At 38.6% G+C, this 576,716-nt stretch overlaps 5 protein-coding genes and 1 long non-coding RNA gene across 20 annotated transcripts; 3 read left to right on the top strand and 3 right to left on the bottom strand.

Annotated features, from left to right (window-relative positions):
* Positions 1-16,020: 16,020 nt before the first annotated feature.
* DUSP29 (dual specificity phosphatase 29) lies at positions 16,021-40,716 on the top strand. 2 transcript variants are annotated; one of them, XM_057416371.1, is made up of 5 exons: positions 16,048-16,176; positions 17,446-17,542; positions 24,868-25,080; positions 34,936-35,156; positions 40,270-40,716. In XM_057416371.1, the coding sequence occupies exons 3-5, from the start codon at positions 24,896-24,898 to the stop codon at positions 40,515-40,517; spliced, it is 654 nt and encodes a 217-aa protein (XP_057272354.1). In that variant the 5' UTR covers positions 16,048-16,176; positions 17,446-17,542; positions 24,868-24,895; the 3' UTR covers positions 40,518-40,716. The 2 variants fall into 2 exon arrangements, with proteins under 2 accessions (XP_057272353.1, XP_057272354.1); XM_057416370.1 differs by lacking the exon at positions 17,446-17,542 and having other exon boundaries at positions 16,021-16,176.
* A 5,673-nt stretch (positions 40,717-46,389) lies between these two features.
* On the bottom strand, positions 46,390-159,746 carry KAT6B (lysine acetyltransferase 6B). Of its 6 annotated transcripts, none has more exons than XM_057416401.1 (17): positions 159,011-159,746; positions 150,876-151,770; positions 100,305-100,413; positions 94,228-94,343; positions 93,981-94,062; positions 92,847-92,979; positions 88,219-89,150; positions 87,181-87,302; positions 85,559-85,674; positions 83,337-83,478; positions 80,113-80,274; positions 77,649-77,742; positions 56,659-56,890; positions 54,396-54,555; positions 53,509-53,775; positions 51,974-52,280; positions 46,390-50,255 (listed from the first exon to the last, which is right to left on the bottom strand). In XM_057416401.1, exons 2-17 carry the CDS (start codon positions 151,494-151,496, stop codon positions 47,773-47,775), a joined length of 6,078 nt encoding a protein of 2,025 aa, XP_057272384.1. In that variant the 5' UTR covers positions 151,497-151,770; positions 159,011-159,746; the 3' UTR covers positions 46,390-47,772. The 6 variants fall into 6 exon arrangements, with proteins under 6 accessions (XP_057272384.1, XP_057272386.1, XP_057272387.1 ...); XM_057416403.1 differs by having other exon boundaries at positions 159,561-159,746; XM_057416404.1 differs by having other exon boundaries at positions 88,768-89,150; positions 159,011-159,744.
* Positions 159,747-186,043: 26,297 nt separating this feature from the next.
* ADK (adenosine kinase) lies at positions 186,044-490,829 on the bottom strand. Of its 7 annotated transcripts, none has more exons than XM_057416407.1 (12): positions 490,701-490,828; positions 476,475-476,549; positions 453,431-453,484; positions 402,294-402,372; positions 343,085-343,257; positions 342,780-342,833; positions 337,873-337,981; positions 268,988-269,158; positions 234,076-234,111; positions 228,369-228,483; positions 205,661-205,747; positions 186,044-187,213 (listed from the first exon to the last, which is right to left on the bottom strand). In XM_057416407.1, exons 1-12 carry the CDS (start codon positions 490,754-490,756, stop codon positions 187,089-187,091), a joined length of 1,134 nt encoding a protein of 377 aa, XP_057272390.1. In that variant the 5' UTR covers positions 490,757-490,828; the 3' UTR covers positions 186,044-187,088. The 7 variants fall into 7 exon arrangements, with proteins under 7 accessions (XP_057272390.1, XP_057272392.1, XP_057272393.1 ...); XM_057416409.1 differs by lacking the exon at positions 490,701-490,828 and adding an exon at positions 488,709-488,749; XM_057416410.1 differs by lacking the exon at positions 490,701-490,828 and adding an exon at positions 483,080-483,197.
* Positions 483,209-484,000, top strand: LOC130603009 (uncharacterized). Its single transcript, XR_008973038.1, has 2 exons — positions 483,209-483,378; positions 483,537-484,000. It is a non-coding gene; the product is annotated as an uncharacterized LOC130603009 (long non-coding RNA).
* A 203-nt stretch (positions 490,830-491,032) lies between the features above and the next one.
* AP3M1 (adaptor related protein complex 3 subunit mu 1) lies at positions 491,033-508,969 on the top strand. Of its 2 annotated transcripts, XR_008973028.1 has the most exons (10): positions 491,033-491,189; positions 499,585-499,860; positions 500,598-500,769; positions 502,834-502,971; positions 503,679-503,764; positions 504,131-504,264; positions 504,933-505,140; positions 506,520-506,664; positions 507,419-507,506; positions 507,916-508,969. XR_008973028.1 is itself a non-coding variant. In XM_057416349.1 (9 exons), the coding sequence occupies exons 2-9, from the start codon at positions 499,588-499,590 to the stop codon at positions 508,014-508,016; spliced, it is 1,257 nt and encodes a 418-aa protein (XP_057272332.1). In that variant the 5' UTR covers positions 491,034-491,189; positions 499,585-499,587; the 3' UTR covers positions 508,017-508,969. The 2 variants fall into 2 exon arrangements, 1 of the variants encoding a protein (XP_057272332.1); XM_057416349.1 differs by lacking the exon at positions 507,419-507,506 and having other exon boundaries at positions 491,034-491,189.
* A 2,071-nt stretch (positions 508,970-511,040) lies between these two features.
* On the bottom strand, positions 511,041-576,557 carry VCL (vinculin). 2 transcript variants are annotated; one of them, XM_057416424.1, is made up of 22 exons: positions 576,271-576,557; positions 550,112-550,182; positions 544,241-544,391; positions 542,201-542,309; positions 540,672-540,794; positions 540,239-540,399; positions 534,335-534,425; positions 532,940-533,087; positions 530,580-530,733; positions 529,458-529,633; positions 528,083-528,273; positions 524,784-524,983; positions 524,526-524,654; positions 523,319-523,468; positions 522,598-522,706; positions 521,270-521,572; positions 520,509-520,633; positions 520,006-520,191; positions 517,465-517,671; positions 515,030-515,233; positions 514,301-514,405; positions 511,041-513,620 (listed from the first exon to the last, which is right to left on the bottom strand). In XM_057416424.1, the coding sequence occupies exons 1-22, from the start codon at positions 576,436-576,438 to the stop codon at positions 513,474-513,476; spliced, it is 3,408 nt and encodes a 1,135-aa protein (XP_057272407.1). In that variant the 5' UTR covers positions 576,439-576,557; the 3' UTR covers positions 511,041-513,473. The 2 variants fall into 2 exon arrangements, with proteins under 2 accessions (XP_057272407.1, XP_057272408.1); XM_057416425.1 differs by lacking the exon at positions 517,465-517,671 and having other exon boundaries at positions 576,271-576,556.
* Positions 576,558-576,716: the final 159 nt, after the last annotated feature.

Raw genomic sequence — 576,716 nt, 5'->3', positions numbered from 1 at the left:
CCATCACCTTCCCTCGATGCAAGCGCTGCAGCATCATGGAGGTGGCCTGGCAGGGACACAGGAGCAGGCTCTGTAGCTTATGACAATTAAGCAGTCCTAATTTCCAACCCACACGTATTGCACACTCAAATGGCTTATTGCCCTTGGGCTTAGTTAAGCAAAAGTGTCTTAGAATTACAGCTGGAGTCAACACAAAGAGATTGAAAACAATATTGGGGGTAGTTCCAGGTACACCTTGTGCTGCAATTTCAAGATCCAGAGTTGCTGACTTCTTGCAAGCCACCAGCATGGCCCAAGAAACAAGGAATAGCTTTTTTCCACCACAGCCATCCCTGCTAACAACACAGCATTTGGCCCTGGCATATAGCTGTCAATTTGCTGCTGCAGTCAGGCAGAAGAAGCCCCACTCAGTCCCCTGCAGGTGTAGGGCCTCTGCTGTAATCACACTTGCCCAGTGCCATAGCTAAATATTACCTGCCAAAAGCAATGTCAGTTGAGATTGCAGGCAGGGTGGAAGTGATCAGAACAGCAGATTCCGATGCATTAATGGACAGAGCAGCATTGATGTTGCATACTTCTTACCCAGCACAGAGCAAACACTGAGGTTTGTTTACACTTACCCACTGTATGTGCTTATGAAGGAGCAACCTCCTGCACCATGGTGGAGCTGGTGTACTTCCCACACAGTAAGCCTGTGAGGGAGGATGGATGTCTTAGACAAGGCACCTGGAGTTTCCTGAGCTGCAGCAGGATGTTTGGGGAAAAGCACAACAGGAGTGCTCTCCAGCCTCCAGAATTGGCATGAGAGCATGAGAGCAGTTTTCTCACATAAGATATCTTGCCTTCACCAGCTTTTCCTCCCAGACTCTCAGCAATGATAAATATAGAGGATATTGCTGCAGGCACGTCTGCACTGCGTTATTTATCCTTTGGATTTGCACTTAGGGTTTTATTTGTAAAAGGAAAGTGGGACCATAAATCTGCTCTGCAAGGAGCCAAGGGAAGAGAGGACAGAAATTTTCAACAAGTCGCATGGAAAAAGATGATGCCAACGATAGGTTTCCCATGAAAGAAATGTCAGCCAAGATACCCCCCAGGTACCCATGATGTGTAGTGGCAACAGCTAAGAGTGTCAGCCTATTTCTTGCAGGTGCATTAATTCATTCCTCCTTGCCAAGGTAGCTTTGGAGTTGCTGTAGCAAGGATGGCCCTCCTCTGGGACCTTCCTAATTCACAACTTTAGCCCTTTTTGTCTTGCCAAAAAGAGAAAGAGAGGAAGAGAGAGAGAGAGAGAGAAAATCTGAACTGGGACCAGAATAGACTTACAAAGCTGAAAAACTAAGTGTGGCAAAGACTGACTTGTCATGGTTGGGTACCAAGCCTAAGCTGACCACATGACAGAGTAACCATTTTGTTCATGACCTTCAGCATACACATGACCACTCTTTGAGTACAGTACCCTAAGTAACACACAGCCCTTGTAGGTGAGGATGGAGGCAAGCAGGCTCACAGGCAGATCCCCTGGTCCTGGTGTTACATTGGCCTGGTTCCACTTGAGGCAGTGGCTCACACTTTTGCTTCAACTTCAGCACTGCTGCCCACGAAGAGCAGGTGACTTTCTTCTGCATAACCCTGATGTCTTGATCAGATCTGCCCTGCTACTGACAGCCCCTCCAGAATTACAAAGCACTGTCAAGTCCACCTGCCACACATAATCCTCCTGTTTTTTCTTGTGTTTTCCCAATAACAAGGCTGATCTACACGTTACTGTGAAGAAAGGCTTATAGCTTGTTGTTTTGCAAATGTACTTGATAGTCTAAGGTTTTAAGAGTATATGGAGCTCCTGAAGCCAAGTCAAACAGTAATCTAGGGCCTGTGAGGCTTTTAACAGTTAAGTTTTCTTTAGGCTACAATTACTTTGCTTAGAAACCAGACCCTTTGATCTGTTGCAGGAGGCTGCAGTTTAATAAAGTCACATAATTTGCTCTTTGCAATGTACTATTTGCAGTACAAGTATCATTGAGTTACACCACTCCCCCTCACTGCTGCCTCCTGGAACCTTGTCTGTTTATATACAAAAAGCACTCTCAGGAAGCAGTCCTAAAAATACCCAGCAATGTTAGCTGAGGACCTGGCTCTGCCTCTCCTCCTCCTGCTTGTGCCTCCATAACATCCTTCCATCATTTTCATGCTCAACAACCCCAGCTGTTCAAGCAACCTTATTCCTGTCTCACCCACTAGAAAAATCATCCTTTTCCTTCCTCCTCTGCCAATAGCCATTCTCCACCCTGCCACAGAACAACTTCCATGATGTTGCCATGCTATGTCCCATCCAGTGCTTCTCACTTGATCAATAAATCCTAGTGGCTTTATCAAATCCGTGATCACACCTATATGGCTCTGCCCACTTTTCAGGCAATGGGATGGTGCCATGTCAGGGCAAAAATAGGACCAGAAAAAGAATAACATCTTTTACTTTACTTTATACTGAAGACTGCAAAGCAAGATGCAGTACACTCCACAGATGAACTTCTGACACCACCCTCACGGAGGTTACAATGGAGACAAGGATTCTCCCCGTGGAAACACCATTGTGAAGAAAAATATTTTCATAGTAGTACAAATAGAAAATCCACAGGCAAAAATCCAGCCAGGTGACAAAGACACCAGTTATTGAACTTCAGGTGAAATTCAAAAGCAGGTCTGGGATTCAGCTCCCATTTCCCACCTGTCTGTGGCCCAAGGTGTGGGCAGAGCCTCCACTCACACAAGATGCCACCTGCCAAGGGATAGGGTCTTCCAGTTGCTGAGTCTGATCCTGCTTGTTGCCAGTCATCTTCATGATCACAAAGATCTTCTAGTGCACTCTGCAGGCACCGAGCACACACCGAGATACAGCAGCACAAAGGATCCTTGATCCTTCAGTTTGCCCATACATCACCAACTGATTGGAATGTTTCTCTTCTGTAGGTGTTGGGCAGGCACACCCTGAAAATGAAAGCTCGACAAGTCTGCTGCTGTAGTAGACAAAGATGGTTATTCCCAATGTAAACTCTTCTGAAAGGCAGTTGCTGCTCTACAAGCCCTTTTCTGTAAAAGCAAAGCATCTAATTAATCTAATCCCTCCTAATTCAATGATAAATATAATTCATTAATTCATCTGATTATTTAATACCAACAATGAAATAATCACAAAAATTATTTGCCAAAGCCCTGAAGATTTCTTTTGGAGGACCAACAGCTCTTTGACAAAAATTCCCCAAACCTGGAAAGCACAGAACTGTAAGCAGTGAGACACTGGTAATTTTTGCACCAAAAACATTTATGTTACTAACAATCAATCGATCAATCAAGAGATCAGTTCTTAACAAAAAACCCACCAGTCCTTGGAAAACCATCAGCCAGCAAAGAGTGAGCAAGGAATTATTTGCTCAGCTCTGGTGACAATTGGCTGTTACTAGAGTTATTCTGACACATTGTTTTGGAGAACATCTGGTTCCACTCTGACTACTTTAACTTTCAGATGTGAAAAACAAAAGCTCATTTTCATGCCACGTCTCCCATCTTCAGTTGGCAACTGTTGTGTGATTATGAAATTATTGGTATGTTGGATGATCTGTCTGTCAGTTTATATTTTCCTATCATATCTATTTTTAGCTGCTCATTAGTATTACTTGGAGACTCTCCTATAAATCTTAAACATTTATAGCACATCTCGACAATTCATCAAATGGAGCCAACCTCCAAGGAAAGGAAACCCAAACCACTTCCCCCTGCTCAGCTGAATGAGATTCAGATCCTTGTCTTTTAAACTTCAAACTCAACATTTTCCCATCTGCTCTTTATACACAACAGCCCTTTTGCTCTGCACCAATATTTTATTCTCCATTCATAAGTTTTTACTTCCCTTCAGAGGTTTCCTGATGCTTTTAGCCTGTTGGACTCATAGAAGACTTGGATTTTGGAGGGTTCCCTCCCCCTCCCCCCCCCCCCCCCCACTCCATTGAAGGGGAAAAATAATCATTCAGCAATGAATGGCCACTTTTCATTACTCATTCACAAGAGACACACAGCAGGATCCCAGGGCTGGACTCAAAGACACTTTTCTTTGCCATTCTCACAAGAGCATTTTATCAGAGACTATTCAAACTACGGATATTTGGAAAATTAAATTTACTCTTTGCTCTCTGTTCTATTCATTGACTTGCATTTCTAATCCTCTGTGCATGGATAACTATCAATCAGCCGCACAGTTTCTGTAGCTATGACCATGCCTGGGGGTACGTGTGATTTGGCCAGGTCACCCACGAAGGGAATGTTTCTAAAGGGTTGGTCTATAACAGCCAATGACAAGATGATTTCAAGAAACAGCAGCCAGAAGATGCTGCCTGGCCAAGAGTTCTGTTCTTCAGCTGAATAATCTCCACTTGTGAAGAAACACCACCCCCTGCCAGGCAGCCAGCAGGGGCTGTGCGGACCAGGCACCGCACAGCCCAGGGGACAATGCCCTCCTCCTCCTCGGCTGTCCTGGGGAAATCACTGCCTGCCATGCTCTGCACACTGGAAGGCTAAGCTGCACGCTGCTCAGGTGCAACTGTTAATTGTCTGTATATAATTAGCTGATACATGACCTGAAAACACATGACTGATTAGAAATCAGACTGACCATCTTTTTAATTTCCTACATATCTGAATTAATCAAAGGAGACATCGCTTAACAAGAAATGAAAACTGTACCAAGGAAAACAGCCCTTGCATGCATGTTGGTCTTACAGAGTGGCTTTAATTTAAACAGCTCATCTGATGAGGGAGAATAGCTGTAGATTGTTTTTTAGGGAGGTAGTGAGTGCTTGGGAGAAGGCAGTGACAGAAAGGAATATTTAGATTTTACAATCAAAGCTGCTTTCCATCAATTCACCTGATGTCTTTTCCTACTGTCAACATCCATGAAAGAAAAAAAAAAAAACCAACAGCCCAAAACATCAGCTTAGTTATGCCTCCACGTGGCTACACCTTGATTTTACAACCACTATAACCTCCAGCAAGTCCTCCAGTTTCTAACCCATCCTGCTTTGCACCAGACATACAACAACTTACCTGCATCTTCGCTATTCCAGATCCTTTTGGTCAGATGTCAATCAGTGTATCAGCGCTATAGGGGTCTGTCTGGTCAGTCATCCAAAAGCACATCAACAGATGAATACTAATACACCTTTTTCAGGCTAGCCATGTTGATGACAGTCATTCCAATGCTCAGAAACGCCTGTCTGCCAATAAAAGTCCTGACTTGTTAAAAAAGAAAGAAGTTAGTTTTGGGCTACTTGGAAAAAAATCCTGGGAGGCTAAAAATTCTGTATTCTAGTAGTTATCCTGTGTTAAGTACAGCAAGAGGGCTTCTGGAGGGGTGTGACTGGACTGGCAGAATACTGCACTGTGGAATATCAGTTCACAATGTAGCACAGACATTTTTTTGGGTGGGTGAAGCAAACTGTGCAGGCACAATGACTCAGAGATGAGAGATTACAGCAGCAAACCCAAGCAAGTCAAACAAAGCACCACCATATCAGGATCCTCTCCCCACCCCAACCACTTTTCCCATGAAAAGAAGTATACCAAATCCCTTACAATTCATTGAAATTAAAACACAAGATTAAACTAAAGATTGACACAAACTACAAGGTTCAAATCTCATCCAGATTTTCTTTAGCACTAGAACTTACAGATATGGGATCTTAAGGTTTGCTATGGTAATAACAACCTTGGACCCAGAATCACAGCTATGCTCAGACATGCATACAAATGACCCTCACATCTACCTAAGCAAGAACTGAATTTCTGCCAGCCCCAGATGTTCAGAACTCGTGTATCAAGTCTTCTACTTTCCCACTGTGAGAATGTCTTTATAAAGCATGGGATTTTATTATTATTATTTGTCTTAAGGTTCATTGTTTTCATGATTTTCTTGACAAGGGCAATAAACTTATATTTCTTCTCCTCTGTGCCAAGGAAAGCTGAGATTCTCTGGTAGATTTGGGAGTGCGTACCAAGTTATGAGATACGGAAATAAAGCTATGAGAGCTGGAGTACTGCCACCTGGTACACCATAGCCATGTCCTAGGGCTAAAGCAGCTGGGAGCACATGCTCTTTCATTTACTTGGCCATGCCTTAAAGAGAGCAGTGCCAGGGAAGGATGTATACATACATATATATTACAGCACCATCAACATCTGTGACATTGGGACATTTAACAAATCCCTTCACTTACCAGCGGCCCCAAGCCCTGCTCTGTCAGCTTTGGGAAGGAACAGCCCTTTGCAAGCCATCAGTGACACTAAGATCCCTACTCAAACCGAGATGATTCCCACCAGAAAGTGGAAATTTGAGCAGGGCCAGTGTTATCACATACAAACTGATGGAACAAATCTGTGTCTCAGCTCGAAAGGGATTGTTTCCTAACAGAGCCATAACCAATCAATTTTTTTAAAAACATCTGGAAAGACCATATAATAATACAACTTATTCCTTTAGTCTTTTGAAGGAAGATTTAGCTACATTAGCCCGTAAGATGCATGAATTGCCCAGTTTTGAAGCTATCCTTTTAGCAGTGTTGTATACACATACTGATGAGTTCAGCCGCAAAAGTAAGCAGAGAGTTGCATGTCACTAAAAAGTAAAGGTTGTAAGATGAACTACAGCACAGCCTAAAGGAACCTGTAACAATGACAACATCTGTATTATTTGGTTTAGTAATTAATGGTATGAATATTCCATAGCATCAAGAAACATAACTCTGAAACATAAAACACCCGCCATCAGCACTTAACACTAGCAGGATGCAGCTGACAACCCCCCAACACAGCTGGGCCCACGAGCTTGCAGCTGGCTAGAGGGGCAGTAGCCTTGTGTGGGCCAAGCCACTGTCCCTCTGTGCTTGCCTTTAGACCTTCCTCAGCTGCCGTTGCTCACCCTCAGAGGGACAGAGGCAGCCCCAGGCACAACAGTTGCATGACTGGGAGGTGGCTAAAGAGAGAGGAAAAGGGGCAGGATGTATCTGGGACCATGGGAGGACAGGCTTCTGTGAGCTGCATCTGATCTTCTCCAAAGGCCTGAACTCCCTCCAGAGTGTGGTGCTGCTTTGCCCAGGTTGTTTCCCACAAACATTAATGTGGGCTTGAGGTTTTCATTGTCCTGTCATGGCTGCCTGAAGGATTTAGAGTTCAGACTGAAGACTTCCAGTAATTTCTGCCACAGCAGCATAGCAGGGCTCTGGAGACACTGATGGTATTTATAGCAGCCTGAAAATTGTACCTCTTCTCACCAACTGAACCAGTTCCCTGAGCTGAATGCTACAGCTAATTGAGAGAAGACTGTCATATACCATCAACTAAATTTACTGCTAGTCCTCAAGATCAGGTTGTGCTGACTGCATTGTGACAGCAGTGTCTAAAGGGAGGTCATCCTCATTTCTAAATTTTCCCTCTAGGAACAAGAGTTTCTTCTGCGGCATCTGCACTGCTAGGTGGCTATTTATAGGCTTAAAGCCCTGTGATGTAATCTTCCTTTTTGTTTCCAAGGAAACAATATTTGATGTATTCTACTTTCAAGTTTTTCTTCCTTTAGGCTCTCCCCCCACCTTTTTAAAGATAAGTCAATAGGTAAAATCTGTACCTGCTTATCTCTGGCATGCAGCACCATTCTCTCTAAAACCAGGCTTATTCATATGACTAAAAAATCCGAGACATTTCAAAACCATGCTTAGCAGTAAATTTATGCATTGTTTATATATATATTACTTTTCCACTAGTAAATGAGCTATAACTGCAACGCCTGCTGATAGCTCAATTTTCTCTAAAACTTCAGTTCTGCATCTCAGACCCAAGTCCTTTTTTCCTGGAAAAAAGAGACCACTGACCACCCAGCCAGCTTCCCCATGGTTTTACACCTCAAGCTGGGGCTCCTGACAGCCAGTCCTGTCTCCTGGCACTCCCTTTCTGATGGTAGGGCATCTCCCAGCACCTCTCTGCTTCCTCCTCTCTGGCACAGGGTGGTATTCTCAGGTCTGTTGTTGACACAGAGTTCATTTCCATTCACATGAAAATCCTCTATGGTCTATAGCTCTATGCTATAATCTTTTAAAACAACTGGCTGTTATTTCAAGTGTAAGTTAGGAAAATGCAGGGGACTGATCCAACATTTATACCGAAATCAGCACCTGTAACAGCTGGAATAAAGTGTGTTGAATGGATTCTTGGAGAAACGGGGGTGCATTGTAATCTTAATGGAAAAGCAATGGGTCAAGCTAAAAGCTTTCCTTGAAATTCTCAGTGCAAGTGTGTTTGTGTGGATGAGTTTAATGGTGTGGGAGAGACTGGCTGGTTTCACAAAGACTATTTTAACTTTTATCTCAATAAAGAGTGGCAATGCTTACAGATGTAGTTGATTAATTCTGACTGGGAAACATGCACTCATTTTTATTACGCCTGTCTTGTGCCTCCATTATATAAAAAAACAAATGAGCTGGACTGATGAGATGTTCTGTTCTAGGTACAATAAAGTTACAGCCAGAATGTTTATAAGACTACCCAATATCTGAATGGGGTCTACAAGGATGCCAGAGAGGGACTCCTCATCAAGGACTGTAGTGATAGGACAAGGGGTAATGGGTTTAAACTTAAACAGGGGAAGTTGAGGTTAGATATAAGGAAGAAGTTCTTTACTGTGAGGGTGGTGAGGCACTGTAATGGGTTACACAAAGAAGTTGTGAATGCTCCATCCCTGGCAGTGTTCAAGGCCAGGCTGAACGAAGCCTTGGGTGACATGGTTTAGTGTGAGGTGTCTCTGCCCATGGCAGGGGAGTTGGAACTAGATGATCTTAAGGTCCTTTCCTGCCCTAACTATTCTATGATCTACTGGAATATAAAAGGAATGGTAAAATCCCAGTCTAAATAAGATGATATGGATCAAGAACATTCAATAAGAGTTTGTGTGGTGAAGGGGAAAAAAGTTGTTAAAGCACATGCTAGATAGAAAATCAGCAAAGAATACAAATTTTACGCTACCAAAGAAAGCCTAAAATGAACATGGAAATTGGCTGTAGTCAGCATCTTCCATATTGGGTCATACTGGCTGTAGACTAACACCCATCAATTCCTGTATTACCTCCAAAAAATGCCAGCCTCTTTTTTAAGGTGTCTGATCTTGATTCAAAGACTCCAAGATCTCTGAAGAGAGATCTTTGTTAAGAGATCCACAAGATCTCTGACTTGGCAACAGCAAAGGACATGGGATGGGAAGACTTAAACGATCTAGACCTCTGCCAGCATCTCTGTACCTTTATCAAAAATTCATCACAGTTTTTCTTCTGCCCCCTAAAATAACAGTTTCCCACACTCTGCATTCCTCCTGGAAGCTTCTCAAGAAAGCCACCTCTCTCCTCCTTCCACCTCAAAAGCATTCATAGTCAGTCTTGTCCCAGACAATCACAGTTGTTATCAAGCCTTTCTATCTTCAAGTCCAACCACAGCTTAATAACTTGACAACCCTGTCTACTTTCCAGTGGTTACTCAGTCTCTTGGAGAACCTCAATAAAACCCACAGAGAACAGTAGCAAGCTTTAAGTGTTTGCCCCTAGGTTTTTGTTATTTTATTTCTCAAAGCAAAACATTTCTGGTAGCTAAAATGCAGAGCACATTCCATGGTCTGGCAATACATTGCTTTAGAGACTGTGATTCTGTAAAAAAAGACTTTATCAAGTTTGTTTGCTTCTCAAAGACACTCCTTGGCACCGGACAGGTCCAATTTGGTCTCAGTAAATCAAATGCTTATTTGATGTCAGTGAAACTGGGATGCAACTGCTTTTTTGCTCAAGGTTGTCAGAAAGCTTTTCAGTAATCACTTTCAGTCAGAAGAGATGCTCAATTGTTCTTTTCCTGCTGCAAGGGGGAAAAAAACAGCAGCTAGCTCTTCCTCAATAATTCCCTCATATTTCATTTTTAATCTCTTAAGCAAATTACAAGTGAAGACCTTTGATGTATGTGCCAGCCAAACTCATTCATTTCTCAGTACTTACTGGACTAGAGAGAATCTCCTGTTCTTATGCATGTGGATGATAATAACAACTTCAAAGCCCCCAGGCATGTGTTAGCTTTCCCTGATTTCCTTTCTAAGTATGCATTTCATGGGCCAACACCAGTTAAGACCCATAAACAGCTGCACTTGAATGCCATCTATTAAGGCAGTCTTGCTATCTCTCATAGTGTAACAACTCTATTTCTAGTTCACATAACTACTAGGTCTGGCTTTTGTATTTTTCCTGAAATGGAGTACCTAATTTCCAACTTTTATGGTGTTCTCAGCTTAAAAGAGTCTGGAACCTGATCAAACTCAGAAAAAAAAAAACATTAAAAGGCACTTGCCCTGAGGTGGTGTGGAGCGTTCCTGGTGGATTATGAGGCATTGTTTTGCTGTTGTGGGTTTTTATGACATGAAGTGTACTTGATTACTTCTAGGGGTATGGTTGGTCATGGCCATATGGTACCACAGGACCAGATGTTCTGAATACAGCAGAACAGCTGCACCTGAGGAGTGGTCCGGCAAACTTCCCCCAAGCTTGCTTAGTTAAAAATGAAAAGGGGACATATTTTAAACCAGTTAATGTTATAAGTTACAGTTACCATCATCATTTAGTCTGTTGAACTCATTATCAGAACACTTGGAGGCAAAGAGCATAGAAATGTTAAAGAGAATATCAGTCCCATAAATAAGAAAAACTGCCACCAGAGACAATTTACATTGGAAGAAAAGAAATGGTTTTGGAAAAGCTGTAAAACTTCAGGCTTCAGGCTTCCAGCCAAGCTTTATCTAAGGAGGTGGAGTGGAGAGATTAAACAGATTTTCTGTGGGGCAGAAAATTTATCCCATAAGTGGGGAGCACAGATTTCACGTACTTTGAAGCATTTGTTGTTGACCGCGGTCAGCAGTACAGACACCGGGCTAATGGCACCAGCACAGCAGCTCTTGTGTTTCCACATCTGCACTGCCAATGAGTCAGAAGCCTGTATCAAGAGGACAGTAAACATCAATCCAATTTCTGGCTCTGAGCTCTATTCAAGTCTGAATTTGGCACTCTGTATACCACGAGACTATGCTGACCCAAAACCTGCTCTCAGCATGTCTGGACAAAACTTTCTGATGAGAGTGACATACCAAGTACCTATTATTTTTGTTTATTTTTTAAAACATGCTATGCTTAGGGAATGGGTTAGACCACACGGTTCTGGAATCCGCAGCAATGTTATTAAGGAAATAGAGAAGAAGAAAAACCTTTCTTACCCCAATGAACAACAAGAGTAGAAACAGACTGTGACAGTTTCCCAACATGTTGTCAAGAGAATTTAAGTGCAATCCTGTGTGTGTGATACTATGGGATATTAGGGACAAAACCACCTTGAATTTTGGGAATGCCATTTTCTTTGTAGAGCAGTTTACATGTTATGACCAATTGGAAGTGTCCCATTTTTGGACCTCAGAAGCACATGAGGGTGCCCTGCACAGAAGTATATACTCAATGGTTAATACTTTCTCTGCGTAGGATTTCCATGGTAGGTGCTCTTCTCGAAGGACTATCTCTTAATACTGACTGGGAAACAGGGGTAAGCAGTTTGGGGCCCCATGCTCTTCCTGTTCCCAGCGTTCTTTGGTAAGGGGAGGTTACACAACAAAGCCCTCATCCCTTATTTTCCACATTCTTGTGCCTTGGGATCTATACTCCATTTCAACACAAATCTCCCAGAACATTTTTTTCTGCTGACAGAGAAAAAGCAGAACAGTGAACAAAATGCCTTTCAGAGTCATGGCCTCAGCCTCCCCCCACAAGCCCAGGGAAGGCCAGGGAACCTTGTTCAGGACTGAGGTCCTTCCTTCCTAGTCCCCAGGGAGGCTTGTTTCATCTCTAGCCTCAAATACTGTCCTACAAACACAGCCACTACTGCTGGGCTATTAGCCCTGTCAGAGATTTAGCAGGAGACTCATCAGCCATTAAATCTGACTCCTACCAGGTCAAATCCAACTTGCCCTTCTGACAATACTGCTTAAGCAGCTCATAAAACAGTATTCCTACTTGTTATACTACTTGGACAAACAACATCAACTGTTATCTACAAGAACACTTGCTTATTGACTTAAAAAACACCCAACAAACAAACATAAAAAGTAACATACCATGAATCTATACATTCTGATGAGCCTTTCAGTTCCCCTTTTTTTCAGAACTTTAGAAGTGCTCCTAATGTGTTGACTTAAAACATTCAGACACCTAAATCTTTGCCCTGTGAAGCAAAGCTGCTGGTTTGATTTGATTTGCAGAATAGTCTCTCAAGGCAACATAATTCTGATTCCCCTGCTGATAGAAGCCAGCACAACTGACGTCTAGATGAAATGGGAGTAATGAACATAACAGACAATACTTATTAAAGAATCAAATAAAAATCTGAATACATCAATCAAAAATAAGAACACGACCAATATTTTCCAGCAATCCTTAACTAGGCAATGAAGAGACAAGAGCAGGCTCAAGCGGGAGGTTGCATAGGGCAGCAACTGTCCTTTGTGTTTTATGAGTCTGCAATGCCTGCCTCAGCAGAGCCCAAAACCCTGATGGGGGCCATTAAGCAATACTTCAGTAGAAAGAGAAATTAAACAAGTAATACCCAACTACATACTCATGCACACAAGGTATTGTCAAACAAGTTTTATGTAGTGCTGCAAAAATGCGAGTTGACTTCAGCAAGAATCAAGGGCACACAGCATTTTGTGAAGAGGGTGCACAGTCATTTAAAATATTTTATCTGCAGTAATCAAAACAAGTTATAGCCAGGCTACAGCTATATGTCTAGTCTGAAGACTGCTTGTCTGTGCAAGAGAGAACCATCTGGATTTACTTTATGGTTAACTTTAATATATATATAAATATATATATATATATATAAGGTTTCTTAACTTTTGCCAAACAACTGGAAACATAATGGTTTCTGCATGCTGTTAGCATCTCAGTACAGCTGCAAATGTCCATTAGGCCAATCTTATATAATTATATACTTATTCTTCCCATGCAATTGTTAAAACCCCAGCTTTTCCAAATAATAGCATATTTTGTAGCGAAGAGGAAATCTTCCAGTCCACCAGGTTGGGATGGGGGAGGGAAGTCTGCTAAAGCAGAGCTTTACTCAAAGCTTTTACTTTAAAGTAACATAAAAATTTCAAGCCTTAGAAAATAAGAGTGTCAGATTTTTCCAACTGTACCTCTAGTGTGGTCTGGACAGAAATCTGTCATTCCTCTCTCTTCTCCTTTTCTTTACTCAGTGCTTGTTGAAGAAATTCAGTCCTCCTAAGGTTTTTTTTGCCCTCCCCCATTTTTAAACTTCTGTTCTCCCCACTTCCCACTTCTTCCCTCCCTGAATGGGCCTTTAGCTCTCAATAGCTTCCACACTCTGTACACCACAGAAACTGCCACTGAGGGAGCTGGTCAGTGACATTTTGGCCAGACTTTCTCACTCTGTTTAGGTGTCATCTAAGCCTTTCTATCTAGAACATCATCTCTGAATTGGAGGAATTGTCTTTTATCATGCATCTGGATAGTGCCTGGCCTATTCTTGGTTGGCTCTTAGACACTTTCAGAATACACATGAAAAATAGAGGGATAATGAATTTTTACCCAGGGTCATGTTCTGGGCTTGGTGCAGTTGCTTTGGTTAGACAGGCACACAGGGCCAGTGGGTGACCACAGGCAGGAGCAGGGACCTGCACACTGAGCAAGAGCAAGATGAATGCATGCAAGGCTGCTGGAAGGGGGAGTGAACTGCATGTTCAAAGCACCATCATCAGCTTAGCCAAGGTTTTCAGAAGTGTCCAATAACATGGCAAACATCTGCTTTTAGGAGCCCAAGGCAACTATTCAACTTTCCAGAGGGTAGGTGCTTACCTCCTCCAAAATAAGAGCCTTCCTGGGGTGTTTTCCGTGTGTCCAGGCTCCACAGCACTGTAAGTCACTGGACCCTCACAGAACATCTCATCAGCTAGCATGTTTTATTTAACAAGAGCAAAACTAATGGAAACACACACACTAATGGAAACTGGTGCCAAAAATAGAACATTATTCCAGGACTAGAATGATCCCTCCCTATGCATTCTTGGGACCCTACAGAGAGGGGGGCACAAGGGCTCATATTGTTTTGACAGCCAGGCAGACAAACAAATACTTCTGTTTCAACTTAATATTCTTGGAATTCAACATGCCAGCCTGAAAAAATAATACCACAAAACACTGTCATACCATCGATCTGACATCAGAAAGACAACCTTGGGGAGTGACAGCCCAACAGAAGCTACAGACCACTGCGTATCCCCATGCTGCACCACCCGCAGCACACAGACCTTCCATTGCACACCTCACAGAGCAGCCTCCCACACCAGCACTGCTGGTCTGCTGTATCATCTTACCCATATTCACCCATACTGGGTTGCCTGCAAGGATAAAAATAAACCAATCCCTGCTAGGTTCTGTTATATGGGGCCTGTATCTCTTTCTCCACAAAGTTTCTCTGTTACCAGTATAGAATTAATTTGCACAACAACCTTCCAAGGTAACTTAGAAGACACAGCAGGTTTCTAATATCTAAGCTCTTTCTCATTTTAAGAGCAACTATCTGAATAATTGGCAGGGAGGAGCCTGGCTGCTCTGTAATACAGAGACTTGGCTAGAGTGATGCTGTTAGCATGAAACAGCAGCAGATCCAATGGCCAGAACTTGAACTGAAACTGTTTGTTATTACTTCACATCTGTATTGCAGTATTAGACACAGGCCATGACCAAGTCTGGTCCTGGTCCTTCTGGGATGAACTTTTATCTGTTATACAGGCAGGAGATGATGAAGGTAGTTGGAAGGATTTGAAGTAACATTAAAAATAACTGACAGAGGAACTTGTGTCCCACTGAAAATTAATGGCACCTACCATGGGACTTGCATACTTCAGGAAAAAATGACTGGCCAACCTGAAACGTTGGTCAAGTACAGGCACTTGCATTCACTGAGGATTGCTCCTGTTTTTGCAAGAGATGAGAAAAGGTCCACAGTGGGTATTCATCAATAACTGGCTGCTTTCTATATGTTTTTAAGGGGGGTGAAAGTAGGGAGCGCTGTGAGTCCGAAAGACAGGCAAGCAGCACACGCAGGTCTGCTCAGAGGGACCATTCTCAACAGAAGGGGCCAGGAGGCTCCAGAAAGCAGGTGCAGAGACCAATGGGCTACTTCCCGGTGTCATGCCCTCATGCAGACTGACCCCTTTGCCTCCTTCCCCAGCTCCCTGGCAGAAGGCGATGGATCTGAAGAATTTGCCCTGAGAAATATGGATACTCAAGTGACAGTTGGAGCTTCATACGTCATTGGAAGCCTGGCTCTAGCAACACCAAATTCACATTAATCTCAATGATGTTGTCCAAGTTGGCAACACTGAGGCTTGGTTTGCTGCAGAACAAATGCTTGGAGAGAGAGGATATTGTGCACCAGCTTCTCTCATGAACATTGATCCCTCTAGCAAACAGCCCTGTGGGCTAATAAGGTCACCACACTCACAGTGGACAAACAGCTGGAGCTGAAGAAGTGTGGCTCTGACACTGGGGAAACCAGATTTGACCTTTGATCAACCTAAGTAGGGGAAGATGTCTTAATGGTAGTGAACATACAAGAGATGAGGGTCTTGTCAGGCTCATTCCCACTGCCCTTTGCTGTGCCAGTGCCAAATCACTTGTGCACAGCATGACAGAAAACAGCACTGCAATGCTCCTAACCCACATGCAGTAGTAAACATAGCATGAGGCTTGACAAAGGACAAGAAGATAAAAGATGAGTTTTATTACAGTCAACACACAGGATCACATTATCTTAGTCATACCAAGGCTGGGTAACTAAATCACCAGGTTTAATGTTTCGGGTCACATCAGGGAATAGTTTTACCAGCAGATGTAAAGATCGCCCTTTGGAGTGGGTAGTACTCAAGGTCAGAGGCAGCAAATCCTCCTCTAAAAATAGACTCCAGTGGCAAAGTTGGTAAGATTTCTTTTGTCGTTCTGCCACACTTAACGGGACCCAGCTACCCAGAGCACCCACCTAAGGTTACAGGTAAGGCTAAGCAATATACCTTTTCTGCTGTACTTCTTGTGCTCCTTTTCCTCCTTTTATTACCTAGTTTACTAAACTAGGGAGAGGACCAAGAGCTGGCAAACTTTCTAAGGTAACTTATAACTTCACAAGCTTGTTGCAGAGATAAAAAAGGTTTAAAACTACTGGAGAGTCAAAACAGCTGTTAAAGTATAATTTTTAGGTTTTTAGTAAACCAATCGGTCATGTTACAGAAATGACTTTATAGACAAGGAAATGAGGTGCCAGAAGGGTATTTATCTTAAAGATAATTTCAATTTAAAAGTTAGGAATAAAAGTGCAGTTTTTCAAGCTTTTGTAACATCTGTCCCAGAACATTTTGCTTATTTTTTGCTAATTACTCCACCCTCCAGTCAAATCTAACTTTTCCAACTGAATTACAATTCTCTCAGATGATGCTGTGTTTTAAGTTTCTTTGGGCACTCTCATAATATTTAATGAAATCTCAGCATAATCTGTTTTACATTAACCAGTTCAGTCAACAATAAAGAATGAGGGCAAAAAATAAGTTTTTAAAGAGTCATCAGTGGCTTAGAAATTCATTGAAATAGCTGGTTAGTTTTGAATATTCACAGCAGGAGGGGCTGGGAAATAATTTCACAGAGGCTATGATTTCTCTAGTTTCACTGTTTAAAGACAAATGCATTGGATGAAACATTTTACAGTCCCTGAACACTTCCAGCATAAGAATGCAGGGTAAAATAAAAGAGCTGAAGTAAATGACAGTTTTTGCTGAAGCCTAGGACAGTAAGAAGGAACAGAGGATTGTGTTATTCTTAAGTATACTTGCAGGTACCCCAGGGATTTCCAGTTCTGGATGTTCAACACTTTGCTTAATTGTTTCTGGGCTCTTTTAGAGAAAGATTTATTTTAAAAGGACTTACTCCTCCTCCCCCCCAAGACGTATTTGTACAAAATTAAGTTTTTTGGTCTAGTGTTAGGAGGGAAAAGCCACCTAAGGAACCTTTGCAGTGCCGCACTTCATTGCGGTTCCCTGGGGTGCAGCAGTGCCAAGTTACACAGGAAGCACACAGCTTTTGCCAGCTTTTTTGGGTCTGAGTAAAATGTCATGAGGGTGGCATATCAGTGAGCACCGTTTTAAATTCATTTAGTTAAACCATCTGACAAAGCAAGCTTTTGTTACTGCAGCTAACCAACTCTAAACTCAACCGATGTACTTTGAGTCATGAAAAGCTTAGAAACCAAAGCACTGTTTACCCTCCTCCCAAGTGCAAACACTGCTCTCCAGAGAGCATGTGCATTGGCTTCTGCAAGGAGAACTTTCCAGTTTATAAACCAGACCTCTGCTTAGTCATACTCAAAAAGAGTAAGTACTTTTTCACCCTGCAGGGAGGTATGTACCTGGCATGCTGGCTGGAAATGGAAAAACAGAACATATCTTAAGTATTCAAGAACTTGCTCAAGAAACAGATCCTCCCTCATATTTCAGAAGACCCTCAGCCATTAGGTCTGATTTTTGTCCGCCTTCAGCACTGAGAGGGCTTACCTGGAGTCAGGTTACCAAACTAGATTCAAGCCTTTTACACATGTTCTCGAAAGTGTAGGAGAACTGGTATTCTCCATGCTTACCTTCTCTTAGATACTTCCCTCTCTTGTACATAATACTTGTTACAGACACTGTTCCTCCATGAAGGCAGTTATAAAGCTAAAATGTAAATAAAAATGAAAGCATTTTTGAAGTTGCCTGGAAGCCAAGAAGGTCTCAGGTTTGGACCTTCTGTAAGATAGACATCCTCAGATTTCAGTGGTGTTGAATCCTACCTGATAAATAAAAACATAAGTCATCTCTCCGTACATCAGAAAAGAAAATGGGAGTAATTTCTCAGTAACAAGTACTTCACACAAATATATAATTTCTTAATCATAATTCCAGGGCCTTTTTTTCCAGTAGATAAATTCAGTCCCCAGACTTGAGGGTCAAACCACTGGCTAATTTCAGGGGTACCCTGTTTATCTCCTCCTGCTGTGGGCATAAGGTCTACTGGAACTGTCATTACAGTCATTTTAGCAGCCTTCCAGTATTTTAGCAGCCTTCCAGTATCTGAAGGGGGCCTACAAGGATGCTGGAGAGGGACTCTTCACTAGGGACTGTAGTGATGGGACAAGCGGTAATGGGTTAAAACTTAAACAGGGTAGGTTTAGATTGGATATAAGGAAGAAGTTCTTTACTGTAAGGGTGGTGAGGCACTGGAATGGGTTGCCCAAGGAAATTGTGAATGCTCCGTCCCTGGCAGTGTTCAAGTCCAGGTTGGACAGAGCTTTGGGTGACATGGTTTAGTGTGAGGTGTCCCTGCTCATGGCAGGGGGGTTGGAACGAGATGATCTTAAGGTCCTTTCTAACCCTAACTATTCTATGATTCTACTTCTGTAGACTTCCCATGAAAGGCCCAGAGCTGACAGACAGTCAGAAGAATTTGTGATTGTTTGGTATTTTCAGAAGCAGCACCTTTCAGACAAGTAAAAAACCACGGCTGGTACACTTGTGCACACCAAATTGAATTTAATAAAGCCAGGATCAAAAGCCCCACTAGCACAGGTGATTGATGTTATATGGTCTGGGAGAACTCCCAAGATCAGTAAATATGGGTGGTAAAGAATTTAAACTATTCTGCTATATAAATACGGGCTGAAGCTGGCATTAAGGCAATGAAGCCCTGTGCCCTATGACAGGCAAGACAGAAGAGCTAACAGGATTGCAGTTGTTCCTTCTGAAGGAAAGAGCAAGGAAAATTGTCTATTTCCATTTTTCTTCTCACCTTTTATTTCTTTAGCCTCGCTCAGTTGTATGTTTGTAGCAACACCATTGGGCTCTGACCTTATCAGAGACCTGTAGCTTCAGGCACACAAACACAGCTACAAATTGGCAGAGTACATATATCTGGGACAACAGCAGTGATGGAGGAACCCCCATGGGTCAGGGAGGGGTGCAGAAAAGAAGGGGAGAGGTTACATGGGTCCTTGCAAAGGACGATCCTTTTCTGTGCGTGTCTGGTTCTTTGCTTTGCTTTCCTTTTTTTTTTTAAATCTCTACAGCTGACTTGAATCTTCCCTCCCAGGCATAAATCTTGCCAAATTGTTTGGCATCTTTATACACAGCACTGAGGCTTGCATAGCATGTTGAGCCAAAAATATTAAGAAACATAGTATTTTGTTATGTAGATAATGACTTATAGCTTTTGGTCTCAAAGTACTCAGAAACTTCCACTACATCTGGAAACCAGCATTAGAAATGTACGCACTACCACCAAAGCTCTGACCTTCACCTCTAGATGTGAACCCTAGAACCCTAGTCCTCACTCCCCCCAAAACTGTGGGATTACCAAACTGCAGAGCCCATGTATGGTGTTTCCAAAAGCATTAACTAACCCCCTAGAAATTCTAGGATGTAGGAGGAACATCCTCCCCCGTTGAACCAAGTTGAAAATGGACCACTATGTTCTGTGACTTTCTAGGGCTTTCCTGGAAATTCTGGGTTAATTTGAGTAGTTCAAGGGACTCAGAACAAGGTGCAGAAAGGAAATCTTTCACTGCCATATCACTGCTCCAGCCACTAGACTGTGTTCAGTCTTTGAATTATACAGCAGATAGACTGTATAATAAGGGGAGGATTTTTCCTTTTTCTTTTTACCCTTTGCACTTTATTTTCTCTCTCCCTGTTCTCTTAAATATAAAAAAGCTAGAGAGCTCTATATGAAATTCCATTTGGCAGCCGTAGAGTGGATAGTGAACATAAAGAAGAGATTCCTTTGCTGTGCCTAATGCATGCTGCTTATCCAAATTAGCCACACAATTACTTCTATCAATGCAAAAACAGTTTAATGTTTTTTTTTTTTTCTAGTGCACAGCGCTTGAGAACAACTTAAAATGCAGTGTAATTTGCCACAGTGTATGTCCTGAAGTGGCTCACTAATGAAAAGAGGATTAACTCTCCATTATTCTGAATTACCATTTTGTGAAATCACTAACAATATTTTCATTTATATACATATAACCCAAGGGGGAGAAATATTCCAGCCATCTAAGTGATTAACAAATAAAATTCATTAGATAACATGCACTTTGGTCTTATTTATGAAGAGAAAGATTAGGGTATAAAAATGCAGATGACTGAATTTTTATCATCCTTGTTCTGATAATACACTTAAGCCCATGACAGCATAATTGGTGAGCACCAGCAGTTCCATTTTATATCCACACACTGGATTGAGAAGCAGAACCTGCAGGACATCAGGCTTGGCAGTCAAAACCTCACAGGCTTGAGCATCGGAACCTCGTCCCACTGAGGTGGACCCAGCCACTGCAGCGTGGGCAGAAAGGGAACAGGAAGGTCTCAGCAGCTCACACAGGCTGGCTGCTGCACAGCACAGCAAGAGAGTAGCTGTGGCCTGGGCACAAGGGAAGAGTGGGCTGCGCTGCAGATTGCCCTCACTGGAAGGTAATTCCTGGGCCCAGATGCAGGGCTCTGTTCCTCACTATACTCCTAAGTTGGGCTCAAACCTTTCAGCCAAGGAGAACCTCTCTGGAACAATGGCAGTTCCTGCTAGCTGACTGTCCTCTTCATCCCTCCCCATGAAGTAAGACAGGCTGTCCTGTGCTGGAGCAGCACTTCCAGGGGCAAGTGGGATGTGAAGTGCCTCATGCAAAGGGCAGGAGGACTGTACCTACTGCAGAGAGCTTTTGTATCACAGGTTGTGTGCTCCCGGCACAGTGTGGTGCCATGAAGTGACTGCTGAACTGGTATGGGACAGCTGCACTGCTACACCACTCAGTCTACACTAACTAGTCTGTAAAGCAAAGCATTTTAGCCCTAACGAAGCACAGCAAGGGATTTGAAACTGCTCCAATGAGCCTGTGCAGGGCTAACCCTGCAATCTGCCATCTGACTGTAGCGGGTGAACACCCTGCAAGGAATGGTTTCCTCTCCCCAGAGGTCTGTGAAAGAAATCTGAGCTTTTCCTGCCTGGGTTTGTGCTAGACAGTCATCTTTACACAGACAGTCATCCTTATATCCACAACAGCATTTAAGAACCACCATGGAAAAAAAATCCAATCTACTTTTCACTTTTTAATCTAAGAGGGCAGGCCTGGGGAATGGTGTTCCCTCAGCTCCCTTTGGTGTACACAGAAAAGTCAGTAACAGATGAGGTTACACATCTTTGGTTCCTGGAAAGACACAAGCTTTTCCATCCCTCTACCCCCAACCAAATGCTTCACGGCAATTAATTCCAGAGCTCAAGTAGCAAACCAGCCTCCTTTCTCCCCCTTCCAGTTAAACTCTGTTATTTCTTACTTAGTCTAGAGTCAAATCTGAAATATATATTTTACTAGAAGAATTTCAACTGATGCTTTCCTGTGCTCTAATTCAATTTAAAAATCCCTGCAGCAGATAATATTGGCAAGGCATAAAAGAACATAGCTTATTTGAAAGTTCAGGGAGCATATGGCTTCCCAGGACAGAAACGAGTATTTCTCAGCAGCGGTCTAACTTTCAGAGTGCTAACAAAGCTTCAAAGCGAGACGGTGTCACACTACCACAAACGATCATTTGCACATGTAATTGCCCTGTTTTGAGGTCTGCAGTCTACGAGGAGGGACTATTGGTGTAACAAATCAATGCATTGTGGCCACCGAGCACGATTACCAATTACATTGCTTTCTCTTCTTCCCTTCCTTTCCTCCCCTCCCATTTGATGCAGCTGTGAATAAAACCATAGTCAGTCCTTCAGCATGAGGGCAGCAGGCTCTCAGCTAAGATAATTCCTTACTAGACAAATAATTCCTTACTAGACAGATAGCAGTTCTTATCAAGTTCTAGATAACAGCCTATTCACTCTGAAGTCAGACTGTATTAGATTTGTATCTCTGACTATCTAACATTACCTATACTGTGGAATCTGCACGTAGAATTTGCATAATTCTGGCATCGAAAGGTAAAATTCTCTCCTGGGGAATGTCTACTGGGGGCACAGAGATGGGACTTGGTGCTACTCAGAGGCAGGCAAGCCCAAGCCCAAGGTAAATCTGCTAAAAGCTAGACTTCTCAGAGCCCTCTACAAATCTCTGCAGAGGACCACTTAGCTAAACATCATCATCATGTTTTAGGAAGCTTGGCTGAAAGACAGATCCCCTTGCCAGTGAAAGCAAGCCAATTTTTGAACAAAGGTGTACACATGCCAAACAAAAACTGGCTCCACAATCTTGCCTAGCTTTGGAGTAGGAAAACAGGAATCATTTGGCTTTTTCAAGTTTTGTGGAGAAACAGAACATGACATGCACAAAAGAGCCCAAACTGAGGAAACAAACCCCATGGGTACATGGGATGTCAGTGAAAAATGGTCATCCTGCTTTCAGGAGAGCTCTACAACAGCTGCATGAAGGCATTAGCCAGATTTTTGTAATTAAAGGACACAAACATCACTAGTGGCCAACCCAAAAAAAATTGTGGGAGCCACTACAGGATTTGTTCGCTGCAAGAAAGGTGGATTTTTGGCAGGCTGTACTTGCATACTTCATAGGGTCAAGCCCAACTCCACCTCTTCTTGTTACACGTTTCCTATGGAACTGCAAAGTTCAACTTCTCCCTTCAAGGGGATGAGAGACAGGAGCAATTGCTGCCTTGAGACATCAGGGAGTCCAGCGGAAGACAAGACAGACCCAACACGGAGATGGAGCAGTGTCCTGGGTTCAGCTGAACCCTGGACAAGCAGGCAAGAGTCTGCAGCAGAAGGCTGGCAACAAGGGGAAAAAAAGCACTTTTTTCAGAGGACAAGATAGGTAAGTGACAACTGGCAACAGGGTAAATAGGAGGCCAGACATGCGGACAGCCCCAGATTCCAGTTCCTAGAGGTTTGCTGTAAAGACCAGCTGCATGAGTGATTTAACTTCCTGCTGACAACATGCAGAACAAAAGGTGATTTGCCTTCAGCCACAGAAGAAAACAAAGGAGACATTAATTGCAACACCCATGTCCCTCACAATAATTCTTCTCTGACATAGTGCCTAGACATGAGTATTTGTCTGGTCGTGTGCAGATTGCTGCTAATTTGGACTGAAAAGCTCTCCTATACACCTTTATCACTTGTCAATCACTGCTTTGCTTCTTCTTTACTAAGAATACGTGGATGTACTGTACCTTAGCGCTCCCCATGCAAAACTGTCTTTAAGTCATCAAAAAATGAAAATAAAACATAATCTGAAAAATCCTTCATCTAAACACACCAACACTGTATGCATGTGGATACCAGCTGGCTTCTCTGGGAGGACAGTGCAGTGCCACACCTGAGCTAAGGAGCATAGCATTGCACTCTTGCAGCTGCACTACACCCACAGTGGCTGGTATGGTTGCTGCTGGTGCAAGGGTTTCTGTATCACATGTATTTCATGGGCTTTTACCTGGGATACTTCAGCTGCAGGAGATTAAGAAAATTAAATGAAGATGTAAAGGACCCGTGGACGCAAAGAACTTACCTGTCCAAAAACAAACCTACAGTTACCTGCCACGTCCTAAGGCAGTGTCTTCATAAAGACGTGGATGGGGAATGCATTGAGACTCACGTTAGTCCTTGGCCTCTAACTTTGCTCACCAGCTTTTTGAAAACTCCAAGCTGCTCCTGGGGCCAGTGCCCAGTTCCTAAGCAAGGCAAAGCTTCAGGAAGTGGGGGAGAAGGGACATCACCTAACTGGGCTTTAACTACTGACTCCACAGCTGAGGGGGAAAAATTTCCCAGGGAAAAGCCCTGATCAGGACAGCAGCTGAGAAAATTACAGCAACCAGGAAAGAATCTTGACCTTCAAGAGATGTGTAAAGCTGACACCAAAGGATTCAACACTAGCAGACAGCTCAGACACACAGGACATCAGGGTTGTCAGTTTTGAGCAACTCAGCTTTGACAGCATGGACAGGCAAAGGGTGCTGTTTTTAGCATCATTAATGATACTCTGGTTTTACCTACAGGATAATAGTACTCCATTGCTCTCCTCTGTATGTTCATCGCTGCTTCTTCCTACCCACTTGGCAGGTACGCATCAAGGTTAAAAAAAAATAAAAACCCAAACACCCCCCCCCCCCAACTGCCAAATTTGAACCCCAAAAGAAGGAAGTCCTTGAGCCCAACCTGGCTAGAAAATACTTTGTCAATCAGTCAGTGGTGCTGCCAAAAGGCAAACTCTCCTTCCTGCAAAAAGCCTACAAGGTTCAGTGTGCAGGGCTGCATTAAGATCTTTAAAGACCAGAACTGGTACACCCAACATTTACCTGAATCTACACATTTTACCTCCCTGCATTGCTGAAAACCACTCAGAGAAGCCTTTACGAAATTCACAGTTAACGATAATGAAACATACTTACCCTACTCAGTTCTCCAAGCTGCTCTAGATCCCTTGGATCAGGCTCTTGGACCTAACAAATTTGTGCCAGTAGACTTTCCAGGAAACAAATTCCCAGTGGAGACCGATCTTCAGTGATCACACACTTTTGCCTTTTGCTCCCATTGCTGGTGAGCTTGTCCAAAAGCATTCCTTGCCCGGCCCAAACACACCTGGCCAGTGCTGCTCCCAGCATCACACAATTGGAGCAGAAGTTGCCTGCTTTGTGATTCCTCACCTTAACATTCTGTTTTGGTTACATTCCAGTTTCTTGCACGACCGAAAGCACTACTCCATGGACAAGATGTCATCAGAAGGTTTGAATGCTGGGAAGAAAAACGCATACAAAGCAATGAAAGTAGAGCCTGATGAGGATTACTCCACCCCAGGTGCATTTGAATTGGAGCGACTCTTCTGGAAAGGATGCCCACAGTACACTCATGTCAATGAAGTCTGGCCCAATCTCTACATAGGAGATGAGTAAGTATACATAGTACTGCTCTACACAGTGGACGAGTAAGTGTACATAGCACATCTCTTTTACATAGGAGATGACTAAGCTGCACTAAGTACAGCTCACCAACAGAGCACGGTGTTTCTTTCCTCCTCCTACTCATTCGTTAGTTTTAGCAGTGATGATGTGGTTTGACAAGGTACTGACAGATGCCAGAATCCAACAGAGCGACCAGAGCCTGGGAAGGCCCCCAGATATGGGCACACCATGTTGGTTGCTGCTGGTTCAGGAAAGCACTGAATAAGCGTGGCAGGGTCTACTGCTCAAGTCTCAGTAACAGGAGCACTTGTGGCACTAGTGTAGGCTGCTGCGGTTGAAGGCAGTCATGATCTACTTTTAAATGGCTCATTGCAAGGAGTAATTTGTGAAATTCCAGAGTTACACTGACAGAAGAGCATGACCTAGATGCGTTGACCACAGCTTAGGTTGGTTTAAACCTAAAACGTAATTCTTGAAAAGTGATTAAAGGGACAGCTCAACTCACAGTGGTATTTCTGCATTTCCAAGCTTGTGCTTCTATACATGGAATACTCTGTACTTCCAAATTGCTCAAGAGATTAAAACAAACAGAACCTTGCGGAAGGCAAAGCTGCAGATCAGACCAAGTGTGATTTGGAAAAAAAACAAACCCACAAAACAGGCTTAGCTCTGCTGAGCACAGGACTAAACTAGAAACAGCCTGTTCCAACAAGCAGAGATGGCTGCTGCAACCCAGAGACATGCCATCAGAAAATCCCCCAACCCAAACTCCTGAGCAGAGCAAGAGTGCTTTTCTTACCCCTTAGGCATTACTGGTCTACTTCCCATTTTCCTCTACACCCTGTGCTAACATGACGTTTATTTTACATCATTATCAAAAGGCACAAGCAGGAGGCCCACTGGCCACAAAGTTCTCAATAATTTTTTAAAAGGTCCTAAAATTCATCTGTTGCCAGCTTATAAAAGAGGAAAGATATACAGCCTTGAAAGTTACAAGACTCCTAATATCATAGACCAATTACTTCTGTGGCGCCAGAGGGAACAGAAAGACACATAATTTCTGGGCTCCCACTTTCAGAGACTTTTAGAGATTAAGCCATGAGAAGAGCCTGGCCAAATGACTCAGGAACAAAGAAAAGGGGGTAGAGTTGTCCTCTCTCCACCCTATCCTATCTGTTTTGCTACATATTTCTAACTCAAGATTCAGTGTAAAAATGAGCACTTATTTCCTACTTCCTTGTTCAGAATCACCAGCAGAATTTTCTGAATTAAGCTGTTGGCAGAATTTCCTTATCTCTGTGATGAAGCTACAGCTCTGCCCTCTAGCAAAGGAATCTAATGAGACAACAGGTATTTGGACAGTAGTTTCTGCGCCCAGGACAGCAGCCACTGACTGTTTCCTGTAATTGTTCCTGCAGCAGTGGTTTGTTAATTTAATAAATGTTGGAAGGTGTGACTCTGAATACAGTACACCTGCACTTAGTACAAACTAACCAGAGGAACAGCAAAACCAAACTTCTTGAAAGGTACTTTTAGCTATGGCCACTTAAACCAGGGAGTATATTTCTGCAGCAGACCAGTCTTAAGTCAGGAGGAAAAGCAATGGTGCTTCAAGAGGAAACAAGCTCCTCAAGTTGACTGGGACAAAAGCATGAGAAAGCTAATGGAGAAGAAAAAAGATCTGAGGAGCATATGGGGAGTTAGCAGAAGTAAAAGTTCACCAGAAAATGGGACTCCCTGAAAAAGACCAATTAGTCAGCCAGACAGGGGCAAACTTGACATTCAGTAGCAGAAAACCCAAGACGATGACTGGTCTGCAGGCAAGATGCAGCTTTCATTACTGGAACTAAAATTTCATTTGAAGCAGGCAAAGTCCAGACCTCTGTATCTGCCCTCAGCCAGCTCCACACCTTACTTCCAACCAACAGCTTTCTCCTTCAGTGTGGCAGGGGGGTTTATATTATTTTATTTTAAGATCATGCTGTAGCATTGGTTGCTGAAGAGCTGCCATGGAGACATGAACAGATGTTGGTTGCATTTGCATCCTTAGCCATGCTAAATTAAAGTTGATCTTGAAAGAATTTAGTGGAGCTCATCAACAAAATCAAGTGAACACACACATGCAGGGTTTATCTTCAGAGCCTTCACATCTGTGCTTCATTCCTGCCTCCTGCATTTACAAGGTTAACAGGACTTGTGACTGCTTATGGAAATGCTAATTAATTAACCTGACTACATAACCACATCTTCTTTCTAATGCAATACAGGCTACCAAGGAGCCCTGTGAGGCCACTCAATCCTTTTGTTACAAGGCTTCACTGCAGATGTTGCCCAGAGGCAATGAAATCTCCATGAGCCTGTCAGACCCAGAATAATCAAAGCCTCAAAATATAACATGCTGTGTTCAGCTCCAATTGAAATTTTCCTCCAGCAAGTTCCAAGGACTTTTAAAGACCAGACACTGGAACTTGCAGGAGACAGCCCAGTGATAGGAATAAAACAAGCTTTGCCAAGATCTTGATTCATCTGCTACGAGGATTAGTGCTTGCATATATCCTCCTCACACCTAAAGGCTGCCTAAAGGGATAGAAAGCAGCTTTGTCTTGCTCCTTTCTTTCACTGGTCACTGGGTTACTTGCATGGGCAGTTTGATTGGCTAATCCCAAGTCTGCTTGGTTCACTGCAATCACATGGAAAATACCTCTGCTAGCTATGTAGCTTATAGTTTCTTCTTGCAACAGTTATCGCCTTGTTACCCCAGATGATGATCATGGTTCCACTTTTCTGAATTTCAAAGAATATTTTAGCTGAAGACAAAGGCTTCCCCGGATTTTATTTTCCTTTTAACCACCCTCTAGCTCTCATTAGGATGTAAGCCCTGATCACAGTTTCAGGTCTTTCTGTGTTCTCAAACTACTCCAGAGGAAAAGAAGTCTTCTGGAATCTACTTCCTTACAGGTTAAATATGAAAAATAATTTTCTGGATATGCAGCTGAGCCGAGCTTGTACTTCAAGAAAGCTATTGTCTGTGCTTGTCCCACTAGAGCCTCAGCGCTTAGGGTTTTGAGAACTAGCACAGGTAAGATTCAACAAGATACATGAGTAACTCAGACTTACAGGTTGAACTGTAGGATAATGAACATCTATAAGTAAGCTTTAAATATAGGTAAATACAAGTAAAAGTCTTTCTCTCCTCTACCCTTTCTCCAGAAAAAGGATACAGTATGGCTTTTTCCAAGAGATTAAGTATAAAGACAATTTATACTAATGTAGAAGAAAACAGATGGGTAGAAAATAGTTGCCACCCACTGTTTTACCATTATGAACTCTTAGGATCTACAGCAGTATTAATCATAAAAAAAAATAGAAGTGCATGCAAATTTAGATTATAAGAACTCTCTTGAGGACATAGTTTCAACCTTGTTAGTATGAAGATCTGCCAATTGCAACAGCAGTTTAACAATTCAGAAAATCAAATCTGTAACACCAGACTGTAAACCTCTTAAAACAGCAATGAATTCCAAGACAAGTAAAAATTCCCCAGATACCAACATCTCGCTCCACAGGCGATTCCTAACACTTGGCAAATGACTGAAGTCAAGACCAGGATCTGACTGACTACTTCACTTGATGTAGTCAGTCAGGCTTGATGCCTCCCTGCTGCATATGAAGCAGAGAGGTATTCCCTGTACCTAGGTTGCATCATTTACAAAAACAAACCCCACCATTTTGGACCAGAAGAAAATGGACTACTAAATCTTTTTGTACCACGTATTACAAAGATCCTCTTCAGCATTTTCAGCAGTACCTAAAAATTCTTCTAATTCACACTCAACAGGAGGTATCCACAGAAACGGAGCAACACCTCAGAAGGAAAAGGGGATACAGTGCTTCACTATCTCTAGACTCCCTCAGTGCTGGAGTTACCAAAGGAAATTGGGTCAGTATTATTGGAAATTCTCAACATCTCTCCTCAGGAAGGAGAACTGCCAGATTTTCTTAAGCAAGTGTCAGTATTGCCTATATTCAGGAAGCTTCTTTCTGACACTGACCATCTGGTAAATTATCATCCTGCATCAAGCCTTCCTTCAGCACTAAAGAAAATGGGAAAGTTTGAGAGATGAATCCTCTTCTAGTAACAGGTTGCCTCATATTTCCTTGTGTTTTGTCAATTGGGGTCACATCAATCTGTGGTTTTAACAGTCTATACTGAAATATGTTTGCATTGCTCAAGCTTAAGATACTTTACTGTACTTAAGAGTTTACTAGCATACCAGTCGTCTGGTTGACCAGTACCCGCTATAAGGTGCTGACTTACCTGTCAAGGAAGCTGCTCTGCCCACATCCTCATGAGGCATTTTGGAGGATTACTTCCCTTCCTTTAGATGTACTTGGGTTTTCATCATCAGCTGGCTTCTCTTCTCTTCATTAGCTGCTTTTAATATACTTAACATTTGATGTGGAGGTGCAGGCTGCAGTGCCTACAAGTTATTTTTCCCTCTTTTCCAACTCCATTGGTTTGGGCAACTTCCTGATGAAAGCAGCTGGGACTAAAGCTTGTTATGACAGTATTTTTGAAAAGAAGAGAAGGAATTTGGTACACTGGAGATGGCAACTTGAAAGGAAGGCTTTTCCTTCTCATTACAACTACTTACACTGTTGCTTCCAGTTGCTTCCAGAAGAAGGGAGAGTTTTCTGCAGCGCTTGCTTTTAATCCTGTGAATCTAAAGCTTTAAAACTGACAGCATGCACAGTTAGTTTTGGACAAGCCCTTAACTTGCCCTTGCACAACATGAAAGATGCTCTTCTAGGAACCATTTGAAAACGGATGACATTTTTGTTTGGGACAGTCCCCTCTCTTAGTGAGGGTCTGTTATTATCAATATGTCCCTACATGAAAGTGATTTTATCTCAAGTTTTCGCCCTTTAGGTGGCATTCCCATATCAAAGTACTCCCCCTTGCCTCAGAACTTTAAAAACATGTTTATGAGTCCATCTGTCCTACAGTAAATGCAGGGTCTGATTCAGCAAAGCACTGAGTTTTTACTTAACATGCTTTCCTATAGAGGGAAGGACTTCTGGGTATGCTTAACTATCAGCATATGTTTATGTGCTCTGAACCGAAGAACTGTTGAGTTTTTACACAGGACCAATCTGTCCAGTTCGTCTCTTACTAAAGTGAATTTCACTGAAAATTTCACTGTTATCTCCCAGTGCCACACTTCACCTTCTCTGCATAGGAACATGTTCGAGGCAGACACTGGAGACCCCAGTTGCACCATGTGAAAAGAAATCAAGTGCTAAGAGCACAGATGGTGGAGACATACAAAATGAAAACAATCACAAGAATAGTCAAATGTTTAAGGCTTCACCTACACTGGCATTTGTAGCAAACTCTTCTTTACAATGGCTACTTAAAACTCAACCATAATCACAAAAATGTGACTATTAATTGCAATTTAGGAAACAGTAATACCCGAAGAGGGAAAAGAGGAATATTGTTAGCTTGACTATGAAACTCTTCTAGTGAGCCAATTGCAAGGGAGAAAAATCTGTGCCATTTCTAGCTGAAAGTGAATTAGTAGTAAGAGTTATGAATTCTCCAGTAAGGTTTATGATTCATATATCCCTGAATGATCCTATGCTATTAGTCACCTAAACCAGTTGGATATTAGAAGAAATTTATGCTTGATTTACTCCTTCCTTTCATCTAAAATACCAGTACCTCAGGCATAGTAAAAACATCAAGGAAGACCAAAAGCATTCCCCCTTCCCTGGGACATAACCAGGAGCATGATGCATGGTGAAACACAAAAAATCTAGGCTCTAGTAAAGGTAAACAGGTAACGAGGGATGCTTCCACAACACTAGATTCAGCTGAGGCTGGAAAGAAAGCCAGTCCTTTGCACAGACCTGGAGTTCACTGATGGCTAAAGCCATTCCAAGCAAACACATCAAGGGGCACAGTAACATTTCCATTTACAAGCATATGGGTCCCTCTATATGAAGGCTTAACAGCCTGCTCCTTGCTCTCTGTTAACTGGCAATCAACATACTGCAGACCCTGCATGACCTCAAGTTTAACTGCCTATGTTATGGCAGTGTCAGGGTCTCGGCACAGTCTCTTCCCAGTAATATTTATGATCAAAGAACAAGGTAAAAAGACAGCTGATGGGAGTGAAAAAGCAGACAAACCTGGGCCCATATGACAAGTGGTGGTCTAGCTGGGCTGTTTGTCTAGCTTTTGGGTAAAGATTTTATCAGGAAAAAAATGAAAAAAATTTTTGAAAGGACAGTAGAGGTATCTTTTATGAAAACATAATTATCAAGTGCAAGACTGGGGTGATAGAGAGAAAGGAGAAAGAACATAACTGCCTTCTAATCTGCGTATCAAGTTTGAAACTAAGCATTCCTGGCTCTTGAAAAAGAGTAAGCATCACTTCAGATTTCTTCACAAGATGCAGATCCTAAAGCCCAAGGCAGTCACCTCTTGCAGTCCAGTGAACCCTATTTTGTATCCCACAGTAACTGTTTCATCAGATCTCTACACAATCTCATGTATTAGAAACCTTAGGAAAAGCTTTCCAGAGATCACATTGTCCAGAGTATCTAATGGAAAAAAGGTACCAACATCCACTTTACAGATTACATGCAAGTGCTCAGCCTGCAGATGCACAAGCCACATATCTACCCACAGGGCGTACATTGACCCTGCTCCACTTGGCCAGGGCAAGCATTTTGGGTCTCTGTTCAATTGACAAGTTCTACAACACCTACACACCGCACTGAGTACCCATTCCAGTGGAAGTGTGGAGATCTTAACAGATTGGAGTGCTCAACACTGAGCACTCATTTTCTGGAAGTTTTCTAAATTAGCAACATCTGTAGAAAGAAGAAAATGTGCATCCATATTGCAAAGATAAGAATTATACTGGGCAAAGCAACATTCAGTCCAGAAGGGTACTGCTGAACCTGTTTACATATCAAGTGCAATTAAAAACCAGATGTTTTAAAATCAGCCTATCCCAAACACTGAGGAAAAGAGTAAATGTTCTTGGCTGCCAGAAACAGTGGACAGCTTAAGTATTTCCTTGATACACCTATAATTTACTTAAAAAAGAAAAATCAGATATTTCACAGAAGATTTTGTTACACTTGAGTATCTACAATGGGCTTTTTGCAACAGCATTCAAGGTTGATCCACTGCTGATTCCATTTTTAGCCCAAACCGTGGAAAACAGAGGGAACTAGAAGAGTAACAATATGCATATTCCCTAACTTAACTCCAGCAGGACACGGGCAAAACAATGGCTAATGCAAATTGTGATGCAAAATAAACACCCAACTGCCCTGCCTTTAATTGGTTAAATAAAAAGGAGGAGGATTAATTCCATCCCAGCCCCAAAATGCACAGTATGCAGATACAGGCAAGACTGGGAGGTGGAGGGGGAAGTTCCCAGGTAGTTAGCCAGACTGACCTGATTGCTCAGTTAATGAAAAGATGGTATCCCTTCTTTCTGAATACATATTGAAACACTGGTGCCTCTGAACACTTGAAAATGAGATCCCTCCACAAAGAACAAGACTGTAAGTGCAACCATCAGAAACAAATGCATTAGTTTCACCCACTGTGTCAAAAGGCAATCCCCTGAGAACCTAATCAAGGAAATGGAAAACTGTGTTTCAGATGAATGTAAGCGTCAAATGTTAATGACTGTCATGCAACCTATTGTTTGACATTGTCCTTGCTGATTTGAATCATTACATAATTCAAATGCTGTTTATTAGCCTGAGCAGCACTTGCAGAAGCTAATGTCTGGTAGCATCCACAGTCCATCAGAAACTTTGTTTTTGCACTGATCCCTAACTACACTGCAGTCCTACTTGCTATTCAGGATGTAGGTCTCCAACTGCAGGGGTTCTAGTTGAGCACAGATCTCTGACCTGAAACCATCAGTCTTTCATGATTTGTTGGATACATGCTTTGGCCCAACCCAGTGAATGGAAAACATATTTGCTCTATCCCAGCATCAGGGACAATTGTCAAATAAGACAATTTGAAAGCACAACCTGTAGTTCACCTCAAGCACATCAAAACCAAGAGAAGTGGTTCATGCACCTTTACTCTTTTTTTTTTTACTGGCCATCCATACAGTACAGAACTGAAGTGCCTTTGCTGGCGAAGTGTACAGAGGATGTACACTTTAAGAGAATCCAAAGGCACAAATCTCCTAAAAGAAGGAAGAAAAAAGTTTTCTAGGTCAACCACTGCAACATGAAGGGAAGGACTGTGCATTAATTAACCTGAGGTGAAGGTGACAAGTCACAGCACTAGCAGCAAGGTGCTGCTTCTTCTCTGTCCTCCAGAGTTGACTGATCTTAAGCAGGTATCACCATGCTATCTGGAGTTTTTATCTACTTTTAAAAATCACAGCATAGTGGACATTACTTCATGACAACAATGCTAGTAGGGCCAAGACATTATCATTCCTGTCCACAAAGTAATTTCTGCAGGGAGGAGTATTTACTCAGAACAGCCAGTTACCATGAGCTTTAATTAGGTAAGAGTGAGCATAGGTAAGACATTCAGTATTTATATCCCAGTTAAATGCCCTAATCACTGTTCATAGGGGGGTTTTAACTCTGACAGAGGCCGGGAAGGCAGAGTCAGCATCAAGCTGTTCTGAGCTGTCACCACTAGAATTATGAAGCACAACAGGTAGCCCACCACAATGTCCTGTGTGGCAGTAGCTGCATTTACACATTGAAATGTTCAGGAAACATTATGGAGAGAGGTACTCCTGGTTGGAAAAAGCTGTTTCACATCATGCACTAATTCATTTATGGCAGCAGTAGTTATGTGAAAACATTAAGAGAATAAAGCCTATGCAATTTTTTTTGGGGAAAAAAATCTCAGTAGTCCTCCTAGGTACTAATGATACTTGACAGCTTTTCCTGAACAAAACTTACCAAAACTAAAAGCTTTCTGTAATGGAACAAAAAGATTTTTACACGCCTAGCTACAAACTGCACTTTTTGAATAATTCCAGACTGCTGGCAAGCACTTAGAGTGGGTTTAGGCACACAAAAATCTAGGATTTCCTTACCTATCTGACTCCTCTTATCTAAGGGAAGAGAGGACAATAATAAATTAGAATATTATGATAAATGCAAGAATTTCAGCTTTCACTGAAGGCTAATATGCAGTTTCTGTATCTAGTTCTTTTTGCTTTAGACCTCTGGTTTAACCAAACACTACAGTAAAAGGAAACCTGGAAGGGAGCTGTGACCACAAAAGGGTGATATTTAGAACTATTTTTATTTTTTAAAACAGAATTGGAGAAAAAAACTCAGTAACTTCTTTTAGGGACAAAGAGCTTCTTTTTGAATCCTAAGTATCTTACTACTCACATATCACTCACTCTAATTAGTTCTGCAATATCTATTGATGGGACAGGAGGGGAAAGCAGAATTCCTGGGTCCTATTTCATGTTCTGCCACTGATTTATGACTTTAAATAATTCATTCTATTACTTTCTGTATCTCAAGTTTCTTCTTGTATAAGATGGATAGAAGCCAGTATTTCCTACATTACGAAGGCATCAGGAAAATAAATTCATTTTTAAGGTGCTCTAAGGACCTGGGAGAGATAGTTATGAACTCCAGAAGTATCATTCACTCTAAATGACAGTATCTGAAGATCTTTACAAGGGTAAATGATGCATTTTCGAAGCATTATCAGTTCCATTAACATTTAGAACGTACCAAATCAGATTTTTTTTTTTTCCTGGCTTGCTGGGTAAGAAGGTTCTTCACTTACATGATAGCTCTTGTTTTAACAGGAAAACTGCACTAGATCGCTACAGCCTTCAGAAGGCAGGCTTCACCCATATCCTCAATGCGGCCCATGGTCAGCGAAACGTGGACACAGGACCAGAATATTATCATGACATGGCTGTGGAGTACCATGGAGTGGAAGCAGATGATCTCCCCACTTTCAAGCTCAGCCAGTTCTTTTATTCAGCTTCTAAATTCATTGATAATGCGCTTCAGGATGAAAGAAGTAAGGATGATGCTGAATATGGTTAAAAACTGTAGTATTTACTCCATCTGATTATAAGCATAGTTCCATTGGATTTAACCTTGTGGGAAGGAAACAAGTTTAACACAGAATATAAAACTAGTAGCAGAAAACTAGATTAAGAGAAGGTAGTGATGTAAACAAGGACCTTTCTCACTGCAGAACTAGTACCAGCACCAGAGCCTCTTACCAAGCACTTTGATAAAGCCCACACAGAATCAGAATCATAGAATAGTTAGGGTTGGAAAGGACCTTAAGATCATCTAGTTCCAACCCCCACTGCCACAGGCAGGGACACCTGGCACTAAACCACATCACAGCTTGCATTATCTTCTGACAAGTTTTTTGTCTTGACTTTTTCATAAAACTCATCAGAAACAACTGGACATCCCATAGGTTCCATGAATTAGCTGTCTCTTCCTCAAATTAGTCCCTATTGGGAAAGGTTTAATGAATATTAGTTGCATAGCAGTGGGAATGGAACACAAGTGCTCTGCAGAGACTCCACAGCTTCATGCTCTGCAGCATTAGATTTGTTCTACGAATACAAAACCTACCTTCTTACCTAGTCATCAAATCTACCACAAGCTACAGCAGATTTACCTCTCCGCCATTTTCTAAGCAGCAGGTGACCAAAACATCTCTGACACCAGAGATCTAGAAACATTTCATTAAAGCCTTCGTAATTTCTCAGCTTGATTATCACAATTCATTATTTGCTGACCTCCAACAGTGTTCTATCAGAAAGCTGTACACCGATGTGAAGTGCTAAAGCCTAGGCCTCACACCGGCTTTCAAGATTACTCCTACTCCTTTTCCCCCTCCACGCTTTGGTTTGGGTGTTTTTTTCTTTTTCTTTTTCAAATCTCTACAGGGTATTTTACCAGAAACCAGCTGAGAAACTTAAGACTTTCCTGCTGACCTACAAATACCTTAATATCTAGCTATCAAGTTTCTAGCTTTCTGTCAGCTTCTGTTCTTGGCTGTTTAGCTCAGCCGTAGTCAGCTATTACGTGGCTTGCCCCCAATAGCTACACAGGTCTTAACAATTTTACCCTTTCAACAGCAAGAGTCCCCTTCCTTGCTCAGGATAAAGTCTTAAAGCAGTTCAGTTTTAAAAATCAAAGTACTAACAGCAGAAGAAACTGCTTCAGGAACTTTCTTGCTTGTGAAGAAAGGTACTTGGCATTTCAAAAAATTATGTCTGAAGCACTGCCCTTGGAAAGGAGTGGACAACTAATATGCATCTGGGGTCTAGTGACCTCCATGGCTGGAAGCCAGAGGTCAGTATCAGACTGGAGTAGCTGAAATAAGAAATGCAGACTTCCTCACTCCCACCACCCTCCTGTTCCTACAGGAGTTTTCTCTACTGCACTGGGGTAAAGAAATAAGCACAAAGGAAGCAGCAAAGGCTAGAACCCACCCCCACTCCCACCCCCCCCCCCCCCTTGCATCCCAATAAACACTGGGGCAGGGAAGGGTAGGATGGGGAGGAGGGGGAAGTATTAATGTTTTTGTTTCAAAACCATATCAAAGTCCAGCAGGTTCCAAGACAGTTATCAAGCACCAGTCCAGCACTGAAACATAAAGCCAAATCAAAGAGTGACTGGATGAACTTCCTCAAAACAAAAAATCTTCAGTCAAGTAGATACTACAAACTGCAGCAGTTTCTGCATCTGTGTGCTGCTTGCCATATTCATATGTTTTTGTTTTTCAAACAAGACAGGATCTTTCCTGATAGAGATCAATAAAATAAGGAATTACTGTAATACTTATGAAGAAAAAGAGCAAGCTCTTAACTTTCTTATGAGGGAAAAGTACACAACATGTACATCTACAATTCCGGCCAAAGATATGCACCTATGCGTGGCCCACAATTACAGCAGCTTCCCACTACACATTTACAGAACAGAATGACTCCAGAAGCTAAATTGAAGAGTAGACTGATGTCTCCCACACTTAACAGGAGAAAAGCCTAGAGGCAAGTAACTGGTGCTCTCCTCCAAGAACTACATGCATTATTTTTGAATGCACATCGAGTATAGAAAGGTGCTCTGTATTTCAAGGGTCTAATGGAAAGGGCTATTTGTGTGTATCTTCCTGACAAATAGCACCCATATTCCTTAATAGGATTTCATGCTAAGTAACCAAGTAACTATCCCCCAATATGGGATTTCAGTATAAGGCCCTAAATAGTTCTGATCAGTAACACAATTACAGTCCTTTGCTACTTTGCATCAGAACTGAGCAAATACTGAGAGAGGGAAAAGGGCAACAACGACAGTTTACACATTTGTGACCAGAATGCATGTCCTAATCAGTCTACTTTGACTGTAACACATTGCTTGGGGAGCAACCTTCAGCCAGCCAAATGGCTGAACTCATTGAATAGATGTCATCATACAATAATTTGCTGGGAAGAAACTCAACAGTCAGTGTTGTTGGAACAACTTTCCCTGCAGATGAAGAAGCCTCTATCTTTCTGCAACAGGCCAGAAAGCTTAGCAATTCAGATGCTGTCAAAACATAGTGCTAACACATTAATTCTGACCTAACCTTCAAAATTTTTGTGACGATGAAGAAACTCCCTGATCAGACCAGCATCCGCAGAGTTTAAACACAGGCAGATGGACTTGTATCTGAGCCGCTTTCAATGTTCTTAAGAGTAGTTTTAGAGGCAAACTCAAAACTGTCCACAATTACGCATGCTACCGTTCAGCTGTGCATAAAGATTTCCAAACCCATGCAATTCAGACCATAGGACAGCTGAAAATTTGTGTCAGCAAGGCCTGATTAACCCAAACAGAAGACGTTATTTTAAGAAGTTTTTAAGTTCCCTACTATGCTACAGATACAGTGCTCATTCCCTTGGCGCCTTAATTCCTCAGAAAGTGAACTAGAGGGGAATAGCATTTTCTTTGCATGTGAAAATGTCATGGGAGAACATAAAGATAGATGTAAAAAAAGCAACATGAGAAGAAACATGAGAGACAGGCACAAAGACCCAAGGCATTTGACCAAACACCTCAGCAGTCATCACTCCATCTGACTCTGGAAAGAGAGTGCTGCATCTAGACAGATTTTCAAGAAACACAAGCCCCAGTCAAGTGACCAAAATAGTCCAGGGACCTGTCACCACTCAGTAGACCTCTGGTTCTGTGCACTGGTATTCTATATTCAGCCATACCTTGAAGGATCAAGTGTGAGAATCAAAGAGAGCAAGAGTGCATTCCATCTTGGAAAAGGAAGATTCAGACTGGTTCTTACATCAGAACTGATAGGTACAAAAGGGATAGAAGGGATGCAGCTCTGCAGGTCAGTATCAGTGTTTTGCTGTAATAGTCAGATCTTAAATATTTTCACACAGAAAAAAGGACAGACTTCATTTTCCTACAAGCAGGGGGCATTTCAGCATTGTACAGCCATTTTTTACCTTTGTTAACAATGTAAAACTGTACATTTTCTCCTACATCCCCTGCATTTGCCACCCACACAAAGGAAAGCCTTCCTTGTCCTATCATGCATTTATCACCTCAACAGCAACCCATTTACAAGGTGGGAAGCTCTAAAGAGAAGCATGAAGGGCTGAACAAATGAGAGTTTTTATCCGTTTCAAATATTTGCAAGTAATAATAGAAGGGATTATCATTTTCCAGGAGAGGAAGAGGCACTTTTAGTTATCAGAGAGACTGGAATTTTGCCAAGATGCCTCTAAGACTATCTGCTGGGATTAGGATGCAGACTGTAACCATTTATCCTCTCATGTTGGCAGTTCTTGATGAATCCATTGCACACCAATGCTGCTTGTGCCAAGACTTCCTTTTGTGCCTGGAAGCAAAGGAGTTAATCAGCAGGAGTCAATCAGCAGGAGTCATGGCTTTGCACCCAACACTTCTCACTAGGCATAGCTGACAGAGATAAACTATTATTGGCCCTGTGAGAAGGTATTTTTTTCCTGTGGCAATTCAGCTTAGGAGGGTGTTAGAGAGAGTGCTCCAAATCCACTTCCTTCAGCAGTTCAACCCTTTGTGAGACCCCCTCAAGGGATTCAAGTAAATTTTGGAAATCTTTTGAAGTCTTTCAAAACCTGTTAATCAAACGTGAAAACACATGAAACCTCCACCTCCCCCAGACGAAGTAAATTGGGAAGGTCTCACTTGGGCTTACATCCTTGCTAGTACCTGAAACCATAGACTTTCTGCCTCTGTAAGTCCAAAGTTAAACCAAACAATGTCACAAAGCTAAATCTTGAGGCACATCTATTCAGACATCAAAACTACTAGCAGAGATTCTGTGTTCACAGCATTACACAAGACAAGCTACTACTGCCAGGAGATGACCATATTAAAGACTCAGAGGGGTGATGGTGAAATGCTACTTTCACTCAGTGTAACAGGGTGACTAGCCAGACTTTTAAAGAAGCTTGACTAAGGCTTAAGAAGTGGTTTCTTTGTATCCCCCTTGTTACATGCCTAGTAAATTCCATGGCCCTTCTTATCCTCTGCCCTCAAAAACATTACTGAGCTTTAAGAAAGCCTTGTTAGCTGTATTTTACAAATGAAGTATTTGGGCATTAAATGATGTAATTTAGATCCTGAAGGATATTACTGTCAAAACCACAAAATATAATCAGCTTCGGTTAGCTTCTGTGTCTAGCTTGTAGAACTGAGAAAGGCACCTTCGTGCACCCCGTTTATCCTCATGGAGAGACTGTCTGATAGCACACTGAACCCTCTCACGCTCCTGTGCTTTGGTCATTATGTCCAAACACAGATTTACATAACATGTCACTTGTGAGGCATATAAAGTTAGGGTGCAGTGGGGCTTGCAAATGTTACTTAACACAAGGCTGCAGTCCCAGGGGCTTCTCTGCAACCTGGTATAGGATGAAATGGGTAATCTCCAATGTAGATGGTGTTCAGTTACTACAGTAAGATTTACAGCCTCAGTTTCCCCACCTGTAAAAACATGGGTCTTACAAAAACGCTGGTAAGTATAGTCAGGCCACCAAAGAGAGCAGGGGCACCACAGAAACCTTCACTGTAAAAAAAGGGAATTAGTCAGTGTCATCTCTGCATCATTTCTGTTTCCGCAGACAAGGTTCTGGTCCACTGCGCTATGGGTCGCAGCCGGTCAGCTACACTGGTATTGGCTTACCTGATGATTTACAAGAACATGACAGTAGTGGATGCCATTGAGCAAGTGTCAAGACACCGATGCATTCTGCCAAACCGGGGTTTCTTGAAGCAGCTGAGAGAACTGGACATAGCGTTGACACTGCAGAGGAGGAACACCAAAAACAGCCTACCATCTGATGATGATGAGAACAGCACCACAACCTAGTATTGCTGCTGGCAGGGTTGTGCTGGAAAAGAAACTCCATAAAAATTAACTGTAGTTAATTACAGTCACAAGAACCATTTGCTATTTGGAAGGAAAACCAAAGTAATTTCAAATACTGTCAGGATAAGAAAGAGAAGCCAAATTTTAAACCTATTTTTTTAGAAAGTTTACGCCTTAGAAGAATTCTTTTGTTACATCAACAAATTTTACCCTCGGTAAAAAAGTTTTCGCAGCACAAAAGCAGCACAACTTCAAAAAGACTCTCTTCTAGCTGAGTACTCCCCAAATCCTAGTCCTAACTTAAGCACATGGTCTTTAAAAGCATGGAGCAAGTCACGTCTGAAGAAATTTTGCAGGAAATACACCAACATGGTAGCACCAAAAATGAATTCTTTAGTCCCAAAGTCCTGTGAAGTATTTCACACGAGTCTGCCTTTTTGTGCTGTTTCCTGGCATCTCCATTTCTTTTTTCACAGTAATAATCTCGGGCAGCACAGCATTTAAAAGAGCCTCCAGATGAGGATCAACTACTTGGACTTCACAACAGACTTTGCAGCAGACCATGCAAACCAGAAGCAAAGCAAGACCCTTTAAAAGGTCAGATGCATAAGCAGCTACAACAGACAATTCAAGGAGATATGTACATGACATTTCAGCAGTTTCAGTTTTAACTTGGTTCTCCTAAATGCTTGAACTGCCTGAATTTTAAAGGTCCTACGCATACAGTATCCAACCGAACTTACAAGACCACCAAAAAAAAAAAAAAAAAAAGACTGAGCAAATTATGTGTTGTGACTTGTTTTCCTACACTTGGAAAAAGCTAACAGAGCAATAAGCAAGAAAAATAGGATGGCCTTTACATTACAAAGAGAAAGCTCAACACTGAAAACGTGCAGCCCTAACATCCTGGTTTGGCCAAGACCTATCCATCCCTGAAGAATCATGGATTATAACCAGTTCCAAAAAAATTTTAGTTTTGATTAAAAACAGACACAGGTAAGGCCTGTGTCTATTTTTAGAAAAATATTTTTTTTTCTTAAAAAAAAAAAATCTCAGTGCCCTGACTAACCAGGAGAAAGCTGCTGCTGCGCTTACAGACACCACGGTTTGTATTTACCACTACTGATAATGTTTCCTCCTATCTCAACTTCAGTAACCTTAATACATTGTTGTGCTCCAATACAGTTGCTAATAATTGTATTTGTTGACAGAAGCAGTCCAGATACACAAATAGGGACACTTGACTTAATTTTCTGCCTAAATTTATTCAAGTTATTCTATTTAAAACAAATTATCAATAACTGTGTTTTTATCAGTAATTGTGTTTTGACACACAGAGTTTTGCTACTTCAGCAACATCTGATATTCTTAAAATATACTGTAGAGGAGGATCACAATTGAGCCACATTTACCTTTTCTGCATCTGCAAAAAAAGGTAAGTCGTCACCCTTCCTACTGGAATTTTTCCTAATTACATGTATCAGGCAAGAGCCACATACGGCCTCAGCGCCTCAGATGAAGGATCAAGCCATCAAGAGCACTGGAGAGTTCTCTTTGCAAGCTGACAAAGACTTTGTGACTTCACTGCAGTATGGACTGCTTAAGTCCTGGATGCTTCAGTGGCACTGTGTTAAGTGAACATAATTTTAAACCGTTTTTTGTAGATGTTAATAGCTCTTTACAGGCTTAGCCTCTCTAGTGTGAAGGCTTTCCTATCCCTTCACTTCCTGTTGCGGCCCCAAACCCAGTGAAATGCTTTTGATTTATCATTTGAATTTATGTGTATAGTAATCACTTTATCTTCAAATTGTTAGACACAGCAGAACACATTAAATGCAACCAGCCTCTTAAAAAACAAATTAGACATCACAATGTGAACAGTATTCTTGAGAAAGATACACAAATTCTGAGACTTACAATAAATTAAGTATCACTACTCCTGGATTATGAAAAAACAAACAAACAAAAAAAAACAACACCAAAACCAAACACCCCCACACCCCCCCCCAAAAAAAAACACCAAAAAAAATCCCCCAACAACAATCCCTGTCATGTTCCCTCCCCCCCCACCCAAACAAACAAAAAAAAATCACAATGAAAAAAACAACCAGAAATAAAAGGAAACTCAAAGAAGGTCAATTTGACACTTCAATTATAAATGAGCAGTCACAAAAAATGTTGTAAAGAGGCAAAAAAGATGGGATTCCTCAACTTTCCATCTACATCCACAGACCTTCAAACACACCTCTCCCACAGCACCTTACTGCCTGCTGCAATACAGTTCACAACCCAGACATGCAACAGTTCTCTCAGCTCTGTGTCTGATAAACCTGCCTTTCAGGCACATGGTCCCGCTCTTTCATTTACCCTGATGGAAAAAGCTGAACTTTTTCGCCTCGGCAGCAGTAGTGTATTTCTCAGCATTAGCCTCACAGACAGGAATTCTGTACCAAATAATACACAACAAGTATCTACCAGGATCTCCCTCAGTCAAGTTAAAGGTTATTTTCTTTCCTGTATCCTGCATGAGAGCTTGAAGACTGCTGTAACTGGAAGAGGGATTTTAGCCAATTTACATGCAGAACTGTATTCGAACAAGGTTTTCAGAGGCTTAGAGACGAGCGTTTCTTTTGCAACCACACTTTTGCAAATACACAGGAAAAATTTTAATTTCTGGGGTCCAGCTGCTTTTCGTAGAGACTGACAAGAGCTTTCACACAACAGCCTCCCAACTACTGATAGAAAGCAAAATGCTAGAACTCTTAAGTAGTTCCCACTCATTCTGTCCTGCATAGGAGATTAGGAAATCAGCACATGGCAACACTGACATAACGACAGAGGAATGCATCAACAATTTCCAAAGGACAGGACTGCAAGGAACTCAAACTAGGAGCTCCCTTTCTTGCACGGAGATCTAAAATAGGACAAAACTGGTTTCTTAATAAGTAAACTGATAAAAACCTGTATTCCCTTATTTCTGCACATACTACTTGAAGACCTTAAACATGGCTTAATTAAGCTTATTCTTATTTAGCAGATGGGGAGAAGCTAACAAGAATTTAAATTACTCAACTAAAATAAAGTCCAAACTGTAATCCTACTTTCTATCTTGTTATGAACTTCCTCCCTACGCCACAAGACTCAAAACAACAACTTTTGATCAATGCATAACCCATAGCTTCACTAGGGAAGAGCTGACCTATATGACTATATAGTTCATTAAAAAATGCTGGAAATACATAGTTTTAATACAAAGAAGTATTAAAGGTAAAGGGAAGAGAAGGAAAAAAAAAAAAAAGGAAGAAAAACAGAGTCGTAAGTCTTTACTACATTGGTCAGCTTGCAGTCTCTAGAGAACAGGCTGTACTAGCATCACCCTTACCACTACAGGCAATTGCCAGGGCCGTTTCATTTACCAAACTAAGTAAATGGAGCTTGTTTCCATCAACTAACCTGATAAACTAAAACAGCTTAGAAAACTAAAACATAGACAACGATCTAAGGGAGAAGTCTTGTATCTTTAGAAGTCCTGCTTCTGCTTATATCACATGGCTTCTTATGAAGTTAGTAAAAACAACAACAACAACAAAAAAAAGAAAAAAATCAATCACTGCTAGATCAGGTAGTCAGAGTGCACTAACACTTAACATTCCTGTCTTTGCAAAAGGGCTAAAGGGCAGCTTTCAGGAGTACTGCCATCCTGCAACTTCCAGATGAAGAAGGCTCATCTCCAAATGCAAGTACCTTCCCTGGCATCAGGTCTTGCCTGAATCACTCTGCTGGTACGGCTATGCTAACTGAGCAGTTCTGAAGTAAACATACTTCTTGTTGACTTCTCAGCTTTTCCCCCTACCATCCTTCCAGAACCAATTAGACTGAATCAGAAAAAGCAAAAGGCCTAGAACATGTAGCTTCCACAAAGGAGGCAACTCTTGCAGGTAGCTAACTACCTAACAAGTGTTGGCAGCGTTGCCTTCACCTACAAGCCAGGTCTGCAAGCAATGTTAGATGCAGAATGAGAGTTTATTTCATTCTTGCATGAAGTATTCTCTGCCAAACCAAAGAATAAGATTACATGGGCAGGGAAACCTTCTGCATTTCACAAGAATCATCTGTTGCTATGCTGTGAAGCATTCTTTTAAGACAATAAAGGAAAGAGTTAATTCTCAGCTGGAACGGTGCTAGAACACACAATCAAAACTGACACTGGGCACACAATAGGTAGAACAGGTACATCTGTCAAGGAAGAGACAGCTTCTTGTAAAATAGCCTTCTTATAAAAGTAATGCAATTCACAGCTAAATAGTCGCTACGGGAACAGCTGAAGTGAGAAGATATATCCTCTTGAAAGGAATTCAGTTCTGAAACAAAGAAGCCTTAGGAACTTGCCTGCTGTGCATGCAGACCAAGTACGTCATTGTCCACCCACCCTCTAATCCATATATTGCAAATACAAAATTTTAGCAATATGCTGGAGTCAGGATGCACTGTTTCAGGTCAGCACATACTGAAATGGTAAAAAGGTCTAACCTGCCTGTATGTGGCAGGCTTGGAAACCTGAAACTAACCAGGAGTGAGTAAAGATCCAGGTGTCTTTTTCACTCACTGTAAAAACCATACAAATGAAAAAAAAAAAATCACAAAATGCAGTGCTACTCTGAGACACAATCACTGACGAAGGGTACAAAGTCCTAGTTATACACACTTGAAGGCTGCACCTTAACTGTGGAGTTTAACTTACCTTTTCCTAAGCATAAAAAAAGGTGACAGTAGCTTTGTGAAGATGAACGCATATATAGTTTAAGTACTATGAATACTTTCTGCCTTCAAAAAGCAAATTTGACAGTGTAAGTGCATGAACAACATGTTTGTTGTACCGTGCTCTCCTTATCAACCATTCTCAACTCCTAAATCACAAGTTACTCCAAATTACCATTTGACCCACAATGGTAGGTCCCATTCAGATACACTACTTCAGACTGCTACCTCATCGTGCTAGAAATGAACAGGTTATTTGCATGAATCTGAAATGTCAATTTTTTGATTTGGCAACACCACATACTTCAAGGGTTTTATTTAAATACACATTTCTCTCACTTTCGAGCATATAAAGTATCACCTATAAAGCTGCTTTATGTACTGGAATGGGGACACGAGTTTTCAGCCGAGACAGCCAATCCTTTCCCCTTAGTTAGTAACCTTCCTGCAGTGGGCTAGAAGGGGGATTCAGTAGGAATGTTCACATGAGAAGCATTTTGAAAGTTTCTCACAGGGACTTTTTCCGGTGCAGGTTCACACACCCAATTTAACCTTGGTCCACTCATGAGCTCCACATACAGGCAACCTTATGATTTTTACAGACCTTCTATTGCTAGGTGAGCTAGAAGTGTTCATGTATGTGCTTGTGTGTGCACATGTACATGCATATATACAGAACTCAAACGTTCAACACAAGATCTGCATCATCTTGTACTCAGCAACAATGACAAAGGAAGAAATTACAATTCTGTTGTTAAGATACAGCTCAAACACCATGTGTGTTGCTATCATATACCCTTTTACAAATATATAAACACTTTCTATAGGAAAAGATGTTTCATACATTAAATATTGACAACCTTGTAATGTATTAAATACATATTTATTCAAGATTTTATTAAGATTATTAAAAAAAATAATCTTAGATACTCTTTATTTTCACAAGGTGTATGCAATTATGATGAGTAACCACCTACACTTACGCTCTAACAGCCTAATCTACACCCCATCAACTTTAATGGGCTTTAGATCAAGCGTGTGAGAGCGCTATAACAAACACTGTTTCAGGAGGTAATTCCCATGCAACATCAAACTATGACAAGACACAAGAGGCTAAAAATGGCTCATCATAATTTATTTTATGTTAAAATGTACAGCTTGGGGGGGGGTGTTGCTTTTTGCAGATTTTATTTTTGTTGCTTGGGTGTTTTTTTGTGTTGATTTACTTTTAAGTGACTGACTAAAAAGATAACAGATAAATACAAGAGTGTCACTGGGTCCTATTTTTACAAGCCTCTTCTGTTCGGCCCTTACAGTCACTCTGTACAGGTACAAAGGCTACAAAAAAGGAAGCAATATAAACAGACACAAATAACTTTTGCCTTTTTACATGCGATCTGTAAGCTTAGTTTGAGCTATTCACACGCTACTGCTCTATTTTTTCCCTTAAAAAATAACTCCAATATTTTATAAAGATAGAAAAATCTACAGATGGAATGAAAATGTAAAGTTAGAGGCATTTCCATAAAATAGCAACTTTACACCAAATTCACTACTTTTTTTTTAAATCCTGCCAAGTATCTGGACATATATGAAAATGTTTCAAAACTTGACAAATAAACACTGAGATGTTTCAACCAACAAAAAAACGTAACAGTATTTATAAAACAGAAAGCTGCCTTTTTTACTACCCCAGCCCCAAAGAAACTGGTCACAAAAATGGAAAAGAATCTCAACTTTACACTAAACATACAGCAATAAAACCCTTTGAACTAACCAAAATGTGAATAGCTTTTGCAGCTTTTTTTATTAATTTTTACAAGTTTTATAATTAACAAAAATATAGTTCTGTTTTTTTTACCCTTCAAACTAGGGTAACCTAATCAAGGCAAAAAAATTAAGAAATGGCTTACTGTTAAGCACAACACTTGTACAGTACTACAAAATGCACTGTCACTAACAAAGACATTAGCGGCATGCAGAAGTGTCACCTTCAGAAACAAAATAATACAATAAAATAACTGCTAAAAGGCATTTACATGTGGGGAAAGGAGAGAGAAAAAGCTCACGATCCAGTACTGTCTGATAGTTTTGGAGTCTATTTATCCACATTTTTAATGGGAGCAGGCACATAAAATGGCTCTGAACCATCAGCTGCTGTGTTAATTGCAGTTCATAGAAAGAGTTCTTCCTTTCCAGAGAACTTCAAGCTCAATGAAATAAAAAATGGAAAACCACTTAATTCCCCCCAAAGAAAAAGTTTAATCCCACAAAGTTAAAAAGAAAAAGAGAAGAAAAAAATAAACAAAACAACAGAACAAAAAATAAAAAAAAATAAAAACTTGTATAAGGCTTTCTGCTGCATACAGCTTTTAAATGGTGCCAACAAATGTTTTTGCATTCACACCAATTGCTGGTTTTGAAATCGTACTCTCCGAAAGATACTTGTGCAGATCAATACAATATGCCAGTTTGGTAGTCTGTCTTTCCAAAGGGCCTACCTTCTCATATAGGATCCATTAAGAGACTGTTTAGACATGCCTGTATTCATGTAGCCATGATGCCCTGGAGGAGTGTACATCATGTTACTGTGGGGTGCTGTCTGCATTGGTTGCTGTGCATATGGCTGGGTTCCCATCATCCCCATCTGCATCTGCATAGGGTACTGGGGTGTCTGATTCATATACCCATGATTACTGTGATATCCACTATTCATCATTGGCTGGGACATACTATAACCATTCATAGCATTAAGGGTATTCATATTCATGTTCACTGAATTAACATTATAAGCTGGGGCTGGCATCAAATTTACACTCATGTTCATACCACGCTGCATCGTTAAGGTCCGCGTGGGCCCTTGCATGGCCACAGTCTGTGAAGCACGCCCATAGATTTGTGGCTGATGGGCTGCAGCAGCAGGTGGCAGTGGCGTGGATTTGGTTCTCACAGAAACGTGACCTTTGCTGGCCATCTGAGTCTGCAGTCTTTGGGTGTGGGAGATTCCAATGTTCGATGAAGCCATATTACGCTGCAAAAGGGGAGGTGGTAAATTCATGGGAGGAGGAGTAAGGTTGGGGGGAGGGGTCATTGTAGCCTGTGCTTGGGGTCCTCCAGGAACAGCATGTGGAGACTGAGAAAGCTGAACAAGCCCTGTATTACTTAAGGGGGTTGACAAAGAGGCACTGTTTGCATAGGAAGTTACAGCAGCTGAATGGCTGTAAGGCAAAGAATGATCCATAAGCGTGTTAGTTAACTGTTGCAGTTTGGCAAGGCTGAAGGTGGCAGATGGCTGTGAGTAATGCCCTGCTCCAAATTCACTCTGCCCCATTCTTTCATATAATCCAATGTTGGCATTGCCAGTCTCGGGGATTTCGGTTAACTGCATAGGTGGTGTAAAATTAGCAGCCATGCTGCACTGGGACAACTGCTGGTTGCTGCTTGGAGGCCTTTCAACAACACAACCTTGGGGAGATTTTACATTACAAGTGGGAGGAGAATTGATGTTTGTTTGCATCATACTGCAGCTTCCATTAATGCTAGACATCTGCTGTGTCACTGCACAGCTACTCTGTGTTAGGTTACTAGATGTCAGGCTACTGTATGAGCAACTGTTTTGAGAAGAGTTGTTTCCACAGATACTACTACCCATTGTAGAATCATAACTGCTTGGGTTTTCATAGTTTTCTGTTGTGCTCTCAATGCTCCCTAAGTCACTAAATCCACTATCCACAACTTGTTGCGAATGATCAGAAACTGAGGGAACATCCATCATTGGGCTGGTCTCCATGTTCTGTAGAGATGGCACAGAAATGGCATTTTGATCTGGGCTGATCTGAGCATAGCTGTTCTCTAAAGGAGCAACGTTTGGACTATTAACAGAACGAACTGACTGGCTGGGATGAGAGTGCACAGATGAAACTGGGCTACTGTGGTCAGACTGCTGACAATCATCTAGTGTGGTCATTTGGGGACTTTGGTCATTATGGGTATAGTTTTGCAAACTTCTACAGGCCTCTTGAGTCTCTGCACAGTCCTGAAATGTATCTTCATTTTCACTTGATTCTTGGGTTAGAGACTGTACTGCTTGAACTGTCTCTGAATCAATCTCCATAGTCTCAGTATTCTCTCCCTTGAAACTGGAATGTAATTCTTCACCAGCTTTTTGGTCCTGGTTGTTATCTGTATGATCATCATCAGATTCAGGCACTGGGTCTGAATCTGTACAAAGTTCTTTCTGGTCACTTTCACACTCATCAGCTGCAAGGTCAACACCACAATCCATTAAATCCTCCTGATTTGAATTACCAGTTTGAACATTTACGTCTAAAAAAGATTGCTGTGTTTCCAGCATTTCTTTGAAGGCTTCACCAGGCAATTCCTCTTTCTCCACTTCTGATGAACCCATGTGGCTATCATCTTCATCATCTGCATCATGATCCTCATTGTGAGATGGTTCTTCATCCTCTTCCTCCTCCTCCTCTTCCTGATCATCCAAATGCACAGACTCCTCTTTTTGCAGAAACACCTCTTCCGCTTTCTCTTTTTCATCCTTTGAATCGATTCCATCTTCTTCTATATTGCTTTCTTCTTCCCCAGATTTCATTGTGTCATCTTCTTGTTTTTCAAAGGGTTCACTGGGTGGATGCAGAGGTTCAGGTTCTGCCTCTTTCACCTCATCATCTGGTGGCGGTAATACTTCAACAGGCTCTTTAATCACTTCCTCCGTAACAGCAGTAACTGAGCAGGGCTTATCTTCAGCTACTTCTTTTTGTTCCTCCACCAACACCTGATAGTCAGGCTCCATAGGAGTCTCAGGGGGAGTGTATAAGTTAAGCTTAAAGCCAGGTTTTCTTTCTTTGCTTTGCCTCCATTTAGATGGACCACGCTTAACTCCTTTGGGCCAACCCTGCTTACTCTTTAAAGGTTCAAGATTGTCTTTAGTGCTTTCTTCCAACACAGCTACATCTTCTGTATTATCTTTGGGAGGCAATAAACAGAGACAGAAGGAAAGTCTTAGCTTGCACAAACTAAACAATATTTCAAACATAAACCCAAAAATAATTATAAACTCAAAACATTAAGAAACTCTGGAACAAGAGGCATAAATGGATCTCAAAGCACAACAGAATGATATAATATCTACAGCTCAAACACACACAAGTCTGTAAAGTGTTCTTGTTCAGTGGCCTTTTTATAGTGACTATCAGAACCACCATTTGTACACTAGAAGACTCCCAGAGCTTTAAGTCACATGCGAACTAAATCCCAGGATCTTCTCATGGGCAGCATATCATGACAAAGCTCAAAGTACATGACAAATGCAACAGATAGTTGAAATTAATCACAGAATGCATCTGAATACTAAATGAATCCTTTGATTATTAAAAAAACACCCTTCCCAAACACACGAACACATTCCTTCCTCTTCTCTCTTCCCAGATACCACTTATACACCACAAAAACCTAGAATTCTCAGGATATAATATGCTGTGTAATGGCTTCAGTGACATTCCTTTGCCAACTTCTGCCACTCACTGTAGTGTTAGAACACTCCTACAATCAATTAATATGATGACATGGTTCATGGACAGACACACAGTATCAATGTAGTTAAAGAAGTGCAAACCTGACCACTGGGACACAGCTGGAACACTCTGAATTTGTTACTATTAGTTTAATTCATTTCCATTGAGAAGCAGGAAAAAGTGCTAATATTCTAATGTACCTGTGAACTGGTTTGGAACAGCACCAACATTTGTAAGCATGGTTGCTCTAGTCACACAAAAGCTGTTTAAAATAGAAATCAGTGCCTGATCCCTCCACTGAGGATTACAAAGATTAACTTCCCATGCAATTATGAAAACACTAAAATAGTACCCATTGGCTTCTTCTAGAAATTACACAGTTCTGAGATTCCAGCCATTCATTCTGGAATTAAAACTTATACACATGACTTGAGAACCAGGAGGCCAAGGGATGAGTGTATGTTCGGAACAGCTCATTAGTAGTTCCACTCTCCATCCATTACCTTTTCTGCCAGGAAATATCCCTGAAATCAAACTAGATAAGCAGCTTTGAAAGGACATATTTTTAACTACCTCTTCCCTTTGTGGGTAAAAAAACCACAGGGACCCTAATGCTGAGATCCTAGTATGCCTAGTGTAGCAAACATTCAATTACCAACAATACTGGATGGAAAGATATTTGTGTAAATCAAATCTTACTCTTGCTTGTATCCTTTACTAAGGATACAAAAGCATCACTAGACAAGATTCCAGTGATACCCCTGCTCAATTGTGCATTAAACACCATGCTGTAGGGACATAAAAGTTGCTTCTGGCAACATGACAAGGACTGCAGTGCTCCAGACTAAAAAAATATTTGTTTTCTGAACACAAAAACTAGAATATTAATGGGTTATGAAAAACAGAAGTAGTAAACACAATCAAAACATGAAAAATCTGAAGCCTCCACTGAATTTTAATGAACTAAATGAGATTAATGGCTCCTGTAGCACCTCTAAGCAGGAAGTATTAAGATTGTAAGATTTTAAGACCAAAATGGCTAAATAAAAAATAGCTAAATAGATCTCATTAAAAGATTTCCAGATTTCCCGGATTTATGACAAAAATAAACACTTCCTTTGAAGGTCACCAATACAATTTTGTGAAGATAAAAGAAAACTTTCAGCTTACTTGTACAATTGTCATCACTCCTGTAACAAGTATCTTTCTCCTCCTTGCTCTGCTCTTCTTCCTCCTCCTTCTCTTCTTTTTGCTGCCCAGGTTGATACTCGAAAGCTTTTCTAATTACAGGCTTCAAGTCATCATCTTCCCCATCCATCTCACAGGTAGGTTCCAGCTGTGGCATGGGACATTCTTCATCTGAGTTATCAAATGGCTCATTCAACACCTCTGTTGTTTCAGAAATTGTCTCTGTTGTAACACTGCTATTAATCCTTCTGCGTTTACGCCCCCTTTTCTTTTTCAGTATGAAAGGTCTCTGAAAAATAATTCCACAAATATAAGTCTTCCTACATACCTGTTTGTTAACTGAATCTGGGCATAAATAAATCCATTTTTGTAAACAGAGTTTATAATAATCTATTTAATGATTGAGAAAAAAACCCAAAATTTATGTAGACAGATTCTAAAAGTGAAATGTAAAATAGGCATGCATGTATACATGCATGCAACCTTTCTGTACGCAAAAATTAAGACTAGAATTTTCTTCATGTTGTAGTGACTTTTACCTTCTGTCAAATAATATTCATACCAATACTACATAAATTGTAACTTCCCAATAACCTTCACAAGTATCAAAGTCTATACTTCTGCATTTCTGGTTTCTGCTATTTTAGAAGTATGTATATAGAAAAACAGGTAACAGCAAAGAATGTGACCCTCAAGCTTCACACTGGTCTCAAGAATACACTAAAAGAATCCTACACTTGGCTGCTATAAAGGAAAAACCTGTTCAACAGTTTATATTTCTATTATTATGCATTCTCAGGGATTTACAGTAACTTTTAAGTTTGCTCATCTAAAGTATAAACAAAAGGACACTCCAGTTCCCTAATTCTAACCAGACATGTAAATACATATACTAATACATATACTTAGGCCACTGCTTTAAAATTTTTGGATGCTTAGCTTAGTAATTTAAACCATTCAAACAGCTGATTTTTTCAATGAAATTAAGTGTTAATAAGCACTGCTGTAACCAGAATTTAACATTTAAAGCCCTTGGAATTTAGGAGAATATGGGTAAAAAAAAAAACCAAAAACCCAAAAAAACCCCTTTTAACAGCATCTGCTTTAAAAAAAAAACAACAGTATTTCCCTTTTAAGGAGTTTCTGTATTACAGACAAGAAGATAACAAACACCACAAGCTGGACTCCATCTTACAATGAATAAAGGAAAAAACATCGAACTAATACCAGTGTCAAACAGCAGAGGGCAACCACTATTTTAAAAATTAACAGAAAATTTTGATTATTTTTTTTTTGTGTGTCACTAGCATTTTAGAGTTCTGTCAAAACTGAAAAGATGAAAGAATGGACTGAGAGGAAGAAGCAGAAGACAGGAGTTGTTCGGTGTCCAAACAATACAGAACAGATTACAGCAGTTTAATAAATGTTCATAAAAGACCAGATTGTTATTTCAGCAATAACTATTTGATTGAAATCAGAGATAAATGACTTGAAACCAAACCACTGAAGTAACACACCTTTCTTTTTATGGCCAGGGACTGTGGCTTTGTCAGCCGGGGAGGTGAATTCTGCTGACTCTCATCCCCGCCATCCTCCTCACTGCTTTCCTTCGATTGCTCTGTGGATTGCCCTCGCTCCCCCACCACTGCCACACTTTCCGGAGATCGCAAATATTTATTTTTAGATTGTACTTTTGCAGGTGATTGCCTACTATTAGTTCTTGTGGAGAATATTTCTTGCTCTTCCTTTTCCCAGCAGCTAGCTTGTTCCATCAGACGCTCAGCCTGAAGGGTTGAGGTTAAAATAACAGGTCACTGAAACAGCATTTACTTAACCATATCCGTTACGTTCAGCTAAAGAGTTACAATAAGTCAACCCTGATTAGCACTGCTGGCTAACTTAGCAACAACATTTCAGCTGAATCATCTAGTAGCTCCTTTACAACCGTTAGGATAACAAACCAAAGAAGATTGCATTTCATGGGATATTTAGCACTATTAATGATGCAGCGAATTGATTTAAGTCCTTTAGCAGTACATTACATGCCCACTGACTGGATCACTTTGAGCAAGTTCATAACACAAAGAATCGATTGACACTGCAGCCCCTGAGCTCTGCACCAAATTTGATCTGATTACATGCTCTTCGACTACTTCACGAGTGATAAATACAGCTCCATGACAAGTGAGTCAATGTTTTAAGTTATCATATTAATTCCCAAAAAGTTACCATGTCTTGCTGCACAGCCTCCAAAAACTGAGCATTACAGTAATATCAGTATCCTCTACCATTAAGCAGTGACCAAAGTTAAAACTGCTCTAATTTAAGACAGCCTAATGTTGAATATTCAGAGTAATGAAATCCAAAGGAAGGGAAATTCAGCATAAGAAGTTGCTGCTATTACCTCCTTTTCTGCTTCTCTCTCTTCTTCAGAAACTGCAGCATTGGAAACTAACAAAGGAGTCCATCTCAAGCTTTCAGGATCTACTTCATTGATACGTGGATTCGCTTTCAGTTTCTCCATATGACTTGAAATCAGCTTTTCCCTTCTAATAATTACAAATCTACAATCCAATAAACAGGAACTTATTTTAGAAAGTAATCTCCCAAATCAACCTTCCTACAGTTTAAATCCTTATGCACAATAAAAAATAGATGGGTAACTAAATGGATACATCAAACTACAAATATCAGCTGACACACATAGATAACATGCTTACACTACTGTCTGTTTACTAGGAGGAAGTGCAGAAACAGAAGTATATGAAGTGAAAGCACAATGCTAAACATCACCAGGGCAACAGAGAGGGACATAAAGGTTTTATAATTGACTACTCTAAATGCATGCAGGAGGCTTAGTGTTGGCACTTCAGTAACTGGCAGAACAATTTCCGATTTTAATATGACACATAAGCATAAATAGAAAACACTGTGGATCATCAAGTAAAGAGTGAGAAAACCATTAATATCACAACTGAGGATGGCAGCTAACTGGACAAGAAAGCAAGTTAGAAACACAGGTTTTCTAACAAAGAATAAACATGTAATTTATCCCTATGTTGATGCAGTAGAAAACAATTTTCTTATTACTATGAAATGAAGTAGATGAAGACTAACATAAAGCACACTATGCTAATATACCAGCATGTATCTTGCCAGAGTCCCCTGTTACGAAGAACTATACAATTCTAAACAACGAAAAAATTCAGTGTTTTTTAGCAAGGCTTTCAAATGCTGTAAAAATCCGGCAAGTTAAATGACAACATTGCTTTCCACTGAGAGAATGCTTTAAAAAAAAAAAACTAAAAAATTCAAAACCAGGTGAACCCTTTTCACAGAATTGTGACAAGTTTTTACTTCACTACATGTGAGAAAAATTAACGAAGTGTAGCAAATCATAAAAAGCCATACCAAATTCCCAAGCTTGGTCTCTAGCAGGAATTTCAAAGATGTGATTTCTTTCCCTGGCTCAGCCACTGACCTTCTGGATACCTTGAGCCAAGTTAGTTCACCTGCCTGTCTAAGCTTTACTACCTGTGAAAAAAGACTAGCTAACCTTGTTTATATTCTGATTTTTATAGATGAAAAAACACAGTATTTTCCAATAGGGTGTCAGAGTTCAGGGTCTGTAATAATTTGTGCCAGGGTAGAAGCTGCACATAAGTAATACTGGATTCTACCTTAAAATGCATTCATCCCATCGGATTGTTCATAAATAAACATCCCAGAAAGTTAATGTTTCAATGCAGTGACAGCCCTCCTCTTAATACTCTCATAACACCACCCTGTAAGCCAATCTCCTTTCTGAATACTTGCATTTTTTTAGTTCAAAACTTCCCAGCTTTGAATACTAACGCTGGTGCAAGTGAAAAATCACTGAAGCTGAGCTATTCCTGATACTCATTTTTTCTGGCAACCATCTGTAAGGCAGTTTTGCTTATTATAAAGTTTCTTACTGGATATTCCAATCATAGAATTACTAAGCTCTTCAGAAACACAAATACCATTGAAAGTCATTTAAGGCATTTTACAAAAAAGAGCCCAAACAACAAAACCACCACACTTAAAATATGTAATATCAATCAAGATCATTAAGAGTTAAGATATTTACAAAACAGGCCATCAGCTTCCCAGTGCTTCCCAAACGTTCAAGATTGATCATAGCATTAAACAGAAACTACCATTCCCAGTACTTTGGGCAGGAGGATTTCATGTAGAGCTGATCAGATCCAATAGCTTGTGTGAATTCAGTCATGACTGAAAAAGGGGATATGTAGAGAGAGATTGCCACCCACAAACCCAGATTTTTCCCTCACTGGTATTCAAAGTAAGATATTTGCAAACAAGAGCTGGGAATTGTACTTACGGAAGATGATACTGAATGAAACAAAATTCTTCTCTGAAAATACTTCAAGCTGGCTGCACCCTTCTAAATAACCATTAACATGAAAAGAGGATCCAAAAAAACCCCACCATCCGTATAGGGAGAAAACTCTTTACCCCATCAGCAAGACCTGGCTGTACTCACTTCTTCAGTAAGATGTTTATCATTTACACTGAAATTTACACAGACATTTTTCACATCAACCATTTTCCAAGTAGAGAATGTGAATATCTGGTCTCAGTATTTTTAATATTTTTTTTTTCTTTAAACAAGATTCACTGACCTATCTTGTCTTTTATCTATCATGCTATGTTGTTGCAGTGTTGTGGCAATATCATGTGGGCACATTCCAGTAGCTCGACTCATTCCTTTGATGCTGATTTGTTTTTCATGGTGGCAGTTAAGGTATTCTAATATAACACTTTTCCAGTAAGCCAAGTATGAGAGACGACCCAGATCAGACAATGGCTTTTCAGGAGATCCTGCTTGACCCTCTCTTCTAGAAAGTAAATAGCCTATAAGGAAAAGAACCAGAAAACCTTATTGAGATAACAAAACCAAGGAATTTTATCTACCCCTTAAGAAAGGTGGTATTAATACAAAGATCATCATGACCGATTAATTATTGGCAACTCTTGCAATTTAAGAAAGTCTGTCCATGAAAGAGACTGGTTTTCATCATTATAGCATTACAGGAAAAGATTAAATCCTTCTAGGAGACTCAGATCTTATGAGAATCAAACATTAACCACACCCCCAACCAAACACACACACCCCCTCCTTAATCATAAAGAGAAAAGAAAAAGCCAACGTGTTTCAGAACCAGTCTCATCCTACACAATCTCGTTTAGAACTACAACTTCCTGGCCTTCTGAGAAACTTTTACACCTGAGCTACATCACTGAAGCCACAGAATTTTCAGAAGAATCTCAAGAGGAAGTGTAATGGGTAATACCATTTAAGTCTTTTTTCTTCAAGAAGCCCCAGCTGACCTAAGTTTTTGATTAAACAGTAAATTGCATTTCAGAGGTAACATGTAATTCACAAGTTGAATTACCAGAAGAGTTACTTAGAAGAAATAATAATAATCTCCCTTAATGTTTAAGAAGAGTCACATAACTCCAATTCACAGTCTTCAAAACCAATTTCCAATCAGCTATTATAAAACACAATACCTTCATTTTATAGTCGATATTTGTAATAAGTCCTTTTTAACTCTTTTCAGTTTTAAGAAACTTCTACCATTTAAAGAACACACCTGCCTGGTAGTAACTTAAGTCTCGTATTTGCCACCATTAAAACTAATTCAGGAATAAACCCCCACAATTATTAAAATATATCCTTTCACAGTAGTTCATCCCTCCGTGATACATATTCTACACTTTACAAACACTACCAAAACATGGACCTTGAATACCAGGCTTATAAAACGCTTATTCCAACAAAAGCACGGACATCATGCTTATGGAATTACTTTACTCAATGTCATTTGGTATCCACCAACATGTACAGTTCTTTTGCCTTCCAACATTTTCAAATACTTTTTTTTTTCAAATTGGAATCCCTCCTTTTAGTCTTCAAAGATCACTTTAACAACTACCTAGTGCAACCACAGCCCATTTGCTAAATAAACTCTCCTGACTTCTTCACAAAGTTTCCTCCAATCAGGTTAATTGTAAATTAAAATCATAGGATTAACATTCAGCTTTGAGTGAAGCAGTGGCTGTTTCCCTATTTTGCTGTATGCTGTACCATATGCAAACTGTGCATGTTCATACATCTATTTTCTCAAATATGTAAAAATATGAAATGCACATACACATACATGTATATTTACTCAGCTTCAAACAATGGTCTTCCCATTTTCTAGGGCAATGGAAAAGGTCCACAACAGAATTTGGAAAGAGTTCGGATGGTCATCATATGCAAACACCCAGTTTGCATAAAGATGCTTACACAGAAAAGCAGACATCCTACTACATTTCAGGTGGTCAGTAACAACACAGATACTGAAATAAGTACTGTTCCCTACCTATTAGAATGATTTATGAAAAAACCTGTCAGAGCTTCAGGAAGAATACCATCCCACATCTGCCTACTTCTACACAGCACATACATGCTTATGTAAAACCTGTCTTCATCTGCATGGTACCACTGGAAACTCAGCAAGTAAACTTATTCTGTTTTACAGAACAAACACTACTTTAAAACTGAAGAAAGGTGGTTTACCATGTGAAGTTGCAGCATATTAAGTTTTTTTAGAACTAGATGATACATCTTTGTACTATATGTAACTGTTCTCAACAGGATAAACACAAAAGGATAAGCACAAAATAAGACCTGTAACACCTAGTCTATTCTGCATGATTTTAGGCAAAACTTCACCTGTACCTAGAAAGAATTTTGAAATAGCTTGTTCACAACACATAGCAGTAAGTTTTAGACTAAGACTCTGTTGCAAAACTGCAGCGGTACAGGTAGTGAAAGAAGTCTCAACGCAGAAAAACAGAAGGAGAATAACCCGCATTTTTAAAATAAATTCAAGAGAACTTACAGCTGCTTTGAGTAACTTTACAGTTTAACCTTCCAGCTTCACACTGAAGAAAACCCATACACAAATACAGTGTTTGTAAGCTGTCTGCAAAACCTGCATTTCATTCTTGTATTTCATTACAGCTGAAAATTACTTTGACAAGAACTTTCTTCCTCTGCTTCCATTTTCCTTATGCGTAACAGGGCTGTAACTATACTTTCTTTGCAAGTATCATACAAGGCTTAGTAAGAAACCAGTACCAGAGTTTGAATCATTAGTTAAGCAACCACAAGTAGCTTTACAGTTCTACTAGTATATCCCTGCTCAATGGATCTTACCAATCACTGGGAACTTTGAGACTAGTTTCTTAGTAGAAATTTTCTCATACTTTCACCCTGCATTAAAGGAGTGACACAACCTGCATGGCAGTAACATTTGTCTGTATTCTTCAACTGTTCTACAATGTACCTATGCTTATCCAAGATACATTCTATAGGATCAAAAATATAAAGTTGAAGTTAACAGTCTCAGTTACATGCAGCCAGCACTGAATGGAAAGTTTCTCTTAAAAGAGATTCTGTGATTTGAATGACATCCATTAAATTAAGCTTACCAAAGAGATGCCAAATAAAATTGATCTAAGTTAGAATCATAGAATAGTTAGGGTTGGAAAGGACCTTAAGATCATCTAGTTCCAACCTCCCTGCCATGGGCAGGGACACATCACACTAAACATGTCACCTAAGGCTCTGTCTGACCTGGCCTTGAACACTGCCAGGGATGGAGCATTCACAAATTCCCTGGGCAACCCATTCCAGTGACTCAACACCCTCACAGCAAAGAATGTGAAACTTCCTAAACTTCCCCTGTTTAAGTTTTAACCTGTTACCCCATGTCCTACCACTACAGTCCCTAATGAACAGTCCATCCCCAGCACCTCTATAGCCCCCGCTTCAGATACTGGAAGGCTGCTATGAGGTCTCCACGCAGCCTTCTCTTCTCCAGGCTGAACAGCCCCAACTTTCTCAGCCTATCTTAAAACAGGAGGTGCTCCAGTCCCCTGATCATCCTTGTGGCCCTTCTCTGGACTTGCTCCAAGTTGCAGGTAAATAAAAAACACTAATCTTGGTTTCTTGCGTATCTATTTCTGAAGCATCCGAAATGAGTACAATATACCCCTGTTAAACACATACCCCCAGTGTCATTGTGTCGACCTAAGTAATGGATAGCCATAAGGTAGAAACTTGGAAGAACCTTCTTAAACTATAACCCCTGATATCAGACCATGAACAACAGCAACATAGAGAGGATAAAATAGCTCCTCCCCACACAGCCCCCAAGAGTAAACAAGTCAGAATATAAGTTAGACACACACACACACTAAATTAAAAACAGAACAAAAAGAGAAAAAAAAAAAAACACCTCAAAACAAAAAACCCCAAAACCCCAACAACAAAAAGCCCCTCAACGAACCCCTCAACAAAGTATAAAACCTGATCTAGAAGAACAATGACCGTCTATCTTATTTTCTGGGAATGTAGTGATACTATCTCAAAATTAAATAGCCAAAATACTATGAATGATTTTTATTTCTTGCATTATCTTCAGACTTCATAGTGAAGCAACATGCCACATGCAGTTTACAGCCTTTTAGTTTTGTCATGCAAACCTCCCTAGAACCACCAAGGTTTTATCATATTCAAGATTTTATCATATTCAAGATTTAAAACAATTAGAAGAAATTCAATCCGAGAACGGTGTATGATGCATATATTTCATGCCTCTAATAAAAATTCAGGAGATAATCAGACCCTAAAACATAAAGATATTAACTTGAGCAGTATCTTGCAATTTCAATCTACATCATCCCTAGTATGTAACTTTCCTGAAATAGCTGCAGCATGCTCCACAATGCTGTAGCTCACACGAACAGCTACATGAAAACAAAGCACTTAAATAAAAATGAAAACTTGAATACATCTGTGTCAGTCTCCAGAAACTTTGTTAACTACTGATATTTTTATGTTTCATTCTGCCTCTTAAATCAAACAGCACGAGATCAGAGGTCTGTCTTGATAGTACCCTGTTCTGTCAGTGGCAAACAGAAAAAATATCCACAGGATAGACTAGAACAGCCAACCATCTTGTGACACTCACATGTCAACAGAATTAGTCTGGCTCTGGCCAAATTAACCCACGAGATGTGTATCATCCTCACACCATTTGGAATTTTATAAGAAGCTTGTATGACTTGGTAAGTATCACTGTCTTCTACAAGCAACACAGAGTTTATCTTCCTCCTCCATTCACTGCATTTACCTATGTGCTCGCTAGTACGGGCCTTTATTGTCATGTCCACTAATACGCCTGGTACTGATGTGAGATGAACTTTTATCTCCCTAGCTCTCTCCTGAAAATCTAAAAATCAGCATCATACCAGCCCCTTTTCAGTTCTGTGGCATGAAAGCAGTTTTATGCATACAAGTTATAAACTGCCATAAGCAGCTATTCTTTCAAGTCTCCAAATCCCGAAGACACATCCTTCTTTCCTTGCCATACATATTTCTAAATTTCAATACCTTGGCTTTCTAATATTAAGCATAAATCATACCAGTTTTAAATATGGCAGATATATTTTAGTTTAAGGCAGCTGAACTGAATTCTATTATCTACTGAAGAAATAAAAACATGTCCCTTTGCTTTGAACTTTGTAGCAAAGGCAGCCAAAGCTGCAAGATGTCAGAGACAAAGATTACACAGAGACCACTGGCACAGGAAGAAGGAGCCAAAGACACTAAATAATTGAATTGGTACACTGAGAAAAATCAAGTGAACCAACTAAAATTGACAGAAAGAAGTCAAATGAAGTCTGAAGACATTCTTTAAGGACTCACCTGCAATCTGTGCGCTCTCTCTACAAGCTTTGTATTTTATAGCAATGAACACATCATTTTATAACTTCATTTCTGATGAATGGTCAAAGAAAAGAGTTCTAGCTAAAAACAAGTTCCGTTTCTTTGAGTATATTTCAGACTGACTACAATCATTATAAAGCCATCAAGCTTTCAAGTCAGTCAAGTAACTTAGCCTGATTCAAGTAAACCACAAAATCAAAACTCCCACTCTTGTCCTCCCTTCCCTCCAGCCCATTTGTGAACTGGATGTAGGTGGCTGAATTACACTTGACTGTGTGCAATGCAAGAGAGTATGGCTGCACTGGGGCGCAGTTACACTATGGCATATATACTGCTCAGGATTAAATAAACACTTCCATTAGTGGTTTCCTATTTACCTGAGAAACAGGAGAACTTAGCCAATATGAAGGTTTTAAACAAGTGTTTTTGATGTAATTACATTTGCTATTCCTATAAAAAAAACCCTCTTGAATAATCCTAGAAATGCTGTATTTTGTATTAAATGCAAAGATTACTTTCTTCAGCTTGAATAATCAATAGGTTGGCATCCACACTTTTAAGTGTGGCAGATTAGATTCTAAGAAGGTTAAAATGAGGGCTATATTTGGCTTGTTAAATTAAGTGTATTTGCTCTTTTTTCTGAGATTATCACTACATCTCTTGCAATCTCCACTGGCCGATATAATTACACATTTTACTGAAAATTCAACACAGCCAGAATACAATCCACCCAGAGTCTCCTGAAGCAGTTTCTAACCAATCTACTCTAAAAGATGCCAGCAGCTGAACCTAGTATTATCTATGTTCTACTATCTGCATCTGACACATCAACCTCACCACACTCTGCCACAAGCAACAGACACTGTGCTGACCTAACTCAACTCCTCCACTCCCTGAACCTCACTGCTTATGGGTAGGCAGGTTCTTTGAGAAAAGTGCCACAAAGGCACTTCATTCTTGTGAGGCCATCAGGTGTGATGTTTAACTATTGTTCTGAAAATTAGCTGCATTTTCTTCAACAGAAACAGACAGAATCAGCAAAAATGTGCCTGAATGGCAAATGAGAGTACTGAATCTCACTCTGCACTTGGACAAGTACTTCCAGATTTTCCAGTTTGTTTCTCCCATGCCACTAGCAAGAAATCCATGTATTTTTCACTGATGCACATTAAAAATTAAAACAGTCTTCAGAGTGGACCCTGAGTGTAGGGATTCACGAGTTCTTTATTTCAGCTAGGATACTTTTTGTTAGCTACAAAAAACTGGAAATAAGTTTACACTGAAAAGTTTAAAAGGAATTTATCAAAGAGTCTGTGATCTAAGAAACAGTTTTATGTATTACTCACAAAGCACTGGAGACAAAACACAGTTCTGATCCTATTTAAGAAGTCTTGTTCAATATCACTTTCTAGAAAATCAGTAATATCTCTCTGAATAAGTTACAAATACCATTGAAGAATGTCTGTTATGTTCCTGTAACAGACACAGAACTCAAAAAACCCAAACCCCGAACATCTTAAAATTAGGGTGTGTCCTACAAGAGCATTCTAGAGTTCTCAACTTAGATCACCCTAGCTGCTCCACAGAAGACAGCTCAATTCTGCAATTCAAGCTTTGATCTTCACTTTTTGTTTTTAATCATCTACAGATAAGATTGGATTTTACCTTCAAGAAAAGCTGCAGACAAATGCAGGTTTTTGTTTGTTTTTTTTTTTTTCCCCAAAACCAGAACCACACTGGTGATAGTTTCATGCAAGAAAAGAAGTAAAGCTTTACTTCATACCAAATACTCATTATAGAAAAATGTTTATGTTGTTTCAATCCTATCAATTCACAGAATTATTAATAAGCAGAACACACAAAGCTCTCATGGGAGCAACTCTTACAGAGCAAAGAAACTGTACAGAAAACGCAATGTGGCAGAGGTCGCTCGATGAGAAAAACACAGAAATCTTTCAGCAGTAACCCTGCCGTTATAACCTACTGGACTCTGAAGAAAGAGTGGACTTGGCAAGTAAGAAATCCTTTTCTATTCAGCAGGGTTTCATCAAGACCGTTTCCCCTTGTGCTTTTTAGGCTACCACTTTCCATGCTTCCTAGTACAACTGCTTGATCGTCATAATGGTGTCTTGCTTCAAGGAGGAAAATCTCTATTGTGAATCTTTATTTATATGTAAGAAAAAGACTCTCCACCTTTGTATAATAGAAAGGATCAAAATTTAAGTATCATTGCAATAGCATTAATTTATTGCTTATGCATTAAAATACCCAAGAAACAGACAACACTTGTTATCGCATCTGAATTATCTTCCAATAAATTTTAAGCCCAAAATGTTAAGAGAGTATGCTTGTATTAGGTAATGACTGAGAATCATGAAGGATCAGTTTCAAATTTATTAAATTTGGCTTCCAAAATTAAGTTTCTTTTGCCACTGTTATTCTCCTCACAGCAAAGGCAAACAAAGTTTCCAAACTTGCTCAAGCCTTGCCTGCATAGAAAGCCCATTTTAAAAACAGGTTTCAACTGACAAGAAAGAACATATAGCTTAGAGTAACTGTGATGTTGTTATTTCTCAGAGTCCCAAAACAGCTACTGAGCTGCTACAACATAGAGCATGTCATAGTAAGGTAAACTATCACCAATTTCCATTTGCCTACGAGACGTACCATCTGTATTTACTGGTATTCAGCATCTGTATAGTAAATGGCCTCACCGTCTGTGAACCAAGGACAAGACAGACACCAAAGACAGAGGCAATGCTGCCATTCCAAGGAACATGCTTGCTCTCCAGCCATGCACAAAGCCACTGCAATCAATTTAATCTGAACAGCTATACAGAATTGCTGTCAATGCACAACTGACTTGATTTTATCTTTCTGGACCTGTTTACTTTACTGGACCTGTTAGTTTTACCAACAAGTAAAACAGTACAACATCACTGATTATATATATATATAAGCTTGAAGAAAACTGCCAGTGTTGAGTACAACATCACCAAGTTCCAGTTCAAAATGTGCCTGTGCAATACAGCACTTAAATAACAGGTTGCTGACAGCGTTTTATCTGAAAACTTCAAGCTTACTTCCAAAGTAAATTCTCCTACCATGAAGTAGTCTAATGCTGACAGCAAAAGTTTCAGGCTTTCTATTGTTATTAAAAAGTGAAAAAAATAGTTTAAACAAGTATGTGACTCCATTAATTGGTAAGACAGACAATTATAAAGAACTTCAAGAAGCAAATATGTCTCCTATTTTTTAGGTTTCATCTTGGAAAGCACTTCTATGATCTTGTAACCAGACAAAGGTTGGGGAAAGTTCAACACTTGGTTGGTTTTTGTTTTGTTTTGTTTTTTTTTTTGTAGTAAAATTGTTGTTGCATTTTTGTCAATTTTACACACTATTTTCCTATCAGGAAGTACTGCACCTAGCATGAATATGCCTTCTAAGCTGTATATGCCTACAGCTGTTTAAATAACAGATGACAAACTCAAAAGTTATTTCAATTAATCACCTGATCCACAGTAATTGCAAGATAAATAGGAACATTTGGACCTCACATGCATGGTGCACTTCTGCACCAGCTATACGGGCTAACTGCACTGCAGTAATACATGCAATTAAGCATTTGGATCATATTGGTTATTCACCTCACCATGTTATGCATTTCAGCAGTCTGCAAGGAAGTCCACTGATCTAGCCTACCTGACAGTAAAGGCAGATCAAAAATTAACCAGAACTGCTGGAGGGCAGCAAAAGGATCACAACAGTGTATTGATGTCTCATAAACAGGAGTCAAGCAGGAGCAGGTTTTAGTCTACTGGTCTTTCCCAAATTCCAGACTGAATGTAGCCTTCACAGCAGAATTCTGTTCAGAAACACACACCTTACATCAGAAAAATGAGAAGATAACACCATGCTAGCATTCTGGCCTTCAGTCTTGTTCATAAGAATAATAACTTTTCCTCACATATTTTGTAATTTAAACCTGTCAATCTCAGGTTCAGTTATCAGTTATCCATGCACATCACAACCACACATATAAATGTTTACATACGCTTCTACACATAGCAACAGTATCCCAACACCACTGAAGTAACTCTCATACAGAAGACAGAATAAAGTTACTTATGAAAGCTTTCCAGATAAACACTTGTAAGATGCCAATGCACTGCTGAAACCCTGAACAAACAGGAGAGCTGCAATAAAAAAAGAAATCACACTACTGCCCTAAGTTGGAAACAGCTTAAGATCTACTTCTCAGAGGCTCCCAGTCATAAAATGGAGCCTTTCTGAAAGTCATACGCAATAGATTGTGCTCAGAAGATTGCTCTTATGTAATCAGCACTGTTTAACTCAGATTTCTATTTTGTTAATATTTATGTCATAATAAAAACATATTAGTGAGAATCTAGCCAGAACAAAAGAAGCAATCAGTAAACTACTTCCCTATGAGAAGTTCCGAGTTCTTCTTGGTCTCTTTAAGGGCCCGTTCCCACAAATTAACTGCCAGAGTTGGACAGACAGAATCAAGCACTTTTGCATTAAATTTTGTTTCACCAGAAGCATTATAAACTAAACTAAGTCCCTTAATATGGAAAGGAAGAACTTGTTAAGTTTTCATGCAATTCTCTGTATCAAACCAGAGATCTGAAGTAACAGCAAGTGCCAGTAACTTTTTATAATACACCAGTATCTAAAGTGAAGATTTTTCCTCAAACCAGCAGGTCAAGTTATCCTAAGAGACTTCCTTTCGTCTTACAAAACACCAAACACTTTGTTATGAAACGATATGAACAAGTTGTGAAGACACAGGTTCAAAAGGGTAGTCAAAAATCAAAACAGCTGAGTGTTCTGACAGGACAGCTCAATGCAGTTGAGTCAACTCAGCATTCCAAGTTCAAAGGTATGACCATGAGTGGAAGGCAGAAACAGTTAAGGTTAAAATGTGAACTTATTAAGATTCCTAAAACGGTAATTCACGTTACCATTTTTTCCGTGACTATTCTGTGCGCCTCTGAACTGTTCTTAGCTATGTCAATGGGAAGAAGGTCAAAGATAGAGGACCTGAAATAGGTGTTAGTACCCTTTTTGAAAGCACTTTTGAGGCAACTTCAAAAGGACCCCAATGCCAAGATCCACACAAACACTATTAAAAAAAAAAAAAAAAGAAAGACTAGCTGTAACTTGAGATGCTTAGATCAGTGAACAACCCGCTACATTCTCTTTTCTTCTTTGTCTGGTTAAAGAAAAGCTTTCTTTGTGACGAACAGAGTAAGCCAAAGATTCTCTCATTATTGTTACAAGAAATAATGCCAGCTCTCATTCCTCTCCACATCCTCAAGTAAACTCAACACAGGGGGCCCAAAACCTTTAGTTCCTTTATAGAAAGCTTCACAGAAGAGGTTAGGGCTAAACAAATGCCCTTCATGAAGGAAAGGAAAGGTAAAGATGACTGCATTACAGTCAGACCAACAAAAGGCACCCTTTGAGTCAATTAATTGGCTAACGCTTATTTTACCTGTGCCAGTTGCCAGTAAACCCCCTTGAGGGGAGGTTCTGTGTACGAAGTGGACTACTTATGAGCTGAGTGAAAGCATAAGCAAGAGGAAAGGACTTCAAGTACCCTTGCATGCACAGAGGGCATGAGGTCTGACTACCAGTTCAATGAATACATTTGTCAGTAGGTTAAGTAGCTTAGAAAAATCATTTACAAGGCTCAATTGTTCTTGATTTTATAAGCAATATTTGAAGTTATTACCTAAAATTACATTTTTTAGTTATTAAATGACACTAAACGGTAAATTGTTTATACAACTGTAGCTGTTGAATGAATGAATTTAAGAACTTCCGTTACCTTCCTGTGTTTAGTGTTGACAGCACATGAATACTGCTGTTAAAAATGTACCAAATGTGCTCATTAGAAAGCACTACCTGTTTTCCTTCTTACCAGCTTTATGTACTCCTACAAGACTCAACTGACAAGACAGGAAAATGGATGGAGCAGGCTATGCCTAATATAAAGAATAAATTGAATATGCCCAGAACCTTTAAATGGCACTGAGGCCAACCAGCACAGACAAATGGCACCTATATCTTTAAGCTCCAACTCTCAGCTAGAGTGTTAACCTGGTTGTTAATGTAGTTCTCCCAGACTCACAGCTCAGGAAAATTGTTACCACACTTGGAAAGTGACAGATGCCCTGGATCAAAACTGCATCAAGGATGGATGTGACAGTTTTAGAGTAGATAACCAAGTTCCAGAACCCAAGAGCTTTTTCTATCATTGTTTTATTCACACCTACAAAAGACAGTGTAGTAGTATGAAAGAAGGCAAACAAAAGCAAAATGGGAAGTCACTATTGGGAAGTCAAAAGGCACATCTAGAAAAACCTCTGCAAATACTTTATTTGCTCAGCTAAATGGTCAGGACATACAGATGCTCTAAGACAGTAGGAGATGTGAATTGCATTTGTCTTATGTGAGCAGCAAAATATCCCTGCTGCTCATCTGCTGTACTACAGCATGCTGTAGAACAGGGAATTAACCAAGATTTAGAAGAAGGAACCAACACATGAAGGCAGTTATTACAGACACTTACAGTGATACCTGGCTAGCAAGCAGATACAGAAACTGCATGGCAAAGAAAGTGCACATTACCTACCAAGCACCAAACACAAAAATCCATTTACCACACACTTTACAAAAAGCTAAGCCAAGACGCAGTAACCTGCTAAATATCTAGTGTTAAACAAAACAGCAGTAAACAAGCAAAAAACGATAGATTTTATTTATTTTTTTTTTACAAGAAGGTGCTTGACTGAAGTGATGGCACTAGAAAAAACAGACATCAGTTAAGAAACCCACAAGGTTATCTAATTGAGGTGGTACGTCTCAGTGTGCCTCAACAGGGCAACAGGCTACAAAATACCCACTCTGCCCACTGACTTGATGCAACAGAACTACACTCTGCAGTCAAAAGCAGCAATTTCTGATCATTAAATATGCACTACTTAATTAAAATCTGTTTTCAGCCATCAGTTCTCAGCAGATGGCTTTCTCCTGTTCGCTAATGCCCTATTAAAGACAGCTTTGTCCAACAAACATTTGCTTTCATTATTACCATGTTTGGCCTTGCCTTTTAGCTGTTTTCAACACTATCTGAAATTAAGATGCTCTTCAGTTAAAAACCTTAGCTTCTGTATCTGAAGTGACATGCTCACTTTTTTTGCAGTTCTGATAAATACACAGTGTCTTCAAGCTATATAAAAGCGAAGCCAAGAAATCCCAAGAGGCTGATTTTCTTGGAATAATCTTAAATCAACAAAGCTTGATTCAAAATCCATCTTTATTCTCCCCTCATCTAAATCTCAGCTTGACAGAATGCTCCTTATTAGTTATTTAGGGAAGACCAAACTCATGCCTTCAGGTCAGCAACATAATCAATCACCAAGAACAGAAGGTAAAATAAGCAGCAGCATTCAGGCTCCCTCACAAATCCACTGCTCTCTCAGACACTTTCAACTCCCTCAAAGAAAAAAGAAAAGAAAGAAGGCAGGTAATTCAGCCTTTCATTGGGACACAATACATCTGTAAACACACCAACAAAAAAGACTAGAAGATCGACCTAGTCAGTAAAAAAAACAACCAAAGTCAACCAACACACAATGATTCAAACAGGGGCCACCAGAGGCAATAAATGACATAAACCTCTTTTATACTGATCCTTAAATTCATGGCGTTGACTCCGGAAGTGTAGTTTGAGAATACATTTTTCCCAATATATCCTATTTAAAAATATGCTGTTTCTCTCCAACCTCAGACTCTTATTCTTACTCTCTGTTGTTTGGCACACCCTCAGCAATAACAAAATGGTTCTTTCAGGTTTGTAATGTGAGAAAGGGAATGCTAAAATGCTCTTGGCTAAAATAAATCTTATCTTTATAAGAATAAATTAAAAAAAATAGTGTCCCACTTCATCCCCATCTCAACCCTGTTTACAGACCATAGCAAAGTATAACTGTAAACAACTTTTTTTGGAAGTGTGTTTATTCGTAGATTGTATTTCTACTGTATTTCAGTATTTGCCTCAGCAAACTGTAAAACATCATAACATCACAATTTGGAAAAGACCAGTCCAGGGTAAGGACTATTTACGAAAGAGTTCATTATTCCACAAACACCAGAGTTTTTCAAATATTATTTCTACTTCTTACCCATATTTGATTACTTACCCACTGAAAGAAAATCCTTCTGATGCTCTTATTTTCACACACCCCTTCTCCCCCCCCCACCCCCCAAATATTACTTTCTGGCAAATTCATTATTTTTCGTGACCAGATTAAGGTATTTTAGACTATCAATTCTACATAAACACATACCAAAAATGTAGATCCAAACACCTGCAGCTCAATGCAGCTTGGGTCCAGCTTTAAACAGCACGCAGGTCAGAAGTGCTTCCCAGCAGTTCCATTAGCATACCAAAACTTACATGCCATACATGTAAAATAAACACCTCTGATCTCTCTTAACACATTTCCTCCATCGTTACAGCATCCACCTCCCCAGTCACGAGTCTACTTTCATTTTTCCAGGAGCTGATTTATGAATTAGCATAAAGACCACAAGTTCTTTTCAGGTCAAGGTCTGTGCCTTGCCTCCAGCTGAATAAAATTTTAAACCAGTTACCCTCCTTCCCCTCCACCTTTTACTACAAGGTAAGTCTACACAGGTACTTAACACAAGCCAAGGCTACATAGCAAAAAAAACTGTGTGAATTCATTACAACAGAGAACTATGTCTTTTCATCAACTTCTGTCCTCTTTTGCCCTTTTAGCATTTCTGCTAAATAGTCCATCATTGCTTCTATGTTCAAGTATACTTTAAAGAAGAAGGAATACCATTTCTGTACTGTAATGCTTTGCTCATTTGCCTCATTCCAGGTTCCTATCGAAAATGAAAGCCTTTCAGGAAAGAAAATGAGTCACCTTTTCCAGGGCTCTGCCTTCCCTAATACTTTTTCAGAGCCACTGTAAAAACCTCAGGCAGCATTTTTAGTCTATTCCATCACTTAATTTCAACATGTTTATTGCATTTAAAAGAAGTTACTCATCTTCAAAACAGGGATGACATTTTCTCAAATGCTAGTATCATCTATCAACCATATGTTGCCCTAAATGACAGCCCACATGTGAGTCCGTTACCGATGTTTTGTTCAACTTGATTTTTTTGGATGACTGCACAAACATAGTGCTTGACAAAAAGTCATTGTTTTCAGGTTTTCAGAGAGGAGTAACCTATTTGCTGTTAAAGCAGAAAGCCTAGAAACACCATTGCAGGAACCAGACGTAAGAGTTACGGAATCAACCTTATAAGCACAGCAACATTTCTGCATCTTCTTAATATACCAAAGCAGCACAAAGCCAGCATTGAAGATGGAACTAGAACAGCAGCTCACTGTCCAAGGTGCAACTAGCTATGGAAAGCTCAACCCTGACTACTTCTGAAAACACTACAAAAACCCAAGACACAATCAATTAGGTTGTAACAGACCTTTAAGATCATCAAATCTAACCATTACCCCAGGACTGCCAAGTCCACCACTAAACCATGTCACTAAGGGCCTCATCTACACCATTTGTGAACACTTCCAGGGTCAGTGATTCCACCACTGCCCTGCGCAGCCTGGTCCAATGCCTGACCACCCTTTTGATGAAGAAATTTTTCCTAATGTCCAGTCTAAACATGCCCTGGTGTAGCTTGAGGCTGTCTCCTCTTGTCCTATAATCTGCAGTAATGGACACAAGTGAGAAAACTAGGCCCAAAATTGTCTAAAAGAAATTCTTATTTTCAATCAAAAATACTCTTCTGTCTGTATCAGAGGACAGAGCTTTTAAAGTACTGGAACCATTAGGAAGTTTGAAATCCTTAATAGAGCCTATAAGGGAAAATGCTGTTTGAATAAAGCATATACAGAAATAAGCAGTTTTATTTTTGAACAATATTCAGGTCTTTTGTTCAAGCTTAGCGGAAACCAAACCTCTTCCCTTTCACAGCAAATCTGATTTTACAGGCTACACCAGCGCTTTACCAAACTTGTAGTGAGAACAAAACTGCACTACAGACCAGGAGAAAATCTTATACTTTTCGCAGTCTCCTTACACTGTGTTTGAATACTATCCTATGTCTTCATACAATGCTTTTTTTTTTTTTTCCCCAGCTTGTTTCAAAACTGTCTCAAAACTGCTGGCAATAAGAAAAAAAAACAACCCACTGTCCCCATAAATACAGGTTTATGTTACACATGTCTGTGGGCCAGGTTTCATGCCTGAAGTAACTCTCTGGACTCAATCCAATATGCTTACCACTTCTGCATAACTGAGCCCTAAGCAATTGAGATCTTCCATGTTTCCAGAGATGCAGATGTTCTGAAACAAGTGCAAACTGGAAAGAATTCAAGAATGCACTTTATAAAGGTATCCATACTTGGTTTGCCTATTCACTGCCCCATCACTGTCCCTTACTTCTCAATGAAAGTGTGTACAGGATTACATCTGTCCTTACTTCCCACCCATTTTTAGAACAGAATATTTCACCAGTTCAGCTTTTGCACACAGGCCTTTGCTGAGAAATTTTCTATTGAGCAGCCATGTAGGCTAATTAATGTTGCCATGAACCTAACTGAGCAAGACAGTGTATCTCTCTCTCGGTTACCAAGCTCTAAATATTGGTAATGATACTGCCCCCTTTATCAATTGCTCTGGTGCTTACTCATAAAAAGCATTTAGGAGGAAAGTTTTCATTAACAGTTCACTGGCAGAGACAATTTTTGTTCCTCCCATCCTGTGGAAACTTGCCTTTCCTGGTGTTATACATTAGCTGTTGCGCAAGTGCTGCTACTACTGGTACTCTACTGTTTCTGCAAATCAGAAATTGGCAGACTTACCTGTTTGAATGGAAAAAATACTTGACCAAGAAATAGACATTGGATGTGGGGAAAGGAGCAAGTAAGTTCATTTATCAGAGCCCCTTTTCCTACACCAGAATACAACTTTGATTCTTCCACTGCCAGTCTTCAATTTCCTTTCCCTATCATGGTCTCCTCATAAAAGAGCCATTAAAAGTTGCACACGTTAATGACACAAAAGGTCAAAAAGTCAGCACCCACTTTACCAAACATACAGACAAGTGAAATGAAAGAACCCCACACACCCAAACCAAAGAGCATGTTTAGCCTAAACAGAATCCTAGCATCCTTATAAGCAGGTTTCCTCTCTAGAGCAAGAATAAGTATTTCACAATGAACAGATAAACCAAATTAAAAAAAGGTATTCTGAAGGGCAGGAAGAAACTGCTACAATCAATTGGACCAGAAACACCCTCAAAGTACATAACAAAAAGCTATCAAGAACTTTGCTCCTCAGGATTAAACTCAGTTGTCAGTGTGACACAAATAAACTATCAACCAACATATGAGCCAGCACAGTTAGAAAGGTTTATCCTAATACTGCCACATGCATTTTTTTTCTGCCAACTGCTGCTAGGTCTCCAGCATAGAATTTACAATCCAGTAAGCAGGAATATGGGACCATGATGAGGTTAAGTTTTGTGAGCAAGTGTGAATCAAAAAATTACTTTAAACTTACAGGAAATTAAGAAGTACATGGTATTCCATTTTAGTAATACTGAACTCTATTAAATATGCTAAATAAATAAATACTAATTTTTTGGCATTGCAGCCTAATTAATAGAAACAGAAAGGGTATGAAGATTCTAGGCTGTGCAGGAGCTCAAATCATGAAAGTCAAGAGAAACTTCTTGTATAGAGAAGCTGCTAAAGCTTATAGAAGAAGTGGGATTGCACAGAGTGAAGCAGTTACTACACTTAAGTGTTTGCACTGTTAAAACCACAATAGCAACGCAAGCTGCACTGACAGAGGACATACAAAGACTCACCCAAATGCAAGTACATATAATCCCCATGACAGGAATGACAGCTGCATATCACCACAAATGGACATGAGTGAAACAAACCCAGAATGGGATCTTATACAACAAGAGCCTCCTCTCTGGTTTATTTCTGGATCAACTTAAACTGGAGTTTACTTTAATTTACAACAAATACAGAAGATTAATGCAGAAGTCAATTATTCTCTCTTAGGTACAACCCTGCAATCACAATCCAGTCAATCTCACAGAATACGAGAAGAACAAGGAAATGAAAAGAAACCAAAGAGCTCAAACCTAAGTTTGGCAAGAATTATCAGTCCTGTAAAAAGCAGAAAGGTATAAATATAAAAAGAAAATTAAGACCCTTATTCCTTTTCAGGAAATGCTTTTGTACGTATGTAAATATTCAGAAGGAAATTTTTCTCCATTTTTAACAGCCTGGCATTTTTCTATCACAGTCAAAACCTGTGACTTACCTACCAAAAAACCAAAACCAACACCCAACCCAAACCCAAAGAAACAAATAAACAAAAAAAACCCCAAACCAAACAAAACCCCAAATGAACAAACCATCAAAACCCCTCCACAATCTTACCAGACTTTAAAAAGCAGAACAGATACAGGCACATATACTGCATTTTTAAAAACATTTCTGTTTAAATGACTAATGACATACAGAAAACTGCACAGGCAATTTTTTTCTGAAGATTATCAGAGAACTCCAGCATTTTACAGCTTGCTTTCTTCTCACAAAAGTTAAAGTACCCTTCCTAAAAATCACTTTTCCACATGAGATTATAGATTCCTGAAGAGATGGACAGCCAGAATTTACACAAAGCTTTATGCTGGCGTCTACAGAGTAAGATATAGTACTGGTATAATTTTTTATTTGAGATAAAGATAAATTTAAATGTGAGTAAAGAGTAAAAAATAAAAAAAAATAAAAATCAATGGTCAGAGAACAAATAGCTGTTTTTCTTTTAGCAAAACAATGTATTTTCCCTTGCAAGTTATGACCACACAGACTCATCTGTAAAGCTAAATTAGTTCAAGACAAAATAATGCATCACAATCTGAGCAAACAAATATATTTCACTTACCAAAAAAGCAGCGAATTCTGTACCACAAACTACATTCTCACCAGACTGCTGACAAAGCAGAAGCTGTGTAGTGGCTTAAGGCTGCATTCTCTCCAGCCTGTCAAGTGTCTAGATACATTCAAAGTAATGTGAGCAGTCAACTGCTTGCAGTTCTTGAGACCTTCCCTTTTGTGGTTTGTAACTATAATTTTTGGAAAATTACGTGCTCAGTTACATTTTTATTATTTTAGTCTAAAAACTGTTCTGCGTACTGCTATAAACCAGACAAGTGTCAGTGACTGCTTCACGGAATTCAAAACAGAGAACTTCAGATGCACTACTCACATACCAAATGAAGCCTTAACATTCAGAGCATAAAATTTATCTTCTAATAACTTTATGAGAACATGGCAATCTAGATAATGTTACTGGCAAAAAAAAATTTTAAGCTATGATAAACTTGTTCTGGTTAAGTTTAGAATAGTAACAGGGGTTTTGTTATAGCCCATCTCAGGCCTGTTAGAGCACCTTATTCTCAGGAGACCACAACTGAACAGACAGGGTGAAGTGCAAGGATGATAGTCAGTTACAATACAGGAATTAGAAACACACATCAAATTCCAACAAAACAGTAAATAATTAATTTTGAAGGTTTTTTTTTTGTGTGAAGACACGATTTTGGGCTCACTAATCCAGATGAAGCTATGGCTACCCCGTTTCGTGGCATTCAGCTTCCTTCCTGCAAAAGGATATAAATACAATCCAGGAAAAAAAGCCTTGAAGTTTCACCTCACTTTCTACACCTAGGGAAAAACAGCCACACAGTTCTCTTACTACCCTTTATTTAGTTTGCACTTCCCTCTCACCACAAAGCTAGACTACCCTTCTATTAGTTTGCACCTCCCTCTCACTACAAAGCTAGACTTTCTCAGTCACCTTTTGGTTCTTCATTCTGTTGGAAACTGAAATAGCCTGACTCCCAGTTAGTTAAGGGAACATCTGTCCAGAAAACAAAGGGAAAATATTGTAGAAAGAAGCTGAACGACTGACTGTGTGCTCACAAAGTGGGCAGTCTGTTAGCTAAAGCAGAAGCTAAAGCTGGTCTCTGGACTATGCCCTGCATGTACACAGCTGCAGCCTGTACCTGTGATACAAACACATCTGCAAAGAGAAAAGGAGTACAAGTAGCACCAAATAAGCTTCAAGCTAAGGATACTACAAGGTCATGCTGCAAGTTATCACAGAAATCCTAACGATTCAAGCAATTTGATGTGCTTCCAGATTTTTCAAGAAGGATAAGAGGGACAGAACATCCTACTGAGTTTTCCAACTTAAGTATCATGGCACAGCAACAGAGCACAGATCCAGAGAAACACGGCATACCCATTTCCAGACCTCCTGTGGAATCCACAGGTGTCACAGCTGTGCTATCAGCTTTGCAGAAGCAGACATAACTACCACAAACTCAACCAGAATATCATTTGTTGAGCATGCTTTTTTTGAAAGACACCACAGAGTAACAATGAAAAAGCCTAGAAGTACTTACCAGTTGTGCCCAGTAAATTGCCCATTTCCTTTTGCAAAAAGAGATGCTAATTTTGAAATGGCCAATTTCTTACTAAGTAAGCTTTAAGTTCACTTTACAGTTCCAGAAATACGCAGTGGTACTTACTGCCTTTCCTAAAAAGCTGCAGAAGGCACACAGTGGAACAGCTGCTGTGTTCTGCTCCAGTGATGGCTATATTTCAATGGTGGGTTTTCAGTGGCATCCTTACCTAACTCATATGGGTATAGTGAAGACTGTTTAAGAAGCCATACAATGCTGAGACATCATAAGTCTTGTACAAACTCTACTGCAGTCATGTTGGGTAGAATACTACAAGACACAGAACTCTTAAAACGCTACAGTTACAAACTGTCTTTGTCCTGCTGTTATACAACAAGGTATTATTATTTGCATTTGAACTTTCCTGCATATACTTCAGGGCAGGAATCCTAGTATCATAACTATTTCTATAGTCATGTAATTCTACAGTGCTTTAAAAAAAACTCAAAAGTAATAGTGAAAAGTGACCACATACAATATACACTCATTCCTTATCATTCTCCCTCTAAATTACAGTAGAAAGTTGGATTTAGCAGTATTGCAAAGTTCCTTCAGACAGTTTGTTTGAAGCTTCATTGCAGCTTAAAGATTTAGGGAATAACAAATCTATATTTAAACAAGTGTGCCTGAAGCCTTCTAAGGGTCAGACAACTCAGCAAAATAAAGCAGCAAGTACATACACAGCTATGAGCACTTCCATTTTTTTTTTGGTAACAACTTCCACTAAGAAAGTGATGAATTTCGAGACAAAAAACAAAACATATTCCTTCTATGTAGCAATTTTTCAGTTAAAACAGATTTTTCTAGCTAAAAAAAATATTAGTTAGCAATACTAGGGTGTAGAGAATGCCTTGGATTAACACCTTCTTAGCTATAATCACAAATAATTGACACCTCTTATACTAATGAACAAGGCAAAATGGAAAGTAATTTAGATAATTCATTCAGGGTAATAGCTTTGTGAGGTAGTATTACTGCCACGAGATCCATTCTCAATTTCCTTGAGTACAATAACAGAGCAGCAGCAAGTTTTTTCACTTCAGGGAGCTTTTCTACCCTATGTAAGTATAAACACAGAAATCCATTATCTATTGATAAAAACAAAGCAAGTTAAATAAAGTTTCATATGTTTCAATTTCTCATAACAGCCATCAGCTCCTTGTATCACAAGTGTAAATAAAACACTTCACTTACTGAAATCAATGAGAAACCTTCCAAATCCTTGCCTTTGGTACTGGGGCATGATCATTATGCAGGAGACATTGTACTTCTGCTGGCAAAGCTTTTCCTGGGGGAAGGAGAAACAGATCAAGTATGTCAAAGCACTGCTGAAGTGGGCAATTGCCTGCACCTGCCGCTGTCCTTGTAAAATATCCAATACGGTGAACAGATGCAGGGGGTCAGTACCAAAGTCAAATAATGCCATGTTAATGTTTAATTATAAGAAGGAAGGATCAAACATACCCTTCAGAATATTTTTAATTAGTTAACTACTCAGCATCTTAAAAATTAAATATATTGTCTAAATAGCATAATGAAGTTTATGTGTTGTAAAGGAGGAGGAAGGGAAGAAAAGTGAACTATTTTTATGTTTCACTGATGATCCTGTCAAGGATATAGAAGTGGAAAATAGTATCCATACACATGGTGAAGTTGTATTTTCACAGCAACTGCTACAGTGCCTACTGGTTTCCATCTTTATTTTGTCTCTCTGAATTAACATGGGGACAGGGTGAAGGGGAAAAACCCTATGCTTGTAAAACTAACACCTGAAGCATACTGACTTTCAGAGCTGAAGGCTTCTCTCATGGATCCAAATCAATGAAGAATGATGAGAAGCCAGAGCTCCTTCAGACAGAATGAAGTCATGTAACATACAGGCAATAGAGGCAAATACTACACTCACTGTTTAAGACAACAGAAGGAAGAATCTAAACTAGGAAGCTGTTCTAACAACAGTAAGGTTAGAGATCTTTCAGATTTGCTGATGAAAAGGAAGAGCCTCAAAGTCTTGTTACCTTTGAAATATTACACACACACCCCAGAAAAAGTCAGCTCCCTTAAAACTAGGGAGTTTAGGGAGCAATAGGTGGTGTCTAGGGAGTTTTAAGGGAGACCAAATCGATCAAAAAACAAAGACAGCGTAACTCATAACTAGCAGGAAGTTGTGGCAAGCACATATACAGTTTAAGACACCACCTATCACTTCAGCCTCCACATGTGATGACACCAGACCAGGGATGGCACTGACAGGATCAAATGCCACTATGTTCATTTCCAAATATTTCTCCAGCTGCGAAAGCAGATATCTAAGCTGTTTTCACAAGGTTTCTTAGTTTCTACAGTATGGTGAGTTATTTTTTTCTGTAGGGGCTTTCTTTAAGACTGCTACTAGCACAAAGTCTACAAATACACTACCAGGATGCAATAATGGAAGAAAAGCCAGAGCATTCAGTGCATAATTTGAGATGAGGCGAGTTTGGGTTTCTCCCCCACCCCTTAAGTTTTGGTAGCTAAAACATTCATGATCATCAAATGTGACAGACTAGTCAGAAGCAACAGGGGTGAAGTGGACGAACAAAATGCATCCTTGCTGAAAGAGCGATTCACATTAACACCTGCAGTATCTTAAATAAATCTAGAAAATACTTGCCTATATCAGAGTTGACATGTTTGTATTCCACAAGAACTTCTGACTGACATAAAAGACAATGCAAATTGTGCCTAAGCATCTCAGTTACTTTAATTCCAGCAAGGTCTGTATCTCAGAATGAACTGGTCAGACCCCCAAGAAATCACCGTATAATAATCAGGTACTCTGATAAGATTTTTTAAATTCTTCAAAATAGTATCTTCATACAAACCACTTCTTTAAGAAAGAAAATTAGAGCTGCTAGAAGCTGGTGATACTACGGGTAAGAAGTACTGAACTCCTAAGTAACTGTATCAATTCAACACGTTTCTTATGAACAAATTATGGGTAGTAACTGAAGCTTTTCCTGTTGCAGGTATAACTACTTATACTTTAACATTATTTTTGATCATCTGTCAAGACAGTCCACATAAACATTGGTTTTGTCCATAACAGCTACCTACTGCTTTAAAATTCAACCAGAACCAATAGACACATCAACTCTAAAGACATCCAACATAAAGTTAGGCAACACATTCTTAACGCTCAGCGCAGTGACTAACTACATTAGACCAGACTGTACTTGATACGAACATAGCTGGCCATTTACGTCTAAGTAGGCAGCTAGAACTGCTAGCAGTAAAACCATGACAACACATCAATGTTTCAAATACCTAGTCCTTTTAAATTTTAGACTTGTAATAGTATTGCAAAAATGGTAGAGGGAGGAAAAAGACAGCATTTTAAACAAACAAAACATTCTGAGAACAAACAAAACCAAACAAAAAAAGCCCAAACCACAAACCTCCCCCAGTGCATGTGGCTGACTGCACATAAAATTTCTCAATTTGCATCAGTCTTTGACAGAGAAAAGTATGAGTGTAGTTGAGACAATGCACATTATCTTTGAGATTTATAGAGGTATCAGGCTTCTGAGTATTTTTTTCTTTGCTATTGGCACAAGTATTTAGCCGACTGGAAATGACAAATGTTTAAAACAACCGTATTTTTTTTTTTTTTTTTTACCTTGGAGAAATATCCAACTAAATGGCAGCCTTTCTCGTCATTTTTTGTAAGGACATAGAAGAGGAATGGCTCAACATCATAATACAAGGTTTTATGGTCCAGAAAGAGCTTAGCTAACAAACAAAGATTCTGACAATAAATTTTGCTCACATTTCCATCAACCTGGAAAGCAAGATAGATGAAGTTATTTCCAGTGTCACCAACATATTAGGACAAAACAACCTATTAGTCAATCATAACATGAAAGGAAATGTAAACACTATGGTCTTACAGAAACAAACAAAAAAAAAAACCCACACAAAAAACCACATTAAGGTTCAGAAAAGCCCCAGCTTCTTGTTAAATAAAATTCTCAAATTAGTACTAATTATTTTGCACTTGTAAATAACCTCTGAGCAGCCATATTTATTAAGCAAAATAACATCACCTTTTTAATCGTTCAAGTTAGACTTACTTCTTTCACTTTATTCCTGGAATGAAAATGAATATGACTGGCAGACAACAAAAAAGTACTACTTCAAACTACATTAAACTGCAGTTTGCGAGAAGGCAGTGGCAGACAACAACTAAAAAAACCTACAAAACAATGAAGCATTGAATTCCTAAAGCATAAGGCCAATAAATGAGTCGCCAATTACGTATTAATCACAGCAACATTTTAGATAAATTAGGACAAAATTTCTATGCCAGACTAAAACGCTATTGAGAGAAGTAAGTTTTCAGGCCAAGTACTACAATTAGCCTAGGTATGCTACAAGTATAAAGAGTCAAAAGCTGTGACTCAGATACAGAAAACCCAGACACAGATGCAGATTTCCTAGATCAGTTAGTTACCCCCTGAAAGGGAAGGCTGAGTCAAAGGCAAAAGCATTTTTGAAATAATCTTCCTAATGGAAAGGTTTGCTTGCACTGAACTTCTTCGATAAAGTCACTAACTGTATTTCATTCACAGAGACAGGCAATTTGCATGCTGAAAAAGAAGCTATATTCTGTTCTAATTTGGTTTTAATAAGAATCCTAGAGTTACAAATCTGAGTAAACCCCAATCTTCTGGGTATATTTAGGGATTTCGAGGTGACTTCAACAGTTGTATTATCTGGATTAAAGAAAAAAAGATGTAATGGACAGCTGCTACTCCTAAAGACATCAGAATAAACACTTGCATACAGGACTCAAGAACCTATCAAATATGTTAAGCTCTCATACAACTCACTCCATTGTCAAGATGCTTTTTATTCCTTTTCACAATTACTAGCAAATTAAATGCAAACATGAAGCACATAGAAATCATCACTGAGTAAGCCACAAGCCTGAAAACCCAAATTTAGTAAGCTCTCTTTTTTAGTAATAGCATTTTACAGAAATATTAAAAAAAATAAAAACTAAAAAAACAAAACAACTTAAATTCCACACAAACACAGCTTGCTCATCAGTTTTAAATGAAAGAGAAAAAAAACAAAAACCAAAACCATACACAAAACAAAAAGGGACTGCAATTTCAAATGCAAACTTCTGTCACAAGTTTCTTGGCTACAGCATAGCAGTAAACTATGTCAGTCTTCCCTCAAATATATCAGTCATGGACTGAGCAGAGGTACATGTCCTAAATGCCAAACTCATTTCTACTTCTCTCAAAAACAAGTATGAAGGAAACCACAAAGCCTTCATTCTGCCTAACACAAAATGGGACACAGAATTCCTGAAAATATCAGTGAGGAAGAGTATCAACTGATGAATAAGTTTCTACAGTTACCAGAGTAACAACTGATAGTAACTTCCAAAATAAAAAAAGGCCTCACTTCATTTCAGAAGTCTTAACATACAGGCTTACTGAAGCATGGGAAATAAAGGAATAAAAGCAGTGGAGAAAGAACTGAGACACCACTTTCACATGCACCTTGTTTTCCATGTGCTTTTTGTGTCAATTCCCCACCTCCCCACCCGCTTTCTCAGAGCTGTATTTTATTTTTTAGGAAGTTTTTATTTACATCTTAGCAGTAACTAATGAAAATAAACTGGAAAGCAGGACTTGCCTATTGTATGCTGCACAGTTCTGAACACCTAATAGAGAAAATGCAAGTTACTTTTGGATTGACTAAGGCAATTTTGTTTCTTGACAGGAAAAGAGTTAAGGCTGTTTACAGTTTCAGTCTTTCACTGGCAGATCTATAATCTTTATGAAAACTGCCAAAGTCAGGAAGGAAGCAATCCTGATGCAGACAGCTATTTTGCTAATAGCACAAAAACAAACAACTGAATAGTATATTAAGATCTTGTTCTAAGTTAAGTAAACTTCAGGACTGCATCTACCACTGTTTGAATGGGCAATGACCAAGCACAACAGACATATACACAGTAAGAAAACGCAAGTTTCAAGTAAATCTATGATACCTGCAATTACAAAGCTGTTATCAGTACACGCATCTGCATACTGCTGCTTGAAAACCAGCCTCAAAAGAAATCCTACTAATCCCAGCAGTCTTTTCTGCTTATACACAAAAGTAACAACTCTTGATAAACAGTAACATGGAGGTTGATGCATAGCTTTAATAACTGCAGGTATGCAACTTCAAAGAGAATTCTGTTGTGCGTGAATCCATAAAAACTTAAGAGAAGTCATGTCCCAAGAGAATAATTTAGATTATAAAAGAACACATTCACAGGCTCAACAATGGACTTCTAAAACTAAAGGCAATGTGTTCTGACCAAAGTCAGACTGAATCTCTGTCACCCAACCAGGATGTTTCTGGGCAAGCTTCTCAAGCATCCGAAAGGAATGCAGATGCAGTAGCCACATTTGTCTTTTTAGAACAATACACAGAAAACTACTTTGCTTGCCTTTATACATGGGAAGCAAGATTAATTTCTCTCTATACCCAAGACACTCAAACAGCCAGAAATCAATGGGTGCCAAGAGGTACTTCTACTGAGAAGGGAAAGGCAATTGAGTCAAAGGACTTCCACTGCAGTCCCCATCTAAGATGCATGCTATACAAATATCCTCAGAGACTGGCTAATGCATGAAATACTAGTAAAGAAATTAAGAATAGTGTACAAACATGGCAGGGAGGAACAGGGAAGACGGACTTATTTTTGAGGTGTAAATTGAATCTTCCAAGGAGTATTTCAGTATGTTACAGGTTTTACTAGTTCACTAGTTCTACTGATCTGTAATGTCTTTAAGCTACAAACCTTCAGAAATGTGGGATTTGTGACATACCTACCTCAAATACTGAAAGGTCATTTCTTCTGTAGATTTCATTGGCTGGTGGATGGAACCAGCCACATTTCTCTGAGTGCCTCAGCAAAATGTTTTTACTTTTCATGTATTTAAGACAGAATTCACACAGGTAAAGCTTTGGTAATCTGTACAAAAATTAGAAAGATATTTTATATAAAAAAATCATTAAATTCTGTAAATAAAAAGGCTACCACAAAGTTAAGAGTCCCTCTCCTGTTTAAATACAAGGTACCATGAGCAAATACGGCTTCCATTTAAATAAATATCACAGTAAGGTGAATGACTGAACATAGAATACATCAGCCATAAGAAAAGGAAGACAAGATTCAATCACAGTGAACTTAGTACTATAGAGTTGGACTGCAATCAGCTGTTTTGTGGTCCACCTCTGGTAGATCCCAGGTACTTTCCCCTTTCCACATTCCAACTAAGCTTTTGCTGTGGTTTCCATCAAAGCAGGCACACTGGAATCATACCTTGAATTTCACCCTCCTTCCAGTGAAGACAAAAGAGGCACACAGCAGAATACAGGCAATCTCCTTCCCTTTAATTTTCCTTATTTTATATGTGGGAAAGGCTAGGAGATGATTTTTCTTTCCACCGTCTTCCAAACACTTGGGTAGGATAGCAAGCTGTACTAGGACTGTAACCACCTCACCCCCACTTAAACTATCACTTCACTTGAACACAGAAGCCCATCCAAAAAGCTGGGGAGCATTTTGCTTGTATCCAACGTATCTGGACAACACAGGCAACATAGATGATTGTAATCCTCCAGGAAGGATTTAGTTCAGACTACTCAGAATGTAGTACCTTGTGGAAGACAATGCTGACACGTGTTCTACATATCAGAAATTGCTCCTTTCAGTGAATTTTATGGCTTTTTACCTTCGTTTTTAAATTACTGAAGCAGTGGAAGACTGATACAAAATTAATTAGCCTACAAAGTTTTAGAGCAGAGGACAATCTTCATCTGCTCTGAACCTACTGGCACATCCTGGGATCATGGTGGGATCACAGTCATTGTTACACTCCTCCCATATTCTAAGAAAGTTTATCAGCAACATAAAAAGCAGTTTGAACTGTTTGTTCAATGATGTAATCCACTGAAAAGAACCACAGTACCTCCACCACTGCCCCTTACTAATAATAACTATCCTTATGCTTCTCTCAGATTAATTTACTTGATGGAGCAGGTAACTTTATTTTTCATAATATGTTATAAAGTGAATGAGAGAAAACATCAACACTATAAAAGCAGTCGTAATAAAAGGAAATAGAAATGATCTATACACTTTTTTCTGGCCCTTGATTTTTATTATTACCACTTCATAAAGTGCCTCTGATTCCCACCACACAAAGACGGCAATATCTAGAAATGAGGGGGTGAAGAGAAAAGGCAGTTTACAGTAATAATATGCAAACGCATTTTGGAACAGACCACATAGCTTGGTTGCTTGCTAGTAGTAAAGCTTGATAATCATACAGTTCTGAAAATCTCCCATGTGTGCCACAGATCCAATGGATTCATAGAACGTATGTTTTTAGCACACGCAAAAAAAAAAAAAAAATCAGCAAAAAATCTGCTGAGCACGCACACCAGTCCATGCTCTCTGCCTGACTCCAAGGTGCTCCCTGGCAAAGAAGGCTAGAAACAAGATGCTCTTGCCACAACTTGCTCACTTTAGCTTTATTTATCTTACATGTTCACATTTCTCCCTAATCCCTAGAAAAAAAAAGGTTAACGAATTCTGGATGACAAACAATTAATATCTCTAAATGGCCAGAAATCAGACATGTTTGGTTGCAATGGTTTAAAAACACCAAACATGCAAAAAAAAAAACAAAAAAACACAACCCCAAAACCCAACCAAAAAAAGAAACCCCCAAAATAACCATCTCCTCACAAAACAAAACAACAGAACACCTCAAGCAGAACGAACAAATAAATCCTCCCCAAAAACCCAAACACATATGCCAATACACACTGCAAGACTGTACTGATGCAGGACTAGGAAAACCAGTCTTCTAATGCATCTTAAGAACTAGTTATAAAAGACAAATCCTTGCTCTCACAATTAGGAGAGCGTATTTACTTTTCATAGTTGCACACTATAAACAGTTACAAAAGAGTAAGAAAATAAATTGCAACTATCACATTATTAAAAGCTCCAACAACGTATGGCAATCTTGACAACTTGGTACCTTGCATATTCCTGTGGGTAAGGTGAAGAGTACCAGGTCTGGATCTCATATTTTCCGAACTCAATCACTGAAGGGTATCGCCCACCTGTTTCACCAGTGTTTTTACACCCAATTTTCTGTCAGGTGTAATACAAGAAAAACATTAGTCGTAGAAGAAGTAAAAGGAACGTTAGCTTTATATCAATTTCACCCAGTGAAGGTGTGAGAAACCTGAAGCATCCAAATCAGTTGCTTAAGCTCTTCCACCCTGGACAGAGGACAGAGTTCGCAAACAGCCAAATATAAACAGTCAAAATGTCTTTCAAGGTGCAATAAAACTAAACATGAAGTTAACAGAGCAGTGCTTACAAGTGCATACAAATAGATGGTGCATGACCTAGCCACAAAAGAGGCACAACTGCTTCGGTTTTTCTCTCCTGCACCATCTAGTGTAGTGCTAGGACTTCTCTACAGTTCTGGTTCAAATTCAAAGCTGTCCTTTTGTCCAAACAATGAATCGTGGAAACCACGAGGTTGGAAAAGACCTTTAAGGTCATGAAGTCCAACCTTTACCCCAGGACTGCGAAGTGAGGTAGAAGGCATCAGCAGAACCTTTCTAGAGTCCTTGGAATTTACCTCTAACAGCAGTATATTAACGCACGCTAATCTCAGCTATCACACTGAAGTTGAGCTGATAAGAAAACAACTACTAGACTCTAAAGGACTGGAGAAATAAAAAAAAGGAAGAAGGTGGGAGGGAAAAGCAATTTCACCATTAATTCTACAAGTCTTACCACTTAACATTTTGGTCTGAGTTTTCTGGTTAAAACACTTTGAATTAAGACTATAGAAAGGTCACTTCCTTGACCTATAGCAGATAACGTCAGTTCTTGTACACTAAACCTGAAAAAACACTGACTTCCATTACTGAAAACAGTGAAAGACATACTCATTTATGACGCAATTTTAAAAAAAGCAGCCATTGAAATATTACATGCACCTCCTCTCTAACCTAGGTTCTCAAACACACTGCTCATAGACAGAGAACAACCAAAACAAACAAAAAACCTCCAAACCAAAACTCAGTCTCCACCAGCTGGTATGAACAGTTTCAATCAGATTCAGTTCAAATATTTGCATGGAAAAAAAGTCTATCTTATTTAAATTCAAAGAGCATTAAATCATTTGGTAAAATGAACTTATGAACTCACTAAACCCAGTTTCCTACCGAACAGTATTTGCTGGGACAGACGTAGCTTCTCATAGCAGCTGCTTTATCCGCAGAGGAAAATCAGCAGGAACACTCTTACCGACCAACATCCTCTCAGGGCTGACCAGGATGTCAGCTACGCTTAATCTCCATGCTTAATCAGTGGTAGCCCTGTGTCCAAAATGCTCAAGTTTATCTTTTGAAATCTATCCTAAGTGTCACTTATCATCTGACCCATTCCAGTGTGATGTTTTGTCTCCTATCCAAGAGGATGTAACCGTATATACAGTGCCTCCCAAATTAAATTCACAGCAAGCATGACATATTAATTCGGAAGGAATATATTAAAAAAATCAAGATAAATAAGACGTATGAAGGTGAACTAAATTTTTAGTTGCAGAAATAAATGTGTTTTATACTACATGATTCTTACCTCCAGGGACAGTTCTCGAGCCTGCTTAAATACTTCCAAATCCTCCTGTGTAACAGTGTCCTTGCTTCCCACCAGAAACACATCCGTATTTTCTTGTTTGATGCTTAGTTTGATTTCAGTATCTGTTATTTAAAACCAGCAAAAAGTTTATTCACAGACATGAAGGTTACACATGCCTTATCAAAGCGATACTCCTAAAAAGAATTGTAGCAACTACGGCTGTTATGACTCCCCACTTAAAACTAAATTTGGGATTACTAAGTAACAGAAATGAAACCGTCCCCCCTTCTTGTTTTGTAGTTTGCTGTTGCCTGAGCTATTTTTGGTAGTTGATTGTCTGTCTGTATAAGCCTTTACAGTCCAGTTCTACTAAATTAGTTTTGAACCTCATAAAATGGAGCACATTCTATCACTAGAACTATGCCACCTAATAGACTCCAGTATACTCTACCAGGTAAAAATAAGAGAAAAAAGGTTGTCCTTTAAATTTGGAAACCAATGCTATGCTAAGTCTGCATTAAAATATCTTTTTTCTTAAATAAAAGTAATTAAAAAAAAAAAGGTAGTTCACAGCATTATAGATCAAGTGTTGTGGAGACTGTAGTAGGATGGAATTGTTCATGAAAAAGCAATGGAGCAGAGGGAAATGAATTGAAATGCCCACCATTATAAGCACTGACAACACAGAATCATGATGACAGCACTACTGCCAAAGAAAAGGCGGGGAAGAACACGTAAGTAGCATGAAAAGTGGCCACTCATGCGGTACTACACAGCCATAAGCAACATTATGAAGGCACTTGGGGCTCCTAGTGTCACTACAGATGCAAAAAATAATAAGAAGGTGGTGTGGTATTAGTCAGAGAAAAAAAAAAACGTTCTGGAGATTTAGTCAGCATTAGATAAAGGTCAAAGTTTTGTTGCTTTTGTATGAAAGTGAAATAAGAACAAGAGAAATAGCTAAGACCTATGTGACAATATAAGATTTTTGGTTTTGGACGGGACGCAGGTTTGGTTGGCGCTTTGACCTTTGCTTACCATCATCCTGATCAGGTTTAATCCTTCCGTCTGCCAAGCTCCCCTTCCCTGGTGAGGGGGTCCCCATCTGAGGGGTCACTTTATACTTTAATCTGCCTAGAATCCTGTGTTTTTTAAGGAAAGTTGTTGTCTTGAGGTGAGCAATTGCTTTAAAAGCGTGCCCTCTAGACACAGCCCATCTAGAGGTACAGGCACGAGAAACAAACCTACTCCTAACCTCTTTCTTTCCATAGAAACAGCTATTAGATTTTGGTGTGGAAGACAACTCTGGTTTATGACGCAAATGCTTGGGTGGTGCATAGCTTGGGTGTCCCTTCTTTCGAGACTGTGCCTGAGTGGCATAGATATGAGAGAGTCCATCAAAGAGTCCCTTTAGCTGACTGTTACTAGGAAGGCTACTAAAGGAAGGTATGCTCGACGGACTGGAAGAACTTTGGGGAGAGTTAGAAGAAGTGGAAGTGCTGGATTTTTGCAAATTGGGGCTCTGACCAGAGATGGGGGTTGGGGGTAAAAGTGAAGAAGGTGGAGGTTTTAGCTTTTGTGTGGTACCTGTCGCCAACACAAGAGAAGTGCATGACTGTTTCTGAGAGACCTTTTTCCTTGGACGATAGTGCTTTGAAAAGTCTATTATTTCACCTCGTGATCTGCGACCATCAGGTGATGGTGTAAAGAACTTAGTAAGGCCATCAATGAGCCCTTTGGTTTTCTTGTTAACTTTAAGTGTAGAGGCAGATATGTAGGTGGAGGTGGTGGTGATTTTGGTGGTGGCACCAGGCCGAGTGGGGTCTGTAACAGGCAATCTGCTGCTTGAATCCTTCACAGATGCAGCATGACCAGATGAAGGTGTGGTACAGACTTTAGTCTTTTGACCCCTACCAGGTGACCCCCTTCCTGTGAATGCATTCACGGATCCTTCATCACTGGTTACAGACCTATGCAAAAAAATTTGGAAAATAAAAATCAGCATTAACTACTGCCGAATAGTACTACAGTTTACTCAAGTTATTTATGCCACCGTACTTAAACTACAAAGAAATTTAAAGACATACTCACTTTCGAAATACATTTCACACTGTGACATAACATCCAACTGTTTTTTTCCCTTTTTTTTTCTCATTGCCCCTCCCCCTTTTATTTTAAAAGGTAGTTCCTAGTACATTTAAGTAGAAGCAGCTGGGATAGCAGGATCTCCCAAGCAGGCAGCCTTCCCACCTGACAACAGCAAAAGACATGGCAAAAGTGTGCTTATTGGGAGAAAAACTTCAATGCATTGTGTCTGAGCACAAGAACTGTTCTATCACTGTAGAATTTATTGTACACACAGAGGAAATGCACATGTTCAGTGCTAATAAATTACTGATGTCAAAACACTTCAGACTGTATTTGCTTAAACTGTAGGGAAAGTCTATTAATCCTATAAAGCAATACAGTCATTTTTCAAGAAACTTAATTTTTTTTCCCCACACTCTCGTTGGATTACATATATCAAAACTAGTAGTCAAAATTATCACCAAAGACCTAAAAGCAAAATGAGGTTATTTATGAAAAGCATTACAACAAAACCAAAGAAATAAACTCTGTTTTCTTTAGAAATTGTAACAATAGCAAAAACAAAAATAGCAAAGGAAAGGAAAGAGCAGAACTGTAAGACCACATGGTATTTGCAGAAAAGTCGTAAACCAATCGGGCCTAACATGGGAAGGAACAGCAATTAATGTTATTTAAATGCTAGGAAGAAAAAGGGCATGCTGAAAACCAACATTTCTGACAGATGTAGTACAGGTTTAGCTGTTGCTAATGACTGAAGAGAGGAACAACACTGAAGAATACACTGAAGAGTAGTATATTGTAAGTATATAGAAAAGGAACATTTAAAAATGTTTGCAAGTAAAAGAAATAGCTATCAGGAGGCAGGATCAAATTGCAAATCCAAACAAAGCTATATAGTTGCATCAAATGCTTCCACTCTCTTTTCCATCCTGCTCTTTGAAGTTAGCTTATTTACTTTGCAGCAGAAAGTTTTCTTCCAGAGATTTTGCCTTCTTAATTGAGATGCTGAAGTAATTAATTCCAACAGGTTAGTTCTAATTAGAGACCGAACAGCCTGGGGCTACCATCTGGTTTACCAAACTCCAAGGGCCCACCAGTTTAAGAACTAGCCCCTTTTCCACTCACACATCCTTAAATTTGGTTAGCTTCTAAGAGGCAACAAAACCAGAAACTAAGACAAAAGTTTTTCAAATCCTTTGGTGCCGTAAACTTATGTCCACCACAAGACCTACTCTCACTACTACATGTGGTAATCACCATCACTGCCAGAGGCCAACATGCACCTGGTTTTAGTTAAACCTACACAGTAATTTGCCTGTGAAAGGCTTTCTACAGATGGTCAACAGGCAAAAAAACTATTCCAGTACTACTGGACAGATTTTCTTTGTACTACGCAAAAAGAATTAAGTAGCGTTAGCTAACCTTCCGGTATTTCATGTGACCACATACTTCCATTTATGACATTATCATCTTCTGAATCACACCATCTCTTTCAAACAGGATTCAATGAGGAAGAGCCTCTTCTCTTATTCAATCTCCTAATCACTATTTTTCCAAAACAAGATTACTTGTTACATATATTAGATGCTGAAGTAATAGAAACTTGCCCTCAGTATTGCAAGTATTTATGCTATGAAGAACTCCCCAAGTACTACTCTAATATGCTCATGTGGTTCATGTGCTACAAAGAAAATAAAACCTCTCTAAAGATATTCATAAACATTATCCAATGCTAAGAGAACTTTTGCACCCTTTAGCATATTTATTTAAAACGCTGTAGCACAGAATCCCATTAGCAAAATGTAACAGTAAAACCTTCACAATCTTTCCAACCTTTCTTTTACACGTATGAGGCCAGAAGAGAAGCAGAATTACTGTGTCAGAGAAGATATTCCTGCTAACTCCACCGTAGGAACCCAAATCAGGGACATATTTTTAGAGAAGATGGCAGTACTGTATTATTGCCACTAAGATGTCCAACTACAGTGCTCCCTGGAAAGACAGATGCCAGCTGAAAGCTTAGGAACTTTCAAAGGGGTAAAGCAAACCAGAGGGGTAGCTAGAGATATGTGAAATGTTTTAATTACACACACACAATGATATACAGGAATTTCAGTTAAAACACTAGCAGTTGTATAGGTATTTCAATGACCTTCAGATTCTTAAGTTGTTTAGTCAGGAAGCGAATGGAGAAGTGAAAGAATGTTTCACCCACTCTTCCTTTAACAGCATGCCCTCATAAGCCACTACAACTACATCTTTTACTTTCACGTAGTGCCACTCTTCATCCTTGTCCTGTACTACTTTCCTAGAGCAACATACACTGAATTTTAGGAAAAGGACCAAATAGGCAAGACAAGAAAACCTGGTTGAGAGAGAGGGAAAGAGAATATAGAAAGCTGCACAGCACCACATACATCAACTTAACTAGTGTGCTGTATTTGCAGTACTGCAAGTATTTATTCCCCCCCCCCCCCCCTTCTATTTTTACATGGTGGCTCCACTGGCTCCAAAATCTTTATTCTCAAAAATGCAAAGTTTTACAGCAGCCACCATACAGCTCTGAAGAATACCAGGCAGGTATTTAGACTACAGAGAAAAAAGGCTGGGTAACAGCCACATGACAAAACGAGTAGCAGATAAAGCCAGAAAGCTTTTCAGCTGCTAAGCTGGTATGGCCAAAAAAGGTAGCTAAACAGGAGAAGAAAGGTGTATGTGCCTAGGAACATGTGATAGAGGGCAACATGCTACTGGAGTCCACACAGAATCGGTTCCTGTTTAACACTCAGTGTAATGTCAACTCAGCACTTGAATGTTACTTAAACAATTGTCCAACCAAGCCTTAAGATGTCCAACTACAGTGTTCCCTGGAAAGACAGATGCCAAAAGAATTACAGCACTCTCATCTTAGATAAACACATTCCTAAGAAGCAAGAGGAACTGCAACCTCCTTCCCTGTAACCACTGACAGCACAACAGCAGAATTAAAGTAATTTTCTCCCAGAGTACCACTGAAATCAGAACTTCCATAGTACTTGCACAGTTTACTTTGTGAAATGAGTTTTGGAGCCAATATTAATTAATAAAGCCAATTGTATATAACTTTTGAACAGGTCTTTGAGCAGAACAGTCTCCTGAAGTTGGATATAAGTAACTCACTATTACATACATAATCTGTATTATGTAGGTATTTCAATTATTTGAAGTTACAGTTACAAGATAGCTTTGGCATATGTTATCATTCAGAATTTTATTTGCATCTGCTATGAGTTTTGTTAATAAATTTTTAGGAAAGCAAGTTACAGAGGTTTATTCTCCTCCTTCCAACATGACACAAAAAGCACCCACTATAATTAAGAAGTTATGGGCCACTGGGCTGAAAGGCATATACTAGAATACTTGTCACCTGCTTTCCCCAACTTGAAATACAGTAAAAAACTGTAGCTGAATTAGTGTCAACCGTCTCCTCTTACCTGACTACATTCTTAGAAATATAAGGGGGGGAAAAACTAAATTAAACAAAAAACAAACAAACAAACAAAAAAACATCACAAAACAAAAAACGAAGAGAAACCTACAACATTCGTTGCTTTAGTTTATTTTTTGGTCGTCCAATAGGTTTTGCATATCGTCGCCTTATTTGGGCAGCCTTCTCATGAAGTAGCTTTCTCCCTTTCTTCTTTGGTCTACAGACCTGGCAAATCCACATCCCTACATAAAGGAAAAAAAAGTTTAATAGTACACAGTTTATTTAATCTGTTCTGCAGGTGCATATCAAGATACATGCCCAGTATACAAGGTCAAGAAATTATCTTATGAACAGGACATAGGGAAGAGGAAGCGAACATAGAAAAGTGATCCACTTCTACCTGTATTTTGAAGTGTTTTGAAAGCAAAGTGCTCATGGGAAGAGGAAAAGAGGTGGCAACAAGGATCACAGAAAATACTGTGAACAAATGGGTTCTCAGAATAATTTATGTTCTGGCTTGTCCCTCTTTATACTACCTAGAGCTTTCTTCAGACACAATTAACACAGGGTAAAAATGAGTGTTACAAAGCAATCTAGACTAAAGTGTGCTAAAGAAAAGACAAGATGACAACTAGGTACGTTTGTTTTAAAATACAACTTCAATTTGGCATCCTTTTTATATTAGATGATCGTGTCTGAAGACTTAAGGCTGGGGACTTGGAGGGAGGGGAAGAGAAACTGGACAAAGTCTTAAGCGTAAATTTAAATATGGAAAGCCATAAAGATATGAGAGCAGAAGTGAGGTGCTATATATCAGAAAACTAGAGATTAGAGAACCTGAAGACACAAGTGTTTTGTTTGGCTTTAAAAGTTATTCTTACAAAAAGCATGAAGAAGCAGGCCCTTTCACCTGCTCTAAGGATTTCTTTGTCAGTGTATATACTTCAAACACTTTAACTCTGTAAAACTCCACCTTTAATAGATTGGCAAATAACTCAATATAGAGCAAATTCACCTGGTCAATGACCACAGACCTTTATTATTTTCCTAAGGAGAAAAAAAAAAAAAAAAAAAAAAAAAAAAAAAAAAATCGAGAAAAATAAAATTGGTTTTGACATGATTGAAATCGTACTCTTTATCAATGTGAAAAAAAAAAAGCAGCACTGTAAAGAGCTTTTGGTCACTTAATATGAGAAAAGACTGTGAATGAAAGTATTTTCATTGAAAGGATTATTATTATCACCTTTTGGCATTCGGGAAAGTGGTGGGTCACAGCACTCCATGTGGAACCCTCTATCACAGGAGTCGCAAAAAAGCATGTTATCCTGAAGGGAGATGGGGGGAGGGAGGGGAAGGAAGAGGAAGAGGAAAACAAGACTTAATACAGCATTGCTTGAAGTTGTACATCAGTGAATTGTATTTGCACATGCTAAGTACAGAGTTATGGTAAACAAAGGAAAGCCAAACAACAGACCAACAGTCTAACTTACTGCATTTTTGCCTTGGATCCTACATGCACTGCATGTTTTGCATTCAATACACTGCCATCTTAAGGCCTTCACATTTGATGTTAACTCAGGACAGAATTTCAAACATGATGGATGCCCTAAAGAAATGAAAATATTTAAAGCTTGAGATTTCAGATTGGGAAGACAAGTTTTTAAGTTCAACAGAATGTAGCAAACACCACCAGCACCAGCTGTTTTCAGAACTTTGCAACACATTATTTAACTCATCTGCTTCATACAGAGATGCAGCCTAACTGCCACAAAACTCATTTATGAAGAGAAGTAGGAAGTTTATTCCTGCTGTAACTGACACCAGTGAATGGTCTACACAAGCACCTGGAATTGAATTTTTATTTTCACTAGGTTATTTCCATAGCATATTAAATTACCATTGGTTCTGAAAAAGTATTTTTACTAACCTGACTCCACTCCCTCCTCACAGCAGTGCAACATAAACAGAGAAAATCTTAAGATAAAACCATATTATTTATCTAAATATACTGTGTATCTACCACAGAAACGTAACAGTCTGTATTTTTCATTCCAACTTATTACTTAATTATTTACAAAATAATTTCAGAGCAGTAGGAAAAAAAAAATGAAGTAGGCAATTGGCACAAAGCTGACTGAAAGGAAGACTGTAAACGGGGCAGGGCTGGGGAAATGAGGAAAGCTGAACTGCCACCTCCCACGAAACTACTATTCCCTGGTGTGACCATCCTCTTTTTGTGGTAGGCTAGAAGGCCTATGTGGCTTTTCCAATTCATACAAGACATGAGAAAAATGAACACATACAGTACTTTAGGCAATACCGGCAGTGATATGCTAACTTCAGAGTATGCCCTTAATCCAGAAAATGTAAAAGCACTGCTAAATATGAAGCGACAATCCTTCCCAGCACTTTTTGCTGGTATTATATTCAAGAACAGCAACCCACAAGTTGTGAGACAGAAGAATATGTGATGCCAATCTGCACTTAGATGGTTGCAGTGATGTGACTTGCATTGCTTACTTCTCACTGTCGGAGTCAAAATACGTGCTTTCTTCCAGATAACGGTCTAGTCACAGTCATTCAGGCTTTCTCCGCCTGCTGTTTCTCAGTCCAAGACTGAGCTAAATCACCACAACAAGAATGCAAGTTAATCCGTGAGCATTTGCTATTTTTGTCTTCTAACAGCCTGAGTCATGAATTGCAAACATGACTGATGGAATGCAAAAGCCACTTCAGAAAAAGCAAATTTCAAATTTTATTTCCTTTACCTTAGGTAGCCAAGGCTTAATCCCCTTTATGTTAAACTTTAAAAAAAAAAGGCAATTGTTTAAATATAGCATATTCTCAAAATAAAAATGCAGGAATATAGCCTGTTCATAAAGAATAATCAATAATAAAGTCAAAGAGTAGCTTTGAAACCAACTACATTAAAAAAGCATTGCCATTTGATTCTTTGCATAGAGTTTTAGATTACTGAATTTCTGTGGTTAAACTTGAGTATACACTTAAAGCAATTTCTTGAAACTGCACAGCTGAGTTCAATGCTACACAGTCCCCTTCAATAAAGCTTAAGAAGTACTTAATTTAAAAAAATCTGCTAAGAAATAAGAAAAAAGTCCCAGAACAGCTGATATTAACAATCAATATCAGAGGAAGACTTATTTCATCAACCATGACTTAACAACTGTATTAACACATTAAAATGTAATCATAAACCAATTACCTCCATATAAGTACATTTAATTCCAGTCATCTACCCTGCAAAAGTGATTTACTTCAAGGAGCAATTAAATTCTGGTTTAAATTGTTGCTTTTACCTTTGCCTTAAGTAAATAACTTGAGAAGTATAAACATAAGAAACATCCATTCTCACAGCCTGGTAACTATGCACAGATTAGGTTTAACAGGGTTACTTCGTTTCTCTGCTATCTACCAATGTAACATTTCTCGTTCAAGCAGTTCCACAGCTTTATGTATTTGTTAATATCCTTAAGTGTCAGATTTTACTATTGGACAAAAATTCAAGGAAAAATACCCCAAAGCAATAAAAAAAAAAAAAAAAAAAAAACACACCACAACCCCAAAACCACACCGGCATTAAATATGAAGATTATGCCTGCAATTGCAAGTCCTTGAACAACAAATAACCAGAGGCTGGAAGAATGCAAATGGGAATCATCACTATGCATATACCACGTTCTTTTACCGTCTTTCCTACGTATGCACTAGCAGAGACAGCACAGAAATTTTCAGAGTTCAAAATATCCTGTAACAGCTGACAGTAGTCACAGTCTTGAAGACAAACTGACATAGTGCAAACACAACAATAACAGGTAGACGTAACCAACCCAAGCCATGAAGTCGTAATCAACACAGGTTTCACATTTAAAAGGGCCCCTTTTTAATTAATTTTGTAGTTTAACAGATTTCTATTAAAACTGACAGTTGCCTTTCAGTCAAATGAAGTCAGTGTGACTTTCAGTGATTTTACAGCTAGTTTCTTTAAATTCGAGAGTTGAAGAGGCAAAGCATGCTTCTGGCTTCAAAATTCACAGTATTTCAGCTCTAACTGAAATCTAAACTGAAAATCAAGATCATACCATCTTCTCCATATCCAGAAGCTGATACATCTGTCCAGGGGTTTTCAACACTTGATCAATCTCTAGTTTGAAGTGTTTCAAATGGTAATTTCTCCTGGTTCAATCATTTGACTTTCCTTTAAACCTCAGAAGCATCAATATTTTAATGTAGGACACATGTTTAACAAATTACTGGACATTAAGACCTTTGAAAGCTGGCAATTTCCACTAGGAATACATATAGGCTTACTCTAAGATAAAGCTATTAAAATTTAAACACTTCAAAATTAGTTATTAACCATCCCAGTTAGAAAAGGTTAACATAGGTAATACGTTGATGTGGCAGAAATAGTTGCGATCAAGAAATTAAGACAGAATATCTCACTCCTTGAGACTTCAAGACAACTCCTTCAACCCGCTTCCTTTTGTTTCCTCATAGCAAATTTGGTCCTTGTTTATTCCTCAAAGGACTTTACAACAAAACTAGTCTTTTACAAGAATAAGCACTGTATCAGTGGCAACAGTTATATCAATGCTAAATTAGATATACTAGTATCTCCAGTCATTTTTAACTTTGATACACATGTTGGGAACTAATGTACAAGATAATTCGCTAAAAAACACTTTGTGTTTGATAACATTTTTGTTACAAAGAATTATTACTTAGGCTGACTTTACCTATAAGAAGAGAGAATCAACACACCTATCTCACGCATATAGCAAATTTTTCCATCTGAAGGTTTCTTTGCAGTTCATTCTTATCCAACTAACCAACCTCCTCCCACAGACAACAGTAATTAAGACTGTTTCCATACCCCTTATTCCTAAAGAATATCCTTTGCAAAGCAATCTCTGCAGAACTGTCGAGATATTTTCTGTCCCTGTTTCTCTTGATGTGAATCTGATGCTTATGTGTTCTGCTCCCCAATTTCGCCTACCCATCTTTGACTGGTAACCCTCTTGCCTTCTCAGGCTAACATACAACTTGAGGACAGTACCCACAGGTACAGGTACTTTCAGCCATTTCTCTCCCCCCCCTTTAAAAAATATTTATTATAGTTCCCCAATAACTCCTCTTTCTAAAATTTCAACTTGTTACTCCTTTAGAAAACACCCTGTGCTAAGTGACAGAGGAATGCATCTCATTTCCACTGCCCAAATACATTATCCTTCCAAACATCATAAAATAAGACTAGTAGCAATGCAATGTGAAGATAACTAGATACTCTCTGCTTTCAGAATGCAGAAACATTACCTGAAAATACATGAGCAGCTGACACAGAAACATAAACGAAAGCAGATATGCCAGTAGTGGGCACTGAAATTTACTCTCTGATCAGCTGTACAATCTGCTTGCTGTGCACAACATGTAATTTTCTTTATGTTTGTTAGACAGCAAGACCAGCTTTGACATACACTACAATGTGCAAAATTACAAATGCAATTACAATAAACCTCCACTTGAGTGAAGTTTTGGTATTTACATATTGCACTGAAATTGTTTTTTATTTTAGTTAGGCATCAGTAGCTAAAGTTTAACCATCCAGCTACCTGACTGGCAATCTCAACGTTTCATTCTTTGTATGTAATACATCTGAGGAACTAATTAAAGATAATTTAGTCTTAATGAATCAGAGAGAATGTATCAGTGTTAATTCAAATGGAAGCTGATCCATGAAAGTCCAGACTTCCAGTTCTAAAGCATCTTAGACCTACTGGGGGATTATTACACAACAGAATAGTAGCTGGTATTGAAGCTCACCTGATGAATGTAAACTGCACAGCAGAGTCTAAGCAAGCTCAAATTCTATTAAATTTCCAAATATTAACATGCAGATTTGAAAATACAGGAAACCTGCAAACCATTAAAGACAGTTTAAAATCTGTGGGGCTTGGTTTTGTGTACTGGGGTGAAAAAGCCACTTCCATACTTCACTGTTTAATAATTTGCTCAAATGTACTAAAAAGAAATACACTGGCTAAAATACAAAGGATTTATCTGGGGTGACTGATTCAGAAGCACATAAACAAAAGCATATGCTGATTAACTGAAAACACATTTTTGATCAACATTGTTTTGTTTTCATTCAAGCACTTACGTAGCTATCACAGTACCCAAGAGAGGCTATCTTCAACTACAGGGAAAGACACTGAAACAACACTTTCACTTCCAGCTTTCTCAAAAGCAGTGCTGGCTTATGCAGACCCTACTGCCTCTCTACTCATTTCCCTCCTAAGCACTTTCCTCTTTCTGGTATAGAAGTTGGCATGACTCCATCATGAACTGCACTGGGGGACCTGATCAAACTTCTTGTCTTTCAACTACTTTTCTTTCTCAGTCCAGTTTATACGCTACCAGGTACCAACACAAAGGGGTAGCACCGAACAGCTGGATGGTGCAGCCTGTGACTTTAAACAGCACTGCTATTTTGTCTTTAAGCTAAGATGGACTACACTGCAAAGCTTCAGCAAAAGTACTTTCCCAATGCAGCTGTAAGCTTATGGGAGCAAAAGGTTTTTTACTGGCACAGCTAAACAAAAGCAGTCCACTCAACTAACTGTTCTGGCCAAGTAACTCTTCTTCCAGCATAAAGCTATTTTCCACAGGGGATTTTTTTAGAATAGTTAAACTGATCAGAGGATTTTCACATCCAGAACTCTACAGTTGCGCCAGGAAAAGCTTTATGGCATAGAGCTACTGAAGAGATTTGCCTAAGTTGCTTAGCCAAATCCCTCTGTGAATCAGGAATAACTTCAGCCAAGAATGTATTTGGTATCATCCAAGTGCAAGCACTGCACAAAGTAACAGTGTGCTACAGCATTTGATTTTCAATATTAACCTAATTGATCATTTTGTTATGAATGAAGGTGCTTCCCTTAGTCACCCAGAGTCTGCAAAAGCTGCTGCAACACACAAGAGAGAGGTACACAGGACCAGTAAAGACTCTACATTGTGCCTGACAAGTAACAGGTGCCTAAGAGCTTCATTATGCTACCTGAAATATTATTCAAATTCCCATTTGAGTAATAGATGAACTTTATATAAAAAAAAACAACCAAAAACCAAACAAAAACAAAACAGAAAAAAGAACAAACACCAACCAAAAAGAACTGGATACACAAGATACAGAACAGCAAAGACGGCTACATATGTCTTTATTATCAGGACTGTTCCTCAGCTTCCAAAATGCTGCAAATCTGTGCAAGCCAAATTCTTGATAGTCTTTTGATGTCACAATGCAAAACTCAGTTTTCAGACAAACACAGATCCCAAATAATAACAGAATCCCTGAATTTTACAACTGTGGTTCCCTTATTGATTTACTCAGGTCTATACTTTCGGCCTAAAGATGAATTCACACCTCTCACTTGTAGTTTTCCAGCTATATCCAAAGAAAGGATGACATTCAGAAGTTCAAAATATTTTTATACCTGAAAAACAGACTTTAATATAAACATTTATAGTATTTTAAGTTCAGCCAACTTACCACTGCTGCCACAGTCTGCACAAGACAACAGCTCCTCTGGTTTTTTTTCACGATTTGATTCTTTCGTTCCCAAACAAAAGCTACATATGGGGATGGGATCAGCTCGTGGCTAGATTTAAAAATAAGACAAAGTTAGCCAGCAAATAAACAAACAAAAAAAAAACACAACCTAAAACAAACAAACAAAAAAAAAACAGAAAAAAACCCACCCCAAAACAACACCACCCCTCAAAAATTCCCAAACACCACACATCTCCCACCTCCCTAAAAAAAATTCTCAGATGTAAGACTTGATACTTTTCCATCCAATACAACTCACACCTCCCATCGAAACTACCATTTTAGGGTAAAAGCAGTGGATTCAACATTTACCCATTCCAGACTGATGAGTGCCATCAGCTATGATATACAACTGGAATAAAAGAACCCCATACAAATCTTTCAGTGTTTGTCAGCAATACACAGAACTCAGAGAAAGACAAGAATTAATACATATTTACTTCCTTATCTTCCTAATCTGCTATGTGACAAACTATCAGAGATTAAATAACCCACTAATTTTTTAACTGCACTAATTTTAGAGTTTTAATGAAACTGCTTACCTGCATCATCCCAAATATTCACATACTAATGACTACATAGAAGTATTTGTAAGCAGATCTGTAACAAATAAAGCTATATGCAACTATTTCAAGTGGGATATTGAAATAATAGAGTATGTTCACAGACTGACTTCTACCAGCTAGCATCACAATTCAAAAGTTAAGACAGTTTCTTTTGCAAATTCATAGTTTCCAGATTTAGCTAAAAAATGCTATTAGCTCTATGTATCAAAGTAACTGTTGTTTTCACCTTGTTTACATTTCCACTCTGTCACAATACTTTGAAAGTTAACAATCTTCACTTGACCTACAAATCTGTATTCCATTACAGTTCTGAGAAGTGGAGAATGTTTGTTTTTAAGGGTATTCTTGAGAAGGTATCAGCTCCATGTAGATATGCTCTTATACTTCAACACAACATAATACAGAAATACTGAAATTAGGTTTATGTTCTTGAGCTTTAGGATTATGTTAAATCAAGCAATAGATCCCCCAAAATACTGACACAAGCAAGGTAAACCTAACCCTCCCATCAAGGAGGTGCACAGACAGCATCACTGAATCCAATCAGGTTGGGAAAAACCTTTAATATCATCAAGCCAAATCATCATCCCAGGACTGTCAAATGCACCACTAAACGATGTCACTAAAGGCCTTGTTTACACAGTTTGTGAACACTTCCAGGGACAGCGATTCCACCACTTCCCTGCAAAGGTCCTTTCCCACTGAGAAGCTTTTCAGTCAATCTTCTGCAAGCCTGGAGTGTTGCATGCGGTGGTTGCAGCCCAAATTCACTTTGCCTTGTTGAACCTCATACAGTTGCCTGCAGCCCATCTCTCCAGCTTGTCTAGATCCCTCTGCAGAGCCTTCCTACCCTCCAGCAGATCAACACTCCAACTTGGTGTCATTTGCAAGTTTACTGAGGGTGCACTCGATATACAACATATCCTTACCCTAGCCTACAACCAGTTCCATACAAACATACTCAGACACAGTGCTTTTTCTGAAAGCTTAGTCCTCAGAAAGTCTGTTCATTGCTCATCCCTTAGCAATCCAGTTATCGGGATATTGACATACCCCAAAGAATATACATAAAAGATGTCCAGGGCCAAAGACTTTTCACAAGTACGGAGATGTCTGGTCTCTTCCATAAACTACAAAAGGGAACTGCAATATTACCTTCTTATATCTAACAGGAGCAAACAACATCTGCAGTCCTTAGTCTTACAAAGACCTCCATTATGGATTATATAGACATCTGAAATATTGGATAACAATATTGCCTGGATAAAAATAACTGAAGTTCCAAAACTGGCAGACTTCCAATTTAGTCATGATTTTTAAAAAAATAAAATAATAATTTATATTCTTTGTCAGTTTTGGCAGGACAGCATTAAATGAGATCAGTAATTCTACAGGTGGAAATGATATACCAATTACCTGCAGATTTTTGACTTGCAAGTTAAAAACAACATAGACAATAAAATTAGTTAGCTACTATTCTTGCCAGTAAGATATAATTCAACAGATATGTTGCATCACTATAAACAGACCTGTATTTGGAACAAAATAGTATTAACAAAAAAACTGACTACACCAATAATCATCAGCAGAAAAATGGTCCAAACACAACTGTTCACTTGCAGGATCTTGTGGACATTTCTAAACTGCTACTTAAAGTTTAATATAGACAATCTTAAAAGAAAGATTATTCTTTTAGTGGAACGCAGTAAAAACCTCCTCTGGGCAACTATGCTATTCTCCTTCCCTTTGATATAACAGTGTGTTAGGCACTTCAGAAAGGCTTGCTCTGATAAATAATTTAAAAGACACCACGTATCATTCAAATCCAGGTCCACAATCTCTTTTATCTGTGTTTTTTTTCCTTGCTCTAGAAAAAGACACAACCATTAGCCAACATTCATTTACTTTCCCATCTCACATTCCCCTTTTGGGTTTTTTTTTGGATTTTTTTTTTTTTTTTGTTTGTTTGTTTGTTTTTTTTTAACTGAAGGTAAAATAAAGGACAAAGGTTGCTTGGGGTTCAGGGCTACAGAGACTGATGTTCCCAAACCAAATCTAATACTAGAGAGCTTGCAAATCCTATCACTTCACACATGAGTTTTCCAGAAACTTACTGGCTCCAGTATTTTGAAGCCATTTATATTAATAACTGTATTACCGGGCCTGATCCCTGAGCTACTGAAAGGTAAAAAACCACACATTCTTGTCAGCACAGTAAACAAAACTGTTTTTTTTTCATATTGCTTTAGCTTGCAGTCAAAGCAAAACTATATTCATATACTGTGCAGAGCCTTGGGCAACATGGTCTAGTGTGAGGCACCCTTGCCCATGGCAGGGGGTTTGGAACTAGATGATCTTAAAGTCCTTTCCAACCTTTCTATGATTCTATGATGCTGTTAGCATTGTTTCTGGCTCACAACTGTCTCAATTAATATAAACTATGTGGGCTTTTGGTCGGGGTTTTTGGGTTGGTTTAGTTTTTTGACTCTGTCAGAATATAAATCAAACAGAATTGCATCTCCTACCTTTACCTCTTTTCATAATCACTAGTCTCTCTTCTAAAAATATAGCAACTGACTATCATTATCTTCTGAAAAACAATGATTAGCCAACAGGAAGGTTAATTCTATTTCATCTCTTACAGGAACTAGTATGGCCAGTTATTCTACACTGCAGTATTTTATACCAGATGAGCCAGTAGTATTTGTCTTGTCATTCAACCTCAGTTTAAAAGGAACTTTTATCTAATATTTAAGAACCACATTAAGAATTGTGTTACAAAAACTTTATGGAGTCTGGTCTGCCACTGAAGATAAGTCTAAATAACCCTTATCCAGCAACATACTATTATTTCTTCAACAGAGCCAATAAGCCAAGAAGAATTTTTCATTCCTTTAATTCCAGGAATAAGGTAAATTACAACTTTGCTAAGTGTTCAGTTTTGTAGGTCACTAGAAATTGTACATCCAAATATAATAGGCTGCCTTGTTCAAATAACTTTATTTCCAACTGCACTAAGAGCAAATTTGCGAGAATTTTTTCAGAAAGTGTTCAGAAACTGAAGCCTCACTAAAATGCAGTCAGGCAATAGGACTTTTTTTAGCTTTTAATTTTAAAACCCATATATACTACAGAGCAACCATCAACTCAGCACCTGTAAACAGGTTATTTTACTCTTCTATTAGAAATTGAACAATACTTATTTAAGCATCAGATATCCAACTGTCATAGTCAATTCTTTAAAGCATCATACGTTCAACCACTGCAGTCCATCTGTCCTCTGAATACACTAAAAACAAGTATCAAATCCTGATATTTTACTGTCAAAAGTAATTTTGGCTCAGAAACCCCTGTGATGCACACACCGTGATCACCTGTTAAAATTTACATTAGTAGTTTCCTACAATAAGTAGGAAAGAAGGGATTATATTGCAAAATACAGTATATAAGTTTCTCAAGTATATACAAGTTTTAAACAGATTGTATAACTTTACGCTGACAAATCTATTAGTAGACTTTGGTAGGAGATACCTATTTAATCCTGCTATTTGTATAGTACTAACTGTCCTGGGTTTCGCAGTAGCAGTCATTTTTTCTCCTTCTTAGTAGCTGGTGCCGCGCTGTGTTTTGACTTTCGGCCTGGGAACAGAGCTGATAACACTGATGTTTAGTCTGACCAAGGACTTTCTGAGCCTCATGCTCTGCCAGGGAGGAGGGGAAGCTGTGAGGAAGCAGAGACAGGACACCTGACCCAAACTGACCAAAGAGGTATTCCATACCACAGCACGTCATGCCCAGGGATGTAACTGGGAGTTACCCGGAAGGGCACTCACTACTTGGGTTGGGCTCGTTCTGGCACGTGGTATCGTATTCTCTTCCCTTGTTGTTTCTCTTATCATTATTATCATTGGTGGTAGCAGTAGTGATTTGTGTTATACTTTAGTTAGTGGACCGGGGGGGGGAGAAGGGAAGAAAGATGGCGGGGGGGGTAGAAACTGTGTGGCTGACTTGCCGACAGGGCTTAAACCACAACACTAACATTAAACCAGGCTTTCTTTTTTTTAGCATTCATAATAGGAATGTCTCAAATTCATCCCCCTCTCCCTTTGCAGAGACAAATTATTCCTATATACAACCACTGACTGAGGCTAATCAGAATTCTATCATAAAAACTGTGTGAACCAGAAAAGCTATGCAGGTACATTTTCAAGAGACTGGCTTACTAAAAAAGAGAGTATCACAGTCTATTTAGCAGGCTGCAGTCAGTGTCTCTGCTTTAGACATTATACAAACTGTTGCTCTGAACTCGTAAATGTACCACCTTCCTATAAAGGGCATTAAAACGATGAAGTAAGTAGTAAGATCTGCAGTTCAGTTACAGTCAACAAAAAAGTCTGGTCCACCATATACACTGTGCTGGTTTTTTGTGCTGCATAAATACTTCACAGACAAACAAAACTATCAGTAGAAGTATCATATTCAAGTACCAGCCATGAAGTATCTAGAGAGAAAGAATGAAGACCATCAGATTCGTCATTTCAAAGCAACTGCCTTTCATCATGAGGGCAATACAAACCCATTAACAATTTCATCTCCGTATGCCCAAATATCCTCAACCTGAGTGACAGAAGAATGAAGATTTCAGAACTCTTACTTCACCATGCAAAACAGGAATGCATTAACAGCAGCAGGTGAAGTGGAGAAGGACAGCATCACAAATCATCCTCCTGCACGCATCTGATAAAGGGTAGAAAAAAGAGCAACTACCCACATAACGAAGAAAATCTATGAGCGACATCATTCACCATAAAGAACCTTAAATATCATCTAACTTTCACATCTGGCAGAGCAGAAAGATGAGGGAACTGAACAGCAGAGATTAGTGTTTCCAGATTTGGATTACTGCAGTAATTAGAAAAAAGCCATGGGCTACCCAAGGAATACTGTGAGGCTTTCAGGCCTAAGAAGGATGCTACCCCCATATCCACAGACCAGAAAGGACTCAGTTATGCACTGAAGATGTCACTGGAGCACTGGATGGTCCAATAATACTCCCTGAAAAAGTCTGGGCTCCTCTCCCACCCCCCAGTCTTTATTTTAGAATAAGCACACCCTCAAAATGATTTCAAAGCATTTACAATTTTATACAATAATTGTTTGTAATTGTCCTAACACTTCAGAGAGTTTTCAGTAAAAATTATATGATGCATGTACACTAGATTTTGATTATAGTTTAATCATTTCAGTCACTTCAGAAAATAAGAAAAAACATGCTTTGTAAATTTGGGCTACAGATACAGAATAAAGAAAAATACTGGTTTCGGTACTTTCAGAAAGCATTTTGTAATGGCTTAAAAAAAAAATTAAAAAAAAAACCCCACAACACAACAAAAAACCAAACACAAAAAGTAACCATAAAAAAAAAAACCAAAACAAACAAACAAAAACCCCCAAAACAAACCACCCCAAAAGACATCATTTTCAACTATTTATCATAGTTTACAAGTTCTGACACATGAAGGACTCACTATTCTTACTGCTTTCTCACAGTCTTCACGTATACTGGCAAGCCCTGAGATTGGTCCACACAAAATCACACTGAGTTAGAAGTAACACCACAGTATTAGCATTTAAACTAGTGCAGTTTCCATATTTCAGCAAAGACTTAAGTAATTTACACAGCCAACAAATACTTTTTTTTTTTTATTTTTTAATGAATCACAGTTACCTATTCTGAGAAACCAACAGGCTTTGCCACTGCATAGAACACATCCTTGGCAGAAATCATCCTGGACTTCTGTTGCTTTACTTCTCTCAAAACTCTGGCCCAAAATAACCTCTCCTTCCTCCCCCGTAGTTTCTGTGCTTGTGGAATTTCTATGCTCATCTGACTGCATTTATAAATTCCCCTGAAATTGCTAAAGCATTTAGCATGTTCTAACATCCCACCCTCAAAAACGTCATACTGTTAAGTCCTGAAAAGTCTTAATTTGGAATATGCAAAGTTACCCATAACTATAAATCCCAACTGAAAGCAAGGTTACTACTTGCATTGCTATAGCACTCTGAGGCTTTAAACAGGTCATCTGAAAATGGTTAGGCATTAGCTGTGTACACACAATTACAGTTTAAAGTGCTAGTGTCATTAAATGTTACACACATATTAAAAGACATAAAAGTTTCACTCACATTCTCAAGAAATTTAAGTTTGAGCAGTAAACCCCAAACCTCAACTGTTCACACTGGCAACTACATCTCAGTGCCTTTTCAGAAACACCTCAACATTATCTGACAACCTGCTGGAAGACACATCTTTATATATGATATACAAATACTAGATCTCTATTACCCTAGAATAGAAACAGCATACAATTAATTTCAGGGTTAACAGGATAGAGGGGCAAATTTTACTGAAAATGGAAACTGCCATGACCTTTACTACAAATCTGTGGTTCTGGTCCCAGTCTCTACCCTCCCTCAATCACTTAAGCATTTACAGGCTTAGAAGGACGTAAGCAGAAAGCTTGCTTTCTCAGAATCCCTACATTTTCACAAAGCACCTTGAGGTGCTTACAAGGACTTTCACCTGCAACCCCCTTACTGCATCCATTCTGCAAGTAAAGAAGTCCTGGTTCAGGTGAACTAATTATTATAAGGTAAGCTGAACTTTGATTTTTTTTTTTAAAAACAACTTCCTAATGGCAACTGCACAGTAGACCCCATGTTACCTTTACAGCACCACACAGGTATCACATGGTAGAAAGTACACCAACACCAGTGATGGCAAACACCTGCTGATGGGCTATGACCACAGAAGTGTAAAAACAAACCTTAAGGTAGCACCTATACTTTCAGCGAGCACAAAGCAGAAGACAGCACTAGGGCAGTTGCAAGAAAGGAGGGCAGTTTCCTAAAAACAGTTTCTAATTTTTAGTTACTGAAAGGAACATTCCTGCTCCTTCCTCCAAACTGGGAAACACTACAACCTAGAACAGGGGAGACAGCAACAACTTCTGCTTAGAGAACAGAATGCACCTTTAGGCTTCAAAAGTCTCCTTTTCTTTCAATTTTCAAAAGACAATAAAAGTCAAATTCTGTTTCAAATTAGACTTCTGTTGTTTCATATAATAGTACAAAATATTAAACAAAATCAAAACTGATTTACTGAAGTTACTTCAACTGTATTCTAGAAACCAATTAGGACTAGTGCTCTGAAAAGTGAATACTGCTTAATATGCAGTGAAGAAGCCCTGACCAAAAAGGCCACAAAACCCCCACAGAAATGCACACGTGTCTTTCTACAGTTTTCTTTGCTTGCCCCAGTCCTCTTAATTAGCTTCACATAAGCCAACTTTGTCTGATGTTATATCCACTGAAAATTGTGAAAAACCATCACCCAGAGCACAAGATACATCTTCTGGAGATGGAGAAATGTCCTGGTCCTCTGGAGGCTCAGCTTTCATTTTTAACAGAATCAATCTAAAAAGCCTCTACGCTTACAGAGAGGAAGCTTTCAAACCATAATCCAAGTTTAATAGACACTCAAGATTATTGTAGACAGCCTAAAGCCAACACTTCAGATAGATGTAGGCCCTGCTACCATTTCAGAAGTTACTAAACTCAGATATCTTTCTGTGATCTTTTGTCAATTCCTATGGCAGCACTACAGGAGAAAGAAGGCTCTTCTCTCCTGAACATGAGAGACTTTTTTTATTTCATGTGTAGGCTCCCCACTTTGGTTCTGCACCTGGGACTAAACAATTAAAAAAATGTATTCACCTTTCCACTGTAGTAGTAAAAGTGTTTTTAAAACAATTAAAAAAGTCCTGTAACCAAGACTATCAATATAACTAGGCTATGAAGAAGGCTATCTACAGTTCCTTCTTCTGCATTCTCTACTGTGAGATTAGATCCCAACTACAGCTCCTGCCACTAAGGGATACTTATGCTTACTTGCTAGGCTATAAATAGCTCAAGCTGTAAATACATCCTATATACACTACCATTTTTCAGTTGCATCTTCCTGCAATTCTGATGTCCATGACCTACACTCTGCTACTCTAACCCTGGGCCAAGCAGTCTTCAGACTTCTCAAAATAGTCTCTTCAGTGGTTTGAAGTGCAAAGACCAAGAGGAGTAAATGAAGTTCAGTTTAGTACTTTTTAGCTATGTTACTGATACCTATAGCAGTATATTCTCTTCAGGAACACATATTTGTAAGTTGTCTCTATCAAACAGATGAGACTAAAAGGACCATGCACCATCAGCATTGCATGTAGAAAACGCTCCCCAATTCCACATTCAGCTACTACTGGGTTTGTTCCCTTCTTTCACCTTCTGCAATGTACCTGTGTATTTTTAATTTAGACTTTATATAAAGATAAGATCCATTTTCTTCACACACAAGACACAAAAAAAACCTGATGTCTTCAAACTTCTTTTTTTTTGGCAATTAAACTCTTCAATCCGGCACACAGAACCACCTCAAGTGTACCAGCAACAGGCTTGCTTCTCTCTCTTCAAAGTAGTCCACTGACTCCCACAGACCAAAGTGAAATCAGTACTGCAGATCCAACCAAGCAGATTATATCTCCCTACACAGCAATCATTAGTCAAAGTATGAGGTCATCTACCAAATGATACCTTTGCTTTTTATGTAGCTCAAATTCTTTTTTCAAAGTAACAAGTTTTCACTCTTCACACCTCCCTTAAAACTCAACCCTTTAGATCCATCTAGACATCCTAACGTCATCATACATTTCTGTTACTTGCCCTGCACTCTATCTTGTCACAAAAGCAATGCACTGACACCTTAAAACAATTGCCTATCATCATTCTCATCATGACCTCATCTTCTATCCTATCAACCACAATGCCATCTGTTGTGTTTGACAACATGCAAATAAAAACCACACACGATCCACACCACTACTATGTAACCCTTTCAAGAAACTCACTTTTAAGTACCCTTCTAGGTATTCATTCAGACATAAGCTCAATTACATATCTTGCTTTCTATAATCCTGCTCATCACTTGCTTCTACTTTCACATTTTCTTCATAGATCTCTATTTCTTCATATGCCTAGGACATTTCCAAACTTTCTGGCACAGAATCCACTGGTTCTTGTTGCACGTACAGTTGTTTGAATGCAACTGCATTTCCTAACTCCACATTCTACCTGTTACTGAAATGCAACTAGGATGAAGCAGGTGACACATGTAGTGACAAGCAGGTAAGCAGATGTGCAATCCACAGACCATGATCCCACAGGCATGTCAACTGCTACATTCTTTGGGGAAAAGTATTGATTTTAAGCAGATTAAATAAATTCCAGTATGGAAAAGCACACACTTCACTGCCATAATATTATGTTTGCTTAAATGTTTGTATATATGCATATTTTTGTTCATAACTTGTTACCAAAGTCATCCTACACAAATGTGTGTAATAAGTTTGCTGTGTGTCACAGGATAATTATTAGTTGTCTCAATGCTAATTGCTCAGGGAAAATGTTTAATTGCGTATTAAATTGGTCATATGCATATTTTAGTTTACTCGCTGGGACAAGTTTGCTGTCAGCACTCTCTAGATCTGAGTAGTGCTATACCAAATACAGAAGTAGGGCTTCATGAGACTGGGCTAGTCTTTGAAATGCAATTTTAAATATAACAAGCAGAGCCCTGTTCTACTTCAACATGAAGCAGCTGTATTTCCACACACACACACACACACACACACAAAAAAAAAAAAAAAAAAAAAAAATCAAGAAATATGCTCCCTAGTTACCTCACATACCTGAAGGGAAAAATATTAGAACCACAGCAAAATGATTAAGGCTGCAAATTCCACAATCCAATGTGGGATTAAACAGAACTGTTTCTTTAGATTTCTTCCACTGATTATGAAGTGGACACTTTAAATAATACTATACTGGGAGGGGGGGGGTGTGATTAAGGATTTAGTTTTAATGGATTCATATAACTTCACACCTTTTCTGCTTGAACAATTATTATAAGAATAGATGTACTATAGATGATGTCATTGTCAATAACACAGCCACTTCTACTGAGGCCCAAGTAGTAGAGAACTAACATAGCTAAACACCTTTATTCCAACAGGCAACAAGTGACTGCAGTTAGACCACTGGCCTTGCTGTTGCCGAGTCACTGGTTTTGATTTGGCAAACACAAAAAAAAACCAAACAGCACTGGCACTAAGACACTACCGAACAAGGTGAGCTCCAAAGGAATACCAGAGCATTAAAAATAAAAAAAATATTTTAAAATAAATAAATAGATTTATTAAAGTCGTTCCTAGTCTCCTTTCTGAAGAGGAAGAAAGCTGAAAAAATGGTTGATTTAAATTCTAGCAGCTTAATTTTTTTTGTTCCCCAAACAAGACCTGAACTTTATTCTCCAGAGAAGAAAAGCAATTTATTCAGCACCCAAGACACTGAAGTCACTTGAAGGCATTTACCTTTACAAGCCATCACCTAAGACATGATGCGATTGAAAATCTGCAGATCTGCAAAGTATATGCAGCGTATTTTCTACAAGACCTAAGAGAATAGCAGTTTTTCTACTTGATCAAGTGCTGAAATCCATGACAGAATAATAATAAAGGTGAAGAGGCAAAGTAGCCCCATATCCCAAGCAGCTACCCAAGAGGCTGGCATTTCAAACAAAATGAAACAGATTCCTCCATTAGTCTTTGCTCCTTTATATGTATAGGTAACGTTCAATATTGACATACATGAAGAAATCACACACCACACCCCCCCCATCAAAATGTAATTTAATTAAAACCCCAGATCATTGTAGTTCATATGACAAATATAGTAAAATTATCTCCATTAGAATATAATAGAGCACTGTTAACTAACCATGCTATATAAGCCAGAGCTCAAACAGTTCAGAACCAAACCAGTAAATATTTCACAGAGGATGAGCTTTTCTTACAGAGGCTTCCAAGCAGGCCTATTAAATAAAGTTAAATGAAAGTCTCTTGAAGGAAACAGGACTGAGATTTGCCTTCAGCTATTACAGCTGGAGGGGGGGAATTTGTATTGCATGGGTTCTGGAACCAAGTCTGGTCAGGCTCCCAGACCCCAGGTTTAATGTATGTTCTAACATTATTTCAAAGTCTGCAGTATCAAGCTAAATGCATGAAGTCCAAGAGGCCATTCTCTGTTCTACCAATAATATTGAACTGCATAACTACTCAGGTAAAGTACACAAGTCCTAGCATCACAACTCACACAATAAAAAATGGGTAAGGGTCATAGCAAAGTTCACCAGCCAGCAGCTTGCTTACTCTAATTTTGTGAGGGATTTTTAAACAGTGCTTTAAGGTAGTTATGCTCTGATCAAGAAAGGCAACTGTATTGCTAATAGCCTACAGAAGGTGCCAAGAAACTTCCACTCTGACAAAAAGGCATAACCAAAGGAAAAAATGTATTAAAAATCGTCACTTAAATCCATCTAACAATGCTACTAGACCATACTCACATTTGAAACTTCTATACTCAAGTTCTAGCATGAGCCTCCCTCCAACACCGACAGGACTATTTAATGTAACAGGAAGCTATTCCTATCCACTTCCATTCAGTAACAGAACTAAGCAATGAAATAACTGTGAATGACGATGTAGGTACAGGTTAAGGGCCACTGTCCATTAAAACACAAGTGTTATCTGCGATAAACTACTTCCACTGAAAATTTTCTTATGTAGTGCAACCACAAAAACACTTCCTTTGATCCAATTCCAAATGAATGCAGTACATGTCTGGGACGAAACACTGATAAACTCAGGTTAAGATGTACTGCAGGAATCTACTTGAGAATATTTTCTGTGAAGAAATTTTTCCCTTGCCTCTTCCTTTACATACAGGAGAAAATGTGAAATCCCAATGAAAACAGAGACGCAGCATGGCAAGAGCTATAACTCACTAAACAGTCTTTAGGACTGGATTAACCTGTAAGGCCAAGGAACAAGTAGTTCAATTTTTCACTTCATGTACTGACTGTTCAGCTGTTTTAGCACTAGCAGATGAACACAGCAAAATTCTGACCTTGATCTCTTGAAAGAAGCCTGCAATTCTGATCCCTACAGACTCTAGATATTTTAGGCTTCCTTGTAGGCTAGTGTGAGAAAAGTAGCTCCCTTAACCAATGAGAAGTAGGAAGTAGACGGCAGATTTAGAGGCAGTAACAAAAAGACTGGTTACATTGCTATTTCTTAACAGTCTAAATCCAAGTACTATTTACACTTCTTGTTACTGATGGCTTAACTCTCCAGTATTTATTTAAAACTCTTACAACTAAGCATCTATGCTTAGAGCATAAGAAAGAATGCCGTCAATTCAGTAAAAACAAAGAAAATACACTCCATGTTTAACTGCAAAGCTAGCTGAAATCAGTAATTACACTTAGGATGAGCACAGTACCTCCCCTCAGTCTTGGAAAAAGCAAGCATTTGTGAAGTACCAATGAAGTGATACAAATCAGCATTTTTAAAGGGTAGAGAAGGTTTTGAAAAGTAACTCAACACACAGAAGGAATAACCTAAAAGCCTTCATTACTGACAAGAAGTCTTGGTAACCAAGTCAAGATCTGAAAGAGTCAACATCTACACCTTGGAATTTTGGAACATAATTTAACTGTACTGGACAGACTTCTTCAAAACAAAACAAAACAAAAAGCAACAACAAAAAACCCCAAACACACACAAAACCAAACAACAACAACAGAAAGACAGATGGAAGTCAGTCCTCTTCACACTTAAAATTCTGGATGAGATCCTGACTCCACCGCCGCCAAAGAGCTGTGCCACTGACATCAATGCAGTTCAGATATAATGTATCATTCCCCCATTTTTTAACTTCTGACAAAATTTTGTTTGAATATGCCATTTAAAGGGGGCTCAGCTTGAAGCAAACACCTATAAATTTTACTGTTCAGGAAATAAGGCATACTTGCAGCCCAAGTTAGTTTCCTTTATTTGAACCCAAAATGCAGGGTTCACATTGACTGACCAATAAAAAAGACATATATTTCATTTTCCAAATGAAATCAAGTAATGTGTATAATAGTTAATACAAAACACCCTGAAGTTACTTGATCTGACCACAGTGCCTTCTACCATAGCCAAATAAACAAAATGTATGATCTAGATATTCCACACACACCAAAATCATTTCAGGAGAGGCTAATTAATCACGAACGTAACTTTTCAGACATTACATAATTTCATACAGACTTGCTTATAGCTCCTGCCAAAGAAAACAACAATTTGTACGAGAAATAAATCTACACTTGAAGAGAGATGACAGTGACAAAACATGGGGGGAAAGGAAGGGGAAAGTATTAATATAGCACAAACCCCCTTTATAATTTTATTACTCAAAACACAGCAAAGCTTAAAAACCAAAGTACATGAATTAAGTGAACCCACCAACCAAAATGCCTTTTCACTTTTATTTTTTTAAATGACAGGCTAGTTCTTGAAATGTTGCTTGACAGAACTTCAGAAACACAAACCTAAATCATCCCAGTTATTCTGGCACTCATTAGGAGGAGATTCCTGATCTCAAATAACAGTGTGTTTATTTCTCATGTGGAGTAAACCTAGTAGTACTCAGATTAAGCATAGATCGCTTCTGTATTTCAGCAAAAGAATCTCAGATTCCAACCTGCCAATAAATTAGTGTGATTAAGGCAGATTATATGTTAAAAACATATACAAAGAAGCCAGGTATAAAGAAATCAATTTTTCCTGGCAACATTTTAATCCCCCTTCTAGGCCCTTCTGATAACGCATTCAAACCCCAAATGGCCAAAACTCTTAACTGGTATGACCACAAAGGCAGACAGGAGAGTTGATCTGGGGAGTAAAGAAATAAAAAAAAAAAAAAAAGGGGGGAGGTAGGAACAGGGTGTCAAACTGATATCTAGAAGCATCAATTTCAACTCCTCTAAGGGTTTACAGCAGCTACCTAACTGCATCTGTCACAACACATAGACAGGCAAATGTGGGACTTTATGTCTCACAAAAAATCCACAATGTACAAATCTATCCAACAGCTAAATGTATTAATACATAAATTTATGTATTAATATGTACTAATATGTATTACAGTTAGCTTTTTTCCATTAGAAAGGGGAGAAAGGATAGATGGAAGAGGGCACTTTTACAGTTATTTATGACATCTGTAAAGGCGTTACATTTCATATTCGCTATTTTTGATTACACAAAGAGAACAGCACCATTCCTTGGTGCTGGCTGGAAGGCTTCAAGGCTGCACGCAACTGCCAAGTTCCAATGCACTGTAGCAGTAATCCCACAGTTCACCTAAAGGAGTTGAGAGCAGGCAGAAAGGACAAGTACTTCTGCATCACAACAAATACTATTTTCTTTACAGACAGAATACTTAAAACATTACTGGCCACTCAGTACAGATTTCAGTTAAGACTGTGTTTAGCAAGAGCACAAAGTGCATAATAACAAAATAATGTATAGTGAGGAGCATTTTTCTCAAAAGACAAGTCATGAGCACTTTATGACCTTGGCTTACACAGTCTATTCCTCTTAAATGCTTTTTAAGTTTCAATATACCTGAGAAAACAACTTTGCACTTGTAAGATATCTGTAAGATAATAGTTATCACTCCTGCTGTCTGGCAAAGGTAATGAGGTTGTGGTAACAGAAGTTTCTTAGCGGTATCTCTGCTACACACTAAATTCTTAGGGACAGCAGCTCCTTTCCTTCTGCTGGGAAATAATGGATTATAGTTCTGCTGTTACTGACTACCAAACACAACTCCCCTCTTCTCCCTTCCCTCCTCCACCTGTCCCTCAATGAATTGACACAAATACAGTTAAAATGCACTCAAGTAACAACACCACTACTGCAGTGTCTCTAGCTCCCGCTTTTGCAGTGGGGCAACAGTCCCACCTCTCCTGGTGAGAACAAAGTAAGAAAACTTATATCCCATATACACCAAACTCACCTCGAAAAAGTCAGGAATTTCTACTGTTAGAAAAAAGGCTCTCAAAAGGTCTTTCTTCAAATCCTCTACCAGCAACAACCCACACAACCTGCAGATTTACATACCTTTTAATTATATCATTGCAAGTTAGTGATACTATATTCGTATAAGCACAATTACAAGTTTGACAATTATTCACTGAAGTAAAGTTTATTCTTCAAAGTGTGCGGGACATGAACTAATAATTTTGTTACATATTATATGCCACACCCCTTGCCACAACAAAAATAAGACAACATATCAGAAGCTGCCAGCACAGACAACAGCAGCTAGAAGCCAAATGTGCTGTTAATACTGCGATGCTGTGTTTCCTAACATCTCCGTCCCAGAAGCTCAGGGGAAAGAAGCTGCACTGCAACATCCCCCAAAATCAACACTGATTATGAGATCTTTCATGCATTCATACTATCTAATGTTGTCTTATGGATAACAGGCAAAAGGCAAAACAGAATCATAGAATCATAGAATAGTTAGGGTTGGAAAAGACCTTAAGATCATCTAGTCCCAACCCCCCTGCCATGGGCAGGGACACCTCACACTAAACCGTATCACCCAAGGCCTCGTCCAACCTGGTCTTGAACACTGCCAGGGATGGAGCATTCACAGCTTCCCTGGGTAACCTATTCCAGTGCCTCACCACCCTAACAGGAAAGAATTTTCTCCTTAAATCCAATCTAAACTTCCCCTGTTTAAGTTTTAACCCGTTACCGTTGTCCTGTCACTACAGTCTCTAATGAAGAGTCCCTCCCCAGCATCCCTATAGGTCCCCTTCAGATACTGGAAGGTTGCTATGAGGTCTCCACGCAGCCTTCTCTTCTCCAGGCTGAACAGCCCCAACCTTCTCAGCCTGTCTTCATACGGGAGGTGCTCCAGTCCCCTGATCATCCTCGTGGCCCTTCTCTGGACTTGTTCCAACAGTTCCATGTCCTTTTTATGTTGAGGACACCAGAACTGTACAAAATACTCCAGGTGAGGTCTCACAAGAGCAGAGTAGAAAGGCAGGATCACCTCCTTCAACCTGCTGGTCACGCTCCTTTTGATGCGGCCCAGGATACAGTTGGCTTTCTGGGCTGCAAGCGCACACTGAAGCCAGCTCATGTTCATTTTCTCATCAACCAACACCCCCAGGTCCTTCTCCTCAGGGCTGCTCTGAATCTCTTCTTTGCCCAACCTGTAGCTGTGCCTGGGATTGCTCCAACCCAGGTGTAGGACCTTGCACTTGTTATGGTTAAACTTCACAGGATTACAATATGGATACAACTATGTATGTTTTCATAAATACTTCATTTTAAACACAAACATTTTAGGTCTGGAAAATTTAAATTTAAACTAAAAGTGCACAGATTTCTGCTTTAAGATCTGCACCTCTTCAAAATTAAAAAAAACCCAAAACACACGCCCCACATAAAAAACAAAACAAATCACCATCTACTTCTTCACAAGTACAGATAATACCCACAGGACAGAAGTGAGTAAAAATGTTAGGACATCAGGCAAATTTGTATTTATTACTTCTTTTGCATTTTGTCATTTTCCCCATTACAACAGCAGGAGAAAAGATACTGCAAGAGTCATCTTCTACATTCTGAGACTTCTGTTTCCTTGGAGAAAACACTTTTTTCCTGCCCATAGTCATAGCTAATCATGCAGTATTACACCCGCACTGCTTTCTAGGAAGAAAATCAAGACCTTAAAATGTCTGCCCTCCTCATCAGAATTTGCAGAGCATTTGCACTGCTTAGAGGGGAAAGGTGGAGTGGAAGCTGAATGGAATACTGAAGCCACCAGCTTAGGCAAAAGGTATTCCCCACACAAATCTTTAGAGGCTCCTGAAACCATTATCTACTACATTCACTGTCTTTTCCCCAGAACACCTCTGTTGAACCATCTCTGTAAGGAAGTACAAAGAACTTCTGTGGTGTATCCAGAGGAGACAAAATTACACTAAAAAAAATAAACTGATTGCAAGTCAAACAACAGGGAAACACAGCAATGGATATCACAGTCCCATTTATATTAAAGCATCTTAATTAAGGTAGAAACAGCTGCTAGAATACTAACTCAACTGAAAGATTCAGCTTCTGGTTTGGACCTATGATTTGACTCCCTCTACACTGTCTTTGGATAGCTAATTATAGTATCATTGCTTAATTAAGAATAAAGACTAGAAAAGAGTGCTGCTTATAGAACTTACAGAGTGTTCTTTCCCCTTCCAGCAATACAGAAATACTGTCAGAAAATTAAGCTAAGAGCTCTACCCTCACCCCTTGAACTGGGGCTTAATATGCATCTGGACTGTAGCTCTGCACACAGTGTCAATGTGTCATGGTCAGCAGAGACGGGTATCTCCTAAAAGAGGGTGGGGGAGAAGAGAAACAGGCCTACAGCACAATTCCAATCAAGAGGTGTCGGCTCTGAGAAAGTAGCATAATAAATTAATACTAACTTGTTCTCAGAAGAGAACAAACTACCAAGAACTTCTCAGCTTCAAGATTACAAGTTTACAGAGACAGAGGGAACATCCCCAACCCAAACCCCTGAGTACATAGGAGACAGAACTGAAGAGACTATGCAGTAACTGTCGGAGTGAAGAGCTTCTGAGACACCTACAGTATAAAGCAGATTAGAAGTGATTGTTAAGTTTTCATTCCATGCTATAATTTAGCAGTTAGAGAACACGCATTCATCCATACTCGATCTACTCAAAGCTCAAGGCAAACATAACTTCTCTGAAGAAACTTCACTATTTGCCCTAGTTTAGTATTTTATTAAAGCAATTCTGTTCTTAAGACAACATAACCACAAAGTAATATGCTATTCATAGTTTTAGATTATCCCACCCCTGCTTTACTGCAAATCATAACACCTTTCTTCAACTGACCCTTCTATGCATTCGGATGTATCAGGAAGAATTAAGGGAAATGCCTTATTTTAGTTTGAAAATTGATCACTAACAACCAAATCTTTCCACTTATTTGTAAGAACAGCTGCCTATTAGGTAAGCATAAAAACCGTATGGGCTGCGCAGTCCATAACGAAAAATATGTTAAAATATTCAATCATGGGTTTTTTGGGGGGGTGAGGGGGAGAAAAGGGAGGAAGGGACAACAGAAATCCCAAGTTTCAGTTTTGAACATGTCAGGGGGAAAGGGAATTTCCCGATGTTCCCAAAAGAGGTTCCTGGCCTCAAATTTCAACTCTTCCAAGGGTTTTTGTCGCTGTTACCTACAAGCAACACATCATTTCAGCATAAATCGTTTATGTGGACAGAAGTACTCAAGTGTGGCTTATGCTACTTCAGCAAGTGAAATAATTAAAGCTAGGAAGAGCATTTCTGTGTAGCAACAAACATGTACAGTAGTCTTCAGTCCATCAGACACGTTTTTGAAAAATACACTTGCCAATGAAACAGTTTAAAAACAGCATGCAGCTCTAACACATAACTCCCCATTCTGTAAAAGGATTTTCTCCGAAACTCAGATTATAAAAGGTTTTTTCTATACGTTTACATGACGAAGTATGCCAACTAAACATTGAGTTTAAGTGCACCAGTATTTCCTTCTTAATATTCTACCCAACTCCTCTCTTAAGAAGGAAAACCATAAAAAGGAGTTCAAAGAAAGTCTTGTATGTATTGTTTTGCCTCCATCCTTCCCAACAGTTCCTCATTTGTAGCTCTGCAGAAGGAACAGTGTGCTGAAACTGCAAACTCTTACCACTACAATCTAATCCCAAGTAACAATACTTAACAATCCTAGAAATAAATCAGATGAACAAATTCTATGAATGTGCAGTCTTAACTCAATCCAAATTGATCTAATGTAACATTACTCTAAATTCCACAAAAATATGTAACAAATTGTCTTGGAATAAGAAAATACACGTACTACAGAAGTCATCTGCTTTCCAAATATACCACTGAAATAAAATGTAGACCAGAATCAAACTACTTTTAACTGCTCAGATCAAAACTTCTTCACCAGCTTTTAGCTTGAGCATTGTGACAGCTTCTCTCAGTTGTACTGCAATACCTACCAGATCTCCTGCATTAAGAACCACTTGAATTTTTGAAGAAAGCAAATACAAGTTGGGACAAAGGATTCTTCACCAATTGTGTAAATTTATCTCTAGCTAACATAACCTGCCCAAATTAAGTTACAATGCTGAAAAATCCAAGATTGCAACGTTCTTGTAGGACAGAGTTTGGACTTGTTATGTCTTGAAGCAATCCCTACCCCCAAATGAACAACAAAAAATACCCCACCACTAGCTGACTATTTTGTTTGAGGAATATATTGTGTGAGGTGGGTTTGTTTGATTTGTGTTTTTTTTTAAAAACACATTATAACTCAGTTTTCTTCAAAATTATTTCACTATCTCCAAAGCTTACACACAAAGACAGTTTAAGCACTTCAGAGACTATAATCTTTTAGTGGGATGGGAAAGGCAAAATTAGACAGGCAAGAAGGATGGATTTCAGCATTTCTGAAAGTCTGACCTGCAGTCTGTTCAATACAACTTTTTAGTGTAAATGGCAGTTGACACACTTACTTGGAGAAGGCTCTGTGGACCGCACTGATCAAAGAAATTAAAATCTCCACACAGGATCTTTCTGTGCTGTCTTCATAGAAGTGGGTGCACAACTGAAACTTTACAGAGATAGAAAGACCCAAAATCCTACCCCTTAGTACCACAAACTTAGAAATTCGTGAGCTGAAGTGGTAACCAGGTATCAAAAGCACAGTGTTGCAAGGACACTATTTTGAGATGCTGTAACCCCTCATAAACCTAAATTATGTTAGATCCTAGGTTGAACAAGCACCAGAAACACTCTAGTAGCCAGGAACAGAGGTGCATCCATTCACAACTACTGCAGCAGAACACAGACTAAGCAATAAAACAGTGGCATTCAGTCCTCCCCTTAACTGACATTTACCATATACTGACTGGGGAAGAGAAGAAGGTGAGAGAGCAGAAGTCCAAACAGATTTAAAACCCAGAAAACATTAACACCAGCAATGCCATCTTATTCATCCATTTTAGCCTAATACCTGAGAATCAGGAGATCAAGTGTAGGAAGAGTCAACTGATAGTTAATGCTCCAGTCCCCGAGATTCTTAACATCAGGAAAAGGAAATGAAGAACGTCCTTGGAAACAGGGAGATGTGACTTAATACGAATTAACTTGCAGTGGCTGCAAAATATATATATGATATTTCAGAGCAGCATGGAACATAACCGCCAATCATACATGAAAATACTGGAAGAGTAGTCCCCCCACTCTCCAGAACCAGTCAAGATACCAGCATTATTTACAGTGCCCCAGACTAGAGACAGACACACAGAACAACTATTTGGGAAATTAAGAGAGACAAGACATACGTCCTTTTACCACTATTTACATCTGCTATACAGAAAGATCTGTTTCATATTTATTAGTTGCATTTAATTTAGTGCAGATCTATATAATAAGCCCTTTATTTTTAAAGTATCATTAGCCTATTATTACCTACACAAAAAAACAGCACTGGATTCCTCCCATGCCACCTCCCCCCAGCAATACTTCACTTGATACTCATTCATCTCCAGGATTATCATATAACTACCAGTGTAAAGCTGGATCAATGTTTTTTCACTTCACTGAACAACCCAATCAATAGCAACAAGGACATTCTGCTGTCAAAAGCAAACTGCTGCTCATGCTGCTAGCCCCCCCTGGGCTTGGTGTTACAGAACTGTGTTAGAGAGATCCTGCCATGCAGCACTCAACGTGACACTGATCACTCTGTAAGGACAGTGCAGGGTATTGATATTAAGTATACAGCTAAATCAACACAGCTAATTGCTTGCATCTTCTGAAAATAAAGCTGTAGTCAGGACAAACAAGTTGTAAAATTACCTGCACCTCCTACTGAGTAAACTCACCTACTCCAATTCCTGGTTTATTTACATATGCATGTATTTATTTTCTGTGGAAGGAAAAGCAAGTGGAGAAGCTTAAAAGAAAATAACGCAAGGGCGTTTCTCTGATCAGAACTATGTAAGTTTTCACATATTACATCCCAACCACTGGAAATCATACTGCTCTCTTCATAATTCTCAAACTTCTGAAGAGCTCTGCAAATCTGATGTATCACTGGATACTTTTTCAGACAAGAATCATGTTCTGTACTTGTATTACACAAGTTCTAAGAGGATGGAGGAGTTGTATATACACGAGATTCCAGAGATAATCTCTTATGAACACATGCCAAACAGTCTAACCAAAGCAAAATCCACTCACTGGGCTGTCGTCAATTTGTAGGGGGAGAAAAGAAAAAAACCTCTCCACACACACACATAGCAACACGCCCCCCCGAAAACAACAACAAAAAAAAACATGCCAAGAGTTTACATTTGACTCCTAGTTCATCTTATTAAATAAAATTTGGCAATTCCCAGCTTTGTTGCATCTTCCATTAAGGTATGCAAATGGGAAAGCGTGTTTCTTGAAACCATTTTGTGTAATGGAAACAGGAGGTGAGAGACAATGACATAAAGGCCAGAGATATCACACCAAAGAAACCCAAGTATTTTTCCTTACTATGCCTATCACAGCAGGCTAATTAATTTCACAGCCTATACTAAGGGACTGAATATACATATCCTTTATTTAAAAAGGATGATGAAATCTGCATCTGCTGCTATGAAAGAAAAAAGAAACCAACACTCACAGATTTTTCCTATTTCATTTTAGGCTACGAAATATCCTTTAAACCCTTGAGATTTGAAAGTATAGTTTCATAACAGAGTTAGCTTAACCTAGAGTCTTGGACCTATATGAACAGTCAATTTTCCAGAACAACACATCTGGCGAAATCTGGCTTCTGACTAGATTAGATATCTTGTATTTTCTTCACTACCCCCCTCATCTCCATATTCTTCAACAATATCCCTCATGCTCACACTCACATCAACAATATTCCTCTTTGTCCTCTCCATATACTCCAAGTCTCCATCTTACCAAGAAATATATGCCACATCTAATCCAGTATCACAGATGATTTGTTTAGCTGATTACCACCTCTACCATTATCTGAAATACCATCAACAAAGTTTAGACAGAGCTATCCACCTTTTTTCTTCAGTAACAATGCTTCCAAGGGAGTTAACTGTTTGTTTGGCCATTAAGTTACTTAGGGAAGAGAGGCAAAGTACATCTGACTGACAATAACTGCAGTTGCAATGTAACTGCCACAGGGTTAGGGTTGGGGTTGGGAAGGGAGAGAAGAGCTTGAGATGTGTGGTTTTTGTTTGGGGGTTTTCTGTTTGGCTGGTTTGGCGGGTTTTGTGTAGGTTGGTTGTTTTTTTTTTTTGTTTGTTTGTTTTTTTGTCAGGGAGTTTTAATGTAGGAAAGCAGAAAGCAAACTAGCAAGAAGACAACCTTGCCAAAAGTAACATTTTTCCCCTCACAGAAGTTTTAGCTCTAATACTTTTTCTTCTGAATATTGGGCCAGTCTCACCTTAAGCATGTCTACTAATTCCAGCATTGTACATTCAAGACCATATATTTCAGAAGAAACTAGCACTGTTTAAAAACACATTAAAAACTAGAGACTTCCCATCCAAACAAAACCTGTTTATCTGCTAAAACACTGGAATGGAGTTGTTTTTTTTCCCCCTGCGTAATTTTACTGGGCTGCACTGTAAAACAACCTTACACAAGTCAAAACTTGGACACCTTTTCCTCAGGCCCAGCTACACCCAGAATTAGCAAACTTACAATTTTTAAATGTAGCTAATAAAGCTCTTAATAACAACAGGATAAAAGGAAGTACATAATGAACATTCTTGCTAATGGCAGCATTCATATACTACTAAGGCATGTAAAGATGTGACCTGGAAGGTTCCTGGAGTGTCACAGGAACACAGTTAACTTCCAAGGAAACATTTAATACCTTAAACAGTGTCTCATCTTCCTGAACTATAAGTCTGGCTTGAGAAAAGGAAGCCTGTGATCCCCCTTCTGTTGTATTAAAAAAAATTACTAGTAACAACTTGTCATAGGACATTAGTTTTAAAAAAACATTAATTAGATTTTAAGACTAACCTGTTCTGTTGGTTTGGGATTGGGCAAAGTGTGGTGGTGGTTCAAACCAAGTAAGCCTAATTTCAAGCCTCTGTCCTTCCATTAGCAAAATGAACTGCTACAGAATACATCTACCAAAAGCACATCCTACCTCTACATGTTTGGTCTAAGAAGCAGCCATACCTGTCCCCATGAGTCAAGCAGCAAGGCCCCAGGTCCTACCAAGAAAACAAGACAACAGCAGAAACCTGACAGCATGCTACGGTACCACACTGGAACAGCCCTGGGAAAAGGACTATACATTTTTAGCAGGTTAAACAAGTACAGCACATGAAGTTTCCTCAAATATGTTTATCAGCTGGTTTCAGACACATTCTAAGGAAACAAAACAGTGACGACTGTGTTAAAGGGCAATACCTTCACCTATTTCCAAAGCTACAGGAAATCAATAGTCCAGACACTGGTGAAACTTGGAAGACTGTGAAATTACTCTAATTAAGTCTAAAATGAGCATCTGTTCATGGAGAACTGGACTGAGACTCCCTGTCATTTACATACACCTGCAAGCAGCCAAAATAACTTCCCATAGTAAAGAGCCTGAACCGTATTTCAAATGGTCAACTGGAAGTGAAAAGAATCAAGTCACCAGCCCTGACAATCAAGTGCCAAAATGCTGTCAACTATCATTTCAACAGCCAAAGCAGAATCTGAAGAACCTCCACAAAAACAAAGACTCAAACTGAAGCTGAAGTCTTGCCAAAGATTCCCAATACTAACGCAAAGTTGGCAGCCACTTCCTATGGCTGGTATACTTATCCTTAGGTCATACTAGGGATTTAATAGAAACTCAAGCTTCAGTAGCAGCAAGCTACTGCACAAAACGATGACAGATCAGAGAAACAAATTCAAGATTGACAAAGTATCATCAAGCTCTCAAACCACAGCAGAGTTCAAATATCCCTGAACACAAGGTGTCAATAAAGAAAGTAACTATTAGATGAAAAAACACTCATTTTAGATTTTGTTTTCCTTTCTTCACCCACATAAGTCAAAGACCACAACTAGCTATGCTTCAGTGAGCTGTAGCAGAACTCTGAACAGTTACTTCCTTTTAATGCCTTTGAAAAAATGATAATTGAAGAAATCACAGTGCACTGGATCCATTCTGGGGCATCAGTCAGTATTAGCGTAATTCTTTATAATTGACAGTCAAGCTTATCCTGAGTCACTGATTGACTTTAGAACAGAAATGCTTAATGCATTCATCCATAGATACCATGTTTATCAACGGCATCCTAGGTTACAAAGAAAGCTGTAATGTTCTACATCAATATAAATTCTGTTACATTGAAACTGGAATTATCTCAATGAACTTAAGAACAAAAGTCATGTTTTGCTATAAAAAGTGTTTTTAATGAATGATTATTTTGTTTGGCATTGTGAGGCATATTCATTACAACCTGTGGTAGCCTTCTGCAAGTATATACAGTCCTTGCCAGTATGTACTTTTGAAATATATTAATACTCTCTAGCAACAACCATATGATGGCTTATAACAACAATGTAGCATAACTAAGTGCTGCTGCATTTCAGAATAAAAATGAGTACAAATTAATTCTGATTTTACTATTGCTAAACTACATAGCCTCTGGAATTACTAAAACAAATGCTTAATCTTGGGATGTAAGACAATCAAACTGTCAAATAGCTGATCTGATGGCAAATTTTAACAGCAGCACAGTTCTATCCAGCTAGTCTTTAAGAAGTCAGATGATTTTATTAAACTTTTGAATATACACACAGAATTAGAGAGACAGGGATCCTGCTGATGTAACCATCTACATTTCTGTACTTCAGCTTCATCCATTTTTCTGGTTAACTAGCATTTCCTTGTCATTTGTCTCCTTTCTTTTCTATCCAAACCTTAAGTCTTCCCTACATAATGCTCAACGTATACCTATAATCTACCTCCAGTTCTACTCAGACTGTCTATAGACAGATTTAAGTTATTTACAAATGTTGTTACGTATACCTTAAAAAAGCAAAACTGTGGAAAAGTGGAAGCAAAACAGAAAATATGGATAGAGAAAAAACAGTGTACATGCACGCTACAGAGCGGTTCTCCATGTTTGACTTAAGTGCTGCTGTAGAATTTGTGCTGACACATAGGTCCAATTTCTTTGGAAAATTAGATAAGACCAAGTTTTCAAGTACATGCAAATCATATTCATATGGACAAGTTTATATCTCTCATTTCACTCCTGGCTTGGTGATAAAATTTAATGAGCAAGAACAAGTACTTTGTCTCAGGACCTCTCTCACACTATTACATAGCCTGCTTCACTTAGACCCCAGATACCATGCTGAAACCTACTTAAATTCTCCCTGGTTAGCTGTCTTGCATTCCGTTACCACCTCTTTTCACAAAAGCTTAACTAATACAGTGACACTTGCTCACACACATTCATGCACTTGTTTCCTGGGACCCACTGTTTCAAAAAACCTGCCAAAGTTTAGACACATTTTTCCAGGCACAAGCAGAAAAACAATAAAGCATTCCATTTGCCTTCAACTGATGCAAGCTCTACTGACTTTACTGAGCCCAAAAATATACAACTTGAGAAATAGCTTCCTAACCCTAAGAAAAGTTCTGGCAAGAGATGAGCTACAGTATAGTGATTGCCAGGGACCCGTCATTATAGAATGCTGGAAGGCGATTGAAGAAAGTATGTTCTGGAATCCCTTCTTTAACTATAAGCTAGAACTAGCAACTCTCATACAAAACTTTTTGCTATTTATTTCATTTTTATTACTTCATCTGATTAAAATCTTTTTTAAGAGCAGATAGGAAGTTTTTCCACTGCAATAAAAAGTAATCCTGCCAAGAAAGGATTTGCCCATTAGCTGCACTATCTCCATAAAGACAGCAGCCTTATTAAATTACAACTGTTTGAACAAGGTCAAGCACTCAGGGTTTAATTCAAAGTGTTTCCAGGTATAATGCTGTCAGGTCAACTTAAACAAGCCAACAGAGGCTTTGAGCTTGATTAAATATTAAAATGGAATCTTTCACATCTGTTTTTACCCAAGGATGAAATTACTGTACATCACTTCAACCAGCTCATTAATACACTAAACACATATCTTGCCTCAAAAGGTTACAGGAATATCAATGCTTTCAGAGCGCCTGCAGTGAAACCTAGACAACTCAGCTAGAAGTGAGGTCACTGCATACTTTAGCAGGATGTCAATATTTCTTTATAAATGTGAGAGGTAATCAGTTAGACATAGATACATTTTAAATTAAAAGATGGGAGCCTCCAGTGAAGCTAAATCAGTTGCCTTTGATCTGAACCTTTTAATCACTCATCTCATTTTCTTTGATAGATAACTTGATAACAGACATGCAGCAGAAAGTTTGATCCAACCATAATTATTTTTTCAAACTGGAGAGCTGTCATGCCCAACTAGAAATCTGCTTTTAAAAAAAAAAATAAAAAAATTAAATTTGCACAGCACAATTTTTAATTGAAACACAAAAAGGCCTATCAGGATCATCTATTTCAACACCTATAATTTCTAATGGTACTTTGATGCCATGTTAAGGTACAGGAGAAGAGAATGTATTTGAGGATACAACTTCTATGACAATGATAAATACACTGTATTAACTACTCCACATGGTACCTGCTGCCCTTTAAAACACAACCAAAAAAAATAGATACTCCTCTAGCATTATCTTTGCACGAGACAGGAGACATTATTCAAATCATGTTTCCTGACTGCAGCCCATAAAACATAAACAGACAAATGAAAGTTATCTACTTAGAGCAACAGATGTACAAAATGGAACTTGGAAGAGAAGCAATGGAACATGTTTTGTGCCTAAACTATGCTTATCCCACATGAGAAAATAGCCTGTAAACTTGTATACTCTGAAATTGAATCTAGGAATCTTATTATTTGTAAACTAAAGTAAATTAAAAAAAAAAAATCAACTAGTGAATTTGCCACAGAACATTCAAATTTACTATGCAGCCTTAACAGCACTCTCTCAGGGCAGGGTAGGGGAAAACACTGCTTGAATACAGATGTTTCTACATAATGAGTAGAAGAAAACCACTAAAACACTTCTGAATGCCCTAGCATCTATTTCAAGAGTCAGAACTATACATTTTAAGCACTAGTAGTTAATAAGGATTCAGACAATTTGCTTAAGACAAAATAAAATTCCAATACAACACAGTATTCTACCACCCACTAATTTACACTTGAACAATATAATCAACTAGATCAAACTATACGTACTGTAAAGTCAATAAATTCCTTTTTGGCTGTTGACACAAAAACCTACTGGGAATCAAACACTTGAGGAAATGAATCATTATAACACTCTGACTCAATGCACATCTATATTGAAATAATTAGGTCTTTAATTCACTCTATTTGTAGTTGGGTTTAAAGCAGTAAATTTGATAGAAGTAGGCCTCATTAAATGAAACCACTCTGAACTGCCTTTTATTAAGCTTGGTGTATTTGAACAAAGTAAAAAAGATTCATCTCCTTTAAAACAATTCTACATTATAAAGTAACCAAAACAAACTATTTAATACATAATACAATAAAGGCATTTACATTTGATCTGAGCAAAAACCAACATTAATACCTATCTGCTTTCAGTGTATTTTCTTGAGGCACAGAGATACTCTTACTGACCACAGAAACTCAGTGACAAATAACAGGAAGACCACCAAAATAAAGTGCTAAGAAGCCCAGGCTATTACAACAACCTCCCAGCTTCCTGTTTTAAGAGTTGCATTTAATTCTTCTAATACAGATGTGGTTGAGCTTTCTGGCTCCCAGACTTAGTTGCCTTGGTAATCAACAGCAGCAACAGGTGGCTTGTGTAAAGCCAGTTTGGGCGACATCACATCCAGGGGCTGGGGAAACTTGTGCAGTCACTTGACTGCACTGTGACAGATCTAGCTACGAAGACTATACCAACGCTCCTCCCTACTTGAATTCAAAGTCAGAAGCAACTCTGCAAAAGGTGTCAGCAATCACAGCTCTGTCTATAGCTGCCAGGACACACTAAACAGTTCAGCAGCCTGGGCATGCCTCCAGCTTGAAGTCTTTACCCCAGTTTCTTCCAGGACAGGGCACAACGGTCAATGAACAATGCAGTATGAATTCACCTCTGGCAATAGAGACAGTTATACTAAAAACGTGCTTAATAGGTGTGCAGTAAATCAAATGCATGCTGTTAATCACAGTGACACACATTTAGCTTTCTACTCTGTTCTAGTTTAAGGGACAAAACAGGCAGTACATTTTATGCAAAGGGACTGCTTGCTCTCAGGTAGGCACTCAAGCAAAATCTGAGATGATATGAGTAAACTGATGTGTCTGCTGAAAATTTGTGTTTTCTTAAAGTGCACACACATCAAGAGGTGAAGAATTAAGTTTTAATCTTTCCAAGATAATGCTGTGTCCCATCCCACCCACCCTGCTTTCACTACTGTCCTGGGTTCGGCAGTAGCAGTCATTTTTCTCAGCAGCTGGTGCAGTGCTGAGTTTTTGACTTTCGGCCTCGGAACAACGCTGATAACACCGATGATTTTTAGTTGACGCTCAGTAATGTTTACTCTGACCAAGGACCTTCTCAGCCTCATGCTCTGCCATGGGGGAGGGGAAGCCGGGAGGAAGCAGAGACAGGACACCTGACCCAAACTAACCGAAGTGGTATTCCATACCACAGCACGTCATGCCCAGTATATAAACTGGGGACAGTTACCCAGAAGGGTGAGATCACTGCTCGGGTCGGGCTGGGTATCGGTCGCAGGTGGTGAGCGGTTGTATTCTCTTCCCTTGTTATTTCCCTTATCATTATTATTATTGGTGGTGGCAGCAGTGATTTGTGTTATACCTTAGTTACTGGACTGTTCTTATCTCAACCCGGAGGAGTTACATTCTTTCAATTCTAGTCCCCATCCCTCTGGGAGCAGGGGGAGGAAGGGGGAGTGAGCAAGTGGCTACGTGGTTCTGAGTTACTGGCTGGGCTTAAACTATGGGTAGTTGTAAGGGTTTATGCCTTCACATCCTCTCTTTTGTTAAGAGACACATGTACTCACCTTACTATGAGATACAGTATAATACCTGCCACAACTGAGTTAACAGCAGTCACATGTTAGACTGGGGTGGGAAGGGAGGGATAACCTCGCATGAAATACAATAGTATTCTTAGCAATTAAAAAAAGTAAAAATTCCCACTCATCCTTATGAGCTCTTATGAAAAGGTTTTCCCATTCTTCAAAACAAACAGCTGCTACCACCAAAAACTATGGAGGTTGCACTACTTTCAAACCACTCCTGGTTACTCCTACATGCAGCAATGAAATTACTCTGCATGAGAAAATAACGTGACAAGACATAAGATACCACAAGTAACAGAGGTGCTAGAAAAAATGCCAGTGAGCAGAACACCCCCCAAAAGTACATGCTGATCCTTGCAACTTTATAGCGAGGTTTTCACCAGTAAGAGTCTCAAAAGCAGTCTCTGCAACAGCAAACTGTTGCTTTACAGCCTGAAGGCAGAAAACACCACCTTCCAGCCTCATTCCCCTCCTCTTGCAGTAGTAAGAGAATGGCACTGGCTCCTCCATGACATCTGCACGTCAGCAGCAACAGCGCTACCTATGGGGAATGTAGAGCTCCAATTGCTATGAACTTGGTACACAGACAACAGGTGATGAAGACTGGCTGCCAACAAGCCAGTCTTCTGGCAGCAGATTAAGTTTGTAATTTCAGGTCCATAAGACAGACCTGAAAACCAAGGACCAGCTAGGCAAGGAACATAAAAATCTCTCAAGGCTTAGTTTTTCAACAGGGATAATTTAGTAAATACAAAGCTTTATTGCAAAAACTAAATCTGAAAATGGCGTGAAAAAAAAAAAGATGGTAACTTACAATCTTTACATGTTATCTCAAGATTTCAGTGAAGCATCACAGGTATGCACCTAGACAATGGCAACTCTGAAAGTTCTCAGAGAACGTGCACAGCTCTTCAACTAATTCTCTATCACTTTAATCAGCAGAATACTTAAGGTGTTCCAGGTAAAGATTAAGCTCACAAATTGTAACAGCAGAGCAAAAGAAAGAGGGAAGGACATACTTAGTTTGTCTTCCTCACAACCTTTTAACTCTCCATAAGGCTTATTCTGGTTTACTTTTGTGGCACCAATTTGCGAACTGGGATTTGAGTACCTAGAAATCCTTGCCCAACTCTGAAAACTAGTATGATAACAAGGTTAAGTGATGTTCAGGTGACTACCACTTATTCCATAAACAAGCACTAAGGTAGTGTGATAGTGCAAAGACCATTCCTTAAGTTCTTACGAGAGTATGAATAATCCATACTCACCAGAATAGCTGTTCTACTGAATTTCTACTCCTCCTGACGACCTTTCTCACAAACTTATCCCACCAGTGAGGAACACACTGACACCACAGGTTTCAGGACAATTTTGCTAGGGATTTCAGAAGGCCAACAACATGTCAGTAATAAAAGCCTAGTTTATTACAGTGGGACATGATGCCCTGCCATTTTTTACAGCAACCAGACATCTTTTGGCCCAAGCATTTGCAGCTGACCTCTGCTATCACCAAGTTACTCAACTAACTTGAAAAGACAAGTGACAAAGTTGAAAACAGCAGAATGGCTGCCAGTACCTGCAGAAAGGAAGGTGCTCTCAACCATAAGTAACACCACTACAAAGTTAACAGTACACAGAGTATTATTTTCTTTCACCTATCATTCCCTGTAGTTTTCAGTTTTTCTCTTCCATCCCCACTGAATCTTGCACTCTATTTTTAGATTTAGAATCTGTCAGTCTTCACAAGACAAGGTTGGTAACTCAATGTATAAATGAGGGTTATGCAAATAAACCATTTATACACACACACACAGATATTCATTCACATACAAGTGTATGTAAGTTATGTATTAAAAAAAAGAGTACCCCGAGGCACAAGAAATCACTCTCAGAAGAAAATTCTCTTCCCTGGAAGCTGTTTAGAACAGTTATTCGCATCAATTCCTGAATCTCTACTGCTAAGTAGCATTACAATATAAAAATCACATTCCTACAGTTCTCTCCTCTTGAGATTTACAGTTAAATTGTAAGAAAAATATTTCCTGGTTAAATTGGACAGATAATGCAATACAGCTTTTATCAAAACAATAAATACGTTATAATACACACCCTCTGGCCCTAAGGGACTTCCTTCTTCAGGTGCTGGCAGTTTATAAATTAGCTCATTTGCAGCATAGAAAAAGCTTCATAATTAGTACCTAGTTTATCATTAAAACCTTGCATTCACTGTATGATGTCACAGACTAATGAGTCTGGCTCTCATTTACACACTCAATTATTTTCTGGCATCTCAGTATAGTCAATCCCATTATTTCCTATATAACTGACCAACTTCAACAGCTGCAATTCTTCTTGTGTAAATACAAAACATATTGCACAAGACAGGATCATAGTTACCACTCTTAAAATAATTCCCCATAGTGTACAATTTAAGCTGGGCAAGGCTTAAGATGCTTTGCCCTGCAGCCGGCAGAAGGTTGATTTAAAAAGCACTGTACAGTAATTAGATTTAAACCACAGAATTACTTAAAGTACCACACTCATTGACTGGTAGAGCTTTTACTGCAATAGATTAGACTCATTACTTAGAAACTGAAAAGCAGCTCAAGATTCATTTACCTCTGGTACTAGAAATTAATACATCTACTTCTGATTACAGCAGTGAATGAGACATGCAGATAGAAGTTCTGCAGGTCCAATCACATCAGATATCCTCCTGTACTAACAAGGGGCAGGAAGTGTCCTAGCTGACAGAAATCTCAATTAGCAACCAACATGCTAAATTCTACCATAAATCCTTACGGAAAAACCTGCAATGCATGTTCTTATGTCTTCTACCCAAGCAACTTGAAATCACAACTCCCCATAGCACAGACATGGAAGACAACGGACAATTCACTAAGTATTTAATTTCAAATAGCCATCTTAAACCCGAAGATGTTTTCATCTACTGCTGCAAATCCTTATATCCAAGGAGATCTGAGAGAATACCTGCACCTTGATCAGCACAGAAGGTCTGAAAGTCTGAAAGCCAAGAAACCCTTTTTTATTAGCCTGGTCTTCAATGAATCAAAAGAGAAAGCAGCAGGAAAGAAAGACAGGATTCAACAGCCTGCAACTGTACTGTACGCAGCATCCTTTATCCCTACAATGCAAAAAGCAATGAGGAAAACTTACTTTTTGAAATCTAAAAGTTTGTATACTGCCATGCATACACAAAGAAGAATACACAGGAAGGAAGTATTTTTCTTCCCCCCTCACTTCTACTTTTTACTTTATAGCATCAAAGTAAATAACATTCCTTTAAATGTTTCTTTGCATCTTGCTTGGAATTTAAAGGACAATACCTGTTAGCTGCATAATACAGCTTTTTGTTACGGACTTTAAGGGGTTTGTTCATAGTGTTTTCACATCAGGTATATCCATGATGGCTTGGAATGTCAGACAATTTAAAGTATTTTATTTTGTATTATCAGGAACAAGAACCACAAAAAAACAAACCCCAAAAAAACACCGCACAAAAAATCCCCCAACACTGAAAAACACAACAAAGAGCAACAAAGCTGCTTCCTGTCATGAGGCAAAAAACTCTGCCTTTTAGCTGCTGCACTTTAAATATGTGTTACTTGTCAACCCTCACAACCAGGACAGAAAAACCTGCTAGCACACAAGTCATTTTCCTCCAGAGAGAGCCTATTTTATCAAGGATAACACACAAGCCAAATGTCTCCGGAAGTTTTCACAGGTAGGTGCCCGTCAGTACTGATGACAGCTGAAAAGGTGTCTCGAGCATCTGCTGGTGTGGTTATGTTGTCTGAAGCATCATTCAAATAAAGCTGTATAATCCACCGGGAAAGGGAAGAGACAGAAGAAGGCAAAATTCCACCTCAGAACCTGTACACTGCACTTAAGCTTTGATCTGGCATTCTTGTTTTACAAAATTAAAGATACTCCAGGTTTTCACCCCATAAAAGAACAACAACACTTAAGATCACTAAGGATCTTGCACATAAAAATCTGTACTGACCAAATTCAGGAAGTCTTCAAAAACCAAGGCAAAACACCTCACCCAGTCCTACAGGATCGCCACACGATATAACAGCACAGCAGCATAACTAAGATTCTGTAGCACAGTATCGTTTTCTTACAGCCCAATGTTTTCTTGTTTAACATAAAAGACTATCATTCATTAATGTATCAACTGTGACACATTTATGTTAATCTACTATGAATACAAAAACAAACCCACAGCAAAGTTATACAGCAGGAAAATAGTATTTTACTTATATGACATCACAATTTCAGTATGCTCTAACTTTTGAGGAAGAAAGGGACCTTTTTGGTAGAATGTTAGGCACAAACCAGGAAGTTTTTAGTACTCCATTAGAAAGATTTGAATATTTGTGTTCAAGACACAAATTCAAACAAGACATCCTTTAAGAGAAATGTATTATTTAGACATGGAAAAGGTGGCTAGTGAGGCTAGTCTTCAGGTTCCCGTAATCAGTGACCAAAAAATAAATCCCATGTTGGCTGCCAGGATAAATTAGTTAACTTGTTATATGCTGGAGAAGAATTAGGATTGTCTTAAATCAGATGAATTATTTCAGCTGTTAAACAGAAAAAAGTACTGTACTACAGAACTGCTTCTGCAGAATACAGCAGGCTACTCAATTCTGAGTAATGTTCAAATAACAGAATTCCATCTTTTTTTGTTTGCAGAACAGCTCTCTCCTATAACCTATGTAAAAGCCTTTGTATCCTCAAATAAAACATCTGCATGACACCTCTCGGGACAGATTCTTCTCCTGAGTCAGAGTAATTAAGCATTAGGCTCTAAAAAAACTATTTTCACTGCATTCATTTGGTCTTTTGATTCTACTCTAATGGACTGTCTATTTAACTTAGTCACAACTTAATCCACTGTTATAACTCATGAGCAGAGAAATGTTACTTTAATTCAGCTATAAAAGCTTGAGCTAAGACTTAAGCTTCACCTGTGCTACTACCATATACCATAATACAACATACCATATCTGGGACTAGTCAGTCCCTCCCAAGGTTTTAGAAATTTAAGCACTGCCTTAAGCCTGCAGTCAGTTCTACTAGAGAAAATACATACATTGTAGTCAGGGCCTCAACCCAGACAATTTTTTATTTTTTTAAGCTATGTTAACTGATGACGGAAGGCAGACAGGTGCATGGGAGAAGATAGTGCTTGTGAGAAAGAATTTTTTCCTCCTTCACCAGATGAACAGCACAACACTTCAGCATGTATGTTCTCCATTTCCCCGAATTATTTTAAGCTAAATATTAAAATATGTAACTCTGCAAGGGAACCCAATAAAGATTATGACATGACAGGAAACAGCGTGAGCTATGCTGTGTCCTATACCACAATGGTAAACTCAACACCATAGTTGGCTTTTTCCTTCCCCTAATTATGAGCAGTGAAACCACAAAACCCATGTTAAGATCTTATCAGTTAAGGTCCCCACACAGGAAAAGTTCAGGAACAGCTGTACAAAGAAACAAGCACTTCTGAGCTTGAAGTTTCTGAAGTAGCCACAAATTTAGAAGAACGAAATCTGTCCATCTTGGTGCAATAGGGGGGCCTCATCTATCACTTGTGGTACTTGTGATTTCCTAATTAGCATTCTGGAGAAGCATTTGAAATTACTACAAAAGTAACAAAAAACCCTACATGATACTGTTTTCACTGATGCTCATAGCACCTCAGAAGTAGAGTCTGAATATAAACCAGTAATTTGGACAAAACTACCCTGAGAATTTAGCTACGTAGAGTATGTAGAGTGAATGGGTTTTATATGGGTTATACATTACTGTCTCCCACTTTCATACCAGGTCATTTCTTAGTACCTCCATGAAAGCTTTTAATCAAGTACTTAATAAAGCTTTTCCCTCAAGCTTTAAGCTGAGGTTAAACAACAAACACCAATCTCAAAAAATGTTTTTGATGCACTGTCTGCATAAAAAGCATTTTTCAGAAACAAACAAACAAAAAAGCCAGATATGCTTTGCTATTATTTTCACTACGTGGGTTGTCCGTTCTAGATCATGTTGCTCTTGGCTGAAAATCACTTGGAGCCCCACACCTAGGAAACAAAGCCAGGCATAAATACCAAAGCTGTCTTCTGTGGTAATAACCGTGGAGGGAATAGGTGCTGACAGCAAGTATAAGCTGCATCAGACAGACCTGTAACAGAATTTACCAGAGGTACTGTTACCAAATATTTTCACTAAATATTTACTGGTTTGTGCACACAAATGAGTTAAAACTCAAAATATATACATTGCTTTCTTGTACTACTACTTAAAAAACTTAGCAAAACTGGTGGTTTTACTTCTATGTAAGTCAGTATATTAACAGACTACAGGAAGCTCTTTACAAGCAATAACTGTTGTCTTAGTTTGAAATTCAGCTCTATGTAATGCTTCCCTGTTGCTATTTTGCTTGTATCAAAACATGTCGTTGTACCTCTGCTAATATCAGCCCCAATTGAGAATTTAATTACCCTCTCTTACTGGCTTTATAGTCTAACAGCCTGTTTTCAATAAAGAGTAATATAATAAGGTAATGTACAGTATTCCCTGTAGTACCTCCTCCTGGTGAAACTTGTAGTATTATTAAGCCTACTCAGTTGGGTTTTCTCCAACTGTAGCGTTTTGCAAAATTTTGTTAAAAAGCTAACCAAAAGCAAGCACGCTTTACTAGACAACTTAAACAGACCTGAGGTGAATGGACTGCTAGATTACAAAACCAAGTAAAACCTCCTGTTGTAGTATGTACACACGATGCTTATCAATACTATTTTTGGCCACGTAACACCACCAAGAAACAGCAGTGCCGTAACCAAGGCTATGCCATTAACTGTCATTTTGAGCTCTGATACTAGAAGTTGGTTGCTCTAAAGCTACCACACAGCCTCATGATAACTCGTCTCCAATGCGATCACAATCCCTAACACCTGAAAGGTACCATTACATGAGCTGTTATATTTTGGTGTGGCTTGCCTGAGGCAAGCATTAATGGTTAGCTTACCTTAATCACCTAATATATTCTAGGAAAGGCTGCTCAGAAATTAAAGACTTAACTCTTAACTTTATGAACATGACTGACTTGCAAAGATGAATCAAGTCACAAAAGAAACCTGCTAGATACTTAACAAAAGTGGAGAAGAATTCTTGGAAATGTAATGGAGTTACATGTCAGTGTTTCAGTGAACTAGAAGGGGAGGGTGGAAAATGTATTAAAAAAATAAATCCTCTAGGTACAGAGAAATTTCTTCAGTCCAAGATGGAATGTATTCCACCTAAGCATTAACACGGTATTCAAAAATGAAGCAAATTTGATTACTAGGGCAAAAATGTACTGGGGGTAATGAAACAAATACATGCTGCTTCTTTTTTTCCATAATTTCAAAAGATGTATTATTTTACTGTGGTGTTTTTACAGCAGGGAAAATATTTCAGCTCCCAGACTTCCTGCAAAGATTTCTTCAGAATATCATATTCCCATCTTACTGTAGTTTTATGTAACAAAACTAATCAATCTTAAAAAGGGATTATTTTCTAAACTATATTCTTCAAATACTAATTTTAATCAGCTTTTTCATTATAATCCTGACATCAAAATAGACTAGTTTTTGAATGACGTAGTTTCAAATGAAACAGCTCAACAATACTCCTTGAAACTGCACAGAAGATGGGCATCTACTGGCAGAAATCTAACCAGTACATATGATTTGGTTTAGGGATCGGACCAAAAAGCCACCATGAAAACATTAGATACTTGATTTAAACAAACAAACAAAAAACCAAAACAAAACAAAACAAAAAAAAAACAACAACAACCACCCTACAAACGAACAACCACCAAAAAAAAACCACCACAAACCCCCACACTTTTATGAATAAAGTCACTCTTAAGCAGGGCTGGAAAGATGAACTTAAATGAGATCTCAGAAACATCTTCTCCTATAAGGTACCTTAGACAGTGACCCTTAAAGACCCTTAAAACTCTTAGACCCCTTTTCTTTACTTTTTACCCTAAAAAAAATAGGTACTGTAATACCAAACAGAGTTACTTCTAATCTATTCCTGAATCTCTCAGAGAAGACCCTAATAGCTTGAGAAAGCAGCTCTCTAGGAGATCCCTTAAGCCTTCAATACTCTACTATGTTACAAATGACAGCATATTACCCCTCCTATACAGCACAATATACAAGTATAACCCTTTATATACAGTTGCTATGATACCTTATCCTAATTTTATCTGTTGTATTTCCAAAGCAATAAATTATTCTCAACCCAACTTTCCAGATCTTTGCAAAATAGAATTTTCTCAGACAAACCCATACTGAGCTGAAGACCTTAACTGTTTTTTGAAAGTCTGTGAACACTAGCAATCCAGAAGCGTTTTCACTTTCTGCAGTCCAAATAGTTTGAGCTTTACCTGTGGGATGTTTCGATTCCTTCCCCAGTCCCATTCCAAAATCATTCCAGAAACTAATTTTTTATTTAAATCTTGAAAACACTCTTTAATAAAAAAACAACCAAATCAAAAACCTAATTCTGCCTACTAATTTATTTTCAAAAGGGCAGGGTTTTACAAGCAAGTTGTAATGTGACGGTGAGCTATGACCTTTATATACACTCCAGTAGATGAGACGCACACTTAGAAGTATAATCCAAAATAATCAGATTTATGAACTGTGTAATAATCAGACTGCTTACTCTGTTTTTTAAGGCAAGTATCATCACTAAACAAACACCACACCAGAACACAACCCAACCTCAAACTAGTAACGCTAAAAGCGGGTAAGAACAAGAGTTACTTTCTTTGCAACACTTTAAGAAAGAGGAAAAGAAGCAGGAGGTAGGGGAAAGCAAAGGCTCTTTGCAAACTCTCTGTCTCTGACCTACTTCCAAACTTTTAATGAGCGTAAGGTGGCAACAAAGTTGGAAAATACAGCTGAGAGAAAATGAAGATACCATCTTACTGGATTGCCCGGACTACAAACACACTGAAGGTAGCGTTAAATAAAAAAAAAATTAAAATAATCTTACAGTGGTCCAGTGCTCAGTACCTGGAACAGGACTAAATACCCTTTAGCATAATCTTTATGTTGACTAAATCCAGAATTCAACAGCAGAGCAGCTGTTCAGTGCGTGGTCTGCAGAATTCAATGGATAACAAAAGGTTACCTTAATTCAATGAGATAATCAGCACACATTTTACGCACTACCAAGAGTTTTCCAACCATCTGCAAGGCGGCAGAGCTAACTGCCTATAAAACAACTGGTAGCATGCTGACATGTCCTCACATCCCTCATGTCAATGAAAATTTATCTCTTAGCAACAGCTAAAAAGAAGCTGTACTTCCAGAAATATTTTAAATGCATCATGAGCCAACAATTTCTTCCTAAGTGATTTTGATTGCTACTGATCTCCAAACAGATGCCTACTCTAATTGGCAAAATCTATTAAATACATACTTAAAAAAAAAAAGTCAAGTTGTCCCGGCTTAAGAAAGCACTAACAATGAGAGTCGTTATAGCTGTGCACATAAAACACAAAAGTTAACCTTATTTAAAGCTGCTGTCCTTGCAATGATATCAGTAACAATGAAATAACATGTTGTGGGGAGATGAAAAAAATTATTCTTAGGGCTGTTGCCAGAAATGGACGGGTAAGACACAAGTCTGCTAAAAAATAAAGACAAATATGCTCGAGACAAAAAGAAAAACAAGATTCAAGGTCAAAGCCTCTTTGGTTACATGGGGGGAGAAAGTTACTTTTGTTCTCTTTTCCAATTAAGAAGACTACAGTATTTATATCTTAACTAACTCTAAGTTAAAATGCAAAATTCTAAGTCATCAAGCTTTACAATTTAATCCCATATAAAACTTCCAAGACAGATAGAAATTAACTTGTTTTCACAAAATGGCAAGCAAATTAGAATTTTACCACCAGACAGAGATCAGGAAAGGAAAAAAGCTTGCCCTCAGCTGTATCAGGAGCTCTTCTCTAGAAATCAAATCTTTCAGAAGTCTCTTCAAAATACACCCAAACAGTATGGAGAAAGAAACAATATAAATCATTAAGATTCATTTTTATGTTAGCAAATTATGAGCAATTCTGTTTAGAACTACATACAGAAAATTAAACATGGCATGTTCACACAATGAAGCCCGAACATCCAGCTTTTCTTTTTTTTTTTCTCAGGCAGAATAGAGCTGCCAGCTGTCAAAGTCATTTTATCAAATAAAGTCAACTCCAGCAGGTTTATTAACATAAAAACAGATAAATCAGTTTTATTTCTAGTCTAACTCTGAAAATTATCAATACAAGCTGAAGGTGCTTAATAAATATGTTGAAAATGTCACTTAAGGCAGAGATATTGATATTGAAGAGAGGTACCAAACAAAATTCCAGCACATCCCTCTCCCACCACTAGCATTTTCTGGGAGACATAGAACAAAATCTGCCTATCCAGGGCTGAATAGCAGCTACAATTATTTGCTTATTTCCTTAAATTCACAAGCAGAATTGAGGCACCATCTTGAATTCAGAGCGATTCAGGAAGTTGGAAACACAGGAAGATTTCTCTAGTGGTTTAATATTCCCAATAAAAGATCCCTACCATCAATTTCATTTTCAGATATGAAATTCTCTACTGGAAAATCTAAAAATATGCCTGCAAGATGACAAGCTACTTGTTCTTTTTTAAACACGGTTCACAAATGCATAAAGCAAAAACAACTGCCCATCGCCACATAAATTCCAATGGCAAAGCCCAGAAGCAAACTCGTGTTTTCACGTTCCTAATTTTTAAATATTTGTCAATTAAATGTAAAGCAGAAGGACTAGCTAATGCCAGGTACTTTAAACCACTACTGCATTCCGTGTTTTGTTCAGGGTAAAACACTTCTGGCTTTTAATCATGAATGAATAAAGTTAAATCCATAGCTATAAAGACTACAATGGAAGCTGTCACTGGTAAAAATGCAGTAATTTAAAATTTGCTTTAAGAACAGTTATAATCATTAAATGACCTAAGTAACAATCATTTCCTTCTTCAAGATTATGGCAAACAAGCAAGTCAATTGACCCAACAAGTGGAATTCTTTAAAATGGCCACAGCAGAGCAAGTCACTGGTTTCTAAGACATCGTGAGCTCCAATACTTTTCCATGTAGTTTTCATATGCATCTACAAGCACACTAAAGGATCATTCTGTATGCACATAGCACATGCTGCTATCTAACTTGAGAATCTACCCTGTGACTGGTTTTCTCTAGTCATTTCTTGACTGATTATAACTTTTAGACTTTCAGAAAATCTGTAACATCTGAAGCACCTGAATGAAAGTTCACTTTGCTGAATCGTCAGAATGTGTGCCAAACATCTAAATAAAGAGAAAAGGGGTTTACTATACAGTTTTCTGATATTAAAGGAGAATAATATTTGTAATAACACCATTCACAAGTTTTCAGTGACTTTCAGTTTTCACAATTGGGTAAAAAGGGAAGAGAGCTGGACAGTTCATGGCAGAACAAGAATATTCAGATCAGAAAATACCTTGTTCATAAGTAACCTCATTCTTTATTACATAAACCTCCATGTGCATATTTATAAACTGACTGAGGAGCAAAACATTACTTGCAGGAGTCAATACACCATTCTCTTCCTCCACCACTAATATACCCTTGTTAACCTGACACCTACAGCAAGTACACTTAGTGTTGAGAGGACAAAATAAAAAAAAAAAAAATTAAGAAAAAAAAAGGAAATGAAAGCCACCAATCTTAAGTTCTCAGAACAGAAATGAGTGATACAGTAGCCTGTAGAATCATAGAACTTAACTAACTACCATTAAGTTCAGTGTTTATAATGGAGGTTACTTAGGTCTTTAGAATTCTTTTAGGCTCAAACACTGCTTTTTTCATCACTCTTTAACTGTATTTTTGCATAACCCCTTTGCTAATTACTGCTCATTATCCACTAATTCTAAACACTTCAGAGACTTCCACAGCACTGCAAGCAAGGTGTCACTCACGTTTTTACAGGTCAATATAAAGGACAACAGCACCAGAGAAGTTACGCACACAACATAATAGTGAAACTTAAATGAAACCTAGCAGGCTTCAGACCCAGCCTTCTGGGTCTGATACATAAAGCTAAAAGTTCAGTGACTTTTTTCTAGATTTCAGAGAGTCCCAAGAAAACAGAAATCAGAGTGCTCACTATTCTTAAAGCAACACACACAAAATGCACTTACAAAAGAAACTGTAACAAATACACTGAATCCTCCAGCAAGGGTTTTCCCAGGTGAAGCTTCCATCCCTCTTCAGTTTCTTTAGCTTACACTTGGGCTATTTGATGCAGCTGTCTGCAAATCGTCATCATCTTAGTCTTTCATAAACTATGGTTTTTGTTTTATTAGCCAACAGTTAGAAGCAGCAAACAAACTTCCAATTCAGGTTGAAATAGAATAATCTAGGCTAGGGCAGACCATAGAGCATGCAACCCACAGGAAACAAAACCAGACTCAAATGATCCCTCAGGCTGCTCAAGACCATATCACATCAAGCTCTGACCAACTCCAAGGACAGATGTCCCACTATCCCACAGCCACTCCAAACCCCTATTCCATGTTTCTCCACCCTCACTACAAAGAATTTTCTCCTTCATCTGTCTTGACTTCCTGCATCTATCTGCAACTTGTGTCAGTTACCTCTCATCCTTTTGCCATATGAAAAATACCAGTTTTCATCTTCACTATAATCACCCAATAGATGGTGCTGAAAAAGATGCCTTAACACAACAGTGCCACACAGGACAAAAAAAAAATTCTACACAGCTATGATAAAATTATCTTTACTTTCTTGACTATACTCCTTTCAACTGTTACTTGTAATTACTTAGTTGCTAGTTAATAACTGTATGTACTCAATGTCTGAAACAAGGGTGCCACTAACATTTGTCTCTTATTGAGCCAAAAGCAAACACTGCTAGTTAATGTTGCCACGGATACATGGACACTACATAAAAACTAGAACAAGTCAGTTGTGTTCACCATTTTGGAAAAAACAAGAGCTGTGAAATTGAAGCCAACTTCAAAACACCACTAGTGATGAAATTAAATGCTGGAGAGCATGTGGAAACTGTATGTCGAACTTATCACAGCTTATGCTAGCCCCCACTTCTATTAAGGATTCTTCCTAGATGAGGAAACATCAGACATGCCTCCCAGACAATTTTGCTGAGATCATACACAGCTTTTCTCGTGTGCCAGAATCCAGCTTGCAATTAAAACCAGAAGTCTCAAGCCTACTCCACCTAGTACTGCATTACTAGTACCATTACACTGGTAAATGACAGGCTGTACCACCACAAGGGCAGATAAATGGGACTCTGTGCCCCTGCAAAGCCAAAAAACTTGAGAAAAAGCAGGAATTCCTGCGTGTCTATTATTGATGCCAACACACAAGAGCTGACTATTTACAAGTCTCTAATTTTCCCTCATCCCTCACCCCCACCCCCCCCCCACGACTTTTTCCTTTTATAACATTTTACATACAGCACAACCTGAAGTCACAACAATCTGCACAAACCTAGGACTAAATGCAGCAGTCCTGGAATTGCCTACACAAGTAACCCTTTAACAGTTTTACACAATTCATACTGTAAGAATAGTGCCTGTGCCTGCAAATTCAAAGCTTCAGGCACCTTCTTCAAGAACCTAGAGAAAGAAGAGGGGAGAGAGGGGAAAAAAAAATATAAATATATATATAAATTAAACCAGTTATAATTGCCCTCAATGAGGAGGGATATAAGCAGACAGGGAAGAACAACAAACACAAGTGATTTTGCAACCAAAGGCAATCATACTAGATTAAAAGTTGGCTTGCCTCTTATCACTCTCATCACCTAAGTGGTACCCGATTTGATGGGCATCACCACTCAGATTTCTACACCCACAACCTGAGCCCTAACAATGTCATTCCGGTACACAACAGCAATTCCCTCTTGTTTGGTTCTATAAAGTCCTCATGTCCTAACTTGAAACAAGCCCTCACAATCACAGGAACTATGGGTCTGTCCTCACACCCAGGCAAACAAGTCCTGAATACAGAGAAAAGTTACCCTTTGAAAGAAGGTAATCATAGGAACGTGAATGGATTCAAAGTTGTAAAGACTTTGACAGTAACTAATTTTTTTCTCAATACTAGCTGGAAATTTTAACAAAACACAGTCTTTCGCCATTTCCAACAACCAAAATGGAAAACTATGGTTGATGAACAGCTGATCTACACCTGAAGATCTTTCTTGAGAAAAAAAAATAAATTAAGCTGTCAAAAAAATAGCAGATAACCTCAACTGCATGTTACCAAGGTTTTTCATCACCTGTTTTATAATGAAGTCCCTGTAACAATAAGAAATATCATGGAATTGTTACCACATTTCAATTGCCACAGAAAACACACCCAAAGAGTCGAGACTATCCCTGCTATTCAACATAGGAGAGGACAGACACTTAAGACACTTAAGGATACAGCACAGAGAAAATATGCAAGGCAGTTCTCCTTATATTTAAGGCAGGCTTCTGGTATTTCCATATTCTAGAAGGAATCTTCACAAAATAGATGTCCATGTAGTGAGTAGTTAAAAATAAAATCTTGGAGTAAAAGTCCAAAGAGTAAAACTTCTAACTGTAGTTTTGGAATCAACTGTTACTCCCAGTTAAGACAGAAAAGTTCACAGAAAACAGCATAGATGAACACACAGAGAACTGCTGGAACTACACAGAATTTCTTTTGCTGTCAGTTTCAATACAGGACTCACTGCAGTACATCACACCAATTAATTCTGAAGAGAAACTGCCAGGAGAATTAAATTTTACCAAGTCTTAGGATTAAGCAGCTTGCAATATAAGGCTTGGAACCACTTCTTGCAGCAAACAAGAATTGTGAGTGCACCATGCAGAACTATGCTCTAAAATACCCAGCCTGGGAAAAAAGTTTGAGGAGGGTTTTCCTTAATGGTTCTAGAGGAAACTGCAAATGACCTCCTTGCAGAAAATAAATCACTGACACCACTAACTGGAACCCAACCTACCCCTCTGCCTGGCCTTAGGAAGGAGCAGGCCAATCTACTTTAGGAAATGGTAGTTTTAAATTTCACTCCCACCATACAATTCCGAGACTTTTACAAGCTTGCTTCATGGTTTGATCCAAATGTGCTGAATTGTAAAAACACAGAAAAAAAACCAAAGCCTGATATACCTATCTACAATGGTATAAGCCACTTATCCATGATATGAGATGACAAGACTTTTCCACTTTAGTTTTAAATTCTCAAAAGATGGGGTAAGTAATTCTTCAATTTCTAGTAAGCTCCAGTATCTCAAGTGTGAACAGGCTCCACTTTTAAGTGTTCACTTGGCTTATGTATGGAGGAGTTGATACTTCTTGCATTTCAGAAGCTACACGGACAGTAGAGAAATGGGAGAAAGCAGCAGCACCTAGTAATCACCCCAAAAGTCCAAGGACAAAAGCTACATGCATTGAGGTGAAGGCCATCCTTTCAAGAAATAAAGCCATCTTGTGAATTGTGATAATGAGAAGCACAAACATGAATGTTACTGTTTGTCAAGTAACACTAACACTCCACAGTCTTTTATGACCATGAAGAGTTACAAGGAGAGAAACACAGGCTGTCTTTAAAGCATTTTATGGATTGGCAAATTTCAAGCCTAGATTTCATTTTTCTTCTTTGTCTTCCTACCAGTCTACAGTCTTTTCAACTGTAGCACTGCAGACACTCTCTTCCAGACACTTACTTATCACTGCCTTTTGGTGCTCAAACCCACCTGCGGGAGCACAGATTTCACGAAGAGCCAGCTCCAAAGCAAGGCAATTATGAATATCCTCCTATGTGTAAATTGGTAAGATAAATTATGTAGCATGTGCTTTCTGCCTAACTTCTCTGTTTCCACTCAGTGGAAAGGCTAGAGGCCAGAGGAAACAAGACGGAGCAAGCAAAGAAATCTCAGCCAACAGTCTCTTGTTGCCTACCCACAGGAAGGCACGAAGCTGAAAAACTCAACAGGGAGGAGCCTGGATGCCAAAAAATCAATTCTCTGTAGATTGGCTCTTTGCCTGAAAGACAGAAGGAGGAACACCCAATGTCTGCACTGGCACAAGCTACATACCAGAAAACTGAAATTCAACCCATGCCAAGTTACACTTTGAAAAGCTAAATGTACGTAGGCCAGTGAAAACAAAATTAGATAGGAGTTCAGAGTATGGAAAATTAATAAAACAAGTTTGATTTTGCATGAAAGTCAGCTTAGAAAGACAAACTGAAAGTGAATGGGGTATTCTCATGCCAAGGAAAGAGATAGAAACAACTATCAATACAGTTGCTGATCTGTTCAAGACAGTGCTCAGGAGAACCAAGAAAATGCTGTATGGATCAAGTTATCTCCATTTGCACTGCAACTTTCAAAGAATACTTTAGGCAGTAATTATTCTGAGATGTACTACACACTCCCATAGTCCTCTTGGAAAGTTATGATGGCCACTGCTTCATCTTTTGAAGCTGGATTTATCATCTTAAATGATGCTGAAAAATAAGTAAAGAGTTGCCTACAGCCTACAAAGACCTGTTTATTTTTGTTTACAGTCACACATTTGTGCTTAAGATACCACTAACTCGTAAAACCTAGGTAGGTTTCATGCCGTTCCCAAACTGCAGAAGGTTCCTAATGCTTGTCCAAGTGACCACAGAAACAAGAAAAAACACAGGGCATGCATGCACACAGAAAACACCACCAATATTGCCACTGTACAATTGACACCATTAAAAGAAAAATTAAACATCCATTTAAAGATGTTAACCATATCTTTTAAATACCACTTTACTGCTGTATTTCTGGAAGTGTATTTTAATGCATCAAAGGCTTATCGAAAAGCTAAGTATCACTCAGTATGTTCAGGTTGATTTTCCTCTCTGTTCACACCCTTTCCTACTATGTTATCAGTTTTTACACTGCATTTTCTGATTAACATACTCATACAGCCCTTTTCAGAGGGTGCTTCAGGAGAGAAGGTGTGAAGCACAAGAGAGAAGATAGCTCTCCGAGATACTCTGAACATAAGGAAGAACACATAAGAGCAGTTAAATTGTTAAAACTATGTACTGCAATATAGTGAAGTGCACAAGATCAAACTACTGAGCAACAAATTTCCTTCTTATCTGCTTCTTGTGTATGTGGTTTTGCTTTTTTATTTTCAGGAAAGAAAAAGCACCTTACAAATCTACATCCTAAAGGACACCGCTGGATTCAGTTTCCCTTCACCATAAGGGCAGCTCCATCTCCAGCTGAAGGCTGGTCCTTGTAACGCATCAATTTAACACTTGTTCTGAAGCACTCTGATTCAAGGTACCTGTCCACATCAAGTAAGCATCTACCATGATGTAACCACCAGAATATTTAGGATAACCAGGATGTCCTTTTGAAACGTAATTCTTATTACTCATTACATGTTGAAGGATGTACAGTCTAGACACCATATAGCTGATGACAGCTATTGACCTTTCATCTGTCTTTCCTATGAGCCTTATGCTTATATCTCTTCTGCACAGAAGTGAAAAAACAACCCTCCACACACACTAGGGAATGGAAAGCGGTGGAGGAAGAGAAGATTTAAACAGCTGCACTGCATATTTCCTCTTCCTGTAACTCTGGAGCTGACACACCTTTGCCCAAATCCAGACAAGTCAGATTAACACTTCAAGGAAACATACCTTTTTGGTTTGTTTTTTTTTTTTTGTGGGGGTTGTTTTGGGGTTAAGGGGGGAAGGGGGAGCAGGGATTTTTTTTGTTTGCTTGGGGTTTTTTGTTTCCAGTATTTGTTCTGGTTTTCTTGTGGTTTGGGGGTTTTGTTTGTTTGTTGTGGGGTTTTTTTGGTTGTTGTTTTGGTTGGTTTTTAATTTTCTGGGGTTTTTTTGGATTTTTTGTAAAAATGCTTCCTTCCAGGCCTATGGATAACAGGAAGGAATACAGCAATATAAGCTATGCTGTTGTAACTAACTGCATCTATTTCTACATCTAATGAAACAAGGGGATCACTGGATCACCCAGTTAATACTAAGACAAGAAAAGCACCTCCGTACCACCACCACCACAACGAAGAAAATTTAGCACTTCCAGTTCCATGTAAGTATTTCCCAAATGCAAAACACTCAACACCCCCTTATAACAGAGTCAAGGCTCTAGGTCTGCAAAGCTAACTTTTGTAAACTGTCTCATCCTGATGATATGTTAATCATGCATTAAAAAGGTCAAAATTACTAAAATTTTTGCAGTCATCTAAACAGATTTCTGTATATCCTTCTGTTCTTTCTTCTCCCCAAGGACAGTCAACAGAAAATAATACTTGAACTTCAACTGTAGTATTTAAAAATAAGCAAACATACAACCAAACAGAAGACCAGCTTTACTTGTGCTAGCTACATGAACAGTCAAATTTTCAAATACACCAACTTCTTCAAAGACTAGCCATTCCTGAGAGATGTCAGTTGGCTACATTTTACTGTATAAAATTCAATATACAATCTTTTCATGTCCCACGTTACCACTTAAGTATCTCCCAATAAAAATAGCCAATAAGTTTGCCTTGCAGTATTACTCTGCTTATTCATGAATTCCCAATTTCAAATGAACATGCAGTCACATCCCAGTAAAACACACTTACCTATAGTTACTTTCAGAACTGTCCTGTATGTGTATTTAAAGCCATACAGTCTGAAGACCAGCAAAAAGCCTGTACTTAAAACAAGTCTATACGTATTTGCCCAGTAACCTGTACCACAATTAGTACAACTAAGCAGTGCACTACTCTGATCTGCAACTACTAATTTACCAACCTCACACCAAAACTATTTTTGTCAGGAAAACTGCATACCAAACAGTTTTTAAACACACAAGTCACACTCCTAATTCTGAGGCACCCAAATGAAAGCTTATTTCTTGCCAAAGCACTTGCTACAGAACAGATTTGTTTGGCTAACTTATAAAGACAGATTTATCCTTATACCAGTATTTTAGTATAGAAGTAATGACTTTTTCAGCAGCATGACCCAACTAACATGTCTTGCAATGGATGCCAGTCCCAGTACATAGCCTAAAAAGGGAGGTTTTTGCTTCAACAGAAATCACATGAAGCATCATAGCATTTTGGTTACTCAGTACTCCAGCCTTCCAATTTTTTATGTCAGTAGAGTATCAGAATTACAGAATAATCTCCGAAAGTACTTAAGAAAGACAGCTTTATCACTACAAGTAATTAAATCTTTATAGTGTATGGCTACACCAGTAATCACATAGTAAGCAACACTTCTGATCTTCCTGATTATTGTGAAGCACAATGCATCCTTCAAATACCCAAGAAGTCCAATTTGAAACAAACAGCTACGTATCCATGCATAGAAGCAATCAGCATATACAGAAGCTCACAAAAATCAACCTTAAATTACCAACATTCATAGAGTCATCTCTGACAGTTCCACAAGCAACCATTCTTGCAGACTTGACTAAATATTTCTAGCATAAGCACTTTCTACTCTGCATTCTCCAGAGCCTCACAACTGGCTAAAGAGAGAACTACAATGCAGTTTCTAGGAGAAGACACTAATTGTACCTCTACAATGGCAAAATTATTCCAAGCCAAGAAGAATTGCCTCGAAACTTTACCACTAAGAAGGGCAAAACAAACACCAACTTACAGATATTCTAAGTAATCCAATTCAAGTAGAACGGGCAGCTTCCCCCCCACCCCCCCCCCCCAAGTACACTGAAAACTCAAAACACACTTCACCACACTAAATGCAGAATGATCAAAGAATGCCTACAGACCTGTCTTTGACACTATCCTCTCATAAACAAAACACTAATTGACACATGCTTCACCCTCAAGGCTTAAACCCTGTGAATAATTAACCTGAAAACATGGCCCAAGTAATAGCAAAAATAAACCCATGCAGGAACAAAATAGAAATAGAAAGATTCTGCAGTTTAGCTCTATTTGTTACTTTGACACCTTCACTGACATTCCTGGAATATTTACATTAACTCCAGTTCCTATCAACTGTATACTGAACACTAAATATCTGCATACAAATATCTTTCAAAATAATAATTCTAACAGGGTTAACTATCAAGAGTTCTAGTGGTATTTTAGATGATGTTCAAATTACAAGAAAATCAGTACGTCCAGGCATAAAATTAAAGGCCACAATCAAATCACATTGCAGATTTCAGCAATGCCAGTCTGCCACACAAGACAGAAGAATCTCACACCTAGAAAACAGCATGCAGCTGTACTCTTCCCTGCTCCTCTGTTTATCTGCCAAAAATCCAGAGAGCAAACTATCCAACACAGAATGACAAGATACAGGGAGCTAAGTAAATTTCCTTTATCGGAACCAATTCTGCACAGATCTTTGATATATGTCCTTCTTATACATTTAAACAGGTAAGCAAAGAACACAAAAAAAAAAAAACCCAGTATTTTTGCTTTAGGTAAATAAAGAATAGTAGAATAATTTCTGCATTACTAAATTTACTCTCATTTTTCAGACTTACCTGGTCTTTCTCATGGGGTAGAAGGCTGACAGGTGGAAGTGAAGCTGGGAGAGTGCTGGAGTATTTTGGAGCTCCTTTGCTTTCCAAATTGCCATAATTCACTCTATACTGAGGTCCATCCTTCAGTAATCTCCCATTGTTCACAGCACGTTTGGCCCCTAGACGCAACCTCTGCTGAAAGGCAGGATTGTTGAAAATATTTGCTAGGTCATTTTGACTTCTCAAATACTTCTCTATGTTTTTCAGTGAGGAACCGCTTGGTTCTTGAAGCCCTTCAATTGCTCTTCTCAAGAGTTTATTCCAATCCACATTACGAAGCTCATTACAAGCTCCTCTAGATCCCTTAACAGATTTAGGAATAGTGCCAGGCTTAACAGCTGAAAACCGTCCAGGGTTATCTGGGTCCTTGTATGATGCAAGGCCTTTGTTGGTAACTTTAAGAATAGAACCATCTTGAACACTAAGTTCCAACTGTTCTGAAACAGTCTTCTTATCTAATCCATGGGAAGCACAAACAGCATGACATATTCTCTCTTCAGAAGGCCTTTGCTTTTGCTTTTTAACTTTTTGTATAGCTTCAAGAATCCACTCCGTATAAAGAGGGTTGGCAAGTTTTACCATGGTTGACCAGTAATTGCTTCCAGCCAAGGGTTACCCATAGAGGTTCCTCCTTATCCTTTTGGCAGATCTGTCAGCGGCTGTTCACACTTCAAGCACAAACCAAAGGATACCACACACTGCTTGGATGCATCTCAAAAATATCCATCCTGAGGAGTGTAAAAGGCAGGGAAATACCTCTTGACTGAAACTTCCAATTACTTTACCGTTATGGAAAGGTAGATGGGATTCATTCGTAATGATACTAGTACATCCTTACAAGAAGGTTTGTTGTAACCTTTAAAAAGAAAAAAGAAGAGGCAGGGAGAGAATAGTTAATGCTTAAGTAGACACTTATTTACACTGTAGATGCTACAGTATGCAAAAATCTTTGTGTGATTATATAAAACGTGCGTCAATTCCCACACCACATCAATGAAGTCATCATTAAATCCTTCCACTTCTGGTAACATTCAGTGGATTTAGTTTTCCTAAATTCCATCACCCCAACACTTAACCTCCTACTGACTTGGACCATTTCCATCCACCCAGATACCTGAAAATATTCTCTACCTGAAAATATTCTCTACACCAAACTGCCTACCACCCATTTCTACACCCACTGGTATAAGAAAACAACCAAGAAAAACCATCAAAAACCACACAGCCATAACCAAAAAAAACCAAAGCAATGCCCAATCAATGAAAGTCAAATTATTAACCACTACTATTTCTTAGAGTAGATTGCCCATGTCATGCCATATGTTGATTATACAACTCAAAAAAATTAAAAACAAAATATCAGAACTGAGTTACTAGTTACATCCTTATTAATACCCCAGTATATTACAATACAGAAATGAATCAGAAGGCACTTCTCAATCTAAGGTGTGGAGAGGCACGCATTTTTGATACAAACTCTTAGGAACAGAAATGAAGTAACAGCAGGCATTTTCCCACAAACACCTTGTCAGCATGAAGACATTTAAACACATATAAAGAGGTCACTTTGACAAGGATCACTCTAATAGAAAATTCAGTGCCTGCAAAAACTTGAAAGAATATCTTGATCAAGACTTCATCCACTCAGCAGGACAATATGTGAAAAAAAATAAAAAATAAAAAGCCACACAAACAAAACTAAGGCAGTAGTCATCTAGCTAAGGAATAAAATACATTTAAGGTATTAAGTTTTTCCGCCACAAAATGTGGAGAACTTTTGAAGACTAACAAAATCATTTAATTACTTCAAATCAAAGCAAAAAATATAAATGGAAGAGAAAAACCTTCATTCTCAATAAACGGCTGGTCTTATAAAGTAGAAGATTCATCAGTTTCCCAGCAAATTCTAAAACTACGGCAAGCAGCCTATAACTAGCAGTAATATTTATGATTACACGAGTCTTGGACCTCATTTTTATTCATTTATTTAAGTCATCTTGGACTTCAGTCATGTTTAAAACTTGAGTAAATTATGAATAAAAAAAATTAAGGCATAATCTAAATTATTTTCAACTTGTTAAAAAGATTCTCCTGCAACTGTGAAGAGAATGTGTGTAAAGCCCAATTCTGGTCCCACACCTTCTCCTCCCTGTACTCTCCTCAAAAAAATTTCTTAAATATAAGCTCCAGATCACACATTTGTATACCTACATTACTAACAAAAGAACAACTGGCTATTGGTGAACATAAAATTCCTCTATACTCAAAATAGGAGAAATTCTAATAAATTTCTTTTATGAATTTGTCCCTCCTTAAGTTTAAGCTTAAGCATTTTTTGGTTTATAAATATGAAAGTTTAACTGACTAACAGAACGAAAAGACACATTCCCGATACAAATACAGTGCCTCAGTGTTTAACTGGCTGTCATACTGAACCCTACTGATCTACAGAGACTGGATCCTATTTCTTGCTTCCTGACTGCACTCATACAAGTTACATTTGATAACAGTTCTGTGTACTTCAAATATTTGTAATACAACAACTTGTTGTGTAAACAGACAATTTAATCCAGCTAGCAAAAGCTATTCTTCCCCTAACAGCATTGTTTATATTCACTGTTTTCATATAATTCCAAAATAACACTGTAGCTGCAAAACACAGACAGATATAAAGAAGAAAAAAGTTTCCATGGTATTATGAATCCTACAAATCCTCTTGTATAATTGTATTTTCAGTATCACAGTCACATCAAAGCAGAACTCTTTACATAGTGGAGGCTCCATCACGCCAAGACTATTTTATACATTCTGCCTATAGACTTGGAAGTTCTCTATAGCTACGTATAAAGCCCCAGATTCCTAGAAAGCTACTTTTAAGCTTGAGTATTATTTAGTTAGGATGCTCTGCTCTAAGCCTTTGTGAAGATAGTCAGTACTTAATTAAGTGCTGAACACTGCATTTGCTGACTCAGACATACTTGCCTCATTTTTAAACTTACTGCGGTAATGTTGTATTAAATTTCATACAAGTAACCACATCACTTCCATTAAATTCCAGAACACAGTGAAGGGTTTGTTCCAAGCACCTGGACACCAATGAACATTTCAGCATAAATGCTGTAACTTGGGGGTTGTAGGAATTTTCATTGGCCAGTGACTGTGGCAAAAGGTGACCCATATCTTCGTGTAAAGTCTGCTGCTTGGTACTGGAATTTCACAGCAATATACATTCAGAACCACATTTTTATATATTCTCTTAAAACTCCCTATGTGTAATATAACCTCCTGCATACTAGCACCTTCTAAAAACAACACTAGTTGAGTTTATCAGCAAGAGCAGTTTCCTACACACAGGACAGGGTATTTCAAGAGGAAAATCAATACATCTTAAATCCACACCTTCCAACACAATCTGGCTTCATCCTGCTTTGGGAAACCATGAAAAGCTCATTCAATCAAATTTTGAAATCGTTCTGCTACAACCTAGAGCCTCTGTTATTCTGCCACTTTGATTCCAATATGTACTTGCAGTATAGCACCCTGAACTGAGTTTCTGACATGACAAGGTCTATCACACGTAAGATTCAGAATAACCTCTAAATAACAAACATCTTTGCCAGCAATATAATTCAGCTCCGTGATCCTGCAGCAGTAAGTTAAACAGGCCTTTCATAAATCAAGACAGATTGATCCAAGATTGGCAATTCAGAGAGATATACATACTGAGTGACTGGATAAAGACAAAACAAACTGCTCCAGAAACAAACCTTCCAGATTAAACATAAGAGGATGTACAGAAGTTCAAAATGACATTCAGGTTTCTAAGTTTAAAACTTAATTTCACCAAAACCACAAAAGGGTGGCCATACATCATTTAATACAAAAAGTGTGATGTTTACCCTGATTTTGAGGACATTTTTAAAGGTTATTAATTAGTAGCAGGCAATCATGTCTACATATTAATTTTCCTCACATTATAATCAAATACCTTTTAATCAAACCCCCAACAGTACCCTTCCAATCACAGATTAGATTTTGCAGACTGTTAAGCATGCAGGACCACTTCCAAAGTTTTATGGCAACAGTCCTCAAACTCCTCCTATGTCATATTTCAGTTTCTGCACTCTATGGTACCTTATCTTGAGAATAAGAACTTTTGAGAAAATTTGATTACCCTATTATTACTGACCACATCTATTAACAAGTCTGCCACTGAAGAGCTGCAGAACATAAGCATTAGGTAGGTTAATAAGTACAATACATTACCTTTAAAACATGAAAAGCCATCTCTAGTCAAGGCTTGTCCTTAAATCATAAATTACCAGATAAATACAAAGAAGTTGCAAAATTGCAGCTTGGGATTGAGAATGAATGCAAGACTGCCCTTTATACAGCACACACCTATTGTACAGCTGATTCTAATTAAAGAATGCACTGACTGAACATGTCAATCTTAGGTATCATCAGTAATCCTATAATCCTGTAATGAGGTCTTTTTTAGACTGAAGTAGTACCTGGAACTATTTCCAAGCGAACCAGATTGTGAAAACAAGCTGTGCAGTCAGAAAGAAGAAGAAAAAGAAAGAGAAAAAGAGGGGGGAAAAAAAAGAGAAAAAGAGGGAAAAAAAAAGAGAAAAAGAGGGAAAAAAAAAAAAGAGAAAAAGAGGGGAAAAAAAAAAGAGAAAAAAAAAAGGGGAAAAAAAAAGAAAAAGAGAAAAAGAGAAAAAAAGAGAAAAAGAGGAAAAAAGAGAAAAAGAGGAAAAAAGAGAAAAAGAGGAAAAAAGAGAAAAAGAGGAAAAAAGAGAAAAAGAGGAAAAAAGAGAAAAAGAGGAAAAAAGAGAAAAAGAGGAAAAAAGAGAAAAAGAGGAAAAAAAGAGAAAAAGAGGAAAAAAGAGAGAAAAAGAGGAAAAAAAAAGAGAAAAAGAGGAAAAAAAGAGAAAAAAAAAGAGGAAAAAAAGAGAAAAAGAGAAAAAGCTATGCTTTCCCCCACCACAAAGAAATAAAACTAAAAGTTACTGCACAAGAATCAAGAAGCATTTCACTGCAACCTAAGTTCTTAAAGAAGCAGATGAAAAATGCACTTTGTCTGTCTTAACTGTAAATGTAGTTAAACTTTTAAAAACTGAGGTTAACACTACCAAAAAAAAAATAAAATAACGGGGGGGGAAGGACGTGGAGAGACATGAGCTCGGGGAAGAGATGACAGCAACTTGTGCAACCTCCCGGTGACCTGCGAAGCATAATTTCATTCTGCTCCCTCCTACCTGCTCTGCACACAAACAGTAGAAGCAGCAGCAGGCCAGCTCTCTGCTGCAGCATCAGGGTCAGGTAAGGATTGCAGCAAAGGGGAAGGAAGAAGACTGCCATTGCATTCAGTAAGCCTGACTGCCATTGCATTCGGTAAGCTTTTTGCCATTTTTCTTTCCTCCAATCCATTACTTAGAATTCTGCAGCTAATCAACTCTGCATTCCACCCCCATCTGAATTAATGGTGCAAAAAGAGGCAAGCTTCTTGCTTCCCCATTGCAAAAATACATGCACCTACAAAGAAACAGAGAAAAAGCAGATCCCGGCAAGGACTCTCAGCATACATGACACCCTTAGAATTACTCAGATCATAAAGCCAGCTATTGCATTATTTTTTAAATAACATCCAGTTTTCCATTTTAACAAGGAAGGGCAATGACGCTTGCACATGGTTTAAAAAGACAGAAGGGTAGACATCATAGTAATTTCAAAACTACACCAAAAGACTTGGTGGTGTGGGAAGTAGTATATGTGAATCAAACTGATGAAGTGCTCACACTCTGCAATACCCCATAAGCTAGTTTAAGATCATATGCCAAAAAAGCAGCTCACAACATGACAGCAGCAAGCACCACCAGAGCAAACAGCATTAACACAACACGACACCAGCAAAATCACCAAAATTCACCCTCCCCATCCTCTTCCATGGAAGTTCTGAGCACTTGAAAATATGGTACTAGAAAATACCAGGGCGTATGGGGAAGGTAATATTCACTGTCAGCAGCTAACCTGGGAAGAGGGCTTCACTAAAGACATTTCTTGATGCGATAGTGATTTTCAACAGAATGGGTACCCGTCTGCTTTTTGCAGAGATGGTTATTTTCAGTGCCCAGTGACAGAATGCTGAAGAAGAGATCTGACCGAAGAAAACACGGCGTGAACATCACTTCCTAAACGTGGCTTTAGAGGCTTGAACACTCCCCTCCCCAACTTGCCTAACATTTTTGCAGTATATCCAAACCACGGAGATTTGCAACACTTCATGCCTCGCGCCAAGGCATTGTTGTGTTTGACAGGGGCCGAGCCGGGGCTGGCTTTTGAACCCTCCGAGCCTCACTCCGGGATTTCCCCATTTCAAAGGCACAACCCCAAGCCCGCAGGCTCTGCTCCCCGGGGCACGGCGACCCCGCAGGACAGGGCAGCCGGGAGAGGACGGCGACGGCGTGCACCTGCACCCACCCCATGCGGGCGGTGCCGAGGGCAGTGGCCGCGCCGCCTCCCCCTCCCCGCCGAGCCGGCGGGAGGCAGGCCGAGAGGAAGCCCCCCTCCGCGGTACCACTCACCTCCGCGGGACCGGGGCCGCGGGGGGAGGAGCCTCCTCCAGGCGTCGCAGCGGCTCCCCCTGCTGCCGGCTCTTCCCCTGCTCCCGCTGCCAGGCTGCGCCGAGGCGGCTGGCCCCGCTGCTGGGCTGCCTCCCTGCCGGCGGCAGCCGCGACTCCCCCTACCGCCGTGCCTCTCCTCGGCTCGGCTCGGCTCGCCTCACCTACGCCGCCATTTTGTTTCGCCCTGTTGTACTTAACGTGAATCCGACATGACACTGATTACAGCCCAATGGAGTCTCATTAAAACCTTACCTACCCTCGCGCCCCGCCCACCGGCGCCCGCCATTGGGCCGTCCTGCGCACGCCGCTCCACGATTACAGGCCACGGGCCCGCGTCCATCAACCGCCCACACCGGCCCGTTCCGCCCAGCAACCAGCCTGCCTCTCCCACTGGAAGATAGAAGGTGCCCATCACGAGGCACGCCCCTTCCCTCCACGTTCAGCTCCGCCTACCCGGCAGAAAGGGCGGGGCTGGAGGCTGCCGTTGGCTGCTACCGCCGCCACACACCCGCATGGCCCGCCCGCCTGCCTCATTGCTGGGCCTCGACCGCTAGCAATTGGTACCTTACCGCAAGCGGAGGCGCGGGCTCTCGCAAGCCCGCCCTGCCGTTGGCTACCGCTGCCGTCCGTCTGCTTACCGACCTCCCCCCCGGCCTCACCACCCTCCCCCACTCACCCGCTCGCCACCGCCCCACCCGCTCCTGAAGTTTGTTCGAGGGTGATCTCTAGCAAGAGACACCGGCGGCTGCTGCCAGAACCGGCCCGGCAGGGCGGGCGGGCGCGCCACACACGCTAATAACCAGCCTTAAATACTGAGCGTCACGCGCGTGCCTCCGATCCTGCCACTGGCCCGGGCGGGCGAGATAGAACAGCGTGCTCCCAGCACAACCCTCCCGAGGTGCCCGGCACCGGCAGGCGCTGATCGCGCACACGCACGCCCCGCACCGCGGAGGGGAGGGGAGGAAAGGAGGGGATGGGCGCGGGGACGGCGACAATGACTCTCAGCTCTACAGCCACATGCAGGTCCCTGCAAGTTTCGCCATACGAAGCGCAGGGGACTTCCCTGTCACCCCCGTCTGCGAAGGAACAATTGCCGCCTCAGAAAGACAGGGTGGGAGCATGCAACACAAAACCCTCAGCCATCCCCTGCCTCCCTCCCTCCGCCGCTCCATTCCCCCCTTCCCCACCCCGTCCAACCCAGCCATCACCTCCTGCTGCTGCTCCCCCTCCCCTGCAAAACGCAGAGCATTGCAATGCATTTACCAAGCACAAGTGTCTGCAAACACGTGCATCAGCCTCCAATGCAAAAGGGAAAAAAAAAGTACCCAGCCTAGTGACAAGCCTCCTGCACTGAGCGAGGGGAGGGAAAGGGGGTTATTATGGCAAATTGCAGCCTGTCACCCAGCACAAAACAAAACCCATCGCATGCTCCCTGCTACCCCCCACATAAACTCCTGGGAATCTAACCTCCGATGCAGGTTTCCCCCCTCTGCTTGCAATGACCTCCTTTCTCTGCCTGTGTGTGTTTCTGCAGCAGCGGTTCCTGCGGAATGTGCTGCCCCTGAAACGCGATCGCGGCTCCTCTCTCTCTCTCGCTCGCTCGCTCTCCCCTTCTCTGTCTCTCGCTCGCTCGCTCTCTCTCCTGGCTGCAACCAGAGCCAGGAACACAACAACAACACAGCCTCCCCCCACCCCCTTCCCCAAACACATACACACTGGAGAGACCCAGCCAGGAGAGCCAGACGAGCCGGGGAGGGGGTGGAGGGAATCCCCAGCCAGCGGATTGATTGCACCAGTTACCTTCCCTAAGCCCCTTCGCAAGAGGGGAGAAAAAAAGAAGATGAATACAGAGAGAATACCTTGTCTCCCCTCCTCCTCCTCCGCGGGGCTCCTCTTCTCACTCCAAAATACTAGAAAAGGTGGACGGGCAGATCAGACACAAGCGTTCAGCTCGCGGCGGGGGAGGGGAGCCACACGAACAATTATCACTGATACAGAAATTAAAACAGAAACCCACCCCAGACCTCCAGCCTTCCCGATGCCGAGCGGACGCAGATTGCGAGGACTGGTGCTAAAACACAGGACCTGATAACAGCTAATTGAAAGGTTAATCTACATAGGCTGTGACAGAAGAGGTCCCTCCCCACTTTTTTATCTGCTGTTGGCAAGTGGGAAATTGAGCTCCCCCCACCTTTTCTCCCTAAAAAAAAAAAAAAAAGAAAAAAAGGGGGGGGGGGGAGAGAAAGGGGGGAAAAGGCAATAAAGTTTGGGGGGAGGCGCGTCCCCGCCGGCACTGTGGGGCTGAGGGACGGGGCGTGCGGGTGGCCGTGGTTGGGCGCGTTGGGCGGGAAGGCGGCCTGAGGGGAAGTGGTCACCGCCGCCTCCCTAGAGGCCCTCATACGCTGCCCTCGGGGCTTTGGTCTGGGCTTCTCGGGCAGCGTGGGGCGATTTAACGTGTCTCGGTGGGAGCACTGTCACAGGCAGGCTCTGGTGAATCCTTCCCTAAGGGCTTGAACAGTTCCTCGGCCCGGAGGGAGAGGGCTGTGTTTGAGGCAACCATAATTAGTCTGAGGGATGAAAGGAGAGTGAACAAATTACAGATGTTGTCTGCTCATTGAGTTTGTTGTAAATGTAACAAGATGTTGTGAGGAATATATTTTAAAGGGCAAGGTGATAACACATACGGACTTAAAACTCATTTAAAGGTTTTCCCCATGCTGTCTTGAATCGTGCTGCCAAAGGCCACTTAGCATGTCATAGTTTTAATACTACTCATGATAGTTTCCTCAGCTATGGCTAGCAAACACCACTTTTCACCGAAGTATACCATGACAAAACACCATAGGGTATATATACCACAGGGTACCATGCAAGGGAAGAAAAGGTAATCTAACCGCCTCTACTCAAGCAAACACCAATTAGACACCCAATTAGCTTCCCAAACTTACAGTGGCCCATCTCGGAGATCTCCCAGGCATCCTCTTTCCCATGTCTTGTGGGTGACATGTTGTGTTTGGTGCCCGTCTGCAAAGTTTTCTAAAAATAACTAGTCCCAAAGAAGAAAAGATAAAGATGAAAGAAAAAAACAATAATCTCATTTTAGAGTGGGTGGAAAATTACGAGGGTCTTTTCTAGGTCATGTACTGCATGTAGACCAGCAAGCAAACAAGGTTTCTGTAATACTAAGCATTAAGGCTTACTGCAACTTTTTCAGAGGCAATTGTTGGAGTTGCTGTATAAGGAAGCTTTTTGGCGATGTTTTAGAGCACTGTAAAACTGAATGACCTACTTACAGAAAGCTACTGGGTGAAAATAATATTCCAGTATGTATATATCATACCATACCTGTTGACTGAGGTTTTAGTCTTTTAACTGCCAGATAGAGCCTTTTAAGCACAGAATGGGAACTTGAAATGTCTAGTGACCTAATATTTATTGGAGAATCCTTCATGGTTCATGTATTATGCAGGACTTGGCTGGGATTGAAAATAGTTTTTAGATTATTGGAAACAATATAAATCATTACAGCACAATTTGTAGCAGAGCGTCACATTAGCAACACTATTCCGAATGTTGTGTCAACATTTCCATTATAAACTTTTTTTTTTTCCTGGGAAATTTACAACTTGGTTAGTGGTAAAACAGAAAACTAACGTCTTGAAACTGAAACTTGGCATGGCCACGTCCCACTTCAGGAAAAAAAACACTGGAGAAAACTCAACAATCTCTTTGGCGATTTTGAAATCATGAGTGTGCTGAAGGCATAAGTAACAGCACAGAGAAAAATCACAAAAGTTTCTGGTTTAAATAATTCTTATTTTAATTCTTTTCCTAAAAAATAGGCTATATACAACGTAATATGTCATTGGGTGTTGTGTTCCAGTTTTTAACATACTCATGAACCTTTTGTTTGAAGAGAGATTCCTATGGATCTTGACATTTACAGGTGTACCTTACACTATGTAAATTGTGAAGTCAAGCACACAAACCTCTTTATACATGAGTCATCCTCCAGTGAACTTAGATCCACTACCACTGTCAATTATACTATTTCCTAAAATAATGACTCAAATGAATTGCATCATGTGAATTTAGGACAGCTCAGTTTGGAGACAGTGCATGTTACACAGACAAGCCTTAAGTACTGGAAACACTTTGGATCTACTCAAGAATGTCTAATACATTGTGTGTGTTTTGGTTTGTGATCTAGATAAGAAATGCTTTCGGTTTTTTAATTGTATGGAAAAAACCCCAACACCTACATTAAAAATAGCCCTGGAAAAGTTATAAGCCCATCAAGGAATTTAATGTAAGCAATAAAATTCACACTTTAGCATGTCTTCTACTGCCAGACTTTAGTGGATTTATTCTCCCATAACCACTGTGAAACTCTTGAGGTACCGCAGTTAATGCCCCTGAGCAGTAACAGGTGCCTAGACACCTACACATTGGATACACCCATTCCATCTGCTAAAAAGATGTCCCTAATATTAAATAAAAAGTATCTAAATCAAAACCACTCTCTCTTTCATCTGCTTTTAGAAAGAAGTGCTGTGGCCTGGATCACTCTGTTCCATTGGTTTCCTTGCTTTAATGTTGGATACCCTTATTTAGAGGACACCCCCTCACCACCTGAAAAATATATTTGATTGCACATCTATATTGTAGTGTACATAGTAAGCATATCCTTCTCTCTAACAGTCCTTAGGATTATTCTAAAAAGCATGTACAGTTGCTATTTTTAGATCACAAGTGAGAGAAAGCAAAAAGTTAAGCACTGAGCATGGTCTGTGTTAAATTCAGTTCTCAAGAATCAAAATCTTAAAACTGCTGTGTGTGTAGCAGTGGTGTAAGACAAGCTGGAGACTACTGCTTAGATGAAGCCCAGCCGTGTGCAGTCCCAATTCATCAGTATACAAAAAAGAACAGTAAATTAGAGTTTGAACACATATTTTAAAACAGTGAGAAAATTCTTGTGCATGAAATTACTGCCACATATAAGAATAAGGATTTCCCAGTGAGGGTTTTAATCGCTGGTGCAGTTTCATTAGAAATGGTGGGGCTGTTACATATTTAGAAACAATTATATAGTTATCCATGTTGGTATGGTGACAAATCCCCATTTATCTTTGGAGCTGCTAGGGGGTGAAGTCTTGACCCCTATCAAAGTCTGGCAAAACTTCCTATGACTTCAACAAAGCCAGGATGTTCCTTTGATTATTACCACACATAACCACATAAAGTACTACAGTCACCTCAAAACTGTCTTCCCTGGCATACGCTGTTGGAAGAAATTGGCTTGGAGATAAAAGTCATCCTAAGAGTGCAGCGAGTTTCTTCCCGGCCTCTACAGTCACTCTGAGCATATATCTGCTGATGAGCTGAACACATAGATTCTTTACCTACACCACCTCCTCTGCTTAGCTCCCCTGCCATGGGTTCAGCAGCTTCCCTGAAACACTAACTTTCAATCTCATATCCCTTCTGGATTAAAACAGCCTTTTCTTTTTTCACTTACGAGTTTTGGATTTGAGTTTTTGTTGTTTTTTTTTTTACAGCCTTTTATATTGCAATTTAACCTGAAAGATTAATCCATGTAACTAACTCTGAATACAAACAGGAAGTTTCTTGGTTTATGTATGAGGCTATGCATTGCTGAATGTAACAACGAATTACTGCCCAATTTCAGCACTATTAGTAAATACTAATGTAGATTATATTAATATATACATGCATATATTTATACACACCACAGACACCGAAAAGTGGGCATGTTTTCTGATAATTTTCTGTCTCATCTATTGCATTTAATGAAACTGAATAATAGAATAAAATAGTCTCATGCCACCATCTTATTGATTTGGGCACTTTATAATTCCTGAAACTAACAGATTATAAAGTAAATGCTGTAACAGTCTCAACTTGGGAGTTGTAATTGGCATAACACTGTAATTTGGAAAGAAGTGTTTCACTGAATCATAGAATGGTTAGGGTTGGAAAGGACCTTAAAGATCATCTAGTTCCAACCCCCTTGTCATGGTCAGGGACACTTTCCACTAGACCAGGTTGCTCAAAGCCGTGTACAACCTGGCCTTGAACACTGCCAGGGATGGGGCAGCCACAGCTTCTCCGGGCAACTTGTTCCAGTGTCTCACCGCCTTCAAAGGGAAGAATTTCTTCCTTATTATATCTAATCTAAATCTACCCTCTTTCAGTTTAAAGCCATTCCCCCTTGTCCAATCCCTTACATGGTGATAGGTAGATTAGCTGTCGTCTCACAGGAATGGAGACAATGATTTTTTCATAAGAAGTCGCATACACTCCATTCTACTCTGGCAAATATACTACACTACTTTGTCAAAGTACTTTACAATCCTTAATTAATTAGTTCCTATAAGAGCTTTTTTAGGTGAACATGTATAATTTTCCCTGATCTTCAACCAGGGTTACAAAGGATAGAGCAAAGTGGTAGAAAAGGATGCCAGCTCAAGGAAAAATCTGTCCACCTGAGTTCCAAGGTCCTTGCTCTAGCCACAAGAGATCCAGTTAAAGAGCAGCTGTCCTAGTCATGGAGAATAAACTAGCAGCCTCTTAATGTGCATTTAAACCTTAGCAGGGGCATGTCTTTTTGCTGCATTAACTATTACACATGTTAAAGAAGCAACAGGATGGATAGAATTTAGGAGTGCAGAGGAAAATGCTAAAAACAAAGCAGAAAAAAACAGGTACCTCTTATACATGATAGCGTCTGATAAGATGGTGTCTTTCATATACATGTTATCTCATGGTACTGCATATGGAGATTCTATTTATACACACATGCTAAAGGATTAGTGATTAATAGATGTTTCAGTAAATGGTAATCAATTGTTATGAGTCCAGTGGGTCAATAGGTTTTTTTTAACAATAGCTCATCATCGTCTGAAACATCCTACTGATGTATTTAAACTCTATACGCTTTACATAGAAACACCTGCTAACCTTGTGTTAAACCTCATAAATGGGATCTTAATATAAAGTGTGACTCCAAACAAATTTGCTGGAGGAAAAAGGATTAGCACCTGTGCTCTGCAGTAAATTGTCAGTTATAGCTATACTGGATTTAAGTTTCTCCTTTTGCCATGTAAAATGCACTGATATGACAGGAAGCATTTTGCTTGCTGTCTGCAAGAGTAGCGTTTTCTAGGCTAATCCCAAGAGGAAGGCCTGGGATATTGCAGGTCTCTATATCAGCCAGCATCAATGAACTTGATGCAGCTTTGTGTTTTTATACGCATTTACAGCAATACTTTGTGAGGGCAGCTGATGAGATAAAGGATGGGATTAAAAATGAATAAAGATCAGTTTGCTCAGAGGTAGTGAAAGCTGCCATAATCGGTAGATGCTCAGGTCCTTCTTGCTACCATCCTGCTGTGATTAGTCTAGGTGAAAGCGGAGGACGCTGGTGTTTGCCGGAGCCATTTTAACACCTCAGCTTGTCTTTGCGAGCTTTAAAGTAATTAACTCTCCAATCATTATCGGTTGACTTTGTCGACAGGTTTAGGTTTCCCTCCTGCTGTTCCCTTTGGGGATATTGGGTTGTCACTTTGGGGAGGGGGTTATGATTCTTTTTAGAGTTCACACAAAATCCCTTTCACAGCTTCCCAACAGCTTTTTGTGCTCTCCAAACTGCTGGAATACATTCTTACTCTCTGTTTTAATTCATATTACTTTTATAACTTTCTTCAGATCCAACTGGACAAGAAGAGAGAGAATAAAAAGAAAAAGTCTCTCCAAAATGCCTCAGACTTGCAGATCCCTTCAGATGAAAAGGCCATCCTCAGTACTTAGAAGCCAATAAAAGAGGCTGCAAAGGCAGTTTTGCTAAATAAGGTTACTTTGAGCCTCTAAAGGATCCTGACAGCCCTTAATGTAACTGAATGAATCCTCAGAATTTCCAGCCGTGATGTGGGTGTACTACATTCTAGTTCAGTTTCAGCCAGGGGATAATTTCCAGACTTGAAGTTGTTCGCAGTCTTTTATTGGTCAAACATTGCCAAGAAACATGGAGAAAAAGGGGTAAGGAGAGAGTTTGACCATATTTTTGTTAATCCCATTCTCATACAGTTTCCCTTATATATATATTTCTATTATCCTATTAATAAGCTAAGAAATTGGAATGACAAGAGGGGCTGTTACCAGCCACATAATTTGGAGACCATTCTGATGCTGCCCAGCCCTTAGTGTACAACAGCACTAGACAAGAAGGCAGAGCTATAAGAAATATGACTGAAAGGCACACCCACCACTTTTCAGACTCAATGGACAGTGAAAACCCTTGCCTATTGCAGAGCTGGTTGAAACACTTCCCCTTTCAGCTTCTGCTCACCATCTCCTGGCACACCCACCTTCTCATAAAAGAATGGGAGTTTGGGAAATAACCCATGTGACAAACCAGCTCTGAATTTGCTGAGCCCAGGCTTAGAAGAACTTTAGGTCTGCTCTGTGTTGTTTGAAAATTGAGCAACCTCCACTCTAGTATTTTCCTTTTGCAGCTTGAATCAAGTGGAGATTGGCTGATCTCAAGGACCTAACTGCTCTCTCCAGGTGGAGTTCTAGCTGTGTCTGTATGATGTTTTCTCTACTTTCTTTGTTGGCAGCACTGGTTGTGAGGGTCCCTTGCTAAATAAAGCTCTGACTGCACAAACAATTTATTTCAGTCACTTCCCATAGTTGCCCATACTCGAGCAACTCCACCTCTGTTAGCTAGACTAGGAGGCCTGTCAGAGTCAGGTAGCAATATGCCACATCATTTCAAATACGCTTTCAGAAACCTTTAGATTTGCTCAATGCTGCTTTAAAAATAGCCAGTGGCTAGCTTGTATTAGGGTTCCCAACCTGACTAACTCTGGTTGTTGAATTATTGTCACGCACAGTAGGATTTTGTATTAAATATCCTTTGGGAATGAAAATCTGAGTGAAAAGGGATTTGGGGGGGCAGGAGAGACTTGTTTTTCTGTGCCAGGCAATATAAGAATGTGAAGTAGAAGCTAGAAAGAGCTATGGTAATAATTTATCAGTGCTGGCAACATGAAGTATCTTCTTCATACACACTGAACTACACAAACTGTCTCCTCAGTGGTACATAGGATAGGTAGCTGGTGATTTATCAAGATGCCAGGGAAGGAGTTGCATTATCCAGCATAATGAAGCCCTTTGTTTATTTCATTAAAATAAAAAAAATAAAGAGGGAAGTTCTGCCTCTCTGCTGATGGCCGGACCCGGGCAAGCAGTGAGATTGTCAGAATTGTTTCGTTAGCACTGGCCAGAACCCCCGTGTTATCCTGATATTATTCTCCTTTGTTATTCGATATCCCACAGTGCCAGCTAAGTCCGGAGTTGTCACACTCCTCACTGGTGCAGCAGGATACAAAATAGCTGGGGGTGGGGAGGAACGCTGGAATGGTTAGGAGGTGGAAGGGAAAAGGCCTTTTTTTGTGTGAAAACAGTAGCACCAGCTGCATCCTGCAAGTCGCTAAATTAGTCAGTCAGTTGTTTTTCTTTTAATTTTTGTGTGAATTCAAGAATAGGTTGTGGATGTCTTGGCAACTCATGAATGAGGCTCTTCATGAAAGAATTCACCTTGCAGAGGGGCTGCTGTCAGATGCACAAGCCTCTTTCCATTAATTAAGCTGCAGAACATCCCCTCTTTTCCCCCCCTCCCATCCCTCTCAACGCCTGGAAAATCAGACCCTGTGTCTTTCCATAACATCCACTGCTGTCTCTCTTGCTCTTGACAGTATTTCACCCACTCTGTTAATTCTGGGCTGCCAAATTCTATGGCTTTTTTTTTTTTTTTTTTAAACTCCCAACACAGCGTATTGCTGCTAAGTGAGATATCATGCTGCCTGAGCTAAGAACTAAGATGAATATTCTGCTCCACTGCAACCAGCAGCATTCTCTGTGCATTATTTTCAGCTGAAAGGTGGCCGAAGAACAAAGTTGGGTATTTTCAAAAGCTCAGCTGGGAGTTAATCAACTTACCATCTTTCAACAAGAGTTGGCTTCTTAACTTGCATCCAGTGTGTCATCCCCTGAATTGTCACCTGCTTACATGCAAGCAGCCCCACAGAAGGTGCAGAGGACTTTCAGACATCCTAGAAATGACCTTTCATTAAAAGTGTATAAATTGTGTCGGGGTCGGGTGAGGGACTGATTATAGATGTAATTATGCCTGAACAGACAGTCTGGGGAGTGAAGGTGGGTAGTACCAAGAACCTCTATCAGTCCTCACTCAGCTTTGCTGGGGCCTGAACAAGATCTGTCATTGCAACTGAATAGTCTTGAAGTTTTTAGTGGGGATACTCATGTGTGTATTTATGAAGTTATACACCTGCTTCAGGGAATAATCCCAAATCTTTTAAAACCAGTGAAAGGTTTCCACTGATTGATGAGCTCACCATCATACCTTAAGTGTTTGCATGTTTGGGTTTAAGTTTGCATGGCTGATTTAAAATCATAGTCATTAAGAATAGAAAAATATGTATATGGTATTAATGACAGACTTTTAAAAATGATCTGTTCATTTTCCTTCACTTCCAAGTAATGTGAAGAGAATTAAGCAATCTGAAGTACAGTGCACAAAATAATTAATCTTTGGAAACTCTGGACTGAATTACAATAATTTAAAGTTAAATAAAAAGCTCATCTGTGGCCTCAGTGCTCTTTCTGGGAAGCAAGGGATACATAAAAGAATCAAAAAGAAAGCAAATATCAAATTATCTAACAGGAAAGGAATCTCCAAATACATGTAATAAATTCCCACATTACATCATAAAAATAACTTTGTCCCAAATGCTGTCATTGCAGATGCCAAGACTATTAGGAGGCCATTCAATTAGTAGTAAAACTGAATAAACAAATAAATTATTTACATTGGAAATATGCATTTTCTAATTCGTCATCTTGCTGGCATATTTTTATAGATACCACCAACTTATCTATTACCCTACAAGTTTTCCTTATACTAAGAATTGGATGTGGTAGGATTTGAAATACCATTTAAATTTTAAACCTGTTGAGGTAGAAATTCTCTTTATGAATGCAGGCAGCATCTCAAAGAGTAAGCATTCACAATAAGCTCAATGTTTTTATTAGCAAGTGTTGGCTGTTAAGCCACCACCATAATTTGGTTAAAATTTAAACATAAACATAGTTGAATAGTTATCTGTAAATGGAGAACATTCAGGAATACAAGAAAAATAATTCCATCTTCATTAGATGCAGGAAAAGTAAATGCCTGACCCTTTTTTTTCTGCTTTTCATCTCCTCTGCAAACCAGGCCCTGAATTTCCGGGCCTACATGTAGCTGTTTCAGGAAAGACTAAATAAGCTATTTCTGTTTATCTTCTGGAGAGGAAAACTGTAAAAATAAATCAACAATACTTGTAAAATAGTAGTGATATTCTCACAGAGAAATTATATACATTAACAACATACTCCTAAACCCCAGAAACTCCTGGTAGGGCATTCTTGTTCACATCCTTTTGCCCACTCAGCCTGTATGTCCTTTGTTTCTTTCAGGGTTTCACTTTCCCCCCTTTTTTTCTTTTTAATCTTTCCTTAGCTCCAAATCCACAGCTATCCAGAACTATCAGAGGCAAATAATCTAATGGAAAATAATATGGCTGAAGAGATTAAATACAACAGTGGGCAGCAGGATCTTTTGAGTTTTAAACACATGGTACTGTCTCTAGTCTTGCTGAAAGCTCCTTGCTACAGTTTTCTTGTTTGTTAAATTGGAAAAATATTAACATCTGTCTTGGTGAAGCAGACTTGGAGCTTAGAAATGCTCCTGTCTGTATAGATGCTGGGGGTTATTTGAGAGAATATGTTCAGCTTGGGAGGGGGGTTCTGAATATGGTGATGAACCCACTCAATTTCAATTGCTGCATATGAGATCTTTTCCTATTACAACAATTAACCTCTTACAAAAGAATTAGCACTGAGTTTATATGTTGACTCTATAGACACTGGATAATTGCTTTTAAAAAAATCATCTGTAGTCCAGGAAATTACATTTCTCCTTTTGCTTCTAAAATTACAAACTTCTGACTTCCCAGCTGGTAAAGCAAGCAATCAAAATCAGGTCTCTTGAGTGCAGTTGTATGACACACATGAACAACAATCTCATTTCATAAAGAATTAACCCGCAGCCAGCCACGTTAACTGGCTCCAATTCTTGCCACAAAGCCCATCTGATCCAAGCAATGTAGCTCCCATTTTGCATAGGTAGTAATGTACTAGTCAAAAAACAGCAAACCCTGTTAGAGCCCTACCCTAACAAAGCTTCCTGACAGGGGGAAAGAGTCTGGAATAAAGCATTGAACTGAAACTCAGAAGCTCTGGCTTCATTTTCCATCTTTGTTACACACTTCCTATCAGTAAGTCACTTAGCCTCCCAGAGTTTCATCTTCTGTCATATAGAAACAGTAATACCTCCTTTGACTGCCTTTTTATTCTAAAGAAAATGACATTACACACCCCTGCCCCCCCCCCCCCCCCCCCCCGCTAAGAAATCTAGGCACTACTGTGATTCTAACTAGTAACAGAATTAACCACTTTTTAAACAGAAGGGCCTACTTCCATTTGAAATTTCCTTGACTTATCTAGTCAAAATTATCTTTGTTATTTCTCTTATTTATTTTTTTTTCTTTTGTGGAGAAGGTAGGAAGAAAGAACTTACTTGTGTGGGTTGATGATTTAGTTCTTTAAATGCTCCAAATATAGGGTGATGGAAAGGAAGCAGATAACATACATCCAAAGGAGGAAATACTGACAAATTTACTTTTTTTCCAGTAAGATTGCTCCCTAAAGTGTGTTCTTCAGAGTTTAGGTTTAAAGATGACCTGCAAAAGGAAGTCCAGAATAAATGCATAACTCAGTTTTGCACTTTTTTCAGTGAACTACTTTAAAGTGACCTGTGTGGAGGTTCCCTCAATATCTTCTTATTTCATAGAACAAACACATTGCTGCTTCCAGGTGTTCTTTCTTGATGCTCTAAATCTTTCTCTACTAGGTTTTAAGCCATTGCAACCCTAATTATAATCCTAACTCAGTTCGTCTCTCTTATTAGTGTTTACTGTAAATGATTATCTTGGGTAAGCAATTGCCATCTTCCTCACCAGTAACCAATTAATCAACCTGTAGCCACTTACCTTTCTGTTTTGAAATACTTTTCAGCTGAAAGATTAAGAAAACCCACCACATACATTGTGCTATTTAGAGGGCTTTGTGCTATACTCTCCAGTCTAGAGAAAGTTTATTCACAAGACTGACTTTTTTGGCACATGTACATGTTTGTGTTAGAAATTTCTAGATTGACAACCCTTCACAACCAATTGCCTTCTCTTGGGACAGGAACATGAACATTTTCTCTGATTTGAGAACTGACACCACTGTGATCTCCATCATGAGTCTAGCAATATTAAGTGTGTTGTTCTTTACAAGCAGGACTGACTACTTGAGTTGAATGACTACATGTTAACCTTGAGAAAGCTGTGGGGGTGCATGTGTTTGTTTTTTAAATTAATCTCCTCCATGTTGTGGAGAAAGAAGATTTTAGATATTACATGATCTGTGGATTTAAACAATGGTAATTTCAGCAGCGTCTTACATTTTTCAACACAGCTTTACAAACTGTTGAGGATTATTTTTTTTAAGTCAAAAGCTGTGACAGGCCACAAAATATGCAGTGAAGAAATAAAGCTATCCCCCATACATCAAGAAACACCACTATGTACAGATTCCCTTGACAATGGTGTCATTAGCATGAATCTAGAAAACTGACCCTGTAAACTGTGCATATACTTCAAGACATACAGGCTTCTGTCAGGGACAAAAGTCTTCTTTCATGATGAATTACAATGGAGAACAGCAGTCGTTACAAGTTCAATGAAAAGGGAGGCTTCGTGTGATGTGCTGCTGAGCTGAGGGACATCAGAAGAACTGAAAAAGAGCTGGAGCTGCCAGGTTCTTCAGAGCTTGTGCTTCTGGCCTGTGGCTCTGTTTCTGCTCTACTTAGTCCCCTCTTGCAATGCTGGGCAGCAATAGCATGTCAGCTCTTCTAGGTACAAGTCTTCTCTGGTACATGGGAAGCCTAATGGCTGTGTTTAAGGCAGGATTATTATATCCTATTACTAGACAGATTTAAACCCCCCAAAAGACTGATGTTCTCAGGACCACATGTATAATTTTAAAAACCCTAATGAGAGAGAATCTGAAACAGGAGGCTCCAAATCCAATTAAGAGACAAATTTGAACACTTGTGATGGAGACAGATGAGTTACATCCATTCACAGAAAGAAAAACAATTTTATGATCATGCAACTGAATTGTTTCTAATTAATTCATGATCTGTATTTTATACTGCTGGAACAGGGTCTGAGATATGCTAGAAAAAATCCTTCACGTGGCACATCCTACTGGTGGCAAGGGTGCTGAGTCACTGATTCTGTTATGAATGAGTTTTCTTGAGCTAGTAACTCATCTCCTGATTTTACTTGTTTGTTCCTGGACACACATAATGATTTGTTAGGGAGGACCAAGGATCAGTTGCCCCCTGCCTAGGAGCTGAGGGGTATCCTAGGGATATCCAGAGCGGGAACAGGGTAGGGCAGACCCTGAGATCATGGCCAGGTTTAACCAAAAGTCAAGCTCACCACACAAGTTTGTGGTGATGAGGCAGGTCCAAGGTCAAGCTGGGCAGTCGATCCACAAGTCAGAATCTATACTGGGTACACTGATGAGCGAGTAGATTCATGGTGATGAGGCAGGGCCAAAGTCAAGCTGGAAAGTTAGCTTGTGGGCTGCAGTATGGATGAACAGGGCCCATGGCCAGACATGAGTATAGCTGCAGCTGAGGTAGAAACCATCACACCTTCTGCATAGCCTAGGGTTAGCTGAAATGGGGCTCCTGGGCATGGGTGGGGTGGCAGGAAGGCCCAGGTGAAGCTGGTCAGGGCCATTAATACTTATATGTCCTGATGTATAAATGCACTATATACCAGATGTTTTAAAGTTTTCTTTATAAATGAACACCATGAAAAGTACCATATGTTTGCCTGACACAGAGAGCAGGACTTTGATGTTACACAAATAATAACCTGATCCTACAAACTCTTGTATATGTCACTGAGATCTTATTACAGCCTGGGTAAGAGGATGCTGGGTGTTTGCACTGATGAAGCTATTTCAGTATGATAAGCTGCACTAAGTGGGCTCAGTTTTGCATCAGTGGAGTGTATTTGCATATTGCATTGCCAGGGAAAAGAAAATCTTCCATACTGCAAGTATGCCATGCATAAAAATGCCACTGCAAACATCTGAGTATGTGAGCAGTTCCAAAGAGTCACTACTCAGTGAAAATGCTGTGTTGGTGCTAGCAAGGCTAAATTAAAGGGTCTGTGACATTTCCAGTTTCTTGAATGCTCACTGGAAAACTCATCCATATACTTTCAGAACTTTTTGCAATATCCATTTACTTCCAATATATAAAATTGCACATGGAAAAAGAGTGGCAAATATTTTTGGCTATGAGAATTAAAATAGTCCTTTGGAAGAATCATTATTTAGAACCAACCTTAAGTCCAGACAAATATTCCCATTCTTTTTCACTTCAATCCTTGATATATGCTTTCCTGTTGAAAGGCAGCCAGGAAGAATTGTCCATATTTCCATTCTATACAACATATACAACAACACTTTTTTCTATCAGATGCTGATTTATGATTTTCTTTTTAATTTCAGATTTTTCCCATTTCATATGTTTTTTAAAACAGACAGAAGCAAAAATGTGTCTTATATTTTCCATTCTATGTTGCATTTTGCAGTTGTGTCTTAAAATTCTTCTGGAAGTTCAACACAATCTTATTCCTAAATTAATACAATTATTTTAAGCTAGGACTTTGAAAAGCTGGCACCACATTTAAAAATCTAGTAAGACAACTTTTATATTAAAAAACAAAATAGTTCATATCTATATAAAACTGTAGATGCATAATCATACACAGTGCATATACACACACACTTTTAGTTAGTGATATATTATAATGGGTTTATATATAGGCTGTTAAAATAACATAAATTAAGGAAACAAAGCAGATTACCAGCAAAAAGTGCAGTAACAAGACCAAAATTATAATCTTGAGAAGAGAGCCATAAGATGAACAATTTAATTCTGTTCCTACAACATTTGTATTCACTTATTTAGCTATAAAAGGGATTTTGGGGGAGGGGGAAGAAATCCTAAGGCTCCAAGATTGTTTTTCCAAACAGATTCAGGCTGGGTCTTGTTTGATTGAAGTGGAAATACGCCTTTTGCAACAAGTGCTGAGTCTGAACAAGAGACTCACCCCATCAGTTTAACTGCAGGTCTGACAAGAGATACCAATGTGGGAAACTCCTTTAGGCATACGTCATGCCTTGGAATTTAAGCAGAACCTCCAATAGAAACTGTTAGCCCAGTACAACTGCTCATCCCTCCCTAGGCCATCCTGCAAATGGAGCTAACAGTGTGGACTTTCTTCAGAGAAGCACAGCGCATTTTAGCAGGGCAGTGCTGATGCAGAACAAAGCATTACCTTCAGGCAAGTCAGTGGGAAGGAATTAATAAACAAAGTTACCCATAAAGTGAGAATGCAACAGTAACAAAAATGAAGGTGGTTGTAAACTGTGTTAATGCACGGATAATTCATGTAGTAAACAGAAGAGAAGGCACACAAAACTTTGCTTTCATGAATGGTGTAGAAAAACCTGTCAGCAATAGATGTCAAATATACCCTTTATAGCTTCACTGAGGTATTTTGCAGTGAAACAATCAAAACAAATATGCAGATCCTAATTATAGGACAAGAATCTTCTTGTAGTTTCATGCTAGGAGTTCCTGGGAATTTGCTTTGCAATACTCAGTTTCTGTGCTGTGCTATGCCTGGCTGAAAGCTCAGATCCCGAATAAGACCCCAGTCCAGCAGCTAGGTGAGTTTATGTGGCTTGGAGCGCATACAGGAGCGGCTCTGTACCCCTGCTACATGGATGCAGCAAAATCACTTTCCTGCTCAAACTGTGTACATACAGAAAGAGTTTAGTGTTTTCTTGGTTTGGTGTTTATTTTATTTTACTTTATTTTAATTATAGTTCAGCAGTAACAATGTGCTTCATTTCTGGCTGTTCAGCTTCCGTGGTTTAATATGACTCCACACCTTGGACTTTGCAGATGGTCATCTGTCTCACATTGTGCTTAGGGCCAGGGTCCTTTCCATCCCGTGTCCATCAGAATGTTCACCAGCAGGTGCTGAGTAGCCTCATGATTTCTTCAGACTTTATAGGGCTGGAAAAATCATTTACTGGACCACCAAGCAACAAGCAGCAGTTATATCTGGCAAGCCCAAATCCAAAAGGGAAGATTATGGGTTTTCAAGCCATCAGGGACCATTCCACATCACATAGCAACTTTCTGACTTATTCCTGCATGCTTCAGCAAGAGCAAACACAGAGAGATGAGGACTGTCTAAGGGTCCTGAAAGCATCCCACTTCCTGGCTGTTTGACTGCCTGGGCTCAGGGCCAACTTGGAGCTCCTAGGGCTGAGAGCTGCCCCACCTTCTTTACTGACCTTGGACACAGTGTTGCAGAGAGGCCTCAGCCAGGGCTGATACCACTTCCTGCAGGACCTGCTTTTAGGCTAAGCCCCTTCCATTTGGCCCCTGCCTGAGCTAAAGCTCCTGCTGTGTTGCAGTCATGCCTGTCCCTGGCTTTGAGCCCATTGCTCTGGACCTAGACCTGGACCTGCAGCTGACTTCCAGCCTGATACCAGCTCTTGCTGCTCCCTGACAGGCTGTTCCTCTCAAAATCACGACAGCTTTTAAAAACTGATGATTTCAGCAAAAATGTCAACCCATTTTGCTTTACAGAACAGAAACGGTGGATTCAGCCAGGAATCAAACCTACCACTTATACTATTGAACCATGGAAGGAGCAAAATTAATAGTCTGATATTGTTTTCCTCTCCCAGCAATAAGAAGACAGGGATAGAAATGTTGGGAACTCTTTTTCTTAGTCCTCTGGCTTTACGATACCCAAAGTACAGAGATGTCCTGGAAATAAATGCCATTAATTATAAAGCAGAAGAAAACTCATGTGAGCAGTGGCACTTACAGCTCTTGGAGTCCGGTGGATCTTTCAGTTACCTGCCCTTCCAACTTCAGCTGCAGTGTGTATCACACACCACAAAGAGTATCACAGTACTGTCACAAGACTAATATTAAAAATTCCTCTCTGAACAGTAAGTGAGGGAGTCCAGGAACACTGTGGTCAACATATCAGGATGCTCTTTTCTTCTGCACCTGCTTTCCTTTCATGCCTTTCTCCCCTCACCCCAGCTGATTTTGCTAGAGGCTTGGGCTGTGCTCCTGGAAGTCTCTTTCTATGTCTATTGCTAAACTCCTGCTGCAGCTGCTCAGACCTTTTCCTACACTGTTGTGAAAAGTCATGATTTTACCACAAAAGTGGTGTTCTCCTGCCATGAACCCCAAAGAGTTTGGTACTCATTAGGAAAGAAGACTGGCTGTTTGGCAGGCAGGCAGCATGACTGAGTAAGCCTTGTTTCCTTAGGAACCCATCCTAAAAGAGCAAGAAAGTAAGAGTGTGTTCTGGTAGGCAGTGAATAATCCATTAAAACTCTTAATTAAAAATTTAAACATGTGTCTGCTAATTACATCACCCTTCTCCTGCCCTCAAAAAGCAACAAATGAGCATGGTTGCACACCTGCCTGTGTGTTTATTTCCTTAGGATGCTGCTCACTTACTCAGCAACCCAAATACCAGCTCAGGTAGCAGCTGCTATTGTAAAAACAGTCTGAGGAAGAGCAATGACAAATATTTTCCTTTTGATAATGAATAGCAAAACTGTTCACAGAATTCCTGCTCACTGTTGCTGCATGTGCTGAGTTTGTTGACATTCTTCATATATCAATCCTGATATTAATAGTTCTCATCTCTCATACAGGGCTATTCAATGACAGTAGTACACACTCTGCTGACCAGCTGCCTGAAGACCTGTGAAGAAAGAAAGAGACAGGGTAAATGGTTTAAAAGTAGGCTGTAAGGATATGAAAATGAATACAGACATTGTAAACTGAAGAATGGCAGAGAAGGATCTGCCAATGCTGTAGACCCTCTGGAAATTCTCAATCTTGCAGGGATTGTGTGGTGCTCCACCTTTCAAGCACACATGGAGTGAGGAGCCTCAGCTTGGTAAAGGACTGGCTCAAATTAACTGATGCCCTTGTAAATGAGTGCTCAGCAAATGAAACTTTCTTCTCCTTCTGTAAGTTACTCTGCAGTGAATCTCCTCCAGTAATGTGTAGTCTCCTCAGCTGCTTTGAGTTGGCTGGGTTGCAGCCACTTGACATCAGGCCACAACCTCTGAGTTGGGAAGGCTGTTTTCATTCACTGCCTAGAGGGGTAGGATCATGTTCAACATTGCTGTTGTTACTTATTACAGTAATGGATTTGGCAGGAATTAACCAAATTCTGGCAGGTAGCGTATGTCTCTGTACATTAGCATGACTACGCTGAGCTATAGTGGGTAGACTAAGTGAAAAAGCAATTCCCTGACTTTTGGCTCCTGTCAAAACAGGCAGAGGCCAGAGCAGCAGGGCATGTGTGTGTCCACTGGCACATATATGGTCACTCTCACCAGATGTTCATCCAAAATGCTCTCTTTGAGACCTGCCTTTACACTGCAGTCCTACCACAACCAGCTGAACCTCTTGGGAAAGGGTCCAGCTGGATGCAGATTTGTTTCTTTGGGGGCCACACTGAGCTCAAGGCCTCCTTCAACTTGACCAAGAAAAGACTCAACAGACAGCAAGAAACTCAGAACCCCTGAACCCTGACACTGTGTATCATTAAGGAAGTACTGCCTCAAGACTGTGAACGATCCTATCATTTATCTGTAAAGTGGTATTTTAATGCATTCACTGACTGTGTTAAAGCTTTACAGGTGATATCTTGAGATGACATACTGGAGAAGGCTTCATTATCCTCAGGAGTACAGACAAGAGGACAGCTGTGCTACTACTCAGTTTCCCCATGTTGAGGTCACATCCATCTTCAGATGGCTGGAGTTGGGCGACTCAGTGCAGGGGCTGCCAGAGTCACTGAAAAATTTTTCATGTGAGGTGAAGCATCTGCTATTACAGGGTAAAGAAACTAATTGGTCCTTCCTTTAAAAAAATTGGTTATTTGTAAAAACCTGAGGTATATATAGAGTTTAGGATGCCATATGGCAAATCTAGGGTCATATGAAATCCCAGGCAAGGCTATGAGGTTAATTGGCTCTCGTCAAAGTATTGTGCCTGGCAGGCTTGGGCTTTCATCATGGAGGAGGGAGCTCATATTTGCAATTCAAAAATTGTCTTGTTTTCATAGGGTGTCAGCTCCCAGTCCCAAGGCTTGGTCACTCCATGAAATCCTGAGTTTATCTCTGCTCTTTCTGCTTTTTCCTGAGTTGCTAGGAAGCTGACAAAATCATCTGTGTGTTGTTTTGGCAGGACCTTGCTGTATGATGCTACCCTGCTACATGGGGGTTGTGGTAGGAGTGCTGGAAGAAAAGAATTGGTTCAGGCTGAGGCTGCTGTTTGATGTGGACTAATCTGCTCCAGTAAATGACTGCTGGTCACTCTCATGGGTAATGTTCACTCTGATGACTAAGTGCCCTGCTTAGCTTTCTGTATCGTTTTTGCCCACCAGGAAAACTGTAGTGTCAGAGCTGTTGAGGACAGGCCAATGCACTTCCCTTTTATGTATTCTCCAGCCCAGACTGGATGGCAGAAACAATGTGGTGGAGTGAGCCAGGGCACACATTCAACAGGGTCTGGGTTTCTGTGGGTAAGTGTCACTACCCTTTGTGCTCCAGTGGTGGAGGAGAAACACCCAAGGCTTGCACGAAAACCTGTTCAAGCTGGGAGTGAGAGGATGTGTCCACAGCTGGGCTCCCCAGACAAAGTTCAATTACTTTCCATTTGTGTAAAGAATGGGTGTATTTAATCCAGAAACAGTAGCAACCAAAAAGTCATTTCACTAAGTAGCAAGATCATCCACCACTTAGGAGTAGCTAGAACTATTTACAAAATCTTTTCATACTTTAATAAGGAAGAGAGTGCATATTTCTGACTGTGGAGCAGAAGGCAAACCTATAATAATGCCTCATCTTTACCAATCATTCCAAATTATTCACATGAAGGATCCTGCTTTCTCTCTTGGACTTTAATGAAGCTCCTGTTGAACCAATTATTCACTAGCTATTCATGTATTGTCAGAGAGAAAGTCACAGAAGCTTTGTCATTAGGAATAATATTTGATTGGCAAGGCACATGGCTTTGGGATGGGTTTTCTTCTTCCCTTTTTTGCTCTAAAGCCATAGCTTTTAGCTGGCAATTTCCACTGCTATAATCTGATGGGAAGTGATAAAACGCATCAGACTGCAGTACTCAAATGAGAAAACACTCCAGATTAGTAGGAATATAATTATGTTTTTCATGACATTGATTTTTTATTTTCTAACTGATAAAAGTAAACAACTGTGGGGGGGGGGGGGAAGGACGAGTGCCGAAAAAACAACATTTAGACTTCAGTGAGATAATTAACTCAGCAATTAAACATATTTTGTATTCAGCATTTGTCCTCCATAGCACACAGTATATGTGACGTTTGTCCTTTATTCAAATTCTTGCTTCTTGCAGTCTTTCTATTCAGCAGGAGTGGCAGCCAGTGAGAGTGCTGTGTGAAGGCCCACTTTTGTGGTGCTTTATTTTTAAAGATGAATATTCACAGCTATGGTTTGGAAAAGAAGAGGCAGCCAAAAAGAATCACTAAGTGTGCTAAATGAGCAGAATTGAGAGGCAAGAGACCTTTGCAACAGGCATTTGGGTCTGTTTTATTTTTGCCAGTAGTGTTTTGGAGCAGAAGTAAGCCCCTTGTGATCCTTGATACTCTCTACTATGCAGCTTTACCCAGCTGCAATATGGGGCTGCCATGTTCTCTGATCCCATTTGATATCACATCATCAGGATGGGCCAGTACATGGGCAGGATATATCCAAGAAAAATTAAAGAACAAGACTTAAAGACAGGTAAAGAAAAGAGGCTAGTCCTTTGGTAGAGCTGTCTGCTGGTTCAACAGAGAAGAGGCATAAGCAACAATGGACTGTTTGAAATCTCACTGGCCTTTTTAGCACAGAGTAGCTCTTCCATCATCAGTTCAGCAAAGAATGAGTGAGTTTTCAGGGAAGCTGGCTGTCTCAGAAGATATGAACTATGATACAGGGGAGATATCCTCCACATCACTCCCCCATCTTCATCACTTTTAGAAAAATGAGGTCATTAGGGAAAAGTTAAAGTCTAGGATAAATAAAATGTCCTACCTGTGACTTTATAGGCAGGGTACAGAGGGACAAGCAAACACTGCATCAGGCAGAGGTGTGCAGGTATGTCAAGCAAAGGATGATGCAGTACTTCTGCATGTCAATCCAAACTGCAAAGCTGTAGCTGATACTATGCAAGTTAATACCCAGGCACACTACAATGTATCATTTTCCTTTGAGACAACAATATGTGAGGCTTCTTTTAAGGGCAGAATTCTGAGCCTCAGGGAAACTCAAATATCTTCTTACTCTGAGAGACTCCCATGGCCCAATTTAAGCTGCTGCTGCTGGAGGATAGAAGGGCTAACTTCTGAGCTGGCATAAATTTCTATAGTAAACATACTATGACAAATCATTCCAAATTAATTTCTTCCTTTCCCAAGCTGAATTTGCCAGGTTATGTACTAAAATCTTCCTTCTTGCTTTGTTTTGAAACACTGTGGTGCATTATAAACATCAAGCCTCAAGAGGCTGTTTTACTGCTAATTTTAGGCAATGAAATGTATCATGTATGTATTCATGACACATACAAATCACCATGCATCTGGAGCACAACCTTTCCTAAATCCAGGGTGTTCATCTTGTGAAATCTGTGGCTGTTTACGGAATGCAAAAGTTGCACTGATAAATGCTTTTCACTAGCAGACATAAAATGTGTTTGTTATTGTACTGACCTTGGGAGATGAATAGGAAAGCACTTTGTCCTTACCCAGCAAGACAGCCTCAGCAGCTGGCTATGCTTTAGGACAGGCCAGACTAAAATAGGTCTGTCCATGTGATAGGTTGATAGAAGAACCCTGGAAATTCTGCAAGTTATTTGAGTGCCTTTAATAGTCCCACTAATAGGTGATATCCTTGAAAGTGAATACCAAAGTTGCGTCAATGATTGAATTTATAAATCACTGATCCACAGATATGACAACAATCTAATTTCTGGCAAAACCTATTGTGATTGGTAACTGTCTCACCCTTTGAAAAAAAAACCAAACCCACTCTTTTTATGAAGCTAACTGGGATAGGAGATGTGTTTGTGGGGAGGAAGATTAAATCTATGGAAACAAAAGGTTGTATAGGAAGTGCTGCTCAAACAGCAGATGAGCAATGGGGTTTTATGCAATATCACCACAATATTAATATGAAAAGGAGAGATTAAAAGAATCATCATTAATTTATAATCCAAATAATTTTAAGAAACTGAGATCAGGGTAATTTAAATGTGAGTAATTTCACTAATGGTCATGGATTTTGCTGCTTTATTTTCCTGTTTGTTATTTATTTTCCCTCCTCTTGCCTCTCTGTGAAAAGCACAATACCAAAAAAGGGAAAAGGCCAAGGAAGAGCAGTTTCCATCTCTGCTCCTGCTTTAGATGGCTAACGGCCTCAGAGTAGTTAGGTCCCATCCTACCTTCTCTAGAGCCAGCAAAAATGCCTGCAGAGCATTTTGCGAGTTGTTGCTCAGCTCCCTGCTCTAACTTGTCCTCTGGAGGCACACTCTCCAGTGGCTACACAGGGAGTCTGGAGAGCATGGACTTCTAATCACTTATGTTTGGTACTTAACATCAAATAAGAACAACCAGCAAATATATAGGGGAAGAGGGAATGTAACTATTCCCAAGGACCCAAAAAGCAGGCACGTACAAAGCAGAGCAATTTTAAAGTACAGTGAAGTGTTACATCTAGCATGAGTAAGAAAAATAATATGTTGGATGAGAAGTGATTTTCAAGCTGAATCTATTTCTTGAAATATTCTCTCATATGCTGCTCTTATTCCACAGTAATGCTTCTTTTAGGGCAGTATTTTACACCAATGTTAACATCTCCATGTTAACAGGGAGGCCTTCCAAGCACATAATTTCTCTTATACTCAAGTTTAAGAGCTCTTCCATTTTTCTATGCATTTATGCTGCACCACTGAGTTGAGATACTTGATCCAGGATAATGATAATGCTTTGCTTTTCTTCATTCCAGCCTTTACTCAATCTCCTTTATAAACATCGCTAGGGAGTAGCAGGGCCTTGGGAGGCAGAAAGCCCAGCCAAAGCCTGCCACCGAGTACCTGTCAAAGGTAGAACTAGAAGACAGACGTACTCGATCGTCTCATTTGAGAAGCAGCTCATGTCGACATGGCTCTAACTTTGGAGATGATCTGCCTGCTAAGCTAAAGCACATTTATGATTTGTGGGTTTCTAGTCTGACTTGGCTTCATTTTTTAACTTTTCATTTTCTTTTTAGGGAACCAAATTGTTCACTGGGTTTGGCAGCTGATGGCTATTAACTGTCACACTCCAATAACCAAGGGATAGTTAGAATAGCATTAAATATTTGCACTGTGCAGCAAGGCTATACTTCATTTCAGTACACATGAATCCCATGCTCTTTTCACACTGGAAGAAAAACTACCTTATTGCTATTCAAATCTGTCTGTCTCTTTTCCCATACTGTCATTACGCATGCAAGGCCTGTCAGTGCCAGTGACATGAAAACCCCTCTCGCTTTATGCCAACACCAGTGACACCTGAAAAAACCCCTCAAGACACAAAAGAATTACTGCTTTTAAAATTTTGTTTATGGGGCTTTCATTTTCTAATAAGGTTGCTTGTTCCTTGTCTTTATGAAAGTGTTTCTTCTGCCCTCCAAGGGTACATGTTTTCTCTCACAAGAACAGTTTATGGGTAATACTACACAAAAAGTGGGTTTTGGTAACTGAGGTTTGTCCATTTTGTATGTCCCTGGTTAAATTGTGAAGCTTTGTTTTGAGCAGTTTTTCTCCTCATCATCTTAACTACCATTTTGAGTCTAATCTTTTAGGAAATATTCTACATAGGCACTCCTTGTGGTCTGTTTTTAAAAAGCAAAATTTATTTTGGCCTCTGCAGGAAGCATTTAAAGCACATAATGAATAATGTTTGACACAGGAGTCAGTTAGCAGTCATTTTAGATTAATAACACTGCTCAGAAAAAAACCTTCCAGGGGATTAGACTAAGGGAAAAGATGCTTAGGCAATAACCTCTGAGCCAGTTGGTTGCTGAACTATTCACAATAGACGTAACTATCTCTGAAGGTCTTAAGTGTGAGAATTATCTCTGGGAAGAGAACAATGAGTTAGCGAGATATAAAACAATAGGCTCATGCTCTAATACGAGCAGTTAGCACTGCACATGTTCTCTTCTCATTTAATCTTCAAGACTTTCAGACATTAGCAGTTGGTGCCCAAATTAAGACTTCCTCTCTCCCTTTGATCTTATGTAAAAACTAATGAATTGTATAATCTCCAACACCTCTGAAATCCCACTGGTTAAAGGGAAACTATCCCTACCTTTCCCATGCCTGTCTCAATTCACTAAATGGGAGCTATATTTAACAGCAGGCCAATCACATGATCGCTGAAAAGGAACAGCACAAGGATCTGTAATCCTAATGCTCTGGAGCTGCGATTGCTATAAATCCTTCGCAGAATGATTTCCTTTAAATCCCAAACATGTCATCACACTTTTAATTAACATTTCTTTATGAAAACTGTGGATAAGACCCTTTAAATTAAAGATTGTTCCTAGACTTGTCATCTTTAAATAGTGTGCATTTCTATTGTCGTTTTCATGTCGCATATTTTACTTTGCTTTATAAGTAAAGCTTTCTTTCCTTTCTTATCCTTTTGCCTTCCCTGCTTTAACCCTCAAACAAGTGGTAAAAGCTTGCATTATTTTTAAAGGGTAAACATATTGCTTTAAATTAGTTTACGTACAAAAGGTAAAATTAATGAAAAGACCAGCAGTGAGTACAGGCAAACATGAGATGTGGCTGATGCTGCCCTACTGCAGTTCTTACCACCTTCATCTCTTGAGTTTATCATCTAATTGAGCTTACCATCTTTAGAGAGAAAGAAATTGCAAGAGGAAAGCGATGTGCCCAAAGGAGCAAAGTGGATCACCTGCAGAAACAGAAACACAACCTTTGTTTCCTGATTCCCAGCTCTTGATTCTTCTCAGTTATTTAGCATGTGGCTCTCTGAATACCAGGCTTATTTCCTTGCCTGTTGGTCTCAGCAGCATTGCTACCCACTTATATGGTACTAAAACAATTCTAAAATGCATGATGCTGGGCACAGGAGGTGCAGTCTTCTGTCCAGAAAAAGGGAAGAGTTTTATAAGAGTGAGGGTGATGTGCTTTGGCTGGCGACTAGTGAGAAGTGGATTTACAGTATTTGTTTTCCTCAAAGTAACCCAGGTAAGAACTCTGGGTTTGAATGATGGCTCAAGCTCAGTGACAGACTCACTTCAGTTATCCCATCTGGGATTTGAGACAGTGGCACATGTCACTGGCAGACAACTCTTTCAGTGACGTTTTTCAGGAAGCCCGGTTTTCTAACATGCCTCTGTGTGGAATAAGCTGGTAGAGGACCAAAGAGAGAGGAAGAATATTTGTGAGAGAGGATATAAAGGATGGCACCATTATACATTATACAGATTAAAAACCCCCTTCATCAGTGAGAAACAGGGAAGAAATACAGATCCTGAAAAGAATCCAGAATGAAATCATCAGGCAGTTTGACAGCACAAATTGAAATTATTTAGCATGATTTGGCAATACATTTCTAGCTATCTATGTATCATCCAGGAATAATCATTGACAGATATTGGAGGAATAATGAATGGCTAAATAGAACAAGTCAGGCTCCAGTGCCCTTCCATGAATTGGGTAGTAGTTTATTCCTCAGCTGCTCCCACTGGCTTAAAATTATGCTTTGTAGCTGACACTCAGAGCCAAATGTCAAGAGCCGAAGCTCACCAAGCTCAGAACAGAACCCCTGCCTTGACTCTCTTGCATCCTGAATTGAAAACAAGGAGTAGCCTACAGAAAGGAAGGATGAAAGATCTCCCTGCTATAGCACCCTTCCGTTACATATCCTCCCTTCTTTACACTAGTCATGCTGACTTGTATTTTGATTGGTATAATGTTTATATATTTATATTCTGTTTTAAATGGGCCTTAATTATCTGGCCAGGGCATTGATAAAGTTTTTTTTCAAAAGGAATGGAAAGCATCAAGGATGCAGAGCAAAGGGAACAGCAAATTCAACCACTTACAGCCAAATTCGTGCAATAAGCAGAGTGTGGCATATGTGAGCATATATAAAAGCAGAGACTGCAACACATCCTTCCTCAGCCCATCATCTTTTCTTGATTAAAACGTATCACATAGATGCATCAAATTAAAGAACTAAAAATTAACCACCTGATGTAAAAATTAACATTCTTCTGATCAACACATAAAGCCTGAAGACCATGCACACTGCAGCCTCTTTCAGTTCATTTTCACTCCGACATACTCATTCCTCTTCCTCTCTCCTATGATAGAGAATGAGATGCAAGTCCAAAGTTCTTTCGAGTAGCACTATGAAGAAACCAGACAAGTCTTACTTGCACAAAGCTGTTCATAAGTAGGTCCATAGATACACAAGGCCTGTACATGCAACCTGTTTCAGGTAGGAACTGTGAGCTTGAGTCCTTGAAGAACAGACTGCACGTACAATGCACTTGCAGCAATGGAGTTCCATGGCCCCATGAGGATTTTCAGAAACAGCTGAAGCTCCTTGACGTACTTGCAGGGATCCCACCTTGTGATCTCTAAAATGAAAGAGCCTGGTGTCCAATGTATCAGACCGGATACTGGACCAAACAAGGGAATCAGGATCATAGCCTTGATTTCTCCCCACGCTCACTGCAATACACAAACTGTAATAACAACATCCAATCTCTGTGCATCCCTTTTTCCATGCTAGGCAATAAATTGCAAAGCTTGCACTGAGTTAATGTTCTTTGATGAATCCTACCCATTAATTTTTCATCTCTCCTGTGGTACAAACACCAAACTGCTATTCCTTCCCTTTCTTACCGCTGAGATAACCCCTGAACACCCACCTGGACAGAGAAAGTCCTGTATGAAATGTTGAGATCTAGCATGTAGATTAAGCACCCATTTCTTGTTCCCATTTCAGTAGGTGGAGGAAAACCAGACACATACCAATACAAAACCAGGAGTTACTGTATGACAATTTTTTATTTATCAGTATCAAATTACATAGCAAAGTAATGAATGCAGTGTCAGATCATCTCTTTGAATACTGTAAATACAAACAAAATCCACCATATTGCTTAATTATCCAAAGTAAATTAAAAGTTTAAAAATGTGCGTTTCAGAGATTCCATTTGGCATATCCTGTCAATATATCCTGCATAAATATTTCTGTACCTCATTTTCACTATGTGTACCTTAATACAGCCTCTAGAAAGCTCACATGGAGGAGATAGGATCTATCTGTATGTTTATGTTCATCACCAACTTCTATATCTGACCTGAAATCACTGAAAGTACCTATCTGCTAGCTCACCTGACAGATGAATGTGACTGTACCTGGAGTGGCCAGACCCTGCTCTCACATGCCAGACCCAAAGGTACTAGCAGCAGCGCAAGACAAATGAATGACATCAGCTCTGGATCAGGTCCTTAAATTACTGACACAATTACTACTCACTTTCATGGTTGCTGGGCTGGATCTGATGGCCAGATCATGTACACTTGAATATGTAGGGAAGTTCTTGAGACATTTACACTGCTCTTTACACTAGTATGACTCCACTATATAGAAATAACGATTCTTTGTTTATAACGTTAAGTAACAAATAAAGTCAGGTCTGTCAATTTCATGTAAGCTGAGCAGGATTTGGCCACAGCTGGATACAAACTAGGTAATTCAACCAAAGTATTTTAATGGTGTTAATCAGCAGTGTCATTTACAAGAAGGGACTTCCTTGTAAACTGTGTAAATAGGACAATTTTTCCTGACGGATGAGAGAATAAGCTTCACTTAGCACTGTTTCCAAAAGTTAAGACTACTGAGACATTGTAGTGGTATGAAAGGGAAAACACTGTAGAAATACATATTTTGGTTAGAATACAACGAAGAGAAGTACAGAAGCGTTGATGCAGGTAATTGGAAAGGTGAGGAAAGGGAAGGAGGAAAAATTTAGGCAGCAATCCCATGGAAACGTGGGAGTTACTCTTGATCCCTCCAATTCACCAGTATCAGTGGAAGTCAGGCTTCTCTGGGAAGGTGCAACCTGAACGCTTGATAATTACGCTGGCTGCATAATGTCCAGCCCGGATGCACTCGGTCACTGGCCGGTCATAGACGAGCTGCGAGAGAAAGCCTATGGAACAAAATAAGAGAGGAAGAGAAGAAAGAAGATGGTCAGATTAGGGTTTTTTTGAGTGTATCAGTTTGTCACAGGGCAAAGCACTGCAATACTGGTGTAACTGTATGTACATAGTCTAGTTTAAGTGTGTGCCTGCTTGAGTGGCCTGCTGCTGCTGTTACTTCTATGTATTTGGTAGCTTCAAGTAAATTAAAGATCATCAAGACTGATCTTTATTATTGCCCCCAAAATGATTTTAGCAGAGTGCTTGCTCTCTTCTCCAGAGAAAACTCTTGATTCCTCAAATATCATTTTAAAAACAAGCAGTTTTTCCTGCTAAAGAGAACTCACTCTGTTCATCCTGGCTACAGCTACAGCCCCACACAAGTGTCACTCTGCAAGGTTTTCTCAGAAAAAGGCACATAACAAATAAACATCACCCAATTCACATTACAGGTGTTCGTAATGATAAAAAGGTGAGAAATTTTTACCTGAGGAGGAAAGCGAGATTACATCTGCTGCCCTTGATTATGGGAAAGTTAACCTAAGACTTCAGAAACAGTGGGTCAGATAGCTATGTAAACAGAAACCATAGGGAGAACCAAGCACCACTCAGATCGGGGCACTTGGTTACCTGCTTGAGCCAACAAAGCCCTAGAATGCATAGCTTAGAAAACCAAAAATCCCTGGAAGCTGAGTATTCTGAAAACCAGAGCACCTCTTTAAAGGAATATATGCAGAGTCCTAAAAAGGTCCATGGAAAAGTTAAGTACAAGTGTGACCAGGGATTTTGTGGACTGAGTCCCTCATTTCTGAAACATTTTGTCTTGGATGAAACTATTGAGACTGAAAGCACAACAGAACTTATGGAAGAGGTGAAATACATATTTTAAATTTCGAAGAGGTTTTCAAGATGTGACGAGTAAACTTAATCTCTTATAATTTAAAGCTCCACTCTACTCTGTCATTCTAGAAGTAATATTTTATTCACTTTTATCCCACTTTTAACATCTTTCAGATGTATCTCTCTTCCTCATCCAATCACAGAAGGAAAGTGAGACTTGCCCAGGAAATTCAGAATTCTAGCAAGCTGGAACATGTTCTTTTTAAAGCTTTCATCCACCATTTCAAGTTCCTGTGTCATGGTCTGACAGGCCTTGGGCCTTGACAGTACAAACCTAATATTGAAACCATGTCTCTCATAAGTAATATGTATGTAGCTCATAGGTACCGATTTCTGACATATTATAAATTTTGATTCAAAGATGAAATGTTTTGCTAGCTTGCTTTCAAATGCACTTTCTCTGTTCAGCTTGGTTACTACTAGAGCAAAGACTACATTATACTGTGATGTTCCCATTTAACCTGTGCTCCTTTTCTAAATATTTCCTTTTGTGACACATTAGAGCATATTTTCAGGAGATGATAAAAATATTTTATCCTATGCAATAATGTCTGTTCCTTGAAGATTCAAAATCATGTCAAACATGAAAAATAAGGTTAGATTAAAAAAGGATAATGCTGGTGAGAAAAGACCCCATTTTCATGAATTGCCAAGATCTATCTTGGCTTCTCGGTCATGACCGATAGCGAAAAGAAGCTTAGTTGACGTATAGTTTTCTCTAAACTGAGCTGAATAGGAGAAGAGTTTGAAACTACTAAATCTATAAATCAAATACTTTTCATTGGAATAGAGAGGCCATAGAAAGCAGGCGTTTTAGATGACAAGTTGGAGAAAACTCGTATGTTTCTGACATCAATACTTTTCTAGAGAACTACATATTAGCTGAAATTTCACAGATATTGACTGACAGGAGCTGGGAAAAAATGACTGCTTCACCACCAAAAGTTAAGTCCGTAAGCACAAGTGAAGAAGGCAGGAGTTTTCAGTATACAAAGATGAGAATCTGAAACAGGAAGAAATTGTGCTGTGAGTGCTATCACTGATGGCAGTCAGGGATGACAGACAACACAACTGTGTCAGGATGGTCCAGCTGTAATAGTTGGGTAACAGTTGAGAAATCCAAACAGCATGCCTGGCAGAAATCAGACCGTTTCTGAATAACAAGATGAAAATGGTCTGCTCTCCATTTAATTAACATGCATTCTTTGGAGAAACTTTCTTGGATATGTGGAGAATGTCAATCATCAAATTTAAACTGCCTGGGAGGCAGGAGCTTGCCAGTGTGCTTCTGGGTGGTTAAAACTTGAGAGCAAGTTGTAACCGTATGTAAAATGAGGCTGTTAAGACAGTCCATTTCTAACTCAGTAAGTATCAAAGATGCACTGGGCAGGCCTCCAAAGGCAAACACGAGGCTAGGTTTTGTGCAGAGCATGAATTCAGAGAGGGGTTTATACAAGAAAGAACAACTGTCCTCTGTTTATGATCAGGCATCAAACATCTATGAAGATGAGAAAATCAAAGAGCAAAAAACCGTAAGACATGAATTATTTTTCAATACCAACTAGACTGAGACTGTCATCACTTCCCAGGCTCACTGAGGTTTCAAGCTAGTATGCATCTTTTGTCTTCAGTGAAGCTATTTTTTATTTATTCTGATCTAAGTGAAAGCAGAATCAGGTGAAAAAACACCCTGTTCTAATTGGGGATAGAAATAAGAGATGTCTGTAATTTCAGAGTGGTGGAGAAATGACATTAAGTACAGCTGTCATATATGAGATATGTAGAAACTGCAGTGGGGAGTTTGCCCTCAAACCATTCTTGTCTGCAGAGTTTCTCTTAAAAGGCATGTGTTTCATAGATGAAATAGAAATAGCAGTATCTGACACAATATCGCACTGAATGACAATACAAACACATATCACAAACACAGAACTACGTTACATACTAAGACTAGGCAGCTGGCAAAGCAGACCCCCGAGGGAACACCAGAAAGCACTGTTGTTTGAGCAGGGAAGCAAAAAGCTCTATCAGGTTGGCTGCCTTAGCTGCAGAATGTTCTTTTTAGTTAATGCTGTAAAAAGCAACATGGTCAGAATATAATTCAGAGTTTGCCTCCTCCAGAGTATAAGGTACTGTGATGCAAACCCCATGAGTCATACTCTCAAGGCATGGATTCAGATCTTTGAGTTCCAGATGAAGAAGTTAGTGTCCCATCTGTTTTTCACCATCCTTCTTTGCTGCTTGTATAACCTGATACTCTGTCAAAATGAGCCATATTAGTTTAAACAGTAAGCTGTTGAATAGTAGATCTTTCCTAACCCAGCTGATTTAAACTGAAGTGGGTTAGTGAGTACTCAAACAGCTCTACCAGTGAGCAGAGTGGTGGAGGGAAGATGACAAGCATGTGAAGGCTGCAATCTCTTTAAGGTGCCATGACTGGAAATGCTGTAAGATAAGTGAACATGGCTTCAGACTTCCTACAGTTTCACAGACAGAAAGGACAGGATTGAACTCTGATCCTGTATCAAGGGCCTGGAATCAGAGAACTAGATCATCCCAGCACATGCTTAAGTAGCTCAGCAACTATTTTAACTTCTGCCATGGCCTGAACTAGTTCCTGGCTATCACTGGAATGCAGTGCAGAAAGGAGTAGTATATTTTGGCTACACAAGACAATCTCGCTTCGATTATCTTACCAAAACAACTTCAGGCGATACTGTCTACCATCCTCTAATTGCAGCTATTCTGCACTTAGTGTATTTCTACACTGCTGAAGCTGTGAACAGTGTTACATTCACTGTGTACTGTTTGTTCTCTTCACACTAGAACACAAAGACAAGAACCAAACTCAAAGCTTTCCCACTTGTCTGCCTCCTACCCTGACATCCAAAGTGATTATGGAGTAAGAGAAACAGCAGTTGCAGGATTGTCTAGCATCCTGTAATGGTAGATGACTGTAATTAGCCATCTCAGTAAGCTTTCAGAGTAGGCTGAGATGCCTTTTGTGCCCCTCAGGCATGGACAGCCAAGTAACCCCCTTGTACCTAGTCACGATAAGAACTTATTTGGAACTGTGTCCCATTCATCCCACTTGTCTTCCTAGAAAGCAAAGACAGCTTTGCTTCAAAAGCTGCTTTAAACCTTAGAGTGGTACAAAATGTATTTGCATTCACAGATGACAGAAGTGATTATAACACACCAATAGCTATTTTTGGCCCATAATTATTTCTTTTCTGCTCAGTAGAAAAAAAGCATCTCTGAAACCACTTTGCTCTGAGAAGTGTGCCTGAAATAATTGAGAGTTAATCTTTATTATCTCCAGCTTCCTTACTACATGTGCGCAACAACATCTATAATTGTTAGGTCTGCAAACAGAATGAGGGACTGGAAAGTCAAGTTACTTTCTTCTTTCTGTGCCCATACCCAAATGAAAAGTTCTGTGAGCCAAGTGCCAGAAGTGGTGCTTGAGCCTTGAAATAGAGACCCAAACCAAGGCCCTCACTGAAACCAGGACAAATCTCTTTGGGGTATCAATGTAAATCTGAAAAGACACAGCAAGTCAGTCCACTGACTGACACAAAAGGTGTTGTCGTTACTTTGTTACTTCAAAGAGCTCAGTAGCACTTAAGAATCATTAAAGGAGAAACAAGTTCATTTTCTTGCACCTGCAAAAGAGACATTTCAGAGGAAATTCCACAGAAATCAGTGATTTCTTTGAAAGTTTTGTTTTCCAAACATCAGTGGTAATCCTGAATGATCGCCTAGTGCTAGTGCAGCTAGGGTAGGAATGTGGGAGTCCAAGAGTGGAGATTTTAAAACAGTTCTGGTTTGCTTCAGTAATGATTTAACAACACTTAAAAACAGCTCATATTGAAGCCAAATGTTTCATTTCAAATTGTACACTTGACAATTAATTTTAATGACTGTTAATTACTAATGCTGGCTGGAAATCCATTTATAGCCTCCGACACCCAGCGCCCCCACTACTCGTCTTTCTGCAGTTTCTCTCACACTTCCAACCTTTCATAAAGTGCCCACAGCAAAATGAATGTATTTTTTTTTGAAACGCAAGAGAGAAAAGCAGGAAAAAGCAATTATCAAATGCATGAATTATAAACAATTACAAGCTGACCCTGACTCAGAGCCCCTCAAAACCATTTTTGCTATGTGATGTTCCCAGACAATCCTCCTCTTCCAGCTGGACCCTGAAGCACCTAATATAATCCATACTAGCCAGGCCACTCACCAGCAAAATGGTCCCAGCCACAGAAAGGATCATGAACAGCTGAGCTGTCTCCTCTTTTTCTTTTTTGTATTTAAAGTTTCTACAGCCTAATTTGTGAACTGCCTTTTATAAGATGGTGTTATTCCACCATGGGGGACAGTTGCAAGCACCTTTTCACACTCTTGTTCGTATGCAGCATTTATCACAGTTGCTCAAATGCTCATCTATTTTTATGTGATCCCACCAGCTTTCCAGGCCAGCAGTGTGGGAAGATGCAGTTTTCAAGAAACATTACACCCTAGCAATTTAAAGCCTTGTAGCTGATATGACTGAAGCTTTTTTGAATGTCTTTTAGCACTGTTGGAGTGGGTTAATGTGGTAGCACGAGTCTGGTCAGTCGTAATCAGGTGGTTAGCAACGCTGATGCCAAGAGCCAACCAGACAGAATAGACTTTGTAAAAGATGCTGGCATCGGATGATTCTGCAATATAGTCACTGAACGGCCGTACGTCAACATACTGAAGTTTCTCCTTTTTTAATTTTGTGGCAGATGGTGGATATTACAGCCAAGAACTGTGGTAAGCCAGAGGCCCTGCCCATTGCTATCAAACCGAATGTTGGCTATTCTAAATGGAAACGTTTTTGATGAAGGGTGGGATTTGGCTCCTGTTTTCATGTATTTTGGCACTGTGGTATGACACATTAGGCTTACAGAATATAAGACAAATTAAATGTAAGCATCTTCAAGTGCAACTTACTTCTTTCAACCTTCACACACCTTACCACTTCCTCTCTCAAAATTTAGTGTAAGAATTATTCCATGCATGTACTCAGATGTTATTAACTACAAATGTATGTGTGTACAAACAAGTGTCTTTCGCCCTCTTTTAAAATGAAATGGCTCTGTGCTTCTACAGAACCCTAGCACCAGGCTAATTACAAGTGAGCGAAAAAGGTTACCAACCCTTTCAGAAAAACAGTCATTTAAGATGTATATCTAACAAGTGGCAACCTTGAAATCTCACTCTCACTGAAAAGAGCATTAGAAAACCCTTCCTGACTATACCACTGGAGGAAAGTTTTAATAAAAACTAATTAAACTACAAAAATCTCAAGTGGTTAACTGATTTTAGGGGCTAAATTTCTGGCAATTCTAATTATCCTCTTGTGGCTTCACTTAGTGTTTCACAACCATGACAGATGACAATGAAAAACTGCAGTTAAATTCATCCTCCCTGACACCATGCTAAGCACTAGCTTCTCCCTCTCCAAGTAAAATCAATACCATGTTTGAGTAAACACGTTTACAGCTTTATTAGGATGTCTCGCTTGTTCTGTAACAGCTACTTGAAGCTGTGGTAACAAATCGACTCAACTCAGTTAAACCTAGAGAGCTGAGTAAGAGGCTCATCGATAAGGTTGTTATAAAAATAAACTGCAGGAGATCAGAAAGCTGGAACAAACAGCCTGGTAAATGTCAATATTTTTACTTCCAAAGAATGACAAAACCATGAGATCACGAATAAAATGTTTCGTAAGTCTATATTTATTTATAAAATGGTCACATGCTAAAGGCATTTCACTGTCTTTCACATGTTAAACCCTCTTACACAAGCTTCTTATTTTCTAATCACCTGCATGAATACTAACCCAAGCATGTTTTCAAGAAAAGCAGTTAGCAATGGTACTGCTGTCCCTATTCCTCTTGACTTTCTGTATTTAACGACACATTTTGAACACATTGAATTTTTGTAAGGATCGCTCAGATGGGTGTATGTCTTCTTCAGTCTGAGGTTATACAGTCATTTATGGACACAGGCAAATAATACAGTGTTGCACTTACTAGAGAACTGTGATTAAGTGAAAGGAATGTTTTCAGTTTAGCAGCCTTTTCCTGGAATGGAGAGGAGGTGTTGAATACACAAAGCAAGCAAGAGTTGAGACTCTAATGCTTTAAGTGATTACATATGGAAAATGTTAATGAAAGATTCTTGCAAAAGTGTGACAATAAAAAAATAAAAAAAACTCCACTACATCCCTTTTATTCCATTAGGAATCAGTTACTCAAGTCTGAATAATTCTATTACATTGCATATATGTTTCCCACTGTTTGGACCTATTGGGCCAGCTCACTGGAACTCATAGAATAAGGTGTTATCATACTCCCCAGGACTTGTATAGATGCTTGGGCCCATCAGAGACTCTTTCTAAGGAAAATTAGCAGTCTTGTTTCTTTGGTGTCACTGTGCATTGTAGGAATGTGGTTGTAACTCTACAGCGGTTTGGTCCTGAAGGCAGTGCAATGGATGGAGAAAACTTAGATCCCAATTTGAAGCCTACTGTGACTGATGGGATCTTTCCTATCCCTGGCCTACGCCTTGACTAAGTACTGTCCACCATGAGGGCAAACAGCTTAAGGATAGGCTTAAGTGTTTTCTACTGTGACACTCTCCACATTAATCATCCTCTATTTATAACCTGATGCATATCACCACTGTGAAAACTCCCCAATGCTTCTGATTGTCCAAGAAAAGAATAATTTCAGTCTACAAATGTACTCCAAGAAAGAAGTATGGAAAAAGCTGATAATGAAGTTATAACTTCAGATGGTTTGCTCCTATTTTTCATTTTTAAGTCCACATGATGACCTTTGGGAAATTACCTTTTGGATCAGAATCTTGGGGATTTGGGCTTGTCTCCAACAGCCAGGATCAGGGAAAAACATTTGATTAAGAAAAAAATCCCCGCCCTCCAAGCTTACAAGGAGTATTGAAGGCACTGTATATGCCAAACCAAATACAGATATTTTCATTGGAAGCATCTTCTCCAGCTATCTGAGAAACTGCTTTCCAGGCTGGTATTTCTCTTTGTTTTTCCTAAAAACATTTCCTAGAAGTGTTCTTCAAAAGAGTGAATTCTACTTAGCCATTTTGAGGCAGCAGAATGACATTAGCTTTCTTTTATTAGTACTCGAGAAAGCCTTTTGAGCCTCAAACCAGATCTGTTTTATTGACAGTAAATGGTGCAGATTTCCTAGTGCTTGGAATAAGAGGAAGAGAGTTTCACTAATTTAATGTAGAAATAACAAAGTTCTAAGCTTAACAAAATGGAATATGTACTATCCTCTATTCAGTTCTTAACATAGATTTAAGTACAAAAAGGCAACATTTTCTGAATGTAACTTCACAGTTGAGATTCACATACACAAAAGCTAGTGAATTTGAAGTTGTGTTTGCAGAATGACCATCTTGCAGTAAGGGTTTATTTGCAGGTATACTTCCACAGTCAAACCAGCAGTATGCAGAGAATCAAAAAGAACACCCAGTGCAGTGGGAATACAGTAGCTACACAGCCTATACATTTATTGACTTCTGTGGGCTGAAACAGCCTACCCTGCCATTATATACATAATGCTCCTATTTTAATAGTGTGCCATTTAATTCCCTCTGCTTTTTTAAATATCTGTTACTATCTTCAACTGATACTAATCACTGATCACCAATAACAGTAATGTCCCTTTAAGAAGAGTCAGAGATGAGTGCTCAACCTACAAGCACTGCTACTACCACTGCTTTCAACTGGGACCATGTTTTTAATTCTATTTTTTTCTTATCGCAACCTTGCCATCTTCCCACTTCAAGTATGAGCCCATTTCCATGTGTGTGGGATGTTACCACTCTATTATACAACAGAGGCAGCTACAGGTGAATGAGGAGCCTGTTAGCTAACACCACAGTGTAAGAAGTACCTTTATGGTCACTGTGTCAATCTCCATAGCTTCACACCAAGTCATATTAGATGTAAAATAGATAACGTATTTCAGTGTATTTTCATACTTCAAACAACTTCACTGTGTGTTGTTTTTATCTCTTGCTAATACAGCATCAGCTTAATCTGACACATCGTTTCTTAGGGGACTGTATCCTGCCCTGATTCCCAGGGGAATGTTCTTGATGATCCAATCTGACTAGTGCCTCTGTTTCTACTCAGAATACATTAAAATAACACAAAAATATTACCAACAATCTGCAAGCAAGGTAATAATAACTCATTAAAGTAATTTCAAACCTTCCACATGAACATTTTCTTTATCATTACATGATTTTCTAACACATGACACATTAATATAAAATGAAATGTTATGAGGATAGGGATAGTACGCATGACAAAGTATTTTAAATGGTGATGATTTGCTTTGAGGCATTAAGTCAATTTGTAATTGTCCCATAGCTATTACAGCAAAAACTGGAACTTCATAATTGGTTTTGAAAATCTATTTTTAACACAGAAGGTTTGTTTTTCAAAATGTACGCAACCCATTTGATGTTCATTTCTCATAAAGCCTGTCCAGAATGTCACTGGATTTATGGTGAGGTAAATTAGGCCTTTCAAAACTCAATTTTGCAACATATTAATCCTCTTGCTGTGTACTAGGGCTCCCGTATCACTGATGGTGTCACTGCCAGGAAAAGAGACACATCGGCTAGAAGGAGCCAGCCCTGCCTCAGTCTACTTGGAAACTTCTGAGGGTTTTTAATTCCAGGTACTGATCCTTCTATGATCTTACTTCTACATGCTATTTGAAAAATGACAGTAAGTATACTAATGTTTTGCCTTACAATAATTCTACTATGTGTTTTTCTGGGCTGCCTTTAACCTGTATAGGTGAAAATGTGAATCACCATATGTAAGTTACTGCATTTGGATAAAAAATAAGAAAATTCACATGAACAATTAGAAACCAAGAGAAAAGCAGCAATCAAAACTAGACAATTAAACCAGATGGAATCACAATTAAATTATACTGGACAACGCCTGTGATCAGTTTTAAGTATAATGCCAGCAAAAAAGAATGTATTTTTTCCTAAGAAATAATTTTGAATGGAAACTGTCAAAAAGTGAAGTAGGGAATTAAAAATAAAACAGGAATAGTCCATGTTTTTCCCGAGTAGTATCTATTTTTATGGTTTTGTTTAAGTAGCTGCAACTCAAACTGTGGCAATAATCTAAATTGTGCCAGTACTAATGTTGAAATTACTAGTGACTGGCTACACTATTGATCAGGATAATGGTGTGCCTGTAGCTGAGACTGAGAAAAATCAACTAGGAACATATAATCTGTTAATTTTCCAGTTTGTAGAAGGTCAGTTACAGAGATAACGTGGCCACCTAATAGCCTAGGTTTAGATGTGATATTTATCTGAGAGAGTTACGAATGCCATCAGAACACACAGACGGTAAGTCATGAACATGTTGACAAGTTATCCCCTAGCAAGCAAAGATTGATGCCCTGTCTGCAGCTCAGCTATTATACTCATGTAAGCTGTTTATAAAACAGGAGTATTAAAGATGGGCAAAAAGGGCTGTCAGTCAAACGCTGATGACATTAACAAGGTATTTTTATTTCAAAGCTTCGTATCTCATCAGCCATGATCTCAGTAACAACAGGATTGCTCAGAGGCAATTAGCCACCCATGTTGTATAAATGAAGACTGAGAGAGTGCTGATTTCTGTTATAACATTTATCTTTAAAGAAAAGACGAACAATTCAAAGTAGTATCCTCTCGTCTCTTTTTTAACAAAATGTCGTGGTTTAAATCAGCCACAAAAAGTCACATGGACATAAATATTTAATTGATGTCACCAAACAAACACCCCTCACTCCCAACTGGCAAAAAAATAGCATCTCAGAGCCCTGGTGTTACCAGAAGGCAGCATTTCACAGCAGTGATATCTTATCCACTGCATTTCTCTCTACCAAATGTGATTAAACAATGATGACAACTTCCTAAGGTATATCAAACAAGTATAAAAACCTTATACAAATTAAAGACCACTGTAAGTGAATTAAGTAGCTTCTGATATCATAGTCCTGCTGTTCAGTAAAGAACTGTTCCTAGCTCCTTGAACTCCTGTTTCAACAAAACTAAAATGTTTTAGGGTGGAGAGTACAAGAGGAAGGGCAGCTTTTATAACAGAGATTCATACGGAGATGAAAATAAAATAAGGGGAATATTTCATTTCTCTGCAATGTTTTTAGTGAAAACAGATTCTTCTTTGGGCTACAGAACTGATGGATGGGGCAAAGCAGTTGACGTCATCTACCTGGACTTGTGCAAAGTGTTTAACACTGTCCCACACGACATCCTTGTCTCTAAATTGGAGAGACATCAATTTGATGGATGGACCACTCGGTGGATAAGGAATTGGCTGGATGGCCGCACGCAGAGAGTACTGATCAATGGCTCAATGTCTGGCTGGAGACCAGTAACGAGTGGTGTCCCTCAGGGATCAGTGTTGGGACCGGTCTTGTTCAACATCTTCATCACTGACATGGACAGTGGGATTGAGTGCACCCTCAGCAAGTTTGCCGATGACACCAAGCTGTGTGGTTCGGTTGATACGCTGGAGGGAGGGAATGCCATCCAAAAGGATCTTGACACGCTTGTGAGGTGGGCTGATGCCAACCTCATGAGGTTTAACCATGCCAAGTGCAAGGTCCTACACCTGGGTCGGAGCAATCCCAGGCACAGCTACAGGTTGGGCAGAGAAGAGATTCAGAGCAGCCCTGAGGAGAAGGACTTGGGGATGTTGGTTGATGAGAAAATGAACATGAGCCGGCTTCAGTGTGTGCTCACAGCCCAGAAAGCCAACCGTATCCTGGGCTGCATCAAAAGCAGCGTGACCAGCAGGTCAAAGGAGGTCATCCTGCCCCTCTGCTCTGCTCTCATGAGACCTCACCTGGAGTATTGTGTGCAGTTCTGGTGTCCTCAACATAAAAAGGACATGGAACTGTTGGAACAAGTCCAGAGGAGGGCCACGAGGATGATCAGGGGACTGGAGCACCCCCCATATGAAGACAGGCTGAGAAAGTTGGGGCTGTTCAGGCTGGAGAAGAGAAGGCTGCGTGGAGACCTCATAGCAGCCTTCCAGTGTCTGAAGGGGGCCTACAAGGATGCGGGAGAGGGACTCTTCATTAGAGACTGCAGTGGCAGGACAAGGGGTAATGGATTTAAATTTAAACAGTCGAATTTCAGGCCAGATATAAGGAAGAAGCTCTTCACTATAAGGGTGCTGAGACACTGGAACAGGTTACCCAAAGAAGTGGTGAATGCTCCCATCCCTGGCAGTGTTCAAGGCCAGGTTGGACAGAGCCTTGGTGACATGGTTTAGTGTGATTCGTCCCTGCCCATGGCAGGGGGGTTGGAAGTAGAAGATCTTACGTTTTTTTTCCAACCCTAAGCATTCTATGATTTTATGACTCCACAATCTTGAAGAGTCCTATAAATGCATTAAGGAATTTTCTCCTTAATATAGGCACAATCTTACTCATAATTTAGTAATCTGACAAACTGTTCAAACCACCTGTCTCTGCTGAAGGCATTATCAGATCTTTTTGACATGTTTAGCAGTCCTGCTATAGCCACTATATAGCAACTATTCATGCAACAAACCTACACAATTCCTAAATATGAAATACATAAGGGACTTAATAGACAAAGTCACGAATACAGTTCATCTTGCCCTTATCAGATTTATTCTGAGAAGATGGAATTCCCATTGTATAAGCTTCATTTTTTAATTTGTTAGCTTATATTCTTTATCCAGCAACACTGTCCTCTGAAGAGGCTGGATTTTCAGAGGAGTGGGAAATGGCAACTGGGAACCTAATTCCTATAGGAATATAACTCATTGCACCCTAGTACAACTTAGGTTGGAAGGGACCTCTGGATGTCACTTGCTCCAGCCCCTGGCTTAAAACAGGGCCATCTCATATCATGTTAAATCCCACCTAAGCTTTTTTTTTATTTTAAAGACTCTAGGATTCCTATATAAATGCTGAATTTAAGCAGACAACAACATAAGAATTATTATACTGGATTCTATTCTGTTTCAGTTTTTATCAATAGTATGTTTGTTTAAATCTACTGGCTTCAGTCAAGGTATTCCAAAGTTATACTCATGTATTTGGAAAACAGAACCAGACCTATTAAAAGGCCAAAAGATTACTGAATCATATTTTTCATAGTAGAGGAGTAAGGATAAGCAATTATTCTATGGACTCTGGGTTCTTTGCAAACCTATATTTGCATTTCTTGCGCTGTGTTTTTATAAACATACATGTATGTATATGTATAATATATGCAAAAAACATTGCACTTTAAGGGTAATATTTTAACAGTTCAATAATGTAGAAATATACCAAATATTACTTAGCTCTGAAACCAAAGCTGGATGTTGTTCTCTGGAAAATAATTCATATTTACCTCATGAAAACAGGCTATAATTCAAACAATGTAATAACCTTTGGGCAAACTCTTTGGAGTCCAAGGTCTTTATCTGATTTGTAGAGGCATTTAGATTAAGATGGAAAAATAATGTTTAGAACTAACCTCTACACCAAAGATGACGGAATGGCTTTATTGAGCCAGTTTGGCAACAGAAACAAAAGGAGGAAAGTATCTCCACTAAGCCCTGTGGTCTCTAAAGAAAAGATAGGGATGCCGTGAGGCACACTCACACAAGCACACATACAAAAGAGGACAATTCATCTTTTGTTGCTGTCCCTGAATTCTATCGGAGTAGTTCTGTGATAGCTGAGACAGTAGTTGGCCATCTTATAAGATTCACGCTGGGTTTCACAAGAAATACAGAGAGAACTGCTTATTCTGTAAGTATGTGCACCAAACAGTTCTGAGTGTAGCTCTCAAACTGCAACTAGCAGCTTCATGAGACTCCTTGGTACATGAAAGCTACAATGCGATTTTTAAATTGACAGGTTGTTTGAGCCACTGACCTCAGCTTTGATTGATATCAAAGAGGCAAACTGCTATCAGCTCACATTTGGCACCGTACAATGCTTAATGAAGAGCTCCTTCAATCTCGGGATTTCTTTTCCTTAAGAATGGTATAATGTCTTTACAGCATGGTATTAAGTAATACACACTTGCTGTGATCATTCTGTCACTGCTTAATCAGCCTGCTTTAAAATGATTTGTGGTTTCATTTCATACTCTAGTACTTTTCACGCAGTATATGACTAAATCACAGTAGACTACTAAGTCAATGTATTTATATTGGCAGAACCTGAAGAAACATTGATTTTACACTTTCTTCTATTCATTTATTTATTATGGAAACTCTACCCAGTTCCACTGAGTAGGCAGATTTTAGGGGAGAGATTTTGCAGGGAGCAATGGCAGTAGCTATCAGAAAAGATGCTAATTGTTTTCATTAGTTACGCTGGCAAGGACAAAGGGGAGCCCAAACTGAAGGCAGACCTACTCTGCTAAATAGAGCAGGATGACGTAAAGGAAAGCGTAAGATGGTAGAACTGTCCATATTTCAATCTGCTTATTGCCATTAAACATGCTTTCATTATCACTATTGCAAAGGTTCCAAATGAGGCTAACTAGAAATAAATAAATGTTAATTTAACGAGTTAACAGAATGTTTCCCAAACTCTACAAACAAAGGCTGTAATTCCATTTAGATGACTCTTGTGACATAAGCCATGTCAGCAAAGCTCAAGTGATTTGTCAATGTCATCAGAACCCAGAGGTGGAAACTTTGTATTTATGGGTATTTCAGGGATTTATAACCAAAACTCTGCGGTACCCCTGAAATTCACGAGAGGTGCTGAGACGCTACAAAGTAAACGATTATTGCTTAAAGTTCTAAAAGGTAGCAGTTTGTTGCTGGAAAGCAATGAAGGTCAAACTCTGTAAGTGTTGTTTAGAGAAATCTTTTTTAGCATAAAGATACCAGACCCAAGAAAACGAGTCAAAACACAGAAAAAACAAAGGGTCAAAACATCACTGCAGGAATGTTAAAACCCAGTTTCTCATTCATGCTGGTTGCACCAGCCTGAGTGGCAGATGACTTGATGCCTGCAGTAAAAGGCAAGAAATTCAGAGATACTCCTGGTGGCAACTTAATAAAAACATATTTCAACTGAAGAATGCAGTTATTTCTTGTTGCTAGCTGTTGGAGTGAGGTAGTTCTCCTTGGAGGCCAGTGGCTTCATATTCAGAAATACTGAACTCGTGAATCAACTCAAAGAGTTACAGGTGCCCAGAAATTTTATCTTGAAACCTTAAAGTCATGGAAAAGTTTAAAGACCTTCAGTAGTTAGATAGGTTCTAGAAAAAAACCCCAAACAAACAACAAACCAGACTTCTTATTTTCCACTTTCGCATGGAGAAACATGAGGAGGGATTTGCCATGTTGGTGTAATTACTGAGAAGGCATTTCCTTACAATCTGTGAGTTATACCTCTGGAAGAGAGTTCCTCCATTAAAGACCTTTCAAAATATGATAGAATCTAACAAACCTGACCTCCTAATGTAAAATAAATCCTGCTTGATGGGGTTAGTCCTCATTATATCCCGCAGTCCCCTCTCAGCCAAGCCATTTGCTCCAGCAAAACCACTGTTCAGTCATGTTAATACACCATTCCCAGGGAAGTATGGAAAGCTTTGCCATGGGAGTCTTGTTCTCTGCTGTTTGAATAAAGGAACTACGTTTCCAGGAGACTATATTATAACACTGAGTGCATTTTTTAGTTAAGGGATGAATTTTGAAACATTTTACTACACGGACACTAAAATCAAAACATTACATGTACTGTTGCCTAGGTAGTAACAACTTGATAAAAACCTCAATTGAAGAAAGAAGCTACAAAAACACTGAAGAGAATATAAAAATTCCCATTATAAAAATTCTGTCAGGACAATAACACTACATCTGGCTCCATGCTAGAATCAACAGAAGATACATATGTTGAGTAGTATTACCAACATTACTGCATAGGGCTTTCTGGCAAGGAGACAATAAAGAACTTTTCCTGTGGCAAATGTGTACTTTGAAAACACATGAAAAGTGTGATATAGATAGAATACAGACATTTCCCTCAAATGAAACACAGACCAAATCAAAGCCTCTGCAGTCCAGTATCCTATTTCCTATATAGGGGAAGGAAAATGAAATGACTCCATGAAGAAAGAGACAACAGTATCAGCTGTGTATCTAGACTGTTATGACTCCCAAATCTCCCATCTCTACACTCAGGAAAATCTGTTCTCTGAGGAGAATAAATGACCAATTTATTATTTATGGGGTGACAGAGCAAAACTAAGATAACTCAGAAGCTAACAGAAGAACTATGGATATTCTGAGGTTCATGTTGCTTTGAGTCACAGCAGAAAGAAATAGCATGCAACAAGAACCTAAGCTCACATACCGATTCTCAGGTTGAGTGCCTAACCGCAATGAGATTTCAACTGTAGAGCCAACTTCCACTACAGAGGGAAAAACAGCTGTGGTCTTTTCTTTCCCTGGTATCAGGGGAGAACTGTACAATGCCATGCTATCACTGGACTGCACTTGAGCGCTATACCAAAAGCATCTGATGCCTCGGTGGAACTGAGGAAAATAATACATCTTTATAAACAGCAGTACAGGAGCTTTATTAAGATTACCCCAAACACACTGAAGCTTGCTGTATCCAGACACATCATCTCAACAGACTTAGAATGACAAAGGAGAGTTGACCTTCTAGAGACCTTTTTACTTTCCTTCTTTATTTTCTTCCCAATAGGACTTAGCATTTTCCACATAATTTTTCTCCCTGGAGTAAGGAATCTCACATCTGATCCAAGACCAGCCTGACAGGATGTTCCTGAACTCCTTACACTGCTGGTAGACAGTAGCAGTTTGGAATAGAGTCTGATGTGGCTTATAGCAGGCTTACCATTCAGAATGTTCTGTGTAAGTACTAAAGTCAACCTTTTAGCCCTTCTACAGAAAAACAGCAACTATGACTGTACCAGGGAAAAGGATATAATTTAAAGAGGAAAGGTTAGGAAAGAGCAGGCAGTGCTTAAAGTCCCATTATTTAATTGCAATAGTCTTCCTTCAGCTGTACTAGGAAAGAACAAAAGTAGGATTATTAAAAAAATAAAGAAAGCCCTTATTTCAAAATGCCTAAAATCTGAAGAACTGAGAATAAATACAGCCTGAGACAAACATAACAGACACATGAAAAACTGCTTCCTGCTAAGGCAAAGCTTGGTTGGTGTCTACGACATATCCCACCTGTGCCCTTCCCACTATTACTTTATCTTTAGGATCTGAAAACAAAGTAGGCAGGAACAGAAGCCTAGTGGCACAGCTGATACACAGAGCACAGGTATACAAGGACAAGCACTTGAACATTACAGTCGCCATTACTGGCTCAAATTTAGTCTTGTTTGTCATTTATGAACAACAAAGTGACAAGCGTGCACTAAAAGCTGTATGAATAATATGACCTAACGTGTTTCCCTCTAGGTCTGCTCTTTTTGATTCACAAAGCACCAAAGCAACGAGTAATAACATTCCTATTTTCAGCCATATTTAAGGATACACTGAAAACTTAGTGGCTTAAGTGGTATATTAAGGATGGAAGACTAAGCTTATGTTGACTATTTTCTTGAAGCGGGACACAATTCTGAAGCTTGAATTTGGTAACACTCTGCTTGTTATCCCCTTCACAGCTACAAGACTGAGCACTGCAATTCTATTTATAAAGTCTCTTTGGTAATGTTTCCAGTAAATTAGTGACTAATGGAACTCCTTAGAGCTACAAGGTACTGGATATTAGAGCCTTCAGGACGCAATAGTGCATCACAGAGCTACATGTATAAAGGTTACAATGACTGACAGAACTTTTGGATTAGACTGGTTTTGGCTTATATTGAATAATTTTTTAAAACAGGCATAGACATAACATCCCCTTTTTTTCCTCAGAGCTTGTGCCAAAAAAAATAGTAAGTTTGCAAATGGATATTAAGCAATGCCAGATATTTTCTGGGTTTGTTTTAACAAATTAACCCTTTGCGTTCTTTACTGATGTCCAAATAATTGTATTGGAAGCAGATGTTCTACCAGGATTGACATGATCAAAAGACATTATGCTCACTTATTAACATACTGTTTAATATTCACTACAACCTGTTTTAAAGAACAACAATGTGTTAACATTTAAGCCAGGAGGGATTTCTGTACACTATATAGTACTTGATGCAGCTTGTTTATGCAACAGTCTGACAGATACAATTAATCTCATGAAAACTACCAGAGTACAGCATAATGGCATATTATTACTGAGGTAATAGAACACACTTTCCCTTTGAAAATCAGAACTTAATGAAATGATATAACTTCCGGATGCAGCAAAAAGCTCTAAAAGACTGATGCTCATTCTGAAGGACAGTTAAATGAAAAAATGGTAGATTTTATACAGAGACAAAAATATGATAATCTCCAAACAAGAGAAAGAAGCAAGAAATACCTCCAACAAATGCATCTCCAGCTCCATTGGTATCCACAATTTCACTCTGATCGCTCACCAACACAGGGAAAGTAGTCACTTCATTTTCTGCCGTGGAAGAGGAGAATAAAACATAAGTTACTTGGAAATATGACTTTGAAAAGGAAAACAAACAGCAAAAATCAAAGCAATGCAAAACTGGAGCTCTGACCTTTAACATGACAATTTGGATAAAAATAGATTTGGTTTATAATTCTGTCTCTATTTACTGTATAGGGATACCGGAACATACTTGATCAAGCTATTTGTTGGGACATTTTCATTAATTGCTTCCAGCCTCATTTCTTTTATCTCCTATTATTAAGGGCAAGAGGAAAAAAATTAGAAGGAAAACCATAAAACATATGGACGAGACTAAGAAAATCCCATCCTGCTGAAAAAGCTTCTTATTAGTTGCAGAGAGGTGATGTAGTCTCCAGAATGGCCAGTCCAAGCCTCCAAAAGTTCAACAGAAATTGCTGCACTGTAAAAACCAAAATGCACATGAACTAACTTAAATAAAGCTGTGAATTAAAAAGCAGAAACTAGTGTAAATCAAAGTGCTCTCAAATGACATCTTTTAAAAAACCCCACATATGTAAGAAGCTTTGCAGCTTGCCATCTGACTAGATTTGGTTTCAAGATTTCAATGACTTCATCCGCTTCCTTAGCATTGCTTTTTAAATATTTCCTTCTCTGCAGCTCCCTGCCCTCTACTGGCACTCGTTAAGCCTATTGCAATAGGTAGATACTCGGCATCTTCACCTCCAGTTCACTGCCACACCACAGTTCAACATAATTACACCACTTAGGTATGATAACTTTAGAGTTCTAGGGTTATAAATTTAATATATGCCACTAATTAATCAGCTATGGCTTTCCAGGTGGTAATGTCATAATGACGTGATAAAAATATAATTACCACCTTGTCACAATACCTTGTTAAAGTGTAAATTACCCCTGTAACAGAGCCAATGGAAGTTCTGCCTCTGGTAGTCAGTATGCATTAAACTGTCTCAGAGCAAACAGATTGTCCTTTGGCAGACAGCAGGAATTAAAAAAAGGGGAGGGGGAAGAAAAGCCTGTCAACCAGTGAAAATGAAAACCATCAGAGCTGTTTTCTTTTAATTTTTGGAAAAAATAGAAATAAAATGGGAAATAGATTCTCCAGTAGCTGAAAGCTGGAGACGAGCAGCTTCTTCACTGTCCAGCAACAGAGCAGATCATAAAAATCACTCTTACACCGACATACACAGTAGCAAACAAGGAAACCTAGTTTGGGAGGCATATAAAGAATTCACAGTCTCAAATCAGGCAAGTCTGTGTATGCTGCAGTGGTACCAGAAGGATCCTGGTTTCTGTGAAATGCAGTGTATCAGCTCTACTGCTCTTCACCATCTGCTACTAAGTGAACCAGGCAGATATAATGATGCTGCCTCCAGAGGGAACTGTTGGCTGGCCCACCAGGAGGGGAGGGGAGCATTAGCAACAACCATCCATGAGAGGCAAAGGAAAAAGCGTAATGAAAAACATAAGATGAATATTCCAATTAAAGAAAAGGCTTCAGTCAGTTCTCAGTGCATCCTATTCTCTATCCTGTTAAGAAAGCTATTTAGAAATGTGCTTCAATGCTGTGTTGTGCTCTTAAGAGCAATGTTTTTTAGTAATTTTAACAGGATTAATTTGAATTGGAAATCAAGAAAGAGAGGTCTTACTTTAAACTCTGCCAGATGAGCAGAGTGTATTCATCCATTTCATAAGAAGGTATATATGATTTGTTCTAGATAATACTAAAACAATGAACAAAACAATAACACTGTTGAAGACACATTGTAATAAACTAACCTCTTCCTTCCCAAGTGTCCATGGGCACACACAGATGTTCTACGTTAAATACACAGCAGACACTAGCATATGCACAGAAATGCGTGTGTTTGGGCACAGAGAGTGAATAATACACAGACCTTATATTTCGAATGCTGCAAATGGGGATTGGCATCAAGTGAGATTCAAGCAGACTAACGAAATGAGTTCTCACCATCATCTTTCTCCCTTCTTTTCTTCCTGTCTTGATTCCTTCCCTCAGCTCCCTCTAGTACTTGCAGGTAAGTACTGCACTATGAGCTCTTATTCTATTGTTTCTGCAGTAGATGTAATAAGTCTTAAGACCCCAGATACATCAAGGAATTCAGCTGGTATGAGAACATTTTCCCCTCCCCCCAGTCACAGTTTTGCATCTCTACGTGGGTCATATATTCTGCCTCTGTAACTTTAGGTATTTTTCAAGAGGAGCAATAATCTCATATTTTGAATTACTGAAGTTTCAGAAGAAGCCAGCATGGCTTTGGAACACATACTGCATTATAAAGATATTACCATCTGCACACATCCAACAGGCAAAAGATCTTTCTATAACCTTAAGAGAACTTCTACTAGCACAGTAGAGTCTACTAAACTACTGCTAATAATAACACATATTGAAAGATACAACAAAATAATAGAGGTGGTAGTTTTCTTCTTTCCTTCACAATAAATGAAGTCAGAATTAAAGCTGCCATTAAATTACCTTATGTCTGTGTCATAGCATAAAAATAGTTAGCATACCTTACCAATCTGTGTTCTGTAACAACTAGGCATAGCAGGGTGAATTAAAATGAAGCAGAAGTCTCCATTCTGAATAGCCTTGCTTTTGTGACTTTAATGTTGCTTTAACTTCATTTTTGTGTGTGATCTATTATATTATAAAACTCCCGAATCCATCACAGTGAATACAGAGACACCTTGGCTAAGTGCACTGGTCATCAGTGGCCTTGCTTTTCAAAGTCAGTTCTGATTTCATTTATCATTCTGAGAGCTTATGAAATGAAGAATAATTACGTAAGTGTTTTGAAGTCCAAGTGCTGCTCCTCTGGGCATAAAATCCAGTGTTCTATTTTTAAGCAACAAATATCTTCTGTGATACACACTCTGGGATACAACACATTCCACTTGGATATCATTCCCTGGAAGCCCAGAATTGCAACAAGGTGTCTATAATTAGGGGAGTTTTACTAACAAGCAGTAATGAAACCTAAAATTTTAGAATCTCTGATTCAACTCTCAATGATTTTACATTAGAAAGGAACTCAATTCTTTTAGAATTACATAGAAATAATCAAAAACAAACATTAATGGGGTAATGTCACAGGCTGAAGACAATAGCCACAAATAAATCAGAAGGAATCAGCTTACTGGTGAATTTAATCACTGCTAACCTGTTTCATTATGTGCATAGAAATGTGAAATCTATCTTTATTTTCCTCAAATGAAGATACGCACTAGCATATCAAGCTTAAGATATTTTTGTGGGTAAAACAGTCTGGAGAGATAACTGGAGAGCAATATTAACTGAGAAAACAGTGTTTTTTCCATTCTAATATATTTTAGCTCCTAAATGAACACATGCCTATTTCATTATGTTAATTGAAACAACCAAACTCTGATGATAGCTGCATATACTACAGGTCTGTCTTTAAACCAAACTAGAGCCACAGACTACAAGTCTACTCTTAGTACAGTAATAAACACCAGCAAACAATCATTACATCCAATTAGGCAGAGTACTTTCCTTAACTGGGTCATTTACCAGTCTCTCTTGCTCTTGAAAGCAGATTAAATGTGTAAACTTACATTTAATTACCTGTAAGAGAACTCTTATGGGCAAAATGTTGGAGTGTCCTTAATTTTGTATTAAAACAAAATAAAAGGAAGAAGGGAGCCCTAAAATACATACAAAAATGTGTAGCTATTTCCTCAGCTAATCTTTTGATCCATGGGCTGGTAGTGATAGGACAGATGCTTAAAAGATGGAGACACATTCATGTTTCTTTTGTGAGCTTTAACTTGTAAAAGAAAGGAACAACTGTGAAACAGTTCTGTCCCATCTCCTCCCCACCTCCGTCCTCTCTAATTTTCTTTAGATCAAGGGCCAAAAGCAGATAAAAAGAAAGGAGGGGAGAGGTGGGGGGAAGACAGGAAGAACTTAACAGAACACAGAAACCTGAACTCAAAACCTATAAATGTCTCTGGGCAGCTATAAGGTACGAAGTAATGAGAAAAGTATTTGAAAGAAGCTCATGTAAGTCAGGATGATTCTGAGCTTTTACTTCTCTCCAGAAAGTAGAACCCAGAAGCCTATTGGCTCCAGGTCTCTGTACCTCTTCTGCACATTGGATCATCTCTAAAAATCGTTGGAATATCACCACTTTTCCTGTTTCTTTGTGTGTTGTTTTTTTTTTTTTTTCCTCTTTTCTAGGTAAAAAATGCCATTTTGCTGTACTTCACACAGATACCACACTCGGTAATGTATATCAAATACATACTGCAACTCTCCCACCATATCAGCACAGCATTGTCTAAAGTTACAAGGCAATGTGGAGCAGGGCAGTGCATGCTGAACCCCTGGAAAGAAATCCTTAAGACTTCCAGTGATGATATATTTCAAATCTGGCAGTGCTGATTCAACCCATCATTTCTAAGCAAACAGAATGAGATTCTGCATTTTCAGGCTGAGACTCTCAGATAGCTGTACTGGATGAACACTCCGGCCCCCCTGGCACTTTCTGTGTGCATGTTAAGTTTCCCTTGTTTTGCATAGCAAACATCTTCTCTCTCCTCCATCTAGTTCTGTGCATTTCTTGGCCTGGTGCTGTAGCTATGTATGGCTTGTCAGAAAAATAAGGAACTTAGTTGTGGAAGTCAATGGAGCTAAACAGCATAACAAGTGAGATGCAAGTCAGCCACATGCTTCGGGATCTTTCTAACCAAATATTTTAATAATACACAACAAATGATGCAGTATACTAATGAATTCAACATGCAGCCAAGAAAATCTCGTAACTAGCAATATAGAAGTTAAGCCCTTATTGCTACAACAAACAATGCTACCCTAAACAAGTTATAGAGTAGCTGTTGTTTAGAAGACATTTATATATCTATGGTATGATAGAATTAATACAAATATTAATTTATTTCCATAATAAAAGACCCAAGTAGTGTAATCAGGCTAAAATTCTCTTTGCAGCTCACTAAGCAAAAGTAAGTCCATATAGCTGTGTTGGTCAGGATGCTAAGTACTGTCCCTCAGAGTCAGCTGGTTCAGTTTACGTAGAAACTGAGCAGGAATATGATACCAAGGACTTTGAATCTTCTGTGGCCCTACTCATGGTCCTATAGATATCTGTATGGGAAATAACAGTGTGCAGACCCTGTTTTCCCTCTCTCCTAGGAGGTAAAGTTAATCCAAAGATGTTCAGTGAGACTTGTCTTCCCTCTTTATAGCTCTCTTCAGACATACACATTGTCCCATTATCTAGTCAAGAGTATTTTTATTCAGAAGTCGCATTCATAGCATCTCACTAAAGTATGATTCATGGGATTAGAGTTAATAGGGGAAAAAAGGCTCCTCCAAAGGAACTCATATACTCATACACATCAGCTATTAGCAATGATGTAAAATCAAACCCTATTTTTGCACCCAGCGTATATTCTCTGAACCTATGTGTGATTCTCTCTGCATGGCTGTTAATTCAACACAACTCCTTTGAAATAACTCTTGATCTGTACCAGTACGAGATTAGACTCAGAGCTCTGTATCTAGTTACAAGTGTAAAAAATCTAACAGCATCAACTCACGAATAGCTTCTACAGGCCCAAATATGTTTTTGTTTACTTTATAAAAGGTGTGGGGACCACTTAAACATCAGCATTTTGTATATCATTACTGCCAGTTCCATGAGTTGAAGCTCTACTTTATTTCTCATATTAAATAATTCTTTCTTTGTGCAAGTAAACAAACAACTACGACCATGTGTGATCAACAGAAAATACTAGTTTTGTTTCAGTTTGCTGCTAATACATTAAAAAAATACATACATATATATATATGCATACATATATAATAAAACTGCCCTAAAGAACAAGCTGCTGAATTTTTCTGGCATGTGTCACAACGTTTAAGGCTTAGAATGGCAATGAACTCTGTTGAAAAAGCCTTTCTGAGCACACATGAGTATTGCCATTTGCCCGCTGGGCACAGTTTTCAGAGGGAGCTGAAACTGCGCCCACTGAACTGCCAGAAAATGCACTCCTCTAGCTCGGCATGGCTGCTGGAGACATAAGGTAGTGTTCAGAGCTAAATCCTTTTCCTGTGATCACTGTCCAGACCAGGAAAGAGGTTGAAGACTTGGAAAAGGTGAAGGGTGTGAAGACACAGGCACCAAAACTAAGAAAAGCTTCTGCAGATGTTTCACTGATAGAACACAATGACGGTCTTGGAATATCTATGAAGAGCTCAGATCAAAATCAGTCCTGAAGACAGAAGAGATGGGGAGATGGGTTACAGTAAATAAACCCCATGAACTGTAGGATCCTAGTCTCTATCGAGAGCATGCTCTACTGCAGTGAGCCTAGCCACACCAGGGAAAGTACAGGGTGACAGAAAACCAGATCTGGACTTGGATATTAATAAATATCATCATTTCTTCCTGCACTGTGAATCCTACGTGTCTTGGTTTGGCCACTGTGTCTTATTTGATCCTTCTGTATAATCCCCCTCAACCCCCCAGAAAACCTATTATTTTTTGAGCTGCATATGGGAATAGGAAATACAAACACATCAGTTTCAGTCCATAAATAGGTAGCTCAAGAATGGAAAACACACAAATGATGACAGAATGTCAGCATCTAATGTAAAGAATATATCACGTATGAATGTTCAAGATACACAGACACGTATGTTCGAGCTCATGCATGCTCTTCAACCTTCTGAATGTGGGTGTGGGTATGGGTACTGTGCAAAAACGAAGCATCTTTCAGCTCAGAAAGCAAACCCTGCCCACTAGTAGGAATGCACGTATGTTTGTACTTCATCTCATGGAATTCTACAGATACGTTTTAAACCACTGCATAGCCGGACCATCAAAACACTGTCCTGTGGGAGAATTTTCTGACAAATATCAACATATAATTAGGTCAAAGCAATCCCTATCCAAAAGCTTGAAAACATTGGCTAAAAAAAAAAAGGAGAAAAACACATTATAATTTGGTTTTAGCAGGACAAAAACCTGTATTATGCCTCAGATTTTTTATACATTAAGCATATTGCCCTAGTGGGGCAAAGAAACCTGTCAAAACTTGCCAGCTTTCTTAGCTATACCTCAGTTTCAGAGTGGTGAACACAGAAATCACATCATTTAAATAAATGCCATGTTACATGACAGCTTTTTTTATGCTACATGATAATCTGAGAAGCATGGGTTGTCAGTGGAGGCAGAAATGGGCCCAAGGCACTTCTATTTTACTTGAGCATCAGTAAGACTGAAAAGAGAAGGAGTGAGCATTAGGTCACTACAGAGCAGCTCTGAAGGAGCTTTTTCTTCTGGGAGAATTTATATTTAGTTTCACAAATAAAATCAGTCCATTGGAATGAAAGAGACAGCCTTCCCCAGAAACATTACTAAAAATAAGTTAATGTATACATATATTTCTCCTTAAAAAGAAAAAATTGCAGTTAATTGGATAGTAGCTGGCCATTGCTGAGGCAGTCACACCACAGACGTTCTACAGCATTGCCTTTAAAGATCCAAATCACACATAGAAATTTTAATTCTTCATCCTTTTAACTCTGAACTCCGCTGCAGAACTTTTACAATTACCTTTTTCTTCTCATGCTGTATTTGTGAATTCTGTGTTACCTTTAATTAAGCTCTCCCCAGACTGCTTATTTATTTTTGAAGAATGAAACATGCTCGCTAAATGAATTTTCTCAGGGTTTTGCAGGTTTTAAATCTATTAGAAGATGTCACTGCAGTGGAGGCTGAAATTTGTTCTAGTCTCAATGGGAAAATATTCTGCTCTTAAAATGTTAGTTAAAACCAGAGCAACTCCACTGTTTTTACTGGAATTCTTTAAACGTTATGCCAATCTAGAAGGAGAATTTGGCCCAAATTGAAGTAGTTAAGTCTTCCCCTGCCTCAGTTGCAAGTAATTTCATAGATAACTAGATACCCCGAACTATGATCTCTGTAGCATCACTTGATCAGTTTAAAAGTATTACCTAAACATTGCTGTAAGCAGGATGGCCAGTCTATCACCTTTCAAAATAATATCACATACGTTTTAATGTAAATTATGCAAGCCCTGAATTTATACAATTATTGCCTACATAATGAATTAATTTGGCATTCGGATACAGTTATTATAACAGCAGTTTTGACAGTTTCCAGCAAGAGCTCTTGAATAGTATGCTTGTGTAACAAGCACTTTGAAGTATGGTAGTAGCATATAGGCACTCATAAGGGTAACATAACAGGCTTTACAGTGCATACACTGTCATTTAAAGTGAACCCCAATGCTACAAAACCAGGCTGCTTGACAAACCCAAAATAACTAACCTAGCAGACAAATTAAAAACCTCCAGCCTCTATCTCTGCAGAACCACGTCAAACTCCTACCATCTCCTGTCACTCTCAGTTACTTTGCTTCAAAGTTTTATTTCTGTAGCATTAAATTGCTGAATCATTCAGTTTTCAGCTATCTTGACCTGAGAACCAAACACATTGATCTTCTTTACAGAAGCAGTAAAACATTCTAAAATTAATTAAACTTTAGTTGGCACGCATAGCCAAGTATAACTTGTGATCTTTTAAACCTCATCTGTATTCTCATATTGTCAAGACAATCAGCACAATATGTGTTAGAAGAAAAATGTAAAAAAAGCTTTCCTGCTCTGAAGAGTTTCCAATCTGGAAAGCGAGGCTGGTAAGCAAGCAAACAGATACGTGTAAATAAAATGTGACCAGTCTGCTGATATAATGAAGTTATGAAAAGTTACAAAGAAAGGCAACAAGCAGGGGGTGCTTTAAAAACCAGACAGATATGCAGGCAAAACCACTGGATAGCCTACAGAGAACTGTAACTTAAAAATGTGGAAAAAATTGGAAAATGCTTGTTACTTGTTCCTTTTAGAAGCATTTTAGTGTAAAATGCATACTTAATGGTTATTCAGACATAGTGCCTACTTTTTTGCCCTCTTTTCCTTGAGGAACTTCCCCTTTTTTAATGGAAACAAAATTAACTTCTGTAACTCTCATTTTGCCAAATTCATATTTGTACCAATCTTTGCTGCTTACTGTCTTTCCCCCCAGCCTTCCTGTTTGCCCGTTGTTTCCTACGGAGTAGAGAAATGACTGAGGTGTCTACTGGAGACCCTGAGGCTTATTGTAGCCAACAATCCCAGTGCAGTTTGGATTTTTATGCCAACAAAAATGTAGAAGGCTTCATTCTTTTTCCATATCAATACAAATCTGATCTGATAGCTGCTACTCGGTGGCAGCAGAGGTAAGAGCAGAGGGTGCCAGGACGGAGCAAAGTTGCTTGGGAGCAGACTAACATTTGGAGCAGGTTTTTCAGCTGAATGCACTTGTCAAATTTGACCTTTGAGCCTGTACTGTTCTACTCATCTAGTCTCTTACTGCCTTTTTCTGATTTTATTCTTAAATACCCGTGCCTTTTGCACATTCAGGCTGAAATCAGAAGAGTGGTGCTCTCCTCCTGCAGGTCTAACCTTTCATGAGTAGGCCTCCAGTTCCCTGTTAACCAAATGCAGTGAATCCACCAGTGCCCCAGTCTCCAAGGAAAGGAGGGCTGACACTCCCCACCAGTTCATCTGGTTCCAGCAAAGGGTGTGCTCCAACCCTAGCCTATCCCTAGCAGTTTGGTTTGGTCTTGAAGAACCAAAACTTGTTTCTCTTCATCATCAGTTTCTAACATATTTTGATTTCTGTATTCATTTCCCTAAGCCGTTTGAGATCGCAGCTTCACATGCTCTCATCTTCTAGAGCAGCGCAGAGATTACTCCAGAAACCAACACGATACATAGCCAGTACAAACATCTAATACACTTTGTTTTGTTTCCCCAAATGTGTTTTGGTTGCGTACACAAAGACCACTTTTGGGTTTTGTATTCTACTTTTCACAACAAAACACCTGTGCCTTGATTTTGGAAACGTTTAAGCTGTCTAGTTAGGCAAGAAATCCCAAAACAATCTTTATTTTTTTAATATTTGATTTTAGCCAGATATAAAAAATGCAGCACAAAAAGCAGATATTTACATTCCACGATGAACCAAAGATTAAAAGAGAATTGCAAGTTTAGCACTCTATAGTGTTTAACTGCTCACAAACGGATTTTCATATTTTTGTGGCGATTTACAATGTGAAATAGGTATTATAATCTAACCCACCACAACTGCATGTTTTTTGACCAACTTGCTGTTGATAAATAATTCAAGTATTAGGTTATTAAATTTTTTACAATTAAGTGACTGAGAAAGCTGTTTATTGCCTTCCGTTATACCCTCTGTTAATAAGATCGTTGCTGCAGATGTTCATGTATGCTGCATTGATGTTTAATGGTGCATGATGCTCTAGGTGGTTCCCATAACCTTGCTTTGTCTACTATGAGCTGACTCAATTGATATGATAATAGAGAAAAGAGGTCTGAAACAAGCTGGGCTGTACTGGCACGATTTGCATAACCTTTAAATTTGCCATTATTTGATAGCCAACTGCTCCTACAAATTCTTATTCAGTTGTCATCAACAACAATATACTGTACAAACAGCATTCCGCAATTGGGGCAGGTGGGGTGGAAAGAGAGGGCATGCATAGTTTATTGCACAGGAAATGTACTTATTATCAAATTTATAAAGCCAACAATTTGGAAAAGAGTTCTGCAGTTTCATTTGTGATCAATTGCTGTTAGCCACAATGCACGGCCCGGCATCTTTTCAGGTTCACGGTACAATATCACAGTGTCGGATTACAAGGGGCATAAATATTTGGTTCCATAGACTCCTCTCTGATTTAGTTTTGACTGCTAATCACTGGGGCAGGCAGAGGAATTGGAACGGATTAGGAGGGCGGTGGGGGGCACAGGGTAGCAGACTACAGAAAATAAAATCAATATAAGCAGCCTCCCAAACTTTAAATCTGGTTTCAGATGACACTCCTCAGTATTCTTTTTAAAGAAACATTAGTATTACATAATTCAGTAGGTATAGCCAAAACATAGCAATATAAAAGCAGTTCATGTTTACTGTATTCATTAAATCTGCTGCCTGTATATACTCTAAGTCAGGTCTGCTTACTTTACTGACTTTGTTATTCATAACAAAGCAAACAGCTATGGTCAAAGTAAGCTGGAGCCTACTTTCATTCAAATGGGATCAACTACATAAACATTATTTTTGTGGTATCCAGAGGTTTATATTAAACTCCCACTTCATATTCCATATTACGTGCAGGTGTGTCAAGGTCACTGGTACACAAGTAATGTGCGTAGCCTACTTTTCATATATGGCGTTTAAATAATTTGCACTTTGCTTTATCTGTGAAATTTACTGTGGAAATCACTGAGCCAAACTCATATATTTCATAATTCCTACTTTTAAACAATTAACCATTTTTGAGAACTCCGATTACCAACCCCACCCCCAGGGTTAACTGAAGATTTTTTGTCATCTTACACAAATTGAATCCTAAATCCCCAAAGTCAGGTGAAGCAGGACCCATTCAAACTTTCCCTTTGCCCACTTTTTCCACTAGCCAGGATCCGCCCTAGCCTTTATCCCTCCTAGAGCTAAGGATTTGGTTTCCATTCAGCCACCTACTTCGTACAACTTCTATTGCCTGCAACTGGATGCTGCAGCAGAGAAACTTTTAATCAAAGGGCCAGTTCCTGCAGTTAATTTTCATCCGAGGTCACCACACATACCCACATTTTACTCTCCTGCCATTCTGTGCAATTATTTTACAGTGACTATTTGAGCAGGTGAGATTAGAGGCTTGAAAACGTTAAGTTCCATCATTTACGGCAAAGCATGACATGGATAGCTACGATTTAAACTTTTCTACAATGTTCATTCAACTGTAATCACAAGATGGGAAATAAAATCTCTAAATTAAAGATGATAGGCTACCAGAGTCTGTAGGGCACCTTCTGAGTAGGGATTCTGCTGTTCAAACTCCTCTGTGATGATTTGTTATGAAGTGAACTGCTGCCTAATAAAAAAAGGCTAACACTGCCAAACTAATGGAAAAAAAGATCTTCTACAGGAGGTATTCTGCCGAGGTGCCAGTGGTCAAAGGGTGCAGTTCTTTAATGCACCTCATTTGTAACAGACAACAAAGAAGACACCTTAGGGTAAAACGTGTTATCAAATCTTTCAGCATATCTAAAGTTCACTTTTTGAATAACCTCTAGGTAGGCTACAAAAATTGAATCGGAGATTGCAGACAAGGTACAACACACAAAAAGACACATGGATCAGTATAAACCATTAATATTCATGAATGTTCTAAGTTCTCTATGGCCATAATCGATAGTCAATGAAGTTAATGAGATCTTTCCATTGATTTCAAAAGACGCTGGGTTGAGCCTCAGAGACAATAATATCACATTCTCTGCAAGCACTCCAGATGGTAACACACACTTTGATAAGTTGCTACTTATCCAGAATTTCAGCAGTGAACAAAAGATGTGTTACCTTATTTCAAACTGGTCGTGCAAAATGAGCAACATACCATTAAAAATCTTAATGTGGAGCATTTAATATCTTTAATTGAAGAGCAGTCAAGGCCATAGTAGGTACTTGTGATGTTAACGCCAATACGAGATCCATAAATAGGAACAATCCTTACTTACTTAATAAGGAAATGAGAAAAAAAAGAAGAAAAAAAGAGAAGCCTTAATGTGTCATCCTCCCAGAAGGTTAAGATTTTGTTTTGTTTCAACTCTGAGCCTCTAGAAAGCAGTGCCTCAAATTCTTATGTCTTCTAACACATCTATGCCCATCCAATAGATTTAATCACTGATAAGTAGAGCTTTAAGTTCAAACTGGCCTTGACCTTGGGCAGTATGACATTATCTGAAAACCATTAATGGTCTGAAACTAAAGGAAAAGCTCATTAATAAAAGCAAAACCGTACAAAGGTACAAAGGCAAAAAAAAAAAAAAAGGAAAAGAAAAAAAAGGAAGTTTTATTAAAAGTATTGATCATGACCTAGGGCAATACAGACATTGATCTTCCCACATCTCCACAGGAAAAAAAAAAGTTAAGCCAACAAATTATTGATCTATTATGGAACCTGCTGAACAAGCCATATATTTAATTTCTTACAATGGAAAAAAATAATCATACCAAATCAGTGTAAAGAGAAAATACATTTCCTAAAAGATTACTGGTAAAAAAATTACTATTTGAATAATTTCATGAAATAGCCACCCTCTTAGTATGATTCAAACCTAAGCGTCAGGAGGTCAGAAGCTTATGCACTGTAAACCTTGAAACATGGGTTTCAGATTTCAACTCATTAAGCACACGCTTTAAGGGGAAATGGGTAGCGTCCACTACCGAATACTGCAGCAACACAGAATGCAAGTATAGAAAAGGACAATGCTGATCTTTAAGCACAAATTTAATCAAAAGTTTACAGGATAATTATTTCATATGAAACAGAATGCTGGAGTTTGGGATTTTCTTCAGTTTGTTCAAAAAGTCAGAAAGACATATTTCAACTGACATAACATTGTATCTGCAAAAACAGTTGCTGAAACGATAGAAGTCACCAGAATTTCATGTTTGGTTTGCATGGGGAGGGTAGGTATCATTTTAATAATCTTGACAAAGTTGCATCGATTACATGCACATGTGAAAAGCACAAATTAAATCTGGGTGCTGTCATTAGTTCCAGTGCTTCCCAATTTCTGAATGACTGGTTCTTTTTAATAGAATCCTATGATAGAATTGGTAGTTTTCAGCACATGAGATGTCAGAGATCAGTTCCTTTGTGATAGTGTACTCATGGCTCTGAGCCCTTTTTCTTTGCTCCTTGCTTTGAGGACGTAATTCAACAGTGCTGCCAGCTGATCCTGGAGCAACTTTCACTCCAACTTTGGAACTATAGTGTTTGTTGCTAGATGGATCTTGTTTTACGTCTCAGAGTAAGGCTCCAGAACAACTTCAGCTGCCATAGTTTGCAGATACTATAAGCTCATCCTTGTCTCCTACTGCAAATGCTGCACTCTGTCCTCCCATGCCGGCACTAGTACTCATCTTAACCCTGTAACAAGCTGGTCCCGAGAGCTCAGTACCATACCAGGATGGGTAGATTTCTGCCAGTCTGTGCAGACTGCTGAGCTGGCTCCCCATGCGGATGCAGTATGCTGTCAGTGTGGGGGAAATGTGTGTCCTAGAGGAGCAGTGATTTCTGACTTTTCTATCAGTTTAGAACTGCTAGGGACCCAACTCTCCCTTTCACACGCTCTGAGGACTAGGTAGCCATAGGACAAATAAGGTGAATCCTCGTTCCTTCTATGACTGCCAAGAACAGTAGGGGCCTGCATTGGTAACCAGGAGGCTTAATTACCACAGTCTTGTCTTCTCAGGATTTCTGGTAGGGAGTTCTGTTGCTTCAGGGTTTGAGAAAAGAGAATTACAGTGTGTCAATGTAATTTTTTCTGTATGAACCACCTCACAACTTGCTCAGTTCACCAGTAAAATGGTGCCAGTTTTAAAGTAATACAGACATGTATATAGGTGGCAACAGAAATTAATGATAACGTAATTCTATGTGGATGCTCTAATTGAGGAATAATATCAAAATTATATTTCTCAAAAACCCAAAACAAACAAAAAACTTCAGCTGCAGTGTACTAAGGTACTTTATTTCCTGAACAAGTGTCCGTTTTGGGTTTAATGGCACCTGAATCAGTATCTTACTATAAATTCATTCAGCCTTGCTCTTCAGAGTCAGACAAGAAAGACTTTAAGCCATTTAGGAGGTGGCCTTACTGAAATCCCCATGCCCACATCCATTCTTGATGTTAACTGTGCATACCTGTTACGGGTAGCACCTCCAGGTTATGCATACCCTTTCCGAGGGGAGCTATTTAGTACAGCATGTGCCATCTTCTAGTGATACATTTAGATTCATTTGGGATAGTAAAAACGAAAGCTGAGTGTAAAAGATTGCAAAAGTGCTCACACTTTGGGCTATAAAATTGCCTGTCAATAAATGTAAAAAAGGTGCACGTACAAAAACAAAAAAAAGAAATCAATTCTAGCTTTAAATACACACTGATGGGCTCTAAACCACACATTACCACACCATAAAGAACATTTGAAGCTTCAACAGATAATTCCATGAAAATGTCAGATCAATCATCAGTGGCAGCCAGAAAAACAAATACAATGTTAGCAATTATTAAAAGAGGAATACAGAACAAAGAAAACAACAAAATTAAACCACTTTGTAAACTTCTCAGGCACTAAGAGTATAGCGGAACTGAAGAAGGTGCAGTGAAGGGTGGTCCAGGGTGTCAGAATTATGGATCAAAGAGCAAGTATCCGAATAGTAAGAGAGTCTGGAGAAAACACTAGTGAAGGGAAGGTAAGCAAGAGTTCTGCAAAATCAAAAGGAACGAGATATTGCATATGGAATGATGACGGACTGGCTGTGCAATACAAGCAGCTGGAGATAGCCAGTAACATTCTTGAGTGGCTGAATCCAAACAAATAAGGGGAGGGTATTTACTTTCTTTACATAACACAGAGTCTGTGATGATTATTATCACAAGACATTATGTATGGTAAACTCCTATTTTGGAGTATTAAGTACAAAGACAACTTCTCTAGTTCAGAAATTGCCAAACTCCAGGTTGCTGGAAGCTAGGAGAGAGTAACATGGAAATATCAGTATAGATTTGTTCTGGCTTTATCCTCTTTTACAAGCACCCACTACTGTTGCAGATACCAGTTTAGACAGACCTTTGGTCTGCCTCCATCCTGTTCCCATGCTCCAACCCTGTATTGCCTCTCCAACAGCATGTAATTTCAATGACCTAAGCAGTGCACTTGTATATTAACAGCTATGCCTCCAAGAATCTTTTTAAGAATTATGGTACAGCTTCCTAAATCTACATACTTGTATCTGAGAAACAAGTAGAGGAAATACTTCCTAGTATTTCTAGTGATTATACATGAAAAGGGCATTTTCCAGTTTCACTCTCAATTCCTGGGCTAAACATTAACACATTAGACTAGAAAAGACGTATTTTTCTTAAATCAAGATAAATCACTGAAACACACACACATTACATATATACGTATAGCTATTTACATATATGTATATGCATTCTTTGAGATGCAACAGTTGATACACTTTTAAGCCCAGTCAAGATACCAGTATCCAGGAATGTAGGTTTTATTAATGTGTTTCAGCTGCCTAATAAAATGCTCAGACCTCCTCTCCCACACAGCATGAGAGGTCTCAGTTACAAAAAGGTATTACCAGCTTTGCTATTCATTAATCCCTATCAACAAATGTTCATTATTAATTTAGGTTTTGTGGTTTCCTAAGTCACAACTAAACTAAAAAGAATTCTGTTGGGCTTTCTGGCTCATTTGTTATGCCATGAGCAGACTAAAACTTCCTTTTCCTAAATCCATTTTTGTTTTTTAAACTTTTCTGTCTATTTGTGACTATAAATGGATAGGGAAGAGTGAAAGTGTGTAAACTTGTGAAAAACAGAGCACACTAATATAACCCAACCACTGTTTCTCCAGATCCAAGAAGGATCAGGAAGGCTGCTGGATAAAAAGAGTGAGTCAAGGTTTTCCTGTCTAGAAAGCTAAGCATGCAAGCTGTAAGAAAAAAATAATGCTTTTTCTTGCTTCTTAGAGGATAACACACAGAAGCTTGCAGAAAGTGGAGCTGCAAACAGGCCCACCATAAAATGTCAGCAGTGTCAATAGTAATAAATACTTCTATGTTTTATAGATAGGCTTACAAGGTATCATGGTCTATGACTGCAGCACAGGCTGACCTCTGTTTAGAGTAACTTGTATGCTTGAACATCAGTCCTTTTTATTCCCCCCAAAAAGCATACAGCATCATGCCATTATGATTTAAGACTGACTCTTAAAAATCTCTCTAGTTTCCACAGTTTTGACAACGTTTCTAAAACAAACGGTTTATAAACTCTCCTAAAATATTTAAGATCTTACATATCCTTACACAGTAAAAGAAGCTTCATCATTCATAAAAGAATGTACTACCATTTGCTGCTTTTTTCATCTAGATGAGGTTTTGGTTTTATCCAAACTTGTAAACTTCGAATTTATGAACATAACTGCAGATATTAGCTTAAGACTGGTTGTACTGGGTGACACCAACATCCATTTAGCTCACTATCCTGTTTCAGATAACAGAGACAACTGCCTAGTATTAGTCCAACATCAAAAGCTTAGTAGGCAGCCTCTAAAATTTGGTAATGTTGCAAGTTTTATTTTGACGTATTTATTAAGCTACACTGCACATGCCATTTAATTTATGGAACAGATTCAATAACAGTAATAACAAGCAGAAATTCACAAATAGTATTTCAGTGGTACTATGTGGTAGGTGCACTAACAAATTTTTAAGATGGACCTTTCTCGTTTTACCACATTTACCAGTACTGCTAATGCATTTCCTGAAATACATCGAGTAATGTGTCTCAAACCTGAAGAAGATGTAAGTGCTTAGTAAGCCCTAACTGAGGTAGCTTTAATGCTTGAATCCTTAAAGAATCTGTTTTTACTGCCATATTCTAACAAATGAGGTTATTACAAATGTGCCCTTAACAGAGGTGGTCTTGCAAACACTGGGGGGAAAAAGAATGGAAAATTCCATGTTCATGTCTGAACATGCCAGATTTCATCATTCATAACTTGAAAAATGCTGAAGTGATTTTCTTTAAATTTGGATTGTTTTTCTTTCCTCTATTAGAGCCATAAAGCAAGCCAAGTTTAAAGTTTGTAGCTTCAGCTGTTTTTTAATTATGCAAATATTTCAATATAAAAGTATGTTTTTCCATTGCTGAACTGATTTTGCTCAGACTTTCCAAAGATTTCCCTTTGGGCCAAGACCAGTCATAAAACGTATCTGACTAAAAGTAATTTGTTTAAAAATGTTATGAACAATTCTGTAAAAGGGATAGCTTTCACAGCATTTGATTTTGACAAATGTTATAGCACACATACAGATATGACATATATGTTCTTGCCAGAGCTTGTGATTTTTGGTGAGTTTCTTAAAAGCTCCAACTGCTGAAATCAGGAGACTGAATGTATTCATTAACTCCCCCTGCTTTCCCCACATACGTATTTTTGTGGTCACAGAAAGAAGTACTGAAAGGTGAAATGAATGTATCCCAGAAACTCAGGAACCCTCAGTCAGATCTGGAATCTCAGGCCTGGGAAGAAAGATATAATGGAATACGGCTGTGGTAGTGAGACCAGAGTCTCGATAGCCAAGTAATTCCCAGTATGTATGAGGAGCATCGGCAAAAATAATTAACCCAACAGTGTTCCTCAAATAAACTTTTCTGATAAGGAAGCCCACAGATCCTATCTTCAGTTACCAGTACCTTTCCCAAAGCCCACTTCTCTCTCTGAACTAAGAGGTTTCATCACAGGTGTCTCTTACAGGCTACTTTTGTTCAAGAGAGTTTTATCAAAATTCAGCCACGTTGAGGACCAATGCTAGAGAAAACGACAACTTTTTCGTCAATGTTAATCCTCAGGGTCACTGAGAAGGCCCAATGTCTTCAAGCTTTTCAGTTAAAATGTATCATTTGACATCATCAAAAAATGCACCTCAGGTTGCCCAGAGAGGTGACAGATGTCCCATCCCTGGAAACATTCAAGGTCAGGCTGGACAAAGCTTTGAGCAACCTGGTCTAGTGGAAGGTGTCCCTACTTGCTGCAGGAGGGTTGGACTAGATGGCCTTTAAAGGTCCTTTCTGACCCAAACCATTCTATGATTCAGACCACGATCATTTGCACATGCTCTGTGGAGTCTTAGAAGCTGACAATTTAGTTAGCGTTTCATCACACAGCTCCTGTGTGCCAATACTAAACACTTCTCTCCTCCCCTATAAAACACACTGATCACACTCAGCTTGAATTTGAGCTTGCCTCTTCCTTGTAATTATTCCTACTGACAGAGAACAGAAAGGAAGGGGAGAGAAAAGGGGCCTTGGGGCTGGAGTATTGTGACGGAAGAGATATGAACAGACAGTAGAAAGACCCAATGCATTCCATTATAAAGAGATACAAATTTTTCCTCTGAAAATAGAAATAATTCAGACAGCCAAAGAATGTGGATTGAGAGATGGGAATGGCTTAGATTGGGATTGCTGACGCAGTTATTGCTTCTCTCCATTTTCATGATCTGCTCCACTTGCATGGACATCTAATTTCCTTGTTAGTCCATGCCTGAATGCCTACAGCTAGTAGTCTGTTCGAGGTGAGCCAGCAGTGGTTTTGGTGGGCATTAAAACAACACTGTGTAAACTGCAGCAACTCATAGGATGACTAAACATCTTTGCAGTATGGCTGAACCATATATTTGAGGAATTAGATGCTTTAGTGCCTCAGTCTAAGCTCTTTTCCTCATCTGAAAGAGCTGCATTCTCAAAACTTTCTGGTCAATCTTTCTTTTTGGTAACAAACTGCAGCTTTCTGGCCTATGCTCTACTCTGCAAATACCCACTGATATTTCCACTCTCTGGAATGTCTAGGAAGCAACAACTGTTGCCATAGTATTCTCTGCATGTAATGATCAGCTGTATCTGGCCTTTACTGCACTAAAAAATCCCCCAAAATCCACACCTAATTTCCAGGATGTATAATTAATACTGTGTCCTTTCAAAAATGAGCTGGCAACCTGCAACAACCCCTTTTATCCATCTTATTTCCTCTCATTCCAGCCAGAGCTGGATCAAAGTGTATCCCTTCACTATTTCCATTACCTGATCCCCTATCCAATCTACACATAACTCATTCAAAGGGTGCACAGCTCCTCTCGTTACCCAGCCCTTCACTCCCTAGTCCTACTGCTGCCTGGTCCTGGACACTATGCAGAGGATTTGACAGAGGAAACAGAGCTCTGTTAAGGATGCTCTTACAACCTCAGTATTGCCTATCTCATCTTGCTGTGTGTGGGCACTGGAAAGGGAAAGGAAAAGTGGGTGGGCCATTTGCCTGTGTCTCTTCACAGAATGTAGCCTGATCAAAGCAATTCACTTCTACTCCCATGGCTCACAGTAATGCTGCCCCGTGCTGCTGCCAGAAAGCAAAGACCTTCCCATGAGGAAAATGGGAAGGGAAGGAAAAAACCCACAAAGGCCAAATGTACCTTGGTCTTTTACTCTCACACCTGTAAACTCCAGCCCCATCCTGTGCTCTTTCAGACATAGACTAAGACCACTGGAATAAGTGACCTGCCCAACAGCTGGGGAAGGATGGTTAAAAGCAGTAGTAGGCTGGAAGGAAGAGTAGAGTCCTTTGCCTGGATACTGATCCCCTCTGTCTGCGTTACTACTGACAGAAATGCCTTCCAGCTAACAAACACGTTGTTTTTACTATTATTAACCTGGATAAAATATAAAGCAGAAAGTACCAACAAGCATATCCAAGTCCAAAGCTGACATTGCAAATGCTATTTTAATCCAGGTACAAACTCTTTGAGACTATATTGTTTCCTCAGAAAGGCAGGATAAATAACTACACACAGCTTGCTTCTTTAAAAAATGTACTCCTGTGCATTAGAAAAAGGAAATGTATTTTATACTGTAACTATTCCTAAATGCAGTAATTCTGCCAAAGATCACTTAGCATTTAGAAACTTTTTACACTTTCCACTGCAGGTTTCAAAGCAGAACTAGACCTAATTAGTGTTGAAGTAAGTGTGTTAGCAGTACTCTATGCCGTTCTGCTGTATCATCATACGCTAAATTAAGGGACACGTTTTCCTTCTTTCACTATTATTTTAATGTGAGGAGGTGGGAAAAAGATGATCCACACCAAAGGAAGTAAAAAGGGGGAAAACAATAACAAATTGGTATCTCTTTCAAGAACTGCCCCACAGGCCAAACATTTTTATGTTCTTAATCATTATTAAATGACTTAACATGACACACAGAGCCTGGCGAATGATTGCATCCTGACATGAGAACGAATTACAAATGAAATGAAAGATCAAGCTGTATTAGAGGACTGCCTCTGGGAAATGAAAATCTTTAATTCTCCTTTATTATTGACATTTATTTGGCTGCCATGAATAACAACGTAGCAAAGAGATTCAGCTATGCTTGTGCACTGAATAGCTTATCCCACGGCTCAAAACTGCCTTAACATTTATCATGTTTGCTTTTGTAGCTGACACCATTGCATACACTCTCTATCCATCTTGCATTTATCATGCATATAAAATGTATTCTCTAATTTAAGTTCATTTCATAGTGAACAAACAGCTAAGATTAGCAAGTGCCAGTCCTCAAATAAGCTCCCAGTTGTAAAAATATCAAAGAAGGGATTAATGGATTTGTTAACAACTCCAGTTAGAAGAATAAAATAAGTACACAGTGAAAATTAAATAAGAGCACAGGACAGTTACATATAAGATTTAGGTTTACTACTGCTATTACTAGCTCATGTGTAAAAACATTTTTATACTGCTGTTTTTCAGCCAACTGTAAAATACTCCAGTGGAGGGCCTCCATATGGGCCATTCACGTAAAGCAACGCTTCCATCATTATTCAGTGAGATACACATACCCAGCCCTCAATGACTGTTTTCTATTTCCTTCAAACCGGTTTGTAGCTAAGAAGATAGGGGAAACAGCAAACTGTTGCAGAAATCATTCAAACTGCTGCTAAGAATGATCTATATAGCAGTGACATACATACTTAGTGCCTAGCCCTGCAGCCACAGTCTGAAGCCAGTTCTGATTTGGAGGCAAATATCACATGAGTAAGCACCAGTCCCTCAGGTGCAAAGCTTCCTCAACTTCACTTGATTTCCAAAGCCACAATTCAGCCCTGACTAATAACTTACCTTGTGAAGGAAGGAACGACAAAAATGGCTTGCCACAGCACATGTTTTGAATAGCTTATTTAGTCTAGAAGCATAGGTGGACAGAATTAAAGAGACTGTCAAAAGGTAGGCAGTCGTGTTTATAATGCTTAAATCTGTGCGTCGTACATCATCAATTTAGACAGCACGAACTACTCGTATCCCTGCTAGAACACCTTTTTCCCACGTACTCCTTTGAGAATAGAAGAGCAGACGGCTGAGAAAAGCTGAAGTGAGACTTTCTGCTCAAAGCAAAAATGCCTGGAAATTCACTTAGTACCGGATTTCACTTCCTCCTCTTCACAAATGTTTAAATATACTATACTGTTGCACAGCTGTTCTCAGCAGGCATAGTGTGTTCTTGTTTGCAGCAAAGACGGCTACACAGATAAAATCTCAAGTCATAAAAATCTGAGTAAAACCAACTGGATCAATATTTTAGATATACGTTATAAAAAAAGAACTTAAGATGTTCAGAACTAAATTCCCAGGCATTCCTGTGAAATATTAACTTCTTAAATTCAGAATCTTAAAACAATTATAAGTGTAACAGATGAGGATCAGGGGCTAACATCAAAAGGCAAATGCTTCAACGACCATTTAACATCTAAAATTTGTAAAGCCACAATTTGCAATTGTTTAACTAGAATATTTACTGTGAGCAACAAGGGAGATTTGAAAAATATACCTGTAGCCATTACAGTGTCATCTTTCCCCTGGGTAAAGACTACGATTCGTTGCCTTTTAGTGTTCACCTTTGGCAGGGCTTGTGTCTTGCGGGCTATCTCTTTAATATCTTCAGTCTATTAATAGGAGAGAAAGAAAATTCTTGTTACCAGCACACTAGAGCGGTGGGAGATTAGAACTTTATTAGCAGATCAAAGATTTTTTTTTTCTTATGGCTAGGTATAAAATAGACTTTATTGTCAGTAGAGGAAGATTTTTAAAAGGAAGACTATTTCATTCTCCTAAGGGTTTATGTAGTACTGTGAGACCATTGTTTTTAATCTTGATAATGATAGTTCAGCTATTCCAATTGCTGCAAAACTGCAAAGCTAACAAAGGAATTACAGAGCATTTCCTAATGAGCAATTAGTGGGTTTCTTTGCTGCTGACTGGATTCTAACCTTACCTATCATAAAATTAAAAGTAAAATTGGAAAGAGAATACTTTGGATCAACTCTGAGCCTGATTTTCATCCAATTTAGCCAGGTTTTATAGTACTATAATCCCTCTGATTTCAGCAGGATTACAAATACTGTTTCCCATACTTCCCTACAGCAACTGATCTCAGCAAGTAAACTGACTGTACACTGCAGTGCCTTAGAAGGTGTGGAGCTCAGGTGAATATGCTCTGTGCTCACTAGCTGCTTGCATAATTGAGATGCAGGGAAGCAAAGGGTGAAAGGTATATTCAGTGAGGCGCAGAACATCCTCGATTTTCTGAAGTAAGACTAAGCTGCAAAATTTCAGGAATCTGCTTTAAAGGGACTTCGTACACCAGAGTGCATGTAGTTAGGAACAGAGACACTGGCCAAAACCCAAACCTTTCATTCATCCAATGTCTTCAACAGCCACAAGTTTCAAATGCTTAATTTGATTCAAGAAACTCTAAGAACACAAGTTGTCACTAGAATATTATCCTTCCTATTCTCATAGTTGCTCTATGATCTGAAACACAAGGATTTCAATTTCTGATTTACTTAATTTTCAATCTTGTCTAAATACAGGTATTCCTGTTGTTTGTGTAAGCATAAAATCCCATTATAATGTTGTGTTGGATGCTTTTGCTCTCAGATTTATCTCAAGCCAGTAATTTCTCCAAATTAACTTTGGTATATGTAACCCTATTTCTTGCCATAGTTTTTTAAATATATTTTATTTTATATTTTTTATCATTAGGAAACAAAAGAATACAATTATTCTCTGTGCTACTTACTATATCCCATTCTATTTATATCTGTGTTAAGTAACACCATACCTTTTTTCCCCAGTCTGCTCATGCATACAAGCAACTGTAGTGAAAACCAGTTGATTTGGTGAGGGCCTAGCACTGAATGTATGAAAACATAACAACACTTTCTGCACTGTTTTGTGTCTCGTTATGAATCTCAAGTAATTTTTTAACACATTATATTATATAATTATATAATGAATAGAGTTGATTTATAAAGATGTCCAGACTGGTTTCTGGTCATTTACCAGAGTTGTTACAATTAATATATATTATTAATAAATTTTTATGTTCCAAAATCAATATATAGTGTTATTCTGAAACCCAGGTACAATATGTGCTATTTTGACTACAGCTGCTGATTTTAACAAGAGATAATTATTTATTACCAGCAGGTCAGTTAAACACTTCAAGAACTATAATCTGCATACCATGCAGTCCTGGTTACTTGCTGATTTTTGATAATCTGGTCGATCTTCAAGCACTTCACCTTTCTTATGGACAAAGAATATGCCTGGGCTATACATTTACCAGGATCTATTGATGTGAAATTATCTAGCTCCTTTGCAATACCCTTAGACTCCCTTTAATTTCTTCCTCAACTGCCAGTGATTGATTTATACACATTTGCTAAGCATGAAAATAAATTTTCCTTATTTATTGGTCTCTTCACCTCTTTTTAAAAGTCTTGATGACTTTTCATTTCCATATACTACACTCTCATTTGTGTTATTTCTTCCTTCTTTCTGCTTAGAATGTTAATATAGCTTTCAGAAGGCAACATCTTCCACCAGAGAGGAAAGAGAAGAACCCTGGACCCTTCTGCATGGACTGAAGACAGTGAACAGGGCCATCTTACCCCTAATTCTCAAAAGGTGAAGATGATACCAGAGAAAAAAATTGCCACTCTTCTGTTCTGAAATGTCTTTTTAAGAGATTTGTGAATAGCAGATATCAGCTGGTGGCACAAGTTGTTGAATAGGAGATGGATGGAGAATTACAGCCCTCCAGCTTGGCAATATGCAGGCTTCTGAAGGTTAACCTAAATTCTGAACTATTTCAGGCCTTGGTAATTAAGAGATCCATGAACTAGAAAATGCAATAAAGCATGATGGAGATCAAAGGAAACAGAAGAGAGGTATTTAGTGTTTGCTAACTAGGAAGTGGCTACTAGTGACTTTATTAAGCGCATTTACAGAGGAGCAAAGCAGGCAAAGAAATCAAAGGGCTTTAAGATATTTGTGCAATGTATTTACATACACTTTGAATTTTAAAAGGAAAAGTAGGAAGTTATAATAGCAGAAAATGGCATGATCAAGAGATGATTTCTTCAGTTTATAAAAGAATAAAGATGAACTTATATCAGGGAAAGAGGACCCTGAGGAAAAGGTTACTGAAGAAATATGGTAAAGGATGAAATACAGTAGACAGTGAAAGAAAGTAAAAAGCACACATATTTTCAGCAAGAATTAAATATACAGTAAGCATGTAATAGTAGAGGGATGGTACTAACCCCTTAGATACCTACAGTTTCATTCACATCATTTTACTTCTTGGGTTGACAACCAGAATTGAACCCTAAATTTTATGTTAAAGTAGGATTTTGTTTTCCTAATTCCTACATAGAATAAACAGCAAGTTACCAGTTCGTAAAAACAAAACCTCATAAACTTTTGTCTTGGGAATTTTGTTATTTGAAACATATTACAAACATCCAACCAAAATACACTGATAACCATTCTTCCACTTCAAGGGGGACCGCATCCAAGGGTTCTCTAGGATAAAAACTGTGACTATTATAATGAATTACTGAGATGACTGCAACATACAATTAGGACGAAACACTGTCTTCAAACAGTGAATTTACTATTTATTTAAAAGTTTTAAAATGTCATAGAACACAAAATTCAGAAAAAAAAGGAAACAGCAAAAGTAATGTTCTACTTTTGATATTACAGATAAGTGTTGGTCCAGGAGATAAAATGAAGGAAATAATGGTCTTCAAATATCATGATTAATTTTACAAAAATACCCTGTATTTCAGCAAAGTGCAATGGAAAACTAACTCTTGGTGAGGTGAAGCATAAAAATTCCTTTGAATGTGGTTTCCCTTACAAACAAAAACCCCAGATTTGCGTCAAGGAAGTTTTCTCCTGCCTATGACAAGATTCTATTTCTTCTGAAAAGGTGTATTTTTAGCTGAAGAGCTGCAGTTGACTTGATTGTACTTTTTTTTTTCTTGAAAATTGTTTCAGATATACTTACCTCAATCCATGTTGAAAAGATGCATTTAGTCTACAGAAAGTGTTGAAATTACTCAGAGGTAGAAAAGGAGATGATTAAAAAAAAAAAAAAAGTAGCCAGTCACAACTGATTTTCTGTGCTAAAAGACTTCTGATTATTTTTGTTAAAAACCAAAATTCTTTCCAGGCTGCAACTCAAATTCAGCTACCAGCACCTTTTCATCACTTCTATGATAAATTTGCTCTTGATTTTTGCCCTGGTCACTTGAGTTCTTTCTTTCACTTTTCCATGTTTTGCCAGCTTTCTAATCTCAATATAAATCACAGAATCAATTTTAGAAGCTTTTGAGAGTTCCTGGAAATGTTTCTTATTTTTAATGAAAGGCTGATTTGAAGCTCTGTGAGGTTTTTTGTAAGGTACTTTATTAGTAGTGTGATTCGTTTGTTTTTTTTTCTTCCACAGCACAATGGGAAAACAAGATTGTGGACACTTACCAAGTTTTACACATCTCTGCCAGTAAACCTGACATGTGAGCTGTTGCCAAGCAAAGGGGTAATAAGAGATAAGATCATAATCATTGTGCACTTTACTGATACGCTGTAATCAAATGTGGCAGATTTAGGATGTTCAGAAGGAACTGTGCTAAAATCTCTAAGCAAGCACTAATGGAAAGGTTAATATGATGGTAGTTAGCAGACACCAGCAAAAGCAGTTTGTCACTAGAACTGAATTTAAACCAGGCACATTTAAAGACTTTAGCTCAAGGGGGCAATAAAAATATAGAATGGGTAGACTTAATACACTACTTCCTTTCTTTTTTATTGTCTAGCTACCAGAGGGTACCAATAATTTGTTATGCTTCATATTATATTTGGAGGCATCTGTGAAATTCATTCATTTGATAGAATAAACTCAAAGTGCATTTTTATGCTAACACTAAGGATTATACAAATGAACATTGACAGTGATAAAAAGTCTTGATTTCTACAAAGCAGCCACATGAATTTGGGAAACATAAAATGAAATGGGACAGCCCACAGTTTTAATATCTAAAACACCGATGGCATTGATGTACCTGCTGGTGTACGGTTTTAAAGAAATCTAAATTGTAGAACAAAAGCTGTCAGTCTTTCCCTCTTTTTTTATACGCATCCATCCACACACAAAAGTGGCATGTTCTTAAAGCGATGCGGTTTGAATTGCGCGGCTTCTATTATTTATGCAAAATGGGTGTTGAGCAGTCAAACTCCTATCTATTCTTTTACACTGCAAACAAATCAATTAAGGTGGATCTTATTTCACTGAAAAAACATGTAAAAGGATTTATGTGTGCTCAATTCTGCAACATAGATTTCAGTAAGATCGCTTACTATCTGCAAAATTAGCACAATCGTTGTCACATAAATTATAGTATTTAAAACCTGCCTATTTGAATTTAGCATTAGAGACCAACAGATGATAGCTCTCCAGATTAAGTTATGTGAATTTAGCCAATGGGAGATAATATTCAAATAAATACCTCAAGAAGATGAAATCAAAAGCTCTGAAAATCACTGTAAAATCATCAGTGTTTACTTCAAGACAGTAGAGGAGCATACATTTTTAGAGCACAGATGGAAAACACCAACTCGAATATGTTTTGAAACACAAATTCCACACTACCCCTTCTAAAAGAAGCTGTTTGTAGAAGCACGGTTTACATTAATCAGTACCTAACAATTTTATATACCACCTTTCTAAAATTCATTTGCATAATGATAATCTGCATATGGCAGGGTTTAAGTTATTTAAGCAGTGTTATATTTCACTATTTAGTCTTGCTTCACCACTGCTTTAGCAGTGAATCCTTATGGAGTGTAATGCAGCTAATGAGGTAGCTTTTTAACTGAACAAACTGACAGGTCCCATATCTGCAGAGGCAGCTTGAAACCGTGCCCAACCTCTCGGCTTCCCAAGAGGCTTTTCAAAATTCAATAAATAACATCTGTAGGCGATGTTGGGTGCAGACCTAGCAGAGTGCGTCATAACACTGAGCTGGCAGAACAAAGAAACCATGACGACTGCCAAGTTTCCATGGCAACCGCTGCGAGGCTTGGAGAGTATAATAGCACATCAATCATTGTCCAAAAGAACTTCATTATCAGCAAGAAAAAAACCCGTTAGGATCTGTTTAGTGTGCAATTGTGGGTTAACTCACCTCAAAGCCTTGCTCTCTAGCAAAAGTGGCAGCTTCCTGAAATAATAAAAAAAGAACAGTTAATTATAAAGTGCTAGATAATGAAGAAATAACACATTCTGAAACTCATTCAGCCGGTTCTCCTTTTAGGCGATTATCTCAATATACCCATATACAGTTGTTCAATTCTGATAGCTGCACCAAAAGCTTCCCCCTCCTTCTCTCAAGCCCAACAACAGTACAATGTCAACACATTTCACAAGTTCAAATAAAGAAGGTACAGTATGCTTTTTCCAGGCAAGCCTGGAAAGTTACTTCTGGAGATAGGAGTTGGACTAGGAAACCACTACTTCAAACCCAAACAAACATCCTTCAGACATATTTTTAATTGAAATTGCATTATATCTTCACTTACGTACAGCACTTCATGGGATACAGGTTATCAAGTCATTTGAAAAAAATCACTTGTCATCTACAATGCGTTAAAAAAAGGATCACAAAATGTGATCAAGCCCTTGTGGTGGAATCAGATGAGCATTTTAAAATACTCTGATGTCTTAATCACTGCTTTAGGCAATTTAACTATGTTCTTTTCCTGAAAGAACAGAAGAAACATCAGGGTATCAGAATGTCCTCATCTCTTATTTATATTAATTGGAGCAATTATAATCTGTTTTGAAATAAAAGCAAGGAGACAGAAGACAATAGCAATGTTTTCCTCTCACTCACTTTCCACATTAACATCGCAAGCATTTAAGAAAACCCTCAAAGTCTTTATATTTCAACTTGCATTCTTCCAGATTATCTTTGCCAAGTGTTATTAATAGAGGGATAAGTCTTGAGCCAAAATGGTGAGCTGATCCAACAAAACCGAAATAACTACCGCACCAAACCATTTAAGTCCAGTGCCCCTATGACAGTTTTTAGTCTTAGCAGAAAATACATACTTGCATACCTATATGATCTGCCAATTTGGAGAAAGCACAAGAATTCGAAGTGGGTACAATTGATTATAACAACAGTTAAGTTGAGGTTAATAAAATGTGATAAGCTGAAAAGCACAACTCCTCAGGCTGCTTCACTGCAAAAACATAAGGCTGACCGGGTTAGCCTTAGCTGATGTTGACAGAAAAACTGAATCATGGTCCTGACAATTGGGTGCGGGCAAGGTTAGCCACTTTGACAATTTACTTACAATTGAATTCCTTCTTGTACATCACACAGGCAATGACATTTGCTAGCCTGGCTGTCGAGAAGGAGTACAGGGTTCAAAGATATCATGCAGTGTTTTCCTAAACCAGCATGTGATTAACAAAGCCTATGCTCGTATGAAAAAAAGGAGTCTGCATGCTGCCACTCTAAAGTGATGCGCTTACAATGAACTGCAACACAATCAAGAAAGCCTCAAATGGGACTGTGACACAGAAAAAAAAACAAAATAAGTGAAAGAAGGGAGTGATAAGGGAGCAGAGAATAAGTAAATAGGCTAAAAATTATGTACTGTAGCCAAATTACTTCTTTAACCTCAGGTTTTTGGTCATGCAATTGAAATCGGAAGTTACACTGATCTGTCCTAAGGGGATTTCTTTAATGTCCCAGTGCAGCAGGACATTAACATCTGTGTTAAACTATTGTTCAGCCAGGAAACTGGACACCAGTACATGAAATAAAAACTATTCCAGTTAAGTAGTGTTTCCTTATGTGGGAGATTTTGAGAGAATTCATCTTAATTTTCTGTGCTGGAGCAGCCATGCATAGCACATGTGGTTTGAAAGACCTGGCCCTTCTACAAGAAAGGATAAATGATTGCACATTTGTTAAAAAGTATCTCATCTTCGGATTTTCCTGTTAGAGTGTCATCTTTTAGTCTGGTCTGCTGCCCGGCTGCATGAATAATGGTAGCTAGCATACAATCATAGATTTTCCTGCAGTTGACCTCTAATCTAAGGGTGCCTGAAAGCGCCAAAGAATACCAGCAATCTTAATTTTCTTCTCCTATCAACCAGACCTCAGAAAAACTCCTGAACAGATTCCTTCAGCAAGGACTGTGCCTACAGCCCCCTAAGAATCAGCCTCTCTCACAATTACATCCGTTTAAGAATTAAGGCCCTTCGAGTGAAAAAGATAATAAACCTCAAAACACGCGTTTGGAGACTACAGTTTGGTGTTTGCAAAATGGTGAGAAACGTGAGGCAGGCCCTGAATGCCAGGGACAGTTCAAAGTAAATTAACCAGATAAAAGCGATGAGAACCTTTTAGTATCTATTCACAATAACAGTGAGAACAGGAAACAAGCAGAACCCATCTGTGCAGCCCTAGGGCACCTCATACTGAGCTTCACATCTCTAATAAAGTAGTCAGGTTAAAATCTAAGTGGCTGTAACATGTGGAGACTGGTTACAACGGCCAGCCGGGGCGTTCCCTGATGCAGGTGATAATCAGTATGATAATCACTATATTTACAGGCTTTCCATTTTATATCTGACATTGGAAATCATGAAGAAGGAGGGATTAAGGAAATAAACAACCTACACAGAAGCTTTACTGCTCCCAAGAGAATGCAGCATTTTCATTCATGCGTGACATGCGACAACAGCAAGGCAAAACAGCGACAGAACAGAATTTTCTTAGGAGGCTTCATTTCACATGAGGAGTTCTTTCAGTTTTGATAAACTTTAGACGTTATTCAGTCATTACTCCAACTCAGCATTTTCAGAGCTATTTTCCATTATTGCCTACAACAGAACATCTCATTTCATAAAACCCACTCCCCCCACCTTTTTGCTCTTTTTGCCCAAGAGTACTAAACATTATTTCATACTAAACACTATTTCATACTAAATATATTAAAAACTCTCGCTCCTTTTCCTACTTTTTCTATATAATCTTTTTACTGACCACGACAGGGAATTTATTGCCGTACCACCTAAGGCAGAAATGGGATTTGTTATTAGTTATGAAACATTATTTGGCTCATGCAGAAAAAACAATAAAAATCCTAAGTACAGTCACGCTGAAAAAACCCTGTGTACAGCGTTACTTACTGGGAGTAACACAATGTCACCAAAGTTAACACACACCCTCTCTTTGTACAATAGTAAGCAGTTTACACAGGAAAGCGAGATACATTAAAGAGATAACAATAAAAAAGACAACTTCCGTTAGTACTGGCCTTGCTGTTATGTTAGAACTCACTTGCTGAAAACTATTTCCATTTTTGCATGTATTTTATTGCTGTTGGAGTCCCTGCATTTAGTAAATGGAGCTATAATCTACACTGGGGCTGATTTTAACAGGACTTGTTAAAATTCTGAGCCCTTTTATCACCAGCAATACAAAGTATTTGTTCACAAGTAAACAGAAGCATACCCTCCAAACACAGAATCTATTAGCATCTGCATTCCTAGGAGTATTCGCTAGCCCCCTGTGTTGTAAGAATTTTACAATTATGGAGTTAAGATGCAATAACTGCACATTCAGTTTGCCATAACACACATAAGGCATACTATATATTTGTTTTTGTTGGTACCAGGATTCTACGATGACTTGACCGAATTATAGCCAAAATGGTACCAACATGCATATTGGGTTAAAATTAATTCATGTAGGCCAACATAAACCTCACGCAGTTGCACTGAACAGCATTTAAAACCCTGTATTGCCAGAATTAGCTGACAAAGACTGTTTCAAAAGCCTCAACAACAGTATATCTACAATATGCATTTTAACCTTTATATGGAGAAAAGGAGCACTGTAAACTAAATTTGCATTTCATTGCTGAAATCAACATTATCTCATAAAGAAATGATAAAACAGCAGGACAGCAATGATACCCTTGCACACTGAATGCATTTCCCGTAATTACACAACAAAGCAAATGCAGGGGACACTGAAGCTAATCCCTCCCCTGCCATCCTTCTTGATAGAGGAAACATCTCACAGAATAACCTAATCTCACATATTACAGTAGTACCCTGTGCAATTCTCCAATTCTCTACTTTTCTTTGGGGAGTGGGAAACAGAAGAAAAAAACCCCAACAAAACAACGCCTGGATTTGATTCACTTTTTTAAATTGGGAGATTAGTGCCAGGTTTTGAGGGAGTTCTTACTGCAATAACTGCAAACTTCCTGATTTACCCAAAATAATCCCCAAGCAAGTCCTATTCACAATTTCAGGAATATCATCCTCTTCCTCTGTGACCCAGTGGGTACAGCCTGACCCATGAATCAGTGTTATCTTAAACCAGCACAAGTAAGTACGGCATGTATAACTGCAGAGAAAGATCCTTACGGTACAGTGCAGTGCACAGTGCGCAACGAAAAGAAAGGAATAAAAAAGCAAATTTGAGTGGACTTACTCACTGAGAAACTGTAAATGACTATAAGGACCATCCGCTTAGTGTCTGTATTTGATGGATGTCCTGCTGGTACCAACCATGTTTGATTATAACTTGAATAGTACTTCCACCACTATGCCTTGCAAGATACTTTAAACTGCTGAATCTAACTGCGAAATCTTCTAAAAATCGATCTTAAACATTTCCTTCCTTGCACACAGCTCAGAAGGATGAATTGTTAGTTTTCAACTTATATTGTTTCATTGAACAACATTAAAGGCTACGATTATCTCGCTCAGATAATTCCCTTTTTCTTCAGTATTATTATTTAGTACTATCCATCCCACTCATGAGTTCATCCCCAATCCTGGTATAACTTTGTGTTTTTTATATCCTCTCTTGATTTTCTACAGATTGTCTTGTTTGCAGCAACAAAGCTAGTTTCACAGATCTCCTCTAACATTAAAAACCTGTTATCTAAATAAAATGGGTGGCAACAAAGTAAATGAGCAAATGGGGATACAGGGAAGACTTTCATGCTAGTGATGCACACTGGCACCTACACCTTTGTTCTACAAAAAACTGACTCAAATAATCAAAGTTGTTTTATATTGACAATTCTTTCTTAAGAGACAGGTGCTGAAGATTTGTATTTGTGAAATAAGACATTTCTATTCATGGTTTCCTAAAGGACAGTTTACTTGTAAATATTTCTAAACCCAACAACCAACCAACCAACCATTTATGTATTATCGGTTTCACTGCACTACAGAAACATGAAATTCTTCTGCATTATTATAATTATGAACACTCGCAGTTCATCTTTCCTTAGGTAGGCGTATTTGTCCTTCCTATCTACCTGTACTTTCTGTCATCTTTCCATGTTCCTAACAAAGGGTTTTCTTACAAAATTCTGTGCTTTCAGAGCTATATCCTTAGTTTTATATTCTCTGTAGGTACTGAGAACCTTTGATTGCAGCAGTATCTGTTGCACCCAGTAATTCTGAATACAGGCCAATAAAAGACATCTTCTTCAGTTAAAACCTCCTTTTTTTGGTCAGGAGATAAGTCATGAAGAATAATTTATCAAGATCACCATGTGCCCTCTTTTGGTATTTCCTTTATAAACCACTCATCATAGCAGAGGAGCTAAGCTTGTTTTTAAGGAGGGGGGGGTTAAGCTGTGCTGTTTCCCACTCTTCCAGCTCCAGCCCAGTTTACACTAAACATGATGCTGACAATGTGGCTTAAGGCACAGACAGGATAATAGATTTTCAATTGCTGCCTTTGAATTATAACAAATATGTCATACATACATCTACTAACTTACACATTTATTGGGATGTTGTATCAAATCCAGGAATTCAATGCATCCCACAAACGTGCAGTAATACAACCTGTCTTTATACTCCTCTTTCCTGTGAATGCTACACAGGCAAGCTAAGTTATACCTGATTTTATTGCCTGTGCCAATTTTAATTGAGAAAACAGATGCATATATACACATACACATATGTGTAATAGCAGATCCACGTTCTTAAAATGATGAATTAACAGCATGCAAGAACTATGATTACTTTCATGTTATGTAAATAGTGGTGGTGTCAAAGCTGTGGTAATGATAATCATGACCTACCTAAGGAATCAGAGGTCGAAACCGCTGAAGACTATCTGATGATCAGTTGAAAATATGATTTCAACAAATGGCCGCTATTATTCTGTTATTTGAAATGAATGGAGGGAAAGTCTACAGGACATAGTTCCAGCTGGATCACTAACCTTTAATGCCAACAGTACATTTATTATGGTTAGTGGTAAGATACATATGTTCTTCTTCAATTCAGCTTAAATAGTTATCAGCAGTTACTCAAAACACTGTAGATTGCCTATCCAGCCTTTAATGTCATGGTAGTCTGATTTAGACAGGCATTACTTTAAGGTCAACTATTACCACATTTCCTTGTGTAAAAGCAATACAAGCTTATATAACTGTATTAAAAAATGGCCATTTATAAAGTAATTCAGGGCTCAGGAGGCAAATGTGATTTTATCCTTTTTCCTTTTCTTCCCTGCAAAGTCAGTTGCTTTAATGTGGGTCATATGACAGTTTGAAAAACATAAGTCAAACGAACCACCAGCATATTTACTGAAAGAAATGTCTATCTGGTGAACTTCTGCTACAGCTGATAAAATCTGAGCTAAACTTGGGGATGTAAAGCTTCAGTATTACTTTCGTTTATGCATACATGGATGTAATGCTTCAGTATTATTTTCGTATGACAGGCACAGAAGACTAATCCTTGATTTGGTCAGTAGTCTACATCTTCACGTTTCAGAGAAGATCAGTAAAAGTGGTCACAGAATGGACAGCCCCTGCACACAGCTTGAGAATCAACACTGAGAATCAGCAGTATCTGAGCAAGTACCTACCTCTTGCTGGCTGTAACTGAAGAATGCACAGCTGGCATCAACTGGATGGGCATAAAGGAACCATGAAGTGTTTTTTTTCCTCTTTACTTTTCCCATGAGCTGTGCCAGACCCCCAAACTGCTTTTTTTTTTTCATAAAGGATAGCAAGAGTTCATATCATACCCTAAAACACTATTCCAGCTTGCTCTGGTAGTACTAAAGATATTGGTAAATATATCTACACTGCCTTGATCTAGTAGGTGAAACTATAAAATAATAATAGTCAGTTCAAGTGAATAATCAGAACAAGTACAAATGCCATATAGGGTTAAAGTTGTAATGTTCAGAGGGGGTTCTGGCAGAGTACCGGAGGGTTTTGTCTGAAAAAGCCTAGTGTGAAAAGAATTGAGAAAGAAACATATTTCCTGTCCTGCTTGGGTTCACCCTGAGGTGTCTGTATCATGTACAATTCATTAATATTCAAGTTATTTATTCTCCTATTCAGGTTATTACCAGAACTATAGCTCCTGCTAGAATCTTCCATGGAAAAAATCACCCTGAGTCACAGCTTAATGCCATAATAGGGTCTGCAACAGCTGCAGCAGTGAAATGCCTCTGAGCCATTTTGAAATTTTATGATGGATAAAGCGCTATTACTTATCTCTCTACCTTACATTCCTACCTAAAGGACTGAACTACCTATGACTCTGTATGTGTGTCTCCTCATACATTATAAGCTTCAAATTAGTGAATGATACTCTCTTACACAGCCTCTCTATCCAAAGGCATCTCTATTTTAAAAATGGATGCATAATGATCAAAAGAGAGAGAGAAATAAAAAGAGACCCCTTACTTAATAATCACCAAATCAGGAGAACATAAGAAAAATAAAAACAAATATCTTAAAATTAATTTAACAGCTATTAAGACTTTTTATACACATACAGAAAGTAAAAGATGTGTGGGGTCTTTTGAAGTCTTTAATATTGCTCATTGGATGCTCTTAGTGCTAACTTTCTGCCTGAAGGATGACAAACAGAAATAAAAGATTACCTCATTTTCAACAAGGACTTCTATGATTGCAACCACTCAAACCAGCCTGAAATCACTGACAAGATATTCTCATCTAGCAATTTCAGATGAAAAGAATAATCAGATACTGCACTAAAAGTGCTGAGATCCAGCAAAACTTGTTTCTAGTCCAGCTGAAAGGTTAACACATTTTTAGCACTGAAATTGAGTTGGTTTATATACTTTATTTGGTATGATGTCATGCACAGCCATTTAGAATTATAACTAAGGCTATAGTATTGGGAACCCCATAAAGAGCAATCATTGCATAACACACTTCATGTGCTAGGCTTGCACTGCTTGTTAACTCCAGCAAGAAAATAAAATTGCTCACTGCAACCTCCAGTAATAACACTAACTTTTTAACTGATCTTAATATTACACATTTTACCCTTTCAATGACGTTTTAACCCAGTTGACTTAAAGATTCTTATTTGAGTTTGTTGTGCTATTAAATACTAATTTGAGGAAGCATTTATCTGTGCTCAAAATATGAATATTCAAGATACAATTTTTTTCTGGTATTTTCAGTTTTAGCTACTGCAGCTACTCTGTGGAAGGAAAAACGTAGTTCTCAGTCTGTATTTGTGACTCTCACAATATGTCATTGCATGGAAAACAAAATTTCTATCTGACCACAGTTAGGTCACTGTGGTCCTGACTGAAGAACATGAGTTTATCTAATTCCAGATGTGACTAAGGCACTATTCTTCGTCTTGGAGAAGTTGTTAATTTCTTGCACAATTTCTTTTAAAAAAAACTGTAAAAGTTAGAATTTACCTGCTTCTAACCATTGAGTGTTTGAGGATGAGTGTTTTTTTGTTTCTTTTTCAACATCTTTGTCGGTGACATGGACAGTGGGATTGAGTGCACCCTCAGCAAGTTTGCCGATGACACCAAGCTGTGTGGTTCGGTTGATACGCTGGAGGGAAGGAATGCCATCCAGAGGGACCTCGACACGCTTGTGAGGTGGGCTGATGCCAACCTCATGAAGTTTAACCATGCCAAGTGCAAGGTCCTACAGCTGGGTCAGAGAAATCCCAGGCACAGCTACAGGTTGGGCAGAGAAGAGATTCAGAGTAGCCCTGTGGAGAAGGACCTGGGGGTGTTGCTCGATGAGAAACTGAACATGAGCCGGCTTCAGTGTGTGCTTGCAGCCGAGATCAGGGGACTGGAGCACCTCCTGTATGAAGACAGGCTGAGAAAGTTGGGGCTGTTCAGCCTGGAGAAGAGAAGGCTGCGTGGAGACCTCATAGCAGCCTTCCGGTATCTGAAGGGGGCCTATAGGGATGCTGGGGAGGGACTCTTCCTTAGGGACTGTAGTGGCAGGACAAGGGGTAATAGGTTTAGATTTAAACAGGGGAATTTCAGGCCAGATATAAGGAAGAAGTTTTTTACTGTAAGGGTGGTGAGGCACTGGAATGGCTGCCCAAGGAAGTTGTGAATGCTCCATCCCTGGCAGTGTTCAAGGCTGGGTTGGACAGAGCCGTGGGTGACATGGTTTAGTGTGAGGTGTCCCTCCTCATGGCAGGGGGGTTGGAACTCAATGATCTTAAGGTCCCTTCCAACCCAAACCATTCTACAATTCTATGATTCCCATCAATAGACACTACTGTGAAGAGCCTGGCTCCATCTTATTTACTCCCTCCCATTAGGTATTTATATGCCTTGATAAGATCTCCCTGAGTCACCTCTTCTTAAGGCTCTCAATCTCCTCATGACAGATGCTCCAAACTCTCAGTCATCTTTACGGGCCTTCACTGGTATCACTTCAGCAAGTCTATGTCTTTCTCATGCTGGGAAGCCCAGAACTGGATCCAGAACTTCAGATGTGTCTCAATGATTCTGAGGGGAAGGATCATCATCATCATTCACTGGCTGGCAATGTCCTTCCTAAGGCAGCCAAGGATGCTGTTGGCCACATTTCCTGTGGCCATAATGCTGAGGCATAATTCCGGCTCAAACCCATATTTGTTTTTTTTTCAACTGGAATCCTGAGGTCCTTTTTTGCAGAGCTGCTGTCCACTTGGTTGTTTCCCAGCCTGTCCTGGGATCAGCATTCCTCCCCAGGTAAAAGAACCTTCCATTTTCATTTGTTGAACTTAATGAGATTCCCATCCACCCACTTCTCCACTCTGTCAAGGCCTTTGAAATTTGGTATTATGATTTGCTTTAATATAGTAGCTACTGACTGCAAGCATGGGATAAAATCCACACCGGGCCTAGGCAGACAGGGGAAGACTTTTTCAAAGACTTACTGATATGTGCAGAAGTGTCAGATGACTATTAGGATGGAAAAGAAACAGCTAAAGAAACCAAACAAATAAGTACAGCCACACAGCAGGTGAGGATTGTCACGAACTACAAATGAATCAGAACAAGCTGCTCTGGCAAATAAGCAGTATCTCTCAGACTTGGAAAAACCCTTCATCCAGCTGGCCAAAGGACTGCTAGTATCTGTACAGCACACCAAAGACGAAGAAAAACATGGAAGTCCATTAACATTTTGACCACTGAACTTCATGTTGGTTATAATATACTTGGCAGAAGATATTCAAATTATCTATAACCAATTGCTTCATGCATTCAAATCACTCTCATTTCATTATAATTGCTTTTTCCTTTCAAAGTTGGCTTAGGTAAAAAGATCATAACTATGCTATCTGTTGGTTTTGTTCCTATGATTTCAGAGATGAAAGTGATTTTTTTTTCAAGAAGTGGGGTTCAGAATTCCTAGGACAGAAGGCAAACTACAAGCTTTCTCAGCATCCTTTCTACTTTCAAGACACCATGTTCATAAAAAAAAATAATAAATAAAACGATAGAGTAAGATGCAAAAAAGAATATAAAATGATGTATGAATATGCATGAATTCCTACGGAAAAAAATATCAAAATTAAATGATATAATTATGGCAAATTACATTCCTGCATCAAAGATCAGTAATCTTTTACCTAATACATAACAGCATAATTATGACAACAACTTATTTGTTGAAAGAGCATAGTTTAGCAATGCACTATTACATGGATAAATGTATGCAAACCCCCTCCTTTCGCTGTGATCGTTTGCTCTAAGATCATAGAATCATAGAATAGTTAGGGTTGGAAAGGACCTTAAGATCATCAAGTTCCAACCCCCCTGCCGTGGGCAGGGACACCTCACACTAAACCATATCACCCAAGGCCTTTGTCCAACCTGGACTTGGAACACCGCCAGGGATGGAGCATTCACAACTTCCCTGGGCAACCCATTCCAGTGCCTCACCACCCTCATAATAAAGAACTTCTTCCTTATATCCAATCTAAACTTCCCCTGTTTAAGTTTTAACCCGTTACCCCTTGTCCTGTCACTACAGTCCCTAATGAAGAGTCCCTCCCCAGCATCCCTATAGCCCCCCCCCCTTCAGATACTGGAAGGCTGCTATGAGGTCTCCACGCAGCCTTCTCTTCTCCAGGCTGAACAGTCCCAACTTTGTCAACCTGTCTTCATACCGGAGGTGCTCCAGTCCCCTGATCATCCTCGTGGCCCTCCTCTGGACTTGCTCCAACAGTTCCATGTCCTTTTTATGTTGAGGACACCGGAACTGCACACAATACTCCAAGTGAGGTCTCAGATGCACTGGATATGCAGCAGTAATACTGATAAGAAGCTGAATCCATACTGGTTTTGTCTGTCAGGCATTTGCCTTCCCTGTTACATCAACTTTATGTTCATATTCACACAAACACACAAGACTTTCCCAAATGCATATGCGACTTGACAAACCAAAGGCGATCTCCCTTTCTGAAACCTGTATTTCAGTCTTCTACGTGCACCCAATCCTCCTAACCATTCCTGGTTAAATCAGTGGTTTTCACAAGTATTTTTATTCACTGTACCTCTAACTAGGGAAAATAACAACCCATGCCTGCAACAGAATCACAGCCACTGAAGTACCACAACTTATCGTCACTTTCAAGTTTTGTGAGCACTTGAAGGTTATGAAGACATACAGCTATTGTTTGAGACATACTGGTAAAATCACCATTCATGTTAAATAGCATTGAGGTATCTTCTTGTTACTGTGAAGTAATTTTACCTTGTTAATATAGTAACTATCAACAGAGCAATGAATGATTATCTATTCTCTCTTAAAAATATCATTTGATATGTTCACTAGTTATGAAATTTTAAAGTTCAAATACATTTTTCTTACAGTGTTATGACTGAGGTGGCTGTTCTATTTGCTACGTGCTATTGTTCTTCAGTTTGTAAATTCACACAGACAACTTTTAAAGCCAAGCAGAAAAATAAAATCTGGACTCAGTCCAGACAGAAGAGAAATGAAAGACTTGGTCTACATTTGAATAAAAAAAAAAACCCTTCGACTTTCAACTGTGCTCTTTTTACAAAAGCAGTTCTCTAAATCTCTGCTAAAGCAAGGACACTGTCCTAGTGTCACCAGTCTCCAGTCGTATATTCTAAAGGATCATAAAAATGTATAATAGTTTTCAAGCAATAACATTTTGCACATAGGCAAATAAAAAACTTACCATCTCTGACTCTACCATATGCACATTCTCCACATACTCCTAGACTGAAAGAACATTTTTTAAGCCTCAGCTATAGCTCTGAGCAGTTACCATTTAACCTCTACTTCTGTTTCTTTAAAGTGCTACATTTATTTTAGGACTTGTCTCACAACTAATTTTTAATTACTGGGATAACAGATTGACATTATATTTTAATATACATTTATATACATGTTAACCATCACTATTTCTTAGTATATGTTAGCAAATTGCAAATGAACCTGAAATTGCACCTGATACATTTCTTATTTTATTACACGACAAATGGAAGACTGCAAATTATTCTGAAGCTGAAATTAGTAGTCACAGTAATAGTAGTAGTAATTCAGTTTTGGACAAGTTATTTTTAGCTAAGTACTTGCTCAAGCCCTTCACTACAGATTTCTCACACCTCCTGAGTGCTTAGAAGTGTAAATAATCTTTTTTTTTCCCTCTGCCTGTGGCATTATATTTGTGTTTAAATATAACAGAAGTTATTTTAATCTATTTAGTTTGCCTCACACTTTCCAACACAAAGAATTCCTGCGATTTCTTCCAAGACGCCGTGTCTCTTCATTTTATGCAAAATTTGAAAAGAGCTGTAGGGTCAAAGCAGCGCTGTTCTTTTGTTCAGATTGCATTCCGATTTGGGCTCTTGAAAATTCGCTTCTTTCTCTTATATTAGTAATAAACTTTTTGGCCAAATACCAGAGAACAAATGAATGGGAACATTCTACACCAGTAGTGCTACGCTTTCAGAGCAAAAGTAGTGGCAATAACAGCACACCAGATGCTGCATTGGAAGTTTTTAAAAAAGATGGCTATTTAGGGATTTAGGGAAATGAAGAAAAAAAATAGACCAGGGCCTCTAAAAAGTGGCACAAATTTGTAGAATCTCCTTGGTCTGAGTTGGTTTTTTTTTCCCCCTAAAAGATCTAGGAGGAATGTAGTGCTCATACAACATAGTAAAATCTGATTATGTTATAAACAACAAGCCAGAACTGATATTCAGCGCTAGCAGACACTTATGCATCTTCCTAACTCCTTGTCTCTTGCCCTGTTTTTATATCATACACTCACCTCTTTCAGTGAAGTTAATCAACTCTTCTGAGTTATGTCACCTATGACATCTACCATGACATGTTTTGAAAATCACCATACTCTAAAAGGCATTTTGATTTTAGGCTTATACCATGAAAACAAACAGTTTATGTGGAGCCTGGCGTGCTTACATGGCGAGCAGTGAACAGTTTGCAGAGGATACTGTGCTAAAAGTGCCACTTTCAAAAAATTATATTGAAGCAGTTCTTTACAAACATGGCTCTTGTCCAAAGCACATATGGAACATTAAATATAACCATAAAACTTTATGCACCAGATTTGACCAAGGTCTTGAGCTCTAATTTATATTTTCTCCATTTTGCTGGAAGACTAGCTGCATTTGATAAAACTACTTCATAAGGACTCTGTTCTCCTAACATTTACACATCACACATCTGGACTTGGAAAAGGATTCTGAGTAACAGAGCCAACTAATGCAGATCTTGTTTACATTATATGCAATTACTCTTGTGTCATGAATCTCCCCAGGATATCAGAATGTGCTGAAGACACCCAAAGAATATGTACTTCAAATAAAAGTGCAAAAGCCTGGGTGCTTCTGTCCCTATCAATGAGCTCAGTACACATGATCATGTAAGAAAATGAATGGTATTTGTATTTTCTAATAATACTGCATTTCATTTTTATTAATTATTTGTATGTAATTAGAGCTGCCCTCAGTGTCTGAAGATCTCTGTTTGGATTGTTTTTCTCTCCCAACTTGCTCACTGCAGCCAAGGGAACTAACTGATGGCAGTTGCAACACTCAATTCAGTTACATAAACACATCTTCCTTGCCAGATTCCCCTGCGGTGTTCCCATTTCATGAAATAAGTCTCTAGCATTTAGTAATGTACTGTACCAGCAAGCTTCTTTTCATGACACAAAAAATTAGGTCCTCTGCTCCTGGCAGCAGAGCAGCTTCACACACATGGAAACCACTCCAGACCGGGTGGCTGTACCCGCAAGAGGACAGAAAAGAAATACAATACCGAAGTAGCTACAGAACAAGAATTGGATGTCAGATTTCAGTAGCAGAAATACAGCCTTCATCCAGAAATTGAGGCAGATTTATTCCTAAGTTTGTTGCAGTGCCAACAAATGTTGAGCGTACGTTATACCTTCAAACATACACAAGATCCATGTGCTTCTGTATTGAGTGTATTTGCCAGTAATGATAAAAAAACACTCCAGCCAGACTATTCCTGTAGGTGTAAATGGAGTTGCAGTTTTTAACATCACAGCTGGAACAAACACACTCTTGACTATGAAAGCAGTATGCGGTAAAAGTGGAGAGACATAGAGTGACCTAATCTATCACACAGCAAACCAGCTGTAGAAAGGGTTGGCTCTCTGGACAAAATTTCCCACCATATTTGCCCATCAGTGTGAAGCTGGGTGGTCATACTCCATTGACTTGCTGGAGCTTACACTTACCATGGTTAGGTCACTGCTGAAGGCTACCTGGTAAATTATACAGGGACTAGTACCTGTACGTCTGTGCAAAGTTCAGAGACTATAATATAGGTCTTTGGGCATGTCTATATCAGGCAGTGGAGCATCAACAGAGATCTCAGAACTACCTGAGCTACTGGCCTGAGCTGGTAATTCACGTAAAGCCACACAGCTTAAGGTACTCTTGAAGTCCAGAGCTCGCACCTTCAAATGAATCGCCTAATTTTGCAGGTTTCCTGCCCCGAGTCATGTGTACCAGATGTCATTGGTTGAATGGTACACCTATATTCTCAAACAATTATTAGCAAATTCTACTTGCTGCCTGGACAAACATAAAAATACTGAGGGTTTGTTTGTTTGTTCTTCCTCTGAGAAAGCAATACAGGAGAACAGGGAGAAACCAAATAAAACCTAAAATAGTTAGAACTACTTCTTAATGAAAGAGTTCATTACTTACACAATGAAAGAGACTTTTTGTTTTTCTATCTTTTTACACAATTTGGAGTCAACATGGAAGCAGTGGGAAAAAAAAAAGTCTCTTTCTTTCTAATTTAAGACTTCATTTTCCTCTTGGACCTCTGATCATATCTAGCGTCTAAATGGTGGCACTGCTACCTAAAGCTGGAATCTGAACCACCAAAGTCTCCACCTCCATCCAGTTCAAGGACTTAGGGAGGCTGAATCAAACTTCCCAGCTAAAGTAATTTTTTAACTCCTACAACTCATACAGATAAACTTAACACCTAACAGCACCATGTCTACTTCCTGCCCAGCAAAGTGAGATTCCTTCTTTGTGAGAAGAATTCTGGCACTGCACAATGTGAGAAAGAGAAGATTAACCATTACATAGATGTGGATCAGTTTTACTTTTGCATCTTCCCATGGAATTTCTAGTGGCTGGCTCCATGTGTTGACATGTTTGTCCAGTAATTCATGTGCCCTGCTCCTCTTCAGTTAAACACATTTTCAAAGTAAGTTAAACAGGAACAAACCATTCTTGCTCCAGCATAAGACTGTCCACAAATGGACACAATACAAATCTGAGTTAAAGATGCTGTGCTCAAAATAATGTGCTATTTCAGTTCAGATTAATTTTGCTGTGAACACAAATCTTTCTTGAAGAAGAATGACTGAAATGGTGGATTAAGTCTGCAGTCCTGCAAACTGCTTTTCTTCAAATACCTGTATTCACAATTGTTATACATTTTCAGGTTATCTCTCACTATGTACATGTGAGAAAACATAACTTAGCTACAAGAAGAAGTCCAGATCTGCGGTAAAAAAGTTTTCACCTTTTACTTGCTCACTGCCATAAGTCACATTGGGGTAGCCTGCCACTGCCCCAGGGGTAAATGCTGATTTGAGAAATCTGCTACTTGGCTTCTCAATTTTATTGGTGTTAGTGAGCTGCATCTCAAGGTACAGAAGGTCACTACCTAAATTCTTCATAAATTTGCCATTTCTAAAGTAGAAGCAGCAGCAGGGGAAAAATGCACCACTTTTTGTAATGCTATTTTATATAACATTAACAAGATGTAAATAGCCAAAAAGATGGCTTTGTGCACAAGTTCAGACTTAAAATCAGAGAAAATGCCTTTCTGAATACCACATGCTGTTTTCCTGGAACATTGCATGGGAGTACCAATATTCCACAGAATAGTAAAGGTTAAGTATATACTAGTGAAGTCCCCATGGATAGGAAGCAGTGAAGCTTTTCCTTCAGCTTAGTGACGATTTACACCACCATGGATGCTAGTGACCTGAGATCCACTTGCACCAACTGCTTTTCACCATAAAATGTTCTGTAAATCAATGTGTTACTGTCTGTTTAGAGAAGTGTGTGACACACTCAACTTCTACCTTCAGTACTTGTGCAGAAAATAATCACAGATCAGGTGGCATATGGGTATTTTGTATTTCAGAACTAGCAAAGAAATCTGGTGACATGGTCATTGCTATGGTAACTATACCTTTGTAGTGAACAATGAAGTAAATAGGTAAATAAAACATGCATAAGTTGTCACTATGTAAGCTGCTGCTGCCCTGGAGCTGCAGTAATTTGCTTCCTTTAAAATCATTAAATCTAGCCATAAATGCTTGGTATCTCGCAATGTCCTATTATTTCAATAAGATGACAAGGCTCCTCTTACATGATATAGTGCAAACACATGAGTAGACTGATTCATCAAGAAAGGAACCTTTTGAAGAAGTAATTTATTGGCCTGTAAGTAGCAAACTATGAACAGGCTTCTTCTGGCATGCATGAAGAAAACCACTCCCCCATGCCCCAATGCACTGAGGCAAGATTGAGCCACTGTTTAAAGTTTGAAAAGCTGAGTAAATTTCTCCATCTCTGGGAAACACAGAGTCATTTGCAGGTAGAAAGCTCCATCCGATCTCTCTTCCCTTATTCCTTGTTTCCTCCTCCCCTCAAATAATCCACCAATGGCTGAGATGTGGAGTTAGAAAAGAACAGGCTGAACCCTGCCTCCTTTAGCAAACAGCAGTAATGTGCAGGAAGAGGTTTTGGTCTCCTTTCATGCTCTGCTCTTCATCATAAAGAACATTTGGCTTAAAGAGGTCCTCCTTTCGTCCCAGATGAGTAATATAACACAATTATAGGTCTTTCATACACAAACTTGGTTTGGAACACTTAAGTGCAAGCTTAACATGCAGCTTAACATAAGCTTTCACACATAGCGATGATGAACTGATATACAGAGAAGGAAAGCACAGTTGTCTTCCAGTTTAGACAGGGACTGTAATCCTGCTGAGCAGATAACTTGAAGGGCCCGGTCTACCCATGGCACAAAATGAAGGGAGGCACTGATAGGTCAAGTGGATCCCTTAGGATTGTCTCCTTGGCTTAGATTACATGTATGGCTTGGAAGTCTTACATTTCTGAAAGAAAGGGGATAGTGTTTGGTGACAGCTGCATTAGATCATCATATCAAATGGATTGGATTAGGACAGTGTTGAGATTGGAAGGCCTACAGAGTTATCACTGATGAGGGAGGTATAGATGAATAAGTCTTTCATAGAACATACACTAATGTACATCCAGTGACTGGATGAATTTCAACAGATAACTTTTTAAACTAGAGAACCCAGCTGATGCAAGAAAAAAAAAACAGTAATTATATTTTATATGTGAGGAGAAAGCATCTACCTCTTTGTATCACTGATGTTCTGGTCATGTCTCTAACGCCAATATTAAGTTCTGTTTTTTTACTTAAAGCAGAGATTTGACCTCTGTTTATTGTGAGAAATACTGTATAAAGACCTTGCATGTTCTGAATGCACTTTCTGAGAGTACAGGAGCTTTATTAATGACCCCATGGGCATCTAGGTCCTCTACCAGACATACCGACACTGGCTGTATCCCAACAGATTTAACAAATATGTCATAAGTAATCTTTATTTGAACTTTGATATTCAAGCTATATTTAAAGATGGAAATTTAAACAACCTATTGATGATTGTTTATCTAATTATATCTAGAGGGAGTACAGCAGTGTAGGTAGCTCTAATATGGGATTACTAAAATGCTGGTTATCTGTCAGTCCTTGTCTAATGATTTTATAGACTGTAACAATTCATCAATGGAAAAGAAGCTCAAGGACCGCCTTCTGGTTTCTCACTTTTAGACTGACTGCCTCAAATTACGTCCCTGCTTAAAAATCATGTGGCCACACCTCATTGGGCCTTTTATTTAAAATATCCCCCTTATCTCTGATGCTTTAGCTCCACTGCACAGAGAGAACACGAGACAGACGCTACATGTCTGAAAAGGGGGAGAACAGGGAGCAAGATCTCCATCTCCTGCTGGCATTAAATTTCTAGATCAGCTCAGGCTGTAATGTGCAATTTCACATTAATATAACTCTGCAAATCACAACCTTAAGGGTCTGATTCATTAGTAATGCTCTCATTTCATTATGCTGCTCTGCTGACAGAAAAGGCACACATGTATGGGTTGGTGTACTGTGGCTGTTTTTCTTATGTTCTATTTGTTTCCTAAAAGTCAGAATCAATACAAAATGATTTAAGGTTGATAGTACTTGAAAGAGACAGAATTTTAGCATGGTTGTATAAATCGGCTTTCTTGTTTGGACTCCATGTATGATGCTTTTAAAAAGCCATAATCATCATCATCCAGCGCTAAAATTTACATCAGGTCAATACAGAGTTAAAATCTGGGTATGAACCAATAACTTCATTATTAAGAACTGTAAGTATTCTGAAACCCATAAGCATAAACGTAAACTCAGGAAACTCAGAAGTAAGCTTATACTGAAAAAATCCAATCACGTTAAGATAAAAGACAGACAAGCAAGTTACTCATACATTAACTCCTACATGTCATGATACTATGAAAAGAAACATACATGAAAAAAGCCCAACATCCTGAAAACATAATTCCCGGCTAGTCCAGTACCACAAACACGAAAATATTTAAGTCATAACCATGATTATTACATAGTTTTACTACAGGGTACCCTATCATTACTATTTTCAACACTAGGGCTGAGAAGACACCTCCCTGCGAAATAGCTCTTTCATGGCTCTTTTGTGCCGACAGAGAACCAAGTTAGGAAAAAGCAACCCACTTCTCACAAATCGTGTAATACACAATCCCTGTTAGAGACTAACGTGACAACATAGGAAAGCCTGATCTCCTTTCCCTTTGCTCTCCTGCATGAGTCTTAGGCTTAATACAGTTAATAATGAGTATGCATTCTTAGCCCACAATCTTTCACTCTGTTCGGGCTAGAATTCAACAGTTGTCTTAAAACATGGGGACTACTATTAAAAGTTGCTGGAAGTATTCATGCAGAAAACTGAAAAGATTGACAGTGATTTTTTTTTTACTTATATAGCAAAGACTAATTTGTATTTTACGCTGTTTCAGCAGTCTTTGACTGTTTTCTTCAAAATCACTGGCTCGGTGGCACCATATGGAGCATGTTGAACTTAAGATACCAAGAATGTGTCCAAGATATATCTCACTCCAGTGTGTTAAAACATTCCACCCTGCAGCTGTCATTATAGGAATATAATTCATACCCTAAAGTTTAAAGAAAAACAGTGTAGCTTACTATGCTTACAAAAATACAAGATTTCTCTGGTTCCAAGTAACACGCAGTAAATGGAGAACAGTTAATCTTAAATACTGCTTTCTTAAATATTTAAAATTTTAACTGATCATGAACTGCTTTAATTCTGCATGATATTTAAAACTGAAAACAAAACCAAATGGAAACATGCACAAGAATTAAAAAAGATTTATAGAGAAGGACTTGTATCTAGACTTAGCATACCTCATCATTACTTTTTTCTTTTCCATGGATTGTATTTCTTTTAAAAATTGATACATGAGATACATTTTTTTGGTACTGGCGCTGAGCAAGTGTATGATTATTATTATGACATTTTACCTCTCTCTGGTCATTACTTCTCCAGTCTTTTGTTTGTTATCTGTGTTTAAAAATTTAAGTTTCTCAGGATAGGACATGCCTCTTACTCTCTTTTGTACAGTGTAAAGTACTCCAAACACCTTCTATAAAGTTAACTGCTGTAATAAAAAGGGTAGGAGACAGGCAAGAAAAAAGAACTCGAGGGTTTCTTAGAAAAGCTGTCTTGGGATGGCCACGTTTCTCAAATGGTCAATTAGCAAGCTAGTAATGCAAGTTCCTGTAGGAAAGGATAGGATGCACAATATCATTGTAACATGCGACCAACCATATATTCTGTATATGACATGTTTCAGAGGAAAACTATTTAGATAACTTAAAAATTGTATTGATACAACTTTTAATATTCCTTTGTCTGTAAAGTCAGGAAGTTGTATGAGACGCAGGGGAAAATGTTTTAGAAGCCTTCCAAGTTTATCCCATAACAGCTTATTGATAGATGGTAAACTTGTATGTAAGGCTTAATATCTTGGAGGCCTTTGAGGGTAGACAGTGTCATACTGGCAAGCTGAGTATCTCCCTTCTCCAATATTGTCAGTATTCCATTTACAGCCATCCATGGACCAAAGATATTGATGCAGGCCTGAACACAGCATGCCTTATGGCTCTAGACAGTACAATATTAGGGAGGCATTTCATATTTGCAGTGATATTACTGAATGCAGGAACATGGAAAGGGTTTCCAAGGGATGGCTTATTACAGAAAGATGGCTAGTTGGGGTACTTCAGAGCACAGAAGCTGGCTCTTTCAAGAGAAAACAGTAACTACTCTCAGCAGTAAGTACAACTGAAGACCTTGTTATACTTTCCACATAGCTGAGACAGGCAACACAAGATCCATAGAAGTGTTTGTAATATGTGGAATTAAAATAGGAAACCATCGCACAGTTATATCAAATTTGCACCCCAGGCTGTTGCTGGGTATGATGTGTTTGTATCCAGAAAAATGGAATTAAAGAAATACACAAGAAAAAAAAAGTAGTTAAGGAAATGTTATGAAAAGGTAAACATCTAACTTGTTATGATCTTGATTTAAATTAGTAAGTAACATGATTTGGAGTGATCAATATAGACAAAATCAGTTATATTTCAAACAGTTTTCAGGTTGAGTTGGATATATTTCAAATATACTTTGGGGAATTTTATCTACATGAAGTATGATTTTTCTTACCCATTATGCTCAACAAAGATTTATTGCAAGAGATTGTACAACAGATGAACAAAACAGTAGCACTGAAAACAGTTGTTCAATTTAATTAAAAAATTTCATTGAAAACTTTCCACATGTTGCATATACTGTAAAACAAGAGTTCTGGTTATCTGGCTTATCTGTTCTTGAAAGAAATACCTTTGTTCAAGAACCACAAGATTGACCATAATGGAACAGATCAGCAATCTATCTAGTCCTGAAACCTGTCTTTAGAAAACCATTGCAAAAGAAACTGAAAGAAACCAAAAGTTTATGGAACACTTCAGTTTCCTTTAAACTCCCATTAAACAGTTGGGTTTTACCCTAGAGAATGAGCATTAAAGGATATTAACTGTGGGTAGTCACATTGTCTAATTACCCAACTCTTCCCATTCACCTAGTACTCAAAATCATTACTGCATCATGGAATGCATAGAATTTGAAACAGAATAATTAAGGGGTTTGCTTTGTGTTTTTGCTACATGAAATACTCTAGAACTTGTTATCTTAAACAACAGCCACAAAAATGAACATCTGCATAATTTACTCCTGAATTAGGCATCTTCCTGGTGTGATAACATTCCTTGTTAACCTATTACATATTCTCATCTCACTCTAGATCTATCCAAATGCCCTCCAAAGTAACCAAATTCTGTTAATTTATGTTGCAGTATTCTATACAGTGCACTTTTAAGTTCAAAATAACAAGAAAGAGAAACTTTTATTTAAGAATAGTAGAGACTGGGGATGGCTAGAAAGAAATAAATGACATACAACTTCCTAAAATAACCCCAAACCTCCAGTGGAAGAGGTGCAAAATGAATAGGTTTGCTTTGAATAAAATCTGTTACAAAGAAAAGACTTTATTCCCTCACCATCCCCAAATATTTAATATCTGTGTCTTAAATGAAAGATAACTTTGGGATGACTTGTGTTGTCACTTCCATGCCAGCTTAAAAATTATCCCAAAAGCACAGCTGAAGATTATGGTAACACACAAAACACTTTGATCTCTATTTTAGCTTGCTCTATCTGAAATATATACATGCACCACCCACCCTCGGACACAAATTCTTGTTTGAAATATGAAAGAAACTCATCTGCGAGTAGAGTTAATATGGACTTCCGAAACTCATGGTTTCCATTGTATAATCTAAATAATGGGCTCACCTCCTACCACTGCTACCCTTTAGAATACTCATAAGTGTGTCCATCCACCTCTCAGATAATGCATGTTCAGAGGTGGGCTACAATTGACATAAGGCTATGTACTACTTCAGTTCTTTCCACCAGTTTAGACTCTAGAAGAAATGAATTTGGTTCCAGATGATGTGTTCTTTTTTTGAGCAGTTAGATTTAGTAGTTTGACTCATTATCGTAATTCACATACACCAGGATGCAGCTCCATCCAAATCTGGCATTTACTTTGATGTTCAAATCAAATGCATAGTGTTTGGCAACTATATGTGCAGAATTTAAATTGATGGATCCATTTATCTGAAACTGGTATGTATCACGATCACTCACAGATGTATCTACTGGTCTAGTAGAAATTTCAACAGGAAGAAAAAGACGTTAATCATAGCTGCTCCAAAATGACACATACATTAAATATTGTGTGTGTTAACTGCTACCCACATTTCAAAAGGAGTTAAGAAAAAACTTCAGGTGAATTGATGGTGCAAGATACCTGCAATTCCATGGAATTTCAGGTATTTTTCAGTTGCAGGAAGGCCCTCCTTTCAGATCAATCAGAACTGACCAAACAACACACTTTATTTTTTTTTAATTTCTCATGAAATTTCCAGCTCTTTTAAAAAAGAAAGAATGCTGCACAACCTGGAGAGGTCAACAGTCTGACTAGAGAAAAGTGCCCTGGTGTTTCAGGGGAATTCCAGAGCAGAAACACACGTTTTTAAAAGAGATCCTGCAGAGGACCTAATTCTATGAGGTCTCTTACCTGCCAGGAACCAAAGATACTGCTAATAGCTTAGCTTCTCAGAATTACAAAAATTATATCCTTCAGAAGGACAGCCACAAAGAATGAGAAATAAGCCTGCTCTTGACTGGCACCTGCTGACTGGCTTAGACTCAAAGGACAATATCAAGATGAAGAAGCAGAATTTCTCAACGAAATCAGTGAGTTTCTCCTGAATCAGGATCCAGCCTTCAGCATCAGAAAGTTTAAAAATAAACCTCTTAACTCCAAAAATATTTGGGACATCCTCAAACAGCATATTCAACTAGCAGGACTGTACCTTGGTATCAGCAGGACAGCCTGAAAAGTTAAGAACAGACTAGTTGGGGATCCTAAGGGTCTTCCATTGAAATGTGTATCAATTTCCCATTCCTTTCAAGTGATCATCTTAAATGCTAAAGGTTTTTGTTTACTGACAAGGACAGCCTGTGGCCTTACAGAGCAGGGAGAATAAGCTGGCTCTGAGCCCTAGGATTCATGCCACAAGCAGACACTGATTGTCACTTCCTTTGTAAGGGTGGTGAGGAAGTACTTCTTAACTGTGGCTGGGAAGAATAAACTTTCTGCTTGTGAAACTGCCGCAGTCGAATGAAATAAGTTGAGAATGAAGAATACAATTGTCCGTGAATTTCAACTTCATAGTAGGGGGTCCCCCTCTACACAGCTAGAAACATAACCATGAACCATACAGATTTTTATGTTTCACAGTATTTACCATCCCAGCCATTAGAGTGTTGCAATTCTTTCCTTTAGAGGAAAGCTCCTTCACCTGGCAACTACTTTAGCGTGGAAAGCAAACTGACTCATATATGCAAGTTTCCCTAATGTGACTGCATATGTTACTGGTTTTGACATGGAATATGAGGTGTCAAATAGGGTCTGAGGACTCAATGAGCAACATTTTGACATTGTTACTTATCGTAGAATCATAGAATTATCACGTGTGTGTTATAGGTTGCTTCCCTGGGAGGTCAATATTTAAACAAATGGCATTGTAAGTAAGATTACGACCACTAAACCTCAAAATATAGCCTAAGGAGACACTTTCATGTGGCTGCAAAATTATTTCACGTGGCTGTTGTAAACTGGGTGGGTTACATTTATAAACAAGGCAAAGTTTTAGAGATCAATTAAGACCTCTGGGAAAACCATGGATGCTTTCATGTATATTTCAGGTATTTTAGGTACGCTGCAACAGTGTCCTTTTCAACCCCTTTTCCAAAATCCTTTCCTACCTTTTGACAACTCTTTGAAAAATTATTTAGAAATTAATAAAATATTTTGGTAACCCTGACATATATATATGACCTGCTGCATATGCTTCATAATATAATGCACATTTAGCTTTCCTTTTAATGCCACTTAATTATGTTTTATTTGTATAATTAGTAAATTTAATCAATGAAAATGTCCAATATTATCAATTTTAATATCTTAACTCTAAAATCTAATTGAAAATTAAACTGTAGATTTTAATCACTAGGTTTAGGAGAGATCAGCTCTAAAAACTTTCAACATATATCTCAATGAAGAAAAAATCTTGTTGCGTTGTTTACTTATACATAGCACTTTTCAGTACTCTTAGGGAAACATCAGTGGGTTACACCAATTGTATATAAATTGTATATATTGTATACACCAATTGTATATATTGTATAAAATCTACAGAGTGTAGAAAACCTAGTGACAGCAGATTGTAGAACTAGTTGGAAAGAAGAGAGCTCAAATGCCTAGTTTTGCTGCTCTTTGTTGAAGGAAATCTGAAAAATTAAACTACTTAGTAGATTTGTAATCAGACACGAAACTCTTGATGGAATAAAAATATGATTTGAGCTATGTAAGTAGGGTGAAACAAGGTGTTGATAGAGAAAGATAACACGAGAAAAGAAACAAGATTGAAACTATAGTTTTGTAAATAATAGTGCTATTCTGTGCTATAGCACAGAAAAAAATGTTAACATAATAAAGATAATGCTAATTCTATTCCAACCTATTCTAATTCTATTTTCAAGATTCTCCTTATAAAAGTTTTAAAAATAAAACCCAAAAGCTATTCCAATGCAATTCCAACTTACTTTTGTACAACTACAAGTTTGCAATTTGTACATATTTTTCCTAAGCTGCTTCAGTATTAAAATAATTACTAAAACATTTGCACTCAAAGACTGAAACCCAAACACCTCCACTTTCAGTCTCTGCATTTACTATGTTATATTGCATATTTTCTTGAAAAAAATTAGAGCAGTTTAATTTAGAGCAGCCTCCAGACCTCTCTACAATAGATGATCACAGTGTTTTGAACATCATCAAGGACTTACTACTGGCTCCTTCGCTATCCTTTCCTTTCCTTCTCTTTCAGGTACCCTGTGTTCAGACTCAAATTTACAAACACAGGAAGCATCAATACATACTCCTTAGGCAAAGACAAGCTCTTTTATAGAAAAACCTTTGTCCAAGAACTTTACAGCTAATACCTGAACGTTTCCATGCATAATATTCAACTAAATGCCTACAGATAAAACTATATTGAGTGGCTGTGTATATAACATAAGTTAGGATTAAAAAGGATATTGCTGTAAATACAACTCAACAGAAATTAAAGTCAGACAATGTCTCCAACTGTTTTTTATCTTCTCTGTTGCTTGGGAGACTCTAGCAATACAGACTGGTTAGATCAGATGAAACAGAGAGGTTATCAGGCCTTCTCTTTCATAGTCCTCTGTACCAACAAGTATTACCCTCTCATCTAGTCAGATGAAGTGATTGTGTTTGCCTGGGAAAGCTGGACCAGCCCAATGATTCAACAGTAACCCAGCACGCAGAACTCACTCTTGCTATGGACGTAAAATTGCTAAATCTGACTAAAGAGGGGGAGATGAGACTATGTGATAAGGGCAGGTGAGAGAGGTCTGCATTAGCTCACATTTAGATATTATCCATAAGGATTAATGTGGCACTGTAGCCTTACAATTCAGTGTAAAGACTGTAACTGGGAGAGTATCCCCAGTATATGTTTGCATAAAAGGCTTTAGCATGATTGAACAATGCTCTAAATCAGAAGCTGGCTACATCTGGCCCAAATAGGGCTTGAAATGTGTAGTCGCTGAATAGACCTTAGCTGGACTGGAAAAAAACCCCACCCCTTTATTGAAACCCATGTATTCTACCTGCATTATTACTGCAAATATCTCTGAAATTGAATTGTTCTGGATTTACGCTGATGTAAAGAAGTTTTCTGTGAACATTTCTGCCTTCATTCTTCTAGTTCTTATCAACTGTACAGCTAAACTTTATTCATAATCTTATTATCACAGCTCTTGCATTATTTGTACTATATGTTACATGCTTTTGCCCTAATACTCTGATTATTGAAAATGCACCTACAGTTCATCTTTAAAAGGCTTTCAGAGACATACATTAATATTACCCATAAAACCAAACGCTAAATTCTGCAGGCCTTTTCCTCCAGACAGGTGATCTTTGTCCTAAACATATCCAGCAGCTGACAACATTTCAGCACACTAACTGAAGAAGAAAGGTAGAACTTTATTTCGCTTGTTTCTGGCTCTGCTCTTGGTGTATGACCTTGGGCAAATAACCTCTCAATTGTCTACCTGTAAAACAGAGACAAGACTACACACCCACCGTATTGGTTTATTCTGAGCTTTAATGTTTATGAAGTGTTATGAGACACTCTGGGAAGTGCTACAAAGTGAAAAGGGTTATCAATCATCATCAGTAAAACACAAGCTGCTGAAATGCAGAGAAATCTGCCCTCCCTTCTCACAGGACATGTTCTGTCTTGTGCTGAGCTCGCTCCAGTATTCGCAATCGTAAAAGTATCTCAACACTGCATAGCATAAGGAAAGATAAATACCCCTAAGCATTCTGAGAAACTACCAGAAAATATTTTTATTTTTAAGAAGTGAAGCCTGTCGGAAAGTATACGCTTCTCTTCTAAATACCTGCTTGCTTTCCCTAACAGGAGAAAAGTAAGCCATTTTTGAGATAGGACTCCTAAATTGCTTAAATACCTAGACATTAGCTGAAAGAAGCACTAAATATAAATTTAAATACTTGGTTCTCAATTTTCCTTTAATTCATAATGTACTAGGTAAAATATACTAAAATAATTACTTGCTTATTACTCATGAATTTCAGTGCAGCAGCTGAGACAATGTAGATAAATAAGATGATTAATTGAGACAGAATGAATCACAACAAAATATGTTGTTGTGTAAGGTATGATTAACTCCACAGTGATTCGTATCATTTCAGATAACAGGGCTTTTATCAAAGACGGCTGCAAGGTTGGGAAATGATTTAAAAGCATTTTATCTTAGAGAGCCACTGCAGTTCACAAGGGAGGGCAAATAAAATACAGGAGAAGAGAGAGGAAGCAGCAGATTCGGTGTCTGCAGCTGAAATAGCCTTGGGTTGTTTCAGCATCCTTCCCACAGCACATCTTTACAACATGCCACTGACATTATCAACCTCCCTTGTGCAAGACACCCTCTCATTTTTCAGTTGGACATAATTTGTTAGATAGTCCGATACTGAGAAAGTTAATTCTGTGAATTAAGCAGCAATATTACAATGCCATAGCTTTCCTATAACTGAAAACACAACACTTGCACCAAGTCTACAAAGACATCAAAGAAAAATACTATTTATTTTTCTTCCATTCAGAATTACAGTTTTTAATTCCCAGGCTCCCTCTAAAGACTTTTGCAGAAATCTTAACTGTAGGGTTTATAAAAAGAAATTGCTATCTGTTTACTGCAGTTTAAAAAAGCAAACAGCAGCAGCAGCTGACCTTAAAAGCCTCTACCTGATAAAAAGAAGAGAAGATGAGATGTCTCACAAAATTTTTCCCATGTGTATTTAATAAACTGGGTCAGAATACCTGACTATGATTTTTAACTTCACCGCAGACTCCCTGTAGGGGACTGATGCAAACCTCAGTCTCTCCCTCAGCCTACCAAATGAAGATAATTACCCTCACCTGTGGGGCAAGTTCCTGAGAACCTCTGAAAGCATGACAAAAAGGAAAATCCTGGCATATGAATTGTAATGCAAAACACTGACACCCAGTTTAATTTCATTTAGGATGATTAATGTTCCTGAAAACTTAATTCAACATGAATAAAGATGTAGAAGACAAAGGTAAAGGTTGAACTCAAAAGGAAGACAGCTAGCAAACAACCACTGACTGAAAATAACCCCTCAATATGGACCAGCTCTGGTAAGCTAAAAAAAGAGGAATCAAGGTCTTTTAAGGGCTCTTTACATAACATACATGCAAGTTAGCTCTACAGTAACATAAGCCTCTTCAAGATACTCAGTTTCAAATGCAATTTAGCATTTGCCTTCTACTAATCATTACAAACATTCAGAAATAATTTTAAATGCTTACTTGAAAATACTTCAAACAGAAACATCAATTTAGTGACATTTATGGCATGACCAGCCATACTTTGCTATGTTCTTTACTTCCTGGCCCCATCTGATACAAAAGAACAGATTGAAATGTTTGTCTCCCTTTCATTATTTACTGAAAGTCAAACTGTACTTCTCTTCCTCCACACACACCAAATTACATCTGCCACCTGTCTTTTACCTCCTAATCGTTTCCTCAGAATCAGACAATTCACCAGTGTGAAATGATATTCAAGTAGTGTGGAAAACTATCTGCTAGGTCTATAAAGTAGCAACATTAGCAACTACGCTCATGTAAATTCAGATCAATTCAGTTATGCCATTACAAATGCACACTAGTTTAAAATGAATCACCATGAGAGGTTTATTTATCTTACAAAAGTGATTATGTCCCATTCAAGATTCTTGTGAGCTGTGGGCAGATTCCTAATCCTGCAGGTTATCAGTCTGGTCCCAGGTAATAAACCAGCAGAGGAAATTTGCAGGTGGGACTGAAGGTTGTACAGAATGTTGTATCTTAATGTAATATATCAAAGTATGTGAAGTGAAAGTTGTTTACAAACATGCTTTATAGGTTACAGAGAGGGAATAGCCCAATTTGTTTGGATGGTGTAAATCTTAGTGTGCTGAACACAGTTTTATGCCTGAAAACTTAGGAGTGCATCCATTCACTCCGCTGGTTAAAATAAGCACAAATCTACAGACTGTGCTGTGTACAGTTTTGAACTGCAAGTTCAAAACCAGGAGCATGTTAGCCACTGTTACCAGTTTTAGATTTACCAGTTTTCCTTGCCATTAAAGAGAATTTTCCATGTCATGAAAGAACCTTGGCTTTATGAAGGCTAATAAAATCTCTTAAAGGCTGTGTCAAAACCACATATATTTTGTAGGGATATTTATGTGAGTATTTCAAACCTCACTTGAAAATATTTTAAATTAAAGCTGCACAATGTACCATTTCAGCATAATTGTATGATGAAATGATTACAAGACCTGTTTGGTATCTTACTGCATACAAAGGCACCCCTCCTTTTAAAGCTCAGGATTCCTAACTCCAGAGCCACCACTAAAGCTTTTGCTATTGCTTTTTAAAACACAGAAGTGTTGCACACAACCTTCTTTCTTTTCAGCACATTTGCTGTCACACCAGCATCAATTTCCCAGTGAGTCTGCAGAAGCATCTGTCTTTGCAGAACTTGAGCTTACAATCCTGTAATTAACTTGTTCAGAGACTGCGTGTTTAAAACTAACAGCTCTTTACACTGGAGAGGAAGATCTAATTTCTAAGAATAATTGTTATCTTCGTTTTCTTTATTATATTTTTACTTTTGAAAAATCCATGATTTCTCGTCTACATGACCTCCTCAGCTTTTACTGATTGCTTACACTGCATACTGCAAGTTACATTGCTTGGTTATAGATTTTGTTGTAAAGCTCAGCATATCTGTAACTCTAAGGTTTCTAAATTCTAAGATTTCTCGGCAATGTCCTGCCTGCACATAGGAAGAGAACCCAGAAGATCTTTACCACATCAATGTCATAATAAATATTCTCCTGAGTCATGAATGACTGCCATATGCAGGGATGAATCATGTAAGAGCTTTGTAGTGTCCCTTGAATTCTGAAGACCTCTCCCAGAAAAGAAACTGTTCCTACCCTGAGGAGATGCCATTGTAACTTAAATCTTTTGGGAAGACTGGGAATTGAGTTCAGATTGCTATGCCCATTATTGACTTTGACAGATCAAGCATACCAGAGACACCGAGCTTTAGCCCTAACTGGATAAGCGCAAAGAGGTCTGGGAAAGAAAGACGTGCAAATTTAGGCTCCTGTAGTTGCCTTGTAAAACTGCCGTCTAGGAAATATTACATAACTCTTTATAGACATTATTTTCAAAGCTTTCACTCTTTTGACCATTCTGTTATTGAAAGTTACTTTGAGTTGTAAAATACGTATTCTAAGGTGATCTTTTACAGAGGAATTAAGCAGCAACTTGTGACAAAGCAGTTATCATCAGGAGATAATTGACCTTATTTGAGAGTTAAGCATCCTGAGGCAAAGTAGAGTGTGCTTAATCCTGGCAGGTTAATTATCCAGTGATTATGGTAGCTTGGAAGGTATTACTGCTAAGAACCATTTGCAAAATGACACTATTAAGAAAAAACTTAATTTAATAAAAATTAAAAGCAATGACAATAATCAAGTTCTCCAGTCATGTATTGCTAGCTAATGACTGTAGAATGGCCCTAACTGGTTAGCAGCAATGAACACACAATTATTCCTATTCTGAATGTTCTGTACTAAATTTATTATTCAAATTACAGTTAATAAGTATCAAAAATACGAGAGAAGATGTTTGACTAGTTATAAAAGGGATTTAAACAAATGATCAAAACACCAGTGGTCACTAAGCTAATGCCGAAACTCGTACATGTACTGAGTTGTTATCACAGAGATCAGTGTCTCCACTGCAGCTAAGGGGATGCTGGCATTTACATTCTAAACTAGAACATTTATTCTGAGAGGTTTATAACTTGCCCATTTTAATTACCATCTGGCTGAAACTTGAAATAACCAATCTTCATTCAGATGTAAATTTTTAAGTAGAAGATGTAATTTAAAATCACTTTGCCAATTGTTTTTAGTTTAGGAATGGCTGCAATTTGGAATTTTGCTGCTCTTGGATGTTTTTTGTATTACTCAAAAAAAATAAACAGCTCAGTGCTTAACAATAAAATTGTATTGGTCTATAATGTGAAGATAAATGGAGGGAAGAATACAGATTGTGTCTAAGAGTATTGTTCGTACTAATAAAGTAACAACCACACCCCTTGCTTATATGTTAGCTTATGCACATTCAGTATTTAACTAAACTAGCAAAACTGATGGAAAATGTAGCAAAAGGTAAAAGGCAATCACAGCAAATGGGCAGAATTTTGGTGTTGGCTAGCTGTTGGTTCATTGTCCATCAAAGCATACACACACAAAAAAAATTCCATAACGTACTTGTAGATTAAATGAATATAGGAGGAAAATAAAAACCACAAACCACCCCCCCAAAAAAAACCAAACCAAAGGAAGAAGCTACTAGAAGGTAGAACATGCCAGAATAAGCTTCTCTTGAGTTTTGCAACTACTCTTTATCACAAACCACATGTAGAGAGCAGAAATACTAACAATCACAAGGTACAGCAGCTACTAAAACCAAGAACTACACCTTGGCAAGGCTGGAGTTTCAAGGCACACAGAAAGACAAAAGAATAAATCACTGCAAATAAACCACTGCAAACAGCATTTCAATAACTCGAAAGCAGCAATGGCCATCTTATCCAGCAGAAAGCAGAGACTAAAAAATGACCAGGGTTTTAACTGATTAGCAGAAGTAACAAAGCATAAGAGGCTGGTATTCTGAAGTACATATATGAAACTGCCAAATTTCAGGATGATCACTTCAGTTTAAATAGTAACTTTTTCTCAGAAAGACACCAAATGGCTTCAGAAACTGTACACAGAAAATGCAGGGAGTCTTTGAACTTTAATACATACAGTAGTCCTATACAATATTTCATGTCAGCAGGTGAATAATATCACAGCAAACTGAAATGACAGGGGAAGTTAAGGTAGTCTTCATATAATTTCTAAAATTGGAACATCATCAGTATAGCAGACTATTGCTCATAAAGCGTGCAAATACACAAAAATAACCACCTCTGTTTTATCTTCTGAAAAACAGTACTTAATGAACCACTGTAATCCAAATTTAATCCAAATATAATCCAAAAAGGTCAGGGAAGAAATATTAATATAAAAGAACAGGAAGGTCTAATAGCAGGAGTTTCTGTGAAGCCCTTGCACCTAAACAGTGACTAGACTTGGTATTACTTTAATCTGTGAAACCTGACAAGGCCAGGTTGGACAGGGCTTTGAGCAACCTGGCCTAGTGGGAGGTGTCCCTGCCCACAGTAGGGGGGTTGGAATTGGATGACCCTTACGGTCCCTTCCAACACAAATCATTCTAAGATGATATTTTTATTGAGATTATACTGCTATTAAATCAAAATATGCAGGAGCATCTTTGTGAGGATGGACTGTGAAAGAGAATAAAGGTAACCATGCCAAGTGCAAGGTCCTACAGCCGGGTCGGAGCAATCCCAGGCACAGCTACAGGCTGGGCAGAGAAGAGATTCAGAGCAGCCCTGAGGAGAAGGACTTAGAGGTGCTGGTTGATGAGAAACTTAACAAGAGCCAGCTTCAGTGTGCGCTCGCAGCCCAGAAAGCCAACCATATTTTGGGCTGCATTAAGAGGAGAAGGACCAGCAGGTCAAAGGAGGTGATCCTGCCCCTCTGCTCTGCTCTCGTGAGACCTCACCTGGAGTATTGTGTGCAGTTCTGGTGTCAACATAAAAAGGACATGGAACTGTTGGAACAAGTCCAGAAGAGGGCCACGAGGATGATCAGGGGACTGGAGCACCTCCTGTATGAAGACAGGCTGAGGAAGTTGGGGCTGTTCAGCCTGGAGAAGAGAAGGCTGCGTGGAGACCTCATAGCAGCCTTCCAGTATCTGAAGGGGACCCATAGGGATGCCGGGGACGGACTCTTCATTAGGGACTGCAGTGATAGGAGAAGGGGCAACAGGGTAAAACTTAAACAGGGAAAGTTTAGATTGGATATAACGAAGAAGTTCTTTATTATGAGGGTGGTGAGGCATTGGAATGGGTTGCCCAGGGAAGTTCTGAATGCTCCATCCCTGGCAGTGCTCAAGGCCAGGTTGGACAGAGCCTTGGGTGACATGGTTTAGTGTGGCGTGTCCCTGCCCATGGCAAGGGGCTGGAACTTTATGATCTTAAGGTCCTTTCCAACTCAAACCATTCTGTGATTCTATGATTCTAACAGTTGGCAACAAAATGTCTGAAAAAATACTTCTTCTGTATCATTAACTATAGTTATAAAGGTTTTCCTTACCCTACTGCATCTAAAAAGTTGCAATTTTCTTCATTTTAAAAAGTCCTAGATCTGTGACAATGTTAGCCCTTACTGTGGATAATAGTGTAAAAACTGACTTGTGTTGGTGCAACTTCCTGTGTGACCATCAGGAATAACCACTGGCAGGAATACCTGTTTTCCATAATTTTCCTGTACTACTGTAGTTACCTTGAGAGACAAGCCCACACTTCATTTAGATATGTCATACTTTCCAAGGCTTTTTTTTTAACCTTTTTCTGCTAAGCACACAAATAAATATTTAATAGCACTTTCTGAAATGGAAAAAAAAATAAATCAAAAAGTAATAACACGACAGTGAGTGAAATCTGAATTCATTTGGTCTATTACCATAGACTTACAGGCAGAATTTTAGATAATGTTTGCCACCTGTTGCATAGCAAAGATGAGCCTTCCTTAGATGGACTGCCAGTACATCTACCATAAAATCAATGAGAACCTTCTAAAATAATCAACCATTTTCTAGTTTTCTCCTCCCACTTCTCCCCAAAGTGTCTTCTTCCTCACAGAAAATGCTATTAAATGCATAGTATAGGTATGGAAACAAGTTACCGAGCCTCAGCAGCTCTGCAGTAGCCCTTCACATGTTTTCTTCCAGTAGATTTAACTTCTGGGTGACTACATCATGCACATGGACAGTTATTACAAAGCAGCCAATGTGTTGGATATTTCCTCTTCTAACCTACAGTAACTTGTTCATGTGTCTCATGAATGAGCAAGTTGCAACCCCCTAACAGATCAAGTGACATCTTTGGCTTCTACTGAAATATCACAGTCCTATGACCATGGATTTAATTTTCTAGTGACAACTTGACATGGTCAGTGTCTTTCTCTCTAAAGAAGAGAGAACCACGAAGCAGGCTCCTAGACACAAACAGCTAGATACAAGGGATAGAAATGCGTCAATTACTTTTGTAAGACTCACCGTCTCATTTCCAAAAAGGACATCAACATAAGGCATGACTTTCATCATAGGCTCCTTGTAGAACTGGCTAATAAATGGTGCTGAAAGATTCAAGCTGAAGATCTTGTTGTTTGCAGAAGCCTGAGCAGCCACTTTTAATACTGCCTCTGGTGACACCGTCAGGAAGAATCCCTGCAAGCATCCAAACAAATCAATTTATGTTACTAATTTCATATTAAGAACCATATGGAGTATGCTGATTCTAGAAGATCTCCCCTGAGCCACCTATGTCACACCCACATCCCAGTAAAAAAATCTGGAAATACTGCCTTTCCATTAAGGTATTATGGAGGCAACAAAGAAGCTGCATAGAATCAGAGCCCTCCAAAATTAAACATTACTCCCTACCTCTGCATTCCATGTAGTACACTTTCCCTTGGCAGCTAAGACTGATGCTTGTATTTTAAAAAGTGATGTATTATAATGCTAAATACTCCCTTTAGTAATAGAGTCAATCAGACTGTGGTGTTTAATTCTGAAGTCCAGTATGATGGCTCTATACACAGCTAGGAGATTAATAAAATCCCTTGCCTGAAAAATTATTACCTTGTTTATAATAAATATGTTGAATACGCTGTCATTGTTTTGTAGGAAAAACCTAGGGTTTCCAAGTTTCCGCACGTTTATTTTAGCATCTACCTCCCTCCCCCAAAGTACTCTTCTTTATTCTGAATGTGAACATTCAAGTATCAATTGTGAAACAAAATAAACAGAACTTAACCAGAGATTATTATTTGTCTACTAAATTGTGAATGCCAATTTCAGCTCTGTATAAAGAACACTTTAGGGCTGCCATTTTGAATTTAGCATTGCAGATGGTTACTTCAACCGCACATGTTCCAGGAGTAATGTAAAGATCCCCTACAGTTTCATTAATCCACTAATTACAGAAGTGCTTAGTCTTTACCCTAAACAAATTTTGTAGGTTTTATTTTTATAATCCCCAAAGCAATTATACTAACTGTTCTCACAACTCAGTGAATAATTGTAATTTTCAAGCAAGAGCAGCAAGTGTTAAATTTAAGGGCAGAGATAATGTCTAAGTCACAGTAACAAACAACTTGGAGGGGAGTCTGATAGACAAAACATCCTCTGAGTTCTATATGCAGCATCACCACCATGACACTCTAAACAGGCAGCTTCCATTTTTTATCCATATTATTATGTCTTTGGATCACAGAATAGCTGTATCTTTACCCTGCATACTTCAGCTAACAGACCATCTTAGCAGTCTACTCACCAGAAAAAAATAATATAGAGTCTGCAGGTTAGAGACTACTTAGAAAATACTTTATTTATCTTTGCTTACTTCATGCTCTTCAGTCTAACAAACACATGATTGATTCAAAAATTGGAGTATGATTTGCTACATGACAATAAAAGTCCAAAGGGCACAAGTATGCTTTGCATCTTGTGGAATTACTCAGTACCTTGAACGACTGGAAGCCTGTAAACATGCAAGCGCCTTTGCTATTTTTACATTCTGAAGAATTAAAATGAACAGTTTATATAACATCTCGTCTCCATAGCAATCTCTGCCATCTTTTAGTTTTTCATTTAATGAACAGAGTTAGATTTTTAAAAAACTGTTCCAAACAGAAAATAAAAACTTTTCAAGGCTAACATATTGCCAGCTGTGGACAAATCACAGATTGCTATACAGTGGCCTGCGTGAATAGTAACCTGGTCAAATAATTAGGCTTCTTACCGTTTTTAGGCTGAAAACTTCATCTGAACTAAACCACATCTGATTGTAATTTGAGGTACAGAACACTATCCTCGTGAGATATAACTCAGGCCTGTATCCAACTCCCTTTTCTTTGGAAAGGCAACATAAAAGTACTGAGATGCAGATAGGAGAGCTTGCTTTTCAGATCCTGCAAAGTAAAGGCCAGGAACTCTCAAAGGCTACAGCTCTGTCTTCTGGGTTTCCTAAAAAATCATTTCTGCCATTTAATTGCTTTCTTCCACGAGTTTTATTTAAACAACTATTTGACATTAAAACATCTAGAAATTAAGAGTTGTGTGTGTGAGAACTCTTTGCCAAGTGTAACAAGAAAAAGAAATCTGTAGCAATAATAAAAAGTTACAGCAGTACCATTCACACAGTGGAATTAATGAAGAAGGAAGGAAAAGTACAAAATCTGAGTTGAACAGATTTGGGTTTAAAGAAACCTAATTAGAATCCCCTCCTTAAGTATTTAAATTGTTTTGTCTCTATTTTTGGTAAAATTCCAATTACAGCTATGGCCAGTATAGTTTCAACAGCCCCAGTTTCTTAAGTCTGAATTGTAACTAGATAAGTCACAGACCACCCTACTGCAGTGTGCTACAATTTGGTACAGGAATGAAGTCCACTAAACCAAACAGGTTTTCTTGTATTTCACTGGGATTCACAACAAAGCCACTCCATGGCTTCCTTATAATCACAGCCCTCATGCTCTTGCAGCTGTCACTGCTTTTGGTCCAGACACATGTATACAAAGGAATGCCTATGTCAACCACTCCTACCTACTCTAACCATTAACTGTTAGCCAACATTGGCTTTGGGTGTGAGAACAGGCGTATCTCGGTACCACTGGTATAAGAGTTTGTATTTCAGTCGTAAGAAGTTCTATTCCCAGTAACAAAAAGGTTAAGAGACCCTTCAGAGATATTCTGTACCCACCTGTACACCTCATTCTACTTCTGATAGTTTTGGGAACCTTTTTACCCTCAAACCCCAGAAGTGCCTTAAAAAAATGATGAAGAAAATCTCTGTAATCAAAGGATGAGACAGTTAACATACAAAAATTCCAATAGCCTGTGAAACTTACATTGTGTATAAAATGAAATCATTGTGCATGAATAAATCTGTCTTTGTGAAAGAATGTTGTACATACAAGGACATATAATAATTGGACAGTGCAGTCAAAGAAAGGCAATATTGTACTAAGGAAACCTATTAAACATTAAAGGCTATCAGACGTACTAGCAGCATGCAGTATTCCTTTGGCTTGCACTGATTGAGTATACCAGATGCTGCTGCTTTGTGATGTGCCGCTATTTTCTGCTGCTCAAAATGTAATGAGTCCCTTTTCTTTGCCAGAAGGTAGGTACCATTGTACCACAAGCCAGAGAGCAAGGCTGAGCTAAAACACACACAAGGAAAATAGGATGATAAGACTGAATTATTTATATGCACGCTTGCGCATATATACCTGCAAAACACAATACTTTTCTTACGTACTATAAGCAATCCTTCTGCTTAAAAACAGTCCTCTGGTGTAGAAAAAAATTTTGTCTCATGGGAGAAACAGAAACAAAACTGAAGAAACAACAAAAATACATTGGTCTATTGCAGACACATGGATACGAGTGATACAGTGGCTTGTTTGTAACTTCAGAGAGTTTAAAATTCACTATTAAGATGCAGATGACAGCGGTAAACAAAGTCAAGAGAGAGTGTCATATTAATCTCACTTTTACAATATTCAGGAATTCTTTGATGCACCTTTTAAAATATGCCAGGGTACTGTGAATATAGGATAGCCTTTTACACTCAAAGTCTTTTTTTTTTTTTTCATAGACACTAGCAGTACCAGAAGGATTTGTTGGGTTTACACAGAAGCAAGTAGTCTTTACAAGTCATCTCTCTCATTTTTATCACACACAGACCCAAAAGGTTTCTTCTGTCCTACACTAAGTTCATACAGCTCTAGCTATAGCAGATGTGAGGGCAGCAAACTACAGTGTCAAGTGTCGGCACAGAATCAGAGTGCTGAAGGACCACCTGAAGCCAAACTCTGGCTTTGGTGAAAGTTTCTGTTTAAGGTGTTCTGTCCAAACTGAGAAGTCTTGCCATCATTTTTCACATGAAATAACGTGCCTGCATTGAATTCATCTGGATTACATACATACAGCATTTGCACAATGACGACCAAGATTATTTATTTTTCTTTAAGCCAGGGAGTATTCCCTTAAAGCCAAATCTGAAATGTGTGACCTTGCGTACATTTGGACAAATCCAGGCCAAGATGATAATAACCAACTTCTGAATTATGGATTTATTACCGCTTAACAGCACAGAAGTTATGTTTGAATAAGAACATACAGTGATTGTAAAAATTAGGATTGCTTTCAAACCTACTACCCACTAAAATGCCTGCTCTTCTTCCTAGCTCTTCCTCTTTCCTTGCTGCTCCCATTTGCAGAGCAGTTTACATGAAAGTAACTTTATCATACGAGTGACAGGATTTTGAACCATGGCGTTCTGAGCTGATTTTGAAATGCCATTTGGTAACAATGTAAAACCAATAAATTGCAAGTGTGAATCAAAATATTTAACTTTCAGCAACACATACACAACAGTCTGCTGCCATTTAAGACAAACTGTATTATGCCAACATGAAAGGAACACATCATTTAATCCAAAATTATTTTATAGCAAGCATTTACATAAAAATGCAATTATGACATCACACTTTCATCCATCTAAAGGATGGAATTTTTCAGGCACATAGAAAGTTTGACAGTTACGTAGTGACAGTCCTGATAAATACTGTGATTCAGTACAGCCCTACAGAAATCATCTAACTTCAAGTATGCTGGCAGTTCCAGAGAAAGAGTGAGACTGCTAAGGTGCCAAAAGAACTTGCTCTGTTAAATGACAGACATAACCAGCTCAGAGCTTTTGGACCTGGTTTAAGTTTCCTATATTCTGTACACAAAGAGAACTTCAAGCCACACACTTGGGCAGAAGAGACTTCCTGCAGCTCTGCTCTGCCATCAGTCTCATCTGCTGCAGTCTAGCAGAAATACCAGGGCTTGGAAGAAGTGAAGCTGCAACACATGGCAATTCTTGGGATGGAGAATGAACCACTAGGTAACTGCTCCAGACAGAAGAACTTTCACAAGGCTTCCAGGTGCCCTTACAAACAGAAGAGACTGAAAGACTTCTGTCTTCTAGCCTCTGAACTGTGCAGAGCACAGATTGGGTGCAGTCCATGTCCCACCTACTGTGAGACAAGGCAATGAAATCATCTTCCTTCGGAATAGGAACCAGAAGGAATCTTCTTGGAATGCTGGAGCAGAAGCTCTTCATCTGTCTTAGTACTTACGCAAGTTAAAAAGAGCAAGGAACAATTTAAAAACTATCCTCAACACTGAAATATCTCAGCACAATACTTGGAATGTGGAACACTATCAAGTTGGCAGACTTACTGACCCCTTACCTCTTCCTGTGAGTTTTGAGCATGTCTACTTGCAACCTGTTCCTGCTTGAAATTATTTGTTAAATTATTTTCCTTACTGAGATATGACAGAGCGGTATCAAATGACAGAGATATTAACATACAACATGGAAAAAACTCTAGAAATAATTAACAACCCCCCACAAATTAAATAAACAACATGACCTTTATTAATGAAGGTGCTTGTGCTTTAAGTCATTTTTCACTTTCTCTAGGAAGGGCAAAAGCTCTGTGTAACTATCCACTTGGGAAACGTTCAGTCTGTAAATTAGTGAGATACATGAATGTTATTTTAATCTATGTACCTGTTCTTGATGTAATAGATCATTTAAGAACTTACAAAATCCTTGCACAGTATCAATTGCATTTTGGAACTATATTTTATCTTGTAGTGATCAGCAAGTGGTTACTTAATGAAACAAAACCCGCTGCTTTTCGTCCAGTTCCTACTGGAGACAGTTGTTTTAAATCAGGAAGCAGGGACAGCAAGAATGCAACAATTTCTCTGAGTAATTGTTTTGGCTTGTTCCCATATGCATTGTTTATTTTTATGAAAGTATTGCTTTATAACTGGAAAATGACTAAGCTGTAAACTATTGTTTTATCATTCTGAGTGGCCAGGGTTTCTGTTTTTGATAAAAGCCGAGTTTCAAACAGTTTTCAGTGACATAGGAAAAAACCTAACTGTCAGTGAATGTGCTTATATTGACCGTGACATTTTCCTCTATGATGGTGCCAACATGTCAGGAGGAGAGGATTGCTTTCAGACTTGAACAGCTTCTTTGTTGCTGAAGTGGACTCTGATTGCTGCCATGTTAGCATCTATCAGATTACAACAGTAGCAGAAAACCTCCAATATTTGACATTATATGTTGAAGAAAATAATTATTTTATGTATGCATTAGCAATTTCTTTTTCATGTCAAACAATTTGGAAATCTTTTTCAATTTTGATTACTATTGATTAAAGGAAGCACTCCAGGAAGCTCTTCCAAGTCATACTTAGGACCAAATAAATATGTGACTTCACTTATGAGATGCATACTCATAGAGTGTAGATAAGAACTTTAACAATGAGGTGGAGGTGTAATCACATGTGTGAGAGAGCAGTAATACACTTAGGCTTGCTGTAGAGAAATGTCATCCCAAATAAAAAATTCTCATCTTTCCCTGGGAACTACAAAGTTAGATAAACTCATTTTGGCAAGATGAATTAAGATCTTAAGATGATAGTTTGACATAGCTCCCTAAAGTCTGTGAAGAAGCAAAAAATCTCTATATTCGCTCTAAAATTCAGCATAGTTTTATGTGAGTTTATTAAGCTCAGTGAATGAGATGTCTATTTTTATTTATACCGAATTTATAACAAAATTTTGGAGGAAGGACTGAATGCCATGTAGGAGACAGGAGCCTAGATGTTTTACTACTTTGATTAATAAGTCAACCTTTTTTGCCTCTGTTTACCCACTTACAAAATAGTTATAATGATAAATACACCTCCACTGGCAAAACCAGTGGGAAGTTTAATTACTTAACATTACTGAAATGACTGAAATTCTGTGTTGAAAGATATTATAAAGTACAGGGTATTGCCATCAATAAGATATAAACTGCAAATCAAACAAGGTATGATAAAGAGCAAGCCACTTTTCTTCTTTTCTTCTAGCATCCCCGAAACACTTGGCCACCCTTCTTCTTCATTGGAAACCAATTTAATCCTCACTGAGAAAGCAATGTATCTTAAAATATTTGTTCAATTGTTGATTAAAGAAACTGTTTCTTTCACCTTTCATTTTTCTAAATTAACTCTTTATCAAAATTACGTTTGCCTGACCCATCTATTAATATGAGGACAACGTGTTTAGACCCAAAAGGAGTCTCACACATACTAACTACTGATTAATGAAACAACAACCAGAAGTCTAAAAATTGATAATTGAATGATTGGTGGTTTGGAATGATGAGATAATTAATTTTCAATCTTAACTTCCACAATTTCAAGCACAATCACAGGGCCCTGTCATGGCAAGTAAGCATTTCAGGAAGTATGGAATAAGGTATGGCTAATTTAGTCCCTTGATGTTTGTGCAACATGTGGTTTTTTGTGTACGGCTAGCTCCATTAATATAATTTGGCATCTCATTAATTATGTAAACATTAACCATATGTTGAATTCACTCAAGTTTGGTGTGTACATAATATTTACAGTATATTAGTAAATTGAGAGAATCTATACAACTACAAATGTATAGCGGACTTCTAATTCTCCAGACAGTTAATCCTCAGTTTGAAAGCTGTGTAAGTAAACAGTTAAAACAAACCTATTCCTTGCTTATTCAACTAGCCCTGAACAAGAAGAGGATAGATACGAGGATGTTTATTAATTAAATGTGCTTATGTCAGCACAATGGTTTGTTTAAAAAATACGCGTAAAACACTCAAAGACTGAAACCATGTCTGACCATTGCTGTGTAAGTAACTGATCACCATTAACTCACTGGGTCTCAGTAGACCTTGTAGAAATGCAGATTACTTGATAAGGTTATACAAAGTCTTGCGGAGAACTGTTCAAAGCTTGTAGATCGGTAACTCTTCTGCTGTGTGCACGCAAGAGACTTCTTTGTTATGTTCTATGGGCACAAATATTACAAATACTGTAACTTTTGGAGTGGAGCAAGAAACTAATTTGGGCTTGCCCTGCTATATTTATAAATTTTAGTTCCCCTACTAATAGAAAGAAAAAGGAAAGGGAAAAATTAAAAGGAAAAGGACAAAATGAAAAGGAAAAGAAAAAAAGAAAAGGAAAAAGAAAATATCCTCCCCAACCTCTTGCTCTATGCTAGTAAATACTGCTATATCTGTGCTCTCAGAGTGTCAGGCTTCCCAGGTGATGCAAAGGAATGTGACTGTTACGTAATATAAACAAACACAGGAATGAGTCCAACGCCATGAAAAGTAAGTCAAGTCCACAGCATGACTTCTATACCTTATGGACTTCCCTGTCAACAATGTGGTCGTATTAGGAAAAAGTTTCACTTAAATTCAGCTTAGAAAACAGATATCAAGTATAGTAAAACATAGGTATGTATTTCCCTAAGCACTCTCATACTGAAACATTTAAGCTGAAACCCTTCTTCCCTCCCCCACCTACCTTTCAGATCTTGTAAATTATAAGAACCTAACAGCATGGGGATTAAATATTAATCAAAGTCATTACCATCATTGTTAGAACATATTTCAAGAGCCCCAAAGAAAAAGCGTATTATTTCACTAATAAAGATCATATCATTAGAAAGACTACACTGATACTGTAGCATGGAACGTATGTAGAGAAAAAAAGAAATGATCAAGAGGTAACACAAAAGATTTCTGAAGCTTATTGCACTATTCAAATGCTTAACTGAGCCTGTTTAAGTAAAGCAGACTCACCATGGGCAAAACAGAGCTCTATTGAGAAATACAGAAGCATACACTGTACTTATAAAACGCAGGTTTGCTGAAGAAAAAAAAAACCCACAACACCAGAAAAAGCAAGGATCTAAACTCCATAAATTATATCAGTGAAAATCCACACCAGCTCTAAAGCTTCGGGGAGATCTGAGTTCATATGGTGTGTAATAGGGCTTCCCAAAGCACAACCCAGTGCACCTGAAACTAACATTGTTCACAGAATGACTTATACTTTGCATTAAAGTAATGACAAGTTTTATGGAATTACAGGACTTCTGCTATTTGCAAATTAAGGTGTAAATGATTAATAGGACAAACACCTCCTCCCATTCCCCAAGGTATTTGCTAGCTGATTTTAAACAGCCTACATATACTTATGATATATTTAATTTAATATATATATGGATCACTACTGCAGAAAATTGAGTACATCATAAAATGCTCAGAAGAACTAAAAAAGTAATTGTCAAGATAATAAAGGGTGTGTTTCTTTCAATTTCTGGCTTACCAAGTTTAAAAGTAAGTGCATTAACATTTCCTTTTAAATATCACTCTTCTCACAACTCTAGCCCTAAAACCACAGTTCCAAAAAACTTCTTTCACAGCAAACATAACATTCACTATGAATGCGCAATTAGGTCCTAATCACTTGGATTAATTACCACATCAGGGTTTACAATAAAACATTTATTGCTCACACTTCCACACATTAAAATTAATTATTTAAAAGAACATTAATGTTATTGCGTGGCCTCTTAATTTTCCTTATGTAAAGACTGTTGCATGACACAGATAAATGAGGATCAGGACCTACGCTAATTCTAATAATTATTATGAAATACAGTTGAAATATGGACAGTTGGTAAAATCTAAACAAAGATATTTTCACTTAAATTAATTTGGGACATAAGAATTTTCCGTAAAACACATTGAATACAACAAGCCATCTAAGTGCTTAGCATTAATTATTATAGTCTGAATGAGTACTTTCTTCACACCCAAAGGGGTGAGGGGATACTCCTAACTATTAGCTTTTTAGAGCCAAATGCTTTTTACACTAAGTTCCTGTTTCTAATGAACTCATGAACTCACACGTCAGAAACCCACTTTTAACAGCAGGACGACTACTGTAACCAGAGAAAACAGTGTTAGTCTCATACTTCCAGATCTTATCTCCTCAGAGGAAACTTCTCTGCTAAGACACTATATTCTGTAAAGTCATATTATTGTGGGAGTAGTGGGTTTCTGGAGAAATCTGACATGGAATAAGAATTTTCACATTAGGGATCAAACATTAGAATATCCTTAGAAATATTCTTCGAAATGACTGAACATCAAGCAACTTTGAATTTATTCTAATAAACCTCTGGTGCTCCATTTCGACCTGAATTATTCTAGAAGTCTATGGTTTACTAGAACTGTGCATATTTGAAAAATATGGATGAAAAAAACATGTGGGCAAAGCATCGAATCTCCTGTCAGCTCTTAAGGAGTATTTGAGAGTAGAGCATCTCAGATACTGCATTTACCTCTTACAATCATGTAAAAAATTAGCTTTTTTACCCTGAAATAACCACCACAAAATGTAAACATTTTGCAAGTGAATGATGTAAATGCATTAGTAGAATCATAGAATAGTTAGGGTTGGAAAGGACCTTAAGATCATCTATTTCCAACCCCCCTGCCATGGGCAGGGGCACCTCCCACTAAACCATGTCACCCAAAGTAGACACCTTAGTAGTAGAGTAACACCTTAGAGGTTAAGGTCATCCTGCAGCCCTTCAAATTTACATGGAGCTTCCCTGAATTCCAAATTATGAACTCAATGAGATCTTAATAATGCCTCCAGCCCTGTATGAGCTCTGCTACAAGAATACTAATTATGAAAAAATGTTCCCTGCTCTTTTTTGCCCTTTCCTTGAATCTCTGCCCATCCAATTTGTGTCATTGAAAATAGACTAAGAAAAATAAAAAGTAAAGCCATCATAATGTATTTAACAGTGTTAACTTGTGTGCTAATTAATACACTAGAACCATGATTTTCTAGATTAGAATATCAATGAATAGCTTTAACATATTGGACACACATAAATAAAGACAAATGAAAAAGCACTACTTTTTAAATCAGCATTTAAGCTCATGTTTTAGTGCTTTTATAAGAAAAGGAAGTTGGGATCTCTCAAAATCACCTCCTCAGTTCTGAGAGTTTAAATCCATTCCTTATGCTAAATAAACATAATTTCTACTTTTTAAGAAGCCAAACTAGAACATTTTGGAACTGTATAATAAATAACCTCATTTTAGGAAATGAAAATTATTGGTTCATGACAAAGTAAAATGCAGCATGCATTCCTCAAAGCAAACATGGAAAAAGTCTCTGTCTCAAGTTTTTTGTTATATTTTTATGTATATGTTTCAATGACATGCCTTTATTTCTAGGAAAGCCTGATGTTTGTTTTTTATTGGAGTTTGCTCTCTCTTCAGAACAGCTAACTCTGTCTCTGCAACATCTCCTCATCAACATCTATGGTCTAATCCAGTCATGGAGTCCAGCGAAAAACCAAGTATAGCAGAGTGGTATCAAACAGTTCTACAAATAACAGGAAAAGAAAGTGACAAAGGTACCTCCAAGCCAGAACTCAGAAGCCAAGGGTAACTATTTTACATTTCTTTGACTTTCCGATACTTAGAGCTCTAATTTATTCCAGGAAGAGCAGTGGAGACACACATCAGGTATTCTGACAAAACTGACACTGAAAAGCAACATCTACATGATGCTATTTAGAACACATTCAGCAGAACAAAATTAAGCTTAAGAAGCTCCCTTCTGAAACAGAGGTTTGAATACTGCTATAAATAACAGGACAATATATTCTCCTCTCCAATAGTCACGTCTATCCATAGCAATAATGGTTGTTAATTAAAGGGTTAAGTAGTTGTTAATGAAATGAACAACAAAAAATTACTTGACAAGATTCCACCCTCATTCCAATCTCTACCAAAGCGTCAAATGTAATTATAAATTTTCAGCAAAGATGTCAGATTCTTATGTTAATCTTTGCACAATCTGACATTGCCATTCTTCAACTTTCATAGATGTGAACAGTTATCACTTTGTTTGTATGTCACCATAGACAACATAATCAATAGTTTTCATATCTTTCTGTTCATACTTTTTGTTAAAATGAATTTTTTGAGTGCTGCTTACTTTTGTTCCCCTATGAAACTTGTTACTGCTTGAATAGGGAGTACTTTATCTCAACAATAAACATTATAATGTATGATAAAGCAGTCAGGAAAAGAAAAAGGTTCAACATTTTTTTTCAGTCCTCATTTTAACATACTCTGTCCTTATCAAATTAATATCTAACAACAGTGACACTAAAGTAACACAATGGATGGCTTTGTTCACTTTAGATGTACTAATTTGAAGCACAAACTGCCTTTCACTCCTTTTCCTTTTATGCTCTGTATTTCTGTAGAAAGGAAATCTTACTCCATGAAACTCAATGCAAAAAACTTAGAAACTGGTTTATAAAATATTATCTGTCCTCATCAAGAATTTACACAAGATCCACAAACAAATGGATTGCTTGTTCATTGTTTCCATATACAAATCGGCACCAGGCAGGCTAGAGGGAATCTTTCTGATCCGTCACTCAGGTCAAAGTACCACATGGGCACACTCAGCTCATTCTGCAGTTCTATGGCAAAACTCCTCCAGCTCTGTGCACAACTAGCACAGTTCCTCCTTACTGGAAACAGACACTGATAGATTTTCATAAAGGTTGCAGATGACACTTGCTGAAAATTTGTTTATTGTTGGGTAGTGGCTCTTGTGAAAGTAAACCTGATCCTTAATGTGCCTATCCATATACCTGTTCTCCATTGATGCTACGTATCGCCAATACTTATAACCCCATATTTTTTTAATCACTCACCAAGGCACAAAACGGAAATGTAAAGAAGAGAATAAATTTCTTGCTTGCATAGTCTTTACATTAGCTTTTACAGATGAGCCCCATTGTGCCAACAGCGAAACTGGTCCTGGTTTTATAATGTTTGCTGAAGTTAAATTTAGAAATTAACTTTCTTGACATGCAGACTGATGGGAAATTTCCCTTCTGGGCACCAAAACAGACACAACTGCTTCAACAGAAAGAACTTAATTCTGAATTATTTAGCTTGGGTCTTAGGCTCTAGCTTGACCAAACAGGTACCTCAGACACTAAATACTTGAACAAAGACAGTCAAGATTTTCTACTGCCAGCAGTCAACTGATTTTTTCCAGTGTGAACTAGAACCAGTTAAGAGTCTTAAAACCGACATACATAATCACAGGAGAATATGTCACCTAACTGCTAGGTTTAGGCAGAGGTAATGACTGTTACTTACTAGAAACTGCACCCTTGACCTTGTTTAGAAGCAGTTAAATTACATGATTCCTCTGGAATGAGAGCCTCAGATCTGTAAAGCTATGCACTTGACTTTGTAAATCCAACAGTACTGAAGTCTAGTCTAATACACATACACAACCTCTGAGTAATAATACTGTGGTATGGTTCAGGCTGCTAAAAAAGCAGATTTCAGAGAACGGGTTGTGGCACAGCAGTACTTAACAGCATACATGTAAGAAACAAAGTCAGAGTTGTCTTCTGACACTATTTACTACTGACAAATTGCATTCAGATGTGCAGGAGTTGCAGGAGTCTGTGAAGTTGCTTTTCTGGCATCTACTCTCCAAAGCGATGATTGCTTGTATCTCACATACCCTGCTATATCCCTGTCCACTCTAACCTCAAGAGGAAAGGAACTTTAGAATATTCACTGTGAATAATATTCCTTGGAAAATATTCAACAATTTCAAGACTGTATGATGTATTTTAGAATTTAGATATTTAATAGCACTGATGACTAGCAATTTTCCACAATTACCATCATAATAATTCTGTGTTCTGAGAAGAGGATACAGATGACAAGGAGCTGTTTGAAAAATTAAACTTTCAGAAAATGTCTTCTGAGTGTCTGGTGTTTTGTGACAGGAATACTTGGTCTGCTTTTCTGACTGCCTGTTACAAATTTGTCTTTGCCTTTGGATATTCTTCTTATGGCAAGAGTCTGTTCTGAGGAGATTTGTACCTTGGTTTTACTACAGTGAATTATGTATCTATTCAGAGATCATGCTTTCCCAAATGAACATCCAAGCCTATTAAAATAGTCTGCCAACACACTGTGAAGATCTGGGAAATGGCACACCCTCACAAATGCCAGATGTAATTCTGCCCACAAGAAAAGTCAGATGGATTCCTCCAATGAATTCCTACTTCTTTTGTCTGCCTCTTGGTTGATATATGATACCACTGCAGATGTATTCAATTTTATTAAAATTTGTCCCATCAGCTCCATTCTGAAAGAAGAATTTTCAAATTTACCCTAACTTTGTGCATGTTTTGTGATGAGTTGTTCCTAAGCTGAAACCCAAGCATTAAGTTCTATTTCATTTAGTTCAGCAAGGTCCATATCTGGTCAGACAATCTGTGTTTGTGATCGCAAAAGACAGCTATATTTCCCTAAAAGTGCTTGGATATTTGAGCTCCCATTCAGTAATTTTTTCTGTTCGCACTGAAACTGGAATTATAATGTCCACTTTGGCTGAGTCTGAAAATTATCATAACTAACAGCTATGTTAACTAGTTAGTTCAAACACTAAAACCTACCACAGGACTACATGCAAGACCCAAAGATTTCACCATGGCTAGCTCTTCAAATCCTAGCAGAAGCTTTGCTAAAGAAACAAACTGTAAGAATAACATTCTTTAGTGATTTTAGCTTTGTATCAAAAGCTTTCCTAAAATGAATGGCTAATAATGTATTTCGAACTACAGAGATAGTTGTAAATGTGTACTTATCTTTGAAGATACCACTTAACTTCTTCATTCCAAAGATACACCTAATGTTAAAAAGTGTATAGGAAACTCACACAGTTGAAAGCCAACAGTTGTCTATGGTTTTTTGCTGAATTTGACACTAATAGAATTCTGAACTATTTTGAAACCTCATGTCCTGAAAATCCTCACATAGTAGTAGAAAAGTATCCATTAGAAAGGAAAAAAAAAATAATACATATATAGTAATTGAAGATCATTTTTTAAGTTTTTTTTGAGCAAACATTTACTATGAATTAAAGCATGATAATTTACAAGTACTTATATACATTGAGAGAACAACTGCAGTTGCTCCACATTTAAGATTTTCCTAAGGGGAGATGCTGAGGAGGCTAGGGCAAAATTTTTGCATTGGAAAGTATTAAGACTTGACACTGAGCTAATATCAAACAATTTTGCACTGAATTGGTTCATACAATTAAAGACTGATGAAATAACTCCACATAAACAAATAGAGAAAACAAAATATATGTATACAAACTTGCCCTTTGTTCTGTACTGCTTCACGTACAGAAACTAAGCTTCTAATTTAAGTTGTCTTTATGTAATACTAGTCAAGTGTAGAAAAGAAGGTGTTTTGTTTCTAAAAATGACATTTTTGGCATAATGCCCAAATTACTTAGGATTCTGAAGATATTGTCCACAGTCATCTTCCCACTTCCAGTCATTCATCTTGTTACTAGTATTTGATGAGACTGATGATCTAGAATGTTCTTTGTGGTAAGTTTTTGTATTTCACTTTCTTCCTTCTCAGCTGAGAATATTATAGTTAGATTCTATTCACATTTGAGGGAGCAGAGTGTAAGAGTTAGTGATCCTCACTGGGAGATGCTTTTCTGCTTGGAGATACAGTAGGGAAAAATACTGTGTGAGAAACAGGGAGATAAATTTTTACACAAGTGTGAAAATGAATTGGGGCAACTATTTTTGTCACTGTGGTGTCACAGCTGGCCCTGTGATAGATGAGTCTTAGTCCGCATATGAAATGATATATACTAAAAAACATTATTAATAGGAAGTATTAATTACTTCAAGGTGATAACATACCTTGAATCTAAATCAGATGCTGCTCAAGGGCGCATGGGGGATAACTAAGTATTGAGTGTCTTTCTCACATGAGAAAAAGACAATGAAGATCCTATACATTTCAGTTCTAGCAGAAAACTACGCAAAAGCACATTGGGGTTTCTTGTAGAAATAGAAAACCTCAAAAAGGGGCCTTTAAAGTTGGCAAAATCAGTAAATTTAATCTATCCACTTTCTTTTGACCTTTAAACCTGACCTGAAAAAAGTGTTCAGCAACATAAATTTGATCTCTGAAGGCCTGCTGCAGATCTCATTTTGTGCTGTTTTTCCATTAGGCATTTATGGGACTTGCTGGTGTTACAGGGGCTAGTAAAATGTCGAAGTAATCCTGCAGTTCCTGTATATGAATTCAGCTTTTCCCTATGAGATGACAACACCTTTTTTTCCTCTGCCAGGGCTTTTTCAGATACTGGAGTGTAAGGCTAATACCATAGGTGTGATGTTGTCTTTTTTTTTTTTTTTTCTTCATTTGGTAACATTAACCAGATCTAGCAATTCAAGTGTTGAAACAAAAGAATTCTTTTCTGAGCCAATAAGGTGGCTTGCTGCACATCTGCACTAATTGAAATCACAGCATGGCTTTTCAGGATAAAAACTGTATCCAAAGCATACAGAGGATTTGAAGATCTTGGTTGTGTGTTTGTACATTCTCTTAAGTGCAGAGGAAACCAGCTGCTTCCATTTATGAATTGTGCTGATACATGTGCCTCAATGTACCAATGACATAACGTGCAACTTTGCAAGCTAAAGATGTGCCAACTGTTTTAATAAGGAAAAAGAAAGGATGGTTACAGAAGGCAAGACAATAAAAAAACAATTTATGATGAAGATATCTAATTTTCAAGTAGCACATTCTATAATTTATGCTATAATTCATGAGGGATTGGAGTTAGATGAAAAAAATAACAGGTTATTACATCATGATGTCCTTTCATCCACTGATACTGGACCTTGATTCTTTCCAAGTTCCCCTCTGCTATCTTTTCGGCTATTGCACTGTTTTTCCTTAATATGGCCATCAACTTCCAACTCCTATTGTTTCCATTCCTTTTATCCTACAGCAAATCTTTGATACAAGTTTGCATCACCCAGGCATGATCAAAGTCTCTAATAAAGTCTTCCCAACCCTGAAAATCTAAGTGCTTGTTTTGTCTTCATTAATCGTCTTACAGTAGCATTGGCCACATTCTTCTCTCTGAAGTGTTCTCTTTCTCTTGACTTTCATAACTTTTCCCTTCTTTGACACTTTTATCTCTCTAGCAACTCCTTCAGCAAATCTTTTGAAAGATCCTCCTCAATGTTACTGAACATGGCTCTACAGGTTGGTTTAAGACATCTTTACACCGCCTCTACCTCTAGCCTATTTCCAGGTAATACGTATTTAAGCTGATGGTGGAGAGACCTTTCTTTCTCCCCATCTATCTCTGTTCAAGTCCTGATTTAATCTGTCCAAGCCAAGACTCACACTTTCAAACCACATTCTCAATTAATTTTTTTTTAGGACTTCACCTTAATTCTTTGAACCGTTTTTGCATAGCATTTCCTTCATTTTTCAGTCATGCAGCTTAAGCTGAGCACACATCACCTTATTCCAACTGTCCTTGAAAAAGAAATAATTTCCCGCTTGTATCTAGTCAGATCACTTTTCATTCACATCCTCCTTGACTGAGCCAAGTATTCAGTAACTGGCTCCTCTTCCAAGCTTTCATACTCATCTTAAACCAGATTATATGTGAGCATTCACCACAATTACCTATCTGGTTTTATTCCACCCTGTCCCACAAGCAGGTAAAGTGCTTCCCATAAACCTCTCAATTTCCAGATCCACTATAAAACTTTTAACATTGGAGATAACAGGATACGCAGACCAACATCACCACTATGTTCTTATTTCTTTGTGCTTTCCCTACTGTATGCTCTACAACAGGAAACATTTATTTGCATAGCACCCCAACAGGGCTTGGATCTGTCATAAAGCTCATGGAACTACAATAATAGGATGAAAAAAGAAAAAGTTAAGTTTGTGTGACAGGTTATAGACAAAGTTCCATGGACAGACTGGTGAGAGAGGGGGGTTTTGATTGTGCTTTACCTGATGCATGCTCTCATAATACTGACCAAAGTCAGTCCTGTCCACATCCTACAACTGTAGTAAAACAACAGAAGAAAAGAAACGGAGGGGGGATAGGAAAACCAAAATCAATCATTATTGATAATTTGATCCTGGAAAATCATAAATGTATTTCCATTCAAGAATTAAATACTGCACAATCAGGATCCTGACATTCTCTCCAGAGAAGTAAAATTTGGTTCAATCAGGGACTGAATTTCAGTGTCAACACAAGAAAATTAAGATCGCGGTCACATATGATCATAAGCGTTCCTTTCAAAAAATTTCATATAATTAAAGGTGCTAGTTTCCACATCAAATTCCACTTTGGATGTGGTTAAATTCCAGCTTGGTTAAGTATTTCCTGTCTATTTAATTTCATCCTGTAGATCCAGCTGCACATAGTTATTCCACACTTCCTGTCCTAAACTATCACATAGTGCCGTTGTGAGTCATTGAGCAGCTTCATTCTTTTTGATTTTTTATATGATGTATCAATTAGGTCACCTAGAAAGTGCTCTGAGGCTGAGAAGTTACAAGAGATGTCAGGTTATGTCCCTAACAAGTAACATGTTGTGCAAACATTAAACCCCAGCTTTTAAAAGGTAATACAAATCAACAAAGAATTGGTAGAGTTTGGCAAATTATGCATAGTCTGCTAAAAAATAAAAGTCAAATAAAAATTATTTCCAGAAACACAGTTTTCAGAAAAGTCACTTCAATTTCCTCATAAATACGCTTCAGTTTCTATCGTGGCATTAGTAAAAAAAAAACCAAACAACCAAAAAACATGCAAGGAGATTTACAATTAATGATACAAACCTCAAAACCTGATAAATGTATTTTTCTGTATTTCTTCTCTTTCACTTCTTTGCATTAAATAAAAAGTAGGTGACAAAAACACAAGTATGCCCTTGTCAACCACTTAGTAATACCTCTAGCACTCTAACAGCTCACAAACAACCAGAGAAACCGAATCCTCAAATGCCACCTGGTCTAAAAGCCTTAAAAGCATTTTAAAACACTGATCAATATATAAAACTGAACCATATATAATCCCAAAGGGAACCAAGTCACTTTTATTCTACAGTCAGAGGTAGAAATAGAAGTCTGACTGTCAAAGAACTTCTTGACAGCTCCCACAGACTTGGTAAACTTGGATTTATCAAATAGGCTGTGGCTATTGATATTTTTTTCATTTAGGATTCAGTTAAATAATCTAGTATCAGTTTTTCACATCATGACAACAAAGCCCTCTGTGAACTGAACTCAGAAACCAGACTCTTTGACAAGAAGAATGGCATAAAATCTTCAATTGTTACATGTGGGGGGAATGAAAAGACTTACTGCTCCAGCCATGAACAGGTAACATTCAAGACCACGACCAGGATTACTGGTGCTCCTAACTGTTTTCCCTACATACCTCCCACATGCAGTACTACCCATGTCACAGACACCAAGCCTGTGCATGAAACACGAGAAACATTTCTGGAGGACAAGAATGTATTGCCAGTGTGAGTGAGCAAAGCAAAAATATATCTAAATGAACGACAAGTAAAATGTTCATCCACATAGGAGCTGTCCCATGACTCTTTAGTCATCTACAGCCTGAATAGGAAAATTCACCTGAAGATGGCCTCAATCCCATTACTTCAAACGGCCATTTCTGATTTTACATCTGTGTGTTAGGCCCAAACTCCCAAAGCATGTTTGGTCAGGCTAGCAGGGAAGTTCAGTCATACAGGGAAGTGATGGCCACTCTTGAACTGAAGCTGCACCACCTGAGCCTCTGTGTTACAACTGTGACTGGATGGACTCGCAAAAGCTCAATTACCGATTATGCAAATTCAGCAAAAAAAAGAAAATAAAAAATCCTCTCCTGACTACTGCACTGATGAGTAAAATCTGCTAGAGCTGCATAAATCAGCTGCCTCAATCCTTCCCTTTCCAAAAGAGCTTTTAATGTTAAATCCTCAGTGCACATCGTCTCTAGCCACACAACCTGCTGGTTGGCACATGGCTCTTGCGGGGAAATAAAGATGACATGCATGTAACTTCAGCAGAATGCTTCTTCCTAACTTTGATTGTTTATTGAAAGGAATAAACTCTTAGTATATATGCATCCAATTAAGAATTCAGCTCTAGTTAAAACAGGCTCCTGGACATCACTGCAAAAAAAAAAAAATCTGCATGAAAATGGTATATAAATGAAGACTAGTTGGCAGCTGTCTTTCCCCCTTTTTAAGCAACAGACAGGAGCAGCCAACTTCTTATTCTAGTTTCATCCTACAAAACTTACACAAGGTCCATCTACACAGCATTGCCATTTTCTCAAGAAACCTAGTTCTAACACTGCTTTTCTTTGGCAGATTTCACCATTGAAACAGGTTTGAAACAAATTTATGTTCTTAAAAAAGTCAGTGCTCACTGTGCCTCAAAACCAAGATGAACACACAAGATCAACATATGCTGCCTATGATACCACAAAGCATCAAAGGAACTGATCCATTTTCTACCAATACCAGGGACATACTAGCAAGACAAATTGCATTCATGGTGGAAGGCATTTAAAGTCTGCAAAGACTTGTTATAATTCCTTTAGCGTGTTTCAGACTAATGAAAGAGCTATTGGTTTTACAATGCAGATCAATGCTTATATGCACTGAACAGCTTCCTTTGACTTTATACAAATCACAAGTTGCTCTGGAGAAATGGTAACAGCAAACTAAGTAAACGTAATTTCTCTTCCATTTACACTTCTGTAGATCACAGTACTTGATCCCCAATAAAGTTCCTCAGCCCTTGAGTGAGGAGAAATAAGAGAGCTTAATAACATCAAAAGCTGCAAACATGTTAATACATGCAAATGAATCCATGAATGTAAAAAAACCTGGCTACACAGAGCCACACAACAGGGAGACACCAGTTCAGCTATTTTCACATTCAACTTAAAATCACTCTAACATACGCATAATGCTTTACATCAGGGTAACTTGAAATAAAGTTTACTTTATTCTTTCTAAATGTATTTGCTGATGTAGGGAAACATGACCAAACAATGAGTTTCCATTTAGCAGTGGAAACACACAAATGATATTTGCTTTTTTATTAAAATAACATGTGAAAGATGTATTACAGATTGAACTTCCTTTTGGAAACTTTAGCTGCCCTGGGAGACAACACAGCCTATAATATTTCTTACTAAGAATATCCATAATAGTTTTGGAAAGGTCTTAAAATAAAGTCTAAAATATGCATGAAATATATGTTTTTCACGATTTTTTTCCCCCGTCTTTTCCTCATGAGCTCTAAAATGCCAATTTCAATGTTTTAATATTTAATTTGATTCAGTTAGCCTTTTCACCCTTTGCCTTGTAGAACTTTGGAGGGAAAGGTTGAAAAGTTAAAGAAAGGGGGAATTTATCTAATTAAAATGAAATCTTTTAATGATGTTATGAAACCACTCAGAGCAATGTTTTAGATTTGCTCCTGCTGTTGTTTGAAGCTGTGGTGTTAAAAATGCCCTGGTTAGAGTTACAGACTGTTCTAAAAAACTGTGAGGAATTTATGTAGGATTTAAAACAGACACATGCTTTTAAAGTTGAGAACCTTCAAATACTACAGCTAATCCACACAATAATTCAACAACCAACCCATGCTCAAATTCCTAACAGATACCATATGCAACCTGTAATAAAAACTGCATCAAGGTATTTCAAGCAATGGGATAATTTCATTTTCCACTTAAGAGCCCTATTTACTTTTAATTAACAAACTATTATAAGGTGCATGAAAAATATTTCACCATTTCACATACAATGCTTATACTGGAATAGGTGCTGAAGATATTTTAGTGAATAAATAGACGGGGATATTAATAAGATGCATTATGATAAAATAAGATATCGCTTAAATATACATGACAGCCATATGCCACAACACTTTCTGCTTTTATCTTTTTTGTAACTACAACAAAAAGAAAGATAGGGCAAAGTGACATATCTGGTTCAGAAGTAACATAGGTATAAGTTACAAAGCAAGAAAAAAGCAACCTCCACAGTTTGGTGTCATGTAACTTGTAATGGAAAATGATGCTCTGACAATACAGGAACAAAATGTAACGATACACCAAATTTAATGGTTTAGCCTTTACATTTTTCTGCCCACTTTTTTATTTACTACCCCCTGTCTCAACATCCTCCTCTTCCCTGAGGATTACAGGTCTTCTGGATTTGGACTTTCTTACAGGAGTAACTGTGGTAATAAGGCTGGACCCAAATTCTTGTAGTAGTTAAAAAAATGTACTTTATCCAAATAACAGGATGCAATTCCTCTTTTGACTGTCTCTTTGGTTAGGCAATATATTTAGTTGGCTAAATAATTAGGCCACTGCTAAATGTGAAAATTTTTCAAATGTGAATCTAATTAGCCTAAGTAAAGAAGGTATTTCATGGGAAATTATTTTTTTGCCTTCAAGGAGATGATTCTACACTCACTGAAATTGTGTCATCTTATTAACACTCAGCTTGGCTGGTATATGTCCTGAATGATTTACTCTTGCACTCTGTTCCAAATTACAGATTCAGTAGCTCCTGAATACTGGCAATCTTTACCAAGAGTCTCAGGATTTGTATTAAAATGCTTCACATTGTAAAACCAAAAATTCAACAGTGTTTAAATAACTTTTAAGTTCAATAAACCATCCTATTATGTCAAATGAAAAGTTTCTTCAAATGAAAGAATTAATTTAATATCATAATGGGAACATGATGCTTTTGAGTGAGGAGATTCAGCTTCAGATCAATGACATCCATAACTGCTGTCAGCCATAAGCTATCAGGTTACCACAGAAGAAACACTGTTTCTTCCCCTATTTTCTTAAATTTTTAAGGAATACCTGTCCACTGTCAGAGTATTTGGCTACATGGATTTTTGCCCTGATCTACTATAACAGATTTTGTTTTGCAGATACAAGCAGTTGGAAAGATTTTAATGTATCCTTGGGCACAGTGGCCTTTTACTCCATGCACAGTTTATAATTCAACAGTGTATCTGTTTAATAATTACAGCATGCACTAAACAAAGTATTTAAACTCTTCCATAAAGCACCAAGAGCTTAGCAGTAATTCTAAAAGAGAAACTAAAAAGACACTAATACAACTTCAGGTGACAAAAAATCTTGCATTACCCACCCAAGGTAATCCTACTATTTTTCAGCATAGATTACCACTAATGAGAGCATGGGGAAAAAAGCAAGGAAAACAAAATGAGTAAATAAACCACATGACAAAAAAGAAATCATGCTGATTAAAGCACCTCATTCCACAGCCCAAATTTTGGGTGCTATTTCTACTTCTCACCTGCCACATTCACAACCTTTTTTGGACTGTAGAGCATCATCTCCTCTGTACTAACACTTCCACAAACTCCAACAACTTATTAGTGTTTACTGAGTGGAAGGATGATTATCCCACGATTATCCCATCTTGACAAGTATAGCATTCACATCTAACGCATTTTAAACAAATTATATGGTATCGAATGCTGTATGTTAGCTGTGACTGTCTTTCCTAATGAGTCTGCTGCTTTCAGGTTTGCATTAATCAGTCGGAAATGAAGAATACAACAGGGTATGCTATCATAAACTGCTATGGACATTCTCCTGTTTGATACAGTTAGGTGGATTCATTTAGATTTATAGTATTTTAAACAGCATATAGGCAGATGTGTGCTTATGATTTGGGCCAACTGGCTGCAAGAACAGTCAAAAATCAAGAGCTGGGTAAGTTATGTGCTGAGCCTAAGTTAGTTAATAAGTGCATCTCAGTAAAAAGGCACATTAAGACAGGCTTAGTGCTGTATAGAATATGGCCTTTGAAAATATCAGAACATGGCATAATAAACTTGCATGGGCTTGGAGCATGAAGAGTGAACATGTGTCTACTTACTTAAGCAGATATTAATTTTGTTGACTGGAGATTATGGCTAATGGATGATAATCAGTAGTTCTACAGCACACATTTTGCATTTTCACTATTACACACCCAGCTTTCCCACCCCTGAACACCCTCCACAACCACAGAATTTTCCTCAAGTTGTAGAATGTAAAGGTTCCAAGATGAGAAAGCCACCATTAAAATGATCCCACATAACCTTGATTCTGTTCTTTTTGAATATTCAATATTATCATCATTATCACATGTCAAAGCCTTCTCAGGTCTTTGTGTGAAACAACCACTTACTTCACAGGATTCCTTCCTATTTTAGTGTAGAAGACTAAGAAGGGTGCAGATTTTTGTACGTAGTTTCTGTTGTGATTTTTGGGTATAAAATTCAAATAACTTTTTGTATCATTTCAAACATCATCAGCTATAATTAATTTACTTATATAAATGCCATTGCTCCCTTTATCAAATGTATCTGATATGTATATCAAATGTATTTGCCATGCATATCAGTATTACATTAACTGTTTGCAAAGCGAAGCTGTCTGAAATCTTAGCATATGCTCATCGTTCAGCAAAAAGTTCCATTATTTTCTGTCACGCAGGGATCATTAGAATCTTTAAAGAACTGCAACCACAGAACCCCATCTTTAGTCTGTTTCTCAATGACAACATATTTACTTAACAGCTTCAAGAAGTTCAAAGTAAATATCCTCAAACCATTCACTCCAAAAATGACAGAACATGCCCCTCCCTGTTTTCCATAAAGGGATGTTGAAATTCCAGCTCTATGTGACCACTTGCTTTCCAAGGAAACTATATCCTTTACCTAGATGTTAAAAGAAGTTCAGTAACTCCCTCTCCGCATGAGATTGTACAATGAGATATCTTGTATTTTGAACCCACACGGTACTACTTGAAGATCTGTATAAGCAGCAAAAAACACCACAGAAGTGGATAGCCTTTCTGACTTTTCTAATATATAAAGATGGCACCCTTTTATATATGGCCTGTTATACACATTAAAATCTCTGTAAAATCCTGCCTTCTGGATGAAATAATACCGCTTAAATACGTGTAAATCCTAAAATATCTCTACAACTGTCTATGAGAAAAAAACCTGTCTGAACAGGAATGATTCCAAACAAAATGCACAAAGCAACCCCTGCCTCAACACTGGATTCCTTTTGTAAGTTAAATGTATTTGGAAAGTTTCCTTAATTATGATAAAGTTCATCAAGGTTCATTATCTTTGTATATAGGAAAACCCCGAACTTTTCAGAGACCAAAACAGAATTAAAATTTTCTTATTCTTACAAATTAAGCATTCCAATTAAATTACTTCTAAATTGTTGCTTAATTCCAAGTCTGAAAGCTGTGTTTTTTATGTCTATATAAACTACTCAGTAAAATGGTGCTTTCTTCTGAAGTTGTTTTATGAGCAGATGAAGCAAAAATGATCATAAAATGATGAAGTAATTTCTAAAAGCAAAATTATTGACTTCAACTGAAATGCTTTCTAAAGGTTTTTAATTGCCCTAAATTTGTGAAAAACTACCCAGGAGATCAACAAATTCATATCAATGAACTGCATTATGCTATTGAGAGAACCCTTGGCCTCAAGCCAGGGAGAACAAATAGAAAGGACCATTTTCACTTGGCTGCAAATTATCAAAAAGCTAAGGGAAAGCTATGGAGTTAAAGTGACATGTTTGTATGGTGGGAAAAAGATCAAATATTGATCGTCCAAGCTGAGGTAATTAGAGCAGTTGTCAAGGAGATGGGATGCATGTCGTTAGCCTACAGAAATGCATCTTTGTTTTATATTGAGTGAATTAGCTGTTCAGCAGTTGGCAGTGATTTTTTCTTTTCCTTCTTTAAAAGGCTACACACCATTCAGTAGTAACATATCCCAGTAATTCAATCTTTTTTTTTTTTTTTAAATAAACATATACAAATACACTTTAAAAGTTTATTCTAAATATTGAAAGTTTTCTACATTGACTTTTATGGATATTTTGTAAAATAAAGTTGTAAAACATACATCTTTATACCTTATGGCTTATACCAGTGTAAAACACCAGACTAAATGAAGAGAAAGACAATGGCAGGGAAGTGAAGTGCCTGCTGTTTTATTAAAACTCTTCAACCTCACCCTAGGTAGTAAATCCTTGCAGATTAATGTCAGCCCACTGGGACTGGAAGCTCACACCACCATGGACACCACAGAGACCCATCTGCTGGAGCTGGTGCTACTCATGCATTTCATTCAGCAGATAACTGCTGCCACTTCCCTAACAGCCCAGCCCGTAATGCTGAGTTCTCACAGTGTGCCTTCCCTCTCCTCCAGCAACCGGAGATGAGAATACCTTAGGCTAACATCTTCTGCTGTGGCTCACGCTTTGCCAGCAATCTGCCTGAGACACTGAGTAGATGAACATCAGAACAGAGCACGGCCTCTTCTGCAATACATGACTATGAAGTGCTACCAGACTCCTCAGAAAGACACGGACCAAACTGCCAGCAATTTCATTCCTGCAGACTGGATATACTTCAGTCATAAAATCTACTTTGGTCTCAATGATGGAAATCATTAGTGATAGGACATGTAATCCTTGTGACAACTAGGAATGCAGAGATTACATGTGTTTAAGTCTCATCTCCTTACACAGAGGAGGTGTTTCTAAAAGACATTTACTGTATCTCTTTACCTAATAGTCTAGTGGCAAAAAATGCAAGCCCACCCCAAAAATCCAAATCAGTTCTCCAAATGGTAACACAAAAGGCAAAATATGAAAGATCTCAACCCATAACTGTAAAATGCCACCCAAGAGAAACAACCCATCTGATACCTAGCAACTTGTATCAGGAACTTAATTTCTTATCTCAGGAATTCCCTTCACCATCATACAACTATTTAAGTGGTTTCACACTTTCAATTATAACACTGTTCTCAGTTGTGCATAGTTTTGTCAGACTTCCCATTTAGGCCACAATTTGTCAGCGCTTGACATCTTCTTTAAGCTAAGCTAACAAACTTTACAGGAAATTTTAAGTGGAGGAAATGAAAAGAAATGCAGTAGCTCTGACTTGAATTCAGTTCTCCATAGGATGACAAACATGGGAGAACTATGCTTTATCTTAATGTGCTGCGAAAATATTTTGTAAATTAGTAAAGCCTGAGAGAAATTAATTTTTATCAAATCCATTTTTATTTTTTTTTTTCCCCACAGAGAAGTCACCTGTCCACTGCTATCATCTTGCAGACATTTCTCTCACAAAAATCTGGTCTGGAAACTGTCTGAAGAGAGACCACACCAAACAGCCGCCTTTCAGCAGGACACTAACAAAGCCTAGTAGATCCTATTTTTTCGATTTAAATACCCAGCACCATTTAAAACCTTCTTCAGGATGTACTAAGGGTATTTTATTTTCTTATAGCATAATATTTTTATACTGTTCAAAAATTCCAAGAATTTTTAATAATTAAAAAAAACAAAACACAGCTGCTCAATTCACTAATAAAACCCCAGCATGTTAAAATACGTAATGAAATAGCCTGTCTTTACTGCTCTGCCATGTGCTTGGCTTATTTGTGGTAATTCAGTAAAAAGAACCAGCTTTAAAAGAAGCAGACCAGGTTCTGGAGTTGATATTTTTTCATGAGTATCTCTTCCCTTTAAGAAGAGCTGTACAGAATGCACAAGCTTTTTGCTTCCTTAGGTCATTTATCTCTCCTGCACAGAAGCAGGTTCCTGGAATTCCTGTTTGTTGGAAAAAGGAAGTAATTATAACCACTTAGTTTGAATACTACCTTTCTTACGAAAGGCAAATTAAAGGAAAAAAACCTGAACCAAGTACAATATTCCATGGTTGAGATGGAGCTCCGTAACATAGCAATGCTTTATAAAGACTTACTAAGCAGTTAGACCTCAGAGTGAGGGACTAGTAGCCATTGGGCTGCATGTTCTCTCTGAAATACTTAAATATCTATTTTACATTTGCATTCCTGTCATATCCAAACTGAGAAAATAGTCTTTTTAATCCTTCTGCCATTAGAATTTGGTTGAGAAAACAAACGTATTAAAGTAAAAGCTATCCTTCAGATTATGAAAAATTATCCAGAAGAACAAGTTCTAGTTCAGATTGTTATAGAATTTTATTCCTTTACTGCATGTAGAAAGAAAAGTTATATTTCTCACTTGTCATCTGAGTAACAACTTCTCTCAATGGAACCCCAAAACCTTGAAAATTGAAAGAAAAAACAACCCAAAAGACCAATCAACCTACTAACCCAATAACCATTGAGCACAGCTCTGATATTCCACTTATATCACATACTTGGTCAATACTTGCCGTAAATAACAGCACAATGACTCAGGGCAGTCTTGTCCTGCTAAAACAGTATTTTTACACAGTATACTGTAAGGTGGTAGTTATCCATAAAAAAAGACACCAGCATTGTCCAGCAAGTACCATGTAGTGGCAAAAGAGCCATACCACAAAGAATATTGCATGAGTACTGAACGTTAGCTGAACTTTAAAAAGATGCTGAATTTTTAATGTAAGCAACTGCGTATTTACTACATTGCTATCCTGATCAATAAATAAAGCATGTTTGTCAGAATACATGAGTAAGAGTCAAGATTTCAAATATCTTTGTAACATAACTTTGTTATGTTTACTTGTTTAATCACAAAAAACCTGATCAGATTTGCTTATTAGCAAAGCTAAGAGTTTCAATTGCACAGTAAATACCACACATTGTGTCTGGCATAATCAGACGTTTAGATCTGCACAGTACTTCTGTTTCAGTACCAATACTGAAATTATGATGCTTCTTACAATATAAGCCAACTTTTGGCCAACAAAAATGTTGTTTCAATAACAAGCAGATCTTTTACTTACTACAGGCCTCTGAACAGGAGCAGGAAAAGGAAAGAATTTTCCTCTTTGTGTCCTGCTTAAAATAGTGGACCTTTAATCTTAGGTGTTAAAAACTGCATCGAGCTTGCAAATCTCTCAAAAAATAAAGTCCAGCAATGGGCTCTATCTCAATCTGCTTAATAGAAAGGACAGTTCAGAAGTTGCAGAAAAGAAACCATAATATGGCATGCACTGCCCTTTAGTGGTTGTAGAAATTCTCACCGATAAAAGTACACAACTGCTAGTTTATCCCAAAGAGGAGCAGAACTTACTTTGTTTTTATGGAAAATTCTTCTACATTTTCCCCAAAGCTTAAGGTAACAGCATGAAAACTATTAGTCTCATTTCAATGTGGCAAATACTTTGAGCAGAAAGGAGTTTTGGAAGGATATGTTGACTAAACGTGCCATGGGCTCTGACTGATCAAACTGCAGAGTAGAGTAAGAAAGCAGTAGGCTTGAGATGCCAGAAAAAGAGATAAGCTGAAATTAAAGAGAAGAATGAACATATTCGTTCATCCTTGCAACACTGGACATGGTCTGAAGGATTTTTTAAAAGGACTTTATGCAGGGCTGGGCTGTACAATACCAACTACTTTTGAAACTACTATTGGTGACCATCAATATTACCAGACATGCTAGTAGCATTCAGTACTGAACCTTTAAATTTTTCTTTCAATTTACTGAAAGCTTCATATAGGTAACTTCACATTTGTTTTCCCTCTTGTGTCTTTAGAAGGTAATTGCTATCTGACTTCAGAATATATGCATGACTTCAGGATTCTTCCACAGATATTTCTTGTACCACTCACAGTTCTAAGACTGCACGTAAAGCAATTCTACAGGCCAATGGTTGCCAATTAATTCCTTAGGTTACTGTAAAAAAAAAGGAAGTTTTAATAGAAGTTTAAAGCCCATTTGAGGGAAGAACTGCCATTTCAGGTTAGTAATAACGTGAAATAAATTTGGTTTAGTTTTAAGGTCTGCTATGGATTAGCTGGCCAGCCATGACTGTCATGTAAATTGTGTCTTCTACATGTTCACAATATTTCAAAAGTGCACTGAAATGTTCTAACAGAAGGGCTATATTCATTATCACTACTTAAACGATGTATCATGCATAGCAGATATTCAGCTCTGCAAATGAGGAATTTTATATTAGTTATCCAACAAATTCATCTCTAGGACTGCCGAATTTTTGTCTGAAGCCTCTCATTAACCTTGCACGTGATAAATGGATGAATGCCATCCTATCTGTTCCTCAAAGCTGCAGTGAAATAATTTTTACTTTGAAAACCCTAGACACACATTCAGAATTACAGAAGATGGACTGGACTGTTGATCCTGGAAATATCAAAGTTAGCAGCAGGTCCAAGCTTATACGTATGTTGCAGATTTGGAACATGAAACTGCTGCGTCTTCATGGTGATTCTTTAATTTCAACAGTGACCACTTTGTTTCGGTATATTTCTTCTGCTTTGATCTTACCAGTAAAAACACTCAGCAATTCACAGAAAAACACAATGAAAAGTGATGAAAATACAAAAGTGTATCACATGCAATTTTCCTCTGGAGTTACCAATAGACAGTACCTGTTTGTTTATTACATTATTAGGATGTCATGCAGTTAAAAATATTGACACTTTTGAATTCCTGTTATTTCTTATTGTGTAAATAGGAGCAGATGAGCACCCAAAGTCTTTGCAAAAACATTTCTTGCTCACTCTGTGACCATGTGGACTATGACAGAAATTCACAGTCTCTCAGAGGGACTTGTTACCTGACTTCTTTTGATATTTCAACACATTTACCCAGATTCTTATTACACACTGATTTTATAATGTTGAATACAGAATGACCTTCTGTCCTGGGTTCAGCAGTAGCAGTCATTTTTCTCCTTCTTGGTAGCTGGTGTAGTGCAGTGTTTTGACTTTCAGCTCGGGAACAGAGCTGATAGAGATGTTTTGGTTTGGCCAAGGACTTTGTGAGCCTCATGCTCTGCCAGGGAGGAGGGGAAGCTGGGAGGAAGCAGAGACAGGACACCTGACCCAAACTGACCAAAGAGGTATTCCATACCACAGCACGTCATGCCCAGGATGTAACTGGGAGTTAGCTGGAAGGGCTGGGAGACTGCAGGGTTGGAGGAGGTATCGGTCGGAGCTTGGTCGGGCTGAGGGGGGCGAGTTATCGGTCGGCTGGTGCTGAGGTGTTGTATTCTCTTCCCTTGTTATTTCCTTTATCGTTATTATCATTGGTGGTAGCAGCAGTGATTTGTGTTATACCTTAGTTACTAAACTGTTCTTACCTCAACCCGTGGGAGTTGCATTCTTTTTGATTCTCCTCTCCGTACCTCCGGGAGTAGGGGGAAGGAAAGAAAGGGGGGGAGTGAGTGAACGAGTTACCTGACTGGGTTTAAACCACGACACCTTCCATGGTTTTTATTATGAATTTGGTATGAACTGAGAATCCAGGGGCAACTGGAAATGATAGTAAGTGTACCAGTTCATAGTTACGTGTCCTGCCAGGAAAAGACCAAGTCATAAGAAAGCCTTCAAATCAGTCTTGCATCCCATGTGCGACAGGAACACTAGAAAATGTTTTAAATTCATCATGTTAAAAATTCTGTTCAAAACCTACATTGACACTTTCTTAGGTACTTAATGTATGCTACCAAAATGTAAGGCAGATCTATAGTGTCTTCCCAAAGGAAGAAGATGCATCTCCTGTTTAAAAAGAAAATAAATTTAGATTTTTAAAAAACTTCGTTTTTTTTTTCTAGATGTCTCCTGTACAAAAAAATCCCCAATTTTTTAGCTCTAACAGGGAAGGGATTGAGACTTTGTAACAGCATAGCCTTGTTCAAAAACTGAATGGAAGCTTGGTTGCTTTTTCCTGTTTTTCTTCTTCGAAAAGATAATTGGGAAGAGAAGCATAGTGGTAAGCAGAACAATTTTCATGCATTAACAGGTCACTGATCAGCAGATAAGGTAAGAAGATAAGACAGCACGGGTAATTAAGTCTTTAAAACATGCAACATGAAAACATTATTACTCAAAACAGATATTCATGCTTCTAAAAAAGTTATAAATTCTGTTATTTTGACTATTTTCTCAGAGGTAACATAGTCAGGCTGGATTCATCCTGTTTGAACTCTGCAAAACCCTGAGTTCACTGTGTCCTGTTGGATAAAGCACTTGTGAAACAAAGGCAGTCAGCTGGGAATACTAGGCAGAAGGTCTTTGGCAGAAAGTAGTTAATGAATCTGGGCCATGACATCCAGTGGAGAACTTGGACCATCTAAGGAATACCAAGGAGTTAAAATTATATAACCTTTAAGTTATTATGGGCTGCCTTCCAAAAAAGCATGACTTCCAATACTTGAGCATGCAAGCCATATTTCATTTCTGGCTCTATCTCACTCTGCTGTAATAGTTTAATTTAGTTGAACTAGAGATCCTCATCTGCTATGAAGAACAAGGGCTAGAACAATACAACTGCAGCAAAATTAATTTGCAATTGATGAGAGAGAGTAAAATCAGTTTCCTGCAGTAATTCTTCATCTATGTGGGCTTTTTGCAAGTTCTACTTGCTACTGAAAAAATCCCAGCACTGATAAAAGATGCATTTTTTTCTAATAACATATTATATATTACTATGATTCTTATTAACTTTATCTCAAGTGTGTGTTAAGGCTGCTTGTATGACCAGGAAATGAAGTTTGCATTGACTTTCTCTGTGAATACTTTAAAGACTGGGAATACCAAATCAAACCTTCTCCTGAGTAAATGTATCCTGAGATCACAGAATCATAGAATCATGGTTTGGGTTGGAAGGGACCTTAAAGATCATCCAGTTCCAACCCCCCTGCCATGGGCAGGAACACCTCTCATTAGACCAGGTTGCTCCAAGGCCTGTCCAACCTGGCCTTGAACACTGCCAGGGATGGGCAGCCACAACTTCTCTGGGTAACCTGTGCCAGCGCCTCCCCACCCTCTTAGGGAGGAAGGTGCTCCCCGGGGCTCACCATATTGACTAAGGTGGGGGGAGTGAGAGAGAGACTGCGTGGCTGACTGAGTTTAAACCACGACAAACTCCTTCCTAATATTTAACCTAAATCTCCTCCCTTTCAGTTTAAGGCCATTACACCTTGTCTTGTCCCTGCATACCCTTGTAAAGAGCCTCTCTCCAGATTTCCTGTAGTCCCCTTTTAGGTACTGGAAGACTATTATAAGGTTTCCCTTGAGGCTTCTCCAGGCTGAAGAAGCCCAACTCTCAGCCTCTCTGCATAGAAGATAAATACTATTTAAAAAAAAATAAATAAGAACAATAATTAAAAAAATAAATAAATCTGTCACTTTCAGATTCTGGAAAACAGGGACGTTTGAAAGGAGTGCTGAAGTTACTGACCCTCACCTGGTTGCGACAATAATATTTAAGTGTTGAAGTTGCTTTTGCTCATTACTGACTATCCAGCTGCTAGCACTACTGCAAGAGCAGAACTGCAAACAGAAGTAAGGATGTACCAAGTTGTTGCACTCGAAATGGGTAAAAAAAAATTTATGTATGATCAAAATGGAAGTTATTTCTCATGTCTGAAAAATCATTTTAAAATTTGCAATCATACTTCTATTATAATAATGAAATATTTGAAATTACAGGCAAACCAAATTGTGAACCATATAATGTAAATACAAATCTGTATTAAAAAAATAAGTTTGAGACTGTGAGGGATTCCAGCCAGAACAGAAAGACACATATCTGTGTATACCTGTGCACTTGTATGAAACTCCTCTATATTCTTGCTTACATGGCCGATGGCTCCTGAATATGATATCTATCATATAATCATCTCCTCTTTGAAGTATTGTTCAATGAACAAGTCGTGGTCTTGGGACAGAGGAGAAAAATAAACAAAGTAGAATTCTGATTTCGAATAATGTTATGCATAATTGGATTTGTACAGAATATTTTCTTGTAAGATGACCCTAATTTCTTCATAAATATAATACATAATTTCCTTTTTGAGCACATCACAATCATAACAGGGACTGATGGGACCCATGGGTATACAGTATATATAACTACCAGTGAATACAAATGGAAATACTTGGCTGAAGTAGTTAACCCTGGGGCAAATTCTCAGCAACAAGTCAAATAATACTAATACTTTGTGCTTATAACAGAAGCCGAGAAGATTTCACAAGTGTTACTGAATTAAACCAAAAAAAGCAAGCTTCCCAGCCAAGGTTCTGCAAAAAAGTTAAACTGCACAACCAGGAACCAAGGCATTTTCCATGGCTCAGACTCAGTATCTTTGTCTCAAACACAAGCTTTCTCTCATTCCCTCTTTTCCTCCTAATAGTCCTGAATAGAAGAGTTCCTTTTTGCAATTAAGAGAAGACTCACATTAATTACTTGCTTCCAGCTTTGTCACCTTTCTCATCTTTCTCACAATCTGTCACTGAATATTCAATCACGTTAAAAGTACTAATATCGCACCAGTACTGCTCTGCGATAACCTTGTATATGTGTTGAGAAATGTAGTGAAATAGTTCTCTTTCTGGGAAAAGTGGATCATAAACTTTACTATTACGAAGTGATGGCCATCCTAAAGAAGAAACATTTTTTATTTAATTTTTTTAGAGCTCTCAAACATCCTAATTGTGCAAAATACACTACTTTATGACATAACTTAGAAAATTAGGGTTTAGAACTGTAATAATGGCCTGTATTTCCAGCCCTCATGTTTCCAGTGATAACTTCAAAACCCAGAACTGTTAAATAATGCAGTAGTGATCTCCTGAGTCAGCAAAGAGCCTTGGCCACCAGCTCTGTTCAGGAAACTTCCATCTGCATTGAGAGCTGACTGAAATGTCATTACTGCAGCAAATTCTTTCAGATGAAAAACCTAGAGAATGTGTTTGAATTTAAAGAACAGGTGTGAAATAGAAATGGTTCCTGTTAATTCTGGATTTTGTTCCTCCCAACAAAACACACTTTATTCTTTTGTCACCAAAACCTGGGACACAATGAAATACTTGTTTAAGTCAGTAACACTTTCTCAATTTGCTTAAGTGATGTTAACACAGCACTTTTATTCCAGAAAAGCATTCAAACAAGCAGACAACCAAGTTTAGCAATTCCACTGACACTGACATCCATCCACAAAGTAAGTTAATGACAATTTATGAAGGAAGAGGAACAAACTGCCATGTCCGTTTGCATTCTAAGACCATTGTGTGCCTTTATTTCCATGAATGGTCCACACAGAGCCATGCTTAGATAGCCCTTTCTCTACTGCTAGGATACATGCAAAGAACTGAAACTAGTCAGATGGACAAGCTACCGACATGAAAGCCCATCTGTTATGGCAGTGGAAATAACAACAAACCCTTCACAAATACCGGGATGTTGTTAGCCTCCAGAAATGGAAAACTGATAATCAGAAACTCTTCTACTTAAGCCAGCATTACTTTTCCGCAAAAGAAACCCAAGAGTATACAAAATCTTTTAGTGATGAGGTAAGAGATATAGTAGAAACAAATGTGGGTGAAACATCTCCCTATGGCTTTTCCAATTACATGGTATTTTCTGATACCTACTTTACGAAGTGAACCCAGAAAAATTAACTGAAAATGACCGAAGAACACACATATTGAAAAACCCTGTTGAATAAGAATGAAACTGCTTGCCATTCTCAGAAAACTGAATAGGAAAAAAAAAAAAAGGACCAGATTTTTCTTTTTCTTTTTTCAATTTAGAAAACTAGTGGGCACTCAAGACATCTTGCCTCTAAAGGATGAAGAACGTAATTTATAGTTCTAAGAAACTGCATTTTTCTTTTCCAATTGCATTTTAGTAGCTTAAGGCACTAAACCAGTTCCTTATGTGTAGAACAATAATGGTATGATTTTGCTGAAGTTAAGTAAGACTTTGTCCAACTTCCAATGGGACAGAAACAGACTGTAAGGCACATTTTGTATGATCATTGTATGATCATCAAGATAAAAATGCCCATAGCTTTTCTCATATCTATTCTCTTAAGGAACTGTAAATAAATAGACAATGTTTTGCCAAATAATTGCAAAAATAATATACTAATGTACTTATAAGCAATGAGTATTATTTTAAAATGGGTTGCTGTTTCTGAATCTGTTTTACATTATCTTTCTTCACCTGAAAACACAAAGAAGTAATGACAGCACAGAATTTTCTCATGCAAATACACAAATAAGGTGGGAAATACTCATCCCTCCCTTCCACTCCCAACCATAATTTTCATTCAGACTGAGTGAAAGGAGCAGGTTACAATGACACAATTAACAATTCATTTTAGTCAATTTAATGATAATTACTCTGCAATCATTGCTTATTTACAAACATGTACATGCTTGCTTTAGTTATGGAATTAATCATAAAACACATAAGGTATTTAATATTGTAATTAAGTATAGATTTATTAATGACATGTACACTTGTATCTAATTAATGCACACAGTTAATCATTAAGTATCTTGCTAAGTGCTTATTAGGGTGTCTCTATCCATGGACAGCTGATCTTTCCCTTTGTCATCTGCCTGATATCTTCAAGACAGCAAGGAACATAAAGGTAGGTAAGACCTTTGAGGAAATTATTTTGCATCATGAGTATTACTTCAGAGTTCATTGTCCTACTGCTTAACAATTAGAAAATGACCCAACAGCTCCTGTCTTGGAATGCTTACAATATAATATTTTAAAATCTCAAAAGCAGGAAGTTCTGCTAGACCCAGATAACTTGTGCTTTATGTTAGAATATACATTTTTTTTTCTTTCAATGGGCATTTACATACAAAAGTAGTTCATTCTTAACGATGAAGCCTTATATTGATTAAGGAAATTTCCTCTACACGGAAATGTGCACTACCTCAAGAAACCCAAAGTTTGCAACTCATCTACAATTGACATATATAGAATTCAGGGTGGTTGTGTATCCTGTGCAGGTGGGCTGCTGTTTCTTATTAATACCATTTTATTATTTATTCATGTTGTGGCAATGTTCAAAGTCTCTGACCCAGATCACAACTTCATTATAGTACAGGTGAGCTATACATAAAGGCTGACTCAAGTCCCACCCTAAAATACTAACTTTACAAAAAATGCAAGTGCCTGAGATATGACATACAAGCAAAGTATTAAAATCACAGCCAAACTTTGTTAGTTACCTGCTATTTTTATATCCTCCATAAATTCCCTATTGCCGTTCCATTTCCTCCTATGCCACTGTAAATAACTTAACAATTATGTCTCTTTCTCAATTTCATGTTTTTGGTACAAGAAAAAAAAACCAACAAAATCAAACAAAACAAACATACTGCACTGAATCAGAACCACTCAGCTTACTTGATATAGCATTCCTCCCATGAATAGCTGTACAAATCTCCCACAGATTTTTAGTAGCTCCAGCTACCTCCTCATGTTCAAGGAGGAGTGACGGCTACTGTAATGTATGCTGTGAGCGGTTGTTCAAAATATAGAGTTTAACCAGCTGTTGCTCCTAGTGTCTCCTGAAAGTAGCCCTACCCAAAGAACATTCCTCTGCCTTGCCCCTTGGGGCACATCCTCCTCCCTAAAAGTTGTTACGGGTTATACTACTTTCTTTTATATATATATATATAAATATATAAGAAATATATATAAAAAAATATATTTTTTTAAAATAAGTATCAGCTTCATAACCATGCACATTTTCTGTATGATTTGATATTTAAAGTAGAAAATCTACCCTCTATATTTCTTGCTTCCTCGTCTTTGCCCTCCTCCTTGCTGTGGATTCCTGCCTACAAGTCTCCTCTTTCTACTTTTGTTATTAAATAATTAGCCAACATTTATTAAACAGTACAAATGTCTGAAACAGAAAACAAAGTTCAAGGATTTAGAACACAAAAATACCCTAACATAACTGGATACATACATTGGCTCTGAAACCTGCACAAGACAGGGCTTTGTTTAGACAAGTTTTTCTGCAATATCCATACGAAAATAACAAGTGCCCTCATGAGCCAATTTCACTGGTCAGGGAAATCTCCCCTAATGTCTTAAAATATCAGACAGAAATTTATAACTGAGGGATCATACATACTTTACCAAGTGAATCCAGAATACTAGATTCTAACCTATTAAGTTGATTTTATCTTATTTGTTGAATAAATACTTCTGTAAGATTTCCAAATTTTTTAATTAAATCAGTGATATGCTTTTATCAGAAAGCTGAAGGAGATGTACTTGCTCAGTATGTTTAAGCTTTTCTTACCTTTCCCCCAATTAAATTTCCAATAACATGGCACATATCCTATAATATTTTTAATCTTTTTCATGAAGGGAACTTCCACTATTGCAAATGCTGGAATAAATCTTCATTATATTAATATGTAATTTATATGACAGTAGTTACGTGATAAATGTCCAGAGCATCTGAGATCAAAACACTGAATCAGTCATGAGCACATGCATGTCATTATCTTAAGAAAAACAGTATGCTCCTTTTCTACTTCTGAAGAAATGATTCAAATTTCAATCCAACAATGTAAACTTTTACTTGAAAATAATTAAGCTGCTTTCTCACTGTGGGAGAAAATGAGCACCATGAATATCTATCAAGTATTAATTTCTATGGTGTTAGGTTTTTTGGTGTTTGACTTTTTTATGGGAAAAAAAAAACCCACAAAAAGCCCTCATGATGAGCAAAGGCTAACAGATGGCTAAAATGATTGTCTTCAAATTGTCCAGAGAAGTTTGGCTTGACCTGAGACCTCGCAGAAATAAATACATATATACTTACCTCCTCCTTTCAAAACAGGACATAAATGGATTGTGAGCAGTGCAACAATAATACAATACAATAATAAAGGCACAGTAGACAAAAACATGTTAATTTCTAATACAAACCAGTGAATGTGTGAAGCACAAAAGATTTTGTTGTGGTTTTTTTTTTTTTTGTGTAAGAAATACTTCTGGGACTAGCACACTTATTTCTCTCACTGTCTGCAATATCCCTACCCAACATAAGACAGGATCAGTGAATAACAGTCATTCACCAAGACTCTTTGCCATGCCCACATGATTTGGAATCCCTGAGCTGAGACAGGACAATAAATGAAATACAGTTAGAATTACATGGTTGATGGTCAAAGACACTAGGACTGATAAAAATGACAAGCCTAGCAAGTAGTGATAGCTTCATATATACAGACAATCCTACCAGAGAAACACACTTTAAAACATGCCTTACTCACTGTTCTGCGGATGCTGTCTCACTTTGAGCTATTACAGCAATCTTTCAAAACAACGTGTGTAAAGGCAAACCAAAGGCAGATGTTCACCCAGAGACTTTACCTGTGCTCTTGCAAACTTTTCAAGCTAGAATCCAGGGAACCCCAAATAATTTCTAATTCAGTAACAACTGCGGTGCAAGAAAAGGATAATGCTAGTTATAATATAGAGTAGATTTTTCATAACCCACTCTTGAGTGATATGCTACCATTCAAGTGAAGCATCTGAAGTTCATTTCTCATTTTAGCTTTCTTGTGCTAAAGACTTTTCCAATCATCTCTTTTGGCAAGAGCTGATGGGCAATATATACTGCTTGAATTAGTATATTACTAATTGTACTTACTCCGCAAAAATAGATACTCCACTCCAACTGAAGCTCTGCTGGCTGAAATAATGGGGCTCACATAAAGGACAGTCTGCAGCTCTCCATTTGTTCTCATATAAGCTGTTGGTTTATACTTTCCCACACTGGCTGAGCATCAGGTATTCACATTCATAATATTCTGCCAGAAACTCATCCTTCCTACATCTCTGTCTTAGCTAATTTATTACTTTACCAAAACTAAAGGCAAAAGTAGCCAATAGAAAGAAGGTGCAGCACAGCTGCTCACATCAGCTCTGTACCCAAGAAAAGTCTCTCTGTAGACTACCAAGTCTTTATAAAACTTTCAGTGTTTCAGTACCTTTTGGAAACCAAGCCACAATTTCCAATACTGAACATAAGAACAGCTCTACATGTTTAACTGACCATCCATTTCCTGCCCTTAATAATGGCCATGAGTGGACACACATAGGAAAATGAAGAGTAAGGTGCGCATTTTTAACGCTTTCCCCTTGCAATATTCCAGCCTCCAATTTTTTCCAGTTCAAAAAATTTCCTGAGCATGCTGTAGTTTGTCCTATAAGGCAATACTCAATGCATCCATCTTCCAGGAACTTGTCTTGGGAGTGAACATTCTGCACCCACAACCACCTATGGCAAGATGTGCCACACGTCTACTACCTGTATTTATTTTGAATTTGGATTTTACTAGCTTGACTAAATAACACTTAAGTCTGACCTTGGAAGAGACAGTCAACAGTTGATCCTAATGTATCTTCTCATGCTGCAACTGGTTTTTCAGCTTTTGTAGTTTCCTCCTTTCAACAGTTTCTTTTCCAAGCAAGAGTCCTTCTGTATGCTCCTCATACAGAAGCTATTCTTTTATCTTTGCTTATTTTATTGCCTTTCTCTGAATATTTTTCCAGTTCTACAGCACTTGGGAGTTGACAGCACCAGAACCCTAACCATTATCCAAGGTGTGGATTTCTGTGATGACTTAATAATGTTTGTCTTTTGTGCCTTGTTCTCTAGTCCTTGCTTTATAATTCCTAACATTTGGGTTGTTTGTGGTTGTTTTTTTGTTTTTTTTTGTTTGTTTTTTTTTGTGGTCCAGCCAGTCAGATGAGAACTATTCCAAGTGCCCTCTGCTTCCCCTGCACCAAACATAACATGGGTGTCGGTTCCTCTGTATAGTCTTGCTTTGAATACTGTTATATGGCATTCCTTCCTAAAGTTGACATAGCTGTATTACCTGGATAACCCTTACCCACGTTTGTTGAGTCCTTCAAGCACCAGTTGGTTTTCCCTTTGCAGAAGCCATACTGATGTCTCCCAAGTGGACTGTATTTAGCCAGGCATCATTAAATCTATTTTATTATAGTCTCTCCTAAATTTTTCTGCTAAAATCCTCCAGTTTACATGCCTGGAATTCCCTAGCAACTTCAGGGATTGCTTCAGCAACAGAATTATCTCTAATAATCTAAACCAAAATGTTTAAATACTTGCTAGGGAAAAATATTAATTCAGAGATTCCTTTGTGTATGATGGGAATCCCCCGACAATGTTTTCTAAAAGATAAACATACTCATTTTTTCCAAGAAAATTAAATTAGAGATGTCTTCATCTTGGCCTTAGATAAGGTAATAATGGATACAGTTGCCAATCAAACCAAAAGAAAATATTTGTATCTCAAGCATATTTTCCCTTTGAACTTTCTGGACCCCCCAGATTACTTTTTTTTAGTTTTAAAGAAGTCATATGATTGAATACAAACATTCTCTACAGATGTGAACAGAGCCACGTATGCTGCTTCCACATCAACATTCAGGAAGGGAACAACCTACCTCTGTTTTTCAGCTACCACACCAATACTAAGCTTGCATTTTCTGGTAGCAGGATGAAATATAACTGCATCATCTCTGATTGCCACAAAGCTGCAGCTTGAAGGCATGTGGTATTTATTAACCACATCAAAGCTACTGAGAAAGTCAGAAGCAAATATATCTGACCAGGATAGTGTCTATCAATTATCAATATTTGAGCAAAAAAGACCTAAAGTTTTATTTAACAACAGTTCTGAAAAATCAGTTCAGCAGCTCATAGAAGGTCTTTTCCAAAAAAGACTCCCTTACTCACAAAGACAAGGTATTCACAGAATCACAGAATCCTAAGGCTTGGAAGGGACCTCAAAAGATCATCTAGTCCAACCCTCCTGCAACAGCAGGGTAACCTAGAGTACATCACACAGGAACTTGTCCAGGCGGGCCTTGAATATCTCCAACGTAGGAGACTCCACAACCCCCTGGGCAACCTGTTCCAGTGATCTGTCACTCTCACAGTAAAGAAATTTTTCCTGATGTTCACATGGAACATCCTATGCTCCAGTTTACACCCACTGCCCCTTGTCCTGTCACTGGACATCACTGAAAAAAACCTAGCTCCATCATCCTGACACTCACCCTTTATATATTTGTAATTTACGTATTTGTTGCTTCTAAAGTGTAATTCCCAGCAGTCCCATGCTACCCATTGTTGGAGGGTCTGGTTGAGCCTGGTTTGGCTAGAAAGCTGGCTGTGTTCATGAGAGACCCAGTTGTGCTTGTTCATTGCTGCAACATAAGCATCTACCTGCTTCCATGTGTCTGGATGATATATTCTGTATGCAACAACTGCTATCTTAGAACTTTTATTTCCATTAAGCTCTCAATGGAGGCTCTTGTGATCTATTTTTACATATGTTTTGTGTTAGTCACATTTGGAATTACCCAGGTTATCCTGACCTCCTCATTACTCCTCATTACATTATTATAATTGAGAGTTGACTAACTGAAACCATAGGTGCAGTTTTTGAGCAAGACATACTTTTCTTGCAATAATGCACAACTCCCGTTTCCGTCCTCCAAGGAAACCATAGGAAATTCACAGCCATCACTCTCCAGCAGAAAGCTTTTAGATATTGATCATACGCAAAAAATCTACCGATAAGTACAGGAATCATTATTTTCCTTCCCTTCACCTCCCTATTCCTCAAAATATCATTAGACACACATTTCTAAAGACATAATAGCACCTCAGGAAGGCATCATACAGGAGATAAAAAGGAGAAGGGACATCTACCTTTGCACCTCACATAATTTTTCACTTTCTCTGGGGGATGGGTGAGAGCTTTTCAACGTATGCCAGAGCAGTGCTAATTGGTGCTCTAACGCATGGTGGTTACCTTCTTTCAACAGCTGTTCTACAGCACAGAAAGCAGAGTTGAAAGTGCTCCATCCTTTCAGGCCCAGATGCTCCCATCCCCACCCCCAGCAGACTTCCAGGCTGCAGTTTGGGAAAGCCATGGGGAAAAGTGGCTCGAGGGGCTTGTTACGTTGCCTTTGAAGCTGAAGATCTACTGCAGAATGAATGCACCACTACAGACCTGCCCTAACAGACACTGCATAAATAAAGGCAATTCCAATTTTATAAGTAATTAAAAAAACCCCACCAAATAATGTGCAATTTTCATCGCATTACGCCACACTGCAAAAGGAAAAAAATATAATAGGCACATTTCTTTGAAAATTTTCATATTTATATTTCTGTGTATATATCAATTTTTACCCAGCTACTACAAAACCATCTACCCACATTTAAATGAAAACCAATTCTTAAAACTAAGTTGTACATTAATGTCTTGGAAGTCCAAAATAATAATGTACAAGCATAGTGGTATTAGAAGTGGGGGTTAATAAATATGCCTCACATATATCCTTTTTTCTTTATTAAAAATGTAAATGTGATGTAGATGGAGTTAGATCACAATTACTGGCACACTTTTATTATCAGCAGTGCTAGCACAAGTAATTCCTAACCTCCAACTCCCCTGATTGCTCATTAATATCCCTACAACACAGCTAGTTTTATGGGAGAACTGTTTGTGGGGTTGTTAGGAGATTGGCAAAAAAAATAATAAACACTTTTTTTCCTTTCTTTGGCCCAGCTCAGTTCCCTGCTTAAATTCAGAGTTCAGCCCAATAGATCATAATACTAGACAAGCAAAGACACAAAGTAAGGACAGGGAGAACACACTTGAGTCCACTACCCTCCACAAGAAATGTAAGGACAACCTTGCCTGAAATTTTTTCAGACACTGAGATCTGAACCCTGCTGTCTCATTTATCTTTAAGGCTATATTGTTTGCCACAGAAATGTAGTAAGCACTTTTTAAAAATAATGCACTTGCACATAATTACACAACCAAAGTCAACCATTTAGCAATTTTTTTTTCCAGATGATGAAATGAATCAAAGCAGAATTCACAGTTTAAGGCCTGAAGGTGTAAGAGAATTAGCCCAGGTGTGCTCAGACATTTTTCTGGAACAAACCACCTATGGCTCTTAGTGAGACACAGAAGCAAAGTACACACTGCACTGCTATCCCCCATCCTGGCTCGGCCTCATGGCATTTGTGTGCTCCTTTCAGCTAGTGGACTTTTCAAGCCCAGCAGATCCTCAGGACAATGAGCCACCCTAGCTGGACTCCAGCCCTTCATGGCAGCCACACACTTGGGCTTTGCTGTCCCTGAAAATGATTCAGACTCAGAATGATGTTTCTTTCTATGTCTGCTTCTTTACAGCGTTTCTTTTGAATCTGAAATCACTCTTGAGGATTCCTTGGGTGTATATGGATTATTTGGCCTGTGCATCCCTAGGTTTTTCTATGCTAGCAGAAATGTGTTTCAGTCACCATCTCATAGAGATGCCTTTGGTATGCCCTTCCCTTCTGGCTGGAGCGATTTAGGATAGAGTCAAAGCTTTAAAACGGCACTATTTTTTATAGGCAAGTTTAAGTATTATCTTCAAACTATCTCTTTATAACACAAATGCTAACAAAATGTTAAACACCATAGAAGGCGGTCTTACAAATAAGGAATAAGGTATGTCACACATTTTTAAGTAAATGCAGAATGCTTTCAGCACTGTTAGAAACATAAAGGTGACATCATTTTAGCCGCTAACAGAGGTGTGAAACTTGTTCTCACCTACCTGAGTATCTGAGTCTTATTATGCATTGTGTTTTGGAACATCCTTAAAATAAGGCTGATCAGATTAACCACACTCACCAGTGAAGCCATAAATAAAACAGCAGATCCAGCCAGAGCTCTAAAACTATAATTCTGAAATTAGTGCTGTCATGCACTTATGACATACTTGCCTGCTATATAATCATTTTACAACTAGTTTTCCCTGTTCCCTCAGGTACTAGTAGCTTTCCAGATAAATTAACTTCTAATATGTTATGGGAACATTGTTATTTCGGGTCAACATTTTCAATGTGAACTCATTGTCTCCATGAAGCAAAGAAATATTATAATCCATTAATATCTTTTTCAACAAAAAGGATGAAATCTTCCCCTGGTTAGGCTGATAAACACTCTGGTGTCAAAACCAAGCCTCTTTATCATGATAACCCAGAGTAATGGTCTGCTGCTCCAGGCACTTTACTTTACAGATGAAAAATCAGTTCTGCTTTCATGGAATTAGATTAATGCCGTAACAGGAAATACTTCTGGGGCTGAACTTGCTTCATGCCTTCAAAGCTGGCTGTAAATTTAAAATACTTCCTGAACTCAAAAGATAAGACAGGAGAGAAGGAAAAAAGAAAAACAGTGGAATGACCCTCTTTCTGAAGAAAAATATTGCTTCCTGAAAAAGCTGTCGAAAGCTACTTGCTAAGGGCATTGTGCTCCAGAGGGCCCAAGGCAGGTCTGGTTTAGCTGAACGTGAGGATTCTGGGTACATTTCAGACAGTTGCCATAAATCTGTTCCTTCCGTAATCCGCTCCGATAAACTTTTCTTTTTTTAGTCATCTTGGCCAAAGCTGAAGTAATAACTTTCTCAGCTTTTAGCAAATACAAAACAGCTTGCTATTTTATGTACAATATTTTCAAGGATTACAGCTTTGCAAACTTGGAAAAATGCTGACCCCAAGCCTTAAAACTGAATTTCAACTCTGAAAATGGACAACAAGCAGCAAATTCAGAAACACCTTTATTTATAAATAGCCTTACAATACAAGATGTAAGGCATTCTTAAGAGTAATTTCACATTTATAGTATCAGAACCTGAAGTCTGATACAAAATGTTACTATAAAGGTAGACTTTAGGGAATTCTGTGTTAAGTTTGTGAGGACAGAGTAAGTCTTCTTTTGTTCCATTTTCCATCAAACAGTATATACTAAGGAGTCGCTTGTTTTTACGTGATATACATTTAAATGCATAGAAAATCACATCACTAAAAACTCAGAATCAAATATCTTAGTAAATTTTATGATTAATTACTGAGTAATGATGACATTTATACAGTCAGAACGTTGAGTCAGAGAATCTGAGGAAGATAACATATGTGACTCCCGCCCATTCGTCTCTTGACTAGATGAGTTGTGCCCACTTGGGCCAACATTTTCAGAGATCAAGAAATCCCTTTTGCCTCTTACGCTTGTTTCACTCGGTACACTCCTGCAGCTGAAAAAAAACCAACCCACTTACTGTCTTGCCTCCTTGTTCAAACTCCACCTCTCTAATATCACTAGCCCAAAGACACATAGGTTTAAGTGTCTGTTCCCGTGCCAAGACACCAAGAGCAAACTCAATCATTAAGCAAAATTGTTACTTTGAAACAGTAAACTGGAAAATATGTTTGTTGACTGGCACAAACCTAAACCCAGCACAAAAGGGCTGATCATCTATCTTCTTGTAAGTATTCCTGTACAGGCTTCCATACTACATGTCAAGAGCTGTACGCTATTTCTGAATGTCAACTTTACTTCCAAGTTTAAACAGGTAAATAAAAAGCCCATCCACAAATAACCCTCAGTCTTCAAAGATCACATCAGATCCACAAGATGCATAGCCTGCAGCTCTCTAGTCATCTCTAAGCACCAATTTGATCAGTAGGAATAACTACAGAGGTTTCTAAAGATGAGTGGGAGGCGAGAGAATGCTGTGAAAAGGGCACGTAAGTAATGCAACCAACTCAATTTGATGACAGAATTGTGTAAAGCATGCATTTACACATTTTTGAGAGATCAGCTTGAAGCTGAAACACACACGCAGTTGTTTAAATGTTCAGGAAGACTGTAACAAACCAGATGCTTTTCTTAGTAGATTTTACATGAGCTTCTCACAGATTATAATTGGATACATTATTCTGCTAGTTCTTTCTGTAACAAGACTGCATGCTGAAATAAACCAGCACCGTAGCAGGATCTGCCATCTAGACAACAATTCCACCTTTGACCTTACAGTATGCTCAAAAGTCCAGAAAATAGAAAGGAAAACCCCCTCAAAAATCTATTTTAAGATCCCCTCACCATGAATTGTACCCTAAATGCCTGCTGTTTCCCCCGCATATGAAATCCATTCATAATAGGCAGTTCTCAGAGGTTTTTCTGGAAGGATTACAACATTGTCACAGGTATTCTTTTTGCTTGTAAGTCTTCAGGATCAAATACTTTTTACTGAACACCTTATACTACAGCAGAAACATACTGCAAGTCATACAGCTTAAGCACCAGGAAAAGGCAGTACTTAAAACAAGCCTTACTCAAGTAAGATAATGCTTTCAAAAGCTGTATTTAAATTCATATACTAAAATCATTCTGTGCCTTACTGCCTTGTAAGGAATTGTAGGTATATGAGACCAGTTGATGCAGCAATAGGACTACCTGCTGTTAAGATAAAGTAATCTTGGTATATATAACACATCGTGGGCCTTTAACTCCTTTAGCAGAATAATGATTGATGAAGATGGTAGATGGTCCTCTATGCATTTTTTCATGTCAACGTTTTACTCATATGATACATGGAAAAAGAATTCAAAGGGAAAATGTAATATCACACCTACATATTTATCTGGGCAGCCTTATACAGCAGAATATAATCTTGTCCACTAACTTCTATAGAGACATTTTATACTGACTGATATGATATTTAATAATAAGAGCATAAACCTCACCAGAAAGTTAAATATAGACGAATGAACAGTTTGCTTTTATGAAATGGCAAATATATGAAAAAGTTAGTCACTATAAAAAAAAAAAGTAACAAACAAAAAATGAAAGCAATAGTAAAAAATACAAACTAAACTAATTTTCTTTTTTTTTTGTTTTTTTTTTTTTTTTTTTGAGGGATGTATTTGTTTGCTTTATGGAAGATAGGCTGAATCTGAGACCTTGCGTTTCCTAGAAATAAACACGTTAGCTTCAATGTTGAGATCGCTGACAAGCAGAGCTCCTGCAACAGGCAGCCATCGTGCTGGTACGGGATGCCAGCAGCCCAGAAGTATCAAATACCCATAAAACTCTCTACAAACTAGCCCTGCACCACATCTCTGCTTCCGCAACACTTCCTCACATTCACAGACATCTGTTAGTTTCCTCTTTCTTTCTGCAGTACAGGCACTGATCTCACTGCTATGGGCTGAAGACCACACATGAAAACACTGAGAGTACACAGGCCATAGGTCACTTGAATAAAGAACCGTATGGATCCTCTGACAGAAAAACACAAATGAAAGACACCACAATGCTAAAAAACACATTTCAAGACTCCACTTATTTGTTTTTTTCAGAGTTAAAAGCATCATTATGAAAGAATTAAGCTCCTTTGTGAAATGGATCTGTCATATAGAAACTTCAGTGGGAGATTTTAGCCTTATCAATTATTCACACGTGAAGGAAATTTTTATAAATTAACATTGCTCCTGTCAGAATGTTGTTATATTTCCATGTGTTTAACAAAATGTTGCCTTCTTCCACCTACACTCACTAGAAATAGAGCAAACATTTCAGTCTTTTCAAGAAAAGCCACAGAAATACTGCTCTTCTAAACTTCAAACCCTCAATTTAATAGAGAGGCATTTCAAGTCAGAGTAGAAGAAGCTCTATCTTTTACTTCTTGAAGTTTATTACTTCAATTATTGTAATACATCAAGTCTAGAGTAAGACAAGATCCATAAGCAGCACATGTGATTGCGACAGGCACCAGCTGTAACACTCATTCATCTGCTGGTGTCTGTATTTGTTACAAAAGGGGTTCAAGACTTCACTTGAGTGAGCTCAAACAATGCTTTTTCTGTCCCACATGGATATCACATCAATATCCACTTTTGTGAGAGACTAGTCTTCCAGAAAATATTTGTTTTAAAAGAAGAGAACTGGAATACTCAATTTGTTTGCTATATTTAAGAAAACACGCTTCAGTGTTTCCCCTGAGAATATATACTTGGTATTTATGGGCAGGCTTGTTGAACTATCAGCAATGATTTGGAGCAAAAAACAGTTCCTGAGGTGGCAGCAGCATTACTGCTAACCATTAGCCCTTTTTATGGACACGGTTTTTGTTTTTTTTTCACATTTCAAAGTTCAATTGAAAGTATGGACTTTTTCTTTTGGAGTGTTGCTGTGTGAGTGGTAACTTACAAGGGAAGAAGGTAACTTACAAGGGAGAAGACTGTCAGCTGGATGCATTTTGCCACAGCAGAAAGTGTTATGACACAATACACAGTAAAATTCAAGCTAGAACAACTCCGTTCCTGCTACCATAGCTATGCTGAATGTGGATGCTGACAAGCTCCACAGTACGACTTCTAATTCTTTGCCACATATGATTATATGCCTCAAAAGGATTGATTAGCTTTAACATAACTCCTTAGGAAACATATGGGATAGTGATTTAGCTTACTGATTTAACTAAATCTGGGATGAGCCCCAGGAACCTCTGTGCCACACACAAGACACAGCAATGGCAAGGCATGCATAGTAACTGAAGTGTTATTTCACACATTGTGTTCACCCTCCCTCAAGATAAGCAAATCTTAGTGCTTATACTCAAGCTTTGAAAACCAGACCTAGCTCTGTAGTGTAAATGTACATGGTGATGTCCTTGCATAGTAACACAGGGCCCTTTTAGGTAGAAATCCCAATCTGAGTGCAAATATTCTACATTAAAATTTATTACTACCAGGTTGTGTGTGTAAAGTTACTTCCAGGTTACTACCAGGACAAATGTATTCCTGTAATTCAAGAGCGGACACAGAGAAGGTAAGAATGGTTTTTGATTAACAGATCTGTATGGAAAAAAAATCTAGAAAAAGTATCTCAGAGCAGTCAATCAGGGTAAACCACCTGGACTGCTTATACTGTGGTGCCCTTAAGACTATATCCAAAGAAAAAGAAATTAAATCAGATGGTATATGAAGGCACACATGCTCTTCTGAGGCCTGGGGAGAAATACAGCCCATTCACACTTCATAAAAGCCATGCTCAGACTGTTTAAGAAACTAGCAATATTAGGGGTTGGTGGGAGGAAAAGCACGCCAGCATGCCACAGCATACCCATGATGTCCATCTCTACTTTCCATGCTTTTCTTTGAAAGTACTTGTTTATTTCTTACATTTATCTATAAAACTAACCTTACAAAAATTGTAAGTGGTCTGCACAACAGCCCAAACTTGTGGATGCCCCATCCCTGGAACTGCTCAAGGCCGTGTTGGATGGGGCTTTGAGCAACCTGGTTTAGTGGAAGGAGCTAGATGATTTTTAAGGTCCCTTCCAACCCAAACCATTCTGTGATTCTGTGAGTATTTGCTGCAGTGAAAACATGGAATGATTTGTAAGGTTGATTTTCTACCTTCACTTTGAGCAAAGCTACAGGCAATTGCCAGGGTTTAGGTGTAGGAGAGCACCACTGTGATATATTCTTTTCATGATATTACTGATTCATTGCAAATCACTAACTGTTCTGGCATTTAAGTCATGTGTAACAGCCCACATTTTATAATTACCAAATTTTGTTTTGCTGTGGGTTGTTTTTTCTTTGTTTGGTTCGGTTTTAACTTACTGCTACTGGATACAGAATAATCTTACGTTTTTAAAGCAGCAAGTTTACACTCTTGAGAGAAAGAATACATACCCATGTATACAACTCTGTGAGTTGCCTAAATAATATAAAAAAACCCACAGAACAACTTAAAAAAAGACCCAAAGCTTTGCCTGCCAATTGAGAAATGGGGTTAAAACCATGTAAGCAACATCAATTTTCCTTTTTTCCATGTGGGATTTTCAACAAAATCTAATCTATCTAGATACCACATATAGAACTGCAAACAGATTTCTAGGAAGCATACAGTCTTTCTTCAGCTTGCCCTCTTCTTCACTGGCAGCACCAAACTAGACATACCGACTCAGGCCTCAAGTCAGGTACTATTCTCACATGCTGTCAATTGGTTCATTCCTTTTGTCTTTAAGCTCTTAAAATCTAATGACTGAGTTTTTTGTTTTCTTGTATCTTTTTAATCTCCGATTCTCCATCACTTGAGTGTATATACAATTCTATCTTAGGCATTCCACAGCCATTTAAATGAGTAAAGAAAGGTTTTCTATTTTAATATAAAGGGCTCAAACTAGGAAACAAAATGCCACTCACTCAAGGTTTATCTGCTTGAGAAAAACTCATTACCCACCACCTACAAAAAAAAAAAAAAAAAAAAGAAGCAAAGAAGGATTCTAGACCAACTTAAGAAAGAATTCTGAATAAATTACAATCCTCATCTGAAATACAGGGTTCAGTTCTTGGGAGCCAGAAGCAGGGGTGGCTCTTGGGAATCATGATGGCACGCAGATCCAGTGTACAAAAAGAGAGTAACAAAACCTGGACCATGAATGTAGAGCTAGGATGCCACAAATATGTGAAAACTAAATATTACTCACACAATTAAGTTACTAAGAGAAAACAGAAATCTACACACACGGTGTATTAGGGCTTGTCCACACTGGAAAATAAATATACGGTAAAATAGATTATAATACAGTATGCACTCCATGGTAACTACTGGAAAGACTATACTTGGAGCTTATCCATGTCTATAGTATGAAAGTACATCTTGCAGCACCTTCAGGTTGTGTGCTTTCAGAGTACTCATGTAATAGAACGTCTACCATGCTATAAACTCACTCTCTTACTATTTCCTGGTTTCTGCAGGCAATCCTTAGGGCTCTAAGGCTTTTGCACATATTAGCCTACTCCACTTCAAAAGTTAGACGCATTTCCTCACAACCTACCCACACTAACAAGATCCATATGTGGTCAGCCTGGCATTCTACATTCACATCATTGCTCACTCCATGTCAACCATCTAATATGAACACAACCTTTCTAGAACAGCTAGCTTCTAGCATCAGGAAGGACACAGAGAACAATTGCTCAGTGTCTCTCAGACTGTGGGGGCTAAAGAACATAAAACTACCAGGTGGCAAGTTCAAAACAAAAAAATGTATTTCAGGCATAGATTACTAAAGTGTATGACTTAATAACCCAGGATTACACAAATGGGTAAGTTAAAAAAATATTATTTACATTTATTTGTGAAAACCTCATAAACCTCAAGAACTCGAGCAACATGCTATCACTTTTACCAGAGGAAAACCTTAAATTGCAGATTACTGAGAGCCTAGAGAGTCTTTTGTGCACAAATCCTTATATCATGGCCATGCTCTCCTACTCTTCCCTTAGAACTTGTCTTACCCTATCAATACGTTCTTTCTCTCATTTTGTCCCACAGTTGTATTTGTCATTTATATTTGTTTTATTCTGTTTGGAAAAAAAAAAAGAAAAAAGAAAATGAACACTATCTAAATGCCAGTTTTACATGTTTAAATATCTAATAAGAGTAACATAAGAGGAAAGGAAAAAAAGTTTACTTAATCAACATCACTGATTTAAAACAAATAAAGGGTATGAGGTTAACTTTTGGGTTTAAACATAAAAGCAAATCAACGACAAAAATTTTGTCCAACCCATGCCTATACAGTCATATTAAACAACCTCCCTCTAACTTTGGAGAGCACCTTAAAGTATGAAGATCAACCAAAGCACAAAGTACTCCTAAACAAAGCATTGCTCTAAATAGCTCAACCCCCATTCAGTGAAAACCAGCTGTCAACACTCCTGCTACGTCACAGCTGGAGCACTATGGCCAGCTCCAAAAGCAGACTTACCCCACTGCTTCCAAGCCAGTCATAAACAGCCATAAATGCATGCGATACCAGCTTTGAAAGTGATAACAACTGTCATGCATTTCATAGCAAATTAAGTAGTTTTCTTCGTTTCTCTCATGTACACATCTTCTTAGGAGAATTTGCTTAAACCCACAGCAATTTCCCTAAATCTAAATCCATTATGACAAAGCAGCACCTTGAAAGAGTGCTTAACTTTGCACTTGACTTGCCAGTATCTGAAAATTTGTTTTCTGAAATTAAATTACCTTTTCTGACTATTTTTTTTTCAGATTAGCTTGCTGAAGTTAGATGACAAGCTGCCTTTTTATTAACAGAGGAAACCGCTGTAAAATGCAAATTAAAAATCCAAATACTCGTTATGAACATACAACACAGTGTTTAATAAAACTTAAACAAAATTTTAATTAGTAAGCACAGAGTATAATCAACATCAAATATCTGGGTGGTCTTATGAGCGTATAACAATCTCTTATAAAAATCTGTAGGTATATAATAAAAATACAAGAAAAAATAAGTGAAAAAATCACACTTAGATTTACTGCTAGTTTTGAACCACCCACCATACACACTCACATTAGCACAAGGCAAATCAACCACTGTTAATCTGGGGCTCTTAACAGCCAGCAGTCACTAAACTTCAACCACATATGTCTGGAGAAAATGATTTGTTTCCTTTATTGTGCTTTACTAATTCTAACCTTTCAGGAAAACCACACTGTAAACCAAATGGCATATCCCACATCCTAAGAAAGTATCTTAAACATGTTGAATAAAAACACGAGCAGCATTACCTACAGTGCACTAAACTCCTTTATGACATGCCCCCTCTCATTTAATTTCCTTCCCTATTGTGAAAAAAAGTCACACCTCTTATGTATGATAACAGCTACAGATTGTACTGTTACTGCTTTTCAGACAATTTATGAGGTCCATGACTCAGTTTTAAAGGCTCACATGATTGTGGGCTACCAAATCATGCAGCTCATTAGCCAGAAAGATTCTGACAGTGGCAAGATGAATTTTACACCAAATTAAAGTAAGCAACAGCAACCTTCCATGTGGCACAAGCAAATTAAACTATAAAATAAAAGACAAAGTATAGGGAACATTCTCATGAAGAAACTTGAGGTCTAGGGAGATGTAAAAAACTCCATTCTCTCTCTGGAGACTAAACCAACCACTTCTTGCACTATTAAGTCCTTTGCTTCCATACACCTGAAATCCAGGATTTTATTGCCAACGTGGCATTAATCTTTAATGTGGCAAGTTAGAGGGAACAAAGATGACTGAAGAATGAAATCCAATTTTTCTGGCCCATTATTACCAAAAGCGCAGAGAGCATTTTGGGGCTGAAGGATCTGTATTGAAACATTATGTCAAACCAGACTATACAAAACAAAACAAAGACAGATCAATCACATGTGTGTGCTTTTATAATGCATTTTAGAAAAAAAAGAAATATTTTATATCAGACATTACAAGCTAAGAGCTTTTAGAAAATAAACTATAGAGTTCAATATAAAAAAACAGCATCCTAAGACATTTTAGGAAAGCTGTCTTCTCATCACAGGTTTTGGTAATGAAAAAATTTTGGGGCAATTACAAAGTAAAACGAGTCATTAATGATAATCCTTAACATCTGGGTAGAACTGGGTGGTTTATTATAATATATTCTCAAACATTTGTGGCAATAAACACTACTGACATAGAAGATGAACCCATAATGTTTCATAAGATTTCTAAAGCTTTTCATTCTTTTTTTTTTTTTTTTTAAAAAAGAGTTTAATGTGAGAACTGTTTTCATGGTTCTCCAGAACTTCTTTTTTGTCTTTTTTAATGCAAATGTTACTTCCTTCTAATTTGTACAGGTCTTACTTTCAAATCATCGTCCATTTCAGGGCAATCATAATTTCTGAGTATTGCTAGGTAAACTTATCAGTGAAGGCAAACAGAACTCCAAAGCAAGTATTACCCATGTAGAATTTAGAGCTAACATGTTTTATAAAAACTTATTTGACATATTTGAAAGATATTTAGCCAGAGCTCTTCGACTTGAAGGGGCTATAAGCACTTCCTAGATTTAGCCCAAAAATATGTACAGGATTGTCTATAAGATTTTGCCTAGTTCATAACACAGATTTTTAGTTTGTTGATTTCATAATAAGTACTTCATCTTACTTCAATTAAAATAATTAAGGCACATACCCAAAACAAGAGTAAAAACAACATAGCTGATACTTCTTTTCATTTAGCTGTGGTCTACTGTTGCCCCTCTAGTACAGATGAGCCACTCTGCAACACTGATTTTTCGCTAGTGGCCATATCAACAGACCGAGGTTCTCATTATCTCAACCCCCCTTTTCTCACTGTACTAAAAAACAGATTTTTTTTTTTCCATTGGACATTTTGAATTGGCAAAACCAAGAACACACATATGCTACCTAAAGGGCACATAATATTAAGACTTTGGGTGGTTTGTTTTTCTTGTTTTATGATTTTTCCAGCTACCAGTGGAAGCAGCTTCCATTAGTTCCAAATAAAGCTACGCATTTCATATTATTTCAAAATTAAATCCTAGCTACTGTTAAAATTATAAAAATTGAAAACTTAGCTGAGTTGCAAAAAGAGGACAATACAGTGTTGTAAAACTGATGCAATAGTAAGTAGTTTATATTTAAAATAAATTGTAGGTGACTACTTTTAGCATTACAGTACATACAGTACTGATAAAAATGAAAAGACAAGATAATGACGGAACAGATTTTTGGAAGAAAGGTCTTACTGGCTTTCTAACAATACCACTCCTTAGTGTTAGGAGGAGGAGCAAATTACTTTCCAAATCCCAGCTGATGCATCAGTTGTATATACACAAATACATTTAGGTTATGAGTAGAAAGGAGGAAGCAAATAGCAAAGTTTGCTATTTTCTAATCTACCTGAGGAGAATGGGGGGAATGTGACACTGCTCTTCCTTCCTGACAATATGTCACTCAGCACCAAAATATCCTGTTCTCTGTCAAACGGTATGAATTATTCTCCCAAATGGAGAAACAAGAGGTGGTAACAATGACTCCAGGTTAAATATATATTGACTGTGATTCAATTACGGCTTTTTAGCTATTGTAACCATTTATAGCCTTCAGATTGAAAATGGAATTCATATCCAGGGTAGCATGCTAGGTGTTGCCTTTTACATGTGAAAGTCTAAATCCATCCTTGATTTTTCTACTTACTTACATATTATCACATGGTACAGTCAGAATTAAAAAGTTTGCCTTCAGGGCAGATACTAACTGTTGAATCTCTTTCTAGTCAATAATATAGGCTTAAAGAGAATTACGGCGTAACAAAACTGATTTTCAAATCTAAAATCAACAGCTTGAGGATTGCAGAAAACACAGTAAATGCTTTGCCATGGTTCACAAATGTGTGAGCTGTACTCTATTGTATTAATATTACCATAATTTTCTGAAAATAAAACATTACAGTACGTGTATTCTTTCTATGTAAAAGAGTAACGGACACAATGTTATAACATGCCCAGGAGCATTTTTTCCTAACATCTAAATATTGATACTTTTCTTTTTCACCTCTTACACTTTTGCCTCACTTTTCATTATTGTTCACATCTTTCTTCTCTCAGTAGGTCAAAAATGAAGAATGAGAGGTGCAAGCCATCAATCTTTCGAACTATAAATCTGCAATATTAAATTATCAGCTCAAAGTTCCTCCTTGTCCTGTACTGCATCCCAACAGCAGCCACAAGTGGATGTCTAGACAAGAGCAAATCAAGAGAAGCACATGCAAAGCTTTTTAAACTGCCAACTATTTTCAGCTGAGAGGATTTCCTACAGAAATCTGCAGTTGCAGAAAGACTCAAGTACTTTTCTGATTCTCTCCCCTGTCAAGTCAGTGGTGACGTGACTGCTAGTGACAGGAAAATTAGCAGATGCCATCAGATTACCTTATTCACTGGTAACCTAGCCTTCACAGTTATATCAGTCTCAGGCTCCTCGGTTACATGATTTGTACATACCATTCTATAGTGGTTTTGCTGCTGTACCCCTATTCTCCAACCTAAGTTATCACTTCATCAACAGTGCAGCCAATAATCACTTATTTTAAAAACAAAACTGAAATTAACTTTTCTTACAGATGAAATCAACGTAGTGTTAAATAAGAAAAATAAAACAAAACAAAAAAACACAACCAAAACCCAAGCCAAAAAACACCCCAAACTATTCTAGCACACAGCTATCTCCAAAAATGACAGCAGCATACTTTCTATAAAACAGGATATTTGGTTAGGGACCATGACTGAAGCATGACTTTAATATAAAATTGCTGCGCTAGATGGACTGAATAAAGCAGAGAATGTGCCTCCAATTACAGGGTTTTAAAATACCCTTTTCTGATACTGACCTGCTAAATGATGATATTGAATGTTTCTGTTGTTCCTTTTACCACTGTACAACACTTGGTACCAACTCTGCAATTGGACAGATTACTATGTGGACATTTTTGCTCAAAAGAAAAGAAAGGTGACACCAGCTTTCAATTCTACTGACATCATTTTATCATCATACCGATAAAACTAAGAACTTATTAAAGTCACATTCTGAAGGTTTGGAGGCTTTGTAATAGAAAGAAGTTCAATGCTTTCAAAGTAATTAGAATCTGATGATTTTATTTAACACATTTACTGTGCAAATGTTCAAACATTTGATCCTACTGCAAGTCAAACCTCACAGTATTCCATATAGGAGGATATTCTAAAAAATTTAACATTTTCTGTTCCCCTTCCATGAACTACGTTTTACACTTCTGCTGCTACTGAGAAATGCATTAAAGGCAGGTCACATGATTTCCCTCATGTCAACAAATGATGGCTCAATTAGGCAGATAAGAATCTACAGCCCTCAGCAGAAACTCTCTTCAGCCCATTCTCAGCAGTATAAAGAAGCACTTAGGGACAGCAGTAGTTCTGGGAAATGAATACTTGCTATCCTTTATTATACACACTCATTGAAAATTTCTCTTTTTCTTCAAAGAAAATTGGATCCTTCATGTTGTTGGAAATTTTCAGTCACTTCTAGTTTGTGAATTTTTTCTACATTCAGCTACAGTTCATGATTAAAATCAACATAATGGTGAGGAATTTTAATTTTAGTACATTGTTCTGCTAAATTGTCTCTCAGAAATAAGATCTCTTAATAAGTAAACGAATAAAAAGTGTTAAGTTTTGGCTCTAGTCCTCAAAGGACAAGGGAAATTCATATTTAAAGATGAAATTAATTCTTACCTTACTCTGCTGTGATCAAGTGCCTTAAGAACTCCATATACAAAGTGTGCCAATGATAGCAAGCCCAGCTATAAATGCCAATATTCTCTTGGGTGCTCTCAATGGAGGATAAGGTTGTTTCTGCTTACTTCCAATTACTCATGCCATCTTCCATGCCCACTACCTGCCATTCTTTTGCTGAATTTCTTAATTTTAACCCTATTGTGAAGAAAAATCTATTAAAAATGCTGTGGTCTCTTACTTCAGGTTATGCAGAGAGAGTAAGACAGAATACTCAGTACCTCCCTCCTTTTTTTTCCATTTGTCTCATTCTTTAAGATTTTACGACTCTCTATAATGCTTAGCCTTTACTTTTCACAAAACACCTCAATGTTGTTCAGCACCAATTATACTCCATATGGTCTTAAAAAGACATGTTCAGAGGCATATGCTGAGGCATATTTCATGCTAAATACTGTTAACTGCTGTTCCCCACCATTTTCCAATCTGCAGGAAAGTATTGTTATATTGCATCTGGCAAGACCATAGTTCGCAAAAAACTATTAGGAGGAGTGGAACTGTGCAAACCAACTTCAGTAACTTCAGTATAAAAAGTGTCACAAGACAGATTTCATCTACCGATTGTCAAGGGCTAGACATTATTACCCACATGAGAAAACTTGTGAGTTAGAAAGGCTTTTGCCGTATCTATAGACTGTGAGGTCTGAGTATGCTGATATTGATGGTGAATAGTATCGCCAGGTATTTATCAAATGATTTTGACCGGGCAGCCACATTATTTAGAAACACGGAAAAAAAACATGTTGTCCTTAATCAAAATAGTTGTGCCAATAAAAACCTCAGTGCAAGTATGATTAGCCTGAGAAGGTGAGAGCATTTCTGCTAGTATAGCAGCTGTTATAAACTGTTTCCACATTAGGGTGCTTATGCTAGACAGAAGTGTAAATCCCCAGGAGGGTTTTCCACAGCAGCTGCATCAGCAAAATCCTTCTATTATAGACAAAAATCTAATTGCCCTTAGCTTTTGTATAAGTCAAACCATTGCAAGGATTAACACTGGTGGTTTTGTTTTGCTCATACTGTTAAAATGACATCATCAGTCAGTCCTACCTTCTAGCATGATGGTCTGGATAGGTCTCAGAAAGGAACAGTGTCTAACTCTGTTTCTCCAACTTTGGAATTTCTTCTAAAACTGCACTTATTCAGAGAATTAGTATTTCCTTAAATATTCCACCCAGGAAAAAGGAGGATCTTTCTTTTGGCAAACCAGACAGTCTGAAGGACATTTAGCAAGCAGGTGACCCGCTGCACTGCTGACTGACCATTAGCCCTGCAACTAATGCTCAGCCCTACCTTAAGGGCACAGTTCCAATTTTTTAAAATGAACCTCAGCAAACACCATAAAGATCTCAACTAAAGCAGATGTCACTTACAAAAGCAGAAAAGTCTTTTCCTGTGCTGCACCAAAGCCAATCCAGGATCTGTCTTATGTCCCATAGTCTCTTACAAATGAACGTTCAGAGCCTGTTTTGGGGATTAGTCAATTCCTGTTTCAAATAAACCTGGTGACATATAGGGTTCACAGGACTCACCTCTTCTACTTCCTAAAGGGCCAAAGAATCTATCGCAAAGTTGTAGAAAGCCCAATCTGTAAGGCATACTATGCGCACATTTAGTACATTATCATTGAAAATCTGTGCAGAAGCATTTTTGAAAAATACTTTTTTATTCTAAGCACACGATTGCTAAACACATTGTAGAATGCAAATTTCATGGACATATTTTTAGGATAATGATTAGCTATGCTGTAAAAACATTTTTCTTTAAAAAAAGATAGTTACTACTTGCAGAATCAAAGAGTAACCCTCAGGTTCCTATCCTCCTTGCAACCTCTGCTATTTCAAAACACCTGTAGTCTACAGTGTAGGCCAGTGGCATTCAGTACAGTCCAGTCTTTGAGCTAAGAGGAAGATTATATGTATATTGTACTATGTATACATATTTTAACATTCTATAATTTCAGTGCAAGAATTTCTGTCTTTGAAACAACAGAGTGCTCAATTCAAAGGTCAGTGGTGGGACTCATTGATCTGAAAGGTCTTTTCCAACCTAAAAGATTATATGATTCTGAATTATTAATCATAACTTTTTGCATGGGGGAAAAAAAAAGAAGTTTGTGCACTGTCCCCATTAAACACACAAATGATAACTGAAACTATCATTTCGACTTCAGACCAAGGAATGGGCTACCATAAATAGCTTAATATAGCTCCCAAGTTACACATATGCACATAGTTTTTTCTGTTAAAAAATTAACCTTTTTCATGTAAAACAGAGCACAATTGCTATAGTATTTGTATGCGGTCCTTTTAATGTAGCAGCTGATGACAGAAACAAAGATTTATATTCCAGGGCGATGCAAACTATGACATCTCCATGTGTTAGTGGAGATGTCATAGTTTGGCATAGAAATTTATATTAAATTACCAATTTAATATAAATTTTGGTAGTCAGCATTCACAATAAGCAAGCTACCTCAAATGAGAAAAATTCACAAATTCCAGTTTCAGGGAACAGTCTTAAATTAATGATTATTTTTAAGCCTTAACAGAAGTACTGAAACGAAAAATAATTCAAGATGGAACCAATACTGGCTTCAGTCGGAGCTTTGAATTCCTCTATTTGCTGCTGCTTTAGTTTTGAGATTTTGCTCTAAAAAGTTGACATGGTAACAGACAAAATTCTTGTGCTCTAATAAAGAGAACATCTAATACAGACTGACACGCAAGAGGATCTGCAGTAAAAATTTCCCTCACCCCTTAGATTATGAAGGCTTTCTTTTTTAATTTACATGTAAATGGTGTGTTAAGTCTGTCCAGACTTTACATCTAATTTGAGACCCACTGTCCCTAAAGGTAGAGGCATCTGGAACAGAGGTCTCTGCAGTGGTGTGCGGGCAGCGCAGCGGGTCCCTGGCCCTGGTGAATGCCTCTTCTCAGACTGCTACAAAGCCTGATTCAACCTTTGCAGACAAGTAGTTCGCAACCAAGAGACTTATTTAGTATTTCAACAGATTTACAAATTCTACTAATGAAATAAAAGCATGCCCTTTCCTCTCCCCCCCCCGCCAAAGAAAAAAAAAAAAAAAGCAATATACTTTTAAAAACGTAATGCAATCACAACCATTATGTCAATGAAAATTACTTGCTGGGTTTATCTCTGTAGGTATCTGTCAAATGCAAAGCACACAACATCTTTGGAGTAATAATGATGTTTTATCATTTTAATTACAAACACTTTGAAAAAAAATCCCTAAAGTGTACCAATTGGGGTGGTCTGAATTAACAGTAGGTTGACAGCCCAAGGGTAGCAAAAATAGATTGAGCTACCAAATTTCATAGTAGTTATAGCAGCTGTTTTGTTGCCTCAGGGAAGCTGGGTATTTAACAAAGCAGACAGCTTGGCATTGGCATCTGATTAGTAATGTGGGTATTGTTGGACAGAATACACGCAGTTCTATTGTTTCACTGTTTGATTACGAATTTGGAGAGCTATGGCATCGCTTAGCTTTTAGAGTTAGCTTCTATATGTTCACTTACAGGTACTGTAAAAGGATATTTTTTCACTTATCACTGGCTGCAAGTAGGGAATATTGTCTTGAACATGATCGATGAAACATGACGGGATTTAAATGTCAGGGTCAGTTTCATCCCCATTTCTGTGCCAAAATTTTGTTGAATCGACTGTATAAGTTTTTCTGATTGGGGAGAAAAGTGAATAAGGTGAAAACCTGTTCTTCCCTTAGCACAGGATACAAATTATTTGGAATTTTAAATCATTTCAAAACAACATTTATTCCAGTTTAACATTACAAGGGAAAATTTCTCTTCACAAAAGAAATCTCGGAGGAAAAATCCAACTGTTGGGGTTTCTGGGAGAGGGGATTGATTTTTATTTTTCTAATCCTGCAGTAGCCTGACAGTTTGGATAACCACTGGGGGTAAGAGAATCGCCAGTTCAAAACCAATCTGCTTAATGGCAAAAATCTTAGTTAACATGCTTTATCTAAAAAGGCTTGATCTTGGGGAATAACCTGAGCACAAACAACAATATTACTCTGAGGTTTGCGTTTGAACTTCATACAGCCAAAAAGACCCCCCACGTGGCTCTTCTCTCTTTCATTCTTTAAGTATACATCACAAATTATTGGTGCTTGTTGGCAGAGTTCAAATCACTGAACTCATTGCAAATAGTCTACTTCAGCTAGAAGTACATTCTTTTACTCTATCAAATCCATCTGAGGTAATAAGACTTGATGTTTTATTCAACAGAGCTGAGGAAAATTGTTGCACAATAGGTTAATTCAAAATGGCAGCATAGAAAATGCATCTGTCAGTGGGGATCAAATTACAGGGCAAGCTCCTCTCAATGCTTAGAAAAACAAGTCTGCAGTTCTACAGATTATGTGCATGTGTGTGTTTAAAGGGGTGGGAAAGGAGCTAAATATCTGAGCTAACCTCCAATTAAAGTCAATCATAAAAACAGCCAATTTAATGAGTACGGATTTCTTTGGGTAATTATAACACCAACCACTTTTTTCTCCCTCTCTTTTAAATCTGTAATTCTGCCTTCTTGTTATTGCTTGCTTTGTCATTAATCGCCTCGGGAACTTGATTTCCTAGCAACAGACTCTGCCACCAAACATTTGGCTCCTGTTCAACATTTTCTTTGTGAAAAATGGCACTGCTATTGCTGCCTGGCTGTTGCAGCTAGACTGGCTGTGTAAGTGCTCTAATAATGCATTCTTCTGAAAAACACCCAAAAATCACATGATAAAAGGAGCGATGACTGAGCTTCACTAATTACTGTGCTGAAGAAGTCTATCTGCAATTTAAAGGCTACTGGGGCAGGAGGAGAATGACAAGAAGGAAAACGTATATTCTTCATATAAATAAATATAATAAATAAGAGAGAGGTGAACATTTAGAAATAAATATTTTTATGATGTTAGACAGATCCACAGTGGTTTCTTATTAAGAGAAAAAGAGGTACAGTCTTTCTTGAAAGTTGATGATATATTTTTCTGCATAAAGTACAAAGCATTCATCCTTGAAGAATGACACCCTGAGAATCAAACTTCACAAAAAATAGGCAAAAAAAGTTTCTAATTCACTTTTTCATATAAATCACTTGAGAAAACTCTGGTAAAATTGTCTATGCATGAGAACTTATACCTAAAATGGTAGCATAATGCACACCGCATCCTGAAGACATCACAGAATGACATAACACATGCTTGGTGCAGTTTAGACAAAGCTCTTTTTTTTTTCCATTTTGATGCAAGAAATGAAGCTGTGAAATTCTGTATTTATGAGAGTATTTTTCCCATATTTATTTTGGAAGCCAGTAAATGGCTGATTTGCTTCCTGATTAGTTAGAGCACCTATCATGTGTCCACAACAAATGCATCACACTTCAGCTATACCTTCCGGAAAATACAGTCTCTCAGGATGGTGGGTTTCAGGAAGGTGATGTTATCCCAGGCCAGCAAAAATGGACACAACTAACTGTTGCTAGCCAAAGGTTCTTTTTTATGATTAAGACATTCAGAATGGCATTTTCCTGGCCATAAAACCTATTCATTATTGTGAGAAATAGTTTTGCATGTCAAATGGCATACATACTGATGCCAGAGCACTATGGCAGAAGTTATCAATGGAAAAAAAGCTATTGTGGAGTTATTCAAACAAATGTCTTTTTTTAGGGGATATTTTGATTCCTGCCAGTGTCTACATCTCTTGTTTCCCATGATGCACACACAGACAAAAGAAAAAAAAAACTATCACAATCCACTGTAAATTATCATACTTATCATAGCAGTAAATTACAATAAAAATGCCTTCATTGAATTTGTTTCTGAAAGGAGGAGACAGCACAAAAGAAATTTCATTTATACTTACATTGTTATAATAATCAGCATTTTTTTTTCAAGTAGAATAGCCAAACCCCAAGTAAAATACTGTAGAATGTTATTTAAGCTTTGCCATACATTGCTGACATCAAGCTTATGTTTTGACACTCATGCTGAAACCAGATAATTCTGCCATCAAGCCCACTACACCACCACACTGTCTCTCTGCTTAGACAAGCACCTAGGCATTAGAAAAAAAAAAAAATAAAAATACCACAGTATTTGTTGAAACATACCAGGGTGGTTGGAGCTTTAAAAACTTTTCCTTCTGCAGATACGTGGGTTACACTGGGTTCGTTACGACATGCTGCAACACATTTCCTACTTGACCAGAATACCTGGCCTTGATCAGAACTATCATTAACATCAAAATAAACTACACTTGCCATTAACTCCGTAAACACAAAAGAGATGCTGAAGGTGGTGAATATAAGTTAACTGTGGGATAACAAATCTAAGCAGTATTATAAAATTTAATACTTTTATACTTAATGTGGTACAGCTGAAGGGCATCACCATTGAGAAATTTCTCCTATTTGCTACATGGAAGTAGGAGAAGGGAATGGTTTAAACTTTTACAGACTGTGAAATAACAACAGCCCATGCAAAGCTGAGTGAAAGCTTTATCTTCTCTGAAAAGAAGGTTGTATGACAATACTGAAAGCGAACAAGCCAAAATTCCGCTGCACATAAATAAGTCTTAGTGCTACATAAAAGCTTCATTGCTCCTCTACCCTCTACCCACAATAGGAAGCACAGGAGCTGAAGTATTCAGGCACTGTAAATACAAATAGTTAAGACAAGAGATCAAAATGCATAAAGTATGTTGTAAAAATGTTCCCACTTCTCTTTAATGGACACAGGTAAGCATGAGCATCAGCAATGCCATACCTATATGAAATGACTAGGCAAGGAGTCTACGTAAATGCTAATGAGAAAAGCTTTGAAAGACATTACTTATAACACCAGTGCTTTACGCACAAAAACTATACCCTCAGAAACCAAATTCAAATACAGTCCCTAAACAACAATCTACTATTTTCCTTTGTACAGAAAAGAGACAAGCATGTTATTAAAGGAAGATCTGTTTGGTTTTTGGGAGCGACTTAACAGATCCATTCTAAGCTAAGACTCAAGTTACTACAGACCAGGTACCTAACTGCAGTCAATCCTGCCATTTCATATGCTTAGTACAGGAAAGTATTTCTAAAAAAAAAACCAACCAACAAACCAACAAGAAAACCCAAAGCACAGAAGGAACTTTCAAGAACACATTTATTACTTCAGCACAAGATAATATTGGCGTCAAGTGAGAGTGTTTCACCCATCTAATGCCTCCAACTGCAAACATAAAATGAATGCAGGTGTTGGACTGAAGAACAAATTGAGTAAAGCTAAATAATTGGCAGAAATAAAGATGGCTAACTGGAACAAGAGAGAACACACATCTGGGAAGCACTGCGCTTGGAGCAATAATGCTCAAATACAAGCAGAAAGTTAAAATTCAGCTGTCTGTATGAGCAAGCAGTGTCAGTTTTCACAAAGTTAAGATTTCACAAGGTTAAGTGCAGCTTTTAATGCAATAAAGCTGTTTCTTCCTCCCTTTTCCATTTTCTTCCCATTAAGAAAGGACAAGTGCAAAATTCCTTACAGAGTAACACAGAGGTGGTTAATGGAGTCAAATAACAACTGAAATTCCCCTTAGTTTTTTTTTTCTCTTAAGTGGATTATGTTTTTAATCAAAAACATTAACAATAAAAAAAAATCTTTGTACCCAAGCCTTTGTAAGATATGAAAATCAATAGCTATATGCTGCAAGTTGCACTGAAAATGTTGAAATGTTTGTGTGAAATGTCAAAGAAAATGAGGACCAGCAACTTCCATAGATTACAGCTGGTGTTGAAGATATTGATGATCTAAAAAAACAAAAACCCCCCACAACCCAGTACATGTTATAGAATTTAACTTAGAGATCCCTACGTAAATAGAGTACTAGCAGCAGTTTAGTAAACGCCTCTGAAAATAAGGCAAACAAGGTGTGGAGATGTGGAGTTTCATCACGCAAGTTTGTAAGATGCAACTCTAATAGATAAGAATTCTAAACGGCAAGTCCTGACAGAAAGCATAAATTCACAGAAAGAAAGAAAAAGAAAAAAAATTAACATCTTTTCACATCAGGTTGTGTCCCATTCACAATTTCACAAACAGAATTACAATGTTTAGTCTTATCGTAAGTCTCAACTTATTCTGAAACAAGGAAAATGTCTGAGGAAGAGACATATTCTAGCCCCAGTAGGAACCAAATAAAATCCCTCACAGTGAATTCTAATCAGACACCACAGCTAGCACAGCTAGCTGATCCACAGTGAAATGAATATGACAGACAGGAAGATATGATGTCAATGGTAGAAATTACTGCAAGTATATGAATTATATCTGGAGAAGGGAAAGAAATTTCATAGAGTTTGACAGCACATGCAATCTATCTTAAATGATACAAAGTAGAGTAATTTTAAAGGATTAAAATACACCTTTAAAGTTTACTATCTTTGAGAAAGCTGGGGCAGCCTCTGTATTTTGCTTCTATCTGTGATTTACAGGGTCCTATTCTTTGCTAGTCTTTCTCCAATTTGTCTGCCGGATCTGATTACCAGATGGCTAAAATAAATGTATTGTGTTCATTCATGGTAACAGAAGTTGTCTTTAAGGCCTCTGTCACGGCTTCACTATCTTTTCTTTTGTACTTACTCCTTCCTCTGTAAATTGATTAGATTTCAGAGCTAAGTTTCATCTGAGGACCATTCTGTTCAATGCTGCACTGAAAAGCATATTATCTGTTCTAGGAAGCACATACAGATGACCAAAGAATATCACAGACCTGTCTTAAAGCAACAACTGCCCTGCTCTGCCAAGAAAATAGATTGTTCTATAATCTTAGGACACAGATTTCCAGAATAAGTATCTGTCACTTACATACATTCTAGTGCAATCCAATAAATAGGTGACAGTTGGACAGAAAGAAGGAAATGAAAAGCAACATATGCGCAGTGCAAAGCCAAGGAAGGTAACAAGACTTGAAGTGAAGACAGACATCAGTAGACAAGGACTCAGAGAGCTACCCTGTACCTCAGGAATGGCAATTGTTCACTACATGGTTTTGTTTAATGTGGTAAACTGCTACAAACTTTCAAGTAAAGAAGATAAATGAAGGAAAAGGATATGAATGTACTTTAGCATGAGCATGTATGGTTCTACACACTGTCTCCTTTCCGTAAGGAGTTACATGTGCCACCTGCGATCTTAAATTACAACAGTCTTAGAAATCTCTTAGAAGAACCCACCTGAGTGGGTGTTTTTTGCTACAGGTGTGAACCAGACTCTTTACCTAACAGATATCCTCCTGCAGTTAGATGCTTCCCTAATCTGAATTCCACTTTGAAAATATCCAGCACAATTTATTACCACTTCAGTATTATTTATTTAATCATTAACATATGAACATCTTGGGGTTTATTTTCAGTTTAGTACAATACTTCTCTTAGTCAAAGCTTGGATGTCGTAGGACTGGCACCTGAAGAACAGCTTTTAATATATATGAAAATCAGCGTACTGCATCATCTAGACAAAATTCAAGTGATCAAACTGACTGAACACAGAAGACTGGCTTCAGAGCTAAAATAAGATGAAGGCTATATCTTAAAAAAAAAACACGCCGTTGTTCACCTCGTGTAATGTTTCCCATTTATCCTGGAGCTCTCCTCTAAGTTTAGTTTATCTAAATTGCATCAGATCATACCTTGACTGGTAATTATAAATAAGCACGGTAAGATAAAAAACAAACCAACCAACAAACTAAAACACAAACAAAAAACCCCATCAAAAATAAACAACCCCCCTCCCAACAACCCAAACCAACAAACAACCAACTTAGTAGTGCAGCATCGCTTTTGATAACATCTGACATTTGATAACATTCTTCATTTAACTATACTCTTAGCCTTTCGGTATTTATTTAGCCAATAGCATTAATTCCTAAGCATGGTATCTGGAACAGACTGAGGTATAATTATTGGGAAAGAAAAAACTCAGAACACTTGAAAAACAGAAATAAAAAGTGAGTATACAATACACCGATGTGTTTTTTCAACTGCAGCACAAACATATGGTCAGAACAGTGGGATGTATTTTCTTTGTGCACTGAGAAGGTTATAAGTATTTTTTGACAGTTATAAAGGGGCAGTCTTGGCCATACACAAGAATCAATAACAACCATGTAAAGCCTACAGCAGTGCACACTAACAGGCTGTAGGAGACATTAACACTACCTAAAAGAAATAACTGTATTTTCAATGAACTTGTTCCTCCTAGATAATCAATTTTTTACACTTCTTACCAGCTGTTCCTGCATAGCTCAGGTAGTGGAATGGAAGCAGCTGTCGTAGGGAATCCATATTATTACATGCACGTTACGCAGTTTTAATCTGTCATAGATGTTTGCTAATTTTGATCAGTCATATCAACTTGGGAGCAAGATGAAAACAAATTCACCACTCCTATTTAGCCAAGATGTAATCTACACAAACACACTAATCTGGCTTGATTAATTCTGGATGACAAAAAAAAGAATACTAATTGTGAATCTGCTAATGCCCCATCCTCAAACCCCCTTTATTCCAGGAGTAAGATTTCATCATTAAAATCAGTTTGCCCCACCGCCCACATTCAAGAAATTTGTCACAATCATTGTTTCTGAAATATTGAGTTATAAGGTGCCATAGTAATTACTATGGAATAAATAGCAATTAAGATTGTTCACACAAATAAGCTCAAACTGTTTGCAGTGAATAATTATGCTAATAGTGTTTTTCTACATAATTTGTGCATCCTTCACAACAATTTACTAGAAAATGTGAAATGTAAATTTGATGCATTACTACAAAAGCTCTGAAAATACATTCAGTTCTTATGATTTTTCCCACAAACTTAAGAAAGCACACAACTCAAACATACTTCCACATTTGTACATTTAAATTCAAAGAAATCAAACTACACTGAAACTGAAGCAGTCACATTCTTTCATTGTATTCCTACAAAATCATCCAAAACCATTATGCAACAAACATCCTCATTGCTTAGACCTCACAATGTTTAACACGAATTTCAGTAATGTGAAAGAAGCTGAACTTACTGCTATATAATAAACTTTGGCCTTTTCCACCAACTTCCAGTTCTTCTCCAAATCAAGATGCTTTTCCTTCTTATAGCAATTAGCAGCAGCAAGGTTAGCTACAAGAGACCTGAAAGTGATTAAAAGTCAGGCATTAGATCCCCTATAACTAACACTACTGCAAATTTCTTATGAAGAACAAATTTCTCAAAGATAATCAAAGATGTTAATGAACACAGAAACAGTTAACAAAGAGCACCATAAACCACATAAACTTTGATAATTTTTTAACATTTAAATATTTTAAGTCATATACTAAATACCATTTAAACTATATTTTAAGTAATGTATTTTAAATAAAGCTAAATACTTTATGCAAACTTTCACTATTAGACTGTTCATGTGCCTTCATTTGCTTAGAATCAACCTTTGCTGAATTTTGTTATCAAGCCCCTCTGTATGGTATAGCATCTGCAGATTTTCATTAAAACTCATCTAATAACTAACACCTAAAGGAAAGTAGCTACTACAGTTTATCTTCTCAAAACTATTTTTTCCTCACTAGAACCCAAACACTGATGCATATGTATGTCTTGCCTTTATATATATATATATATATATTTATTATATTTTACAGTTATATTATTTAAAAAGCAGTTTGTTTGGATTCCCCCCCCCGCACCCCCCCCCCCATTAGGTTCATATTTTCCTTTAGCAAATGACAAAGGGTTCCATTGCTACTTTTAGATGATGAACTGTTTAAAAAACATTTGGCTTAGCTGTGCATTACTGGAAAACTACCAAAACCTCATCTGTACTTCATTCTTACTTAACAAGTTATAACACAAGTCATGGGACAAAACTTCCACAACTTCCACTAGCAAGAACAAAGACACTTGTATCATATTTAGTTTGTTAGATGTAAGATACACTCTATTTTAAATTCTCCTCTTCAGCCATTCTATTCCACGTTATGAAACACACAAAAGTTATAGACACACGCCTAAAAACAGGTCATAAAAAGATGGTTATACACTAGCTCTGCACTCTGGCTATGATGACCAAATCCATCTGTGCACTTTTATTACGATAAAGTTTTATAACATCCAATATTTAGTGAAGGGAATTTGACAAACAGACATTTTCATGCTTACATAGAGGGTTTTAAATTTAATTTTCATGATTTAATAGTCATAGGATGCACCTTTAATATAAACACATCATTGATTTGTGATATTTAAGTATATTAGCCAGATAAATAACATGTAATTACACATACAACCTATGGCTATTGAAAACTTTTGCCTTCTCCAATGTGCATACAACTGATGTTGTAGGTATAACCCTTTTCAATGTAAAAGCTACTACAATCCAATGCATCAGAGCGAATTGGTAATCTGCTTCTACCAAGTTATGCCATGTGCAGGTGTTAGGAGCAAACTACACTAGGAATTCTTGAAATTTATTCCACCTCAAACAGCATCTTTTCACTATTACCATTTCTCTTTGTCCTATTCAATAAAATAAAAAAAAAAAAAAACAAAGCCCAACAGAATCCCTTACGAAGACAGCAACCAAGTCTCCCTTTAAACTTTCCAAAGCACTCATCACTGACAACCCCTGTAAGTTAAACAGATCAAGTGTATTAAACCAAAAAGTTAGACTTTTTCTGAATATGTCAAAATACATAGCACAGTTCTGTGTTGTTTCAACCCAGGAATACTCTTGGGGCTCATCTCTTTAATTCTAAAGCCTAAAGGCAATGAGAACTAATGTGAATTTTGAAAATAAAATAAATTTAAAATTTATAAATCAATAGATCAAGTCTCTCAAAGCAGTACAAGTAACGGTGCCAGAAGTTTCAGCCTTGATGAATATTATAATTTTAATTACAAGAAATCCACTAGAGAACCAAGTAAATCCAAGAAAGACACGCATAACTCTGGTAATTTTCTGTAAACCAAATTTAAAAAGCAAATTAAATCTTTCAGTTTTGGCAAATCCTAAATATCCATCAAGGACCTAACTGGAAAATTCTTGTCTGCCTACGTATGTTGCTAAGTGAAAAGCAATTATGTTCCAGTAAACTAAGCAAAGACTTTCTGTATGTTTCCTTTCACTTACCACATGCCCCTGAAACTGTAAACCTAGCTCTCTGGCTACATCCAACTGCAGAGATGCTCTGCACATGATGTGTAATAAAAGATCATTACACTGAAGGCAAAGCACCAGGATTTTCCAAACTAAAACTGTAACTCTGACAGCACTAAGTTCAACATGTGGGCCACAGAGAAGGTAGATGTTTTTTCAATGAAATACCATAATTGGAGACAGCCAGAGTGTTTCAAATCAAACAGCTTAATGGGGACTCTGTGCATGCAGGTATTTCTGAGCAGAACACACAAATCAAAGTCACAAAGTGTGGGTACTACTTTAGAGTTTAATCGGGTGTTAGGATTTTCTTGAAAAGCTCTACGAAAACAAAGCGTGTTAGTACTGCTAAGCTAGAGAATTCAAAATGGTGATCACAAATTAGCTCAGAACCCTTCCCTGTAAAAAGCTAGACAGACTTAGCAGAAAAAAAGAAACATTCACATAAGGCACCTGGAACATAAATGTACACAGCCACTCACTGGGAATACCAGAGAGCTATTAGCCAGCATCTCCAAAAGAGACAAGAAAACTGAATCACCTGAAGAAGGAAGTTAGAATGTACCTCAACTGGGACAAGAGACTAATCAATAAATAGAGGTATGAACTGGGGCCAGGTTGAAGTGTTTCTTACAAATATAGAAAATTCTAAAAATCAAGAAACAATCAGAGGATAATTAAAGATGAAGAACAAACTTGCTCTCACTGTAAGAGGGTGGGTTGCACAATGAAGTCTTTAGTAGCATCCACTGTCCATTTTTTTCTGTCTCCTGAGGGAAATAAGTCATACTCCCTGCACATCCTCAAGAATGCTCTGAAACAGTGATTTAGATGAAGCCACTGTCTCTAGTATTTGAGCAAACATTTGATATGCTGCTTAATAAGTTACAGAAGTACTTGCAGACATTTTTATTAATAAATTTACCTAAACTTTTAAATTTCATTGAAATGTACAGCAAAAGATACAAATATTTTTCCTGAATTCACGATGTATGTCTATTGACAGCCTTGATTTCAGTTTCCCATTGTGTCATCTAGGAAATTATGATTGCTACAGGATGCATACACAGACACTATGTGACTAAAGACAGAGAGAATCACAAAGCAGAAATATCTTTATTGCTCGTCTTCTCTTTGAAAAACTGAATATGGATGCTGGAGATGAAGGGAGAAGTATGTAGGCATAATTAATGTCAAAACTCCAGATGAAGATGAATGAATTTCCTTCCCCCACTGAGTATGTACATTTCATTCCTGAGAGTAAGACATTGTGTATGACATTAAATTGGGAGGGACAGGTTGATAAGCTGGAGGACATAGCTGTCTGTCATTCAGTGGATCTTCAACAGCCTGGGGAATTGGGCTGGCAGAAGACTTAAAGGCAAATGAAAACTCATGCAACTACAATGTAGTGAGTCCAATGCAACAATGTAGGCTGAATGTTGACAGGATACAACACAGCTTTGCAAAAAAGGACAGGGGGAAGTGCTGGTGCACCAGGCTTGGAACACTAGTCGGCAGTGCACACAGAGGAGGTTAATCACATTCTAGTCTGTATTAGCAAGCACGTAGCCAGCAGGACAAAGGAAGTTTATATTCAGAACAGAAAAAAATAAAGACTGTTCTGGTCTCCATACCTCATCTGGAGTTCCATGTCCAGCTTTGAGCTTTTCACTAAAAGGAAGACACTGACATAAGGCAGTGAGTCCAGCAGTGGGCCATTAAGATATTATGGGACTGAAACACTTAACAAATGAAGAAGGGCTTGGCTGAGCCTTAAGAAGAGGGACCTAAGAGGAGACTTCCCTACCATCTTGAAATATCTAATGAAAGTTTACAGAGGAAATGAAGTCAGACTATACTTGGACACAAGAAGGAACATTCCACAAGCTGGAAGAAGGAAATTCTAACTGGGTAACAACAGAACTTCTCCCATGAAGAGTGGTCAATCAGTGGAACAGGTTTGCCCAGAGAAGTTGTGCAACCTCCATCCTTGGAGATATTCAAAACCTAGCTAGACATGGCTCTGAAAAACCTCATCTAACTTCAAAGTTATCAGAGTGTTATCTCATACTTCTAAGTATCAGAAAATTTAGATATTGGCATAAATAAGGGAGGGTTGGTTTGTGCCGGAAACATCTCAAGATTATGGCAGACTTGACTGGCTAGTTTTGAAACCTTTGAAAAATTGTCAGGAGGTAAGAAGCAAAGTAGCAGTACATAAGTTTGAATTTTGTGGGTGGAGGGAGAAAGAAGAAAGCAAAGGACCATGCTCAAGACAAATGCCTCTTGTCTTCACCATCTCTCCCTGAAATTCTTGTTTTTATTAATCTTATTACAATACCAAAAATAAATCACTCTATAAATGGGCTCTTAGTTGTGGAATACTCTGAAACCATGCAAAATAGCACAAAGACCACTGTTAATCATCTACAAATACAAAAAAGGTTGAACAGAGTTCTGGAGAAGTGATTTTTGTATATAGGAAAGACTACCTTAAAAAATAGCACTTGAAAGCATTCAGAAGAAATTGTTAAGATGCAGACACACAGAATTACAGTTATTAGATGAACTGCAACAGCAAAAAAAACCCAAAAACACAAAAAAGCAAGCTTTTTTCTTCTTCTTGTATAAAATCAAATTAACCCTTTCAATTAGGCTATACGCTGACATCTATCCTCTTTAAACACATTATCACCTGAAGTACAGTCCTCATTTGCCAATCAAGTATATGCATCACATGCCAATCAGCTTTCACATAGGCTGCATAAGCATACCTGTTAACCAACTTTTGTCTCCCACATTTTTTCTCTCTGCAGAGCAACTGGAAGCTATAAAGTTCAGAAAGAAGTAGTATATTATTATCTCACATTTTTCTGCCATAATGCAACTGCTGTTCTCTAAAAGTATTAATACTGCCCAGGCCCGAACTATGAGGCAGGCAGTCCTGTGTTATCTCAAACTGTGCTAATACTTTATCATTCAGATCATAACTTTTCAAGGCCAAATATTTCAAACAAATGAGGCTCTGCGCACTATACTGATTGCATTTATATTTTGGAAAATATCAGAGGCCCCTGACCTGTTATCACTAGTGATGCAGGCAGCACAAGTTCCTGTTGGTTCTTCACTCTGCTCATAGTAATGGGCATCCACATGAGCTTCTTCAGCCTTCTTCTTTAAGATCTCTCCAAACTTATCTTTGCCAATGCATCCAAAGAAAGTTGCAGCCTTGTAAGGGCTCTGGATCATCCACTGCAGATTGACAGAAAACAAAAAAAAACCAAACGACAAAATTAGCACACCTCATATATTATTTTTTGCCATTTTTTTCTCTTCAGTAGTCATATTTAATTCTGTGCTTACAGAGCACTGTGACATACAGAACACTTCTACGCCTAAAGTGAAAAACATTCGGTACATCAAGGGAGGAACGGCCAGCAAAGTATAAAAAAGTTACCCTTAATGATTCCACTGAGTGTTCAATACCCAATATAAAACTTAAATACATGTATTTTACTCTCAAATAAAGTAGATTAGTATGTTTTTACAAGGCATTTCAAAAGAAGTTCCCTTTCTCAAAGGAGATGCTGCTACACTTACATTTAATCAAGCAGTGTATCTTTAAAGAAAATGTGTAGAAAAGACAAAATAAACAAAAGAAACACCCCCCCCCCCCAAAAAAAAAAACAACCAGCAAACAAACAAACAAAAAACCCCCCAAAACCCAGAGAGATAGCATATAAGGAAAACAATACGTTGGAGAAACATAAGAAGGAACATTGTGCAACATTCACAATATGTATAAAAACTAAATGGTACTGAAAATAACCATTTGTGTCTAACATTTAATTATACGCAAAAAAAAAAAAGCTCTCCATTTACACTGTTAAACCAGGCATGAAAATATCTATCTCCAACTTTATTAAGAGCAGTTCTGTCGCTTGAATTGTAAAGAAACAGCATAGCCGCACAGTGTTGCTAAGGTGCCAGGTTATTTCCAAAAGCTCCTCTTTTATTAATACAAAATATGTATCCTTCAACTGTAAGTGTAACTCCATTTTGTACTGACTTAAAAAACAGCATTTAACAGCAATATAAAATCAAGAGTGAACTAAAGAAATAAATGTGAAGAAACAGTCATAGGCCCTACTCCACTGGTGGCAAGACAACCAACTGAAGTCATTATAATTCACTCTAATTACAGTCAGAAAGCTTATCCACTCAATCTATAGTACGAATTAAAGGCTGCATCAATTTACTGCTACACTAAAACGCTACTTATAATTGTTTCCTAATCAAGATTTAAATAAACGATAATGTCTCCATTACAAAGCAGCATTAGTGGTAGCTGTGGGTTGTAGAAAGGTCAAGTAACTGAGTTGCAAATACATGCTTAGTCACATCTTTATTACTTCCAGCTCCAGAGGAGAAAACCAAAATATCAAAAAAGCCCCAAACAACCAAAGCACAAACCCAAAGCTTTAGTAATGTAAAAGTCTTCATTAATAAGGCAAAGGTGGACAAAAGTCGCAAGGCCTCTTTCCTGCAGCAATTTAATATAGATGAACTTTAAGGACGAAGAAAAAGATTGTGTTGTCAGAGTGCGGCAGCGTTCAATCTCATTCATGCAATGCACACTACATGTGCTGTGCTAAACTATTCCATATCACTCTAAATTAATACAAATTAAGAAAGCCCCTAATGAGAAAATTATCTACTGTATTTTTGTATTTTACATACATTTCCACATACATAACACATATTTGCATATATTGCATATATGCAATATTGCATATTTTAGGCTATCCCAGGATCAGTAATTTTTTATATTCGGGGATATAGTTAAGTAGGACAGATTCTTTAACAAGACTGAAGATGTTGTGACCTACTGTAAGCAAATATGGAATCAATTTCCACACCTGTAAGAACAGAAGTACCTGAAGCCTTGTGTCCCGTGTTGAAAAGCATGCCTTACTTTCACAAATAACAGGAATTAATAGAGATAGCTATTTATGAAAGCGTAAAAACCTAACAATTCTTGAAAAAAAATGTAAGACTTCAAACTGCACCTTGGGCTTACAATATTTTGTCAAATGACATAACTTTTCCATTCTTTATGTGTAAAGTCTGACAACATTTGGAGCAGTAGTAAGTAATATTTCACATACATCTCTGAAAAAAGAATTTCTGTTCAAGTATCACAGCTTTGGCTATTGGCAGCAGCTCAATTTGAATTCAGATATGATACATATCATATATAACTGTCACAATCCTTACTTCAAATGTAAGTAAAGTTATTTTTGAGATTCAGAAGTCATGATCTAGGGTTTCTGGAGATGAACCTCTGTACAGTCTGCAGACCACTTCTTCCATAAGCGGTGGTTCTGATCATATTCACGATTATTTGAAACACAGGTAATATGTGTTGGGGGAATATTCCCAGCATATAGATAGATATCCTTTTCATTTGAACATCTGCTCTAAGTTCAGCAACAAGGAAGATGAAAAAGTAATTCAGCAGTATTTCTGGGAAGATCTCTCATCACAGAGGGTCCCAGCTTCTTGAAATTATCTCCACTAATTCCCACCATAATGGTGGCGAGGTGCTGCTAGTTGCAGAACTCCTCCAAACTGCTCCTCTTTTCCTTTGCTAAAAGTCTACATATTAGTAAAGGCAAAAACCAGGCATTACATTACAAACTTGTTGAAACTGAACTACAGAAATATCTCTGTGGTATACCACTGAAGTTGCAGCTACTGGAATGAGTCACAACAGGCGTTTTTTGCATACATGTGAAAACCCAAAAGGGACAAAATAACATTTTCAAGGTAGACTCTGAAGCCCTTCTTTTTAGCATTTGACCCTGGATTGGAGTTTAATTTTGAATAACCTGATATGGAAAAAACAGGCTTCTATGGGCTACTTCCTACATACACCACCACTTTGGCTAAAACACTCTAAATGGAAATGGGGGTCAGTCATCAGAAGACATTTTTTATCATGAAATAGTCATGCAGCATTATAACCAACATCAAATGAAGGCAAATAACAAACTGCATACATTAATGTCAGGTATATGGTTATGTAAACTGCAAATTCATTTTATAGATTTATGTGAAACACAAGATTTAATTGAATGAAAGAGACTCTAGACAGAAACACAAAATGACCCAGCTCGGCATGGACTAGCATAATGAGTTAATTATCTAGGGTTTGGCTAGGCAGTGAGGCAGCTATTAACTAACTGTATTGACAGTCTGGCCAGGAGAGGTTGGCACCTGGCCACACCATGAAGCCTCACCATCACCCAAGAGAATTTGAGGCTGTAAATGGCTCAAAGACTGAAGTGTCAAAAATAGGAACTTATCATGAAGGAACAAGACAGCCTCAGGACTGGGGTACCACAAAGGCAACAAAGTCTAGAGTGTTTTATGAAATCTAATGTATTTCTTCATTCTAAAGCTTTCTTCTGCCAACACAACTTGGACATCAGGTACCGGCAAGAACAGGCCCTGACCTTTTCAGTTAGGATGAGCATCTGTGATGGAGGAAGGAGCATGGGAAATGGAATACCTTTCAGATGTTCTCTTGAGTTAAACTGATTATATTTTCCTTACATTTTCATTGTATGCACCTTGGTAAATTAAAAGCAAATATTAACCTTATTTATTTATTGTCTTTAACATAACCCTGTCCTAAAATTAGGCTGATTTCAAAATAAGCATAATCTAACATCAGATTACACTATCCCTACAAGCACATTATTCCTTACCACCAAATACTGAATCCAGCACTTCCAAAAGAGGCCAGACCCATGGCCAGTCATGGACACACTAGAGTGACACAATGCTTCTCTCCTTATTTTCCTGAGGCTAACTTGGCCTTACAGTAGTAGGAGTATTTGTTCAAGTGTTTTTCATGATCAGAGTTAACAGGGTGAACTCTTCCACATGCTTTAGCTATCAGAGAAGCATAAGTACCCTGGTGCTCCAGGGAGTGGGTGGCAATTGCAGAGTACAGCATCATCTTTTCTTGCAAGATGTTGAGATGCCAAGAAAACTTGGTAACGAGTAAAACTTCTGAAGACGGAATTGCGACTTTTTGAGCCTTCTTGGAGTGAACTCTGTCTTCTACATCCTCAGAACTGAAGATGTGGTACACCTATTTCCTAGTTTTGTCTGATTAGAAAATGGCTTTGGAAGCAACCTTTCCTCTGAGTTACAGAAGCACTTCCAGAAACACTTCTTCCAACAATAGAAGGGACTTGACTTTGATTGTCTACTCAATGCTGCCTTTTGAGAACGATATTCAAGATGAGATGACAGAGTTACCTGAATGGTCCCTTACACCCAAAAAGAAAAAAAAATGCTCCTTCATACTATGTGAAAGAAAATCAGTGGTCTTAATGAATTAAAAAGAGAAAGGGAGAGACCAGACTTCACTGATTTCTGTTTCCCAAACTTATCCTATTTAGCTGGAGAATGCAATGCTTCTATCACTGTGGCAGAGTCCAGTATCCCATATCACAACATTTCATTTGCATTCAAAGCTTTTATTTGCTGTTCTTGCAAAGCTCACTGTAGAGGAAACCTCTGCTAGAAGGGCGAAAAGCAGCAAAGTTAAAAAGCTGATACAATTTACCTTCCTATTTCCAGTAGCAAAGATACTCCCCTTGCAAAAGGGTTTGCTACTGCTGGGTCTCAGCAGACAATCCTATAAGACTTAAAAAGAAACATCATACTGATGAAGCTTAAGACAGCTTTATAGCCCTCTGACTAAAACAAAGATCTTTCAGAAATTATTTCATCTTACTCCAACTCCATGTGTTAACTGGACAACACTGATAACCGGAACAAGAAGGCTGACAAAGACACTTGCTACCAGTCCCACATTGGTTTCCATATGAAACCCTTAGCTCCTGAATTCTTTTTTAAAAGCTGCAGCCAGTAGTGAATTTCCACATCTGTCAGTTGTCTTAAACTAACAAAACCAAAGCATACAAAGCTTTGCTTAGGCTGACATACCTTCTGCACATAGAAGTTTTCGGCTGTAGACTTGAATCCGAAATGCCTAGGAACTGACAACACAACAGGCAGCATTATGCTCCTTCACAGTGAAGGATCTTCAAAACTCATTAACACTGAATACAGACATCTGAAGTGCATCTGAAGTGTGTTATTTGAAGCTGGACTCTTCTCTGCATGATCTGTCAAATCTGATCTTATTTTAAATTGCAGCTCACAGAGGAAAGGACTCCAAAGACCTAAATTTAGCTAAGACTTAACATGCTTGCTAAAATCTAAACAATGTTAGCAATTACTCATGAAGCATTCTTTCTAGTAAATCAGAACAGAAATGGCTTCTTGTTATACAGTGCTATTTGGAGTATCTCTTATTTTTATATTCTGAACTTTAGAACAAGCCCATACACTTTTCAGAAGGTTTCACCAGTCTGTTTTACCCCTAGGACATGTCCCACCATCAATTATAGACCCAGTCCATTAAAAAGTTCTTATGGATATCTTTAGGAATATTTTAAGTCCTAAAATAAAATAAATTACAGCTCATCTTAGAAAATGAGAGAAAATGAGGAAAAGTAGGATGAAAAAACTAAATCATGACAATATGAAAAAACAAACCCCTGACAATATGCAAAACAATCCTAAAAAGAAAATATTAGTGTCTCTGTTCCAAGTGAGCTCACTTATTCCTTGTGAATGATGTGATATGCACCTCAAGAACAAATGGAATGCAATATTCTGCTACCCTTACACATACTATATCATTTAAATTCCCTACTGTGGTGAATTAACCACAGCCCGCAGCTAAGCCCCTACCCAGTCACTCTCATTCCTCTCTCCTGGAGGGATGGAGGAGAGAACTGGAAACGCAACAGTAAGAAAAAAACCCACACATGGGTAAAGATGAAATGATGCAAAGTAATGCTGTAAATGATGTAAAACAATCATTTACATAAAATCATTCACCACCTCCCACCAACAGACTAATGTCCAGCCAATGTCCAAGCCATGGTTACCCTGAAAAAACTGCCCCTCGCTCCCTGCCCCCAACAGTTTTATTGCTGACCACTTTCCATATGGCCTTGACTACATCTTTGGTCAGCTAGGGTCAGCTGTCCTGGCTGTGTCCTTCCCAACCTCTTTCCCAACCCAGCAGCCTACTTGCTGGGGCAGTAAAGTGAAAGAACAGAGAAGGGCTTGATGCTGTGCAAGTACTGTTAAGCAAAACATTGCTATGTTAAACAATATTGCTTTGGTAACAAGTCTAAAACACAGCACCATACACACTGCTATGAAGAAAATTTACTCCATCCCAAGCAGATCCAGTATACATACATCAGAATCACTGTCATGAGAATACAGCATCAAAACCCTGGAAAAGCGATACTAGATTTGTTCCAACACCTTTGGAATCTTTTTTTCTTTCTGTTTTTCATTGATCAACATTTAAAGTTGCAAGAGCTATTATCACATAATGGCCATATAAGAAAATACATGGAAAAGGAAAAAATAAGCTTATCTTGACAAAAGCAGCTTTGCAAAAAGGATCCTCATGTCCTGTACAGTAATTCTTCCACCATCAGTTGAAGCTGCCAAATCTTGCATGAGGAAGTGATATTGTTAAAATGCATGACAACACCCTCAAGCAACTTCCAGTCAAATGAGATAAAAATGGTAACATTTTTTAAAGGAAAAGACTAGCTAAAGCCTTGCAGTGAGACCAATATCTAAATGTTATCAAGATTTGGTTCAACATGTACTATCCAAATCTCTGCACAGGAATATCTCTAAGCTTTAGTGTGGCACCACAATTTGATTTCACTATAGCTTTTCAAGCTAACATGTCTATCAAAATGTTAATCACCTAGGAGCAGTACTTCATTTCACATCTACATTTAAAAATATAAAGCTAACAAACTGGCTCTTAACAAAATCTATAATCCAAGTATCTATTTTCTGTATTGCTATTCTTTGGTATTCCATTTACTATTCTTTTCCTCTTGCTCTTCACCTGCTTGTTCACTATTTTATTTTTAGTCTAGTTTGTAAGCTCTTTGCTGTACAAAGCAGCACATTTTCTGTAATTAAATATGTAGTAACCATAGTTCAATGCTGCAATGCAGCAATGCAGCCCGAAGTTCTCTCTTTTATTGCGCCCCTTAAGTATTGGCCAGTCTAGGTACCAATATTCCCTGCTTCATTACCCCCTTATCCCATATTTATAATGCTACAGTTCTGCCTCAAATACTTGAAGTGCTATAGCCTCTCTTCTGAAGTTCAACATATGTTATCTGAGGCCAAAGACAGAGTATCTCCTGCCAAGACCTTACAAGGTACATAACTGACACTGCAGCTGGCCTTGTGTCTGTTCCCCACTTGAAGCACAGAACCTGAGACAGCAACAACATTCTTGTTGTTTGATCTGATGTGTCATTCACTTTCCCTTTCCACAATATTAATATGGTCCCTTCTCAGAACCAAGTAAAAGATGATATATGTACAAAACAGGGCTGGTCATGCCAGTTCTTCCATCACTCTGACAGGTACATGAAGGGTACCCCCTGGCCAAGAATTCCAGGTTTATATGGAACTTTTCTGCAGCTAGTATAAACATCAGTATAAACAACTGATTCTTAAGAAACTTATTAATATTACAAAGCTGTGTATGAGGTAAGGTTAAAGATATCTCCCTCAGTAAAAGAACTCAAAGATACTAACTTCATTGTTGAACACTGTGCTGTGAAACATGGCAAAGCAGCAAATAAAGTATGACATAAAGTCTTACTCTGTGGCTAGAAGCTGTAGTGTTAAGCAGTTAACAGAAGCATATTAACAACATAAAAATGGAACATCATACTTCGGTACAGTAAGACAACCTCATTATGCAACTGTACAGTACTGTTAACCATGCCTCAGCCTGCTCGACTGGTAAAGAATTATCTCACTTCATGGAGATACGGGGAAGACTGATAAGCATTTTAAAAATGCCTTAAAATTTGCTAGTGTAAAACACTATTTAAGTACTGGCCTATAAGTGAAGTTGATGTTGTTGCAAAGTGACATTTTAGGATATTTTGCACATGGTTTTGCATATCTATAACCTTAAAACAAATCTTTTCAGAATGCATGCATGTCACTCTCACTCCCCTGCTAGATGATGTGCAGTCTCAATGACTACACCCACACTCAGAATGACAGCAAAAAATCCACAAGTGAAGAGACTTCTTTCATTGTCTGGCAGCACAGAATTCATAAGGCACAAACTGTAAACAGCTGCCTATCAGCTTCTATCAGCAATAGTATCAAAAACAGATGGCAAAGGTCAAGTCAAAGTTTATTGACAATGATGAACTTTGACAGCCTCTATTAAATTACTTCTTCCTTTAAGGTGTATGTGATCAAAGCAGCAGAGAGATTTTCACTCAGTCACATAACAAGCTATTTGTTGAGATTGAAACATCTGGTCAATATCTTCTAACACTGCAATTTCATGCACAGTTAGCAAAAGGGTACATTTCTTCTCTTCTTCTTACAGGGTCCATAAGGGTTGCACATATGGCTGCTCATTTCATTCAAAAAGGTTTCAATTCCGGGCATTATACACAATTGTACCTATGCTTTATAGTATTTTAAGTCTACCTACCATCATTTTTCATCATCACTGCTGTCTGCTCTGCTCTTTGTTATAAAAGACCACAAATATGACAGAACACTTAAAGCTTAACAGCTTTTGACTACTAGAGTTAGAAAGCAGTTAAGGCAAGGGAGTTTTTGAAGTGGCAGGTCTTCATCTATCTGTTGTCAAGAATTCCCAATGCATTAAATTATTTACCAAAGCTCTAGTAACACAGATTTTATTTTTTTTTAATAGCAACCCCTTCATTTATGAGGCATTCCCAAGCAATTAGATATCACCCTTTTTAATAATTTATAAATGATATATTTTACAAACATAACATACAACACACATTATATTTCAAGTGAACATGTGATAATTATGAGAATTTGATGAATCACAACCCTCTTTTTCAATCTGAAATAGAAAGACACAAAATGTTATCTATCCTAAATGCTGAGAAATGCTTGCCTTTAAAATTATGCATCTATGTTGCCACAGCAACAAGTAGTGGATAATGTGAAATGTACTTCACCCTTTCATTTCTAAATCCCAATCTTTTTGGTCAAAAGAGAACAGAGAGCTAGTTGTAAACATACCTACAGAAAGTACATTTCAAAGAATATTAAGTTACTATTAAATAACCTTCATTTTTATTCAGTTAATGGTTGATTTCCACAACTCATTCTCACACTAGCTCACTCCAAGTAGTATCTGAACCTTAAGGGTTTACCTAGCAGTTCTAGGAAGACATTGGCCCTGAAGCTCTTCAATATAATTAAGAATTGTGCCTGGATACTGCACCAAAGACATAACAGAGAGGTGAGCAGGGAAGGGAGAAGGTAGGTAATCTCAATGTAGGAACATCTACAAAATGCTTGAACAGAGATATCCTTCAGAGATGCCACTGAAGATGCCTGGGCTTTTCTGGAGGGTGCACTAGTTTTTGGCACTATGGTATTTATTCAGTAGTACCTCATTGTTCTGAAGGAATGGGATGCACAACATTAAAATTAAGTGAAAAAAAAAGAAATCAAAATTGTCCACTAGAAACAGATGGGTTTCATATAAATATCAAGATACGGCTTACAGGTAACAGAGTATATTTACAGGTGGTAAACATGAGCCTAAATAAGAGCCTGTCACACCATGCCACAAAGGCAGACAATCAAGTCAGGAAAGCAACTAATTAGCTGTCACTTAGCACTAACAACAGTGGTGTAGAAATGAAGCAGTTAGCCAGAGCCTGTTTTTATATGAATGCAAAGGAGGGAATATTCCAGGAGCTCCAAAAGAGCTCAGAACTGATGGGATTAGCACTATCAAACTGCAATCTTTTTTTCAAAGAAGCACACAACAACCCCACCCAGTTACAAAGGCTGTAAATTTAGCCTAAACTTTACTGTATGTGTACAGCAAGGCTTATAGTATTATGGTGGAGCATTCCGCCTAGGCTGGTAGGAAGTTTGTTTCTTCCAGAATTAATAAAGAAGTTTCTCCAGAAGAGATTAGGAGGACACAAATTAATTAAAAATAATAATAATTAAAAAAAAAATAAATCTGGTGCCTCTCTCTCTTCAAGGCTTTCTCTCACTAGACCAGGAGCCCTCTGAGTGACCAAGATGAAACTTTGAAAAGGTGGTATTAGGTTTTGAATCGACCCTATTAGGAATCAATGTTTCAGGATTGGCCTCTCACAAGAGTTACCCCATGTAGTCCATCCACGGTTCCACCTGGAAATGCCCATCTTCAAGGTTCAATATTCTTTAGGAATAATTCCTCTTCTAAAGAAGAAAAATGTGAACCAACTGAAAAATAACTACCTTGAAACAGGCAAGTCTCAGAAAAGCCTGCCTCTGGATTCCTCATGTGTTACTTCTAACCACATTTAGTGGTAGCACACATTCCAGGCTGGGATCTTCCAGGGGAATACTAGATGCACAGTGTGTATGTGAGCAATGACTTGGAGAGGAACTCATACATGCCCTCACAAATTAATAAAAGCCATAATATTCCCAACAGAAAGTACTCACTTCCTCGAAATTACATGTTACTGAAACAAATCCATTATTATGTTTATTGCTTTGTGTACAAACATTGGTGCCTTAGCTTTAACTATTCAGAAAGGAGTAAGAGAATGTTCAGATAAAAGAAATATATTTGCACATTTCTAAATTACCTTTCAGCTTCTTATTCCAGTACCAACCAGATATAAAATCAATACAGAGTATCAACTGCACAAGAAATACTTATTTCATATTATTTCTTCCTTACTGCCATCAAGAAGTCTGGGAAAATGTCCATTGCATGTAAACTCCATTTGGTTAATTTATCTGCAGAGGAGGTTCAACAGCTGTCAATAGAGGAGTCCCATAGTTGTCAGGCCCTGAGCCCATACCCTGGAATTGCCCTGTTCACCAATGGAAGGCCAGATACAGTCAGGCTCTGCATGGGACTGCCCATGCAAACACCAGCCTCTGGATGCACCAGCCACGCATGGGCAGGAAGTAGGGCACTGCACCAGGCACACTCTGCATGCTGCATGGCTCCAGCTCCTTTCTCCTGTCCAGGACTTCTGGGGTAGAAATTTTGTAGCCCAGTGCAAAGAACTTCTTCAAGCCATTATGTCAGATGCTTTTGCTAACCACTTAGAGGACAGATGGCATGCTGTTCCTCCACAGAAGGTAATATCATCCACTCATGTAAATAGATGGGTTTTATTCTGTTGACCAATACCTGAACGGCAACAGCTTTATTCTTCCTATTTCTCCACTGCCTAAGCATATAAATACTGTATTGTATTTGCTCCAGTTCACAAGAATCACTCCTCCCCTTTCCAGTTTAATCCATAATACCACTAGATTTGCTGTGGTAGGACAAGCAATACCTTTGTCAAAAAAATTTGCCAGAAACTGTAAAGATACTACATTCTAATTCCCAAGATATAAAGCAAAATAGTAAATCACAATTATTTATTATAGCTTTAGATTACTTTTAAAATGATGTACTCATTTCACAGCAATTTTAATATTTATAATGATTTTAAACTTTTTTTTTGTTATAACAAATGTATGACAGAAGTCACATATAATTATGTGCAGTTGAAAGCAGCACTTGGCACTACCTGAATTTGTTGGCTCAAGTGCTCTAGTGAGTCCAAATAATTTTCACAGAACAAATAATTTAGTTGCCAACTCTTACGTACTTCTGAAAGGGAAGTGCAAATATCTCTTAAATTTGTTTTTTCCTGAATTCAATCATGGCTATGACACTCGACACTTGACTCCCATGATCAGCTCAGCCTCAGCACGAACTCCCAGACCTAATTTGGCAGGAGTGGAAGGCAAGGGAAACCTTACACTTATTAGAATTCTGGTTTTGACCCAGAGAGACCCAAAAGAGAGTCAACTTTATCATTCTTGGCTTCAAGAAATCACAGGATTAGGCCTGATGAACTTTCTTATCTTTTGCACAAAGGGGATATACTGTTTTCAAATCCTAATCTAAAATCGAAATTAACAAAAAGAACAAATACACACACAAAATGCTAAGGAGCTAATACTTTACTGACAACTGTACAGATCTGCTCCATTTAATATTGAGTGAGCTGTATTGTGAAGTTAATAGAATCATAGAATAGAATCATAGGTTAGGGTTGGAAAGGACCTTAAGATCATCTAGTTCCAACCCCCCTGCCGTGGGCAGGGACACCTCACACTAAACCATATCACCCAAGGCCTCGTCCAACCTAGTCTTGAACACTCTCAGGGATGGAGCATTCACAGCCTCCCTGGGCAACCTATTCCAGTGCCTCACGACCCTAACAAGAAAGAATTTCCTTCTTATATCCAATCTAAACTTCCCCTGTTTAAGTTTTAACCCGTTACCCCTTGTCCTGTCACTACAGTCTCTAATGAAGAGTCCCTCCCCGGCATCCCTATGGGTCCCCTTCAGACACTGGAAGGCTGCTATGAGGTCTCCATGCAGCCTTCTCTTCTCCAGGCTGAACAGCCCCAACTTTCTCAGCCTGTCTTCATATGGGAGGTGCTCCAGTCCCCTGATCATCCTCGTGGCCCTCCTCTGGACTTCTTCCAACAGTTCCATGTCCTTTTTATGTTGAGGACACCAGAACTGCACACAATACTCCACGTGAGATCTCACAAGAGCAGAGCAGAGGGGCAGGATCACCTCCTTCAACCTGCTGGTCACGCTCCTTTTGATGCAGCCCAGGATATGGTTGGCTTTCTGGGCTGCAAGGGCACACTGAAGCTGGCTCATGTTCATTTTCTCATCAACCAACACCTCCAGGTCCTTCTCCGCAGGGCTGCTCTGAATCTCTTCTCTGCCCAACCTGTAGCTGTGCCTGGGATTGCTCCGACCCAGGTGTAGGACCTTGCACTTGGCATGGTTGAACTTCATCAGGTTGGCATCAGCCCACCTCACAAATGTGTCAAGGTCCCTCTGGATGGCATTCCTTCCTTCCAGCACATCAACTGAAACACACAGCTTGGTGCCATCGGCAAACTTGCTGAGGGCACACTCAATCCCACTGTCCATGTCAGCAATGAAGATGTTAAACAAGACCGGTCCCAACACCGATCCCTGAGGGACACCACTCGTTACTGGTCTCCAGCCAGACATTGAGCCATTGACCACAACTCTTTGTGTGCGGCCATCCAGCCAGTTCTTTATCCACCGAGTGGTCCATCCATCAAATTGATGTCGCTCCAATTTAGAGACAAGGATGTCGTGTGGGACAGTGTCGAATGCTTTGCACAAGTCCAGGTAGATGACGTCAACTGCTCTACCCCTGTCCATCAGTTCTGTAGCCCCATCATAGAAGGCCACCAAGTTGGTCAAGCAGGATTTCCCCTTAGTGAAGCCATGCTGGCTGTCACCAAGCACCTTGTTGTTTTTCATGTGCCTTAGCATGCCTTCCAGGAGAATCTGCTCCAAGATTTTGCCAGGCACAGAGGTGAGACTGACTGGTCTGTAATTCCCTGGGTCATCCATTTTCCCCTTCTTGAAAATGGGAGTTATATTTCCCTTTTTCCAGTCATCGGGAACTTCACCTGACTACCATGATTTCTCAAATATGATGGCCAGTGGCTTTGCAACTTCATTAACCAGCTCCTTCAGGACCCGCGGATGGATCTCATCAGGACCCATGGACTTGTGCACGTTCAGATTTTTGAGATGGTCTCGAACCAGATCCTCTCCTACAGTGGGCGCAAGGTCTTCATTCTCACAGTCCCTGCATCTGCCTTTCAAGACTTGGGTGGTTTGGTCAGAGCCTTTGCCAGTGAAGACCGAGGCAAAGAAGTCATTCAGAACCTCAGTCTTCTCCAAATCCTGTGTAGCCAGTTCTCCTGAGAGCTTCTGGAGGGGGCCTATGGTCGTTCTCCATAGTCTGTTTTTTATTTGCTATGTACCTGTAGAATCCATTCCTGTTATCTTTAATACCTCTAGCTATGTTTAATTCCAACTGGGCCTTAGCTTTCCTAACCTGGTCCCTAGCTTCTCGGACAACATCCCTGTACTCTTCCCAGGCCGCCTGTCCTTGCTTCCACTTATTATAAGCCTCTTTCTCCATTTGAATTTTCCTCAGGAGCTCCTTATCCATCCAAGGAGGTCTCCTGGCCCTCCTGCTGCACTTCCTTCTGGTTGGGATGCAACACTCCTGAGCTTGCAGCAGGTGATCCTTGAATATCAACCAACGGCCTTGGGCCCCTCTGCCCTCTAGGGCTGTATCCCATGGAACCTTCCTAAGCAGGTTCCTGGAGAGGCCAAAGTCTGCTCTTTTGAAGTCCAGGGCAGTGAGCTTGCTGAACGCTCTTCTCACTGTCCTGAGGATCTCAAATTCAAGCATCTCATGATCACTGCATCCAAGGCTGCCCTGGAGCATCACATTTGCAAAAAGTCCTTCCCTGTTGGTGAGCACGAGGTCAAGCATGGCACCTCTCCTTGTCGGCTCCTCTATTACTTGCAGAAGGAAGTTGTCTTCTACACAATCGAGGAACCTCCTGGACTGCTTGTGCCGGGCCGTACTGTCATTCCAACAGATGTCAGGGTGGTTGAAGTCCCCCATGAGAACAAGGGTCTGCGAGCGTGAGGCTTTTCCTATCTGTCTATAGAGTGCTTCATTCGCAGGTTCTCCTTGATCAGGCGGTCTGTAACAGATCCCCACAGTAATGTCTCCCATAGCTATATTCCCTTTAACCCTGACCCACAAACTCTCTGTGGACTGCTCACCTGTCCCGAGACAGAGTTCCATACTCTCCAGCCTATCCCTAACATAAAGGGCAACTCCCCCTCCCCGCCTGCCAGGCCTGTCTTTCCTAAAGAGCCTGTAACCTTCCATTCCAACACTCCAGTCACAGGAGCTATCCCACCATGTTTCTGTGATGCCTATTATATCATATCTCCCTTTCCTGTTTCCTCTGAGAAGCTGGAAAGCCCAGACTCAATTGTGATCTCAATTAATCTAGTTTTACATTGCTGTAAGTTTATCCACATCAACTGAGTTGTGCATAATTCATGCAGATGCAAATGAAATCAAATCCATACCTGGTATGACCCTGTATATATTATCTTTTTATTGGAAACTTACTTTTTTCTTTTACCTGAAATAGTACCCACAAGTAGGCGCGTATATTCAATGTTTAAAAATTACCCAACATCATCTTCTACAATGTATGTATTGACCACTATTAAACTATAATAGTTAAGACCTATGTGAAGGATTAACATCCAGTACGGGAGATACTTTAAAGAGTAACACTTGAAGACTTTAAAACAAAAAAGAAAACAATGTCTCATCTGCATTAAAGCATGTACAAAAATAAAATGTTGAACTTGGAAACCCAACAACTTATGAAACAGAATATGGAGTACTGTGTCTTTCTGCTTTTTCTACAAACATGGTAAATCCAGAACATATAACTAGAATTCCTCTAAGGATAACAAACTACAATGTTTTGTTTTTAAAAAAAATTAATAGAACTTCGCTTTAAAAATCTGTTTTCTTTTCAGTCACCATCCCAAAATATTCACCTGAGAGGAACAGCTCCCTAAGCACCTTACTTCTGTATTCAGAGTTGATGAAGATCAGGTAAACCGCCTGACAAATCACTCAAATACCTTAAACCACTAAATGACCACATGTGACCCTTACAAAAACTTAAATTAGTGATAGGTATTTCAGCCCACTCTTATTGATCTCACTAATAAAAAGATCCTTTAAAAGTGGACAAAAAGAGCATCCCTGAAAAATGTGCTTTTCTTCTATCACCTAAATTCACAAATTTAGGATTTTCTCATTTACTTTGCTCTGCATTTTGGAATGCTTACTATTGATGGAAGACTTGCTGTTGATGAAGATTGTACTCTATGGGTGCAATGCCAATCCACAACTTAATTTTGAAATGAAAGTGTTGGAATAGCTCCCACCAGGCTAAAAAAAAAAAGGAATCAGAGAAATATCCAGAGAGAGCTGCTTTTCAAAACATCCTCTAGGAACTTTGTTCCTACTAGCACCATAACCAATATTTGTTGGAAAAAGCAGAAGTGGAAAGTCACGTGGCCAAAATTTGGTGTGATGTGCTCTGGGCCTGTATGTGTGATAGAGGACAGCCAGTGCTATTAAATAAGACAGAAATCTTCAGCTGATGCATTGAGAATAGAGCAACTTTATCAATTGTTATAAAATTTCTTTTTTTCTTCCTCCCTCATGGCCAATTCCAAATATCCAGAACTATCTGCTGCTCTTTATAATAAATCTGTCATAAATTATCTCCATCTCAGCATATATAACAGTCCATTTACTTTTAAAGAAATATTTTAAAGCATGCTTTATAGAAGGTAATGTAAAACAGTCTAAGCAATAATGTAATTCAACAATCTCTGTTGTTTTCTGCCCAGGGGCACTTACTGCTTTCAGCAGCATCATGCAAGCCAACAAGCCCATATATTGCTTGCACTGTCAGCAGGATATGCTAATTGTGAACCCTGAAGATTCGATGTATTAGACAGCATGTACTTAATCTGAAACCCTACCTGACTGTTTGCTAATTAATTTGCATCCAAAATGATCATCTTATTACTTTGGTACTTTGTATAATCATTTTCTGTACAGCACAAAATCTATCATATTAAAAGTGCACAAGTATAAATGCATGTAACTTAGCATCTAAGGAAAACTAAAATCAAGTGTTTTCAAACTATAAATACTCTGGGATATTTTCCTTCTCAGAAAGATAAAAACTGCAACATAATTTTAAGGATTCTTTCTGGAGTTTTTGGATATTGTCATTATTGTTAGCTGTTCTACTAATGTTAATTACATCATTACATGATTTCCCATGGATAACAACTTGTAATTCCATCTATTTATTCTCTATAGAGGCAGAGGAACACAGTAGATTAGGAGGCTGTCAAGATGATAAAATGACATCAAATGCAAATTCGGATTTGTAATACAGCATGCAAGATTTGGAAATGCTACTTAAAACAGAAGCAGTAAACTAGCTTCAGGCACTGAATGTATGCTTCAGGCAGCAAATGCTCGAAAAAATGCAAAAGCATTAGAACATCTGAAGCAACAACAAAAAATTTTATCTAAACATTATTAAGAGGAGAATTTGTCAATAAATCAACTGAAAGATAAGGACAAGTATCAATATTAAACCACCAGCTATAAGTGCTATAACGCCATTTCTCTTCACACAAAAGCTACCGAGTAATTATATAAGAGGTTAACTCATTAGTCCTTATTTTTAATTTTCCTGAACAAATTCCTAAGCATTTCAGATACTTTTAAACTAAAAGCCAATTTTCTGCTCATACTTATATTGATGGAACCTGACTAATATCAGTGGGATTATACCAGTACGGATTAAAAGAGAATTCGGTCCTATTATTTTAATTCTGTTAAGTTGTTAGTTGTTACACATAGTACATGACTATTCAAGACTAAGTCCTCAGAATACAAATACACTGCTCTATTAGCAGGCTGTGAGGACATTCATTTTTTTTTTAGTAAGTGTAAAGTAATTTGAAATGGAACAGACCAGATCAATGTTACGAAACATTTGAATTTGAAATGGAACAGACCAGATCACTGTTACGAAAGCACTGTCTACGCATACAATTTTAAAACTAACATCACCAATTTTTATTCTGAAGACAATGCAAACACATTTCTTTTTTTACAGTTTAGGTACAAAAATAAGTTCTGTAAAACCAAAGGAATTTAATATTAAAAAGAGCAAGCTGAAATTAAGTTAGAACTTTCAGGTGTTAAAACCTATTTCTGCAGACCCATTATTTTAACAGTGCTGAAAACATTCATCCCTTTATTAACATGACATAACCCACACCCTGGAAAATGCTGTAGAGATTTTATATCTTAACCCATTTGTTTATTTTAAATTGAAACTAGTGAGGGGAGTTCATTGTTTATTTGTTTGTTAATATTTTTATTAATATGTCAATGTGATTATTCGTATTTTTAAGACAGTCTAAAACAGTACTGGACAAATTGTTACTGTAGGCTAGAAGCAGCCTACTACTCACTAGTAGCACCATTGTCCAGGATGAGCAGGCTACCTTTGTAGATATGCAAGTTTGTAACACATATATACCTATATTCACACTCTCTTGTAGAACATATCAATGTATAGGAATTGCCCTGTGGCTACATGATAAGAGAAGGCCAAGATGGGTTCTCTCCCTGGGGTCTTACTCTCTAGGGAGAAGATATGGATCGTGTACTGCCACTTCACCACATCCCTAGGAAGAAGTTACAGACCATGCACTGCCACTTTATCACATCAGCTGGCTGGAGGCTAGTTACCATCACTGACACTCCTTCTAATCTTTATATTTTTTTTATTTACCATTTCTTTTGCCATTTTTACTTTTGCTATTATTTTCCAGAAAACAAACATAGCTGCCACACAAGGACAGATGATTGATTTTTGTGAGGCTGAAATGTGTTACGCTCTAGGTTTCGCATTGAAAGAAGTTTCAGAGGAGCAAGACCATGGCCATAAGCTTCTCAGAGGGGCTGACAAGTATTTACAACATTTAAATTTAGCCTAATAAGCCTAATACTTCTACTGATGAAACACAACAAGGGTAATGAGGATTCTTCATTTTCAGACCTCTCCAGTTTTCTCCTGGAAGTACACGTCCACAGATGCCATATAGCAGACAGCAATTTTCTTTTCTCCTTCTATTTCTCTAGGGCACTTAACAAGTTTAAGATTACTGTTAGATCACTTAAATACCATAAACACAAAGCAAATACTAAGCAATAGCCTCCTTCAAAGGGTAAGTTAGAAATGAACGCAAATTCAGTTACTTCAAGTTGACATCTTCAGTAGCTGTTTCTATTCCACCACCACTCCAAAAACAATTGGAACTTAAAAAGGAAACTCATATTACCAGCTTACAGCTAACCTTTGTTAACAGACCAGTGTGTTATGCCTCGTGTGTCTAAATATGATTTATGAATTCTTTAGGTTGCTCCCGCAAAGAGAAGAAATAATTGCCATAGTAAGGAATACTTCAGATTTAACAATACTAAAAATTCACCCTTTAGCAGCAATGATTTTGATGAGTTGCTTCTACAGCTGAGCCACAGGCACCAGCACACCTCCTTCTAAAGCTTTGTATACACAAGCCAAAAGAAATACTTTGTTTGCCGAAACGGATTTGTTAAAATCCCAGTCTAACCCAGTATTTAGAATCACAAACTCATAGAATAGTTAGGGTTGGAAAGGACCTTAAGATCATCAAGTTCCAACCCCCCTGCCATGGGCAGGGACACCTCACACTAAACCATATCACCCAAGGCCTTGTCCAACCTGGTCTTGAACACTGCCAGGGATGGAGCATTCACAACCTCCCTGGGCAGCCCATTCCAGTGCCTCACCACCCTAACAGGAAAGAATTTCTTCCTTATATCCAATCTAAACTTCCCCTGTTTAAGTTTGACCCCTTGTCCTATCACTACAGTCCCTAGTGAAGAGTCCCTTTCCAGCATTCCTACAGACCCTCTTCAGATCCTGAAAGCCTCCTATGAGGTTTCTAGGCAGCCTTCTCTTCTCCAGGCTGAACAGCTCCAACTTTCTCAGCGTGTCTTCATACAGGAGGTGCTCCAGTCCCCTGATCATCCTCGTGGCCCTCCTCTGGACTTGCTCCAACAGTTCCATGTCCTTTTTATGTTGAGGACACCAGAACTGCACACAATACTCCATGTGAGATCTCACAAGAGCAGAGTAGAGGGGCAGGATCACCTCCTTTGACCTGCTGGTGACGCTCCTTTTGATGCAGCCCAGGATACAGTGTGCTTTCTGGGCTGCGAGCACACACTGAAGCCAGCTCATGTTCATTTTCTCATTGATCAACACTCCCAAGCCCTTCTCCGCAGGGCTGCTCTGATTCTCTCCTCTGCCCAACCTGTAGCTGTGACTGGGATTGCTCCGACCCAGGTGTAGGACCCTGCACTTGGCATGGTTAAACTTCATGAGGTTGGCATCAGCCCACCTCACAAGCGTGTCGAGGTCCCTCTGGATGGCATTCCTTCCCTCCAGTGTATCAACCGAACCACACAGCTTGGTGTCATCAGCAAACTTGCTGAGGGTGCACTCAATCCCACTGTCAGTGTTTGGAAACGTTAGAACATTTTGGAAAGTTTATGGTAACAGATGTAAGAAAACAAGGATGTTACACTCGTTCCTGCAATTAAATATGACATAATAGAATCATGTCAACTTTTCTTGAGAAACTTTCCTTCGCTATAAGGCAAAAGTAGCATTCTCAAGTCAAGGAACTGTACCTAATTTCCTAAATTCTGAACAGAAGATAGTAATGTTAAAAAAGGAGAGCTAGAAATACATCAAAACAGGTATGTTGGACTGCTTCAGAATGAGGTTTTTAAAAGACAACAACTCTACAGTTCTGTAGGCTGCACAATGAGAAGATACTAATGTAGGAAGCTGTAAAAATCCTTTTAACCCTGACCTCACCAGAAATCACACATGTAAGAAACTCAGGTGTTTTAATATTAACTTCCTTCTCCCAACCAAAAACCTCTACAATAATAAAAAACCACAACACTGAAACAGAATTCTAAGCTTATTCATCAAATGCTTAAAAAAACCCAAACTACAAAAAAAAAAAAACACCAAAAAACAAACACAAAAACCTTTTTAAATTGTTACTAACCTGTCAATCCACACCACTACCAGTTTGTACATACCAAGCTTACAATTAGCAGTATTCTACAGGACCACAATGATTTCTGACAATTGGGTCAATGATGGGTCCCACTTAATGAGTATTAATGACATTATCAGGTATGTTGAAATCAGCCAATTTGTGGAATTGCAAAATGATATTTCTCTTGCAAAATGATATTTCTCTTAAGAGAAAAATCCAGTGTTTTGGTAAGGTGTAAGCTACCTTAAAAACAAGGAAGCTATTACAACTACATTACTACTGAGCATATTTTATTTTGTCACTTCACTGGCTTAAATACATCTCAAGATGTACCTTCGCTATTCTAATACACAGCTATTGTATGACAAAGCCTTTATGGCAGGCGAGTACATTTTTTTCTCACATGTCACCAGAAGACAACAATCAACTAAGAGTTGATTTCTCCAGTAAAAATTCTACTTTTCTGTCTGGGAGAGTACATCACCCCAAAACATCCCACTGTAGCTACTTTGAAAGCAATCACAATTTTTCCTCCCTTGAACAACCTATTATTCCAAGACAAGGTCTCCTTGAACTGCAGGAATGAAACAAATGTACCTGGACGAAAACCAAGCTATTGTTACTAGTACATGGATAAAATTTGTTCAATCAATCACAGGTAATTGTTCCCAGGTATGCACAATAAAACCTTGCTGCTTCCATCAAAATACCTAGAATCATTGTCTTCAGCAAAGCCTAGAAATTTAAATAAAAGGTGAATGTTGATGAGCATTTTTCCATTTGTATATTTTGTACTGAAATCCAGTGAAAGCCTAAAATTTGGTTCAGAAAAGATGCTAGATAATAAACCACTTCAACATTTACTTCACTGTACTGTGTCGTACCAAAAAGAAAAAAAGATTCTGCTTACTCAAAATCTGCTAAAATGATATCCAGCTAAAGCAAGCAATAAATTCTATCTATGCAACCAGTATTATCTTTTTCATTCACGCTAGCTGGAGTTCCAGTTATTTGCAGTCTTCTGCACAAATCTATATAAAAAGGTGTATATATAAAGGTGTTATATATATAAAAATAAATTATTTTTTAAACCACTCTACCTACAAGCCCAATTTTTCCAGTGCACTCAAGAGAGATGCATGTTGGAAAGAAGAGGGGATTACAAAATTTTCAGAACAACCAAAATACGTAGGAGACTCCGGAATTCCATCTACCCAAACTACCTGACTCAACATACAGAGGACAGAAAAAATGAACTCAACACTATTAACATCAAAAGGAACAGCACAAGGGGTTTGAATACACAACTCAGTGGTTCTCTTCAAGTTCTCAAGCTATTTCAGTGAGTAATCCTTCATGAGGTTATCATAAACATGTTAGATGTGAAAATGACTGGCAGAAACAAGTCAGATTTTTCTTTATAAACAGACTTTAATAAAGCTCTCATTTTACCTTACTTAATTGCACAAATAAAATACACTCCTCTTACGTACCACAGAGTCTGTATGAAATCTTGCTTTCTTGTCATGCTATACATTCACCGTAATCGTACAGCAAGTATCCAAAAATTAACTGATCTCTGCCTTGGCAAATCAATAGATTTCTGTGCAGTACAAAGGAAACTAGTATATCAAATATTTTTTTCGCTTTTAGTCTAATGATCACATTTCAGTAATCATAGAACCAAACACAGCTCAATTAATTCCTTTACTGCACTAAGTTTTTCTTCTCTTGACATTCAATTGTAACTCCCATTAACATTAATGGCAGTTATGCATATTTATCACAGTGCCAATAAACTCTGTTAGGTACGCAGTATGGAGTCTGCAGGCAAGTAAGATGATCCTAGAGTCAGGATGGTTTGGGTTGGAAGGGACCTTAGCAGGGACACCCTCCACTACACCAGGTTGTTCAAAGTACCATCCAACCTGAACTTGAACACTTTCAGGGACAGAGCATTCATAACTTCTGTGGGTAGCCTGTTCCAGTGTCTTCACTACACTCACCATGAAGAATTTCTTCCTAATACCTAATCTAAATCTCCCTTTGTCAGTTTAAAGCCATTCCTCTTTGTCCTATCTCTACATGCCCTTGTCAAAAAGACCCTCTCCAGATTTCTCATAGGCCCCCTTTAAGGTACTGGAAGACTGTTAAGGTCTCCACGCAGCCTTCTCTTCTCCAGGCTGAACAAGGCCAGCTCTCTCAGCCTGTCTTCATAGGAGAGGTGCTCCAGCCTTCTGAGCACCCTCATGACCCTCCTCTGGACTCACTCAAGCAGGTCCATGTGCCTCTTGTGTTTGGAGCCCCAAAGCTGGATGCAGTACTGCAGGTTGGGGCTCACAAGAGTGTAGTAGAGAATGAGAATCATCTCCCTCAGTCTGTAAGCCACATTCCTTTTGATGCAGCCCAGCATGTGGTTGGCTTTCTGAGATGAGTGCACACTGCTGGCTCATGCTTAGTTCCTCATCTACCAACATCCCCAGGTCCTTCTCCTTAGGGCTGCTCTGAATCTCTTCTCTGCCCAGCCTGTAGCTGTGCCTGGGATTGCCCCGATCTATGTGCAGGACCTTGCACTTGGCTTGTTTGAACTTTGTAAGGTTGGCATCAGCCCACCTTACAAGCGTGTCAAGCGTCCCTCTGGATGGCATTCCTTCCCTCCAGTGTATAGACTGCACCACACAGCTTAATGTCATCAGCAAACTTGCTGAGGGCACACTCAATCCCACTGTCCATGTCATCAACAAAGATGTTCAACAGCACCAGTCCCAATATTGACCCCTGAGGAATGCCACTCGTCACCAGCCTCCACTCAAACATTGAACTACTGACCACAACTCTAAGTGCAACCTTCCAGCCAATTCCTTATCTGCCAAGTGGTCAATCCATCAAAGTAATGTCTCACCAGTTTATAGACAAGGATGTCATGTAGGACAGTGTCAAATGCTTTGCACAAGTCCAGGGAGATTATGTCAGTTGCTCTTCCCTTATCCACCAGTGCCATGACCCCATTGTAGAAGGCTACCAAATTTGTCAGGCACAATTTGCCCTTAGTGAAGTCATGTTGGCTGTCACTAATCAGCACCTTTGTTTCCATGTGCCTTACTGTAATTTCCAGGAGGACCTGCTCCACAGTCCTGCCACGTACTGAGGCGAGACTGACTGGCCTGTAGTTCCCTAGGTTTTCCTTTTTTTCCCTTTTTAAAAAATGATGGTTACGTTCCCCTTTTCTCATCATTGGGAACTTCCCCATCTGCCATGACTTTAAAAATACGATTGATAGCAGTGTAGCATATTCTCTCAGGACCCACAGGATGCATCTCACCAGGTCCCATGGACTTGCGCACCTTCAGGTTCCTTAGATGGTCTCAAATCTGATCTTGTACTACAGCAGGCAGTTCTTCATTCTCCCAGTCCCTGCCTTTGCCTTCTGCAACTTGGGTGTTGTGGTTGGAGCTCTTACCAGTTATATAGAGGGTGAAAAACTGTGGCTTCAGATTTCTTGAATTTCAGTTTTCAGAATAAATTAAACCTAATACATTTTTAAATACTTCATAAATACTGTGATACCCATGTTCAATTTTACAGCTACAGTTTGTATAATCTAAACTCAAGTTATTTTTAAAACACTGAATAGAAGACTGGATTCTTTCAGCTACAAAAGAAAAGTTTCTTTGAAAGACTGCCAAAAATACTTTTATAGCTGATATGTAGCTGACACATTAACCTGCTAAATGTTTGTGGAAGTACTAATGACTAAGCAAGGGATATCAAAGACAGTGAATAAAAGAACAAACAGCTGCCAGTACTTGGCATTCCATTCTGCTATCATAACTAATATGATTGGCAAAGGAAGTTACACCTACTTTATAATAATAATACTACATTTGGCAAAGACTTCTAGATGGAAGCATTCCAGCACTCAATTTTCCAAAAGGTGTTGTATGATTCATTAGAAAGATCAAAATAAAATATACTACTACTGTAGCTGCAATACTGCAAAGAATTATAAAAATAATGCATCGAGGTCAGCAGTCTGCTTAGATACAGGAGCAGTATTATTTTCACACTGTTATACTTTTTACTATAGTGGGATTGTGATGTGGTTGAATGTGTTCAGTTAAATATACATGAATGTTCAATTGACTTGGTGCTGAACGTTTTACTGAAGAGTGGCTTTTTGGATATTATGATAGCACAAAAGTCTAATTTTAAATCATCCATTCTACATCAGTAATGACAGAAAATATTAAAATTTTTCATTGACTATCCACTGAAAAAGCATGGAAATTAATATTTAAGAGCTCCTTACTGCTTTGAAAATCCCCTGAAAGATCCTAAGTTACATAAAAACACAATAAAACTTCAAGTTTCTAACTTACTTTTACTATTGGTCTTATAACTACTATACTCAGTAAAAAACAGAAGCTTACATATTTATGATGATCAATAGCTGTAACTTACGCTAATTTTTACCCAGTACGTTTAAAAGACTTCAAGTACTGATTCTAAACTGTTAGAATAAAGTGATTGTCTTAAAAGAATACTGATTTCAGAATACATAGAACGGTGTTGCAAAACAGGTGATTACAGAATCATTCTTATGATAATAGTAAGTATCAACATAAACCAGAAAACATTATGCAAAAACTGATCTTAAATCCACTGGGGTTACCAAAGAGATTAAATTAGTTGGATATAAGTAACTTAAGAGACTAGGATAGTGTAAGTACAAATGATGCAAAATGACCACTTTCAAATAATACAAGGAGTTTGTTTTTGGCAGGTAAACATATATGCTAAAAATTGTTCAGATAAAAACATCTCAGAAATTGAAGTTTTAAGTTTTAAAAACATGAAAGCACAAGTTTAACATGCTGTTACAAAGTTCACAAAATAAGGCTTCCTTAAGTCTTTCTTTGTGGAATTTATAATGCAAATAAGTATGCAGAAATAGTCATCAGTCTTTCTAACTTACAACAGAAACAGAATCACAATATAAATATTTAAGCAAATGAATAAACACAAATTCTCAGGGCAAAACATTATTTGTTTCATGTACTTAATTGTCAATACCTTCCTTTTAGGAGGCAAGAATCTAGGGATCTGTTACCCACAAAAGCACTATCATCCCCATGTGCTTAATGAGCTCTTGACTGGGACCAGACAGGAAAGTAATGATGAGCTATGTATATTTATTTCAGTGTTTGTACCGTGCATGCTTACCAATGTAAAAATTGATAAACTTACAATTCATATTCAAACATGAGACACCAAAGGAAGCAGGAGACAGCTTCACTCCTTCTTAAACATACCTAAAGAAACAAGTCAATCCCTTTTTTCATTAAGAAAAATGGCCAGGCTCCCTCTTGGATAAGAAAAAAGCATAGTGAGTTTACAGCAAAGGACTTAATGTGGTGTCTCTGGAAGACTTCATAGGGTATGCTAACTCTTAATCACCTGTCTTCATGGAAAAAGTTGGCTAAGAGGAATTTGATGTGCAGGTCTATATGATGCAGTGACAGACTGTCAGCAGCTCCCCATCACTCATCCTATCTTATTCTGACCTTGGTTGCACACTCCCATGTGCCTATCACATGCCAGCTCCAGCAAGGGCTTCCTGGCCTTCTCCCAGAGAAACAGCAACCACTTTATGGTATGTATTTACATAACTAGTTCACAATAATGTTCCCAACAGCTGCCTAAAGTTTCCTTTCCTGCTAGTTTTCTCCTCTACTTTTACATGACTTTATTCCAAAACTGCAGCACAGCATTACAAGCATTTTGTGTAGGACGGCATGTAACTTCAAGGAGCTGCTTTATAATGAGCATTCTAAAAGACAAGACACCTTTACCTGCCCTACCAACTTCTTGACCACCATCCCAAACCCTGAAAAATCAGAGTATTTCCTGAGATAATTTCTTTAACTTTTATTTTTTTCTTAAAATTTGTCTTAAGTAAACCAGGAAAGATTTTATACCACACACTACCAAGTTTTTATCCCAGCACTTAGGAATGCTTTGGAAGCATTTCAACTCATTACAGGATAAAAATTATGTTCCAGATGAAAACCTCTAAAATTAGCAGAATTCTACTAAGGAAAACAATCAATCTCTCATTTAATTAAAACTACTACAAATTTACATAGTTGATGAAGTAAGGGCATGGAAAATATGCAGCAATTGGAAACATGATAAAGTACCTCAAAGTACCGTCTTTTACAGAAAATGTCTGCTTCAGAGACTTACAGCTTTTTGCCCACAGGAATTAATTGTAATCTATAAAAAAATGATAGGATGCAATAGATGGACATCTGAAACACTATGTACTGCAAGCATGGGGAGCAAGAAATAGTTCTTACATTTAAGAAAAGAGAGAACATCATACAGATAACTAAGGATGTGCAATGTGACCTCAATATCATGCAAGATTACAGGCGCTCTTCTTGAATAGTTGAATGAAACATATGGAAGTAAAAGCAGGAAAAATGTCACATGACTTCCTAAGAGTAGATTATGCCAGACAACGCTGACATTTTTCTTTGATATTTAATATATCTGCACTTGAGTGAAGTATTTAACCTAATGCTGCAGAGGAAACTATTAATAAAGCTGCAGAAATGGAAATTGGTAGCACACAAATCCCAGGAAAGTAATAGGCAGTGGTGTCTGTCAATGGGTTATGCTGAAATAGGGATCATCAGGCTTCAAGCAAGCTAATGCTCAAGCTCCTCCAGATCAGCCCTAGGACAGATCTTACAAAACACTAGTGACAGACACCACAGAACAGGGCTAATGAGATTTGCTTACAAAGAAGCTCATTAAAGGAAAAGCAGAAAACCTTAAGAAGGAACCAAATGACTTTGAGAACTATACAACTGTGAAAATAGAAATGGTATGAAATGCCTTAGCATGAAATGCAAGGTCACATATGCCCAATAAATATATTTCTTTAAAAATATAAAAATGTAGGGGATTTTTTGTTGAAGAAAGATCTGGCCATAATAATTGACCACAACTTGACTTAAGACAACCTGACATACCTTAAAAGACACTATTTTTTGAATTAAAAATAAAAAAAATACAGACAGTAAAACACTAAGTCCATTGTAGGAATCCTTGTTACGACCACAGCCAGAATACCTTGTGCAGTCTGGTCACTGTTTTCAGAACAGAAAAATAAAAACTGAACAAACCAGTAAGATCAGGAGAAAGAAGAGAGTATAAAGGGATCCTAAAATAGTTCAGCTTTTGTATAGCTTAGTAAAACAAAGGATGGCAAAGATTGTATACATTAGACTATACATCCTTCTACAATGAGATTACTAGTTCAGTGAATGAGAGGAGAGCAAGGGATGTTGTTTATCTTGACTTTAGCAAGGCTTTTGACAGCTTCTCTCATAACATGCTCAAGTGATGAAGTATGGCTTACATAAATAGACAATGGAATGGACTGAAAACCATCTGAACTGCTAGGCTCAAAGGGTTGCGATCAGCTCAGTAAATCCATCTGGAGACCAATCACTGGTGGTGCACCCCAGGGACTGATACCGAAGACAACACATCTTCAGTAATGATCTGGTTGACAAGACAGATCACACCCTCAGCATACTTGCAGACAACACAGAGCTGCGAGGAGTGGTTGGCAGACCAGATGGTTATAGGGGACTTCAACAGACTGGAGAAACTGGCCAACAGGGATCTCATGAAATTCAACAATGGTAACTAGAGAGCCCTGTACCTGGGGAGGAATAACCCCACTCACCAGGACAGGTTGGGTGGAAAGCACTTTGCAAAAACCAGCCAGAGATCCTAGCAGACAACAAGTCAAACATGACCCAGGAATGCACCCTTGCAAGAAAGACTAACAGCAGCATCCCGGGGCTGCACCAGGAAGAACACTGCCAGCAGGCAGGTCAATGGAGGTAACTGCTCCCCTCTATTCAGTGGGACATAATGGACTGAGTCCAGTAAAGGGCACAAACTGAAATGCAAGAAATCCCACTGAAGAATAAGGAAAACACTTTTTTACTGTAACAGTGGTCAAAAGTTGGCACAGGTTTCCCAGAGAAACTATGGAGACTCCACCCTTGAAGATACTAAAATTCTGACAGTCCACAGAAACATGCTTTAGCTGTCCCTTCTTTGAGAAGGGGGCTTGGACTGGAGGGCCCTTCAAACCTCAGCAAGGCTGTAATTCTTCACCAAAATGGCTACTTGACGGAGAACCTCAAACATGGAAGCAAATTAGCCAGAGAAAACAGAGGGCAGAAATTACAGTATCATTTATTTTGAAACAGCTTTTGAGAAAAAGCAGAGAACGGAGAAAACCGATCAGGCTCGGTTTAGATGAAGCTGACAAATTTGTCAAATGGAGTACAAGACATAATTGCCTGTGGTATCTAGACAACTTCAGGTCTTTCTCTTCACAAAGATAAATTCATACCTCACATCTGCAGCTACCATGAAATAATGCATCACTGAATATGCACACAATTGAGCATTCATTATTACAGTCTCCACAGATGTGCAACAATCTTCCAGCAGCCCCAACTTCAGTGAATCCTATCCTGTATTAAATGAAATATCATCTTGGGCAATTACGAGTTTTACATTTAAATAGCATGCTAAGTTCTGTTTCTTTAAGCAAAATTAACCAGAAAATTTTAAGTAATGAAGACTTCCAAAACAAAGAGCAAATTGTACATAGTCTGTGTCTCACATGACATCTTTGATGTTTACAGAGAATGACAAGATGTCAGCGTGACAACTTATAAAGCCTTCGGAAGCCAAATTACTTGTAAGTGCTCATATTAACTTAATATGGCTACTAATGTACCTTAGTCTTTACTTTTTTTATCTTAGAAGTATTCTAACTAAAATACCTTGAGAAGTTAAAATTATTAACGACTTCTGTCTTGAAAGAAACCAAAAACAACTGCCACCACCCCCCAACACCACAAAAAAATGAACAAAACCCCCAAAACACAAAAATTTCTATTAGTATTTTTTAAATATCTGCACTTAGCATGATTTCTGCAAAAAGATGAAACCCTGAACCGATAAGCAAGAGCTAAAAGACATTAATTTTATATCTAACCCTGAAAAGTTGAAACATTCAAAGCTGGTTATGTCACACCTCCTTCTTGACCTCTGGGTCTCAAGATCCCTGTATGTGAGAAGGCTACCTCTTATCTGATTTACTCCAAAGCAACTTCAGTGCCCTCCCAGCCATGGCATATCATGCAACTTCTGAACAACTGATTTCAGGGCAAAAAGCAATAAAACATGCTACTAAATAAACATTCAAAACCTACATTAATTGAGATTTCATTTCTTATTTCCAGCAGATTACCAAGTTACCTATCTAGTGTATGACTGTATTAAAGGCTGTATCAAAGCATTTATTGCATGGAATAACAATAGTCATTATACAACGTTTCACGACCAAGAAAAATTGTGGCATGCAAAAATTTGTTAAAACTCTCTTTTCTACTGAAATACATTCAAATACAGTAGTCTATGGAGTTATCCTGCCTTCTCATTTAGCAGTTTTAAACTGGGATTAGTAGATTTCCTCTTGTGTAAACAGCAGCTGTCTAGACAATACAAAAAACTGCACTGTAATTACTGTGAAATGGTAAGATTTTCTTACATATGACTTAGAAATTTGACGTGTGGCAGCATTCAACTTGTGACTTGGTTGGCTTTTGGAATTTACCCTACTTAAAATGGACCACTACAAAGTTAAGTGAGAATCTGAAGTTATAATTTATCGCAGTGCCCTCCTAGCTTTTACTATTCCCTTATCTTAAAAATGAAAACACCCTTCCCAGTCCTCATAATACTTATGGATTCTGTGCCATAAACTACAAGTAACCAATTGGTTTCTGAAATGCCTGCAATGCCTGCTGTAGCATCTCCATGCTTATTGTATCTGAATTTATAACTATTATAAAACACTTCCAAAAACATGCTGAACTACATACTATAATGTATGTTTAAGGGGAGAATAAATGGGTGCTCTAGTTACAGATGATGTGTTATTTATTCTTGCTAAATCAGAGCAGTACTTCTGCCAAATACTTAATTTGATATCTTCCTGCGTGGAAATACGTCAAAGAAGCAAATATCTAATAGATTTAAGCCAAAACCCACTGCAAGTCAGAAGGAGAAAAAAAAAAGGACCTTGGGGAAAAAGAACTATATTTAACTGCTAAGAAGCCATGGGACAGCTATATTTCACTTGAACTGATAACACCAGAAACATCTTTTCTTGACAACTAACATTTAGAAACTGTCAGTTCGTGTGTCTAGCAATCCTTCATCTCTGCAGCAATTATTTGTAGCCACACTTTCAATCTTTAAAAGAAGGAAGCAACTCAACTTTTAAGAATGTTTTTCTTCACTAGAAATAGTTTCTGTCAGCATTTCTTCAGTGTCAATAAAGACTTGTGAAAATTTTCAAGTCTACATGCCTAAATCACTGAAGTGAGGTATTAAATATACTGGCTTCCATATTCAACAAAACTAAGTAACTCTAACTTCTACTGATATTGATTTGAGATAAAATACGGAATGTCTACTGTGAAAGCAAGGTGCTCAGTGGCTCTGAGCAGTTTTGTGTGAATATTTATCCAGAAGAGAATATGAAATCTTTCCTGAGAAGCTCCCGTTTTCATGTATGGTATAACCAATGTTATTCTTTGCACAGCTGATACTGGCTATATCAATCCCCCATTTGCCAGCAAGATAGAGGATTTCAGGAACTGTGATCATGAAACTTGATTCTCATTTGAGTAGATTCAAGCTCTTCCTGAATACATCTAAAATTCCAAATGAAACTTCATATGTTTCCTCAGGTCTACAGAGACCTAAGTGGTTCAGGTAATAGTAGCCAAAAATTAAGAAAGGAAGAAGGGTTAAACAGCAGAAATCCGCTTGTACAGTGGTGTGGACACTTAAAAAGACCCAGATAAACAAAAATGCTATTTCAGGCAGAATCTGTAAAGAACAAGAAAAAAGACAAGAGAAATCAAGGAAGTGCTAGTCAGCAGGCTGACTGTCAGATGTCTTTTGCGTGGGTATGTGCATCTCCAAGACTCCTGAGGCCTCTTCCTATATGCGTCCTAAGAGAAATCTAGCAAATATGTCTAGCATGAGGATTTCTGGGGTACGCCACCCAGTCTTATTCTTCAAATTATAATAATCATTATTTCTCCAAAACAGGTGGTCAATATTCTTCATAGAAATCACAAAACCATGCAAAGAAGTTCCCAAGTCAATTTGGCTATTATCTACTGTGAATCTAAATGCCTTTTTTACTTAGTCTAAGAACAGAAATCAGCAAGCCAAATAAAACTGTATTTTAATAATTTTCTGTTGACATTAGATATCTAAAAGCAGAATTAATACTGAAAAAACATTTCTTCTTTAACCTTAAGAGTTAGTTCCCATTCTGGCAAATTAAAACCACAGTGTCTCTTTTAGTAGCCCTAATCACATTTTGATGTTCAGTGCAAAGAGAGATGTGCAATCCTAGGCTCACTTCAGTTTCTTCTCCACTGCAAGTATATGAATAAACTGCTACTTGTCATCCATCCTCTGCACTTCTAGTGCTCAAGACAAAAGTACTTCAAAACAAATGAAAGCATTAAATATAATGCACTTATTTAATCATTTTGGTCTGTAATACAGCCCTCCGGGAAGAGAAAATTAGACAGTTTTCCTGTATGCATAAACACCAATTCCTTTCTTTAATTTGGAGATGAAAAAAAATCAGGTTTTGAAAAATGGAAGAAATAAGATTTACCACGGCCTGTATGCAATGTCCTTTAACAATATGCAATTTTATTGCTTTTGAAAATGTTAGTTAAGAAACAAAATTGATAAAAAGCAAGTAAAAACTGCACACCACTGTCATAGTTTTTTACTGAATTACCAATAACACACACACTGAGAAAGACTGGTGTTGAAAAATTACTGCCTGCTAAAATGGATTTAGTACAAACCAGAATGCATAGTATAAAAGAAAATTGATCACTACTTACAGAGTGCTATAAATGAATACAGGGCTTCACAGATAAACATTAACAGGGTTCCTTCTCCTTAAGAGCGTATAATTGAACTCAAATGGCATACTCTGAATGACAATTAGGGTTTGTGAAAATGAGCAGAGGCATTGTTACTGCAAAGATGAATATTGAAAGAAACAACAGAGACTCGCATACTCCCTGCTTGATTTCCTGCAAAAGCTGTAATTCACACACTGCTATTGTTCTGATGGCTGTATAGATTTGCTCAAAGGAAAGATTACATACCTGTAATTTAAAAGGTGGCAACTGACTATTAGAACTATCAGGTTTGATATTCATTTTATTAATACAGAACACTTAAAGAAACGATAAGAATTCTATAATCAATGTGGTTCACTGCTTAGAGTATAACATTATTTTTCCTCTCAAGACAAATGAACATAGTTATAGCATTCATTTTGTTCAGCTGCTGGTCGTAGTGGAACAGACTGAAAGCTGTTTGACATAGCCAAGAAGATCAATATAGATGGGATGACAAATGACCACCAGCTGTGTAGAGCACAACACAAACGCAATACAGAAAAGCCAGAAGAGAAACAATCAGAAATGAATGGCATGAAGTACGAAACTGAAAAAGTCTTTGTTAAAAGACAATTTTAGTATAGTTCTTTCAAGAGTCCTGAGACAGTTCACAGATTAATTTACAGAATGACGCTACAGGTGAAAACTTAAAAGTAACCCATAATAGGATAGCTGGGGATATTCCTCTGTCACTGGCAGCACTGTAAAAATTAACAACATCAAGAGCCAGGTGAGTGGCGTAAGAGGCACTTTAAAAGATAAGCTAAGGACGTTTTGATGCAGATGTTGCAGATGAGAAAAATCACAGAAGATACTTTTTATAGCTTTAGTAACTTAAAGTTACTTCCTCTTCCAGCATCTATTCAGAATGCATCTGAGTGCAAAGAATAGAGAAGATGTCAGAGACTTTCTAATAAATTACATAAGAAGGGATAAATTCAAGGATTTCTCAAGATGATAGATAGTAGACTGGGAAAAAAAAATTTGAGGGAGCAAATGGGCTGTTTGATCATATGCAAAATCACACCTAAAGAAAACCCCCCAGATACTGTAAGATATTAGAGAAGAAATGTAAAACATAAGTAACTGTAGAACCCATCAAACCAACAAAACAGGCCTGAGAGATGAAGTAGCAAGGTTGCTTGAGAAATACTTGATTAAAAGATGGTTTGGGGGATTGTTGGGGTTGTTTGGGTTTTGGGATTTTTTTGGGGGGGGGTGCAGGACACTTGACAAACAGGAAAACCACTCGAAAAGATTACATAAGAAAAGAAATACTGAAAAAAGCAACAGAGAATATTACTTCCTTTCTGGTCAAATCAATTTACTTTACAATCTAATGTTCAGATACCTACAGACACAAAAGAGATGTATGAATATCTGAATTTTTTTTCAGACCAGTAATATTCTTAACTGCACATTAAGGTGTTGAGTTTCAAATGTTATTCTTTGACTCAAGGGGAAAAGCTCTTGTTTTTAAATGTCCCCACTTCTTGTCTGTGAGATCTGAGAAAAGGTGTCCACCCACATGTAACAGTATCAGCTCACAAGAACAATCTGACCACCAGAAAGGAAAAAGAGCACTCCTGTGGGATCATCTTGAAACCTGCAGCCTTTGTCACTTGTGACACTGAAGGCAAAACTTAAAGTGAAAATTATGCATACAGTTATAACAGTTAATATGCCTCTTATTAATTGTTTACAGAACTTCACAAGACATTTAACTTTTCCCCTAATATCCAACATAAAAGTATTGCAATTTTTTTTTACCAAAAATGGAAAATCTAACTGTAGGAAGAGAAACAACAACAACAAAAAAATCAACAGTTATATAAGAGATAAAATATGAATACTATTCCATATTTTATCTGTCAGAACAAAGGGACATGTTAAAAGGGTTGCAAAAGCAACAAACCCCTAAGATTATTCAGCTAATGTTTTTACAGTGCACCTTCATAGGCGTTTATTCTGTTAGTGTTAGCTCATCTGTTTCTGTGAGAGCTTCTGGTTTGGCAACTAGGAATTCCATACCATGAGATGCACATTTAACTATACAGGTGGGCAAAATAAATCTGTAAAGTGGGAACAAATTTGCGTTATTGAAAAATGAGACTTCAGAGTAAAGCTCTCAACTTTTGCAACATCATAAAACTCAGTACAGCACCTAAACATCAAATCTCATTAGTGCTACTGCTTTAAGACTTTTCATCTAAAGTAGATCCTGAAATAATACAGCATTTGAAAAACAGTCGGAGCACTATTTTAACATGATTTCAATAACCCAGATGACACATAATAGGAGACGCTACAAGCATCTTAGAGGTGCCACTATACCAGTAGTACTGTTATTTGAGAGAAAACCACTTTTTTTTTGTCTATGATTCCAGATTGTCTGATCTTACCATAACATTTCAACCATAAAGTGAAACTATTAATGAAAAGGAAAGGGAAAAGGAAAAGGAAAAGGAAAGGAAAAAAGATTAAAGCAGGTACAAATAATTTGTCCTTATAAAATGCAGTGGCAGACCGGTAGACTTCTAACAACTTGGGGATTAAAAATCAGTTAATACACAACAGTGATGAAAGCAATGATGGCATTTGTAATGTTTTATAATCTACTGCTCTTTCTTTTTGAAAAACAAAAAACCCCAAACCCACAAATGTGAAAATGTGAGTTAGTTTTCACTGAGTTTTACACAGCCTAATCAAACAGACCACAATACTTTTGCTAGAAGCAAATCACTGAGACAAAGAAGTGCATTGAAATTAACCACTGAGAACAATACATATATTTAGAGGGATGTTCATTGAAACTGTCATTTCTTTATGCTATTTAAACATGTAATAAAAGCAGGCTAAACATTTCAGCTTCATTCACAGAATCTGTTTTATAACACGATGCATAAAGGGAATCTAAATCTATCGCTTAATTGTAGCAGATGCAAAATTAGTGAAAGCTCATCCTTCACTTATTACAGGACTGCCCTCATGTTCATAAATACAGGCTTCAAGTGACAGTTATATTATGCAAAATTCTCAGTTGCAAGAATCCTGATAGAAGCCTCACTGTTTTTATTGAGTAATAAAATGTAAGTCACTCTAGTGGAACCTTTAGAAGAAATTTCTTTAATATGTCATTAACACTACCTCATAAACTAAATTGTTGATTTGAAAAGCATATGCACACATTTCCTGCTGGACAATTTACACCTAAGAATGCAGAAATAAGGCTGACAGTAATAAATACATCAATCTTGTCAAACCTATTATAGAAAATAATGTTCCAAATTAAAAGGAAAAATAACAGAAGCAAAAGTCATTTTATCATGAAAACTGAAAGAGTTCTGGTGTCCTCAACATAAGAAGGATATAGAGCTGCTGGAGCAAGTCCAGAGGAGGGCCACAGGGATGATCAGGGGACTGGAGCACCTCCCGTATTAAGATAGGCTGAGAAAGTTGGGGCTGTTCAGCCTGGAGAAGAGAAGGCTGCACGGAGACCTCATAGCAGCCTTCCAGTATCTGAAGGAGGCCTATAGGGATGCTGGGGAGGGACTCTTCATTAGGCACTGTAGTGATAGGAAAAGGGGTAATGGGTTAAAACTTACACAGGGGAAGTTCAGGTTAGATAAAAGGAAGAAATTCTTTCCTGTTAGGGTGGTGAGGCACTGGAATGGGTTGCCCAAGGAAGCTGTGAATGCTCCATCCCTGGCAGTGTTCAAGACCAGGTTGGACGAGGCCTTGGGTGATATGATTTAGTGTAAGGTGTACCTGCCCATGGCAGGGGGGTTGGAAGAGGATGATCTTAAGGTTGTTTCCAACTCCAACTATTCTATGATTCTGTGATGCTAGAAAACAGTGATTTTTTTCTAAACTTGAGAACACACAATGGAAGAAACTTAGTACTTCATTAATATTACATTGTGAGATTATGCAAACAGAAATAACCAGAATGTTATGAAAGTTTAAGATAGTAGAGAAAAGCTGGAATCTAAATAGCCTCCTTCAAAATTCAAGATTTCTTCCAATTGCATCATGCCCAGAACTCTTGCAAGGCAGGCAAACAAGCAAGCTGGTTTTGCCTGGCAGCTGGAAAGCCTTTACCTCTTCCAGGAAAGCTCCTCAGACATTGGGCAATGCACGGTGAAGTATCTAGAAATCTGGTGGAATCACGGTGGACTCAGAACCATGCCTCCCATAAGTACAGCTCTGAAAGCAATCCAATGCTCCTATGGTTTAAAACTGGGATGCTACTTAACACAAGGGTCTCACTCTCTGACATTTTGAGTATGAAAAGTCTAGCATATCCATTTCAATTCAAGAACAATTTTCTCAATATAAAGTCTTTTAAAATAGCTACACAAATCATCAATATCTACATTTCATTGGAAGCAAATAATTTTAAAAATTAAATCAATGCAGAGCATTTTAATCTCTTACCAACTGAATTTGTATACTATTCAGCAAATTGATATTTCAATCTCAAAATCCAGATTATTTTGTTATTTTCTACCAAATACATAATGTTCATACTTTTTCTATATGACACCTGATTAATACTGGTAAGAAATACAAAGCTTCAGATTTAAATATCTTTTTCACATAGGTGCTACAAGGAAAGCACTGGAAATAAAAATTATACTCTTTTTTTTTTTTTTTAAAGTACTTTGTAATATGATTTCGCTGCTGTTCCAATACAAAACCACTGTACTGGAGAGATTTCTCAGGAAACTTAAGCTTTACAAGTAATGTCACATTCAGCTTTGGTCAAATGCTGAATTCCAGTGTTACTAGCTGGATTATTCATAATGCTACTACCTATAGGGCTATATATTTTCCACCTCTATAGTGTATTTTTCCATCTGAAGCTTAACAAGCTGCTGTTATAATAAGATTTTCTGTCAACATACTTGCCAGTACACATTGTATCATTATCTTTATAGACAGTTATAATACTTTTAGACCTAAAAATACACTCATTTCCTCTACTGACTATAATTTTCCCCTTTTTACTCTTTCCCAGCAATTTTTCAAGTTATCTTTAAAACTGTTAAAATGAAATGGGAAATGTATTTTTTGTGAAACTTCAAATGTTTTAAATAAAAACCAAATAAAACTTGATAGCTTGCATAACCTGATTAAGAAACACTTCAAAACAAGTTATTTGTAATGTTTATATACACACACACAGAGAAAAAACCTGTCCCTTCCATGCATGCACATACACTCAAAGAAGGCCAGAAACTCAATTTGGACTTCTAACTTCTCAATATAAGAGTCCACTCAATGTATATAATTTGATATATCATTTATTATATACATTTACTTGTTTTATGCTGGTTGTGAATCATTAAAGCAGAGTCTGCATTCCTGTTAATGTGCAGCTCTTAGTTTGTACTGTGGCTATTTCACTACACATGTGGCATGGCCATGATAGCTTTATGATTTTAGATCATCTTCCCAGCTGGATACCACAGACTTTTTGCCTTTTGCATTAAAAAAAGTGCATTGTATAGCCATTTAATGCACACCAATAAACGTGCATTAAATCTGGAAGTCTTCCTTTATTTGTCAATATTGAGTTTAATATAGCAAAAGATACTCTTTGAATAACTACATGATTCCTGAAAACAAACATAAAACTTAAGAGCTTCACAGTGATGAAGATAGTGCTCCATTCAAAGTGTATCTTTACACTTTTACAGCCCAGATCCCACCATTTTCAATTCTTGCCTCTAATACAGCTGGCTATGGTAACTTAAAAAATTTTTCCATCTTGCAATTAAGAAACTATTAAATATTGTGACATGTTAATAACTCTCTCTCATTACAACATTAGAAATCATTATTGTCACCACACAGTATAATGTAATGCTGGATTAATATAGTGGAAAATTGCTAATCATATAACAACATTTCAATGTTTTTACTACATTAGCAAAACTGATTAAGAATAAAGTGCAAATAATAAATAAGATACAATTTTACAAGCAAGGAGAAAATTACAAGCAAAATGACAGCATGAGAATGCTGCTGTAGCTGATAACATAAGTATCAGTTATATTATGCTTCTGGCTAGAATTTAATATACTTCAGAACTGCTGATACACAGCACTTTTGGAAATCAGATCTATTCTTCTTTGTCTTAAATAAAACTAAAAATTGTCCTTTTCTAATTGCGACAAAATCTGCATCAAATAGGAATTCTTTTTAAGACTGGAAACTATCTACAATTTCAATTTCCATTCAATGGTACACATTGCAGTTATATTGTAGCGAGAAAGCTAGCAGATAACTTCAAGTTGCAGCTAGAAAACAACTATATAATTTTAATAATCCCCTATAGCATGTTTAGGTATTACTCTTTTTACTTAGTATGCATGAAATGGGTCCAATTTCTGTTCACATCCAAGTACAGGTTTTTTCTGAGGACTTTCAAGCAACCACAAACACTACTTTTAATTTAAAACATCCTTTTTGTAGCATGCAAGTTCCTAAAAGCATGATGAAATAAGAGATTACAATAAAAAGCCTATCCCTTTTATCAGACTTCATTTCGCATACTCTTTCAAGATATGAAAGAATTATTATAAATGGATTCATTAGTTATTTAAATATTCTAAACAGTGCATATCATTTCAAAACCAGTTAACAGCCCATATTCAGATGCTTCTGTAATTTCTTTTGATATAAAAAATGCAAAACAGAACTGTAACACAATTTTCACTAATTCTAGGAGGTCTACTACAATTCAGTTTAGAGCTTTGCAAAATACGTTTGAACTAATCTGAATTAAGTAAACTAATCTGATGTAACTAACAAATATCTAAAGATAATCACAGAACATTTCAGACCTTTATTCATTTCAGTAAAGATGTTGCTAAGGTATGGGAAAGAATAAAATATTGCAAAGTTTTCTTTTCTTACTCACACACAGTAATAGTTAATGGAAGTGAAATTTTGGTATCCCCTCGTTTCCAGTCTCTCTGCTAGATTTGTATTAAATTACATTACTAGACAGGTATGTTTCCACTTCCAGTACTATATCATACTTCACTCGGCACCTCAGTCTTGCAGTCCAGACATAGTTTTGGCACTCACCATCAGAAGTTAACTTATATTCCACAGAATGCCAATATCCATTGCCTATTGCTCCGCATTGTTAAGGAACCCTCTCTTCTCACTTGGTTTAGAATTAAAGAAGAAAGCGGATCATGAATGCAGTAGCCTGTCAATTTCATTTAATTCCATTTAAGATTTCTCATTTTAAAAGTACTGTCTCCCTGAAACTAAGGCATAATGCAGGAAAGTATTTTTATTTGACAATATTTTTGTCAGGGAAAATTGCTCATGACAAAAATGCATTTCCTCGTCAGAGATACAGACCTGAGCACACCTAAGAGTTTTCCTGCAGATCACCTAAACAGAGTTGAGAAATGGCAAAGCACATTCCGAGTACAGGTTTTCTGTATCCCAGTGAATGCTTGGACTACTTCAGGATTTCTGGGTTTGACTGTTGTTATAATCATACCAATTTCTTTCCTAACCTGCTAAATTAGGCTCACTGATAAAGGGTCTTGAAAAAGTTGACTCTTAGAATTTTTTAGTGTTTCATAAGAAGGAAAGTACATTAGCTGACAAAGGCAGAGTTGAGAGCGTCAAGAGTCACAAAATACCAGTGAAACTTGATTTTATGACAGCGGAGAAGTAAAAGATTCTCAATATTTTCTTCCTCAAATCCATAGAGATACCAGTCTTCCTACAGTCAACAGCAACTCTGGGTACTTCAAAGTCTGAATACACTGATGATTATTATACCTTCTGTGGAAGTACTATGTTTTATACTAATAAAAACCCATGAGAAATACAGAGGGAGTAGTAATAGGAAAACAATTCTCTGAAGAATCAAACTCTGTATTTTTCAGTTCCTGGTTCCCGAAAGTTCCATTCTCACAATGCCTGAAAGAACAAGACTGAAATGCATAAAAAGCTACACAAAAATGCCTAAAAGGGGCTTCTGAAGTAAACCTAAGTTCAAATTCCACTGTTGCACAGAGACCTCAGAACAGCTTCTGGTATCTGAAGGGGGCCTATAAGGATGCTGGGGAGGGACTCTTCATTAGGGACTGAAGTGATAGGACAAGGGGTAATGGGTTCAAACTTAAACAGGGGAAGTTTAGATTGGATATAAGGAGGAAGTTCTTTACTGTGAGGGTGGTGAGGCACTGGAATGGGCTGCTCAGGGAAGTTGTGAATGCTCCATCCCTGGTGGTGTTCAAGGCCAGGTTGGACAGAGCCTTGGGCAACATGGTCTAGTGTGAGGCAACCCTGCCCATGGCAGGGGGTTGGAACTAAATGATCTTATGGTATTTTCCAACCCCAACCATTCTATGACTCTATGATATTTAAAACTTTATGTTCCAGTTCATTTTCAGAATGAGATATTTAAATACTCCTGTATCCTGCATTTCAGCTTCATCACCATGCTGGTTCAACTCTTAAGAAAAAAAACCCTAAAGGCCCCAGACTGAAAAAACTTGCCCTGACACTCACCACATTAAGTTGTATCACCAGCAGAAGTATAGTATCTGTTGACTAGGACTCATTACTTCCTTCATGAAAGACTGGAGTAATGAAATTAAATCAGCATCTAATCAAGGTGGCTCATATTTTGGCATGGGGTTTTATAGTTTCTGGATTCTTATCTGAAGTACAATCTCAAAACAATGTTTTTGTGAAGAATGAGGTGATACTTCCTGAAATTCATGGGAATGAGGGAAGACTTGATAGCAGGTGCTAACAACTTATTCTCACCATACATAACTGTGAAACAATTCTTTTATATTTATTCAGATACATAAAACCACTTAAAGTATTGACATAACAAAATTTTTCACATCCTAAAAAATCATTTTCCTCTTTTAGTATATTGGTCCCAGTGGAAATTTAAGAGTTTCTGCAGATGCTGACTTGATGCAATTCAAAAGCATTGCCTCAAATCCAGCTTACTCATGTAATCTCCAAATTACCACTGCTTTTGAATTAGAGGTTTAATAGACCCTTAAATGATTCTGTCATACAGAAGACTGAGTTTTCCACTTAATCACACTAAGAAAATATGATCTAAAAAACCTAACCAAAATACCTTGGAACAAGCATTAAAGGCCTGAGTTTACCAACAAAAGCAAAGGTATCCTAGCTGGAAGCCTCACCTGAATTGCATGGTATCTAGGTAATGCATCACATGCCATGTACAAGATCAATCATGGATGTGAACACCTAGATCACTGTGTTACAACACCTAGACAACACCATAGGACTAGACTGAGGAGAACAAGTAGGTCCGTAGTGAAAATGCTACACATGCTCTCAGGATGTTTTATTGTAATCCCTGTTTAAGAAATGACAACAGTAAGTGAAGATAACAGATTTGAATAAATACATGCAACAGTTTTGTTCCATTACCTAAAAAACCTTAACCTATGAGTGCATGCAAGTTAAGCTGCTACTTAATAATTATGGTCTACTATCGTAAATTTTCAGTTGATGGTGTTGCATATGAAACTTGATTTACTGAGAGACAGGTATAGAATGAGACTAAAAAAGGTCAAAAAGAAAGTAGGTAAAATACAGCTGCCTGACAACATTCTATCCAAGATGCTCCACTTCCCCAGAAGCATCTATCTTCTAGCCCAACTATAGAGCTGAGTATTTCTAAAAAAAAATAAAAAAATAAAAAAATATTTTCCCTTCAGTTGTATTTCACAGTCTTCTCTGACCTCTTCGTCATGTTTATGTTCATTTATGCTTAAATCTGTAGTTACTTTATTACACAGAAGGCAAGAAATTAAATGGCCGTTATACTACACAGTTACTGAATAGGTACCCAGATTGACTGTCACCACTAAAAGTTTACAGGTGATTCAGAAGGCAGTAAGATCTGAGGTCACTAATTTCATTGGATGAAAAATTCTGTGGGCTGATCATCAGGCCACAATCAGAAATGAAATAAAATGCTCATGAAACATACTGCTTTACACTGACTTGACTCTGCTAGGACAGAGAAGAAAGTAATTAAGAGGCATGAATTTTATCTCCAAATTTTTCTCCAAATTTGTTTTCTTTCCAGATTTTGCAGCTGTTATTTTAATAGCTCCCCTGTTTCTGAAAAGGACAGCCATTACGAAAGAGATCTTTGCTGCTAAAGGTGACATAGTCCCCTGGGTAGTCCAGTCAACTTTATATTTAGTACTATGCTCTGGAGCCAATTTCAGTATGTAATGGAGAGCAACTGCAGATTAGAAAGCAAGCTTTCAGCTCAACCATAAGTTGCACTGCTCTGGACCAGATAGCGATATTTTAAGCCTTAGGTATTTTCCAGGTACACAACTGTTAGAGTAAACAAGCATGCAAGTCTCAAAGGCAAGATCTGTATCTGTCAGAATAACAACACAGACTTGTAGTCAATAAAAAGTAACTTAAAAGCACTCACCCAGACTGAAGAAGATCATAGGCTGCACATCATTTGTAACAAAGTGCAATATTTTAAGTGCTAACTTTTATCAAAGGTTTCATCTTTCCATTGGTATCACTTCTACACTAAGTTCAGTCCCAATACATTGCTTTCATTTATGCTCAGGTTTCTCAGAAGCTTTTAGATGATGCTCTCTGCACTGACTTAAAGGAAACTTACAATTATTTCATGGCTGCATAGTGGCAACATTTGATAACCCCCTGGGGTTTCATGTGAATTCTAACTACCCTGGAGAAGAAAACAGAGGTCTTAAAGACAAGACAGCTCATGCAACAGAATTGTTAATTCCCATAATACATAGTTACCGAACTTAGTTTGGTATAACTGCTACTGACACTAGCAACAGCATTTGGATCCCTGAGCTGTGAGCCAAATAAATCTGTGGAAATGCTGTCTCCATCTCCTTTTTCATTACTCCTCTGATTATACCCCTAATATTAGCTCTATGAAAACAAATGCTTACCCGCATCCAAAGTCAACCGAATGGAAGTGAAAAAGATCCACAATAAGGGCAGAAGATGGGCATTTTTTGGAATTATCCTTCAATCTGTTTCTACAACAATTTCCTCGTAAGTGAAAAAGCTACCATAAAAAGAGTAAGATACAGAGGCATCAAATACTCTTCCTTTTATTTCTCCTTTATATCTAAATTATACTTTGTAATTGTATGTTATAAAAAAAATAGCACTGCCGTCTCCATAAGAAAGACGTCAAGGATGATCCTATAGGACAGGCTGGATCCTATGTCCTACTATAACACTCCCAAACATGCTCCAAATAATAACAATATTATTACATTAAACCAGTATTTTAGCAATTAATTATAAGGTGCTCTTTCCATAATGACAGTGGATCATGATACTCAGCAGATTAAGCAGCACCTGACAAATTCCATATTAACAAAATACCGTACTATTCAAAGAGCTATCAGCTCTTCCCTAAGCTGATACGTCAAAACATCATATCTAGTATGATGTCAAAATATCATACTAGAAGTGTATGAGATCCTGCTACTCTGTTCTGGGTCCCCCTGCTAGAAGAGGAGGGGTATTTCTATTTTCCTGACAATAAACTGGAAAAAGGGCCCACTGATATAATTTTAAGTTGTAGGTTTAGAACTGGGAACATTTGGCATCTTTTGCCAAAAAAAGGCAAGGAAGAGATTGTGAAAAGTGGAAGAGATCATTTCTTGTTAAGTAGAACACATCACAAAAGACAAGTTCAACTTCAGTGGTCAGATAGCAGTTGAGAGCATGAGTTAGAAACAAAGTTCTTGTGTCTATTGTTGACTAGGAGATTTATTTTTTAGTAGTCGAAACCCTGCTTTTCAGCTGTCTGAAAGCATCCTCAAGACTAGACACTTATCATGATGCTAGTAGAATGAGAAAAATCTGTTAAGAACACAGATCAGATGATGCTGAAATTCTCCCCCTCCTTCTACACCTTCTGGAAAAGATGAAAGAATAATTAAAATTCACCTTAATACGACTACAAAAATAGTTCATCAATATGTTTCAAAATATGGATGAGAAAAACCAGATGATCTAAAAGAAAAACCATGAACCCAAAACACCATCTCACTCCATCATGTTGCAATTTAAAAATAATGGGCTGATACGTGGTTTTGCTTGCTTGACTTGGAACAAGCTCAACTACTATACCTCAAGATTTTTAATACCGCATGCCATGGCACTCTCCATTTGGTAAGTGAAGGTGCTTTGGAATTTAATTATTAACCTTTCAATTGATTTTAAAACTTCCAGACAGTATTTAACGACAGGAAACCTTGATGTGAAGCCTCTGCTGCTTCCCATTTGCTGCATTTAGCTTCTTTTATTTGTAAAAAATATAAGGGCTATTGACATAGGGGTCTCTTGGACAGGTAGCTTCGTAAGACCAGTTCACAGTTACCTTTTCTTTAAAGTATCTTAGTTCTCCGTTTCTTTAAACCTTTGAACTGCATGTCAAAGTTAAATAACATCCCATCAAAAACCCGTCATACACATAAGCTTGCCTCTTTTTTTTTTTCATATTCTGTATGTGTACAGCTTAGATTTTAAAACAGAACCCTGCTTTATTTTTAGCAGGGCAGCTTTGAGTCATCTAGTCTAAAATTCTAGCACAGTTAGATTGTCACAGAAAATCACACTTGGTCTACTTCCCAGCAGCATTCCCAGCACAAAGCTCAAATTTACATTATGTATGTAAATTTAAAAACTGTCATTGCTACAGTTTTTTAAATCATGTTAATGTTTCTGAAAAAAATATAAATTATGTTTGTCATACCTAAAGCCATTATCCAGGCAGACCAGAAACAGGGTAGCAGAAATTTTTCCTTTCAGTCCATGCCCTCATTTTGTGACCTACCAGTCCTGGCTCACGCTACATCATGCTCTGCATCCTAAAGCATGCTTAGTGCAAAAACAAGGCACACAGTTTCTTATGGGGCTATTGCAAATCATTTGAAAAGCAAATATATCCTGTTTAATAGTGATAAATTTCTGTAAAAATAGTGATAAAACCTGATAAATTGCCCAGTTTAGTGTGTCATGGATTAATTCAATATAAAATTTAAGACGTTTTTAATTTAAAATGCTTCTGAAAAAAACAATTTAACTAAATATGCAAACACTCAGACAAATACTTGAGACTAATTATTTGAGAATAATTCCTTTGTCTTTGGTAGATGTGTTTTTCCTTGCTTTTGTATATTAAAACTCACTAAAAAAGAATGAGTCCCGCTTCCTTTTGCTCTCCTAGTTCCTTCTGAAAAAGGAACAAAATGTAAAGTTGTCATTTCTGACATTTTTGAGATGCAAGCTTTCAGTTGCATGACTCCAAAACATCAAAGATCCGTTTCCTATCAGCAACTAACATTGGACAAGAGAAAATGCAATACAATTCCAAAGCAACTGGGGTGGGGGCTGGGGGTGAGGAGTGGGGGGTGTGGGAATTAATGTATTGTAAAGCACATGTCTGTTTAAAAAAACCCCAATGATGTAATAACTCAGTGAAGTGTTACGGCATAATTGCAATCTAACTGTATTCCTGCAGTGATAACTTCTTTGCATTTCAGATATTTCAATTCAATTGCTTTTTTAAACAGCATTTGAAAAGACTTCTCAGTAACTTTAAAAGGTAGTCCCTAAACTTCCAGATTTGGTTGATCAGGTACCATTTAATCTCATTTATAAAAAATGGAGGGAGGATATTTATAACCAGCAGTATTTAGCAACTTTTCAGTACCATTTTAAAAGGTAATACACAGCACCATGTTATCAAGATGTCTGCATTTCACACATGACAACCATTAGTAAGATCTGTTTGGGGATCCAGATTCTTCAGTTACTGTAATTAGAATGATGCTGCATTTTGGACTACCTTGCAATTATCATCAGCTATATTTATAAACTGAAAATGCAATAATCTGAGATCAAAATCCCTCTCTCAATTGGGCAGGGACCCTTCCAGACATAGTTAGACACCACTGAGTGATCAAGACAGATTTCTGTAATGTGCATCCTCCAGAGGAAGAGCTGATTTCCTGGACATTCATCTAAGTCCAGGGCTCAAGGCTGATGAGCAGGACCAGATTTCCACAGGAGACCTTAGTGTTGTTTAACCATCAGACTAGTGATCCCTTTCCCAGGAACCCTCACCCCCTCTGCAGGAACAATTCACTTGTTCATGACATATTTACTGAGCTACTGCAGCTGACAGCCCATCAAATTAAGCCAGCACCTATTTTTTCCTAGTATTTTGGTCTGCAGATTGCAGCTGTTCAGCAGCTGTTACAGAATAAGCTGACGCATCTTGAGATCATAGGTGAGAACTGCTGAGGCCACACAAAAATTAGCGCTTTTTGATCAATCACACCCACTGTAGTCTCGACTTGTACACAAAGTTTTTTCAAAAAACAATGAATAATAACAATACTCTATTTCAACAAGTTTCCTTCTTTGTTTAATAATCATCTACTGTAGACTATGGGATTAATCTGGCATTACAGCCATGCAGAATTTCTTCCACACAAGATGCATGAAAAGGCAGAAAATCTTTGCTCATAGAATCATAGAATAGTTAGGGTTTGGAAAGGACCTTAAGATCATCAAGTTCCAACCCCTCTGCCATGGGCAGGGACACCTCACACTAAACCACATTACCCAAGGCCTCGTCCAACCTGGTCTTGAACACTGCCAGGGATGGAGCATTCATCTTAAAGTCCAAGCAAGCTCTGGAAAGTTGTCTTATAAAGAAAATCCTGTATTTTAATTACTGAGAATATGAGATCATTGTGGTTTCAGGTTCTATTTTTAAAAGGCAAACTAACCAGCTTAATTTATCCTACAGCATATTTGTACCGCTATAGTGACAGTGAAAGAAAGACTTGTGTTCTTAGGGTTTACAAATACATCTCAATGCATTAATGCTACCACTGACAGAACAAGAGTAAATAATTTTCTTGAATTCATTTACTTGACAGACTGTAACATCATGAAGAAATTCAGCATAATTGAGTACAGTCATTTCACCTTACAGGGATATCTAAATTTAACTCTGTTTACACAGACTAGTATGTAATATAAAGTATATCTTTTACTAGTAAATATTTTTGAATTCTAAAATATTCACATCTACTCCTAAAGATGCTTTAGTAAATCAGAGGGGTCTTCTCATTAGAAAAATGGAAAATATAAAACTGTGTGTAGAAGCAAACAAGCTTACTTGATTCACTTTGTTTCCTAAGGGAACTCTACAGTGATTTGGGAAAAAGTAATGCAAAAATACTTGAAACACTGCTCAGTTAGTCCCTATACTGCAGCATCTGTGAGGATGGGAGAAGTCTAAGATAGGTACTGTGAATAGCTTGGTAAAGTATACAGAATCTAGCTGTTTTGCATACGGGACCCTTCCTTCACTCATAAGTGAAAAACATCTCAGAGCTAGAAGTAGAACACAAGCAGAGCATCTGAAGTGAATACAAATCCATCAGCTTTCAGTGCTTTACTAGGTGCAACATAACAAGAAACTAAGTGGATCTGCTACATGTGTTTGTGCTTCCACAAATTCAGACTATACAAGAGATATTTTTCCTCTAAGGTGTTGTGACCGTTTTGAACAGAACCCTAGCAATATGCAGTAAATATTGAACAGAATAGTACATGATGCTAGTCACTGCAAAGGCCAGTGAAACAGAGTCTGTTGATATAATTGGTAAGGCAATCAATCCTATGTGTTTCTTTAAAATCATGTTCAGGGTCCTAAAAAATAATTTTAAAAAAAGCACTACTTACCTCCTGATTACCCGAACAAAAGGACCAGTCTTTATCTCTTTGCATTCTCAAAAAGAGTAGGTAAATTCCTATACTAAATTTCTATTCTGAAAAATCACTATTATCTCCATCATATACAGGTGTAATAATTCACTATATGGCAACACAACAACAAAGTCAAATTCAGAACTGGAAAGCACAAAATCAGACATACATGCAGTTGGATTGAGCACAAGTTATTGAAGGAGGGAACAGAATGGTTTTAGGCAACAAACCTGTGAATACATTACATAAATGTGCAAGGAAGTTATACTAATATATTTAAACCTTCTGAAGAAAGCACTAGGTCTCAGGAATAGCGTATTATAAAACCTGCACAGAGTTCTTAGCTTTCAGCAAGATTTTCAATGTCCTTGTTCAGGAGAAAAAAAAGAACAAATTGTACTCTTTCAACAGGAAGTATTCTAGGGATGTGCAAGAAACCCCTGTTACTTGGCATTTCAGATTTCCAGGGCAATTAACTCCCCACTGTATCACATCACTTAACATTAATTAATTGCTAAAGATGTAGTTATGTAACTTACTGAGCTGCTAAGGATAAAACAGCTCCCAAGCTCCCAGGACTTGAGTGGCATGCCAAATTATTATCAGTGAAGCATAGGGATTTACCCTCTCTTCTGAGACTGCCAAATCAAGCAGTCATTCTCCTTCCAGTGTCAACTAATGGGAACAAGTCAAGTAAATGTCAGCCAACTATTAGAGTGCCATCAGCCCCCTACTGCATGGACAGCCTCGTGGAGTGAAAGCTTTTGAGAAAGTCCTGTTGTCTCTCTGCATACAAAAGGGTTAGAGGTTTCACAACACAGCACCCTTGGAACCAGGTCCCCTAAATGTGGCTCAATTATACTTCCAGATGTTTATTTCTTTCAGATAGATCCCAGCCTGAACCAATTATTTTCCTTTTTTTTTTTTTTACCTAAAACCAGACAGATTTTCAGGATAAGCATAAATTAGGGAATGTGCTAATTAAACTCTCTCATCTATAGCATGGTTTACAAGCTGACATGACACTGGCTCAGGAGAAAATAAAAAAAGAAAACAACAAAGTTTGAGTCCACTCACTCAGCTGGACATTACATTAGGGAAAGAGCCCAAATTCCTTCACTGCTTTTCAAAAAACTGGCAACTTTTTACAGTTCCAAAACATGGTGCTAACATTGCTAAACAGGCATAGAAGCTGAGTCAAGCTGTAGGCAGCTGAACTGCACTTCCAGGAAGAGCCAACTGCTACCATTTATATAGTGCCTTCTGATTCCATGTGGGTGACTGATGTTTGATTACTATGGAATATGGAAACAGTTTCTAATCATTTAAATAAATTACAATTTCGGATGGATGAACAGAGGCTGCATATGTACCCTGAAGCTCACTCAAACACACCGAGAAGGAGAGAATTTCAAGGTTCTTTTTGAATGGATGTAGGGGGAATGTGATTGCACAACTCTTTTTACTGCTTTTCATCTCAGATGTGACATACTTCAAAGACATTCTTCACACAATCCTATTGAAGTTTCTGGCCAGGGACAAGACCTGGAGAAAAAAGAGGATATGGTTCTGGTGCATCAAACAGGCAAGTCCATGTGACAGCAGCCAGCCACTCAATTCCATGCCAAAGTGATGCACATAAGGACATTTGTCTTGCAATGCTTAACAGTTACCATCTGTCTCATAACAAAGTCTGTTGTAGACTGACAATGGTGTAACTGAAACTGCCTCATTTTCAAGAGGACAAATTTAGGGGCCTGGCATTGCAGAATCTGAAAAAAAAAAAAAAATACAAATGCCACAGGCTCTTTGGATTTTCATTTTCTGACCATCCCAGCACTTGTTGAAACTATATTCCCAGGCCTATGAATATAGACAGAGAGTTGTACACAGTTACTCCCAGTACGTAACCAGCGTGCAGAAAAAAGCTTCACTATCAGTCACCTTGAAAAGTTACATCCTCCAGCACACTGCTGCATCATTTAATTTCAACATCTGACCTATAACCATAGAAACAATGTATGGTCTTCTTTCACAAGCACAGAAAAGCTTGAGGAGTATCCAGCTTTGTAACCCGGGGGGAATTAGCTTAGAATTTTGCAGAGTTTGCTATAATGATAAAGTGGTTTTGTTTCTTTTTTGAACTGTTCTAGGTAGCTCTGAATAAGGCTTTGAAACTGATCTTAGGTACAGCTAAGTAAAAGGTCTACCAATCTTCTTCAATGCTTTAAAACAAAAAATCTAGGCAGCTCTCAAATATTACAGAATTTCTCTGACATCCGTACCAATCATCTCGGACATTATATCAGCTTCCCAAGCTGCATGTCACAATTCTGAAGAGGAACGGCTGTCTGTTCTGTCAGAAGTGTGGATGCATCATTGCGGTGTTTGACACAGGCTAATTTGGAAACACACATGAATGATAAAAGTGCGCTTGAGAGAATACATAACTTAGGAAATTGATGTCACTGACATGTGACAATGCCCACTGTGACCCTATCAGTGGGACATCATCTTTGCAATAGTGGGAATAGCTATTGTTGTATTTCCAGAGAGAGAAACCTCAACGACTATTTTTGTTAGCACTGAGGCATGTTTTGTTATGCATTCGCCAAGTAGACGTCTTACTCATGAGGACTGGCCACAGCACTGGTAGTAGATGTTCAAGAGATTCAGTGTACTGGCTAGTAGCATATAAACTTTAGAAAGGTATAAATAAGCAAGATTTAGCTGTAAGTCCTAACTCTTTCTCTGTTTTAACTTCATTTACATAAAATAGATTTGAGATGTAGGTATGTGCACTTGCAGCACAGGCTGCCATCACTGTAACTGATTGAAGACCACACCAGTGTGGCATGGCAGCAGCACATGGAAGCTGGTATGGAAGGAAACACATGCATCAGGACTATTTTCTGGCAGAGAAGGTGAGGCTATACTCCTAAGTTTATTAAACCATACCAAACAGAAAACAGTTTGGAGAGCTTTTTCATACTTTTTCTTGAAAGCTGATTGAACTATTGAAAATATTGGAAACACATGTTTGCTGGGGCCACCAAGCCCATCTGAGTAGGGGATGTAATGAAGCTGTTTAAGGAATATCAAGCATAAAGCCAAAAATAACTCTGAGGAATTTAACATTCTGACCCAAATGGTTCAGAAAACACAAAGCCTATCTCTCTTGGAAAAAAAAAAAAATCTGATTTCTTTAGGTCAACAGACATATAGAGAGTTAAATGTTCTCTGCTTCACTAAGAGGAAAATGTTGTTTAGGGGACTTGCCTGACCTTTCTGGTAGCACTATCCAGAAACAGTTTTTGGAGAAAGGTATTTGTAGCATAAGTGAATTTAAGCAAACAATAAGCAGAACAGAGAACATTTCTAGTAGATGACATGATGGATTCCGTAAAACAATGATGGGTCTCGCAAAGTTGCATCACCATCAAAAAACTGAGAGTATGCTTGGGGTAACCTCACGGATAACTTTTCCATTACCACTCTCCCAGTTATTCCTGTTCAATACATTTTGAGACCTGCTCCTGAGCCAAAACTTTCTTCCTGCTATGCCTCAGTCTAATCAATTGTATAGAAGTAATCCAAAAATATTCGCAAGTGAGGAAAAGAATAAATTCATTACTTAGATGCCCATTTATACAGAATGATAGGAAAGTGAGGAGGAAATCACTAGATGACTGTAAACCGAAAAGCCAATGTGTGATGGACCTTGTAGATTACACACAAAAAGTAATGTTTATCCAAAGGTGCTACTTTGCAAATACATGCAAACTTAATTTTAAAAGCATGGAACCAGCTGCAATGGAACTAGTTCTATGTTTACAAGATTACAGCTTCTATTCTTTAATAAATGCAGTTCTGCCTGCAAGTATTTTTCATAGCTAAATTTTTAATTTTACAGACTGTTTTTGGATTAAGCATGACATGACCCAGTAGGCACATATGTTGAATATAAATCCAAGGTTTGGCTAATTACTCACATAACAAATAGTAAAAATCTGAAACACATCTAAGCCTTCAGCACATATAATTTTTTATAAACAAGCATGAATCTTATAAACAAATGAATCTGTTCATTTTGCAAAATTAAATTCTCAAACTTGTCAGCTTACTAGAATTCTAAAAAGCACAATCACTTTAAATTAACAGATCAAGTTAATCATCACTGAAGAATAAAAATTGGGATGAAGTCACATGCCCTTGAAATACAGGCAGACACCAGAAAAGTGTCATACCTCCCTAATGTACAGAAGACACTAGAATTCAAGTGCTTAAGATATTTTTGTATCCTATTATTCTTAGAGTTATCTCTCATTTAAAAGTCATTCTCATCACACATTATTAAGAGTAATAGATAAATACTCTAGTTTAAAACCAAGCTGCTTTGAAATAGCTAACAACAATACACAGAATTTGCAAACAAGTTGCAAAACCACAAAAACCCAAAAGCTTAACATTAGATAGTGAGAGGCAGCTCAGGAAAAAAAACAGGGAGTCATTACAATTTCCTGAGGTGTGTGTTATAAAAACATTACTGTGAAGTCCCGAGAGTATCTGTATGAAAGCTTCCTGAGAATTGTAACTTCTGTTTCCCCCCATCTGCCAGTCCTACAAATTCAACTTGAAACGTGTCAAGCTATGTTCTCCCAAGTTCATATGCCATCACTAGCAATAAAACTTATATAATGAGAATTTCAGAATTCTTCTGAGGATGAATAAACAATAGAATATAGCACTCTAACTGCTAACTTAGATACACGGTGGTATCAGAATTGTTAGAATGCTATTAAGAAATAAAGCATAAACCAAGAGCATCCATTCTAAGGATAAAGAATGCATCGTTCTTTATATGCACTTCCAAAAAAAACAAGAACAAAAATGTGCTGTTTGTTGCCAAGGTTGTTTTGTTTAAAATCCAAGTTATAAAATTCTATCAAGTTAGACTTGAAATTCAGCGCTTGAGTTGCAAAGATAAAAACTTCAGAGACTACTTCTTGCAGTTCTAACCTCAGCACTCTAAACTCAAACTAAACACTGATAAAAATCACACAAATATGGCCTGGTCAGCAATACTTACCCTGTCTGCACATGCAAACTATTTATTTTAGATACTTTAAAGTCACGAGCCCTATTAAAATATTCAGATATTTTTTTTCTCCCTTCCAGATCAATGTCTGTTGTTAGACAGACACAGTCTTAATTAAAATTACAGAGGAAGCTGAGTACTAGTAAAATACTGTCTTCACAAATCTGAATTTAGTTTGCTGGCAGAACTCTAAAACAATACATTATTTATGAACTGCATGAAGTTACATGTATGCATATTTTATAGATTTAATATAATGGATCCAATCATTTGGAGGGATTGCAAAAGCTCAGATTAAAGCAAGATGTGACATATCATATTAGATACAAAGCCAAAATTTAATGAGACAAGTAAAGGTCAGAGCAGCACACTGCAGTTTCAATTTGATACCCCCACTCTCCTCCTTGTTTTTAAGCATGCATCATAACTTTGACTTAAAACACAAAGCAAAACTAAAAGTTTGTATAAAGGGATAACTCTAATGCCAAGAACACTAAAGAAAACAGGAAAATTAAGCCTTCATTTCTATTCCAGAATCTAAGTGACTGCAATTCAGTTCATCATCTCTAGTCCTCATTTTCCAAAATACTATCAAGTAGTTTTCAGTGAATTACGACTGATTAATTAAAGCTTGATCCAGAGAAGTTACTAACACTCCCTACTGGTGGGTTAAGAGAAAAAGAAAATACCAACAACTCTGTCTAATAGCAACATAGCACCTCTAGAAGTGCATTATTACCTGCATTTTAATATCTGACAAACTTGATATTTCTAATAATCCGGATTCCAATTGTTTTTTATATTGTGCTTGCACTCAGGAAAACCCTTAACCATTATTCCTCTTCCACTCCCCCATTCTTTATAGTCTGTCTCTATTCTTCCATTCAGTACCAAAGTCATAAACAGAAAGAAATTTATTTCAATAAGACTTTTTCCTTTAGGCCTTGGATGTACTAAATCTGTTCTGGTTATCCATCTTTTCTTTTCCAGATGAACAAATTTACACCCAAGAAAGATCAGAGTGGACAAGGAAAATAAGATTGGTAAGGAAGAAATAAGGATTGCACAATGAGGGATGCAGAATCAGAGCAACACTGGGATTTTCACACTGTTTTTCTCTTTCCTGGTTACTTATCTCCTACCTTCTCAAATAAATTTGTCTTTCCCCTCACACACTTTTCTGTCTACGCTTTCTTCACTTCTTTTGTCACTATTCCTCTCCTAACATGAATTAGTATATCCAAGACACGATTTGCCACTAATTTAAACTCATTAAAGAGCAAATAAACTGTAATCTCATTTATTTTATTTATTTTTATGCTGTTACTGTCATTTCTGGAATATACCAATCACTACTTCCCTCCTCACCCAACTCCTCATTCGTAATACGAGTTAGGTCAAGTGAAAATCACTTTGACTTCCTTACTCTTTCCAAGATCATTGTATGTTAATATCCAAGAGAACCTGAACATAAACATCCTATCTTCTGAACATAAACATCCTATCTTACTGGCTTGAATATCGTTCCTCATTACTTTTATACTGCTCTTGGTACTCCCTTTCACCATTTTCAGGTGTTTTTAAAAAATAATATTGTACTTATAAAAATGCTTATATAATACACTTCTGAAAAGTGAGAATGCAACATTCCAGGTTTCCACCTTTTCATTATCTTCCATACTTCCAATTTTTAATCCAAGTCTTTGCAACACAATTTTTTATTTGTCCCTCCCTCTCCCTTTAAAGAGCTTTTCCTCTAATTATCTTTTGACTCTGCTTCTGCATTTTATTTTTCACAAATAAATGTCTTTGCCACTGTGCATTAGAAGCATTTCTACCAAAAAAAAAAAAAAAAACAACAAAACCCACTTTTTTATTGTCCCCAATACATCCAGAGCTTTTTCTTTTTCTAACCCTGCTGAGGTACCCTGTCTGCATAATGCTCACTTTCAGCAGTCAACATTCATCATTTTGATTCTCACAAAGCTCTCCAACCATCATTCACTCCTGCAGTGCAGCACACACTCTAACTTCTGCTCTGCTGCAAGACAACATTGAAAAATACCGATTCCCTTTTAGTAACTTACCTGCCAAATTCTTCCTTCAAGGCTGTACTTTAGATCTTTCCTTTCTGTTAACATGCCAGGAAAAAAAAACCACTAATTCTACTTTTCACAGCTTGACTGCAATTCTGCTTAATTCTTTGTAAACTTCTAAAATCTTCACCTCCATTACAGTTGATGCTGCTTTAAATTTTAGCTCCAAACCCCATGATTTAAGCTTAATTTTCTTCCCAGCTTTCTTCATTATTCAGTGTTTCTTCCGATTGCCTCTTTCTGTGATTACTATCACAAATTCCTCACAGATGATAAATACAGTATTTCTAAGACTTTTTTTCCCTACTCTCTCCCTCATTTTATTTTATTTTTTTGTTTTGTAAGAAGCTGGTTTCTCCTTGTCAGGGACAGAGTCCTTTCTTGAGTACTTTCTTGAGTACATTTCACTACCTTTGTAGATACAAAAGAAATATCCAAACTACATGAAGATGTGTAACAAGTGATGATCACCATACACTAAGTAAACAAGCATTTGACAGTTTCATTTTCCTTTTCTAAACACATATATTGTAAGATTCTGAACCCATTTTGACTTTGTGTATTTTTGTTTCAACTTGGTGCTGCTTTTCTGACCCTTAAAGAAACAGACTATTTGAAACAAACATTTCAATGACCTTATTTTCAGCACTTCTTAAATTCTTTTTATTCCAATCATTAATTGCTCTCCAATTTTCCTGCTACACTTCTGAATAATCCACTCTTCCCACTAAGAAATGAACTTTTAAAAACGCAGTTGCCAGATTTCAGAGGCCATTTGATCGTTTCCAACCATTCTACTCAAGACAGTTGTATTCCATTACAGTCAGGCTTCTGAAGACGCTTTTCTTTAACATGCTATTATTTCCCATCAGCTTTTAAACAGCTCCAACAAACTTTTTTAGTTTTTATCTCTCAGCTTTTAGCAGACTTCTGCAAGCTTTTCCCATCAAGTAACACAAGTTGAGGAAAATAATAAAAGCTGTATTCTCAGGATTTCTTCCCCACGTTTCTTCTCACAAATAATCCACATTCACTTAGAGTGTGGCTACCTCAGAGCTCTGATCTAATTTATTGGTCCTTTACTTGTCAACCCCCAGCCAGGCTTCTTGAATCAGTCTTTGCTTTCTCCCTGTACTTTCAACAAATATGTAAGTTATTCAGATATAAGATTACTTACACACTCCTCTCCAATATGCCAGTGAATATTCCTGCAAAAATTCTTCCAGAATTTCTAGTTTAATTTCTAGTTTACAGTTAAAGTTTTTTTCTATCCTCACATTTTTTTGTCTGTGAAAGCTTACAGGATAACAGCTTCTTTCAAGATTTCCAGAACACACTTTTCTCTCTCTCACCCTCCTATCCCTCTTTTTAAAGCCTCTTAGTGATGTTATGTTATTCATGCACAACTGTTTGAAGTTTCAATCTTATTTGAAACAAAAAACTAGGAGATGACAACCCTTCTGGAGACAAATACAATTCCAGATGGCAACTAGAGCTAAATGAGACTCTGAACTCAAAGCCAAGGTAAAGGAAAAGTTCACTGGCAAAACTCGATCAGTATAAGAAAGGAGCATTGACATAGAAAGCCCTACATTTCATGGATTCAATTTTCTTCTCTCATTGACTCTAGATAGGTTCTGTGTACTTCACATGATAATTACTGAACAACACCTGAACTGACAGATTAAAAGACAGTTAAGTATGAGACACAGTTTGCTAATAAATTAGCTGATACCAAAGAGGTCACTTCAAGGAGAACTGGAACTCTTAGAACGTTTCAAACTTTAGGAATTCTGAGTGTACTGCATGCATTTGCTTCCACACCTCCTCAACCTAGATGTAGGAATAGAAGCAGAATTTCATGCCACTGAACCACAAAACAGTGGTAGAACTCCCTTCAAAAAGTTGCCCTCTAATCAGCTGTCATGGAAGAGACACCAGCTCTATAGCATCCCCAGAGGTCAAGCAAGTCATATTGACACAGAACTAATGGAGTAACTTGAGCTCTCCCGAGGGGGCATTTTTTTTAAAGTATCAGAAGCAAAAACTTGGCTTGACCACACAGTAAACAAACACACCCCCCCCCCCGAAACAACAAGAAACCTAACAAAGAAACCTTCATTACGTAACCATTTCAGAATTACAATGCTACATACAATAAAACACAAGCAACTCAGATTTCCCTCTGTTGTGAAAAGTTTATATCACAAATATTTGCAATATATATGCAATTAAAACCTTAGTAAAGAAGCAGCAACTGTTTTGTACAAAGGAACAGCAATTAATACTATAATTATTTTTCCCTGTTAATTGGCAAGGTAACCTTTGTTAAATTGTAACTTAATTTTTTCCAAATGTGCTTTTAATGCTATCTGGCAGTAAGTTTTACTTATATAGAAAATCTGGAAGCTAATAAGCCAGGATCATTAACAAAAAGGTTATATATACAGTTTACATATTTTTTTATTTATAGGATTTGAACATCTATCACAATCTAAAAACATATAGTCAGGTATATGCTTAAGAGTATGGTGACAAAAGGCATATACTTTAGTTACAGAATAGCTAGAACACCTGAAACTCAATTCATCATTACTGCTATTCACCATATCCATACCAGAAACATTATCCTTGTAAAAAAAAAAACAAAAAAAAAACCAAAAAAACAAAACCCAAAAAACTTTCTATATTTTCATATTTTATGGACAAATTTTCAAGTTCTTACAGGATAAATGTGGTTAGAATCACAGAAGTGTGCAGGCCAGCAGATCTCTAGTCCAACCTACCAGGGGTTGGACTAGAGGGCCAGCCTCAAATTTAGATCTGATTACCCAAGGACTCATAATGGTAAATTATTAAAATCTCAGAGCACAGAGATTCAGCAACTTCTTTTTTTAACCATTCTCATTGTGACTTTTTTACTCCTTACTGGAAGAGTCCTAACTGCAGCTAGGGACCTAATCCTTGCCACTTACCCTTCCACCATACGCCTTTGACAAAAGCCTTGCTCAATCTTCCTTAAAACCCTCCCTTCCACTCCTGGGTACATTGTAGTTGTAACTATATCCTTAATGGAAAGTGTGTGAAAAGAACAGAGAGCATAACTGTAAAATAAATCATGCCAAAAAAAAATAAGCACAGTCGGAGCAATAGAATGACAAGCACCCACTCAGTCATGCTCATGACAAATACAGACAATACAGATCATCAAGTTGATTCAAACTCAACACTTAAAATTACCAATAACTTTTTTTTAAGGAAGAACAAACCTGGGCCACTTTAACGGAATTTTGAGTAGAACCACCAGCATGATATTCTACTTTGAACTTCTTCACAAGTTCTTCAAATCTGGTAAAAAAGAAAAAAAAAATGCAGAGAAGAAAAAAAGTTAAACTACTTTTTTTTTTTTTCAAAAAGAAAACATTAAGATTAGAAGTAAATGACATCATGTTATTTGAAATCAATACATTCAGATATATTAGTTGCTACATATGGTGAAACTGGGAACATCTATTTCGATGTTGTTCAAATTACAGAGCAAAGTGTGACATCAACCTGAATCCTTTACCTTAAAGTCACAAGTGGAGTAAGTAACTGGAAAAAAACATTATCTGAAGCATAAGGTTGATTGCAATTAACTGTTAGATTGATAAAATATATGCTTGAAGAAAAATTATACAAATGAAGACATTCAGATACTTATTCCACATAATTAAAGCTAAAAAAAGATTGTAAAATCAAGTGAGAAGATTGAGGAGATCCGGTGTCTGTTTCAAAATTAACTTGACCCAAACAACAGTGATATGTTTTACGGTTTCATATGAAATAGTACATTTTGACAGGTGAAGAGCTTTTATGAACAAATCTACTAGTATGTGAGAATATCTGATAACAGAAAAGCCATGTGTCTCCCAATGAGCTTTCAAATCCTTTAAGTCATACTACTACAAAAACATAGGATACTCTGGTAATGTTCAGTAGTATATTATAAGGTTTGATCATTAAAAGAAATATTCAAACTCTTAATGGAAATATCTACCCTCAGATATTTCAGATAAAACTTTAAGGTTAAGAGCCAAATAGAGTTCTGTAAGATGGTCATGATGCATCTGATCAAAGTACACCACAGCTCAAGAACCAGTCTTCTCTCTAGTCACAGGCAAGTGCCACAGGACACAGGGAGTTGTGGAGACTGCTGTGCATGAATACTGCATCATGCCTATAAGTTCTAAACACACTTCAAAATGAGTGGATTGAACAGCAGGATGAACAACCTCAGAACGCATTAGATTCAGAAGGATGTACCCCTGCAGGCAAGTTAAAATGTTTTCTGTAAAATTTGTTTGCATATTTTAGGTTTAAAATGACTTCAAGGTCAACTCTAATTAATAGCACAGATTTGCCCTTCAGGTCTATTAATTTTAGATGTTTACCCTTAACAAATGAGGCTTGCCCAGTTGGATGTATTTTAACATATTTTATTGTATTCACCTGTATTATCTTTTAAAAAAAAGTGACACTCCTTATTTCAGACACAGTGAAAGATTAACACTATCTGCCTACCCTACCCTTCATCTCCCCCTCACAAACCCCAATTTCCTTATAGTATGTGAACAATAGCTTTAGGGATAGATTTGTCAAATAATGACTTGTTTGTTTAAAAGGTTTTGATTTTCAATACATTGGTACTAATAGGAACATTTTTCCTTCTACAGTACTTCCCATTTAAAATGTCTGAATAATGAGCTACTCACCCTAGCAAACTACCGATGGGCATACAATTAGAAAGAACCAAGAACTAAATTACTACATATGCTTTTCACAGCTATCCACACTACTAATTATCCACCAATTCTATGTCAAGCAACTGAAACCTCAAATGACAGCAAGTAGCTGAAAGTGGGGAAAAAAAATAACAGAAACCAACAGGTCTCCTAACAATTGCTTCTCCAGCAAAGACATACAAACTGTCATGTACCAATTATGTATTTTGGCAATATTTTTTCTTTAATTTAATTGACACTTTACCTTTGAATGTGTACTGCCCAAATCACGTGGTTATTTTTGTATAGCTACAAGCATACCAATTAATATTTTAATTCCTTTACCTAAAGCCATCTAAAGTTTCTATGTCCATATTATTTAATGGCATGTTAACCCTCATAAATTTAGTATTCTGTAGCTGATCACCGACATTAGCAGCCCTAAATCTATATGAGTATGCATTTAAATACTTACCTTGTAGTTTGAGTGAATAAGATACGTGGTATCTGAATTTGGGGAACCAAATTGGAAACAGCCTTAAAATACTATCTGTATTATGAAGACTTCAAGGTGCCATCTTTGTAATCTAAGAAATCATCTGAACAAATCTTTTTACAATTACTTAAAATAGTAAGACAAACAATGGCAACTATCTTTCACTATTTCAGCACTAGCATTAAAAGTACTAAGTCCTTTTCTTCAAATTAAGATAGCAAACTCAACACCTATGAAGGTCTGTTACATGAAAAAGAATGAGAGTTTGTACAGATGCAAGAAAAATAATTATTGCTGGTCCTTTTCCATGACACACCGGAAGGATGATATAAATGATGTTGTTATAACCCACAAAAGCCTGATAAGCAAGTTGTATCAAGAATGACCTCAAAATTAAGAATGTCAATAGCTTTTTATCTTAAGAAGATGAACAGTTAGATGGGCATTTTTCAAAATGTCAGCAGATGGCACAGGCAGCGTGGGAACGCTGACTTCGTCACTGTCTGCTATATGTCTGACCTGCAAAGAGAAGACTCTCATTCCAGTATGCCTCAGAAACATGGTATTTGCTTTTATAAAACTCTCCATTTTAAGGAAGGAAGTTCAACTGTAGAAACTGCTCTGAGGCCCGGGAATGCTACACAGAGCTTCTGTGTGTGCTTCAGGACCAAGCTGTTATCACACTTCAGATAATTCAAGAAAATTAAAACCTTATGAGCAAGACTGAATAATATTTTTGTTTCACATTCTGCAATTGTTGGTCTTTCTGAGCATTTTTTAAGGCTGTGCTATATCTGAGAACTGTGACCCTTCTCCTGACCTAGCAACATACCGTAACCTTAAATAACAGAATAATAAATCCCACAATCAGCACCGTATCAAGGGGCCCCATTTTTGGTACCATGAATTTGTTCACCGCATTGCAGTGTATTTTAACAAAAACAAGTTCGCATTTGCAGCAGCATATGTTTTCAGTGGTGATACTGCTGATCAACTCTAGCACTGACCAAAGAGGATATGTCAATGATTTGCTCAATTATACTAAAGGCAATAGCACTTCTGTCAGAAGCAGTTTTTCCCTCCCTCCCCCTTTTTTTAAGAAGGATTGACTCCTAACTGAATTTGACACTGAAAGGTGAAGCTTTTCAGTAGCTTCCCTTTTGACAGAATTAATGGCTATTAAAAAAGGTACAAGGTGGTAATGGAAGACGCTATTTTATAAAAGAATACAAATGAGAATAATTTTTTTTTATTATTATTATTTTTTACCAGGATACACCCTCTTACATTACAGGAGGTTAGAGACTTATTTTTAAAAGGCACAGACTCCCCTTGCATATGCCATATGATTACCTCCAACTGGAGATAGTTATGAAAATTTCCTCGCAGTAAGTATCACTACTGGCAATGTCACCACCCTTTTTGTCACTCAAACCATTCATAACCTGAGCATCACTATTCATCTTCTCTGTGTCCTCTTACCAAATTATGCGTAAACCCTACAAGATTCTTTCCTGTTCTTAAAATGCACAATTTACTGTATTATACAAATAAATGCACTCATCTTTATATCTAATCCCTTCAGACAGCTGAAAAGATCATGAGTGTCAACTACCCCTGTGACTAGCTCACTTCTCTCCACATCCCTCTTCTCAGTCAAGCAGAAGCCACTTCCCTACATTTTCAAGGACCAGCAAAGCATTATAGCACTGAACATACCATCTTTCTTTCACTGCATTCAGATTTACAACAGCCTCTTGGCACAAAAAGGTCAACAAAAATACCTTTTCTCTCACCAACCCATGATATCTCCAATGTCCAGTTACTAGAATTTTCTGTGAATATTAGCAAATTTATTTTAAACCTTCTTTCAAGATGTCCTTCACCATAATGTCTAAAAAAAAGTCTTCAGCAAGGCTGTGTGATTTCCCGAGGCTATTCTCCGTCCTAATGACTGGCAATCCTCTCCTGGATCAATACCCATCTCCCGTAACTCGTTTTATACACAAAAACTGAGGCTTTTGGAGCTGCGACTATCTTCTCTGTTACACAGCAACAAATACAATAATGTTTGGCTCACCATGGTTTCAAAACCAAACTGACAAGAAAAATAAGCACATAAAACATTCCCTGCAACTGAAGGCAGACAACACAAGGCAATGGAGCTACAAGTAAGGAAAATTAAAGCAACTCAAGTAAAGCTGTTCAAGTTTTTGGACACAATTTATATTAGACTAAAAAGAAACTCCTTTTGAAAAGTAAAATGGCTACAGAATACTAACATTTAACTAATGTCTTATAGAGAGAGAGCACCAGGAAAAACATTTCTGATGCATATGTCAGAAGGTACTTATCTGCAAGAAGTAATCTCTTGTTTTTCAGCAGGGTGTGTTGCCCTGGATATCTTTTGATATATCTGCTTATTACCTAAGATGTACTCAATAGCATACCTCAGCAGGGAGCTACACATTAAAAAATAAAAAAATAAAAAAATTAGCTGCCAAAAACAGCTAGAAAGGAGAGAAAAATAATTTTTTCCTTTTTGCTTGTGCATGTGATAATGACAGCCTGAATGTAAGATAAAAATCTGGTTACTTTGTATAATAATAATACAATATTTCCAGTGGATTTTTGTTTGGTGCTATAAAAACTTTCAAAAATACTAAGATGGAAATCTCTTAATCAATAAAAGGTTGCAAGTTACAAGTAACTCTGTAACCTTTTTTTTTTTGGAGGTAAGTTGGGGCTAGGGAGGCAGCCTTTGTGATACCTCTAGAGAGGAAGGTAGGCTAGGATTTGGTATGTTTTCAAGCTATTGGATAAATTTTAATTAGATTTTAATTAAAAACCATAATTATGGTGATTCTGACACCTTTCCCAGATATTTATTTTTAGTTAAAAGAAGCAGTCATATGAAGACATTGCAACAGCTCAAACGTTCAGCTGTGAGGAGAAGCAGACTAATACACTGACAGTTACATGTTTGATCCTTTTAATTGCATTTTTTAAAATCTACTTAAATCTCCAAATTAAGTAACCTGTGTCAGAATGTCTACAAAATCACTCCATAAATTAAGGAAAAAAAAATATGTGAGAGAGTGAGCATCATATTATACAACCTGTTTTAATAATACTAAAAGCTCACTAAAACCACAAAGAGAGTAACAAATATTATTTCAATTTTTTAAGGAAACCTTCAAGGAATAAATCAAGACAAACAACTAAATAATTCCAAACCTGCATCCTGACTGTTTTGCAAGGCATAGCAGAAGTACTTATGCGTACATCTGGACAAGGCTGTCATCTGTCACATTCTCAGTTTCATCACAGCTTGGGCCAATGCCAGAACGATGCAGACAGCCACACCGCCAGGCAGATGGGGCACATGTTACAGAAAGACAACCTTCCTGGTCAGTGTTAGCAGGCAAGCTGAAGCCCTCATAATTCGATGTGAAGTAAAATCCAACTGAGGTTTAAGGAAAATGTCTAGCCTTGAGATTCAAGGATTATAATTAAGCCACAAAGTATTATTTTTAAACGTAAGTAAAAGGGAGAATACTTTGGGACAAATGCTGTGGGTAAAAAGGAAAGTAATTCACATTTTTAACTCTAACGAGCGTATCTAATTTCTCTTTATTATACAACTCAGTGTTCAAAGTTCAAACCTTAGAAAAGATATATATATGAACTATTTCATCCCTCGTCTTTGACATATAACCAATTAAGATTGAGATGCAGATATAACTGCTTGTTCTTACTTAAAATTAGATCTGAAAGAGCAAAAATACTGCCTTTTAGAAATAAGGTACAATCACAGAGGTACATGAGAAAACTTTATAACAGCTGCTTGGAAATGACTGACTTTATGCAGAGCTAGTTCTTCTCCTTATTACCTTGGCACAGAATTAAAGAGCTTGGGAATGGGTAGGGGAGTAGAGGGGAAGAATCAAACATGCTAAAAAGGAAGTATTGCAGACAGGTTAACACCATGGAGGTATAACACATGAGAAAGCTAAATACGTTCAGAATATGACTGCTACAATTGTATACAGCGGATTACCATATTTTTCTCCTTTATTTACTGAAGTTCAGAAAACAGTGACTCTTCATGGAAGTATTTACTGTTGCAAACTAGAATTTCACATAAAGTATTTTCCTAATCACCTCATCCAAACAAACAGCAAATGAAAAAAGCCAGTAATTCCAACCAGGTTAGGATTATGAGTACCAAATGTTAATATATGAAAGAAGAAGAAAAAAAAAATGCATAGGCAAATTGCAAGATTCATAGCTTTGAAATATTTTACCACGAATGTTAGAGCAAGGTTGAAAAAAATGCACTTAAATGTCAGTTTGATAAAAGCCAAAAGAACATTTTCCACATGTGTTTGTATTTAGGCATATTGAAACAAGATGGAAAAAGTACCAGTCATTCAAACGTAAGGTTAAAACATCAGCTCTTAAGGATCATGATGTAAAGAAATTTCTCAAAGTATTGTTGTTTTCCTCTTCTCAGCAGAGTCAGGAAAATTTATGCAAGTGCTCTTGAAAAACTTCCCTTATTCCAGATTATCTGGATATCTTCCTCCTCTACGTTACCTGAACAATGTACATGATTACACTCAAAAACATCAGCCACCACAAGGCAAGTGTTTCTGTTGATATTCTGAAATGCTGTAGGAAAGGAAAAAAACTAGACCACTGGATTATTAGAAGACTACATTTCTGATTCAACTGCCCCTAAACACTACAAATACATACACACATTATATATACAGAGTGCCTTCACAACCCTTAAAATATGTGTATTATATCTGATTACTATAGTATGGGCCAAGAAGACTAAAATTTTTCTCTCTCTTAAGTTTCTAATGAAAATGTTTTCAGAAGTTTCATCTGAGGACAGATAATCAAAAAATACTATGGAGAATTTCTGACAGTTCAGAAGTTCTCATGTTTATGCTTTCCTCCCACTGCCTTTTTGGAAGAAGATCTTCCAAAGATCAGCCAAAACTCAAAAATTCTGCAGATACATCTAGGGATTTGCACCACAGTATTTGTTGCAAAACACTGTAGACAGAAATAGCTCCTTGCCCTTATACATTGCCAGTAAGGATCAAAAGACACACAGGCAGGGAAAAGCATGCAGCATTTACCTTTTTCATCCTTGGATGTGCCAAAGTATGTTTAGGAGCAGTAAGGAACAAGGTCATTTCCTTTGTTATTTCTCAGTAGTATTACAAAAACATTTACACTTGCTCCTGATGTTCCCAGTATACATTTGGCAGCTTGCATACAAGAATACTACTTCCAAAAAAACTGTGTCATTTGCTGCTTGCTTCTCAAAGTAGCATGAGAATACCTACTTTCTGAGACTAACTAGTAAAACTAACCAATGAAAGGGCAACTTGTTTATCATACTAGAGGAGCATACTTAATCCTTTTAACATCAATAACTCTGTTCTAAAAAAAAAAAAAAAAAAAAAAAAAAAGCAGCAACCCAAGTAACACTGACTGGTTTTGAAAATAAGACTAGATTTACAAAATTAAAAGCAAATTAGAGATCATAATCCTAATTATGCAACAATCAGATGAGACTGCAGTAGATGCTTCCCACTTGGCACAGTAGAGACCAGGTGTTAACTGTCAATAAACCTTTAGTGAATGCTAATTGAAACTGCTGTTTCACAAGCATCAACTTACTCCAGCTCACATCAAAGAGAACATTTGTTTAACTTAGCAGGATATTTGCCAAGAATATTTTAATATTAAAAGTATTCAGTCACCAAGAGATCTTACACCTCATCTTTGCTTCAATTTAGATTATCTAAAAATGCAGTACAAATCGTATTAAGTTGCCTATATAGAACTGACAAGAAAGCATGCACACTCACACCTTGCAGAGAGAAATATTTTACTATGGTAACTTTACAATTTGTACTTTTATTATAGAATCATAGAATGGTTAGGGTTGGAAAGAACCTTAAGATCATCAAGTTCCAACCCCCCTGCTGTGGGCAGGGACACCTCACACTAAACCATGTCACCCAAGGCTTCGTCCAACCTGGTCTTGAACACTGCCAGGGATGGGGCATTCACAACCTCTCTGGGCAACCCATTCCAGTGCCTCACCACCCTCACAGGAAAGAACTTCTTCCTTATATCCAATCTAAACTTCCCTTGTTTAAGTTTTAACCCATTACTTCTTGTCCTATCACTACAGTGCCTAATGAAGAGTCCCTCCCCAGCATCCCTATAGGCCCCCTTCACATACTGGAAGGCTGCTATGAGGTCTCCATGCAGCCTTCTCTTCTCCAGGCTGAACAGCCCCAACTTTCTCAGCCTGTCTTCATATGGGAGGTGCTCCAGTCCCCTGATCATCCTCGTGGCCCTCCTCTGGACTTGTTCCAACAGTTCCATGTCCTTTTTATGTTGAGGACACCAGAACTGCACACAATACTCCAAGTGAGGTCTCACAAGAGCAGAGCAGAGGGGCAGGATCACCTCCTTTGACCTGCTGGTCACGCTCCTTTTGATGCAGCCCAGGATACGGTTGGCTTTCTGGGCTGCAAGCGCACACTGAAGCCAGCTCATGTTCATTTTCTCATCAACCAACACCCCCAAGTCCTTCTCCACAGGGCTGCTCTGAATCTCTTCTCTGCCCAACCTGTAGCTGTGCCTGGGATTTCTATGACCCAGGTGTAGGACCTTGCACTTGGCATGGTTAAACTTCATCAGGTTGGCATCAGCCCACCTCACAAGCGTGTCGAGGTCCCTCTGGATGGCATTCCTTCCCTCCAGTGTGTCAACCGAACCACACAGCTTGGTGTCATAGGGAAACTTGCTGAGGGCGCACTCAATCCTAACAAGTTTGCCAATGAACCAGTTTAAAGTTTGCCGGTTATAAATACATCAAAACAGTAAAACAGTGAAAAGTAAGTTCACCAAGGTGCGAAGTCTGGGTTCCAATTCAAAGTTGATAAAATATTAGAAAGTTTTGCAGAGCTATACCGAAACAAAATTATAAACTAATTGTTTCCATACATCACTCAGATAAAGAATCATTTTATCTGAGTAACGTTCACCACTAGCACAAAGTTCAAAATAATAGTGACAGATGTTAACCGCTCTCTAAACCACTTTTTTGTTCTTTACTATAATGTAAGTGGTTCACATCACTTCAATTACACTGCTAAAATATCTATTTTTCTTCATCTCTTACGCTATTTTAAATTCTTTTAAACCAGCATCTACTCAGTAAATTTAAATCAAGAAAACGTTAAAATACATCAGAATTTCTAAGTAAACCAAGAAGACAGTACATGTCCACTCTAAGCTCCTATTAACATGCACTGAACTATAATAGTTTTCCTCATGAACAAATAATAGAGTGCAGAAAATGCTGGTCTGAGCACAACCAAATATCAAGATTTCTATTTTAGTCCTCTAATGCCCCATTTCTCAATACAGCTCCGTCTTGAATATCCCTTAACATACTCACCTCCTGATACAGGGTAACAACATGAATTTCTGTAGCTCAGAAACATGCAATATTTACTACCACAAGCACACACACATGCTCCCAAGTATGTTCCTTTTTGTAAGTTTTTGATAAGTACATTATCATGTGTTCACATCTTTATTTTCAGTAGGTAGTACTGGAAACCACAGGAGGAACCAACTATTTATTATCAGCATCTCTGGATACTCAGGAGAAAAAAAAAAAAAGAGATAAAAGAAATAAAAAGGAACCAGAACTGTTCAGACAGGATAACATGGAAATATGCTGCTTTCACTTTTGGAAAAGACAAAAACCTGGCTCTCCTACAAGCAGGAGAACTGGTGGGATGACATCCAAGGACTGGATACATATAATACGAGAAGACGCATAAATTGCCTGCTAAGGAGACAATTGTGGGACAATCTGTAGTCAGTATAGTGTACTCAAACTAGGCATAAACAAATGAGATCAGGATTTGGAAGCAGTATAACCACAGCAGCCTGATGTTTAGGAAAAGTTAATTCTTTCTGCTAAAAGACAGGGTAAGTTTTCCCATGAAAACTTACATGCTACTGCAGCTAAATTTATTGTGATACATGCACCAACTTATTTATAGGTTTTTCAGGTATTTTGACCACACCACCATTGTCTGCAATGTAGATATATACCAGAGTTCTAAAATGTTAAATATTTGTCTTGACTAACTCTGTCTAAGCCCCATAGGTTACTTAGGAGCAGCACACACTGGTAATACCAGAATCATCAAGCTTGATTGGTTTAAAGCATTTTGTACAGTGACCACAGCAGTAGGAGAAGATAGGTTAAAACAGTAGAGACTGAAGGATCAGCAGGTGCTAATAATGCAAAATATTTGTTTGAATGCGGTAAGAAAAAATTTTCTTTTATCTCGGTATTCCACTGATAATTGAAATAAAAGCAAACCCAAAAGGCTAAATAAGCAATGGAGAGTAAAAATTATTGCCTCTAAAGAAAAAATCCTTTTGCAACCAAAACAGAAAGGCCTCTTCACACTTGTAATATGCTTTACAAGAGGAAGATGTGTAAACAAAAGAAGGTAATTACATAGATTGTTAAGTGGCAAAAGTACCAAAGTGGCAAGTACCAAAGCTGACAAAAAGACTTGACACTGATACTGCTCTTATAAACACTTCCTTTACAGAATAGGGTTTGGGGGTCTTTTTTCTACCCTCTTTCATACAGTTCCCCCTGAATCATTGCAGTTTTTTTAATAAATGATTCATTTGCACTACCAAACTCTGAAATTTCAATACTACAAAAATTAAGCAACGAGATTAATAACTTTGATTAATCATAATCTTACACTGTTTTTTACTTGAGTGGTGGTATTTTCACCTAAAAAACAAAGCCTTCCCTGTTATATCAGCACAAAATCCTTCAAACCTTAAGGGAAGGGGTCGAAGGAGAGACTTTGATTTGCATGCAGAAAGCAAAAGCAAAATAAAATATAGTCTTCAGTAGGGACCAAAACAAAGATGCTGGGTAATCCTTAAAAGTAATACACTGGAAGTTGATAAATCTGGGGTTCTCTCAAGGATGAAAGCCTTACATTGGGTTTACCTAGTTAGGAATCTTTTCAGAAGATCCCTAGAACTAGATAACACATTCAGATTTCAAGAAATTAATGATGTTCTGAATTAGAAAGCAACTACATATTCTTCTCTATCCATAAAAGGTGACTGTCTTCAATTAACCTGCTTTCTCAGAAATGTTTCTCTATTACACCATTGCGAGGCTCTCCACCAGTCTTCCAGTTTTTGAGATTTTCATATACATCATAATACAATAATAATAATAGTAAGTGCATGCTTATTCTTCCAGGGAGATAAGTCTCCATTTCAATGTATTTTCTAGATGAAGCTTTAGTTACTTGACAGAATATCTCCTGCAGAGATTAGCCTATTATTATTTGGTACAGACCCTCTCTGAAAGCAAGAAGCCCATTTTCTCCAGATGACTCATTAACAAGCACGACAGAATGAAGTGTTCCAGCCTGAAATGCCAACAGCTAAAAATAACTCAGCCCACAGCCTATGACAATTCAGTCCATCTCTTCACTCCACAGGCACAATCTCAGAGGGTCACCTTTTGGGTGAAAAAATTAGCATATGCAATTAAGGGGGAAGGGGAGGACACCACCCAAAAATCACAAGTTACAAAAAAGCTGGAAGGCTATATACAAGTAGGCTTATATACAAGTACTGTATATATAGGGAGCAATGTTCCAAGCAGCACTAAAAGGCTAATTTCACAGCAGAACAACGATTCCTAGATTGAAAGAAATAATCCAAACATTTGACCCAAATATCCCTCTGATAAACTGGTCATTGTGACTTCCCCTGCCTACGTACACTCTGCCACTACAACACTGACAAGACATGTTTAGTGATACCCTGCATTAGTCTTCATGCTATTATTGAGAAGCTCACAGTCGGCTGTTAAGTTTCACAGAATCACACCAGCTCTTGCTGAACAGTGTTTCTGAAACGCAGCATTTCGTCACAGGAGATAAGCACAAAAGAATTTCTCTCTCCCTCCAAGAAGGCTGGAATCAAGTAGGAAGAAATGTATCTTCTTAGCCTCAGTCCTACAGAAACTAGGGGAAAATACTAATCTGTCTTTATTAGCGTTACAGAAATACTTTCTTGACTAAGAAATCACAGATCATAGAGTAGTCTGGGTTGGAAGGGACTTTTAAAGGTCATCCAGTCCAACCCCCTTGCAATGAGCAGTGACATCTTCAGCTAGATCAGCTTCCTCAGAGCTCCATCTAGCTGACCTTGAACGTTGCAAGGGATGGGGCATCTACCACTGCTCGGGACCACCTCTTCCATGTTTGTTTCGCCACCCTCATTGTAAAAAATTTATTCCTCATATCTAGTCTAAATGTTCCCTCTTTCAGTTTAAAACCATTACCCCTTGTCCTATCATAACAGACCCTGCTAAAAAGTTTGTCCTGACTTTCTTATAAGCCCCTTTTAAATACTGAAAGGATACAGTAAGGTCTCTCCAGACCCCTCTCTTTTCCAGGCTAAACAATCCCAGCTCTCTTACCCACTTCTTCACAGGAGAGTTGTTCCTCTGGTTATTACTGTGGTCTTCCTCTGGACTCGCTCTAACAGGTTGGTATCTTTCCTGTGCTAAGGACTCCAGAGCTGGATACCGTACTTCAAGTGGGGTCTCATGAGAGCAGAGCAGAGCGGCAGGATCACCTCCTTTGACCTGCTGGTCACGCTCCTTTTGATGCAGCCCAGGATACAGCTGGCTTTTTGGACTGCAAGCTCACACTGCCAGCTCATGTCCAGCTTTTCATCCACCAGTACCCCCAGGTCCTTCTCCACAGGACTGCTCTCAGTTCCTTCATCCCCAGCCTGTATTGATATCAGGAGTTGCCCTGACCCAGGTGCAGAACCCTGCACTTGGCCTTGCTCAACCTCATGGCATTCACATGGGCACACTTCTCAGTGCGGAAAATCCCACGTGGGGAACTTAGCAGCTACAGACCACTGAAGGATAACCTCTGTGTCTGAAAAGCTGCTAGAACAAACACCAATGCATAAGAACCTAGTAGTTAAATGTCACACAGTGACCATTAATTTCATATCAACTTTTTTTCTTTTTTTAAACAGATCAATACTTAAGAAAATATTGAAGAAATTTAGTTTTTTCAAGAAATGTCGAGAAGGAAGATGAACAGTTGAATAATGACTCTTACAAAGAAATCAAACAACATTTCATATGTCTTGCAGGCACGAAGAAATGAACTTAACTAAGACTTAGACTACACATTACAGAAAGCTAACTACATATAGGGAAATAGCCTACATAGACAGGGAAGAATCTCCTTCACTCATATTTTGAGAACAGTTAGACGAACTTCCATATATTTCACCTATATATGTTTAGCTTGGTGCTATATAGAATCATAGAATCATAGAATGGTTAGGGTTGGAAAGGACCTTAAGATCATCAAGTTCCAACCCCCTGCCATGGGCAGGGACACCTCACACTAAACCATATCACCCAAGGCTTAGTCCAGCCTGGTCTTGAACACTGCCAGGGTTGGAGCATTCACAGCCTCCCTGGGCAACCCATTCCAGTGCCTCATCACCCTAACAAGAAAGAATTTCCTTCTTATATACAATCTAAACTTTCCCTGTTTAAGTTTTAACCTGTTACCCCTTGTCCTATCACTACAGTCCCTAATGAAGAGTCCCTCCCCAGCATCCTTGTAGGCCCCCTTCAGATACTGGAAGGCTGCTATGAGGTCTCCACGCAGCCTTCTCTTCTCCAGGCTGAACAGCTCCAACTTTCTCAGCCTGTCTTCATACGGGAGGTGCTCCAGTCCCCTGATTATCCTCGTGGCCCTCCTCTGGACTTGTTTCAACAGTTCCATGTCCTTTTTATGTTGAGGACACCAGAACTACACACAATACTCCACGTGAGGTCTCACAAGAGCAGAGTAGAGGGGCAGGATCAACTCTTTCGAACTGCTGGTCACGTTCCTTTTGATGCAGCCCAGGATACGGTTGGCTTTCTGGGCTGCGAGCGAACACACTGCCAGCTCATGTTCATTTTCTCATTGAACAGCACCCCCAAGTCCTTCTCCACAGGGCTGCTCTGCTCTATAGAATGGACTTGAGGTTAATACCGGCCCTCTGTGTTTATAATTAGAAGTACAGGAGAAAAACTAATGACATTTCGTCAGTTTTCTTATCTCTAGATTGAACATTCTTTTAATTCTCAACATGTAAAACAAAAGCCCCCACAAAAGAAAAACTAACATATAAGGAGATTGCAAAGGAACTCACTGCACAGTTTTTGCAGAAAACCAAAGTCAGTAACTCATTTCATTTCAAGCATAATCTTTCACATTAAGGTCACAGAAGATAAAGAATACCCAGCTGTTCCAGAAATCAGGCAACTGTAATGAAGTTCCACAGAAATCTAAAGCAACCACAACTACTTCTCCAAGTGGTAAAAAAATGGTGAGGCACTGGAATTGGCTGCCCAAAGAAGGTGAGAATGCTCACCTGGCGGTGTTCAAGACCAGGTTGGACAGAGCCTTGGGTAGCATGGTTTAGTGGGAGGTGTCCCTGTCCAGGCAGGGGGGTTGGAACTAGATCATCTTAAGGTCCTTTCCAATCCTAACTATTCTATGATTCTATGATTTAACTTTCCTTTTCATGAACAAAGAAAAATATTATGAAAATAAATAATAGAACCTTTAACTAAATCCCCTCTTGGGAAGAGGGAGAAAGAAAAGGAAAGCCCCTGTAAGTGTCCAAAGAATAATAATAAAATACACACACACAAAAAACAGAACAAACCACCCACAAACACACAAAAGCCCCCCCCCCAAAAAAAAAAAACCACAACCCACAACAAAAAAAGCCCCCCCCCAAAACCAAGAAACACATCATCTTTTGTAATATCTCTAGATGTTCCAGTATTAATCATAATAAGAATGATGCAAGAGTGCTCAAAGACTACAAAAATAGCTGAAAGAACAATTTTGAATACCCACACAAGACCAGATTAAGAGTTTCCATGGGTAAATCTGAATGTCCTGAGGTTATTATGAAAGCAATTTTGGAAAACTTATTTTTTAAGAGGACATCAAGACTTCACTTCGACTGATATATGGGTGCATGTGACATAAATAGCTCTAAAACAATAAAGGACCTTGACCTAAATACTGCCCATGCATAAGATTGGTCAGGTTGAAAAAATCCCAATGTTATGATAATTTGTTGCTCCTCCTTATAAAAATGGAGGACATCATCATGCCAGTGTGAAAAATCAACAGTATGAACACCATAAGCAGCTTTGGTGTTCATCACCTTAAATGGAAACAGTGAAAGCTGAAATGGGTACAGAAAAGAGCAACAGATATAATCAAAGTAATGGAAATGCTTTCACATTAATGAAGACAACCAGGACACAGTCTAGAAGAGTCAACTATGGAGAAAAACAATCAAGATCTACAAATTCATCAGTGGAACATGTGATTATTCAGGTCATTTCATACTACAAGAGATAAAGACCATAAATAAAAGCTAGTGAAAGATTCCAAAGATGAAAAACAGTAGACTTTTACAATACATATGGTGAAGCTATTATGCTCTTTCCATAGCAGACTATGGATGTCAGAAGCATAATGAATTCAAGAAATTACTGAATGAATGAGCAAAACACCTAGCAAAATTTATTTGTTAACAAAGAACCCAACCGCTGCACCCCCCACCCAACCACTATCATCTCCATTTCACAAACTGTCTAAACATCATTTGTTAAAAGCTGGGAGTATATTCAAAACAAATACAGAAATTCAGTAATGTTTGCTATGTATCACAGACATGCCTCCCCAGTCTCAACTGCTAGTTAACTGAGCCCTTGAACTGCCTGGATGTGAATATAACTATGTTCTTACGTAATACCAAGCAGCGGTACGTGAGCTATTCAGCTGTTTTAAGTAGCCTTTTTCACCATGACACAGTGCTTTGTTATTGAGAGGACTTGGACAGAATATTACACTTAATTTAGTGTGGCTGAACCACTTGCAAGAGAAAACACTTGACTTTTACGCCAAAGGCTGGCTGGTGATGTTCACCAGATTACAGCAATACTATCCAATTCAAACATATTTCAAATATATTTTCTGTAGCACGTATAGCCTTGTGGGATGATCCACGTAGAGCATTAGTGTGCAGAGAGTTTAAAGAAAGTATCACTACCTGCCAGACTTGCAGGTGATTCTCCCTCGAGTTTGAATATGCTACTTCGTAAGGGAACACCTCTGCAAGAGCTTGACTCAGTTCACAGACAAAGCCTATCTCCTTCTAGCAGGAGTTCCTGGCTTGGTCTTATCATTGGAAGAATGTCTCACATAAAACTATTTCCCTCTCTAATTTTTACTCACTAATAATTTTGTCTTCTCTGAGACTAGAGAAGACAAAAAAGGAGGTTGAAAACAAACATGCTTACCCTTACTCTCTCTAGCTAAGAATCACCAGTAATGAGAAAATTAAACTTTATCAATGAAACATGCCTGAAAGTATTCTGTTATAAAGCTGTTATTTGTATCAAGACCATATACATTTCAGTAGGAATGGAAATGCATTTAATCAAAGAACAACTTGCAACCGTTTCTTTTTATACACCATGTAATCCTTTGAGTACAAAATTTTGACCAAGGTGGATTAAGACCAAAAATTACACCAATTTTGTATCTTATTTCAATCCCTAAAGATTTAGGGTTTTAAAATATGTTCCAAAGAGGTTATTTTAAAAGTCACAGTGAAATAATAAATTCAAAATTAGAGTCTGCAGTTTTAGTAAATAGTTTGATATAATGGTAAACTCTAATTTGTTTGCTTGAACAGGGTCTTTTCCTAGTGGGTAGGAACAAAGCAGCTTTGAATTACAAACAATGCCCTGCAGTCACTAAAACTCATAAGGTATTAATTTACAGTTTCATCTGTGACCAGTTAAACTGCATGTGAAATCTTAAATATCTTTAGAAAAAAAAAAACACTGCCACAAATAGCTCAATAAGATATTTTTTCAACAGTGCTTTAACAAAAAACATACAATATTAACTACTATTGTCAAAACAGAGCCAGTTTTGCAAGCTGTGTTTAAAGCCTGCATTCTAGTAACCAAACAATACTGAAAGATGTCATCCTTCAACAGTATCTAGGAAGCTGATACAGAAGTAACAATTACAGTCTTGAAACCACTTTACTCCTATTTGAACTCATGTAAGAATAGTAAAAAAAAAAAACAAGAAAAAAGTATATATATACAGATGTATAACATATACATAATATATAGCAAAATAAATACATCTTTTTGCTACAGTGTGTATCTCTGCCCATATAGAACAATAGATGGCAGTTTAACTGGTCTAGAATTAAGAATATTGTTAGTTTAGGCTCTTACATCCCTGATCTCTTCTTCCTCTGGTTTAAAAGTTACTGCTGTGGCTTTGTGCCATACTCAAAGGCACAACTATATTTGCAGAACTTGCTTTTGAGGGAGACAATTTAGTAGTGATATGTATTTGTGGTCAATTGTGAATACTGGGAACATCTGGAACATTTATACTCTTAAAACATATTTATATTGCTAATATGCTTTTATTTCTAAAAAGTAATTTTTCATAACTGTTGAATTAACTTTCCATAATTGTTGAGGACTGTGCCCATTTTATGAAACTTTTAACAAAGATTTTTATTAATAGGCTCTCATTCATTATAGAGGGAAATTATAGTTAATCTTTAAATAGAAATCCACTATGAATATGTACATGAACATAAAATACTTGAACACATAAAGAAACTTCTGCAGCAGTCATCAAAACTGAAAAGTAGCTAACATTCTCCCAACATTTAGAAATCCTTGTTTTGAAGATATAAGACTTTAAGCCACCAGTAACAAAGGCAATTTATAACTATGTTTTCAGAGAATATTTTTACTTCCCTACAGAATTTGGGACATAAGTACATTCACTTTTTTACGTGGTACATATAAATACATGTACCATGTAAATACCATACATGGTAGGAAGTTAGCAAAGATCATGACTTAATTATTGCCTTTATACCATACAAATCAAAACCCCTACTGTGCAAATGATCACTTGTTACTTTTCAGTGACTTTTAATGAGAGCTAGTGAAATACTATACAGAATAGTCTCATGTACAGTGGCACATACCTAAGAGCACCATTTTAAGTTATGCATGTGTGCATGCTTTCTTAAAATACAAATTCCTAAAACAACCAGTAATACACTGTGAACAAAGTTTACCATTATAAATTGTTATCACCTCATTGATAATTTGATTTTCATTCATGAGGTGATTGCTCTCCACCTTTAACTCTGTTCTCCTCTACTGATTAGTAGCACAGTTAAAATTACGCACTAAAATGTAACAAGTAATGTGTTTTGAGACAACAGGTAACAGTGCACAATTATTAGATGTCTCAAGTCAAACATTACATATAAAAACCCAAACAAAGCAACAAACCAAACTTCCAGCACATTTCAGTTAATTTCTATTTCCTGGACGTAAGACTCTGGATTTCTCAGTTGACTGATCTATTCTAATGTGGTAACAGTTGAATTTTAAGCAAAATTCCTGAAGTTTCAAACTACAGCACAATACAAAACAGGTTTGTACTCTGAAGAGAGGTATACAACGATGTATGAAACAATTAATAATGCACAAACTCCTTACATTAAAATCACAGGAATTCCAAGTCAAACACTTGAAAGTTAGGAAAAGTTGGATATAAGACATTGGCTCATTCTTGTGTGTGCTGCTTTCTATATCAGCTCCATATTCAGCTTTTGGTCCTACACTTTCTATATACACCAGTTATGAAGACAGAATTATTGGCTTTATCAGCAGTATTTTGTGATATTAATTTCTATACTGAAGCATTCTGAATACAAGTATAACTAAGTATAATTTCATAGGGTCCCAATGAGATTAAAGGTGTAATCATCCTACTTTTGTAGGACCAAAGGTAAAAAAAAATACTAATTTTGAGTGTACAACTTGTTATGCTTAGGACCTGGTTTTCTCTGTATCCAGGTTTCTCATACCCAGTACCTAATATGGTCAAAGTATAGTTTCAATTCATTTACTTACAATTGTATGTACTCAGTATATTAAGATCACAAGTCAAACACTTGGGAAACAAAGTCACCTCTTGGAGCTGGAGAATTTACAACAAGACTAGATTACAATCTTCCAGGAGATTATTCAGTTTGCTCTAAAGGAACCCTGTCGCTATCCATTACCAGTCTTCTCAGTCATCTTCACATATCCCATCTTTCACACTGTGGTGCTCTATAGACAAAGGCATCCTTTCAGTATGCAATCATCATCCTTTTCATATTGTACTCCAAACAGTTCTACATAAAAAATAGTGTATGATCATATTGCCAAAGACCACCACCATAGAAATGCACACTTGTTATCCAGACTGAAGGATTAAGCCAATCACAGAACTGACAGTTACTGTGACCTTAGTTGAGATGGTGCTCACTGCCTGTAAAAACGTCATCGCTCAGTTTTAACACAGAACAAGTCAGATTACTTTACATCACTTTCAGAGATAATGATTAGGCACATCCATCCCAAAAATACTTTCAAAAGTAAACTCTTGTGTTTCATGAACGATCACTACATTGTTATTGGCACTGGTATTTGACTGTACATTTGTTAGCTTGTAGAAAGAACAAATATTTCCCCAAAATGTAAATACAAGATATCACTGGACAATATGCATCCTTAAGACATGAAATGAACTATGTAATACCCAGAGAAGTTTCAAAGACCCTTTTTTCCCTCCTCAATTCAGTTTCAGACTCTACAACAGGGAAGTCAAACTTGGCTGGCAACGATTATTAAGCTAAATCAGACCTTTACGAATTGTAGAGCTCTAAAAGGCTGCCTTATGAATCTCCTGGAAAAGTGAACTGAGGCTGCTGTTGATCTTCTGAACACGATTCTTTCAATATGCCTTGTAGTTTTTAGGACAGGAATGTGACAGCAATGGCAACGACAGACAATTATCAATGCATCACATAAAAGCCTCAAATTAAGATTCTGGAGGCAAGTATATTTTCTAAAGCCTTTATTTCAAACCATCTGGATTTAAGAAGTTTTAAATATGCATTTTATCAGAAGAAATCTTGAACATGGACACACCAAGAGTATACATAGCAAAGGAAAATAAATCTTTATCATAAGTCTTTTTTGTATCTGAACAGGCAGACTCTCAAAGAGATCTTTTTTAGTTCCCTTTCTTTGTAAAGATGCACGTTATCCAGAACAGCAGGCCTGAGGACAGTAACCATTCTCCATGTGTTTTCTTATTTCTGTTTTCCACTAATGTTTTCCAAAATTTGTTGCACAATGTAACTGTCCTCCTGCATTTTTCTGGCAAAGATATCTGAAAATTTATCATTCCTTTCATTATACATTCCTTTCAGTAATAAAATTTAACTTCTTCTATTATTTAATTTAGTTTCTATATATTATTTTATGAAATACCTATTCAAGTGCCTTATTCCCCATCAACCCTTTTTTTAGTTACACTAAACATTTCTGAGAGGAATGGTGGTTTTTAAGTGACCTCATCTGCAGACCTCGTATCCTTTTGTTTGCTGATCTATTTTTTTTCTGTTTTAAAGTATTATCTATTTGTCTGGTTAATGTCTTTATTTGTGAGCCCTTTTGGAAACCATATTAGCTTTGTGTGGCATCTGTATATTTCAAGTGAACCACACCCTGCAACTATCAAACTTTTAAAGTCTCCAGATTTCAGTCATTTCTAGGCCTTGCAAAGAGAGAAGGAAAACAGAGCATGCAGACAGCGTTCTTGCACACGTGGCTGTGTAAGAGCCCATCAAAAGAGCAGCAGCCTGGTAAGAGCAGCAGATTAGTTAAACTTCTACAAAGAGTTATATGTGGGTAAAGCTTTCAGAACTCTGAACAGAAGGACATCTACCTGGCCACTGGCTTTTACAGTTCTACCACAAAGGGCATTGCAACTTTCGGCAAATTTAATTTGCAATGCGTCATTTAAATAACATTAGAAGCGAGACAAATGCCTACATTAGATAATTAGGTCTTGCATTCAGAACCACCATGATCTACTTAAATGTATTATATTCTCAGTGGTTTCAGCCCACAACAATAATCTGTTCACAAAGAAAGAACTAGTTTCAGTTATACTTCCCCAAGGAAAAGTGAAATCTTTTGTAACACATTATTGATAAGAGAGTATTTATGTATACTGGTTGGCATTCTGACTTCCTTTATTTCCCCTTATTTGAATGAACCAATTTTTTGGTTAATACAGTAAATCTGTTGTATTAAATCTGAACCTGATTAATGATGCACTGTATCAAGCTAAGTAGAATTAAATTAGTGTATAATTGATTAGTGCGTAATTGGAGCAGAGCTGTAGATTTACCAACTTTAATTAGGATGGCTTATTACAGATAATTTACATTATCATAATATAAAACAGAAAATAGAAGTACTTGGTTCATCAAAAAGCTTAACTTAAGATCAGGTGGAGAGCCTCATAGATTAGAGAGGCGTACAAACTAATGCCTTGCAAAGTTCTTTAAGACAAGTAAATCATAACAAGCTAAGTCCTTCAAAGAAAGGCAAATTGCTGATTAACCTTTTACCCTGGATTTCCTAAGCAATTAGACTGTTCATACTAATTTACTATAATAGACCATTCTAATAGAAGAGGGTAAACCTACAATGCTACTACAATTAAACATCAAATCCTTTTAGTCAGCACTCAGTAATGCCAGACTGAGAACAGAAACATGATTACTACTCTTAATAAACAAACCAGAAATGACAAAAAACCCACCACCAAAACCCACCTTTAAGATTAACATGTAGAAAGAATATGCATTTACTAAAGCAGCAGAAGGAGGAAATAAGCAGCAGCAACTCAGCTACCAGACCTCACCCATATTCTCTTAATACTCCTTTAGATGGTAGTCTAGATGGAAGGGAGAACTGCACATTCCCCCGAGTAAACTGCCACAATAATTATGTTCATTATCTTGCATGCTAATAACAAAGATATAATAATCTACCAGTGAATAATTCATACATTGTCAGGCCCCTCTATGATGTTCATTACTAATGGTACTACTTACAGGGCAAGTTAGAATGCAATTTTTTTTTTTTGACATGCATTTACTACATAAACAAAACCTTTGAGTCAAGTCATTTTTAGGTTCTTAGCCATTAACGAATTTAGCAACCACTAGAAGCATTTATTTTAAATATCATTTTCTTATATATTTAAATGAATACCAAGCAGGGTAAGTGAAACAGCCAGTGGGCAACTTCACAGATAAACATAAATCATGATTTGAAGATGTTAAACCTTACTTTCTTTTTTCCTCTTTTTTTTTTTGTACACTAAAAGCAAAAAATTGTCAAAAACCTTTACTATCCATCATGGGCCCTGGCCTCCCAAAGCTTGCTTTCTTCACCACCAAGATTAAAACATCCTTCCACTGATTTGTTTAAACACTTGCCATCTTTCTTCCAAAAAAACTAAACAAATTCAAGTAAACACATTAATATAACTAACCTATAATCAAGAACTAGAAAAATTTTTCCATTATCAGAACTAAATTTAGTATCTCTATACCAAAGATTCTGCCTCCCATTTTCACTCACTTTTATAATTACCTTTCACTACATCTGCTGAGTTTAGCTTAGAGAAGTTAACAATCCATTTAAAAATTGTTTCAAGTTTAGAACTGCCATAACTTGTCTAAAAAGCCACATGTATTATGTATTACTTGATTCTCTTAATGTATTTAGCTTCAATAACTTCAAAACAATAAGGTACAAATGCCCACCCACCCCCCCTCCCCCCCCCATCATCTTTGGGTTTTATTCCTCCCCTTCCCCTGCTCTCCTCAAATTCTGTACTGGTGGCTCCTAAATATTTTTATACATTATCTAATTTAGACACATTTTTTACCCATACACCAGAGCTTAGTACCAGCATTGCTCTCTGCATCCACAAGGTATTAAAACTACAGTGAAATTCAACAATTTACAATTGATCATAATGCTGTGATTTAATTTTTTATGTTGATTACAAGCACTTTAAGCAAAGCCATTCAAATTGAACAAGCACAAGATCAGCTTTCTGTTTAAGATACCCATGACTAACTATCCAGTTTCATCAGCCCATGTAACAGACATGATTTTGGCAAACCAAAGCACCAAAATGAGAAGACTGATAAGAAGTTAATTCAAAGCATATGCATCACCAATACCCTTCAGCATCAAGAAAATACTTAGCAGAATTAATTGGTTTGCAGGTTTCCCTCATACACTTCCATAACCATCAATGGAGGATGCTGTTCTGTGCACCTCCAGACAGCTCAGCCGTAAGTCCCAGCAGGCCACAGTATTAATGTCAGCATGAGTTCCCTGTCAGAAACTGGACATTCACAAATCCAGGTCTATTATCCTCAACATTAAGAATCTAAGACAAGTAAGGAAAAGCTGAGTACCAAGACATTCATGTTGAGCTGTACACAGAAATGTTTAAATTTAAGAGGACTCTGTGGATCAGAGGTCACAATCTACAGGCACAAATACATACATTCTTACTATGAACTGATTATCTGAGGAAACAGAATTAACTGCTTCAAGTGGTTACAAATATTCTATAATGTAACAGTATTTGTCAATGTCATATACACAGGTAATCTGCTAATTGCATTGCTTCAAGACTGCTATACTCTAAGTTTGTGCAATTTCACTTCGATTCAAAACGCAAACAGTGCACATTTCAACATGGCCTAACTGTGTTTGCTGGCTCCACAGAACTAGCCACGGGATTAACAGTTGACACAGAGTAGTACCATCAGACCTAAAGGTTTAGAAATAGAAAAAGAGGTCAAATTTTACTTTCGCACTCTTTCCCCAACTGTTGATTCTAAGAGAGATTTCAGTATCTGGCAGCTTTTCAAAGTTTCCAGTACAACGAACTTTTGAATTTTCCTAATCAGCATCTTCTCCTGAGTATATTATGCTATTAGCAGAATTAATTGGTCTTCAGGTTTCCCTCATACACTTCCATAACCATCAACGGAGGATGCTGTTCTGTGCACCTCCAGACAGCTCAGCCGTAAGTCTCATTATACTTGACTGTTGCAATACGCCTTACCAAAGCACAGTTTAGTTTTGACCAAAAATGGTGTATTAATTTTCAGTAAGTCCCCTATAACACGTCCCCATGACCTCGGGCGATGGCAGCGGTTCAGGGCCTGCCGCTGCAGTGGGGCCTGGAGGGGGCACTGTGGGGGCGGCTCCTGCGGCCCGCACCGGAGACGGGGGCAGGAACTGGCAGCACCACAGCCCCCCTGTATTTGTCCTCCTCCTCGTGCCCCCTGCCCCACTCACGATGGTGGCCATGGGGGCATGTGGCGCTGGTGGTTTTATTTTTTATATTTTTTTTAATTTGAAAAATCATATATGAAAAATCATGGCAGTCAGGTGGAGTTCCTGACGATTGGAAAAGGGGAAATATAACCCCCAGTTTCAAGAAGGGGAAAATGGATGACCCAGGGAATTACAGACCAGTCAGTCTCACCTCTGTGCCTGGCAGGATCATGGAGCAGATTCTCCTGGAAGGCATGCTAAGGCACATGAAAAACAACAAGGTGCTTGGTGACAGCCAGCATGGCTTCACTAAGGGGAAATTCTGCCTGAACGATTTGGTGGCCTTCTGTGATAAAGCTGCAGAACTGATGGATACGGGCAAAGCAGTTGATGTCGTCTGCCTGGACTTGTGCAAAGTGTTTGACACTGTCCCACACAACATCCTTGTCTCTGAACTGGGGAGATGTCAATTTGATGGATGGACCACTCAGTGGATAAAGAACTGGCTAGATGGCCGCACGCAAAGAGTTGTGGTCAATGGCTCACAGAATCACAGAATCCTAAGGGTTGGAAGGGACCTCAAAAGATCATCTAGTCCAACCCTCCTGCAAGAGCAGGGTAACCTAGAGTACATCACACAGGAACTTGTCCAGGCGGGCCTTGAATATCTCCAATGTAGGAGACTCCACAACCCCCCTGGGCAACCTGTTCCAGTGATCTGTCACTCTCACAGTAAAGAAATTTTTCCTGATGTTCACATGGAACCTCCTATGCTCCAGTTTACTCCCATTGCCCCTTGTCCTATCAGTGGACATCACTGTAAAAAACCTAGCTCCATCATCCTGACACTCACACTTTACATATTTGTAAACATTGATGAGGTCACCCCTCAGTCTCCTCTTCTCCAAGCTAAAGAGACCCAGCTCCCTCAGCCTCTCCTCATAAGAGAGATGTTTCATTCCCTTAATCATCTTTGTGGCTCTGCGCTGGACTCTTTCAAGCAATTCCCTGTCCTTCTTGAACTGTGGGGCCCAGAACTGGACACAATATTCCAGATGCGGCCTCACCAAGGCAGAGTAGAGGGGGAGGAGAACCTCTCTTGACCTACTAACCACACCCTTTCTAATGCACCCTAGGATGCCAATGGCCTTCTTGGCCACAAGGGCACATTGCTGGCTCATGGTCATCCTCCTATCCACCAGGACCCCCAGGTCCCTTTTCCCTTCACTACTGTCCAGCAGGTCAGCCCCCAACCTGTACTGGTACATGGGGTTGTTCTTCCCCAGATGCAAGACTCTACACTTGCCCTTGTTGAATTTCATCAAGTTCCTCTCCGCCCAACTCTCCAGCCTGTCCAGGTCTCGCTGAATGGCAACACAACCCTCTGGCGTGTCAGCCACTCCTCCCAGCTTAGTACCATCAGCAAACTTGCTGAGGGTACACTCAGTTCCCTCATCCAGGTCGTTGATGAAAATATTAAACAGCACTGGTCCCAGCACCGACCCCTGAGGGACTCCGCTAGTCACAGACCTCCAGCTAGATTCTGCCCCATTGACCACAACTCTCTGCCTTCTTCCTTCCAACCAGTTCTTGATCCACCTCACTACCTGATCATCAAGCCCACACTTCCTTAGCTTATCTATGAGGATGCTGTGGGAGACAGTATCAAATGCCTTACTGGCTCAATGTCCAGCTGGAGACCAGTAACGAGTGGTGCCCCTCAGGGATCGGTGTTGGGACCGGTCTGGTTCAACATCTTTGTCGGTGACATGGACAGTGGAATTGAGTGCACCCTCAGCAAGTTTGCCGATGACACCAAGCTGTGTGGTTCGGTTGACACACTGGAGGGAAGGAATGCCATCCAGAGGGACCTCGACACGCTTGTGAGGTGGGCTGATGCCAACCTTACCAAGTTTAACCATGACAAGTGCAAGGTCCTACACCTGGGTCAGGGCAATCCCAGGCACAGCTACAGGTTGGGCAGAGAAGAGATTCAGAACAGCCCTGCAGAGAAGGACTTGGGGGTGCTGTTTGATGAGAAAATGAACATGAGCTGGCTTCAGTGTGCGCTCGCAGCTCAAAAAGCCAACTGTATCCTGGGCTACATCAAAAGGAGCGTGACCAGCAGGTCGAAGGAGGTGATCCTGCCCCTCTACTCTGCTCCCGTGAGACCTCACGTGGAGTATTGTGTGTAGTTCTGGTGTCCTCAACATAAAAAGGACATGGAACTGTTGGAGCAAGTCCAGAGGAGGGCCACGAGGATAATCAGGGGACTGGAGCACCTCCCATATGAAGACAGGCTGAGAAAGTTGGAGCTGTTCAGCCTGGAGAAGAGAAGGCTGCATGGAGACCTCATAGCAGCCTTCCAGTATCTGAAGGGGACCTACAAGGATGCTGGAGAGGGACTCTTTATTAGGAACTTTACCGATAAGACAAGGGGTAATGGGTTAAAACTTAAGGGAAATTCAGGTCAGATATAATCACAGAATCATAGAATAATTTGGGTTGGAAAGGACCTTGAGGTCATCTAGTTCCAACCCCCCTGCCAGCTGGAACAGGTTACCCAAAGAAGTGGTAAATGCTTCATCCCTGGCAGTGTTCAAGGTCAGGTTGGACAGAGCCTTAGGCTACATAGTCTGGTGTGAGGCATCCCTGCCATGGCAGGGGTGTTGGAACTAAATGATCTTAAGGTCCTTTCCAACCCAAACCATTCTATGATTCTCTGACCTTTGTATATTTTTTTCAAATTCTTCATGTTAGATAATAAGATCAAAAGTGAACAGTCTATACAAAAAAGTGTCAGTAATTGGAATGAAATTTATGAATCTCTGTAGCTAGGTACATGGTTCCAGATACACCTCAGTTTTTCAGGGTTTTTCTTCTTGATTATCAGGTCTGCATGTGAAAGAGTGATTATGTTCTGTGACTGCTTCTATGCCCTCCAGCTTCCGTATGAAATAGCTAACTAGAATTATCACTTGTTCAAAGGAGTATGAAATCCTAGATACATTCCCATTTGGGAGTCTCATGTTCAGTGTGTCATAGGTCTGTCTCACTTAAATTCTTATTACTAGAAATTCATTTTCTGACTGTAATGAGGTAACACATCACAAACTCATGTTTTAGTCAGTGTGATAGTGAATATAGATAGTGTTCAACAACCAAGATGTAGTAGTAGCATATGTCTTTTTAAAATTTATAATGTACAGTAGTCGTGATAGATTTCATAAACCAGATATTGTTTCAGAGCATCCAGCTTCATTTGATAAATACAGGAGTTCTTTAGTGATACCATCTGTTCAGGCCTTGTGGTTTTGGGTCCAGTATCGTCTTAGTGTAGATTTATGAGTTTTCTCTGATTATTAGAAGTCTCTTCTCCAACTTTCTTCCAGTTTTCTTTCTATTTTAACCTCTCTTTCCCAGCTATCTTTTATTGTTTGTTTGTTTTTCCTGATCCGTTCTCTTAAGTAAAAGCAGTTAGAATTTAGGATTAGGCATTAGTGCTCCATGTTGCCTCTTTGCTTTGCCTTCTGTCCTGGAACTCTCTTCAAACTCTCAATCTTGTTAAGAGTGAGAATTCTTAACAGGGATTACTGGCCTTTTATACTGTTCTTATATGTTTGGTTGTTGTTGGTTTCGGGTTATTTTATTTTATTTTAAATATATACCCTGCATTCTTCTTCATCAATCTGTAAGGTGGCTTTCATTTGTCACCCTGTTGTTCCACTCTTTCTGAAAGATGAGAAGCTGCAGTTTGCCCATTTTGGTCATGCTATGACTGGTTTCTATGTGTGGGAACTTTGCCTTTCACTGTGGGGAGAGACATGCACAAGTAGAAAAGGAGTGTGAAAACCCTTGGTGTCCTCTCACAAAGGGCTTGTCTCATATGCTGTCCTTTTCTTCAGTGTTAGAGGTGTTGCCCCAGACTTGACAACAGCCTACAAGTGTCTTAGTAGGGAGAAAATGCAGAGTATTGGCGAGTGCCTTTTAGTATGAAAGAGAAGATTAAACAAAACCCAAGATTAAACCAGTCTGGGAGTTTAAGACATGCAAACTGATCTAAAATGAAGCATGTTGAAAGTGGTAAACTGGTTGGATGAAGAAATGAAAATCCTGCAAGTGGTATCTTGACAATTAAGAAACAAATTATTTTTCCCTGTTAAGTCCTTAATAAAGTGGGGCAAGGGAAAGCATATGCAGATGTTAAAATTTTCATTAAACCCCCAAAGCCACAACGAGAAGGAACACAGTATGTAAATTTCTCATATTATTACATCATGATTTGTCTCTGAATACTTGGCATTATTTAAAACAACTTTGTTGAATTGGATGAACTTTGATCCTAATGAAGAACATTTGATCATATTAAGTGCAGACTTCAAACTGGTGTTTATCTTGGAGAAATATTTCCAAGTATTATATGTATATCTAAATAATCTAAAATTACTATTTATAGTGTTAATATGCAAATTTCCATTAGCCAAATGGGCGCATTTCCTGCTTTCCAAATTGTTCTCGATGTTTCAGTTTCTTTAAGTTGAAAGAAGCCATTTATTGATGTTTTGCTGCCTCTAGTAATTGGAGAGGAAGGCTGCCTATCACTAAAGCTATTGAAAAAGAATTACCTTTGCAGAACATATTTTTAAGACCAGCACATGTAAGGGAGATTTCAGGCTTATGTGCCATGGCAGCAATAGCACTTACTGTTTTTACAGATTTTAATATCACTGGAGGGGGGGGTTATATCATTTGTATTTTTAATTTCATTTGCACTATTTAGATGTCAGAGTAATTGCCACTTGCAAAATCAATTAACTAAAACAAAGTTCACAGATATTAAATAGCAGTGGAACATGGAAAAAGCGGGTGGTGGGGGTAGCAAAAGAAAGAAATGCAATAGTTCTGTGTTTGTACCACCCAATTGTGAGTGAAATAAGCAGCCTTGTTTAGGAATTGTGGCCCTCCAAAGTCTGGACATACATGAGAGAAAGTGATGTTTTAACAGAGGGGAAGAGGAAATTGTTAGATGATGTACCTTCTGTCTTCTCTGAGGTTTAGGTTTTATTTTCTATTTACTTACTTTGGCGTTTGTTAATTCACCTTCAGATTTTTTATAGTGATAGACTACCAACCCGCTCCTTTAAACTTGGTTTTGGTTTGTGACTTCTGTTTTGAAGTTAGAATTGAGCATCTGGACTGAGGCCTGATTCTATAGTGTATAAGATGTAAAACTTTTCTGATAACTGTATTGCACGTAAAACTTTTGGATAACTCTGTTTCTCAGCCTGAAGTGGGTTTGGGTTTTGGGTGGTTGTTTGGTTTTTTGGTATTTGTTTTTTTATTTTTGTTTATTTGTTTTGTATGTCTGTCATATCATGAGTTACCAGTGAGCTTGAATTTCTGGTGAGTATTGTATCATTGAGTGAGAGAGAGAAAAATCAGTTATATCCTTAGAGTTCTGTAAGTACTACTAACATATATCAAAATGTCAGCAGACTACACCTAAAAAACCTGACCTTCTTCCATGGATGAGCAGGGGTTAGTAGTACATTTGCAGTACGGTGGTGAAGAGTAGCACATGGACCTTTTAGGTGCTGCTTGTGGGTTAGGTTTTATGTGGTTTTGGAGGTGGAGGCATGTGTCTTGAGTTTTTTGGTTTTGTTTTGTTGTTTGTTTTTTTCTGTTTGTTTACGGTTTTTTTTTGTTTTGGTTTGTGTTTTTTTTAACCTTATAGCTGAGTGTTCTTGTTTAAATTCCCATGATAATCATTGCGAGGTCGCTGTAAAATTAATTTCTTAGCCTTTCAGAGGAAGGACATGCATGCTTATTGTAAATTACATGCATCAAATTGATTTGAAATTGGACCATTAGTTACATTGATTTAAAGTGCCAGAAAATTGATCTAAATTTCATAATTTAAGAATGGAACTAGTTTCTCTTACTTATGGGAGGATGATTTATTTAGAGACCAACTGGAGCATGAGTACTTGTATAATAAAGTAGATAATGGAGAGGCAGCAGTGCTGGGAAAGAAGTAAAAGAGCTATCACAGTTTACTCAGGAAATAATTTCAGTGTAACCCAGTGAAAATCAAACATACCTGACTTGTTTCTGGACTTCCTGTTAAAATGTGTCTCCACATACTGTCACGTGTTTAACAATTGCATTTCTTTCCCACTTTTAGTATGGTTTAACGCTTTGGTTAGGAAGCTTTGTGTCTATTATATAAAACCATCTAAATAAAAGGTTTTTCCAGTTGTAACGAATAAGATGGTGTGTATATATGTGTGTATGTGTGTGTGTGTATATACAGAATCATAAAATCATAGAATAGTTAGAGTTGGAAAGGACCTTAAGATCATCAAGTTCCAACCCCCTGCCATGGGCAGGGACACCTCACACTAAACCATATCACCCAAGGCCTCGTCCAACCTGGTCTTGAACACTGCCAGGGATGGAGCATTCACAACCTCTCTGGGCAACCCATTCCAGTGCCTCACCACCCTCACAGGAAAGAATTTCCTCCTTATATACAATCTAAACTTTCCCTGTTTAAGTTTTAACCCATTACCCCAAGTTCCTGCGCTTGCCGGCTCTCCCACCACCAGCTTCTCTTTTCCTGAGTCCAGCTCTTCCTCCTCTGCCTTGCTGGGAAATGCTGCGTGGTCTCCTGCATCCTCCTGGGACTCGGCGGGCGGCTTCCGGGGGATGCTCTCGGCCGTCGCGGGGCTGGGCTCGGCCGCGGGGCTCAACTCCTCCAGGGGGCTAGGCTCCTCCGCCGCCTTCTCCCGCTGCTCGGCAGCCGCCTCCTTCCTCTCCTCGACCGCCCCGACCTCCTCCACCGGCAGCCGTCCCCTCGCGGCCTTTGGCCCCGCTCCCGCCGCCGCTTGGTCCCCGGGGCCGCTCTCCCGGGCCGCTTCAGCGGCCGCCGGCTCCCGGGGCCGCTCCCCCTCGGCTCCCCGCAGCCTCACGAAGACGAGGGCGAGGGCCAGGCCGGTGAAGAGCAGCCGGACGGCCAGGTACAAGTCCACGGCCACGTCCATCCCGCCCTGCTGCTGGAGCCCACCCGTATTACAAGTCATGGCCATAAAGCATAGTGAGACAAGAACCTTAGCCCAGGCCCCACACTTGATAAACACTAACACAGCAAATACTGGCTCTAAGTTACAACATTCTGAAACTCTGAGTTTGAGAGGAACAGCTCTGAGAGCCAAAAATCATCATTGTGATGAGTGACTATTAATCTGGTCAGATCTGTCGTTATCTCAACCCTTTGTGCCCCATGATGGGCGCCAAAAAGAACTGTCATAGTTTAAACCCAGTCAGGTAACTCGTTCGCTCACTCCCCCTCTTCTTTCCCTCCCCCTGCTCCTGGAGGGATGGAGAGGAGAATCAAAAAGAATGCAACTCCCACGGGTTGAGATAAGAACAGTTTAGTAACTAAGGTATAACACAAATCACTGCTGCTACCACCAATAATAATAATGATAAAGGAAATAACAAGGGAAGAGAATACAACACCTCAGCACCAGCCGACCAATAACTCGCCCCCCCAGCCCAACCAAGCGCCAACTGATACCTCCTCCAACCCCGCAGTCCCAGCCCTTCCAGGTACCTCCCAGTTACACCCCTGAGCATGATGTGCTGTGGTATGGAATACCTCTTTGGTCAGTTTGGGTCAGGTGTCCTGTCTCTGCTTCCTCCCGGCTTCCCCTCCTCCCTAGCAGAGCATGAGGCTCACAAAGTCCTTGGCCAAACCAAAACATCACTGTTATATCAGCTCTGTTCCCGAGCTGAAAGTCAGAACACTACAGTGCACCAGCTACCAAGGAGGAGAAAAATGACTGCTACTGCTAAACCCACGACATCCTGTCACTACAGTCTCTAATGAAGAGTCCCTCCCCAGCACCCCTATAGGCCCCCTTCACATACTGGAAGGCTGCTATGAGGTCTCCATGCAGCCTTCTCTTCTCCAGGCTGAACAGCCCCAACTTTCTCAGCCTGTCTTCATACGGGAGGTGCTCCAGTCCCCTGATCATCCTCGTGGCCCTTCTCTGGACTTGTTCCAACAGTTCCATGTCCTTTTTATGTTGAGGACACCAGAACTGCACACAATACTCCAGGTGAGGTCTCACGAGAGCAGAGCAGAGGGGCAGGATCACCTCCTTCGACCTGCTGGTCACACTCCTTTTGATGCAGCCCAGGATATGGTTGGCTTTCTGGGCTGTGAGCACACACTGAAGCTGGCTCACGTTCATTTTCTCATCAACCAACACCCCCAAGTCCTTCTCTGCGGGGCTGCTCTGAATCTCTTCTCTGCCCAACCTGTAGCTGTGACTGGGATTGCTCCGACCCAGGTGTAGGACCTTGCACTTGGCATGGTTAAACTTCATAAGGTTGGCATCAGCCCACCTCACAAGCGTGTCGAGGTCCCTCTGGATGGCATTCCTTCCCTCCAGGGTATCAACCGAACCACACAGCTTGGTGTCATCAGCAAACTTGCTGAGGGCACACTCAATCCCACTGTCCATGTCACCAACAAAGATGTTGAACAAGATCAGTCCCAACACCGATCCCTGAGGGGCACCACTCGTTACTGGTCTCCAGCTGGACATTGAGCCATTGACCACAACTCTTTGCGTGCGGCTGTCCAGCCAGTTCTTTATCCACCGAGTGGTCCATCCATCAAATTGACATCTCCCCAATTCAGAGACAAGGACGTTGTGTGGGACAGTGTCAAACACTTTGCACAAGTCCGGGCAGACAACATCAGCTGCTTTGCCCATATCCATCAGTTCTGTAGCCCTATCGCAGAAGGCCACCAAATTGTTCAGGTAGGATTTCCCCTTAGTGAAGCCATGCTGGCTGTCACCAAGCACCTTGTTGTTTTTCATGTGCCTTAGCATGCTCTCCAGGAGAATCTGCTCCATGATCCTGCCAGGCACAGAGGTGAGACTGACTGGTCTGTAATTCCCTGGGTCATCCATTTTCCCCTTCTTGAAACTGGGGGTTATATTTATTTCCCCTTTTCCAATCGTCAGGAACTCCACCTGACTGCCATGGTTTTTCATATATGATGGACAGCGGCTTAGCAACTTCATTTTCTAGTCCCATGAACTTCTACATATTCAGGTTCCTAAGACAACCTCAAATCTGAACCTCTCCTACAGTGGGCCATTCTCACAGTCCCTGCCTTTGTCCAAGACTTGAGCAACACGGCTAACAGCATTTAATGATATATGTCAGCTTTTTTTCCCTGTTAAGTGACAGACTATTTTATAGTTGCCCTACAAAAAGATGTAAACCAAAGTATGATCAATGAAATCACAAAATATATTAATAAAAAGTCATTACAAACTCTCAACACATTGTCCAACAACAACTCCACAGAAGGCTTCCCACCTTCAATTAGAAGAACACAGGTTTTGCAGATTAACTTGGTTTGTTCCAGGAAGGTGGACACAAAGAAGAATGCAAAGGTTTTTCTCCACTTTTAATTTCTGAAACACATCATCTTCAGGTGTTCAAAAGAAATAAAAATATATCACACTAAAAGGAGTCACCCAGTTTATTTTGCTGTGCCTTCAAATGCAATAAGATTAACATTAGTTAAGATCTTTAAGGATTTTAGGTGTTTCTGAACACCAAGGTAAAGTTGAAATTAAAAAAAAAAAGAAACAGTATCTTTAGCTATTCATTCACTTGTATCAAATGGGAAGACTTACATATTCTATTAAAATATTTAAATATTTCTACCAGCTGCCGTGCAGAGAACTGCAGAATAACAAAGGGGATTTTCAACTAGAATTAAATCTCTTCATCTTCTCAACCCTCAGTGCAAGAGAAATGGATCCATTAATTCATAATCCTTTTAGATTGCTCCTTTGACATACTTAGCCTAACACTCTGGATCTCTTTTCAACTTCTACCACCCACAAGAGATCTATACATAGATAGTCTGTTTCAAGTATGCACATCCCACAGCCTTCAGCCCAACAGACACTTCAAGTATAAGATCAATACCACTTACCACTGTTGTAAAAACCCTGGCATGAAGCTTCAAAGTATGCTGGCCAACTTCCTGTCAAACTGCTCCACTTCAGCTTCCAGCAGGGATTCCCTGCACCTTCTCTTGCTTCCCACCTAGCACCAAGGATCTCCAGTTAGACCCAACAGTACTGCACCATGTCCCTAAATCTCTGAAGAATTTCCAAGACTTCTCTCAGAAATAGTTTGTCTGCCCTTCAGGCCTGCTCCTCACAGTCTAACTTCATCCTGCCTCATCCCAACCCCTGCTCTTAGGCAGAGCTCTAGGAAGAGAATTGCTTTCTCTCGGAGAACTCAAGATACATAGCACTGCTTTGTGTGAGTATATACTTAATGTTATCTCAAACGTTTAAGTCACCATCAACAATGTCTGTGCTAGACAGAGGTAACAGCTACAACAGCAAGTAAAATAAACATAGTAAAAAGAGTTAACGGGTTGAGACAGAAAGGAGAAAAATGAACATGAGCCATGTGACATAACTGCACCAAAAGAGGCAGACTGAAATCTATGCCGGTTAGGACAGAGACTCTGGAACAGGTTGTCTGACAACCAAAAAAAAAAAACAAACCCAAAAAAACCCCTCAACCAAGTAAGACACCTACTTTTATCTTAGAAAAGTGCAAGTATTAAAATGAAAGTTAGAACCCCAGGACAGATGTAGCATATGTAGCATAAAGAAAGTAAGGTCTTCCAGGTGCAGATGAAGCAAACATGATTTCACTAAGTAATGAGAATCTTCAACAAGTAGCCTGTTGAAAGACTTACCCACTGAATGTAAAACTGCTTCTTGATCAGAAAAATAACGAAGCCTGGTTTCTTAGAAAGCATATTCCGTAGTTCCTACCCCAACACCCTTACTTCTCTGTCACGTTCCTCAAGTTCAGCTACAGTACTCTCTCACCCTCATCTTCTCAGACCTCCTCAAACCTAGCTGTTTGGCTGGTGAAAAGGGAGGACCTGCTGATTTGTGGCTCATGGGTGACTGAGTAGCACCCATAGGCTGTTCCAGCCAAACAGGCATGATGCTACTGGGAACAGATAATGTCTGAGGTCTACCCACCTTTGGCTCCATGAAAAGTCTCTTCTTTCTGAAGCCACAAATTTGCTTCCAACTTGAAGTAATTTATTATCCTACACACTTTTGATGCCCTGTCCAATACAGTTACAATACTGACCACTGAACTTAAAAACTATTAGGAGACAGATGGAGGATAGCTCAATTGGTAACAGAGGTAGACTACAAATGCACAAGATGGTGTCTTGACAAATCTCGTAATTTCTTCTGAAGTCGGGACTGATGGCAGCATTAGTTTCCTCAGGTTCTAGGCATATTTTTTCCCCTTTCTCTTGTCTCCTAGGCTTCTTAAAAAAAATTTACTCCGATTGCTCTGGACAGATCAAAATATGGGAAAGAAAATGGAAGGGGGAGAGAGAACAAGCACAAAATATTTCATTTTTAAGCCAAGCTTATAGGAGAATTGGCATATATTTCCAATTGTTCATAGCACATTCAGAGAGGAATTCAAAAATTTTCTGAAGCCATTTTAACTCTCCAATCTGTCTTATCAAACTGCAATCTTTAAAAGAAGATGCACCTTTCCAAGTAGTTATTTACTTCTTGAAATGCAAATTTATTAGAAGAATTCATTTTCTCCCCCCTCAAAAAACATGAAGGGCTTTCAAAAGCCGATTTACCTTCTCATTTATACAAGGTAATGCAGTATATTTGCATAAAACAGTCAAAACTTTTTTTTTGTAATGTAATAGGTAGCTAACTATGTAACCCCTGCCGTTTTAAAAGACAGTCCCCTCATTAGGAAACCGTTCAAAGTGACAATTTCAGTAACTCAGCATCTCTTTCTGGATAATTAGATGTATGATGAATATGCAGATTTCACAGATCTGATTGGCCCAAATATATCCCATTCCTCAAGAACATCACCTTCCATAAAAACAACTGTATTACCAATCAGCAGGCTCACACCCAAACTTGTTTTAAACATTCACCTGCATTGCTCAAAGACAGACCACACCAGACAGAATTACCTTTACCAGACCCTTATGAAGGTACAGGTACTTTTCCTATTGGCACTGTGACCTGTATACATAGGATTTTCCTGCAGCAGATCTTTATAAAATAATCTTTGAGGACAGGGATGGAGATTTCATGCCATCCACATTATCACTTAAATAACATAACAATAGCACCATCCAGTGGCAATAGCTTCTCTTTAAGAAGTTCCTCACACATCATTTACAGTGATCCTGGTTGGAGCAAGGGTAAAACAACTAGGAGGGTTTTTCCACTTCCAATTACAGTTCGTTGAGAAGCAATCATTCCGAGAATATAGGGATCTTGGTTGGAAATGCAGTACTAGCAACGCGTCTGAAAAGAGCAACTGCACATACAAATAATTGTGCAAAAACAACGCCAAATGCAAGCACCAAATATATATGCAACTTGCAATATTTACAACATCTGTAACACAAGTTTATTCCAACAGTGAAATCCTACTAACATACTCACTGGAGGCTCACAATGCTTATTTCCCTGAACTAGGCAGCTCTTCATTGCTTTTTAGGTAGAAAATGCTTCAGTGTCTTCTCAGTATAGACTTTAAAAAAAGCAAACGGAAAAGAAACAAAACACTTTCCCTTCCCTCCTCTTCTCCTCCTCCCCTGCTCCCCTCCCCAAAAAAAAAGAAGTTAAGTTTCCCCCTTCTATTTATTTGGTTCATGTCTTATTTCCTCGGAAAAATAGAGTATTTAGTATTTTCAGTTACCGGAATTGTGACCTCTACTCACAGTAAGCACCTGTGGCAGAGCCAACAGAAATCACAGAAGAAAATAAAAGAAAAAAGGGCCACGGTACAGCAATCGCCACCTGTAATAAGCAATATGACAGGAATAGATAAAGAAAGAACTGGTTTTAAAGACATTTTCAGGGTGTTTTTCTCAGAATAGAGACAATAAATAAAGTAGGAATTGTGCAGTTTAACAATTTAGTTCCCAACCCTTGACACAGGCACATCCCTCCAACTTAGGAAAGTCTCCCATAAATTATATCCACCACTGACACATGTATTTGGACAACTATGATGTCATGATTTTCTCTTTGTTGTGAAGTTTACACACTGGAGGTTTTAAGCAAGCTCCTGTTTCAAAAACATTCCCATAGCTGCTGCTGGGATTATAACCCAAAATCTTTTTCTTTAGGTTTTTGCTTGGATTTTTTTTAAGAATTCAGAAATCTGTGCAGGACTGTGCCAACAGAATGGAATGGCAAGCGTATTCACTGCATACAGACATGTTTCGCTACTGCTGAATGCTAGAAAGGTTAGCTGAAGAAACCACCTAATTCAGAAAGAAGTTCAGAAGCAAATTTAGAGCACATTTTAGCTTTCACCAAGTCTGTAAGATAACTTGTCATCGAAGTTTAAAAGCACAGTGTTCACTACTATAGTTGCATATCTTGTTTAAACATTCACGTTCTACTTAAATCACTGAACACATTTTTGCACTAAAGTTGAATTTCCCAAAATACTTTTTCCAATACAATGGAAGACTCTATCTTCCTATTTTTGATAGTCCAGTACAAGACCTGCACACATCCTGCTGTCATAAACCTAGGGCAAGTAGAAGAATGTGCATGCATTCAGTTTTGTTTATACAGATAACAGAAATTAATAACTGAAATTAATTAATACCCCTATATTCTCACTGTCTGCAGCTCTATTGTTACTCCCCTCACAATCAGAGCAGCTACATTAGTTCAAGAGAGGAGGCCAGACCAGGACACACGCACTGGGGGCAGGGTGCTTAAGATGGTTAACTGGCACAGGGAGCTAATTTCCATCACCTCCCACATGCTCCTGCACCAGCCTGAATAATGTATATTGGATTCAGCTGCTCAGCAGAGACACTGGCATCTGCAGCTGCAACTGCACCAGCTGACTCATGTGACCAGAAGGTACCACTGAATCCCTTGCAGCAGCTGCACTCCATCTGTGATCACTGGTTTGGGGACAGAAGCTGCAGTGTGTGTCAGTCGCCGTTTCCACTTCTTGTAAAGCAAGGTCATCTGATCACACAGTCAGTACGGTACTAGGGCAGAAGACCCCCTTCTAAATAAGCAGATGGCTCGGTGGTTAAGGCACACAGCTTCTGAATTTGTAGCAAGTTTCCCATGCAATTTGGAGCCAGCTATATTCCCTGTTTGCTTTGGCCACAAATCCATAAAATTACAATCTTATCTAACAGAAAGCTGAAGAACAAATCAATTTAAATGTCTCAGACACCCATACACAATGATTCCTGAGCTATATAAGTATGTAGATCAGAAGACGAGATACTTCCTGGCAAATCTTCAATGCTATTCATGATCAGTAAGAAAGTAAATCAGCTTTACTCTAAAACACGAACTTATCTCCCTGCAAATGTAGAACCACATCCATACCGGACATATATACTTACACTGCTAAGCAGGGGCTTCTAGATGTCCTGATAAAATCAGATAGTCAATTTTAAGTGAGCTCTTCCATCACACTGCTAAAATGGCTTAAGTCTCTGTATTTTCCTCACACTACAGGCCACTCTGCTTGTTCTATGCTTTTGCCTGTAGGGGTGCATAGGCACACGGAACCTTACCCTAGTTAATGTATATGCATATTCTCTTTGTATATGGCTTAGTCCTGACAATCCTGTACTGTTCTGGCTCCAAGTTCCAAACTATTGCCTTTTTTCCTATCCCATTCCTAATCTCTCCAACTCCCCCCTTACTGCTCTTTCTCCGCTGTTTAGTTGACTTACAGACATTAGCTGTGTTTCATCCTGCAAGCCGTGTGCCATTTGACACTCTTACAGCAGACTTGATGCAAAGAGAAACCTGTGTTATGAAACAGAACTGCCAAATTTTGTACTGTGACTTCTCATAACAGAAGTCTCATTCATAAAACCCACTTCAGAAGTACAAAGAACTGTTCTTCATAAATAATTTACATACAACTTTGATCACTCCAATTTGATCCAAACTGCCTTCAACTCATGGTCTCCTGCTTACCAGGAGGCCAAGAATGATCCACTAGCAACATAACCACAAACTAGCGGCCGTTCCAGAACAGCAATTTTCAATTCTCTGAAGCCACACTAGTAATTTGCATCAAAAAGAAACACACATATTTGAATAGGGTTTAATTAGTAATACGGTTATTCCTGAACTTAAAAAACCTAAACCCTAAATGTATGAATATATGAAGTAATAGATGAGTACATTTTAAACTTTAATTACTCTTGTTTCTTAATTAATCTGAATGTTAATAACAAACTAATTTTTTGTTCTAATGCATACCAACCACTATCTCCAAAGTAACAGGAGAATTACATTCTATGTATTTATGATTTCAATACTACGTCTCAGAATACTGCACTCTGTCAGCTTTGAGTTTAATGTCTTTTAATTTGATGTCTTAGGAACTCCATACTACATATGGCAAGGCCATGGCTGGAAGATTTGCATCCCTTTTTTGGCAATACACTTCATGAACTACCTAAAATAACTTGACAGAGGCCACTGGTAAGCAGTGAACTTGCAAAGCAGTTGAGATTATATGAGCTGCAGGAAGCAATGTATCCTGCATTCTCCAGCCTGTGGATGAGCAGGATAGACTTGAGAACCCAAGACCTATTAGTCTTGCAGAGGAAGGGAATGATCTGTTCTCTGTGTCAATGGAGAATAGGAGAGTTAATAGAACTGAACTATATTCAGAGCAGACTAAAGCCTAGTTTTAGAGTGGGGAGGGCACATTTTACAGTGGGAATGAAGCAGCACACCAACACACATTATGTAGCACTGTCTCCACCTGACATCTTACTATTTCCAAGAATCTTTAGAGGGAGCTAGACAAAAAACTGCCAGGAATGACAAAGATGCATTTTTAGCTGTATTAGGGGAATGAAACTAAATGATCTCTTGAGGTCTTTCTCTGAAGTTCTATGAAAGGAAAGGCAATTAATGGACAGCTAGTAAATTATTTTCATGTAAGCCATTTAATCTGCTCTGATAGATGATCACCTCCTTTAAAATAGCAGAATCCTCTATACTGAGCACTAATTGGTACTCTTGGGGTTAAGCTTAACCCAGAAAAGGCTGAATGGACAACAGAGGCTTAGCTATTCAGTTGCTGATAAGCTATACAGCTTTTTAGTATTACTATTATTATTATTATTATTTGAGGTGCTTACATTTGTAAATCAGGATACTTCTAAAGCTAAATTAGTGAAGAGAGTGATGTTGCATTAGCAGCTTTGGAAATCGAGTATCTGATGTGTTCCTGCTTTTTTTGCAGTAGTGTAATAAGCAGGACATGAGTTGAATTTCTCTGGCAGTTCAGTTCTAAACACTCATGCTAAAAAAGATCTTAAATGAGAAAACTGAACTCCCAGCAGAGGAAGAATATATACCATGTTACTCACTGAAAAGCTCACAAATGTCTAAGAACAAGACTACGCTAAAATACAGCTCATTACCTGCTTATTTAGGAAAAAAAATGTGGCATTATATCCTATGTCTCTTATGGAATTATGAAGAAACAATAAATCACATACTTTATGCATTTAAACAGAACACACACACACCAAGTGCCATCAAGCAGTAAATTCTATTTTTAAAATTCTAGGAGTTCACAAAAGCCTGAAGCTATTAAAAACCAAACGAAACACATCTCCATTTTAAAATACAGTTATAGAAGGTTGGTTTTTTTCATTAAAATGCAGGAATACTGAAAGCTTAAATTTTTTATCTACTCACAAATACTTTTACTATCTTTCATATTAGCGAGCTTTTAGACAATCATACCAGCAACATGTGTAAATGATTTTAAAGCACATCTCCTCAACCACATCATGCCAGTAACACCACCACCACCACCAAAAACAAAACAAAAAACCCCACACAAAAGTGAGTTTAGAGACAGTTAAACTATCATTCTGAGCTTTGCCACTTTTCCTGTTGTAACATAATCTGTCAACACAGTAATCTGAACACCAAATGTTTGTGGTCTGTGTTACAAAACCAGAAACCCACGCAATTTGCTTAGTGTACTCGGGTGCATCTTTTCTCAACCTCAAACTGTGCATACACATGATGTACAACGAAATGTACATTTCTTATTGTAGTCTCTATGAAAGGAGTAAGCCTCCTCATTTCAAGCGTAGAAGTATTTAAACTAAAAGACACGGCCAAGCACTTCAAAGTGTTAAAAGTTTTAGACATTTTACATCTTTTACTGCAGTCTTCAGTTTATTGCCACAAAGCTAGCTACTACAAAAAGCACCACCCTGTGGCAAAACCAGTACTGACTGCATTTCTTTTTTGGAGCCTCCCAAACATTGCCACAATATTAGCAGCTACATTGGGTATTTCATTAAAATTTGAACAAAAACAGAATTAAAAAAGGGTCTGCCAAGGGAAGATTTTCTGAAGATTCTCCTCTACACCTATTAAATTTAAGAAATTAATGAAATTTATGTTTTTTCATAAAATGCTTCAGCAAGTGTTAACTTTTTTCCCCTCTGGAGACAGTACTAGATGAGACTGTGAGTAAAATACACATAAGTAGTACAGTTAAAAAAAAAACAGTAAAAGAATTCCATGTTAAGATAAACTTTCCTTCTATATCTGAATACTTTAATCTGCAAGATACATTGCAAGAGCTGCATAAAGTAATTACTATGTTGGCTCAAAACCATCCCACAGCAGTATCTTTATTTACGTTCTGTGAGACACTAAGACAAAGGTTGTATCTTCCAAGGTAGTAAAATGATTAATTAGTCATTTCAAAATTTTAGAAAAATCTCAAATCCAGTGCTACATTGCACAATGCAAAGTAATACTCTGAAGACTGAATTCTGTTCTAGATTGTGTGCTTCTGTTCAACGAAGATGCAGAAACATTTCCAGCTACCTTAACTAAGAAACAGTGGTCCCACAAGACTTTGCATACTCTCATGGCAGGGGGGTTGGAACTAGATGATCTAAAGGCCCTTTCCAACCCTAACCGTTCTATGATTCTATGATTCAGCTTAAGACTGCATCTGATTGTAAGTAGGCACCCCACTCTCTACGTGAAAGAAATCGATACAGTCACAGAAATATGCAGCACTATGGAAAAATTAGTCTGCATATGCAAAACTCAGTCTTCAAATACATCAGTGGTTGTAGATAGTTATATCACTACTATATTAGCACCACATTTTGTGCATACCTGGAGTCAATGAGAAATACAGTTCACACCCTTTTTCACATGATTTTTTTATTTTGTAAAATAAGAGAAGCATCAAGAGAAGTGGTGAGGGAAGTCTCCTCCTGCACAATCAGGCCTCATTGACTGCTCGAACAGCACTTACTGAAACATGAGCTCCAGGGGGATAAGAGGGTGGAACTATTTTGTGCTGTTTGTGAAGCCTTTGATATGAACACCAGGTGAACCACAAGCTGAAACCCTTCACAGGAGTTCAGACCGCTCAAACCTTCTAAGTCTGAGCACTCAGTTTAGCTGTGGGCTATCCGCTCAGTCTGTGCTTGAGGGCGATTTCACAAATATGCAGCAAAAGCAAAAATACATTTCCTTGCTTTAACCAAAGTATGTAGAGTACACACTAAGTACCAGCAATTACTATCAGAAAGAGCAATAGAGCAGCTCATCTTATTAACTCAACTACATAGCCAGGCAGGTCCTTTCAATGCATCTTTTCCTGCATGAATTGTCAAGAGTGTAAGAAACTGTTATGAAAGATCAATTTAACTCAATAATCAGTATTGTGAGAGCTAAAGAAAGCTCTTAAATTTGAGCTGGAATCACAGCTTGGAATATTCCAACATATTTTTCCCTTGGAGGATCTTTTGGTATCTCTAATGTATTACCTATATGGTAGTGATAATCAAAATAGATGACACAGGTACTTGAAAAACATCTCTTGAAGATAAGAGAAGAAAAATTTATATGAGATTAAGTCACATAAGAGAGACTACAGAAGAACAATAAATCTGATCCTAGGAACTTCTTTGATTTAAGCAAATTAAGTTTCAGTTCTCTAGAACCTGTTTCTAGACCTTTCATTTTGGGGTTCTTATATGTCATATACAAAATATTTTTGATTCTTCATTGGCTTTAACATCCATCCTTCTGTTTCCCCTCCAGCTCTCCTCCTTCCCATTACCATGGAGTGCTGTATTACACAACAGTCGCAGATAAGCAGCTCAAGCTACAGAACCAAGTTCCCCAGAGGAACATAAGCCTTGTTCTTATCTGGCAACCAAAGCTATTATCAGAAGTTTCTCCTATTTTATAGCAAATAACCACTGTGTCATATAAGAATGAATCAACACTAATTTGTGACAGCTGCCTAACAATGAAGAATATTCTAATAGACCCTACAAAGCTATGCAGCAAAGTTTTGCTTTAATATCCTAATACACAAAATAGTGTAAACAGAGACAAAAGGCTTAATTACAGTACTGTACTGAAACATAAGCACAGTTTAAAACTATGAATCCAATGTTTACCATGTAGCCCCTAGATTACTTATTTCATATCATCAACAGCAGGATGCAAAATCAAATTATACAATACAAATAACACATTTTTTCATTTTAAATTTAAGCAGATGAAAAGACTGCCTCCACCAAAGAAGGAAAAAGCACTTCTGCTATAATTTAGAGTCCTAATTTCTGGAGATTTTATGCAGGGTTGTCTGTTAACAAGAATTTCATGAGATGATCTGTGTAATGCTAATTTGCATCCATGCTATATTCAAAATAATTGGGTGGGGAGTGGGCAGGCAGAGAACTGAAGGGAAAAATAGAGGGAGGAATCTCTAATAGAAGTTTTGTGGCTAACCATAAATCATTCTTTTTGTACATGTGAATCCAGGGTTTCTATTATAACACAGAAGAGACAAAACAATTCTAGAGAAATCAAACTGCAATTTAAAGTCATTTCTACAGAGGGAGCCAACAACCCAAGGAAGAGGATTAACAAAAGGCATTCCAGATCACCACAGAGTTCCTCCCGACCAGTCTCACATTGCATGATTTTCAGATATACACAGCATACCATCCAGATTCTTACTAAACAGAATTCCCAAGCATTTAATAAAAGTTTACCTAAATAAGTGCTTGATGACATTTCACAGATCACTGTCAATGTACAAGAGAATTTACTCTTACTTTAGGAGAAAGTGGCAAGTTAAGAGACTGATCATTCTAAATTGCTTTTTATTAATTAGAAAGTACAGAAGTTTCAATCTGTAGCAATTTTAAAACCACGAGATTTTGTAAAAATGAGTATCAATTTTACAGTAGACATTTTTATTGAAGTTTTCATACAAACTTCTACACCAGGAAGCAGGCCAGTATGATAGCTTGATCTAAAAAAATGAGGATGAAATCTAAAATACAGTTATGTAAAGGTGAGGGCTGTTAAGCTTTTTCATAAAGCTGGGCACCTTGTTATTGCCATATGTTTGCTACATTACTTCATTGCCAAATCAAATTTCATACTACATACTAATCCCTTCTGTAATTACAAGAGATACATAAAATAACTCAACAGCTTTGACAGACATCTGCGACAGGTTCATACATCACCCCAACCTTGCAAATCATCTATAATCATCTATGCTGTCAGCACACGGTGAGTAGGCTAACAAAAGATTCATTGATTAGTATTTCCAATACTTTATTATCTCTTTCCCCCTCAAAAACAAACCATATTTTTCCTACCTTCTTTTTTTTTTTTTGGGGGGGGGGGTGGCGGGGGGGACAGGGTGGATAAAACACAAAAGGGAGTTTAGAAACACGACATACCAAAAGGACACCAAATCCTAAAAGCAACACATACAGAAGGATTTTTGAAAGTGTTACTGAAGATAAGCTACACCCTCTAGTGGCACAAAATACTGTAGCTTGGCTGTTTCCAACAGCATTAGACAGCCATTGCATCCCTCTGTGCCCCCAGCATTTACATCTCTCACTGTATGTTGAGCCACCAATGAGGCACGACTGCATGCTAAAGAGGTTTGGGGTTGAGTCCCTTAGCTTTTGCACTCAAATAGTATGCTAGGTAGTGATTTACACATGGTAACGCACACCCCCCAATGCAAGGACAAGCCACAACATTCCCACGACGAGGTTCAAATCCCTTTCGCATCCTCTAGCTTTCTAACATAGCCAGACTACTTCTAATCCCCTACTGTAAATTTCTCTCCTCCTTCCAAAGCATCATACAGGCCCTCTGTAAACCCCAAATAGCCCTACTATGCCTCCCAGATTCACCCTTCCAACACTCACAGATACACATCCTGGCTAGAGTAATACCGGGACACCCACAAACCCCCAGATGTTACAGATAATACGAAACTGCATATTCACCCAAATAGCTGTTCTGAAGCTTAAGAGTCCCTCTCTCCCTTGTTCAGTTTCACCATGAAATAGTATTCGTATAGCAAGTATGCTGTGAAGAATGAAATACCTCTTAGCAAACTTGCAGCAGAGCAACAGGTCTACCCTCCCTTCTGACTAACAACTGAAGGTAAAGGAAGCTTCTGTTTATCTTCTTTCTCATTTCACGGTTTTGATCTCTGTAAGAAGATACATTATGAAAGCAGCAGTGCCTGCAGGGCACAGACCAGCTGCCACATTTTGTACTTTCTCCTTCAACTAACTTCCAAAAAAGTTAAGCGTCCTGTGATGGCCGAAACTGCTTAACCAACCAACCAGCAGCCAAAGCCAATTAAAACAAGTATCCTGAAGCATTGCTCACAGACTCAGTGGTACCACTAAACTCCAAATAATGATTTTGTTGACTCACAATTAATATATTTTAGTCACCTATTAATACAAGATAGTCAAGCTACCAAACTTTTGCTAACAGCCCATAACTTAGTAAAAGAGAATACTACTAAAAATCCCCAACTCCTCTGCCAACACTACTCTACACAGTTAAAAATGGCCTCTGTATTGGGCACTGGGTAAACAAACTGTTTATACTTGAATATAGAGACAATTTAAATCACATCCCATTGAATGCTGCAGCTAGCTTAAATTTATTCTCCAAGTAACCACAGTATTAAAAAAATCAGCCTAGGCAACAACACGTTTGTGTGTGCACACACACCAATACATGACCTTCAGTTAAAGTTATTCAGTCTAATTCTGAGAATAAAAAAACAGAAGCAACTCTTGCAAGAGGAGCATATAAACAGTCAGGAGAAATATTTCCATTTTTCTCAGAGTTATTTATTTTTCTGGGGAACACTAAATGGGGAAAGACATATGCAACATCAAGGCCTCACCAACCTTATTATGTCCTGGTTTCCCCAGCAGCCTCGAAAGATAGAATTCCTAATTTGCTCTCTTCAAAGTTACAGGGGATTAGTTGGGTTAGTGGAGGTGGGAAACATCTCCAGGACATCTCTGCAGCTGCAAATGTACGTTTACCCTTTAAAAAAAACCCTTGCAAACTGAAGATACTACTGCTCATGCTTCTTTGTTATTCTCGAGGCAGAATAACAAACCCACCTGAAAACAAGTATGATTGCTCATCTGCTTCACTACAACACTGGCATGCTTGGCTTGATCATCAGTTAAGATGCTGACTGAACATGGAAGCAGGCTAAGGAGCCTCCACACATTCTACTCCCGGGCTGAGCTGCAGGAGAGCAACCTCCACCTTGTGTGCACTAAGGGGAGTGCAAGGGGGTGTTTTGAATATTTTTAGCTGAATTCTGACAAGAATGTATATATGCACCAGCTTACAACTTTAGTGCTAAAAAAATCCTTTAAGATTAAAAAAAAGTACAGAGTAATGTAAAGACACAAATTTAAAAGGCTGCTATAGCCAAAGTGAATTGGAAGCAGGAAGGGAAAAAAAAAAAAAAAGGTGATCTTTCATACCTTAGCTCTTAAAATAGAAATTAAGTATGATGCCATGCCTGTAAACCAACTCCAGTCTGTCTTAGTGGCTGTACTTACCTCTCTAGATAACTAAGATTCAAGGACAAAAAGATCAAGCCAAGTCAGGGTGTAGCTGTCCCAATTACCTTTGAAGATAAGGCATTCATTATGGAACAATATTTACATTTTTATGAAGAACAGCTACACAGAAGTGATCTCTAAGAAACTGGAGGGCATCTGGCAGCCAGAGAAATCACTGTGATACTATTAGATGAAGAATACAAAAATAAAGTAAACTCTTCTTTACTAGGTAAGTAAGTCTGCTGACATTTCAAAGACTGGAATATAAAGTATTTTAAGCAGGGGGATTGTGGCACTGAACAGGAATTCAGTGCCAGACTCTATGTAAAGGAATACAGGAAGTCTAACTTTGTTTGTGTTAGACTTAAAAACATTAGGATATGTTCAGGAGAACACCTGAATTATAAGAACACTGTACCTAAGAAAAAGTTTATAACCAAATCAGCAATAGTTACCCTAGTGGTCAGTTGCCTTGGACCATTCTCTAGAATTGGCACTTCTTTTAAATATGAAAGCCTATCTAAATACCAGAAAAGGGTAGAAGTATCTAACAACTCGCCTTTTAAGTTTCAACAGAGAATTTAGCTTGAAGGACTGGAAGTGCTCTGAGGTTCAACAATGTTTAATCTGCTCTGTGTCGTACAGTTGACATGGTCAGAGTAGTGCACACAGCATATCAGAGAAGTTCCAAAGGTCTTTCCTGAAGCAATGTGACACTGACCTATGAGCATTTTTCCCCTGTCAAGTATCCAGCGACATTCAAGATGCCAAGGTCAGTGCAAAAGCATGTTAAAACTCTTTCATGATGACTGACAGCATATAAATCCTCCCAGAGGCTACTGTAGCAATAACAATGAAAAACCAAGGAAAGGTTTCTGTTGCAGCTGATTCATATAAAACTTAAGTTTTATTGAATCTTTTTTATTTAATTCAGAGTTTAACCCTCCATTTAAGAAGTGACTATGCTGTAAACATCTCAGTAATTAATACACAATTAAGTAATATGCAACATATTTAAAAAGCTCAAACTGTATTTTAGTATGTTTTGACTATTTCAAATACCTCACATTGAAAGGTTCAGTTTAATCAGTATCTATTGTACAAATAAAGCTTGTGTACACAGTACAACCTGTACTGCACAAAATACAGACCTGTATGTCATTTAATTTGTGTTTAACCTGAACATTCTGGTACTTCTAATACTTTTTCCTTACATCTTTTCAAATTGGTTAATCATGATTTAGTGAGTTAATCATAATAATGCTGTCCACAAGCGCTCTATCATTAGAGTTCTCTGCATAAAACCAGTCTTATCTACTGGTCAAAGGCAACTGCTGTTACCTGTCCTTTGCTGGGAGCTCAAGCAGTTTTAATGTCATACTGTACAAATGCAAGTTAAGTGTGTTTTTTCCATCCTCTGAAAGAATGTGGAAACTATTTGGCTAGTAATTCAACCAACTAAGGCTTTTAGCAAATCACTGTTTTTCCAAAGGAATTACATCTTTGTTACCAGAATACATTTTTACTGTTTGAAATCTATGACCTTGCTGAGATACATCCAAACTTTAAACACGGGAAACCTCACAGCTATAGTTATTAAGCTGAAAGTTACCTTATCTTACACTTGGATAAATTGCTTATGTCTTTTGCAGGTACTATGAAAGAATGCAAAATAATGCTAATGTTATAACGGAAGCAGACAAGAGGTGAAAATTTAAAATCAAAAAGAAAGAAAGAAAGGTGGTTTTCCTATATCTAAGCATGCAGGTGCACACAAAAGGGACCAAAGTCCCCATTTTCTCTATCCTGAAAAGAAGAAATGTGAAAGGAATCCTAAAAAAAAATCTGTATCTTATTTGGAAATACAACTTTTAAATAAATATTCCACTAGTCTTCATGGAGAAGACACTGAATAAAATTATCTAAGAGCTGACAAGAGAAGCACTTTCTACATCTTTCTCCATCTTAAAAAAATCAAACCAAAACAGCAGTTACATAATACAGATTTGAGAAATGGCAAAGTGGACATTCACGTAGAACATTTTTCAGGCAGCTCGTGGATAACAGTGAGTGAATAAGGCAAGAAGAAAACTGGAGCTCATGCACCGAATATAGCTCTTTTGCCAGTGGTATTAATGTGCAGGAACCAAAACTAGCACTAATAAGAGCACCAATTACTTCCCATATGGAAGAGTTTAGGAACAAGAGAATTCTGAAACTAAATTCTGGAAAAAAAAAGCATTATAATATGCCTATATACGACCTACACATATAAGTGAGCAGGAACGTTCCAATTGTGCCATCTTTTACTTAATGAATACAGTAACTCCTGACTGAATTCGTCAGTCATCACAGACCACACACCCAGTTCTGATAAGTCTCCTCCCCTTTCAAACCATGTATACAGTTCAAAAGTAAGTACCATTGAGTACTTTAATATGTGTCTTAAAAGCTACTGTAATGGGGTGGTGGGGAAGGGGACAGAGGGGAAGTAGGTAGGAGGAAGTGGGGAGAGGAGGGGGACTGGGACAACAAAAAGGCAAAAAACCCCAAACCACCCAACACCAAAGGTTTCAAAACCAGGCATATAAACTCAGAGCCCCTTCCCCTATACCTAGATAATATGCAGACAATACTCACCAGTCTTTTTACTTTGCATTTTCCAAATACACATACACATGCTTATGCACGGTACCCGGTATTTGCTTTCAACTCAGTTGTAGAGCTTTTGCATTTTACTATATAGTATGCAAAATATAATCACAGGTTCTTTTGCCTGAATATGGAAGACTGCCTGAAGATCAGAATTAATTTGAACTTCAGCTTCTTTAGTTTGGGCACACCTTTAATGAAGGAACAAAATAATTGAGTATGCTATTATTGCACTGTTTGATAAAGCATTTTATGGCTACTTCTCAGGCAAGACAAAAGACTGATCCATTCAACACTGGATCATAATTTTTCCCCAGGAACAAGAGTTTTTAGGCTACAAAATCAAACTAGCCAAAACAAGCCAAATTTTAATGTAACCAGCAGGGCACTGGTGACTCTTACCAACATTCCACACCTCAGCCCAACTGTGTTGATGTTAACTTGCTAAGGTGGGAATGGCCATATCATCACACAAACAGGCAAATTAAAATAATGAGAGAGCACTGAATTGGGGGAAGTGGGGAAAGAGAGGGAACAAATCTTCCTTTTCATTTCTGCCATATATAAACAAACATTTCACTTACATACAGACATACTGCAGGCAGGCAGCAGCTGCTAGTGTAACCACTGTCATACATAACACATCAACTAGAATGAACACTCAGACATTCAAATTGGAAATACACCAACAGTTAAGAATTTTTTTAAAACAAATTAATGAAAAAAATCTTGATTTTTTTTTTGAAACAATTAGTTTACAGCCAAGTGTCATTTACAGCAGACAATAATGAAAAGCAGAAGTTATTTATGAAAACAAAATTTTTGCTTCAAGTCTTGAATAATAAGATGTGTATGTACATTAAAAAGTAAATACATATAACATGCATGTGCATCACCATGAAAGAGCTTACAGTTCTTTGTGCTTCTCCTCTGCCAAAATTTGGTCGTTTGGCTTCAGCCCATACCTTGAAAAACAAGACAAAATACAAAGCAGTTACTCCTTTGAGAACAAAGCTATAAAATGTACTTTTATGGCTTCAAACTGGCAAATTATTAAACTACATAATATTTGTTGATTTGGGTACCTCAAGTTATTGCAAAGATAGCAGCAAAGTTTCCTAAAAATTTCAGGTTACGTTTGTAAGAGTAAATTTAACGTCACATAAAGCATCTGCTTTATATCACAGCTTCAAATTATATCAAGCACTTTGGCTTGCTATACACTCAAAATCACTGCACTTCATACCACAAACTGTATATAGATCTTATCATTTGGATCTGACAAAATATGACAGTGAAAAATACAGACAATACGAACATTAAAACTGCCTATAGTGTTTCCACCTGTACCAAATAAAACTATTACAATCAATACTAAAAACATTCTATAGAAAAAACACACTTTCAGAACAGGCTGTTTCAGCAAATTTCTGCAGTCCATACAGGCAAACTCTGATGAAAGCGAGAGCTTGAGAGAATAAAAAAAACCTTTTCTTGGCTAGCTTAACCTAATAGGCAATTTCACAGAATAGGTTGCCTACACTCCCTGAATCAGAGGGAAAAAGAAGCCCCATCTGCCCCAGCACAGGCTACTCCTAGATGCGCTGCAGACTGCACTGTCACTCACTTCGGAAAACCTTTAAGAAGTGACCTCACTTTCACTCTGCCTCAGAGCAAAATCTTTTGTCATCTCAGAATATTCCACAAATCTAACTGCTATGGTTTTCTGTAGGGTTTGGATTTGGGGGTTTGGAGGTTTTTAGACTGACTGATTTTTAAGAGAGTCATACATAACATAAGCAACTAAAAGTCAGGTGTCCATTTGCTAATTCTGCAAACAGCTAACTGCTTACACTGCACGTTTCCACTGTCCCTTTGCCCTGTTTTTGTTCCTTGCTCCAGTCAACTGCAGAACTATAAATTACTCCTCCTGAGGAAAAATTCTGGTCACCAGACAATGACAATCAAGCTATCCTGCAAACTGATTTTTTGTTTCAAATAAACAGAAAAAAAATGTATGTTTGTTATCCCTAACAACATTTTCTGATGAAACTCTCTGAAACTTGTTTTTTTCAGCATCCATTTAAAATACAAGCATCAACCCATACACATTCTCAAGCTCACTAGCGCAGCACTCATACATAAAACACTAATTTTTCTCGTTTACTTTGCAGGGACTGCCTTAAGTTATTTGCCACAGTATCATCCTGACTTGCATCCATTTATTCACTTTGCTGCTAAATCCTTCTTGTAGTCACTCCTAATCAAGATACAGTGGGGTCCATCCATATTCTCTTTCTAAATGCAGGGTTCACATTTGGCTCTTACAGGAAGCAGACTACACTGTAACACACTGTTCAAGAACAGATTCAGATCGCTTGGCTTAACTGCAGTCTTTTTTATAGTTCACCATCCTACCAGTCTTTAAGTCACAAGTTTTAACTTCCATTTATTCCAAATTGATGTTTTCTGTAGTGAACAGTATCAGGCTATTTTTCTTTAATAAAAAGGGTTCAGCCCAATACCAGTCTTTTCATAATGCTGCTACACCTCCCTGATATCTCCATTTGTCATGTCTCAATAAGCATGTTGTTGATAGAAAATAGTTACATATAGGAGAAAAATCAAATAGCTACCAGGAAATTCTGAAAGGGACATCTTTCAGAAGTTAAAGCACATTAACTCTTTTTATGCAACTTGCGGTCTCGCTCAAAATGAAATCAGGTTGGTTGTCAAAAGTATTTGCCTGTCATAAGACAGATAAACGCTGGCTAATATGCAATCCATTTTGTAAATGGAGATCATTTTGCCCATTAATGTCACAACTCACACAAAGTCACAACCATTCTTCACTCATGTTACACAGCATGCTTTTCCTCTGACCAGAAATCCAAACTACTTCAGCAAGGATTTAATACAATTTTATCTGCTGGGGCTACAGATACAGTATCTATATTTGAGTTTTTAAAGCTCCCAGATTCCTCATTTCTTCACTTAAAAAAACACAACAACAACAACACCAAAAAAAAAACAACCGCAAAACCAAAGCCACAATTTAACCCCCAAAGTTTTCTAGAAGTTAAAAAAAAAAAAAATAAAAAACAAACAAACAAAAAATAAAACCCTTCACTACTTATACTAGTAAGCTACAGCAGAAACTACATAACATAATGTTAACGCTGTTTAACAAATGTGCGATTTTTGCCTTGGGTACATTACAGACATACCACAGAGGGGTGCGGAAGGGACACAGTTGCTACCCCTGAGGTTTGCAGCCTGGTTCCTTTGGTGAACCTTAGCTTACCTAATCTTTTTCACCACCGCCCCCTTCCTTCACCATGAACATGGCGTTTTAAAATTACTCTTCCTTGACCCCTGAGGATACTGCTTTGAGAGCAACTTGCCAAAGAATATTTCCCACAAAGGAACATGCTTGTAGAGTTCAAACTTTTATTAGTACTCCATGCATTAAAACAGGATTCATATTATATTTCATACACAGCTGCTGAAGTATTTAATAAATTTAAATATGCAACCAGCACAGTGTACAGCTTACATAATACTTACCAACATATGTTTCGTAGGCAAGACTGATAAGCACCAGTTGGCTCTTCCCAACTGATGGTTAGATTTGGGAGAATCTCTCTCAAAAACTTAGGAGCCAAGGATACTAAGTGCAAAATCAAAAGTTACAGAGTTGAAAAATTTAACATAAGGACATGTAAAACTATCTGAGCAACCAGAACAACATACTGTACACGTATACATTTACACGCCTGGTATTGAACTAGTAAGAGACAGCAAATATATCATGGAAATGTGTAAACGAACTAAAGGGACCACAGCTTCACTTTTTTTTCCTATTTTCTGCCCCGTGAAATTCAAAGCTCTACACACCCTAGAATGTTAAAGTGTTTACTCTTTTCAACTATCCAGTACCAAACTGTGATACAGTTTCCAAATGTTAATAGTCTTTTCATCACTGCTCAAGATGAGGCTAACCTGGAAGCACACACTGAGCTCTGCACTTAGCTGAAGTCCTCCCACCCAGCATCTGCTGAGAAGAGAAACCACAGTGGATGTTGTTCTGCTGGTGGGGATGTGTGGACAGTCTGGCACCAGCCTAGCCTCTGTTTTGATAAGATCAAAAGCAAAGATCTTTGGCCTTGTTAATACGTTGGCTTGGACGCATGAAATGCTAGCTTGGAAGCTGGGGCACACGTTTTGGGAGTGGAATGCTTGGGTGACATGGTCTAGTGGAACGTGTCCCTGCCTATGGCAGGGGGTTGGAACTACATGATCTTAAGATCCTTTCCAACCCAAACCATTCTATGATTCTAAGATCCTGCTTCAAAAGTGACATGCAAGGGACTGCACCAAGACTGTAGCTAAGTGTCAAAACAAACTATAGTAAATTTCAAAAATGATATATTTGAACACTTCGTCATTCACAGACATTGATCTACTGGAAGAGTAGCCAGTGTTCCAGCCACCCCCTCCAAAATGGCGGCTGCACACAATCATGAAGATGGACAGAAAAAGTGCCTCAACTGCAGCAATTATCACACTGCACAGCTGCATATTGCCACCAAACTGGTGCAGCTGCCTGCCCAGATACGCACACCCCAGCCTCTGAGCATCACAACCCATGGCTTCTGACAGCCCAATAAGCTGATTGTACCTTAGGTGAAACTTCCACTTTGGGAAGACAGCAGCTTTCTCTTCAAACTCAGTTCCTCAAGGCATTTCCTTGACATCTTGCAGTCTAGCCTCTAGATGTCATTGTACCATAGTTGCTCCAACATACTGTTCTCTGAACAAAGCTCAAGTGACCTAACTGCAGATAGGAGCTAACAGATACCATTATTCTATCATCCATCCCCTAAACACAGTTTCAATGAGAAGCTTTACACTGCGTTACATTACCCTTTTCAGTGTCAAAATAGGTGTTTTTTTTTTAAAACAGTATTCTTTCCAACCTCGTTACAAAAAGGCATGTTTAGACATTTAACTTAACAGGACAGACAAATAAGCAAACTAATCCCCCTATGTTTCATCAGGAAACAAAGACCCAACTCCCATTCACACACTGGAAAAAGCATCTCTCTGTTCTTTGACTACAATAGGGCTGATACAGGATGTCTAAATTTGCCTGCTGAGCAAGGTGATTTGAATGCCTCTATTAGTACCTAACTCCATAATTTCAGAACAATAACAAACTGGGGATACACTTCACTAAGAAAAATCTTTTACATGAATTTGAATTTTCAGGGAGGTTTTCAACTTCCCAAGACAAAGCTATCCTGAACCTCTCAATGCTTTTAACTCATTTGATGACTGTAACTGATAACTCTACCAGAACTCAGATCTGAACATAATGTCATTTTCTTCCTTCTTAATTACATTTCCAGAACCAAATTTTATGTACATGCAGATATGCACATAATATCAAGCTTAGCCCCCCTAAAGCATTAATTATAAATTCACAACTACATGAATCTTAAATCTTTTCCCTTTCCACAAGCCTGAAAATAAAGTAGCACGGACCCAGACTAAAATGACTGCAGGCATTCTGAGGACACATATTATGCAGAACCAGAATGCTGTTAAGGAAATTTGGCTGTGCATACAGCTAAATATACTCCATTTAAAAAAAAAACCAACATAAAAATGCCAAGGCCACTTGGAAGAGTTTTATTGTGCATAACAGCTTGAGGTACAACTCTGACCAACACATTCTATTTGGTTTTAGTGCTGCAAAAACCTCAAGGAAGACAGCATAATCTTCTCCTCTACAGTTACGTGACTAGTGAGGCTGAGGCTGCTATGTCACACTCAAGATACAGGACAACGGGGAATGGCTTTAAGCTGTCAGAAGAGAGATTTAGATTAGGAGAAAAATCTTCATTACAAGGATGGTGAGGCACTGGCACAGGCTGCCCACAGAAACTGTGGCTGCCGCACCCCTGGCAGTGTTCAAGGCCAGGTTGGATGGGGCTTTGAGCAATCTGGTCTAGTGGAAGGTGTCCCTGCGCATGGCAAGGGGTTTGGAACTAGATGATACATAAGGTCCCTTCCAACACAAACCACTCTATGATTCTATGACTTCCCTAGCATTCATGTACAAGTTTATCATCTCCATTTCTGGCTTTGCAGATTTGTAACATTTTTATTAAGCTTAATTTTTTTAGGCACAGTAGAGCATGTAAGGTCAGCTTTAACTTGCACAATGCATTTTCACAATCCTTCTGAAAAGGTAATCCTACAACTCAAAGTTTTCTCTATTTCACAGCTGTTAATATGAGATAGTACAGAAATTAATGTGGTTGGACTCTAGGCAGCCTTTTTACAATAATGTTTTTAATGTAACAAACAGCTGTAAGGCATGGCTCCCTTCAGGCACCGTCTAATTTTACAAAGCCTTAACCAAATTAAAAAGAAAACACAGCCTACACTAAATATGTACTGGTGGAAAACTCCAAATGACTATCAAATTCAAATCTGCTCTACGAGCACGAGCTTCCTGAAAAGCTGGTAAAACTCACCTGTCCTAAGGCCCAGAATAAGAACTGGTGATGAGCAAAGAGGTTTTAAAAATGGCAACAGACCTTCAAAGCTGCAAAATTAATTCACCTTTCAAAATTTCTGACTTGAATCCACCAACCTAAGCAAAAACCTATACAGAAACAATAGCTTAAAATTGCACAGATATCAAATTAGAAATCAGCACAGACATATATGGTGCTGCTTGGGACAGAAGAGCTAAGATAAAAATCTCCCTCATGCAGGCTACCCAGAAACAAAGCAGTACAAAATACCATACATGTATCAGAGCAATATTTTCATTAAAATTTTCAAGAACACTTCTAAAGGAACAAGATGCAAGAGATAAAGGATTTTCCTTTTTTTTTTTTTGCATTAACCTTCAACATTAGTAGTCAGCATAAGAAAGAAGACAAACTATTTCAGTAATACAAAGTTGGGACAGCAAAGCACCCTAGGAAACTCTAAACATGTATTTGTGCAGACATTCCTCCGCCTTGTTTGATGTACAAATAAAAATAAACTTTTTGTCACAGTACATGGCTCTGACTAACCTTTCCCCCCTTTAAATGCACTTGAGCCCCACTATTCCACAAGTTTATTGTACTTCACATGCTTTGCTGCAGTTACTGCTTAAAGTATTTCCCAGATTGATTAAAAATGGAATGTACGAAAGGGTAAATTTCCAACATGTTCTTTGAACTTTGCAGAAAAGTCATCAAAAAAAAAAAGAAAGGAACAGAGTGTGATTTCTCTGTCAGAGACCTAAAGCATGTTGGTTGTATTGACTGGACAAAACAAGGAGAATTTATGCTATACTACGCTATGCTTCATCAATAAAAGAAAAGACCTTTTCAGACAGAGTTCTGCATAAGCACTTTTTGATAAATTTTCAAGAAAGCCATTAAGACACCTTAAGGACTTCAGTACAATCTTGTATTTCAGATTAATCTAAAGAAATTTCTGTAAGGATGATTCAGCAGTAATGTCATTTTAAAGTGATGTTAAGGCTACTTTCACTGTTCTAAAAAAAGAAATGCAGTCCTTTTTCTGTTGTTTGTTTCTTAATTATTTATCTTGTAAAAACTAGGACAACCAGCCTGTGGGGACACTGGTACTCACAAGTCCTCTTTCAGGCTGTATTGACTGCTTTTTACCAAATGCAGTTCACACATCCCACAAGATCTTTCAGGTCAGAAACACAGCCATGTGTGAGCCTGCTACAACAGTGCATCCTCAGGAGCATTTACAGACCAGTGCACACAGCAGGTCCAACAGAAGCTTCCAAAATATTTATAACACATCAGATTTATGGGGGATGGGTATAGAAGGTCAGTCTGTTTCTCAGCTTCCATCTGCAATTTATCAGCCACAATGAGTAATGCTGCCATAACTGCCAACTCCATTTCTTATGGCTTGATCCTTACAGCAACCAAAAAGGTGTAAGTGAACTGCTTTTCCTACAATAGTAAAATACTACCTAACACAAGGCAGTATTTCTGCAGTTTTGGCAAGGCTACAGTTGCTCAGAAATTTTAGTTAAGTCTCATGTAGCCTTACTCTTCTGATTAGCCTAGCAATCTTTTCCATGTATACAAATACAGAGTGTAAGTACCGCAACTTGTATTTATTTGGATCATTACTTTAAGCCTGCTAAGCCTGATTGTAGGAGCTGTGCATTTTCTAAATCAAGTTGCAAATAAAAAACTTAACCCAGATCATACCTTATGTATGAATTCAGCAGCCAAATTCATCAGACCAGATGTGACCAGCTAAACCAAAATTAAAGTTTTGTGTAACTGGCACATACACATACCCCTAGTGCAAATATTTGTTTTAATACATTTCCTTTCCCCGTTTAAAAAACAGCAAAACCCAAACAAAAGCAACAAACCACAAAAACAGTCAAGGGCTTTGATTCATATCCTGAAAGTCTCAGTCTCCTGCCTGATTTGCACTAGTTTTATTCCACCAGCTTAATACGTCTACTTTTTCATTTTTTCCATAAATTCCTCTGTTGCTCTGCTATAGTCTCCCAGTTTCACCATCTGAAAAGCACTACGCTCCCATTCCTTCAAAGTTTCTCTCCCTTTTAGCTTCTCTCCTATTCCATAACAGGCTAGCTGGTTCCTCCCTACCTTTTCACATTCTTTCTTGGTCTCGAATTGACAGCAACACAGGGAGCCCTTTTACATTCATTTCTATTTCTAATGACAGCTGATTATCCTTTATTGTTACTCTAGGGTCACCTTGTATGAATTAGTTTTACTGAATAGATACTGCTTTGTTACAAAATACCAGATGGGAGTCCAGAATCTCTTCCTTGAAAAACAGAAAGATTAAAGAGGGACTGTATGATGGCAATACAGTTACAAAAAAAGCCTGATTCAAAAAAAAACCCCAAAAAACTGTGTTTTACAATAGCCCGCTTATACCAACAAAAGAGAAAACTGCCTAAAAGACTTTTCAGACATCCCTTTAGGAAACTATAAGAGCTGTGAGAGAATGCACATCTCTGATAAACCTCAACATGGATCAGCACTAGACCAAATACTATCTATGCCACATGTTTATGAGTGACTTAGAGTTAAGTACAGTAGCTACTAATGAAATACATAGGTGACAGCAGACTGGAAAGGGTATGTGAAACAAAGCATTCTAGTAAACAATAAAACAAACGCATTCAAACGCAGTAACTTCAAAATACAGACAGATGCAGAGCTAAATAAAAGAATAAAAACATGTGCAGGAGTAAAGGCATCCCACAGAGCAGTAACTTGGAGAGGAGGGAAACCAGGTGTCATAATCTGTAACTAACTCAACCTTAGCTTTTGATTTGTGTCAAACACTGAAGACACCAATGAACTATTTTAATACAGAAACAGGCAAGAGCAGACAAACCAAACAAAAATAAGCAAAATAAAAAACAGACAAACAAAAAAAAACCACCAACAAAGTGAGCTGTCAGACCTGCTAATTATTTTGTCCCCTTCCATTTTTAAACAGAAAAACATGCAGCCAAAACGTTTACTTTGGGAAGAAGAAAGGCAGGTAGGAGTAAAGCACACATTAGTGGTAAAGGGAAAGCGGCATGAAAAATAGCAATAGAAGGTTACGATATTTTTATCTGAAGACTGTTGAAAATAAATCACTTCACAGTTATCAATGACAAAGAATCAGGTATGGTTAGGGAAAGAGCATGTAGTATAGTCTTGGCAGAGAATTATACTGCCTAAGGAAACAAAAGTATCTGGTTAAGGTGCAACTCCAACCACCGGTCTTGGTCATTTCATTTATTAAAAAAAAAATGAACTTTAAACACTGCTACTGGAACAGAAATATCAGGGCTAAGAGAATGAAGAACCATCTTGAAGAAACTATTGAGGAATTTCTTGTGGTTTTGTTTTTACCCAGTTATTAGTACCCAGTTCCTGTGTACTACTATGACTGGAGTCTTATCTGGCTGCATCACAGCATGTACAAACCTCTTTATGTATAAAAAAAATAAAGTTTAAAAAATATTTAATTTCTGGGTGAAAAGGATCTCAAAAATATTAGCAGAAAGTTGGGGGGGTCGGTGTGTTTTGTTTGATTTTTTTTTATATACAATACCTATTATGGAAGATGGATTTAAATTTCAACACAAAATTAACTTAAAGTACACCCCTAACACCTAAGAGAAAAAAGAAAGTTATTGATTGCATAATTAGAAGCATTTTGTTTCCTCAATTTCTTACATGGATGGTCACTAATTCGTGTACAAACGTTCCTAGAGTATAGTTTTTCTGGCATTGTTACCCCATGGGTTGCTGTTTGGTTTTTTGGGGTTGGGGCTTTTGTTCATTTCCCCTTGATCAGCATTTTCCTAAATAGTTGCTTCTAAATTATTCAGTGTAATAAGATAGACTCCACACTGATAATATGGTTGGAAATCAGGACTTTAATCAGCTATTAATATTGTAAGGCAGATTTAAAGGGCTTTTGAAATTGGAGTCAAAACAATAATAGGTTTAAATGATTAAAAGGGATTAAGGAAGCCAGGAAAGTTCAAAGCCTATTAATCACCAGACTGCAGAAAACTATGATCATTTAACAGGGTCAGCCCTATTACTCTAGACTTAAGCATATAGTAGTGGTCCTGTCAAAACAGTTTTCTTAGCTATAAACTAGTGAACTAAAAAATTAAGACATGTAAACACCTGCAGTATACAGCTGAAATGCTGGGGTTATTCAGTAATAATGTTTCAAGTATGTGACTGCAAACACCTTTTAAAAAGCTGTCCATACACTGTACTTTTATTGGAAAAAAAAAAAGTTCTCTGAATTTATACTCATTACACTGGTAGAAATGGACTTAACTGACCTTTAGCAACTCCATCATGGAATAAAACATTAATTCAATTTGTGCAGAACTCTGGGCAGTCCTGCTTATAGACTGAGCTCTTTAATCTATTCTTTTCATATTATTCTTTTGAGCCTTCAATATTTGAACAATTTCTTTAGTCATACCAGTCATTTTGCATTGTTTCCGCTCTGAAGTCATAACCTAACCTTTACATACCGATTTTCTTTAACCAAGAATAAACATTGGTTTGTAGCTGGATTCATTTTGATTATAAACACAAGCCAGCTTTAACAATCTTCCCTTAAAGTTTCATTTAAATAAAAGGTTAAAAAAAGAAAAGGTACATAATCTGAACAGTAATAAACCAAAGGGTTCCTGTTCTCTTCCTACTCACCCATGCTTACTTGCTATTATCACTTTAAAATTTATTGTTCTGCAAAGGATCCTATCAGCACTGGTACTGAAAATCCCCAAATACCTTGCTGGTGGATAAGGAGCTCTGCTTTGAGAAGGAAATTGTAACAAAGAATCATTCGACAAAGGCAGAGTAGTGTAGCTGTGGACACAACCCTGAGATTCTCCTGCCTATACCTACAGGGGGTTTTATTAATTTTTTCTGAACAAATACTCTCTGTATTTCATAGGTAAACATTACTGCCAGCTCAGTTGAGCTCCTGTATGCTTGAAAACAAACCCTTCATCTCCTCTTCTAAAGAGGAGGCAATGTGCTTTAGGTATCAAGATGAGACCTGATAAAACTCATCCACAGGTCCTAAGGGACCTGATTCGGAGCAGCCCTGCAGAGAAGGACTTGGGGGTGCTGGTCAATGAGAAAATGAACATGAGCCGGCTTCAGTGTGCGCTCACAGCCCAGAAAGCCAACCGTATCCTGGGCTGCGTCAAGAGGAGCATCACCAGCAGGTTGAAGGAGCAGATCCTGCCCGTCTTCCCTGCTCTCGTTGAGACCTCACTTGGAGTACTGTGTGCAGTTCTGGTGTCCTCAATATAAAAAGGACATGGAACTGTTGGAACAAGTCCAGAGGAGGGCCACGAGGATGATCAGGGGACTGGAGCACCTCCTGTATGAAGGCAGGCTGAGAAAGTTGGGGCTGTTCAGGCTGGAGAAGAGAAGGCTGCGTGGAGACCTCATAGCAGCCTTCCAGTATCTGAAGGGGGCCTATAGGGATGCTGGGGAGGGACTCTTCATTAGGCACTGTAGCAATAGGACAAGGGTAACGGGTTAAAACTTAAAACAGGGGAAGTTTAGGTTAAATATAAGGAGTAAGTTCTTTACTGTGAGGGTGGCGTGGCACTGGAATTGGTTGCCCAAAGAAGTTGTGAATGCTCCATCCCTGTCAGTGTTCAAGGCCAGGCTGGATGGACTCCTGGGTGACATCGTTTTTAGCACGAGATGTCCTTGCCCATGGCAAGGGGACTGGAACTTGATGATCTTAAGGTCCTTTCCAATCCAACCCATTCTATGATTCTATGATGAAGTTCAATAGACTCTACTTCTACAATAAAATACACATGAAGACTTTGGAGAAACTAACAAAGGCAGTAATATTACACTGTTGCAAACATAAAACAACAGTGTTAGGCTCCATCAACACACAATATGTTTCATAAATGAATTACAACTTTTTCCCCATATTAGTTCTGTCTCTAAACAAAAAATGAAAATTGAATTTCTAAAATACAATTATTTTAATGTCTCTGGCACAAAGACAGAAATGCCACATCAATAAAAATCAATTAAGACACAGCAAAAGACAATTATTCTCCAGTGAAGAACTCATAAACCACAAAATCAGACCACAATATCACTTTCAAGCAATAAATTCTCCAAAATGAGTATACTGTAAGTGCTAAGGATGTATTGAACCTTTATGGATGCTAAATACTTTGGCTTAAAAACGCTAAGAATTGCCCTTTTCATCAATCATAGGGACACAGAGAATAAGACTGCTGTATCATATTTAATGCAAAATGCATTGCTGTGTCATATTTAATGCCAAATGCATTGCATTTAGATATCATAAGGAAACCAACACCAAGTCTTGCATACCAGCTAAATGTTTTATTTATTTTTTTAAATATAGCGTAAGATGTATGTAATTTTTCTGTACAACTCTATGGATGTCAACCTGTTTGTGACAGGCTAGGCAAAAGTATAAATTCCATACTATCACTACAACCTAAATGAGTCTTCCTGCTGCCTAAAAGTTAGATGTCTTCCATCATGTCTCTGCACCTAAGTACTTGTTACAGGACAGCTCAGTTTACAGAAGCTTAAAATGAGAATTGTCAGGAAATACGTGTGCCTTAATTTGCCTTCCCTAAAATTATTTTTAATACCAACTAGAGGAAATAGCAAGCTAAAGACAAGCACTGAAGCTACTGTGAAATTGCAGCCATGCTGAAAGAACTTCTCCAAGCCACTAAAAGCATTACCTTTATTGGAAAAAAAGTAGCATCAAGAAAACGGCAGAGCAGGTTTATTTACTGCACTGAAAATTTTAACTTCATGCTAACAAATGAAGGTGTAATACCAAGATGGAGATTTAGGGAAGAGCTCCGAGAGATAAACTCGTTGCTTTGCTACCACTAGAGGATCAGACATAACAAAAATGCAATTACAGATTCTGGGATGAACTGTTTCTCCCTTTTGCCTCTAGCCATAGCCACTGTTCTGCATCTTAACCCTTCATCACAGTGGCAGCTGCAACACCAAGCCCAGACACCCAAGGATCTGGCAGAGGAAAAAGGGACCGAGGTATTTGGACAGTTCGCAACATTTACTGGGAAGCCCAGAAGAGCTGCCTGCTTTGGCTCAGCAAGTTTTGTCGCAGGGCTGGTTGTAAAAAAAGGTGTTTCAAGCAGTTCTAATTTTGTGAGTCAGCATAAAGTTTAAATTCAGTATCCTCCTATTGGGTAAAGTTGTCAGGCTTCTTTTATTAACCTTTAACCCCAACTTACATATAAAACTTGAAATGTCCTACTTTTGAAAACATGTCAGCTACACCTCAGATGTTCTTGGTTAAATCAGACATTTGTATTTGGTGCTTTCAAAACAAAAAGCTAGCAATTACTAAAGCAACTTGCTCATCTTCATTTAGTATATGAATGGCAGAATCTGCTGATAAAACTCTACAGTTTGTCTTAGCTCATACATGCTAACTTTTGCAAAGGTGGCAAGATGAACTGTTTTTTCCCTTACATAAAGGGCATAGCTAATTCCCAGCCCACAGTCCTCTGAAAGGTGATTTCCAACAACTCCGAACTTGTGGAATTGAAATCTAGATTACAAATACTACAGACATTGAAACTGAAACCATACCTAATCAAAATACACATCCAAACACTTTAACTAATGTAGACTAACTAACATATGTGTTCTGTTCACTTGTTTAGTACTGCTGTATGTAACAACACAAGCACAGTCCAAAACCAAAGCAGCTTCAGTGAAATACCCTGGAACACACTTGTGCAAAAATGAAGTTACAGCAGTCAGATCTGGGGGAAGGTCTTTGACCTCTTTTCCACACAGCAACTCTACAAAAAAAGTTTCTAAGAGATGCATGATATTCTGGAACACTTTGAGTCTTCTACTGGAAGGCCTGAGAAATATAAATATTAGAAATTGAAAGCTCCCTGGTCTTCATGTGATAAGACAAACAGAGAGCCACCAGTTTAAATTAGAACTAAAATATAAAAATAATTTGTAGGTTAAAAATAATTCATTCAGCTTGCAAAACCACAGAACTTTTCTGAGCGCTATTTTTGAGTTGTCCTAAAAGATATACCATTGTTTTACAGGATTTGGCACAGGTTCAAAATAAGAATCTAATGGCACAGCAGGACACACAGCACAAACATCTACACCAGTGACTAATGAACTCACAACTGAGTCTCATGCAAATAATTACAAAAAGAACACGCAACACTTTGACTGAAATAGTCTATTACCCCATTAAAGAATCAAGGGTTTGTGAAATGAAAGATCTTTGTACCCAGCTCTTCATTTAATCTGAGCCTATTAGGGAACTGCATGCTTCATGACACCCTGAACTCTACAACAGGGACTTGGTCTCCAGTAACTTGGGAGTGTTGATGGTTCTGCCCAGACAAAAATAAAGTAAAATAGCACTTAAACAGCTGGTTTACCCTTCTGCAGTCCTTGACTAAGGCAAAAACAAGAACACCAGTAATTAAGAGAAAGACAGGCTGCCTCCACCCTCTCCCTGTGGCTACAACAGAAACCACAGGTCCAATACTCAGGACAAGAAGAGGCAGAGCACAGAGCAGGCCTGGACATGGTTATGTGATGCAGAGCACAAGCACAGTATCAGGGATCAACAACAGCATAAGCATCTCATAATTCTGGCTACAGTTAACAGCAACACTGACATGGTATTCACACAATGTTCAGGAATAGCAAGTTACTAAAAAGAAATGTTAAAAATTAGAATTGAACTTCAAAAGGACAGAATCCCTCTCATCTTGATACATGTAACTTGGAAAGAAAAGCTATTTATATTGCAAAATTGGCACGCTCAAATGAAGCGAAATAAATCTAGTAATGAGAACTATAATTTACTTAAATATCTAATTTTTTTAAAACTTTAGTTTTTCAAAAGCTGAATGTATTCCAACCACTTCAAAAACACTCTCATTGAAAAGCCATCTTCCCTTAAGAAATGACAAATCAATTTCATTTACAGAAAAAAAACCCTGAGAATCTGATAAATAATCGTTAATTTTTTACTGGACGTTTCTATTCTTCAATTCACAAGTGATCAAACTGTTTCAATGTGTTACCGCAGTAGCTAGAAAAAAACAACTCTAGCCTCTCCTATGCTGTTGAAATTTTGGTTTGGAAAAGCAGGATAGGAATGGAAAACAGTATAAAAATTACATCTCATTACCCTGTAATTAAGAATGCCAGTAACCATACCCATGACGTAAAGCACAATTTTTACCTATTGTGTCCTAAATAAAAATACAACTTGTAATTCTGCATTCAGGAACTCAGATTAAATTTTTTTCGGTACAAACAGCAAGTACAGCATTCAAAGAGGAAGTTTTGCCATCTAGTTCTAGACCAACTCCAGTTCTCTACTGAGAAACCCAGCTTCTTCAATCAAAGACTGATGATCAACAAGACTGATCTTCAACAAGGGTCTTTTAAGATTATTGCCTAGTTTCACAGATCTTTTTCACTTAAAGTTCCTTGTTTGCACTGAGGAAGCAAATGGAACCCAGAATTTCATCAACCTGTTCCAGTGTCTCACCACCCTCAGAGTAAGTAACTTCTTCCTAATATCTAACCTAAATCTACCCTCTTTCAGTTTAAAGCTGTTACCCCTGATCCTATCCCTATATACCCTTGTCAAATCCCTCTCCAGATTTCACATAGGCCCCCTTCAGATATTGTAAGGCTGCTCTAAGGTCTCCATGCAGCCTTCTCTTCTCCAAGCTGAACAGCCCAAATTTTTTTTAACCTGTTTTTGTATGTGAGGTGCTCTGGCCTGCTTATTATCTTCATGGCCCTCCCCTGGACTTGCTCCAATAGCTCCATGTCCTTATGCTGGGGACACCAGAGCTGGACACAATACTTTAGATGGGGCTCCCACAAGAGCCGAGTAGAGGGGGAAGAATTACCTTCCTCAACCTGCTGGTTGCTTATATCCTGTTTTACAGGTAAATAATCTTCTATAATCATTGTTCAAGCTAAGTATACCCTGAAAACATCACAGTTCCTCATGCAAAACTCTGTCATTGCATAGATAGATTTTTCAAATAGTCTCTTCCAAATGGAGCTTAACTAAAATCTTTCACTCATTTAAACTACACATTTAACTAAAAGCACTAGGAGAAATTATCAGGTTGTAGAAAGCTCTAATTACATTGTCAGGAATGCTACCAAATTTCTAGGCACATTAGTACTGAGAGGGCCTTCTTAAGACAGCCCTCATTACTTCAAGTTTTTGCAAGAAAATGCTGAAGATTTTATAATTTAATCAGCAGTCAGATGATGCAATTTGTCTCAACAATTTCCACAATGTTCTATGTTCAGGCTCTAAGACAAACTAAATTGAATTCTACAGATAAAACTCAAAACCACAAGGTAATAATAAAACCCTCAGCTGTTCAGCTTCCCTGCCAAATGAGACAATTCAAACAGATACTTTTAGTAGCAATCTTTCACAAGGACTATTGAAACAGTGGACCATCATATAGCAAGCTATCTCCCAAAAAGAAAAAACAGGGGTAAATTTTCAGAGACAAGTTTTAAAGGTATTACTAGGGACTTTCCATACACTCAGCACTGCAGAGACAGGTAACACCATCCCCAACTCAAAGCAATACAAACCCCCATTAAACCGTCCCAGAGGATTGATGAGGAATACAGAGTCAAACTAAACATATTAGTGAAACTGAAAATCTTGTAAGGTTGGGAGGGCTGAGGGAGTGTGCTATCCCCCACTTAAATCTATCAGCAAAGACTGTATCTGCAGCTTATGCATTCTTTGATCCTGCAACCTCCTAGTACAGAACCATCACTCGTCTTGCCCAGTCTTCAAGCTCAAGCCAGAATGTGTTTTGCAGAAGGGCTTATTTTGAATTGAAGCCTTAAGACTGTTGAAATCTGAATGTGGTGAACAAAGAAAATCACTTAATCACTTTTGATTGCGTAAAAGCCTTTACACTCTAGGCTACTTTATAAGAGTTAACTGCATGAATAGTGTTTTTATTTTTTTATTTCTTTTTCTATAGAAAATTACAAAGACTTCTGTTAAGATACAAGCAAAGGCAACAAACTGAAAATGTTGAGAATAACACATGTTGGAATGGTTAAAGCCACAGCTATACAGACCAACCTAAATTTAACGTGAGTAAGCAGATGTTTTTTCATTTCAGCTGCTTCTCAAACCTTTTCCTAATTTATAATCTAAATTCCCACAAGAGTGGAAAAAATATCAAATATGTACATCTGCGCTTCAATCACAGCAAGTACTACAACAGCCTCAAAACAGAAAGTTTAACTTAACAGATGTCAACACTGCTCTATTAGTCAAGTTTGTGCTTAACTAATCCATCACCCTCCAACAGTACTCTGTGGTGCAGAAAGGTAGAGAATGACCAAGCATCTTGGAATCTCCTGTAATGAAACCACTTTCAGTGCTGCAGACAAGCTGGTAGCACACTGAAGGAGATCCACACCCATACTTGTGAAATTACAGATCAAAATGATAGCATTTCTTCCTTTAGTGTGACGATTTGGCCAGAGATGTCAAAAACTAGAAGAAAGGGTTCTTCAGGTACATAACGCGCAGAAACAGAAGGAAAACACTGGCCACTGTTAAGAGGGAAAAGGTGTCACCCCTGTTGAATCACCAACACCACTGAAAAATCACAAATTTTCAACACTTCCTTCACCTCTGTCTTTACTAGCACTGATGGACTCCAGGTACTGGGAGCAAAAACCCAGATTCATACAAACACAAATCCACATTCATGCAAACACAAACCCACCATCAATGAAAGAAGACTTGGTATATGAACTACTACAGGAGCTTGACCCCCGCACATCAGTGGGCCCCAACAACATCCATCCAAGACTGTTAAAGGGAGCTGGCTGACATTGTTGCAAGGTCACTCACCATAATCTTTGAGAAGTCACATACCCCAGAAGACTGGAGGAAGGCAAATACAATCTCCCACCTACAAGAAGGGCTTAAAGCAGAATCCAGGAAATAACAGATCCTTCAGCTCCTGAGAAAGTTATGGAACAAATCCTCCTGGGATCTATCACAGGTCAAATGAAGCACATGACTGGGAAAAGCCAGCATGGATTCATCACAGGCAAATCATGCTTGACTAACTTTCTACAACAAAGTAACCTGCCTGGCTGATGTGGGGCGAGCAGTGGACATTGTCTACCTGGATTTCTCCAAGGCTTTCAATATGGTTTCCCACAGTCTCCTCCTAGAAAAAATCTAGACAAGTAGTGGTCTGTGGGGCGAGTGGGAACTAGCTGAGCAGACACATTCAGAGTGGTGGCATATAGTTCCAACTGGCAAGCTGTCACAGGTGGGATCCTCAAGAAATCAATAGTGGACCCAATGCTGTTCTATGTCTTCATAAGTGATCTCAATGACAGGACCAAATGCACCCTGATGAAGTTTGCCAATGGTACCAAACTGAGTGGGGAAATGGACACTTTGGAAGGCAGAGCCACCCTGCTGCAAGACCCGAATAGGCTGACAGAACAGACTAATAAGAGCCTTACAAAGTTCAACAAGGAGAAGCGTAAGGTCTTGCACCTGGGTAAACACAATCCAAAACCGCAGCACAAGCTGGGATCTACTTGGCTGGGGATCAGCTCTGTGAAAAGGGAGCTGGGAGTCCTGGTGAGCAGCAAGCTCAAGATGAGTGAAGAGTGTGCAGCTGCAGCAAAGAAAGCCAACAGGATGCTAGGTTACATCAACAAAGGCATCACCAGCAGAAATAAAGATGTAATTATCCAACTCAGGGCTGGTCAGGCCACACTGGAATACTGTGCTCGGTTATGGCCCCACTATACAAAAACCACACGACAGGCTGGAGAGGGTTCAGAGAAGGGCCACAAAGATGATCAAAGGACTGGGAAACCGCCATATGAGGAAAGGCTGGGAGAACTGGGTCTGTTCAGCCTTGAGAAAAGAAGGCTCAGGGGAGACCCTATCATGATGTTCCAGTATTTAAAGGGTGGCTACAAAGAAAACAGAGGCTCTCTTTTTACAAGTCACATTGAAAAGATGAAGGCTAATAGGCACAAATTACTCTTGATGAGATTCTGACTGGACACAAGAGGAACATTTTTCACAAGGAGAACAATCAGCCATTGGAATAATTTTCCCAGGGAAGTGGTGGATTCCCCAGTGTTGGATACTTTCAAGATTCAGCTGGATGGGATTCTGGACCGTCTTGTCTAGACTTGCTTTTTGCCAAGCAAGGTTAACTAGATGATCTTTGAGGTCCTTTCCAGACTGGTACTCTATGATACTCTCTTTTCATATATTAACCATCACCACCACTCCAAAACACATACACACTTTGAAGACCCCATGGATTCTTCCTCTCCCATTTATTAAACCTGTTTTTCCAGTGAAGAGTAAAAAGAGTAACCCATTTCTTGGTGTACAGATAGTCTGTATTTACAACAGTGTCACAGAGAAGGCAGAGAAGAGAACTAAGGAACAGATGATACAGGACATGAAAGCTATTAAAAACAACAGATATTTATCGAGCACCCCTTTAATGAACTTGTGCAAAGACTGCCACAGACCCTGGTTTTAAGGAGGGGGAAAAAAAAAAAAAAAGGAAAACAAACCCCACACAAGGAGGAAAAGACTTGCTGCTTTGACAAATGGTTGTAAGTAATAAAATAGCAACTTGTAACCCTGGACAACAATGTTGATCAAATAATCAGTCTGGAGATGAGAAATATAATTGAATATGGCACCCAGACTAGCAAATATACCTCACTTTATGAGATCATAGCTCTGGTCAAGAGCCCAGAAAATACAGCAAAATAAAGCAGTAACACCCTTAACCTTGACATCATAAATAAGACATATCATCATTCCTCCTATATCTCCACTCCTTTCTAAAAGCACAGGCTGAAAGCTATTCACATGCTTATCCAGGTACTGGCAATTACAAATATTTTTCTTGCCTTCCCACTGGCTAATATGGGAAGATACAAGGTTTTCACATATTTAGAAGTTCCAAGACTAGCATAATAATACTGTCAACATGGATTTGTCAATAATGATTCTCTCCACCTCCTTGATTTGTGCAGTCATAGACTCACATGTTGGACAACAGCAAGAGAAGATTTGTCCATTCTGTGAAACCATGTCCCTCAAACACTGGATGTGCACTTGAGATGACAAGTAATGACCATTCGCTACCAAGCCTAAAAATTAACTGTGGTTAGGTAAATGTTAAAAACTAAGTATTTGCAAAAGAGAGCACTCTAGGGGGAGCAATGAAATAGATGTTATCTCCTAACTTTTAACGGCAAGACACTGGAGTATTTACAGGAGTCAGCAATACTGAGTTTCTCTGGACTCTTAAAATGTTGTTGCCATGTTCATCAGAATTTCTTTGCCCACTTTATTGGAGTTTAATATACATAGCATAGATTAAGTTATTTTAAATGCCTATTACAGATGCAGTAGGCAAAAGAATCATTCCTCTTAACTGTCACAGGTAGAACCAAGTACACCGAAAGCTTTCACGAATATCTGTTAGCAAAGTTATTTTCACAGATTAATATAGCTATAGTTAGCTATTCACCCACAAAGCATTAATCCTTTTTCTATTCTTTCCCCTCCCACCCATAAAAAGCTGCTCATCAAGCAACTGTCTATCTCCTAGAAAAATTAAACAAAAATAGTTAGGTTATGAAGTTAATGCAAATCAAAAGGAGACATATACACCACCACTCAAAAAAAAGGCATTTCTGATATTTCTTTCATGCAGATATTCAAAAAACAAGGACATCAATGAATTACATTTACTTCAAGGTTTGAGTCTGCCAAGGGTAGGACTGCATTATGTATTTATTTTCAGGTTTATTTATAACATGGATTGTAGGCCATTTAAATATTCTTGAGAGGAACACTTGAAACTTCCTACACAATCTTATGCTGTTTCCATTCACATTTTCTTAATAGAACTTACAAAAACAATCTAGTGACAGGACTCATTGTACTAGTTTCTCATTTCATGGACAATACAAGTTGATTAAACTTGCAACATCAAGTTCTTTATCCTGGACAAAGGTACCTACTCTTAATACTGTACATGTTATACAAGAGGGGAGGATAAACTAACAGAAACAGCGAAAAAGTTACACACATAAAATTCTTATGGGCATTTAACTGAACTTTCCTCATTTTACTAAGCTATCTTCTCACGTCAGAGCCCAGCTGACTGATGGCTCCATTACACAACCCCATCCAGCTGAAGAGGTGAGACACAGACTCCAGAGTTATCTGATCACTGCTAAGATACCACGAGTATCGGTATATATATTGTATATTACATGGCTAGAGATGGATACACATCTTCTTTAATAAGAAAAACCAGAGAGAGTTTGAGACTAGGCTGGTATGATAGACAATTTCTGTGTCATATGCTTCACACTCCTGAAATACCTATGTTCTTGAACCTCCCTGCAACATGTGAATAAATAACTTTACCCTAGCAGTTGCTCTACAGCTAGGTTTACTATTTTATTTCCCTTCATAAGCTGAGAAAGCGTAGGATTCAATTCCCATTTCAGTATGTACTGGTAAAGGTACTTGGACTTAAGAGTAGAAACATGCTTGTCTGTTTGTTAAATGGACTACTACACATACACTCACAAACAGGGAGCTAGATATAAAATCAGGTATATGTCAAGAATGTAGGCAAGCTTCTCAGTTTTCAGATTATTACCACAGCTATCACACTATCAGCAGGTCCCCGGTGAAACTGTTGCTGGGGGACTTCTTACTGCTTTAAATAATGCAGTACTCCACAAATGCATTTTGGCAGTAAAGAAATGCTCACAGAGCATATGCTGTTCCAGGAGGTAATTTAACTTGTCTGACAGTTCTCGAATTTCAGTACATAAGAGTTCTAATTTTTAAATTAAATTAAACTCTGCAGAGCACATCAGGTCCAGTGAAAAGCACAACATTCTCTTGCAGGATTTCGCTACTGCAATATAGATCCCACCACCTCTTTTATGACAGCAATGTATAAGGATTAGTTGGAGGGGTATTGCTGGGTTGCAGTCAGGAGCATTACTTATGTTCACAGCCAGGTTTTCAAGTTATTCCAGTAGAAATGTAAGGAGGAGAATTACATCAGAATAATTCACATTTTTAGAAATCAAATATATGTCTTAAGTGTTCAAAATTCCAGATGTTTTTGAGAGTGATACACTCCATTACATTCTTGTCTTTTGCCTCTAGCTTACAATATTCAGGTTCTCACTTAAACACACTTCTAGATAAAATATGAGTGATAAAAAAAATCCATTGCAATTACTGCTATTTTAAAAGCTTCAGAATGGAAGATATGCAGCTGACATTAAACATTCACAAATAAAAACCTTGCACCTCTTTTTATTTGATGATGTGAAATTTCTTATTGACCCAATATTCCCACTGATAACTGAAGGAATGACTAGAGGAAAAAAAAATACTAACACTTTAAAAATTAAAGAATTTTGAGCACTCTGAAAGATGAAATCAACTTGCTGATCACTTGCAAACAACTGGAAGAAGATAAGCTCATGCAGAAGGACTTGAAAGAGCAGCTATATTTTCCACCTCTTGAAAAGGAACATCTCAGCTGATCAGAGAATGCTTAAGCTTAAAGCCAACAGCAATACAAAAACATCAATACGGTTATATATTGGCATAACAACTGGATGGTGGCATAACAACTACGCTTAAGCAAGATAACAGGCCACATGGTAAGAAGTGGTCCTGCTTTTGACTGATAAATTAGAATATTTAAAAAAAAAAAAAAAAAAGAAAAGAAGGTATATTTTATCAACTTTTCTTGGTGTGTTACAGAAACAGCTTATTGGCCCCAAAGTCACCACAGAAGAAAGAAAAGAGTGCTGTAATAGTGCAGCAAAAGTAGCACAGAAATACTCACAAGAGAGCTTACTACATTTTCCTGACATTGATGATTGCTTCCAATTAAAGGCTAGGAAAGACAGCATACAGAGACTAGAATAAACGACTGATAGAAAACAAAAAATACAAAAAACCCCACGAAAACACTCAAGTTTTTCCACTGACACCACTACCACAGATTCATACAGTTAGAACAATCACAGGACTGACACAATGTTGGCTTCTTTCAGCATTAGGCCAGAATTCCAGAGATCAGCACAAACTTACCATTAAACAAGCAGGGAGTCTTCTATTTATAGGCATCATTCTGGAAATGAAACTGACATTAAAAGAAAAATATATTTAAAAAAAAATAAAAATAAAATCAAGACTTACTTGTCAAGAAAGTCCTTGTCTACAACTGCACAGATATCAAGCAGAGGATTTCCCATTCCAAACAGGACATTTTCACTGCAAGAGAATAAATTATTTAAAATTAACTTAGCATTAGTTTATTGTTCCTATGCTGAAGACATTTTTTTTTTTAAGAGAGAAAAGTTTCTCTTGAATACAGTCAAGGAAAAAGAAGATACACATTTTGCTCAGCATGATAGTTTCATGGAGATGAGGCGTATAGACAGAGAGTCAATTTTGAGTAAAGTATCATTCTAAAATCATCTTATTTGATCAACAGACCTCAAGCAGTCAAGAATATATAAAAGCATTCTGTTTAGCTGTCATTCACTCAAATACAGAATTAGAGCTGCATGCCACATAGTGTAGTTTCAAAGGATTCCATTCAGGTTGTAATACCAAATTTTAGACGGGGGAGCATCAGCCCAGATGCTAAGAATTTCCCTGAACAGATTTAGTTGCTGGGTTTTCTCTGCTACTGACCAATAGTTAACAGACTTAAGATGTTAACAGAACTATGGATTCTACATACAGAACTATGGATTCTTGAACAGCACAGCCATCTACCTTGTATGTACTTTCTTTAATCCATTTTAAATTTATTACCATGACTCTGGTCAAATAAAAACAAGACATGAGGGATACTGTAAGCAGCTGAAAGAGCTAGCTTTTTTAACTTTTTTTTTTTAGATTCATTCAAAAACCATGTGTTACATTTTTGTGAATAGCATGTACTTGGGTGATAATGCAGTAATACCAAAGGATTAGATATGTGGCCTAGTGTCAAGGAGAAGTGAATGCAGCTGTTCTCAAGGCTGCTTAAAACTGCATCCAAACCCACCACATTCCTTGCTAAGCTGACACCTGCTGCCTCCAACTGGCAAGGCAAGGATTTTCTCTAGCCAAGGAAGGTAGCTTCAGTAGGACCACCTCCCTCTTTACTACGTCTCTATCAAGTATTTGCAGAGAAAGCATATCCCCTGTCTCTCCATCCCCCCAAAAGTACTCCTGTAACATTGCAGCTGGATGCAAAGTTTACCTGAAGTTTATTCAAAGCTGCATAAGAGTGTCAGCTGAATCTCAAAGAAAGTGAGTTTTCAATTGTTCTGGTCTGTTTAGAATAAGAGAAACGTTTTGGAGATAAAAGAATATAAAACAAGAGGAAAGGGGATGATATGGAACAAACTCATTCACTTACTTCCTCTCAACTGCTACGAAAAGCCCTCTGCTGACAAATACTTGTCAAATTTGAAGCTACTTGCCAGAAGCACATAGTCAAACTTCCTCTTTACAATGCCACACTAGTTGCCATTAAATGCTAAATTCTGAAGTCCAGAGAAGTGGAAAATATGATTAATAATCTTGATATTAAAAAACAGCAAACCATGCTTTAAGTATCCTTTTTGTTGTTGTTGTTATAGCTTTAAAGACAGGCCTTTACAGCCCATTTCACTGTACGTACAATGTGGGAGACATCCCTTTGTGAAGAGAGAGCCAAAAATCCAGCTCACTCCCAACTCACATATGTAACATCTGCTCAGTGAAAACCTTTAAGATTCACTAAATACTTTTGTCAGTGTGAAAAGAAATATTGATGCCTCTAAGTCACATAACCATAAGCTATATCTAGCTAAAAGCAAAGAAGGAGACGAATGACAGATCAGATGACAAAATGATAGAGGTATCTCAGTTGGAACCCCAAAACAGGACATTCTCTCCATTTTAAAAACTAAGTATTGCATCAGTAGCACTGCAGGACAACGAATGAACAAGTCAGAATTCTAAAAGTGTTTAAAGCAGATTTGTCCCAAACTGTATGCTCCTGTACTTGAAGTTTAGCTAATTCTTACATCCTGTAAAATTATACGCATCAATAATTTTTTACCTACAGTTAAGAAGTATCACGGATACTTCCATGTAAGACAAGTATCAGCACTTAACTGTATGGTATGCCAGCAAACAGCAGCTGTACTTCAAAACCTCTCCGAAATACATCTGACATGTTGAGGTCACTACCTATGAATAGGCTACCTTGTTCAATGGAAAAGCAAAACAGAAACTAGCAAGCATTGAAAAAGCTGCAGGCTGCAGAACATACTGGTCAATATACCTGAAGCAGCACGAGAGCAACTTTGTACTGGTTTAGCGTCCATTAGTTCTATTAAGCCAGCAACATGCATTCACAACTCCTCTTATGTCAGCAGGAACTACCACTTCCATTTATTCCAGGCAGCTCTTTACATCATATACAGTAAGTCCTGTTCCATCCTCCAGCCTTCCTTCTCCCACAGTATTTTATAATCGTACCTGGCCAATTATTCTAAGGCTGTGTAGTAGGGTGCCATCTAGGATAGAAAGTTTTAAAAGCCAAGGTAGCTATCACTAGGGTAGTAAATGTATGTTCAGAAACATTCTCCTGACACTTCTGAGCAAACTTGCCCCAACTTCAGCATAGCTGTTTCTTTCAACCAGATGTTGGATAGCAGAACTTGACAGCTTTTCAAACACATAAAACTTTGAGTATATTAACTGCTTGATCCCTATGAAGAGGCACACAACACAATTTGTTCTTGCAAATATCTAAATACAAAGTAACACATATGAATAGCTAGCCTTCGGATTTCAATTAACACGTATTTCTACATTTTCGGTTGTTACAGCTGGATGTTTGAATTAACTAAGCTCCAAAGTACTAGAACTTCCATGCTTAAAACAAGGTATTGATGTCACATTGGCAAAAAGGAGAAAAATCCATACACTCAATTTGTACTGGAGGCTGTAGCTGGGTCATTCCTTAACTGACACTGCTTTTGGTAAAACTACCTTTCTGGGCAAAATGGGAAATCTAAACAACCTCTTTCCAAGTATCATATTTTAAAAATGCAACAAGTTAAAGCAGACATTTAAGATCACCACTGTGATCAGCGTTTTCTAACATGAGCTTTGTGAACCACAATCTGGAAAGTCCGGTGTTTCTGCTGTTAAAGAGCAAGACTTTGCTATGTAAATCCTTAGCATGTTCAACCTGATTAACCCAGCACTGGATACATTTCAGCACCCTAACAGTGCAAAGTATCTGCACTGTTACACTCTTGCATTTTTTTGTGGCACAACACGAGTTATGGCAGTTACCTGGCTACAGTTTGCTCCTCTGTAATACTAATACTACTAATAATAATATCACATATCTTCTATAAATCCACATATCATAAAAGCAAACCATCAAACACAATATTTAGGATCCAGGAGAATGCTAAATGTACAAGTCTCCGGATCAAGAAGCTGAGATATTAAACTGTTACATTCTTCATCAAGTTTAACATTTCAACAGTACATGTGAACCTTACTGGCCTTATGTTTGCTGTTCAGTCACACTGGACACCTGCACTGATTAAAATATCACGGATGATTTCCAGCCAGCTAGATGCAAAGCACAGTAAGGAAACAGCAATAGCTTCCTGAAATGTGAGATTTCACAATACACAGGTTATTTCATAGACTGACAGAATCATAGAATAGTTAGTGTTGGAGAGGACCTTAAGATCATCTAGTTCCAAGCCCCCTGTCGTGGGCAGAGACACCTCACATTAAACCATGTCACCCAAGGCTCTGTCCAACCCGGCCTTGAACACCAGAAATACATCTCTGCCACAGACACAGAATAAAGACTTATGTACTCCACAGCCTCCTTGACTCCCTGCAGTCCATTCTCATGCACAGGAGTACTGGTATCTAATCATCTGAGAAAGGTGCTCTTGCTTAACCTGACTAACCTATTGCAAGAAAGTATTTGGCTCAGGTCTTCAAGAAACAAACGACATCTCCACCTGCATGAATTAAGGGCATTAAATGATTATACACAGTCAGTATGTATGTATGTATGAGTATATATATATATATATATATACACACACATATATGCAAACTGTATATATATTTTTAAACTCCAAACTAAGAACAAGAGGTTCATACAAATCTTAAACTTGTTTGGACACAGAAATACACTATCCACCTGCCAGGCAAAACTACAGCACCAATGGAAACTTACAGAAAGCTTGGATGCATGCTGCATTTACATTCTCAACTTGACAACAAGTAATATATTTCATGAATTTGCCATTTAACTCAGGACTAGATGAAGAGCAAGTTGTAATTATTACTTCAAACAATGTAATTCATTAAATATAAATAAATCTTTACCTGCTAATTGTGTCATTCTGTTTGGAGAGTGCCAAGATGACTGATTTTTCACAAATAGTCAAAACCACACCAAATGACAACACACATACATCAGTACTGAGCTACCCTTCAATCATTTTGAAGAAGTCAACAAATTAACCATAACTGAATGATCTGGAAAGCCCTGTCCAGTTTGATGGTTATACATAACCAATGCTCAACCATTGCAAGCATTTTTAAAAATGCAGTCCTGTTTCTCATTGGCTGCTGAACATTAGCAGTGCTGTATCTAACTATCACACAATATTGTTGTCGTCATATGCTGCTGGGCACTTCAGTGGAAGAGCAACATCAAAATATCAGTGAAAGCGTATTATTAGTTACTGGCACAGAGACAGAGGAGTATTTTGAGCCTTCAGATACTGGCATGTCTTGCTTTAAGACACAAACTGAAAAAAAATATCCCATTATTCAAAAAAAAAAAATTTTTTTCTTAATTGCTGCAAAGATTTTTCTCATCTACATAACAGTAACTAATAGTAAAGCCAAGTTGAAAAACTCATCTTTTTTTATTGTTCTGTAACAGCCTTATACTGTTATGCAGCTGTAACATACACTTAAATTCTTCTGCTAAGACATTCTGCAGTCAGAAAGCCTTAAAAAAACACTATTAGGACATTTGGGTGTCCCAACTGCATGACAGCCTGCTGTTGCCTAGCCTTCCATTTACAACTATAAGATATAATTTTGTAAGATCTAAAATGTTAGTCTTTCTATGGGCTTTAATTATGCTTTTAAAAGTAAGGCCAAACAAGGCATGTTCTAAGCCTGTTCTCAATATATCCCTTTCTGTCACAAGGGACATAGTTAAACCCCGTAACACAAGATTTGAAATTATCAAAAAACATTTATACATGTAGTTAACAGCAACAGTACCAGATTCGTAGCATTTGAATAGCTATAAGCTCTTGACTAAAAACATCCTTCTCTCAACCTACTCACCTTTACAACATATGAGTGACTATGATGACATTTACCATTAACAATAGCTTGCCTGACACTAAAAGTATCTCTGAACTGTTATTCCATGACTAGAGAGTTCAGACAATTTCCCTTGCATCACTCACCAGCAAATCACTTCAGCATACAGACCTTAAACATACAAGTCGCCGGTAGGACTGCTCACATGCCTTCCCTACTTAGATCTTAAGTAAAAGCAATTATTTGACTAAGGAGTTACAGGCCTACATACTGACTTAGAGGAGTATCTTCAATGAACATTTATTACGAAACTTGCATAGTCTTCTAGAGTGACACATTCACAGGTTCCAACTCAGAAGCCAAGCCTAAAAGCCTTGGCCTTATGTAAGTAAGTCTGCTGCAGGGAAAAACACTGTTCCACCACTACCCAGCTCCTTACGCAGCTGCGCAGAATCCAAAAGCCCCAGCAGCCAAATATTAATACAATTTCAAAGAGTTACCATCTGCACTCCTCGGTCAGAAACAGTGTGAAATCTGATACATTGAGTTTTACATTGAGGGTGGAGAGGTGAGGTGGGAAAGTCACCGTGAACGACTGTTGAACTTGAGTCCCTGATTTTAGGTACTTCTATAGCAACTAAAGGACTGATCAAAATAACTACGTGATGAAGGTTACTAGTTCACAATACCACCCCATCTTAAGAGTTTTAGGAAGCAAAATTAGTCATAATAATGCCACTCACTGAATGTTATGTCAAGGGTTTGTCGTTCTTCAGTTATCAGTGATAACCTGGCAACACCGCAGTTCCAAACAGACTGTTAAAAGCCTAGCCTGTCATTACTACCCTGCTTCTCGTTATTGAGGATTTATTTAAAACCAGGCTCCAGTCACGGCACGCTACAGCGATGCTTTCGTGTTCAGACGCGGCTGCCGGGGTCCCACGACATCCGTCCCTACCACTACACGGGCGGGACCCGCCGCGGTAGCTCTATCTTTGACAGCGGCACCGCCGCAGAGCGGCACGGCCGCCCGAGCCCCCGGCTGTGCCCCGGCTCCCGCCTCGCGTTCCCCTCCGGCAGGCACCCGGCCCGGCGCACGGCTCCCCGCGGCTCTCGCCCGGGCCGGGGCGAGCGGCTGCTCCGCACCTGTCCGCCACAAAGGAGATGACCCCGCTCCTCCCCGCGCGGGCTGCCTGCCGGGCTGAGGCGACGGGAGGGCACCGGCCCCGCAACCCCGCCTCGCCCCGGGGGCGCGGAGCCGCAGAACCAACGCGAGGCGAGGGCGCGCTACCCCTCACCCTCGTTAAGTGGGTGGAGAAGCGATGGAAGAGCCGAGCTCCGGCAGAGTATCGCGTCAGCGCCCACCGCGCCCCTTCCCCTGGGGCATCGGGCTGTGCTGCGGGCGCCGCGTCGGGGCTCAGCTTTACCTGACGGTGGGCATGGCTCCCCGCCCCTCCAGCCGCCCGCCCGCGGCGGAGCCCCACAGGTCAGCGGCGTCGCCCCTCCGCCCGGCACCTCACCGGCCGTTAACCGCCTGCCACCCCAGCGCCCTAAAGCCAGGTTCTTCTTGTCACTCTTCCTACCTACTTGCTTTGGCTGTCAAAGTTACTGCTACCCCTTGCAGATTTGGCACACTTTGATAACTTACCAGCACCAGAAACACTGATTCATGAAACTGATGTCAGAAGAGGTTGTTTTTGCCAAAAGTGAATCCCATGTTGTTCTGGTAAGTACTGCTGTGTCACCTCTAATTGAATATTTAAACTTTACAACTTCCTAATCGTGTGGTTGGTTCTTAGTTTCCCTTCCTTTCCATCTACAAAAGGGGAATATTATAGTCAGAAAAATTAAAGCCAAACTTTTTAATTATTTCTGATTTTTTAGTGTCGTGGAAGAGATGATGCCAAAATTTGAGATGGTCATGATGCTCAAGGACCTATAATGTCACATGAAGATAACAGGAATATTTATGTTCGATACCTGATGTAGGACAAATTTCTCTAAACTGGACACTCAAAAATTACTCAACCCTTACAAAATTTTCATTATTAATGTGTGTCAGGGGTCTTAATAAGTCAAACTAATTGGAGCTGGAAATGCATCCATGCCCCTACTGTTGCAATGCACAGTACAACAGGTCCCCAAATCCTGACAGAGGATTTTGAACTCTAATAAAATGTAAATACTATATTCGGATATATAATGTCTGTATCCTCTGACCCATGATGAATAACAAATTATTCCTAGTTTAACAGTTTCAGTACCTAACAGCCAAGCCTCTAGTTTGTAACTGAAAATGGGAGGGGTGGGGGGAATCTGATCACAAGCAAATATAATGGCAGCAGTAACATTGCTTCGTCGTCTTGATCCCATCAATGTGTTTTAAAGAATGATCCCATTTTTTAAAAAAATCAAGCTATAGATTCCCTCATAAATAATTCCCAAGCACATACAACTATGTAAAGGAAAACAGATTAAATATATATGTTAATATATTATTAGTAATTTATAAGATACAACTGCATATTATGAATATTAAGCTACAGAGGCCAAATGAGGTACCATCAAATGTTTGTAACTTTCTACCAGTGCAGAATAGGTCCAGAAGTATGTTTTTCTAAAATGCAAAATTAACAGCCCTTCACAAAATAGCATGTATGATACCTCAACAGCACTTGTCAATAGCACTTTATAAACTTCGAACTATTCCCAAGTGCCTAATCACCTTGCTTGTACTATCATATATTCTACCGTTACTGATGTCTTCAAGACATCACCAACTACTACGGGTTTTTCGTCATTTGCCAGGGAACTTCTAGACATCCTGATACATAAGTGAAGCAACAGGAACCAGGGTATCCCTGGAAAAACAGTCATTTATTGCCTATGGTCATTCGTAGATTAACGTTATGATGCTAGTGCCACAAGTTCAACTTGCAGTCACATCACATATGTGCTAGGCAGCCAGTCTGAGTTTGCTCAGCCTCCCTGACACCTTCCAAACTCACTCTGCTTGCGTGAGGCAACCGACTTGTGCCTACACATGTGTTTTGGCTTCAGAAATCCCTGAGAGAAATATGGAATTCACAGCGTTTGCACCCCAAAAAAGTATATAATACCTGACAGGGTCTAGCCACAACTTCTCTCAAGTGCTTCTGTTACTGTACAGTAAGGAAGAGATATTCATTAGATGAACAATTATTTCTCAGATGATTTCACTAAAACACTTCCTTTCAAGCACGGTGGTGTGAATTAAAAATGAATTGCACCCATACCTGATACAACAAAATATAAGCATGTGAGAATTTTTAAAATCACACTGTATTGAAGTAGCACACAAAAACTAGGCATTTTATACATTTGTAACTTTTGTATCCAAGACACAGGCAATCTAGGCCTTAGCCTTGGATTAATATGCTATGTTTTACACCACAAATATTTGGTATAATTCAGCCTGTTTACACTACAGAAAATTCTCCATTAACCCTTGCATTTTTCTCAATTTCTTCAAAGTACAAACCTAAGGTTAATCTTAGATAAGCTGCCCACTCTTCTTCTTTTGCAAGACAGAAGAATGAGCTTTTACATAGTAGCCTTAACAGACATTATAAAATGAGCCTAGCCAGCAGGAAGTCCAGAAATTCTCTTTCAATAACAGCATTCTTCAGAGCCTGCATGTATTTCTTGCTAGAACACTGACTGTTTTGAAAACTTTTCTACAGAGAGAATTTTGTATCTTGCAACATAAAATAAGATGTATTTTATCTGTGCAGATCTATTATCAAAGTATTAAAAATAATTTTAATTATTAATTTAAAATTCCATAGCATAATCTCATTTCTTTTAATGCAGCTTCACACACCATACACCTGTAAGAAGAAAGAAAAGTCTATGAATCTAAGTCTTCATCATATTGCAGACAACTATACTTGTTTTCTGTCTTACTCTAGTCAAATAGCCTAGCCCTTGAAACACTTACAACTACTTTGTATCACTGACTGTACAAGGGGAAAAAAAAAAACAACACAAAAATCTTTCACTGTAAGTGAAATCCCAAGGTAGCATAAAGCCAGCAAATAGCTTTATGTTACTGTATCCTTCAAGCACGGAACAGCTTTAACTGTGGTCAAACAATCATTACAGAAATGATTATAGTTCAAAATGGAAAAAATGCCCTACCCTTCACTGAACTGTGAGTGATATCCAAAGGCTTCTCTCCTTCACACAAAATGCTTTGATATTTATCACATAAATAACATTAGCATGTCAATTGAAATTATTTAAGAAGCAATTCATGTAAATAAAAAATGAACAGCTTTGAGAAAACATAGTGTTCACATCATATCTGCAAGTTCAATTTGTATTTTTCAAGATAAGGTTTTCCAATATGTTGCCAGCAAATACTAATTAATAACCTTTAGATAGCAACCCATTCCCTGCTGCTGAAACTGGTTTGTGAAATATTTGTGTACCATGCCTGTGTAACTACTCAAATTCAGTATCACAACCTTGAATCACAAGCCAGAGTTTTGCTTCAAACATTTCCACATGAAATATACCTCAGCAACCACAGAGTAAGCCAAGGTCTTGTTCTGCAGAAAGTGCATTTCACACTATTGCACTGCCACTGTATCCAACTACTACTATATTCACTCAACTCCTTTCCGGGCATCTTCCTTGTCTGCTTATAATATTAGGAGAATCAATTAGATGAGTAATTCTGCACAAGCTGTTTCATTAGCTGAAAAAGAAGGAACTTCAAGATTCATAATGAAATAGGCAGATTTGCACTGGGTGCCCTCCCACAGGTAACCAAGCATGCAAGCAGCTCTAGGGACAAGGCTAGTCCTGTTGATTTCAGGGAGGCAGCACACCAAGTTCGAGGCTCATGTTCCTCCAGGGTATCAGCAAAGACTACTATGTCTGAACTATCTGTTTGTCAGTATGACTCTCCTGGCCAGGTGGGCTGCAGGTAACAACACTAAGGAAAGAAAGAGACACCAGCCATGCTTGTGGTCCCGAGCAGAAGGCACCTTCCCACGACCTCCTCTTTCCTCAGGTTACACACCCCTTCCTGTAAAGCAGGGATTTACCTTAATTAAAGGGATGAAAACACCATAACAAGCCTCTCCAATACAAGAACACAAAATTGTGGAAATATGACACGCTGTGAGAAATCCCACAGGATTACATCAAAGGCCAGGTGAAGACACACGTCAGTATTGACAGCAATTTGAGAGTTACATAGAACAATGGAAATGAGGGCCTGAACTGCAAGATTGAGGTATTTTCCATGCCGCAAGTCATTCCGGTTTTGGATATATTTTCATAAACACAACTTTGAAGGGAAGCTTGCTGCTGTTATATCCTAAATAAAGCAAAAATAGCAAAGTCTGTTGCTAGTGTCTTCGAAAGTATTTGTTTCTCTGCTTTCGACAGGAGTCTAAATACCCATCTGAAGAAAGTATCTATTGCTTTTACTCTCCTGGGAGCAAACACAGCAAGGTGCTTGAGTTTCAGGTCTTTCTTTGTAGTAAGAGACCATTTAGAGTACTGACATGGAAACCATTACTCATGTTTCCAGATATGAGAAATCGGAAAGTAAGAGAAGTATAAGCCACAAAGACAGAAACTGAAATGAATACAAATGGGAAGAGAGATCAAATTATTAAAAAAAAAAAAAAAAACCTGAAAGCTTTGTCACAGCTAATTTAAAATATTCAGAGTCTGGATTAAAAGCCATCTTATTAAGAAAAGTAAAAACGCATTAGATTTGCAATATTTTTCAGTCTCAGTAGCAAGCTGTCTAAAATCTAGTGGAACAGTAATGATAAAGGACTGCTTTTGATAAAAATTATATTATTTGATTATATTGATTATTTGATTTATAGTGATAAAAATTATATTATTTGATAATAAAAATTATTTGATAATAAATTATCCACAAAGGGAAGAGATGTTAAACAGTAACAGGAAAAAAGGAATACTTTATACTTTTAGGATATTGTATTTGTCAAATTCAATGCTTACATTGTCTTCATGTACATAAACTGATTTGCCCAAACAGCCAGCCACGTCATGGGTATTCAATCAATACAGCAGCTGTGGAATGGCCAAAAGTCCATAATGCAGCACAGGGGACTTCACAACAGAGGATTTCACAAGTTTGTTTTTTTCTGCTGCACACATGTATATTTCTGTACAGACACGCATATATAAGCTCACACATTTCTACAGGGAACATCCAAATTCTTTTGTAACCATATCAGTCTGTTAACAGAAGCCTGGCTGTGGTTTTCACAGACTTCCAAGAGAAAACCAAACCAAATATAGGACACAAATCGTTAGTAAATTTCCTCTAAAGCACTGCCTCATGATGTTTCTAGTAAGTTGATGCTACTGCTCAGCAACAAGCCGTTTGCAGCTTTGCAAGCCTATTTTCTGTTCAAATAGCACAGTTTAGACACACAATGATATTTTATTTCACACAGCAGAGATGTAGTCAGAAGCCTGAAACAACGCAGCACGCATTAATGGCCTTGCCTAAAGCCTGTTGGTTTTAGTGGGGATTTGCACCCGTCAATAAAGACAAAGCAAAACCTGCTGCCCAGCAGATTAATGTCAGCACAACACATTGCTGAGCTGGGAACGCGAGTCTGGGTCTCGGGCTTTGTGTTCTGCTCACTGGGTGGCAAAGCTGGCCATCCTACATTGCTTTCAAGCAACTTTAGCTGAACCCAGTCAGCTTTGCTGCCTCATGAGGGAGCAATATTTGCTTTCCTTTCCCTGAAAGGATTAAAAGGGACTAAAAAAAGAAAAATACGAATCCATGAAACCTCTCTGATGCCGTTCTGGGGAAATGATGGAAAAAAAAATAAAATACATATATATATATATATATGAGTAGAAAACGTTTGCTATTGTTGACAAGATATGGCCTATATTACAGGGTGGGATTTAATTTTTTATGTCATTTTTTATATTAAAATAGTTTTTGTGATAGCCACAGAAGAGATTCAGGTTTATATCTGATGGGACAATAAGTAAGGTACAAACCCATCCTTGTCAAGTCCATTAGACATGGTCTTCTGAAGAGGCTGGAGAGTCTCAGATCTAGATGTCAAGAACAAAGAATTCACCCCTCATTCTTGGTATAACAAATATGAAGTTGTTATCTCCCAAAATGTTCAGGCAATCTTCTTTTCTAACCTGTAGGCTGTTTCCAGTACTCCCAAGTACATCTAGCAGTGCTTTGCATTAACAACCAAAACTCATTACAAAGTCAACGAATCTCAACCATTCTGGTACCTTCTGTATTGGCTTTTAACACAGGACAAAGTCCCACAGCAGCGCTTGGCCAAACACATTCTTGCCACTATGTTCAAATGAGTGCAGAGCTCTGCCAAATCCAGTCCAATCACCTCACCTGCCCCATGAGCCCAGCCTGTGGCGCAGAGCACACATTACATTTATTTGATTACCAGTTAATTACGGCATTTCTCCTCTTATGAAACAGGGCTGGAGTCTAGTTCACACCTCACACTGAAACAACTTGAAACAGAATTTGAGTAGACAAGTTCTAACAGTGTTTCTCATATTTTATCTATCATGCCTTACAAAGTACTATTTTCAGTTTAACCAGCTGTTATGGCAGCATGTCACCATGGCCTTTCATTTCATTGGAAGCATCCTTTACAATTTTAACTCAGTACTCCAATAATGTTCTCAAATTTGTCAGGGCTTTTTAATGCTTAGGCCTGAAGCAGGTAAAATGCAGCTACCTGTAATAAGCTTTATAGACTGAAACACTGAATAGGCTGTTTCTTGCCCCACTTGCTTTAAAGGTCCATGGAAGTAACTGTCACTTTTTAATTCCAACCTTACACTGCTGCCTGTCATTTATTTGCTTTCAGAGTTCAGTTACATTTTTCCTCTTCCACTATCTGCAACTGAGCTTGTCAACTATTATTAAACTTGAAAAGTCACCCAGCTGCCAAAGGAACAAGTGCCCTGACTTTGACAAATTTAATAGGATTAGTTCTTTCAGTAAGGACATCAGTACTGAAAGGGACTGTTCTCATCTCTCTTGTGCTATATTTGAACAAGTTATTAGTAATTGCCAACATAATTTTGGACCTTTCAAGCCTTATGTCATTAATCCTCTTCACACACTGAACACTTGGAAGGAGATGGGCTATCTTACAATTACATTCATGTCTGAATAATCCCGAGAAAACAAACCAGATACTAGACCAACAAAAGCTCCGCAATAGCTCTCTCAGTACTCATTCTGACCGTGCTTCTTGCATTGAGAAACCTCATATTTTTCTGCTGACATTTAAACGCCTTGTTTCTGTGCAGGCCATCAACCAGGTAAGATTCAGTCAGTGTCAGTATATAGTGATCACGCAAATAAGGAAATATCGCAAATGTCACAGATCATTTCAACAGGAAAACATTTTTAAATATTCCACGTGCCCTCAAGAAAACATCTCTGTTAACGAGGATTTTTAGATAACTAAATTCCCAGCTAACGGGGACACAGACCCCCTCGCGGATGCTAATCGTGTCTTTCGGGGGGACGTTCAGAGACGAAGCACACGGGGTGACAACCCAAGTGCCGGCCGTGTTCCATTTCACCGCACGACCCCGTCCCGGGGCTCAGCAGCTCACTCTCACTAACCGATCCCGCGGCAAAGTGAGGGCCCCGCACACCGGGCGGCACGGCACCGGAGGCTCCCGCCCGCCGCTGCTCCGGCCGCGGAGCGTCCAGTCCAGCGGCTTCCCCGAGCAGACGCCGGGGCCCGGCACCGGTACCTGTCGGACGGCCATCGGCACGGCGGTGGGGAGTGCGGTCCCACGGCGGGGCCACCCGCACAGCCCCGCGCCCAGCGCAGCGGGATCCTCGCGGTGTGACTCTGACCGTGCACAGCGGCGACACGTGTCTCGTCCTACACCGGGGGCAGCCCTGGAGGCACCCGGCAACCCTTCGATATCTGCAAGGGCTCCTTCGCGAAGAAGAGCTCCCCCCTCCCCGCTGCCTGTTACCTCAGTTGCTTTTGCTCCAGCTTGAGCTTCTTGGCTTGCGGCTCCCCCGCTGCCATCTTCGCGCTCGGCGGCGTGCGGCGCGCTCCGCTCACCTCGGCTCGGCCCGCCCCGCGACCACGCCGGTGCCGGCACCACCACCGGGGGGCGGGGGCGACGGCCGCCTGACGGGGAGGGGAGGCCTCGGCGGCCGCCTCTCCTGCCCAGCGGTGCGCTACCGCGCCGCCCGCCCAGCTGGTTCTACCGTCTGGAGGCAGCCCCCGTGCCCTTCCCGCCGCTGAGGCAGAGGGGCACCTGCGGGCGGTTGGCAGCTGTCCGCGGCAGCGGGACCGGGGGGCCTGCTTGTGGGGGACGCCCGTTATTCGCCGCTCTGCTCAGGCAGCGCCCCGGCCGCCCGCACCGCCGCCGGGGGGCGGCCCCTCGCGCTGCCGGGCCTCGCCGCCATCTTGGCCGCTGCCCGGGAGCGGGACGGGCCGCACCGGGCCGGGGGAGGTATGTGGGGCGCCGGCGGCCCGGGGCGCTAAGGGCAGCCTTACCGCGGGGTGTGAACTTCCGTGAGTGGGGGACACGGCGGTCGCGGTGGTGGGGCGGGCCTCGGCGGCAGCCGCGAAACCTCTGCCGGGCCGGAGCCGCCTGTGCTCGGCGCCTAATGCAGCCGCCGGCCGCTGTAGGTGGCTGGAGTCCTGCAGGGGTGACAGCCCAGTCGGTGGTGGTGGTGGGACGCTGCCCTGACAGCCCGGGACTTACCGGTTTACCTGCGTTCGTTCCCGTTGTTCGGTGTCCGTTTACACACAGAATCAGTCTATTATTTAAATAAACCCTTGTTCTCCGGGCGCAGATGCCTGTGCAGAATAGCGCTGTGTGTGCTGAGCCGAGGGTGCGCGGGACCTCAGCTGCCCCTGTCTTTAGCTCTCCTAGGAGCGGGGTCCTAACCCCGGGGGGCTGCATGGGGTGTTCTCTGAAGTAATGATAAGGAAGGACTATGCGCAGGATGGTGATTTAGCTCAGTTTTTACTGGAGGTAGCCCGGGGCCTGCATGAGGGATGATGCAGGAACTGCTGTTCCAAGTCTACCTGCAAAACCTGCAGCAGAGCCACACCAGGAGGGGTAGGTAGCACCCAGCTCTCGTCAATCTTCCTTAGCAGCATTGCTGCAAACATGGTGGTTCCGGTCATGCTGCTTTTGCTTAATTAGCAAGGGGCCCTGTGAGTGTGGGTTTGCATAATATGCGCTGGAAATTAATCCATTATCATCCACCACTGTGCATCGCATATCACTTCTGCCCCGTTCACTACCTAACAGCATAATTGAACGGAGGTTGCCTCTTTTTTCTTTTGTTTCAGTGCTAATCTACTTTGAAGTAGCAGTGCATTTACCATCTTTTCAGTTTGATGAATGACCTGTGCCCATTAGATGTTAATCAGACTAGAGGGATAGCTTCATCATAGCTACTGGGTAAACAACCAGGCAAAAATCATACTTAAATAATGAAAATTCATTCATTAGAAGGTTGTGTAGGTTAGGAAAAGCTTTTTTGCAAGAAAAGCACAAGCAAATTAAATTACTCATGCAAGAGGTAAAATGATGGAAGAAATGTTTTGCAAAAAACCTGACTGTGCCATTATCAGAATGATTCAGCTGGCAGTTCCCAGCAGCTGTAAGTTGTACATAGGTTCTCATTTATGGAGAAAAAAAAACAAACAAACATCTGAACAGTATTTCACTGTAAATGTCTAGAATTTAATCTGTGGTGTGTTGGATGCTAACTCAAAGACACAAGCAAACCTGGGTTTATAAAATAATAATGAGACAAGCATATTCTTTCCATCTGAGCACACATACCTGAAAATTCCTTGCAGATGGCAAATTAAACATTAAAACCACTCCACGCCCTCTAGTGCTTAATTTTGCTGTCCTTATCCTGAAATGAAGTTTCCTGTTGTGCAAAATAGCTATGCACCAGCCAGATGCCAGTTACCCTTTCAAACAAAGCTCTTCTTACAAGAATCTTAAACAGAAACCTTGTCATGAGGATTGATGGAAGAGAAATTGAAGCCCTTGAGGTAGAGAGGTCTGAACAGCAGGTGACAAGTGGCAGCTGTACTTCATGGCTGTAATAATGGGAACAAACCAAATTAAAATGTTAAGTTCCTTCCTCTTAGTTCTCTTTTATTTTTTCAGAGTTTCTGAAACTCAGAGTTTCCCATATAACTTTCAAAACTTAGTTCCTATACAGAAAATGACATCTTTTATGCTCATTCAACATAGTGCATGAGAGGCTGCTTTTGTAACAGGAACTTCTCGGTATTTGGGACACTGATATTGTTAATGTAAGGTGGAATAATTGAAGAGTGCTGCTCAGCTGTTGTCTCATGGAAGAGAAGGGGGTAAAAATGGTTAGATGCCTAGCTGTGGCAGAGTGCATGCACATTAGTAAGAGCTGTCATTCACAGCAGGGGTCCAGTGGTACTTGCTGGCTCTGATCTGGTATTTCAGTAGTGTATTGCTCTTTGGCTCTGTGCTTGTCCTTTCTGGAACCTTGAGTGCCTCTTAAAATAGAGCCTGTGAAAAACAGCAGTGTAAAGCTGGTAGCACTGTCACACTGGCCACTACACTTACTGGAGTACGATGGAAAACGTCTTCCCAAAGAACTACTGAGATGAACTTTTATATCCTATGATCACATCCTGCTGCCTTGGTCATTAAGATTTCTGATTTGGCTGGAATATGAGCCTAATTAGCAGCATGTTCCTGAAAATCCCTTTGATAGTTAACAGTAAATGTGTGACAAGATACTCACCTTACCTGTGTCCATTTGATCCTCTCTATCTGTTCATTACTGGTTTCAGAGAGGAAATGTCTTAAGTGGCTCCTTAGTAGTCCTGAAGCAGCTGATTCAGATGGAAATTGTGTTAGAAATGTTCCATTTTCATATAAAAATGTAGTTTTAGCAATGAATTTTTAATTGTTTCCATGGAGGTTTGGGGGGGGGGGGGGGGGGGGGGGGGCTTATGTTTTTGGTGTTTTTTTTTTTAAATAAGAAACTCTTGCTTTTTCAGCGTCTACAGTGAAGCTTTCTGTTCTTTCAGGACGCAAGGGGAACTGCAATTTTTCAGGATCTAAGATTGTTCTCTTGGCAAGAGATGGAATTATCTTGCCAGCAATTAGAAGATTTATAGTGGAGCTAAACTGAACAGAGGCTCCATGCAAATGTATTATTGGAAAGTTCATCAGTCAGTAGATGAAATGCTGCACAGATTCTTACGCAGGCTGTGATTGCTATTGGTAAAAGCATGGAGAAAGTTTGAAATTCTGTTACGGATACCAAACACTAAGATTACTTCGGAGTATTCTCAAAGGACTAGTTCCTTTTAAAAACAATTCCAGAAACTTACTATCCGTGTTTTAAATTAGAGCAAAGATAAATAAATGTATACTGAGCATCTGGGAAGCCAAATGTTTAGTCTTTAATAGGGATGATCTTGCTGGTAAAATATACATCTGAGTAATTGTACAGATATAAGCACTTCATTAAGTGTTAAGTTAGACAGTTAGAGCTGATTTGATGATGGGAGTTTTGCTTTACTATAGAGAGAAACACCAGGTAGTTCTTAAGAAGGGTTGCAAAAATGTTTTTACTTTAATATGCAGATGCCTAAGCCTTGGGCATCATCTGAATAAAAAGATTAATGACACTTGAGCAGCAGCAGTAAGATACGTTAACAATTATAGGAGCCTTAAAAACTGAAATTACAGAACATTCAATTTTAGTAAGATCTGAGACTTCCAGATATATCAGTTTGAATCACAGCTTCTCATGTTGTGTCAGGTTAAGTCCATGTTCAGAGCTTTTTTTTTATCAGGTTTGCTGTTTTAAAAGCTGGTGAATGGGGCTGGGGTGGTGGGGAGGAGAGGTTTTGCCACAGCTGTGGAACATTTGTGACACATCTTGATTTTATAGGCAAAAGCTAAACTACCAACCAGCTGCTTGTGACAAAAATACTAACTTCAAAATAGAGCTGCCTATTTTAGCTTCTTTGTTTCTCCGGATTACTTTAAGCATTTGGTTACTTTCCATTTGCTTGTCACTAGAAGTTCATTTCCACAGATACATAACAGAGGCTCAGACAGTCCATCCCCACTAATCCTTCCACCCTTCAGAGAAGCTATGCCAAATGCAGGGAACATGGGAAGCTGTGGAATACTTTCCCAGTGATGATCCCATCTTGAGCCATTTTCAGTCATTATTACATGCTCTGAAGGGCATTGCAGAGGTCAGTGATAAATTCCTCACTTCCTGGTTTTCAGAGCTTTGTCTGTAACTCAGCTCAGTGTTATGAAAAGCAGCTGCTAACAGTATTTCTGCATTAACTACATTTCAGAGTACTTAATTGTAGCTAAGGACAAGCATGTGCAATCAAGTCTTTTTCCCATGCTCACAGTTTGTCTCTCTTGCCAATGAGCTCTGCTTTTGTCTTGTGAGCCTGCTATGACTTCAGTCCAGATGTTTCTGTGCCAAGAGACTGAGAAAATAGTAACACTGCAAAATCCCAACTTAATCAACAGAAAAGATACAGGCTTGGAAAGAGCATATTGAAGGCGCCTTAGTTAAAATATTTAGTTCTTCTGTGAAGACTTCATATTCTGGTAGAACAGAAGTAACTGCAGAGAATGATGTGGAATTTTGTGTGTCAGATGGGAAGTCTGAGAAGCTGCAAAACCTCTATGGCCTCGTTGTTGGTGCAGTGCCTGTAAGATGCCTTTCAGTCAGGCAATAATACGGAAGGCTGTCAGCCTACTAAAAATGAGCTTGAATGGCTTGCTGTAGACTAAAGACACAAATAATAACCCACATAAGTCTCCAGTCTGCTTCTTAGGCCTAAAAGCAGAGTGGGGGAAAACATATCCTTTCGAAATAGCCTTACAAGCACACCATGGAGTGGTTTTATGGTGCCATCTCAAAGCAGTGTATGTATGCTGCTGCACAGGTACTCTCATGCTTTCACGGTTCTTACATTTTGGTGGTGTGCTTCTGCTACTGTTTTTTTAAACTTACAGTCTTTGATTCAAGACCTTTACCCTCAAAGTGCTGCAGCTCCTAACATGCTTTGCTGTTTGGCCACAAGTATTAGCTTGACCTGTGGGTGTGAGGAAACTTGACTGTTACTAGATTGAATTGTTGTGTTCAGCATTTTTTAATCTTTCTTTTTCTTTGCAAATCTAATGTTCTGGTGAGGAAGAGAGTACTGAGAAATGAATTCAGGGATGTCTACATGTCTGAAGTGAAATGTGGCACTAAAAAAGAGTAACGGGAAAATCTCCAGAATTGGGAGCATTGTGAGTTATTTTTGTTAAATAATAGCTTACATAAGATATTTTTGTAGCAGTACCAGTTGTAAGATATCCAACTTGAAATCCATCTTTAATTGGCTGGTGCCGATTGCTTGACACTGTGTGGGATAAGTGAAATTACTTAGTCTTGCATATAATAGACTGATGTTCCCACTGGTGTAAGAGCTTCTTTATCATAGTCAGCACTAGGAAGCAAACAAACTGAGCTGCCCACTGACTGATGAGGCAGCGCTTGTGTACTCTCTACTTCAGCTGCAGGCAGAGAGCTTCAGTTTTCCAGAGGGCAGCAAAGTAGTGTACTGCTAAAACTTGAGAAAGAGGAAAGGAGTATGTGAGGGGGTTTGAAGGGAACTCTTAATGCTAGAAGCAGAATAAAGCTGGAATCTGCTAAGCATGGTCCCCTGGATCAGCATGCTATTCCAGTTGACCATGAGGCCATGCAAACAGTTGTATGAACACAGTGGGTACCTGGGCAGCTTGGGGCAGGTGAGTAAATAGGGGCAGTGGTCCAATGCTACTTCCTTTTCTGGCTACCCATGCCCTCTGTTGACTGCATATCAAGTCATAGGCTTATATCCTAAGTGCAGCTGTGGCAAAAGAAGAGGCCTGGCTAACACAGCCATTTGTGCACAAAGAGCTTGCAGTGTGCACGTAGAATGAAATGGCTGCGTTCAGGTATTATATTAGCCTCCTGCATGGCTGTGCTTGTTAAAAGTATATTATGACAAGTGCAGTAATTTCTGATCAGTAGAATCTGCATGAGCATTAACAGCAGGACAACTGTGAGGGCTTAAAAACACTGTCACATGTATCCGTCAGGGTATCATTGGAAGCTGCCTGCAGGCCGGCATAGCTTCTCCACAGTGGGCTGTATATCAGGTCCTCTGGAAACGGACTCTTACTGGTACTGGTTGTACTGAAACCCTTCTGTGCAGCATTGTATGCATTTACTAGGGATTTGGTCTTATATTTGTTAACAGATACGCCATTGTATCTGTGTTAAAATGTACAGAGAACTATTCTAAGCTGTATAGCTGATCACCTTCATATGTTTGGGCTGTCTTGGTGTGGAACAATACTGACATTCAGTGGTTGATTATACTTGCCGCTGTGGTGTGACTATCCAGGAGATTTTGGAGGGTTTTACTGTTCAGCATTGGCTAAATTCAGAACTTATTAGTTGAACTGGATTAAAGCAATCGTGTCAAGGCTCCTTTACAAGAATACTGTGCTCACAATATTGAAATTGTCCAATTTTTAACATAGTGAATTGGAGATTAATTTGGTTTGGCAGAGATACAGTAGAAACACGCAGAGATACAGTAGAAACACGCAGCTTGTAGCTTTGTTTCCTTTCCCACTCTTAAACAAATTAGCAATCAATTTCCAAAAGAACTTCCTCTTATATGCCATATATCTTAGTTGGATTTTTCTGTCCACATTTTGACTATTGGTGGTCTTGTGTCTACCACCAAAGGCAGTGTTCTCTTAGCAGGAGGTATCTAAGACCTGGTAAGGCCCCAGTGAAGATGACCACATTGCTGTCATGCACGTGAACAAGTTTAGAATTTGAAAAGCTGGATCTTGGCCCCCTTCCCACATCTGCTGTCTAGGTGGAAGGAAATAGCATAGTACCTACCTTCTTTAGCAGTTGTTTTTCACCTTCTGTGGTGTGCTTTGGAAGACATACTTTTGTTTTGTCAAGATCTGCAGGGCCAGATCATTTTTCAGTGTTACAGGTATGTTGAGAGGTCAGCCTAGTACTCTGGGCAGTTTACATTCAGGCACAGCAACAAGAGGTCACTCTGGATGGAGCTAAACCCTTATTCCAGTGTTTTGGAATGAGGCTTTACAGTTTATACAGAGTTTGGACTTCTTAAAATCTCCATGCAGCTGGGCTATTTACATTTAGATGCTTCTGTGCCATCTTCATATTTGTGTGCCAGAGTTAACATTAGCAAAAGAGCAAATTTTGTCTGCATTTTACGACATGATCATGGCCAAACATCCTAAGATTAATGAAAACTATGATAGGTTTTTGGTAGATGTATTTGGCTTCTCTTGGACATGCAGAGTTAATGGTAGTCTTCTTCTTTCAAAGTGGGACGCCCAGTAACTGGTCTCTTCCCAATCATGTTTGAATTCCTCCAAAGGCTAAATAAACTTCAGGGTATCTTTGTTGCTGTCATCTGCCCATTTCTACCAACTCCTATGCACCAGCTGTAGCACTGCCTCACAATGTAATAACTTTCATCAGGAAGCTCATCTGACCAGAAACTCCTTTTTCTGCATCAATTTATGACTGGACTGCTTTCCTAATATAGGTAATTGAAGAGACACAGACCTGCTCAGGTGAATACCTGGAAAGCCAAAGGGTTGAATAGCCAGTCGCAGGGGCAGCTTCTTCAACTATAGAATGAATTTATGCAGAATATAAGTACCAGAGTATTTTCACCTTGAGGAGCCAGTGCTCAGGTTGCAGTTTGTTTGGTTTGTGTTCTAAGCCTGAGTTTAAACTTGGACCTTATTTTTGTCAGAGGATGGTTATGCAGCGGGTCAGCCAAAGCATTATATCTGTCTCATGTAAAGGCTAAAGAGAGCAGCTGAAGTCTGATGGCATTTGTCTGTTCTGTAGATGTGGAGAAAACAGTTTATTCACTTCATATGAATCAACAACGCAGTTCACATACTGTCCCATTGGAAGTTGAGAAATAGACTGGGAATTAGTTTTAGAAAAAGGCAGTTAAGCTTCTTGTCCCATGAATAAGTGGCTGAGGCATGGTATTTGTAAATCTTTAAAGATATAAGAGAAAACAGTTACATTCCTTATCTGTAGTTCGTACTCCTTTTTTTCCATGAGTAAGTTGTGTAAAACATTTTATGTAAACATATTTCATGTGTGTCCAGCACATTTGAGGCAGTTCTATTCATTAAATCACATTTAAATTCCTAGTTTTGTGTACTTCTAATGAATTCCAACCTTTTATCCAAGTGCAACTTGGCATAGATCGTAAGTAAAAGACTAATGAGCCAGCAAATAAAACCCACTTTTCTAGTTCAGTAGCTGAAAGCTGACAAGCTAAAGAGCTGTATCTTTAAAATAGTGCTATTCTTAGTTATGTGTGTCAGTGTTATGCAAACTCCTCCTGCCATAGGAAACTTTATGTATGTGATATAGGAAACTATGTATAAGCTACCCTTCCACATTGCCAAACATGTTTAAGTGAGTCCCAACTCATGAGAGTGAGCTTTTCTTTAAGAAATAAATTACAGATTCCAAATAGGGATGAAAGTGGAAATCCAGGGTGCTGGCTTCTTACTTTGTGGTATGTTAGTGATTTGATCCACTGTGAAATGTTTTGTGGTGGAACATTCCCCTAAGTAAAGAAAAGCAGCAAAGCAAACCTTTTTCTTAAATTCACAGTGCATGTTAATTAAGAATAGCTGTTGTAAGAAGGGGAATCTGGGAGAAGAAATGATGTCAATCCTCATATCCTTTTGCTTATTTTAACTTCTTTGAATGTGTTTCCAACAGAAAATGATCCACAGCCTGTTTCTTATAAACTGTTCTGGTGATATATTCTTGGAGAAGCACTGGAAGAGCGTTGTGAGCCAATCTGTGTGTGATTATTTCTTTGAAGCTCAGGAGAAAGCAATCGATGTTGAGAATGTGCCTCCTGTCATTTCAACGCCACATCACTACCTCATCAGCATCTATAGGGATAAAATCTTCTTTGTGTCTGTCATACAGACAGAAGTGCCACCACTCTTTGTAATTGAATTTCTGCACCGAGTAGCAGATACTTTCCAGGTTTGTCATCATTAATTTTTAAAATTTAAATTACTCCAAGGGAACTTTTGTCTAAACTACTTTTAAGGAAAAGTAATAAACCCCCTGTCAGTGAGTTTCCCCTTTGCAATTTTTAAGTCAGGCACTGGTTTGCAGAGTACAAAGGAAAAGGTCTGTTTTGTGTATTCATTTGATTTACAGTTTACCAGTGCACGTGCACTACAACCCAAATCCCACTTTGTCTTCCTTCTGTAAGCCTTTGTACTGTTCATGTTATATAGATGAAAAGGAGCATGCAGTCATGAAGCACTCTGGAGGGAGGAAAGAGCTGCAAAGCCCGAGTCAGTTTTTCAACCTATTTCACAAATAGTCTAAATAAAGGAACCTCTGTGAAGACTGAGCATTGCCAAAAGATAGCCTCCTTATTTTACAACTGTCTTCTAACTGAAGATGTGTTCAAGTTCACAAGTGGGAGAACCTTTGGTACATTGATACTAGTAAAACAGATTACAGTCATTTCACTGTCCACGCTGTCTTTATTTCTAGTTAGATAATAAACATAACCTTAACATATGATGCCATCAGACTATAGATGTAGTTAGTTTAGGCACTAAAATGACTTGATACATTGGAGGGTTTCTGTAAATAAAAAAAAAAAACAAACCAAAAACCAACACAAAAATATCCCCAAAGAAACTTCTCTAAAGCATCTTAACAGGAATAAAAATCCTCTCCTTTGTAATCTCTGATTTGTTCAGGATTACTTCGGCGAATGTTCTGAGACTGCAATTAAAGACAATGTAGTTATTGTGTATGAACTTCTAGAAGAAATGTTAGACAATGGCTTTCCACTGGCGACAGAATCTAACATACTGAAGGAGCTGATTAAGCCTCCCACAATTTTGCGCTCCGTTGTCAACTCCATCACAGGTATGAAAATAAATCATTTTCAGTGGTGACTGGCTAAAACCAAATCCCATCATATCTCATGGCTGAAAAATAATATCATATTGGTGTGAATCTTTAAGGGAGGCCACTGTCCACCACTTCTCACAATAAAGAGTTGGGTAAAACCAACTTCCTCTTTATTTGGAGTTTATGCCTGGCACCTTTGATATCCTTGCACTGTCTGGTCCAGTCACAGCTGCTAAAGTCCCTCAGCAATACCAGTTCCCAGCACAGGCAGCACGTATTGGAGACAGGTGCTCTGGGATTGGCACAGAGCTAGCCCCAAGCCTTGAATAACTGAAGGGCATTGGAGAAGGTTACATATTTTATAAGAAATATTATAGAAAGGTATATAAGAGGTATCTAATAAATCCTTGGTGGCTGGGAACAGACAGCATGAAGGGAAGCAAATCCCATGTCCTCAGCCTCCTCCCTGTCCCCATCCCCATTAGCATCCATCAAGTTCAGAGCTGTTTTCAGGCTGTTGGAAATGGGTATATCCTGCACTGACAGGGCCAAATGTCTGTCAGCTGAGCTGGTGGAATCTGCATGTCTGGCAGGCGGGTGCAAGGGCAGTAAGCCATGAGGTGTCACTTGGGGTCAAAGATACGCATGATGTTTGCCTGCGCATTGTGTTAGAGAAGGGTAGGTGGGCTGCAGGGCCACACGGGTAGTGCTCGGAGGTGCTGGTCTTTGAGGTAGTACATGTGGTTTGATGTCGGAGCTCTCTCACCTGTGTGGCCCAGCAGCCTAGCCTGTGCAGTGCTGCTGCACCCTGTGAGGCTGCAGAGGAACAGGCAGAGAAACAGCAACTTCTCCCCTTTAGAGACACAGTGGGAGTGGGGAAAGGGTTGCGACTCCTCCCCCATGAGTTACAGCACCAGGGTGGACTTTAGGCAAGGGTTTTTCTGTGTGAGTTTCAAAAGAATTAGCACATCTGTTTTCTGCCTGCTAAGAAAGGGCCTACCCCCAGCAGGTTGTGTAGAAATAAGTGCTTGTTGCCAAACTCCAAATGAAGCTGCATGACACACTGCCACATTCATTGTGCTAAAGGGCAAAAGCAAGCAGGAGCTGTGGCCCTATTCTGAGACCTAGTTCTAGCAGAGGGAGTTGTTTCCACTATACTGGGATTCCAAGATCACAAAGCCCCAGAAGTGATAAGATTTTTTTTTTTTCTCTTTTCATTTTTAAATAAGAACCTGTTTACTTTAGGTAGTTCAGGAGGCCTTTTTCTCACACTGGGTGTTATTAAGAACCAGGAGCCAAAGGTGACAGCAAGACAGGCAGGGGCAGTGCCATCACTGTTAAGGAACTGTCATGGTTTAAGCCAAGCTGGTAACTCAGAACCACAGCACTGCACCAGCTACTAAGAAGGGGAAAAATGACTGCTACTGCTGAACCCAGGACAGGAGCCCAGAAGTTGAACCAACAGGTCAGGGTCACGATTAAGTAACAGGGTCACCTACAGCTCAATGATTGCCAGGACAGACTGTCACACTGAGACAGGTCAAGCCTGTGGGCCAGGGTCTGGATCGATGCGACACGTGGTCAAGTGTAGACGTGGCAGTCATATTGCTAGGAGGTAGCTCAGATGCGTACAGGGGTGAGAGCCTCCACTTAACAACAAGCAAAAGGGGTGGAAGCCCTCCCTAAGGCTTCTTCCAGGTCTTCATAACAAATCCTATCATCGGTAAATCAGCCCTGAAGGCAGCCAGTTAAAACTTTTTGGACAAAGGGGAAGCAGAATGCTTAAGAACTTCAGAAGGAGCTGTAATGTCTTGTAGTGATGAAATCCTTCGCAGTATCTAGCCCCATACCTACTCCCACTCAAAGCACCTACTGTCGTGAGCCTTGTATTTTGCTGTGCAACCACAAGTCTGGACACATGCTTAAAGTGCATTCATGTCACCTCATGAATGAAATTTAGTGGTCCAGGCTCTAGTCTGGAGTTCCTGGAGGCAAATCTTGCTTTTATTCTTAATTTTGGCAGTTGAAACATCTCTCTTGTAATTAGTTACTGATTTTGAGGTTTTTTTCATTTTTAAGGCAGTAGTAATGTAGGTGACACGCTTCCCACCGGGCAGTTGTCCAATATTCCTTGGCGCAGAGCAGGAGTAAAATACACAAACAATGAAGCCTATTTTGATGTTGTTGAAGAAATTGATGCAATTATAGACAAATCAGGTAAGATGCCTTACAAAATCATTTTTGTTTGTTCAATGTATTTATATTTAGCTGCTGATGTTTAGAGAGAATACAATCCAAAGGCTTTTTTATATGTGTATTATATACATGAATCCATATCTTAAATAGAAAAACACAGTTTTAAATGATACACCTCAACTTCTTCAGCTTATCTCAAACCAGCAATATGCTCTAGGCTGCTTCAGGAACATCCACAAGAAATACTCTGTACTTAGATGGGTTTGGTTTGTATATTGATTCTCTCTCAAAAGATACAAATGGAAAAAATAGTTGAAGTTTTAAATGTGATGAGAAAATGATCTTTCCGTTGTTCCTGCACCACTACACAACTTGCTAGTTTTCTGGGGATGGGATAGGGATGAAAGAAAGGAAGATTCTGAGTTTGCATATGCTGAAATTCTTATTTGCTATTGCTGGCAGCCAGTTCAAGCACATACAGTACAAGTCCTGTGTAACAGCTGGCACAAGTATCATTAGCTGATCTGGGACAAGCTGTTTGCTCTGGCTCTTGTATGTTAGCAAGCTGCCCAGGCCACAGGTAACTGCAGTGACCTTTCCTATCTGTGCTTGGCATGTTCTTCAGTGTTGCGCAAATGTCATTTCTGCCCTCTAGCTGCACTCACAACGGTTGTTAGGCCTTTCATAATAATTTTAAGTCAACTGTCTTCTTTTTTTTTCCCCTCCAGGTTCTACAGTCTTTGCAGAAATCCAAGGTGTTATTGATTCATGTATTAAGCTCTCAGGAATGCCAGATCTTTCTCTTTCTTTCATGGTAAATAAATCCTGAGTAACTAAAATTCAAAATATATGCTAAATATATCTTAGTGACCAGAGTTTTTAAGAGTCCAATCACTACTTTGTGTGTCACACACACGAAAAAAAAGGAAGTTTTGCATTATATGTGAACTTGCTGCATTGCTCAGTAGTTGGAATGGCTTTTCTCTGTACATAAACCTGCACTCACAGGAGGAGCTCCTGTACCAGTTCAGACCAGAAATCCATCTAGCTCAGTAACGTGTTTCAGAAAATAGCTAGGAATGGTAGAGTCTAAGAAATAGGAATGGTGTGGAGTTCAGTAGCTAGTTCAAACTGCTGGTACCTGATGAGATTTCACTTACCACTCTGCCACTGCTTACAGAACCCACGGCTGCTGGATGACGTCAGCTTCCACCCATGCATTCGGTTCAAACGCTGGGAGTCGGAGAGAGTCCTTTCATTTATTCCTCCCGATGGGAATTTCAGATTGATCTCCTACCGTGTCAGTTCACAGAAGTACGTTTCTACACACTGGTTCTTCAGATACACCATCTACCGCTTTCCATCTGAGGAACTGCAGACTTCTTGTCATGGGGAGAATTTGCATTGTTGCTAAAACGCACATTCTCAGGTTTTGTCTCATCTGTGGCTCTGTCCCTGCTAAAACAAGAAAACAGTTTTTCAGTGAGCTGCTGATACTCAGCAATCATTTCTCAGTGGGATAAGCCGCATGATAGTAATACAGGCTTGTTCGTTCCTGGTAATTGTTGCTGCCTAGATGCTGCGTGGCTAAGTCTCTGTATACATAGAGGACTCTGGTCTTCATAAAAAGGGTAAAGCAAAAAGTCTAAACTGCAGATAATCTGCAGGCTAAGTCAGATTTGACTGGTGGCTGTTCTGAGAGTTGCCTCACTGAGATTACTTCAAAAAATAAACAGATGGAGGGATAGAGATTAGAACACTGATTAAGAATAAAATCTTTTTTTCCCTGTGATTCTCTGCTAATAAAATCACTTCAGCTGAAGTGATGTTGAAGAGCTGAATATCACTTTTCACTTTTGAAACAAACTGGTTCTAACTTTAATACCTGCCAGAAGCACAGGAACTGTTTATGAGAAAGAGTTTTTTTTTAATCAAGCAGAGAAGTAGCCAAGATGCATTCAGCTACTGTTTTCTCTTTTCAGCTTGGTGGCAATTCCTGTGTATGTGAAACACATCATCAGTTTTAAGGAAAACAGTTCTTCAGGAAGATTTGATGTTACCATTGGACCAAAACAGAATATGGGGAAAACAGTAGAAAGTGTTGTCATGACAGTTCACATGCCAAAGGCCGTACTTAATATGAACCTTACTGCTACACAAGGCAACTATACGTTTGACCCAGTTACTAAGGTAAGTCTGAAGTTGTTATTTAAGTATCTAAGGTGACATTAGAACAAGTCATACGTACTGCAGAGTGCTGGAGCCGCATTCCACACTTGGCAGAAAATTTTCCCTTCAGCATATGTTTAAGAATTAAATTCTTGTCTTGAAATTTTACTTTTTCAGACTTAGATACACACCAGCTGTGATTTCTGGTTTTATCAGTCTCCCTTTCCTTCCCCTCTCCCTTCCCTTCCTCTCTTTTCCTCTGCCTCTTCACTCCCTGAATATTTTCCTTTAATGGATGCAGCAGTATTTTGCTGGTGGTTTCAGCTATGGTATATTCTGCAATCCATGTTCTTTAAAACAAACTTAGCTGGAGAAAATGCAGTAGAACTGAAAAGAGGTAGCCAGAAAAACAGGGAGCAGGAGATGAGAAACGACTTCCAAAAGATCTGCCTGAGGACACACTGGAAGGGAACAAAAGGTCTGAAATACTGTGTCTTGGGATTCCTGTTTTCTCGCCTCTGAGCTGGGGTTTGAGCCCTAAATGTCCTAAGGCTCCTGAATCTTTTTAGTACCCAGGAACCATTTTGCTGAAATGCAGCGTGAGCCAAACCATTCTGCTGGCTCTGACACCCTGCTCTGAGCTTTGGAATAGCTCAGTGAGCAACTGATGTGAATTGTAAGTGAAAACTCTCCACATCTTGTTTCTGAAAGAACAGACCTTGATCTTTTAAAAATGAAACCACAAAACAAACACCCACACTTGAAGTCTCCTTTCCTCACTGCAGAAATAAAGCATACTGTGCTTTTTAGAGCTGGGATAACTAGGTGGATTGTAACTGCAAAAGTTAGTAGAAGTAGAGAGAACTGAGGGGTTTCTGCATTTATTGACAATTTTCAGTTTATGATAAGAACAAAACCTCTTGTGCATGAGTAAAGGGCCAACTTGGTTCCATGTATCTTCTTTAAAGTGTTAAGAACCAATGGAAACAAGTGACCCTTATGGAAGTTCCTGTAACTTAAACATCTTCCTTTGCCAAGCATCTTGCTCCTGTCCTCCTCATTCTCATGTTCATAAAGTTCCTATGACCTTTGTGCTGATTGCATCCTTGTTGCATGGATCTAGATGACCACAGTCAGGCAACAGAAACAATCACTGCTACTAAGGGAGCAAGATGTATAAAGTGCTAAGGAACACTCACAGGGCAAAAGAAATGTTGGGAAAGAAGAGTCACCACACCTGCAGGAGCCCTGGCTATGCTAGCTCCCAGCCAGTGCGGTACTTCTCCGGGCTACCAGGTTGCATTCTGTACCCAGCCTGCAAACCAAAAGCTTGCCGTGAACTTGACCTCATAGGTTGTTTCCTAGAAACCTACTACTGCTGCTCTTTCTTTCCTGACAAGGTGTTAACATGGGATGTCGGCAAAATTACCCCTCAGAAGCTACCAAACCTGAAGGGCCTGGTGAACCTGCAGTCTGGAGCCCCCAAGCCAGAGGAGAATCCCAGTTTAAACATCCAGTTTAAGATACAACAGCTTGCGATTTCAGGTGAGTGAGTGTGATATGCAGCCAGCACTGATGGAATGAATAGCGGTAGGAACTAAAGTGGGAAACTTAATCTTTTAATTGGAGATGCTGATCTGGAGTCAGCTTACCAAAACAGGAAAGTCTGATTTACCCAAACCTGACAGTTAGATTTGCTGGGAATAGTGAATTCCCAATTGTTTTACTCAAGAAACACTGTGAGAAGTGTACAGAAGAATGGACTTTTCTTTGTTGACTTGTGCACTAAACATGCAAATTCATTCACTAAAATAGTGAAGAATGATGATTTAGCATGCTGCCCTTGACTAGCTTTAGCCTTGTGCCTCTAAAGGTCTTTACAGCAGTCAAAAAACTCCATTAATTTTAAAGAATGCCCTTCTTATTCTTTCCCCCTGGAGCTGGTTAGGTTTTCATCTTAGAAACAATCTGCAAGTAAAATCAGAATGAAGTCTATAGGGCAAGTGCAAAAGTAAATTTAAAGCAAGCAAGGCCTCAGGCTGCAAACAGTTAAATCGTGCTAGTGGAAAATGCTTCTGCAAGCAAGCTTTGCAGGATTAACACCCTAACAGAGCAAAGGCTCATGCCTGGAAAGAGGATGACTGAAGGTGGTAAATGAGAATTGCTGGTAGTACACATAGTTCCTTTCTACGTAGGTACCGGGCTGTGGTCTTTTTGCTTCTGGACTACGGTGAGTAACCGAGAGTCCTTCTGCAAGAACAGAATCCTGCAGCTTCCTCTTAAACTTGTGACCCTCTAGTTTAAATCTAGTAAAACATAGTGGATTGGTGGCTGGATGCCAGAGATACGGACCTGTGAGAACACAGGGGACAACCTGAAACCGTTAGGTAATTAATAGTTGCTGGTGTTCCTCAGTCACTATTAGCAGAAGAATTGCTGATCCTTGCAGTTATGGTTTAGGGTGAGAAGATTTCTAAAACTTGTCCTTTGCTTCATCTACATTATTGGAACTGAGTGCAGCGTACAGGAGCAGTGCAAGATGAGACCCACTTGATCCCTTCGAAGGAGGATGTTGGCTCATGGAGCAGAACACAAAAAAGTCGTTGCCCTGCCAGGGCAGCTACCAGGAGGTGACAGGAATGGTCTCTTTGCCTTTTCAAACCAGATGTATTTGTGAAAGGAAGGAAAATGAGCTTCCTACCTGATCTGACATGCTTCAAGAAAGCAGGACTGATGAAAAGACTGACATTTCTCACATTCTGCTTTTAAATTCATGCTTGTTTTTGTCTTTTTCAGGACTGAAAGTGAATCGCCTAGACATGTATGGAGAGAAATACAAGCCTTTTAAAGGTGTCAAATATATTACAAAAGCAGGAAAATTCCAAGTGAGGACATGAAAAGCTGCTCAACTTCCAAGAGGAAATTCCCCTTAAAAAAAGAAAAATTCACTGCTTAGTGACTTACTTTGCTATTAATTAGGTGCCAGTTAATTAATAGACACTGATTAGTTTGGGATCAAAGCATTTGTGCACAGCAGCTCTTAAAATGAAAGCATAGCTTAGTTTTTCTTAATATGGCTTTAAATTAAGGTACTTTTTTTCTAATACACCTTCACTCTTTTTTTACTGAATTGTTGTTCTGGTGAATAGTTTGGTGTAGGTGATCCACAGAATGCCACAGACACTACACTGCCAGTCAGATACCAAAGCCCAGAGGTCAAGCACATTCTGAAGGCCAGACAGGTCACTGGAGAAGTCTTGTGGTGGCACGTTTTGCTGCTGCAGCCACCTGCAGAGAGAGCTCAGCTATTCTCACAGCCAGCTGCTAGCTGGCAACCCACAAAGCATCGTGTAACCCCTTCAGAAACAGAGCAGCAGCAAGAGGGGCAAGGGTCCCTGGCAGGGGCCTGGGATGTAGCAAGTGTCACTCCTGAGAAAGAGCTTCTGATGAAGAGAAAAATAACTTCCTTGTTTACAAGAAATCGCCTTTCTTAAGAAGCATTTGCCTTAATCAGCCTTCATTTGTGCCATCTGCAGATGAGCTGATAAAAATAACATCCTGCATTAAATCTGGGAGGTGATTGTTGCTTCAGTAATCCACTTTCTTGCCATTCAATCTCATCACCATCATCATTTTTTTTAAGAATACAATTGCAGAGAGTAAGATCTATTTTTTATGTGACGCCTTTGCTTTGATGTAGATGCTCCACTTGTTCCAAGTGGATACCACCAGATTTGTGCCATGTGTGCATTGGAGCGTAGCTTTTTAGGTAGCACAATAGAAGTGTCAAGTGTATTTAATGATTGTGTGCTTTAATGTTAATGAAATAAAGGGAACTCTACTGCAAATACATCCTCTCTTGTGAAATGTTTGCACAATTCATGATGCTCATAAGCAGGAGACATCAGATACAATTAAATGATGGCCATTTACTACTTCTTTACTGAACTTGATCTCTCTCAAGCTGTTTGAAGTTTAGAAGGGGCATTTAGGAGCACAGCAGGTAAGCTCCCTTCTGTAATGGAGGAGAAGTAATATTTAGATCATGACAAAGACAACAGCGATGAAGCAAAGCTGTCTAAACTGCCTTATACCATGAAGTTGTTATCTCTATAAACCAATGGGTGCCCCACAGTACCTGCCAGGTTTCAAAGCACACCTTTGGGCAGTACTTTATAGGGTGGGAAACTCAAGTTAAAGATTAAGGGCAGGATACTGTAGAGTCTATTTCCCTGTTTGGTTTACAAAATGATTAGGTGAAAACTTTGCTTCAGATGAAGAACAGGAACTCGAGTCATTCAGTAGTCAAAATGTCAAATGCTGGGACAAAAAATGATCCAGTCTGAAAAAAAGGAGAGGAACCATCTGAGCACTGTCAGCAAGCCAGTAAGGAAATAAAGGAGCATCAATTCTCCATCAGTAACTTCACCGATACCACTGGGGCAAACTTTGGCCACAATCATTTTGAATTTCTGAGATAACAGCAGGTCAGTGCAGATAAAACAGCACTTGTAAGAACCAGCACCTGTAAGAAAGCCTTGCATTTGTGTAGACACAACAGTGGGCATTGGAAGTTACCAACCTTCTAATCTGCCTTTTTGAACTTTTTTGAATTCAATACTCACACTACAGTTCTGCTCCATGTCTCAGGAAATAGGTTCATTCAGTTCCAGTAATCTTAGTAGGAGTCGTCTTTTCAGATGTAACTGATAATGTCCCAAGCTTAACTGTGAGTAGGTGGAGCTGCTCTCTGCATTAGCAGCCTGGAAAACCTGCAAGATCTCCTTTCACAACTGACACCATACAGAACATAATATGCTATCAAAACGAGCTGGCCTTCACACCAGCGCTTCACTCGGCAAGTTGCAGGATGAACCCTACCAGCCTTCTGTATCTAGGACACCAGAGAAGCACTCACAGAGCTTCTGTCTCTGGAAAACCTTCCATCTGTACTTCACAGCACACCACTGGAAATCACCATCAGCAACAATTACACTTGCCTGCTAGGAAGCTACCTTCAGCATGAGAAATGGTGGTTATTGTGTGAGGCTTACTCCTTTTGGTGGTGGTGTGCTAGTTCCTGCCGGTTCTCCAAACACAGGAAACTCAACTGAGGAACCTGCAGAAGGGGACTGTGTTCCATTCTCCCTCTTAAAGAAAAATCGCACCAGCACCTATAGGAATAGCACAGCTGAAGGAATTGGAGGGTGTTGTTACTGCTGAATTTGTACTGCCAGCCCTTGGTCTCACCTTCCCTGGGTGTTCACCTCCAGGAGCGCTGCAAAGGCAAATGTCTCCCAGGTTCTCATCCTGTCTCAGATATAGATTGAACTGTGTGTACAGCACAAAATCTGAATTTTACATGTCATTACTAAATCCCAGGTGCTGTCTGGCACTGTGGGATTTTGTTGGGTCCCACAGCACCAATAAACATCGGTTGCACAAAGAACATGATGTGTGCTGGTAAATACTTTTAGTGAAAAAGAAGTGTTTATAAGGTATTCTTACTGTGAAGGAGTGATGGGAGCAGGGCAGGGATTCCATGCTAATCACCCCTGCATTCAGTTTGTGAAGTAAAACTCAGATTAATGAGGTGCTGCCCAGAGCAGCACATCTTTCCTTAGTGACAGAAAATTTCAAGTTTTCAGAACCTTGCCCAATGCTACTAGAACAGATAACCACCAGGCCTCTGGAAGAGCTCCAGTTTTTTCCCCACTGGATTACAGCTTTCATCAAGTTCTTTAATTATTAGTTTTATGGGCACAAAAGACAGAAACAACTTGAACATCTTCTGTCTGAGAAACTGCACTTTGTTCAGAATATGCAGAAACATCTGTCCTTTAGTGGTTCTGCTGCTTTAGCTTTTTACTCCCCTTGTTACTGTGTCACCCACTGCTCCATTACCATTAACACTCACAGGCTGACATTTGTACAAATGCATTTTTATTGTTTTAACAGAACCAAAGGAAGGTTGAAAACATTAGACTATACAATACATTTTGGTTTATAAACAAAGTTTTATAGTGGCAAAACATTTCTAAGTGACATTCATGGTCTTGTTTTCAAATATTTTCTGCATTTCAGGTCTGAAGACCACTAGGGTTCAAAAAAGAAGTAATTGCATAAGGTGGACATGGATCTCAGCTTCTACAAAACAGGCCAAGAACTTATAGCAAACATTCTGGAAGGATATCAAAGGCAACCATGATTTGTAACTTTGCTGCAAACATTCTGCAATAAACAAAAGGTGATCTTTGGCATAAACAATTATGTATTAAAGGCATTAGTAATATTGCATTAATATCAGTCAAGCAACTAAACAGTGATGCTAAAAAAATCTCACAGAGAAGCCTGAACTGGGAAGGGGGAAGGGAAGAAATGTGAGGAGCATTAAAAAGGAATACAGGAAGACTACTTAGAAAAATCCTTTAAAAATAATCCCTACCTAATTCAGTGTTATTTACTATTAAATAGAAATTACTACATTACAATTATGTTAAAGATCTGGTACAAACCAACCAAATGCAAGACATTCAGGTTAAGGCTCTGGCACCCCTTCCTTCCTCTTCCTGTTGCAGGTAATTGCAAGAAGAGAATATTAAGGAAAGATCCGAAGTACCACATATTCCGTAATACCGAGACACAAGGAGTGAATTAAAGATGAACACGTTTTTCTCTTGCTAAGGTCAGGTTGAGGCAGCTGTAACAAAATCAGTTTGACTTCCCTTTTTAGATAACAGTGCAACAAAGGGGGTGGAGAGGAGGAAGTCCAAGTGTAGAATTGCAGACAGGTAAACTGTCATGTACCTCCTCCTTTGAGCTGTTAAGACAGAGCAGTTCTTCCACAAGGGCACTTCTGTTAAAGGTGGTTTGATCATGCAACACTTCAGCAAATTAAGAGGGCATCATGAGGTCAGTGTTGATCTGGGCAGAAGTCTTGCAAATGTAGAGACTCATTCTAAAACAACAATCCTGCTTTCTGTCAAGTGCCAAAAGAGACCAGGAAGCAATGAAACGAATGTGTGTGTGTGTGTATGTATATAAATCTATGAAGGCATGTTCAGTTATGGAAGGATAAAAGCATCCCAAGTTTATTTTAATAATGAGAGGAATGGGGGATTTTGTTGGGGGGGGTTAATTGTTACGGTTTTGTCTGCCTTTTTTAAGATACAGTAACACTTTGTGCAATTCCCTATTATTAGACCTTGAAAAAAGATTTTGAGCCGTCAAAAACAGTAAAAATAGCCCAGTATATTTCACATTACCACTTGCTGGTAACCATTAGGCTGCCTAAAAAGAGTTTAATGTCACTGCAGCTCTTCTTTGAAATCGTGCAGGTTATGTGCCTTATGCATTGTTGGAAACCAGGGTAGTGAAGCAAAAGGTCCTGTTTAATTCAGTATCTTTATCTTTTAACTTTCACCTTGAGTGGCTGGAATAACACTAAATGGAGGGAAGAGTTAAAAAAAGAATAATCGCATGTGCTCGTTTGGTTTTCAGAAGGAAAGAGCCAGCATGTGATGTTTTCTGGTCCTGGACATGCAGGTAGCTCAAGAGAACCAGGATTTTCCAGCTCACTATGTTAGTGAATTGAGCAAGAAGGAAAGACGTCCATGAGTTAAGGTCTCCAGCCGTAAGGCTCAAGCTGTCAATAGTGTGCCACTAACATCCGCTGCAAAGCATTTCAGTACAGTACAGGAGTTCTGGAATGCCTACTTACAGGGTTACAGGAGGGTGACAGAGCTCCAGTTTTTGTTAAAATACTGCTGCCAGGCACAAATCAGAGAATATAATTTCAGACATGGAATCGTAATCCTCAGTTTACAACTGTTCTGCTGCCCTCCCATACCTGTAAATATAACCCCCCTACATCTTCCATCATTTCTGCGTGGTTTTAAACCAGGCAGCTGAAATCCTGCTGACGTGTTCAATGTTTCTGTATCAATGGCTGTCCCTAAAAAACTGCCAAGTAACCAATAGTGTCCTATCTTAACACAAGCTTGAAGTGAGGTCCATGTTTTATATCATCACATGGAAACTACTGGAGTATACAGTGCATAAATGAAATGTGCTTCTGGGAGTACGGAATTCATCAAGAGAATCTTCAAAAGCAAACTGATAAAAAACAGGTGATACGAACTGTCTGCCTTCGGAAGCCATGAGGTGTTGGGTATCAAATGTGTTCCAAAGACATTTGAAATGCATTCTAATTCATACCCGTAGAATGGGGCATTAGCATAAGCTAGTCTTAAGCTCAGGTATACAGCACCTCTTGCTGTTAATACATCTCTTCTGTTTCCAAGAAAAAAAAAGGCATTTTAAGTTACACAAAATAATACCTATGTGGCAAGTGTCTACTGATACCAGGGGGTCTTTCTGACCCAGCGAAGAGTGAATCCAGCATCTGTTCTTATCTTAATGGATGCTGCTTCAGCTTCTCTCACAGTTTCCTTCACAGACTGCATGAGATTCTGGGCGTTATGAACCAGCATCTCAGTTGCCTGTCAAGAAAAAGACAAATTGAAAATGTATTGGTAAATACCATGTCCAAGAGAGTAGCACAGAAGCCCGTTGTGCACAAGGACCCCCAGTATAAGCAGCTTAAGTCAGGTTATTGCTAATTTAAACTAAAAAAAAATAAATGGAACAATTCACCTCTGGAAACCTCATTTGTGTATTTCTGCAAAATCTGAATAAAAACTGAGTGTCCCAAAGTAGAACAATCTCCCAGAAGCAAAAACTGCAGGATTTCAACTGAAAACATGCATTTGGGAACTAACAGAACTGCGAGTACTCAAGATGTTGTTGGAGAACAAATATTTTCAGTACACTCCACCACAGAGTGCTTGTACTCCTCCAATGTCAAACTTGCTCTATTTGTAGAAGCAAGGTCTTCAGCTAGCTCACTTTTCACTGTTAAAACGAGGAAATTAACAAGTTGTTCATACAAAAATTTGAGCCAGAGTAACTTTTTTGGCTTGAGAAGGATTGATGTTCCTCTATTAAACTGCAGCTTTTGAGTCAGAAACCAAGGTGTTGTACTAAAATGAGCACCACTGAACAGCTGAGGTAAGCCACCAAACATCGAGTTCCCAGAACACAGCCAATACTACATGTATATATTTGTTCACATTAAGCTTATCAACATTTCCACACTAGCATCAACTTTTACACCTCTTACCTGTTCCGACTCTTCATCGCTGATGTTAGTTCTGCCCAGCATGGTAGCTTTGACAGTGGAGAGAATTTTCAGTTGTGTACTGATGGTTGGGATTCGCTCACAGACCTACGGAAGGGGGATAAAAACCACCTCACGTTGACAACTGAACCAGCACATTATCTGTTGGGTTTTTTTCAGAACACTTTTTGATTTTGTTTTTACCATAAGATCAGGAATAAGCATAGAGGGGATCTTATGGCCTTGAGGACTTCCTGACAAATATTGCTAAGTTACTTGATTTTACTTGCTTTTGGAATTTTTGGGATGGAGCCACGATTTTTCCTTTCTTCCAGATATTCCTCAAGGACCTGCTTGGTTATGATTGGCATCACGTATGTTTAGCTGAGACTGAAACACTAAGGAGTGTTATATTTCTGCTACTCTTCTTTGATATAAAGGAGTAAGTAGATGAAATACAAAGCAATGCAGGCTTAGGACAGACCAGTGTTCATAACACCCTATTTTTCTAACTTCTTTAGACACTGGCATTTTCCACTCACCTCTAAAAAAAATCCTGACTTTACAAAATATATGTGGCCATGGGATCTAAAAACAGATGTAGAACTTGATGAAACCTTCCAAGCCAAGGAAAGATACACGGTTTACTGCCACAATTCCTGTGCTTACTCACGCCAAGAGAGGAAAAGGGGTGAGGGGAGTAGTTGAGGCATTCACAAGTTACCTCATTACCTGCAAGAGGTTTGTTCTAATGCGCTTGTCAGTGCACTGCTTTGCCACCTCTTTGGCTAACCGAGTGACTTCATCTGAGGCCTTAGCAATGTCCTTCGCACACTGAATGAGGGCGCGCTTGTTTCCACTGCCTCCTCTCACCAGGCGCGACATCTCTGCCATTAGGAGCGCCATGCGTTTAGCAGCAGCAATGATGTCATTACCCTGAAGAGAAGAAGATGAGTTAGCCTTCTCACCACCACAGGTGCTGCACAGAAGTCAAGGCTCAGTGGCAGTCTACATTTGGGTAGCAGCACTTTCTAGAGGTTAAGGATGGAAGAACCATTTGTGAACAGAGGTTTCTTCAAGGAACAGGGAAGAGCTGTACTAATCATGCATTTCTTAACATTTTTCTTCCTAACACTCAGGAAAAACTTCGCTTCAAAACTGGAAAAGAAGTGGTAAAAGAAGTTTAAAGAAGTTAGTTTTGTCCATGGAATGAGAGTTACTGCTCTGCTGGATGGGTTTTAAGATAAAGCATGTTATTAGGACTTGGAATTCCAGATTTCGCAAAAAAGGCTTTAAATTAAAAGTGTGCTAAATAGCTTGTTAAACCAAATAGCACGAATGAAGTTAAATAGTATAGTCATAACAGTTGAGCATGAAATATTCAGTGGCCTCTGAAAATGAAGTTGTTAAAGCATCAGCTGTGTTGCTATGCTGTAAAAGGAAAAATGGAAGAGAATCTGTAACATACATTATCTTCTGTCACAAGTAATGTGGAAATGAGATGCAACTGTTACTTTTCTTTGTTTTGGTTGGTTGGTTTATTTCGTTTCAAGGTATTCCTTGAAAAATCTATCTTCCTTTTTGACAAAATCTGCCCCTTAAAAATAAAGCTTCCAGGAGAGAACTACGTAATAGTTCAAAAGATAATGCAATGATATAATGATATTTCTTACATTAAAAGCCAGATTTCTTGTACATCAAAATTAGTCACAGAAATACCCTGAGAAATATTTGAAATATGAATTATGTAGGAATAAGGCAAAACCATTTCTTACACACTGTTCCAGAGAGAAACCTAGTGCAAGAAAAAGCAGACCTATATGATCAATTGTTAGTAGTCTATTAGTATATTTAGATTCACCTTTGTAGAAAGTTGTTAGACAACAGTGAATTATTTGGTGCCATGAAGCATTCCTGTGGTGTGGATGAAGTATTAGCAGAGTGATTTTAAGGATTAGCACACTCTTTTCTCAGTATAATTCCACAATTAATGACTGATGAAGTTTGGAGCAAAGAGTACACAGCGAGAACCCAACTTAACAAGTGTATTCTCTATCCCTACAAGCACATATTTCCATGACTCACTGCTAGCAAATTCAAGAAGAAATCCCAGATATTTTACAGATACAGATAACACAAAAGGCTGAACTATTTGTTACCGTGACCTAATAGCTAAACAGTTTGCTAGTATAACCAGTTAGGATGCAAATGACATAGCAAAGTTTTTCCATGTTTTCACGTAGGAGGATCAAGAAATTAGGACCAGTGTCATTTACGAAGCTCTCTAACAAGTTATCCAAGCATCAGAATCTGTAAAGGACAAGAACATTTTTAAATCCCTTTTTTAATAGAACAGTTTGGTACATCTACCTATGTAAACATACATACACATACACCCCCCTCATCTTGGTTTGTTAAGGGACACCAACCTTATTTTTGCAGCATGCTATGAAAAGTGACCAGTCTTGCAAGCATTTGTGCTTACACAGAGGAGACAGGCTACTTGTGAATGTCTGAACCTCGTGTTACATTTCCACTGGTTTTACATAAATACAATCTCAATTCAGCAGCTAACAGCATTCAGTGCAGTTTCTTCATAAAAGAATTCTCTCAAGACCAGCATTTGCAATACAGCCAAGTGCAAGCCAGCAGACAGTCAATCCTCTTCGAGAAACACTGCCATACAAAGCCATTCCTTGTTGTTGGAAGGTATTTTAATTGATGGCATCAGTGGAGGCCAAGCACAACAGACAGGTTAAATGACTTCTTGAATGCTGTATTCTCTGATGTATCTGGAAGTCATTAAGAAACCATTACCCATGGCTTCCCAGGTAGTCCAAATGAATGGAAAAAAAGAACAGGAGCAGGAGAGGGAAGACAGCCCCTATTTCAATTTGAAAACTGCTACAACAAATAAGAACAGGCAGATGCAAGGGGAAAAGAAGTCTTTGAATATTAATAAGTGACCCAAATCAAGCTTTAATCCAGCACTGACAAACAAGATCTAGCAAACTTGTGAAGCCACTTTCAGTCCTTAAAATAAAGTGCAGACACACTTATTCATTCAGAATGGCCGGGCCCAGCAGGGATCAAGAGTGATGCAAATGTGTCAGCGTTCCAAATGGCTGGATGCACACGGATCAGTCCCCGGGGAGACTCGGGAGTACCTTACTAGACCACTTGGTTGCTTCCCGATGCAGAGACTGAGCAGCAGCCAGAATGGGCTGGTTAACGGGCTGATTGGTTGGCATTAGCAGCAGCTCAGGCTCGTAATCATCTTCAATGTCAGAGGGGAGAGTGAATTCAACATCTGCATCATCCTCCTCATCTATATCTACACCAGCCTCAGCCGCTTCATTAATCACAGTCACAGGCTTTGCAGGTGGCAGCAAGGGTGGAGAAACAGGGGACAGTTAGTACAAGAAGCAGAATTTGGTAGAAGAGCATGAACTGAGCTGTTTTAGTGACCAAAACATCCTCTTGGTCTCTCAGGATCTGACCAGGCCGCTCTAGGATCAGGTCAGAAGGAGGAAGTAATACAAGATTAGCAGAAGGAAACAAACATTTCACCTGTGGACCAAAGTTACCAAAAATATTAAGAGGTTACAATTCAAAGATGCAGCATCATTTGCCATCTGAGGATACAGCTTCTACAGACAGAGGCTGGCTTGCAGAACAACATTTCTGGCAAGACAGTGGTGAAATTGATGGATTTCCTGTTTAGATGAAAGCTGGTTTGACTGCATAGAAGCAGGCACAGCAGCTGATGACCATGGTATTTGTGCAGACAGAAAGCTTTGTATGGAAGCTGTTCACATACATGTGCTAAGAAGAGACAGCAGCGTGATCACACAAAACCCACTGACACTGCTTGCTGTAGGGTAAAAAGAACAAGGTGGGATGGGAGACACTGTGAAATGAGTGTTAAAGTATCATGGATAACATAAAAAAGAACAATACCAGGTTATGAAAAGAGGAGATGATACGGAATGTTATGAATGCTGTGAATATAACACTTAAAAAATATTGAAACAGAATTAGCAGAATAAAAGGATTATGAAGCATATGGTACTGTTTTGCCACAATATGTTTATGTTGTATCCATTACCTTGAAAGAAAAAAAAGAGGGTTAGGGTAGGCACAAGGAAGAGGTAAGTAGTATAACAATACAGGCATTTATAATAAAGCAGCATTTCAATACAAAAATATCCTACAAGTTTACCAACTGTATTTCTTTGACTAAAGGCAAGTGTGATAAAACTCCAACTATCAAAATGAATGCATTTTCAACTGTGCTTTGCTTAAGATATGGCCTTTTGTAGAAAAAAAAAAACAAAACAACAAAACCCAACCCAAACTACAACACCACCACCACACATAAGTTTCGGAAGGAAGCTGTAACTTTTACATGCTGCCAAATCAACTCAGCTTCAAAGACAAATTCTATTTAAGTCTTAATCTAAGAAAAGGTTTCCAAATATCCCTCTTTCTCTGATTTATCCAAATGAGCAAGAAAGGCAGGGAAAGCTAAAGCAATAGCCTGTGTTCAGTTTGTGCTCCATGAGAAAAATGGAGTACATAAAAGCCCAGAAAGGAGAAAAAACAAAATCAGTTTTAGATCTTACAAGAATGAAGAATGTTACCAAAACTTTTTTAAAAGACTAAGTATCTTTTTACCTCTCCATAAGCATAACACGTGGTAAAGTACCTCAAAACTACCCTCCTAGATGACCAATACATTCCAGCACTATCCCTTTAGTAATGTAAATATATATTTGGTATACCCAGAAGTATGGGGAAAATAAAGCTTTTCATTTTATGGGAGAAGACTGTCAAACTGATTTGCAGGAGTTCTTTTGTGTTTTATCTGTACTTCCAGAACAAATGTTCCTTAAGCACAAAGCACTTTAGTTGATTCTGTAAGCTATTCAAGTTGATCTGCTCATTCAACAACATGATGAGAGAAAAGTGGAGATTTCAAAAGCCAAATTCTGACCGTTAATTTATACCTGCAGAAGCCTAAATCTCAGAAGCTCAGTTACTCAGTTGCTGCCAGAGATAAAATATATCTCTTTGGGGAAAAAGGGGAGGAAGCAAAGTAGTTTTAAGACTGATGAGTTCACATCGCTTTGTCATAGCACTGAAACGGTAAGGAAATGAAGGATTTTGACCTTGGCAGTGAATGTGACTCACTACAGAAAAGGATGAGACCAGGCCATCTATATATGGTCAATTCTCCTATCATAAATGTGCCAGATTGATTAATAGCAAAGTAACTTGCAGCTCCTTCCAGAATGAAGACGACTAGCTCATGATTCCTGCTGCTGGCATCTTAAAAGTCTGTATGGATGTCAAAAAGTCACTTAAATATAGCAATCAGCTTATTAGTGGCTCTCTAGGCAATACTAGCATCAAGATCACAAACAGCTTAGCATACAAGGCATATTTGTGTTCAAAGAGGTGTGTCAATAAAGCATTCCAGCAATTCTGAGTATTAGAACAGTTGACCCTAGTTCACTGCAAACTTAAAAGGGTTTCTAATTCCAGCAGCGTTTTTACTACTTGGTCTGCTATTGGAAGTCTCGGTGACTTCCTCTTTCACTGAGACAACTGGCTTTGGACCAAACACACTGATCCTAACAAACCAAAACAAAACCCAAACCAAAACAAATTCCTTGTAGCACAAGATACTTCTAACAACTTCTTACCTTGCTAGACCATTTCCGGGCTTCATCATGCAACTGCCTAGCAGCCATCATCATGGGCTGATTAATAGCTTCTCCTGCTTTCTGCTCTGGGAACTCTTCATCCTTTTCTTCAGGTGGTGGTGGTCTGGGCGGGGGAACCTCACCTTCTGGCAGTGGTGGTTTTGGAGGAGCAAGCTCATCAGTCAGCTAAGAAATGCAAAACTCTGATTCAGTGCAACAAAACAGTACACAGACTGAGCAAAGAATGGTGTCATGGCAAGACATGACTGCATGACCCTATGCCTTTTTCAGGCTTTCAAGTGCCCCCTGTTAAAGGAAATACCATGTTTTAATCTCTCCTTTTGAAAACCAGATTGCTAGATTTTAGACTTAATGCCACTTGTAAGCATGGCTGGCCAGACAATACATTTTATTTGTAAGGAATAAAAATAATCTCAATTTCAGTGTGCAATTCACACATCAGTGACAGCTGTGTATTGTATTACAGACTATGCTGCACTTACACGAAGATGCTCCAGGTCAGGAGGAGGAGGGGGAAAATCTGGTTCCTGAGGCTGGAAGGCTTCTCTGACTTTGGCCACAGCTCCCAGAATTCTGTATCCAGAATCCAAGAAACTCTTCTGCAAACCTGAACAAAAATCCCATTACCAGTTTAAGAGCATTCTGTAATATTTAGAACTGCAACACTACCCCAAAAAATTGTTTCTACAATATACTGTGCCAAGTACACTTATATCTGTGACAAAAAAATGCTTAAAAACTACCCAATTGCTTGCAGTGGATTTACATGTTTCAAATGTTAGTGTCATATGCTTTGGCTGAGTAAGTCACAGCCAATAGCCAAAGTAATTCCTAACAGAACTTTTAGAATGAAAGAAATTAGGTAATATGTTCTTATATAAAACAGTATTACCAATAACTAGTAACAAATACTTTTTCCTAGGCCGACGCTGAGAGAGAAAGGCCATGTTCAGCTCTAGCACAAATACTTCTAATAAGGATTATGAAATAATAAAGAAGAATGCCGAATCCTTCTCTCTTGATTATGCCAAAGGGCTTTCACTGCATTTTAAAAGAGCAGGATTCAGCAGTTGTGAATCTGAACACAGGATTCATGTTGTGACCTTGATTTCACTGTTCTGAGATTTACGTGTACACTTTATTTGCATGAAAGGGGAGACACAGCTGTACAGGACAAAATGAGCACTACTTCCCATCATCTGCAGCTAGTGAAAAACAACCAATTAGCTGACTGAATCCTTACCGGGATCAGAAATGTTTCCTGCCACAGCTTTAGCATCCATTACCATCGGTGATATAGTTCTGCTTAACTCATCAGAAGCTGCTTTAACAGCCTCCCGGAATTTAGGATCTTCTGAATTTTCAACCTCTCTTTTTGCTACCAGGAGGATGCGGTTTGCTCGCCTAGCAATGCTGGTGGCACCAGCTACCAGCATCTGAGGTTGAATGTTGGCCATTGCAACTTTACATTTATCAAGGTCTTTCTTAATAGCCTCTTCTGACGCATCCAACAGAGATTTAGTATCAATGGCTTCATCCACCAACCCTAGAATAAAAGTTACACATATTAAGATTCTAGTTTCAACTGTGGAAAGGGATATTTGGTATTCCAGAGGCTGCTCACAACCAGAGAAGTAAGTTATTTCCAAACTGGGAAGGGGCAGAAGGGGTCATGGAAATCAAAACAAATGTATTACTGCAGTTTTACTTTGATTATGTGGTACATAAGTACCACAAACATGGTCATGCTCCCATTAATGACATCCCAAGCTCTTGCCCATCTACTGTGGAATGTTGCCAAGTCAAGAACTGGCTTATACAATGCATGCCACTGAGATTCCTTCCTACCACCAACTTTCTTTAAGCATATTCAGTACTTTTTACACCTCTCCCATTCATCCAAAAGGAAATATCGCTCTGGCTGTGCTTTTACTTAAGGGTGATATATAGGAATAAGGCAGTAAAATTTAAAATACCCACAACTTGATTATGGGGATGGAAAAGGAGGTAGTACACAGTCAAGAGATAAGCACACCAGTGCAAAGGATCTGCAGTTTGGAAACACTGAGGTCTCTCAGCAGGATTCAGTAGATCAACAGCTTTGTTTTATTCACTGCTTTCACCAAGCTGCTACAATATTTTGAGCATGTTTTCTTATCCCCACTTAATTATCTGTCCTTATTCAACATGCCAAGACTGAAGAGAAAAACCTCAAGTTGCTACAGTGAGTAGCAATCTCAATGAACAGTCATCATAGAATGGTTTGGGTGGGAAGGGACCTTAAAGATCATCTAGTTTCAGCTCCCCTGACACGGACAGGTATTCTACTTCTCCCTGCAAAAGAATTAAAGCTAAATTTACTCCCTTGGAGCTCAGAATTAACATATATGAAGCAAGATGCTTGTTTATACTGTAACATATACATATTTTTAAATGACTCAGCACATTCCTACTTCTCAGTTTGGCATCAGTCACTATTCTCATGCATGTTGCAGCAATTCAAACAGGCTACGGAAAAAATCATAATAGCTAGTTAGCCACAAGCATAATCTTCAAAGATTCCTATTTTACCTGTCATTTTTTCTACATTATCAATCCATTGGTTTTTCATAGTCTCAAAGTGTTCATAAGCAGCTTGATTTCCAGGATTTCTCAGGAGGATACGAGCAGCTGATACTACCTGCCAACGGAAAACATTTTTAATTATGGAAAAATCGGTATATAACAACATCACACACTCTTGAAAATGCATGTGTTTTTTTCAGGGCTGGATGTGTAGGTTCTCAGTTGGAATACTAGTTCATTAATTCTAGTGCAACATCTAGCTGCTTGAAGATGTACAATGCTTCTGGAATTTGTGGACACAAATACTTTTTTTTCCCCTGGAACTTCAATTACATGCTAATATATCTTAAAAACATGTCTTGAAAGCACTAAAGTACAATACTTAGCACAGCACCAAATTTTAGATGGAAATTTAATTTGGAAACAAAAAATTCATTGAAGAGCATTTTTTTTCCAATTACATATTTTATTAAGCTTCAAAGTAATTTTCTGCCAAAGATAAGTCACTAACACTTCTGTCAAAAAGTTGAGGAGTAAGACTAGTCATTTAATCAGTTTCTTCCACATAGTATCATATACATAAATATTTGCCATTCCCCTTTTAAGAGCACCAGCAGCGTGGTCCTGCTGATATTAACATCTTTCTCTGAGAACAGAAGCATGAAGAAAACTTCACAGAAGTTGCCCCCACCCCATTTAATAGCCCTTTGAGCATAACGACGCAAACCTGAGGGGTAAGTTCCCTTGCAGATTTCACCGTTGCCTGAATGCCCTCCACAGTAGTTTTGTTGGCAGTTCCAACTGCAGCTGCTTTTTCTGCTGTAGCTCCCAGCCTAGCAGCGTGGTTTTCAAAGTTTGCAGCTCTTTCATCAAACACCTAGTTGTCAGAAGAGAAAATACATAAGAAAGAAACCCCTAATCTCCCTATTAAAATATACAATTTCTTCAGTGTCAAACACCAGCAACACCTTCATAACATCACCATGGTACCATAACATTCAGCCTTAATTCTTCTGAGAGGATACAAAAGGATGCAAAAGCTTTGAACCCGTTTTATCTTTTGAATCTTTTTATTACCGGACTTCCTTTGCTAACTCAGGCAACAAAGGATGCTGACACACTTTATAGCTTTGAGGTATTAAGTACACTGATTTCTGACAACTACTTTGTAACAAGTATTGTATTAGGACTATTTTAGCTCAGAGATGAATCTTCAAAACCATAATCCAAAAGTAACTGTATTTGGAAGCTAAATAGGGGGGTTTACTCTAAAACATGAAGCTTCATATTGGGGAAAAAAAAAATCCCTCCTTCCACAGTCCTTGGTTACTCAAGGCAGAATACTTTGACAAAAGGTTCATCTGTCATAAAGCTAAATTCTTCATGGCCTTGGGGATCATTTTGATCATGTTCAAATCAACTAGCTAAACAGAGCGGCCAGACACAGAGTTTTAGATACTTCATGTGCAGCCAGTAGCTTTGAAATACAAGAAATGTTATCCAACAACAGTTAAATCTGTTCACAGAGAGTTGACAAATCCTGGTATGAATTTGACTATTTTAATCAGTTTATATAATGTTGAGATACACAATGTGCTAACTAGTGTGTCAGTGAATTTTGCACAAGAATTTTTAGCATGCTGAAGGCAACATGGTACAAACATCACGGGGAGAAATCTTTGCTATTTATTGAAGTCAGGGCCAATATAATTTTCCAGGGATATATATCACAATTTGCAATCTCCAGGAGTCCAGAGAGATTTGCATGGCAATCATTCTGCTGCCAGAGTTAACAGCATGTATCACAAGCTTGAGGAAAAAAGATACCAATTCGTTTTTCAAACTATTGACTCATTTTTCACAATACTGATTCAGGTAAAATTAAACAATAACTGAAGCTTCACAAGGGAAGCAGACCACCTGGGTATACTTGCCTCATCTCTATTGGGAGCATCAGAGGGAGCAGTGGCCGCTACTGCTAACAATTTAATAGGAGTTGTGGTGTCACTAAAAATGTCAGAAACCTCCTGGGTCATTGCCTCTTGCATCCGTGTTTTCAGATCCTTAAAAAAGAAAGAAAAAAAAAAGGAAAATTATTAGCATATGATACAGAAATATTATGTGTTTAGGGATTCAGGTCCCATAAACATCTTGCATATCATGCGTTTTACTGCAGAAGAGCAGATTTTTACCTTCAGCGAGTCCTGAAGCTGAGCAGCAATTGCCCTGGCCTGAGGAGATTCTCCCTCTCCTCTTGCTGCGAGGTCAGCTAGCTGAGCAGCCAGCTGGTCTACACGGTCACATTTGGCAAGCAGGTCTTGACGGTAAGGTCCCATCATGACATTGGCTAAACGACGACCTTCTGCCACCAGACCCCGAATTGCTGCCTGGCCTACAGTGGAAGAAGTCATGTTGCAGTAACATACAGTGGAACAGAAAACTGGAAGCATGAATCAGATGCCCCATGAAGTGACACTACAGAATACTGCTTTTAAAAACACTTTTCCAGGTAGTAGAATGTATCTTCTGCAGTTTATCTTTGAATAACTGCAGTTCAAACCCATAGAGCGATTCAACTCTCACCAGTTTCTTTTGCTTATTACAGCAACTCTGGCTAGATGCATCCTTTTTAACTAGGGTGGTCTGACAGAAGCGAACCATTGCAGCTGTCAGTTATTCCTACATTATTAATCTGTTAACTCCAATAGAAAGCACTTGAAATTCCAAGTACTGCAATGCATCTCCACATCATTACAAGTCATTAGAAGATGAGCAGGAAGAGATAAGCAGAAAATCCAAGGAGAAAGCCCAAACCACAAAGCAGAATATCCTCTCTCCAGATTCCAAAAATCATGCTGTCGTGGTTTAAACAAATTCAGCCATAAATCATGCAGTCACTCTCTCACCCCCCCCTCCCCCTTTTTGTCCTCCCCCTGCTCCCGAAGGGATGGGAAGGAGAATCGAAAAGAATGCAACTCCCACGGGTTGAGATAAGAACAGTTTAGTAACTAAGGTATAACACAAATCACTGCTGCTACCACCAATGATAATAATGATAAAGGAAATAACAAGGGAAGAGAACACAACACCTCAGCACCAGACGACCAATAACTCACCCCCCCTAGCACGACCAAGCACCGACCAATAAAAACTCCAACCCCGCAGTGCCCTAGCCCTTCCTGGTAACTCTCAATTACATCCCAGGCATGACGTGCTGTGGAATACCTCTTTGGTCAGTTTGGGTCAGGTGTCCTGTCTCTGCTTCCTCCTGGCTTCCCATCCTCCCTAGCAGAGCATGAGGCTCACAAAGTCCTTGGCCAGACCAAACATCTGAGCACTAACTAAAAACATCGGTGCTATCAGCACCGTTCCCAGGCTGAAAGTCAAAAACACGGCACTGCACCAGCTACCAAGAAGGAGAAAAAAATGACTGCTACTGCTGAACCCAGGACACATGGGTAGATAAGGGTCAAGTGTCTGGGGAAGAAGAAGTGTCAGGGGAAGAACCACCTTACAAAGCCTCCACAGTGTGCCAAAAATTTTTCTATACAAAAAAGTTATTTTTAGCATGAGTGATTTCACTCACTTACAGAAGCTTCCTGTTCTTTCAGAAGAATATGCTCCTCTGTTCTTTCATTAATATGATAGGATTCTTTTAAAAGAAGTCATTGTATATTAAGTCCTTTAAAGACCTACTGAAGAATCATTCTAAGCCAGTGCGAACACACAGGTAACCCAAGTTCATGATCAAGCTCAAGATTATTCAGAAAGAAGTTATCACAGAACTCGACTATCCAAGAATCACTCAGAACTGCCACCATCATTTTAGAGAGCTTATTACTGTAGCTAAGTTTGGTGCCATTGGAATGTCCCAAGATGTTTTTTAATTGTTGTTTTGCATAAGTCAAGTGCAACCAAGCCAGTGCACGTCATGCACCAGTTTAGTATTTCAGTACATCAGTGTCTGCCAATTACGTTAGCCATTACTTAGATGGCACAATTCATAATGACTGCATGGAAATATCTGTAGCAGCCAAGGCTACTGAAGTGGCTGACATGTTTATAAAATACACATTCTGCCTTGTTCCTTCAAAATTCAGTTTGTGTTGAAGCACTGCCCTGGGATCACTGCAAACACACGGTTATTTGTGACGTGGTCGTCACTACTGCAGAGAACACTGACATATTTTCACATTGTATCAGACCAAACTCTAGCAGAAGTGCTGTCCAGACTGAAGAGCACATCTCTGATTTATATTCTATACTGTATATGCAGTGTTGAGAAACTTCAGTTCCTTCGCCAAGCTTTCAGTATTTTTGTGAGCCTCATGATTAACCAGGCACTTACAGACTTCGAGGAGGATTCAGGTTACTTTTGTTGCTTCTCAATTAAAAATAATAAAACTTGAGTGTAGGTTTTGTGCTTTTTTGAGCCAAGCATCTCACAGGTTACTGTATTCAACACAAACAGCACATTCGAGAAGGTTCTCAGTCACTGCCAAAATATATCGTAAGACCTATCAACTGCCTTCTTGGTCATCTCATTCTGTGTGAAATCTGCTCATCAGCAAGCGTCAAAACATGGAACTCCACTATTCTGTTTGAAATATCACATATAAATTTGCACTTCACAAGTGTCCAAGCTATCAACATCACTCAATCTTTAATTCAAGGATCTGTCATTGGTTATTCACACAACAGAAGCTATCTTGACAGACAAGGTGTGAGAAAGAGGTAGGAAAGTTTTGCAGTTATACTACTTCACATAAGGCCTGTCTCCACCCAATTCCACCCAGTTCCAAGGCCTGTTTCATTATCAACTGCACTGCTCCAGTGTAACTACACGGGTCAGAATTAACTGCTACAAAAAGCCTACTGAATCTGGTTTTGAAGCTTTATCCACCTGCTTGCACTAGCATCAAAAGAAGCTAAACAAGAAATTTCAGAAATGGTTTACAATAAACTCTCAGTCAAGTGACTCCTGAACCATAATTATATGCTTGCTGACAGCACGCTTGGATGATCAGATCACCCTTCTCTTTGATTAAAGAGCATTCTCCTCAGATAACCCATAAACCACATAAGAAGTGATAATTTGTAGGTCAGGTTTATGCATGTTTGTCTCCTCTCCGAAGGACTTAATTACTCAATTTGCTGGGGCAGGTACAAATTCAAATATGAGATAGTATATCTGCATGACAATAAGAGCAAGAAGTTTATAAAGTTTGTCTGTTCTACAGCACACATTCTATTCTTCACCAGAGTTGTTCTTTCCAAAAGACAAAGAAAACCATGGGCAAGCCCGATTCAATAGCACTGCAGCCATATAGAGCAAATGGCTATACATATCCATCCACAGACTGCAGGTCTCCACATCAGTGAAGAGATTCCACGAATCCTCAGTATCTCAGGAGCAGTAGTTTCAGTCCTAAAAATTCCTAACACGTTTAACCATGAAACTGTGGTGGGACGAGTACATGGAAACACTTACCTACTCCCCGATCAGCAACTGTAGGATTGTCTATCCATCTTTGAGCTTGCTCAATCTTGCCCTCCAAATGGACAGCTGCTTTAACTGGCCTAGTATTTGCTACAGCCCTGTTTGTTTTGGATTGTAAATTCTGAAGTGATGTAGCTATTTGCTTAGCCAATGCACGGGCCTCAGGAGAGTCACCTTTCCCACTAAGGATGAAAAAAAGCATAGTCACATAAAGATCATTTACAGCTAGTCCCAAATTCAGCAGGAACACACAATGAAACGTACTTCATCTTTTTAAATAAGGTTAAATTTGACACTCAAGTCTGAGAGCAAATAATGCAGATCTGTCATCCATAAATCCCCACCTCACATTGCCCCGCTATGGAACCTGGATATTACACATGCTCAACACAGCACTGAGGTGGGGGGAAGGTGTGGTACTGTCATTGGTAATACTGATGAATGACCTTGATTTCCCACATGGCTGTCCTATGAGAAACTCCAATAATGCCACACAGATTATGAGCAGAAAAGTAAGCAGCAGCAGGACCAAGGCTATATATAAACTTGAAAAAAGATAGCAGATTAAGACCTGCAGCAGCTAAATCTCAAGGAAAACTTGATTAAAGTGTCTAACACACGAAGAAAGAAAAATATTCCTGTATATAGTGCAGCAGGTCATAAATGAAGATCACAGTTTATACAGTAACTGTTTCTCCTCTCCCATTCTCAAGCACCCTCTTTGCAAAACTGATGCAGAAATCTAATTTATGAAAGTCTTTTATATATTTTGCAGTTACAGCTTAGAACAACGACACTGATTGAAGTGGTAGCTATTTCACCTTGCAACTTAGTGATGACATTAGTATGTATAAACAAAATGGCACATTCTCTCCTTTCTTTGAAGTGTTTTGACAGTACAAAGGATCCCACTTTTGGCTCCAGTTTGCCTGTTAAATATTCCATAGGTAGTAGAAAGAATATATTTCTTATGTAATACAAATCTAGTTACACATTGTATTTTTGTTGGGTTGGTTTTTTTTGGAGAGTAGGGGGGAGAGGGGAGGTTGGGTTTTGGTTTTGAGGAAGATAGTGCAAGCTGGGCTTTGGGATAGAAATCATAAGGTTGAAGCTCCAAAACAGATCCATATTTTATAAACTACATTTTTAAAAGGATATTAAACAGTTAGCTCCTTGCCCCACACTCTGCAATTCTTGGCATTCAATTTTTACTAAATGCAATATAGAAACACAGAAGTATAAGATGTCCATTCACAGTTCTTGGAGGAAACCACATTCCCCAATCAATATTCTGATTTTGTTCAACACTTTGAACTGCAAATTAAGATAATTCAAATAAACCAATTGTGATAAAACTAATACATACTGTCGTCGCAGATCTGACAGCTTGGCTGTCAAAGCAGAGATTTCGCCCAAGGAACGAAGGATATCATCTCTTTCTTTAGGCTCCTCACATAATTCTGCAACTTTCCGTGCTTCAGCCATAATTCCCCGAATATGTTCTTCTCCTTCATTGCCCCCATTGGGATCTGCAAGCCAGTTCTTAATAGAAGGAATTTATGTATGAGTGAAGATAAACAGTAATGCTATTTCTATACAGACTTTAGACAATTTCTTGTAAAAAAGAAATACCAATACAGCTTTCAAAACTGTATTTAACAGAAAATACTTTCCAAAAGCAGTTTCTCTTTATTAGACCATGAAGTTGTTCTATTATCTGGCAGATTCTCTGTTTTGAAAAAGATGTCAAAATATTTTACATTCCTTCCTCAACATTTGCAGCAGCATTTTCAGAAGTAAAATTAAACTATTGGCTTTAGAGACTCATTATCTGGCTTTCAAAAAGAAAACAGATGCTCTTGTGCACAGGGTGGCACTCTTTATAGTGCTCTTCCTAACAAGTCTAATCATAATCTCATTCAACATATACAATATTTATGTACCTTTATATGATTATAATATACATACATACACATTCAGATAAGGTACATATAAAAGGTTCATAATTTGATGACCATCATCAGTACTGGGTGATGGAGAAGGAGAAGGGAGAATGAGATTAAGAGTTACAATAACAAAGGATCAACTTCAATATGAAGTTATAAATCCTGAACTCCACACAAAAACGGAGTCCAAATAAAGGGCTAGTTTTACCCACAGGTAAATCCATGCAGTCTGAAACACCTCTACTCTTTTCTTTAATAAGATCAGTCTAAGTTCAAATTTTGGGTGTTTCCTCATGTTAATTTCACAACCTTGAAACTTTCAGCAATGCTAATTTATGAAGAAAGGTCATAAGCTGGAGCAAAACTTGCAGCACCCTGTAAACTACTGAATATAAGATTTTTCTTCAAAAAACCAACACCCCTATATGTTCTTCCTAACAAGTGCCTGTGTTGGGCTTGGAAACGTCAACAGTTCAGTACAACAGCTCTAACAGCAGTAATGTAATTATGTTCTAAAGGATTTATTAAATCATTAGTAGTACCTGAGCAGCATCAATCTTCTTAGCAATTGCCTGCTTAGAGTTTGTCATGGCCTCCAGTTTGCGGGCTGCATTCTCCACTTTCGCAGTGAGCAAATCCAGACCTTGTGACACCTGCTGTGCTTTCTGCATAGCCATGGGTGTAGCACCCTGGCCTCTGCCCAAGACAAAAAGAGCATCAGAGACTCAGCTCAGGACTGAGCAAAGCTCTTTTCTAAACAAAAACTTTTAAGAGCATTCCCAGTAATTATTGCAAGAGATACAGTGTTTAATCAGATTGTTTTTTTTTCCCCTGGGAAAACAAAAGTAAATGAGAAGGAGCACCACAACAAGAAGAGGATATTTTCCTCTTCCCAGAATTCCTCAGAAGAATTAGTATCTTTTACATGTCACAAAGTAAGGCTATTTGAGGGTACAGTTCCATTAAAATACCCAGGGCAAGGCCTGGTATCTCCTCGTTTATGGATTGCTGAAAGTAAGTCAGAACCTGCAGGAGTTACATCGCGACATTACCTAAGTGAGGACAGCAAGTCTGTAAGTGAAAATGAGATGTCATAGTTGCCTCAATCATGTTGACAAAGTAGATTACAGGTTACAGGCTGTTGGCAAGACTTTTAAAACAGTAAAAAGGATACTGCAGGAAACAATTAGCAGCACTACCGTGGTTAATCCAAATGCTTAGGGATAACAAGCTGGACAGAAACCTTACTTCAAATACATATGCCTGAGAACATCAGTTTTGCATAACAAATGTCATACTCCATTCCAAAACAATCTGGCTACTGGAAGGCTTTTTAGGCATGTTAACTTTATCAGACTGTTCACTTTGAAAAGCTCATAGTAAGTGGAAGGATGACAAGCATGCTACCAAGATGCTAAGGTGTATCTACACGGGCCAGAGTCTCAAGATATGTTTCTTTATACCTTATTTCTCACAGGCTGAATTGAAATTATTTACATATTAAAAACAGCATATAAATTAACTCATTTGTTAGTAAATCTTATCCTGTCTCTTCCTTCACCTCCAAAAAAAATTCACACAAAACAAACTAGCCACTACTTTACAAGAAGAGTAAGAGTTTAGCCTAATTTCTAACGCTCTGTGCAGAATCTGGTACAAAGAAGCTCTTGTGTTTACTCAGGTCAATCAGTAGGAAACCCAAGTGAAGATGAACTAAAACCAGCTTCTCATCCATTACCACTATTACAGCTGATATACATAACTAACAGCCCTTAACAGAAATAAGTTATAGAACTTCTCCAAGCTTGTGTATGTACCATGGCAACACTTCAGAGCCTGGCAATCTATGGATTTAAAGTGATGGCAGAGAATTTGTTCTTGAAGTAACTCAAAAAACAGTTCTCCAAATAATTTGGATTTGCTCACTTCCTGCACTTCATTAGGGCCTTGACTCAGAAGGGACATATATTTTACCTAAAAGCCAATCTGGAAGACACATGAGTATTTAAAAGAAAAATAATTATACCAGAAAACTATTACCAGTATCCCTAACGGATCGCAATGAATAGCTTTCTGGGGTATTTTTAGGAGGTGGGAAGGAGTGTTGCACCAAAATAAAGCAAGCAATGTTACAGCATTCTAGCTTTATGATTTACAACATTAATAAGCAACTGAAAAAAATATTATGCTCAAGGGAAACTGGATTATGGTGTTCAAGCTGCACAGAACAGTTATTTCCTAGCTCATCGTCTTTATGCCTACACAAAGGAACATCATACTTCCTACTTTCTGGCAAAAGAACAAAAGGCCATAGTACCCAACATTAAAAAACTACAGTAAATTTAAAAGAGAATCTGCTGCTGCCTAAAAACAAAACACCTTGAATTCAAAACACCATTGTGAAAGAATAACCAATTTCTAATGAGAAGGCAGAAAACTGATGAAGGGCTCTGGTTAAATAAAACTCTGCAAGAAATTCACATGAAATTCAGCAGAATTTATCAGTGACTGACGAACTTCAAATACTGCTTGTGGCCTAAAAACTCAACTAAACACGTAAAACTAGACTATTCATGTATCTTTATGGTCACTGAGGTATATCCTCTTTGGAGAACAGACTTACAGTATAGTTTAAAATTTAGTTGCTGCCTTATTTGGATGAAGGTCATGTGTTAGACATTAAACAAACAACTATTTACCTGAGCAGTTTTACTTATTATGTTATATAGTTAACATTTCACATATTAAAACATATTATTCTTATCAGAAGACACTGAAGTAAAAGAGGCAAAATACAACTACTGGCCTGCTCTCCCACAGGTAAAGAAATGACACAACTGCAAGTTCAGAAAAACTGTCTTAATAGTACTGGAAAACTGTCCATTAGAAGTAAAAGATTTACCTTGCTCGAAGGTCAGCCAGCTGATCCGTCATCTGGCCCAGAGTTTTGCATGTTCCCAGAATCTCTCTGCGTTCTTTGCCTGCACACAGTTCTCCTGCTTTTCCAGCTTCATCAAGGATCTGCCTTATTGCTTGCTCACCAGCGTCCCCTAATATGCAGTCAGTTAGTAAAATAAGCAAGACATTCCTTGACGTGTATGAGTAAACTGCTAATCTCATCGTTTGACCACCTCAACTGCATTAGGTTCAGCCATGAAAATACATTAATCAAAAACTATTATATACACCAAATGTGATAATTATAATGGGACAGCATTTCTGAAAAAACATAGCATAACCTTAATTTGCATCATGTGCATTGTATTTCAATTCATATCATCATTCTGCTATTGTAGCTTAATTTCTTCATAAACACTTCATTTACAGAATCTGTAATTCATGCCGATAAGAAAAAGAACAATACAGCAAGATTCATGTAGACTTAAATTTGGCCAGTTTAAAATCTGACTTGATTTTAGTTAAAGAAGATGCAAGAACAACATTCCTTTTACTTGCAACCCACCCTGATCCCCTAAGTAATATACCCTGTAAAATCCAATTTACAGTAAGTTCCACAGCTATCTTTGCATTTGTCCTTAGCTACTGAATGTTTAATAGTTCATTTCATTAACTGTTGGTGTCAGTGACAGAAGGCTATGAAAATAACTGAGGTTTCTGGAATTGAGTGTTGCAAGGAGAGTGAGGTTAGAAGCAGTGTTAGCAGGAACTCCACAGACAACAATTCACTTCCAACTTTTACAACTGTATTATTTTGGCTTCGATTTCAGAGGAAGTCTTTCCAAATGGAACCAGCCTCTACCTGCTTTCATTTGCTTTAAAGATGCATATGAAGGCAAAGCGTCTATGTTTTAAAGGTGAAGTAAAGATGACTGTAGTTACATTATCTATGGCAGATTTTCATGTTAAAAAAAAGTTAAGGCTTACAAAAAGCTTAAAGAGATTCTATTGCGCAAACGTTAAGTTACACAAATTTGAAAGCATAAAAGGAGGGACTTTAGCTATTGGCAACCACTGCAGTTAAATACTGCTCAAAGAAATGTATGGGGTTTTGTTTTTATTAGTGGAATGTAAAGAATGTATGTTAGCTATAGAGAGTGTATTAATCAGACAACTGAAAAGAGGCAAAGCTTTCCGAATTATTAGATACAACTTGTTTAATCTCCAGGATCCAAAGAAAGAAAGAAATACAAGTTCTTTCAGACTGATCCACTATGTATGGGTTATTAATGCTTCAAGGCAATTTTGTCTAAACCAACAGAATTATCAGACCTTTTAAAATTAACATACTTTTTTTTTTGGGGGGGGGGGGGGGGGGGTGTTTGGTTTTTACTGTTACCTGGAGGTGCGTTTGGATCTCTCAGCCAGCCTTTTGCCTGATTCATCTTTGAGTCTATTAAGGCTAAAGCTCTTTTCATGGCTTCAGTGTCCTTCACAAAAGAAAAATCACAAAAATGATTCTCAAAAAAGAAAATCAAAGCACAAACGGCCAACATAACTAAAGCAGACAGAAGTTCTATGAGGCAGAGTCTACTTACAGAAACACACCCACATAAGCAGTTCAAAACCCACTTTCAAACCAGCAGGTTGTAGTCGCTTCTTTCCAATTAAGACAGACATTTTCATCTCACTCAAAATGCAGAAAATACGCATGCAATTTTAGTGATTTTTTTGTTCCTTTATTTACTGGTGGTTTAATTTCTAATGTCAGAATTCTAATATACACACATCTTTGAGTTAGTTCCACATTTTTCCTTAATGTACATTAAGGCAGATAACATTGTAACAAATTAGAGTAACTTCAAAAATGGCAATTGGCCAGTGAATTTTACTACTTACTTCAGTGTAAGAGGCTGCACATCTGCATTTTTCAACCTGTTCTGCTGCTTAAAGCCAAACAGTTGGCTTTTTGCAGAAAAACAGACTGCCAGCTAATTCCTGGGATTCCCAAATATGGAGTTTAATGTCTTAGGAGACAGACACAAGTATTCACATGTGCTTGCTTTAAACTCAGAACTCTTTCAGGAGCATCAGAGAAACTGCTGCTTTGACTATTACGCTGCTATTATCCAATATCTTTTTCACTAGAGGAGATAAAACCATTCAGTTCTCATTTGTCTGCGTACTCTGTTAATTGTACATGTATAATCTCTCCACTAGAGGCCAGAAGTTTTCTATCTTACAAATGGAAAGACAGTGAAAGAGTTGTAAGTACCTTAAGTAGAAAGTTGGGGAAAAGCCAAAATACCTTTTTACCATACATCATGGAAATAATTCAAAATGCATATATTCCACAGTTAGTATACAGACAATGAAAAGAAGCCTGACTCTCACACTATTAACTGAATTGGACTGTCCAGGCCCAGCTCTCAGAGAGAGAAGCCTACTAGCATCGATGATCAGTATCTGGTATAGCATGTGATTTCCTGACAACGCTAAAGAACTGCCACATTTTTGTGGAGCTGTTCATTCTGCATGCTTAGCCTCAAAGATACATCACTGTAAACATTTTGGCATTTCTATTCAGGCAGCTGAATAATCTGTCAGCTATTCATAAGGTGCTGTAATATAATTCAGCAGCCAGCTTCCTAAAAGGTCTACTGGTTAGACTGCTGAATGACAGCCTGAAAGAGAAACAGCACAAAAAGCTGAATCATTTTCACCTGGATGATTGGTTCTCAAATCTGGAAACTGGGTCTCAGAGCTTAGATCAAGACCTGTTTGAAAAACTTCAAAAGGGGAGGATATACAGCTAGGGGTGGGAGGTGGGCACATTCTTTTAGAAGTCATCTCTGTAGAATGAGAACTGTGCATTTAATATACGATAGGAGACAAGCAAATAAACACTTAAGTATTCAAATGTGTATACAACCCTTGCTAGCAACCAACGTAGGTGTTACAGTTTTCTGGTCTGCTGTAGGCCTGTCTACCCAGAAATCATTTGAAACAAAGAACTAACTTTATTTTTCAAAAGGCAGTAGATGTTGCTTAGTGTATTGATGAATTGATAGGTGTGGGATGGCTGAGAAAAGGACTGCTGGAAACCTACCTTCGCCCTCCCTTTTTTACTAACACAGGCTTTTGCGTTGCCTCAGCTGCCTGCAGAGTTGCAGTTTCAGCAACATTAAACAGAAGCCTCTAAATCTAAAGTTTTATATCAGGGGACAAAATCAAGGATATTTTAGCTTCTAGATTCATGACGCTGTAATTTCTAACGCTACACAAGCTATAACAAGATCCATCTGCCCAGCCATATGAAGGCTGTATAACTGGATTGCTCTGCAGTGTAAATCTTGCTATGCTGTTTGGCTCTACACTCAAGTTTGCAAAATACTGTCCCTTTTTCCTATTTAAAAAAGTCTGGTAAAATCCTAGTGTAGGAGTTGAAGGGTTCCAGGACAACTGCTCTTACAGCACAGATTTCCCATCCACAAGCTCAAAACGCCATGGCAAGGAATCCCTCTCAGCTTTAGTCTGCTAAGGAGTTTTCATTACAATCAGAAAAGTAATTTTTCAATAGGAAATGAGAATACATCTTAACTAGGTGTGTTGGTACTGCATTTCTGTTTCTGCCGCAGCTGCGTCTGGTGTCAGATACTTGGCAAGCAACAAAGGTGTAGCAATCCTGAAATGTCTGGACTTGTCCACCAATTCATATTAAGTAGGAAGACAAAAGTAGAAATAATTTAAATAAAGCAACTTGCTTAATATCTTACTGTTTGAAAGTGTCCTGATATTCCTGATTTCTGGAGCTGTTTAAATGCCTCCTTCCTTCCTAAACAGCTAAATATGTTTAAAAATTTACTTTTTGGTGTTTGCCAGCAGAATATCAGTTGCAAGCAAGAAAAGAAGGAAATCTACAGCTATCTTGCAAGAAGTTTCATATAAAGTAGTTTTATCAGTAAAAAGGATTCTTTCCCTCCTCTCCCCACAGTTGCCTTGTCGGCAAGAGGAATTTCATTAACAAAAGCAGCACTGCCACCTTTTCAGAAGAGATAAAGAACTTCCTTAACTTAGGTTGAACAACTAAGGCACCATTGTCTGAAGGGAAAAGAGCAAGTTGGCTTTTTGCAAATCAGTTCCTAAAGCAAATGAGCACTTATTCAAGATACTCATCTGCACAACTTTGGCCACTACCATGAATTTTGAGATTATTCATGGAGCAGGTAGTATTTGCATTGCTTCAAAAAGGAGCCAAATAAATCCTACATGATCCCTTGCTGAATATAAAACACAACCTCTGCCTCAATAAAGTGGTCTAGTCTAGCAATATCTGCATTTCATTACCAAAGAAGGCAATGTTGAAGGAAATAGGCAAAGCCAAGCCTTCTGGCAGAGGAGATAGCTTCGTCACCACCCAGGGTTCAATCCTGGAAGATATTAGATACTTCTCAGCTCCTTACAACTTTTAACTCCCTCCATTTCTACGGAAATGCAAGATGTTTAAATGAGTATTACTTACAAGTTTGTTTAAAAATAAACCCTCAGAATATACAACAGAAAGCTAAACTCCTCTGTACAATGAAAAGTTACAGGAAAAAAGGTACAAAGCTATGAATGGAAGAAATAAATACAGATACTTTTTTCCTCCAAGCTTCTGTCAGAAATTGGCATTTGCTCAGTATTTCAAATCTAAATAGGCATACTATTTTTAAGAAGTCCAGTGTTGGTGCAAGCAGAGATTATTGCAATCCAGTAACAGCAATGCGCATTTCAGAGTCTAGAAAGACCAATGAAATATTTTACAAAAAAGCCTGCAACTCTGGCCCCACACACTTGCTCATTCTCCAATGTCTCTACTTATATTTTGTGATACTTCAATGCATAAACAGTTCAAGATAGAATAATAAACATAAAATAAACTCTATCATCAACAACAGCATATACCACACGGGTAAAAATTCAGGTCTGTGAATCCCCAGATACACCTTCCTTTACTCCAGAAAAGCATGGAGAATATATCTTTCCCTTGTCTGCCAGGTACAAAACGAATGCAACAATAATCTCAGGTAGACTTAAACAGCTCCTCCCTTTCCCTCCCAGAAAAACACTAAGTAAGTCAACCCGTTAGATATATATGCAAACACAGGAAAAGGTCTGTAGTAGGTGGCCATTAGCAAAATTAGTTCCCGCTTTTTCATTCCACTGCATTTTTCAATTCAAATTCTCTGTCATAACTGTTTGGTTAATGCCCAGTGCTAGAGTTCCAGGTTGTCAGCATACCTTAATTAAAAAACAATGTACAATTAAGTAGTTCTCAAGACAGAACAGAAAGATACTTTGTTTATACTAGTCCATGCAACATACTCATGAATTACGCATAATGATCAACATTTTCCATTTGGAAACACTGCTAACACACCTACTATTTTCTTAATAAAATCCTTCATTTATCTGCCTTGCTAGCAAGAGGAGGAAAATTTCCTAAGACTAAATTGCTAACTTTTTGCAATGGTCAATTTTTATTTTTTTTCCACAAATAAATTTCCACATTTGCTACATAAAATAAAAATTGTATTTGTATTTCATAAAATTCCTAAATCCAAAAATAAAACTGAACTGAAAAAATGCATATACAAAACTACAGTTTTAGGCCTAGACCTGAATAACGTGAGCCATCTGAACCAAAGGAAGGCTGCTGGTGAAGTACTATGGAATGGACAAAATCCCTGAATTAATAAAGCTTTCTGGGCATGCAGAATGTTTATTCCTGAATGACTGGACCCTTTATTTGTAGCTACAGAGACTAGTAGCATAAATTAACATAAAAGCATTCAGCAAAGAATGTGCTCTACAATCTTGGTCTTACTAATCAGACTCAGAAAGACTGTTTTGATGCAGCTCATCTTGCAATTGCCATTCTCTTAGTGACAGCCAAATATACATATAGCTAGCCAGAACTATCAAGATTCCTTTAAAACTTCTATGTGTCCATACCCAAGTATGGTGTCACAGCTGGCACACAAATAAAAAGTTGCACAGCACACAGTCTGCACACAACACAAAATCATGCTTTTTGGGGTTTAGTATGAGGCAGAGGTGTAGGGTGTGGAAGAAATCTTACCTTCTAAAGGTGAGAAAAGGGTAAGAAACAGGAGAACAAAAACAAAGATGCATAAAGTAGTCATAATAAAGAAGTGATAGTGACAAAATAACTCTAGAGGCAAACTAAGGGTCAAGTGCCAAATAATGTAGGTCAAAGTGATTTTAATGCCTAAATGACATCACTGTTAGATTTTCTGCAAGATTTCACTTGTTAATAAGTCTGGCTTCAGATCTCAATATTTTCTTTAAATGTATTTACAGTTACTTATAGTTCTTAGCACTAACCTAAAAAAAATAATCCCTTCAGCAATTAACTTTAAAGTACTCAACAAAAAATGGCAGAATTTCAGTTACACAGCTACATTTATTTGCAAGCCCACCCTTCTGTCAGACCTGCATTATGTCTAGACATTGCAGTATCTTCAGCTGGTATCACAACACTGAGTTGTAAGGAACCAATACTGCCCATATGCCAAGCTTCACAGACAACATACTTATCCAGAAAGGCTGTTCAGTCTAAAATATATTTCTTTGCAACTGGGCAAACACTTGAAATTTACTCCTATGCCTGGGCTAAAAATGGGGCAGGGAGAAAAGGGGGAGCTGTTCAAGGAGGGATCCACAAAAATTAACTAAATTTTCTCAACTTCAGAGAAATATGCACAAGAAATATGGCAGCAGCCTATCTTTTCTAGTAGCATATAGGAGAAAAATCTCAGGTAATCTCACTTATGAATGCCTAGCTACAAGACTAGTTTAATGTATAGAACAATAACTTTTGTATATTACTTTCCTGTGCCAAATATGATTACGTAGGGTAGCCATACATAAAAAAAAATCCCTCCCTGAGAAGAATATGCTATATTCCAGGATTTCCTAGTCATGCCAAAACTAAACCATGAACAAATCTAGGTCTTCTATTTGACCATTCAGTTGCAGTAAATCACTGAGCCGCCTTCAAATGCCACATTCCTTTAACTTAGCTTACTGAGAGAAAGCTAATTTGGAAGGATACATTAACACAAGCATCTCTGAAGATGTTCTTCAACCGTGAAGATATCTTACGATGTGATTACATAGTGTTACAAGACTGATGCACAAATAAGTATGTCAAGTCTCTAAAACACAAGTTTATAAGTATACAACATAGTAAATAAAAATTAAGACTTCTATATATCAACATAGGTATGAAATCTACCTTGCTCGCCCAAGCATCTTCATCCCAGGAAGTGAGTTGTAATACACGGATTATTTCATTTATCTCGGCACTCATTTTCTCTACAGTGAAATTGCGATTTTTCAAGGCCTCTTCTATTCCCTGACTTTTAGAATTTTTTGTGGTTACAAAAATCTTCATAGCTGTGAAAACACCACTGATTAAAAAAAGGTACATACAAGGTACAATCAATGCTCATGGTGACCTCCTGCTGCATTTATAGAGAGAGAGCACATTTTCTTTTGTGTGAACCATTTTATCACAAAGAGATTGTAGGTTTAATACAAGAGAAGGAGAGTTATTTGCAGGAAGTACAGAAACAATGGCAGGCCTATTATTTTTAATAAGACATTGGAACTCCAATTCAGAATAGACAGCAATTCAGAGTAATATTAAAAATTAAAGCCAAAAATACCTGAAATAAGTACTGGCAATAGCTCTTTCACGGTATTCATGGAATTTACCAGCATAACTCTGTGTTCCTGATGAGTTAATTCCTGTTGTCTCTCATCAATCATTTTGGCCATCTTTGTCATTCCTAAAGATTAAAAGTAACAGAACATAGTATTACATTTCTTTCTTTATGACTAAGTCTAATTTGCAACAGTTGAGCTTTCTGAACAAGAACACAGTGTAATGAGTTACAACAACTATACTGATGCTTAAAATTTAATCTTTATAATAGCAGCTGTTATTTAAAAGCACATTCCAGATGCTTCAAAGAAGCACTGACCCAAAACCTAGTCAGTACACACAGTAGAATGGACCTCCTCAAAATTCTTGATTTTAAATCCCAGGAATAAAATAAGAAAATACCCAAAATGACTGGTTTAGTGAACAAGTTTCATGGAGAGAGAAGATTGCTCTTTTTGCTACATCTTTTCCTATTCAAAATGAGGCAAAATCTATTTAGTCGAAGGTAACTTCTTATGGGACACAAAAAAAGTTTAGAGAACGCTATACCTTCATGTGGAACTTAACATTTTCACATCTGGAAACATGGTAAAATATATACATATTAAATAAAAACGGGATAACCTACAAACATGCTCTGTGACATGAGAGCTCCTAGCCATTTCATTTATTTTACACTATATATGTATTCTTACTTATATATGTAAAGTACTAACCAGATTCCTGTTCTGTGTACATAAAGGCACTCTTCAGTGTAATTTTATTTCCAATGTCTTCCTACATTACCACCACAACATCTAGATTTCATAGAATACTTTTGTTATATACCTAAACTTCTTTATGCTTGTGGAAATTAAAGCATTTAGAGTGCTAAATGACTGAGATTAATGGTAGGTTTCCTCTACAACAACCTAGTGCTTCACGGACCAATCTGCACTGACCAATTGCACTTCTACCAGAGCAAGTGTGAGTTAACACAGTGAAGTAACAAGTAGTGAAGGAGCACCAAATAATGAACAAAAAGCATTTCTGTAACAGCTGAGCTTTTGTACTATACTGCAGGACAGCTATTTCTGCAACCTCATTAAAATGCTAATATATGACATGTAGCTTATACTACTCTAGCAAACTAGGCTTAAAAATCTCAGTACAGACATTTTATCAGTTTAGTGGCTGTGGGTGCTTAATTACAAAGCTTTCTCTTTTGTTTGTTTTTTGGTTTTGTTTTATTAATATATGCTTACTTTCCTGATACTGTGCAGGGAAACTACATGTAATCTGTGTAGTACATATATATAATATACGAACTACACTTGCCATTTGCAAACTCTTCTGCATTCTTAAGAGAATGTGAATCAGAAATAGTCATCATTAACCATCTAGCTTAGAACTCTTTCCAACAGGCACATTCTAAGCAACTGCTTTCTCATTGTCCAAACACTCAAAACAAGGGTAAGGAAGATGCTGGGGGGGGGAAAGGTAGTAGAAAATACAGTAAGTATATTTATGATTGGCTGTAGTAAACCAAACCTGGCCCTAGATTCTTTGTGTAAGTCACCAAATCCTCCATTGTCTCTACTACTTCCGCCACAGTCAGATATTCCAATATTCCTTTGCAGACACGGATGATTTTACGGACCTAAAAAAAGAACATACCAGCATTTCTTAGATGAAGCTAGGTTACACCTGAATTAGAAATGAAAGCCTGTTGCTAGAACAGCATAGGTATAGCATTTGATAACATGACTTATGGGCAACCACAAAGGTCTGGGATACTTACTAAGTTACCCAAAATGCCATTATTCAAGAATGCTGCACTGACAAAGACAGTATTTAAACATCATTCTACCACTCAGAAATGATAAATCCTACTTCCAGTGTTTGCATTTTGTATGATAAATTAAGGGTAGCATTGATAATGGAAGTGAGAAGGAAGTGCATTTAAGTATGCTGGCAAGCTTGAAGTTTCTCACTGCAATTTCATCAATAAAAGAAACCCCTAACTTATATTACAAAGCAAAACTACATAGAAAGCAGACTAAAAACTTTCAGGGGAAATATTATTCACCATACAGCTTTGCATATGGATAAAACATTATCCAGCATTCCAGTGGGAAAGGTAGATCCAACATTTTAAGCTTTCCAGAAAAATGTACTTCATTTACCTCTGAACATCTGCCTTAGCTTAACTTCTTCAGTTCATACTTGATTCCGAAACAGAATTCTCTGTTGGGTAATATCCTAACCTCCTGAACCACATTATTTCTGACAACACCATGAACAATTCTCATTGAAGACTGAGACAGTTAACATTTAAATCATATCAACCACATTCAGTGTTCAGTCCCTAGAACAGATCAGTTTCCTGGAAAACTCCTTTCCAGTTTTGTCCCAGTGTTAGTTTATCTTGAAGCATAGTAGGATAGAGACATTTATTTGTAAAAAGTCAATCATTCCGAACTAGTATTCTTCTTTTGATTAACAGACACTTGTCAGACTAATTCAATGAAGCATTGACTCCATAGAAGTCAACTCATTACATAAACACTGGAAGCAGGGAGACTAACAGCTATTAACTTCCTTGCAATTCTGTCCTGTAACACACCATAGTAGCTGTTAAAAACCACTTTAAATAATGAAAAATCACAAGTGCCACAGAGAAATCCCATAGCATTCTCCTCATTTCAGAGGAATATGCTAACACTACCATGAGCTGATTGAATGAGGCACAAGGATGCCAAGTGAAACCACTCAGAACAGCAGGAAGAGTAACACAATTTCATAGATTAGCAGACTGTTGTATGGGTAAAATTTACATTTAACATCAGAATTTCTAACAGCGTGAGCTTAATGTCCCCATAATAGCACAATATTTGATATTTAGAAATGAGCAAGACTCCACATTCCCAGAAAGAGGCTTACAATAATAAGTAAAATTTGTAACAAAAAAAAATTCAAACATAAGACACACAAAACTCCCTTTTTAAGTTTCCTTGCAACTCTGGCTTTTTTGTCCAGATGAAAATGGACAAAAAGCACCTCTAACTACTTTTTGACTTACGTAGCAGCCAAAATACAGTAACTGTTACATCTATCTGAACATATCATCTGGCTGACCCGCCAGACAGTCTGAATTTGTATTACCTCCCATGCCCAAGGCCAATTAAATTGCCACAGCTAATGAGTCAGACAGAGATGTCTGGAAGTGGCCTAGGGCTTTTCAGTGAAAGGATACAGAAAATATAAGGCTCAGTTATGGGTATGGTAAGGAGAATACAGAAAAGTGTCAGGAAGATGTCAGACAGGGTTGATGGGATCTAACCTTTCTGAAGAACAATCACAGGCATGCCTAAACATTCTATCATACAAAGATGCTCTTAACAAAACAGACTAACAAGCCTAAGCTCCTTCTGACAGAAAGGAAGGCAAAATATGCTTCCAATCAAGCTAAAACAATCAAAACCACATTCATCTACTCAATAGTTTAGATTAGCTAATTCAGTTAGGTTGGTGTTTGAATTAATAATGCTATTGCGCAGATACCTATGTCAGTCATCTTGGGATTCCTACCTCTGCTTCATCAAATGTCAGAAGCAAGTCTGACGTTCCAGAAAGGATGCCTCTTGATCCATCAATTAGATAGTCACGAGCTGGCACTGAATAAGGATCTGCTTGTAGCATCTGGGCTGCCCGAACAAGTTTGGTGCAGGCATTCTCCACTCTGAGGAAAGTCATCAAACAAAACTTGCTGATCAGTTTCTATCTACATGACAACGCTGAGAAAACGCTGGATTTGTTTTTAACTTTACTACTTAATGTGCTGCAAGCAAGCTCCATTCTACACCTTTAGAGATTGAAAAGCAAGAGTACTTACTGTATTTCTTTTAACAAGAAAGTAACCGTTGACTATATGACAGTTTTTCAGAAGTCATGCAGTCTTCTAATGCAGGGAATGTTTAAAGAATCACATGTACAGAAGTCAACGCAGTGTCATTCAGGAGAGATCCCAACACAGAAAAACACCCTTCATTCTTAATGACAAGGGCAGGGGATGAAACAATTATTGTTTTAGAACTTCACAATCAAAGTAATTGTTAACCTTTATCAGCCTTCCATTTACATTGTCATTCAAGAAGCAATTGCTATGAATAAAAATTAAATGATAGCTACATGTTAAGACAAGAGAACAGAAGAAAACCAAGATACTGCACTCTGCTTGTTGAAGTTGTAAGCCCAGCTCTTCAGAGCGTTAACACTCATGACAGAAATAGCATTTTAAATAGCCACAAGATTTAGTGATAAGGCATGAATTTCAAATGCAGCTTGCAATTCCAGGCTTCAAAACAGAGAGGAGGTTTTGCAAGATATGTAATATGCAATATGTAATTAAAATAACAGAAAAGGTACAATACATAAATGAGCTCGGAAATTAGGTTCCATCAAACCATTTAACACAACAATTTTAAAATACCAAGAACTGGAACACAGAAAGGCTTTTGGGTTCATTTTTCATTGTAATTACTTTATGACACCTTAGAGAAATACAAAATTCAGACTTCACTTCCATGTTAGCTAGGCTACTTATGACTGTAGTTACTGACTACACTGACTATGACTTTCTTCCATTTTCTTCCATTTATGTAAATGTAAGTGTAGTCTAATACATAGGCTCTATGCAGTGTGCTCGTTCAAGTTACACAAGGTTCCAACAAACATTAAACCCTTTAATTACAACAATACTATCTCTTTTAGCAACTTTTTCATGCTTTTCATATAGCTTATTTTCTACTGACCACTTAGACACACTAATCATAATTTCAGTTAATATTGGAAAGTTACACAGATATCCCATTCCCCGCCCCCCCCCCCCCCCCCATGTTCCTTGTTAGCACAAGGCATAAATTAATGGTTATATCTGAATTTAATATTACTAGAAATAAAACACTCATTACAGGAGAACATACTTTTTTCAGAAAGTTAAGTTTTCAGGTAATGGCTCCCTAGAGTAGATCGAATTGGGCCAGCTGACCTTACCATAACTTGCTCTTTAGTGAGACATCTGTTCAGCACATCAGATGGGGGTAACTCATAACCGAGTCAGAAAATACAGGAGGACTTCAAGGCAGAAAGCGGGAACGCTCTGCTCATTATTATGCAATGTATTTAGTTGTATTATCAAAGTTAAGTGACTTCCCTAAATTAGATTTTCACACTTGCTTCTCAAATTTATTCTTTTCAACCCTGCCAAGAAAGGGATTAAATGAATCACCTATTCAGCCAGCTCAGAGCTATAGGGTCAGAAATACTTAATTTCCTACAGTTCAATTTCATGGTCATCTGTTTAATACTAGTAATTATCTCAAGACTGGCTTTTTCATTTGTAAAGAAAGGAATTAATGTAAATGTGTACTAACCCAGAAGTCACTATAATCAACGAAAATAAAGTTCCTAAAGATTCAAAGTTTTCTTTTACAGCTTTTAGAACTCAACCTCTGAACAGTAAACTTGCATTTTACTTATACAATGCCTATTTTGTATAAACTTCCCAGTGCATTTGAAAGACCTCAGGAGTGTGCACTATGTACAAAAAAGCGGAGTGGTGCTTAAAAACCAAACACCCTCCATTCCCTGCAAAATATACATGCTAGGAAACAAAGGATTAGAATTTGGGAAACAAAATAATTCAACTACTTAAATTAAAAATAAATTAAAAAACACCAAACACAAAAAAAAACCCACTGAAAATATTCACTGCAGTAAGCCTCTTGCTCTATCACAAGAATCAAAACATTTACAAGTTTTGAATAGAAGTTCATTGCTATGGTGAATTGTCCAGTCCCTGTTTTATACCACAACCTAAAAAAAAAACAGCTTTATAAAAAAACCCGAATATATATATATATAGCCCGCTTGGCTATCAAATAATGTTAATACAGAATAGCATTATTGCTTGATTTGTTAAATGAGTATGCATGCGCAAGTTACACATAGATGAATTTTTATTCCAGTGTAAACAAATTAGGTGGTATCCTATTCTTTGCCAAGATATTACAGCTTCTCCCTTCTTCACAGGAGAAGTATAGCAGGTAATATGAATACACTTCAAAACATCTGATGTAAGTTATATGCATTACTCATACTCCCTAATGATTAAGACAATTAAGAAAAAGAATGTCATTTTTTAACTCTAGGTCAGTTGTTCCAACATGGTTTATGTCAGTAGCATGCAAAGGTATGCATGACATATTTTCTCCCTCAATCTCCAAGAGCAGTTCCCTCAAAACTGATGGTCTTTTTGAATGAAGAAAATGTGAACAGGGAATGCAGTGCTAGTACACACACACACTACTCCTTAGTACACGTACACTGCTCCATATCCCATCATCCATATGCCAGTACCAGTTCTGCTGGAGCACTCCCTTAAAGAGGAATGCCTCTTTTAATGCTTCAGAAACAAAAAAACCCTCCTCTTGGGAAAGAAAACAAAAAAAATAAAATCAAAATACCCCCACAACCCTCATCTGTTTCACTTCCTGCACCCAAACCCTGCCTTTTAATGCAGGAAAAGGTCAGTTCGGCAGTTTACCTGTGACTGTCACTTGTCCCCACAACAAAGTATGGGGGACAATATAGGTGTGACTCCAAGGTGTTAACAAGGAGCTGTTAACACGTAGTAGCTCCTTTTGATATAAACTCAAGATTAATAAAAAGCTCAAATGCAATAGATCATCATTCAGAAAGATGATTGAACATTCCTAACTCATTACTGCATCTAGGATAGTAAGTGAAGTTTTCATTATTGTGCCAGATAGCTTTGTTTCCCATTTTTCATTACATCACAATTCAAGCAGTCATGAGCTGCTGTAGAAAAAGTTCTTGCATTCAGCATGAAGTGGTACTACTCAGCAGTGTCTGCATCACATTTCTACAGTAATTTAACTATTTAAGTCTTCACAATCTGCTAAATGTTGATCAAAGGCTGGATACAGTATAGCAATAAGAAAATCTCTTTTTCTGAATACTTTACTTGACTAGACGAACAAGAAACTGGGAATTAACCAAAACTCTACATATCTTTGAAAATGAGCACAATTCAAAATTACACGGCTGTATACAACTCATCAAGAAGCAAGTAAAAAGTGTTGGCCTCATTTCAATACATAAACAGTGCCCTCAAGAAAATTCAAATTAATAAAAGAAATCAAACCCCTCTGCACCCAAACCAGATCACACACCAGGAACACAGCATAATAAATACTGTAGTAGATTGTATCAAAGGTCCATTTAGCTCAGTATCCGGTCTCCAAAAGTAGCTGCAAGTAGATGCCCAAGGAAGGTTAAGAACAGCATAAGTATTATACTTCCTCTGGCCACTCTCCCATCCTCCAAGTACTTTCAGTTCCTGAAACTTCCTGCAGTTTGTCTATTTGATAACCCACAGGGGATTCCTCTAAGTACTTATCTATTAACCTCCAAACCTATTAAAAAAATTTTAGCAGCACACGACTTACTGTGCAAAGCAGCTCTCCCTTTTGTTGGTTTACAAGCTACTAGCTTAAAGCAATGCCCCATCAAGATCTTGCATAAGAAGTACCAGTTTCAATCTTCTCCATGCAACTCGTACTTCTTCAGACCTTTGTCAGGCCTCAATCCCCACTGTCATCTTTTCCAGGCTGAAGAGTTCCAGCTTTGCATCATGCAGCAGCAATTCAGTACCTTTGGTCTCACACTCCTATGAGCTTTTTCCAGTTCTACAATAGTCTTTCTAAAATTCACATACCTCAAGTGCTTCCAGTATTCAAAGCATGGGAGACAAGCACAGAGTGATGTTTTGGTCTCCCATTCTTTGCTGATAAACCTAACATTCGATTTACTTTTTTTTGGACCATTAATGATCTAATGGATGCTCTTGCCCCTGTATCACAGCTCACTATTGGTAATGATCAGTTCGGAGTCATTTATCCTATCTGATACTAGACCTGCTGCTCTCCCACATGTTCATCGCTTCAGATCTTTCAAAATAATATTTTCTGCGTTTAGTATCAAGTCAGTCAGTTTAATAAGCTCCCGCTGTAATTTCTCAGGATCACCCATTATTCTCACTACCCTGCTTAAGACATCAGGTAATCAGCACGTAGTTTTGCCTCACAGCTCATCCTGGTTTACAGAGCAGTTGTGAACATGGTGAAAAGCACAATTACCTCCTACCGTTGTCAGGGTTAACCATGTAATTTTTTCATTTCACTTCAAATTTTCTCTTTTCCATACATGAAATTTACTTATTATCCTGTGGCTACTTCAATGTCCTAAAGGCCTTCAGACTTTGCCAAAAAATTTAGAATTTGGTGTATAGTTTATCACCTGGATTACCATTATCCCTGCCTGTAATATTTCTAAGAACACTGGCAGAGTTATAAGGCAGAATTTTCCTCCATAGAAACAGTATCAATTCAACCAAAACAAATTATATGTATTTGGTATTTGTTATTCTCTAATACAGGTAATGTCAGACCTATAGGCCTCCTGCTCCTCAGATTCCCCTATAAAGTTCCTCAGGCAATAGAATCACTTTGACTGACATACCAGATGGTCTCAAGTGCGAGACTGTACTGCACTACTAATTCAGCTATTTCCTTCTTGAACTTTTATTCTAATACCACCTGGTTCTAGGCATTTTTTAAATTATTTTGTCTTAACATAAATTTCCTCTTTAGACATCAGCATTGTTCTCCATTTCAGTATTTTCTTAGTTGCCTCAATGCTTTTGTGGTTTGTGTTTGGGAATGCATTAACTATTTAGTCATTCTGTACACACCGGACAACACTAGTAGAATGGTCACCACATTCAGTAGGTTTTAGGGCAAAGTCACTTCAGCAAAAGCTTGTCAGTTGGCAGTAAGAAGTCTGGCAATTTCACAAGGAGTGATGTATGATTTTTAACACTTAAGGCAGCAGGAGAAAGTCAGTTGTCCTTGACACGGAGCCATGGAATTAAGAGTGTTAGTCACTGTTCTTCAAATGTCTTAGATTTCCAGGCAGTTACATCATGCATCAGATGCCTATACTGACGAATCTACACTTTTCCAGCAGAGAAATTAATAGAAAAGATTGAGAACACCACATTTAATCTGACACTGTTACACAAAACTACCACAGCACACAGGTAAGTAACATTGTTACTCTGTTGTGGGTTGTTGTTTGGTTATTTTTTTTTTAAGTGAGAAATACCCTAGATATGTACCTGCGCATATAAAATGTAACAGGAAAAGTCACTGTTGGCAGAAATGTTTCTGACAAAGTTCACCCTTGAGACCCCGAAGAGCTATTCAAGCATAAAGAGCATTTTATAATCTCTAATAAGCAGAAATAAGTAACAATGATCTATCATCAGAACAGGTTTCCTGTACCTACAACAGAAGATTTACAATAAAATGGGTTTACTTGATAAACGCTGGTGGCATATCCCTTTTCAAGATTTGGTCTTCTGTTGTCTGCACAGTCTCTTTTCCAACCTGCACAAAAAAAAAAAAAAAGAAAAAAAAAAGTCATACTTGAGATTTCATTGTAAAGCTTAATGAAAACAAATAGCTAACTAGCAACAACAACAAAAATACTTGTACTAATGATAAGTCCTTTCACTAGGTTTGCTGTTGCTGTGTCTGGTTTTGAGACCACTATACACTCTGGTTAGAGTAATGCTTTAAAAAACTTATGTTGTTTCCTGCCAACATCTCTGCTAAATTAACTGGAGGAGGCAGACCACTGTTCCCTCTTCCCACTCTCCACAGAAACAATACTACTGGTTTGCTGAACTTACTTGTAAAATCTTAATCACTGTGAACTCCGTAGGCTTCCCTCACTCCTGATTCTCACAAGTCAGAAATCAAGTTCAAACTAGGAAAAGTTACTCCCATCTTGCTAGTCAATGTGGTCTAGTAGAAAAACATAGTTAATGACTGAGAATACACCCCACATCCATATTCACACCATCCTGTAGGCAAAAATAATTATGCAGAAACTAATAAAGAAAGAGATAGAGTAAGATCTGGAGTTTTCTGTACACTAGCTCTTGTGTTACACAATAGAAGTCTTTATAATTGGTAGCTGGCTCTCTGAACTGTGAGATCACTAACTTGACAAAATATTTCCAGCTCCTTTGTTCACTGTGTTTTCCAGCTGAATAAGCTATTCAGAAAGGCACCACAAAGCAGAAGGTCTTTAATCCAGACACTCGATTGTGTTAAGAGCTGCCAGGCTTGCTCAAGCTAGACAAGATAGCCCTGAAAATCCGTGATCAGCTGGTGTTTAAAGATTTGCTGTTTTTTGACAAAAGTAGGCACAGCACTTGCCAATTCTAACACTGTACAGCCTTCCAGAAGCACCATTTCTTTGCAGATTTTCACTGCCGGCCGAAAACTGTGTCTCCCCAGTCTGGCCCTTTTCAGAGGGGCTTTACAGAAGTATGTTGGCCCTAGTATTTTATTTGGTCTAAACACCAAGTCAGCCTAGCCTACTTTTTTTTTTTAATCTATTAGTACTACACTCACAAGCAGTCACATAGATATTCACAGAAATGAAGGGAAGAGCAGAGAGAAGGTTAAAGGTCTTCCATTTTTTGATAGGTTTATGTCTCTTAATGTCCACTGCAGGCTCATTAACAGCCATGCTCCCTCCTAGTGCACAACTCTGCAGCGTTGCTTTGACTCAAACTTCATGGCAAGGCCTCAGGAGCGCAATTATAAATATATCTCATGCCCTGTTTCTTGGCACAGGGTTACATGACCCACCAGACAGTATGCCTCTTTGTTCTAATTACTGCACTGAGGAAACATTCTGTATATTTCTCAAATATTTCTATGCACACACGCATGATATGGACCACACACAAAAGGGAGTAATTTGCATAAACTTTGCATTACACATTGTTCAGACAGAAGGCTGTCAAAGGTGAAAATGAAGAGCAATATTTTATTTCCAAAGACCTTCAAGATTTATTTCTCTTGCAGCTGTACCAATCTGCATATAGTTCAGTATATTTTAAAAAAATATTTCTGAGAATATGATTTTAAAGAATGCATGAAAAATAGGTTAACAGGGAAGGGGAGCCTTCAATATGAAGGTCATTCTAACAGTCAATATTACTATTTCATATTGAACAGTCAGGAGCAACCAAGAAACAACTTCCGCTCAAGTTACAACACATCACGTGTAAGTTACTCCTAGTTTTATTAGGCCATACAAAACTGATTACTCAGTCTGGCAAGCATAAGTCTCTTGTATAAGAGGATATATCTAGGTTCACTACTCAAAGAAGCAATTGTAGATACATAGGCACTTAATACTTTTAAACATACACTCACACATATATATGGACATTCTTTGCTATGGCTAACTATGATCTTTAGACTTCAAATGAAAGCAACATACAGGAGATGAGTCAATTTCCATTTTCATGTTTTGTGAGGAGTTTTAACCTCAAAGCTGTCCTAAACCCCAAAGACATTTCTCTTACAAGTTAATCACAAAGCAGAAACACTAATTTCTCCAGTATCCTCAGCACACAGACAGGACACAAGTTTTCAGGTAGTTTTCATGAGGCCTCAATTAAGAAGGTCCCCCACCTTTCTAGAAGAAAAAGGCCTCTTTACTGTATTTTAAGCACCAATACACAGCACACACTCATGGAATCCGTTTAACTATAAAACACTTGAGGTTCAAAGGAAAGCATTTCATATTTACAAAGCTATTAATTAACCTTTCCAGAAGTACTCTTTCATTTGTACCAAAGGCTTAGAATGGTACACAAGGAAAAAAATACATTTCACATACCAGTTAACAGGCAAAGTCTCAAAACATGAAGCCACATTCATAACCAAAAATACACAACCCCAAAAGAGTTTTGCGGTTTTCTCTTTTCAGCTTTGTGGTTGAAGGGATTTTTTGTTTGCCTTGTTTCTTACTTTTTGTTTTAATAAGATCCGGTTTCTTCAGACTGAATTTTACATGCCCTCAGCAATAGTATCACTTGACTCTACCTTCCCGGTACTCCAATACCAAGTGAATGAAGACAATTTTTTCTTTTCCCCTTCAGATGTAGTATCTACACATTCTTAATCTCAGACAGAACACTTGATGAGCTTCAGGCTAATATAGAACAATTATCTGGGAAACTTGTATTTTATTTCTATCCAATAGAAATCTGTATAGAATTCCAGATCTATCTGGAATCTAGATATATGTGGAAAAAAAGGGATTCCTCCTTTGGTTTCAGATATTCTTACCTAAGATAATCTTTCCCTAACTAACTGGGAAGCAGTAGTCTAGATAAAATAAAAGCTTGTGATTTTAAGTAATACTGAAGTGGCCATTTTTCATGGTTCCAAAGAAACTGCACTGCTTAGCACAGTAAGGAGACTGCAAAATTTCTTACGTACTGGGCATCTCTTACATGCAGGACACTACCTGCCCAGTGCAGCACAAAGTACGGGAAGCTCTCAAGCAAAACTTACCAAGACAGTTTCATAATTACAACTTCTACACATCCATATTCCTTTCCATATTCTTTGGGAGATTAGAGGCAAATCAGTTGAATAAAGAATGAGCTACTTCCTGCTTACTCCCCGCTACTAAACAACAGGGAACAAGAGGCAGACAAGTCTAGAAATTTAAAGGAAATGGAATACACACAAGTCAGAGGGCATATATATGGCCACTGAAAAGCCTTCTAGGAATGCTAGAAGATCCAGGAGGAGATTAGGATTTCCTGCTGCTTTTGGTTTTTAACCCTGCTGGTAGGCACTCTTATCTGGCCATGATAAGTAGATCAGTACGAGGTAAGCTTCCTGCTAGGGAGTATTTTCTCCATGGAGAAGCAAGAGGAAAACTTTCTGATCAGGCTGAGGTCTCTCCTTATAACTAGTTTTGTCTACTTCTACTGCACGAAAGTCAAGACATAAACACCCCACAAGGTCCATTTCCCATCTTCTTAGCCTATTGGATATAGCAAAGAACAGCTGTTCAGTGAAAAGGGGAAATAGTTTCTGTAATTCTCTAAGAATTTGTTTAAATAAAGACACCACAAACAGGCAGTAATATCCAGTTCTCTTCTAGAAGTTTGAAAGTAAGAACTGCATGTATCACATAGAATAACACACACAAATATTTAAGATGAGAGTCCAAGGTTTATTTTTGGGTGTGGTTTCATTTGTGGGTTTTGGGTGGGTTAAAAAAGATTCTCCTGAATGTCTATAGCGACAATAACAGTTTGACAATTTGCCAAGTGATGTAAGTGAAATTTTCATTGCAGTTTATATGATTTCCCCAGTTAAAAAGGAAGATGACCTTAGAAAAATTAGCTCTTGCAATGCTCTAGAAGCTAATTTAAAACATCTGTCATTTTAGCAAGGAGCCTAAAAATATTCCTTCATCATCATCCAGTGAACACATACAGCCCTGGCCATAACACACTAGCATAGCCCCAGGTTTCTCCCAAGAAATAACCTATATTGTAAATGTTGCTTGATAAATCAAAGTACCACTCAAAGTGATCTAGTTTGTATGCTGTAAAAGCAACTTTACCATAAGCCATCTCACATTAATTTCCAGTTACTGGTTTATATATTCTTCCACGTTTTGCAACCTTTCAGGAAGAATAGTGACATGACAATGGGAGCATTAAATCTCACATCAAAAATTTATCATACATCAGTGCAGTTCCATGAAGTTCTCTGCAATTTCTTTCTCAATTTCTTTCGATGTCTGTCCTGAAAAAATAAACTAAGTATTTTCTATAACTCCACAGCGATATCAATTTCTACACTGCATAACCATGTCTACAATCCTTCTCAAAACAGAGTCACCAGCCACACACCTGCCACCTTTCCTCACACCTGCATTTTAAGAAAGCAAAACTGGCCTAGATGTCAAGACTATGAACAACCCATCAAGCAGAGCTAGGAGGAAGCCAAAGTTATACCAAATTTATACCTACTCCTTGCTGGCACAGATATACATTTCAGTCTGAGCAAAACAATACAACATGGGCAGAGAGAATTAAATCTTTATAAAAGCATTTGAATTTAGGTGACATACTGAGAGGTCTTACACATCACAAAATAAGGAAAATAATGACTGAAGTTAATGGTATCCAGTTGTGTGTCTTACAGCTCTCATAGAGTTCATCCCTCCTCAAAAGGCTTGTTCTTTGAAGGCCTAGAAAGCAGGTCCTTTATCTCAAACTAAGTTCAGAGACAGCTTGTGTCACTGGGTTTAAAGTGGCAAGGGCTCAATCACCACTCCACAATTGTTCAGTTTCCCCTTTGTGAAACAGTCATTGGAGCCAGATTACATAAAAAGTTTTTGGGAAGGAGCTCTGGCAGATAAATAGAAGCAAAACAGGACTTAGCTGTTTACCCTCATCATTGTCAGTTACAGTATTTTGACTGCAACCTGTGTTCTGTCTTCTTTATTTACAGCATCAAGTAGATTCAGTTGTCAGTACTTCAAGCTATTTCACTCAGCTCTTTTAGAGTTGGAGAGAATGTTGTTTAAGTCCAGGTTGGACAGAGCTTTGGGTGGCAAGGTTTAGTGGGAGATGTCCCTGCCCACGGCAGGGGGTTGGAACTAGATGATCTTAAGATCCTTTCCAACCCTAACTATTCTATGATTCTATGATTATGCCCTGATCCTTAGCTACCATAATCCATGTGGTAATGTTAGCAAAACAGAACTGCATACAATATAACTTAGCAGCAAAGCACAGAACTTTGCCAGATGCAAGTAAAATATTTTTGGGGTACATCATATTTCTTGGTCCCACATAAGTTTCACAAGTTACTCAAAAATTATCACCAGATGACACAAACTGCTTCCAGTAAAGACAGAACTTTCTGCAAACTGTGAACAGAAGAAACAAGCAATACTGAAGTGTTTTTAGAAAAGAGAATAGGTTTACAGGCCACTTCTCACAATCTTGTCATTCAGTTAGACTGAAAAAAAGTCATTTATAACAAGGTACAATTTTTCTTTTTTAAACACAAACCATTGTTTTTTCTTCAAAAGCTCTCTTAAAAGAATTTAATTAAAGAAAATTCCCAATTTCTTCATCACTAAACTCTCATCTTGCTTTGAATTAAAAAAGTATGATTGATACGTCACTTGCAATTTAACACTGATTTAAGAAGCTTTAAGTTTTTCTACTTCTCTGTAGAGGAATAGGCCAATGCAATTAGAGACTCAAAAAGAAGCCCAAATACATATGCAGCTGAATTCTCTTCCTGCTTCCAGTTTATACCAAGTGAACAATGCACATATACTATCAGTGCCATCAGCCAAAAAGACTACTCTTCCTTCAAGCCAAGCATGAACCTAAAGAGACTGCTGAATCACAGTGTATCCACTTTGCCCTTCAGTTAATATGGAAGCTGTACATTGGCTCCCACTTTTCTCAGGATTACCCTGGAGAGTGCATTTCAGGTATAACAAGGTACAATTTCAAAGTCATCTGGCAGATAAATTAGAACACTCCAGCCATCTGGTCCCTAAGAGCAGCAAACTGACCTACCTGTCTACACTGGCGATTAAGACAAATTCAATTGGCTTGAGGCTAAGGAAATCTTGCTGTCCAAGTAAAATACATAACTATAAAACAAGAACCATATGGAAACCAGAAAGTGACATCATTTGGGTACCAAAAGACTTTTATTCATGCTGCTAATATCTACTCTGTTACCAGTACAGTGCTGAATCATCGGATAATAGGATGCACAACTTAACATAAAGGAAATAAAAGCATATACTGATTACATGAGACTTTTTACAGAATATAATTTGGAAATCAAGTTATTTTATCAAAAGAAGAGTTTCTTCTTCTAAACCAGTACTTCAGAGTTAAACTACTTTAAGAAGTTATAACTCCAGTCAAATAACACAAATCAGCTCTGACCTTTGAGCATATACAAAACTCAAATGGAAAAACTGTCCCCTACAAATGAGATTCACAGCTGCAGCTAGCTACTTTTACCTTACAAGAAAGTCTAAGGAACATGCCTCATACCAAACAGCATCCAGACTCCAAAAGCTCTTCCACTTAATTTGCATGTACCCAGACCTGTGAATCACTGCTAAGTTTCAAAGCATCTCTTAACACAAATCCTGCTGAAGATGTATGCACAGTTTAGTATGGTAGTAAAAGATAACACATGTGACATAGAGCTAAATTCTCTCATTATTCAGACTTGTCTGAAAAGCAAGCAACCAAACACCACGATGCTGCTGGTAGGTTTGCTTAATGATCTGCATGTTGGGAGAAAATTCTGGTTGATGAAGATCTCCCCCTGCCCTGCCTCCAATAACTGAGATGCACCCTGTTCCCCTCGCCATCAAGCAGAGGTATCTAAAAAGTTTACTTAAGATTAAGGCTCTGGGGCTCTGTTAGCAACAGAGTAATAATAAAAAGCCTTACCACAGGAAGTTCATAGATCGTATCAAGTGGAAAAAGGATTTCTTTCCAAATACAGCAGAGTGGCCTAAGAGAATCTGTTTCTAATACAGATAAATATTGTACTGCACAGAGAGTCTCTAAATCAACCCAACCTATAGCTTCACACAGATAATAACAGACTTACTTTCTGCCCAGACTGTTTTCTTTCCTGCATCAGAATAACAAAGTTGGGGGTGGTCTCTGTAACAAGGAATACTCAACTGTTATTTTCTGTGATGGCACAGAAAATATTCAAGATGCTGAAAAAAAGAAATGACAAGTTAACATGTCACTTCCTAAGTTTCAGATGCAGAACAGTAGTCTCTTCATCTCAAGTTCCCAAGATGTTTGAAAAATCAGGTGCAATACAGATGCCTATTATAAATGCCTTAATTTCACTTTGACTTTCAGCTAGCTACAAATTCTGTTGTTACTTTTTACAACCCAATTTACTTTTTGAAAACACTGCTAATTTGACAAGTATTGTTACCTACATCTTAATATACCACAAATGAAAACATAGGTTGGCTACCAGGCACTGAATTTTAGGATCTTCTATTTGCTATATGCACACTTTTGCTAACTTCTGAATATCAGTCTGTCCAACACTGATTTTCCCTCTTCCACATCAAAGAAGAGCACAGTACTGCTTCCCTTATGAGCTCCTTCCTAAAGCATCAGCTGTTCCCGAGTAACAGAATTTTTACCTAAATTGAAGACAGCAACTGTTGCTGACACTGCTTTTAAGCATATTCTAATTGTAACTGCTTTGCCACAGCCACTTTCAACAGACCACCCTTCATTCTAAGCAGTTCTGAAATCCTTATGACAATTCATAGATGAACTCTACGAAATTCCATGGGCTGAGTTACTAAACTTGATCTCATCTGCCTGTCATCAGTGCTGGCTTATTTATCTGTCAACCAAGTATCTATTTCCATCACCTTGATGGTTTACAAAAACTAAATGGGTTTAGTGCTAAACCATGTACTGAGGCAGACAAGGAACACATAAGAAATACCACCTTAACCTATTTACTTAATCTGCAAAGGCAGGAACTAGGAAGAGTTCTGTCCCTCACTGACTTTGTTTAATCCTAGTGTTTCCCTCAAGGGAAACATACTAATCTAAAATTACCTTTATTGATAAAGTAGTATTTTTCACTGAGTTTTTAATATTAAAGTATCTTCATGTGCTCACTAATATATGATTGAAGCAACACAAACTCGCAGCATTCATCTTTTGGCAAAAAGCCTACCACAGTAAATGTTTCTTCACCAGCAAGTAGGTACTAACATGGTATTTTATAGTTATTATTCACCTTCTGTAGCATATTGAATAATTTGTCTTTCATAACAGTCTCATTTTACAGTTAACTCACATGTATTTAAGTTAATGGTGTAAACCATTGCTCACACATTAAATTAAATCTAATTACACTAAACAAAATAAGGACTAGAAATGGTGGGCTGCTTTCCAAGGGACAGCGTTCATTTTCTAAGAGACAGCACCATTAAAAACTGAAGTGTGTCAGAAACTTGATATCATGTGATTATTTTCCAGCTTGATTTCGTCTTCATTGCTCGTGATCACCAGCTCCACAAGCAATTCAGCATGTAGAAGAAGAACCACTTATATGCGGACTCAAAGAACTTGCAAACTATTACAAAGCTGCCACTCAGCAGAAATAACAAAGAGGATATTAAAAAAAATAAAACCCTAACGAAATGTCTGATCTGGCATTAGGTCTGAGTTAGGTGAAGACTTATTCAGCTGTTCAAATTAGTTTTTAATTAAATTTATCTTACTATGTGGTCAAGTAAGGAACCACTTTTCACATCCAAAAAAGCTTTAAAGACAACTACTTCCAACAGCATTTCATATTTATTTCTTGACTCACACTGAAAACAAATATTCTTCGAAGAGATTAAGTGCTTTTTGTGGTAAAGGCTAATAAATTATGGCATAGCAGCAGATGTTACCAGTGTTGTCAGAATCTCCTACTATGGGATGACATTACCAATAAGAGTGGTGTAATCTAAATCCTAGTTGTCAGTGATTCCTTTGAGAATTTATCATTTAACTCATTCTACAGAGCTATTTTCTCACTCAGAACAACTGTCTTCCATGCCATCTAGAACAGAATCTACTCTTAGCCACTTTAACAGTCTATGTACAGCCATCAAAGCCTACTTTGACTCAACCCAGTGTCAGAACCAACCCAGTTCTAAACCGGTGCTTTGGCACAACATTAATATATATTACATCATACTTCTCTATGTTAACCCAATTAAAGTATTATGAAAGCATTGCCCTTACTCTAACTGTCCCTACTGGAAAGTTTAGTTCACACAATACTGAAATCTGTGTGACTTTTTAACAACAGATTTGTTTAGCCCTATTACTTTAAATTTGACACTGAATCATAAAAAACACATAAGAAAGTTCAGCTTTTTTAAAAGTTTACATTTTAGAGCTCTATCATGCCAGACACTGTACAAATACATAATATAATCCAGTTTAAATATAACAGCAGATCATTGTTCTGTCATGTTAGAAGAATGTTGACAAATCGGCTCCACCTTGGAAAAGAATATTAAAGCACCACCAACACTTGGTAGTATAATTGTTACCATTTTGAGAAGTTGTAAGTACTATTACAAACTTGTTCCTTTTAGAACTTTAACAGAAATCAATGAAAAAGTCCTTTAAATCTTTTAAGGTAAACACATTTACAGATGAAGTTCCTTTAGCTGCTACAAGAATGTGGCTGAAAACTGAAACAGCAGTATTGCTGCAAATGTGACTAAAAGCATCTCAGCCTATTCAGCCAGGAGAAGAGAAGGCTCCAGGGAGACCTTATTGTGGCCTTTTGCTACCTTAAGGGGGCCTACAAGAGGTCTGGAGAGGGACTTTTCACAGGGACATGTAGTGACAGGACAAGGGGGAATAGATTCAAGCTATAAGAAAGTAGATTTAGATTAACTATTAGGAAAACAATCTTCATTATGAGGATGCCCAGAGAAGCTGTGGATGTCCCATCCCTGGAAGGGTTCAAGGCCAGGTTGGATGGGGCTTTGACCAACCTAGTTTAGTGGAGTGTGTCCCTGGTTTAGTGGAGGGGGATTAGAACTAGATGATTTTTACAGTCCTTTCCAACTCCCACCATTCTATGATTCTAGGATCTCCTGTACAGGAAGCTACACTTGTTCCCAGCAACATTTTGTCCTATTTGAGGAAGTTGCTCCAAATTTAAAACAATGGAACAGAAGGGAACCCCCCTTTCTGAGCAACCATTATACTATATTAAAGAGAAATACAAGGTTTTGGGTCAGCTAACAAGTGAACTGGAAAACCTGTCTGAAGAAAGGAATTGCACTACATTGTGAAAGCAGAAGCTAGATCCATCAAGTTTACAAACCCCATTCCAGCTTACTTCCTCCATTGCCACAGTAACAATGTTAGCTATCAGCATCACCAAAATATTTAAAGCTAATAATCCATTTGCAGGAAAGTTTGCTCCTTGCAAGAAAAAAGCACAGGAAAACTATGTAAAATCTGCCACAAACAAAGGGTAAACAATAACTCTTTGTAGTAGTTAGTAACTGCTTCAGGATCACAAAGTCTCTTTAGCATTTCACTATCCTGAGAAACTGGAGAACAGGTCAGACACTCCAACTGTCCTGTCCCCATCCCTCACCCCTCCTGCTCAAAAAATTGTCAGAGCAAACTAGTTATGCCAGAAATTAGACTGCACTTCAGAGATAAGCCACATTGTATTCTATAGCTTTGAACTACAATACTCGCTGATGGCAAGCTGGGAACAGGAAAAAAAAAAAAAAGGTCAGATCAACAGAAAAATACATTTCTTTCTGCTGCACAGGGGGTAGGCTGGGCTGACAGCTCAAGTGCCAGTGGAGTCTAGTCAGAGAGTTAAGGAATGCAGGTTTTTTCCAACATCAACTTAAGAGAAAGAAAAGACATGCCATGCTACCACCATTCTTTTTCCTCCTCACAGAAAGACTGAAGTCAAGCTGACGCCTACCTAAGATTTACTGATGTTCTCACTCCCTACCCTTCATTCTTTGAGAAAAAGGGAACTTTTTACAAGTGTGGCAAAGTCAAACAGCACTTCTTCAGCTGCTACTTTAAATCACTTGGCAGTTACTAGCCCTTCACAGGTTTTTCTATCATTGTGTCAGGGCAAGCTAAATAAAAAGCCATCTTTTCACTACTGCTCTGGAGTTCCAGAGAAACTTCCTTTGTTTATCTCTGTTATTCAGCAGAACTATTATGCTACAAAAGCTGCAAAGGCAACTAGGCTTGTGAAAGTGATTTTTAGTGTAGTCCAAACACTAGTCAGTTTATCAACTTATCTCACCTAAAATCTACTAAGTATTTTTATACTTGAGAATATGTTTTCTTTCAACTACTGAGTGGTTTTTGTGACCTGTTTGTAACCAAATCAGCTTTTGAAGACTTAGCTGAAGGATATTTAGACACCTGTATATGTATTCAGAGGCTGAAATGCGAAACATCTTTTGAAATCAATCTTAAGCAGAGTTACAAAAAAAAAAAAAAAGCTAAGATTTTAAAAGCAAATAGACCCACCAAGTAACCTTCCCAGTAACTTCCAAATAGATGCTTAAAGCAGCATTTTTTTCTCATTGTGATAACTTAAGATAAACATTCAATACATCATCTATTTCAGTATCAAAAACCCCTCCTAAGCAAGTTTAAATTACTATATGGACATATGTTAGCAAGTGACAAAGGTCCTGGGTTCAGCAGTAGCAGTCATTTTTCTCCTTCTTGGTAGCTGGTACAGTGCTGTGCTTTGGACTTTCGGCCTGGGAACAGAGCTGATAACAATGATGTTTTGGTTTGGCCAAGGCCTTTGTGAGCCTCATGCTCTGCCAGGGAGGAGGGGAAGCCAGGAGGAAGCAGAGACAGGACACCTGACCCAAACTGACCAAAGAGGTATTCCATACCACAGCACGTCATGCCCAGGAGGTAACTGAGAGTTACCCGGAAGGGCTAGGGACTGCGGGGTTGGAGGAGGTATCGGTCAGTGCTTGGTCAGGCTGGAGGGACGAGTTATCAGTCAGCTGGTGGTGAGATGTTGTATTCTCTTCCCCTGTTATTTCCTTTATCGTTATTATTATTGGTGGTAGCAGCAGTGATTTGTGTTATACCTTAGTTACTAAACTGTTCTTATCTCAACCCGTGGGAGTTGCATTCTTTTCGATTCTCCTCTCCATCCCTCCGGGAGTAGGGGGAGGGCAAGAAGGCGGGGGGGAGTGAGTGAACGAGCCCTCTGCTGGTTTTAAACCACAACACTCCCATAGAGTTTAAAGAAGGTTGAACATGCCAGCTTGTGTGCAGCTAAACCTTAGCAGCGTTTCATTCAATTATGTTCTACTCTATCCCATTTTGAGATCAACAATTTAACTATTTGTTGCTACGGACAGACAGATATTTACCCATTTATAAGCAATCCACCTGTTTGTGGCCTCCAGGAACCAAACCTACCCAAAAACTCCTACAACATAGTTAATTCACACGAAATCCAGGTAACTTCTACCAGTTTGGTTGAAGTCTGTTACTGCTCCTTCTGAGGAAGTATTTGTGCAGACAAGCAAAACAAGGCCTTCATAAGAAAATAGTTTTATTAATGCAGCCCTTCTCAAAACCAGTTGCAATATGTAGCCTCTTCCAAACTCAGGAAAAGATTGAAAAACAGCAAAGGAAGCAACTCATCTGAAATAACTGAAGTCCAGATGACAGCTTTTAATAGCTTCCCCACTTGACAGGAAGATTCTCAGGCTCTTCAGCAACTGAAGAGCTTATACACAGAAAATAGCTAGAAGACTATAATGGGCAAAGAACTGGATATGGACTTTCCTGACTCTGCCTTGAATAAGCTTCCCATTTTGATGCACCTGCTCCTTACATTATATAGCAAGTGCTTTATGAGAATTCAAGAAAACAAAAGACAGAAGAGACTCACAGAATGGTTTGGGCTGGAAAAGACATTAAAGATCATCTAGTTCCAAGCCCCTGTCACAGGCAGGGACACTTTCCACTAGACCAGGTTGCTCAAAGCCCTGTCCAGCCTGGCCTTGAACACTGCTAGGGATGGGACAGCCACAACTTCTCTGGGCAATCTGCTCCAATGTCTTACCATCCCAATAATGAATTTCTTCCTAATACCCAATCTAAATCCATGTCTGTTTTAAAGCCATCACCCCCTGGTCCTATCTTTACATGCCCTTGTAAATGCCCCTCTCCACCTTTCTTGTAGACCCCCCTTAAATAATGGAAGGTTGTATCCTGGTTTCAGAAAGGATAAGAGCTCATTTTCTCTATAGTAGCTGGTACAGTGCTGTGCTTCGCATTAGTCTGAGATTAATGTTGAGAACACACCAATGTTTTAATTGTTGCTAAAAGTAGTGCTTGCTCTAAATCAAGGACTTTCCAGTTTCCCATGCTCTGCCAGTGAGAAGGGACACAAGAAGCTGGGAGGAAACAACCACAACAGCTGACCTGAACTAGGCAAAGAGATATTCCATCCCATAGTATATGGGTATATATCCCATAGTATATGACCTCCAGGGGAGGTACCTAGAGGAGCCAATGACTGCTCAGGGATGAGCTGGGCATTAGTAAACAATTGTATTGCGCATCACTTTGGGCGTTTCTCCCCCCCCGCCAGGGTTTATTCCTTCCCCTCTCTCTTTCCTATTATTACCATTATTATTGTTGTTAATAATGGTAATCTCCTGTTAATTATTATCTTTTATTTCAATTATTAAACTGTTCTTATCCCACAGGTTTTTACATTTTTTTCCCCAATACTCCTCCACACACTACTGGGGAGTGCCGGGGGAGTTAGAGCAGCTACATGGTACTTAGTTGGCAGCTGGCCTTAAACAACCAATAGGCTGCTAGAAGGTCTCGCAAAACCTTCTTCATAGGAGAGGTGCTCCAGCTCTCTGAGCATCTTCATGGCCCCTTCCAGACTCACTCCAACAGGTCCACACCCTTATGCCTGACGCAGTACTGCAGCAGGGGGGTTCACTCAAGCAGAATAGTAGAAGAATCCCCTTCCTTGACCTGCTGGTCACACTCCCTTTGAGGCAGCCCAACATACAGTTGGCTTTCTGGGCTGCAAGCACACACTGCCAGCTCATGTTGAGCTTCTCATCAGCCAACACTCCCAGTCCTTCTCCGCAGGGCTGCTCCCAATCCAGTCTCTGCCCAGCCTGCAGTTGTGCTTGGGATTGCCCTGACACACATGCAAGGACCTTGCATTTGGCGCTGGCCCACCTCTCAAGTATGTCAAGATCCCTCTGAATGGCATCCCTTCCCTCCAGCGTGACAATCACACCACACAGCTTCATGTCATTGGAATATTTGCTGAGGGTGCACTCAATACCACTGCTCATGTCATCAACAAAGATCTTAAACATCACTGGTCCCAATACCAACCCCTGAGGAACACCACTTCTCACTGGTCTCCACTTAGTCACCGAGCCAATTGACTTCAATTCTTTGAATTTGACCAGCCAATTCCTCATCTGCCGAGTGGCCCACCCATCAAATCCATGCTTGTCCAGTTTAGAGACAAGGATGCCATGCAAGACAGTGACAGGTGCTTTGTACAAGTCCAGGTAGATGACATCAGTTGCTCTTCCTTATCCACCAGTGCTGCAGCCCTGTCATAGAAGGCTAAGGTACTCAACTCCATCCCCCTCCCGCCCCTCAGTCTTCTAGTAAGTGCTTCAGCCACAGCACTCAAGTTGCAGAAAGCAAAGGCTGGGACTGGGAGCATGAAAAACCACACTCCATAGATCAGGCTCAAGACCATCTAATGAACCCGAAGGTGGACAAGTCCATTGGATCTGGTAAGATGCATCCACAGGTCCTGAGGGAACTGGCAGATGAAGCAGCTAAGCCACAATCCATCATATTTCAGAAGTCATGGAAGTCCCATGAAGTTACCACTGACTGGAAAAGAAAAAACAACCCCCAATTTTAAAAAAGGGGGGGGGGGGGAGAGAAAACCCAGGGAACTAAAGCAACAGTTCCCAGGGAGCAGATCCTCCTGGAAACTATGCTAAGGCACATGGAAAAGGAGGTGATTGGTGACAGCCAACATGGCTTACAGACATTACTGTCTGCCATCACACAATGACTTAGCTAAGGTGACACTTGTGCTTTACCCAGCATATGCCAGAGTGCTCCCCATCAACTCAGAGGGTTACAGAAATAATTACCATTTCTCAAAGTACTACTTTGGCACTTCTGACTCCTTTGCCTCGGTCTTCACTGGCAAAGGCTCTGACCATACCACCCAAGTCTTGGAAGGCAGACGCAGGGACTGTGGGAATGAAGACCTTGCGCTCACTGTAGGAGAGGGTCTGGTTCAAGACCATCTTAAAAATCTGAACGTGCACAAGTCCATGGGTCCTGATGAAATCCATCTGTGAGTCCTGAACGAGCTGGCAAATGAAGTTGCTAAGCCACTGACCATCATATCTGAGAAATCACGGCAGTCAGGTGAAGTTCCCGATGACTGGAAAAAGGGAAATATAAACCCCATTTTCAAGAAGAGGAAAATAGCTGACCCGGGGAATTACAGACCAGTCAGTCTCACCTCTGTGCCTGGCAAAATCTTGGAGCAGATTCTCCTGGAAGGCATGCTAAGGCACATGAAAATCAACAAGGTGCTTGGTGACAGCCAGCATGGCTTCACTAAGGGGAAATCCTGCCTGACCAATTTGGTGGCCTTCTATGATGGGGCTACAGAACTGATGGACAGGGGTAGAGCTGTTGATGTCATCTACCTGGACTTGTGTAAAGCCTTCGACACTGTCCCACACGACATCCTTGTCTCTAAATTGGAGAGACATCAATTTGATGGATGGACCACTCGGTGGATAAAGAACTGGCTGGATGGCCGCACACAAAGAGTTGTGGTCAATGGCTCAATGTCCGCCTGGAGACCAGTAACGAGTGGTGTCCCTCAGGGATCGGTGTTGGGACCGGTCTTGTTCAACATCTTCATTGCTGACATGGACAGTGGGATTGAGTGCGCCCTCAGCAAGTTTGTCGATGACACCAAGCTGTGTGGTTTGGTTGATATGCTGGCGGGAAGGAATGCCAGCCAGAGGGACCTCGACACGCTTGTGAGGTGGGCTGATGCCAGCCTTACCAAGTTTAACCATGACAAGTGCAAGGTCCTATACCTGGGTTGGAGCAATCCCAGGCACAGCTACAGGTTGGGCAGAGAAGAGATTCAGAGCAGCCCTGTGGAGAAAGACTTGGGGGTGTTGGTAGATGAGAAAATGAACATGAGCTGGCTTCAGTGTGCGCTTGCAGCCCAGAAAGCCAACTGTATCCTGGGCTGCATCAAAAGGAGCGTCACCAGCAGGTCAAAGGAGGTGATCCTGCCCCTCTACTCTGCTCTTGTGAGACCTCACCTGGAGTACTGCGTGCAGTTCTGGTGTCCTCAACATAAAAAGGACATGGAACTGTTGGAACAAGTCCAGAGGAGGGCCACGAGGATGATCAGGGGACTGGAGCACCTCCCATATGAAGACAGGCTGAGAAAGTTGGAGCTGTTCAGCCTGGAGAAGAGAAGGCTGCATGGAGACCTCATAGCAGCCTTCCAGTATCTGAAGGCGGCCTATAGGGATGCTGGGGAGGGACTCTTCATTAGGGACTGTAGTGATAGGATAAGGGGTAATGGGTCAAAACTTAAACAGGGGAAGTTTAGGTTGGATACAAGGAGGAAATTCTTTCCCGTTAGGGTGGTGAGGCACTGGAATAGGTTGCCCAGGGAGGCTGTGAATGCTCCAACCCTGGCAGTGTTCAAGACCATGTTGGACGAGGCTTTGGGTGATATGGTTTAGTGTGAGGTGTCCCTGCCCATGGCAGGGGGGTTGGAACTAGATGATCTTAAGGTCCTTTCCAACCCTAACTATTCTATAACTCTATGATTCTATCCACTTTTAAGAAATTCATTTTTACAGCTATTTTCTTACGCACTCTTCAGCATTTGAGGAGGGACAGGCTTGTCTGTAGTTGATGCAAAGACTCAGCTACTAAAATGCAGTTCAAGTTTAATACCATTGTAATTACTACTTCCACAATCAAAACATAAACATTGAAAAGAACACAGTCTGGTATGGCCTCTGGGTCTATTAAAAAGAAAATGCAAAAAGCAATCTTTTTTATCACCTACTTTAAAACGATTCATTACTGGATAAACACCTTGACAAGAATATTAAGTATGCCTGAATATCCTTACGAATTGCAAATGCAATTACATTTATATCTGTTCCAAAACAAAGTTTTCAGAGCTTTTAGTCTTTGTCTACTGGTAACCTGAACTGAGAGTGCCTTTAACTAATTGGTACATTTTAGGACAATTAAGGAATTGAAACAATTTTGGAACTACCAAACAAGATTTACTATATCCTAACTGACAACTCTAGTTTGTAGAGTATTGAGACCAGAACAGTTGCAGCATACCCAAACATACCTGAGCATAAAGCTTGTAAAACAAGCCAGAGCAGTACTTTTTCCTCAGTTCTGTTTTTTATTATTTAATTTAGGCACCACGTGTACTTAAGAAAAAAGATTAGGCAAGATAGTTGCTCAAGTCAAACCTTGTTAGGCCACAACAGAAAAATCAATTTAATATGAAAATTGCTTACTTCCACTGCAGTGATGAATACTGTGCCTCTCCTATCACACACTAAACTGTAAATATCACCTTTCACTAGTAGGTAGAGAGAGACTGAGAAGCCAAAGATACGAGGCACCCTGCTGTTAGAAACTAGGAAGAACTGGTTGGGAACACAAAGGTCAGGTGCAACCTTAGCTGCAGTGACCATGATATTTCAGGATCCCGAAAGGAAAAAACAAGAGAAGTCAGACTCTAAGCTTCAGAACATAGTTTAGCCTCCTCAGGGACCTACTTGGAGAAATACCATGCGATACAATCTTAGAAAGAAGAGGGGTTCCAGATGCCTGGTTGATTTTCAAGGATCATGTCTTTCAAACATGGAACATTCACCTTGATGAGCAGGAAGTGAAGCAAAGGTGGCAGGAGGCCTACATGGATGAAGAGAATGGTCCTGGCAAAATTGACATGAAAAGCAGGGACACAAGAGGTAGAAGTCTGGACAGGTGACTCAGGAGGAATGTTACCTGAGCATGCAGGGAAGATCCGTGTTTGACAACCACAGGTTCCCGAGACACGCTGAATATTTGGCACAAGGAAAACCTATCCTCTGTGAAAGAAGCTCTTCTGTGGGTGTTACCATTGATGGAAAATGTAATGCAGTTTTATTACAAAAGGTGTCTTCATAGAGATTCTAAGCCAACAGCAACAAGACACACAAGTTTTCTACAGGAACAGCTTGTTTGTTTTCTTGACTCTTCGTGGGAGAACTCCGTCATGAATCATCAGTTTCCTACCCTATCCATGAAATCAGGGTACTCAGCAACTGTTCCAATACAGGTTCTCTCAGTGAGAAGAGTTAGAGACCATCATCAACTAAGAATCAATATGAGCTGACAGTTTCAGTAATCATAGAAAGCCTTTGGCAGTTAAGAGAAATTTTAGCCTTCTTTCCCTTTCATCAGCCAGTATTATTATCCAATGATCATTATTCATAATGTAAATAATGGAAACATATCTCTTACTCTGAATAAAGACAGTTAGTCTACACATTTTCAAAAAAAAAAATTTTGGTTCTAGTCTCAGGATAGGGGCAAGTACAAGTCATAGCTCAGTAGATTTAAATTATTAGGCAAACCAAGAAAAGGAAAGGTTTGTCCTCTACTGATTTAGAGAATCAGTTTTTCATGTTCTTACAGATCCACCAGGGCTTGAAACTACTACGGGAACAAACTAGACCTGAGTTCCATGTACTTAAGAGTTCCACACCCACCTCCATCAATCCAGTTGCTGAGATGCTAGGCTCATGTTTTAAGGGGATAATTATTGGTGAAATATTTGTAACTGAAAAGATGATCCAGACTTCTTTCATGATTTCATCTCTCCATGCAGCAAGTTCTCATACCCACAGAGTGCCTCCTGAAATGCAAATACTTGCTATAACCACTCATCTATGGTGCATTTCCATGCATCAACACCAGTTGTTGCTTTATACTCAAATTACAGGACATTATTCAGGTTTCATTCTCTCTTGCCGTATGTCATGAAAATTAAGGAATAAATTTACAATTAAACATTACAATTAATTTCATGGATACACTTATATTAGTCATAAAAAAGATGCTTTACTGTTTAAATTAGGTAACGACAATGGTCTTTAGTAAGACCTCATACTGCTCTGTTTAAAGATAAATGCCAGGAATGTTATCATTCTCCAGGAATCAAGAATCACAATCACAGAGGCAAGTTCTACATGAAGAAGAATTGCCCTCAGTGTTTGGGTGATAGACTAGAACTTGTGTCACTAAAGTAAAAATAAGTTAAAAAAAAAAAACAAAAACACCCAACCCACAACAAAAAAAATAAAACCAAAAATCATTATATTGCAATGTTTAAGGTCCAGTTTTATACTCTGACTTGCTTTTCAGAGTGAAGAATGGCAGCAGAAGATTGATATTACTAACAGTAGCTAGTTTGGTTTTGAGGTGAAAAGATACAGAGCCACTAACACTTAGTAAAACAAATCAGAAACAAGAGCTATGGAACAGACGAAAGCTGAACAACAGAGAAGTTGGCTTTATTTAAGAATTCTAGCAGATTTGGAACAAGAAACATAACCCAGAATTTGCAACCACCAGTTAATGATTTCAGGCATCATTTCCGGTAACTAGCATTAACACCATGTGTTTGCTAACACATCTTTAAAACAACTCTGAAAGACTTGCTTCATCAATTCAAATTTTAACTATATTTGGAATTGGAAGACACCTATAGATTACCCCACTTATGTTCTGAAGCAACACATTTCTAAGTGTAAAAAACACTGAATCATGTTTTACTTGGTTCATTGTTTTAGTAAACTCTATAAAAGGAATTCTATGTCTACAGTTCAGTACCACTATGTGGAGAAAAACGTCTTGTTTCAAAGCACAAAGCAAAACTACACAACACTGAAGTTACAAGTCCAGAACAAGAGTCTATCACTAAACATTAATACGGATTTCACAACTCCTCCCTCACTGGTGTAATTCACTTCGGCAGCGGAAAGCACACATTAAGTTTTCTAGAGAAGCAGCGGAATACACCATATTGTTGGCATATGGAACTTTTTGTTTCAGCTGCCACTTTAACATTATCCATTCCATAATAATATTCTCAGGTTTTACGACCAAAACCCAAGCTGCATGTAATTACTAATGGAGGCACTAACCACCTCTATGCACATTTAAAGGAACAGAGAACAAAAGATTACTTTTAAAGCTGATGGAAGAGACTGGTGTATATTAAGTATCCAAGCATAATAACAGAACAAAGAGATTATTCCATTCAAATCAGAGGCTAATTTATCACTTTTGTAAAGACAATTCCTAACAGATAAAAACAAGTAAGGAGTTTATTATGCGTTTTTGATGTCTGATTAATTATCTAGTCTTCTCCCTCTTCCTTCTGTGAACATACCTTAATGGGTTTTATCAACTTCCTCAGAGCATACAGCCAAAGTTTTCACAATATGTTAAATCATCCTTAAAGAAATTGCAGAGACACTCAAGTAGAATGTTCTATTTCAAAAAAGAAGGAAACTTTTACGGTTTAAACTCCCTCTACTATACACAGACAAGATCTAGAAACCTATTATGAAAAGTCTTACTCTCTCACACTACCATAAGGGCTCTTCTACTCGTCTCATTTGCTTGTAATTAAGGTGGAGATCTGTAGAGCTTAGATGAGGTGCTTTATCAGTCCATTTCTTTCAGCTTAAAGATAACCCCCAGAGATGGGGAAAGGCAGATCTATACAGATCCCACAACAAGCTACAAACATCAAGAAAAAAACAAAACAAGAAAAAACAAACCAAACACAACCCTCCCAGCTCCCCCCCAAAAAATAAAATCCACTGAGAGCCATCTTTTGTCACGTGCAGAAAATTCCACAAGGAGAGAGCTTACCTTTTTCTTTTCTTCTCCATCCTCTTCCAAGATAAGTGAATAAATAAACCCATAAATATTGCAAGCTGATTTCCTCTCAATAAACACCAAGATGTCCTCAACAGCTCACTTCTCTTGTGTACCCTCAGATACAGGCAAGTCAGCTATGCTAGAAGAACACTTAAGGATGAAAAAGTCATTTTCCCATCCACTCTCCAAAACAGTCAGACCATTTCTCCTCATTCCAAATGTTTCGCCAGGTATTCAACTTTTGCTGCTGCAATCATGACAAGGATTTCACAGCAAGCTAAGTTTTTCGGATTTACACAGGCAGTTTCCAAACACGTGTTTTTGCAGGTGTTAGTAGGCAATTTACAGCCTCTTCAGGGAAAATGCACAGCTCTTCCTGCATGGATCTGTAACTCCAAGCAGCTTCTCAATTGACAGAGGCCCACGGATATAAACTGAGAACATGCTGATGGCTTCAGGTCATCATTACTTCCTCATCCACTACAATGATAAGACAGCTGCTACAGCTACACTAAATGTAACTCTTCAACAGTTCAGGTTGTTTGAGTTTGTTGTTTTTAAACTTTGTCACTGCCTGAGTACTGATAGAGATTTAGACCAGTTTTGAGAGTAAATTCTGTAGGTTTAGTTGTGCCTAGATGATGTGCGCTTCAGCTGGCAGTAGTTTTAATAGGCTGACCTCACAACTTTAGCAAGTGACAAAACCCTTCGACATGTATGACTTTAACCCACCACTACAGGGTGTTGTTCTCATTAATCTCCAGTTAGGCTTAATCTTACTCAAGACAGCATTTTTTTTTTTTTCCACTTTTAAAGATAGTGCTTGACCCAGCTCTACTTAAATGATCTGACAAACTATGACTACAAGACAGGGTATTTGTAAGTTGAAAGACCCTTGCTGATGCCTTGTCTGACCTGCCAGCTGCAGTTAGTGACAAGAGATGCTGAAAGATGTCGCTATACTTTAAGCTTCCAAATCTCAGCACCAAAACAAAGGCATATCACAGCATCCATCAAGAATACACTCTTGAGAAATTTAATGGTTAACAATTTAATAGTAAGGCAATTTTTCTATATTAAAAATAACATAATAGCAATTGGATGCATGTAGACACTTATAAAACATACACATTCAAATACAAAAGGACAGCACCTATAGAATGGAAGATGGAAAGGTAGAAGCTGCATCATCACATAGGCAAGTGCTGGACTTCCAGAGCAGATTGCCGTCCTGAAACTTCTCAGCCATTTCATTTGTGACTATGTCTTCAATCTTTCATTATGAAATTTTATACCCATGTCACTGTCCTCAGATGGCTCCAGCTCAGATAAAATGAAGGACAGAAAAACAGGATAACGGTCAGGCATTTGTTCTCAGGTAAAGCAGGTCAGATCTTTCAGAGCATTGACCTGGTTCAACGACCCAGCCCCTGAAAAGCCAGCACCTCCTTGAGTCACTGATCCTGATGCACTATTTAAATAATGTGTACTTCTCAAGTCCCTTCTCAGGTTCCCCTCTACTACCTTAACTCTCGTGCAAAGAATTACTTCCTAGTGTGTCAGAACTCAACAGCTTCACCCATGGTACTGTTGGTATTCAGCAGAGCAGCAGCAACAATACTGCTCTGAAGCAGTTCTGTCCAAACCAGCGAAGTGACATGAGTGGGCTATGCCTGTACTGACAGAAAGCTAGAATCCATACAAGGTAGTAAGTGAATGAAGTTCAAAACATCAGAGGAGAACTTGCTTTTTCCAACTGGCAGTAATATAACAATACTCTGGCCATAAATGCTTCTAAATTCACTGCTAGAAAGAAAAGACTTTTCTCCTCTATGAAATAAAGTTATTTTATATAACATGTGATAGGTTTAAAATTTCTGCATTATCCTTAGTTGTCTTTTATAGAAACTCCTCCTTTTAAAATAGGCTAAAAGTTTGCTGAACGAGTTATAAAAAAAAAAAATTGAAAACCAGCATATGGTTCGTTTCCTCCTAGTGAAGTTTGATCAGTTAGAATTCACAGTTTCATTTCATTGCCCACTAAATAGTCTATATAGCAAGCTCTAAATTATTCCCACCCTACTGCGCTTGACTATTTTCTCCCTCTCCCAACCAGTTCTGTTGTCTTATGGTGTCACACCTTTAGCTACAAGAAATACCAAACCAAACCCCAACCCTCCCATAAGAGGGACGTATCCACCCCAAGTATCAGCCAACAAAAACATTAAGATCCTCAGTTAAAAAAAAGGACTTGACTTAGTACATTATTAATCTTGTGATATTAATCTGAAGCCTCTCCCTCAAATTCTTGGCTTCAGTCAAAGGTTATTTTGGTGCAAAAAAAGTGCCTGCCACTTACCTCTACATGCAAAAATTTTGCATGGGCAATATGCACCTTACCTCATAGTTAAGAAATTTTGTCAAGTTACTTCAAAACAATTTCAGTATTACTCTGCAAAAGCTATCTCCCAAGAGAATATTCAAGATGCAGTAGAACTGAACTGCCACATATTGACAACTAACATAGAAAGTAAGCATACCATGGTATCTAATATGGGGAAGACTAACTTGTAAAGATTGATTTAATAACTTCGACAGCCTAGCCCATTTCCCCACACAGCACATCTCCTAGACCTTGCACAAGAATGGATCTAAACACTTCAAACACTGCTACCAGCAATTCCTTACAGATGCAATAGTTTCAGGAATATTGCACCTTCCAAGCTGTGGAGTCCTTAATATAGGCTGAGCAGTCAGAGAATGGTGCTGCTGTGTGACAAGTTATTACTGCAGAATTTCACTGCTGATCAGTACCTACCATCATGAACTTTGTGATACTCATGCTACAAAAAGAACCCGAAGCAGACAGTAAGCAACATAAAGAGCTAGCAGTTACATTACTGTCTTGGTTATGCTGACAATTCCATTTTTGCTATCACCTGTGTAGCCACCAGACTTACAATGAGATAAGCTATCCTGCTCCTGTGAAACTAGTTTCATGGATCACCTCTGCACTTCAGAATGACGCACTGAAAACACGGCTCCAGATAGGAAACAGAACTTTAATTCAGTATTTTTCCTAATGTAGTCATAGCTGTATTCTGCTAGATCAGGGCATCTTCCTTTTAAGTACCACCTCAGATTACACTTCTGCTTGCTCTTTGTGAATTAACACAGATAATAATTCAACAGTCTTTCCTTTTGTCTAGCTAGCAGCAAAAAGTGAAAACCAGGTTTCCAAAACAGTCCAAAATGAAAGAAGAGCTGGCATTAACAAGCTGCAGAAAAAAACTAATTCTTTTTCTCAACTTCTCCAATAAATGCAACTTTATCAGATCAGGTTTCTTCTGAGAATTGCAGTGGGGGGAAATAGTCGTACAACACAGTAATACAGGCTGAGCTCAAAGAAGCAAAGCATTATTCTGAAGTCTTCCTTTCAAGGAAAAGTATTTCATATACTCAGGCTTCATATCCTTACAGCCAATACACCTATTACATCACTTCATTGCTGCAGACCAATTGTTCTTCCTAAAAACAAGAGTTTCAGCTAAAGTCAGCAAGAAGTGGAAGCGTTCCAGACAGTAGGTCCTGTAAAATTCATGGAGTCATGGGGACCAAGGGCTGTAGTTACACTGTATAAACTGCAAAACCTCAAAGTGGCAAATTATTCTAGCAGTAGAAAGTACTACAGGCTGAAATCTAATAAACACATCACATACATTAGTCATCTTGACAGCTTATACCCACAGTCCTTATGATCTCAACGTATTAACACGTCAGTTAATAGCAACCCAATTATTTTAACTGTATGCAGGTATTTCCTTTTAAGCTAAATTTTAATGGCAAGGATATCACTTGCCATGAATGATTTGAGAATTTTACAGGATTCAAAGTGAGCAAGTAACATCTGATGTTCAAAACTGAACTTACGTGCAAGGTAAGTATACTATGCAATTCTAAATGCAATAGAGCAGTATGCAACATTGCAGTACTTTCTATATCAAGCAAGACATTTCTGCCTTGCAACGGTTTGCTATTCTTTTGATGCAGTTGGCTATATAAGTACTAATGCAACTAAAACATTTCAAATGTATGAGTCATTTGCACTTCCCCAACTGAAACGTCCATACTGCAAATACTCAGATGTTAATGAGACATGCTATGCATAGCTGCTTTGAAGAAGTAGAGAGATTCAAGCCGATTTTCAGTCACCTTTAGTTTCTGCACAAGAAAACAGTAATTCACGCTCGAGGCTATGTAACAGAGCAAGTTACAGCTCCAAACTTTGCCTGCAAACCACAGGTCTGTCCCTCCTCGACTCTGTCCTCAACTCCTGCGCTGATAAGGAACTGCCAGCTTCCACCAATATAAAAACCAAACCACATGCCTGGGAGGCTTGTGGGTTTTTTTTCAGGGTAGGATCACACCAAGTAAGTATTTTGCCTTTTATAGTGCATACACTTAAAATAGGAGTTTCCAAGACAGCAAAAACCACACAGCGTATCAGAGACATCTGTGAGCCGTTTTAGGGTGCACCCCACAGCGAGTGGAGAGGGCGGTACAACCAGCAGCGGCTTCAGCACTTCACTGCACTTTATCATTATGCCGCTCCTCAGGTGGGGAAAAGGCAGACTTCGTCCCTCAGCAAAACGGTGAACAACTCGCTCTTCCGGATAACTCACTGCCCTTCGGCGCTGCCCGAATAGCCAGAGACGGCTGCCAGACAGAAGCCGCAGAGGTCCAGAAAGCCTCCCAACTTAACCCCTTCCTGGCCTCTGCCTCAGCCATTGCTACAGGCGGCACCGTCGGGGAAGTCGTTCCCTCCCGAAGCGCCTGTCGGGCGGCCATCGCGGGCGTGGGGAGGAGGGCTGGCACACCTGTATGGGGCCTCCACGGCCGCGGGACCCCAAAGCTGGCCGCGGCGGCCGAAGTTGCTGCCGTGAAAGGGAGCGGAGGAGCCGCCGCTACTCACCCGCACCAGGTTGCTGACAGCGGCCTGCACGGCCGACACGGGGGAGGTGAGGTCCGGAATGGCCTTGCCGTCCACCTCCCCCTCCTCGTGCATGATGACCAGGTGGGAGATCTGCTGGGCCACCGGCTCCAGAATGCTCTCGATAGTGCGCGTGTGGAAGACGGGCATGGCGGCGGCGGGGCGGGGGGCCGGGGCCCAAAGTCCTCACAAACTCCTGGCAAACTCTGTCCCTGTGGGCTGGCGCCCCACTAAGAACACCGCGGCCTCGGCTCAAGGAAACAAACGAAGAAGAGGAGGAAAACAGAGGCCCGTCCGGAGCTCCACTCGCCCCGGAGCAGACTGCAACAGCCCGGGGAAGCAGCACCTAATTGAAGCTCGCGGAGGCGGGACTCGAACTCGCTATCCTCCCGCTTCCCCTGGCAGCGCCCACCCCACACTGGCACAGC

This window comes from Pezoporus wallicus, unplaced genomic scaffold, assembly GCF_028554395.1.
Source record: "Pezoporus wallicus isolate ANWC-B61680 ecotype Strahan unplaced genomic scaffold, APGP_CSIRO_Pwel_v1 contig_2012, whole genome shotgun sequence".
NCBI classification, from domain to species: domain Eukaryota; kingdom Metazoa; phylum Chordata; class Aves; order Psittaciformes; family Psittacidae; genus Pezoporus; species Pezoporus wallicus.
Note: the sequence above shows the minus strand (reverse complement) of the source record. Positions and strands in the feature narration are given on the sequence as shown.

What these genes read in the sequence shown, in the direction of transcription:
- KAT6B (XM_057416401.1), bottom strand. Translation starts at nt 151,496, where the DNA reads ATGGTAAAACTTGCCAACCCTCTTTATACGGAGTGGATTCTTGAAGCT. An exon ending in CTCGAGAACTGTCCCTGGAG is followed by an intron (nt 85,675 to 87,180) that starts GTAAGAATCATG and finishes TACACCTGACAG; the next exon opens with AAAATTGGGTGTAAAAACAC. An exon ending in AAGGTTTCTCATTGATTTCA is followed by an intron (nt 56,891 to 77,648) that starts GTAAGTGAAGTG and finishes TTTTCCTTATAG; the next exon opens with GCTATTTACTTTCTAGAAGA.
- VCL (XM_057416424.1), bottom strand. Translation starts at nt 576,438, where the DNA reads ATGCCCGTCTTCCACACGCGCACTATCGAGAGCATTCTGGAGCCGGTG. An exon ending in CACAAAGAATCTAGGGCCAG is followed by an intron (nt 540,795 to 542,200) that starts GTTTGGTTTACT and finishes TTTAATCTTTAG; the next exon opens with GAATGACAAAGATGGCCAAA. An exon ending in CCCGGAAATGGTCTAGCAAG is followed by an intron (nt 517,672 to 520,005) that starts GTAAGAAGTTGT and finishes CCACCTGCAAAG; the next exon opens with CCTGTGACTGTGATTAATGA.
- DUSP29 (XM_057416370.1), top strand. Translation starts at nt 24,896, where the DNA reads ATGGACAAGATGTCATCAGAAGGTTTGAATGCTGGGAAGAAAAACGCA. An exon ending in AATCTCTACATAGGAGATGA is followed by an intron (nt 25,081 to 34,935) that starts GTAAGTATACAT and finishes TTGTTTTAACAG; the next exon opens with GAAAACTGCACTAGATCGCT. An exon ending in TGCGCTTCAGGATGAAAGAA is followed by an intron (nt 35,157 to 40,269) that starts GTAAGGATGATG and finishes CTGTTTCCGCAG; the next exon opens with ACAAGGTTCTGGTCCACTGC.
- AP3M1 (XM_057416349.1), top strand. Translation starts at nt 499,588, where the DNA reads ATGATCCACAGCCTGTTTCTTATAAACTGTTCTGGTGATATATTCTTG. An exon ending in CGTTGTCAACTCCATCACAG is followed by an intron (nt 500,770 to 502,833) that starts GTATGAAAATAA and finishes TTCATTTTTAAG; the next exon opens with GCAGTAGTAATGTAGGTGAC. An exon ending in CGTTTGACCCAGTTACTAAG is followed by an intron (nt 505,141 to 506,519) that starts GTAAGTCTGAAG and finishes TTTCCTGACAAG; the next exon opens with GTGTTAACATGGGATGTCGG.
- ADK (XM_057416407.1), bottom strand. Translation starts at nt 490,756, where the DNA reads ATGGCAGCGGGGGAGCCGCAAGCCAAGAAGCTCAAGCTGGAGCAAAAG. An exon ending in GACAAGGACTTTCTTGACAA is followed by an intron (nt 453,485 to 476,474) that starts GTAAGTCTTGAT and finishes TTGTTTTTCAAG; the next exon opens with GTATGGGCTGAAGCCAAACG. An exon ending in TCCTTTTTGGAAATGAGACG is followed by an intron (nt 234,112 to 268,987) that starts GTGAGTCTTACA and finishes TTATTATTTCAG; the next exon opens with GAAGCTGCCACTTTTGCTAG.